General features: G+C 41.1%; 1 protein-coding gene and 1 pseudogene across 1 annotated transcript; both read right to left on the bottom strand.

Annotated features, from left to right (window-relative positions):
• Positions 1–185,152: 185,152 nt before the first annotated feature.
• LOC148535305 (5S ribosomal RNA) lies at positions 185,153–185,271 on the bottom strand (annotated as a pseudogene).
• Positions 185,272–263,484: 78,213 nt separating this feature from the next.
• On the bottom strand, positions 263,485–523,605 carry LRRC3B (leucine rich repeat containing 3B). The gene is made up of 2 exons (XM_088463506.1): positions 523,348–523,605; positions 263,485–265,557 (listed from the first exon to the last, which is right to left on the bottom strand). The coding sequence occupies exon 2, from the start codon at positions 265,413–265,415 to the stop codon at positions 264,636–264,638; it is 780 nt and encodes a 259-aa protein (XP_088319632.1). The 5' UTR covers positions 265,416–265,557; positions 523,348–523,605; the 3' UTR covers positions 263,485–264,635.
• Positions 523,606–576,716: the final 53,111 nt, after the last annotated feature.

Raw genomic sequence — 576,716 nt, 5'->3', positions numbered from 1 at the left:
GGTAAATGTTCTCCTGTCGTATCTTTTAGGGGTCTTAAATGTATCAAAATCATGTCTGGGCTGATATTGTCTTTCCTGATAAGTGTTTAATGGTTATCTATGGGATACATTAGTTGTTCTCTGTGGTCTCCAATGATCTCTTGATATTCTTAATTCGTCCCTATAATTAAATTCTTTGTGGTAGGGTAGTTTTTTCTTTATCACCGATCTTCATCAAAGTCTCTCTGAAACTTCTTCCATTTCTTATTTACAAGTTTCCTTGTATCTTTCTCTATCTTCTCTTCTATTTTTTTCTCCAATTCTATGTATTCTGCAGATTCCTCAAATGGATGAATCAAAGTTTGAAGAATCTCTATTCTTTCATTGAGGGTTTTTAACTCTTCCCGCCTTTCTTTCAAAATTAACTCCATCAATGAAAATGAACAGGATTGTAGGATTTTGTTCCATTCTTTATGAAAAGTTTCTGATAAATCATCAAACGATGGAGTTTTAGTAATTTGTAAACCTTTAGGAACTATTTGTTCTGCCTGGTATTTCTCCAGCGCCGCTATTTCCCACCAGAGTTTATTTTCCTTTAGTAGGCATTTGCTCATAGTGGCCATAGCTGTTTGAACATCATCATCCGTCATCTCCACTTCATCAAATTTTAAATAAAATGCGGATGGTACGGTTTTTTTCCTCTCTGAGAAATGGGAATACATGATAGATATAGAATGTATTTCATATTGGAGATACCTATAACCTTTGTTTTTTATTTATTTATTTATTTATGTGGATCATATGAATGAAGGTGATTGTTTCCGGGGACTCCTTAATAGTAACACCATTCACTATGACAACCAGAATGACGACTTCTGGTTATTAGTGCTGAGGAGACTCTGCAATTGGGAGTAAGATCGGAGATATCCCACAGAGGTGGACATAGGAGGAGAGCACTGGGAAGTGTAAAGTAAGGAGATGCATAGTAAAACTTGAACTTTGGATGGAAGCCGCGAACCGGAAGTTGCTGGATGCGTCACTTCTGGTTTCGTCATTTCCGGATCCAGGAGGGATTAATTCACACCCTGGGCAAGGGCGTGTATGGACATAGACTCTGCATCCTTCTGAAGAAGAGCCAGGTGGGCTCCAAATGCGTTAAGGACAGCAGAGCGAATGCACTGAGGAGAAGGACCCGTGACCCCCAGTACCAGTATTCATTGGTTAGTCACTGCTTGACTTGATCCGGTCAGTCAGCATTGCACCCACAACGCTGTTTTAAATCTTGGATCTGGTACGCAGGGCAGATGGGCCCTTCTCTCCTTTTAAAAGAAATTATTGTACTATGCCTAATAGACATCTGTTTGGCTTCATTAAGCCTTTTTTAGGATCGATCTATATGTTTGTGTGTTTTGATGAATAAATTCACTTGTTGTTTTCAATATCACACTATTGTGCCTATCTCTCTTTCCACATATTGGGAACTTTCCTGATACACCGTCCAAAGAGGGAACAGGAAAGGAAAGTAGCAAAATTATTTGTCATCTTGATTGGTTGGGTATAGCGCCACACCTTGGTAAATGTACCCCTATGTTTTTAAAAACAGCTAAAATAAATATCATTTTTGCAATCCATAACCTAAAATTTGGATTTAAAATCCGAATTCCGAACCCTGGAAAGATCAGAACTGCGACTCAGATCTGTCTGGATTTCCTCAGGAGATCAGAACCGTGACTCGGATCCATCCCGAATCATGAAATTCTGATGGATTCAGATTATTGGAGAACCAAACTCTAATTTATAGGTCACTTTTTAGAAAAGACCTGGTAAATGGTGCAGCACAAAATTATCCATAGTTGGGTACAATCAGTGCAGTGATCCAATAACCACATACTGTACATATGCAGATTACATTCATTGCTCCTGATGCAGAGTTGCAAGTACATCTGTTTAGCTTTGTTCTGAAATTGAAAAAAATGTGATGCACCCACCTCCTATTTATGTGTCCAGTTTGATATTAGTCATCATATTAGTCATTATCATCAGTGCACACTTGCAGTTGCACCTACTGTACCCTATACTAGGTGCATTAGATATGACTAAATTAGAGACGTGCAGAGCAGGATTAGGCCAGGCCCTGTGCTCTGCTTGGTGGTGTCACGCATGAGGGTTGGTTTGGGCTGGAACAGGCGTGGGAGGTTGAAGAGGAAACAGGAGGTGTGAATAAACTTGGGTGGCTTGAGCCAGGACCTCCTCATCTATTGCTGTGAGGAGGTAGAGGAGCTACAGAGGATAATGGGCCCGAAGGCGAAAACAAGAATGGAATGTCTTTATTAAACAGCAGGTTGGAATGAGAACTGGAGATGATAATACTGAATGAATGAGCAGAATTGGATTGGGACCGATGATGCTGGATTGAGAGCAGAGTTGATGATTTGAAGAAACTGATGAATTTGAATCCAATGTTGAAGAATTGATGAACTTGATCGGTTTGAGACCGATGTTGAAGAATTGAAGAACTTAATTGATATGAGTCCAATGTTGGAAACATTGGATGAGACAGATGGTTGGAGATATCAGTTGGAACCGATGGTGACTGTAAGAACAAGTCTTAGTGGTAGACTGGTATGCATGATGGTATAGGAGACTTGTTTTTCCAATTCTAGGAACTGGATATAACAGGCTGGGACTGTCCAGATACAGAGTACCTGGGAGCTCAGCACTGAACTTTACCTTCAGCAAGAAGTGACGTTGTACTGGCAACAGAGGCCAGTCTGGAAATTAAATTTATAGGGGAGGATCCCCAGGGATTGGATGCTGTGATCAGCTGGTCTGGTAGCAGTGCTCTGAGTGGAGGAAGAGCATCAGGTGACAGAGTCCAACATGGCAGCGCCCATACTGTTGTTTAGGAGGGAACTTTGGCATGGAGCCTGTGTGCCATCATGCTGGGAAGATACACTGTGAGCAAGAGGCTGCAGAGAGCCATCTCCATGCTCAGTAACATTAGCAGATTGCACTAGATTACAGCTAGCTAGTGCGTCTGACAAACAAACACTTTACACCATGGAAAATATGCCTGTCATCACCCTTTCCAGCCACTCCAAACACCTACAACTGTCTCATCCACTCCGATTACCTACAACTCTCTCTAATTGCATCTAGGCGTGCCTTAATGGTGTCTATTTGAATCACAACTGCAGCACACACCCTCTCCATGCACTTTCCTGTTTGAAATTGTGCCTGATCACAAAGGAGGGAATCTTACATGCAATTCAAAACACGCGAGATCTGAGATTTCCAGGAAAATTATGTTTTGCCTCATTTTGAGATTCAAAATTCATGTGTTCAGTTTTCAGCAAAATTTAACTGCTCATCTTGTTACAAGTCAATCCAGTTATACCTCTTCAGATGTAATTGTAGATACAATCTACATTTGTATGTATCTGCAACACTCATACTTATTGTGAATTCATGCAAGGTCACACCTCTGCAAATGTGCATATGTCTGGTTGTAGCATATTTAAGGGAACATCAAATGGGCATAGTTGACCATTTTTTTCTCTCACACATCACACAATTTTGTATCACCCAGTATTGTATTGCATTGTCTACTGAGTGTTAACATCTGTGACTGTTTACCATACGTACAGGATTAACCATCAGTCAGGGCTTGCTATAGTGCTGCCTCCATCCACTGCTAGAGTATACTGTAGTTTTTGTCAACAGTGCACTTGCCACCCAGCAGTTAAGCTGTTTACTGCATGGCATGAATCCTCGTGGATCTTAGTGTGCCATGCTGGGGCTTTGTCACAAGTTTTACACTATGAAAAGGATGCTTGTTTGCCATGATTTGAGCAACAGTGTTTGAGGACACTTCTGTATAATAAGAATACAGAAATTATACTGGAACCAGTACCAAATGTTAGAATGCAAAGGTAGCTATGAGCAAAAAAAAAATTGCACATTGATATCTAAATGCCAAAAAAAGTGTAGCTCTGTGATCAGATATAATTTAGGATTTTCGTTATGTCCTGATTACAATGCAACTCTGTTTTTTCAGCATATCAAGGTCATTACTAGGAATTAATAGCCGACACCAAGGTTAAGAACTGGCCACTAGTCAAAAACAGGAAGCATATCAGGCAAAAGATGAGATGCAGAAACATTAGTATAAGCTCATTAGTATGGCAAGGTGTCAGTGCCAGTGGGCATTTTAAATTATGGGACTGATTCAGGTGTGGACGCTAATGCATTCTGTGTGAAAATATGCTAATGCTACAGCTGCCTGGAAATGTATTTAGAAGCCCATCGATGGCCTTGCAGATCTAAGCAACTGTTTACAACTATGCCGCAGTGGTCACAGATCCATAGATAATCGCCCATCTGAGTAATCCTATGGTCTCAAAGAATGGCCTTGGGAGCTGAGATGCCGGCGCCATATTTTCTGCTTACAGTATCGCAGATACACACACAGAAAATGGTTGCGACACACCCTTTCCCTGTTGCTTTCCACAAGATGGGCCCTGCCTGTCAATCACTTGTGAATAAGTCACAGCTACAACTGTAGTCACATTTGATTGCAATTCAATAATTCAGTCCATTGATAATCGCTCAACTGCATTAACATCAAAATAGCATCCACATCTGAATCAGGCCCAATGTCTCCATACTGAAATATAGAAGCTACCTCTGTAGGTAAATTGGACATGAACAAATGAATGCTGACAGTGTGGATGTCACTTTGCAATGTCAGTGGCAGTTGGAGAAAAACATGTACGCTGTATTTCCATGATTGGCTGTGAAAGCCAGTAGTGGATGTTCTGTAGGTATCAAGCTGAAGGCCATCAAAAGACCTGACACTCTGGGCTTGATTCAGAGACACACACAATCTGCATGCAATGCCAATGTCGACGTTGTTAAGCAAGCTTTTTGCACTTGCGCATGAGCAAACATTTCTAAAAATTGCTACAGTGCATCTGTTCCACAGAGTGTAAGCACAAAGGTGCTGTTGGGTTTGAGACAGAAGGTATCAGAAATGTAGTGGGAAAGTGATGGGTGTTTCTGGGAGGTGACTGGGACGTGGCTAGAAAAGCTTGCAAAAATGGTCTGTTCAGTGGGCGTATTATGGAAATGTCAAGAGCATGTCAGTGCAAGTAGCTGCATTCACAGACACACAGCTTCAGGCATAGAAGGCAATGACGTCCCCTATCCCAAAAATAATAATACTCACTAGTGGATTTTGGGGTGCCTTGTGAATTTTAGGGAGGTTATAATAAAAAGGGGTGATTGGGTAAAGGGATTAGAGGAAGTCAAATTCTACCTTAGACAAATCCAAAAAAGCCTCATGCAAAAATGCCCTAAGTTCTTCTGAAATTTAAAAGTGGGATCTCTAAAAAGTTTATTATAAAACCTTGAGTCTGATAGTTGCCTAGTTGCCTCTGCAACATAAGAGAAATATCATTAAGAAAATTCTGTATCATAGTGTACTGAGGCACTTAATGGAATACCATAAAGGGAATCCAAAAGGGCTACGGTTAGTGGGAGTTAAATATAATAGGACTACGAGTAGAGGGGGAGATTGATTTTGAAATGTGTAAACAAGAGAAAAATGCCATTATTTTGCGCTAGGACATAAAATGCTGCACCTGAAGTTGAACCCCTGTTAGTGGGAACACAATAATCAAATCATATACAAAAAATAGGTTTAGAGGGCGCAAAAAAATTAATTGTCTTTCATTACAACAATTATATGTTGAAAAAGTTCTTATTAGTGATGAGAATTCAAAGTCAATTCAACTTGTCACCAATACAAGGATTCTTTTAAGATAATCCAGTTCACAGTCTATTTCCTCAGTTTAAACCCGATGTTGTTGATAAATATTTCAGATTATATGGAATCTAATATCTAAAAAAGGACCCGCTCACCAGATAACACCCAGAAAAATGGCCCAATGGCCAACTGTTAGAATTTGTTAAACAATAATTTTTATTATAAAATAATTTTTATTATAAAAATTTCTCTGTCGATTAGACATATGAAGTGTATACATAAAAGATGCTTACATAATCAATTTTTGACAAGCATTATCCTGTTATTCCCTTTAAAGGACTAGAATCCAGTGTACAAATATTCTGATGGATTCACTCCGCAACCCAATGCGTTTCATCCGTCAGGACTTCATCAGGGTATACAATTTTGGAGAATAAATTTCAAAATGGAACCTGGCAAATTGATATATGCAGATCGGTAAAACTCTGGCCAATTGTAGTCACTATGGACAACCTTTTCACTCTAGAGAAAAATATTTTTATTTCATTTTTTTCATGATATTTAGTGTTATGGTCTCTGCAGAGAAATCCTGAAAAATAGTGAACAATTGTTCATTATACTCCAAAATCCCTGCAAGGCGTAGAACAGTATCCCAGTCCTTATAATACAGAAATTTTGCAATAAAGGTTTTTGGTGGTGTGAGTGAGAATCCAAAATCACACATCTATTAATATAAACACTTTCATATTTACCTAAATTAATCCATATGTATAGATATACAAAAAATAATATATATAGAAATTCAATCCTTATCTGTGAAGAGGGCCCCTCTTCACAGATAAGGATTGAATTCCTATATATATTATTTTTTGTATATCTATACATATGGATTAATTTAGGTAAATATGAAAGTGTTTATATTAATAGTTGTGTGATATTTAATAATATCACTATTAATGTAAAATATTGGCTTCTGAATGTCTTGCTATTGAATATTGTCAAATGATTTTAATTTTAGTTTTATTTTATTATTTTTCCAATTTTAATCATATGAAAATAAATAGTATAATTATAGTTCTATGGTTTTAGTTAGATGTTCAGAAAAAATAATTAAATGCATCCTGAACATGATAAAAGATCTCTATTATATATATATATTTTTTTCATTTTTATTTTTATATATACTAAATACACATTTATATTTTAATTCTGTTATCTATGTTACCAATATTATTCTGGATAGCAAAGGTTATATATATCATTGTTCACCACCAGCTGCATACTGGTTATGGACCTAACATTGGCTATATTTCTCCAGCGACACTACCTTTGGGGTGAGTGTTATTCGCGATGCAGGTGATTTATACAGAGAACTCAAGCTAACTTTGCTTGTTCCTGATGCTGACCTAAAGCAACATTCGGTGATAGTGGGACTGTAAAAAATACTAAATTCAATCAAGCTCCGTGTCTGAGCCAGTCCTCAGGCATTGCAAGTGTTTGTTACTGTGAATTATAACATCAACAATATTTTTGATACTAAAGTAACATTTCACAGAGACTGTGATTGCAAAAGACTGTATCCAGTTGCCAGTTGATATTTTTCTGCACATTGTATATATGTCATTATCTCTTTGAAGGGAGTTAATTTGAATTATTCCATGTTAGGTTATTAACTGTATTTTTTAGACTGTTTCACACTCCCGGGAAGTCATATATGACATGTTAAATAAATTATTTTATATATATATATATATATATATATATATATAATACCCAGTGTATCCAGTCTGTGTATGGAAAGGCATTCCATACTTGTTTAGCTGCTGACACATTATTTAATCAGGTGGACTGTAAGAGCGCTAGGATATTTTTGTTTTATCCATTCACATGTACCACTATCCATGTGGTATATATGATTACATGACCATGCGGTCTTTGCTATATAGGCAAAACCATACAGATGTTCAAGGAACTTGTGGCCTTACACTATTTAGCACTTTGTGCTGCACTAGAGGGTAAAACCTCTAGACACACACTTGCCACCCTAAAATACGAAATCATTGATCGCATCCCATTAAACTTCAGAGGCGGTGAAAGCGACAAAAAACTTCTTCAGCTTGAAAGCAAACAGATCTTTGCATGAATACCATTTAACCAGCCCATCACCAACAACTAAAGGCTTAGCTTGTGATGCTGACCCCAGTAGGGCATAATCAGCTTAAACTTGTGTATTGGCGGGGAGAGCGCTTCAAGACCTACAACAAGATAGCCACTGTTACCATTTTCTTCCACAAAACAATAAAACCAACAATCACAATAAGTGAGTGGGGAGAACTTCCAAAGAGGCAAGAGACCTTCCAACTAGGATATCACTATTATAAACAAACAACTCAACCCAAAACTCCACCCTGTAACTCTCACAGGACTATACACTCTGACCATAAAAAGGGTACACTTCTTAAATGTTTAACCACTATGAAGAGCAACAGTCGAGTCATATTACTGGCCAGACTGCTGCATGCTTTTTATGCATTTAGTTTTTTCCCTTTGTACCCCATCTTGTTTGTAGATTTGATTCGGTGTTGGTATTTATTTGTTGTGTCACTTTATTTTCATACATACATTTGTTTTCATATACACAGATCACACCATAGGCATATCTATAATGGGTATACTTACCTTGTTCCAGAAAGTGGGTCTTTCCTCCTCCGCAGTGCCATCTTCCCACTGACATCTTCAGAAAGATGATGAGCAGCAAATCCAAAGACTCTGGGAAGATCACTGGGAAGATGATACCGTGGAGGAGGAGGACCCGCTTGCCTAGCAAGGTAAAATGCAGGACTAGGTGTCTGGTAACGGCCAACTATGATGCCATTGGCCCGCCATTGTGTTGTGCATTTGCCAAGCGACAATACATACCAGACTGTTGACTTTACTTGCCAGCACCCAACCGCTATTACTTGGTGGTGGATGATGAGTCATGGCTGACTGCTGCAACGCTGGAGGGCTACCTATGTAGGACATTTGTTGGGTAATGGTGTGTGCTGGTCTGTGACATCATCCTCCTGCGACCATGCTGCTATCAATTGAACCTGTACACCTGGGTGCTTGCCTATTTAAGGTAAGATTTTGTCTTATGTAAAACTTATCCCTGAAGATGGATTCAAACTTTTTTTAAATCTTTGTTTGACTCAATGTTGAGTCATTTAGTACCACCCAACGCTAAAATGCTGCAGAAAAGATGTTTTTAGGTTTACTAAATAGAGAGCCTGGTCACAAACGCATAAGTAGTTGCCAGGAGACAGTTTTATTGTGGCTACTCGACCCCTGGTGAAAAATATGTACTAATGATGATGATTGGCAGCCACTTCTCATTGCATCTTGACCACCTACGCTGTTAGTGTGTGATTTATTACTGTGGCTGCTATGTTATATGAAGTTGCATCACCTAACTATAATTTGTATTCAGGCAACAGCCTTTAAGAATGAGTTAAGGCAACAAAATGTTTGTATTTTATTTCATTTAGTTTGTACTTTGTGTTGTATTTATATCTATTTTTAATTGTACTTTACATGGTAAATGTGATTTTTGTATATATTAATAACTGTCCAGGCATGATTCTATCTTGTGTACATGACACTTCATTACTACAGTATTGTGTGCAAAATGGATAATGTGACTTTAACATTTACTGCTATATCTGACAAGGCACATCTCCTGACATAAGCATAGCACATATATTACTATTGTTTTCTTGTGCAAACCTTCAGATACTGTACATGCAGCTCAACTTGCATTCATAATTGCATCTTTTCTTTGCCTACATTTGTATGTAAGATATATTCAAATCTACACGCACCCTTTAATGTTTTCAGCTATATATGCACAGTTTATTATCTATTCTTTTTCCATGCTAGCATGCAGTTAGTCATATCCTGGGTATATTTCGGAATATTAATGAGAGTGTGAGCAGCTCATGTATTGGCAAAAGCAGATTTATTGTACTCCTAATAAACATAATCAACCTGCCTCCTTTCAGTAGATTGGATCTGAATGATAAAATGAGCATACTATTGAAACAGAATTTTTAAATCATGCTTAAGACATAGGATGTGATTCATTACGGCTCGCAGCTACAATTACGCATGCAGTCTCCCTGCAAAAATATGCTAATGTCTGTGACCGCTATGCCACAAGGTCGCCCACCTCCCCTTACTCACATCTGTAATACTTTGCAAGTCTGCAAAATCATCGGTAACATCTAGTACCATCGCAGCCTCATGCACACTGGCACAGGTCAGACCTTTCTCAGGAATTGCTAACCCCTCATCACATGCAGTGAAAGCCCAAGCATCACAATGGCTAATTTATGCTTGCCCCTGTAGTGGCGTTCAAACGCACTGGCACACCTGCGTTTCCCTGACCACCCCCCGTCACCACCCACAAATTGTAACTTCCTGTCAATCACTCTGCGATGGGTCTGCGTAGTCACCTTTGCGCATGCACACTGCGATGCATACACATGCGCAGAGCGCAAGAATTGGTCTTCTGCGTGTGTAATCGCAGTTGCGAACAGTAATGAATCAGGCCCATAGCTAACACACACATTTTATTATATTTGATGTTCCTTAATGTTAACCTGTTAACCCATTCTTGTGCATTCCCCTTGGGCACTGTTCCCAGAGGGTAGGTAGAAAAATTATAGCAAGTATGGGGATGATAAATTCACAAAAACATGGGTGCTAAGAATGCTGTGAAGGCAGATGGCCTTATTCTGCTCCATATAACTCTCTCTTTCCTCCACCTGGATATAGTATATAATATATATATATATATATATATAAATATATATATATATATATATATATATTAGGGGTGAGCGGGTTCGGATTTCTGAAATCCGAACCCCCCCGAGCCCCCCCGATCCGAGTCCGATCCGAGTCAGGCTCGACTTTTCCCGCCTGACTCGGATCTGACATCGAGGCAAAACGTCATCATCCCGCCTTCCGAGTCTCGCGGGTTTTGGATCCTATATAAGGTACCCGCGTCGGCGCCATTTTCTCACTCGGCTGTGGACAGTGAAGAGGGAGGGTGGGAGTTAGTGCTGTGTAGTGTAGTGTAGTGTAGTGCTGCTGTTGTCCACTACTTCAAAGTCCATAGGGGCTGGCTGTGTTGTGCTGTGCTGCTGTTGTTAATAGGGGCTGTGTCCACTACTTCAAAGTCCATAGGGGCTGGCTGGACTGTGTTGTGCAGTCAGTTCTCCATAGGGGCTGTGTCCACTCCAAAGTCCTGTGCAGTGTCCCAGTCCTAAAGGGGTGCTGTAGTGTTGTCCAGGGGGTGCTCTGTCCATCAGGGGTGCTCCCCCCAAGTGCTAAAAAAATAATATATTTTCTGTGTTTGTGAATTGTGTGCGCAGTAGCCGCACGTGCATCAACAAAGTAGTGCCAAGCGTGCGCCTGTGTCATAAGTAAAGGGCCGGCTGGCTTGACCGTTAAAGGGTGCTGTAACCCCCGAAAGTACACTCCAGTCCAAACCAAAAAAAAATTATTTTCTGTGTTTGTGAATTGTGTGCGCAGTAGCCGCACGTGCATCAACAAAGTAGTGCCAAGCGTGCGCCTGTGTCATAAGTAAAGGGCCGGCTGGCTTGACCGTTAAGGGTGCTGTAACCCCCGAAAGTACACTCCAGTCCAAACCAAAAAAAAAATTATTTTCTGTGTTTGTGAATTGTGTGCGCAGTAGCCGCACGTGCATCAACAAAGTAGTGCCAAGCGTGCGCCTGTGTCATAAGTAAAGGGCCGGCTGGCTTGATCGTTAAGGGTGCTGTAACCCCCGAAAGTACACTCCAGTCCAAACCAAAAAAAAAATTATTTTCTGTGTTTGTGAATTGTGTGCGCAGTAGCCGCACGTGCATCAACAAAGTAGTGCCAAACGTGCGCCTGTGTCATAAGTAAAGGGCCGGCTGGCTTGACCGTTAAGGGTGCTGTAACCCCCGAAAGTACACTCCAGTCCAAACCAAAAAAAAAATTATTTTCTGTGTTTGTGAATTGTGTGCGCAGTAGCCGCACGTGCATCAACAAAGTAGTGCCAAACGTGCGCCTGTGTCATAAGTAAAGGGCCGGCTGGCTTGACCGTTAAGGGTGCTGTAACCCCCGAAAGTACACTCCAGTCCAAACCCAAAAAAAAATTATTTTCTGTGTTTGTGAATTGTGTGCGCAGTAGCCGCACGTGCATCAACAAAGTAGTGCCAAGCGTGCGCCTGTGTCATAAGTAAAGGGCCGGCTGGCTTGACCGTTAAGGGTGCTGTAACCCCCGAAAGTACACTCCAGTCCAAACCCAAAAAAAAATTATTTTCTGTGTTTGTGAATTGTGTGCGCAGTAGCCGCACGTGCATCAACAAAGTAGTGCCAAGCGTGCGCCTGTGTCATAAGTAAAGGGCCGGCTGGCTTGACCGTTAAGGGTGCTGTAACCCCCGAAAGTACACTCCAGTCCAAACCAAAAAAAAAATTATTTTCTGTGTTTGTGAATTGTGTGCGCAGTAGCCGCACGTGCATCAACAAAGTAGTGCCAAGCGTGCGCCTGTGTCATAAGTAAAGGGCCGTCTGGCTTGACCGTTAAGGGTGCTGTAACCCCCGAAAGTACACTCCAGTCCAAACCTAAAAAAAAATTATTTTCTGTGTTTGTGAATTGTGTGCGCAGTAGCCGCACGTGCATCAACAAAGTAGTGCCAAGCGTGCGCCTGTGTCATAAGTAAAGGGCCAGCTGGCTTGACCGTTAAAGGGTGCTGTAACCCCCGAAAGTACACTCCAGTCCAAACCAAAAAAAAATTATTTTCTGTGTTTGTGAATTGTGTGCGCAGTAGCCGCACGTGCATCAACAAAGTAGTGCCAAGCGTGCGCCTGTGTCATAAGTAAAGGGCCGGCTGGCTTGACCGTTAAGGGTGCTGTAACCCCTGAAAGTACACTCCAGTCCAAACCTAAAAAAAAATTATTTTCTGTGTTTGTGAATTGTGTGCGCAGTAGCCGCACGTGCATCAACAAAGTAGTGCCAAGCGTGCGCCTGTGTCATAAGTAAAGGGCCGGCTGGCTTGACCGTTAAGGGTGCTGTAACCCCCGAAAGTACACTCCAGTCCAAACCAAAAAAAAATTTATTTTCTGTGTTTGTGAATTGTGTGCGCAGTAGCCGCACGTGCATCAACAAAGTAGTGCCAAGCGTGCGCCTGTGTCATAAGTAAAGGGCCGGCTGGCTTGACCGTTAAGGGTGCTGTAACCCCCGAAAGTACACTCCAGTCCAAACCAAAAAAAAAATTATTTTCTGTGTTTGTGAATTGTGTGCGCAGTAGCCGCACGTGCATCAACAAAGTAGTGCCAAACGTGCGCCTGTGTCATAAGTAAAGGGCCGGCTGGCTTGACCGTTAAGGGTGCTGTAACCCCCGAAAGTACACTCCAGTCCAAACCAAAAAAAAAATTATTTTCTGTGTTTGTGAATTGTGTGCGCAGTAGCCGCACGTGCATCAACAAAGTAGTGCCAAGCGTGCGCCTGTGTCATAAGTAAAGGGCCGGCTGGCTTGACCGTTAAAGGGTGCTGTAACCCCCGAAAGTACACTCCAGTCCAAACCAAAAAAAAATTATTTTCTGTGTTTGTGAATTGTGTGCGCAGTAGCCGCACGTGCATCAACAAAGTAGTGCCAAGCGTGCGACCTGTGTCATAAGTAAAGGGCCGGCTGGCTTGACCGTTAAAGGGTGCTGTAACCCCCAAAGTACACTCCAGTCCAAACCAAAAAAAAATTATTTTCTGTGTTTGTGAATTGTGTGCGCAGTAGCCGCACGTGCATCAACAAAGTAGTGCCAAGAGTGCGCCTGTGTCATAAGTAAAGGGCCGGCTGGCTTGACCGTTAAAGGGTGCTGTAACCCACAAAGTACACTCCAGTCCAAACCAAAAAAAAAATTATTTTCTGTGTTTAGCCGCACGTATATATCAAATCGATATAACATAAATGGAGGACCAAACTTTCTCCGATAAAAATAAAATAGAGAAAGATCAAGAACCACTTCCTCCTAGTGCTGAAGCTGCTGCCACTAGTCATGACATAGACGATAACATGCCATCAACGTCGTCTGCCAAGGCCGATGCCCAATGTCATAGTAGAGGGCACATACAATCCCAAATGGCAAAGTTCAGGAAAATGACCTTGAAAAAGACATTTAAATCAGCTGAAGAGAAACGTAAACTTGCCAATATGCCATTTACGACACGGAGTGGCAAGGAACGGCTAAGGTCGATCCCTAGTATGTTCATGACTAGTGGTTCAGCTTCACATGACGATGGAAGCACTCCTCCCACTAAAAAAATCAAAAGAGTTAAGCTGGCAAAAGCACAGCGAAGAACTGTGCTTTCTAAGAAGATATCACAAATCCCCAAGGAGAGTCCAAGTGTGGTGGTGGTTGCGATGCCTGACCTTCCCAGCACTGGACGGGAAGAGGTGGCTCTTTCCACCATTTGCACGCCCCCTGCAAGTGCTGAAAGGAGCACCCACAGTCCACTTGCTGATATGCAAATTGAAGATGTCACTGTTGAAGTACAACAGGATGAGGATACTGGTGTAGCTGGCGCTGAGGAGGAAGTTGGCGAGGAGGATTCTGATGGTGATGTGGTTTGTTTAAATCAGGCTCCGGGGGAGACAGTTGTTGTCCGTGGGATGAAAAAGCCCATCACGGTCATGCCTGGGCAGAAGACCAAACATTCCACCTCTTTGGTCTGGCAATATTTCTTTCCAAATCCGGACAACAACTGTCTTGCCATATGTACCATATGTAAAGGTGAAATAAGTAGGGGTAGGGACGTCAACCACCTAGGAACATCCTCCCTTATACGGCACCTGCAGCGCGTTCATAAAAAGTTACTGTCAAGTTCAGAAACTTTGGCTCAGACCGTAAGCAGTCCAGGGACACCTAAATCCCGTTGTCCTGTTGTATCCAAGCGCCTGCAAACCACACCGTCAACTCCCTCCTCGTCAATTTCCTCCTTAGTCAGGATCGGAAGTAGTCCTGCAGGCCATATCACTGGCATGACTGACTCTCCTATCCGGGATTCCTCCGGAGGATCCTGCATTGCTACGCCTACTGCTGCCGCTGCTGCTGTTGCTGCTGCTGCTGGGAGTCGTTCATCATCCCAGAGAGGAAGTAGGAACACCACTACTTTTACTAAACAATTGACCCTCCAACAGTCCTTAGCGAGGAGGATGAAGTACGACAGCAGTCATCCTGAAGCAAAACGTATAACTGAGGCCTTGACTGCTATGTTGGTGTTAGACGTGCGTCCGGTATCCGCCATTAGTGCAGTGGGATTTAGACAATTGATGGAGGTAGTGTGTCCCCGGTTCCAAATCCCGTCTAGATTCCACTTCACTAGGCAGGCGATACCGAGACTGTACAGAAACGTCAGAAAAAGTGTCCTCAGTGTCCTGAAAAATGCCGTTGTACACAATGTCCACTTAACCACGGACATGTGGACAAGTGGAACAGGGCAGACTAAGGACTATATGACTGTGACAGCCCACTGGGTAGATGTATCACCTTACGCAGCAACAGCAGCAGCGTCACCAGTAGCAGCATCTCAGAAACGCCAGCTCGTTACAAGGCAGGCTACGCTGTGTATCACCGGTTTCAGTAAGAGGCACACCGCCGACAACCTCTTAGAGAAACTGAGGGAAATCATCGCCCAGTGGCTTACCCCACTTAGACTCTCCTGGGGATTTGTGATATCTGACAACGCCACCAATATTGTGCGGGCATTACATCTGGGCAAATTCCAGCACGTCCCATGTTTTGCTCACACAATAAACTTGGTGGTGCAGAATTTTCTGAAAAGCGACAGGGGCGTGCAGGAGACGCTTTGGGTGGCCCGAAAAATTTCTGGCCACTTTCGCCATTCAGCGACTGCGTGCCAAAGACTGGAGCGCCAGCAAACACTCTTGAACCTGCCCCGCCATCACCTGAAGCAAGAGGTTGTGACGCGGTGGAACTCAACCCTCTATATGCTTCAGAGGATGGAGGAGCAGCAAAAGGCCATACAAGCCTATACATCCACCTATGACATAGGCAAAGGAGGGGGTATGCACCTGACTCAAGCGCAGTGGAGAATGATTTCCGTGTTGTGCAAGGTTCTTCAGCCCTTCGAACTTGCCACACGTGAAGTCAGTTCAGACACTGCCAGCTTGAGTCAGGTCATTCCCCTCATCAGGCTTTTGCAGAAGCAGCTGGAGAAAGTGAAGGAGGAGCTAAGACGGAGCGATTCCGCTCGGCATGTGGGACTTGTGGATGAAGCCCTTCATTCGCTTTGCCAGGATTCCAGGGTGGTCAATCTGTTGAAATCAGACCACTACATTTTGGCCACCGTGCTCGATCCTAGGTTTAAAGCCTATGTGGTGTCTCTCTTTCCGGCCGACACAAGCCTGCAGAGGTGCAAAGACCTGCTGGTGAACACACTGTCAGCTGAAGCGGAACGTGACACGTCAACGGCTCCTTCTTCATTTTCTCCCGCAACTGGGGCTGCCAGGAAAAAACTTAGGTATCCTAAGCAACCCGCTGGCGGTGATGCAGGGCAGGCAGGACCAAGTTTGGACATCTGGTCCGGACTGAAGGACCTGGCAACAATTTCTGACATGTCTACTGTCACTGCATATGATACTGTCACCATTGACAGAATGGTGGAGGATTACATCGGTGACAGCATCCAAGTAGGCATGTCAGACAGTCCATACCTGTACTGGCAGGAAAAAGAGGCAATTTGGAGGCCCCTGTACAAACTGGCTCTATTTTACCTGAGTTGCCCCCCCTCCAGTGTGTACTCCGAAAGAGTGTTTAGTGCAGCCGGGAACCTTGTCAGCGAAAGGCGTAGGAGGTTGCTTCCACAGAATGTGGAGAAGATGATGTTCATCAAAATGAATTATCAGCTCTTCCAGGGAGACCAGCCTCCAGAACGTACAGAGGGACCTGTGGTGGTGGATTCAAGTGGGGACGAGTTAATACTTTGTGAGGATGAGGATGTACACACTGAAGAGGGTGAGGAATCGGTGGATGAGGAGGATGAGGATGACATCTTGCCTCCGTAGAGCCAGTTTGTGCAGGGACACATTAATTGCCAGCTTGTTTTGTGGGGGCCCAAACGAACCAATCATTTCAGCCACAGTTGTGTGGCAGACCCTGGCGCTGAAATGATTGATTTGTTAAAGTGTGCATGTCCTGTTTATACAACATAAGGGTGGGTGGGAGGGCCCAAGGACAATTCCATCTTGCACCTCTTTTTTTCTTTGCATTATGTACAGTTTGGGGCCTAGTTTTTCTAACTGCCATCCTGTCTGCCACTGCAGTGTCACTCCTAGATGGGTCACGTGTTTGTGCCGCCCACTCGTGTCGCTTAGCATAGTCATCCAGCTACCTCGGTGCAACCTTTTGGACATAAAAACACTATTGTGAGGTGTGAGGTGTTCAGAATAGACTGGAAATGAGTGGAAATTAAGGTTATTGAGGTTAATAATAGCATAGGAGCAGAAAAACCTACAAATTCTGTGATTTTAGCTGTTTTTATGCTTTTTTTCAAAAAAATACAGATCCAAAACACAAAACCCAGAACCCAAAACACGGAAGGGTGGTTTTGGCAAAACCAATCCAGATCCAAAACACGAAGAAAGATCCAGATCCAAAACCAAAACACAAAACACGAAAAGTGGCCGGTGCACACCCCTAATATATATATATATCCCTAGTCCCTCTATCCATGCAGTTCTCCCTGCCCTCTTCCTACCATCTAATACATATTGCTCTGTTTGGACATATTACTATGGGACATCATTAAAGTGTTTTTCTCTTTTTAAATAAGAATTGAAGTATGTATCTATGAGCATATTATTTGAACCACTAATCAAGTAAAGCACAGGTTAATTGTTATGCAGTGTTGTTGACTGTTTAAAATTTAGGATGAATTATCTGTGGTCCACTGTGAGTGCAAATAAGTAATTAAATCATGTTTTATATGTATATTTGGTATCATTCTAATTCTGTTAATTTTGTTTGGTTTATGTGAATTTATCATTCATTTATTCAGTAAAAGGCTTTTTATGAATTCCAAGCACCAGGCATTATATTTAGGAGCCTGTTCATCATTGGGGGTCGTATGGCCTCCGATGATGAAGCATGTGCAGAATGGGTTCTGTGATTATGCTCGCAGACCCCCACAAGCTGCAGCATGATTGTTGCGTTTGGAGGGGCAGAACAGTGATCTGACTGGTCACCATTCCCAGAGGAACGAGGCCAGGGTCTGCATCAGCTGATGCAGATTCCTGGCCTCTTTTGTAACCAGAACCCATTTAGGCTACAGGAAGTTTGGAGGGTAAAGCTTTAAAGGATAATAATCTAGGCCATTGTTGTTAGTTACAGAGACTGGTGGTGAGCAGCCGGTCTTTACATCTTTGTAGCAATCATGAAAACTCCTTCTGTTTACACATGAAGCAGTTCCAGAGTCTTCCTTTGTAACTGTCCTAGCTGCCCCTGATCTCACAAACAGGTCCACACATTCTACATATAAACACCTCTAGTAGAACCTATTGCCACACATTAATATCTACTTCCCAGAGCAGCATACTCTTTAGAAACGCCTACACTCATCTTTATATACCAGGCAACCCCACCTTAGGAACCAGTCCTGGAATTTGTGGTACAAGTCCCCAATAAAGGGTTGGTGCACCTCAGTGATATCTAAAGTGCAATGGACAATGCAAAAATCCATTATCTTTTTCTTCTATAATCACATATTCTCAGAGCTTTCATATTTGGATTTTACAGATATGTAACACACAGTACAGATAGGGCTATCAGTGGCAGTGCTTTTTTAAATATTAAAGATACACCACCAACTTGACCAAAAACCCATAATGTAAAAGACTGTAAGATGGAATTGTCCCAAAATATATCAGATTGATATGTGGTAGAAGTGTCAATATATTTGGACATTCCTTTGGTCTTCATAGATTCAAGCTCATCCAATAGCCATGCAACAATTGAAAAATGGTGCCAACGTCAAGTCAATCAGGGCGCCTCGCATCACAGCTGTGCCCCCTCATGGCAGTTTGTATTTACTGCTGTGAGTAGGAAATAGGCAGAACCCTGGTGGAAAGGGAAAAACAAAGACTCTGGAAAGAAGAGAAGACCATCAAGATAGAAGAAAAGAAGAGTTATGCTGGGCTCAAGGACAGAAGACCAGGAAAGTTTAGTAGCAGAAGGTCTAAAAGTAATAGGTGGCATGGAAGCCCTGGTGACAGCAGAGGACTCAATTTGATGCTGCCCCCCTCTGCTCGAGCCTGGCAAGCTGAAAGGCCCAAAAATGAAATAATGCTTACTCTTTTGGGGAAGGCCTGACACATAGGATGCACCCAGGCAAGAAAGCTTATTTGCGGGGCCTCTCTTGTTCCCCCTTAGGTCAGTAAATGGGCTAAGGCACCATTGGGGCTTTATTTATACCAACTAGTCCATCAGGGTATTATCCCTTTTGTTCACTGGGTGTTAGGCTGAAGACCCTAGTTAATTTAGGCACTAGGCCTGAGGGGCCTAAAGTGTAGATAGGGCACTAGGTCCCTGGGCATGATAATGATTGTGGACATTAGGCCCATGGGCTTCTCTTGTAGTTATGGTGATCGACCCATGGTCAATTATAATTGGGCTCAAGGACCGTGGAGCCAGAGGACTTAAGGCCCTGTTTGTATAGATGGGTGCTAGGCCTGTGGCTGAACAAGGGCACAAGACCCTAGAACAGATTAGGCATTAGATCTAGATACTATAGAGGGCACTAGGTCTCAGGTATACTTAATGCATTAAGACATTCTGACTTCTTGTAGCAGCCAAATAACACAAATAAAATTACTTTTTCCTCTAAGAAGGGCATAAGGCTCTCTGATTGTCTACCCCACTATGAGTGTGTGTGTGTGTGTCTGTGTGGTGCTTCAAAGTCTCTGTTATAAGGTGAATCCCTTTGTTCTGCACTAGTCACAGCACACCTTAGTAGTAAAGGTTACCTTGGCTGTTACCCAGTCTATAGTCCTACCAACAGTCAGGCCCCCATTAAAGGCTAGGATGTTGGTACTGTGCCTGCATGTCAGTGTTTGCTTCATTATTGCATTGTATTATTGTTCGGTCTTAATGGTTAACATACTTTGTTAGTTAAAGATTGAGCACTCACACATAGCAGTACTTTGTATTCCTACAGTAAGAGTGTAGTGCAGCTAGGTGGTGGTGGGGAGATGTGGTTAAGATCACGACAAGCGGGACGCCATCTGACGGAACCCCAGCATCGGATTGATGAGACAACACCGGTGCCGAAATCCTGACATGACTCGGGATGCCTTCATCGGGATCCCTGCAGATGGCATCCCTATCGTAAGGACACCGGGGAAAGGTAAGTACCAGCTACGGGGGGAACTTGGGCTCCCAGGGGGGAGTTAGCATTTGGCTGCGGGAGAGGGGAGGTTAGGGTTAGGCTCTGGGCAGGGAGGGTAGGTTCAGGCACCACCGGGGGAGTAGGGTTAGACACTAAGGGGGAGGGTTAGGGTTAGGCACTAAGGGGGAGGGTTAGGCTTAGGAACTTACCAAGAAGGTTAGGGTTAGGGTGCGGGGTAGGGAGGTTTAGTATGAGGGTGCAGGAAAGGAGGGTTAGGGCTAGGGGATAAATAGGACAGAGGAACATTACTTGCCATTTCCCTGTCAGGATTTTAACCATCGGGATGCCACTGTCAGTGTACTGACAGCTGGCATCCCATCCATTGGTATTTCATACCGATTCTGGTGGGGGGTTCTGTATTTTTGTATGTTGCAGGCACTAAGGTGAGTGACACATCCATAAAGGTGATGGATAATTGTTCTGATGAATCACATCTGTGTGCTTCCTTTGTAGGCCAGATGGGTGCTATGACAGACTTAGGGCATTCCTCTTAGTTCGATTGGGTTGTCAGTGTTTGCTACTGGCAACTGTCTCCTCAGTGTTAGAGAAAACATATGTGACAGCCGAGGATCTGTGGTGCTTACACCAAGGATGATGATTCTTGACCCACCTACAGAATAGATGAACTCCTACAGTACTTGTTAACATCTTGTGTTTGCCCAATACTCACATCTAATGTTCATTCTAGGTTTGGCATTGGGCAAGATGCCGCACTGTAGAAATAGCACTCTTGAGCATGCCGCCGGCGCATGCAACCAAAAAGGGACATGGTCATATGAAAAGGGGCATGTCTTTAAGATGCATCCCTTTGTAACACTCTTCGGGGAATGCCAAGCACTTACAGACATGCAAGAAAGGCTGCCCCCAAGCTCTTACCTTGCTGTGAATAGATATTGTGCGCATGGCATCTATTAACCGGCGATGAGTTGAGCACTCCAAGTTATTCTCCCTGCTGGACACATGCAGCCCACGGGTGGCAATGGCACCTGGCAGGTTGTTTTAGCAGGGTGCTGCCATGCCCTGAATATGGGCAGGGCATGGCACACCACTAAAAAAGCCTAGTAGAAATGCTACACATATACTGTACTCTTTCCAGAGATTCATCCGACCCTCATTCTAGGACTGTCCACAACATTCCAGTGGCCTAAAGATGACCGTACAAAGACACACTACAGTATCAACACATTATCATCTGCACCATCAGCGCAGATTATCCGAGTGACCAAGGCTGTCTGAGTCAGTGCAAATGCATCTTTAGATGCAGTCACTGATACCAACATGTCCTTGACACAAATGCAACTGTTATGCACTCCCACAGTTACTTTCCAGCAATGCCCATCGAAATTGCATGGATCTCCATGCAACTTTGATCTGCGTCTGCCAGCTGTAAACATTGGTACACATTCACAGTACATCTTGGACACATGCACAGAAATAAAACATCTGGCTACCTCCTAGTACTAATGACGTGGTCACTGATCAATGTGCTGGTGGTGAAGATTTCATAAGTATCTGTCTTTGCTGCGGTTAGTTGATGTTGGACTGCTGGTTACTAGATATAAATTTTGCTGCTGTTAAGAGGCTGTTGAGATGGCATGGTTCCCGGCTGGTTTACGATGTTGCAAAATATTGCTGGGATATCATCGACTTGCTGCCAAATACTTCAGCAGAAGTATTGTAGTTATGACAATTAGATATTTGGAGTCAGTCAGTGGGTCATGAAAAAGGAAACCATTAATGCACATCGTTTACTACTGGTGAACTTAATAACAAAACGTGTTAGTGTTTCCTGTGACGCAAGCAGATACCTTGGAGCACAGTGTGGATCTCACTGCTTCAAAATGTCAGGTACACTTCAAAACAGTGCCAAAATGTTGTGATGGTCAATCCAATTTCCTTTCATTCCAGAACAAATGATACTGAGTGTACACATTGTGCAATCCTCCAAGCGACAGAACAATTTAATATGTTGTTTGATTGTACACTATTTATTGTTGCCCCAGTACACACTAGAACAATCATCTTTTAAGAGATGATGTCTTCAGAGGGCAAATCGGAATGGCATATTGCCTGGTCGTCCAGTTGACCGTACACACTACACGATGTACACCACATCGGTCACAGTATTTCCTGATTAACTGTGCAGCAAGGTCAACCAGCAGATGTCGTATATGATACACAAGATTGCACAACTGAGCAGACACATTGTTTGATTCACATGATATGTCATTCCAATTTGCCTCAAAATGACACATCATGCCAATATCGCTCTAGCATATACTTGGCCTTAGTACTTTACATGACTCAGGCACTGATCCTATCCACTGCACACCTCTTTGAGAAACTGAACTGTAATCATGTTTGTTGCCATGGGTATAGGTAGGGGTGGGTGCAAGGGGGGGATCTGGTCAAAATCCAGACAGTCAGTATGTCGGCGCTTAGAATGCTGTCGCTGGAATCCCAACACCTGTCAGAATCCCAGTGCCAGCATCCTGACAATAAGTACTGGGGTTAGGGTTAGGGTTAGGCACTAGGGGAAGGGATAGGGTTAGGCACTAAGGGGGAGGGTTAGGTTTAGGGTGCAATGAGGGAAAGGTTAGGTAGGCACTGTGGGGGAGGTTATGTTTAGGCAACAAGCAGGGAGGGATAGGGTTAGGGTAGGGAGAAGGTTAGGAAACTGACCATCAAGTGTCGGTATCCTAAACTGTCAGGATGCTGGTATCAGGATTCTGATTGCTGGGATCCTGAGCACCGGCATCCCACACCCAACCCAGCAAAGGATGCCAATGCTATAGGGACCAGAGGCTTAGGGAGCCCCAGACCTAGTTCATATAGTTGTCTACCAAGTTCCTGAAATTACCTGCTAAGAAATTGGGTTTGGGCCATTGCCCAGCCTGAAAAGTTGGACTCACCAATGGTGATCTTTGGCTCTCCTGCTCAGTAAAGTTCCACACTGACATGATCCATATCTCACAATCCTGTTTCCCTGTTTCCCTCTCACAGACACAGCTGAGCTAATAAGTAAGTCCAACACTGTCTTTGTGAAGCTGCTGGGAGGATGAGAATTGAGCTCCAGGCTTAGGACTGTTCCAAAAAAGGGACATTATGCCCAAATTAAAAAGAACTTCACTGAAAGTGGAATTTTCTTCATTAGAAAATATCCCCCTCAGGTAGGAGCTGATTTGTACCTGCCCTCTGTGTGGCATAATGTAAACTGGAGGCATTGTGTGGTATAATTTGAACTAGGGCACGTATATCGGACATAAAATTAATTGGGGCACTTCTATGGGGCATAAAATAAACTAAGACACTACTATGGGGCATAAACTGAACTAGAGGACTATTACTGTATGGTGCATAAAATGAACTTGGGCAATATTATGGGACATAAAATTAACAGCCACTGTGGAGAGAGGTATCTCTTTAGAAGCATTGGGGAGGGGGGCCCCTTCAAAATGTTGCTATGGGGCCCCCAAATATCTGTCTATGCCCCTGGTTGCTGCTTTTGTTTGACAACTACTTTTGCTGCTTCAAATAACAATACTGAAGAAAATTGAAGAACATAAAGAAGCTTGTTCTCTTGTTGGAAGTTACAATTTGAATATATATTCATTCAGATTGATCTACCATTGTCCAAGTGTTACTATGCATAATATGCTTTTATAATTATATGTTGATGTCGTTTTTTTCTTTTTTAACTTAATTTTCTTTTATAATTATATATCTTTTATAATTATATATATTATTCTTATTTTTATATAAATGTTATATACTATTTGCTGTTAAGACCCAACTCCTTTCCTGCCATAGCTGAGGATTTAAATATATTGTACATGCACTTAAATTAAGTGTGTACAGTAAGACAAATCTGTCTTTTTCCCTCTTTCTATCCAATGCTTTTGTAGTATAGTTTTTGCAAGACCTATTGACAGCAGTAGTTCACATCTTGATCTCAGAGCCAGTTATTTATTTTTTTCTGAATAGTATATTGTGATACATACTGTATGTTTCCGAGCAGAACTTAAAAAGTACTATATCTTGGGTAAACTGAAAACTGTGTTTTTGAGTCATTATTTAATTATTAAAAGTCCATAATATATTTTCCATCTATTACAGTGTGTTAATTATACATTACATACTTAGAAATGTATCATTTTTATATTTTTTTTTATAGCTTCTATATGTTTACAATTGAATCATTGTAATGTTATATTTTTAAATCCTCCATTAAAGGTAAACAACTAATAATTCTATATTTGACAGCCTGTATTAATGTTATAGCATATTTACTATTACATTTCCCATGCAACCTACTTTTCAAACAAATAATTCATTTGGAAACAAACATAAACAAATATTATGAAAATAAAATATTGTGCTGCTTTAAACTATTACTCTCAAAAGAATTCAGCTGAATCATTCTCTGTATATCAAGAGAAGTTAAAACAATTACGGTTGATACTTTCTGTTCACGATGGAACATAAATCTTCTTGATGATTGCTGTCTTTTCCGGCTGACTCCTGCACAAGTCTAAATTAAAAAACACTGTTTAAAGAATTTGTACATTAAGGCTTTCTATTGAATTCCAACACATAATATCTATCATTTTTCTAAGGAGGAGTACAAAGCGTGAATTTATGTCTTGAAAACAGGAAACTAGAAATAGTGGCTCTAGAAACACATTAAGCTCGCTATTATTTTTCTGACACTATTTTCCGAGTGACATCAATTTTCAAGTAACCTTTTATATACATTATTTTCCAAAGTAGGTTTATCTGTCCATGGCTCTCTGTGTCGCTGATAAGCAGAACATTCTCCCAAGATATTTTCCAAGGTTATTCAGCCCTGATTTAATTTGAAAGGAACATTTCCCAGAGGAATTACAAAAAGAAAGAATTATTAATTAGCAGCAATACCAGCATTGCCGGTATAGTTCCACAGACTTGTCAAAATTAATGTTGTGGAAAGAAGAAAACCGTTCATACATATTGTACTTTTTGTACTTTAACTGTATCGGTTTCTGTTTTTTTTTCTTTTTATACCTAAATGGAAGAGGTCTAAATGTTCAATGTGTTCCAGGCACCAGTGTGACACAAGTAAAGGACATTCCTTGAAGAGCAATCACTTTTGTACTGACAGGCGGAGTGAACTTCAAGGGTGAAAAACTTATGCAGTATGTGTAAGATATTTAGGTAGGAAATGGTCTACATCATGGAAGAGCAAACAGGTCATCTCAACAACATTACACCTAGCTTTGGTTTGTCCCACTTCTCCCATCTAGCACGTGCAGCAGAAAATGTTTTAACCTTATTGTTGGCGCCCCAGGTATTGAGACTATTAATAAAAAAATGTATATATTAATGTTTCTAATGTCATTTTAGCACTGTGGAGTCCATAAGGGAATTTTTTGTATTTCCAGCACAGCATGTGTATAACATCTTTACTATATTTAGGAGCTATTTCTCAGCAATAAACATTACTATTATTCTTATTTAGTTATAAGGTGCCTCAACAAGAAATATAAGTGCAGACAGTATGGTATATACATTTACATAGATGTATAAATATACTGCTAAAGTTTCTGCTTTGTCCTTGTGAGACCCCTAAACCTGCTGTATTCCTGTGACAACCCATAAATCCATCCACTGGATATCCTGTCAGAAACCTGAAAAACTGAAATAATACTCTATCCACTTACAGTAACCCTGATCCAAAGTCAGGAGGATCCATCCACATTAACAAACAGAAATATGCCTAAGCAGTTATAGTGGTAAATGTAATAGCCTGTGACTTGCAGGCAACGGAGAGTTCCTGGTGAGTATGGCCGATGTTTTAAAGTGGCAATAATTAAAAGGCAACACCAGGTTGGTTTTGCTTTTGTAAACGATTACCACTTTAAAACATAAGCCAGACTTGCTGCTGACTCACCGAGGCCTGCCAGTCGCAGGCTATTACATTTACCCCAAAGAATCCACCTTTAAGAATTTGGTACTAGTCACCAGTGAAGAAGTTATTTAAAGAACCTGTCTGATAAGTAGACCAGTATGTGGCTGCGACCCCACAAGCAGAAATGTCAGACTAGCTTACAACCCTGAAGGACTGTACACATTGGGGTAAACAACTTAATTCTTCAAGCCAGCTTTTGCTTCACTCTGTCCCTACAAGCTATCACTAACCAACAAATCCCATCTGAATAGAAACTATTATGGCTGTGAGAAGCCCAGGCATCCGAGGATGAACTGTACCACAGTCAAAGCATCTTAGACCCATGCCTCCAATACATGTCTTGGAATCTCTCTTGCTCGCATAAAAAATAGAGCTGGACCCACAGAGACTCTTCCTATTCCATTCAGCCTTAAGTGGTGTAGTTTGAGAGTAAGAAATTAAGTAAAGAGAGTTACTTGTGTGGATCACCAACACTAGGTCTAAATGGGAACCCTGCAGGGGAAAGGACTAAGAGACGTGGCAGCCTCAAGTACCATGGTGATCCTTGATTGACCTGCTGTGATATCGTCAAAATTTAAGCACAGATTGAATCCAGTGAGATGTTTCATGGCTAGGGTATATATTCTGTGTGGAGTTAACACAAAGCTCAGGGACATGACAATCATGGATAATTACCCAACAGATGTGGTCATGGTGTGCAAGCTTTACCAATGGATATGGATGATATTTAGTATACCCATTACCAAAAAAAATCAGACAGCCAGACAGCTAAAGAAATACCATTATGTCTGGAAAAAAATGGGCACGTTATTTACAGGCAGTATAATTCTATGCAAATGTATGTTGATGCCAATACTCTAGTATGAAACCAGCTCTAGCAGCAAGAAAGCATGACCACCATGATTTTGTGACCGCATCATGATAGATCCTGTTAGCCCCAACCCGGCAGACCTTTTCTATAGTGTACCAAGCTAGTAAAGAATGAGAAATCAGAAGGGAGTTTAAGGCTATTGGCAGATCCTATAGGTGTTGATATACTGTAGGTGCCAACAGTGTGTAATGTAGGTCAGGCCACACAATGAATAACTTAACCAAGATTGGTTAATTAATCAGATAGAATGAGTAGCAGGATAACACAGGGTTAATGCAATAGGTACACAATAGAGCAGATTCTACATATCTAGGTTATGTGGGGTTACTGTATGAAAAGGCACACAACTGCACACATATATATATATATATATATATATACACACCGGTGACAATGGAATGCATAGTGTGACTAGCAGTGATGACACAGCATACATCTCTCACAGTCTCTTTTCTGAGAATGTCAGGGACCTGTTCTTTCACTATGAAGAATCTAGCTGGAGGATGCGCGGGCACACTAAGCATGTATGTAGTGCATTTAGGATGCCAGGTTGGAGGGTGCGCTGTGGAGTGACTCCGGCACTATGAGGTCCCAGCAGCACCAGTACAGCAGATATCACAAAGTGCTCTCCTTCAAGACAATCTTAGTTTTTGGATCCATAGCTGAAAGGTACCAAGTTGACACTGGCCTTTCAAGGATAGAGGTGTGGAATTAATATGGACAAGATAACAATAAAGGAGTTATTAGGCCATTCAGACAGAAAACATACACTACTAGGATTTTCGCATTCACCTATCTTCAGTTGCCAATGAAATCTCTCTAGGTAAACACTAGGGAAGGACTAAACACTGAAGCATCTGGTATAAAATGAGAAAACAACTATCAATGAGTACAAGGTGATTGTTGATTTTAATTTGTCTTTCTTTTGCCAATCGGATGATATTGCATGCAACGCCATGCATATTAATGAAGGATGAAATGAGTGATCATAACATCCTTCACTATATCGCTGTAATGTGTGCCGGCAATCATGCATCTGCATACATCTGCACAATTGCCGGATGCTCGAGTGTGTACCCGGCATAATATTTCATTTGTGGCGTTATTATATGAAATTCAAAATTTTTCTATTACAACATCATATATTCACAAACAATCAATAAATGAATTCACAATCTACATTACCTTTAACACAGAACCATTAACAATTGCCTTAAAAAAGCCCCATAAAAATCAAAGTATTTATTTTCTTATTTTTACTGTTTACATTAATTAACAAGTTGACAAATGAATTATTTTACATTTTCTTATTTACCATATAAAATGGTACATTTACATTTGACATGTTCATGTTCGTTTACTGATTATAGGCTCCTCTCTTTCCCCTTGTTTCTCTCCATGGATTACAGGAGAGCTGAATCAATTGTTTTTTACAGGCAGTATATTTGAAATGTTGAATCATTCCTGGTTCAGATTCAGGATGCTGCTGACAAATGCTGAGTCATGGACTACTGTACTACGGAGCTCTTGGCTCTTTAATCTTTGATATGACTGCATAAATTGTGTTTTACTAGTGTAGTCAGGAATATGTAATTTTGTTTATGTCACAAAGGGTAGAAAGAATTTGGCACAATACATAATGTACATACATATATAGTGGGAGTAAGAAAAATAATAAAAGTTTGAGGGGAAGGGTTACTAAGGGGTGGATCTGTATGTGGCTTGGAGGCTGAAACTTAAAACCGCAACCAGTTTTACCCTTGCCAATCAAAGACCCCCGCCTACTCAGCATTAGGCCAGACCTCTGTGGGGGTGGATCTGACACCCAAACCCGAGTAACACTAGGCAACTTCTGGTACGCCTGGATGTGGAGTACTAGGGTAACACTGTAAAGATACAGTATTGTGCAGTTACTTGTGATACCACAAGTGCAAGCACAGACTGACAACTTATGACTATTCTAACTTGTAGGCACTTGAGCAACTACAAGCATCGGCATGTGCATAGGCACCAGTGCATTTTAACACTTGTAGTGCTGATAATTATTTTAGGCTAATGACCTAGAGGACCAGGTCCGATGCTGAGTAGGATGCACTTTTACAGAATAGAATGGAGGGAATAATTTGTTATGTAATTAGTTTTTGTTCATGTTCTGTCTGGCAAGCTGAATGTACTTTAAGCAATCTTGCTTGTCAGAACCAAGGGATAAATATAATAAAATATGATTTTGTAAAACCACATGTTCAGTGATTTAGGGCCTTATTCCTTCCTGCAATTCCTTCTGTATACGGATCTCACAATTTTTAGCATACTGTGCATGCCAGGTTCTGCATATGCAACTTAAAGCAGTAACAAGCAGTTCAGGGTAGTACTCATTGCAGCTGCATCTCCACTGTAACTGAGTAGGACATTTGCACATAGAATAAGTGTTCTGTGGATGCGTCATGGGCGAATTGATCGATGATGCCTACTTTCACCAACAGATGGATGGGGGCAGAGCAGTCACACAGCACCATGTGCAGCGCGATTTGCCGCCCAAGCGGTAAAGATGTAAGAGGACACATCTGTATATCAATGCATTTGGCCTACATCTATTAAGGGAACTGCTCTGTGATTTTGAAACTTCATATACTTTATAGTACGTTCTTTTATATGTATTTAAAAGTAATGTAAAAGCAGTACTTTTACAACAAAATACATACTAAAAGTAATAATGAAGTCCTTTGACATACAATATTTATCTGGAAATCTCCAACATACAAATAAATAGGTTAGAAATAGGTTTAAAATGTTTTATTTTTCTGCCAAAGGCAACATTATTATTATTATTATTATCCTTTATTTATATGGTGCCACAAGTGTTCCGCAGCACCTTACATAGTACATAAAACTAATAAGTGAACAAAAGAAAAAACAAGTAACTTACAGTACAGTGAAGGACATTATACACATTGCTACAATAGTGATTAAAACACTCACAATAAGCAGCAGGGAGTTGGCAGTCACGTGTTAGGTGCCCTTATGAGGAGTAAGGAGTAGAAGAAAGTGTAAGGAGAAGCACATGAGGGAAGAGGTCCCTGCTCGTGAGAGCTTACATTCTAAATCCACCCCTTAACATAACAGTTAATAAAAAATGCTATCATTGTATTATCAAACTGTTATACAGTATATTATCTATGAAGCTTTTCTAGGTGTCACCATAAGAACTTTTGGCCCAGACACTTCCAAAAGACAAATTACATGGGTAGCCCTCTAATGCTTAACCTTCACTTGTTCAATGTACATATGTACATTGAACAAGTGAAAGAAGAGGAGGTTGACAGCAGTCGGAATCCCGGCTCCAGAATACCGACCGCTGACATCACAATGGTATTTCTTAGGTCTAGGGGAGGGTTATTGGTTAGGCTCCAAACCAGTTACTAAAAAGCAAAATTAACATTTTACTAATTGAACCACAAGTGTTAACATCATGTAACAAATGATGACATTGCCACAATACAGAAAGCAACTTATCTTTTGATAGCATACATGCCAACACTATTATATTTCTTATTTTAAGAATCTGTGAATTATATTTTTGTGTGATATGAGCATTTTATACAGCAAAGCATAATACAATGCCCAGTATAATTTTTCATTTCACAAGGTGTTTTTTTTGAAGAGAAAATATTTAATTAAATTATGACAACCTTCTAAAGTACAAAGTCATCCAATTCCTCTTGGGAATGATGCAATACTCACCGTTTTTAACATACAGTAGTGTTAAATGTTCATCATTTCCACTCTTCAGCTTGCTAATGGAATCCCTTCTGTCATTACAGTTGGGATTTGTAAGTTACCAAAGCAGTATATTGTTAGCTGAAAGAAACTGGCGCTATATACTGTATTAATTTTCAGTTTCATACTGATAGAACAATAAGTGGTCCCAAATAGCAAGGAAAGAGAGCTAGCAGGCTTTAATGCATTGTGACTTTCAAATTCATTGTTTTACAGAGTTATTATGGAAGTATGTCATTCTACTCTCTTCTTTAAGTAATTCTTATCTCTCCATAACCTCTCCACTGCTAGTAAGTAATAAATAGTGTATGAAAGCAAAATATATATTAGTGCTACTAATTCTTGCTAATGAACCCATTGGATAAGATACATTAAAGTAAAAAAATGCGTTTGTATTGTAATGCCCTGGACTATGAACAGTTTAAATTCCTTTGCATCGCTCCCTAGTTGTGCTACGTATATGTGTATAAATCCCATATTTAGGGGTATATTTATCAAAGTTCGATTTTACATTCGATTTGATTTACGATTTAGCTCACCTCAAATCAAATCGAATGTACAAATCCCTCATCAAATCCCACATTTACTCAAATTCAATTTTAGAAGACTTTTCAAAATCAAATTTGATTTGATTCAATTTTATTTTGTATGCCCATGTACAAATCGAACACCAAATCCCTTTCAAAATCAAACTTCAAATCACCAAATGAATAGACCTGCTTCATGCTTTCAATTTAGCATGAGCATGTCTGATTGACACAGATGCATGCACAGTTCAGTGAGATCCGTGCATGCATCTGTCTGTAAAAATATTCTAAAGTATTAAAATTTAAACAAAAATTAAGTGGGGTCCCCCTCTAAAATCACAACCAGCCCCAAACTTTTCAGAGCCAGTCCTGGTTGTGTAAATGCAGGGGACAAAAGACATAGGGGTCCCCTATATTTACCACAACCAGCACAGGGCTAAGTGAGCCAGTCCTGGTTTTGGAGATACAAGGGACAAAATGAGTAGGGGTCCCCTGTATTTACCATAACCAGCACTGGACTCTTTCTAGTGGGGGTTTTATGCCACAGCCAGGGGAACCATTTCGCCATGTTCCCGGCCAAAGCATTACACCTGACCGCTAGTCAGCCGAGGCCAGGGATCCTAGGGGTCCCTCTCTCCAGGGCACCCAAGGCCTGGGCTAATAGCCCAGGGCTATCCCCGGCACCCATGGGTGGTGGGTGCCAGGTTGATAGTGTACTGTTAAAGGCAATGAATTTACATATATTTTTACACTACACTTTAAACTACAGGTCCCAGCAAGCCTCCCCAACATGCTGGTACTTGGAGAACCACAAGTACCAGCATATTAAGGGTCTGGTGGTACCTCTAGTTCACCTTTAAAGAAATGTTCAAATAAAGACAAGACACACCGTGACAGTATAAGTTTATTACACACATACACACTCACACATACTCACCTACAATACCTGGACTGGTAGACATCGACCATCTTCTTAAAACAAAAAAAAGAGGAAATCGAACTACAAACTGTACTATCCTCTAAGGATGGTACTTCCCGAATGACAGGGCAGACGCGGAATTTCTCTTAGAAATGCCGGGACTGAGCATTCTTTGGCTGAGAGAGGTGAGCCTCTGCCACTCTCAGCCAATGAACGGCTCCCAAAATTGACTTTATTGGTGAGAGCCACAAGTTAACCTTTAGTAACCTTGCGGTTCTCACCATTGAAGTCATGCTGATACTTGTGGTTCTACAAGTACCAGCATGCAGGGAGGCTTTGTGACCTGTAGTTCTACTGTTACAGACAATGTTTTTACATCTATCTTTACACTGCACTTTACACTATCAACCCGGCACCCACCACCCAGGGGTGCCGAGGATAGCCTCGAGCTATCAGCCCAGGCCTGGGGTGCCCTGGAGAGGGAGACCCCTTTATTGGGGTGGCCCACCTCCCTGGGGATCCACAGCCTGGGCTGACTAGTGGTCAGGCATAATGCTTTGGCCGGGGGACATGGTGAAAGGGTTCCCCTGGGTGTGGCATTACACCCTCTGATAGAAAGAGTCCAGTGCTGGTTATGGTAAATACAGGGGACCCCTACTCATTTTGTCCCCTGTATTTCCAAAACCAGAACCAGCTCGCTTAGCCCAGTGTTGATTGTGGTAAATACAAGGGACCCCTACGTCTTTTGTCCATAGTATTTACACAACCAGGACTGGCTATGAAAAGTCTGGAGCTGGTTGTGATTTTAGGGGGGGGATGTCATTTTTTTTTCTTTAACACTTTTGAAGCAATTTACACACAAATGCATGGACAAATCTCACTGATCTGTGCATGAATCTGTGGCAATCAGGCCTGCTCATGCTAAAATTGAAAGCATGAAGCAAGTCTATTAATTTGGGGATAGTTTGATTTTGTGTTTTGCACCACTTTTCTTTTCAATATGGGCTGTAATCTTGGGGGGCATTTGGGTGGTCTTTTTTGCATAGACAAACATTTTTATTGGTTATTGCTCTAATACATTACTAATTGGAAAAACACAGTTGCACTGCAAAGTTACAAACTCCAAATAAGCCTATTTTACACTAAATATAAGGAGGCTGAGCCACTGGTCATACCACCCCACATCCCTCCTCCCTCTCTCCCTCACTTCCTAATTGGGTAACACACCCCTGTAGTACATTTATGAGGTGCACCAGAGAGTCTGAGTATGAGGGATAATAATGACATGTTTTTCCTACTAAATAAACCTAGTCAACAAACAAGATTTTCTGCTTATCCATGGTCAACAAGCATTTCTGTTGATTGCTGTATAGCATTTATCTAGTGCATATTACTAAATAACACCAAATAAACTCCATAAAACTATATATTATTTTTTTCATTTGTCTATTTTATCTTAAAAAATTTTTATTTTCAATTTTCTTTGGCAATCAAACAAGTAAATTAAATTTACTAAACAAATCAATCCCTACTTAATTTATCTTCCTTTCACTCCACACATACTCCACCTCCATTACCCTGTACTGCACTCAGGCCACTGATCTAGCTCTTGATTAATGAAAACATTCTATGGGGTCTGTTTTGAGCCATCGTGACAGCTCAAATCTGCTGCAAGTTCTGGCCAGAGCTGAGATGGTTAACAGGCAAAGACAGCCAAGGTGAGGTTTGGTCCAGGCTGATTGCTCCCAGCTGGGAAACCTCTGTGAATATGCAGCACTCAGTTGCTCTAAGTGGTAATTAGCAGAGGCTGGTCTTGTTTGTTCACACTAGATTGGCTGTGACTTCTGTTATAGGGCAGCCAGCCCATTCCTGCCTTGCCAGAGATAGTTTCTTGTGTAAGTCATGCCATCCAGTCCCTGTTACGGTATCTGCTGTTTGGTATTCCTGGTTCCTGCTCTGTCTCTGCCTTTAGCTGTCTGTATCTGTTTCAAGTATACTTGGAACATTCATTGTGCTGCAAATCCACTCTGCAAGCCATTGGTGTGCTGTTGCTATTCCATCCTGCAATATATGTACATACAGATGTAGCCACACTCATCATTGCTGTAATCACGCCATACAGGCAGCCTAGTCACACCACAAAAATAGTGCAGGTTGGCAAGGCGTACCAAGGCGCACTAAGGCGCAAGAGAATCCACAGCATGCAATTACATAGCTTCACCACTGGGTGGTGATTGCTCCACTAATGGAACCTAGTGGTATTGCCGATGATTACCATGCCCTTTCCCTACAGTAGTAATAGGTTCCTGCAAAGGTCGCTTTTGTGCACACTTTTGAAAAACCATGCAGAATTCTGCTCTGTTATTCATTTTACACTTCAATGTATATACTGTACAGTATGCTTTACACTGCAAACCTAATGTTATTACACATACAGGCGCTGAGCGTCATTATCTGCACTGCGCTCACACAATGCCAGGACCCCCAATCGTTTTATAAAGTCCTCAGTGCCCAAATTAAAAATATGAACTTCTAAAAAAGAATGTTTGCATTCAGCTATCTGTGCTTGGAAGACGCACACAGTTAAAAAAAAACCTTGCCATTCACTGACATCACCTTATAACTGCAGGTGATCAGCACCTGCCTCTGTGGCTAACGTAGCCTAGTGGTATTGCCAATGATTGCCATGTCCTTTCCCAAGGGTTCGGTTCCCGCTAAGGTCACTTTTTTGTACACTTTTGAAAAACCATGCAGAATTCTGCTCTGTTATTCATTTTACACTTCAATGTATATACAGTTTGATTTACACCATCATTTTCTGCAGTGCGCTCACACAATGCTGGGACCCTCAATCACTTTATAAAGTCCTCAGAACCCGAATTAAAGATATGAACTTCCAAAAAAGAATGTTTGCACTCAGCTGTCTGTGCTTGGAAGACGCTTACAATGACACTCTTAAGACAAAAAAGAAAAATCTGACAAATGCATGCACCTTTTGTGCCTTCAGTTGTCACTTCCTCCAACATTCATTTACATACAGTACAAAACACTGCCTTTTGTCTATTATTTAAGCTGCTGTACTAGTCTGTCAATTCACAACTCTCACAGGGGGGTGGGGAGGCTGCTGGCTATTTGTGCTGGATCTCTGGTTTCACAAAGACCTCCCCTCAGTGTCTACCTAATCAGCTGTCTGTGCTTGGAAGATGCACGCAGTTAAAAATAAAAAACCCTTGCCATTCACTGACATCACCAAATAACTGCAGGTGATCAGCACCTGCCTCTGTGGCTAATGTAGCCTAGTGGTATCGCTGATGATTATCATGCCCTTTCCCAAGGGTTCGGTTCTGTGGAACTGTGGAACATTGTGGTACTGTGGAAAAATAACAGTAAGTACAGTATGTACAGTAAGTGACACTGTAGTGAGTGAATAGAAATGGAGTACAGGTATATTCAGTACTATACAGTACCGTATGTCACAGCAAATATTGTACATGTACTGTCCAGTAGTTAACATTTACAGTATCCAGAAAATTGCCACAGTAGCAGAGCCTTTGACGCACACACACACACACACACACACACACACACACACACACTACCTGGAGACCGACCAAGATTTATCAAGCCTTGGAGAGTGATAAAGTGGACAGAGATAAAGCACTTGCATTCCTTGCTGAATCAGGCCCTAAATAACACATACAGTAACAGTACTATACAGTATATAACACGCTCCCCACCACCAAAACACACACACACTCTACAGTACTGTACTTACGTGCCTGGGGCCTTGCCCGCATTTGCTGCCATAGAAGTCCTGTTGAGAAAAAAAATATATATAATGGCAACACATTATCATGGAACTTAAATACTGTATATTATGCCACACATTATCAGAACCATTATAGACATATAGTACAGTACTGTACAGTAATGCCACATGTTATTAGTGCCCTTATAGACATACTGTAATGCCACACATTATCACTGTCCTAATACTGCACTGCACCTAATCGTATCGGAGGGCATAGTGTACTGTATTAGAGATTTAAAGGGCACATTTATAGATGTGACATATCACTACAGCTACAGTAGTATAGTACTAGTACAGTAGGTAACTGATTATAGCACTGTAGGTCCAGGGTGTTAGAAAGCAGTGCCCTTAGAAACATTATGACACACATGAGTGGATCCCGGACGTCGATATACTGACGCTGGAATCCTGCCGCCTGGTATAATATCGACATTGCCATCCTAAACGCCAGAATTCCAAACATCCAGACCCCAATAAGTATACTACTTTAGTAGGTTAGGTTTAGACACCCCTGGAGGGTGATTAGGGTTAGGCACCCCCCAGGGAGGGTTAGGCTACAGGGGGGGTTAGATACCACTGGGGGAGGTTAGGGTCAGGCACCCCACGGGGAGGGTTAGGTTTAGGGTGCAGAAAGGGGGGTTTTAGGGTTAGGCATCGGTGGGGGGAGGTTAGGGTTAGGCACCAGCGGGGAGAGGTTAAGGTTTGAGGGGGAATAGGGGAGGGTTTGGGAACTTACCAGCCCCAGTCAGGACGGATGTTCACAATTCGGTTACAGTACAGTATGTCACACAGAACTCAATTACCAGTGATGTGGGTGTAGGCATGGAAGCAGAGCCTGGCCTGTCATACTCCTATACAGTATAGTATATACTGTACAGTAATTAAGGGGGAGAGATGTACTGTACTAAACAGTGAAAAGTGTTGAAGTGAGCCATCCTGAGGATGCTCCAGGCATTGCTGTAACCACCCACTACCGGCACCTGGTGCAGTCCATGCCCCCTCCATGTGACGTCACATGGAGGGGGCGTGGCCTGCACAGGGTGCCGGGAGGTCTAGCTACGGCATTGTAATTTACAGTACAGTAAGCCAAACAGTAATGCTGCTTCAGATGACCCTGATTGGCTACAGGTACTGAACAGTACACAGTGCAATTACTTACAGTAACTTAATGTACTGTACAGTAATGTTCTGCAGGTGCATCTACACCAAATCACTCCAGTGCCTTTGAAGGGAGCAGACCATTCAGACCCGAACATTTGTGGCCTGGATGTCCCTAATGGCCTTCTGATAAGCCTGGCGCTTCTCCCTATTGGAAGTGAGTGGTTGATCCCTCCACGGCACGAGGATCGACAGCTCGCCGGTGCTATATGCACGCTGTCTAGCTGCCATTTTCTTCTGTACATGCACAATGCACAATGCGCAGAGATGCACAATACGCATGACCCTAAGGAACATACAGAACAACACTAGACTGTATGGCAGTAGAGATTGTACAGGCCCTTGTAGTTACTATTAAGCGTGAATTACTATATTACAGTATGCGACAAATATGATAATAACAGCACTATTCTACATTGTTTAGCAGCGGTTCTGGTATCTTCCACTGTCATTGCAAGCGTCTTCCAAGCAGAGAGAGCTGAGTGCAAGCATTTTTATTTGGAAATTCACATGTTTAGTTTGGGCACTAAGGACTTTATAAAGCGATTGGGGGTCAAAGCATTGCATGAGCACACTGCAGAAAATGATGTATGTGTAATAACATTACAGTAGGTTTGCAATGTAAATCATACAGTACGTTGAAGTGTAAAATGAATAACAGCAGAATTCTGCATGGCTTTTCAAAAGTGTACATAAAAGCGACCTTAGCGGGAACCGAACCCTTGGGAAAGGACATGGTAATCATTGGCGATACCACTAGGCTACGTTAGCCACAGAGGCAGGTGCTGATCACCTGCAGTCATATGGTGATGTCAGTGAATTACAAGGTTTTTTTAACTGTGTGCTTCTTCCAAGCACAGATAGCTGAGTGCAAACATTCTGTTTTAGAAGTTCATATTTTTAATTTTTGGTGCTGAGGACTTTATAAAGCAATCGGGGGTCCTGGCATTGTGTGAGCGCACTGCACAAAATGATGCTCAGCGTCTATATGTGTAATAACATTAGGTTTACAGTGTAATAATACTGTAGAGCACAGTGCAGTAGTACTGTAGTATTTCAGTGTAGAACTCACGCATGCGCAGTTGTGAATTTCAAAAGAAACATTTGATGGACAAATACTAGTATTACACTCTCCTGCAACTCCATATGCCACACTAAACCTCAATGCGCCACATCGTGCCACCCCGCGACACCCAATGACAGATTGCGCCGCCCCGCGAACAGTGGCAGTGTGACTACGTTATCACACTATATGCCATAATGAGGATAGATGAGCATGGCTACATCTGTACATCTTGCTGCTATTATACTCTGCAAAACTCATGCTGGTTAATATATAGCTATTTCATTCTGCATCATATATTATGCTGCAATTCCATACTGTCAGCTGCATGTGTATCTGAGTTTATTGCTATTACCATCTTGCAATATATCTGTTGTTTGTGATTGCATATAAACACAACTACATAAAATAGTGGCAATTGTATTCTGTTATTGTCATAATATTTTGTAACTTATTATTTTATTTTTGTATCTATCTTTTCATCCACTTAATATGCTAATCCAGGTAAAAAATATTTAGTACAACAATATACTGTCACATTCAAGATGATGAGAACAGGATATCCGGTATTACAAATATGGTCATAAATACAACAGTGGCAAAAGTATTAAATAACTAGTGGGATTCACATAAATATGTGTGTCTAATATAATATATGATCATATGTTTCAGTTCATAATTACTCATTAGATGTTTAGAAAATTGACACAATACAAAATATTTTTATTTTGCAGCATCCAAGACTTCCTTCACTGTGTGCACACTTATACCATACTTATATTGTTTGTACTCTGACCCATATATAAATTGCTTTACAAGCTTTTCCTTTTTTATTTCCTTTAATGAAACAAAATATATTTTGGTGCAGGCTTGATAGAGCAGACAGAGGTCTAGGAAATGCATTGGAGGAGAAGTATTTTTTTCTTTCTTTTTTCTGTTTTTGTTTATTTATTTTCATTATTCTTATTATATGTAATCTTATATTCTTATATATTAATTAAATGACTGTTATCAAATATTTTTATGTTTATAAATATTTTATATATATTTATTTGTTATTATGACCAGTTATTTATGCAGTGCACACATATTTCGCAGTGCTTTATAGAGAAAAATGTGGCCATTCACATCTGTCCCTGCTGCAGTGGAGCTTACAATCTATGGGCCTAATTCAGAGATGGACACATATCACTCAAATCATACAGTCTTTGTATGCAGCGACTGTGATATAATACGCTAATGCCGCAGGAGGCATCTTGTGTAAATAGATGTCTCCTGCCAGCTTCTCTGATCCGCTGCTATGTCCAAGGACGCAGCATCGAGTCATTTGCATGAACATCGGCCATCTGAATAACCCTTAGGTTATGCAGGATAGTCAGGAAATTCATATTGTTGAAACCTGTGAAAACTGCGTCCAAGGACATAGCCACTGGCTTCAGCACACCCAAAAAATAGGGCCATTAAGCACCTGTTTTCTGGGACGCTGCCTGTCGCAGCCCCAAACGCCAGCAGCATGTCAATCATGATGCAGCAGATGGGTTACTGTAAGCAACATCGCAGAAACAGATCTACACAATAGCAGTGAGGCATCTGCTCATGCATAGATCTAAAAACATTGAAGATGTACATAAACATCAGGTTTACGTACATCTCTGAATTATTCACTACCACATGCACACACACATACACACTAGGGTTATTTTTTGTTGTTGTTGTTGGAAGCCAATTAACCTACCAGTATATTTTAAAAAAATATTAAATATAAATTTTATATAGGATTCCTGATTTTTTTTTAACCATGTATAGAAATGTAACTTACAGACATATATAGAGCCACTCCTCTATGTTGTTTAGCCACACCCCCTCTGGTAACTGCCCATGCCAGTTAGTGATCCCCTATGATTGCATTCATTTGGTGGACCTTTCACGGGGATGGGTACGGGATGCCGGCGATCAGGGTCCCGGCATCAGGATTTTGATGCCGGCATCCCGACGGGGTTAGGATACCGACACTTATCGGTCGGTAGTGTAACCCTCCCCCTCTCCCTACCCTAACCCTTCTTTTATCGGTGCCTAAACCTAACCTCCCCCCAGTGCCTAAACTTAACCTCCCACTCCCCGCACTCTAATCCTAACCACTCCCTCCTCACACCCTAAACCTAACCCTCCCCCTAATGCCTAACCCCTAACTCTCCCCCTAACCCCGCTACTTACCTTCAGGATTCCGGCGGTCGGGATGCCAGCACCGGATTCTGACAGGTGTCGGTATTCCAGCACCAGCATTCTGACCATCTGCCGGGATATTGAACGTATCCCCTTTCATGTCCCAGTCTGACACTGTCCATAAGATATCAGGGCAGAAGAAATTTCATTTAAAAAACATCCTATAAAGGCTTTTCTTTATAACTCTTTTCTTCTAACTGCAACTTTTGACTTCAATTTTCTTTTTTTTTTTCATACTATGCATATCACACATTCTAAAGCATTACTGACCAATTTATGTGTTTATGTGTACCCCAATTTAGCATTTTGTGCTTATTATAAAAAATTTATTTTGTGCTAATTACCACACTAAAATGATTGTGTGTGTACACACACTGACAATTGCATTTAAAATCTGAATTCCATAACACGAAAAGATCAGAACGGCGACTTGGATTTACCCGGATTCAAAAAACTTGGGTGGATTCGGATTTCTGGGGAAACGAACCGCACATCTATAAGATATTTACTACATTTTAGACTACTACATTATCCTTTATACCCTACTCCAATCCTGTACACATATTTGTTCACTGTTTCTATTATAAACCAATGTAAGGGTTAGAATAATAGCATCACATACATGGCACTGGACTTTGACATTTAAACTAATAAGATGCTTTCTTGATTCATTCACTGTAGCTATTTCCTACATGGGAAAAACATCATAAATATTTTAGAATTTGCTGAATTGTCAGTGTTATATTCTGGTCAAAGTAAAGGTAATTATAGCTTTGTTCTTCTTATGTTATGAAATTCAAAGCAAATGCAGAATTTTCATTATACATGTTCATATTGCATTCACAACATGTGCAAGGTATACAAACATATTAATCTAATGTATGTATGCTGTACATATATATCCATTACTGTATTATCACAAAAGAGAAGTCTCTGATACTCTATTACTATCCATGTGACAAATAAGAGGTAAACTAACTTATTAATATAATGCCTTGTACAATGGGACTTTCTGCAGAAAAGACGAATGTTCCCTGGAAACCAGCTGAGAATTAGACAATGCAGTTATTTAGGCCCCTATTTCATCCAATCTGCATTTCAAATGCAGATTGTAGTGTGATAATTTCACCTAAATTCGCATTGCAAATTTAGACACAAGTATGTATCAACATTCTCAAGCAAGGACAGAACTTGTGAGAAAGCTCTGTCCCTGCGTATCCTCACAGCACGATTCTCACTGTATTTTTGTGCCTCAACGCATGAGCATCCCCCCCCTGCATGACCAACCCCCCTCCCAGCTTACAGTACCTCAGTGTTCGGTGAGCTCTCTCCTCCAGTCAGCTGGTCTCCTGGCTCCTGGTTTGTGAACCTGGTCAGCTGTGCTGTAAACTGAGATGTACAGGAGCCCCGGCGACCAGCTGACCAGAGGAGCGAGCTCACCGATCACAGCTCAGCGGACCCTCAACTGCAGGTAAGTGTTTAATTTTTTTTAAAACTATTTTTTTTCACAGTAATCAGTTTGTGGTCTTTTTAGATCACAAAGCTAATCACAGGGGGACAGCTCCCGGCCCTGCTCTGCCTGTCAGGTGAACCTGGTATTTTTTCACAATTTACCCTTAGTAAATTTCAAGCAGATTGCATTTCCTATACATGTAATGGGAATTGCTATCTGCTTGCTAAAGAAATGCAAATGAAATAGCATGGAGTCGCTTTTCAGGAAAACTGCTCCAAAAGCCCTTGAAATTTTTTTCAGTGAGACTAAAATAATGTGAAAAGGGTGTGAAAATTAATTTTAGTAAAAAAAATTACTGATAAATAATCACCCCTTAGAGGATATCATTCTCTGCATGTATACAAAATGCAAATCCCAAACAATCAATGACTAAAAGTTGTGTAGAACCACAAGTAACTGAACTGTGATCTAGTTAATACATAAGTCAATGGTGTGCATACGCATGGGGGAGGTTGGAGGAAGCCACTTAATATAAAGTATATATAACTGACCGTATGATTATTTAAAAAGAAACACCACTATGCACAAGCCACAAAATAAGAATTATGCATCTTGGTCAGGCCAATTATAATCTGGCGTGTGGTTGCAAATTTGTAAAGAGGTGCATTTGGCTAGCGACATGCACCCGTGAATTAACATTTAGCATTGATCTTGAATGCTATTAGCCATTATCAAGTAATTCTACTAAGATGAACAATGCTTTTCATTTGATCATTAAATTGGTGACCGAATTGTAACAAAACAAACTATCAAAATATAATAATTTGATGTTCAATAGTTTAACCTCAATGTCCAATCATCAGGGTTGTTATAATGGCCGCATGGGTCTCGGGGTGAAATTGATCAAAAGCCTCTTGTGAGAAACAGAGGACCTGTGACCTGTGCAGTGCTATCAGCCCCAATGATTCTAAAATAGTGACTTGGTGTCACACATTCACAGATTTTAATGCAGAGTTTGGAGCAAATAAAAAAAGGAGCAGTTTGTTCCTGGACAAACCATGCTGCAATAATAAGGGTGCAAGTGCATTTTATTTTTATTTTTTTGCTGACAGGGAATATATTGGTTGCTTTTGCATGTAACACACAAATACTGTACAGCTTTGTTTTTACACTGAAATTTAGAATTAAGCTAGGAAACACCCCTTTCTGACTCTAAATTGGTCTCCTCATATAAATCTGCCCACCTGCATTGCAACATGGTTTTGTGCAAATTGTTCTGTTTTTTGCTTCTTTTTTCCTGTGCTCATTGTGGAAGCAATTGCACAGTGTGGGGGCACCATTGTCAGATCAGCAGGACCAAGAACCATGATCAAAGACCAGGAAAGAGGAACTGTACATGGCAGGATAATGTGACCCTTAACTGCATGTAAAACAGTTATTAGGTGGCACGCCTGATAATATATCAAGTTCATGCCCAGGGCTGCTTTCAGTCTAGTTTAAACACAATTGTAACCCTTAGACCCAGCTCTTCAATACCTTGGGGGACTCTGGGATTTGGTAGAAGGAACCATTGACATTAAAGGGCTATCCTATGACACATGAGCCCACCAAAGGAGAGGAGCTTGGATCCAAACAGAGTGATAAACAGTCGTGGCTCCAGAAGTGGGGCTGCAGCGCAGTCCAAACTTCAAATAGGGGAGCCACACCAACTGCCATTTGAAACGTTGCCAAACATCGCCGACCGGGACTCACTGGCAGTTGGTGTGGCTTCTCTATTTGAATTTGGACTGTGCTGCAGCCCCACCTTTGGAGCCATCACTGGTGATAAGCAAAATCATGGCAGTCAGGCTGCAGAGGTGATTACAGCAGTAATTGCTGGTACTATTGCCATACCCTGAGGAACTGCAGTATTGAATACAGTGCTGCCCCAGCCATTCAGTCCACCAGAGAGGAAACATACCACACTGAGGGCCTGATTCAGTTTAGGATGGAATTGCAAACTGCATGCAAGCAGCTTTGCAATTATGGTTATGCAGCAGGAGGCATCACGCCTCCTGCTGCATTATCGCAGTATCGGATAATCTGCGAGAACATCAGCCGGCTAAGTGACCCATGGGGTCATGCAAGCCGGCCGCCACAGATGAGAGAAAGAGGACGACGGAGATCCTGGCCTCTTCCCTCCCCCCTATCTGTCACTCACTTTGCGAGTGAATCCTCTATACTAGCGTAATCACAGTGTAACATTCACACAAGCACAATGGAAAACACAGTGTAACATTCACACAAGCACAATGGAAAACAATCGCTCAATCTGCGTAAATAAATCTTGGGATTAGGCCCAATGTGTGGCAGCTGTATGTATAACAGATATTTATGAGTGTGCAGTATCGCTCATTTTACTGCACAGACCTAGGGGAGTGCAAGATAAAGTGAATGATGTTGTTACAGCAATATGCCATCATTATGAGATTCCCCAATGCTGTTCCAACAGCACATCACCATTATCACATGCAATTGATTTAGTACCAAAGAATACATTGAGGAATAGGAAAAATCCCTTCACTTTTTATAGCATAAATACTGTACAAGTGGATAAAAGACAGATATGCTGAGATAAAACTGATGAAAGAGACCCTCTCAATGGTGCAAGGACAAGAAGCAGCCCTCAGTATCTTTAAGCTGACGGAAAAGATTGTACAAGAGAAGAGAAAGAAACAGTTAATCTAAAGTATATGAAGAAAACTGATTCTATTATAGATGCATAAGAATTCCGACCGAGCAGAAGCAGAGGCTTGTGCTAAAGAGATCAAAGCTCTGACCTTGGCTTGTCCCTAAAGGAGACATTGAAAATTGATGCTAAATTAGAAACACTCATCAAGCAAATGCATAATGAGATGAAAAACATGAAAAACATTAAGGATGAGAGAGTGTGAATATATAAATCTCAGGTTCAGAAACTACAACAGGAACATGTACAAGTTGTTGAGAGCCTATGTGAGCAGCTGGAACAGTGAAACCAGGTGGAAGAGTAGTTAGAAAAAGTTAACCAGGCTCTGGAACATGAAGATACTGAGCTAGCCAATGAGGTCAAGGCTCTTCAATAAAATAAGATGGTGTTTCCCATAAAACAATTAATGTCCCATGAAAATGCCAAAGAAAAATATATGTTTACCAAAATACTGTATATAGCATTTGCAGATTCTAAGGATGTATCGCCAGTTAGGGAAAATCTCAAAAGAAATCACGAAAGAAAATTATATTGAAACAGACAAAACTAGAAGCACTAGATAAGGATACCTCTGAGTATAACAGTGTCTGTGAGGACATACAGAAGTTGAGCAGTAAAAGACTGACCATGATTGCAGTTGGATGATGGACAGAGTATCTAATATGTCTGTGAAAGTGTTTGATATTCTGTGTAACTCTGTTTTGGCTGTTGCATACGGGTTGTTATTACAGTTTAGAAAAGCTGCTAAGAGGAAAGCAAAAAGGCAACTCAAACAAGAGAAAGTTTCCCAATAAGGGCAATCAAGGTATTTTCACAACCTGATGGGGAAATGTGGAATTAATATTCAAAGTTACCTGAAAAGGATTAAGAATATTGAATGAAGCGCTGTTGCAAAGTTTCCAAGAAATGAAAGTGGGTCAGCTCACCACTCCCATAGACAAAGATCCCAAAGACAAAAAAGTTGTAAGAGATAGTTGAAGAATATCTGATAAAAATATATATAGAAGCAGCTACAGAGCTCCCAAGGCCCAAACAGGAAAAGGTCAGAGAAACATGATACACAGCACAGTATGACACCCACAGATGGGAGAAAGCAGATCATGAAGGTATGGAAAAACACTGGTGGAAGAGGACTTCAGCATGAATGGCTTCATGCTAAAGCTGCTGACCCCAGTTATTTAGGCCTTGGACTTTAGGGAGACCTCAACAGGATTAAAAGGAGGAGTGAGCACAGTTTGGAGAGCTTAGTATAGGCCTCCCAAGAAGCTGAGCAGATGACTTATTGTGAGGACAATGGCTGATCTGCAGAAGGCAGATGAAATATCTGAATGCAAGAAAGCCAAAACCACCATCATTATTACAGGCACTTGCATCATCCCCAAGCTAGGTGCACTGAACTCTAGCTACATGCCCACAATCTCATGACATTGTCCCCACCCAGTTCCCTCCCCGAAACTCCCATTTCACACAAAGACTTATCCAACCAAAATATGAACAACTCAGAATTGGACAGACATATTAAAAATGTGTAAATTTGCTTCTGTACATGAACGGTATACTATTTGCACCAGTGAAAAGAGAAGGGGCCGTATAAGTAGGTTTAGGACAGGTTTTACTACAGGCCATACAAGAACAGCAATATACATAAAACAAAGAACTAGTAGCGCTACTCTAAATAAAGTGACACAATTTAAAAATAGTACATATAGCTATGGATGGAATATAAAAGCAGCACATTTAATATGCAATAAATGACACAATATAATACATCCTCATATACATGAGCAGGTTACTTCACCCCCCTTACAAGCATGTATGCAGACATTTTAGTGAAAGTCTGTTCCTATAAAATGCCTCCTTAGGCTAATGCTGAAAAGCCTAGGAATATAGGTCAATGAATATTGTCCAATAGGCAGATAATTACCATGTCCTTGCACTGACAGAGGGATGGTCTCTTAAGTGTGTGGTTGTCCAAACGCAAGGTGAGACCCTCTGATAGTCGCGGTGGCTGTAGATGGCACAATCCAAAGAAAGTGTTGGTACAATTCGGTGTACAAAAATAGCTGTGGCTGGACAGCTGTTGGTATAATTCGGTGTGCGCCCATCATTGTCCTGAGGAATGCATATATTGCTGAAATACTGTACTTTGGAGGTTTTAAAAGTCTAAGGACATACAGACCATTCACATCCTCCTGCCATTCGCATGTGCTTTTCATATTACAAGCTCTTGAATCCCATCAGGTAACTGGACATCTCACCACTTTAATGAAGGACAAGGAGGTGAACCAGTAATCAACCTACTAAACCAAGCATAAAACCACAGCGACACTTAATCAAAGATTGTGACAACAAGTACGAGGACTGTGAAAATATGCAAGGGGATTGCGATTGTATGCACGGGGACTGCGATTATATGCACCGCTCCCTGCGATTAAATGCACAAGGACTACAATTATATACAGAAGAAAGAAAAACACTTCATCTCAATATTTTGCAGTTTTTGCTAATCCACACATAAGTAATCTGTGACCACTCCCTTGGTCTCAGAGTGCACAAATCTGCATGTTATAACAGACTATAATGAAACAATTGTAGTCCAGTTCAAATAAATATATTTTGTGCTGGATATTGTATAGTGTTTTGGTCTTATACTGTATATTGCATATGAAAGGATTAAATCTGAGTCACCTTCAGCTCTGTATGCATCTTTGCATATCTCCAGGTGATTCTGATGCAAGTCCATCTCTTCTACCCATGGGATTGATATATCAAGCAGTGAAAAGGGTGGAAAAGTGGACCAGTAGAGAAGTTGCCCATAGCAACCAATCAGCTCCTACCTATAATTTTAGAGAAAGTACAATAGGTGGCAGGGCACCACTCCCGAGCCAGTAGAGGACCAGTTCTTGACCACAGAGAACATCTAACCTACACTTTCATCTCTATAACTACCCACTCCACTGAGGACATAATCTCTTGATTAAGACCTTATGGGGAGGAGAGTCTTAGGCAAGATATTGGTTGAGGATACCCTCCCCACTCCATTTGTAAAAGAAAAATGAATTACTTTAAGTTGGGCCTCTCTGTAACAACTTGACTTCTAGATGGATAAATATATTGCTGAATGGTTGATTGAGCTCTGAGTTCATATTTGTGCCTCTTCCCCTTTCCTATTTTTTTTTTCATGTACAGTATTGTTTCACTAGTTCAGCCTAGTCACCCTACAATGTTACCTATATGCATATCATGTAACACAACCATCAGTTTTGTCATAATACCATCAGCAAAGCTCTTCTGCAATAAATCAGAAGAGATGAGATTGTTAAATTGCATGGAAAAATATAGATGCTAGACTTCAAAAAGCATATTATGAAGAGGATATTGTCACTGTTTGAATTCCATTGCCTCAAGTGCACACTATTGGCAGTCATTCACAGTATATTAAGTGTGCTTCTCTTACTCTATTAGCCAAGAGACTGTCCATCCACCTCCTTATTATCACCACCATCTGTCATGTTAGTGTCTAATTTAGCTTGCCCTCTCTATAACAGTTTGTGGATGTAAATTATGTAAAATACCAGAAGGGAAGCAAAAGAAAGAACAACAAAAATATGTGGAAAAAAATAATTAAGCACTAGCCATTTGCCCATAATTCCATCAATAAATTGTGCAGCAGATGCTTTTTATGTTAGTCAGTTATCGTCTATGGGAACTATGTATCTAATGTTCTTCCAAGCTGTAAAGGCCTTTTCTGCAATATTATTTGGGTGGAAATTGCTAAAATTGTGAAAACAACATATACTTATAAACTACAGTTACTATTAAACACATTAAAACAGTAATACCCAATGCAATGAAATAACATATTCAAGGCTCATCTAGCGAATCCAGCCCTTCATATATAAACAGTAATGTTAGAGGGTTCCTTATTCTGTTATGTCATGTGCATTTGATGGTATAATATGGCTACTGCAAACAATATTGCTTTGTGCCAAGTTGCTAAGCTGGCTCTCATTTGTTTTTGTAACTGACTCCAGTGATTCATACACTATAAATTCTGCAATATAGCATTGTTTCCAAAATCAAGTTTTCATTACAGTGCATGCTTTCCATACCTCCTCCCTGCATATCTGACTGACACATTTTAAAAGAACCACAAGTAGTACTAATTATTGCACTTTTGATTATGTGAGGAGACCTGGAAAACATGCACTCTTAGGGTTTTTGCATTACTTCATTTATATTTGCTTTCAGACTGTGGCAGGAAAGAAGAAATACACTACTAGTGTAATAAAACTACAGTAGAACATATGCTTTCCATGTCTATCACTCTCACCCACCACCTGCCATAAGACCTACCACATGCCCTACATGTAATTAAACCTCCTTCACATACTCAGACCCAACCCATCCACATGCCTTTAGAACCCTCTCACATGGCATTAATTCCATTCCATAAGATATCAGGTCCCTTCCACATGCCATCAACCCCTACACATATATTGTACCATTAACCCTCCATATGCCATCAGACACCCACATATAATGTACATAACCCCTCCCCCATCTCCTATCATGGTGCTTGGAGCAGGTGTACTGTCAGTCCAACTAGTTTTGTCACTGTCTTTGGGTTATTTTCTGTCTGGGAGATCCCATGGTACAGGCATTCCCCAACCTAATGGTGTAGGATAGGATCAGTCAGTCACAGAGGGGCTTTATGGTCCTGGATTTCAGTGATAAACATTTTGTTCTTCTTTTGAGCAGAGCCTGAGGTTCCCCACACAGCACTTTGTTTTTATACACATTTTGCAGTGCACTCAGGTATTTGAGAATCTAAAATCTAAATCTAAAAATAAAACACTCTGTCTAATGACTAGGCTAGGTCAAGCCTAGTACCCACTGGTTTTAAATAACATGCATTTACAAAAGCTTTTAGACTTATAACATATAAAGGGGGAAATGGAATATATTGGGGCTGATTCTGATTTGGACACGTCCGAATTTGCATCCATTGTGGCAGCCTATGGACTACTATATGCTAATACAGCCATCTTTGTGCGCATTAGTGTGCTTTCCTGAGTCCCAGCGGTACCGTGGCTTTATTTGTAGCAATCCATCAGCTGCCATCATTAATATCTAGATCTGCACCAGCCCCATGCTGAGTGCAAGAGATCCAGCTGAAACATGATTTAAAACTGCTTCCAGAGGCCTAACTCACACACAGAAGTTGCGATGCATCCCCATTACGCTCCTATGACACTCCCATCAGAAACAGCAGCTGTGCTCTGAATGCCTACTTCACTAAAGATGCAACATGGACGCACTTGCTTGTGACTTTGGATGCAGTGTGTGATTCAGATGCTTGTGCAGTTGGGTCAGAACAGTTTTAACAGATGTGTCTGACTCAGAATCACCACCATTGTTTCTAATTACTTCATACTGTATATACAAGTGTTTGCCAACATCTGAGTGCAGTTTATTTGTGACTTTTCCTTGAAACACATTAATTCAAACGCTTTGATTCAAAGAGGTCACGTGTTGTAAATTATAGCGCAAAGTCTTTTCTATGGAAAGGGAGTGGTGTTTTACTTATCTTTAGAGAAAACCATTCTATGTAAGACATGATATGAAATGTCTCCTCACATTAATGCAATACACCAAATCAAATGATTGTGTTGTGTTTGTTGTATTTTTAGTTTGTAGTTCAAAATATATTGAACATTTCCTTTATGTTTAAGACATATGACCTATTCTTTTTATATCAGTATCAAACCAGAGTTCATATGTTTAAAACAGTTAGTAATATACAGTATATTTGCAAAATGAAATCACAGTATTCCACCTAATGTAGATTCAGAATTTTCCCTAAATTCATGATCCATACAATTTGGTCTTGAAGAATGGATTGTTTTATTGTTTTATTGCAGTATTTTCAGAAATACAATATGTCTGTCCACAATCAGATAAATAAAATCCAGCATACAGGTAAGACTATAGACCGACTGGCTTTTGCAAAGTATCTCTGCCAAAATGCATAAACAGATCCATACAAACCACATTGGGACTGTGGGCCTCATTCAGACCCGCTCACTAGATGCGTTTGCTCGCACGATGCGTATGCAAATTTGGGAAGGCAGGCGATCGCACGGCAACGCATTAGCACGCCCACTATGTCTTGGCGTGCGGTCGCATTGTGTATGCAGATGCTACCAGCCTGTCTTAAGACGCAACCTTGCGCACGTCATCACCAGTGTATGCAACCATCGGTACATTGGGTAACATCGGATGCGATCGCAGCACTTGTGGTTGACCATACCCTGCTGCAAGCACTGTGAGCACTTCAGTGTAAAATCCAGCCAGGTGACGTGTACTATGATGCTGCCTCTTAATTATGCACGCCTCTGAAACAGCGTTGAGACGCTCTGGCACACCTGCATTTGCACGTCCACTCCCCCGTTTTTTAATGGCGAGCCCCTGACACCACCCACAAACGGCTTCTCCTGTCACTCACTCTGCTGGGCAGCCTATGCGCTGCGAGCGAACGCTTCCCGATTTCTTGCACTGGTTCGCGCACTGCGATGCGTACGCAAATGCGAAAATCGGCAGGCTATGAGCGAATGCATCCTGGCGAGCGGGTCTGAATCAGGTCCTGAGTTGGAAATATATTGAGCTCAGAAGAAGAAAGAATGTGTATTTTCACCCATATACAGAGCTGTATACATCTGCCTCTGCATCATATGCTCTTGGTTTGCCAATAGTCATCATCAGTGCACAATAGGGAATGCAGTCCCTATGACTAGTTGGCACTATGGTAGGGGCACCCCACGCTGTATTTCCCCCTGCTATAGTGGCACCAGTCCTGGTTGGTACTGCCAAGTGCTGGTAGAGAAAAGTTTTGGGGAACCCAATGCTCTTTGTCCGCTTAATTTTCCACTACCAGCCTAGGTAGAAGCTCTAGTGTTACACTTTTAGTAGAAGATCTAATAGCTCTTTACACAAACATTTGTCTGAGGCAACTTATTTGTTTTGGTTTTTCTTGGTTGGGGGGCATTTTTGCATCAGAATTGCCCCTTGATAAATTTAGTGGTTTATATTCTCCAGTGGTAAAAAATTAAATGTTTATGACTTTGCATTTGCCTGTTTTCAGAGCATGTGCAAATTCACACGAGATATGCTCCACAAATTGGCATGCCTTCCCCATTGTGTTTATTCATGTGTTTGCCAGTGTATTCAATCTGAGATTTTCAAATGTGTCTGTAACAAACAGGAAGTTGTTATCTTGTTGAAGCTAAGCACATTTGTAACCACTTTATATCCACAATTGATTGCATCTGAAATGCATTCCCATCAAGTTTTCAAATGTGTTGGCGCACCTCAGAAATGCAACAAAGGAGATTTAAAAAATACGTTACAGTTAAACCAAACATGTCTCATCATTGAGAGTAATTTTATTTTCACAGCAATTTACTTTTACCGGATTTGTGTTAGCATAAAAGTGTATGGACCATAAAGATATCTAAAAAAATAAATGAAATTACTGTACATTAGCAATATAATACTTTTCTAATATGGCAGCAGCAGACTGCATAGTTAGGATATTAAAATTATTAAAATATGACAAGAGTTCATTGCAGGCTGATTCATTTGTACAGCCATGGCCAAAAGTTTAGAGAATGAGAAAGTATTGGTTTTCACAAAGTTTGCTGCTTCAGTGTTTTTAGACCTTTTTGTCAGATGTTACTATGGTATACTGAAGTACTATTACAAGCATTTCATAACTGTCAAAGGCTTTTATTGACAATTACATTAAGTTTATGCAAAGAGTCAGTATTTGCAGTGTTGACCCTTCATTTTCAAGACCTCTAAAATTCGCCCTGGCATACTGTCAATCAACTTCTGGGCCACATACTGACTGCTGGCCGCCCATTCTTGCCTAATCAATGCTTTCAGTTTGTCAGAATGTGTGGGTTTTTGTTTGTCCACCCGCCACTTGAGGATTCACCACAAGTTCTCAATGGGATTAAGGTCTGGGGAGTTTCCTGGCCATGGACTCAAAATTTCGATGTTTTGTTCCCTGAGCCATTTAGTTATCACTTTTGCCTTATAGCAAGGTGCTCCATCATCTTGGAAAAAGCATTGTTCATCACCAAACTGTTCTTGGATGGTTGGGAGAAGTTGCTCTTGGAGGATGTTTTGGTACCATTCTTCATTCATGGCTGTGTTCTTAGGTAAAATTGTGAGTGATCCCACTCCCTTGGCTGAGAAGCACCTCACACATGAATGGTCTCAGGATGCATTACTTTTGGCATGACACAGGATGAAGACTTCTGGAGGATGACCAGGTGTCAAGAAGGGCAGCAAAGAAGCCACTTCTCTCCAGGAAAAACATCAGGGACAGACTGATATTCTGCAAAAGGTACAGGGATTGGATGCTGAGGACTGGGGTAAAGTCAAGAGGTGGGTGGACAAACAAAAACCCACATTCTGACACTCCAAGTATTGATTAGGCAAGAATGGTCGGCTATCAGTCAGTATGTGGCCCAGAAGTTGATTGAGAGCATGCCAGGGCGAATTGCAGAGGTCTCGACAAAAAAGGGTCAACACTGTAAATATTGACTCTTTACATATACTTTATGTAATTATCAATAAAAGCCTTTGACACTTTTGAAATGCTTGTAATTTTACTTCGGTATACCATAGTAACATCTGACAGGTCTAAAAACACTGAAGCAGTAAATTTGTGAAAACCAATACTTGTATCATTCTCAAAACTTTTGGATATGGCTTACTTTGTTTTACAATAAAACAATATTGACATTTTTAAAAAATATATGATTTTGCTTTAATAAACTTGTATTAGTTTTTTTTGTTTCACGATTGTTATTCTTTAATTTAGGAATGTGAAATGACATAAGGGCTTCATGGATCATATTTACATTATGGCATTTGTAAATTGCACATAACAGTGTGCCCAGTATGTAATTGAATAATTGATGTACTATAGGGAAAAAACAATGAACTTTTCAGTGTAGCTCCATTTATTTCAATGGTACATTAATTTACTGTTTTTTCCAGTGCAGAAGAAGATTGATTGCCTCAGTATACAGTATATCTGATGGTAGAATTACAGGTTTGCTTTGGGAAGCACACATAACCCTATATGATGATGTGTTTCCTTAAAACATCAAAGCATATTACGTGATTGGCTTTGTGAAGGTCACATTAACACTTGGAACAGCTGTAACATCAGCATAAAAAACCTTTTAATGCTACTTCATTTGTAGAATGAGATACTTTCAATATACCCCTCAGATCAGAATACCCGACCGCCGGAATCCCGAAGGTAAGTAGCGGGGTCAGGGTGAGGGTTAGGGGTTAGGCACTAGAGGGAGGGTTAGGATCAGGCACTAAGGGGGCAGGGTTAGGTTTAGGGTGTGGGGAGGTTAGGTTTAGGCACTAGGGGGGGTTAGGTTCAGGCACTGGGGAGGGAGGGTTAAAGCTAGGGTAGAGAGAGCAGGAGGTTTAGGGTTAGGGTAGAGAGAGGGGGAGGGTTAGGATACTGACCAACAGGTGTTGGTATCCTAACCCCGATGGGATGCCGGTTCCAGGATTTTGAACGCCGGGATCCCAGACGCCAGCATCCTGTACCCATCCCTGTAGAACTATATGTACTGTAGGTATTACAACTCTATGAGACCTTCATTACTCTTTTTGCACTTACTAGAAGCAATACTCATAGTACAACTAAAGTTGTAAATTCATGAGGTAATGTTAATTTTATTAAAGCAGTGATGGGAAGACAGTGATGAGAAAGCAAAAAATTAAGTGTGCTTTAACACCAATTCTGCCCCTGTTTTTGTTTTCCCTATTTTCTTCCTATATAATGGTAATAAAATAAAATATATGTATTCCACTTTACTTCCAAAACTCTCTTGGATAGACTAAGAAGTTATTCACTGTATAATTGATGCAAAGTAAAAACATAATATTTGGTCTTGTCAAAATGATGCTGCAAAAACCTTCTAATCTTTTACTGGCTAATAAGCAAATGCAGGAAAAAGAAGATGCTGTGCACGTTCAAAGCACTAAGAACACTGATAGTCAAAACAGATATAATAAAATCTGTAAATAACATGTATGAATGAGGTTCTTAGTGTAAATTTTGGCCAAACATGTGAACCTATTCATCACATTAAGGTGAATATCATCAGATGGGTCCCTAACAATACTAATACTAACACATTATGTCAAATTTTCAAGGACATTGTTTCATGCCCCATATGTAGACAACAATGCAGGAACTGTGTTAACCCACTCTATCTGCTTTGTTGATACTGTACTGTATTCCTATAGCTGCTTGCTTATCTGCTGGCATTATCCACCAAAATAAATTTCATTGCTCCCTCACTGCTCTCATCACTCATCCCCCTTCATTTTCTTCTCCCTCAACATACTCATTTTTCACATTACTCTTGTCGTATACCCTCCTATTCACTACTTTCCCCATCACCAAACTTCTCTGTCCTCACTATGGCTCACACATCACTTCCTACCTTCCCCAGCACCATAATTTTGCCTTCCTCTTCCTCTCTTTCTCCCCTAGTCCCAATCCTTACGTTGCTTTGGACAATTGCACCCCTTCTACTTCAGCCACTTATTCACTTAGCCGACCATTTGTCTATCACTTGCCCTCTGAAATGCCAGGTCAGTTTACAACAAAACTAACACCCACCTTTTTATCTCTAACCACCTCAACAGCCTCAGCATCACTGAGATCAGGATAACTCCCTCAGATTCCACCTCACTAGCTAAATCTCTTTTATGGGGGCCACTCCTTTTCCCACACCACTAAACCAGATGGCCACCATGGTGGTGGTGTTGGGATCCTCCTATCCCACATTGCACTTGTTGGTTCATTCCTCTTGAACCCTCATTATCCCCCTATCATCCCTTTATATTGTAATTTATCATTAACTTCTCTACCTGGATCTCATCTCTGACCTTTCCTAGATCATCCCAAGTCAAGTGACTTCAACATCCCATTTGATGACCCCACCAATCTTTCTGCCCACAAACTTCTCTCCCAATGCTGTTTATTTTGCCTCTCACAATGGACCTCTCCTACAAGAGTGGCCACTCCAACCTCTTGGTCTTTTCTCACCTCTGTGCTGTCTTTGACTTTAACAATACCTTCTCCCTCTAACCACTTCATCACACTCAACATTTCTCATCCCTCTGCTTTTCCACTGTTAATAAAGGTTAATCTCACTAGACGCAAGCTTAATACCCTTAAGCACTTCACTTTCCCTTCCTCCGTGGTCTCTCTTCTATTCACCATCTACAACCTCTACTGCTCTTCAATGTCTCCCTCTATATCTGAGCACTTACCTCTGCTTTAGATTCTACCATCTCAGTTGTCACAATTAGCCGACAATGATCACCTCCCCAAACTTGGCTCCCCACCGTGATCCACTATCTTCAAAAATGTTCACAACTTGTTCATTCTCTGAGTTCCTCTACTTCAAATGTATTTCTTGCTAAACAGTCCTACTTTAAATCTCTTATCTCTATTCAATCATCCAGTCCACACAACCTTTTTGCCACTTTCAACTCCCTCCTCTCTCCCCCTTTTGCTTCTAACCTTATCCATCTCTAAACTTTACTTTGTCATCCACATTACCTTCAAAATCAATTACATCTGTAGTGACCTTTACACCCTGTGTACTCCTCCCCTTACCACAGGACTGCCAATATAGTCTTCCTTACCCCTGTATTGATGACTAAAGTTTGAGCACTTCTCTCCTCTTCTACTCCCTCCACCTGCTCACTTGATCCAGTCACCTCCATTCTCCATTCTATGCCTCTGAATGCTTGCTCCCATATTACCATCTGCTCATCTTTTGATTGGCTAACTTTTACTCCTCTTTTAAACTCTCTCCGGTCTTCCCCATTCTCAAAAACAATTCATTGACTCATCCTCCCTTCCTATTGCCACATTTCTCTCTTTTGTCTACAACTGACTAATATCATTCCATTTCACCCACTCCCTCCTTGACCATCTCAAATCAGTCTTTTGTCCCCCACCACTCAACTACAACTGCCCTCACAAAAGTCACAGACAAACTGTTCTCTGAAAAAACCAAGGATCAGTTCTATACACTTCTATATACTTCTAATACACTTCTATATACTTCTAATACCTTCCAATACTCCACTCTGTTGGCCTATGTGAAACTACTCTCATGGTTCTCTTCCTATTTGTCCTTCCCTGTCTCCTGCCTACAATTCCCTTCTTTCCTTTCCTCCTTCCTGTTGGAATTCCCCAAGGCACTGGCCTTGCTCTCTTCTTCTTTACTGCACACATCTTCCTTTGGCAATCTTATAACCTCCTTCAGTTTTCAAAATCAATTGCATGCCAATGACACCCAACTCTCTATTTCCTTGAACCCCAGTTCATCCTATCTTGCATTATTTTCTGGTGTCAGTCATCTCCGCTTGGTTGTTCACAGCTTTCTTTAATTCAACCTCTCTAAAACTGAAATCACTGTATTTCCCCAAAGTCTCACTTTCTTCCCCCCTTTACCATAGACAACACCTCCATTTCCTCTGTTCCCTAAGTTTAATGCCATGGTGTCATTTTCAACTCTGCTCTTTCATTCTCTCACCACACATAGGGCCTGATTCAGACCCGCTAATGAGCAAACAGCGCTCGCAAGCGGGTCGATGGTCCCCCACTGCGCATGCGCACGCCGGAGCCGGCTCCTGCATGCACATGCGTGAGACCCGGCCAGCGATGGGCGCTCTGTCGCTATGGGTCTCGCACAAAAACTGGGCAGCTGTTGATTTTGATTGACAGCTCGCCCCATATTGGAGGCGGGCAGGGGGGTGGCTACACAAACGGAGGCATTCCCAAAGGAACGCCTGCCATTTGTGGGAGGCACCACTGACATCACCAGTGATGTCAGTGGTGAGCTTCCGGCTCTATTTAGAGCCGGAATCTCACTGGGGCTTGCGGGAACGAGACCCTACCACAAGGGTCTCTTCGCAAGCCCCAATGGTCGCGATGGTCGCGACCATCGTGACCATCACCTGGCCGCTCGCATAAGCTGTGGGTTGTCACCCACAGCTATGCGAGCGGCCAGGAGGCCAAAACAAACAAATAAAAAAACGCCCTGATTCAGAGCGAGCACTCTGAAAGAGCGTCCGGCTTTGAATCAGGCCCACAGTCCTTTTCCCATTTGTGTAATTTCCATCTCTGTAATATTTCCAGGATCCATCCCTGTCTCACCCCGTTAGTGACTGAAATCCTTTTTACATGCTTTTATCCTTTCTCAGTGTCATTACTGTAATATGATCCTCACTGGCCTATCTATAATCGTCCTTGCCCCAATTCAGTCTGTTATTAATTTAACTGCATGCCTCATTTTCTTCTCATGATGATCTACCCCTGATGGTCCCCTCAGCCAATTACTCCTCTGGCTCCATGAACTTCTCAGAATTGAATTCAAACTCCTTTCACTTATCTTCAAAGACCTCTTTTACTCCTCCCTTCCATATATTTCCAGCCACATTCCCATTCACACTCCCTCATTACATCCTTGCAATAATTGCTGCCTTACCTTCTCCCTGACCACCACCTCTCACTCATGTTCCTGTATTTCTCCATGTTGCCTTCAAATGTGTCCTCATGACTCATCTCAATACTATTCTCTGGTATATGCAGGCAATTTTAACCAGTTTGACACCAAAGGTTTTTTAATTAGCTGGATATTAAAAGTTTTTTTCTTGTTTTAGTTCATTCATATTTACACTCCACTTGACAAAGACGCCGCAGTGCGTTGAAACGCGTAGAAAGGAGTGTTTTTATTGTGATTTTGTTGTGGCCACATCCATATTATACTGAATTTATCCGGGTATCATCTTCAATAACCTTACATCTATATGGTACGGCTGTCCACTAACCTCTGTTTTTACTATTTGTTTTGAATAAATTTACCTGTGGTTCATACTACAAGTCTATTTCTTTTTTACATTTTTCATTGCGAACATATGGATTTCATTTATCCCCTCTATTTTGATGGACGTATGAGGATCTAAAGAAACTGCTATATGTGTCACACCAGTTGATTAGAAGTAAGCATACGTGTAAGAATTCTATATGTCTTATACTCTCACGAGTTTGGTGCTTTTGGGATTTGAAGATTTCCTCTGGAGCCTTTCTGAAGTGTCACCCTTGTGGAGAGGATCCTTTTTCATCACATTTCCATTTCTCAGCAACGCTTTAATGATTGAACTTTTATATCATTGACATTATTACACTATTGTGGCATTTTTTTGTATCTTTCATTTACATATGAGAGCGGTTCCATCATTGGAGGAAAAAAGACCACCATACATTATCAAAGTTGAACAAGTTTGGAGCGCAAGTGAGGTTGTTTTGTTTTTTTCTTAGCCCAGTTTACAACCCCTCCATCTTTCTTTCTGACCACTACAAAACCCACCTGTGCTCCAATATCCATATTTGTGTCCACCCGCAGTCGCTCTAGAACATAAACATTTGTAAACAGGGCCCTCTGTAACATTATTACATAATCTGTGGATTCAAATATGTATATTTAATGATTATGTCTGTAGACCCCTGTATTTTTACTGTGTACTGTGCTGCAGAACCCTTGTGGCACCTAATAAATACATTTCCTCCTCCACTTCCCATTGCCTAGGAGGCATCATGGTGGACATGCACACATGATCCAGTGATGCCTGGGTTCCTGATGCAACACTACAAGTAACCCTTTAACTGCAGAGTGAGTGTGACTCACCATTCACATTATTACGATGCATGTAGACAGAGTGATATTCCCACTAGTACTTAACAGCTAAGGTTTTATGTGATAATTACTTCTACCATTTCATACAATTTCTTTTTAGCTACATTGTCAGAGAAATTATTTTCCATTTTTACTTTTAATTATTTATTCTCTGTTGTACTAAAATAAGGAGTTGTTGTTTTGAAGGTATGATCATCAACACCCGTTTCTTATTACTATACAGCAGTGGTTCTTAAACTCAGTCCTCAGGACCCCACACAGGTCATATTTTGCAGGTCACCCAGCAGGTGCACAGGTGTATTCATTACTCACTGACACATTTTAAAAGGCCCACAGCTTGAGCTAAATATTTCACTTGATTCAGTGTGGAGACATGGAAAACATGCACTGTTTGGGGTCCTGAGGACTGAGTTTGAGAACCTGTGCTATACAGGACTGTGGGCCTGATTCACTACAGATCGCAACTGCAAATGCAATTGCGATTACGCACCAGGTTCAACTGTGAAGGAATGCTAATCTCTGTGATCGCAATGCAGTCTTAGCAAAACATAAGGACGCCCACCTTACCTTGAACACATCTGTAATACTTAGCAAATTTGCGAAACAATCGGTACCATTGAGCACCATCGCAGCCTCACGCACACTTGCACAAGCTCTGACCGTACTCGGTAATTGCTAACTTCCACGCACGCAATGAGTACTCAAGCTGCGTATGGCAATTTATGCATGCCCCTGCAACGGCGTTCAAATGCACAGGCATATCTGTTTTGCCAAACACCCCCCTCCCCCGTCATCACCCACAAACGGCACTTCCTGTCATTCACTCTGCGATGGCTCTGCATAGTCACTGCGATCGCGATCGCAGTTGTGATCGCAGTGACTGGTTCACGCACTGCCACTGCGATGCATACGCATGCACAGAAAGCAACAATCGCCCGATGGCATGCGGAATCGCAGTTGCGATCCTTGCTGAATCAGGCCCTGTGTCAGAGTAGCTATAACATCCCAAATCATCTTACATTATTTCTTAAGCGCTATCAACACGTTTCTTTGTCAAGATAACACTTTTCTCATCTCACAAAGCAATGGGAAATAACAGCTTAAAGGCCACGCAAAACTATTCATGTGATTTTAGTGGTATAAATGACGGGAATTATATACAGAGCTACCATCTTTTGCTTCAGATGTTCCAAAAAAGACACGTAAAATGTGGTAATTTAATCAATGTTAGGGTGTTAGGTCCTCATTGGGATGGAACACTTAATTATAATTTTCTTGAAGTGATAGGAATAACCAGTGTAGAAATCTGACAAAAGTAATTGGTCTACTGTATACTTCTAAGAATAGATTTTAAGAATACAATTTACATTATATCCTTGAAAAGCTTCAAAAGTATAAGGTGAAAATGTATTGGAGAATTGACAATTTTGAACACTATGGGCTAAATATAATAGGTTCCGATCTTCAGCTACTGCAGGGATTTCTGTGAGTCTCCCTGTATATTTAACCTGGCAAACATTTTAAAGGCTAAACATCTGATCTCCCTGTTATAACACCAACATGTACAATGCAGTTAGTGTCTGCCAGGGCTTTATGGGACCTGATGCTCCCCAAACATAATTAACATCTATCTTTCATATATTAACTACTGTAGGCCAACACAGCCCAGTGGGTCAGGAAAAGTCTCAAAAATATTCAGCATGTTGGGGTCCTCACATGTTTTGCTGCCACAATCTCCTAGGAAATGTTGCCCTATGCTGAGCAGGATGAGGCTGGTGGTAATTATGGTAGGGGGACATCTGGCTGTGAACTTTGTTACAATTTAACCAGTCCAACATGGCATAACATTGTCATCCACAAGAAACTATTGGCTGGCAGCATTTAAAAAAATCCAGGCGTACATTACATACCTCAGATGATATGGTTTACATTGCAAGGAAACGTGTTAGGATAGCAGTGTATGTCACCAATTTCTGCCACATTAGACCACAATTATTACATTTAGTGCATGCCCTAATTATATTAACCAGTTACATCACAGTTATTAACAGACAGGTGTGCGCACCAAATAAGTAACTGCATAGATACTTATTAGTGCAGAAGAGCATTATATATAGAAATCACTTCAATTAGGGCCTGATTCAGCAATGCATTTGCGTGTACTTCTGATTGCAGATTCCTGATTATCGCATATGCAGAACGGGTCGTGCACGCAGGGTGGGTACTAGACTTCTAGGCACTCTAGGCAAAACTTCTGCATGCGCCCTCCCCCCCCTTTACTCATTTAGCCCCTCAGGTGAAAATTACTTTGAACAGGTGGAGTGGCGGATAAGTTTTGTGTTAAAACATAAATAAATATATATATATTTTTTTAAAACACAAAGCTCATCCGCCACTCCACCTGTGCAAAGTCATTTTCACCTGAGGGGCTAACTGAGTATGGTACGAAGAGGGGGGCACAAGCAGATGTATGTATATATACACACATATATAACATATATATATATACACAGTATATATATATATATATATATATATTTATTAGGGGTGTGCACCGGCCACTTTTCGTGTTTTGTGTTTTGGTTTTGGATCTGGATCTTTCTTCGTGTTTTGGATCTGGATTGGTTTTGCCAAAACCACCCTTCTGTGTTTAAAAAAGCATAAAAACAGCTAAAATCACAGAATGTGTTGGTTTTTCTGCTCCTATGCTATTATTAACCTCAATAACCTTAATTTCCACTAATTTCCAGTCTATTCTGAACACCTCACACCTCACAATAGTGTTTTTATGTCCAAAAGGTTGCACCGAGGTAGCTGGATGACTATGCTAAGCGACACGAGTGGGCGGCACAAACACGTGACCCATCTAGGAGTGACACTGCAGTGGCAGACAGGATGGCAGTTTGAAAAACTAGGCCCCAAACCCATAATGCAAAGAAAAAAAAAGAGGTGCAAGATGGAATTGTCCTTGGGCCCTCTCACCCACCCTTATGTTGTATAAACAGGACATGCACACTTTAACAAACCAATCATTTCAGCGCCAGGGTCTGCCACACAACTGTGGCTGAAATGATTGGTTCGTTTGGGCCCCCACAAAACAAGCTGGCAATTAATCTGTCCCTGCACAAACTGGCTCCACGGAGGCAAGATGTCATCCTCATCCTCCTCATCCACCAATTCCTCACCCTCTTCAGTGTTGTGTACATCCTCATCCTCACAGAGTATTAACACATCCCCACTGGAATCCACCACCACAGGTCCCTCTGTACGTTCTGGAGGCTGGTCTCCCTGGAAGAGTTGATAATTCATTTTTATGAACATCATCTTCTCCACATTTTGTGGAAGCAACCTCCTATGCCTTTCGCTGACAAGGTTCCCGGCTGCACTAAACACTCTTTCGGAGTACACACTGGAGGGGGGGCAACTCAGGTAAAATAGAGCCAGTTTGTACAGGGGCCTCCAAATTGCCTCTTTTTCCTGCCAGTACAGGTATGGACTGTCTGACATGCCTACTTGGATGCTGTCACCAATGTAATCCTCCACCATTCTGTCAATGGTGACAGTATCATATGTAGTGACAGTAGACATGTCAGAAATTGTTGCCAGGTCCTTCAGTCCGGACCAGATGTCCAAACTTGGTCTTGCCTGCCCTGCATCACCGCCAGCGGGTTGCTTAGGATACCTACGTTTTTTCCTGGCAGCCCCAGTTGCGGGAGAAAATGAAGAAGGAGCTGTTGACGTGTCATGTTCTGCTTCAGCTGACAGTGTTTTCACCAGCAGGTCTTTGCACCTCTGCAGGCTTGTGTCGGACAGAAAGAGAGACACCACATAGGCTTTAAACCTAGGATTGAACATGGTGGCCAAAATGTAGTGGTCTGATTTCAACAGATTGACCACCCTGGAATCCTGGCAAAGCGAATGAAGGGCTTCATCCACAAGTCCCACATGCCGAGTGGAATCGCTCCGTCTTAGCTCCTCCTTCACTTTCTCCAGCTGCTTCCGCAAAAGCCTGATGAGGGGAATGACCTGACTCAAGCTGGCAGTGTCTGATCTGACTTCACGTGTGGCAAGTTCAAAGGGCTGGAGAACCTTGCACAACACGGAAATCATTCTCCACTGCGCTTGAGTCAGGTGCATACCCCCTCCTTTGCCTATGTCATAGGTGGATGTATAGGCTTGAAAGGCCTTTTGCTGCTCCTCCATCCTCTGAAGCATAGAGAGGGTTGAGTTCCACCGCGTCACAACCTCTTGCTACAGGTGATGGCGGGGCAGGTTCAAGAGTGTTTGCTGGCGCTCCAGTCTTCGGCACGCAGTCGCTGAATGGCGAAAGTGGCCAGAAATTTTTCGGGCCTCCCAAAGCGTCTCCTGCATGCCCCTGTCGCTTTTCAGAAAATTCTGCACCACCAAGTTTATTGTGTGAGCAAAACATGGGATGTGCTGGAATTTGCCCAGATGTAATGCCCGCACAATATTGATGGCATTGTCAGATATCACAAATCCCCAGGAGAGTCTAAGTGGGGTAAGCCACTGGGCGATGATTTCCCTCAGTTTCTCTAAGAGGTTGTCGGCGGTGTGCCTCTTACTGAAACCGGTGATACACAGCATAGCCTGCCTTGGAACGAGCTGGCGTTTCTGAGATGCTGCTACTGGTGACGCTGCTGCTGTTGCTGCGTAAGGTGATACATCTACCCAGTGGGCTGTCACAGTCATATAGTCCTTAGTCTGCCCTCTTCCACTTGTCCACATGTCCGTGGTTAAGTGGACATTGGGTACAACGGCATTTTTCAGGACACTGAGGACACTTTTTCTGACGTTTCTGTACAGTCTCGGTATCGCCTGCCTAGTGAAGTGGAATCTAGATGGGATTTGGAACCGGGGACACACTACCTCCATCAGTTGTCTAAATCCCACTGCACTAATGGCGGATACTGGATGCACGTCTAGCACCAACATAGCAGTCAAGGCCTCAGTTATACATTTTGCTTCAGGATGACTGCTGTCGTACTTCATCCTCCTCGCTAAGGACTGTTGGAGGGTCAATTGTTTAGTAAAAGTAGTGATGTTCCTACTTCCTCTCTGGGATGATGAATGACTCCCAGCAGCAGCAACAGCAGCAGCGGCAGCAGGAGGCGTAGCAATGCAGGATCCTCCGAAGGAATCCCGGATAGGAGAGTCAGTCATGCCAGTGACATGGCCTGCAGGACTAATTCCGATCCTGACTAAGGAGGAAATTGACAAGGAGGGAGTTGACGGTGTGGTTTGCAGGCGCTTGGATAGAACAGGACAACGGGATTTAGGTGTCCCTGGACTGCTTACGGTCTTAGCCAAAGTTTCTGAACTTGACAGTAACTTTATATGAATGCGCTGCAGGTGCCGTATAAGGGAGGATGTTCCTAGGTGGTTAACGTCCCTACCCCTACTTATTTCACCTTTACATATGGTACATATGGCAAGACAGTTGTTGTCCGGATTTGGATAGAAATATTGCCAGACCAAAGAGGTGGAATGTTTGGTTTTCTGCCCAGGCATGACCGTGATGGGCTTTTTCATCCCACGGACAACAACTGTCTTCCCCGGAGCCTGATTTAAACAAACCACATCATCATCAGAATCCTCCTCGACAACTTCCTCCTCAGCGCCATCTACACCAGTATCCTCATCCTGTTGTACTTCAACAGTGACATCTTCAATTTGCATATCAGCAAGTGGACTGTGGGTGCTCCTTTCAGCACTTGCAGGGGGCGTGCAAATGGTGGAAAGAGCCACCTCTTCCCGTCCAGTGCTGGGAAGGTCAGGCATCGCAGCCACCTCCACACTTGGACTCTCCTTGGGGATTTGTGATATCTTCTTAGAACGCACAGTTCTTCGCTGTGCTTTTGCCAACTTAACTCTTTTGATATTTTTAGTGGGAGGAGGGCTTCCATCGTCATGTGAAGCTGAACCACTAGTCATGAACATAGGGAAAGACCTTAGCCATTCCTTGCCACTCCATGTCGTAAATGGCATATTGGCAAGTTTACGTTTCTCTTTAGATGATTTAAATGTTTTTTTCAAGGTCATTTTCCTGAACTTTGCCATTTGGGATTGTATGTGCCCTCTACTATGACATTGGGCATCGGCCTAGGCAGACGACGTTGATGGCATGTTATCGTCTATGTCATGACTAGTGGCAGCAGCTTCAGCACTAGGAGGAAGTGGTTCTTGATCTTTCCTTATTTTATTTTTATCGGAGAAAGTTTGGTCCTCCATTTATGTTATATTGATATATACGTGCGGCTAAGACGCACACAAACACAGAAAATATTTTTTTATTTTTGTTGGAGACTAGTGCACTTTGTGGGTTACACCACCCTTAAGAAATGAGCCAGCCGGCCCTTTACTTATGGGACACAGACGCACGCTTGGCGCTGCTCCTTTGTTGATGCACGTGCAGCCACAGTGAACACACTTTTCACAAACACAGAAATTTTATTTTAATTTTGTTTGGAGTGTACTTTGGGGGTTACAGCACCCTTTAACGGTCAATCCAGCTGGCCCTTTATTTATGGGAAACAGGCGCACGCTTGCCACTACTTTTGTTGATGCACGAGCGGCTACTGCGCACACAATTCACAAACACAAAAAAAATATTTTTTTATTTTGTTTGGAGTGCCCTTTGGGGGTTACAGCACCCTTTAGCGGTCAATCCACCCGGCCCTTTATTTATGGGACACAGGCGCACGCTTGCCACTACTTTGTTGATGCACGTGTGGCTACTGCGCACACAATTCACAAACACAGAAAATATTTTTTTATTTTGTTTGGACTGTAATTTGGGGGTTACAGCACCCTTTAATGGACAAGCCAGCAGGCCCTTTACTTATGACACAGGGGCACGCTTGGCACTACTTTGTTGATGCATGTGCGGCTACTCCACACACAATTCACAAACACAGAAAAAAAATTTTTATTTTGTTTGGAGTGTACATTGGGGGTTACAGCACCCTTTAATGGACAAGCCAGCTGGCCTTTTACTTATGGGACACAGGCGCACGCTTGGCGCTGCTCCTTCGTTGATGCACGTGCAGCCACAGTGCACATAATTCACAAACACAGAATTTTATTTTGTTTGGAGTGCCCTTTGGGGGTTACAGCACCCTTTAGCGGTCAATCCAGCCGGCCCTTTATTTATGGGACACAGACGCACGCTTGGCACTACTTTGTTGATGGACTTGCGGCTACTGCGCACACAATTCACAAACACAAAAAAATATATTTTTTTATTTTGTTTGCAGTGCCTTTGGGGGTTACAGCACCCTTTAACAGACAAGCCAGCTGGCCCTTTATTTATGGGACACAGGTGCACGCTTGGCACTTCTTTGTTGATGCATGTGCGGCTACTGCGCACACAATTCACAAACACAAAAAAATATATTTTTTTAGTTTGTTTGGAGTGCCCTTTGGGGGTTACAGCACCCTTTAGCGGTCAATCCAGCCAGCCCTTTATTTATGGGACACAGGCGCACACTTGGCACTACTTTGTTGATGCACGTGCGGCTACTGCGCACACAATTCACAAACACAAAAAAATATATATTTTTATTTTGTTTGGAGTGCCCTTTGGGGGTGACAGCACCCTTTAACGGACTAGCCAGCCGGCCCTTTATTTATGGAACACAGGCACACGCTTGGCACTACTTTGTTGATGCACGTGCGGCTACTGCGCACACAATTCACAAACACAAAAAAATATATTTTTTTATTTTGTTTGGAGTGCCTTTGGGGGTTACAGCACCCTTTAATGGACAAGCCAGCTGGCCTTTTACTTATGGGACACAGGCGCACGCTTGGCGCTGCTCCTTCGTTGATGCACGTGCAGCCACAGTGCGCACAATTCACAAACACAGAAAAAAATTTTTTTATTTTGTTTGGAGTGCCCTTTGGGGGTTACAGCACCCTTTAGCGGTCAATCCAGCCGGCCCTTTATTTATGGGACACAGGCGCAAGCTTGGCACTACTTTGTTGATGCACGTGCGGCTACTGCGCACACAATTCACAAACACAAAAAAATATATATTTTTATTTTGTTTGGAGTGCCCTTTGGGGGTTACAGCACCCTTTAACGGACTAGCCAGCCAGCCTTTTACTTATGGGACACAGGCACACGCTTGGCACTACTTTGTTGATGCAAGTGCGGCTTCTGCGCACACAATTCACAGACACAAAAAAATATATTTTTTTATTTTGTTTGGAGTGCCCTTTGGGGGTTACAGCACCCTTTAGCGGTCAATCCAGCCAGCCCTTTATTTATGGGACACAGGCGCACGCTTGGCACTACTTTGTTGATGCACGTGCTGCTACTGCGCACACAATTCACAAACACAAAAAAATATATTTTTTTATTTTGTTTGGAGTGCCCTTTGGGGGTTACTGCACCCTTTAATGGACAAGCCAGCCGGCCTTTTACTTATGGGACACAGGCACACGCTTGGCGCTGCTCCTTTGTTGATGCGCGTGCAGCCACAGTGCACACAATTCACAAACACAGAAAAAATATTTTTTTTTTAGCACTTGGGGGGAGCACCCCTGATGGACAGAGCACCCCCTGGACAACACTACAGTACCACTTTAGGACTGGGACACTGCACAGGACTTTGGAGTGGACACAGCCCCTATGGACAACTGACTGCACAACACAGTCCAGCCAGCCCCTATGGACTTTGAAGTAGTGGACACAGCCCCTATGGACAACAGCAGCACAGCGCAGCACAGCACAACACTACACTGCACTACACTACACTACAACACTACACTACACTACACAGCCCAGCCAGCCCTATCTCCCACCCTCCCTCTTCACTGTCCACAGCCGAGTGAGAAAATGGCGCCGACGTGGGTACCTTATATAGGATCCAAAACCCACGAGACCCGGAAGGCGGGATGATGACGTTTTGCCTCGATTTCAGATCTGAGTCAGGCGGGAAAAGTCGAGCCTGACTCGGATCGCCCTCGGATCGGGGGGGCTCGGGGGGGTTCGGATTTCAGAAAGCCAAACCCGCTCACCCCTAATATATATTTATAGATAATGTAGAAAACCGCACAACACCTGAAGTTCTGATAACAGGTGCAAGGCCAAACAAATGTTAATATAGCAAACCGTCCACTTGTAGATCCACCAGGGGCTCAACCAGAGATGAGGCCAGCACTCAATTAGTATCATAAATTTAATTTAAAGAAGGCTTTATAGCAACACTGTAGTAAACAGCAGATACATCTTGTTCAGCATATCATACATTACAGCAGGTACGAGCATCCACACATCAAGGCTCCTGCCCCCACTGTCAGATCCCTACAGCTGTTTCGGTGTCAACCGTCATCAGGGGATATCAGAGAAAAAGTGAACAGTGTAACATATAAATACCTGTTCCAATAAGCAAAGGAACACGTCTCACCTGTGTGAACAATCACGTCATGCCCGCCAACAAAGCCGCGTGCAGCTGCGGAGACCACCGTCGCCTGTCAGTGACGCAGATCGGAAGTCCTGATCCCCGTCACCCGCAATCACGTGACACCGCTGCCGCACAATCAGCCAGATGGCTCAGGAGACGCCCACAATCACCCTGAAAACCAACAAAACAGGAAGAGAGTCTTGCAGCAACTGACAGCTAGTGAAAAACATCTACACACTGTCCAAAATACAGTTATAGTCTGTCATTGACTCCCATAGTAATATTGAGTCAATTTAACAAAATCACTCAATACCAGGGTTGAATGCAACAAATTAGAAGTTATCCAAGATAACATATAAGAAAAAGACATAAATACAACATACAACAAATAACAAAAGACACATTAATGTGTAAACATAGCGCTAAAGACCATAAAAAATTTTTTTTCATGAAATACTACACAAAAGGCGTAAATGATAACTCCTCATTCAGTCCCAATGGTGCCATACTGGCAAGTTGATAAATCCAACAGCACTCTTGTTTGAGCAATAATTTACTCCTATCACCCCCACGTCACAATGGGGGTATATGATCCAAGGGCATGAATCTGAAATCTTTGATGGTATGTCCACAAAGTGCAAAATGTCTTGCAACTGGTGGAGTACTGGCCTCTATTGATGTTGCAGCCTTCTTTATTGAGGAGCGATGCATCGCTATCCATTCCTTAACCATACGTATTGTCTTACCTACATATAGCTTTTGACACGGACATTGAATAACGTAAGTAACAAACTTAGTCTCACATGTCATCCTGTGTCGTAGTTGGTAAGAAACTCCACTAGTAGAATGTGTGAAAATTTTTCCTACTTCAATATATCTGCAATTGACACAGTTACCACATTTGTATGCACCCTTTTGCAAACTGAACCAGCCTGTAGTAGAGTTCACTCTTGGGCTGATGTCAGAATGTACAATCATGTCTCCAATATTGCTGATGCGTTTAAAGCAAAATAGTGGGGTGCGTTCACAAAATTCACTCATCACAGGATCTGTTTGTATGATATGCCAGTGCTTAAGAACTGCTTATTTAATCACCCCTGAAGAAATAGAGAAAGTGCTTGAAAACACCAATCGGTTCTCATTTTTAGGATCTTTTTTAGTCTCCAAAAGAGCATCTCCAGAGCCCCTGGCACTTTATCCGCTTCAGACGTGATTCGCATCACTCGTATCAATTGTGAGAAAGGAAATCCTCTCTTAAGTGGCCTGGGATGAAAACTTGAGGACATAAGTAGCGTGTTCTTAACAGTGGATTTTTTAAAAATATCAGTAGTGAAGGAGTTATCACTGATGCCCACACAGACATCCAAAAATTCAATGGCCTCAGCACTATGTTTACACGTAAACCTAATAGAACCCGGTAAACTATTCAGTTTATTCACAAAATTCAAAAGGGTCGATTTGCCACCAGTCCACAGCATGAACAAATCATCAATAAATCGAACATAAAAAGCAACAAAACATGAAAAATCTGGATCCGCCATAATGTGTACCTTTTCAAATTCATACATGAAAAGGTTGGCATACAATGGGGCCATATTCGACCCCATCGCTGTGCCAACCAGCTGTAAATAAAAAGAATTGTCAAATAAAAGATAATTTTTGTGTAAAATAATGTCAGAAGTAACAAAAATTCAGTCGGCGGTCCAGCATACTGTGGAATGGTTTCAATCACCCTACGCACAGACTGTATACCCTCCTCTTGCCTGATGTTGGTGTATAAACTGGTGACGTCGAGCATCACCAGTATACACCCTCTTGGAGGAGTTCCAAAAGAAATCAATTTCTTTAAAAAATCCGAAGTATCTTTAATATAGTAAGGCATAAGCTGGACAACAGGCTGTAAGAAAAAGCCAACAAATTGTGACAATGGCTGACCCAGCGAACCCCTAGAGGAGATAATAGGTCTCCCTGGGGGCTGGGTCGGCCGTTTGTGCACTTTAGGTAGAATATATAGAAGGGGTAGTACTAGACTTCTAGGCACTCTAGTCAAAACTTCTGCATGTGCCCTCCCCCCCTCTTTACTCATTTAACCCCTCAGGTGAAAATTACTTTGCACAGGTGGAGTGGCGGATAAGTTTTGTGTTAAAAAAAATATTTATATATATATATATATATAAATATAGAAGCATGAAGGTGCAGCACTCCCCTCTCAATAAATCAAGCAGAGAACAAAGGATCAATACAACATTTCAGTACTTTTAGTACTATCTTCAACCATATACAGATACAAACAAATGGCTCACCTTAAATACACCCCTCTGCCCAATGTGCTAAACACAAGAAAGTCAGATCACATGGAAAGACTGACAGTGCCTCCTGATGATGTCAGCAACTAAGCTGTCATCACTACAGGACCACATCACCATAGAAACACATAAACATAAACAGAGCCAGAACATATAATGCAATAGCACTGTACCTGGTTGCCTAGCAACCACAATTACCACAATAATGTACATGAAATGATTGTCAAACGAGCGGAATGGATATACAGCATTACAGATACCAACAATGTTACATATGTGGATATCAAAACACATTCACAATGATCACAATAATAGTCATTATATATAAAAAGTCATTATATATAAAAAAGTAATTATATATAAAAATGTCTATCACATGCCCATGCTATACCCAGTTACATAATAGCCTCAATAATACACGGATATAATAAAGGAATATTACAGGCATGCAATGCTATACAAAAAGACCTATGCATGTCAACACACATTGCAGCAATGACTAACATTCACATACATATAGAGATAGTTATGTTATTAAATTCCAGTAATTAGTTATTAGAAACACGATAATGTGAGAGCCTCATTTAAACCACGTGGTGCAACTACATCCAATCGATGAATCCATCTCGCCTCACACAGTAATAGCAAACGGTTTCTATCACCCCCTCTTTTTGGCTGTGGGACATGATCTATCATCCTGTAGCGGAGGCATGCCAAATTATGATTGAATGCCAGAAAATGCCGGGCCACCGGCTGATCACTAGAGCCACATGACAATGCTGTCCAAATACTTGAGCGATGCATTGCCATGCATTCTTTAAATTTACGCTGGGTTTTACCCATGTACGAAAGTCCGCATGGACAGATAATCTGGTACACGACAAATGTGCTATTGCATGTTAAATGGTGAAGTATGGAAAACTGTTTACCCGAATGCGGATGAGCAAAGCTATCCCCAGGGATTAAGTATCTACATGTCACACATGAACATCTGTGACATCCGTTCTTTCTTACTACCAAAAAATGTTTTTTAAGAGGAGTATTCATGCGATTAGAAATATCGGCCTTCATCAATATATCCCGTAAATTTCTCCCTCTGGAATAACAAGACATAATGTCAGTATTGGCCAAACCCAAGGACTTATCATATTTTACAATGGGCCAATGCTTTTTAGATGCCCGATTAATATTAGGGGATAAGACATTAAATTTATTAACCCACGGGAGTATTTCTCTTCTGTCACTAGATTCAGATTTAGTTAGCAAAGTTTTTCTTTCAACCTGCATAATCCTATTCTTAGTATCAAGTAAGCATTTGATGTCATAGCCACGTGCAATGAATTTCTGTATAAGTACATCGATCTGCCGGACAGCAGTATCAGTGTCATCATTAATACGCCATACCCTTAACATCTGGGAGTATGGAAGTCCCAATTTAAGACTTCTAGGATGACAACTATTCCTATGTAACAGAGTGTTTCGATCAGTCTTTTTAATAAAGACCGAGGTGGTCAATGCTGAACCTTTTTTGGTGATAAGAACATTCAGGAAATCAATGGAGTGTTGATCCATTCTAACGGTAAATTTCACAGGGCTTGGCGAGCTATTATGAGCATCAAATAATTCTCTTAGTGCTTTATCACTGCCCTGCCAGATCATAAACACATCGTCTATGAACCTAGTATAGAACAGGATTTTACCAGCCACGATATCATCTGAAAAAAATATCTCCTGCTCGACACCAAACATATAATTGTTTGCATACGCGGGTGCCACCGCTGAGCCCATGGCACAACCCATGAGCTGCAGGTAATACCCGCCATCAAACAAAACATAGTTTTTCGTCAGAACAAATTTCAACATGTCAACACACAAGTTGATGTAATCATGATCATACAGAGAATTATGAGACAAAGTATCCCTGAACGCCCTTAAACCATCCCCATGTGGGATAATTGTATATAAACTCGTTACATCTGCACATACTAGCCACGTATCTCATGGAATGTCTCCTAATTCAAGTAATTTATTCAAGAACGATGTTGTGTCCAAAAGAAAATTTCTATGCGATTGAATTAAAGGCTGCAGGACAGAATCTGAAAAAACTGCACATGGTTGTGCTAGAGAACCCCTAGCACTGATGATGGGTCGTCCTGGAGGTGGAATAATCCCCTTATGAACCACTTATTGCAAATTGAATGGTGACCCTACAGTGGCTTTCAAATCAGAATTATCTACTATTCTGAAACATGCTTTGGAAGAAGGAATCATTGAAGAGGCATTATCTGAAGCATTGTTGCCGGAGTTTCCCATCACCCCTTTACTATATACACTCCCTAAGGTTCATAAGGGGATTATTCCACCTCCAGGACGACCCATCATCAGTGCTAGGGGTTCTCTAGCACAACCATGTGCAGTTTTTTTAGATTCTATCCTGCAGCCTTTAATTCAATCGCATAGAAATTTTCTGTTGGACACAACATCGTTCTTGAATAAATTACTTGAATTAGGAGACATTCCACGATATACGTGGCTAGTATGTGCAGATGTAATGAGTTTATATACAATTATCCCACATGGGGATGGTTTAAGGGTGTTCAGGGATACTTTGTCTCATAATTCTCTGTATGATCATGATTACATCAACTTGTATGTTGACATGTTGAAATTTGTTCTGACGAAAAACTATGTTTTGTTTGATGGCGGGTATTACCTGCAGCTCAGGGGTTGTGCCATGGGCTCAGCGGTGGCACCCGCATATGCAAACAATTATATGTTTGGTGTCGAGCAGGAGATATTTTTTTCAGATGATATCGTGGCTGGTAAAAACCTGTTCTATACTAGGTTCATAGACGATGTGTTTATGATCTGGCAGGGCAGTGATAAAGCACTAAGAGAATTATTTGATGCTCATAATAGCTCGCCAAGCCCTGTGAAATTTACCGTTAGAATGGATCAACACTCCATTGATTTCCTGGATGTTCTTATCACCAAAAAAGGTTCAGCATTGACCACCTCGGTCTTTATTAAAAAGACTGATTGAAACACTCTGTTACATAGGAATAGTTGTCATCCTAGAAGTCTTAAATTGGGATTTCCATACTCCCAGATGTTAAGGGTATGGCGTATTAATGATGACACTGATACTGCTGTCCGGCAGATCGATGTACTTATACAGAAATTCATTGCACGTGGCTATGACATCAAATGCTTACTTGTTACTAAGAATAGGATTATGCAGGTTGAAAGAAAAACTTTGCTAACTAAATCTGAATCTAGTGACAGAAGAGAAATACTCCCGTTGGTTAATAAATTTAATGTCTTATCCCCTAATATTAATCGGGCATCTAAAAAGCATTGGCCCATTGTAAAATATGATAAGTCCTTGGGTTTGGCCAATACTGACATTATGTCTTGTTATTCCAGAGGGAGAAATTTACGGGATATATTGATGAAGGCCGATATTTCTAATCGCATGAATACTCCTCTTAAAAAACATTTTTTGGTAGTAAGAAAGAACGGATGTCACAGATGTTCATGTGTGACATGTAGATACTTAATCCCTGGGGATAGCTTTGCTCATCTGCATTCGGGTAAACAGTTTTCCATACTTCACCATTTAACATGCAATAGCACATTTTTCGTGTACCAGATTATCTGTCCATGCGGACTTTCGTACGTGGGTAAAACCCAGCGTTAATTTAAAGAACGCATGGCAATGCATCGTTCAAGTATTCGGACAGCATTGTCATGTGGCTCTAGTGATCAGCCGGTGGCCCGGCATTTTCTGGCATTCAATCATAATTTGGCATGCCTCCGCTACAGGATGATAGATCATGTCCCACAGCCAAAAAGAGGGGGTGATAGAAACCATTTGCTATTACAGTGTGAGGCGAGATGGATTCATCGATTGGATGTAGTTGCACCGCGTGGTTTAAATGAGGCTCTCACATTATCGTGTTTCTAATAACTAATTACTGGAATTTAATAACATAACTATCTCTATATGTATGTGAATGTTAGTCATTGCTGCAATGTGTGTTGACATGCATAGGTCTTTTTGTATAGCATTGCATGCCTGTAATATTCCCTTATTATATCCGTGTATTATTGAGGCTATTATGTAACTGGGTATAGCATGGGCATGTGATAGACATTTTTATATATAATGACTTTTTTATATATAATGACTTTTTATATATAATGACTATTATTGTGATCATTGTGAATGTGTTTTGATATCCACATATGTAACATTGTTGGTATCTGTAATGCTGTATATCCATTCCGCTCGTTTGACAATCATTTCATGTACATTATTGTGGTAATTGTGGTTGCTAGGCAACCAGGCACAGTGCTGTTGCATTATATGTCCTGGCTCTGTTTGTGTTTATGTGTTTCTATGGTGATGTGGTCCTGTAGTGATGACAGCTTAGTTGCTGACGTCATCAGGAGGCGCTGTCAGTGCTGCACCTTCATGCTTCTTTTTATCCCTATGTGAGGGCATCCCTGCAGGATTTGGTTTATTATCTGGAGTGCCGGACCTGGAGACTTTATATATAAATATATATATGTTTAAAACACAAAGTTCATCCGCCACTCCACCTGTGCAAAGTCATTTTCACCTGAGGGGCTAACTGAGTACGGTACAAAGAGGGGGGGGGCAGGCAGAAGTATGTATATATACACACACATATATAACATATATATATATATATATACACAGTATATATATATAAATACACACAGACACACACACAGTATCAGGGGCGTAACTAGAAATTTTTGGGCCCCATAGCAACATTTTTAAGGGCCTCCCCCTAACGTAGGTCATACACAATGACCACAGTAGTGGTTCCCCTAAAACACTAAATGCCCACTGTAATGGTGCCCCTTATGCAATGCCCACTGTAATGGTGCCCCTTATGTAGTTCCCCCAGTAGTAATGCCACCTGTAGTAATGCCCCTAAAAGTAATGCCCCAAGTAGTAGTGCTCCCAGTAATAATGCCCCCTGCAGTGCCCCCAGTAGTAAGGGCCCTTGTAGTGCCCCCAGTTGTAATACCCTTGTAGTGTCCCCAGTAGTAATGCTCCCTGCAGTGCCCCAGTAGTAATGCCCCTTGAAGTGCCCCCAGTAGTAAAGACTGTAATGCCCCCAGTTGTAGTGCTCCCAATAGTGCCCTCAGTAGTAAGGCCCCTGTTGTGCCCCCATATGATGCCTCCAGTAGTAAGGCCGCTGTAGTGCCCCCATATGATGCCCCCAGTAGTAAGGCCACTGTAGTGCCCCATATGATGCCCCCAGTAGTAAGGCCCCTGTAGTGCCCCCAGAAGTGCCCCCAATAGTATGGCCCCTGTAGTGCCCACAATAGTAAGGCCCCTGTGGTGCCCCTAGTAGTGCCCCCAGTAGTAAGACCCCTGTAGTGCTCCCAGTAGTAAGGCCCCTATAGTGCCCCCAGTAGTAAGGCCCCTATAGTGCCCCCAGTGGTAAGGCCCCTGTAGTGCCCGCATAAGTGCCCCCAATAGTATGGCCCCTGAAGTGCCCACAATAGTAAGGCCCCTGTAGTGCCCCCAGTAGTAAGGCCCCTGTGGTGCCCCTAGTAGTGCCCCCAGTAGTAAGGCCCCTGTGGTGCCCCTAGTAGTGCCCCCAGTAGTAAGGCCCATGTATTGCCCCCTGTAGTGCCCCCAGTAGTAATCCCCCCGCGCACACACATTAACAGACACACACAAAAAAAACAATACTTACCTTAAACCACGCTCCAGGACCTGCTGCCATCCGTCCCCGGTGCCCACTCCATGGAACTATGGGAGTGATGTCATGATGTCACTCCCATAGTGCACTGCGGGACCTGGAAGCCGGAGCTAAGGAGTGAGCTCCGTCCACCGGCTGGCGCCGAGGGAAGGGGGGGTGGGATGGGGTATGGGGGGAGAGAGAGGAGAGAAGGAGCCGGGTGCCTGCTGGTAACACAATCTCAGAGGGCAACCGACAAATGGGGGGTGCGATCGGAGGGCCAGGTGGACTCATAAGCGCCCTCTAGTGGTCGGCGCCCCTAGGAAGCTGCCTAAGCTTGCCTAGTGGAAGTGCCGGCCCTGCCTGCACGATCACAATTGGGGCCCCATATGCCTCTGCCTGATTGACAGGCAGAGGTGATTACAGGGTGGTGTAGGGGTGGTGACGGCCTGTGTTATCGGAAACTGGGGGGTGTCGCCCTGTTTTCTGGTAGTGCAAGACCAGGATCTGCATCCATGGGAGCAGATTCCTGGCCTTATATGCCGGCCAACCTGCGTAAGTTGAGGGTTACTCAGCTGGCTGGCGCCGTCCAACATCACAACCAATGGTCGCGATGGTGACACCAGGGTGCGACCTCTGTCGCAGTGCTGGGATAGCAGATGCAGCAGGAAGTGTCAGACACCTCCTGTTGCATTTTAGCAAGGACGGAATTGCAAAGCTGCTTGTGTGCAGCTTTGCAATTCCATTTTCTGCTGAATCAGTGCTTAGTTCATACTTGCCGACATTGGTCTTTTCCTCCCTGGGAGAAGCCTGGGAAGGAGAAGCAGGTGAGAGGTGTTGGAGGCGGGGCCAGACAGGATGTGTCATTAAGTCCCGCCCCTTGCGGAAATTTGTTATGAACGGCACATATTGAAATATGGGGTGGGGCCAAAATGGCGTGCTTCTCATAGAATTGCGTCATTAGGTCATGCCCCCAACTCGTGGACCCACCGGTCCGCAAGAAAATTCTCCTTATTCTGCTCACTTCACTAGGAAGTGGGCAGAATGCGGGAGAAGTGCCCAGCCTTCCGGGGGTGCGGTGGGTTACCCGAAAAATCGTGAGCCTCCTGCAACTTCTGGGAGGGTAGGCATGTATGCCTTAGCTTCATATTTACAAAAGATATACTGATACGATTGGTCATCTGGGTACACTCTGGGCGATATATCAGCTGTTCAATCGAACAGCTGATATATCATAAGCTTGTTGATGGGTGTGTACCCTCGATATGTCTGTTAACAATGTCTTTCACAGACATATCACATCGGCTGTGCAGCACATATATTGCAGATATATCGGTGCATCTTCTAGTGTAGTCTAGACCTGCCGATTGCCATAAACATGCTGCATGGACCCGGCGGTGAGCAACAGCTTAAATAGTCGGGAAAATTTAAATGCCCGCCCAAATGTGACGTCGGGATCGACACATCTGGTGGACGATTGGTATAGTGTATATTCACTTACCAATTGTCAGATAGGACGGCAGCCTTGTGTGTACCCAGCATAACTCTCACTTAGATCTGACTAAATACAGATGTGTGCACATACACCTATCCTCAAATGGTGAGAAAGTACCCTTTGGCACTCCAAGGACTTTAAATCTGTGACTTTATACCAATTACTTTGCAACAAAAATACTATTTCTATAAATACCTAGGACTCTATAAGCAAATATGTATGTGGCTATGATGCGAATAAGGCATAAAATTCAGGAAAAGTACAAAATTGCGGGAAATATTACCATGTAGAACGGCTCTCTGACTCCTCTGACCCCCATGCACTGATGCAGCGGTCAACATCAGTACCATCATTGCAAAACCAGAATGCAGTGTGAACGTCATTCTGGAGTGCATGCGCAAAGGATCTAAGTGCTAGGTAGGGTACTTAGGCCCTGATTCAGAGCTGGACGCTCTGACCAGAGCGCTCGCTCTGAATCAGGGCCCACCTCCATTAATATGGAGCGCCCTCCTGGACGCTGGTATAGCTGTGGGTCACCACCCACAGCATATACGAGCGTGCAAAATGATGGTCGCGATGGTCTTGACCATTGCGACCATCGGAACTGCGAGTAAAAGCCTGCGGTTGGGTTTTTCAACCGCAAGGCCAGGAGTGATTTTGGCTCTATCAGAGCCAAAATCACTCCCACTGACATCACTAGTGATGTCAGTGGGGCCGGCTTCAGACGGTAGGCGTTCCCTTGGGAATGCCTCCGTCTGGCAGGTGCGCCCCTGGCACGCCCAACAAAGGGGGCATGCTGTCAGTCACCATCGACAGCACGCCCCCTTTGATGAGACACTCTGAGCGAAGGAAAGTCCTTCGCTCGTCGGATCTCGCGCATGCGCATGACGGAGCTCCCTCCGTCGTGCGCATGCGCGAGTGGGGACCATCGACCCACTTGCAAGCGGACAGCCGCTCGCGAGTGGGTCTGAATGACCCCCTTAGTTCCCCTCCAAGTACGTTTTGGCTAATCAATCTCTGCAAGTGCAGAGATCAGCTGCAGCAGGGGGGACTGATCATCAGTCCTCCCTGACACACGTTCCACTGTGCTCTGTATGTGTGGGGGGTATATACTCATGGGGATGGGGGTTAACCCCCAGGAGGAAATCATGCATTAGGGTGAGGGGGTGGGTGAGGGGACGGGGTGTATATACTTGGCCAGGATGGCACTCGCTAGGTGTGCCGGCCAAAGGGGGGTGCCATCCAGCAATGCCAGCCCTAGCCAGGTGGAAAGAACAGAGACCCTCATTCAGAGTAGATCGCTAGATACAAGCGGTCGCTCTGAATGAGGGCGGCTGCTTGTGGTGTGAAGTGCGGCCTCCTGGTTGCTAGCTAAGCTGTGGGTCACCACCCACAGGTCTAGCGAGTGACCAGGTTGATGGTCGCGATGGTCAGGACCATCGCGACCATCGGGGCTTGCGACGAGACCTTAAGGTTAGGTCTCGGCAAGCGCAAGCCCCAGGGAGCTTCCTGCTCTGATCAAATGGCTCCCAAATGGCAATTTTTCCATCGGGAACGCCTCCATTTGGCCGGCCACCCACCCTGCCCGCCACCCAAACTGGGCGAGCTGTCAATCACCATCAACAGCTCGCCCCCTTTGGTGCGAGACCCGTAGCGACGGAGCGCCCGTCGCTAGCCGGGTCTCGCGCATGCGCACGTCGGAGCCGGCTCCGATGTGCGCATTCCCAGTGAGCAAACATCGACCCGGTTGCGAGCGCTCAGCGCTTGCGGCCTGGTCTGAATAAGACCCAGAGTTTTTCAAACACTGTGCTGCGGTACACTAGTGTGCCACGGGGGGTTCCCAAGTGTGCCATCAGCGAAGTGCTGCCAAAGAAACACTGCCAAAGATGCCCGCAGTGAGACTCCTAACTCTGGCCCCAGGCAGCGCTGGGCTCTTCCGGGTTGCCCGGATATGGTCCGTGATAACAGGGATTTTTTTACTACTAAGGGGTGGGGGAGTACTGATATTATGATTTATGACCACTGGGCAGTCTTTTGCCAGTGGTCGGTGGGAATTGTTTTTGTAATGGGTGCCTATGGAAAAAGAAGGGGTGGGGGGTGCAAATATTTAAAATATATTATTAATAATACTTTTTAAACTTTATTAAATCATGAAAAAAATACTTTCTAAGCTTGTTTGGGGAAAAAATTGTCAGTTAAGTGGTTAAACCCTTAGTATCATTTTTGTATATCACCCCTTGTGTCTCCTGTAATGTATAATTAATTATCTCTTTCATTTCATGGTGGCATATGACACAGTACAAATTAAAATGAAAATCATGCATAGTACAGTGGTTTCATGGACATAAAAATAAATTGTTTTTAAACTGCAAAATATTGGGTTTGTCACAGAAACACAATACATGTCAAAATAAGCTGGGCTAGGAATGACCTTTCTCATTGACAGTCAAGCAATGACCTTTATAAACAGCACACACAGAAAGCTCACTGCTGTGTCAGAGGCTGTTAACATTTGGAACCTGGCAAAAATGCCTGGCTCAGTGAAGTAATGCATCACTTGGGTTGATTGCATCTCTGGCTATTTCAAAGCATTTCTGACAGTGCGTTAAACTTAAAATGTAGTATTATCAAGAACAACATAATTTTTCATTTTTAAACAACTATTGATAGCATGCTAGAAAACACTATTTATACAATATTTACAGTAAACTTTATATAACATATTATATTTTTATAAACTATTGTGCGATGATTAAATTCTTAAGAATATTTGTTTCTAGATTATCTATGAAAATAATGAAATAAAAAAACAGTGTCTGAAACAGACGATCCTCTTTTGCTAATCTTGAAATAATTCAGATTTACATCATTTTAAATCTACTAAATGAACCAGGGTTTGTTAGGGAATTTATTTTTAGTTCATGATAGGCAGTAACATGCAAATTATCAGTAACAATTTACAGGACAAAAACTACATATGAAAAGGAGGCATATTTTGCACAGGAATCGGTGTGATTTACCGCCGGACCCATGCCCAGCGGTTGGAATCCCGACAGCGGCATCCCAGCAGAGGAGGAAATCCCGATCGTCCTAAGGTAAGTATTGACTAACCTATTTCTACCCCCTAACCCTAACCCTCCCTTAGGGGTGCCTAACCCTAACCTTCCCCCCCAGTGCCTAACCCTAATCCCCCCTCTAAGTGCCTAAACCTAACCCCCTTCCCTGCCGCCTAAACCTAAGTCCCCCGGGGGGGTGCCTAACCCTATGTCCCCCCCCGGGGGTGCCTAACGCTAACCCCCCTCTTCCCCTAGCCTAAACCTAACCTCCCAGGGGGGTGCCTAACCCTAAGTACCCCCTGGGAACCCTAAACCTAACCCTCCCCCGCTGCTATCCACGCTCGGGATGCTTGGCGTCAGGCTCCCGGCGTATGTCTAATGACAGGCGTCAGCATATAGACGCCTGTCTTTAGACCCTTGCCGGGACATGACAGTCAGGAAGCCGGCTGTCGGGATTAGGTCCGCCGGCTTCCCGACTGCATACCTTTGCACAACATTATAAGAATGTTAGCCTACTCAGAATCCTTTCTGTTAACACCAATATCTAGACTACATGTAATCTTAAATTACAGCAGTTCATTTTACCTTACGTTTAGATATACTCACTAGTATTCTGTTGTCCCTAGGCAGTTGCAGCACTAATTTATTTTTTCGACTGAAGGTGAGGAGGGCCTGGTGATGTCGTCTGAGCAACAGTGGTGGTGGATGCATAATGTATCTGAAAGTCCTAAAGAGCTGAGCTGAGGCTTCAGAAACATGGAGCAACTGCTCTGGGTACTACCCATACATTTTGCCAGGGCCGCACAGGGCACCGCAGGGCAGGGGGCACTGTTTGGGCCAGTCAATTTTCCTGTTTATTATCATTGTCACTTGTAGCTTCCCCTTCTATTATCCCCAAAATCTCTTGGCCTCCCCTATCTCTTTACTGGCCCTTCCCCATGAGGCCATGGCCCTCTTTCAGGTGCACTAACTTATGTCCCTATTTAAAAAATGGGGAGGGGGGGCTCCAATGCTCTCTCTGGCACAGGGCACCAAAAAATCTAGTTACGGCTCTGCATTTTGCTATAGGACTGTGCAATGGTGTGTTTAGTTCTTCCGTATGGAAATCCATCCTGGATTGTCATTGTGCAAATTACCACCCAGGGTAAGAGTACTGACAAATATAAGGTAAACAATCCACGGTAAGAATTTAGATCAGACATCAAAGTACATAATCAAGAGACAAAGTCAAGATCAGATGAACCTAAAAGGTCAGGCTGGCAAAGACCAGTCAAACTTGAGGATTCAATCTATTTTGCTACACAGATAAACTGCAAAAAATATCAATGAAACTTACAATGGGATAATGGTTAACTGAAAGAGTGCTCATTTAGTAGCATATTTCCATTTTCTGGTGTATGATTGGGTCATAGGGCCTGATTCAGAGTTGGGAATAGAGAGAGAGATAGCACTTAACTGTGTACCTGGGTCAAACCATGTTGCAATGTAAGGGGTGTAAATACATAATTTTTTTTTGTATGTAGGGTAAATACTGGCTGTTTTTACATGTAGCCCACAAATACTGCACAGCTTTATTATTACTCTACATTTTAGATGTCAGTTTGGACACCTACCTCCCAAATCTAAATCTCTCTGCACATTTTAAATCTGCCCCACCTGCAGTGCAGCATGGTTTCACCAAGATGATCAGTTGAGAGAGATATCTCTCTTTGTTCCCAACTCTGAATCAGGCCCATAATACCAAGTGTTGAGACAAATAACTAGCAAACAATGTGGGTATAAAGTATAAACAAAGTTTACCAAGGTCTGCTATGGAAACCAGATGTCTTTATTAGTTATAATTTATTTAAATTTTAATAATACTAACAGTATGTGTCTCCCAAGGCTCTGTTCTTGGACCTCCCCCTCCCCCATCCCCATCTATACGTCCTTTTTAAGTGAGCTCATCAGCTCACTTAAAGAGCATCATCTCTATGTTGATAATACTCAGATCTATCTTTTCTCCCCTGACCTCGCCCCCTCTCTCATCACTCATATTTCCAACTATCTTTCTGCTATCTCTTCCTGGATGTCTCCGCACTATCTTAAAGTTAACATGTCTATGGGCCGAATTCAAATAGCCGCAAAAAGTGCCGTCTGGCGAAAATCAGACTGAATTCGCCTCATTCTCCTGTTTTGTCAGAATGTTTTTTCCATGTGCGTCCCCGCTTTTCGCCCTAATCAATTGTAAAACACGTGAAAACGTGGATCGGCGAAAGTTCTCCAAAGCGAGAGGGGGAAATCAGTCTGTACCCCATAAAAAGCTTCAGTGACCCTGGGAATCAATATGGAATAGTAGTAGTAGCCCTAATAAAGATATTTTGTGAACTTATTTTGTTGCAATGGGCTGTTATATGGATATTTGCATATGTGTGGAAAAATGATAGAAAGCAATGTTTTTTTTCTGAAAAATAAGTACCTAGGTCAAATTTGGGGTACATGAAAATGGGAACTAGTATATTTTGATGTCTCTAAATATAAGATTTTAAAAATCTCAAAAACACCCGCTGCAGCCTTGTGCAATCCCAAAAACACCTGTCCCAACCATATAGCCCCCAAACTACTAGGCCCCCCACTTTTTTCCATTTTCCAACACTTTTTTAAATTTTTGCCCCAAAAATTACGTATTTTTGTGGGTGAATTAAGTTAATTTTTTTGCACTATTAGTCATTAAGGGAGTGTCCAAAGAGTTCTGAACCAAGGCCCTCATTCAGAGCCGGACGCTCTGAGCAGAGCGCTCGCTCTGAATGAGGGCCGTCCTCCATAAAAATGGAGCGTCCTCCTGGACGCTCGTGTAGCTGTGGGTCACCACCCATCGCGACCATCGCCAGTGCGACCAGCAGCCTGTGGTCGGGGTTTTCGACCACGAGCCCTGGAGTTATTTTGGCTCTATCAGAGCCAAAATTACTCCCACTGACATCACTAGTGATGTCAGTGGGGCCGGCTTCAGACGGTAGGCGTTCCCATGGGAACGCCTCCGTCTGGGAGGCACGCCCCCGGCACGCCCACCAAAGGGGGCGTGCTGTCAATCAACATCGACAGCACGCCCCCTTTGATCAGACACAACGAGCAAAGGAAAGTCCTTCGCTCGTCGCGTCTGGCGCATGCGCACGACGGAGCTCCCTCCGTCGTGCGCATGCACAGTGCACACCATCGACCCACTTGCGAGCGGACAGCCGCTTGCGAGTGGGTCTGAATGAGGCCCCAAGTCCTCATATTTGTAGCCCAAAATATGGATTTTGCACTTCTTTTCTCCTGCCTTTTACTGTAGAAACTTTTTCACCTGTTTTTGCTTGTGGAGTTTTCGTGTAGGCGAAAACTCCGGGGAATTGAACATGGAGATACTTTGAAAACAGGCGAAAAGTGCAAATCGGAGAAAACTCTCCAAACTGCATATTTTGCAGCTAATTGAATATGGCTCTAAGACTGAACTGATCGTCTTCCCGCATAACCTCACTTCCCACAATATCATTATCAATTGACAGCACAACCATCTCCTCTAGTCCCAAAGCTTGCTGTCTTGGAGTTATCCTTGACTCCTCCCTCTGCTTCAAACCATATATTCAGTACCTTTCGTAGTCTTGCCTTTTCCATTCCAATAATATTTCCAGGATCAGATCCTTTCTCACCCTGAATGCTACTAAGACCCTCACTGCTCACTCACTGCTCTACGACTACTGTAAAGGCCCCCATACATCAGCAATTGATTGCGGCAATTCTGCAATTTGCAATCGATTGTGTATAAAAATATTTCCCTTTTTCAATCGATTGTGGCAATTCTGCAATTTGCAATTGATTGAAACAGGGAAAGATTTGTATACACAATCGATTGCAAATTACAGAATTGCAAAAATCAATTGCAGATGTATGGGGTCCTTAACCTCCTCCTATCTGACCTCTCTGACTCCCGCCTCTCTCCTCTCCAATCTCGCCTCAATGCTGCTGCCCGGCTATCCTCTCCAAACATACTACTGTATATCTGCCTCCCCTCTCCTACAAGCCATACGCTGGCTCCCCTTCCCATTCAAAAATCCAATTCAAGCTTCTCACACTCACAAAGCCCTAACCCATTCCTCTACAATTTACTTTTCTGACCTTATCTCCCATCACACTACAGTCTGCACTCTTTGCTGTGCAAGTGAACACTGCTTCTCCTGCCAACTCATTACTTCCTCCAACAACCAAGAGCTTGCACATGCTGCTCCTTACTGTGGGCCTGATTCACTACTGCGATAGCATGCTAATTCATTGCGATCGCATTGCCGCTGCATCACTACACAAGGGCGCCCAATTTACCTTACACACATTTGTAAAGTTTAGCAAGACTGCGAAAACATCGGTACATTCGAGTACCATTGCAGCCTCATGCACACTTGCACAGGGTCTGACCTTTCTCAGAAATTGCTAACTTCCACGCACGCTATAAGGCCTCAGGCTGCGTAGACCATCACAGCGGATAATTTCTGCATGCCCGCGCAATGGCGTTGAAACGCACTGGCACACCTCTGTTTCCCCGACCACCCCCCATCACAACTCACAAACGGCACTTCCTGTCAATCACTCTGCGATGGGTCTGCGTGGATACTGCTGGATCGTGCACATGCACTGCGATCCATATTCATTCACAGCACGCAACAATTGGCCGATTGCGTGCATATTAGCAACTGCATTCCTTGCTGAATCAGGCCCTGTATCTCTACAATTATCTACCTCTCGCTATCAGACTCTCCATCTCTTTACAAAACTTCAAACGGGCTCTCAAGACCCACTTCTTGATCAAACCATTCATCTCTCATCCTATCCATCTGTCCCATGCTCACTATCTACCCCATCTGTGTCACCGATGACTGTCTGCCCCTCCACTTAAGCTCTCACGAGCAGGACCCTCTTCCACCATGTAGTTTTCCTTCCCTTACTTATACTATTATCTACTCCATACTCCTCACAGAATCGGTATGAGTTCAAATCCCGATGCCGGAAGACTGGCACTAGAAGATCCCGATAGGTATTTGTACTATCCCTAACCCTCCCCCCCCTAACCCTCCTTTAGTGGTGCCTAACCTCCCCCCTAGTGCCTAACTCTAACCTCTCCCCGTAAGTGCCTAAACCTAACCCACCCTCCCTGCACCCTAAACCTAAACCCCCCCAGGGAGGTGCCTAACCCTGACCTTCCCCTGGGGGTGCCTAACCCTAACACCCCTTCTTCTAGCTTGACATTAACCATCCGGGGGGATGCTTTTCCCTAAGTCCTGCCCAGGAGCCCGTAACCTAACCCTCCCCCCGCGGCTGTCCGTACCCGCCATCCGGCTTACCTTCGTTCGGTATGCCGGGTGTTGGGATCCCGAAGTAGGGATAATTATAGGCATCAGGATTTCGACGCCTATCAGTAGTCCCTTGTCAGGATGTGACAGTCGGGAAGCCGGGGTTCGGCATTTCGACCGTCGGCTTCCTAACTACATAACCTCCTTACAACATCACCTAACCCTTGACTTCTGCCAGGGGTTTCTTGTTTGAGTGATAAGACCATTGTTGCAGCAATGTTTATATACCTTATCTTGCAATGTATTGTAAGTCACTGTTTTCTTGTTCTGCTTAACTGTTTATTTACTTTGTTAGGCACTGCAAAACCCTTGTTGTGCCATATAAATAAAGGATAATAATTTATATAGTTAGACAATATTCTATAGCACTGTGCAGACAGAACATTTTAACCATGCGTCTGCTAATGCTCTAGTAGAGCTTACAATTTAATTTTCCAAATACACATGCTAGTTCTGGGAGGTAAAAACCACTGTGCCAACATAAAAAAAAAACAATCTGAAAAAGAGGATTTTTTGTACCATTATATCCATTTCTCAGAATCCATGTGGGGGACACTGCTACAATGGGGATTGTGTTGAGGGTGCAGGAGTTGGACATTTAAAAGGTAAATTTTTTAACAGATGATCAACAAATGTCCCTTTGTTAAGCAATGGTACCAGTGGGCCTGTGGGTGCCAGGATGGGGACAATAAAGCTGTCATGGTTTTGGTATTCTCTAGATCTGGCCTGAGATCCTTAGGGAAGATGGATTTACATAGGAAGCATGGAGGTTTATTGATACTCTGGCTCATGAGTATAAACAGGAGTGTAGGCATACTAGTGATGATGTAGGAACCACAGACTTGTGATATGCTTGGATACTGAACTGGAACCGGTGTGAAAACACCCGGTCCACTGAGCGACCCCTTGCCTAGTGACCTGTGAAGGCCAACAAGACCAGGGATACACTTCAGAGACAAAGGTGAACTCCAGGGGGTACATTTACTAAAGTGTGAGTTTTTAGAAGTGGAGATGTTACCATAGTAATTCTACTTAACATTTAACAAGCATCTTCTGGAAGATAGCAGCTAGAATCTAATTGGTTGCTATGGGCAACATCTCCACTTCTAAAAGCTCTCACTTTAGTAAATTTACCCCTAGGACTCAGAACAATACAGTAATGGAAGATTCGAACTCAGAACTCAGGGAAGGAATTGGAGTCTAATGTAGTCAGAGTACAACTTGAGGAAGCTGCAACTCTGGTGCTGCTCTGATGCAAGACCTGGAACTGGAACCCAGTGAGGACCTCAGAAGCTGAGAGTCAGGATAAGTATTACAGTTTACTGAACACCTCAGTGTACAGACTGTATACTGCACACTGTACGCTAGCCCTGGAATCAGCACCCTTCTCTGAACCAGCCCAAGACAATAGCACACAACACAGGGAAACCAATAAAAGGTCAGCACAATAGTATAACCAAGTACCCTGTATAACCAAAGAGCACAGAGTAATATAATAAAGGTAACTTGCATGCACTGTCCCAGTGACACTGATGTAGAGTGGAGTTCACAGAGATGTACTAGGATCAGGTCTGTAAGCAGCGTGGAAGCTGCAGTATAGGCAAATAGAATGCAGTTAACAATAGCAAATGTATAAGTCTGAATTGGCATGGAAGCTGCAATACTGTCAGAAATAGCTGAGGATGGTGTCCAGCGAGTCGTCCACGTAATAGCAATGTAAGCCACAGGAGACATGATATCAGAACACAAGGAATGAATCATGGGAAGAAAACATGTTGTTCAGCCCATGTACCATCTTGGGGTGTAGGTTTAAATAGCAGAGAGTCCTGCCTCATTGGAGCAGAGGATCAGGTGAGCACTGCTGAGCTGCTCAGGTGCATCAGGCTATTTCCATGGTATGTATCTTCATAGGCCTGTATACAGCAATGAAGGAGGGTCTGAGCTTGTCAGAAATGCTAAGACCCGTATTTGTGACAAAAGCACTTTTAATGCTTTGCCATCAGATCACTCTCCAGCTGAACCAACGTTCCATCAGCAGACTAAGGGCCTGAATCAGAGTTGGGAATAGAGAGAGAGATAGCACTTAACTGTGTACCTGGGCAAACCATGTTGCAATGCAAGGGGTGTAAATTCATAATTTTTTTTGCATGTAGTGTAAATACTGGCTGCTTTTGCATGTAGCTCACAAATACTGCACATCTTTATTATTAAACTGCACTTTAGATGTCAGGGCCTGATTCAGAGCCGGACGCTATTTGTGCTCGCTCGTTCAGAAAAAGGGGCCAGATATTTAAATAGAGCGCTCGCTCTTTGCGGTCTGTTGACGCCTCTATGTCTGAACGAGCGAACGAAACATGCGCTCGCTATTTTTTATAAAATGCCCCCTGGCCGCTCGCATCCTACGTCATCTCCGCTATTAATTAGATTAATCAAGTACATCGAAAGGCGTATGAACTGCTCGCAGTGCTTGTGGTTGGATTTTCCTACCGCAATCATGCGAGCAGTTCAGGCTAAAAGACAACCAAGTGACGTGGTCAATGACGCTGCTTTGTTAATTATGCACACCCTTACTCCTGTGTTCGGTTCTCCACTCCCCATTTTCAAGCACCTTCCCCTGTTTCCACCCACAAACGCCTCATTCTGTCACTCAAATTAGCAGGCATTCGCTATTTTGCGAGCACACAATTTCTGACCGCAATGAATGGTTCGCACATGCGTATTACAACCCATATGCATGCGCAGTTGTGCGAACATCGCTCGGAGCAAACGAGCAGCCGCTTACGAGCGGCTCTGAATCAGGCCCTCAGTTTAGACACGTCCCTCCCAAATCTAAATCTCTCTGCACATTTTAAATCTGCCTCACCTGCAGTGCAGCATGGTTTCACAAAGATGATCAGTTGAGAGAGATATCTCTCTCTATTCCCAACTCTGAATCAGGCCCCAAATATGTATGAATGTAGAGACCCCACACCTGAGAAGATGAAGTGGTGACTCAGATAATTCTCCTCCCAATTATCCACCCTCATAATGTACACTGTAGAAATCACTGGAACAAGCATTCTATCCAATTCATAATCTTGCACAACCCTCTCATATCCAGGTAACTCCTTGTATTCATTGATGATTTATATACACGTCAGCAATGGAGTTGTCTGACTTGACACAAACCGCCCTGCCCTATAATACTGAAGGTTCCCTCTCAGAGCATTCAAAATTGCCCTGAGTACCAGCACATTGATGTGAAACCATGCTTCAGCTCTCAACAAAAACCCTTGTTAGTAAAAATGCAAAGTCACCACCTTTATCCATGAAGACTTGCATCTATTCTATAATGGTCCAGTTGAAGAGGATATGTAGGTGATCTTTTGCTCCAGTTCTGCACCCTCAATAACTAGCTTAATAACTGATGCTTCTATTATGACAGATTGACAAATGTTGTAGCCATTTGATAATTGGACCTCAACCAATCCCTCAGGATATTTATTTGAAACCTGAATTGCTTAAATGAGAAGGCCACCTTCCCCATTAAATGTTTGCTATAGAGAACAGAGTGACTCTTAAGACCCATCACTGTTCATCAACCCTTGTAGGCTTCTGATCTTGCCCTCCAGCAGGAAAACCCTCTGAAGCCTGGAATTGAATATCAGACCCAGAAACAGAATCTTCTGACTGAAACCAAGTCGGACTTACTGTAATTTAAATAAAACATGAATGCTAAAAATTTATTTGCTTCAATGTTGTTGTTTATTACATGTAAAGATTCCATCAAAATAACGTGGTTTGAGAAGAAACCTAGTGTTCTGTACCTCTCCAGGACAGGAGAAATTGCTCCTGAAGAAAGAGAAGACTATACACTTGTCCTTGAAAAACAGGAGCTGGATGTGTGAAAGCCATATCATTTTAGTAGGTTTAGATACAAAAGTTTGTCTGCCCCTCCATTATATACAATGTGCACAATAGAACTTTTCCTGTTGATGACAAGGTCTGTTATCAAAAGGGGGCAAGAAAAAGATGGAATCCTTTGCACCAGAGGAATTAATTATTTTCAACAGTTGCTTGACAAATCATTCTGTGAAGCTAATTTAAAAAAAAAACCTGTCCCTTCAAAAGGCAGTCCTGCCACCGATTTTTTTATTCAGTACTCCAGCTGTCCAAGACCTGAACCAAAGAACTCATCATTTCATAAATCTTGGAATCAACTGAAACCGCATTTACAGTATGGCTGCATCTCCAGGGTAATCTGATGCCACCTTAATTTGCTCTGCTAAGGCCAAAATCTCAGATGTACGAATGTCCAACTACATTACTTTCAAAAGTAGTTCTGACCATTTCTCCAGGACCATTAAAATCCATGCTGATGCTGTATTAGGCCTGAGTTTCCCCCCCACAGCTGGACATCTGCCAAATTTGCTCAGTCCTGAGCCATTTTAACAGATGAGAAGCAAAATAGTGTGGAGCTGATAGCTAATGTGTTGCTCAATGGAACATCTGATGCCCATGCACTGCCATTAGGATTATTGCATGGAGCTCACTTGAAGCTATCTCTTGGAAATATATACAGTATACTAAGAGGTTTATTTATGAAGCATCGGGTTGTAAAACCCGACACTGCAGATCATGTTTATGCCCCATGCTTTTACTAGCCACGCCCTGCTAGTAAAAACATTGCCCTTTTAAATATCAGGCATTAACACGATCAGAAGTGCCATATTCCACATTCCGGCGCTTCGTAAATAAACCCCTGAGTGCTTTGCAATCTGTGGTAGTTGTCGGTGATTTTTGCAATCCGTGGATTTACTAAAGCCCAAACCAACATCAAACCACCAAGAAGCCAGAGTTTAGAATATTATAGAACATTGGTGTACCATCAAATTTTTTTTACATTCCAAATACAGAAAAAACAGATTTACTAAGATTGTGCAGTGTTTGAAAACTGCAGCTGATTTACAGTGGATTTCCATAGAAGGATAGGGGCTTAGAAACTGATGGGCATCGATGATGATTTATGATGACAGTCTAAACTGATGCATAGGAAATAATTACATATTTAGACACTAAACCGCCGACAATGCCCATTGGTTTACAATTGACAGCAAAGCTCCAAGTGCCAGCATGCCTTAAAATTGTGGATGCAAGGCTTGCTGGGATCTGTACTCTTCTCCATGTAGGTATCCACCGTCTTCTTAAAACAAAAAAGGAGGCTCACCTCTCTCAGCCAATGAACGCTCAGCCCTGCCATTTCTAAGAGACCTTAGAGGACGGTACAATTCGTGGTTTGGGCTCCTCGTATTTTTGTTTTAAGAAGACGGTGGATGCCTACATGGAGAAAAAGACCGGTCCAGGTATTGTAGGTGAGTATGTGTGAGTGTGTATGCATGTAATAAACTTATACTGTCACGGTGTGTGTGTCTTGTCTTTGTTTTAACATTTCTTTACAGGTGAACTAGAGGTATGAGCAAGCCCTTAATGCCCTGCATGCTGGTACTTGTGGTTCTCCAAGTAACAGCATGTGGGGGGCTTGCTGGAACCTGTAGTTCTACTGTTACAGACAATGTTATCACTTTACACTATCAACCCTGCACCCACTGCCCAGGAGTGCCGTGGATAGCTCTGGGCTATCAGCCCAGGCCTGGGATGCCCTGGAAAGGGGGGTCCCCACCTCCTCAGGGACCTTTGTCCTGGGATGACTAGCGGTCAGGCATAATACCTTGGCCAGGGTACCTGGTTAAAGGGTTCCCCTGTATGTGGCATTACACCCCTGCTAGAAAGAGTCCAGTGCTGGTTTTGGTAAATACAGGGGACACCTACTCATTTTGCTGCCTGTATTTCCAAAACCAGGACCGGCCTGCTTAGCCCAGTGCTGGTTATGGTAAATACAGGGGACTCCTACGGCTTTTGTCCCCCATACTTACACAACCGGGACTGGCTTTGAAAGTACGGGGCTGGTTGTGCTTTTAGAGGGGGACCCCACATAATTTTTTTCCTATTTAACACCTTACAAGCATTTTACACACAGATGCATTCATGGATCTCACTGATCTATGCATGCACCTGTGGCAATCAGGCTTGCTCATGCTAAAATTGAAAGCATGAAGCAGGTCTATTCATTTGGGGATTTGAAGTTCGATTTTGAGTGGGATTTGGTGTTCGATTTTTGTACATACAGTATGTAAAATCGAACATCAAATCACTGTTCAAAATTGAACCAAATCGAATTCAATTTAAAAAAAGCATTCTAAAATCGAATTTTAATAAATGTGGTATTTGATGAGGGATTTCTACATTTGATTTGATTCGATTTGAGGTGAGCTAAATTGAACATCAAATCGAAAGGAAAATCGAACTTTAATAGATATTCCCCTCTCACAGTTCAAATCCACCAGCAGATGCACAAAAGATGAGAGCATAATGCATTTATTAAAGACTAGGGCGTAAATTTACTAAGATGGGAGTTCTACTTAAAAAGTGATGTTGCCCTTAGCAACCAATCAGATTCTACTTCTCATTTATCTAGCACCTTCTAGAAGATAATAACTGGAATCTGATTGGTTGCTATTGGCAACATCACTTCTTAATAAAACTCTCATCTTAGTAAATTTACCCGTAGATGTATGCACAAAATTTATGCTCACAGCCATGAATTGTATACAAGCATACAGTACAGTAAAGAGCAATACTGGCGCAGATAAAGACTTTCACCCTAAATCTACTGTATCTCATATCTATCTACTGTATCTTGCATTTACATTTCTGTATATTTTCCTAAAGCAGGTCATGCCCAAAACATGCATATTCTGTAACAGGAAAATGTATTCAAAATCCAGGATATGGTAATGAGAGGCATCAGTCTTGAAGATGATTGAGCACTGATGAGTACAAAATGAATAATATAGCAAAATCTCATTTACATTTTAATGAACTTTTTTGTTCATAGACAATGTTGGCAGCTGAACTAGAAACTCATTGACCAAGATATTGTGACTATTTATTCAGGTGTCATGTACCTAAATGCTAATACTATGTTGAGTACTGTATGTCTGCAATCAGTTTAACTACTCTGATGTTCAGGTGATCTTTAAATAATCTATATAGCTACAATGCATTGAATTTTTTAGTAAATGAAGTTATACTCCCACGGAAATTACCTTAGGATCTATTATTGAATCTAGTACTAATCTGTTGTCTGATTTTGTACACTAATCTTAAAATGATAACCTTGTGGTTATAACAAAGGACCTGACTCAGAGGTGGATGCAGTGGCCATGTCAGACGCAAGTGACTGATGTTTTCAGTCTGCACATGCATCCTGTTGGCTACCACCAAAAGACAAAGAACAAATTTAAACACAGAGAGAGGATATTTCAATGGGTGTTTCTGCGTGGTAACAGGTGAGTCGCTAGCCAGAAAGTGGGTGTGTCGTGGGCGTGTCAGGTCAGCGACTGCATCTTTTGCTGCAGTTGCACAGACACTGACCATCATGTTCAGATGGAGATTCTGTGCCTCCATAGTGCTGGTGCGAATTCACACAGCCAGTGGGTGTCTCTGGGCCTGATTCAGCAGAGGATGCACTAGCTATCGCAGCTGTTAACATATAGGTAGTTAAACAAAAGGAAAAGAGAAAAGGACTCTTTGTGGGGGCACACTATAGGTACCGAGATGAGGCTAATATAGCCGGATAAAAATTAACTTTTAATGAAAATATATTAAAAAGGAGCAATTATAACAAATTAGTGACATACAACAGGATTAAAATTAACTTTTAATGAAAATATATTAAAAAGGAGCAATTATAACAAATTAGTGACATACAACAGAAAACATGTAGTAAACTAGAGACTGTAGTCTCTCAGTATAAACATACAACTACACAACACAAAACATATAATATATTGGAGACTGTCGTCTCTTAAACATTAATTAGTGGAGATATATTCCTCCTGGAATTAACAAAAAGCCAGGCGAGATAACTGAGAATTCAATAGAAATAAATGTAATGCTGATTCAGCAATATGATACAACGCCAGTAAAACACAGACCAGGCATTTAGAAATGATACATGTGGTACATCTGTTTCATATTCATTAATCGGTACTAATGCCTACATGCACTTGATCAATTAGCAGAAAGACCTGGGTCCCTGACATTATCAATTAGCAGAAAGACTGTATATTAGACAACCCAGTGATGATGTCTGAATTACCAATAAAGTGATTGGCCAGAGAATCAAGAGGTAACTGATGTAACACATATAATACAGTACCATCTAATGACATAGTGGCCATTTAACATATCGCCAGCATCACATTGGAAAACACATGTATGACAATTATTGGTCTAAGATATGTACACACTGCTGCAGTCAAAATGTCAAAAAGGTAAACTGATAGGGTTCGTGGCCGTCTGCCCTGATGCGCCTGGCAGTGCAGGGGGTGTACGCCACTTACCTGATCAGTCTGCAGTCCTGTGATGCAGTCTGTGCTAGTGTCAGTTGCACGAGTACATGCCACTGTGCCTGGGGAAGAAGCCGGCGTCACGTGTGCGCATCACGTGACCCGGAAGTAGGACGCGCGTTTCGCCTTCGTCAGGCTTGCTCACAAACTCCACCCTGATTTCTCAGTGCTTGATGCACCTTAATAATAGCTAAAATCAGCCAATCACATTGTCTCTACGCTGATTGACTGGTTTAAGAGCCAGTGCCTGTAAGTGATTTTGTGGATCACATGGCAATAGATGCAGTCGTGTTCCAACTCTGAATCAGGCCCAAAGTCTGATTTGTATACAAATGATCTAACGGCTATGCATATTTTTCTTCTGCAATATAAACAAATGTTCTACACCTAAAATATCTCATGTGTTTTACATTAGGTTTCATACCATGAAAAAAATTAATATCGACAATTAAGCAGAATAATCTGTAAGTAACCACAGTAGTTGTCTTTGCTGCTTCGTCACTATAACTTTAAGGTAATATGGAGCCTGTTAGCATGCACCTGATTATTTCAGTGTGTTCTTTCAGCTGCACCATTTTGTTGTGGTTTATATAAAACTGTCCTTTGATGCTTTAAGTCATAATGGGGGCGATTCACTTCAGTGCGAAGCTGAATAGCCCCGGGAAGGAGTTCTCGGAGCTATTCAATTCAGAGCGCTGTTAAGTCCAACTACAGGATTTCTGCTTGCATCCTCCTGAGGTGCAAGCAGAAATCTGACTTAAGTGCCACTCTCGATGCTGTTTTCCAGCTTAGCGCTGCTCTAATAGCCTCATGGCCAGCACTGACTAAACACCCAGCTTAAGGCTCAGTAACCGTTATTCTCTGACTTAAGTGGTTCTAGTCAGACTTAACAATGCGCTTAATTGATTAGCTCTGGGAATTCCATCCTGGGGCTATTCAGCATCGTACTGAATTGAATTGCCCCCAATGTCCTTATGTTTTCTATTTTATGTCCTGTAATTCACATTCATTGTCATTTTGAAATGTGAGTGGGATTTTGCTGAAACTTGTTACATGGTTATTTATTTTGTGTTCTTTATAAAGATAAGTGACCATATATCCTGAATGGTCATCGGTAAAAGTCTCTGGGTATCTGTTGCCTCCTGGTGTGGTTAATGTCATAAAACCACACGTCACTGTTTAGGAATCCAGTGGTCTTAAAGCTCTTCTGTTACTTAATGTAAAAATGGTTGATCTGATGACTTTAGCCTTTATGTAACAGCACCTCATCATTTCTGGATAACCCGCTAGTATGAGATCCTTTGTTAAACTAGGTACTAGAGATGTGTGGATCAGTTTCTGTGGAAACCAAACACACCCATACTTAGGGGTCCCGAGTTGAACTGAGGCCCAGCTCGGGTCTTCCCGCCAAGCTTGGATCCCAAAATGAGGCAAAACATCATATTCCCATCATCAGATCTTGTGTGTTTTGGATTGCCTATTAAAGACAATCCTTCGCGATTGGCTGCAGCACTGTGAGGCAATGTGTTGTGTGTTCAGAGCTAGGCACTGTTTTATAAGCACTATGCTGTTTGTTCAAGCACTGTGTTAAAAATATTAAAATAAAACTGTTGTGTGTTTAGGTACTGTGTTAAAAAGTAATGTCATTATGGTGCCATTACTAGGAGAACTGCAAGTTGATATGGATCAGTCGATAGAAGAGCAGGAACAGAAACCCTGCTCTTCAGCTGCAGCTGCTGACAATCATGATAGTACTTTAATATCTACTAAGGGTGACCCTAGGGAAAGAAAGTTTAAGAAAGGGCATCTGAAATGTAAACAATATTTCACAATGTTAAAAGAAACATCACCTCTAATAATAAAGGAAGAAATTACTGCCATAAAACATAAAATTTCCAACATGCCATACAACACATGCAGTGGCAAGGAAAGGCTCAGGCCATGGCCTTCCTTAGTGAGTGGTGGTCCTGCTGTTTCCTGCACTAGACTGCCTATTGCGGAAGCTGAGCCAAACACAGTCAGGCATCTTCTGAAACCTCAAATGCAACACCTTCTCACTCTGAGATTACATGTATCACCTTTAAAACAGGCAATCAGTTCACCAAAAAAACTAAGGCTGAAAAACAAACTTTGTATTCACAAACTTCACAAATGCCTGATGAAAGTCTAAGTGTGAGTGTTATGTGTGAGTCTGACATTTCTGACACTGTACTCCCAAAGAAGCCTCCTTCTACTATTGCTAAACGCTCTGTATATGTGGGAATGAGCAATGGAAAAAGTAAAGATGATGACATGGAAATTAAGGATGCTACGGTGGAATTGCAACAGAATGAGGGGGATATTGTGCATCTGACATTAATGGAAAGGTTGATTATGAGGATGTTGTTTGTGTCAAAGTAAGTCAGTCATCAGTGGCAGCAGTTCTTGCCCAACATAAAAAGAAGAACATTGTCATGCCTGGCATAAGACCAAAATAAACACTTTCATGTGGAATTATTTTGATCCAAATCCTGAAACATTTGTCAAGCCATCTGTTCTTTTTGTGAGGCCAAAGTAAGTAGAGGTAGAAATGTTACCATCTAGGAACCTAGTCCATGTTACCTCATTTGCAGTGAGCACATGCAAATTATTTTGGAAAATCATAAAAATCCTGTAAAATTAATAATAAGCAGTCTAGCAATAGCTGCCAGCAGCATGGACAGATCCCAGCACATGCAATATGTTGTGTTTAGCCGAAAAAAAATCTGGACTTTTTCGGCATTCCGCCACCGCATGTAGAAGATTTCAATGGCAGCAAGACCAGTTCAATTTGCCATACCGCCAACTTAAGTTAGAGGTACTGACCAGGTGGAATTTCACCCTTCATATGCTTCAGTGAAAAGAGGAACAGCACAAAGCCATTCAAACCTACACAATAAGCCATGCCATAAGGAGATAAGGGGGGATTTACAGTTCTTTAGTCCAGCACTCTGGAGAATACTCTCTGTTTTATGCAAGTTACTGAAACCATTTGAAGTAGTAAATAATGAAGTGAGTTCAGACTCTACCAGCCTGAGTCAGGTGATTCCCTTAATAAAACTACTGGAAAAATAGCTAGAGAAACTGAAGGAGGAAATTAAACAAAGGTATCTTCTAAGTATATTGGACTTGTAGATCAAGTTCTTTATTTGCTTTGCCAGTACCAAAGGGCTGTTGACATCTTGCAATTGGATCACTACATTTTGACAACCATGCTTGATCCTACAGTAGGTTTAAGTATGTAATGATTTTTTTTCCAACTGACACAGATGCAAAGAGCTCATTGCTAGCAGGTTGTCAGTTCAAATGGCACATGACAAGACTATATCTCATGCTTCAGTTTCTCCTGAAAATTCTGCTGCTAGGAAAAAACTGACCCTTTCTAAGAGACCCACTGGTGGGGAGGATGAGTCAACTCAGCACTCCAAAGTGATACACCATTTTGACATCTGGTCAGGCTTAAAAGAATTACCCATACTTATTTATACCTCTACCATGACTCAATTTGATACACAAAGCAACAATACATCAGTGGAGGATTATTTTAATACCAATGTACAAATTAGCATGTCACACAATCCTTTTGATTACTGGAAGAAAAAAAAGGCAATTTGGAGCCCCATGTACAAACTAAATTTGGTGTACTTAAGCTGCCACCCACCAGTGTGTACTTGGAAAGAGTATTTAGCACAGGTGAGAACCTTGTGAGCGATCAATGTAGGAGGCTACTTAAAATATGGAAAAACTGATGTTCATAAAAATTAAATAAAAATCCTATGAGGAAGACCTTTGCCACCAAATACAACAAAGTACAGAGACTTCTGTAATGGTAAATTACAGTGGGGATGAGCTAATATAGTGTGATGATGATTTTAACAACACTTATGAGGGTGATAAGGAAGATGATAATTACATCTTGCCACTGTAGATATGATTAACAATGATGTTAGCTTACTTAAGCCCATTGGTAGCTTATTTTGCAGGGGCCCAAATGGTATGCAGATGGGAAGCTGGCGGAGCTAATCCCGACAGCCAGCTTCCCGACTGCTTTATCCCAGCGAGGATTAAATGACTGGTGTCTAAATCTAAACGCCTTTCATTTTACTGATGCTGGGAGACCGGCGCCTGTCATCCCAATTGCAGAGATGCCAGGCACTGAGCGTGGACAGCCGTGGGGGGAAGGGCTAGGTTCAGGGCTCCTGGGGGGACTTAGGGTTAGGCACCCCCAGGAGGCTAGGGTCAGGCTAGGAGGAGGGAGGGTTAGGGTTAGGCACCCCCAGGGGGGACTTAGGATTAGGCACCCCCCGAGGGACTTAGGTTTAGGTGGCAGGGAAGGGGGGGTTAGGTTTAGGCACTTAGAGGGGGGATAAGGGTTAGCCACTGGGGGGAAGGTTAGGGTTAAGCAAACCTAAGGAGGGTTAGGGGAGGGAATTAGGTTAGTCTATACTTACCTTAGGGACGATCGGGATTTTCACCCATGTCAGGCAGCCGCTGTCAGGATTCCAACTGCCGGGCAGGCGTCTGGCGGTAAATCATAACGATTCCGCCCAAACAAACCAAGCACTTCAGGCACAAAAGTGGCAGTAAATGTTACTCAAGTGCTTGGTTTGTTAAAACTGTGCATGTTTTTTTTATATGCAACACAATGGTGGGTGGGAGAGTCCCAGGTCAATTCCATCATGGACCACTGTTCATTATGCCTTAAAAAATATCACAAACATGCCAAAGAGAAAAGCCATATTTCCAATGTCCCCAACCTAGCCCTCCCCCAACCCTCCCTGCAGTCTCTGATAACCCTCCCACTGACTAATTATTCATTTTTTTTGTATTTTTTATATAATTTTTAAAACATGAAAAAAAGGAAACCAATATATTCTGGTGAATGCTAATTATCCATAAACATGGAAACAGTGTAACCTCTGAGCCCAATATACACAGGAAAAAAAATGGAAACAAAAGAAAAAGCTAGACTGCTATGTACTATCACACAGGGTTTAATACTCCTCTGTTTCCACCAGTGATGGCAGCCAAGAGGCATTGGGGCCTTATATGCCATACAATGGGACAGTTTGTAGTTTGAGTTTGGGAGAATAATTAACTTGAGAGCAGAAAAAAGTTAGAGATTTCCAATGTATTTTTACTGAGTCCTAACCTCTCCCCAAAAATAATGTTATAAAACATGGTATAAAGGGCAATAGACCAAAAACAAAGGCAACAGACCACAAAAACAAACACAACAGCATCTTGCTCTCAGAGACTGGATAAAAAAGAGGAAGTGGGTGGAATCCAAAAATGGAATCATTAGATCATTTTCACCTATAACTATAACTATTATTGAAATAGTGTAGATAAGTACATTTCCTATCAATTTCAATACAATTTAGACTTTTCTCTACTGATCAAAGAGAAATAAAACAAACAAAACAGAATAGTGTATTTAACATTGGTACTCTTTCTTTTTTTGATATACTGTATACTGTACTGTGACAGTGCAAAGACAAAAGGTAGATGGAATGGATCAAACATGACCAATTGTACAGGACTCTCAAGGTTAGGAACTAGATGGTCTAAAGAATTAAAGGTCTAATAAATAATCAATGTGTTGACAATTTGCAGGTTACTTCATAGAAAATTACATTAGCTATCATTTTCTGTTTATAAAAGAACAGTTCTAATAATCCCAATCCACAAACACTAGATGTGCAATATTCTTCTTTTGAATTTGAACTGCCATGTGTTGGTGCCACTTCTCTGTAGCTTAGCTTAACCAACCAGCTAGCTCACTGAAGCCTTTGGCAAATACTTGTGAAAACAATATTGTGAGCTGTGAGGTGGTCAAAATTGACTTGAAATTAGTGGACATTATTGTTATTGAGGTTAATAGTATTGTAGCAACTAAACAGGCACAAATTCATTGATTTTAGCAGTTTTACAAAAAAAATTCCAGATCCAAAACACTTGAAGGTGGTTTTGGCAAAACTAAAACACGACAATGAATTAGAACCAAAACAAAAACACGGGGTCCGCCACATCTTTACTAGGTACACACTATAAGATTATCTGTCCAATATCACTGTTTAGAAAGAAAATCTGGTAATGTTTTGGGAGCAAATGGTACTAGTGTTAATACATGGTTAAATAATATTGTTTTTTACAGGTGGACTACAGGTTCCAGCAAGGCTGCCTAGGCATGATGATACTTGTTGAACTATAAGTGCCCAGATATCAAGTTCCCGCAGGCACCTATAATCCATCAATAAAAAAATATTAAACAGAAGACAGGAGACACACATCGAATACTGTATTATTTAAAAAAATTAAAACATCTAGACACAGCCCTCAGTTACCCATTTATTACTCACAAAATGTAGGATTCACATTCTCTTAGTTTCATGCAGCATCCCCAAGTTTTGGTAAAACAAAAAACTACGCTACAGCTCCTCCAAGAGCCCTGCTGTGAATGAGTGGTTACTCTGGATACATTATCGATAGGAATGAATGGGGAAATACTGATTGGTCAGTTTGCATCAGATCCCGCACTCAGACAAATCAGTTTGTTCTTATTTATTCCTATGGAAAGTGACGGTGTTCTTGGAGGCAGCACATGTTCGAGGCAGTTTATTTCAGTCTAGTAGGGACAAGGTACCATCTGTAATAAATCTTATAGACATTTTCTTTCACTGAAGAAGAAATAGAAGCCTTTGAGACCCTTTACCATTTTTGTGGGCCAGGTGTCCCTCATCTGCCTCCCATTTTGTGCCATAGTTTGATATGGTAGGTTGTTTAGTGGCAAGATAAAGGTCAGAGATTATAAAAATATAACCTCTTAAAAGGGGGCTATGAAGATACACATTTTCAATGTAGGTCAAGGACCATGATATGAGAGAACTATGGGAGGGAATCAACATAACATAATCAATCTATGTTGAAGGATATCCAAAGTGGCACAGTGGTCAGAATCAAGCACATCAGACATTTCTTGAATATTGTTCTTGAAAAAAAGGAGAAAATCATGGTTTTGCCATAAAGAAGTAACAGGAGAGGGATATGTGGTGACCTGATAATGGTTCTTACATTAGTCCCAGATGAAGCACGTAAAGGAAATAACAATGGGGGTATGGAGAGGGTAGGTATTCAGACAAGGTAGGAAAGGGAAGAGATCTTTCAGGAGATGGACTCCAGTGCATTCCATTATGGGGCTTGCACAAAACAAGCCCATCTGATTATGCTGAGATGACAAATAATAAAGATGGACATCTGTAAACCTCCTTTCACCAGTAGTGGCAGTGGCATGACAAAGGTGACGGAAGCTGGTGTACAGTGGTTTGAATCTCCATTGGATGAACCATCTATGGATTTGGGTGAAGGCAGACATAGACACTGACCATGAGGCTTTGGAATAGGTAGAGCAATTGAGGCAGGAGGTTAATTTAAGAAGCAATATCATCACCAATCAGGAGATAAAAAAGAAGATACAGCTTCATGGATTTAATGAGGGTAGGGAAATATTTAGCATAGAGACACCCATACTGTCATACTGGCTAGTAATGTAAATTCCCAAGTATTTAACCTTGAATGTGTTCTAAGAAAAGTAATATATGTGGTGCAGGAGATCCAAGACTGAGGGGTGGAGGTGCAATGCAAGTTAATCGATTTTTAGAGAAATTTATTTAGTATATTACAGAGCTCTTGTTGAGCAACTAATTTTATACTTTCCAGCTCTAATTTACAGGGCACTGACCTGGCTTACCAACTTCATCAGCTCACCAGCTTACTGTTACTGGTACGCTGTCCTTTAATATTCAAGCTAAATAGAAGACCATCATTATGGACTGCACAGTTATTGGAGTCCAGCTTATCAGGACTCTTCCCATGCTGGTCACAAAAAAGAGAATTTGTCTATAATTAACTTTTGTGACTTAATTTTATTTTATTCCCATGTGTACTGAATTCAGTGTAATACTCACTATATTTCCTGCTATTTATTGGATATATATATGTGTTTTCACATCTTTTTATTGAGCTTTATTAAATCCATTTCTTTTTAGAAGATATTTTACTCTGTAATAATTCTTATATTATGGTTCAATGCTGTGTATAATCCTTTATCTCTGCCAGTATACTTGAGATACAATCAGGAGGTTTGTCACTCCCATTTACAGCTGCGATAGATTTTAATTATCCTACAGCGCCTTTGTTCAAGGTTTTTTTTCTTTTCTCACCCTCAAGAAATACGCCCTAAACAACAGTGCATGTGATCGCCCATGACCTGGACAACCTCGAGTGACCACACGACAGAAGGACAAATTTATCTGATGTGTACCAAAGAGAACAGATTCCAAGCAGCTCCACAGGTCCATGCTGCTCTCGTGGAAATGATGAAGAAAAGCAATCTCGACTGTCAAAGTCGCCTTGTAGCCGATGGCTTGAAGGGACTCAGGGGGTCATTCAGACCCGCTTGCGAGAGCAGGACGCTTGCAAGCGGGTCGATGTTGCCCCACTGCGCATGCGCATGATGGAGGTAGCTCCGTCGTGTGCATGCGCGAGACCCGGATAGCGACGGGCTCTCTGTTGCTCCGGGTCTCACACCAAAGGGGGCATGCTGTCGATGTTGATTGATAGCACGCCCCCTTTGGTGGGTGTGCCGGGGGTGTGGCTGCCAGACGGAGGCATGCCCCACTGACATCACTAGAGCCAAAATCACTCCAGGGCTTGCGGCAGCGAGACCTTACCGCAGGGTCTCCGTCGCAAGCTCGATGGTCACGATGGTCTTGACCATCGCGACCATCATCATGGATGGATGGTGGTCACCCACAGCTATGCGAGCATCTAGGAGGACGCTCCAGTTTGAGGGAGGAGGGCCCTGATTCAGAGCGAGCGCTCTGGTCAGAGCATTCGGCTCTGAATCAGGCCCTCAGTATGATATACTGAAGATCCCGACAGGGGTCGATAAGTAACCTAATCCTCCCCCTCTCCACCCCTAACCCTCCCCTCATGGTTCCTTACCCTAACCTCCTCCCGGTGGTGCCTAAACCTAACCTCCCCTTCTCGCACCCTAAACCTAACCATCCCCGGATGGTGCCTAACCATAACTTTCCCCCAGTGGTGCCTAACCCTTAACCCCCTCTCCCCGCAGCCTAACCCTAACTCTTTCCAATTGGTGCCTAACCCTAATCCACCCTGGCAGGTCCCAAAACCTAACCCCCCCCCATCCCCGGCCTAACCTTAAGCCTAACTCACATACTTACCTTCAGAATGTCTATGACAGTATCTTGATCCCTTTGGATTCCAACATTGGCATTCTGATGGGCGTTGGTATTCCTGCATCGGTATCCTGACGTCCAGCATCCTGTCCACCAACTTCTTGACTGGATCCTGCTTGAAGGAATGTTTTACAGCTTGAAAACCATTGCTTAGGCCCATAAATAAAAAGAAGAGGCTATTTTGAGCTGGACCCTAGTCAGTTGAAGAAGGTTCTTTTCACAGACTAATCAAATTTGAGGTATTAAGGTCCAAGAAGCGCAAGTTTGTTTGTCATGTGACAGGCAAGGGCATGCTTCCTGCTTGCATTCAGCCAACAGTCAAACTTGGAGGATGTTCCATTATGGTCTGGGGATGTTTCAGAGGTGATGTGGTTGGTGACTTCATAAAAATCAAAGGAATTATGGACTCCAAACACTACCACAACATCCTGGTGCGCCATGCCATCTCATGTTCTGTTGATACATTGAAAACAGGTGCCTAAGAATATAGTTTGGCCACCCCAGAGTCCTGATTGCAATCCAATTGAACTACTTTGGGATCATCTTGACAAGTGTAGATGTGTAAGGATGAGCCAAAATCACCTTTGGGAATTGCTACAAGACAAGTTTGCTGCAATCGGAGATGAAACATTAAAGTTGGCTGACAGAATGCTCCACGTTTGCACTGCTGTGATTGCTGCTAAGGGTTAATACTTTTATGAAGAAAAGTTTAAGGAAATAAAATCTCAATTTATTTGTAAACAATGTGTATGAGTACTAAACATGTTTATTTGGCAAAATAAATATATATTCAACACAAACTAGCTTCTTTTGTTCATTACTTTTCAAAATATCTACATGATTTAGCTTTCTTAGTATGAGCTGCAAACTTGTCACCCATCACTGCCTTATGGGCATCCAACAATAACATGGGGGGATATCAGGGCTGGCATTAAGTGAAAAATAACTTTTACGGTCTTGATCTAGTTGGATGCTAATGTCTCCAGAAGTTTACCATAGCATAGAGATGCCAACTGCTGACTTCTCATGTACATCCAAAGACGTGCAACAGTGTAAACATGGGTAACATCAACAAAGTTTGGCAGTCACCCAGGTGGTAATTCAAGGCTAACCTGCCTCAAACACTTCTGCTCTCCTGCTGCGAAGGAGATCGCAATAGTTCATTTATGCAGCCCATGAAATGGCAACTAAGTGGTCAGACAGGCCTGCGTTTTTCTAACCATCCCCGATACATTCCCCCAAACTCTGACTACATGTCACTCATTTTGCAAGTGACTCCTCTGTATGAAGATAACCACAATACAATTGCTGCACACGTGCAGTGCGGCAGTTGTGCATGTGCAGTGGCTAACATTCACTCTATCTGTGTAAATATTAGCATTGCGTAAATATCAGAATCAGGCCCAGAATGTGTAATCTTTGGCTGTGAGTTCCTTCACCCACCAGACATCATAAAGAAGGTGTTGAGTGAGGAGCGACCATAGTGCTATAAAATTACTAGAGACGATGTGTAGAGTTGACCTAGAAGGCATTTTAGATCTATCCAGAAAAGGTTCATTAGTGCTATTAAAATCTCCCACCAGGACCACCATTCCATGTCTATGTTGTGGCTATAAATCACTATACTGTAGGTCTGGAGGAAACTGGGCTGAAATAAAATCTAATTTAATTATGCTTTAGGCCTTGTTTCTATGGCAATAATAGGTGTACATAAGTGTTGGGTAAATAGCACAGAAGTATGGTTACCTTATGGTTAAACTTTATGTCCTCACCATTGACTGAAGTTGGACTACTGCTTCTAGCATTCCAGTTATATACAGCTGTATGTCCTTTCCTTTGCCAATTCTCAATTAATATATTTTCCTAGAAATAGCTTATTGTTTAAATTGAATCTTAGATACAACTTATCTGATGCATCCTATATGCTTTTTTATGGTAGCCTCATATTTTATGTGAATTAGTTGGTGATAATCAACAAAATAAGATAATGGTTGCTAATTACAGTCTGTCTTTCTTATACCATTTTTGGCTATTAACATCTAACCTATCTTTGGTAGAGATGTGCGCGGACCCCCATGTTTTCGTTTTGCCAAAACCACCCTCAAGTGTTTTAGTTTTAGATCTGGGTTTGATTTTTAAATTGATAAAAACACCTACAATCATGTAATTTGGGCCTGTATGTGTTCATACAATATTATTGCCTAAATTACATTAATTTCCAGTCATTTCCAGTAAAGTTTGACATCCTAAGAGCTCACAATATTGTTTTCACCCATATTGGCCAAAGATTGCAGCAAGCAGCGGCACAAAAAGAATAAAGCACACCTAGGAAACATTAATTAAGAACCAGATCAGATGAGCTAGGCCAGCACACATAAATGGAGGTGGAGTACTATTTAGTGGAAGCCAGGAAAAGCATTGATTGATTGACTATCTGTGAATGTGTTTGAGTACTGAAAACTTGCCATTTGCAGGGTTTGTTTCAGGGTTGAAAACTTGCCATTTGCATACATTTTGCAGTTTCAATTGGAAATTGCTTGTATTCCTCTACTGTGTGGTGTTTGAGCCCATAACCTAATGTAGAATACTGTATGCTTTTCTCTTCACACATAAACATACAGGAAAGATTGTGGGATCATTTTTACTGTGGCCAGAGCAGATAATCCTCCGAACTACGTTTTGAAGTTTATCTATTCTGTTCACAATAATGTTTTTCACACAATCTTCCATGCTTGATAATAGTTGAACAAAGAAGACTATTCTGCAACAAAATGAGTAAGGTCTATTACAGCAACAAGTAAAATATAATTGCATTTATTCACTAAGCACATTTGCAGGCATTATAGGTGGTAAGAGGTGTACACCTCGAGGGGGTCATTCAGACCCGCTCGCGAGCGCAGGGCACTCGCAAGCGGGTCAATGTTGCCCCACTGCGCATGCGCACGACAGAGGGAGCTCCGTCGTGCGCATGCACGAGACCCGGATAGCGACAGGCTCTCCGTCGCTCCGTGTCTCGCACCAAAGGGGGCATGCTGTCGATGTTGATTGACAGCACGCCCCCTTTGGTGGGCGTGCCGGGGGCGTGGCTGCCAGACGGAGGCGTTCCCATGGGAACGCCTACCGTCTGAAGCCGGCCCCACTGACATCACTAGTGATGTCAGTGGGAGTGATTTGGGCTCTGATAGAGCCAAAATCACTCCAGGGCTTGCGGCAGGGAGATCCTACCGCAGGGTCTCCGTCGCAAGCCGATGGTCGCGATGGTCTTGACCATCGTGACCATCATCATGGACGCTCGCATAAGCTGTGGGTGGTCACCCACAGCTATGCGAGTGTCCAGGAGGACGCTCCATTTTCATGGAGGAGGGCCCTGATTCAGAGCGAGCGCTCTGGTCAGAGCGTTCGGCTCTGAATCAGGCCCTCAGTCCTAAGTTCTGTAAGGGTGTTGTGACTTACTCTGTGAATAATAATGTAAAAATATAATACTTCCACTGATGCACTGAGTATGTTATGCTATTCCAACCATTACTTTTGGCACTAATTCAGGGAAACTGGTAGTGAGTAAACCCCCTGCATAGCTCTAGCCCTATAGTAGACTTTATTGTCTATTCCCTAGGAATATAAACCTATTTATTATAGTAAAATGATAATTTTTCCAATTTTTATAACACTTTTTATTGTACAAGCATAAAATCACAAAAGAACAGTTATATATAGGTTATTCTTAATGTCGAACAGAGATTTTTTCTAATAATAGAAAGTAAACCAAGCAAAACAAATAAGGAGAAGACCTACTGTAGCCCAGCACTGTTGAATTCAAGATTGATGGGGAGGGAGTGAATTGCAAAGTCCCCCTAGGACACAAGTCAAAGGAAAGGTAAAAAAGGCAGGAAAAATGGGTGAATTATATAATGTTGACATTCAGAGTGTTGCCAGCAGAGTGTTGACATTGGTGTTGTCGACTTGCAACATGTTGACTTGCCCATCATGTCAATATTTTGCATGTCAACCGTCGTCATGTTGGCATAGCATTTTTATATTGTTTAAGCCCTTTCCCTAACCACATGGCTAACCTTAAACCTAACAATGAAATGTACTGTTGACATTGTTACTGTTGACATTCACAATGAGATTTTGGTACTGTAAGAATACCGTAAGAATATTATTTACACTGGTTAATAATGGGGGGGGGCAGTTCTAGGAAAGTTGTCATTTCAAATACCTTTTAGTGGACTAAAAGATCTTGAAAATATTGACTTGAACATGAGATGAAAGGCAATGTAATCTTACCATTTTTTAAGGAAGGTCTTGACGCCGACCTCAATGTCCAAAATGTTCATCCTTTGCTCTAAGTATAGTATCCATTATGATTTCTAGAGTGGGAGCTGTCTGAGAAATTCAATGTTTTAGAATAGCTTAACAACTTTCAATTTATTTTTTGTCATGTGTTGCAGGGCAGTTTCTATTTTTATGGATAACGAGCTGTTGCCCACTATGAAATTGTTTCTGCTAAAAAAAAATGTTATTTGAGGTGTTATAGTTATATTGCTTTGCATAGGGGACCTGTGGCTAGAGTGGCCCGCATGACCAGCCACTGTATGCCCTATGCACAGACTGCTTTGTAGCCTATCCTATTCAAGTATGAGTATGCCTAAAGTACCTCTAACCACACCCTTTACCGGCCATGTGAATGGTGCCACACCTATCTCTTGCATTGATGATGTCAATAAAGGTTGTTCTTGTTATTGTTCACTTTAACTTGACGTATCAAGATGAAACAAAGTGCAGAATATTTCTAGGAGTTTCCAGTACTTTTCATGAAAAGCTGTTCAGTAGTTTATGTACTAACTTGGAACAAACAGACACAACATTCTTATAATATTAGTATAGATCAAACTCGGGCCCTCCAGCTGCTGTGGGACTACATATCCCAGCATGCTCTGCCACAGTTTTAGCATGTCCTAATAGCAAAACTCTGGCAGTGCATGCTGGGATGTGTAGTTCCACTTCAGCTGAGGGGCCCGAGTTTGACACCACTGGTATAGATGATACCTCTTGTAGAAATGTGATCACCATGATCTGCAAGAAGTTTTTTTTTTTTCATCACTAAAAAAGGTGAAAGTTTTCTTGTTATCCCCACATGTTGGGGCTGGAGAAAACAAGAGAGAACCCAATTAGACAAATATATGTAGCTCTCACTTTCTATTCTCCCCCTTATTATTACTTCAGTGAGGAAATTTGTTCTCAGATCTAATATGGTCATATATGCCTCATATTTGCGAAAGTAACAATTGTTAGGTATGCGACTGTAACTAGTGAATGGTAAGTTGGTACAACTGCGATGAGAACAGGTAGAGGGTAGGGAAAAAATTTAAATTGCATTGATACTTTCCGACAAAAGGGGAGCCCACTCATTTCATTGTGGAAGATATGAGAGGCGCTTAAGCAAATGTATTTTCGTGGTCAGTTATGGCAAGATACAAAGGCAGAGGAACTAGAAAGAAGAGAAAAGGCAGAGGAACTAGAAGTAACTGGGAAAGTCAGCATAAATCTACATACACACAACTCTACATAGCTCACAATTCTATAGATAGTGTACCTTCTGACGTGTCCTTGCTAAAATTTGCCTATATGCGATGGCCTCCTTAGCATTTAGTTATGCCCCTTAAGCCACAAGGGAATATATAACTTGTCAGTATTCAAAGCAAAAACACAGAAAATCAGATAGCAAAACTGACTAGCATTCAACTGTTTTATCAGCTTCATAATGAGTTCAGCAACAAGAGAAATTAAAGTGTAAGCAACTACATACAGATATACAGAATAATGTACATACTGAACAGTATATGGCGAAGGCACAAAAGTCAGAGCAGTGGCCATCCAGATGCTCTGTTATTGTACTGTATCATGTATGTTGAAATGTTTTATATACAGTATGTGTATTTAATGTGTATGTGTAATACTTTTTGTTGTTAAAGATATGTATAGTAACAATAAAAACTGATATAAAAAAAACTGAAAAAGAAAAATGCAAGAGTGGTTTAATATAAATAAATCAGAGAAAGTTCTTATAACAACCAATGTAAGTGTTAGACACTTATGTGTGAAGTAATAATTCGCTTAACCACACTAGCAGCTGTACAGTCTCTGTATTGGAGCTGTCAGTAACACAAGGGTGTTCTGGAGAGTCACATCAGGATAGGGGCATTTAAAGGGGAAAAGGACAATCAATCGCAAGTAGATTAAGTTTTACATTGAAAGAACCATCGATCAATAGTCTTTTCTATCTGATGAGGATCACCTTAAAATGCATAATTTGCTCTTATGCTCATGATATATCGATCCAATGTGAGAGTATTACCTTCCTTTAATAAATTTAACAAACACTCTGTATTGCTTATTTCTCCATTCAGCACATTTCTTCCTGATATACTGTATATTGTAACTTTATATATCATTTGTAAAATATATAGTTTTATACATATACTTCTGCATTGTGATTATAGGTTTCCAATAGTATGTACAGTTTTGATACATGTAGACTAGTGTGGTTATTATGCAAGTGTTATTTAAGTGGTAAAGGACAGGATTGGGGGATGTAGTTATGATCCCGGTGGCCGAGGTGCTGGTGCTCCGAATGCCGGCACCAGATCCTGATACTAGTCAGAATCCCGACACCAGCATCACGACCAAAGACTTTCTGAGGGTAAGTCTTGGAGTTAGGGGGAGGGTAGGGATAGGGGTTAGAGTTCGGCACTATGGGGAGGTTAGGGTTAGGCTGCTGGGAGGAGGGCTAGATTTAGGTTGCGGGGGCAAGGATTAGGTTTAGGTTGGGGGGTAGGTTTAGGCTGTGGCGGGGGAGGGAGGGTTTGGTTTAGGGGTGGGGTTAGGGATTCTGAGTGCTGGGGTCCTGAGCGTCGGCATCCATCACCCAACCCGGAATGATGCATCTTTATATATTACAAATTTGCTTACAGTACACGCAACTCTAGATCTGGCCCTCAGCAGTTAATAAATAAATAGATTTGGTATACAGTATAATGTAGTTTTTGACCAACACGTGTTTAACAACGTTTTTTACTCTTCAATTTTCTTTATAAATGACTTCTTCTGTTTGATCTAGAAATAAAATATCAGTGGATTGATTTGCCAAAAATAGAAATATTGATGTTAAAAAGCCTGTATGTTTTTTTGTACAAGATGCTATGTGAACACTTAAACATTCTGCATAAAAGAGTATATTACAATATCATAGATAACCAAGAAAACAATAATTGAATTAGAAATGTTAACTATGTTAAATTAGGTGGGCTTGCGTGGGTTAATGAGACATTAGTGACTAAGGCATTAAAAGACTATAATCAATTACTAGCATCTGGAAAGAGGGAAGCTTGACAAAGAGATGGATATTGAAACAATACTTTGCACCAGTTACTATGTTCATGAATGTGACAGGGTATGATTATTGGTTATTTGCAACTTGGAAAAACAGATGCTGGGCAGTAAGTCTCTCAGCTGTATTTTTTGTTGTACTTAAGGCACCATTTAACCTAAAATACAAGTTTTCTTTAATTAAAAGAACTTAGATATAAATGTAAAATTTTAATGAGCTTATCAGAACTGAAAATGTTTGAGGTATAATTTAGGAATATGTTCCTACACATAGCATACGCATCCATTGTCTGTAATTTCATTAAAAGATAATGGCTGATAACAGAGAACAATAGTTTGTACTCAACTGAATAACAAATGTAAACAGAAGTTACTTAATCTTTGAACTTTTGTCAAATTATGGGAATTTAACATACAGGTAATAACTTGTACCTAAAAACAGAATAGCTACAGTACTTGGTAATAAAACCAAAAGTCTCCCTTTAAATTCATTTTAATATAACAGATACAGTTACTGAATTCATTTGTTCAGAAACAGTTTAAAAGCTGGCATTGTCACAATGTTATAAAACTGTTACAAACTGATTTCAGTCACTCACTTTCTGCAATGTGTTAATAAAATAATTACACTGTTTAGTGAATATTCAGATTATTCACTTAGTAGGTGATTCAGTTTAGGATGGAATTACAAAACTTCATGCATGCAGCTTTGCAATTCCGTCATTGCTAATATGCAAATGCAGCAGGAGGTGTACGATACCCCCTGCTGCATTTGCGATCCCAGCACTGCGAGCGAGGTCGCAGGCTGGGATCACCATTGCGCAGATTCACAGATACGTGCAATGCTGAATCAGCCCCTTAATCCCTCTGTCACTCCTGCAACCCACTGGGAAGCAAACTAGAGTAGAGCCATCGAGCAGGTGTGTGCCAATACATTTCACCACACCGACTTTACCGGATAGTGTGACTTACTGAAATTCAAATAAATATTTTTACTCTGGACAAGTGTGTGATTTCTTACATCACTACATTAGTCACAATTATCCCACATTACTTACCTCCACTCACATGAAAAGATGACACAAAATACCAGGATGACCAGAGGACTTCATCCACAGTGTAAGTACACTCAGGGCCGGATTAATAATGGGGCTGATGGTGTCCTCATTGGTCCCACATACTCATAGTAACATACAATAGGTGCGCTACAGTACATGCATGACTTCATACCCAATGCCCCATCTGCACATGCGTATTTGTGTTCTGCTTCTTCCATCTTTTGGACAGATAGGACGTGCACAAAAGTGTCTCTCCTAGATACTGTGCCATACTGATGTGGCGGAGCCACCACATATCACTGTGTTACCACCGCTAGGCATACTACAAGTATCACTGACACCAGTGCATATATCCTATGTGCAATACCCCATTCACCACACACCACCTGTATTAATCCATTCCAGGCTGGATCTACCTTGCACTGCATGTCACCAATGGGTCTCTTTATAAACTGAAGGAAGAGATGTAGTTGTGTCATGTGCTGCTTGAGCTGAAAGCTTGCTCATTATGAGCTCTTTGTATCTCTTAAGATCTATGTCAGTTGGAAAGAAAGACATAACATAGGACTTAAACCTGGGATCATGCACGGTCGACAAAATGTAGTGATCCAGTATCAAAATGTTGAAAACCCTTGGAATCATGGTGAAGGGAATAAAGGACTTGATTCACTTCGTTTCATCTCCTTCTTCAAATTCTTGAACTGCTTTTCCAAAAGTCTAATTAGGGGAATCCCCTGAACTCACTTCACAGGTGACTACTTTGAATGGTTTCAGCAACTTGCACAACATGGCACTGGACTAAGGTACACCCCTCTTCTCTTCCTATGTCGTTACTTGTTGTGTAGGTTTGGAAGACTTGTTGCTGTTCCTCCATTCGCTGAAGTATATAAAGGGTGGAATTCCACCTTGTTACTACCTCTTGCTTCAGTTGATGGCATGGCAATTTGAACATTTTTGCAGGTGCTGCAGTCTTCTACATGCAGATTGTGAATGGTAAATATTTCCCAAAATGTTTGGGCTACAGATAGCATCTCCGTAACGCACCTGTCATTTTAAAAAAAATTCTGAATAACCAAGTTGATTGTGTGAGCGACACATGGGATGTGTTTGAATTCACTCAGCTGTAATGCTCTCACAATATTTGTGGTGTTATCAGAAATGACAAATCCTGAGGAGAGTCAAGCGGGATAAGCCATTTTGCTATGATATCCCTTCATTTTTCTAACAGGTTGACACTGGTATGCCTCTTAGTGAAGCTGGTGATACAGATAGTATCCTGCCTGGGAATGAGCTGGCATTTTGTGCTACCTACTGCTGCTGCTAAAGAAGATACACCCACTCAGTGGGCCATGTAACAGTGGGCTGTCGTGTAACAGATTACAGTCATGTATTCTTTGATTAGCCCAGTACTGCTTGTTCACATATTTGTGGTTAAGTTGGACAGTGGGTACAATGGTATTTTGCAAGCCAAGAATTATTTTTATTAACATCTTGGTACAGACGAGGAATTGCTTTTCTGGTAAAATGAAACCGAGATGGAAATTGGTAGCGGGGACACAGGACCTATATAAATGTCTAAAACCAGATGCATTAATGGCAGATATTGGATGCAGATCTAATACTAGCATAGCTGTCATGGCTTCAGTGATCCACTGTGCAACTGGGTTACAGCTTTCATACTTGTTTCCTCTTGCAAAGGCTTATTTAACAGTTATTGTTTTTTTTAAATTAATACTAGTAGTAGTCTTCTTTGTCCCCTTCTGGGATGAAGATCCACCCCCAGCAGTAGCAGCAGGCCTATCACTCAAGGATTCTTCTGAGGAATCCTGGATAGGGGAGAACTCAGGGACTGATTCAGACCCTGTCGCAAGTGCGGAGCGCTCACAACTGGGTTGATGGTGGCCCAGAGTGCATGCGCATGATGGAGCCGGCTCCGTGATGCGCTTGCGCGAGACCCAGATAGCGACGGGCAATCCGTCACTCCGGGTCTCGCACCGAAGGCGGCGTGCTGTCGATGTTGAGTGACAGCATGCCCCCTTTGATGGGCAGGTCGGGGGGTGGGTGGCTGCCCAGACAGAGGCGTTCCCATGGGAACGCCTACTGTTTGGGGGCGGCCCCACTGACATCACAAGTGATGTCAGTGGGAGAGCTTTCGGCTCTGTTAGAGCCGAAATCTCTCTGGGGCTTGCGGCCACGAGACCCTACCACAAGGGTCTCGTCGCAAACCCGATGGTCACGATGGTCTTGACCATCACGACCATCATCCTTGCTGCTCGCATTAGCTGTAGGTGGCAACCCACAGCAACGCAAGCGGCCTTTAGGCCGCTCTATAAAAAAAAAAAAAGACGCCTTGATTCAGAGCGAACGCACTGTCAGAGCGTCCAGCGCTGAATCAGGGCCTCAGTTAGCCATAGCAAATTGGATGCAGAACAAGCTCCAATCATTAATGAAGAGATTGATAATGAAGGTGTTGGTGGTGGAGATTGCAGAGGCTGGGACCTAGCTGAGAGATGGGAGCCAACTGATGCTGGACTGCTTGTTGTTATTACTATAGTAGAATTTTCAAATTTTGCCAAAAACCTTTTGTGAATGTGCTGCAAATGACAAAACATGGAGGAGGATTCTAGGTGGTTAACAGCCCTACCTCTACCCACTTTGGCTTTATAAATACTACAGATGGCTTAACAACTATTGTCAGGATTTGGGTAAAAATAACTTCACATATAAGAGGTGGAATTTTTGGTCTTATGCCCAGGCATGACAATGACCTTCTTCTTATTATGGCAAGAACTGCATCCACTGGTGCCTGACTTACACAAACAACATCCTCATCATCAACATCTTCATTAACAGTGTCAGCTACACAAATATCACCCCCATCCTGTAACATCCTCAATTTCTATTCCAGCATCTTTTCTTGTGCCGCTCATCCCTACATTTGCATAGGGTGCAGAAATGGTGGAAGAAGGCATCTCTACGTGTTCTGTATCAGAAAGGATAGGCTCACACATAGAACTCGTGGACACCCTTTGACTCTCCTCAAGGATTTGTGACATTTCTGAATACACAGTTTGTTCCTTTGCTTTTTTTAGTACTGATTTTCCTGTTTTAATTTTTTTACTCCTCTTCTAGACTCTGAGGGAGAAGGTCTTGCATCGTCATGTGAAGAGGAAGAAGATGCCTAACTGACAACAGTTGCGAACCACTTCTCCAAAGAAAAGGCCAAGGCCAAAGTTTTTCCTTGCCACTGCGTGTGGTGTTAGCATGTTGGCAATTTTATGTTTTTCTGCAGGAAACTTTTCCTTTATTAGAGGTGATGTTTTTTTCAGCAATGTAAAATGTCGTTTTATCCTCAGATGCCCTGACTTTATGTCCTTGAGCACCGTCTTTAGTAGATGACATTGAAAGAATAGTATTGTCATGACTTGTGGCAACAGCTGAAGTTCTAGCACTTGGTTACTGCTCCTGCTGTTCTAACGATTGATCATCGTGATCCATGTCGACGCACTGCGCAGATAATATTAATTTAGGCGATGGCCTACTGACTGCTAGTGTTCTTAAACACTGTATCACAGCCTGAAGCTTTTTTTGGAACACACAAAAAAAAGATAGATTTTTTTTTTATAAAAGCAACAAGGGACTTATATCGGATCCAAGACATGTGAGATCTGATTCCGGGAAGACGTTTTGCCTCTATTTTTAATTAGAGTCTGGTGGGAAAACCCGGAAGTTCAGGTGGGCTCGGTTTTCATTAAACCAAACCTGCTCATCTCTACCACAAAGTGGCTGTTCATGATAAATAGGTCCCTACAGTATATCTATGAACTGGATTACTTGTTTTTAAAAAAATGTAATTGATCAATGTCCCTTGCTATCTCGATAACACTAATTTAGACAAGGACTATCAAAATTATGTTGCTATTATAAAAAAAAAAATTAATTAATACGTTTTTTTAAATGTGTTTTTTGTGACATGTCTTTCTTAATATAGTAAGATACTTTAAAATATTAGATTTGTGATTACAAAGCATACTTACTTTGTATAGCAATACAAGTTTCCCATGTGGATGGACTTCACTTCTTTGCACTGCTTCGGAGAAGCTGCATACAGTAGGTGATGCAAAAAAGACCAAATACAAGCTGCAAGGTAGATGGCCTTCAGTCTATGGCATATTACTTCTATCGGTGCTTAAGGCTCTTCAGTACTGATAGAGGACAAGCTGGAACTTGTACTCCAAAACAGCTGGAGAGTCATAGGTTACACTGATATACAGGCAGCAACAAATTACACTTAAAGACATCTTAAAAGATTGGCCACTAGTCATGCATTATGGGCTAGTGCTGAGTGCTTTTCCCAATACCTACTGTTAAAAGCCACAATTGGGGGCATTTTACAGCAGGGGGCTGGACTTCAATGATGCCATTCAATACAAATCACATTATAGGCTGGGAGAGCACCCCTAAATTCTGTATACTACTATACTCCTGGACATTCTGGGAGAGTTGGCAATGATGGCTCATCTATGCTATATATGAGCTGGTCATACCCTTCAGTAGTCCATTCCATCAGTGGGCCCTTCATGCCTCAGTGTGCAGTAATGATGACAAAAAACAGAAGAAAACCACTCAGCACTCAGTGTATTGATTAAGCAACAATTGCAAAGTGTAGTAGATACAGTAGAGATATTTATGGCAGCTAGGAATTCAGGGTATACCATCCATTGGAAAAGATGTATATCAGTTCTCTGAATATTTCTCCAGTAAAAGTCATTAATTTTACTTCTATTATTTGTGTATTTGTAATATACACTAATACTTCATAGCACACTATATTATATGCTTGTTGCATTGATGTAAGCTTAGAGGCTACATGCTAAATGTTATGATATTTGATATTGTATGTTATTCTAAATATGTTTTTATATTCAACAAAGACGCCATCCTCTATTGTACCTTAGTTTATATAAGTTTCTAAATTATTTACTTTTATAGGAGATATACTGCATTCAGAGCGCTGGTATACATGGTTTATATTTACATTACTGATGTTGAGCCTACCACAATAGGTGGATATTTGGCAACAAACCTCAATAGGGAATTGAAGTGAAATCCTGGCAGTCGGGATTCCTGCTGTCAATATTCCAACAATAGCATCCCGATGATCAGGAACCAGACAAGGGTCTGGTACGTAAAGTAACCCTCCCCCTTTCTCCCCATAACCCTAACCCTCCTTCCCGGAATCCTAACCCTCCCCCCTTGGTGCCTAAAACTAACCCTCCCCCCTTACTGCCTAACCCTACCCCCCCAGTGCTTCCTAACCCACCCCCGGGGGTACCTAACCCTAACACCCCCTTCCCCAGCCTAAGCCTAACCACCCTGTGATGCCTAAAGCTAACCCTCTTCCCCGCGGCTAAGACCTAACAAGTCCTGCTATACTTACGAGCGGCATCCCGGCTGTCAGGATTCCACTACTGGGATGTTCCACTACGTTGGGATGTCCACTACTGTCGGTATTCCGGTGTCAGTCTTCTGGCCTGGTAGTGGCATTCTGGTACCTGGATTTCGTCAGTCAGGATGCCAGCTGTAAGTATCATAACTACATCCCCCTAAAAGGTATGGCAGTATGTATTTCCAGCATTTGGCCAGTAATGCTGTGGCAGTGTAGAGAAGTACTTAAGTTGGTTGAGAAAGTGGTAGAAGTAGACAAACCAGAGCTGTGCTGTACACCTACCGTAGATGACAAAAATATTTTTGAATGCAACCAACTGAGAGTAACAAAGCAGTTAGGGATATATTTACCATCCAATGATAACTCCTATTTCATCCATTTTCCATCGGAAATGGGATTATCACAGGTTAGCGTAATTTATCAAGATGGTTTCTGCTGAGAAATCAATTGTTTCTCGGATGGCCCTGAACTTTCTCATTCTCAGGTGTGAGGAATGCATTACAGTCCCCGTTGCTGGCAATGTAAACCAGCTTCAATGAAGCTTCATAGGCTTTGCTGAATCCCTGCTGTGTTGAAGAGTTTTTCATATGGGAGCAACTGCAGCTTTTGCAGATTTCATATCAACCTTTGTTTGCAGGCAACACAGCAGAGGACTACGCTGAGGAAGGGGGCACTACTGGACCTCATTGGGCAGGTGAGTATTGGTAAATACCAGCAAAATGTTAACTAGTGTTGTGAGTGGCAGCAAAAACAAAACAATATATAATGTCCATTGGGATATTAATGTTAAAGAGAGCCCAAAGTATAGTATGGAAACTGGACATGTTACAAACTAACATTATGCAAAGCTGGTGTAACTTATCTACTGTTGATATTAGTCATTGCCTGAGAGAGGCAAGTATTGAAGGTGTGTTACGGTATAATACGCTTCTCAAGGGAGGACGTATGATTCATATACGGCCATCTCTGCAAACTACGACATATGCACATGTTGTCTGGGTGCATTTTGCACTTGTGGCTTAGATGCAAATTCCGTTCAACTCAGCATTAGCACCATTGTGTGGAGTCTACTCAATAGCAGAACACTGGGGACCTGATTCGGATGCTATGCTGATATTCACGCAAAAAGTAAATTTTCTTCATCCTGGCATGAATCTATGTGACTAAAAAGTTGCACAGTGCATACATCTCATGGTGTTCGAGTACAAAGTCACAGGACCGCATGGTTTCAGAAATGTTTTGGGCGTTCCTGGGTGGTGGCTATCCAAACACACTAAGATGGTCCTCTTATGGGTGTGCAATATGAGTGTCGCAGACGTGTCGTTGAGGTACAGTAGTTGAGAACTCAGGTGCTCAATCACTAACATTGGAGGCCAAATTCTGACAGAGAATCTGCACCTAGCAGGGCTGTAACTAGGTTAGTGCGGCCGGTGCCATCGCACAGGGCACCACAGGTCATGGGGAGCTGTTTGGGCCTGTCAAATTTCTGTTTATTATCATTCTCACTTATAACTTTCTTTTATTTCATCCCCAGCATCTACTGGCCTCTCCTATCTCTTCCCTGGCCCTTCCCCATGAAGCCATGGCCCTTTTTTGGGTGCATCATGTCCCTTTGAAAAATGAGGGGGGCTCCGATGCTCTTTCTGGCACAGGGCACCAAAAGGTCTAGCTACGGCTCTGGCACCTAGCATGGGGCTGGTGCAAATTTTGATGGTGTGACAGATGGTTGCATCTAAAGATGCACCAAGTGGTATTTGAGCATCTAAAGACACTCAAATTAGGCTTCTTAATTCTTGCAGATTCAGCTGCAGGGCTGTACACCAAGGATAGGCTTGTAGCAGTATTAGCATAAAGTCATAGATGTGCCTGCGACAAAAGATGCACAAACGGACGCTGCAGTGTCCAACTCAGAACCAGCCTATGGGAGTAATCTGGTGGTTCCTTAAGTAATGTCATAATCCAGGAGATCCAGGGCCAACTGGTATAATAATGTAGAACAGATTATCGGGAATCTGCATGCATACGCAGGACCCATTCTGCACATGTATCATAGACATATTGGTTACCATATATTCTGAAGTTCTTTAATGGCAACATAAAGTACCCAGACATTAAACCAAGATATTCTGAACTGGAATTATTAGCAGTAATAGCACATGAACATACACCAAATGAAACAGGTGCATTAATGTCATTACAAAGTTATAAAGGAGATAATGCATGGCCATAAGGAATGCCTAAATACTCTATGTGTAACCTTGGGATACAGTATATAAAAGAATTGACATTAATAAGGGATTAAATCATAATCAGGATAAAGAAATTTGATTATTTTATCATTTAAATGGATTTAAAACCTATAATTCCTGACCCTGCATTGGCTGTGTTTGAGGTTTAAACTGCCTGTGCAGCTACAGCTGTACTTGCAAAGTAGTGGGAGATAATCATTAACATTACGATTTCTTCCAAGTTCTCTGCTACAGATTCTTTCCCTCTAGTATTATTCTTTGACCTCACTTATTCTGGAGATTCTGGCATTATTGATGCTGTAATACTTTCTATGCTTCAAGTCTGCAAAGTGTCCTTGGGCTCAAAATGTTAACTCAGAAAGGTCCATTGCCTCATCAGGTTTTACCTGACATTCTCTAGCTAATTTCTTTTCAGGAGAGAAAGTTCATTTTTACTACAGAGACTATGATTATGAAAAAAGCAGGTGCCTAAAGCTTGACACTTTCAAACATGAAATATTGGTGCTATTGGTTACCTACTGGCAAAATTTGCTGTGCCAATCATGTTTGTTCGCTGTTTTGTAAATATAATGAAAGCTGCTGTATTGTTTAAGAACCAATACATACAATCTTGGTATTGCTTAAATAAAAAAAAAAATACATTAGTAATTTAAAAGTCCTTGCCTGGTGATTGAAGAAATGCATTTAGTAGGTAATTGAACTGTAATATTTGATCTTTTGCAAAAGCACAAAGTTGGTTAAACCGTTTAAGGTAGATACATTTGGAAATGTAATCACCTAGCAGCATATAGTCTAGTAATGGCAGTTGTACAGTTATCCACTGCACGGTCTGTGATCAGAAGCAATTCACAGCCAGGATCACCAGCATCAGTGGTTTCCCCCCGTAATTCTAGGTCCTTTATTATTATTATTATTATCCTTTATTTATATGGCACCACAAGGGTTCCGCAGCACCTTACTAAGGACATAAACAAATAAACACACAAGACAAGTACATAGACATTTGATAACACAAGAAAAACAGTTATTAACAGTACAAACAATGCAGGACAAATACACTATTAATACATTGCTGTATAACACTTAAATAAGCAGCATGGTGTCAGCAACCAAGGGTTAGGTGCTGTTGTAAATTAAAGCAGGAGTAAGTGAGTGAGAAGCACATGAGGGAAGAGGGCCCTGCTTGTGAGAGCTTACATTCTAAAGGGGAGGGGGCAGACAAACAGGGGTAACACAGATGGGCTGGATTGTGAGGAAGGAACATGGAATAGTGGGTTAGGATGAGAGCTGGAAAGTTTTAAGGAAGAAAGGGGTCTTGAGAGCCCATTTCAAGGTTAGGAGCCAAGAAGCAAAGTTAACATGGAATTTTGAGTTAAGGCTAGGGGGACGAGGAAAGTCAGCTACTCGAGGAAGTTGGAAAAGGCAACTGATATGAGCATTGAATGCAAATAATGAAGTGGAGCATTTAGAAGGTAAGAGTAGGTGGGAGTGACCAGATGATAGAAGTACCCCAACACCAACACTGTGGCAACCTCCAGGCCAGGGAGTGTGAAAGAATGTGAGGCTCCCAAAGGATATAGCTGCAGTAGAAGTAGTGTCAGATGGGTAAGTCCAGAATTTGGTGATGGCTAGGAGATTAAAGGAATTGAATATGAAGCTGTAATGGACAGGGACCAGTTGATTATAGACAGGACTGGCTTTCCAGAGGAGAGAGGAGAGAGGGACAGAGTTGAGAGGAGAGAGAAGGAGATTGTTAGGGTTGCTGTAGTGTGGGGTTGAGATTGATTTAGAGCAGGGGGATAAGGAGAGTGTGGGTATGTGGTGGGCTTCTGAGTGAGGAAGGGTAACAGCAGGTGGTGGGCAAGGTGGAGGTTTAGTGTGGTGTGGGTAGAGAAGAAGAGGTGTAACTTGGAGAAAAGGGAGGCTACAGGGCTTACGAGTTATGGGAGATGCGGTGGAGAGTACTAGATGGGATGAAGGGAGATAGAGGAGAGTAGGGAGGGAGAGGAGAAAGTGGAGGAGACTATGGAGGGAGAAATGAAATGGGAACTGGTGGTAGATGAAAGTATTATGTAGCTTCTGAGTGAGGGTGGGGGTTAGAAGAAAAGAGAGACATTGCGTAGATGAGGGATTAGGGGGGGGAGAAAACAGCAGTAGTAGGGATGAGGGTGAGATACAGGAGTAGTACTGTTAAAATGTCTAAATATCAGATAAAAGGAAGAAAAGTGTTAGTAGATGTAAAGGCACAAAACAAGAGTATATAATAAACAAAATGAGTTTAGAGCTGTAAAAGTTGCAGGATTTTAAATTAAGGATAAAGCATTCTTATAGATGAAAAGGTGTTTAAAAATGGTAGAGATAAATTGACAGTGGTAAAGGAATAATATAAATAGTGTAGGGTCAAAAAAAAAACATATATTCAAAAATTTAAATGCAACAATCCACCTGGTGGTTGCTTGCAATGCTGAAGCAGGCTGTTGGCAAAAGGCATGTCCAGGTTATAATGAAAGCTGGTGGCTGAGTTGCAGGGTATCCAGAAGCTCAGAAGATCCTTTTCGATTGTTTTCAAGTTCTAAAGAGTTCTTTTTAAATGTTGTCCTCCTGTCTTCCTCCTATTTAACTCTTGTCTAACTCTTTAAATTATGCTGTGCATATAATACCACTTAGAAAAAAAACACTTTGAAACAAAAGCCTATGCAACCTTCTAACAGGCATGCAGCCTGTGGCTTACTGGGTATATAGTGAAGCATACATGTGTAGTCACTAATTACACCCCAACCCCCAATAATCTCACCCACACCAGATACAAATCATAACATTTTAATACAAACAGAAAGACCCTAAACAGCATCCCATGTATCTAGGAGTTAATAAATAGTTAAGTTGCAAGACCTTAATTCACTCTGGTTTTTGCAGATAATAATTAATAACAATAATTAATTTACTGATGAACCTCCCTCATGGTGGCCCTTCTTCTCTCCATGCTCCCAGCAGTGTACTGTATATTTTCTAAAATTGCTTTTCAGGATGACTAAAAAAGCCCCAATAAGGGGCATATTTATCCTTTCATTTAAAAAATGTTCCCATACATTTTAATTATATACTTGTCGCCACATATCACAGCACATTCAATGATTGTATCAACACTTGCCTACCCAATCACTTATTAAAAATACAAAACAATTTGCATACTGTACTTCACATTGGACAGTTCCTGTAGTGATGTGCTAAGAATAATCAAACTGTTCCTCTAAGACCAAATACATTCATTCATATTTGTATTGCAACATGAGGTTATAGGCATTTAATTGTTGACCTCTGCTATAGCAACATCCAGGTGATTAGTACAATCAACATAAAGGATTGTTAGTATTTATAATGCTGCTGTAATTATGCGGTATTGCAGTATGCAGGCTTTCAATAGCTCCAAATTCATACCAGAAAATTAATCTCCAAAACTGAAACAAAAGGTACAAAACTTTTATACCCCTTTTACACCGACCTAAAAATCTCGGGTTGATGTGCATCAACCTGGGATTTTCGTCAGTGTAAATGGATCCACCCGGGTCCAGTAACTCGGGGATCCAACTCGGATACTTTGAAGGGTTGGCCACGGGTCATTCCCGTGGCACCCGGCAATGTAAACGGTGCGATCCTGGTCACGGTGACCCGGATGAATGCCGCATGCGGCCCGATTGGCTGGCCTCAGTGAGGCTTGGAGATGACATCACTGCAGACTCGGCTCCGGTATCAACGGCGCAGACTGAGCAATATCCTGGGACAGCACCATGGTATTAAAGGGGCATGTTCCGGGTCTGATCCGGATTGGAACCCTATTCCAACCCCCAGGTCAGACCCGGAACTTTGGTATAAAAGAGGTATCAGTTAAATACTGTTTAAGGATATTCTTATTTTTATTTTATTATTATACAACTTTTTTTTTATATATCTCAACACCAGGGCTGTAACTAGGGATGTTGAAGCGGTTACGCCGCACAGAGTGCACCCTGCAGCAAGAATCTCTGCAGCAGTCCTACTCCGGAGCATCCTTAGGATGCTTCATAAATGTACACCACTGCCCTTACAGGCCTGAGGATGCTCCGTGCTGTCATTCTTGATGATGGTGGCACCTCCCTTGCATGACATCATATGCTCAGGGGTCATGGCCTTCACAGGGCACCAGAACACACAGTTATTGCGCTGCTAAACACATTAATAATTAACTTGATATTTTTAAAGTAACACATATATATTTATTACGACCATCTGCCATTTTTAGATATAAATATTTCTGCATACATGGGGAGGCTGTCAAAAAAGCAGAATTAATGATCCATGGGCATGTCATTGTGAACCTACTGTCTTTCACGTTGGCAATGCAGCACTAACACTTAGAAATCTTAAAATTAATAAAAAAAACTGATGTTATTTACATCAATTAAATGCTTAAAATAATTTATATGACTATGGTGTGTGGAGTTTGCCACTAAAATATTAGAGGCCCAATTAAATTATTTGAAGAAATATAAACATTTTATATTCTAATGCTGGTTACATACTTAATGTGTACCCAGCATGATGTCATCCGCAGCGGGTCCAGGTGGGGGTGCCGGCATCGGCAAGTGCGTACACACTTGCCGATGCCAGCAATGACGAAATGACAATGGGTGCCATGATGAATTCGGCAGCATGGCGCCGGCTGATGATATTGTCTGTCAGGCCTGCATGCAGGTCCGATTGGCGATGTCACTGACGAAGCGCGGGAGTGCGTATCACCAGCGACATAGCGGGTACACACTGCCCGATGTGGACGATATGTCATCCATCCGCCAGATTGGATAACACATCGTCTCTAGTGTGTACCCAGCTTAAGATTGTTATTTCCCTATAGATTATAAATTTGCGAGCTGCTAAAGTAAAGTAAAATAATCCCTAATTGAAAGTGCCTTTAAACTTTATTCCTATATTAGTCATCAGTGAAACATAGTCACATATATTATATTGTTCAAAAAGACTTATTTCCAGATATACAGGGCATAGTTCAGAGTTACATTAAAGTTGGTTGCATCTATTTGGTCACACTGCTCCTATCTATCTGAATGTGAATGTACTTTTTATCACTATCAGCGTGCATATCCACCATCCCTATACCTATTTGTAGAGATCCATCTGAATTAACTCAGTGCCCAATTGCCAACCAGTTACAACCATTCAGCCACAAATGAGGTGCATACCACTGTGAGCATAGGCAAATGCAGGGGGGTTTCCGTCTGCCTGGAAACCCCCCTCCCCATTCCACACCATGACAACAATAGAAATAGTAACATAATAGAATTTTACTAGTGCTGCATGTTAATCTCAGTATCACAAATTAAATTATCAGCACTACCTGTGGATCTTTTAACATGTATCGGCTAGTAAGAAATAACCTGTGCATCAACTAAGAGATCTGAAAAACATTAATTGTTAGGGATGTGCTGCTATAGAGCCCAATATGTACATATATGTCCAGGGCAGTGATAGGTTCTTCTCCTGCTCCCAGACTCCCGGACTTGCTCTAATACTCTGGAATGGTGCCTACATCTTAAATAAAAACACTCAGCTCAGACAGGATGGCCCTCCTGCCGCATCTAATGGCTTTCTGTAATCACTGGTTCTGTATATGCTGGAATTATGACACACAATACACTTTGTATGACGCATATTAAAGCTGGATAAGTGGTAATTATGTCCTCTTCATGGACTGGCCACACTCACTCTAAAATCAAACATTTGGAAACCCCCCTCTAGAAATCCTGCATTTGCCACTTGTGAGTCACCCACAGATATGTGCACTCTATTGCAGAGCATGCCCATTGCCCAGTGTAAAACTCTGAATAAGGCCTTTTATTATTAAGATAACTGTACTTCACAGAGTTCGTCCCGTGATAGTAAGGTAAACATTTAAGATTTGGTATAATGTATAGAGCTAACGAGAGGAAATGTAGATATTTTGGCATGAATTCCTTTACAGAACTCTATATCACACCTGTTAAACTTGATAAATTAAAGATATGACATAATTGGGGTGAGAAGATATTATTTTAGAGTCAAAGGTAAATAGGTTAATAATCTAATGTGACCCTCTCTATGGGGTCTATGTACTAAGCATTGATAAGCTACAGAGTGAAAAGTGATGTCTGTGATAAGTGCCAGCCAATCAGCTTCCAACTGTCATCTCACAGGCTGTGCTTGAAAAATTACAGTTGGGAGCTGATTGGCTGGCACTTATCACAAACATCACTTTTCACTCTGTAGCTTATCACTGCTTAGTACATAGACCCCTATGTGTTTAGTTCCCACTTGATCTCAGCCATTAATCAGGTCTGAAGGGAAGGTCTGGAATGCTGGGGATTTAAAACCACATGATGCAATGCATATGACTGAATGTGATGGTTTCCTCTGAAGAGAATAGAATTTTTTTCTTTCAGGTTCCAGTTGACCCGCTACATTAGTGTATCTTACTAACTAACATGTTTAGCAGGGACTTTTATTTGCCCAGTTATTCCTTTTGTTATACTGCTGAAAGTATAAATTTGAAATGTGCACATTTCCTTTAACTATATAATCTATTCCCCATTGCATGTAATCAGTGTGGTTTTTACACCTCAGTGGCTGCTTGATCTTATTATAACCTTGGAAATAAGCGGCTAAGGGGTTCGGAATATTAAGATGGCAGTCAGCATGTCGACATTCATAGTAACTCTAACCCTAACCAATAATCCTAACACTAACCCCTAACCCTAACGGTAATGTTGAAATGTTCATATATTGACATTTTGTTAATGTCGATATTTCAACCATGTTGAAATCATAACATTCAACATTATGAAAATCAACATAGTGAATGTCGACGTCATGACTGCACTAGGTGGTCAAGAAAGACTGATGTTAAAAAATATTATACTGTACCTGTTACAGTGTGTATATTAAAATCAATAATAATAATTCCTTATACAATTAGAATCAAATATATATGTGTGTAATTCACATATTCCAGAGATAGTCAGATCCCAAACAAGTTTACACAGAACTGGTTATTCCAGCATATCAATAGAGATGGCTAAATGATACTACACTCTAATTAGCATTTGTTAAGGTGTTCAACTCCACAGCATACCCCCAACAAGAGGTTTTTTCCTCTTGAAGCTTCCTTACAGGTGATTGGACATGAGTTTCAAAGTAAAGGATTGAAACAATCCCTTTTTGAACAAACCTATCAGGTAATAGGATTCTCACAGAGACACAGGTAAGGGAGAGCAGGATGGCATTCACACAAACACTTGGAGAAACACACATGCTTGCAAGGACACAACAGAGACACAGGCAGAGCAGACTCCCCCCCCCCCCAGAAGGCCAGAATGCAGCTTCATTCCCCAGGGGAGGCCTGGAGATATCTACGCAAAATGGCTAAGTAAACTGTACATTAGATAGCCTATATAATAGTTGTAACTAGTTTGATTTAATCTGTTTATAGCTTATATAAATAGTTTGTTTGTGTTAATCTGTAGTAGACAATATGTAAAAGTTTGCAGTGATTTGGGCTCAGTTTTATACATATAGCTGGCTGTGTTATAGGTATACTTTTCCCCCTTCCTTCCCATGTGCTAAGATGGAAATTGGGTAAAATATTGCAATCTGTAGATATTTCATTGTTTGATATCAGCTGGTGTGATCATAGTTATAATTCTACCCAGTTTTGGTGTTGTATAGTACAAATAGGTTGTTATAGATATTATAATTATGATTATTAATGGATATATGATTTACAGAAGTTATAACATTATGTGAGTTTTCTTACTTTCAAAATGGCATTATGGGAGTCTTCAATGTGAGTTTTCATAATGCAGTTTGCCTAGGGATCATGAGGCTTGCAAACAAAGGAAAAACATGTGCTTCGGCCTTCCCCCTCCCCACGGTCTAGTGGGTACTGGATGAGGTCTGTTGTAGGATGCTATTGTTGTATATTGGAATCAGCTTGTGTTGTACATGTTGGAATATTAAATGGTGCAGTGTTTGCCTGATGTGTTGGCATATGATATTCAGCTTGCATATTTAATTAATTATGGCATTATGGGAGTCTTCAATGTGAGTTTTCAAAATGGAGTTTGTGTTCAGAGACCATGCGGTTTGAACAATAGGACAAAGGGTCCCAACAACCCCCTCTCACACACTCGGCAATTATATATATATCTCTCTCTCTCTCTCTCATATCTTTGTATCGTCTATATTGTATTTTAACAAGCATTGATTTTATGAAGATTGATTTGATGAATAGTAAAAACATTTTACTTATAATACTTTGTGTGCATCGTTATCTTTATGAAAGGAAATTATCCAAATGATTTAAAAGGTATATAATTCTGGTTAACACTTTGCGAAGTTCATATATTTATGTTACTTATAACCTGATAGTTATTATATGAAAAATAGAATAATTTGCTTCAGATATATTGGGATTAAACAAGCTGGCAATGGCCTGATTGTACAAATAGAAAGAAGGAAAAAAACACCCCTTAGCAATGGCGCCCGAACAAGTCTGCTTTTAAAATTGTGGAAATCATCAATGGCGCCCGAACCGGTCTGTTTATAATTGTGGTAACTTATAATTGTTGCTGTTTACAATTTTAATTCCCACAATTAAAAAAGCAGAGAGAACCCACATTTTTTTTTTTGTGTTAGGTTTGTTTGTACACAGGATGCCACTTGCAGAATGGCAATCCAGCGATGCCTGATTTAATTATAATTCTCACAGTATGTTTGTTTTCATTTTTGAATGGTTGCACAAGATATGTAACAGTTTCTCATTTCAACAAGCGTATTTTGCAGTATTACAAGGCCTGAAGTTACAGTGAACAGCAGGCTCTAAGCAATGGTGACTCCTGGTTATTCAAGGTATCCTGTATTCTGTGCTGTATATATCATATCTGCAATAACACACTAAAAAAAAATAAACACACTCACACTTGGTACAATAGATCTCTTTACAACATCATGGCTGCACTACCATGAGACTCCACCATCCCCCATTCATAGCAACACAAAAGCACATAACTCTCACATGCAAATATATACACAAATAATTGTTTCCCTGATAGATTGCAATCCACAATTTATTTATAGATATTAATCTGCCGGAAGTGCAGGAAAACATTTATATCCTTTAAAATATATAAACAGTATATCATATATATCCCCCCCATACACACATGCATGCACACTTCTCACACATACATTCACAGTATATCATTCCATTTATTCACCCCGCAGCATATCTGCAGTGAAACTTGTGCATTAAGGTCACACATTAAAACATGCACTGTACCTGTACCAATGTTTTAAAGTACTGGAGAATTCATAATTGACTGCAGAAACCACAAATATGTTTCATATATTTGAAGCAAATGAATGTAAATTGGAAATTCATCTTAGTGATGGTAAAAGTATTTTACCTATTGTACTGCAATGTATTGCAGGATTGTTCCAATGTTGTGTGTTCTGATAATGTCACAAACAAACATTACAATTGGCAAATTTTATGATGTTTGGTAGAATAATCATGATTTATACAGGAGCTAGACTTCAGCACCAATGTGAATTATGATTTGCATTTATTATCCTCTGTTATTCTCATTGTCTAATTTTGAACAAAAGGGGGGGTTTACACAAAATCTCAGAAAACAGGGATCTGTGTAATAAGACATTACTGAACACACACATGGCTGCAATACAGAAGTTTTGAGGTTGTATATGTGCCGCATATGAAAATTTTTGGTGTAGAGTTTGTATGTACTCACCCGTGTGCAGTTTGTATGTACTTCTGAAAAAATCCTTGCAATACAACAGTTTATAGATTTATTTTAGGTTAAGAAATTCACTTCTGAGTAAGTTATAACATGTGGTGTGCTATACTGTATTATCTGTGTATTAGATCGCATGTAAACCACATATAATCTTGCAGTTATAACTGAGTTATGATTTGAAGGTTTGCGTAATATGCATAACACATTGTTTAAGATAATCAGCGACTTGGTGTGTTTTGTCAAGGAATATTAGGGCGGTTATGGGCCCTGTGAAAGCTTGAATGTTTAGCTCACATGAAGCTTTGGTCGCTATACATGCATAGAGCATAAGCGATGACGACCCGGTGTCTGGGGTCTGGTGGCATAGGACAGGATACGTAAGAAAACTGTATGGAAAGGTTAGCAAGGTTCAGAGAGATATGAATATCTGAGATGTCATAGATATTTTTGACGTGTCCCATTATAACGGTAAAGCAATTATTGCTTATGATGTAAGGCATTCTGTTGTTTTAATTCAAACCATTACTTCCTACAGAAGCATGTCTTTAATAGTTGTCTGAGCGGGTACTGCATTTTGGCGACGCGGTAAGAATTTGGAGCAGAGAAGCGCGCACTGAGAACCTGTGAATGGCGTGAATTAGCTACTCTCGCTGGGTGATCTCAGATCTGTAAGATAAATTCTCCAATCTAGTAAGGATTGAGGACTTCATTTCCACCAATACGGACAGGAAAAAGTAATACACCAGCAGTGTCAGACTGGAACAATGGGGATCACCGGAGGTTTTCTGTACCCCTATGGTCCAGTCTGACCCTGTATACTAGTCATAACTCAGATAGATATGGATTTCCATAAATAGATTAAGGAACTCGCAAAGGGAGGTATTTGTGTTTAACCGATTTATTCAGTTCTGTGACAGATATATATAGGTAAAACCGGTGTGTGAAGCTTAGAATCAGGTGATGTATTGTTAAGCAGGGTATGATTAATTGGATCATATAGCAGGTTTGCAATGAGTCCTGTAATAATCGTTCTATATATACTGGTAAGCAGAATGGTTGAAAAAGACTGAATAGCAGGTCGGCGAAGTCTGTAATAAAGGTAAAAATGGATAATTTAATTTAAGATGCCACAGATGTTAGGATGTCTAAATAATTGTTTCCCTTTAGGTAAACAGGTCATGTGGTAGATATATATGATTGCAGGAAATATGATTTTTAGACAGCGATATATGTTACATTATAAATATTGATGAACAATGTGATATGCGTAATACTCAGAACGTTAGGCATGAGATATTCTTTAGAAGTAGGGATATCATATGAAAAGCAGAAATAAGGAAATCTAGATTTGTCATTACTGCAGTAAATAAGGAGACGTCCTTATTATACTGATTACAGGTGATAATGGATTTAACTTTTATGCTTATACCAATGTTTATGGTATATGCAATTGTTCTTAAGACTGTATATGGTATAATATGGGTTAAAAACAGACAGGTGGTATAAAATCCTGCTCATTTTAAAATCCCAGATGTATACAGGTAAAGTATAATGGTATAAAGATGTATATTGGAGTAAAGGATTCAAAAATTCCCTAGTGTTAATAAGTAAGTATTGCAACCCCTGACCAAATTCATAGGAATTGGAAGATGGGTGTACAAGGTCTTTTTTGTAGGATCTTGGAAATATTAAGAGCTGAAAATATTGTGTATTTTCACGAAGTGACTTATGTGGTAAATGACATCGGAACTGTTGTAATTGGTAACAGGTCATAAGGAATAGTTCTTAGAGATCTCATGTGATTTATAGTAACATGCACAAACGTGATATTGTTGTGTTCATAAATCCCTGTAAAATCTAGTTAAATTGTGGTGTAGGTATTATGGATAACCCAATGGTGGAGGTTTCATTCACCAGGACAGGGGGACTGCCATAGATCATAAAAATATGCATATGATCATACTGTTTTAAATTGTTGCAGTGACAATAACTCAGCAGAATGTAAGTTTTTTTTTCCCCCCAAACACCTGTAATTTTGATGTTTTACCTCTAGCGACCAGTAGGGACACTCTCAGGTCCTAGGAGGAGGAGTAGAAGAAGGGGAAATACACATCCATTTCCCAGCAGAGGTGGTAATGCCTGGTATTACTAAGGATTTTTAATGAAAAAAAAATTACATTTAAGGTTGTTTTAAAATGGTCTTATATTTAAACAGGTTCCACAGGATGATTTTCTGTTACTAATAAATGAATTGGGTATATCTATTAACAGTTTGTATGTTTGGAATAGATAGGAATTATTTACATATTGACATGTCTGTATTATGTAAACTAACATTTATTTCTATTTTCTCGGAAAATCGGAATGCAGGTTAAAGTAGATCAAATGGCCCAAAACTTCCCTGATTCTCCTCAACAATTAATACACAGATTATTGTCAGGAGAAAAGGGGGGGTGTTATATGGGTATTTTAAGGTTGGAAATTTAGAATTTCCCAGATTAGGGATATATTTTTTTGGAGATTTTCATAGAAAATGAGAAAAACAAAGGCATTGTAGGATCTTGAATGCCATCTAGTGGAGAAAATGATGTAAAGTTGAGTCTGTAACACTCATCAATGTTAATGATATGTGATTTTTGGAAACTCCAATATGGAGCAGACAAAATTCTAAACTATCACAGTGGGTGGGAGGGACCGCTAATGCACGGAGAATCTGTTTTTCATCCATGTAGGCAAGTCAAGTCAACAACAGGATATCTGAAGACTACAGACAGATCGGATAGAAGACAAGACATCAGATTTGGTAGGAAAGATGGAGACATTCAAAAGTACTGATATCTCTCAATTTCTTATTTAGATGCTGACAAGGCCCAGCTGCAGACAGACGATATTCCTGACAGATGACTACACAACCCCTAAGATGATCGAATGGAAGATGATCAGAAGATGATCAGATGGAACAGATCGGAAGGACCAGGATATGGATCATCCAAAGCCGATGTCCAAGATGACAACACTCCAGAAGTGCGCCCTCATCCCATGTGGCAAAGATGACAACTATAGGCTTTTGATCCCAAATGTTAATAAAAATTAGGAAAGGGTTTGGTTCACATATGAAAGATTTTTTATCCTTACATACACTCAAACAAGGTTTTTTCCATCTACATATGCGAAGCAGGAGAGAATCGCTACTTCTCCGCCCTTTCATTACCTTTTATTTTGAACTGTGAAAATTACATTGTTATGATTCTCTCCAAACTGAATTCTCCCTCTTCTCACCACCTGTATGATCAACGAACATACACATAACACATACACTAAAATAGTGATAATACACAAGCTTATGTCAGTTCAACTGTCAGATGTCATTGAACTCACAAAAGGGGGAAATGTTACAGTGTGTATATTAAAATCAATAATAATTATTCCTTATACAATTAGAATCAAATATATATATATATATATATATATGTGTGTAATTCACATATTCCAGAGATAGTCAGATCCCAAACAAGTTTACACAGAACTGGTTATTCCAGCATATCAATAGAGATGGCTAAATGATACTACACTCTAATTAGCATTTGTTAAGGTGTTCAACTCCACAGCATACCCCCAACAAGAGGCTTTTTCCTCTTGAAGCTTCCTTACAGGTGATTGGACATGAGTTTCAAAGTAAAGGATTGAAACAATCCCTTTTTGAACAAACCTATCAGGTAATAGGATTCTCACAGAGACACAGGTAAGGGAGAGCAGGATGGCATTCACACAAACACTTGGAGAAACACACATGCTTGCAAGGACACAACAGAGACAAAGGCAGAGCAGACTCCCCCCCCCAGAAGGCCAGAATGCAGCTTCATTCCCCAGGGGAGGCCTGGAGATATCTGCGCAAAATGGCTAAGTAAACTGTACATTAGATAGCCTATATAATAGTTGTAACTAGTTTGATTTAATCTGTTTATAGCTTATATAAATAGTTTGTAGTGATTAATATTGTGGTTCATAGTGGAATCTTTGTTAGCGGCCAGGTTATCAAGCTGTAATGCTTTGGTTATGCCTTAGTTTGTGTTAATCTGTAGTAGACAATATGTAAAAGTTTGCAGTGATTTGGGTTCAGTTTTATACATATAGCTGGCTGTGTTATAGGTATACTTTTCCCCCTTCCTTCCCATGTGCTAAGATGGAAATTGGGTAAAATATTGCAATCTGTAGATATTTCATTGTTTGATATCAGCTGGTGTGATCATAGTTATAATTCTACCCAGTTTTGGTGTTGTATGGTACAAATAGGTTGTTATAGATATTATAATTATGATCATTAATGGATATATGATTTACAGAAGTTACAACATTATGCAAGTTTTCTTACTTTCAAAATGGAATTATGGGAGTCTTCAATGTGAGTTTTCATAATGCAGTTTGCCTAGGGATCATGAGGCTTGCAAACAAAGGAAAAACATGTGCTTCGGCCTTCCCCCTCCCCACGGTCTAGTGGGTACTGGATGAGGTCTGTTGTAGGATGGTATTGTTGTATATTGGAATCAGCTTGTGTTGTACATGTTGGAATATTAAATGGTGCAGTGTTTGCCTGATGTGTTGGCATATGATATTCAGCTTGCATATTTAATTAACTATGGCATTATGGGAGTCTTCAATGTGAGTTTTCAAAATGGAGTTTGTGTTCAGAGACCATGCGGTTTGAACAATAGGACAAAGGGTCCCAACAACCCCCACTCACACACTCGGCAATTATCTCTCTCTCTCTCTCTCTCTCTCTCTCTCTCTCATATCTTTGTATTGTCTATATTGTATTTTAACAAGCATTGATTTTATGAAGATTGATTTGATGAATAGTAAAAACATTTTACTTATAATACTTTGTGTGCATTGTTATCTTTATGAAAGGAAATTATCCAAATGATTTAAAAGGTATATAATTCTGGTTAACACTTTGCGAAGTTCATATATTTATGTTAATTATAACCTGATAGTTATTATATGAAAAATAGAACAATTTGCTTCAGATATATTGGGATTAAACAAGCTGGCAATGGCCTGTGTGTACAAATAGAAAGAAAGGAAAAAACACCCCTTATCAGTACCAAAACTAGTTTTGCTCAAACCAATGTAAGCGCAGTTGGTTTGTTATGTTACTGGACAGGGGGAGATTCTACCAGTCTTTGTTTCCATTAATTAACATTAACAACAGTGAAAGTAAAAGCTTTGGAAGATTTACTCAAGAGAAAGACTTACATGTACAGAGTCTTCTCATGGGGAGTTTGAGTTTGACTTTGAATACAGTACCAAGATCCAGGAACATTGCCAGCCAAACTTTATGATGCACAAAGGTGCTTTGTTACATGCATGGTGGTGGATACAAAGACTGAGTCTGATACCAGTAACAGTTTAAGGGATAGAAGAAACATCAGGAAAGTGTTTTATTTTTTTGCACAGTGTGACATCTGTGCATGCGCAGATCTCATACCATGGGAGATGCACGGAAACCATCAGGTTTGGCTAACATCTCTGCATTAGTCTCCAAGTCACCTAACATACATTTTAGCTCATGCTCTCCATGGCATTTGTAGATCTATTGTAGGCACTGGTATTTTACTTACGTGTTTAACTGCCTAGGAATGGCTATCGATAATTACCATTGAAGGTCCATTAGTGGTTAAACTCAATGGTATGAAACCATTAGTGGGAAACCATTGATGGTTTAGCCCATTTATTATCATCCCTGCCTATTACTCACGGGGCATCAGAGGTGGGGGCGGGGCTTCATGGGCCATGTTGGGAGACAGAGCTAGGCTCGGTGTTCCGATGCCAGTTAAAAAAAACTAGCAGGATTCTGTGCCATTGATGGCATAGGATCTGCGCAATTTTTGGCAAAATTATTGTCCTTTGGTGGTTAACCCATACCACCGATTTTGTTGATTTAACTCTGTCAGAGCAGCTGTAATGTCAGTTATAGGGTTTGTAGTGTCCTCATGGGCTGACTGCTCATGTCACTGAGTTTCTGCACATACCGTTGGAGCAGAATGAATGTCCACAACTGAAGCCTGATCATTGTTCATTTTCCTTCTTCCGCCCAAACACTCTTTAGCAGGTTCTCATTCTCATGCAAATGACAATATAGGAATAAGTATATCAATTTTTAACACAATTTATGCAAACATTTTGTATTTGGCAACATGTTGTATTTTTCAGGTTAGTACAATAAAAATATTTGTTTTTCAAATGGACTCACCTTATACCTTTTCATTGACTTTGCTGTGTTGGTGCCAGTGGTGATGGTCCTTGTGTTTTGATGATGGTGATGATTGAAGTGTATTGTTAGCTATGTTTATGCTGTGATGGAAATCATATCAGACATTCTGTATGCAAATGAATTTCTCTTAGATATTCATTATATGAGTGTATTGCATTATTAGAGGTGTCCTCCCCCCGCTGTATCTGTTACAGCCCTTCTTTCTCAGCCATTATATCCATAAGGGGGCGTTTTTCTACAGTATTACATAGTCCTCTTTATGTGTTCCACTTCCACTGCATTCACAGCATTACTGACTCATAACTGCTTCTATCTGCTTATAGGGGTCATGGCTGCCTGGTTCACTAAGATTTGTTTATAGCATGGGATAATTTTTCTCCCAAGCATATATTTTTCATCATGTGAGAAGTGTATGTTTCTGCCAGACATGCTTTTTACAGCATGGATAGCTTCATCTGTCCAGGTCTCCTCTAACCATAGCTTTTGTTTATACCTTCTTATACCCCACAACTATTTTGGTTGAACAGTCCCAATTTTCTGCCACAGTCCCACCCATGGGCTGCAGTGGCCCTCAATGGGTGGGGATATGTTGGGGGTCACTCTCTCTCACCTGCAGCCCTGCATAGCAGAGTACCGTACTAGTGAATAGATGCTGTGCACATGTGCATGGCATAGAAACACTTTAGTGAGAGGATGGGGTAGCCCAGAAGCTAGGGAAACAATGTGGCCCCATGTTTACAAAAAGTTCTGACTCACCCCTTCCAAATGCTCTGAGGTATGCCTTCCTGATGGTGGTTGGAGTTTTCACCTTACAACCTGCTGGATAGCAAATTCTGCCACCAGTGTATAGTGTTTTCAAATTCCCTTAAACAATTGTTAGTAAATATCCTACCAGATGTGTGCAGTTGATAGAGATTCATTCAAAAAAGCAAAAGATGCTTCCTCAAAGTATTATTATAGAGGTGAACACATCTTTCAAGGGTTTTCTAGGTTTTCATATTCATTCTTTTTCTAACAATTGGCTATTTGTTTTTCTCTTGTATTTTGTTGGTTGCAAGTGCACATTAGAGGTGGAAAAAGATCTTAAATTATTTGAAATATATTGTTTTCTGGCTCCACATCACAAAGACTGCCATCATAATTAAGGACTATAGGCTTTTTATATCTACTGTAGGTGTAAATGATGCAGAACGGATCTTCTCTTCTAAAGGCGGAGCACACAGAGGAGTGGCGTGGTCGCATTTGATGCGACCTTGTCAGCGGAAACACTTCTGGAACCGATTGCATCACATGCGACCACGCCAGTTAAATTGTTAATTTCCTTTTAAAATCATCAGCATGTTTCATATTATGTTCTATAGCAGACAGTGATAACAGCATGATACATTATTTATATCTCTCTTTGCTACACTAGCAAGCAGTGAAACTTAAAAGGTCTAATAGCTGTTCTCATTAAAACACTGCATACAAAAAAATATTTTTTGCTTGTCTTCACCCATCACCATCTACAGAGCTTAATCAGTGTCCTCTTTATAAAAAAAACAAAAATGAAAAAGCTAAAAATCTTTAAAAAATATTATTACAAGTAAAAAACATTTTAATTTTCAACCAGTATCTGTTTTTATTAACTGAAGGTTCACTGATACATATGTGCTGGTAAAAATGCTACAAACAAATGAAAAGTATTGCGTGCTCTTGACATGTTTTAGTCATGCGTCTAAGCCAGGGGTTCCCAACCACGGTCCTCAAGGCATACTAACAGTCCAGGTTTTAAGGATAGCCATAGTTGAGCACAGGTGACTTAATTAGTACCTCAGTTAGTTTGATTTAACCATTTGTGCTTAAGCATGGATATTACTAAAACCAGGACTGTTAGTGTGCCTTGAGGACTGAGGTTGGGAATCACTGGTCTAAGCCATTTTCCATTCTCTTTTTGACAATGGTTTTTCACATATGCAATCTATTGCAACAGCGCAGAGTGACTCAGTCTAGTGTATTGACATCACATCTGGCTACAGCATTTATGATATAATTTATGCATTTGTTGAACCTTTTTAATATTCATGACACAGTATATTTTTGGGAGAAAAAGAGAACCTCAGAGTGGTGCCACTGTAGTGGCTGGATCTGTATCACGATATAACAAATCAGCCACATGGGCTGCTCCAGCAGTAATTCCACCATTGCCTCTCAACCTACTTAAAGTGTTTACCTTACAAGTACAGTAGAAAGCCGGATCACTGTATTTGACAGTGATTGGTAATAATAGGAGATTTCTTATTGGGAATATAATAAAGATGGGAATTACAGTGCTCTAAATCATTTGTTGGAATCTCCCAAGCTGCTCCACTTGTAGAGATATCCCGACCTCTTACAAAAACATAAACTATAAATAAAATAGTGGTACGCTCTGGGTTATTCCTAGTTAGTGGGGTGTGATCTTGTATGTATCCTTCAATATTTATGATCAGGTATTGTCCTGTATCCTCAACAGAAAGTCCCAAATATTAATCTGTAGGTAGGATGTTCTTTAAAGATTAATCATAAAGTCTTAATATATCCCCGTCCATGACCGGGAAATGTCCCTAAATATGTACACAATTCCAAATAAACTCTTATGGAGGAAGGATCATGTATAGTCCCAGCAAAGTATTCTCGTAATATCTGTAGGATGGGTGTTCTGCTGTAAACGTTATACCTCTTTGCTCTCCTCTCCACCTCAAATATAATACATTAGCACAGTATCAGGAACTAGGTGAACATGATATTGCAGGATAGGTAAGTAATGGCTTGTACTTACCAAATAATGCAGTTTGTTCCTGCTGGTTCTTCTCGTCCCGATGCTTGCAGAGGTTGTGATGAGGAATGATATGGGGGTGATGTATATTATAATATATTTTAAGAGACTCTAGACTCCAGTCTAATTCAACACTTTTATTCAAATATAAGCAATGTGACTCATCAGAGACTTACCATAACTATTAAAATAACCCAATATGTAAAAAAAGTTCCAAGGTGTGCATTGCACGTATAGTCTATTATGGTATTCCTGTAAAAGAGGGGCATGGCCCAATGCGTTTCATCCAGAAATATGGACTTTTTCAAGATGCCTACCCTTCTCTATGTCCTCCTTTAAATAGGCTGTATAATTGCTGTGTCCTCGCTGCCGGTGTTCGCGCTCACTGCATTTCCGGGTTAGAGATCGTGTCATCGCCAGCTTGTGCTGTTCGGGTTGCGTGCACTAGAGTGCATATTGAAGTCCCCATAAATGCCTTGCGCATGCGCCATCCTCGGTGGCCATTTTGGTGGTGACTTTTGTCTGGTTGTATGATGTTGAAGGATACATACAAGAGCACACACCACTAACTAGGAATAACCCAGAGCGTACCACTATTGTATTTATAGTTTATTGGGAATATAGAAGGTAATTTGATAGAAGTTGGTTGAATGTGAAGAAACCTTTGCTCTGTATTTTTTGTTCTCTTGCAGTCAGAGGCATCAGCAGGTGTGGTGAGAACCAGTGTGGCACTCATCTACCCATCGTACCATACCCCCTGAAGTGCCGTTTTGGGGGTGCAACCGCTTGTCATGCCCTCATTCTCATCACGCTGGAGGCCTGACCAGCCTCCCCTAGCAGTGTGTGGATGACGCGCACATCCGCGCATCATCCATCCTCTCTTTAGCGCTGTTCAGTGACACCATCTGAGGGAGGAACACCAAATATCAGACAAGCTCTGCTATTTTGATATCACCCCCTCAAATATTGTCATCCAGTGCGGCCCAGACCTCCCTAGTGATGCCACTGCTCGCAGTTATAATGCAGTTTTATGTACATATAGTAAAAACACCATGCAGTTTGGTGAAATCACACTATTAAAACTGTGTTCTAGTTCTCTTTATAGAGATAATTTAAACATCAAGAGTAACATACTATCCCAGTGAAAAACTAAAAGGACCATAATTACAGGGCTATTAATGAACATAATGTATTTGAAAGTAAAACCTATGCAAAAACCTTGTGCAAAATAAAATTCCAGTGTTGTAGTTATAGTGTATTATGAGTGCTTTATCAATGTATTCTTCAAGAAACAATTAAGGATAAACAGATGAAATTACAGTAAGTCAACTCTCTTGCTACTGTCTTCATTGAACAGCACTAAATGAAATAATCGGAGATAACCAAAGAAAATAAATGCACAGTTTCCATTAGATAAATCTTCTCTGCTCATTGATTCCTGTTGTAATAGTGGAAGCATGGTTCATTATGAAAAGGTTGCAATAACCAATAAAGTTGACATTATAGATAAATCTCTATGATCCACATGCTTTAATGATTACATAGATGACACATAAAGTCTCCAGTCCAGAGTGCTCAATAAATAGTCTCTAAGAACAACATTTCAGCAAAGGGGTTCTATATTTTAAGCAGAGAATGCAGAGAACCGTGTTTCATGATGATTGTTCCGTTTTTAAATGTTATCCTTTCCTGCACTTTCACTGTTAATAATTATATTAACACCAATCATTTTAATTTTCAGTGGCAAAAAATAGAGTTGTTCATGAACAATTTGTCAGGGCTGACAGAGAACTTGTGAGGTTCAGCTCTCCATTTCATTTAAGGCTATAAAGAGAACAGTAATCCAAAAGTTGACAACCACTTTAGGATTTTGTGATATCACTGTCTCGGTCCCTTGCCTCTCAAACAGTGCAGAGCAACTCAGAAAGCCTGTAATCACAGTCATATTGTTTTATTCAACTCATCCACTTCTTTGATATAATGTAATATAAAGTAAAATATGGGCTTTATTTGTTTTTTAACAATCATGCAAAAAATCATCATCAAGTGTGAACTAAAATAAAAAGGATAATACCCAAAATGGTTGATTAAGACAAGTGTAATAAACTCTGGGTAGTCCTAGATGGTTTATTTATATCTAAACCAAGTGAATGATAGCACATGGCATCCCTTGTTTCCACTATATTAAGCTTATCTACAGCACTTGATCTGTGGTGTAGACAGCTTTTGACATGAAGGGGGCGAAGATGCAAAAATAGGCGCCCCAGGCCTAGGTGTTTTAAAATTTTAAAATATCGACATCTAAATACATTATTTGCAACCAAATGACATCAATGATTACTCCTGACATTACACTATACAGTAAACAGAGCATCCCAGTGACCACCATATAGAGTACATAGCTTTTAGTGAACTCCAAAGAGTACGCATGGCATTGCATCACAGTGGCCACCATACAATGCAGTCCTGATGCCCTTGTACTCTGATATGCACCATTTTTAACATTTCTTCAGCCGGGGGAGTGTTCACTCATGCAGTGTGACATGCTATTCTCTTCCCACCTCCATGAATTAAAATCATCCATCAACTCTGAGGTGGTAGAGTTGCTATACTCCAATATGATGCTCAGGGGTTTAGAGATCTAAATCGTACAGAATTAAAAATAATTAAATCCAGGCCAACATGAACTTTTTTGCAACTTTTCACCACCACCTTTTTCTGTGTTGTCCCAAATCTCAGAGTGGCCACAACTCTTCTCTTGTCATTTTCATTGTTCCAATCAGCATAACATAAGTACAATACATGGAAACAGTTTATCTGTAATTTATCCAATACCTATATTTATAATACACAAATAATTACTAATTACTAATATGCAAAATTTTAAATAAAATAATAATGTGATAAATGAACAGAGAGCTCCATATGTCACCCTAGGCTCAGTTTTATGTAACATATCCAGAACTCTGGTTAGGCATGTCCACAATTCATCTTAATGCAGGGAGTAGAGAATGCACTTCCAATTATAAAGTGCAAGGAATATGCTGTGCTATATAAGAAAATGATAATAATAATAATAATAATAATAATAATAATAATAATAATAATAATAATAATAATAATAATAATCATAATAATAATAATAAATGCAGGCAGTATATTTTTTTGAGATCACAAAGAAGGAGAGGCTACTAATGGTTAATTTGCAGATATACTGATTACAATTGCGATTTACAGGAAAATATACTAATCACCATTTATTTATCAATATATCTCATATTTAACAACCAAAAAAATTTTCCCCATGGCAGCATTGCTCAGCTCCTGGCTATGCCTAGAGGGGTGGTTTCAAAGTACATCTGCCTTTCCTGGGAACCAAGAGTGCAAGAGAACATAACCACACCCCCAACATGACAATACTATGCCTCCCTTTCTGCAGAGTCTCTCCCTCTAGTACAAAAGTTTTGGCCAATGTCTTGGCAACCTCACTTATTGAAGTAGCGATGGAAGGACAGTGGTGAATATGATTACCTCCAGCAATACTCAGTATTTACTATCACTGGTATCCTTTAATTAAAAACAAAAATTGGATGGAATTTAGGGTTAACATGCTATGGTAAATAGAGACCTAAATCTACAAAAAGCCAATCAACCTATACAAATTTCTAGAAATCGTTGAGCCATTGAAATTACCTAATTTTCAGGGAAAAATATAGGACAGGTAAATATATGAAAGTTACAGTTAGTAAATCATAGTTGAAATTATTAAACATGTTTCAGTCGAAATGAGTGAGATGTGTGAGATAAAAAAGATTATGCATGTACAAGCATTAAAGCAAATAATTCCATGCGTGTCAATTTGGTTTCTGTATATGGCTATTTTATAACTTGTATGGAATTTTCTATATATCCAAATGGAATAGTTAAGTAAAATTCTGACATTTGGACAATGTGCTGTAGGTTTTTAAGTATATAATTTATTTTGTTTTCATCAATTAAAATATAAATATATATTTTTATCATTTAAAAAAACAGAAACTATAAGCAATGTTTGCGTATGCATGTAGCTTTGAAGATTTTCTGTGTAATGCCATGTTTGTTGTTTCATTGATTTAATTTATGAAAGAAAATTTTCTCCCCTCTGGTGTCAGTGTATTCATATCTGCTACAAAGTGAATTGCATTATATCTTGAGGGTATGAATGATATTACTGTAGATTGAAATGTTTTTTTTTTTACTATTAATTAGTACATAAAAAGAGGAATTATTCTTAAAAACATGCAAAATATAAATATTGTACTTTTGATTGCATGGTTGACAGACATAAATAAATTAAATAAAATGTATTTCTTAGAGCCTAATTTTATAGTAAAAATATTAAAAAATAAAAAAGTAATACTTTTATATTACCTCCAAACCCTCTCCTCCCTAGAGTTCCACACCTTCTGCCTCTCCCATGCTGTCCACCCAGTCACTGGTCCTGTCATAAAGCATTAAAACTTATCTGCCTGGATCCCCCAGTTTCTCTCCTCTGACCTCCCGTCCATAATACTAGGTGACTTTAATATCCCAATTGAATAATCCACCAACCCTTGGCCTTTCCTGGGAATCAAGAGTGCAAGGGAACATAACCACACCCCCAACATGACATGACCATGCCTCCCTTTCTGCAGAGAGCCTCTCCCTCTAGAACCAAGGTCTCAGCCAATAAGGTTGTAATGGAAGGACAGTGGTGGATATAATTACCTCCAGCAATACTCAGTATTTACTATCACTGGTATCCTTTTATTTAGGACCCCACACAGTGCATGTTTTCCAAGTCACCTAGTTAATGCACAGGTGTACTCATTACTCACTAATACATGTTAAAAGATCCACAGAAGGGGCTGATTAACCTGTGAACCAGTTGGGTGACCTGGAAAACATGAACTGTGTGGGGTCCTGAGGACTGTGTTTGAGAACCTGTGCATTAATTAATTACAGAAATTGGATGGAATTTATGGTAAACATGATATGGTAAATAGAGACCCAAATTGACTAAAGGCCAATCAACATATACATCACCAGTTTTATAAATCTCCAAACAAATTTCTAGAAATTGCTAAGACATTGAAATTACCTATTTTTCATGGGAAAAATATAGAACAGGTGAATCTATGAAAGTTACAATTAGTAAATCATAGTTGAAATTATTAAACATGTTTCAGTCAAAATGAGTGAGATGTGTGAGATAAAAAGGATTATGCATGTACAAGCATTAAAGCAAATAGTTCCATGCTGTCAGTTTGGTTTCTGCATATGTGCTATTATCCTTGTATAGAATTTTCTATTACTATCCAAATTGAATAGTTAAGTGAAATTCTGACATTGGACACTGTGTTGTAGGTTTTTAAGTATATAGTTTTGATGATTTCTTATGACTTTCATCAATTAACATATAAATATATATTTTTATTATTTAAAAAAAACAACTATAAGCAATTTTCCGATATGCATTTAGCTTTGAAGACTTTCTGTATAATGCCATGTTTGTTGTTTCATTGATTTTATTTATGAGAGAAAATGTTCTTCCCTCTAGTGTCAGTGTATTCATGTCTGCTACAAAGTGAATTGCATTATATCTTTAGGGTATAAATGCTATTAATGTAGATTAAAATGTTTGTTTACTATTAATAAGTACATAAAAAGAGGAATACATATAATGCAAAATAGAAATAATGGTAAAATGTAATTCTTAGATCCTTATTTTATAGTAAATATATTAAAAGATAAAAAGTAATACTTTTAGATTACCTTCAAACTCTCAAACCCCCTTTTTCCTTCTTTCACACCTTCTGCCTCTTCCATGCTGTCTGCCTCACTTGTCCTGTCATGAAGCATGAAAATCTGCCAGGATCCCCTAGTTTCTCTCCTCTGACCTCCCCTCCTTAATACTAGGTGACTTTAATATCCCAATTGAGTAATCCACTAACTCTGCTGCCTCCTAACATCTGTCTCTCTCTTCCTCATTTGGCCTCTCCCAATGGACCTCTTTCCTACCAGAGTCCATCCCTCAGCTTGGTCTTCTCTCACCTCTATGCTGTCACTGACTTCGATAACTCCTGTCTTTCCCTCCTGCATTGACCTGCTCAACCCATTGCTTTTATTGGTACATTTCCTCCTCCTTCAAACTTGCACTCAATCCAGAAAACCTCACATATCTTCTCCCCTATGTCTCCAATCTCCTTAAATAGTTCTTTACAACCAACTCACCTCCTTCCTTTTCGCTCACTCCTTTACTACCTCCATTTTCCCTTTTCATCCTCTGCATTCATCCAAAAACTGCCTTCACCAAAATCTCAGATGATCTACTCTCTATTAAACCCATAGGCATCTATACTGATTCTTCTCAACCTCAAACTGGTATTTGACTAAATTGACCACCTCCTCCTAACAATCCTCCACTCTATTGGCCTCTGTACAATGCACTCTGTCTTCTGGTCCTACCTTTCCAACCACTCTGTCTCTACATTTGCCTCCTCCTTCCTTCCTCAGCCTCTTCTGGTTAACATCACCTAAGGCTCTGCCTTGGACCTCTCCTCTTTACCCTTTACACCTCTTCACTTGCTGATCTCACCAGTGCTTTCACCTCTCAATTACTTTTTATGCTGATGACACTCAAGTTTACCTCTCTTCTCCTGACCTGTCCCCTACAGTTCTGTTCCATATCACCTCTTGGATAACCTACCATTTACTAAAGTTCACAACTGTTAACAAAAAAAAAAATCCCTATGGCAGCATTGCTCAGCTCCTGGTTATGCCTAGAGGGGTGGGTTTAAAATACCTCGGCCTTTCCTAGGAACCAAGAGTGCAAGGGATCATAACTACACCCCAAACATGTCATGACCATGTGTATTCATATCTGCTACAAAGTGAATTGCATTATATCTTTATGGTAAAAATGCTATTACTGTAGATTGAAAAGTTTGTTTACAATTAACCATCAGGTTTACGTACATATCTGAATCAGGCTCAATAAGGCCACATCATGCCATTTAGGATATTATGCCAACCAGGATGTAGGAACAGATGACCCAAAACCAGACCTGACCCAATCCCAGATATAGCCAGCTAGACTGCCTATCCGAAAACTGCTGATGTGTCTGTGTGTCCTCCAGCTACACCTACACATCTTTGAAGCCAAATTCAATTAAATCTTGCTGTCATGCTCCAAAATAAATTGCTCATCATACACTTTCCACATATCACTCCTGGACTTTTCATAAAGTCTGTGGATGAGGTGCATATATTTATTTATATTCATAGTCTCTGCAGGCCAGGTTTCAAGATACAGTAGCATGCAGAAAAGATCAGCATGCTTTTCATCCAATTGTCATAAAAGTGGTAAGCATCCTCTGCCATATACCTTTGTGCCTTCACTGCACTAAGAACCTTTTTTGCATCCTCCATGCCTGAGAATAGGTCTACATAGTGTCCTTCCCACATTTTAGCCCATAATTGGGAGAGCAAATCCTAAACACTGCTGTATTAATTCAATACACCACCCATTCTACAGTGCTCAAACTACTTTGCCCCTTACCTACTGCAAGCCAGTGATTAGCAACCCTAGCAGCTCATTCAATGAACCCCGAAGAGGACTCGTTCCCACTTGAGGATCCTGAAAACCCCAATAAAACACAGACATTGTCATTACTCTTATGGTTATCATCATCCTTAAACAACTCTTTAAACCCTTGCAGTGTGGACTTCAAATCAGAGAGCTAAGAGAGCTCAGAAGAGACAAAAGGAGGTGGGCAAGACAAAGAGGCCAAGATGGACAAATAAAAATCTAATGTGGCAACTAAAGTACCCCCAGCAGCAACCAGAGATTAAACTGCAAAGAAACCAATACAGCCTTCCCAAAATGAAACCCTGCAACCTCCCGTTCAGAACATGAAGTGGTGCCAGTATGCACACATAGCTCTTTCTCTACAATAGGGGGGCAGAGTTAGTGGAATTGCACCATTGCGCACTACTAGACCCCGAAGCACCTGCACCTTGTGGAGGGGAAGGTGAAGCAATCTGTTCCCAGTGCAAGACAGGGACCACTCACCAGACCCATCTTATGGAAGCTAAAGCACACATAGTATTAAGTTAAGGATCACAGAAACATGGATGAGGCACGGTGGAGTGATGGGAGTCCATACTGAAAGAGGCGGAAAAGGGTAAGAAGTACAAATATAAGAGTAAACAGTTAAAATTAGCAAGTGGAGGCAGACTGAAAGAAAAAAGAGGTTGAAAGAATAACAGCACAAAGACAAAACCAAGACAGCTGATACTTATGCACAAAGACCATAGCACAAAAGCAATGCTCATCTAAATCCAAAAACAGGCCCCAATTCTCGGGGCCCATTCCTTAAATAACCTATTGCTTAGTCACCACCTCCAGATCCCAAATGGCTCTCCACTAAACACACATAGCCTACACCTCTCAGCTTAACTCCTTCCTTTCCTAACATTTGTTGTTGTTAATCGGGGACCCAGCCTCAGGACTGTTTGACCTTCTATTCTTCTGAATTAAAAATATATAATTATATACTTTAGGCACTAATCAAAATGTTTGAGAATGAAACTTATTTTCCACTTGTTTGAATAGAAATTTGGAGTGATTTTATAGGTATTAAGCATTCACCATAAATTAAAGACTGCAGTCACCCGTTGTGGAAAACTCACTGAAAACCACAGATGAAAAACAGGAGAAACTGCCCCAATTAGCTAATAAAATATCATCATGGTAGAGATTACATCACTCAGGATACATTTAAAAATTAAAAACATTTCATGACACAATCACAATAAAAATACTGAAACAAAAGTCCGAACAGAGATTGACTTATATAAGTCTCAATAATAAATGTTATTAAACTACTAATATGATACTTGTATGCACTATAGAATTCTGCACTGTGAAAACTGTTCATATAATATGGTCCTGCTATATTCATATTATATAGGTATTTTCTTGAAGGTGAGTAGTTGATATTCACAGAATAATGGTGCTGCTGGTATTCCTTTAATAGTTCTGCAATCCTAAAGTTCCTTATTTTTCCCATATACCAACAGTGAATGTAAAATTTTGATCCAGTGGCAAAGTACCAGAGCAACTCTGCTCCCAGGACAATTAATGGGGGTATATGAAGAAAGGGGGTTGGGAATGGATTTAGTGCACTGGATGGATGAAATTGTCACTCAATTTAAGTATGGAAATACCAACTATAATGCAATATTACTGGATATAGAATTCCTTTAAAGATAATACTTTGTTGGCGGTGCACCCAGGAAAAAAATACAATGTTATATTGAGAAAAATTTTTGCATAGGCAAAAAGAAAGAAATTCCCTTTTTTGGGGCACTCTTTTGGTAGATAAATCTGTGAAATGATTGTAAATTATTAAAACATGCCTTTTAATTAATTTCTTAAAAAAAGAGAAAGTAAGTGATAGGAAATCACGTCACTATATAAACAGTTTAAGGCGAACATATATAAAACACAAAAAAAGAGAAGAGATACATTCAGTTCAACACTTTTTAAAAAAAAAATGAAACCGTATAGTAGGATCATAGGGTTATAAATCTACAACTTGGTATATACATAGGGATTTGTTGTCCAAACATCAAACTGAAAAAAATGACTAATGTTATTTATCTCTTAACAATAAATTAGTAATATTATCTTCACTCCAAATAATAAATTTTTTTAGGGTTATATGTGGATTATGCTGGATAATTTCAATAAGGGAGAGTGATATATATATAATGTTTCTTTCTTTGTAGAAGATAGATAATATATAAATGTGAGAATTTTGATCATCCTTTTTCTCCAGATAATTATCACCATTCACATTATCAAAACTGAACTGAATGTATCTGTTCTCTTTTTTGTGTTTTATATATGTTCACCTTAAACTGACAATTAATGGGGGTCCAAGCTGGACTCGCTGTTCCTTATCCCACAGAGAGCCATTGGGACACATACTTTCAGCTGCACATAAAACCTCCGTAGATGCAATGTGTATGAAGGCTGCAATGCTATTAGCAAGTTCTGTATGTAATGGTGGTGACAAGCAGAATTGAAAAGGGTGCCAAATGGGGGTCCTCTCTATTCTGAATTAGAAGGTCTCTGTTTACTCTTCCCATGTCATGGTCAGAAACTCTGATTAAGAACAGGGTCAGATTCTCTAGCTACTGGTGAGAGAGTCCAAATATTTGATTCAGAATCAGAACACATAAAAAAGCTACCAGAACTTAAAACAAGAGCTATCCTATGAGGGAGTATCCCGCCCTAAATGCTTCATAAACATACTACATTATCATATGATAAATGCAGGTGTCATCAGAATAAAACGATATGCATCAAAACATTTACTGCTTGTCCAGTATCCCCAGTGTCACAAAAGCTTCTTCCCCAGCACCACAAGTTACTACTTCCAATGCTACTAGCTCAGCTACAGTAGTGGGTATGCAGAAGCACCAGTTACTTAAAGATAATGTCGCTAAAAGCTCTGCCACATCATCTGTGAGCAGAGCTTTTAGTAACTTCTAAACTTGCTCTGTACCCTGTTACAGGGTCAGAGCTTTAAAATACTGATTCTCACTTAACTATCCTGCTGGCTGGACATATACAGTACATGGCTTTTTTCTGATACTGTATGCTAGACATCTTGTGATAAGATATCCATAGAGACCTAGTGAACAATGATTGTGACATCTTATCATTTGCATCCCTCCCAGAAGGATATTTACTGTAAGTGAGAACACATTATTGTATTTTCTTGCATTCTGCTCATGCATCGCAGCGCGCGTGCACGAACCGGCCACAGCGATCAGGACTGCAATCACAGAGACTACGCAGACCCATCGCACAGTGATAGACAGGAAGTGCCATTTGTAGGAGGTGATGGAGGGGTGGTCGGCGAAACACAGGCATGCCTGTGTGTTTGAATGCCATTGCATGGGCGTGCATAAAGTAGGCACTACAATGCCATACGCAGCACGAGTACTCAGTGCGTGCGATGAGGTTAGCAATTCCTGAGTAAGGTCAGAGCTTATGCAAGTGTGTGTGAGGCTCCGATGGTACTCAGTATTACCAGTGGTTTCGCAGTCTTGCTAAACATTACGGATGTGTGTAAGGTAAGGTTGGCGTCCTTATGCAGTGCTGCGATGGCATAGCGATATATAGAATATAATTGCAGTGAGACTGCGTGCGTAATCGCAGCAGCGATCACAGTTGCAATCCATGGTGAATCAGGCCCATAGACCCTTATTGCCATCCCATTACTGCTGCAAGCGCTGTTATACTGAATGCAGGAGATATCTCCTACTTTATAATCCATGTAAAAAGTATATTTAAAATATATTGGAATTACACATACATATTATTTTAAATATTTAAAAGTCTGCATGAGCTGAAATACGTTTTTCTCATTACAAATATGTTCTACTTGCATATTGTAAATTACACATTACAGAAATAAGTCTACAAGTAATATATAAACTTTATATATACTTACAGGTATATTCAATGCATAGACTGAGCACTGTAGACAGCAAAGGTTGTGAGTGTCACAATGAACTCATATATAAAGCTAAGATGTACTGGAGAGAACACTGACTGAGCAAAGCCATACAATTTGAAATAATTCATGCAATCCTGGCTACATGCTACCTGAATATATTTACCTTCCATGGTTGTGTTGTGATTGGCTCCTTTTCTTTTCTATGAGAATGATTGGTCTCATTCATCTGGGGAACATATTGCTTGTTAAATTATTATGGCCAGTTGTGTTAGTTAAACCAGATTTTAAGAAATACATATCGATCATTTCACTTATCTTTACTGTTTTTGGGTGTCTATTATATTTCTTTAAGCACTACACAAGTATGCCATTCAAATTTCTGACAATACAGTGGGAAAAAGGCTTAAATAATTACATATTTTACTCTTTAACCTTGGAGAGTGAGGCAACTAAAGCAATTGTTTGGTTGCAGAGAGGTAATAAAAGAGATTTACTGGAGGCTCAATTATTTCAGAGATGGGTTTTAAGCATAAATGTCTCAGCTGCCAAGCTGGGGCTAAATCCTTGCATATATTAGGTAAACAAGTTTCCTCAAATTGCTTACTATAGTCTGTCTGTGAAAGTGTAGAAAACTCTATGGTGTGACTAAATCCCACAATAATCAAACAATATATGCATCTTTCTTTAAGAGAATTCTAAACTCATTGCTCGAACTGAACTGAGACACCAAAAACAAATGTTCTTGTCTGAGTGATAAATTAAATTTCTGTGAATTATTTCCTTTGCTGTCATTAAGTTCTTATTTTTGTGTTACAGTTAAGGCTCATATACACTAGATGATGTGCTGCATGAACGATATTGGTGAAAGATTTCACTTGAACTTCTGTAGTGCCGGACAAACGATATTGGGTGTGCACACTGAAATATATCTGTCAAATATATCTTTCAGTGAAGTCATCCTGCCACATCTCTGAATAGGTGAATTCTTGACGATATTGTCAGATTGGCGTGCATGTACGGATGACAAAAGACATTGTTACCGCCCTGCAGGAGCGTGCATAATTGGTCGTTCACTGAATACACACTGAACGATATGAACAATATATATCATTGAACAATATCGTTATTGCCCATATTGTTCATAAAAGATCGTCTGGTGTGTATGCGGCTTCAGACTAAAATAGGTTTCATATTATATATATTGTTTACATATAATAACAAGTATAATTATAGTATATTATAGTATTGTTTATACACATCTTAAAGTGTAATTCTTGCAATCTGCTATATGCTACATAATATTTACAGTAATGTAATAACAAACATAGCACTAAAAGTATTATGTGCATTATTTAGCTAGGTAACAGTGTGGAGAATAATTGGAGATGTAGAAAAGGGAGGTTTTGTTTGTTTTTTCTGGCAGTTTTAATGCCACTTGATTTACTAAAAGCACCAAAAACACACCACGCTCATTACAATCATCCAGTCATAATTTTCATCTGTAAAATACATACCACCAATTTATCATATGGTGGTTTCAAAAACTACCATAAGTGCCTGTGATAGGCTAGAATGCTGAAATAACTACCAATTAGCACAGGTGATGCCGATGATGAAGGACAGAAACATGTGTGCTGCAACAGCTGTAGGGAAAATCTAATTTTGGTAATCTCATACATTCATGTAGTCATTCTATTTTTGCAGGTGACTAAGAATATGGGTGTCAGTGACTAATGACTCTGGGCTTGAATCAGCAAGGAACACAAGTGAGAGAACGCATGCACCCAGACACTGAGAAAATATGCTAATCAATGCATATGCACGGCAACCGCAGCACAAGATGCAGACGCCCAGCAATATATAATGCCGACCACCTCCCTTTACTCACAGCCTGAGTAGTCCACAAGATAGCGGAAACATCGTTAACATCGAAAACCAACGAATACATTAGCATAATAGTGGTTGACCTAACCTCACTCAGGATTTGAGCAACTTCCTGCATGCAGTGAGAGCTCAGGCTGTGTAGGACCTCGCAATGGCTAATTTATGCACGCCCCTGCAATGACGTTCAAACGCAGTGGCACGCCTGCGCTCGGCCGACCACACCCCATTACCACCTGCAAACGGCACTTCCGGTCAATCAATATCTGATTGGTCTGCATACACACTGCATGCAGTCTGCATACCCTTACCCGCTCGCACTGGCTAGTTCGATGCATACGCACTGCAAAAACATCGGCCGAGTGCGTGTGTTCTCTCACTTGCGTTCCTTGCTGAATCAAACCCTCTGTTACACCAGCAGACTCCTGCACTATTCCAATATAATGAGGCACACATAGCCACCAGATGTTATAGCATATAACTTTTGACTACTGAAGACCAGATTCCGCTGTTTTGATAGTATTTTTGTTTGCTGTCTCCTTCCTAGCCTGGTATCACAGTTATTGCAGTAGAGAGCCAGCACTCGGTGGGCCTTCTGCTATCTGGTGAGGTGCACTATACAGAGTGGGATGGGCAGAATGGACATAGACTAATTGGTATCTACTTTTTAAGTAAATCTTTTATGCTAAAATCTCCTTAAATTTAAAGATCTGAATCCCAAAGGACGATAATCAATCATAAATCTGAAAACACACATTTATTTTCTCATAGTGCTGTTCAGCAAATAAAGCTGAAAGTACCTTTTGCAGATTAGAAAGTACATGGCACATTCTTTTGGGATTGGGACTACAGAACTACAAGGTGTGTTGCTCATACTTGTGGCATCACTAGTGAATGAAGGTGACGGTAAGCGTGTCACAATTTCATGCTTAGTTTGGTCAGCTATTGCCATGAAATTGGGATTTAACCTGTTGCTACACAAGTCAATGTGTGTGTTAACTCAGTACATTCCATAAGTGTTCCCTAAAACATACATTATCCTTGTTGTCTACACCACATATGGAAGACGGTAATTAGTCAACATGCTGACAATAAATGTATAGATATTGTACCATGGTGACATGGTTACATGGTTAACATATGACTTGTTTATCTAGCCATAATGCTGACATTACAAAACTTAGGGTTAATGTTAGGGTGATTTATCAACATTTTAACATGCCAACTTTATGGCAATATAAACAATAAGCATGTGCTCACCTTATAAAACTATAATGAAATATGTCACTAAAGAAGTAATCTGTCACTAAAGAAGTAATTATGGTATAAGTTAAATGATACAATAATAGGACATCTACTGTGTTGCTAAGTGCATCGAGAAAATAGGATTGACGTGTCCTCTATTTATGTGTAGAATCATGATGTTAAGTGGCCGCATGTTAGATCTTTGATTGACAAGGGTGAATAGGACAATAAGTTGTGAGCCTTCAACTGTAAATTGTAAGCATGTGGAAAGTACATATAATAAAGAAAAAAGCTGCATGTCCTTGCACAGCAGGAAGGTAATAATGAATGGATACTGATTTAGGTCAGAGATGGAAAATTATATCATGAGAAATGCACAAAGAATGTAATGAATGACAGGAATTAATGAACTGTTAATTATGTTTGCACAAAATAGTAAAAGATCTAACAAGTAACGGTATAGAACTACACACATTACTAATATTAATAAATGCAGATCTTCATTTAGTTCCTCTCATGGTGACAATACCGACATATCCTGCTTTCTTCAGTCTCGATAAATACAGGAATGGTAGGTAATTTTTTAAAAAATATATCAGTCATACTAGTGTAAATGGTCATAGGCAAGGGATGGTATGAATATCACTCATATGTCCATGGTGTCCGTTAAGTATAATCCCTTTTGCTAATGTTTTGGGGGCTATAATTATTGGAGTAACACTCAGAATAGACATTGATATATGGGTTGTTATGAATTCTGACCGTTAAAATTAAGGGCTATAGTAAGGAGTGTAATGTGTCCTGATCTAAATCTGTGGTATCGTTCTGAAGGGACGCTCCATGTTTTAGAGAACAGTTTGGATCCCTAAGTCAAGATTTAGGCCTGTAGGGGCTAAAGTTTTGGGTGTAATAATCCATTCTATTTCTTCTTTACTGAGCAATTTATCATAGTTGCCACCTCTCCAGATTCTTGACTAATTTTATCCCTATGAAGCTCAACTGGTGAAGCTCAACTGGTTGGAGTCTTGATTGTGTCTAATTTTGAAGTGGTGCGACACACTGTGTTCATCAAATCCCTTAGAAATATTTCTCCGATGTTCATTTACTCTTTGTTTTAAGGGTAATGTGGTTTTCCCCACCTATTGTTTTCCACATGGACATGATAATAAGTAAGTCACTACTTTAGTGGTGCAAGTGATAAAGTCCTCAATAGAATAACTGGTCTTAGTAGCATTTTATGTAAAATTAGTAATGTATTTAGTGGTTTTGTGTTTGGATGTCTTGCAGTTAGCACATCTCCAACAGTGGAAAAATTCTTGGTTTCTCCCCATGATAAGGGAAGCTTGCATAAGAGTTGTGGGTGGTAGATGGTTTAAGACCAATTATTTCTTTATATCTGGTGCCTTCTTGAAGACAACTCTTGGAACTTCAGGTAAGTACTTGGCCAGAGTTTCATATATTTAGTGAGGATGTCCCAGTGTTTTCTCAAAATTTCCTTAATTTGTTTTGCTGATAAATTGCATTCTGTGAAGAACCATATGTCAAATTCCCATCCAGGTAGCTTATTATCCTTATTGTTTACTAGTAATTGATTTCTATCCTTCTCCAGTACCTCCTAAAATGCTTCATGCAGTGTCTTGTTATTGTTTTTATGCTGGACCTGTTTCTTAAATTCATTGCCTTGTATCTGGTAATCTGTTACCTGGCTGCAGTTCCTCCGGATGAGAGTGAATTTCCCCTTAGAGAATAGGGATATTCTCCAGTCATTTGGCGTAATGTTCACTGTTGAATAATATGAATCTGTTAACATCCACTTTTTTCCTGTCTTTGTTTCAACTTGGTGATCCTTAAGGAAAATGTCTAAGTATAAAAAGTACACTTTCTCTTTGCTGTAGTCCATGAGTGAATTTGAGGTTCAAAGAGCTAGAGTTCATGTTTTCCAAAAATTTTGAAGGGATACTAAGAAACCCTCTGAGATGAAAAATATGTAATCAATGAACCTTTTCCAGAGTAACAAGTTTGCCCCGGCTGTATTGTTATTCCATATGCATTCCTTTTCCCAAACACTAATGAAGAGGTTTGCATACCTGGGGTAAAACTTGGTACCCATAGTTGTTCCTTGTAGTTGTAGATAAAAGTTCCCACCAAACCAAAAATAGTTGTGTTCAGGATGTTTTTTATTCCTTCTAGAATGAAGGTAATTTGTTCCATTTTGAAAACAGCATCTTGCTCTTAAATATGTAAGATGCTGCTCAGTCCTTGTGTGTGGTTAATGGAGTTGTATAGAGCAGTCACATCACAGGTCACCAGCTACCTGTTGGGGTTCCAGATTATATTCAGGAGTTTGTTTGAGAATGTGGATGGTATCCTTAACATGTGAACATTATTTTTGTACATATGTCTGCAGAAAAAAGTCCAGATATTGAGACAGGTTAGAGCTGACGGAGTTGATGCAGTGGATCTTCTTGGGGGTTTAGCAGATTTTTATGTACGTTTGGTAAAAAGTAAAACATTTGGATGGTAGAGTGCTTATTGAAGATGAAGTGTCTTTCTGATTTGTTGATTATGTTCATGTCCAGGTCTTCATTTAAAATTGATGCTAGTAGATTATTGTACTTGTGAGTGGGGCACATATCCAATATCTTGTAAGTTGCAGCATCTCCTAAGATCCTTTCTGCTTCTCCAATGTATGCAGCTCTGTTCATTATTACTATCCCCTCTTATCACCTGACTTGCAAACATATCTTTATTCACCTTGAGTTCTTTAAGAGATTGTCTTTATGGTTTTGTCATGTTAAAATTCCTGATGTTGTATTTCTTTGCAGACATTACTTTGTCAAGATCATCAAGTACCATTTTTTCAAATGTGCTGATGAACACTCCCTTTAAATTTCTTGGATAAAAGGTCGAGGCTGGCCATAATGTTGAATATCTAAATTCATCTTCATTATCTGTTTTACAACTGTTTAATTACATGCAAAACATTTCTTGAGGGTCAGCCTTTTTGTAAATGTATGCACATCTATGAAGGTATTGAATTTATTTGGTTGATTAGTGAGTGAGAATTTCAATCCTTTACTAAGGACACTGATGTGAACCTACTGAAGTTGAAGATTCTATTGTTTTCCGCAATCTCCGGTTTCTTTTTCTTGGTTCTTTGCAGTTTGTTTGTGCTGTTTGCATACTCCCCCTCTACAACCTCTTCTTGTCCTGACATTATTCTTTTTTTGGGGATGGGTGTCTCCCTCTTTAGTTGGTTTGGTGTCTTCTGTGTTGTCCGAGTGGAGCTTCTGTCCCAAAATGGAGTTAGGCAGGCTAAAGACCTGCCGCTAACTCTACAAAATTTTGCCCTCATTATTCATGTCCAACATGTGATGTTCTCAATGGGGTCGTTATTTCAGATTTGAAAGCCTGTGAGTCTTTTGTAGAATATTGTCTGGTTTTGGCATTTACTGATTCATACATTTCTTGTGTAAATATTTCCAGCCAATCTTCTTTGGGTAAGAACTCTTCTCTTTCTTGATATTCATCATCCTCTATTTCATGAATGGAAAAGGACATGATGGAGTCTGGTTCTGTGTAAGATTCTTCACCTGATTCTCTGTTGTTGATAACCTATAGTATTTTTCTCTGAATCCTTCTTATTAACGAGGGATATATACTGTTGCTAGGTGAGGTGTAGTTTCCTATAAATGGGTCTTTCTTGCTTGATTTTAGAGATGTTGTTCTTGATGTTTCTTGTTTCTCTTGAGTACTGTGTCCTCATAGTAGTTTGTTTATTAGGTGTTTTTGTTTTTCTGTTTAGCCCTGGAGTGGTTAGTCCATCCCTGTATTTCTTCTGATTTGTTGTCACTTTACCTTTCTGTGTTTGATCTCTTTTAATTGTATTCATTTTCTTCTCAATAATGTTATTTTCATTTTGATGTAATCTTTTCATAGCAAGATCGATAAGTGTGTTGAAACCATTCCTTATATTAATCTTCAAGTATTTGTTGCCATGTGGAGAGAAAAAATATAATTTTTGTAATTAATTGACAGCATTTTCTTGATCTTACAGCCTTTGGGTATTAATTTGTGCATTAAATACCACTTAAGAGTGTGATTGTCCCAACACAATCTTTTCTCCGGTTAACAAGTTTCTCTAGAGTTCTTAAAGTATGGCAGAACTGTTCCTCTGTGTTGGACAAGGGTGGTGTATTTTGTATGGCACTGAAAATCCCCTCTGCCCTAAGTATACTTTCTAAGTACTTAGTTAGGAGTTCCATGTGCCTTGTATCCCAGTGTCCCAAACAGCTGCACCTGCTGATGTTGAAAATGTATCAGAATGAAAGGGTTTGCAGTGCTAGTGTCTCGACCCTGAGAATTCCGATGCGGGAGCTGCTATTACTATAGAGGTCACCAATCTCCTATTTTACATAATTTTAACAATAATAAAGCATGGTCCTTGTCTTCTCCAAGGGTTCAGTGTGACTTGTCAACACTTATAATTTCTCAAAGTACATATTGACATGTTCGATGTTGACTTGGAACATGTTGACATTGCCATAAAGTCTGTCAGAGTGAAAAGTGACCTGTAACTCTATCAGAGTGAGAGGTCACCAAACTCCTATTTTATACAGTATAAACAATAATCAAGCATGCATTCACCTTATAAAATTATAATGAAATATGTAGTGCATGTTTCTCTGGTGGGTGTAATAAATTAAGATGCAAATGGTTAACCATGTTAATGTTTGTTTTTTATTCACATTAATTTTCAGATTAGCCATAAAATTTGCACTGACTAATCAGCCCAATAAATTCAATACCTTCATAGATGTGCTTAAATTTACAAAAAAGCTGACCCTCAAGAAATATTTTGCATCCTACAGTGGAAAAAGTCTAAACAGATAATGAAGGTGAATTTAGACATTCAACGTTACAGCCAACCTTCACCTTTATCCAAGACAATTAAAGGGAGAGTTCATCAGCACATTTGAAAAAATGGTACTTTATGATCTTGACAAAGTTATGCCCACAAAGAAACACAACATCAGAAATTTTAATAAGACAAAACAAGATAGACAAGCTCTTAAAAACTCAAGGTGAATAAAGATATGTTTGCAAGTCAGGTGACAAGGGGGGATTGTTATATTAAACAGAGCTGCATACATTGGAGAAGCAGAAAGGATCCTAGGAGATGCTACAACTTACAAGATATTGGATATGGACCCCATTCACAAGTACAATGATTTACTAACATCAATTTTAAATGAAGGCCTGGACATGAACATAGTCAACAAATCAGAAAGGGACTCCATCTTCAATAAGCACTCTACCATCCTAGTGTTTTACTTTTTACCGAAAATACATAAAAATCCATCAAACCACCCCAGAAAGACCCATCCTTTTAGGCATCAACTCTATCAACTCTAACCTGTCTCAATATCTGGACTTTTTTCTTCAGACATATGTACATAAACAATGTTCGCATCTTAAGGATACCATCCACATTCTAAACAAACTTCTGAATATCACCTGGAACCCCAACAGGTAGCTGGTGACCTGTGATGTGACAGCTGTATAGACATCCATTAACAACACACAAGGCTTGGGCAGAATCAGACATATCTTAGAGCAAGATGCTGCTCTCAAAACGGAACAAATTACCTTCATTCTGTGAATAATCAAATACATCCTGAGTCACAACTATTTTCGATTTTGGGGGAACTTTTATCTACAACTATACCTACAAGGAACAGCTATGGGTACTAAGTTTTCTTCATACATCAGCATGAAAAGAACTAAATGAAGATCTGTATTTATTAATATTAGTAACGTGTGCTGTTCTATACCACTACTTATTAGATCCTTTATTATTTTGTGTAAACATAATAAACAGTTCATTCATTTCTAAGATTCAATACATTATTTGTGTTTTTCTCATGATATAATTTTCCATCTCTGACCTAAATTAATATCCATTCATTAGTACCTTCCTGCTGTGCAAGGACATGCAGCTTTTTTCTTTACTATATATACTTTCCACATGCTTATAAATTATAGTAGAAGGCTCACAACTTATTGTACTATTCACCCTTGTCAATCATTTACATGCAGCCGCTTAACATCATGACTCTACAAATAAATAATTAGGAGGACATTTCAATCCTATTTCCATGATACACTTAGCAACACAGTAGATGTCCTAGTATAGTATCATCTAACTTGTACCATAAATATGTCTTTAGTGACAGATTATTTGTTTATCCCACTGTGTTCCCCTCACTTCCCTGCTCGTGTTACCACCCAATACTAGTTCTTCACATCTATTTAACACCGGCACTGGACAGCCTTAGAAGCTAATGACTAACTTTATTGACAAGCCCCAGAACCAATCAGAATCCAAGGATTAGACCAATAATGAGCAAGGATAAGGACACCATGGATTATATCTTTCTACACAGAGACAAGTTTGAGCTTCCGTGATGAAAGCCATCATAGCTGACATGCATTAGACTCATGGCTCTTCACACACCACCTCCCATATATCAGAACAACCCAGCCAAGCCCAAAGACACACCAGAGACTCTCAGGTCAGGTTCCCCTATACAGGTGCTGGTGAACTCTGAATGGAATGGAGAAGACTTTAAGCATAGTCAACAGGCCGGATCAGAACCAAACAGACAAGACAGTACAAGGGAGCAGATGTAAGCAAATCACAGGGAATAGCCGAGGTCAGTTCCAGATATCAAACGCAGTACCAGGAGTCAGACTAAATCAGAGTCAGAAACAAGCAAAGGTCAGGAACAGATAACAGGATATGCACAGGAACACTGGAATAATGTATTAGAGCCTATACTCTGGCACAGGACTGTTCCCATAAACTTCCTTAAATAGGAAGGGCTAGAATTTGGTGCCTTCTGTGACTTCACCTAATTGATGGACATAGCCCTTTAAATCCTATTGCAGGACGGTATGCTCGCTCCTAGCAGAGCCGTGGCCACCTGCACTTTCAGCAGCCACACAGCAGGAGGAGCTATCTGCATTGGCAGCAGGTGCCAGTGATTCCCTGTCCACTGCCCGGAACTCCAATGCCGCCGGACCCGGTGAGTACAAACCAGGCATCCAGTGCACTGTAACAGAGGAGGCAGAACATATCGGTAGTGGGTGCTGGAGACTCCCCGCCTGCTGCCTGGGACTCCAGTGCCGCCAGACCCTGTAAGTACAAACTGGCATCTGCTACACTCTGAAATTACCCCCCATGTATGGGTGGGCTCCAAATACCCCACAAATGGCTTGTTAGGAAACCTTAGGTGGAACTCCTGAAGAAGCTGAGGTGCATGAATATCCGTGGCTTTGACCCAGCAGCACTACTCTGGCCCGTACCCCCTTCAAACCACCAAAAACTGAACAGTTCCTCTAAAAACTCTTGATTCCAAGATCTGTTTCACTTCATACTCCTACTGATGGTCTACTAAAATCACAGGAGGAGAGCTGCAAGGTGTTGAGAAATGATTAATTGCCAGGGGTTTAAGAAGAGAAACATGGAACACATTGGGTATTCTGAGGGTGTCCGGAAGTTTTAAATGATATGCCACTGGATTGACCACTTGTACAATCTGAAAGGGACCTATGAATCTGGGAACAAATTTCATGGTGGGAACTCCAGTGCACACTGTAACATGCACAATGATAAACCCAGCCCTTATGAGAGAGTTATCCCAATGCTCACCATCTATATGACATATCCATTACAATATTTTAAAAGAAAACTTGAATTTAGAACATTAAATAACAACAGTAGCGCTAATAATGACTGGGTTAAAGCTAACATGTCAAAAGTAAAGAAGAAAGCTTTAGTTACAAATAATGTATATTCTAATTAAACCAGCGGACAAAGAAGAGGGAGGTAAAGTGCTCCAGGACTGTAATGACTATAATGAAGGGACAATTATACAGTTACGTGATACAGAGTTGGAAGTAAATCATGTGTATGCTGATCCAAGGATGCCGCAGTTGCGCTGATATACCCTCAGTAAATTTTGTCTATATGGGATAGGTCCTTTACATCCAAATTATGACCCTTTTGTCCTAAGGGTAGATCCATTTCCATGTGTATTCCAAAAACAAACAAGGTACACTCCACAGACAACTCTGCAACTGCCCCAAAGTCTTTTACTAACCCCTCAAAAAAACCTATATAAGGTTTCAACTACCATTTAAAAAATTGCTTTTCATAGTATTAGCTGAAGGAAAGATATCCAATGAGGCGTTCTACTTTTCATTTACTAAGCACCCTGTTGTATAATTTATTTACCACCTTCCTAAATTGCACCAAGCACTACAATACCTACTGGGTTGATCTATAATTTTGGGTAATTGGATAACTCACATCTAATCTTTCTTTTTTAGTTAATTAATATTTTATTTATAAGTCACCAATCTGAAATCCCATTTAAGACTGTGGAGTCCTGAATATGCATTTTTAAGTCTATGCATGCAGGCTCTATATATGCACATTCCCAAAGAGGCTTTGTGTTTATTACATTATTTTGGGGTTTTATGTAAAATTTATGTAAAATACATTACTTTGTTTTGGAAGATTTTGGGGCTGATTTTGAGTTGGGAGTAAAGCAAAAAAAGCAACTTTGAACCTGGACAAACCATGTAACAATGCAAGGGGGGGATACATTTATATTTTTTTATGCATACAGGGTAATACTGGCTGCTTTTGCACATAGCCCACTAATATTGGACAGCTTTATTTTTAAGGTGTAAGTTAGATCTGGGTTTGGACATACCCTCTCAAATCTACATCTCTCTGCACATTTTAAATATGCCCCACCGGCAGTGCAACATGGTTTTTCCAGGTGCAAAGTTACCTGCTCTTTCTTGCTTTACTCCCAACTCGGAATCAGAACTTTTATCATTACAACAGGCATGGATGACCTGGGCATGGATGACCTGGCTTTGCCAATTCGCAGGAAACCCAGTTCCATTTAAAAATAAAAAAAAAGATAAAATAATAAAAAAAATGCTAAAATTTGCATTTGTAAAAACATTATTTATATGAATAAATAAAGCATTTTTATTAATATACAGTACATTGCTGTCATCATCATCCTGATTTTTAGATACTGTAGCTGTAAGAGCCGAGGAATTAATTGGTACATGTACCACCACAGTCCTTATTTTGGTTAACCCATACTTCTAGCAACTAATTCCATCTCAGGTTAGTTCTACTACCAAGTAAACAAAAAAAGAATTGTTCTGAAGAGAACAAAACAAAGAGCTCTATATGAGTGCACTCTAATAGTTTTTATGGCATAAATATTTACTTAAAACATAACTTTTATTTTTAATCACTATTACACATATAAAAGAACTTACATTTTGATAAATGCAGAAAAGTATTTCCTGTTACTAGGAATGACAAAAAGGTATGTGCAAATAGATAACGTTCTGTACTTTTTTTCTAAAAAATGTACAGAAAGAGTAAGAACTGTGTGCTTGAAGTAAGATTTGCAGCACAAATCTAAAATAACACCTGTAGAAAATATCAAAGGGTCAAGTTTAAATTATTCAGTGATGGCATTCCATATCAAAATAAAATTAATTAGCTAAATACAGTGATAAAAGCATGCATTATGTTTCCCACATGTTCCAATAAGCTCACTTTCAGCACACGGGTTGCCATTCCTACATATCTTTGTTGACAGTCATATTGTAGATAGAAGACAACTTAGATGGCTTTACAGTTCTGGAAGCTTCTTATCTTCTTCCCATGGCTGTCTTTCACTATATCGGTAAATGGCTAAAATATGGTCTGATCCATTTATGGAACTAATATCTCTAGAATCAATACATTCAACTGCTTAAGAACAATAGTGTAAGTTGGGGATAATAGATTCTGCATTTATATGGATTCAGCTGTTCCCCTTCTTACCAGTGGTAGAGGAGAAGTAGTGAGAGATCCGTGATGGCAGTTACCCCTGGAAATAACAGCAAAGGCCGGTTTTCATCTTCAACTTTTAATTTCTGCTGGTAGTTGCCTTACCTATAGGCATAGTGCAACCAATGAGAGAACTACTCCGCTGGTATGGGAGCCAGTGAGAGAATATAGAAAATGAGAGTACCTTCACTGTGTAATACGTCACATAGAAATGTTTATTTTACTATGAGGTTGCATTAAAGATAAAATATCTTAAGGGCGTATAAACCACTGAAGATCTCCAATTGTATGCGATCCGAATAAGTACAGGAAAGTAAGGGTTGATAGACTCTGCATATAAATAGACTCTGCTGCTCTCCCTCTTACCAGTGGTAGAGGAGAAAGAGTGACAGATCCATTTGTGCAGTAACCCTTAGAAACAACAGTGAGAGCCGGTTCTCGTCATAAGCTTTTCATTTCTGCTGTTCGTTGTCGTACCAATGGCCATAGGGTAACCAATGAGAGAACTATTCTGGTGGTATGGGAGCCAGTAAGATAGTACAGTATAATTAGATGACAGTAACTTAGCTAATTATATTGGTGAATATTTGAATTATCGAAATCAGTTGAACAATCTTATCGTTATCAACCACTAAGGGTCTATATTGAATTCAATTCCGTTAAATATACTGACTCAGATGATCAAACAATATGTTCAGGTTATTTGTTATATTAGCCACCTGTATCATGCTACAAGAAATACATAGTCTCCTGGATAAAATGCAAATGCTTAGGCAAACTTATAAGTCCCGTTGTATCAATTCTTCATTAATCAAAGCTATTTAAGCATATATATGAGAGATACATAGGAATAGTGGTTTAACCTAAAGTGCAATTGCTCAATATCTTTTATCCCTGTGTCAGGTAGTAAATGTACTAGTGCCTACTAGCTTTCTAGACAGGGTACTAAAATTGCTGTTCAGGGAGGATTCCCATTCAAATATGGGCAGTAAATGTTCAACAGTTATCTTGATTATTTAATAAAGTGTGTCAATATCTGCAAAACCACATAATCGTGTCCCATTAGCTCTCACATATCTTGCTTGCAGGCAAGGATAGTGTGATCACACCACTACCTGTCAACATCTGTGGGTGAGACTGAGAGAAACATAGGGATATACTCACTCTCAGAGATTGTGTGGTCAAGTATTCTTAAAGACATATACGACCTTGGTGTTGGGGTGTTCCATACTGCGCAGTCACTGGCACCCTACGATCTGATGCACGTTTCGACTATCGGGCTTGTTCACGAAGGGATAAGTTAACTGACTTCCTGATTTGTCCGGTCTTATGTAAATGCTACGGACCAATAGGGAGTCAGTAACATTGACAGGCAGAAATAACAGCCTATTATAAGACAGTACCTGGAGAAGCTTTAGGATTGGACAGCATGATGTCGGGAGTTCGTGACAGTCATGAATCCTATAGTCTGACCATCTATTATACTTAACCTGACTCAGGTAAATATGTAATAGGATTTATTAGCATTAAATTAGATCTCCGTTTCTAAAAAAAAGTACAGAAAGATAAGAACTGTGTGCTTGAAGTAAGATTTGCAGCATAATTCTAATATAACACCAGTAGAAAATATCAAAGGGTCAAATTTAAATTATTCAGTGATTGCATTCCATATCAAAATAAGATGGGTTAGCTAAATGCAGTGATAAAAGCATGCATTATGTTTCCCACATGTTCTAACATGTGCACTTTCAACACACGGGTTGTCATTCCTACATATCTTTGTTAACAGTCACATTGTAGATAGTAGACAACTTAGATGACTGTACAGTTCAGGAAGCTTCTTATCTTCTTCTTATGGCTGTCTTTCACTGTATTGGTCTTCAATACATATGTGCAGGCCTTACAGCTCCCACAAGGATATGTTCCAGTTTGAAGGTTTTTTTGGAGTCATTCTCAAAATGGCTATGAACCAAATGATCTTTAAGATTCTTGGCTTTCCTCCAGCTCATTGATACCTGTACTCCCAGATGTTGTCTCAAGATGGGGACTGTGTGGAGAATAGGCCAATGAGTTTGTATGATTCGTGTCAGTTCTCGCCATTCACTACACTAACCTATGAGTCTGATTTCCTTGGTGTTATCAGTCTCCTTCCTTTGAGGAAAGACAAGATTTTCCCTGGGTGTTTTGAGAGCCAATAACTTGGCTGTTTTGATCAGATGGTTACTATAATACCTATTGTGTAATCTTGTGGACAGTTCTTTGCTCCTTATCTCAAAAGTAAGATCATTGGAGCAATTACGTCTGTGATGTAAGAATTGTCCTTTGAGTAAGTTTGAAATTGTAGGGGGGAAATGACAGCTGATTCGGTATTGGAGACTATTTGTGGCTTTCTTCTTCATATGTAAGTCTGTGATAATTTCCACTTTGTCATTTTTTGATGATGTCAAGATCCAAAAAGGTGATATTGTCATCTTCTGATTCAGGGAGTTGGTATTTAGAGTCTGCATAAACTCTAAAAATAGTTTTTTGCTTTCTACATAACCCTAATTTTTGTTATTTATTAACAGATGTATCTATCATATATTTGCTTAAATAGCTTTGATTAATGAAGAATTGATACAACTGGACTTATAAGTTTACCTAAACATTTGCACTTTATCCAGGAGACTATGTATTTCTTGTAGCATGATAAAAGTGGCTAATATAACAAATAGCCTGAGCATATTGTTTGATCATCTGTCAGTATAGTGGTTGATACCAATAAGACTGTTCAACTGAGTTTTACAATTCTAAGAGAATATTCGTCTATATATGATTAGCTAAGGTACTATCATCTAATTATACTGTACTATTTTACCAGCTCCCATACCACCAGAATAGTTCTCTCATTGGTTGCCCTATGCCCATTGGTAAGGCAATGAATAGCAGAAACAAAAAACTGATGACGAGAACCGGCTCTCGCTTTTGTTTCTAACAGTTACTGCACAAATGGATCTCTCACTCTTTCTCCTCTACCACTAGTAAGAGGGAGAACAGCAGAATATATTTATATGCCGAATCTATCAACCCTTACTTTCCTTTACTTATTCGGATCGCAGCCAATTGGAGACCTTCGGTGATTTATACACCCTTAAGATATTTATCTTTAATGCAACCTCATTGTTTGCCCTATGCCTATAGGTAAGGCAACTAATGAGAACTGGTCTTTGCTGTTGCCTCTAGGGGTAACTACCATAACGGATCTCTCACGTCTATTATCCCCGACTTTCACTATTGTTCTTCAGCAGTAGAATGTATTGACTCTATAGTTATTAGTTCTGTAATTGGATCAGAAAATATTTTAGCCATTTACCTGATATTTGATTTGACCTTGGTGTTCTTTTAATCATTTTTAGTTTGAATCATATATGTGATGTTTATTGTGATTGTTTGTATATTTCACCATCTCTGGAACCCCCTCTGTTGGGTCTTATAGGTCATCTATTTGCACATCTCTTTTTTCATTCCTAGTAACAGGAAATACTTTTCTGCATTTATCACTATGTAAGTCCCTTTATTTGTGTAATAGTGGTTAAAAATAAACATTATGTTTTAATTAAATATTTGTACCATAAAAACTATTAGAGTGCACTCATATAGAGATTTTTGTTTTGTTCTCTTCGGAACAATTTTTTTTTGTTTACTTGGTAGTAGAACTATCCTGAGATGGAATTGGTTGCTAGAAGCATGGGTTAACCTAAATAAGGACTGTGGTGGTAAATGTAGCACCACCACCACACTAACTGTATATTGTACATCCAGTTAATGGTACAGTGACATTCCAATACCTGTACAGTAGTTAATCCCTCCTTTACCTTTTTTCCTTTTATACTAGTTCTACTACCAGCAATAGGATGATGATGATAACTCCTTGATTGATTGGGAGAAGCATTTTCTGCGGTTCATAAATAGGCTCCATAATATGTTGATTGCTGTGCTGCATTTTATTAGTCCTTACAAGCAAGTGAGAAGTTTACTAGATTACAAAGACAAGTTTTATTATTTAGAAAATGTTTAGATATAAAGCTGATTTATTGGTGTAAAAGAGAACATTACATAATTATATTGTGAGCAAAATTACAGCATTGTTATCCTGGAAGATGAGCTTTGTCTTTTTTTCTCTATTCTTATCATTAGCTACAACTGAACTTCTAATGTAGACACTAACTTTGTAATTTTCATGCCAGCATTCATTAGCATGACTTGAGAAGAATAAAATAAACTCTGCCTTTAGAATTTTGTATTTTATTTTCCAGGCTGTTGTGTCAAATTATTGCCTTTATTTTTTTAGTTAAGTATTTATTATATTACGTTCCATTTCACACTAACAATTTATTGCTTTTAATTTTCACAAAAAAGAAATTATCATGTTTTAGACAATTTCTACAAACAGTTCCTTTAGGAAGTAAATGATTTAAACATTCACAAAGCATTAATAAATGGTAGCAATTTAGAAATACAAGTACAACATTTAGGTAAAATGCCTACTTTAAATTTGAGAAGGCATGCTTATCTGGTTTCACCTAATTGGCTTATTTTTATCATTAAATTATCTAATGGAATAGTATCTTTTAGTCAAATGATAATTCTGAAAGTTACCAACCCACCAAGCAAAATACAAAAAAAAGCAAAAAGCCACGCATGTAATCAATACTTTTTAAACTCAGCTTCAATTAAACTATTTAAAACTTAATATAAAATCCTATTGCTTATCTGATTGTTACACTCCCTACAGTGAGAAACTGTATTACAGTCAACATTCTGTGAGGAGACAAGGAAAACATGCACCGTTTGGGGTCCTGAGGACCGAGTTTGAGAACCTGTGCTCTAAACCAATGTAGTAGGGGTGCTAGTCTGAGTGGAAAGTGTCTCAGGCTTTCCAGGTGTGCAAAGCAATGCACTGACTGGATTCATATAAAAAATGGGCATCAGACTGCATACCCTGAACATATATATATATATATAATTGTAGGTGCTACCTGTGGAGACAATTGATATATACACAAAAAGAAATACAGGTGCTCAACTCCAAATCAACAGATTGTATATAAATAAACACATTTTTGCACTGAATAGAGGTTTTTGGCATAATCTTGGCCAAGGTTATCGGCCTACCCACCACCTCTGGGTAACCTCTGTCGGGTAGGTCCCTAACATATTAGGGTTCTAGTATCAGAAGCAGATCATTATAAAAATGAAAGTTAAAAAAATTATTTCACGTAAAGAAAAGCTGGTGAAATATAACAAGGTGATTCAACAATCACGATGTAGAATTGGTTACTACACCGTGATTGTTGAATCACCTTGTTACAGTATATTTCACCAGCTTTCCTTTACATGACATGATTCTTTTAAAGTTTTATAATGATGTGCTTCTGATGTGTGAATTTTGGCAGTTATAATTTTTAATACATATCTAATAAATGTTATGTTTTATGTTTCATATAGAATATTTCAATTGATTGCCCCCAAACAATGAGAGTTTCTTTTTTCTCCTAAGACGTTCTACCAATATATTTACAGTAACCGGCTAATGGTCCCAATTATTTATTACACAAAAAGCAACTATATATAGTCCTTTATTTAAACCTTTTTTGAACAAACATTCAGTATCCAGTCCAATAGATCTCTTCAAGATTGGATTTTCAGCAATATAGTCTAAAACCCAAAATTCTAAACTTCCAACATTTGTTTTATGTTTTTGTTGAAAATGGTGTGGAAGACTGTGTGTAGTCATTTTATGTTTAATATTTCAAAGGTGTTCCCAAAATCTTAATTTATGTTGTCTTTTAGTTTTACCTATGTAAAACTAAAGAAACCCATGGAAGCACAGGGAAAATATACAGAAACAGAAAGTCAACACAGTTGGAGACATGGTGGGATTCAAACTCATGACCTCAGTATTGTGAGGGAGTAATGCTAACCATTACACTAACCATGCTGCAAATAGCCCTTTTCCAGAACTTTTAATTAAGGACTGTGATTGTACTCTATATTTAATATCTGCTGTACAGTTTTTTTCTTATTTTTAAAAACATTGGAAAACTATATGTTATTTTTCTGTATTGATCACAAACAAATAGTAGATGGAATATAACTATTCACATTATACTTTGAAGTATGTTCTTGTTTCAATAACAATAAAATCATTTTCTTCTAAAATAATTTTCACAAATTCTGTACTTCTATTATTTATCTTGCTCATGAATACCACATTAAAATTATTTACATTAAATTCTCCATAAAAATTTTTTTTTCATCTACCTTTCCATCATGATAAAAACTGTACTTCATATGAAAAAATTTTTTTTAGTTACTCAAGCAGTATTTGGAAATATATTCTGATGTCTATTCTCCCATTAGAATAGATAGGGACAAATTGTGTCCCCATAGCTGTGCCATGCTGTGGTAAATAAACTTGGTTCCCAAACTTCAAATAATTATGTTTTAAAAGAAAACACATTCCTTTGAGGCTAACATTTTTTTTACCTTCATTTAAATATGAATCTTTTTTCAGATGGTGGCCACGAATCTACTCTCAAGGGGCAATGATATGCTCTTGCCCCCAGGCTAAATCACTTTCCTGTGGATTGCTTATATATTTAAAAAATAGAGAAAATGTTAGTTCTACTGTGTACTCTGTTATGCGAAATACCTACTGTAAGTTAAATTATCTTGTAAATCAGCACATTAACCCATTACAGTGTTTTAGCTCATTTTTAAACCTTTTTCTGAAAATGGAATATTCTATAGGCACTCATTTTATATTTAACATTTATATATAAATGTTAAATATTATTGCACATACATATACATGTATACAGGCTAGTATAAAGCCTGTATACACATGTCAATCACTTTTGGCAGGTTTAACATGCTCTAATTGGACTTACCTGTCGGCGATCACCGGAAACCAGGCACAAAGACTGGGCGGAGTTACAAAATACTGCAGGGACTTATGGGAAAATTTCCCTCTGTCCCCCAAGTATTTTCCTCATATAACGCAATTCTGAAATGGCGTTATATAAAGTAAATATTTTTGGAGTGATTTAATGCTTTTTGCTTTACTAAATAGCAAAAAGCATTAAAGCACTGTAGAGATCAATGGCGTGATCTTTACAGTGTGGTACTCAGCAAGATGGGAATTAATGGAGAAGAAAATTACGTTATCTTCTCCATTATCCCATTTCTGAATAGTGGATTTACAAAAAAAATGGAGAAATCATAGTTTACGTATTATCTATGTAAAAAAATCAATGCTAAATAGACCCCTGAGTATCCTGGCACCTGCTGGCCTTATTTGGTACTGCTGCATCTGATTCATCAAGGTTGTATGCCAGGCAAGTGTAATACACTGAAAAAATATATATCATCACAAAAATGTAAAGCCACATTTAATAGATGTTTACATGGTACAGATTGAAAACTAGGTACAAATTAAAGTAAAAATCTTGATGCAATAAGCTTCACCCACTTCTGTCAAGTCCCACCCATTCAAGACCCCCTACTTCTCCCCACAAGCCTCCACTCACTGGTATTCTCCACATGCCCCTAACTCATTAAAAAAAATGAAATACTTAGCTTCCCAGCCAATCTGATGAGTTGCCTGCTACTGTTGCATTATCTCCCTGCATTGTGCAGAGATTGTCACATGACACAGATGCAAGCCACTCCTGTTAAGGCATTCTCTGTATTATAAGAAAGCAAAGTAGTATAGTAGGTAACATTGCCATGGGCTGCAGCTGGAGGCTTGCCAAGCCGACAGCTGCCAACTACTGGTTTATATTATCTAAACAGAAACAAAGTAATGGTCCCCTAGGTGTAAAAATGGCAGGTTACATCTGTAAAGGAAAATAAAACAGAGATTGTGAAATTTTAGCCCATGAGTGACCACACAGCACATGGTGTGTGAGCAGTGATCCAGCTTTTAAAGTGTTTTTAGATACCATGTGTACTGTATGGTTGAAGTTCTATTTCATCTGGCAAGATATGCTGTGCTTTATAGTTCCACAACCCTGAGACACTGACAAAAGGGAAATATCATTGACTGAAAGCCCACCTACCATACAGCTTATATTCTAGCTGCTCTGCTTTGCTTCTGTAGCTTCTCCAAAACAGTGCAATAAGCTGAGTCATCAACATTGGAAACTTGCATCTCTATACAAAGTACAGTAAATATGCTATATAATCACAAGTCTGGTAATTTAGGGTCTATTACCATACTAAAAACAGTCAAAAGAATAGCATCTAAAAATATATATTTATTGATTATTGTTGTTATTATAGCAATGTAATCTTAAAACTGCTTAAGTAAATTAGCATTATTAGGATGGCTGGGGATCAGTTTACTAAATACAGCCCCTTCATGGTGATGTGTAACTTTTTTAATCAACAATAATTCTAAAGATCTACCTCTTTGATAGGTCAGTCAATGAGTCGGCTTGCCAGATTCTTTCATTTCTACTAAGGTAGAAGAAAATAAAAAAAAAAGTTTAAAAATTTAAAAATATTTGAAAACCTCTAAACATGAAAACATTCCACAAGGAATAAACCCATTTTTTTATACTTACATAATTAAAAATGTTATCTATTAGCATTATAGGTCCAGTATTGCAGTTGTACAAGTACTGATATTTATAATACTAGGGAAGTCTTCACTGAGAGAACCGGTGGATATTACTGTTGTCAGGGTTTTTCACTAGTTCTATTGGGCAAACAATATTAAAATAAGATGAGAGGAACTTAGAGTTGCACACCCTCAACAGAGGCCACAAGCTGTTTCTATATGCGAAGAGGAAACATGTGGCTAGCTATGCATTTTGAATGGGGACATTCACTCCTGCTCTGCTGTACTCAAGGAACGTTCCCTGGCAGTCTATTAGTGTGTGTGTAAGGGGGAGAAATCAGAACTACTAATGTGTAATATATGGTACCTCCAATAGCATCAGCTTTACACTCTCCACCCATTAATGCAACTGATCATAGCATTATTAGCATTTTGCACACATCAAACCTTGGACAGACAGAACAGGACTAGGAAGGGTGTTTTCACGTAGGTAAAGTTCAGTAAGAGCATGTGCATGAAAATACTGGTTATGATCTGTAATTATGCACATATGTGCCTGTTAGGAGCATTTACTTTTGCATCTGCTATAGGTCAAGTGAAATTACACACTGATGATGATGAAATGTCGTAAACTAGGTTAATTTGCTGCCAATAAGGATGCATACACAACTTGAGATGGGTGGGCACATTGATGGAAAGGGGAGAACAAGTGAAGATTGCAGAGTTATGAAGAAAGGCTATATGAAAACCTGAGAGAGCATGGGATGGCATTCCAGAGGTAAGGAGCAGCACTGGAGACAGCCTGTGGGAAGAGATAGTCAGGGAGCAGAAGATGCATATATCATTTGCAGAGCAAAGTGAGTGGTATTGAGTGTCCAAGGAAATGAGACTGAAAATGTTGAGAGGATAACAAGACTTTGTGGGTAAGTTTGAAAATGATTCTGAGTGTGACAGAGAGAAAGTATAGTGAATTACAGAGGGGGCAGCATAGGTAGAGCTATGGGAGTAGAAAATGAGTCAGGCAGAGATGTTGAGGATAGACTGAAAAGTGGTGAGGCAGGAGATTGTAAATCCTATGAGGAGTAGATTATAGTAATATAGGTGAAAGATGATGTGGGTGTGAATGAGGGATTTAATGACCTCCATGGGGATAAAATACCTGATCCTAGAAATATTATGCAGGGTAGATGGCAGGATTGGTAGAAGGACTCATGATTTACCCAGTAGCGATTTTTTTAAAAAATGATGGTTTTTTGTGATATTTTTGTTGAGTAACAAAGTGTCAGTTTTATGAAACGTAAAACCTGATGTGTTGGGTGTGAAAATAATTATCTTTCTGCTGATTTTCCAACAGTTATGCCTTTAATAAAACCATTTGAAAAATCAGTTATATATACAAACATGTCAAAGCTAATATACTGTATGACAAGCATTGCAGAGTAACTCCTCGAAAACATTTAAGAAGATTTGGGAGCATTGGTTGCTGAATTTTAAAGTCCATTCACCATTCTCCATGAATAATTTTTATACCAAAAGATCAACTCCCTACTCTTTTCCATCCCTGCCTTTTGCTCTTCCTTCTCTTCCACTTCCTCCTCTAGCATCTAGCCACACCTCTTCTATTCTTTCTTCTATCTCTCTTTTCTTTCTTGTTTTGATGGTTTTTGCAAACAAAAAATGTTTGGCTCACTTGGATGGGTCATGTAATCTCTAGCCTATGCATAGCAATAAGTGTGACTTCATTACACTATTTTTAGCACAACCTCTCTGTACCCAGGTTGCCTGCTTTGAGTGTGTTTGTGGGCCCTCTATTCATCTATGTAGTATAGTGATATTTCACTAAATAAATATATTATTTAAAATTTATTTCACTAAATAAAGTATTTTGAAAAAAATGAAACCTCTATAAAAATTAATACTAGATAAATCAGGTCCCATGACTCAATGTCTTCTTTGACAGAGAATACTTATCTTATCTCTTTCAACATTATTTTAAACAGTTTTCCCACTTGACTGCTTCACCTTTAGGCAATCTGGTAGCAGTACACAATACAGCAGTGATGTGCACCCTGAATGCTTGAAGGCTCTCAAACCTCTAGAAGGATCATACATTACCATTAATTTCAAGAATTGGAAAAGCCCCAATATAACCTTACATCATCCATTCCAATATGCTCCCCATGCCACATTCTTGCTCCAGAAGTCCACAACATGCCACTCAGACCTGCCTTAGTACAAAATTTCCCACATGACCTCAGAACCCCACAAGCCCTCAGATGCTACATTTACAGAGAATCTCCCCCACATGACACCCCAGACAATAAAATATGATCCCCTCATGTTGTCTTTTCACACATATCCCACTATCTCTATTTTGTACATATTGCTATAATGAATTTAGCTCTCCCTAATAAACTGTTGGTGTAAGCTGCCCTTTGAACTGAAGATTCTTTGATACTGATTATATGTGATCACCCAGAGCCTTGCCATATGCCAGTGTTAAAACAAAGTTGGCAGATTGTAGATTGTTTGAGTACATTACATTTTGTCATGAGTACAGTGAGCATAGTACATGCAAATTTAAACTTAACTATATGGCTGTAATACACTATAAATGCTAAATGGTGTATAATATATTTTTAATGTGCAGTTGTGTGGTTAATTCAACATATTACACAGCTGTCTTTTTATATTCATGCCGCAGGTTGCTAGCCTACTAGGATTATGCTGTGTTGCATTTAAATCTTTATTCATATGACACGCGTTCCACACACTGACAGGCTATTTTAATAAACACGAGGGAGGAAATGGCCAAGTGCCTACAGGTGCATAAAGGAAATTTTAGATTGTGTGCTTGCTTTCTCCTTGGACTCCAATGTGAAGAATAAAAATATATTTACCAGCTCTCCCTTGGGGGTCAGTAAGGTGTATGTAGTCCATGGCAATACATTTGTCACCTATATTGCTGTTCCTGATGGCTAATCAGTTTCTTAATAAGGACTGTGTGGGAATTCTTTACTCTGAAGTGAGAAAAGAAACATGGAACCTTTCAAGGGTGATTGCAGTGTGACCGAGGAATTGAAAATGATAAAGATGCAAATCTTCATATCTGTTCTCCAGTAATACAAGAAGAGTATTTAAACAGGCTTGTCTTTATAATAACATTGGTAAAGATCAACTTAAGCAATTCCCATCAATACTGTAATTATATAATGACAAAAGATATTATTTATTATGATTCTGATATTCACATACAGTAACAGAAAGCTGCTCTCGATAACACATGTACAAAATGCAGGAATGATGTCAGTGTGCACCATATGCTTTGTACTGCCAGAGATCTGATTGCAAATGCTAATAAGGGATAAATATTATGCCAAAGTATATTACATCATATATTTTTGTCTCCCATAATCTAAATTACTGTAACTAAAATGTTACTTAGTTTAGGGGAACACTCATATTAAAGTTTCTAAAATTAAAAATAAAAGATCACAAATGGGAGGAGTCTATTAAACTAATTTCAAGTATCCCCATATGTATGTATAGGGTACTACAGGATATCTGCTGCTTTTTGTTCGGCAGAGCAGTCCCCATAGGTTTCTATGGGGACTGCGATAGTAGTAAATATACAGTATCATGCTCCAAAACAGCTGGGTCTTTTGGAGCTTACCTCCTGATAGCTATGATGGTATTAGCCATTGTGACCTATAGGCTACATGTACACCCTTTTTGTAAAGCAAGGGATGTGCAAGAGCTTAAACAATCACTTTAATTTACATTTCCCTGCAAGCCAATAGAAGCCTGTGTCCCTGCATGTTTTCTTATGATACATTGTCCTGATAAATAATGTGTCAATATGAAATTATGCTTATTGGGTCTAAAATGCAGCCAATGATAAATGGCTCTTTTGTCTTTAAAGAGATTTTAGTGTTTAAATAAATCAGCTTTGTAAAGAAAGTTTAAAATAATAGATGTTCTTGCACTACTTATCACACATAAAAATTTAGTTTTTTGGTTATAAAATGTTAAATGTGTTCTTAATGCTGGCAAAATGTATAAAAGTGTTCATTAATTTAAATGTATATACACTTAATGGTGCAAAAATATTGGCACAATGTTTTAAATACAATTATGTGTAAAATATTAAGTATATCAAACTAATTAATCATTGTATGACTGCTCCCATATTTATTCCTAAAACTAATGACATAATCATATTTGACTAGACTAATGTTCTATACCATAGCTTCCATTTTAATTCTATTAGGTACAGTATAGGGATAAAATAAATAAATGACTTTTAAAAATATTGCTTCTTAAATCTATTAACTTAAGTAGCATTTTGTCTTATGACATCTACAACAATTATGCTTTGTATGCTACATTTGATATGCTTTGTTTTTCATTTACTCAGTGGTATCAGTTTGCTGATTTCCACTATATTTCGATAAGAATACTATGTGCAAACAATTTTCATGTATTAGTTAGCACATTGCCTTCTGCAAAGCATATAATGCCAATAAGAAATTCATTATTGGGCAGTGTTTTAAAAAAAAAAAATTCAGGTGCACTGGCTCCACGTACAGTACAAAATAATAAAGTTATCACTTATGTTCGGGTTCAGACCATGCAAATGCAAGCAGATCCCTCTCCTAAAATTTTGCTGTGACATAGCCAGTAGTCAACAATGGCTAATGACAAAAAACAACACAGTATTCCTCCAGCACAATATAATGAACCAGCAAATGAGATTTACATCCTACATGATAGTAGTAATGCAGAGATCTCAGTTACATATATTTGCAAACATATGGCTAAGCCATATCAGGCATCTCTGATATGGTATTCCTAATAATAGCACCCACTTTGGGTCATACATTTGTATATATACTTATAATACATGATAGTAGCACATACATTTATACAATTTTAAATTGAGAGCTAACCCACCCGGAGGCACCACAATATCCTCTAATTGCACCACAAAGATCAGTATACCCTCCAGCTACTGGTCCCATACATGCTTCTCAGAACAGTGATAAAAATGGTAAGATGCTCAAAAAATGTATTGGTCCACTAAATGTGTTTTCAAAGGAGGGCTAATGTAGACAAGAAAAAAACTGGTCCACTATAGTGTGCTGGGGAAATTCTATGTTGTTTTTTCTTGTCTAGATTAGCCCTTCCCTATAGTGGACCAATAAATTGATTTAACAAATTGCCATTTTTGTGCAGCACTACAATGACTAATTCCCAGCAAAGATGGTATTAGTTATTGGGGCCACGGTTTAGTGAGTGTAGCTCCTCAGACTTTTTATTTCCATTATTCACATTATAGCAGTCCCAGAGAAACTTACTGTATGGAGGATGTTTCTGTGAATGCAAATGGAGGGCCACAACATATTTTAGAGCTATCCCACAGGATTTCCCACAAATTAGTGAAAATAAATATGCCCCATGGCACAGTCAACCAAGTAGAAAAAACCTTTGGTCATTTATCTGTTATCATCATATTAGCTATCAGTTTTTGTTTTGTTGTGTTACTGCAGCATTACTGGTATTGTTAAAGCAATTACCAAGTTAACAATGAAATGTAAACTGTAAATGTATATGGGATGTAGTTAAGAGACCGGTGACGGCATTGTTGCTGGTCTCAAAACCGTTAAAGAAATCCCGACAAGAGACTTAAGATAGTCGTCAAAATACTGATGCCTATCTCAATCTTGATGCCGGAATGGTGAAGGATGCCAGCACAAACTAGGTAAGTCTGGGGCACCCTGAGCATTAGCCATAGGGGGGGAGTGTTAGGTTTAGGGAGCATAGTGGGGTTAAGGTTAGGTTTTGGGGGAGGTTAGGGTTAGGCACCTGCCCTGGGAGGGTTAGCTTTTTGGTACGGTAAGAGGGGGATTGGGTTAGGCACCCCTGGGGGAGATTAGGGTTAGGCACAATGGGGGGAGGTTAAGGTTAGGCACCACTAAGGGAGGGTTAGGGTTAGAGGGGGTAGAGGGGTAGGGATTCTATATTATGATAGCTAGAAGCTGATTGGTTGTTTTGGACAACTTCTATACTTGTCCTCTTTAGAAAGATTGCTACATCTTCTCATTAATCTTTTTAAATAATTTCACAGGAAATCGAATGACAACCGTTAGTCATTTACCTTAAATATTGATCAGTAATTGCATTCTTAATAGCATCCACAATCATCCAGTAAAGTTGAAAGAGTTAATGGTGTGTTGAAAAATGTAATTGCTAAACTATCTGGTGAAATTGATTTCAAATAGCCAGCTGCCTATCCACTTGCCCTCATAGCTATGTGAAATTCTCCATCATGTGCTATTTGCCACTGCCAATGTTATATGCTAGAAGGAATTTCTGTGTGCATCTATACATCATACTATTAGCTCGTAACCTACCCAGAAGCAGACCAACAATCTCGAACAATGAAGAATCAACAAGACTCTCTCCCTGCAACTACATTATTGATCTCAGGAGGACAAACTGTATGTGTAGTGACTCTGTGAAGCTGGCTTCACAGAGTGTTATGCTCATAATAAAATTCTTGTTTGCCTTGTTCAAGAAGGAATTTCAGCATCCATGTTGATAATGAGAATATGCAATCTGTCATCTTTTTCTTCTGCTTTTAAAATACAGAAACATATAATTTGATGGCAGATAAGAACCACTTGGCCCATCTAGTCTGCCCCATTTTTAAACATATTGTTACCTCAACCCTTATTGATCCTTACTTCTTCTGAAGGATATCCTTATGTCTATCCCATGCATGTTTAAACTGCTCTACTGCCTTAGCTTCTACCAACTCTGATGGGAGGCTATTCCACTTGTCCACTTCCCCTACTGTGAAGTAATTTTTCCTCAAATTTTCCCTGAACCTACCACCCTCCAGTTTCAGAACATGTCCTCTTGTTCTAATACTTCTCTTTCTTTGAAGTAAGGGCCTGATTCAGAGCTGAACACTCTGACCAGAGCGCTCGCTCTGAATCAGGGCCCTCCTACCTGTTTTAGGAGCATCCTCATGGATGCTCGCATAAACTGTGGGTTACCACCCACAGCTTATGCGAGTGTCCATGATGATGGTCGCAATGGTCAAGACCATCGCGACCATCAGGCTTGCGACGGAGACCCTGCGGTAAGGTCTCGCTGCCACAAGCCCTGGAGTGATTTTGGCTCTATCAGAGCCAAAATCACTCCCACTGACATCACTAGTGATGCCAGTGGGGCCGGCTTGAGACGGTAGGCGTTCCCATGGGAACGCCTCCATCTGGCAGGCACGCCCCCTGCATGCCCACAAAGGGGGCGTGCTGTCAATCAACATCGACAGCACGCCCCCTTTGGTGTGAGACGTGGAGCGATGGAGAGCCCGTCTCTATCCAGGTGTCGCGTATGTGCACGACGGAACTCCCTCCGTCTTGCGCATGCGCAGTGGGGCAACATCGACCCGTTTGCGAGCATCCTTTGCTCGCGAACGGGTCTGAATGACCCCCAATGTCTCCTTCCATTACCTTGTTAAAACCCTTTATATATTTGAATATTTCTATCATGTCCCCCATTTCCCTTCTCTGCTCCAAACTATACATATTAAGATCTTTTAGTCTTTCCTGGTACGTTTTGTGGTGTAGACCTTGCACCATTTTAATTGCCCTTCTTTGTACAATCTCTAATGTATTAATATCCTTCTGGAGATATGGCCTCCAGAACTGAACACAGTATTCGAGATGAGGACGTACCAATGACCCATACAGTGGTATTATCACTTCTTTCTTTCTGCTACTGATTCCTCTCCCTATGCAACCAAGCATCTGACTTACCTTCCTCATTGCTTTGTTACAATGTTTGCTTGCTTTTAAGTCACCTGAAATAGTGACACCTAAATCCCTTTACTCTTCAGTAGTTTCCAGTATAGTGCCATTAATATGATTTTTAGCCTTTAGATTTTTGAGACCCAAGTGCATGATCTTGCATTTTTTGGCATTAAACTGTAGTTGCCACATTCTTGACCATTCCTCTAGTCTACCTACTGTAGATCATTTGTCATTTGTTTTACCCTGACTGGTGTGTCTACCCTGTTGCATACCTTTGTGTCATCTGCAAAAGGCATAGTTTCCCTTTAATACCATTTGCAATGTCACAAATAAAGAAATTAAAAAGCACTGGTCCAAGTACAGATCCCTGAGGTACTCCACTTGTAACATTTCCCTCTTGAGACTGCACTTTGTTTACTACAACTCTGTTTTCTATCCTACAGCAATGACCTTATCCATTCAACTATCTTTGTATCCAATCCCATGCTTTACAGTTTATTGAACAGTCTGCAATGTGGAACAGTGTCAAAAGCCTTACTAAAGTCTAGATAAGCTATATCTATGGCTACCCCTTTTTCTATTTCCTTGATCACCCAGTCAAAAAATTCAATAAGATTTGTTTGACATGATCTCCCCCCAGTAAATCCATGCTGTTTGGGGTCCTGCAACTTGCTGGATTTGAGATAATCTATGACTCTTTCTTTTAAGAGTGTTTCCATCAATTTCCCTACCACTGATGTAAGGCTTACTGGTCGGTAGTTGCTTGCCTCTTCCTTGCTTCCACTTTTGTGCAGGGGGACAATGTTTGCTCTTTTCCAGTCTTCTGGAATTACTCCAGTAGCTAGTGACTGGTTGTATAATCTGTTAATGGTGTTACCAGCACCCCTTTAAGCTCTTTTAGTATCATTGGATGTATCCCATCTGGCCCCATTGATTTATCCACTTTCAGTTTTGAGAGTTCTGTTAGGATCTTCTCCTCTGGCTCCTTTAGCCAGGATGGAGCCTAAATGACTGCAGCAAACATAATTAATGCTATGTCACTGTGTTAATTTGAATTATTATGAACAAACATATAGTACATGTGCATATCAAAAGAGCAATTTTATGCACATTGGGCCTGATTCAGAGATGTATACTAATCCTGTTGCCACTGCATCTTTGTACACAGCAACCATGCAAAAATATGCAAATGTTGCACCTGCCATAAATTGTATTGAGACACCCACAAATGGCATCATAAATCCAAGTGACTGCATACAAAGACACTGCATCAGTCACAGATCCTTTAATAATTGACCTTCTGAGTAACCCTATGGTTGCATAGAATGGCCGCGTGTCATGAAATGGCAGAGCCATTTTTATTGCATACAGGATCTCAGACACAAGCTGTGACACCCCCCAAAACAGTTGCAACACATCTGCATACTGTAACACTCCCTCAACACCAGTATTGAAGTGTTGCTAGGGAGGAGGTGTGATCACTATCAGGTCCCAGGGGGCTCATGGATGGACCCCCCCAAAATCCAGCCCTGACCATTAGAAAGGCAGGCTTCTCTTGTTGATTTAGCAGTGTTTTACAGAGGCTCCATTCAGGCCTCAGGCCAGTAATATCACTAATACTGGTGCTGGAATCTGTTACTGAACCTCTTCAAAACATCTCCCAGCAGAGCACCATGTGATGTCATGACATCATGTGGCCCCACCCCACACTCCCCCACTGCCACTGAGTCCTAGCAACAGTGAATAGTGCAGACAAGCCCAGGCTTAGTAAAGCAGGCCCCTGCACCAGCACACAATAAAGTGAGGAGTAGAGGGAGACACCTCTCCCTGCCAGTAAATTATGTAAAAAAAAAAAAGTTTTATATTTAATGAATAAGGCAGACAATGCAGGGCCGCTGTACAGCATCTAAATGGGTGTGTGTGGGGTGAGAGGGAATCAGCCCCAGAAGTAAGCTGTCATTGTTACCTTCAGGCATGGGGTGAGGTGTGGTTCTGCGCATCACCTTTAGCCTTGCCCCAGCATGGAGAAGCAGTGGAAGACCCACAGCCACACACTCTGAAAAGTGTGATTGCACTGTTCTGTGCTCCTTCTCCCCTCTGTCCTATCTTTCTCAGCACCTCAGCCCCTGCCCTGCTCTCTTTCCTTCATTTTATATGCATGTCTGTCTGGGGGGCAGTCATATGTGTGTGTGTCTCCATGTACCCCCTCAGAACTCGGTATGTCTCCATGTGCTCCTCCCCCACAACCAGTGTGTATGTCTCCCTCCCCTTCAACAGCAGTGTTTTTTCATATCCCCTTCTCCCCAGTTACAGGTGTGTCTGCATGTTTGGCCTTTGTGTTTTCTCCTTCATTTACCTGTGTCTTCCATTACTCCTTTTATATCTGTCCCCCCACCTAAATCTGTCTTTTATCCCCCACTACCCATCTTTTTCCTGTGCCCCTACCACCTATCTTTTTTCCATGCCCCCACCACCCACCTTCCATTGTGCCCCTGCAACTGCTTCTCCTTCTACCACCTCCTTTTTCCTTTAACTTGGCCTTTCTTCACCCCTTACCTGCCACCTCCTTTTCTACTGAAGGCGATGGAGTCCGGGTGGTCGACGATCAGAAGTGGTATGGAGAAACCTGCAGATGGATAGTAAGCACAATCTTTTGATTTCAATTATTAGTGTTTTTTTTATAATGCTGCTATCATTGGCAAAAACCATGATGACAGTAAAATACAGTATGCCAGTTTTCATCAATGAAGCTTTCCCTTATGGATAGCACAAGTATTCTGGCAGTACTTGTGTTGCCACAATACCTGTTCTTTCATTAATTTAAAATAATTAAAAAAAATGCTTTATTCCTTTCAGACTATTTTTAGTTTATGTTAAAATTTTATTTATTTTACTTGTAGGAGCACATGGGGGGGCAACCAGACCAGTACCTCGCCTAAGGCCCCATGAAGTGTAAATCCAGCTGTGGTCAGCATGTGTGGTCAAGTTGAAGTGAAAAATAAACCAGCATGTGCATGTGTCAGACACATGATGTACCCACTAGGGGAACACAATGGTAGGGGCCTTTTATCATGCCATTGCAGAACCATGAACAGGTGCCAGAGGGAGAATGGGGAGCCTGAATAGAATATGGAAGCTTGCACAGGAGGCACACCACTAAGTACTGTGTGTAAGTGTCATATACCCCTTTCTCCCAAAATCCCCAGGACTAACACAGGATTCTGAACATGACCAGGGTTGCACCTGTTTACACTGCACTTTGACCCTGTAAAAATCCTGGTTCTTTGCCTTTCACACTAGAACAAATTTTTTTTCAGCTGATTAAAGTAATTTAATCAGTTTACCTCATTGGTATTGCAGTAGTTTAAGTAGGTAAACTTTTAATTGCAAAAGCAGGTGAATATGATCACCATCAGTGTTGTTGTGGGTGATAGCAGAGTTATAGGTTATAAAATATAGTCAAGAGTTTGCATCCACCATCCTCAGGTTTGTCAATATTTTATCACTTCAGCAGCAACCCAGGATTTTCAACAAAAGAGAAAGAGGAGTGTAAGGGGTGAACAGGTTGGTGCGAGAAGGTGCAGGTCAAGAGGATCAGTGTGTAGTGAGGGGCACAGGGGGAAATTGGCTGGTGGACGTAAATGGTAGAAAAAAAGTGGGGGATAGATATATTAGAAGGAGTAAAAAAGACATATACTCCCATTAGGGAAATAAGGAAAGACAGACTCACACAAAGATGAGATGGAGAGAAACAAAGGGCAGTGATAAGACATGCACATGGGGTAAGGGGCTGGAGTAAAGCAGACAGATACTCAGTGAGGTGAAGGGGGAGCTGAGATTAGGAATTGGGTATCTAGGGAAATAACATAGATTAGGGGGCTTAGCATGTTTGGAGGAATATCTGTGTCCTCATGGCTGCCTGCTTTCTCAGTACAGCAACAGGTGCTCCCACTGGCACACCCATGTAATTTTGACATTTACAGGGGAAAAGTCCTCTCTGCCTACCGGTGATCCTCAATTTAAACAGTCAATCACCCTAAATCTGCCTATTTCACCACCCCCCATAAATTCAGAGCACCCACTTCATCTGCTCCATAACATTATGCGTACAAAAAACAAAGAGCCAAGAAGGGCTAGTTGTTGGGGCACTCTTAAATCAAATTTAATAAAATGTAACCTTTATTAGTAATTATTAAAAAGCTGCGGATCTCCTCATTTTAATAGAATAAATGGATACGGCGAAATAAATATTGATATAATTCTGGGTAATTATGCTCCTATAAATTCTAGATTATTTATTCACATCATACAGGAGTTTTGTACCCGTGGTGATCCTGAAATCAACATAAACCAAATCAAATGTAATCACTTATGTCCCTGCTATTATACATTTAGTCCCGTTCTACTCCTAAATATTACCTACAACACCCAATATTCCCTGGTGGTCTCCCATCCAAGTACTAATCAGGCCCAATACTGTATAGCTTCCAAATTCAGACTAGATTGGGCAAATTCAGAAAGGTATGGTTGTAAGACTATATAAACAGGAGATTGGGGGTCCAGGTGTAATTTAGCTAAGGGCATTATGTAGGACTAACTCAGTATGAGAAGTCCACTTTGATTAAACAATGGACATAAATTCCAAACAAAGTATTGCACCAGCATACTTTGATTAATGAATAAATTGGTTATGTTACCTTCTAAAGTGTAAAGTAAAGCCATATAAACAGATCATTTAAATGCAGGTATAAGTAATGTCAGTCTAATAGTGCCTGGGGATAATCATATCACATGTAAATGGCATTTATATAGTATTCATATGATTGTGCATGAGTATGCAAATTCCACTTTTTCGGTAGGGATGGTGCTTATTTATATTCCCCTAGAGCACTTAGCAGACACCATAAATTTTAATCAAACAATACATAGCATAATTTGTATTATTAACATGAAATACGGATGTACATTGAATAAGTCATCACATGGTCACAACACACAGAGTGGTAATAAAAAACAAAAAAAGAAAGCAAAAGGTATTGCTAGTGTCCATTCCCCTTAGTCACCGGGGCAGAGACCGGGCGCCAATCAAGTCCTCATATAGGGATTGTACTAATCTGTATTCCCCTGGAACATTCAATAGATAGCATACATTGTTGCCAACTAATATAGTTGTACACAGTGTGTTTTGCTACATTTACAATGGATACAGGTGTGTCTCAAAATCATCACACAGTGATAGTAAAAAAGAGTCAAATAGGTTATTCAAATCTATTCCCCTGAATGATGGGGGAAAGAAAGCTGGACATAAATCAAGTCCTCATGTGTGCAATGAAAAAATAACATCAAATCTACCCCAACTAAAAACTGGGCAGTTTACAGCAGTACATCCACTGTGCTGCCACAATAGTCAGATCATAAATGAACCTGTGTAATCAGATGCCTTATACTATAAGAGATCAGAGTGCTGTATCTCCGTTCATGCGGAGTGTAATAGGCTGAACTGACATGGCGGCCAGACAGCAAGTGTACATACCTATCAGGGTCACTGTGCGGGGGTCTGGTCCGTGCACTGACCGGACCTCCTATGCTGTGGAAGGACGTCCATTTCGCCTGGTTGGTTGCTTGATCACCTCTCCATTGTGGGTTCCTGTGCAGACTGTGCTTATAAGCCTGAGTGAAAAAGGTTATGGTGTGTCTGCACACATCATCAGGTATGCTAAAAGGGAACAGCTCCTATTTATTTGGGCTGACAATATCATACATCACACCAGAGTAAGGCTCATAATTATGCCTATAATTATATAATTCATTGCATGTTTACACATATCAGTTTAGAAAGTCATAATTACAAAATTTCCAAGCACCCAATAAAATTACTTAAACACAATTTAGCAGTATAAGAATCGCGTGGTTTATAATAAACAAAAAGTTTTTTTGGGGTTATAGAAAAAAGATAAAGAAATCAAACAAATTCATTGCTGATAAGTGATGTCCAAAATATTCACTATAATCATTTATATAATGTGTAAGAAAATGTCACATATTAACTGGTTATAGAGCAAAGCAATAAATAGAAAGGGTTCTAAAACACAGGGTAATCCTGAAAACCTGACCAGTCTTAAAGGTAGATCACCACATGTTTGCAAAACAAGAGGAAAGGTTTTATAATGCTAGAAGAGAGAAGAATGTTAAAGATGGATTGCACTATGCAGACAGAGGTGATAATGTGTCAATAACTCTATGATGAGTGGGACTATAGCATGTACCTATATCACATAATGTCTGAATAAGAGGGAACTCTCAGGTGTGAATATATATACACTCATACATAAGTATCCCAAGTATATGTCACATATTAACTGGTTATAGAGCAAAACAATAAATATAAAACGTTCTAAAAAAAAAAACAACCAGGCTAATCCTGAAAACCTGCCAAGTCTTAAAAGTAGCTCACCACATGTTTGCAAAACAAGAGGATAGTTTTTATAATTTTAGAAGAGAGAAGAATAATAAAGATGGATTGCACTAAGCAGACAGAAGTGATAATGTGTCAATAACTCTATGATGAGTGGGACTGTAGCATGCCCCTATAACACATAATGTCTGAATAACAGGGAGCTCTCAGCTATAAATATATATACACTCACACATAAGTATCCTATGTATACACAAATATACATATACAACAATGAAGGCTATAGAAAAGTCAAGATCCAAAAGGACCCATATAATGAAGATATGTTAGACATCCTTGTGCAGGGATAGTGTCATGAGTGATACCTATATTAAATATTAATCTGTCTATACACAAACTCAGGAAAATTCATCAGCATTGCTATATAAGGGAATAATGAATAAAGGATTATAAAGTTGTGAGACATATTTTGTGATTTAAAACTCTCGTTATTACATATAACCACTATTTATGAAAAAAGGGGTACAAATCCCTAAAAACGTGATAAAAGAATATCCTACTATGAGGAAACCACACATGGTCCTCAGTAAAGTGAGAGTGATGTGTGTGGTGTGATATAATGTGGGGTATCCTGTGAAAGTGTAGTAAAATACAGGTATAATTCCTATATATTCCCAACAGTTACAGCGTGTTGTGACCCGAATTGAACGGTTATGTGAAAAAGAAAATACAATATGTACAGTGAAAAAATCTCAGGATGGCCATCCATTAGAGATCAGAAATTGATCCCCTCAACTGAAGAATTGTGTTAGTAAAATACAAATGTGACAAGTGTATTAATGAATATTGAAAAGGTGAGAAGTGAAAAATAACGAAGCCCACACTGAAACTTGTGGGTGAAACGCATTGGCCACACCCCCATCACTCGTCACATGGATTCCAGAGATGGCCGCTCCGACGGTGACACCATGTGCACGAACACCGCCGGAGCACCCATCACAGTCAATGCTGCTGCTGCCTTCCATCCGAGACAGCATCGCAGTGCACCGGAGGGCGAGCTACTGACTGGGAGGCCCCTCCACACTACAGCCGCACAGACGGCAACCCTGCAAGGAGCCCACTACTACACTCCAGCACAAGGTATGAGGTGCGTGCACCCTTCTATACCATACTGTGATTCCACTATCTTCAAGATGCCAGCTAACCGGCACCTGCCATCATTAAGACAATTATCAACAAATCCCATCTAATTACAGTCAGGATTGACATCCGGGACATTGATCATATCACTATCACTGCATATAGTGATCTATGCATACAGTTAAAGTTGGGACAGCATTTGCTCTACCAACAGGGCATTATTAATTATACAGTGACTGCTACATTGTGAACTATATTGTATCCCTTCTAATGTACATTGATTTGCAATTTTTTAATTTCTCTAATTTTTTATGCATCACGGTAAATTTCAGTACATATACTGAGTTTTATAAGTCATATTAGTTGTATACATCATTGTTTATTCTGTTAATATTTTATCTTCTCACATGTCTATTATTTATATTATATATTACACCTCTATTAAACTTTTTTTAATCTTTGCTGCGCTGACTTAATAGACACACTGCTCAATATCTACAAGATATTTAATTTGGTGACCAGGGGAAATTCACCGGTGTCTATAGCAGCAGCATTCAACTTACTCAAACCTACACCCCAACTCCCCAGTAGTGCACTACACCAACTTTGCATAAATCCTGCTACTTGGCCTGTGTACCTAGCAAAACACAAATGAGATGTTCAGTCCATCAACATGGACAACATGGGGACCTGTTAGTTTGGATTGCTTAGGACAAGATTCCTTAATTAAATAATCTTTACAATATTGAAAAGAAAATTATTAAGCATCCAATCATATTTAGGCTTCATGCTCTCTTAGTGGACCACTTTTGCTAGCTATGCTGTGCTTAAGGCTGGTTTAAATCAATGCCGGGCCAGCACTGAAGATTGTTATTCTGTTCTGTATGCTTCCATAGAGATACCTAGGGGGACTAACTTTCAATTACAAACAAGAAATAAGAAGCATATAATATCAGTAACTTTCCTCTGCCAGAACGTATCATTCATTTACTTAATTCATATTCATGAACTAATACTCACTGATTATTACAAGACTAGCATTCATTAAAAGTGTCTATATTTTAATTTTCTGTATTATATATTTATATACTTTAGCTAAGGAGTTGAAATGATTTATAGAACTTGAGCATAATATGGCAGATTATGAATACAGTATTTATTTCAATGTACCTAAAGATATAAAGTAAATTATTTAAATCTCTAGTAACGCTGCTAAATTATTTTCCATGTCTGTGATTTAAGGCAGATAATTAGCAAAGTAGAAGATATTTATCTGCATAATTCAATCAATGAAGATTAGTGACATCTGCCAATGTAACATACTTGCTCCTTCTAGTCACAAATAATGTACAATCCATATACATATTCACAAAAAAATGTATATTTAAAGAAAAATGTAAACATTTAAATTTAATTCGGGAATGTGCTTCTGTCAAAATGACAATAATCATACACATTGGATTGTCAAATGTATCATGAACCTACTACCTGTACATGGATGGACAATTTTTACATTTATATGTTATGTGCCACACAGATCATGCTCTGTATAAATGATTCCTAATGGACGGTATCTAAGTTTTGGGTTAAACAAAATGTAGGGAATTGCTATATAGTCTTACTCAACACTAATAATATTTGTCTTATAATGTGCAGTACTCATACATACAGTACACAGATGTATGTGGTGGCATGTGGCATATGACATTTAGCAGAATAATTAGGAAACACAGTTTATATTTGTGCATAAATTAAAAGTAATATAGAAATATTTGCCAAGTACCAAAATATGAGTTAAAAAAAAAAATCTAAACCTAACATCTTGCCAATGCACTAAGTTGTACCCAACCTCATATTTAAATGGGAACTGCACTTTTTTATTTTTTTCTACCTTAAAGATAAGGTATATGTTGATAAATTGATAAATTTTCTGCAGCATTTTAAGTACAGTAATATTGCTTTAACAAAACTATCGTGTATGCTTTAGATTGGAACTGGTACAGTATGTTTCAAGTGATTTTTAAAAAAATAACACTCTGGATTTTGCTATCAGTCCCTCCCCAACAACCCTGTATTTTCAATTCGCTGTAATTGTATGTCAGACAACCAGAAACAATTATTTTTTTGTTTTGTTGTAAGCTTTCTGCAAAACAGTCAACCCTTAGTACTTTCCAAAAGCTAATATGCTTACAGTAAATGTTGTTTTTCCATTAAAGATAACAGAAAAATAATAGGTAATTGGGATTATTTACTGTAGCAGTAATTTAAATTAACCAATCAAACATTTGCTTTCATTATCTAACTTGCACTAAATCAATATATACTATTTGCTGATAGTTCCTATGGTTGCTGCACATTTACAACTTTCTAGTCATTAACCACAATGCTTATGAATTATTCCATTACTGATAGGTGGATATGAATTAATGGTAAATTTAGTTTCAACATGAAAGCAGCAATATTTATTCTTCAGCGGAAAAATGCCATAAACATAGTTTGAAACATCAAAGGTCTAATGTGGAGTAGAATGTATGTTCAATCATTTCAAAAACCTTAACATGTGTCCTATTGCACATTTATTATTGTAACAAACTAATATCCATCCATAACCTCTTTCTCTCAAGCAAACTCAACCTTCTGACAATAACAGTCAGAAACATGGCTCACACTATGAGACACTGCCTAGCCTACATTTCACTCACAATTCCAGGAAGCCGACAAAGAAAGGGTTTTGTTCCTTTTCTCATAATACACTATCATAGTTCTAATAAATGTATTATCACTCACCTTCACATCTTCACATTTTAGTACAAGTACATGCTATCTGGCTTTTCAACCTATTGTCTCTGCATGTTGCTGTGCTATATCGTCATCTGCATCACACCAACAGTTTCCTAAAGAATTATCTGTCTCTCTGCCTGGCTCCCGCATTTCTAATCCTCTGATATCAAACATAGCAAAGGGGAAGCTGCTCAAATCAATTTGGCAATACTCTTCAGGTGCATAAAAGGGAGGGGTCATACTAAACAAAAAAAAACAGAAAGGGGGGTTGTCCCCCAGATGTCCCCCAGCACACTAAATTGATAAGTCAATACATTTAGAAAGTTCTATATCATTTGAGGCCCCCGACTTATATTTAAAGAGTAAAACTTACTCTTTAAATACACAACACTTACTCAAGCTGGAGGACCTAAAATGGACCACAGACAAGCAACACCATCAGTGTATCCTGGGAATGCGCCGCAGTCACATACATACGCAGGTGTCCCCGCTGTGTATGCGGAACGCACAGCCGGTTCACCCCGCAGCCTGACCCCCTATACCCGCTACCCCTGAAGGACCGCCAGGTGAGCTATAAATACAACATGAGCCACCATACAGCGTTATCCTAAAAGTGCTTACCCACATTGAAACTGCCTGCAAATGGGGAACAACCATTGCATGATATTATACCTGTGGTCAAATTAACACTAATTATTTACTACATCGATACAAAATACCAAGATCTAATCATAAACTGACTAATTGAATTATATCTCAAAGAATAATGCATTTTTTAATATATATTTTTATACATATTCCATCTTATGGAATTAATTTATTTTAACTGACTTTAGTTGATCAAAATTTTTAGTTTGCTCCCAATTTTATAAAAAAGGTTTTTATTCCTATCCCCTTAGCTCCCTTATTCCTATCCTATACCATCCCACACCCATTTCCCATTGTGTCCTGTCATCCCCCTGTATGTCACACATCCGCAATGCAAATAAAATAAAATGAGTACTTAAATCCATATAAGTGAGTCTGTTTATAATATGTAGATCCAATATAGTAAAGTAATCACAACAGGTGAGCGCTATATGATTTAACTTTTACTGTATCATATTGACGATGGAGTTGGTGATCTCCTAAATATAGCAGCTCCCGGACCATCGCCACAATAATTTAGCATAAGTGCAGCGCAACTTCATTAAACATATTCAAAGGGAGTCGGTATGTATCGGGTTGGAATCCCGACACTTACAGACCGATGGGTAAATATCCCAACAGCGGGGGTTTTTCCTCCCTGTTTTCAAAGGGACTTTGTGACATGCTAATTTGTACAATGTCATTAAAATAAACCTCCACCATTCAATTGATGCTTACTGTATCACACTGAGTAGCAATATAGGAACTTTCTGGTTCAAGGTACGACAATTTGAAGTTTTAGAACAAGAAATTCTTCTTTGGCCACATTTTTTAAAATTCAAAATTATATGTGTGTATGTACTGATGTTAATGATTTAAAGAGTGGATTTGGTGTTCAGCACAATACTAGTGAGTGGTGCCTGTTTATTTTCTGTGTTTATTAGACAGTAGAAACACTAAAAATCACTATATAACAAAGAAGTGGCCAGAGAGAGAGAAAACTGTTGCTGGAGAGAAAAATGTCATGTACACTTCATTGGTTGAGCCACATAAATAATTTTACCTAAGCTTTACATTAAGTTGGGCCTATGAAAGAATTTAGTGAAAGCTTTGGAAAAACAAGGACATGCATTCAGTTATCTGAAGGAAAACTTTCCGAAGTTAAACAATGTAAAGCTAAAAGAAAGCATATTTATTGGCCTCTAAATAAGGAAACTGCTTATGGATTAAATATTTAATGCTAAATTGATGGAAATTGAGTCGGCTGCTAGGTCCTCCTTTAAGGCTGCTGTACGTGGATTCTTAGGGAACAGAAATAGGTCAACCACATGTCCATTGGACAACAATAACAATATGGTTTGTAGAATGTCACTTAAAATTCACTTTTTACATTCCCATCTAGACTTTTTCCCTGACAACCTGGGTAGTGTAAGTGATGAACAGGGTGTACATTCTAACAAAGGAGCATTGCTACCCTGCAATGATAGGGGACTACTACTGGTTCCTTTTCAGAGAGACCAATGAGATACTGGCCCTCATTCAGAGGCGGTCGGAGGATGCAAGCGGTCGCTCAGAAACTGGGCGGCCGCTTGCATCCTGACCGCCCGCCTCTGTTTCGGTCATTAGGCTGTGGGTTTACACCCACAGCTCTAATGACCGCTAGGGTGATGGTCGTGATGGTCATAGACCATCGTGACCATCGGGGCTTACGACGAGACCCTAGGGTAGGGTCTCACTTGTCGTAAGCCCCGGAGAGCTTCTGGCTATGTCAGAGCCGGAAGCTCTCTACTGACATCACTAGTGATGTCAGTGGGGCCTCCCCCAAATTGTAGGCGTTCTCATGGGAACACCTCCATTTGGGCTGCCACCCCCCCGGCCCGCCTTCCAAACGGGCGAGCTGTCAATCAACATCAACAGCTCGCCCCCTTTGGAAAGAGACCTGCTACGACCGGCGCTGTCGGTCGTAGCGGATCTCACGCATGCGCACGAAGGAGCCTGCTCCCTCATGCGCATGTGCACTGGACAAACATCGAGGTGGCCGTGCGGTCGTAGACCGTACGGCTGCCTCTGAATGAAGCCCACTGTGCTGTACAAACAGAAAGTGTCAACTTCCTAATTCCCTATAGCAAAGTCACTTTCCAGTTTATCTTTTATTAACAATTACATTATGGCTAATTTAGATTAAGAGTTTCTGAAGTTTAGTTTCTGCATTTTTTAAGCGTTTCTATAATTTTATTAGTATCTTATAAATGAATTTGATTAAACTATTTAAACTATATAGATATTAAGTAGAATTTTCACAAATCTTTTTTTTTTCAGATATAGCTATTACCGCTGTTGTTGATTGTGTGTATTAAATAAATGTGACAAGATAGAGAAAATCTGATTTCTCTACTGAATTCAGCAACCCTAATATACAGTAGGTGAAAAAAAATATTCACATTCAAATGCCAGATGCAGAGAATTGTTTACATTTTGTTGAGTAGTGTAATTAACAATTATACATTTCTTGAACTAGCCAGTTCCTCTGGCTTGAATCACCTGTATTGGCCTAAGGCCCGTGATTTCTGATTTTCTGGTTGGAGAAGTGTGTTGGTAATATACACTGAACTGCCAAAAGTCATGGGATAGATGCATAGTACTGTTTTGGACTCCCTTCAGACTGGCGAAGTGAGCAACTCAATGTTACATCGATTCCACAACTGGATGGAAGACCTCTGGAAAGCTTCCCACAGCTACCTGATATTTGTAGGTGCAGGATCTTTCCACCACGTCCCATAAATGCTCAATTGGGTTAATGTATTTTCAACCATTGAATAAAATATACATCTATGAATCAGATGAATGTACCCCTGTGTGTGTATGTATATTCACATATATATATATATACATATATATATATATATACACACATACAAGTCCCACTGGCAGCACTCCGGAATGACACACTGGAAGCACTTAGCTGTAAGTAGCAACTTACAGCTAAGTGCTTCCAGTGTGTCATTCCGGAGTGCCGCCAGTGGGACTTGTATTTTACAGTGTGTCTGGGATTTCCAGTTACAGTGAGGAGGGCACCCGGGCAAGTATACGATATATTATACTGAGTGCCGGATTGTGGAAATATGTACACACATATATATATATATATATATATATATATATACAGCCATGGGCAAAAGTTATGAGAATGACACAAGTATTGGTTTTCACAAAGTCTGCTGCTTCATAGTTTTTGGACCGGATGCTTTACTGTTGGCATGACAGAGGACTGATCACCTTTCTTTCTCCGGACAAGCGTTTTCCAGATGCCACAAACAATCTGAAAGGGTATTTATCAGAGAAAATAACTTTAACCCAGTCCTCAGCAGTGAAATCCCTGTACCTTTTGGAGAAAATCAGTCAGTCCTGTTGTTTTTCCTGGAGAGAAGTGGCTTCTTTGCTGTCCTTCTTGAAACCAGGCCATCCTCCAAAAGCCTTCATCCAGTGTGCATGCCAACAGTAAAGCGTCCTGAGACCATTCATGTGTCTGGTTGCTTCTCAGCCAAGGGAGTGGGTTCACTTACAATTTTGCCTGAGAACACAGCCACGAATAAAGAATGGTACCAAAACGTCCTCAAAGAGCAACTTCTCCCAACCATCCAAGAACAGTTTGGTGACAAACAATGCCTTTTCCAGCATGATGGAGCACCTTGCCATAAGGCAAAAGTGATAACTAAGTGGCTCAGGAAACAAAACATCAAAATTTTGGATCCATGGCCAGGAAACTCCCCAGACCTTAATTCCATTGAGAACTTTGGTCAATCCTCAAGAGGCGGGTGGACAATCAAAAACCCACAAATTCTGACAAACTCCAAGCATTGATTAGGCAAGAATGGGCGGCCATCAGTCAGTATGTGACCCAGAAGTTGATTGACAGCATGCCAGGGTGAATTGCAGAGGTCTTGAAAAAGAAGAGTCAACACTGCAAATATTGACACTTTGCATAAACTTAATGTAATTGTCAATAAAAGCCTTTGACACTTATGAAATGCTTGTAATTTTACTTCAGTATACCATAGTAACATCTGACAAACAGGCCTAAAAACTCTGAAACTTTGTGAAAACCAATACTTGTGTCATTCTCAAAACTTACAGGGAACAGGATTGTGACTAACACATATATTGTTCACACATTGCTGCCCTCAACCCACTGCTATAATCGCATTAATCCGCCAGCATCTATGACTAATACCAGATTGTAATGTAAGACTATTGGGTGGCAATATTGTCTTCACAGTATCATTTTGTTTCAATTGGTATTACAGATAGCTTTAAACAGCTTTAGTGGAAGGAGGTTAAATGAATCAAAGTTATGTGAGCTGCAGCATTGTGTGCCAAGATTTTGTTTGTCTGATTACACGCTCACTAGAACTACAACATTTCGGAATAGACATTTCTTAAGCTATAACTATAATCTTAATGATTTTATCTGCTGTACATATTTTTCCCAATTCTCTGTCATGCTACCTGGTTAAAAGGTTACATAAGTAAATTATATATATATATATATATATATATATATATAGAGAGAGAGAGAGAGAGAGAGAGAGAGAGAGAGAGAGAGATGTGTATCGGCGGCACTCCATGGATTCATACTCAAACACGCCACAACAGCTTAGTTACTTTTCAACGTTTCAGATGTTTTTAATGCATCTTTCGCCAGGATATGTATATATATATATATATATATATATATATATATATTAGGGAAGTGCGCCAACACCCGTGTTTTATTGTTTGGTTTTGGAACTCCCCCATGGTTTTGGATCTGGATTGGTTTTGCCAAAGCCTCACCTCCGTGTTTTGGTTTTGGGTTTTGGTTTTGGATCTAGATTTTTTTCTTAAAAAATAAAAATACTGCTAAAATCACATAAAATGTGCCTTTTTTGTTCCTACAGTAGTAAAAACCTCAATAACATGTATTTCCAGTCATTTCCAATCAATTTTGACCACCTCACAATATTATTTTGTTCATCTACTGTAGTTAAGGCCAACAGTTGCATCCAGCTAGCTGGCTGATTAAGCTAAGTGACACAGTGGGCGGCAATAACATGGCAGTTCAGCTTCCAATTTCCAACACAGATACAGTGTGTTATACAGTGTGGGTTGGATACACCAATAGTTACTGTGACAGCAGTGTCGGCAAAGCGGGATTGCTGATGGTGTACTCTGTACATGGAATGGGAGTGCTGCAGTGCTGGAAGTGTCCTCAGTGCAGGGTATTAGCGGTGTCAGCAGATCAGGGGTGCCAGTGGTGTCTTCAGTGCAGGTTTGCTGGCTGTGTCGGCAGTGCAGGGGTTGCTGACGGTGTCCCCAGTACATGTAATGGCAGTGCAGCGGTGCTGGCAGTGTCCTCAGTGAACGGTACCGGCGATGTCGGCAGTGCCAGTTGTGTCTTTAGTGCAGGTTTGCTGACTGTGTCAGCAGTGCAGGGTGTTCTCAATGCAGGGTGCCGGTGAGGTCGGCAGAGCGGGGGTGTCAGCAGTGTTCTCAGTGCAGGTTTGCTGACTGAGTCGGCAGTGCAGGGGTGTTCTCAATACAGGATGCTGGCGGTGTTGGCAAAGCGTGGGTGCAAGTGGTGTCCTCAGTGCATGTGTGCTGACAGTGTTGGCAGTGCAGGGGTGTCCTCAGTGTGGGAGTGCTGGCAGTGTCAGCAGTGTGGGGGTCACTGACGGTGTCCTCAGCACATGGGGCAGCAGTGCAGGATGCCGGCAGTGTCGAAAGTGGTGGTGTCAGCAGTGGGGGATGCTGCCAGTGGGGTGCCGGCGGTGTCAGGCAGCGGGGATGGTGGGCACCATCTTCTTTTGCAACTGTGCATATTAAATGGGCTTAACGCTGATTGGCTGAGAGCCGAAACAGACGTCTCTCTCAGCCAATCAGCGTTAAGCCCGCTCAATACAAAACCTTGCAACCTGACAGCGGGATCGCAAGGTTTTGCCTCATGTGAGGGATCCGGGGCAGGCAGGGAGATCTCAAAGATCCGAATCCCCAAAATTCAGGTGGATTCGGATCTTTGAGATCTGAACCCGCTCAACTCTAATATATATATATATATATATATATATATATATATATATATATATTGAAATAATGGTTATTACCTATTACCTGTTTTATAAATTTATAAACAATATGTGTGAAACAAATTATCAATGTTGATATCGCAGACATTTTTTTCTGGAATAAAAACAAACTTGCAAATGGAAGACTTTAAAGTATGGATGTGCTCCGACCCTTGTGTTTTGGTTTTGGATCTGTGGGCCTGATTCAGACCCGCTCGCGAGCGCTGAGCACTCACAAGCGGGTCGATGGTGCCCTAGTGCGCATGCGCACGAAGGAGGGAGCTCCGTCGTGCGCATGCACGAGACCTGAATAGCGACAGCCAAGCTGTCGCTATTGGTCTCGCGCCAAAGGGGGCATGCTGTCATTGATAGAGCCAAAAGCACTCCTGGGCTTGCAGCAGTGAGACCCTACCGCAGGGTCTCGTCGCAAGCCCGATGGTCGCGATGGTCTTGACCATCGCAACCATCTTTTTGGCCGCTCGCATAAGCTGTGGGTGGTTTGGAGGCCGCTCCAATAATACGTAGGAGGACACTGATTCAGAGCGAGCGCTCTTGTCAGAGCATCCGGCTCTGAATCAGGCCCTGTATCTCCTTCGAGATTTTGGATCTGGGTTTGGTTTTGCAAAACCACCCTTGAGTGTTTTGGTTTTGGTTTTTTGGTTTTGGATCTGTATTTTCTTTCAAAAATTGATAAAAACTGCTAAAATAACATGATTTGTATTTTTTTGTTCCTACAGTATTATTAACCTCAATAACATTAATTTACACTTGTTTCCAGTCAATTTTGACCACCTCACAGCTCACAATATTGTTTTCATCCAGTTTAGGCCCAAAAGTTGTACCAAGCTAGCTGGCTGACTAAGTTAGGCGGCAGCAGTGGGCGGCACAAACACTTGGTAGTTTAACCCCCTACATGGCACATCAAGAAACAAATGTTTTCATTATTCAACAGGCCTGTTGGAGTTGGAGTATGCATGTTTTTGAAGGCAGAGAAAGGAATGGTTGATTAGTAGTAAATTTCATTAAATTTTTGTTTCCGAAGAAAATTTATGAGAGGTGGGGAGGCATTTACAAAAAATATTTTACTCATCAGTCCTTGCCTCAGTGGAGCTTCTCAGTGGTTCTGAATTTTTTTTGAAAGAATCAAAGGGGCATGCAGGAGATGATGTCTCTGGTAGCACACAAAATGGAAGATTTGAACGGGAAGGGGGCAGAGGGATTTTAAAGTCTGGTACTAAACATCTCTTATCATTGTGCTTCTGGGATTATGCATGGGAGGGATGCAGTCAGCATTCCGGCATGCGAGATGCCGACGGTCTGAATAGTGATGCTGAATCCTGATAGGTCGGGATCCCGGCACCAGTATCCCAACCACCGGCATCCCGAAGTTTAGTATTGCGTTGATAGGGGGAGGTTAGGGTTAGGGTGTGGGGTTAGGGTAAGGCACTAGGGGTAGGGTTAGGGTTAGGCACTGGGTGGTGAGGGATAGAATTAGGATGTGGGGAAGTTAGGTTTAAGCACTAGGGGGGAGATTAGGTTTAGGCACCGGGGAGGGAGTGTTAGGTTTATGGTAAAGGGATGGGGAGGTAAGACTTAGGCACTAGGGGGGGTAGATTAAGGTTAGGCACTGGGGAGGGAGGGTTAGGGTAGGGGTTAGGGTGAGACTTACCATTCTCCCCTATTGGTGTCAGGATTCTGGCTGTCAGGATGCTGCTGTCAGTATTCTGACCTGCGGCATCCCGACAGCCAGGATTTCATGCCCAACCCGTAGGGGAAGGCTGGAAGGGGAGGAGGGAGAACATCTTCAGAAATCACCACAAAATAGCCTCCACATTTGGTGTTTGAGTTGCATCTGACCAAACATGGCTGTTATGATCAAGGAAAGCCAAGCCCACCAGGTTGGTATCTAAAAATCTAGGTTGAAAAATGGTATGAGTATTTTGCAAGTATGCCTATTTGTAATTTTAGTTGAAATAAATACAGTACGAAACATAAAAAAGTAAGCATCATAACAGCGGTACAAAAGCACAGCAGTTTAAAAAAATATAGGACATCTATTAAACATTTGCCACACAGCAGTGGCAAATAGGATGGCAGTTTAATAAACTATAAAATTAAAAATATCAGGTAACAATGTCCCAAACAGCACATAATGCAAAAAAAAAGGTGCAAGATGGAATTGTCCTTGGGCCCTTCCACTCTTATGTTGTATATAGTAAACAGGACATGCACAGTTTAAAAAACCAATCACTTCAGTGACAGGGACTGTCAATTTTGGCTGAAGCAATTGGTTTGTTTGGGCCCCCACAAAACAAGCTGCCAACAGGCAGCTGACATTGCTGGCAATGATCTCTCTGTGCACAAACTGGCTTTACAGAGGCAAGATGTTGTCACCATCATCATTCGATTCCTCACCCTAATCCGTGTGTTCATCATCTTCACACAATATTAATTTGTCCCCGCTGGAATCTACCATTTCAGCCTTAGGTGCCTCTATAATTTTTAGATGTATTTGGTGGTAAAGGTCTTCCTTGTGAAATGGTGACTGTATCAGATGGAGTCACGGTAAAGGTCTCATTAATTGTAGGCAATTCTTATAGACCCAACCAGATGTCAAAACTTGGTTGTGTTGACTCATCTGCATCACCAGTGGGTCTTTTTTTTGGAAAGTTTTGTTTTTTCCTGGCAGCTGCACTTGCTGCAGAAACTGAAGGAGGAGCCATCGCTGCATCACATGCTGCTTGAGCTGATAATTTCATTACCAACAGATCTTTGCATCTCTTCATTTCTGTGTCCACTGGGAAGAAAAACATGACATATGACTTAAACCTAGGTTCCAGCATGGACAACAAAATGAAATGATCTGATTGTAAGATCCTAACAACCCTTGATTCCTGGCAAAGTGAATAAAGGACTCATTCTACAAGTCTGACATGAGAAGCAGAATCACTTCATTTCAGCTCCTCCTTCAGTTTATCAAGCTGATTTTACAAAAGTCTAATTAGGGGAATTACCTGACTCAAGCTGGCAGTGTATGAACTCAATTCACAGGTGATTAGTTCGAAGGGTTTCAGCACTTTACACAGCAGGGAAAGTATTTTCCACTGAGCTTGAGTAAGGTACATTCCCCCTCCTATTCTAATGTCATAGTTCGTTGTGTAGCTTTGGATGGCTTTTTGCTTTTCCTCCATCCGCTGAAGCATACAAAGCTCCACCCTTGTAACTATCTCTTGTTTCAGCTGGTGACAAGGCAAATTAAAATTTTCTTGTAGGTCCTACAATCTTCTACATGCAGCTGCTGAATGGTGAAAATGTACAAAAATTTTGCAGGCCACAGAGAGCATTTCCTGCACGGCCCTGTCATTTTTTTTATTTTGCACCACCAAGTTGATTGTGTGAGCAAAACATGGTATGTGTTAGAATTCACCCTGCTGCAATGCACTCACAATATTTTTGGCGTTGTCAGAAATCACAAATCCCGAGGAGAGTCCAAGTGGGGTAAGCCATTTTGCAATGACTTCCCTGAGTTTTTCTAAGAAGTTCTCAGTGGTATGCCTCTTAGTGAAACCAGTTATACACAGAGTTGCCTGCCTTTGAATAAGCTGCTGTTTCTTAGATGCTGCTGCTACTGTTGGTGGCACTAAAGGCAATACACCTACCCAGTGGGCTGTTACAGTCATGTAATCTTGAGTTTGTCCTGTTCCACTTGTCCACATATCTGTGGTTAAGTAAACAGTGGGTACAATGGCATTTTGGAGGACACTAATTAAGTTCTTTTAAATGTCCCTGTACAGGCTTGGAATTGCTTTTCTAGTGAAGTGGAACCTAGATGGGATTTGATAGTGGGGACACAGGACCTCAATTAACTGTCTAAAACCCACTGCACTAATGGTGGATATCTGATGCACATCTAATACCAGCATAGATGTTATGGTGTCAGTGATCCGCTGTGCAACTGGGTGACTGCTGTCATACTTGCTCCCCCAGGAAGGGATTGTTTAACAGTCAAATGTTTTTTAGAACTACCACTAGTAGTCTTCCTGGTCCCCTTCTGGTATGAAGATCCACTCCCAGCAGCAGATGTAGTGCTCAAGGATACTTCTGAGGAATCCAGGCTAGGGGAAGACTGAGATAGCCTTATCAAATTGGATGCAGGACTACTTCCAATCATGATTGAGGATATTGTTGATGAAGTGTTGGTGGTGAGGATGCCAGGTGCTTGAATCTAGCAGAGAGAAGGGAGCTAGCTGACTCTGTACTGCTTGTTATTACTTTTTTGCCAAAGTTTCTGAATGTTGCAAACACTTTTGATGGATACAATGTAACAGGGAGGAGGTTCCTAGATGGTTAGGATCCCTGCCTCTACTTACTCTGGCATGACAACTGGTACAGATGGCTTGACAATTGTTGTCCGGATTTGGGTAGAAATTATTCCACACATAAGAAGTGGATTTTTTTGTTTTATTACCAGGCATGACAATGGGCTTTTCCTTATCATGGGCAACTACTGTTTCCACTGGGGCCTGATTTACATGAACAACATCCTCATCAACAACATCCTTATCATCAGCATTCTCATCATCAACATCTTTATTAGCGTCAGCTACACAAATATCCTCCTCATCCTGTTGCACTTCCACAGAGGCATCTTCAATTTCTATGTCAGCATGTAGACTTGTGTTGCTCATCCCCACATTTGCAGAGGATGCACAAGGGCTTCGAGTACAGTACTGGAAAAGTCAGGCTTGTACATGGCACTCGCCGACACACTAAAGCTGGCCACACATCTAAAGCTTATCTGTCCAACCAGCCAACTAGTTGATCGGTTGGAATGAAAATCTGGTAAGGTATGGAAGCAAATGACAATCAGCAATTTGCTCCTAAATGCTGGAAAATGGACAAAAACTGTTGTCTGAACAAATAGTTTAGATCAAACATTTAACAAACATGTCTGACGACCATTATCATCTGTTTTCTGACATGTAGGAGCAAATTGCTGATCATCATTTACTCCCATTCCTTACCAGATTTTCATTCCAACCAATCAACAAGTTGGCTGGTTGGATGTAAGTTGGTCTAGTGTGTGGCCAGCTTTAGACTCTCCTCAGGGATTTGTGCACAGTTGGTTCCTGTTCCTTAACGATTTAATTTTTTTTGAAATGTCTACAGGGAAAAGGGCTTACAACATCATACGAGGGAGAACCACTAGACATAAATAAAGGCAAAAGCCCTAGCCTTTCCTTGCCACTTTGTGTGGTGAAAGGCATATTGCCAATTTTATGTCTTTCTACAGCTAACTTTCCCTTTGATGTTTTTTTCTTTACCACTGTAAAAGATTGGTTCTTTGATTTTAGATGCCTTGAGTTAAGCCCTGTATGCCTTTGGGCATCAGCTTTAGTAAATTATGTAGACAGACTAGTATCGTCATGACTGGTGGTACTGGCAGCAGCTCCAGAACTAGTATGTGGTTCCAGATCTCCTCTCAACTGATCATTCTCCATATCAACAAACATGAAGTGGGGTACAGCACACATGTAAATTTGCACCAATTATAAATATTACACTGTGATATCAATGATCTACAGTGTCACAATATTTTTTATGAATAAGAAAAGAATAACACCCTGCGCTACCACTTATAGTGTCACAAGATTTTTCATGAGTAAAACACTGCACTGCCACTTACAGTGTCACAAGATTTTTAAGAGTAAAACACTGTGCTAACACTTACAGTGTCACAATATTTTTTATGAATAAGAAAAAGATAACACACTGTGCTATACCACTTACAGTGTCACAAGATTTTTATAAGTAAAATACTGCATTACCACTTACAGTGTCACAAGATTTTTTATGAATAAGAAAAGAATAACACTGTGCTACCACTTACAGTGTCACAAGATTTTTTATGAGTAAAACACTGCACTGCCACTTACAGTGTCACAAGATTTTTAAGAGTAAAATACTGCGCTAACACTTACAGTGTCACAATATTTTTTATGAATAAGAAAAGAATAACACACTGCACTGCCACTTACAGTGTCACAAGATTGTTTATGAGTAAAACACTGTGCTACTACTTACAGTGTCACAATATTTTTTATGAATACACTGCACTACTATTTAAAGTGACTCATAATACTTGTTGAATATTACACTGCGTTTCCACTTACAGTGTCAAAATATGTGTTGAATATTACACTGTTTCCACTTACAGTGTCTCAATAATTTTTATGAATACACTGCACTATCCCTTACAGTGTCACTATACGTGTTGAATATTATACTGCGTTTCCACTTAGTATCACAATATGTGTATATTACACTGTGGTTACACTTACAGTGTCACAATATTTTTTATGAATACACTGTGCTACCACTTACAGTGACTCACAATATGTGTTAAATTTTACACTGCATTTCCATTTACAGTGTCACAATATTTGTATGAATACACTGCACTACAATTTACAGTGACTCATATTATGTGTTGAATATTACACTGCGTTTTCACTTACAGTGTCTGAATAATTTTTATGAATACACTGCGCTATCCCTTACAGTGTCACACAATACATGTTGAATATTACACTTAGTGTCACAATATGTGTATATTACACTGTGGTTACACTTACAGTGTCACAATTCATGTATGAATATTACACTGCGCTACGACTTATAATGTCACAATATGTGTATGAATATTGCATACCTGTATAACTGGCAGCAACACAGTAAATAAAATAATATAGTACACTGCGGTACAGCACAAAAAACAAAATTATATTATTTAGCTTTTATTAGCTTTATTTATTTTTTTACACTGGGCCCCCTTGGACGGACAGAGCACCCCTGGATCGAAACAGTAGCCTCTGCCCCATGGACACAGCAACCTCTGGATGGACACAGCAGCCCCTGCCATGAATGGACACAGCAACCCCTGGATGGACAAAGCACCCATTGCCCTTGGATGGACACAGAAATCCCTGGATGGACACAACAGCCCATGTCCTATATGGACACAGCAGCCCCTGGATGGACACAGCAGCCCCTGCATCTGGATGGACACAGCAGCCCCTGGATGGACACAGAAGCCCCTGCCCTGTATGGACACAGAAGCCCATGGATGGACACAGCAGCCCCCCTGCCCTGGATGGACACAGCAGCACTGCCCCTGGACAGACACAGCACCCCTGGACAGACGCAGCACTCCTGGACAGACCCAGCACCCCTGGATAGACACAGCACCACAGGATAGACACAGCACATCTGCTCACTTCACTCTTCACAGCCGGAGTGAAATGGCGCCGATGACCAGGTACTTTTATAGTATCCAAAACCCACGAGAATCCGACATTGAGATGATGATGTTTGTCTCATTTTGGGATCTGAGTCTGGTGGAAAAACCCGAGCCGGAATCGGATCCTGGCCTGGATAGAACCGGACCCGCTCATCTCTACTTTAAAGACACTAAAAGAGGATAATTATGTTACTCATTAAGTATTGTAGAAACCCCTAAACACTCAGCAAAAAGAATCAAGACTGAAAATGGGTGAACACAATATTATGATTTATATTACAATTTAGAATTAGTCATAGGTGCATGCAGATTCATGTGATTATAGTAATGTGTAAACAATATACACTTTCTGTGCAGCCACATTATTATGAACAACTTTCTGTTGATTAGTACCAACTTTGCCCCAGAACAGCCTGAATTATGCATGAAATGGAATCATCATGGTGCTGGAAACATTCCATATAACTTTGCTATATGTAGACATGACAGTATCACACAGTATCTGCAGATTTGTTGGCTGCACATTCATGCAGCAAATCTCCTATTCCTCCACATCCATTAGTTGCTCTAGTGGACTGAGGTCTCGTGTTAAATTTACTAAAACGTGAGTTTGCTACCAACAGAAACCACCACAAGTTATCAGCAGGTTCTAATCCCAAAATACAGCATTTACTAGGTTATTGTGTAAATGTAGCTCTTGTGCATCATTCTGTGCTCTCTTGACTGTGATATGTCAACTCTACTGGAAGTGTACCAGAATCTGGACTGTGCTCAGACTATGATTCTGCTTAAACCATTTGTACCTACAGTAAATTTGCCCATTAGTGTGCCAGACCCTATAGATCTTTGTGCTTCCAAGTGTGTTTTGTATTGGCAGACACTACGTTCATAGCAGAGGCATAACCAGGGGGGGTTGCCCGGGGCTCGTGCCCTGGGCACCATTGTACTGAATTCTGGGGTGGGGCGACACCGACCACAGTCCAAACCATTAAAGTCAGTATAGTGCAGACCGCAGAGAGTGTGGTCCACATTACACAATAAACACCTCGCCGCCGGTGCAGGGTAGTACACTCATACTACCCAGCGGCAGTGTGTTTACTGCACCCACTGCCGGAGCTGGGCTGCAGCTCACTCATGAGCTCCACCTTCTAGCTCCCACAGTAGGTACTGGGAGAGTCGTCATGATGTCTCTCCCATAGTGCAGAGCAGGAGGACGGAGGAGCGGACGATGACAGGCGCAGGAGCAGGGATTCAGGTAAGTGTTTCGTGTATGTCTTTGTCTGTGTATAGGTATTAATGAAGGGGCACTACCGGCCGGGGGCACTGTATCACTACGGGAGCACTGCATAGGGGGACCACTACTGGGGGCACTGTATAAGGGGCATTGTATGGGGGAACCACTAACCGGGACACTGCATAAGGGGGGGACCATTACTGGGGCACTGTATAAGGGGCACTGCATAGGGGGCACCACTACTGGTGGCAATGCATAGGGGGGACCACTACTGGGGGCACTGTATAAGGGGCACTACTGGGGGCACAATATAAGGGACACTACTGGGGGCACTGCATAAGGGGGACCACTACTGGGGGCACTGTATAAGGGGCACTACTGGGGGCACAATATAAGGGACACTACTGGGGGCACTGCATAAGGGGGACCACTACTGGGGGCACTGTATAAGGGTCACTACTGGGGGCACTGTATAAGGGTGCACTACTGGGGGCAATGTATAAGGGTGCACTACTGGGGGCATTACTGGGGGCACTTTATAAGGGGCACTACTGGGACACTACTACATGGGCACTGTTACTGGGACATTGCATAAGGGGCACTACTACAGTCGGCATTGCAAGAGGGGCACTACTACTGGGGGCATTATGGTGCATATGGAGTGGAAAGGAATGGTCCCTGAGTGACGAGAAATGGTAGTGTGTCATGTTGATATGCCCCCACTTTTCAGTGGCTATACCCCTTCTGGAAAGTGACCATACCCACTTTTTCAAGGCGCACACAGAGGGGGGGTTTCCAATTTTCATCTTGCCCTGGGCTCCAAATACCCTAGATATGCCACTGGGTCATAGGCAGCAGTGGTGTGCAAATGGGGGTTAGTCCACACAGCAGGATTAACCAGGGGTTTATTTACCAGATAAAAAAGGAATAGGTAAACACAGGTTTAATAGCAGGTACAGGATAAAAGAATTCTTCAGTTGTAGCCAGCAGCATTTGTAGGGTAGCTGGGCATTGTGGTGTGCCAGGTGTGCACTCACAGTGTATTATCAGTGGTGGCAATGGAAATAGTTAATGTACTAGTGCAGTGGTGGCACAATGAATATTGGGGTCACTGTGGGCTCTCCACGGTCTTGGAGATACTTAGGAGCATATCCATTTGTATGGATGGATGGCAAAGGAAGATGCGCAGACACACCACACAGGCTGAAGGACACACCTCCAGCAACAGCTGATCTGGGTCCTAGTACCCACAGGCTGGCTGAAGAACAGAGGCAGTGACGAGCGTGCCTCTAACACTACCCTTGCTCAAGGCTGCCTTATGTACAAATTGTGAATACTCATATAAATGTTTGTACCTATGCACTAACTTTAGGAGAACTATCCCTGGGACTTGCCTTCGGGTGACTGAGATGAACTTATGCCCCTGGTCTGATAGCAATATGTTTGGATCTAACTTGGTGCTTAGTACTGGAATATAGGTCTATTGCACCTCTATTTTCAAATTTGACGATTTCATCCAGTGGTAGATTTTACCTAGGGACTGCAGGTTTGAAGACCCCATCCCCCCAGTAAAATTTGCCACCCCAGTGAGCCAGTTGCAGTCCGTAGCAGCACTGGCTACACTGTACCTATCGATAGTTCTATTGCCAGTCACACACAGGACAGGCAGTCTCAGGGGGAGGTGTTTTCTCCTCCTGGGACTGCCAGTCTGGGCTCCAATTAGCAGAGAGCGTGCTTCCAGTGGGAAGCTGCTCCTCTGCCTATCGAGCAACCCTAGGGGCAGCAGCCAATGCAATCCATAGAAGCCAGTATTTTGTGCATGCACTGCATAACTGCCACTTGTGCATATGCGCCGGTCCAAGCACCTGCCAGATCTATTGCATGAAGCACTTGGCCCAGGACTACAGTGTCTCCACCTCTCCTCCAAGCTGATCCTACACTGCAGGTTGGAGCACTAGCAGTGGCAGCTCACCTCATCTCAGAGAGTAGGATCCGTTGCTGGTCTCATCTAACCTAAAAATACCTAGCTTACACCTTGGGTCTGATTCAGAAATGCATATAGTGTGAATGCCGCATGCAAGCCGATGTTTTCAGTCTGTGCATGCTTCTGAGTCACACTGCGCATGCGTCCTAATAATTACTGTTCTAAGACACAGAATGAATTTGGACGCAAGAGCTGGGGATTTTAGTGGGCATTTCTAGAAGGTAACAGGGTAGCTAGCCTGATGTGCGGCAGTTGTACTGACACAGACAGCCATGTTCAGACAGATACTCTGCACCTTAATAGAGCTGGCGCAATCTCCGATGGTGGTGGATGGATGATGTATCTTAATATGCTCACTCACGAAATAGCAGCACAGACAAAGGTCATCTCAGCAGAAATACCATCAGCAGTGGCATTAGCATAAAGCTGCAGTAGTAACTGCAACAAAATACTCAGACACGACTGCAGCTGCGTCCACCTCTGAATCAGGCCAATAGTCTCTTTCAATCATAGTGCTTCCTTGGCTGTTTCTGTAAGAGACATATTTTCTACCTTGGTAGTAGATAAGGTAAATAGTGGCTGTTTTCTACTAGCCCAGCTGACGGCTGCACCTGACATAACAAACAGGTACCAGTGTGGGATTGCCAGTCATCTTCATCCGCTCCCCAATTTGCATTAAAGAATGCTTGTAGCTCTAAAGTTTCTGTTTTTTGTGCTTTCGTATTAAGAAACTTGTTCCCATCAGGAATCTAAAAATGTTCTTGATGGCTATTCAGTGCCCTTTATTAAATAAACACTCCCCCACACATCCCTTGTTCACCACTTTCACTTCCTCATTGTTCCATGTAGGTAACAATGGGTCTTGGCAAAACAATAAAACATAATTGTGAATCTACGTGAGAAAGCCCATCAGTGACCACTGCTGACTCAGACCTTCAGTTCCTAATACCTATACTCTGCTAGACAATATATTTAACAAACAATGCAAATTAGAGATTTGCATTGTCAAGTGACACTATGTGGTTGAGATGGACACAATGTAATTATGTGTCTCATGCAAAATGCACTGTGCATTAATACTAGGGGTGTGCACCGGCCACTTTTCATGTTTTGTGTTTTGGTTTTGGATCTGGATCTTTCTACGTGTTTTGGATCTGGATTGGTTTTGCCAAAACCACCCTTCCGTGTTTTGTGTTATATGTTTTGGATCTGTATTTTTTGGGAAAAAAGCTTAAAAAATGCTAAAATCACACAATGTGTGTTTTTTTTGTTCCTACGGTATTATTACCCTCAATAACATTTATTTCCCCTCATTTCCAGTCTATTCTGAACACTGAACACCTCACAATATTGTTTTTAGGCCAAAAGGTTGCACCGAGGTAGCTGGATGACTATGCTAAGTGACACAAGTGGGCAGCACAAACATGTGTCCCATCTAGGAGTGGCACTGTGGTGGCAGACAGGATGGCAGTTTGTAAAACTAGGCCCAAAACAGTACATAATGCAAAGAAAAAAAAGAGGTGCAAGATGGAATTGATCATTAATTTTTCTGAACACCATCTTCTCCACATTTTGTGGAAGCAACCTTCTATGCCTTTTGCTGACAAGTTTCCCGGCTGCACTAAACACTCTTTCGTAGTACACACTGGAGGGGGGTAACTTAGGTAAAATAGAGCCAGTTTGTACAGGGGCCTCCAAATTGCCTCTTTTTCCTGCCAGTACAGGTACGGACTGTCTGACATGCCTACTTGGATGCTGTCACCAATGTAATCCTCCACCATTCTGTCAATGGTGACAGTATCATATGCAGTGACAGTAGACATGTCAGAAATTGTTGGCAGGTCATTAAGTCCGGACCAGATGTCCAAACTTGGTCCTGCCTGCCCTGCATCACCGCCAGTGGGTTGCTTAGGATATCTAAGTTGTTTCCTGGCAGCCCCAGTTGCTGGAGAAAATGAAGAAGGAGCTGTTGACGTGTCACGTTCCGCTTCAGCTGACAGTGTTTTCACCAGCAGGTCTTTGCACCTCTGCAGGCTTGTGTCCACCGGAAACAGAGACACCACGTAGGCTGTAAACCTAGGATTGAGCACAGTGGCCAAAATGTAGTGGTCTGATTGCAACAGATTGACCACCCTCCAATCCTGGCAAAGATAATGAAGGGCTTCATCCACAAGTCCCACATACTGAGCAGAATCACTCCATCTTAGCTCCTCCTTCACTTTCTCCAGCTGCTTCTGCAAAAGCCTGATGAGGGGAATGACCTGACTCAAGCTGGCAGTGTCTGAACTGACTTCACGTGTGGCAAGTTCGAAGCTGGAGAACCTTGCACAACACGGATATCATTCTCCACTGTGCTTGAGTCAGGTGCATACCCCCTCCTTTGCCTATGTCATAGGTGGATGTATAGGCTTGAATGGCCATTTGCTGCTCCTCCATGCTCTGAAGCATATAGAGGGTTGAGTTCCACTGCGTCACAACCTCTTGCTTCATTTGATGGCAGGGCAGGTTCAAGAGTGTTTGCTGGTGTTCCAGTCTTTGGCACGCAGTTGTTGAATGGCGAAAGTGGCCAGAAATTTTTAGGGCCACCCAAAGCGTCTCCTGCACGCCCCTGTCATTTTTCAGAAAATTCTGCACCACCAAATTTACTGTGTGAGCAAAACATGGGATGTGCTGAAATTTTCCCAGATGTAATGCCCTCCATTGCCTATGTCATAGGTGGATGTATAGGCTTGTTGGCCATTTGCTGCTCCTCCGTGCTCTGAAGCATATAGAGGGTTGAGTTCCACTGCATCACAACCTCTTGCTTCATTTGATGGCAGGGCAGGTTCAAGAATGTTTGCTGGTGTTCCAGTCTTTGGCACGCAGTCGTTGAATGGCGAAAGTGGCCAGAAATTTTTAGGGCCACCCAAAGCGTCTCCTGCACGCCCCTGTCATTTTTCAGAAAATTCTGCACCACCAAATTTACTGTCTGAGCAAAACATGGGACATGCTGGAATTTGCATAGATGTAATGCCCGCACAACATTGGTGGCATTGTCAGATATCACAAATCCCCAGGAGAGTCTAAGTGGGGTAAAGCATTGGGCTGGAGTTTCTGAGATGCTGCTACTGGTGACGCTGCTGTTGTTGCTCCGTAAGGTGATACATCTACCCAGTCGGCTATCACAGTCATATAGTCCTTAGTCTGCCCTGTTCCACTTGTCCACTTGTCCACATGTCCGTGGTTAAGTGGACATTGGATACAACCGCATATTTTAGGACACTGAGAACACTCTTTCTGATGCCTCTGTACATTCTCAGTATCGCCTGCCTAGTGAAGTGGAATCTAGATGGGATTTGGAACCGGGGACACACTACCTCCATTAATTGTCTAAATCCACTGCACCAATGGCAGATACCGAATGCACGTCTAACACCAACTTAGCTGTCAAGGCCTCATTTATTTGCTTTGCTTCAGGATGACTGCTGTCATACTTCATCCTCCTCGCTAAGGACTTTTGGAGGGTCAATTGCTCAGTATAAGAAGTAGTGGTGTTTCTACTTCCTCTCTGGGATGATGAACAACTCCCAGCAGCAACAGCAGCAGTGGCAGCAGTAGGCGTAGCAATGCAGGATCCTCCTGACGAATCCTGGATAGGAGAGTCAGTCATGCCAGTGACATGGCCTGCAGGACTACTTCCGATCCTGACTGAGTAGGAAATTGACGAGGAGGTTGTTGACGGTGTAGTTTGCAGGCGCTTGGATACAACAGGATAAAGGGATTTAGGTGTCCCTGGACTGCTTATGGTCTTAGTCACAGTTTCTGAACTTGGCAGTAACACTTTATGAACGCACTGTAGGTGACATATAAGGGAGGATGTTCCTAGGTGGTTAACATCCTTACCCCTACTTATTACACCTTTACATACGCAACATATGGCAAGACAGTTGTTGTCCGGATTTGGACTGAAATATTTCCAGACCAAAGAGGTGGAATGTTTGGTCCCCTGCCCAGGCATGACGATGGGCTTTTTCATCCCACGGACAACAACTGTCTCCCCCAGTGCCTGATTTAAACAAACCACATCACCATCAGAATCCTCCTCATCAACTTCCTCCTCAGTGCCAGCTACACCAATATCCTATCCTCATTCTGTTGTTCTTCAACAGTGACATCTTCAATTTGAATATCAGCAACTGGACTGTGGGTGCTCCTTCCAGCACTTGCAGAGGGCGTGCAAATTGTGGAAGGAGCCACCTCCCTCTTCCTGTCCAGTGTTGGGAAGGTCAGGCATCGCAACCGCCGCTACGCTTGGACTCTCCTTGGGGATTTGTGATATCTTTTTAGAATGCACAGTTCTTTGCTGTGCTTTTGCCAGCTTAACTTGTTTCATTTTTCTAGTGAGAGGAGGGCTTCCATCGTCATGTGAAGCTGAACCACTAGTCATGAACACAGAGAAGGACCTTAGCCTTTCCTTGCCACTCTGTGTCGTAAATGGCATATTGGCAAGTTTACGTTTCTCCTCAGATGATTTAAATTTATTTTTTATGGTAATTTTCCTGAACTTTGGCATTTGGGATTTTATATGGCCTCTACTATGACAATGGGCATCGGCCTTGGCAGACGACGTTGATGGCATTTCATCGTCTATGTCATGACTAGTGGCAGCAGCTTCAGCACTAGGAGGAAGTGGTTCTTGATCTTTCCCTATTTTATTTTTATCGGACACATTTTTTTCCTCCATTTATGAGCTTTGATACATGCAGTTAAGATGCACAGAACATTTTTTTTTTTTTTTTTGGAGCACTTTGGGGGTTACACCACCCTTCAACAGATGAGCCAGCCGGCCCTTGACTTATGACACAGGCGCACGCTTGGCAATGCTACTTTGTTGATGCATGTGTGGCTACTGTGCACACAAGTCACAAACACAGAAAAAAAAATATTTTTTATTTTTTGGAGCACTTTTGGGTTACACCACCCTTTAACAGACAAGCCAGCTGGCCCTTGACTTATGACACAGGTGCACGCTTGGTGAAAAAAGAATTGTTTATTTTGCACTTGGGGGGAGCACCCCTGATGGACAGAGCACCCCCTGGACAACACTACAGCACACTTTAGGACTTTAGCCTTTATGGGACACTACACAACACAGCCCAGCCAGCCCCTATGGACTTTGGAGTGGACACAGCCCCTATGGACAACAGGCTGCACAACACAGCCCAGCCAGCCCCTATGGACTTTGGAGTGGACACAGCCCCTATGGACAACAGGCTGCACAACACAGCACAGCCAGCCCCTATGGACTTTGGAGTGGACACAGCCCCTATGGACAACAGCAGTACAACACAGCCCAGCTAGCCCCTATGGACTTTGGAGTGGACACAGCCCCTATGGACAACAGCAGCACAGCTCCCACCCTCCCTCTTCACTGTCCACAGCCAGAGTGAAAAATGGCGCAGACGCAGGGATCTTTTATAGAATCCAAAACACGCAAGATCCGACAGCAGGATGATGATGTTTTGCCTCAATTTCAGATCCGAGTCAGGCGGGTAAACCCGAGCCTGACTCGGTTCCCGGCTCGGATTGGGGGGGATCAGGAGGGTTCAGATCTCAGAAATCAGAACCCGCTCATCACTATTTAATGCAATGCGTTAGTAGTTTCTTATGATTATACAGTATCTGACAATTGCAGCACCTTGCGCTTAGAGAGGTGGAACAAAGATAAGAAATAGTTCTAGTAACTAGGGCACACTCTGAAAGATATATGCATAAGTTAAAATTTAACTTTTATTTAGATAAAGATAAAAAAAGGATGCTATATAATTCATTATTCTGAACACCAATGAAAGAATAATTTAAACATACAGGTGTCCTAATGTAACTATTATCAAACAATTTTGGAATAAGATTTTTTTTTTTTTTAAAGAAATTTAAACAGATGGGTTTTAAAGTGAGAGCAAGTGCAGAAATGAGTGAATTACAGAAAAAAATAGTGAGAAGACAAAATATAAGCAAAAAGAAAAATGAATTAATAAATATAAAAATAAAAAATTCACCACAAACCAATGAATGCACTTATAGTCATAAGTATCACAATATTGGTGGTTACTTCAAGAGAAGAAAAGAGGGGAGAGCACCTAAAATTGGTGAAAATAAAGCAGCAGATGTCCCTATAGTATGCACTGATAATACAGTTACTGAGAATGGACAGAGCCTTGTGTGCTTGGAGATCTGCTTTCCCCTGCTGTGCCTGAGCAGTGAAACAGGCAATGAGAGTCTCCAGCACCAGCTCAGTGAAATACAGATTAGAATACTGTGAGGTGCTAATGCTGGTTAAATTGATGCAAATCATTGCAGGACAAACCAGTATACAGCCCCCTGACGAGAGTGCCATAGAAGCTGAAGCAAATGAAAAGGAAAATATATCTTGTATACTGTTCCCATAGTGACCGTGGTTTGTAGTACAGGAGATCCTTTGTGCACACAACGGTATTCTCTGGGACTTGTTTCGTGTTTCACTTTAACAGGTGGCTCAGGGGCATTCCCATGCAAGAGAAGTATAATAGTGGCATAGAGATATACTTTAACTATGCCCTTTCACATGTGCTGATATTTAGCTTTCTGCTAAATATTGTAAAATTTTATTTACGAACCATAAAAAGTGCACCTACAAAAGGTAAAGTGCAGGGTACTATTGTAACTAACAGCACAGCATGCATCTATGCACGATTGTTAAGGTTGAACGTATTATAAGATGGATCTTACTCAAAATGCAGATGTGCCAATGCTAGCATGCAAGTGCATATTTTTGTATATACAAAGGGGCATCTTTTACATTCCAGTATGGGTCTATAAGACCTTATGCAGAGGGGGAAAACTTATTGTCTGTTATAATAGTTTCCCTACTTTATAAAACCTGAGTAGTTGTAAACCTTGTTTAAATGAGATGTGCACTCTTTTTTTAATTGATATTCCATAATGTTGACAGGATTATTTGCTTACACTGTTTTTTCATTTTTTTATGCTGTCACTTAAACTTGTCAGGGGCTCAGAGACACCAGTGTTTAGCTTCCAGTGTTGAACACATGGTAAATGAAGTTGGAACATCTGTTATCATAGAGATTATTGATTTCTATGGCAAACATGTCCTCAGTAAACTCTGAGGAAATAGATGTATCAAAAATAGAACATGATGTATTCCAGGTATGTCCAGTACTTCTGTGAGGACTTGTTCCCCAAAGAGATCAATGATGTTCATTGTAATAGGCATTCTGGCAGTGTACATCTCCAGCTGTAAATTCTAAGATCAATTTTTTTAGATGCTTTTTTTTTTACTTGAGGGCGTTTGTGTGATTTTTAAAAATATTACTATTAATTAGTGCAACCCCAGAAATGTAACTCAGATTTAACTGGCTAGTTTCCTGCATGAACCTAGCTATATTATGTGTACTTTACAAGATCTAATGCACTTATAGGGTCTTTAAATAAAGGTAAATATTTTAGTATTAAATGTTGTTATTTCCTTTAAGGTACTGTATCTATTTTCATTCTTCTATTACTTTTATATTTTGGGTAGACCAGATCTGCATAGAGGAAATTTGATTGATCCATTCACCCCACATCTCTGGTAATAAATGTAAAAATAAATCAGTAACGCAAATCAGTAACACAGCAAAATGAATGGCTGTAATACAAATGAGAAACAGTTTCTTGTAAATAGTGAGATTGTTTCTTCTTTTTGACTAAATATGTTTACTAGGTGCTTTATTTTACCAGTTTCAGTAAGTTCACATCTTAGACTCCGATCTATTACAATTCTTATCACACGTCTGTACTAGTACAAGCAGCAGCAGTTCCTACCTTTCTACTGTTGAGGGGCTGCAGCCAGTTGCCTCAACCACGATACACCGTCCGGCCCCTATTCGTTATGCAAGAAAAAAACATGAAAAACCCCACACACAATCAAACCTCGTGCATGCACATAAAAAAACAGTATCAGCTAGGGGCTGCAGCTGAATAAGTTTGCCATAATAGAAGCAGAAGAGGATTCCCATTGCAAGCACTCTCTCTGCCTTTTCAGCCTAGACTGGCAGTCACAGGGAGGAGAAAACCCCTTCCCCTGTGACTGACTGTCTGAAGTGTGATTAGCAGAAAGCACGTCCCATGGGAACACATTGCTAATTTATATAGTAGGGGACTCGGGACTTACATGAGAGTGGTGGATTTTACTGGAGGGGAGGGGACTGCAGCCCTGAAGCCCCTAGGTGCAATCAGCTACTGATTTTAAGCATTTGAACTTATGTATATTTATTATTCAAATTCTTAACTGGAAAAATATGGAAAAATAAATATTTTTTCCAATAATTTACACAGAATTTGCTTGCAGTAGTATGAGGATAGAATAACCTTGCAGGATTTTTCCCTCTTGTAATTGCCTGCAATGTGTGCAGCCTCACATCACGCAAAGTGCTAATGGAGCACTTAGTTGAATCTCCCCCATAATATTACATGCATTATACGGCCAATAAATCTGTCAAAGTACATAAGAAAGAAAGTGCTTGTTGACAGTTACCTGTTTACAGTCACATGTTAGTGAAACCCTTAAAACTTTCTAAATGTGTTAGAACACAGCACACCCTATTTCAACACCCACTAATGATGCTATTTATTATTTATTTATTACCAGTTATTTATATAACACACATATTCCACAGCACTTTACAGAGAATATTGGTCCATTCACATTAGTCCCTGCCCCAGTGGAGCTTACGATCTAAGGGCCTGAGGGCCTGATTCAGAGCCGGACGCTCTGACCAGAGCGCTCGCTCTGAATCTGGGCCCTCCTACATGAAAATGGAGCGGCCTCTTGGACGCTCGCATAGTTGTGGGTGACCACCCACAGCTTATGCGAGCGTACATGATGATGGTCGCAATGGTCAAGACCATCGCGACCATCGGGCTTGCGACGAGACCCTGCGGTAGGGTCTCGCTGCCGCAAGCCCTGGAGTGATTTTGGCTCTATCAGAGCCAAAATCACTCCCACTGACATCACTAGTGATGTCAGTGGGGCCGGACCGAGATGGTAGGCGTTCCCATGGATACGCCTCCGTCTGGCAGCCACGCCCCCGGCACGCCCACCAAAGGGGGCGTGCTGTCAGTCACCATCGACAGTACGCCCCCTTTGGTGCGAGACCCATAACGACGGCTTGGCCATCGTTATTTGGGTCTCGCGCATGCACACGACGGAGCTCCGTCCGTCGTGCGCATGCGCATTTGGGTACCATTGACCTGCTTGCGAGCGTCCTGCGCTTGCGAGCGTCCCTGAATGAGACCCTGATTCAGAGGTGCTCTGTGTTTGTGAGTGCTCGCTCTGCATCAGAGCATTTTTTTCCGCCTCCAGGCTGATCGCATAGCTGTGGGTGACCATCTACAGCTTGTGCAAGCGGCCTGGCGATGTTCGTGGTTATCGCGACCATCTGGCTTGCGACGAGATACTGTAGTAGGTCTCGGCTCCCGCAAGCCAGAGTGGACATCTTGCTCTAATACAGCAGGAAGTCCACTACTGACATCATGATTGATGTCAGTAGTGCCGCCCACAAATGCCAGGCATTCCTAAGGGAACGCCTGCATTTATGCAGCCACCCCCCTTCCCCACCTACAAAACGGGGCGAGCTGTCAATCAACATCGACCGCCGCTCCGTCTTGTAGCGAGCCCCAGAGCGACTGGGGCTTGCTGGGGCTCGCGCATGCCAGAGGCGGCGCATGCACAGGGGCCAAACATCGACCCGCTTGCGAGCGCTATGCACACGCAAGCGTGGTCTGGATTAGGCCCTAAGTTCCCTACCACATGCACATACACACTTACACACTAAGGTTAATTTTTGTTGTTACCAAATTAACCTACCAGTATATTTTTTGAGTGTGGGAGGAGACCGGAGTACTCAGAGGAAACCCACGCAAGCACACAGATAATATACAAACTCCACACAGTTAGGGTCATAATGAAAATCGAACCCACAACCTCAGTGCTGTGAGGCAGTAATGCTTACCATTATACCATCTGTGCTGCCCACAGTATACCAGTATAGATGCACTGGTACAAGGGTAATGCATGAAAAACACATTAAAATGCATTGTAAATGTACATTAGCTGTCATGTGGTTTTTACTCATTTGCGAATTGTATGAAATCTGAGCAGACCTTCAGTGTCAATATATTTGCTCTGAAATGGTTACATTGTGCTGGAGGGGTCTGTAAACTAGATGGAGTTGTGCAGACTTGCTTTAGTAATTAAACTGTCAAGTTGGATGGAGCTATTTTCCCCTTTGGCTCTGTCCTCTGTACTACAATGGTCTTGACAGCCATTTTCATGACCAATATAGAAATACTGGCTAAATGCATTTATTTTAGGAGAGTGCAAGAGGCCAAAATTCTTCTTGTCTTCTTACATCCAACAATATATTAGCTGACTCAATACTACGTTTTACCAACAGACCTTATCTCAACTCTAAAGGTGGAACAGATACGGTTTTGCTTTGCATTCTACAAATTTCTGCATTTTCAGATAAAGAGAAGTTATGGTTCATTTTCAAGTCACCGTGATTTACTTTTTTACAAAATAATACTTTACTACTGTTCATAGGAAACATTACTTTTCTCTCTGCTTTTATAGGTAGCTAAAGCATTTAAAGCCAAAAATAATTTATGAACTAAAAGTAACTAAAAGTATCTTTTAGAATAGAAAACTGTCATTAAAAAAATCCTAAACATATTCTGGGGTTAAAAAGTTACTTTAAAAGTTTAAAAAAACAGCAATTGGAAACAGATAATAAATAATGGTTCAGTACAGAAAACTGATATATTTATTAAAGAAGAGAATCCCTATTGCCAATGAGCACTTAAGTTTTAGTGGACAATAAGACTTTTTTCTTTATTTCACCTTGTTCATACACTGGTTGTTTTTGCATGGTATCACTGCAATACTTGTACCACCTTAATACTTCGGGATTTCAATAATAGATTGCAATCATTAGTAAAAATATTTAATTGAATATATAATTTTTTTAATGTATACAGATTTGAATTTTTTTATAACTATTATCTTTTTTTAAACTCTTTTAAAATTATTTTTTAATTTAAGTAGAGCAGGAAATAAATATCTGGCTCATACATGCGCATTCGTACATTACAAGTCTTGAAAGACTGACCCAGCAAAGAGTTAAGATAACCATAACCTTATGTGTTTGATAAATTGCCACAATAAGCAGCAAATCAGCCTTATCACTGCAAACAGGGCTATATTAATAAATAGGCCCTTATGAAAATATTAAATGGTCTTTAGGCTAGGACTAGGGAGATTTCCAGTAGCTGCAATTAAATCAAACAAGATTAATTGCTTCTGCAAACTGATCATCATATATATGCTAGTAGATTAAACCTATGAAGCTTGTTTTACACAATTGAATTGAGGCACTGTGCTTTTCGACATTCACAATACTGTATAAAAAATTTAAAATCACTTGTCTAGCAAAGCACATAGGAAGCAATAGATTTCAAACAGGCAACCTCTATTATGACCAATAATTAATAACAATACTGTATATATATATATATATATATATATATATATATATACATACACAGTATATATATATATATATATATATATATATATATATATATATATTTATACACTGCGCAAGAGGGCCTGGCACTCCACAGACAAAATATACCATGCCACAGTGCCATCCACACCAGATAGATTCCAAATACAGAAGACGGTGACACTCAGAGTCTTGTAAAAAAATACTATATTGAGGTGTCACATAAATAATCACAGAATTGTCTAAAAGGAGCGTGAATGATTTGAGGGATGGGTTATTAGACTAAGGATCAAATTTGGATTTAGATTTTGAAGCCAATTTTTAAAAATTTAAGGAGTCATTTCTGTTCGTTTGGTTTGAAAAAAATTTTGTAAGCAAAGTTTCTAGAGAAATGGTGGAGATCCACCTTCCATGATGGTTTGTGGGAGTAAAAGACAAACCCTTGTTCAATACTTGTAGTTCTACTTTGCTGAATTGTCTTGAGGACAGATTGTAAATCAGGGTTTCTTCTTAAATTCTATATTCTATTGTTCCTGTCCTTTCTTCTCCCTATTTAGGTCTTTTCTTTTCCTTCCTTTTCCTAGCCTCGATTCCATCTCACATCTTCTTATACCCACATTACCATAGAATAGTCCATAGAATTGTACAAGATTATACTGGAACCTGCCCTGCTGGATAGATTATGATGAGCATCATTGACACTTTCTACAATTTGTCTCACTGTATTCTCTGGGGACTTCTTCAGGGAAAGTCCCCAGAGAATACAGCAGGACAAAAAGCATTGGAAGTTGGTATTGTCACCTCCTATACTTGGGACAGATAAGCTGTTTGATTTTTATTTTACTGTATGGGTCTTTATTGTTGTTATTTTATTAAAGTGTGTGTTTACCTTAATACCACACGATTGGAGGCTGTCTATTTTATATCTCCTTGCATATTTATGTATCTCTGGCATGAGGAAAACACCTGCGGGAGCTGCAGCAGTGTACCTGAGAATAATTTAACTAACTTTGGTATGAGCATTATAAATTACATTTAAATTTACATCTTGGTGCAGGTCACCTAATGGCACATGTTGTGTGCTTTTTACACTAGATTATTGAAATTTGTGATTCTTTGGACTTGACACTTTTTAAAACTTAGCCATTAGCTTCGGCATAAAACCCTATGCGTTTAGTCCCCTTGGGAACTTCATCAGGGGTAATCAAATAGGATCAAAATCAGTTCATTTATGGTCACACTGGATCTTGTAAAAATGCCTCACAGATCAATGGAGGATAGATCCTTTATACATTATAAACACATTGGTGGTGCGCTCTGGGTTATGCTTAATGGGTGGTGTATATCGAAGTTTCAAAAAGGTCCTTAATGTTAATCTGTAGGTAGGGTGTTCTTTAACAAAAAAACACTATGTCACAAAATTGTTCCTTTCCCTAAACGGGAGATGTCTATAAATGTGTCCACAATATCCAATAGGTTCTCATGGGAATTCAAACAAAAGAGGTCCTAGAAAAATATCTTAACAAATCTATAGGATGGGTGTTCTTATATAGTATATAGTTTCAAAGAAAAGTGTTTTTCTTAACTCTGTAGGATGGGTGTTCTGCTTTTAATGTGACCTCTTCTCTCTCCTCTCCACCTCAAATGTAATGCACAGGTACAGTATCAGGAACAAGGCATAGACGATAATGCAGGTAGGTAAGTGATGGACGTACTTACCAAATAATGCAGTAAGTTCCTGCTGGTATCCCTTGTCCCGCTGCTTGAAAAGGTTATGATGGAGAGAGGGGTAGTTTGTGTGTTATTAAGGAGACTGTGAGCTCCAGTGGAAATAGAAATGCTTTTATTCCATAATAAAATTTGTTGAGACTCACAGGAGTGTTAAACAACAAATAGTGAGTTAATGGTTCAAGTCCCAAAATATGCAATACGCATATAATTTTATCAAGTACTGTATATAAAAAGGGGGGCGTGGACCAACGCGTTTCATCCAGAGAACAGGACTTTTTCAAAGCTGTCGCAGACCACTCTTGAAGATGTAGAAGATCATGACTCTCCAGTGGCCTCAGTTGTGCTCCATAAGGAATTCATGAAAGAAGTGCACAAGTTAACTTCTTTGGTGTGCAGTACTGCCTACATATGGTTCTGTGTCCTGAAATTTCACAAGAACTTTAGTCAGATTACAGTTCACAACTAGACAGTTAGATTGTGCCTAGTCTACCTATGCACTGCACATCCAGAAACTTATTGCACATAGAGCCCAGCAGTACAGTATATGTCAATGGTCTATTTTCAAAGAATACCATACATCAGACATCAGAATTTATCTTATGTTCAAATTCAAAAGGCTCTATTATCAAATCTGGATAGGGATAGTATCTAATGGTATTTGTTCATATTATCTTATTTAATATAACAAAATAATTGAAAAGAATAACAGGTTAGAAATATTCAAAGAGGAACTTCAATGCTATATCATTTTATGGTAAATTTAGAATACAGCTAATATCGCTGACTTAACGATGTAGTAGTTTATAATAATATACATTATTTATTATTAATTATTATTTATATACAAGTAATAATAATTAGAATTACACATGTAATGGCACTTTCATATTCATTTAGGATCCTTTTTTATTTTTTTGTTTTTTATTTGATGTATAGACACTACAGATGTATACATTATATGAATTTAGGTTAAGATATTTAATTATCTCTGCCATTAAAACAGCACTATCTGTAGTATATCATTCTATATATAATTTGATATATATCGTATATGACAGTAGATCCAATATCTATGGCTACGGTGATAAAAGATTATATTAATCAATCTCATTGAAGTTCCTCTTTGAATATTTCTAACCTGTTGTTCTTTTCGATTATGTTGTTATATTTAATAAGATAATATGAACAGATACCATTAGATACTATCCCTATCCAGATTTGAGGATAGAGCCATCAATCATCTACCTTAAATCTGGTTGGAAGAATGAGCCATCAATCATTCAAATGAAAGATGATTGGTCAGGTACTTACTTAAGAAGAGAGGCAGCCAGTAGCACGGTTTGGCCCCTATGACTAAGCCACTGGCAAAATGCGTGTCAGGGAGGAAGGACACGTTGCTTGACGTTCCTCCATTTTAATAGACAATACCTAATGTTGTGAAAAAATGTATACTGTTTACAATACCGCATACCACTGTTTTGTGTCCTGAACATACTTGAATCATTCACTAGTATGTGATGCTGTGGATTGCACATGCCATAATAATTATGGAATAAATCATGTAATGTTGAAAGCCTACGACTAAGATTGCATTTCACTGTTTGTTGCCACAGTTCAGAACATATATAAACCATTTATTAATATGAGATGCCGCTGATTATATTGCCCGAGACCGCAGCTTCTAACACACTTGAATTACAATTATTACAATCATTGTGTGACGCTGATGATAATTAGGAAACTTACCTTGTGTTATAAGCTTAAATTTATTAGTAATACTACTGCCTGATATCGCAGTTCCAAATACACGGGAACCACTAGATTCTATGAGCAGCTGTTACAATGTATTGATTTGACTCAGATTGGATACTTTGTATCTTATCAAAATATAAACTAGTTACAAAACAATATGAATGTTTAAAACTGAAATCTCAGTCTCATTACGGAGAGGAAATTATGGCCCTGATTCAGAGCCGGACGCTCTGACAGAGTGCTCGCTCTGAATCAGGGCCATCCCTTCTCCTTTTTGGAGTGGCCTCCTGGCCACTCGCATAGCTGTGGGTGAAAACCCACAGCTATAGTGAGCGGCCAAAATGATGGTCGCGGTGGTCAAGACCATCGTAATCATCGGGCTTGCGACGAGACCCTGCGGTAGGGTCTCGCTGCTGCAAGCCCTGGAGTGCTTTTGGCTCTATCAGAGCCAAAAGCACTCCCACTGACATCACTAGTGATGTCAGTGGGGCCGGCCCCAGACGGTAGGCATTCCCATGGGAACGCCTCCATCTGGGCAGCCACGCCCCCGGCACGCCCACCACAGGGGGCGTGCTGTCAATCACCATCAACAGCAGGCCCCCTTTGGTGCGAGACCCATAACGATGGCTTGGCCGTCGTTATTCGGGTCTCAGGCATGCGCACGACGGAGCCGCCTCTGTCGTGCGCATGCACACTTGGGCAACATCGACCCACTTGCGAGCGCTCAGCGCTCGCGAGCGGGTCTGAATCAAGCCCTATGTCTCCAACTCTAGTGTGAGATACCAAAGGGATATATCTTCGGCACAGCTATCAAAAGTATTTGTGAGACGTAATATACACGTCTCAAAACATGATATATTGCAATAAAAATATGATGGTTGTAGTACTGTACAAAATTAAATGAGAACATTGTACCAACAATTGATATGCACTTAGTAATATATGATACAATCATCTTGATTTATTCATAAGCACTAGTTCAAATAAACTAGGGTTTAACATATAGACAATTTGAAAGGGCCATTGGCCAATTCCTGATAGGCTATACACAGCGATACCACCGGACACGAATCACCAGACAGCCAGTGCAATTTATACTGCTCAATAAAAACATAATGAATGTGAAAAGGTACTCTCTTTACTGTTAACTTGATATTCCCTTTATTCTCAATGACTGAACAGAATTAAAGGATTAGCCTTATTTTCTAATACATTGTGAATACATTATATATATGAATTTTGAGCAAGCCAATACCAGGCTGAAAACACATTCATCTTATTTACAGTGGGTTACGCGGACAATAGAAAGAATAGAAAGACCTATTTAGATCATCAATAATAGTACACAACATAGGTTTTTTGTCATAATTTTAATCATTTATTTTCTTACACATTACTTTATATATTTCGCCTTTTAGAATCTTATTAAAAGTTATATTTTATATTTAATATTGTTTTGTTAACCAGTTTCCCTGTGTACCATGTTAAGAAATATAATTTGTGTATGCCCTTTATAAGAATATTTTTTCTTGCTTTTGACTTTGATCATAATATATTTATTCTTAGGTGCACCTCCCCATAAGATATCTAAGATAGTAGAATTAATTAGAGGAAAGGATTTAAAGATATATTTGTTGCTGTGTGGATATTCTATCCACCTAGCTTGATCTGAATTTATCTTATTAGATGACATTTTACCTTTCAGACTTGGTATACATGTTTTTTATCCTGTTTATAGACATTAGAAAGCACCTATTATCACACAGTTATAGTAATAATAACCTCTATAATTTGAATATTTTTTATATTTCTGTCTGCACAGATATAGGGAAAGACCACATAGGATACTGTAATACATGGTATGGTACATATGGTACAAGAGTCTACAGTATTTATCAAGGTAATTAAAATGCACTTTTCTCATGGTTTAAGGTTTGGGGCAATTTAACAAAGCCTAAGCACTGGGGGGGGGGGGGGTAGGGCTAGGAGTAGAAATTAGGGATAGGGGAGAAATACTCACCCGAATGCTGGAGGTTGAGAGGTTTGACCAGGATGTCACAGTTATATGACCGCGGGGACACTGAAGATGCTGCTGGGGCCACTGCATATGTTGGGAGCAGGTAAGTCATCATTGGGCCACCAGGGATGGTATGTCAACATTTCATCACTGTCTGAATGATGAAAGTTAACAGGGTCAATGTCGACAGTATACCATTTTGACTTTCTCATGTCATCATGATGAATGTTCACATTATTATTGTCGACATATCATACTCACCCAGGAATAAAAGGTTGTGATGTGCATTGTCCATATTAAAAATGATATGCAAATTTGGGGATTTTTTGGGTGTATGTCTTTAAAAGCAAAGGGCTGATTCAGAGATGGACACTAAGGCAATTGCAGCTGCGATTTCACAGGGAATGCAGCTGCGAAAATATGCTAATAGTTCCAAAGCCTTCCCAATCATAAGGACACCCACCGCGGCCTGCTCATATGCGTACAATGTCGCTTACCAGTGTAAATATCGGTAATATTGAAGCACATGGAGCGCAGATCTGACCAGACGCAGACTAGGCAGCTCTCCTGACACGTAGAGGGCTCTCATGCTGCATAGGAGATCACAAGGGCTAATTTATGCATGCCCATATAATGATGTTTAACCTCTTTACCTCCCCCAAATGCAAACTACCTGTCACTCACTTTGCAAATGGATCTGTGGAATCGCAAGACAATCGCAGCGCGTGTGGCTTATATGCATGCGCAATGGCAAACAATCACTAATTGCATTAGCGTCCATCACTGAATCAGGCCCAGAGTCTCTCTCTGGAATGGAAGTGATAGTTGTAGTAAACAGAGTTTAATTAGAGATGTGCTGTTCGGTTTTCCTGAAAACCGAACACACCCAAACTTTGGGGTTCCAAGGGGAATCGAGTCCCAGCTCGGATCACTTTGGGGGTTCCAAGTAGAACCAAGTCCCGGCTTGGGTCTGCTGTGGGTTCAGAACTCAGATTTAAAACCTGAATCTCACGTTTTGGATTGCATGTAAACAGGTCCAAATTACTTGATTTTATATGTTTTTATCAATTTTAAGGAAATCCAAAACCAAAACTGAATCAAAACCAAAACACTTTGAGGGCGGTTTTGCCAAAACCATAACATTTGAGGGTGCTCTGCATACATCTCTAGTTTAAATGTCCTGATTTTCCCATTATGAAAGTTATTAGGTATGAATGAGTAAGCTTTTTCTGTATGTATTAGTGGAATATATCAATTTATTTTCAGTTTGATTGTTCTTGTTTATAATGTAAAAACTATTAAATGTTAAAATTATTTTAAAAATTACAAAACATTCTTTCATGCTATGAAAAAAGTGTATTTGAATATTGCACAATGCCTTCTATTCTGTATGTTTCCATTATATGAAATAGGAGAAAAAAGAGACTTTCATTAGGCATTAATACAGCAGTTTGCATCTGAGTAGTATTCAGCAGTTTCACATTGAGATAATTCACTTTTGATTTGCTTTTTAAGTGTGTACTCAGCTCTAAAGTGCATACCTTTTCCTTTCATAAGTACATTTTTCAGATCTAGTTTTGCTGTGATATTACTTACTTTGGACCTGTGAGAAAATAATTTGCTTATGCTGCAACAAAATAAAACTTATAGTGCAGTTTTGCTTCTAATGGACAGCAAGATGTGGAAGACATCAATATCTTACTAACCTTATCTCTTTTTTTATATAGACAATAATTAAATATGGGAGACACTGGTTTACATGAAAAAGGTGTTGTAACTCAAAGAATTCAATCAAATAATATGATTGTTCTAGCAAAAAGGAAAGAAACATTTGAGGCAAGAATTACTAAGCAGTGGGTTTGAAGGGGTTTAGAAACTAATAGTACCAGATATGTATTGATGGTAGGTTCTATCTCAAAACCACATTATTTACTAAAAGTTCACTTCAGGTTACTACCATGGGAATACATGGAGGCACTGTGATTAGCCATAGCATGGCTCTTTCTATGCCCTGACTACTTAGAGCATCCCAAAGTATTCCTACGTTAGTAAAGCACCATCCAGCTTACATACCATCCCATGTTTACTGTGGCATATACTATACGTAAGGGCAGAACAGGGCTGTGAGAGCTGTTTAGATGGAACCATCACTTAGATGAATTTAATCAGCCAACATTCAGATGTACAGTACAATCTGTGTAATTCTATGGAACTGATTAAACTTAATCCATACCAATTACTCAGGCACCATTCAGATGTGCAACCTGTGTAATTCTATGTATGTATTCTGATTATATACACTGTGTATTTAAGAACTTAATTGCAGAACATTGTAATGTGAGGGTACTGGTGGATTGGAGTCCAGTCAGAGATCATATATTGCTATCCGTACAAACTCAGTCCATATAGTGTGCAAGACTAAGGTATGGTGTATGCTTAGTGTTTCTTTTTCCTCAGTGTATTTTGAAGTATAGTATACTGTATACAGATGTTAAATAGGTGGTCAACATCCTACCTTGTAACACATACAAAAGGGCATGCACCTGATTTGTACATTGCCTGAACACACACTATTGAACTGTTTACTTTCCGTGCTTCCTAAAGCTGCTTTTGGCATAGTTATTATTGAGTTTAAAATATTTTCATGACCTCACCCATGGTATAGCGAGGTGTGTGCACTAGTGCTGCCCTGGTGGTACCCTTTTTCAGCCTGAGGTTGTACCCTCTACTTAGAAAAGTGCAAGGCACATCCCAAAATTAATTTTACTGCTCCTGGGGCTTATTCTATGATATAATGACTGTACCTGTAACAGGGGCAGGGGTGCCCGTCCAGGGCACATCTCCACCCTGCTATTGCATTGTCCTCCCCTCCCTCTCATATTTTCTTTCTTCTCACCATACACACTTTACCTCAACCTCCTTCAACTTACTTTGACCTCATCTATCGCCAACATTTTGGCTCCAATGTCACATTCATTGCTTACCCCTACCTCCCTTTTCTCAACTACCTACACCTTTAAAGTACTCTACTTCCTGCACATTATTCATCTCCCAGTATACACAAACTGGAATTACCCTCATACCGCATTTTACCCTATTTCTTTAATCTCCTGTTAAAATCACCTCAGTCTTATCCAAACCCATAATCAACTAAAGTTTTTACTTACACTCCAAAATTTCTCACATACCTTCAACCTTTCTAACTTTATCTCAATAGATCCTCTTCTTTCTTTTTTTTAAAAAGTCCATAGCATATGTCTTGTCTCTCCACTTCATCTCCCACTTTTCCCAAGTCACAAATTGCAGCACTGTGTGAGTATTGCTGTAATTGCTGGCATAGCTTATTGCTGTAATGTGGAGGGAGTATTTCTGTAATTCGTGGGTATTGCTGATTGGTGTAGTATGTAGGCATTTGATGCAATAGGAGTGTTATTGTAAAGTCAAGGGTAATTAATATTCCAGGATCCGGCAAAGTGACAACTGAGCATAAAACACCAGCAAGTGGTGAAAGCTGCAAGAACAGGTATCAGAGAGACAATCTTACAACAATCTCAATTTGTGGCATAAATGTCTTTAAAAATTAAATTCAATTAATAGCACGCTGCACCCACATGAAAAGAGGTGCAGGGAAGTAGCTCTGCTGCCAAACATGTAGGATTGGATGGGAAACCCCATGGTTTAGTAGTTCTCTATTGATAGAATATAACTAGTCTAGACCTTGGAAAGTACAAACCATTTAATTAAAGCTCTCTATCTGGTACTACTATAATGTGAAATAAGTTGCTCCTCCTCACAACTGATCAATGGAACTTTTCCAAAGATATACAACTTTGCCTCCATATTTCCATTTATGCCCCCTGGGCTTCCTCCATTTGATTTTATATTACATTAATTAATATGCACATGTGCTTGAACCCAAACTTAAACCATCCCAACTCAAACTTCACTGGTCTGAATAAGTAACTTTCATTTTGTCCATCCCAAAAGAACGGTTGTTAGGCAGACAATATTCAACCTCCAGACTGCTGATGGTATGTTGCTGTCCAGTGCTGAATATGAAACTGACATGGCACGCCTAAGTAGGATGCTCATTCAAAGTAATATGTGAATGGGTAACACTACTCTCACCACAACTATGCTGTAAAAGCCTGTTAGTATCAAAAGATGACCATACATAGGCTAATAGAGGTAATCTGCTGAGTAGGTGCAGTATTTGTAGGTGTGTAGTAAGTGTTATGGGTAGGTGAATGTTCCTGGACATGAAATGTGTCCTTGAGGAGAGTTTTCCTTCCTCTTAACTGTTTTTCTTTAGTTTTCAAATATTTCATAATATTTCATACTATGTAATGGATTGTTAGAGGCAGTATTCAACAATTTCATTTAAAGCATCTGTGTGCATTATACTGTAACTCTTCTTTATTATTTTGCCTGCTTTTGATTACTATATACTCTCAAACATTTAGACCAGCACAGAAGTGAGAAGAGGATATGGGTCTTAAATTTGCAGTCTGCAAGTAGAGTACAAGGTGACGTCCATAAGCTTTTCATTTCATTAATTTAAAGTACATTTTTCATTGAAATTAAATATACGTATAATAAATCAGGGTTGTTTTTTTAATGTTGCATTCACATTTTTTGTAGTCATCATAAATCAGATTCCATTCAGATACAATATGTACATTTACTGCTACAGTGCTTTGAGTTTTGTCTGTTATACTACCTATCACATGTATTCTAGATGTGTGATCTGTCCTGTTGCTAGGGAAGTCTATGCTATTTAATCATACATGCTCTGCAGTGCCAAATGCCAATACTGTCTCTGAAATTAATTAACAAACAGATTCTGGCACTCACTTCTATAAAAAGAAACAGTCTTGTACAAAACAATGGCTAGGTCACACTCACCTTGCATGCTATCTATTTTTAGATTTACTATACATTTCTAAGCATTCATTATCTATTTAACCTTCCTTGCCCATTACATTTATACACTTATTGCAGGAGCAAAATTACTGTTACATAATGAATGACCACTAAGGACGGGATTATCTGATGAAGTGTCTTTCTGTCTTTATAGTTACATGTGACATTCAAAAAGCTTTCAAATAGCATAATAAGCACTGATTGTGTGCACAGATTGGCCGCCCCTCCATTAAGATCATGTGTTTCACTAGTGATTTCATTCCATGGCATTCAAATATATCTAGTTCTTTGAAATTACTTTATATAAAAGTCTAAGGGGTAAATTTACTAAAATGGGAGTTCTATTAAGAAGTGATGTTGCCCATAGCAACCAATCAGATTCCAGGTATTATCTTCTGGAAGGTGCTATAAAAATGTAGAATCTGATTCGTTGCTATGGGCAACGTCACTTCTAAAATAGAACTCCCATCATTTACCCCTAAGAGATCATGTGATCGTTGATTGTTGATCTTTAGTTTAAAAACAATAACAGAACAGGTCAATGTTTTTAACATCCTAATTTAATCATTAAAAACTTTGAAAATAATCATTACCTGTGAGACAGAAATGGGGCCACAGAAATAATGTTTCAGATTGCTATTACAGAAATGCTAATTCAAACTCAATTAAAATGCAAAATTAAGATTTGCTAACAAATAACCAATACATTGTCACAATTACATTTCATCATAATTAAATTTTTACAATTAAAGTTTGATAGATGAACATTAAGGAAGAGAATGCACAGCAGGAAACAAACTAGTGATTTAGATTCTATTAATGCAACTTTAGTGTGCAAATAAACTGCACTGATTAACAATGTCCAAATAGGAAAGAAATGTTAGAATGGATCCGCTAATAGCTATACACCCAAAGAGTCATTCTGTGACCCAGGTGTGGACTGGACGTCTGGGGATTCGGTGAAATCCCTGTTGGGCCTCACTTATTTGTAGCCACACCCTCTACCATGGGAGGGCGTGGCCTACTGCGCCATTCCTATGGCAGGCTGCAGTGTGTGTAGCTGCTTGCTAGGCAGTCATCAAGGCTGTGACTGAACCGGCCAGCAGCTACATGCAGGGGATTGGAGCACACTGCTGTCAGACTCAGCACTGCAGTGCACTACTGGGTAATAAATCCCAGTAGTCTTGGCAGTGGGGTCAGAGGAGCATGTGCTGAGCTCTGATTGTATAATGTGTGGGCACTACAGTGTGGTATAATGTGTGAGAACTATAATGGTATAATGTGTGGGCACAACAGTGTGACATAATGTGTGGGATCTACAGTGTGGTATAATGTGGATGCACTACAGTATGGCATAATGTGTGGGCACTACAGGGTGACATAATGTGTAAGCACTACAGTGTGACATAATGTGGGGGTAACTACAGTGTGGTATAATGTGAATGCAGTACAGTATGGCATAATGTGTGGGCACTACAGTGTGGCATAAAGTGTGGGCACTACAGTGTCACATATTGTGGGGGGCACTACAATGTGTCATAATGTGGGGGGCACTGCAGTGTTTTATAATGTGTTGGGCACTACAGTGTGAAATTATCTGGGGGCACTGCAGTGTGGTATAATGTGGATGTACTACAGTGTAGTATATTGTGTGGGCACTACAGTGTGACATAATGTGTGGGCACTACAATGTGACATAATGTGGGGGCACTACAGTGTGGTATAATGTGTTGGACACTACAGGGTTACATAATGTGTGGGCACTACAGTGTGGTATAATGTGGGGGGCACTACAATGTGGTATAATGTGGGGGGCCACTACAGTGTTATATAATGTGGGGGCACTACAGTGTGGCATAATGTGGGAGGCACTATAGTGTGGTATAATGTAGATGCACAACACTGTGGCATAATATGGGTGGCACTACAGTGTGACATAATGTTAGTACATGTGTAGTGGACTCATTCAACCACAACTGACCAGCATTGCAAGGGTTACTGGGTGGCTCACCACTACCTATATACACTACCCACTGACCCCTCTTTACCAAATACTATCTCTCTGCACTACCTCCCTGACCCCTCCATACTCACCAATAATATCTGCACCAGCCTATCTGATGCAATGAGTGCTGCACCTTTGCACTGATTCTTTTTGTGAGGGCACCGGCAGCAGTTAAACAGTTTTATTGGGAGTTTTCGAGCAAGGACAGATTCATATATATATAGAGATAGATAGACCCCCTCCAGTGACTGGCCACATGCCTTTTTAGGCCTCTATTTTTGCATTTCCCTGAGGGCTCTTCATGCTCCAGTCCACCACTGCTGTGACCTCCCAGCATGTAAATCATGACATTCTATTTAGAAGTGCAAACAAAGAGAGATACATCTATAGGTTGTACTATGTAAATGCTAAATGATTTATTAATATCACAAAAATGCCAAATGACCACTTACATACAATGCAAATAGCTTATGTCAATGGGCTACAAAGGGCTAAAATAGTATTCATCTCCCTCCTCTGAGGGATCCCACATGGAACTAATCACTCCTTCAGGGATAAAATGAGAACAGCTGGTTGCATGATTATTATACAAGGGTGTTTCAATAAATAAGGTAACAAGACCTGTCATTGCGTAAATTTATTAAACTTGTTCTTATACGTATAATCAATAGTATGGCCTTAATACAGATTATTTTTCCACATAGTCCCCATACTTGTCTAAGCATTTTTCCTGAAGGGAACACCAAGGCATCTATCCCGGCATGGATGAAATCAGTGTCAAGCACCTTAAGCTAGGACATGACGGCTTGCTGAACTTCACCACACCCTTTCCTGTAGCCTAGTTGCTCATGAATGATTTTGTGCACAGTACCCACTGAGATTTTCAGTTCAACAGCAATATCACTAGCTCAAAAGCATCTGCCCTCCTGAATCAGACCTTCAAAGTGACACAAATTGTCATCAGTGGTGGACATACTTGGCTGGCAGGATTGCTGCTCATCTTGAACATCTGTCCTGCCATTATCAAAGGTAGTACACCAAACCAAAACCTGTTTCTGTGACATGATGTTATCACTGCACCGCGACAAATTAGCAATGAATTTTAGCTGCTTATGTGCCCTTTGGACACAGAAATCTGATCACACTGTGCACCTCTATGTTTGACCATGTTTCTGGCAGCCCCGCCATCTTACAACTGATATTGGCACATAATGACTGATATGAGGCACAGTCTAATGGCCATGAGAGGAAGCAGTGGTCTACTTGCTCTGGCCTGGTGGTAAATTAGAATGAAATAAAACACATTACACATGAGAGGTCTTGTTTCCTTACTTATTGAATCACCATTGTAACAGACCGGGGTTGGACTCTGGCTTATATTTACCAAACCCAGCAACCAGCGTTGTTCAGGTCTCACACTCTGCTGTAGCAGTGGCTGAGCAGCTTCTGGGTTCCATGGTGATGTGTTTAGCTGATCAATCATATCATCAGGACACCTTGTTCAAACCTGCCTTGCCTATTTAAGCAGTGTCTCATGCTCTGTTCACTGCCAGGTTTAAGCCTCTAGCACTTCTGATTTATGTAGCTCTCTTTTGTCTGATTTCTGTGCTCCAGTCCTTGTTTTTTTTCTGACCTTGATTGAATCTTCTGACTTGGTACTGTGCTCTGTGTCTCCTGGTTCTTGAGTTAGGCTTTATCTGGCTTGGCTCTTGGCTCTTTGTCATGGTATAAAGTTTCTCATTTTCATTATCATTGCCAATACACACTACATCATACATTAAGTATACACTTCATACAGTTCCATCAGAGGTTACTGCAATTACTCCTGCATCCTCGCAGTTCTGCATCCATACCCTTCCTAAACATGACAGAGATCCCAAACTTTGCAGATGATTCTTGAACCAGTGCTCCATTCAATTCAAACTCATACCACAGAACATTCAATAAGAGAAAGCATAAGTGGCATATATTATCTCCCTAATATCTGGTCAAGCTTGCACCTGGGCCTCCCATCACTTTGGGATCTCCAACGGGCAGCGGCCGCACTGCGCATGCGCAAGCCCCAGAGCGAGAGAGTTTGGAGCGAGAGAGAAACTCTCTCGCTCCGGAGCTCACTACTAAAGGGCCGGCTGGCCGGCTGTCGATGTTGATCGACAGCTCGGCCTGTTATGTAGGCGGGGCAGGGGGGGTGGTTTCACAAACGGAGGTGTTCCTTAAGGAATGCCTACCATTTTGTGGGCGGCCGCACTGACGTCAGCAGTGGTGTCAGTGGGGAGCTTCCTGCTTAATCAGAGCAGGAAGCTTCCTGGGGTTTGCGGCTGCCGAGACCCAACCTTAAGGTCCCATCGCAAGCCCCGATGGATCGCGATGGTCTTGACCATCGCGACCATCACCCTGGTCAGTTGCTAAGCTGTGGGTAGTAACCCACAGCTTAGCTAGCGACCAGGAGGCCGCACTTAAAAATTGAAGCGGCCACCCTAATTCAGAACGAGCGCTTGCTTCTTGCGAGCGCCTCTGAATGAGTGCCAATGTCTTAGTCCATTAACTTTTTTGATGTAAAAACTTAAGAAGACCCAATAATTATATTCCTAGAGTTATTTGTTGCCCTTGCTTCATAGGCAATGTGCAGAAACTCATGTTCACTAGTTCCATTTGTGTCCATAACAATATACCCTGAAAAAGCTCTCTCTGTCCATTGCATCACCTATTCATTCTGGATAAACCATGAACTCACATGTCCATTGATTTCAGCACTTTTTTTGAAAGCTGGGATCATTTTGTGACACACAGTAGTGATCTCAATAACATTATTATTTGTCAAAGCATATTTTGTATTATATTGGTTGCATGTGTAGCTGCCATATGTCTGATGTACTTATCTAAACTTCATTACTCCTACACTAATACATACTAGTTTTAGAACATTGTCATGTTTTTGACCATTTAATACCATGTGGTTTATTTGAATGCACAAACCTACTTATTGCACATACGATGATAATGGCTTCTGTTAAATAGTTTGCGCTCGGTAAAAGAGAAAGTACCTGTCACTTTAGGACCACCCTCTTAATATATTTAGACTTTTCAATTTCTTTCCTAAAACAAATTAAATGAGTCATGGGACTGGATATATTTCAAAATTCCTATTTGTACATATCAAGCTTTTTTTACAGTGATTTATGTGCATATATTAATGCACCTCCCCATATGAATGTGTCTTTATAAAGCAAAACACATCTGGGGCGGGATGCACTAAACGGAAAATGCAGTAAACCTCTGTTTATCGCATTTTCCGCATGCATCAATCACCTGGCCGCCGGGCTGCGATGCGGAGGGTAACACCAGCTTTTGCTGGAGTAACCCTATAGAATCCTATGGGCTTCTACCACATCGCACTGCTATGAGGGATCGGATCGGATCCCTCCCAGCATGCCCCGCGGCCGCCGCGTCTGTCTGCACATGCGCAGATGGACTCCCGGGTCATAAATCCAGAAGTCCACTGTGCAGGAGAGATCGCAAAGGACAGCTCTTATTGGAAGACCTGTCCTTTGCTGTACAGATTGCATATGTTAGTGCATATGCGACCTGTACAATAGCGATGTCCGGCGGTAAGTATTAGTGCATCCCGCCCCTGGTGGTGTTCAATGAGAGGAAAACTTATTCACTGCAATCCTTCTCTTCCATTTCCCAGCTATTTGGTTGCTCCAGGTGCTTGCTCTGGCCAGGGCGCTGGAGATCAGCCAATCTGATGAAGGGCAGAGCACCTGCTGAGCTGAGTGTGGAACACATAAAGAGATCAGTGCTTCCAGAAAAAGGGCATGGTGTGGACGGAGCAGCGCTTGTGGCTCCGCCTATACCATGTCCCCAGCAAGGACGCACTGATCTCTGTATATGGCATAATGTGAATAAGAGGCACTACTATAGCATAATGTGAACTATGTACTGTGGCATAATATGAAATGTGGGGACTACTGTGTAGCATAATTTGAAAAAATAGCCCAAACTGTGGCATAATGCGAATTAATGGGTACTAATGTGTGACATAAGGTGCATTGTGGCCATTATTTTGTAACATAATGTGAATAAGGGACACTACTGTGGTGTAACATGAATAAAATACACTACTGTGGCATAACGTGAATTGAGGGCACTACTGTGGTTTATTTTTAATTGGTGGGATTACTTTAGTGGGTTGAAATATATCTAGCCCTCCATGTCCCAGTTTGATACTGCCAATAATGTTTATTTTTATTTCACTTTAATTTGCCCCTACATGCTGAACACACGCCCCCTGCCTGGCACATTTGGGGGGTGGGGGTACGGTAGCACACACATTCTCCGGCACCATGGCTAAATGCTACACCCCTACATGTAGGTCTCTATGTAGACAAAAAGGCATGGCCGGATTAAAGTTTGTGGGGGACCCAGGGCAACTAACTTGTGGGAGTCCCAACCAATATAATTGTCAATATGAGTCTGGTGATGCTATTAAAAGCATAATGTATAAATACTCCCAGCATCACTGATGTGTTAAACACATTGTAGTACCCACATTATGCCATAGTGTTCACATATGCCACAGTGTCCCCCATGCTGGTGATGTAACTATATGTGGGACCCTCCAGTGTGTGCCCCATCTGCTTTGTTTTTTATCCAGCACTGGTGATGAGTATAAATACAGTCACACCACTATGCATAGTATAGATACTGTCACACTGTTCTATTGTAACACTTGCTGTCAATGTTCTTGCTTAGATTACTAATTAGCTTCCCTAATTCTATCTAATTAGCTCCATTCTGCAAAGTTGAAACAAAATTTACATGTATTCTTTCCATACTCAAACAATCCTAGGAAACTAAACAAAATTGAAAACCAATAGCTGGGTACCTACTGACAGATACATTAGCCGATCAATTGATCAGCCAATGTATCTTCTGCCCATTGGGAAGTGTGTACCCGCAATATGTTGGTGAACATCGGCGTACACTGACATATCGCATTGGCTGTGCTGCACAGCCGATGAACAGATACAGTCAGGTGCATAAATATTGGGACATTGACAGAATTTTCATATTTTGGCCTCTATTCACCACCACAATAGATTTGAAATTAAACAAACAAGATGTGCTTTAACTGCAGACTTTCAGATTTAATTTGAGGGTAATTACATCCAAATCAGGTGAACGGTGTAGGAATTACAACGGTTTCTATATGTGACTCCCACTTTTTAAGGTGCCAAAAGTAATGGGACAAACGAAACAATCCTAAATCTAACTTTCACTTTTTAATACTTTGTTGCAAATCCTTTGCAGGCAATTACAGCCTGAAGTCTGGAATGCATAGACATCACCAGACGCTGGGTTTCATCCCTGGTGATGCTCTGACAGGCCTCTACTGCAAATGTCTTCAGTTCCTGCTTGTTCTTGGGGCATTTTCCCTTCAGTTTTGTCTTCATGAAGTGAATTGCATGCTTAATCAGATTCAGGTCATGGGATTGACTTGGCCATTGCATAACATTCCACTTTTTAGCCTTAAAAAACTCTTTGGTTGCTTTTGCAGTATGCTTTGGGTCATTGTCCATCTGCACTATGAAGCGCCATCCAATGAGTTCTGGAGCATTTGACTGAATATGAGCATATAATATTGCCCGAAACACTTCAGAATTAATTCTGCTGCTTTTGTCAGCAGTCACATCACCAATAAATACAAGAGAACCAGTTCCATTGGCAGCCATGCATGCCCACGCCATGACTTCACTGATGAGGTGGTATGTTTGGATCATGAGCAGTTCCTTTCCTTCTCCATACTCGTCTCTTCCCATCACTCTGGTACAAGTTGATCTTTGTCTCATCGGTCCATAGGATGTTGTTCCAGAACTGTAATGGCTTTTTTAGATGTTGTTTGGCAAACTCTAATCTGGTCTTCCTGTTTTTGAGGCTCACCAATGGTTTACATCTTGTGGTGAACCCTCTATATTCACTCTTGTGAAGTCTTCTCTTGATTGTTGACTTTGACACATATACACCTACCTCCTGGAGAGTGTTCTTGATTTGGCCAACTGTTGTGAAGGGGTTTTTCTTCACCAGAGAAATAATTCTTCTGTCATCTACCACAGTTGTTTTCCATGGTCTTCTGGGTCTTTTTGTGTTGCTGAGCTCTCCAGTGCATTCTTTCTTTTTAAGAATGTTCCAAACAGTTGATTTGGCCACACCTAATGTTTTTGCTATCTCTCTGATGGGTTTGTTTAGATTTTTCAGCCTAATGATGGCTTGCTTCACTGATAGTGACAGCTTTTTGGATCTCATATTGAGAATCAACAGCAACTGATTCCAAATGCAAATGTCACACCTAGAATCAACTCCAGACCTTTTACCTGCTTAATTGATAATGAAATAACGATGGAATAGCCCACACCTGTCCATGAAATAGCTTTTGAGTTGATAGTCCCATTACTTTTGGCCCCTTAAAAAGTGGGAGGCACATATAGAAACCGTTGCAATTCCTACACCATTCACCTGATTTGGATGTAATTACCCTCAAATTAAATCTGAAAGTCTGCAGTTAAAGCACATCATGTTTGTTTCATTTCAAAGCCATTGTGGTGGTGAATAGAGGCCAAAATATGAAAATTCTGTCAATGTCCCAATATTTATGCACCTGACTGTATGTCTGCAGACATATCTGTCCATTGGCAGGTGTGTATGGGGTGGTCTGCAGATCGCCTGTACACACACAGCAGCAGCCATGAGGAGGGGGGTGGGGCACACCCCCGTCATGCCCCCTGGTTGCCGGGACCCGCAGCAAGACACACATGATGGCCGTTCAGTGTGTACCCACCATAACTAGATCATACAGCTTAATAAGCCCTTTCTGCCCCTGCAAACTGCCTGGATCAGTATGAAATATGTAGCACTTAACCTCATTTATCAAATTCCTATTTACCTATGTATTGTAAATTTACAAGTAGAGCCCTCTTACCTCTCTGCCTGTCTGTTAATAACTATTCTTGTTTCATTACTGTGTTCCCAAATTTAAAGGGCACCTACTTTACAAATGCTGGTGCTAGATAAATAGATGCTAACAATAATAACAATTGTGGTTTTATACCTGCTTTGGACTTGGATTACTCTCTGGATCACTGCCTTTGTTTTGGACCTAACTGCTTGCTGAATCACTGTCAGTCCTCACCTTTGTTTTGGCCTTTGACTTGGATTTGAACTTTGGCTGCCAGATTTCTCTCCAGACATACAGTAACATTGTGCTCGAGTGAGAACCTTGGTTTCTTGCCCACTGGGCTGATTCTGTAAATAACTCTTCCTACTATGTGTCTCATTTGAGGAAAACCAAGTACTGTACCAGTGCGTACCTTTCACTCTTACCAAAAGGGGCTGCTAAAGATGAAGACCATAATTAGCCTGGATCTTACTGCAACTTCAACAACTGGTCTGACATGGTGAAACACGTCATTTGTGGAGCTGAAAGCTCTTTGTATATCTCCCCAAAACTGGTAATGCTTTTTCCTTTTTTTCTACCTCCCTTTACGTTCATCATCAGAACTAAACTGTAGCTCTCTCAAATCATCTTATTTCCATGCTTTGGCCTGCAAAATAGGAAGTGCGAAACAAAATAAGAAGTGGTCTTGCACTCTATGTATTCATTTTTCTGCATGCAGAATTTACCATCACTGCTTTAGTAAGCAGTGAACCAGAAAAGTAAGGGGAAATATGACTAATACCTCTTTTCCACTTAAGTCCCGGGTCAGACCCAGTATTTGGAACAAGGTTCCAAACCGTGTCAGATCCGGAACAGATTCCCTACAGACCACAGCGCTGACCCACGTTATTCCCGGGTTGGTGCAGTTCACACTGCACATTGGTGCAGTGGAACTGGTCTGTTGGCACTTGGAGATGACATAATCTCTAAGTGCAGGAAAATCCGGTGTAAAAGGGGTTTGATTGTCTCTTGTGAGGAAGTACTCATGTACTGGCAAAGACCATAAGAAATGCTCTATGGATTCTTGGGTTTACCCAATATAAGCTACATAAAAGCAACACAAAATACCAAATCATAACAGCAGAAACCTGTTTCTTTTAACTATCTTCCACTGGAGTTATGCAAGTTGTATGTACCCTAATATTATTGCAGTAACTTTCCTGTGAATTTTTATGTTTAGCGCTTACAACTGAATGTTGCTTTTATTAGCATGTTCTGGATTGCAGCTGAAAAGAATCATGTATTTTGTAGCATCAATCCACTTATTCAATAGACATAATTCTACAGAAAAGACATGGCATTTAGTAACTCATGCCTTGACAGCTGTTGCCTCTAATTAACTGTTTAGCTGATGAATGCAATAATTTCCATGCCGAGTCAAAAATAGGTCTAATGATGCACAAATGGAAAAAAATTCCAATGTTTGTGCCAACTTTATTCAGATATGCAGCCATCTACTGCTACTTTTTTATACAAAGCAGCAACAATATATTTTTTTACATTTATTTCAATATCATTTAGTTTCATATTTAAAACATCTGTAAAGATATAAATCTGCCAAGATTTGACCCTATTTAAGTGTGACCATTGACACTCTAAATTTTTTTTTTTTGCAAACAATAAAATACAATTTTATGCCTATGTTTTAGCAATTTCCTATAAGCAATCTGAAAATAACTGTTAATCTCTTTAGCCACTTAGGAGCCTATTTACCAAAGTTTCCAGCTTTGATAATCATGCGGAAATAAAAGTATCTGCATGATTAATGCATTTGTTAGTAACTGCGGGTTACGGTCAGCTATGCTGCGGGCTATGTTTGGGCTGCAGGGGGAAGGGGCAGTTGTTAGTGTTTGGCGGCACTCGTGGGATGTTTAGGGGTAGGGATTAGGGTTAGCGGAGAACACTCACTCGAATACCAGATGATCGGAGTCTTGATCCGGAAGATACAGGAGCTGATTCAGACCCACTCGCTAGGATGTGTTCGCTCGTAGCTGGCCGATTTTTGCAATCTGCGCATGTGTATGCATTGCAGTGTGCATGCGTAAACCAGTGTGAGAGATCTGGAAGCGTTTGCTCGCTGCACATAGACAGCCCAGTAGAGTGAGTGACAGGAGAAGCTGTTTGTGGGTGGTGACAGGGGCTGGCCATTCGCAACGGGAGAGTGGAGGTGCGAACGCAGGCGTGCCTGAGCATCTCAATGCCGATTCAGAGGCGTGCATAATTAAGAGGCAGCATCATTGTATACGTCACCTGGTTGTACAGTATTTCACACTGAAGTGATCGCAGTGCTTACAACAGGGTATAGTCAACCTCAAGCGCTGCGATCGCATCCGATGGTGCTCGATGTACCTATGGTTTCTTACACTTCCTGGAGATGACGTGCACAAGTGGGAGTCTTATAACAGGCTGGTGGGCGTCTGCATACTCACAGTGATCGCACGCCAAGACATAGTGGGTGTGCTTATGCCTTGCTGGGTGTGTTCCGGATTAGCATACGCTGGGTGCGAGCGGGTCTGAATGAGCTCCACAGTCACAAGACCATCAGAACATAGAAGACTCTGCTGGAGCCACTGCAGCCATATGAAACAGGTAAGTCACTACAGCCCTCTGAAACAGGTTAAGTCACTACATGGCCACCAGGGATGATATGTCAACATTCTAACATCATCACTGTCTACATGATGAATGTCATGTAGACAGTGTCGATCCAACCTGTCGATCCAACCTGTCTATACAACATGAAGTATTGTGATATATTTAGAAACTGTCTAGATAAAGATGCCGGAAAATTATGCTATTATCACTTTGCATTCACACCACTATTCACTCTTTTTTCTTTCTTCTAATACCCCTTTTACACTGACTTAAAAATCCCGGGTTGTTGCACATGAACGCACATCAACCCAGGATTTTTGTTGGTGTAAACTGATCAACCTGGGACCAGTGACCCAGGGATCTGACCCAGCTGACTTGCAGGGTTGAGCACGGGTCATTCCCGTGTCACCCTGCAGTGTAAACAGCACGACCCAGGTCACGATGATCCAGGTCGCGCCGCATGCCGCCCGATTGGCCGGCTTCAGTGGTGCTTGGAGATGACATCATCTCCAAGCGTCCACTGCCGGGCCGACCAGCATGGAACAGCGCACCCCACCCACCTTCTGTGCCTCCGGACCGCTTCAGAGTAAGGTAAGGGGGTCGCGGAGGTGGAGGGAGGGTAAGAAGCACTGCTCACTTGCACCGGAGAGCCGGGTCAGTGCTGACCCAGCTCCGGTGTGAGCGGTGTTGACCCGGGCATAGCCTGAGTCAGCGCTGCAGTGTAAAAGGGGGTCATGGAAACATGTTCAGACACGGGACTTTGGTGTGAAAGGGGTATAAGTAATAAATAAAATACCATGTAAATTGCACATCCAAAATAACTCCCCCTGAAGGACTTTGGCCAATCTTAGTGAAGTGGTGATTGATTATTAAAGCCTTAGTGCGTATACAGTATCTACAGCCCTAGGATTGTTCTTTAGTATGTGTCCTTTCATACTGGTCTTCAGTCAGACTGGCCTACCATATAACAACAGGATAACCAGGGCTCTGTAATATATTTATGATGTATGTTTTTTCACAATTCCTCATATGTTTTAATGGTGTTTTTTTGTTATTTTTTTTGCTTATTAATCTTTCATATTATTTAAAAAAATTTGTATGCTGATTTTGGGACATTTTAATTAATTTCAATTGTACCACGTTCTATCACATGTTTGTTTGTATAACTTGATAAAGGATCAGAGACAGCAATTATTGCAAATAAACCTTTGAGTCTATACAGTATAATTTTTTGTTCAACTATCTGTTCTTTGTCTTGGCACCTAACCTGCACTGTGTGTATTATCTTGGGTGTGTCCACATTTATAATCCATTAGATAGAGACAAATAGATAGATAGATAGATAGATAGATAGATAGATAGATAGATAGATAGATAGATAGATAGATAGAGTGCACATAATTAGATAAGGGAACATTTTTAGATGTGAATATCCAACAATTACACCTATGTTCAAGAATACTAATATAGGCAAATGCATATTTAATATTAATCATGACCAATCTTTGCATATCCTACTTTTAATTATATGAACCTTTGGCCTTTTGTGCATAGTATATTATCAAAATAAGGACCAACTGCTGTTATGCTTCACAGCTACAGCAGTTCTATTTTGCCTTTGTTGTCGCTCGTAATATTAGGATCTCAGTTTATGAATACAGTATGTATGATTTTTTATGATATTATACAGGAGTAAGTTTATATTATAATGTATTATGTTTCTAGTACAAATTTGTATGACTATAAATTTATATATAAAGCTAAGTAGTGATAAAAGTATGTCATCATGATGAAATTTAGCAACAGTTGGTAATTGGTATGCACTGTAATTTACACCGGAATCAGTGATATTATTTCCAGGGAGCTCCAGCACAATACACATCTACAGTCTCCAAACACTTCTGTTATTGTCTATACTTACTCATCACATACCACCACACCTAAAAATCATCAGTAACAACATCACAACATTATTCACAGCCATAAATGTAAAACAGTATAGAACAAGGAAAAAGGCCCAAAGGAATACATGAGTCACATACAGAAATAAGAGTGGAAGAAAGTGCTTAAAACAACATATTGGTACAGTAGTGTTCTGTCAAGGCTGATGTGAAAGTCTGTGGAGGGGGGAATTTACTAAGATTTGTGTGCAGTGTGTTTGATTGTCTATTTTGATTCGATGGTGATAGTCATTGATTCCAGGCATGTGCAAGATCAGTCCATTTGCTCTGTTTACAGTAGACTTTGCTGATAAACAGAAGCATGAATTCACTGACAGTCAGCAGTGGATTCAAAGCACTGCACAGATCAGTATTTTCTGTGCAGGCTTTTGTGTTTGAACGAGTCAGTATATGTACAGTGCTTGCCATGTTATAACAGTTCCCACATGGGACATTGCACTACACAATGGTGAAGCGCCAACTGGCTAAGTGTAGGACACTCTCAGCCAATCAGTGGATGCTGCCATAGAAACCATTCGCTGATTGGCAGAGAGTGTCTGACTCTTAGCCAGTCAGTGCTTCACCATTGTGTAGTGCAGTGTTCCATGTGGAAATTGTCATATCGCAGTTAGTGCTGTACATGGTCCGTGGGCTTGGGAGACTATGTTTTTTGTTTCACCAAGACATTGGACTACTTTTAGATGGGGTCCAAATACATCCAATGTGTAGGTAAGTGAGTGTGTTTAATAAAGGGTTAAAATGATCTGTGTCTATCCTGTAGTTTTTGTAATTTTTCTTTACAGTAAAACTAGGTGCCAGCGGGTCCTTAATGTCCAGGCATGCTGGCACTTGTGGTCTCCAAGTGCAGAAATCCCAGGGCAGGCTTGATAGGGGCTATAGTTCCACTGTAAGAAACAATATTAAAACTATATTTTACACCAGAGGTTCCCAAATGCAGTCCTCAAGGCACCCCAACAGTTCAGGTTTTAGAGATATCCATGGTTGAGCACAGGTGATTAAATCAAATTATCTGAGGTACTAATTAAGTCACATGTGATCAAACATGGATAGCCTTAAAACCTGGACTGTTAGGGTGCCTTGAGGACTGAGTTTGGGAACTTACTGTATGTTTTACACAATTACCCCCACACTCACCATCACCAGGGCTGCATTTATAATAATTCCATCCGCACCAGTCTCTAGAAAATCTATATTGTTATTAGTCTATTCACCAATGGTTCTATTACTATACCTTGTTTAATTTTTGAGATTCATATTCCATCACATAGTCTACAAGGTTTTAGTATGGTGCTACCCCGATGCTGTAAGTCTAAGACCAATATTTTCAAGAAGAAAAGAAAAAGAAAGAGCATCTATATGGGTGCTCTCAGAACCAAATAATGTGTTAAAAAATTCACATTTTATTTATATATATTAAAAATTTTGACATTAAGTTTCAATAATTGGTGAAATATTAAAATGTATAGTGTGTAGAAAAGAAATGTCAGTGTATTAATATATATAAAACAGTTCTTACGGCTAATGTTCTTTTTATTATCAACCTTTGTTTTTCATATAATGGGAAAGCTATATTGCTTTTATCCCGTGAAAGCTGTGCTATTATCTATTATTATTGCATCCTTTCACAGTGAGGGTTTCTCAAATAGTTATTATGTTACCAATCTAATATTACAATGTATCAGTAACACCTCTCTAGTATAATCTGGTGTCATGTATAAGCATAGGGCTGGTTGATCCTCTGGAAGGAGGACATCATACTATTTTTGGAGTTCCCACTTTCTGAGAATTTCCAGCCTTGGGTTGACTATTGTAGTTTAGGGCTGGTTTTAATGTAAGCCCCCTGGCTGGTTTAGCCCAGTGCTGGTTACTGGAAAAATAGGGGAGATCCACGCTAGTTTTCCCCCTGATTCTCCAGTACCGGACCGGGCTCAGAGGTCTGGGACTGGTTATTCTTTTGGAGGAGGGGGGTACTACACACATTTAAAAAAAATATTAATCCTTTATTTACTAATTTGAACACACAAGCCTACACAGATCATACTGATCTCTTCAGTGCTTTGTACAAACATGCCTGTCACAGGGAGGTTTATTTAATTTGTCAATTGTGCTGCGATTTCGGTGTGGTTTTGATTGATTTGACAAATACAATTCTTAGTAAATCCGTGATTTGTATTTGCATCCATGTAAATTATACTGTACAATGTTTTGTTTGATTATGTATTGCTGTGTATTGGAGTGTTAAGTCATGTTTCACCGCGAATTTGCCAACGATTTGGGCTTTAGTAAATCTCCGATTTTCAAAATCACGGGGTTATCATAGAAAAACACCAAATTGACCCAAATCAAGCTTTAGAAACATTTCCTCCTCTGTTCATTCTTTATGTGCCCAACACAAAGTTCAGACAAGCTCCTTATTATGATCCTCTACTATTATTGTCCATTTCTAAATGTCTTTGGTTTCATCTATTGAATGGTTTTGTCACAGAATTACCATTATATTACATTTATTATTATTATTAGTATCATTTATTTATATGGTGCCACAAAGGTTCCGCGGCGCCTTACACAGTACATAAATGAGCACACAAGAAAAACAGTTAATAGTAATACAAAACAATGTAGGACAAGGACATGGTTTATAAACATAGCTTAGCTGCCTAACACAAGCAGCAGGACATGAGCAACCAGGTGTTCGGTGCCATTGTGGGGAGTTAGGAGTAAATTATACTATAAGTAGGGGGAGGAGAAGCATGTGAGGGATGAGGCTCCTGCTCGTGAGAGCTTACATTCTAAAGGGGAAGGGCAGACAGACAGGGGTGACACAGTTGGGGTAGATAGTGAGGAAGGAGAATGGAGCAGTGGGTTAGGATATATGCTGCGGAATGTGTGTGTTTAAGATGACCTGATGTTATGTCAAGATTAAGTTCTTCATTCATCTATCTCTATGACGGAAAATAGATTTTGATTATGTGTTATTCACATGAGAGATGCACAAAATAAAGTTGTAGCACTTTAATTATTGTGTGTTACATTTTAGCATTTAAATACATCCTGATAAAAAATGGATATATTATCTGACTATCCCGTCATCCTGATACAGTAGTGATTACTTTAATCCCAGCAGCTGGGTGCTATGCCATGCTCCTGTCAGACGGTGCATCTCACATTTTAGACCCACCCACAAATGAGTGCAGCCATGCCCAACATGCTGTGGTCCCACAGGATGTTGCAGTACCCAGGCCCAGAATTTCTCTTGGCAGCCCTGGAGGTGACAGGCAGAACCAGGTGGGCATAGTGGTGGGGCAGCAAGGCCATGGAGGGAGGGATGTGGTTGAGAGCAGAGGAACAGGAAAGGTGGGGGAAAGAAGCAGAGGGTTGGAAAGCAGACTGATGAGAGAAAAAAGGGGGAACAGCCAGTGGAGGAGACAAGAGGGGGAGGATAGGGGTGGATAAAGTAGAGGATTATGTGGGCACAGAATAAGGGGGGTGTTTGCAGTAAGAGTGTTCATGCTGTGGACGAGGTAATAAGTGAGCTGAAAACTGGAGTGGAGGCTGTGTGATATAGAGACAGTGTGGATTAAAGTTGTTAAATGTTCAAAAATAGAGATAAAAGAACAGTGCTGCTAATGTATGAGTGCAGCTCCAAAAGTGATATATAAAGAGAGGTGTGTGAGTAGTGGGTGCAAGAATTAGTTATTAAACAAATGATTAAAGTGGATAAATGTGATGCAATGGGAGAAGGCAATACAAACAAGAATTTATGTACTGTAGTATGAGGGCAAAATTACAATGTACCAAGCCTATCCAGTCCGAAGTGTTATGATCAACAAAGATCAATCAACAAGAGCAGCACGCAGATAGGGAAATATTTGCAATGTCCAAGCAGTAAGGAGTTTCCTGGATATTCATAAAGCAGAAGATGGTGATTTTGTTAATTCACATAAATATGTTGCTTATTGTCGTTTAGAAAGTGTTCTGGTTTTGAGTTTGTTTTCCCTCAGTTTTCCTCCAGTTTAACTCCGGCATAACTCCGACTTAGTTATCAAATTGTAACTTCACTTATAATCTAACACTTTGAGGGGTATTCAATATGAAACGTAAACTTCACTGTCGAAGTTTACGTTTCATATCGGAGTTTCATACCTGCGTTAAAGTAGCGGGCACGCGCCCGCTTATCTCCGTATTCAATATGAAATTAAGAAAAACGGGAGCCTGCGAAGTTGGATTTGCATAAAGTTACGAATTTTTCCTTAAAAAAATGGTAGGACACCCCTAAAGTTGTAAAAACATGGGGGATCACTATGGGTACCCCAATTTTAGCCTGTAATTGAAAGTCGGGGATTTAAATAGCCGCAGCAGGTGTTTTTTCCCGACATTGAAGAAGTGATGCAGAAGAGCACTTAGGTTATTTTTTTCATTTTTTTAAGTGGTCCCATCAAATTTGGTGTACATGAAAATGGGTACTAGCATATTTTGATGTCCCTAAAGTAAGCTTTTAAAAATTCTGCAATTGTGCACCTGCCGCTAAAAATCTATTCTAGAAAACACCTGCCGCATACTTGCAGAATAGCCCTGAACCTATTTCCCTATTGTTAAACAATTTTTTCCCATTTTTTTTTTTACCCCAATTTTTAAATTCATTTTTTGGGGTGTCCCTATTTTTTTTTTTACTTTTTTTTACACAGTTCTTTTTTTAAATGTCATTCCCAGGGGTGCAGGCTTTTTTTTTAAGCCTGCACCCCTAAACCCCAATTCTGCACTTTTTTTCGACACCTATTCAATGGTGAAAAGTTATCACCGTTTTTTATCATAGACTTTTCGAACCTGCGAAAAATCTTTGAAATTGAATACGGTGTAAAACTAAAACCTGCGATAATGATGTCATAAGTGCGCTATTAACGCAAAAACTATGTTTTCGCTCCCATATTGAATACCCCTATTTGAATCTAATACAGCCTACGTCTATGCAGCCTTAGTGAGCACTAATAAGTAAAGTTACAAACATGTCTCTGTGTGCTCACTGATTGGGACCCCAGCCCCAGAACTCAACACACACTAAATTGGGATGCAATAAAGTCTAAGATAAACAATTTGTGAGAAGGAAGTGGACCATCACAGATTCACAAGACATTCCCGACTTCCTTTATAGAAATTGCTCTTAATATAGCAGTAGTGATAATATACCTGTGAAATTCAGAGGAGATGTCACATCAGTCTTTGCATGGTGCACATATGGATAATAAGATCTACGGCGTAACTCCGACTTAGTTATCAAATTGTAATTACACTTATAATTTAACACTTTGAATCTAATACAGCCTACATCTATGCAGCCTTAGTGAGCACTTATACCTTATCGCTTGTGATAAACAAAATTTCCAAAACTGCACACTTCATATGTCAATAGAAACTTCCTTTAGCTCCTAAGTTAGGAATGAGCTTCATCAAAGAGATTTTCTGTTTACATGGAAATTGCAATTTGCTTTAAACTTTTGGAGAGTTTTGTGTGAAAGTTTATAAATCAAAGTAAATTTCTGTTTAGCATATCAAACTCTGGGCCTGATTCAGGTTGGTTCACAAGGCTGCATTCGCACGCAGCCAGCCGATGTTTGCAATCTGCGCACGCATATAAGATGCAGTGCACGTGCGTGAACCGGCTACAGCGATCAGGAAGCGATCGCAGTGAGCATGCAGAGTCTTCACACAGTGATTGACAGGATGTGACCGTTTGAGGGTGGTGACAGGGGGTGGTCAGAGAAACGCAGGCGTGCCTGGGCATCTAGACGTGGTTTCAGGGGCATGCATAATTAGGCCCCAGCGACTGCATACACATCCTAACGTCTAGTTACACACACAAACATTAGCAATGTCTGCGGTAGGGTCAGGTCAACCACAACTTGTGCGTGTGGGTCCAATGGTTCCTGATGTTACCGATGTTTTCGCTGTCTTGCGAGAATGTAATTGAAGGGAAGTAGGCAGCATTATGTAGTGTTGGGTGTCTACTTATTGTGCTGCGGTAACATTGAGTATGCGGTCATTAGCATATTTTTGCCTCGACAGGCTGCGTTTGAATGCAGCCTTGCGACCGGGTCTGAATCAGGCCCTCTGTCCAATGGTCAAACAGAGTGGGTGAGCCAGGATCTGGAGAAGTATATTAGGAACTATCTTGAGGCTTCAAGTGATGACTTGGAAAAACATGCCATGGGATAAATAACCTCACAACAATCAATTCCATGAAGCTACCACCTAGTTTACATTCCTTATTCGATATAAACTTCAAGCAATTATTCCTGAGACTCTAAGTTGCTCATCTGTTCCTGCTGTTAATAATGCTGTTTGGAATTTTCAATGTATCTGCGATTCAATAAAGAAAAATCTCACTATTTAACAGGTATAAATTTTATTTATTGCAAGTTGTGCTTAAACATTATGGCTGGAATTTCATGCTGTTTATACACAACTTATGCAATAGCCTACCAAATAAGTAGTTCACCGCTGATGTTTTTACTTTCTGTAATGTGATTGCCGATGTCTCTGGAGGTGGACTGTTCTAATCAAACAACATATTTAAACTTCACTCTGGCAACAGAAAGTTGCCAGAGTATTTGGCTGCACACACCAAGTCTCTGACATTACAGACCATTATGGTAGCCCTCATTATTTTGCCTATTAAGGCGGTATGAGTTTCTAGGTCTTAACCACACAAAGATCCATTAGTTAAAAATTCTGAAACTTTTTCCATGGACCCTAGAGGAAGAAAAGGGAACAATCTGGTAGTACAAGGATACCCTCTGGTAATGCTTTACTCTACAAAACAAGCTATTAATGAGCTTTCTATGGCCTAATTGTAAGGAACTAAGGGCCTGATTCAGAGCCGCTCGTAAGCGGGCGCTCGTTCGTTCCGAGCGATGTTCGCACAACTGCGCATGCGTACGGATAGTAATACGCATGCGCGAACCAGTCAGTGCGGCCGAAAATTGTGTGCTCGCTAAATAGCGAAAGCCTGCTATTTTGAGTGACAGAATGAGGCGTATGTGGGTGGTAACGGGAAGGTGCTTGAAAACGGGAAGTGGAGATCCGAACGCAGGAGTGCCAAAAGGTCAAAATGGGCATTTTAAGGGTGTGCATAATTAATACAGCAGCGTCATCGACCACGTCACTTGGTTATTTTATAGTCAGAACTGCTCGCAAGATTGCAGTAGGAAAAACCAACCACAAGAATAGCGAGCAGTTCATTCGCCTTTCGATGTACTCGATTAATCTAATAAATAGCGGACATGACGTATGATGCGAGGGCGTTTTTTGCAAAATTAGGACCGCAAGTTTTGTTCGCTCGTTCTAACATAGAGGCGTCAACAGACCGCAAAGAGCGAATGGTTATTTGAATAGCCACCCCTTTTTTCTGAACGAGCGAGCGCAAATAGCGTCCGGCTCTGAATCAGACCCTAAGGCCTTCCAAATGGTAGACATCAGAATGTCTTTACTGTGCACTTGGTTCCAGGACCACAGTAAATTGATTCAATTTTTGGGGCTCACACTCAGTCCTTTGGCCCGCTAAATTCATAAGATTTTAGAGGCACATAACTCCTATCATTCTGCCTATTTGGATGTATTTCTGAGTTTCTAGGCCTCAACCACCCAAAAGGTCCAGAAGTTAAAAGTTTTGAAACTTTACCCTGGTATCTCTGGTTCCATGGACCCTAAAGTGAAAATAAGGGTATGCTCTGATAGTGCAAGGGTACCGTCTGGTGATCCATTACCCTCTCTACAAAACAAGCTATTAATGAGTTTTTTATGGGCAAGCTGTGAGGAGCTTTACTGTGCACTTGGTTCCAGGTCCACAGTAAATTGATTAATTTTTAGAAGCTCCCACTTAGCTCTGAAACTTAGACACATGTATCTCCAGTTACATGGACACTAAAGGGAAATCAAAAGTACGTGCTGGTAGTGCAAGGATACCCTCTGGTGATGCATTACCCCCTCTACAAAACAAACTATTAAAGAGTTTCTATGGCCTAACTGTGAGGAGACAGGGCCTTTTAAATGAGGGATGTCAGAATTACTTTACTGTGCCCTTGGTTCCAGACCAACAGTAACTTGATTCACTTCTAGGGGAACCCACTCCCCTGTAGTCCCCTAAATTCATAAGATTTCAGAGGCACATACTGTACTGTATTTTAGTGTTTTATGTGTTAGACTCAGCTTGTTCCTAACCTCCCTCTTGCATTAACCCTTGGCATAATTCTGATCTGAACTTTTCACCTTGGCTTATCTGACCTTCCTGTTTTATAACCCTTTATCTCTGACATTCCTGCATTGTTATCAAGCCAGGCTTGCTTACAACTCTAATCTATCATGCTCAGAACCAGCTCAGATGGCTGTTACCTGCAGGCTTGGAGCAGCTAAACCCATGCCTCATTGTGGGGGTCCTTGGTAAACATCACTAGTACATTAGACTCCATGCCCCTGTTGTTGGTTATGTCAATCCCAGCTGATAGACAGAATCTGCATTTCAGTCCTGAAGTTTGACACAAACTTCTTCCAAAATGCCTGTACATTCATACCCCTCCTGTATCACAATAATATACAGCAGAAATGATGTGCCGAAAATAAAAATTAATTTATACTAGTTATTGCTTCTCATAGCACAACTATGTGATTTCCCCATGCATTCACACACTTTTAACTGCTTTACTTTGTGGCAATATGATTATGTTTGAGGTAGGGCACAAAGCTGATCTAAAAAACAACAACACTAACTGCCACAGACGCCCATTATAATGAAACAATGATAAGCAGACACACTGCTCCTATAGTAAGCTTAGGGAAGCACAATGACATCAGAACATCCTCAACGCAAAGTGGAACTAGTGGCCAATGGCAGCAGGGGAGGGCAGGAACATAGACCAGCACCTGAAATAAGTGGCTGAACTTTTTATGCGCTTTCAATTGTTTTCATTGCACCTCTACCAAAATGTACTGTATAAAATAAAAGAACAAAATCTAAAAACACTTCCACAAAGGAAAAATAAAACATACTGTAAACAGTTTATACCACATGTGAAATGGCCAGACATAGTGAAGTTTGGATGAAATTACAATATAGCAAAATAAAAAATATCAACTTGAAGGCTAAAAAATCTATTTTACCCTAATCTGTGCAAACAGAATTATATAGATTATGCACAGTATTTTAAAAAAATATTGAAGAGCTAAAATATAAACTATATTTTAAATAACTTATTTTTGTATTACTTGTGTTTCTGTAACAACACCCTTTTGATAGCAGTAGTCTTTACTAGCATTAAAAAAATGGGCAGGAAGCTTGATTCATTCTATATTTGAAGAGACGAGTGGATGAAGGTGACAAATTTTCTGACAAATGACTTTTTTTAATGGATATAGATGTTATTACCTAGGGATCATAGCAACAATGTTATATGCTAATGACTCACTTCCCGTCCTGTCCTTAGAGATGCCCATTGAAAGCATCTCACATCCGACACTCACACACAAAACCAGAAACATCGGAAACATCGAGCGCAGATCAGGCAGCCATCAGCAGGCCCGCTGAGAGCCGCGGCGTGCCCGGGTAATAGGGGGCGTGGCCTAATCATGGGAGGCATGGCCACGCCCCCTTCCCCAAAAAAATAATATTTGCAGCGCCGCGAAGCCTGCTGCACGCTAGGGAGGGGGGCGCTCTGGGCCCCCTCAGCCCTGCTCAAAGCAATGGGGGGGGGGGGCAATCAGGGGGGGCACAATCAGTGTGATCGCTCCTCCCCACAGGCATAGGAGACCGCTGTGGCTGATGCTCAGCAGCCACGAGCAGTCTCCACTGCAGCTCAGCGCACTGAGCACACAGCGCCGGACCCGGGCCCCTCAGGAAGCACGGGCCCCGGTAATCTGTACCCGCTCCCCCCCTCTCGGCGCCCCTGGCCGTCAGCCTCTGAGTAAGTCTAAAATGCCTTTAAACATAAGGAAAGGGAAAGTTGGAATGACGGGTCGCACCAAGGATGTTATGTTTGCAGAATAACACTGTTAATAATCAAATTATCTCTCAATATATATTATAATGATCTACAGGGGTGCAACTCAGGGATGTTACAATATTATATAAACACAGAAAGAAAAAAGAATCCCTATATAGGTGCACAGATTCTTGCCATTATCCACATAAAATAACCACCTTAGTGGTAAAGTTTAAAAACACAACAAAATATAAATCAAAAAAAAATTAAAATAGTATGTATAATACTAATGTGTGCTCAGTCATGTGTGTTCTGATTATAAATACTCAATGGTATGCTATTTATAATCTGAACACATATTTATAATCAGAACACATATGACTGAGCACACATTAGTATTATACATACTATTTATATTTTTTTCTTTTTGATTTATATTTTGTTGTGTTTTTAAACTTTACCACTGAGGTGGTTATTTAATCATTCTAATAAAGGTTATATTTTATGTGGATAATGGCAAGAATCTGTGCACCTATATAGGGATTCTTTTTTCTTTCTGTGTTTATATAAAAGTCTAAAATGCCGCAGGCTCATAGTGTCTCCAGACACGTAGAGGGACTCTCCTGCTGCGAACAAGGACAAAGTGGCTAATTTATGCACTCCTGAAAACATGGAATTTAAATTGTCAAACACACCTGTGTTTTTCTTACCAACCCCCCCATAACCTCCTCCAAATGCTGTCTACCTGTCACCTGTGCAAGTGTAATCACAATTCAAATGCTGCGCAAGTGGCTTACACGCATGCACAATAGCAATCAATAGTGCAATTTGCCTAATTATTGCCATTGCATTCATCTTTGAATCAGGCCCAAAATGTCTAATTCTTAAGTTCTAATAATTTATCTTTAAATGTAAATATCTCAGTTTCTTCAAAACGTAACATAACCCCTTCATCCACTCACCTCTTCATTTATTAATGGAAATAGAGATTTAGTTAAAAGATATAGGGGTATATATACTGAAGATCAATTTGAAAAAATTTTGATCTATTTAAAATTGATCAAAATCAATCAACATCAATATAATTTTTCTCGGGCTAAATCACACATTTACTAATACTTAATTAACCAAATCAAAACTGTCTGTTAGTAAATGTGTGATTTAGCTCCAGAAACACAGCATCGATGTTGATCGATTATAATAATCTACCTTTAGTAAATATACTCTATAGTGTCTTATTATCATCAACACCCACTTCCTGGTGATATGTAAGATTTTTCATTGCTACTCATCATAATTATAAAAAAAAAATCACTTATTGATGCAATTTTCAAAATATAATCACTGTGACAGGTCAGCGTTACTCAGCAGCCCTGGGAAAAACTGACCCACAGCCATGACTCTTAACTTACCACTTCACCATGCCAGTCTGTGCAGGTGTGTGCGTGCATAACCTAACTTGCCAGATTTGGGCTTTCCATTCAAATAATGTGGAAAAACAATGTGTTGAAAAAGCAACATTGCCAGTAGTTGAATGACTAGTGGTGTTTCTTGCTGAGAGTGCATTAGGTGCATAAATGCACCTCAGTGTTATATATACAGTATTCACTTACAGCACCAACCTAAAGCATACTCCAAATCTGATGCCATATCAATGGTGGGCTTAGAATAGAGTACATATATTTTCTTTTGTGCAGAGAATAAACTCTGCAGTAAAAGAAAATGGCATAAAAAGAGGATCTTAAAATTAGAGATGTGTGGAGACCCCTGTGTTTTGGTTCCAAATAATCATCTTGTTTTGGTTTTAGTTTTGTCAACACCACTCTCAATTGTTTTGGTTTTGGATCTGGGTTTTTTTTATTAAAATTATGGAAACAGCTAAAATCATGTCATGTGGACCTGTTTTTGTTACCCAATATTATTAACACCAATAACATTATATTCCAATTGTTTTCTAGTCAATTATGACCACCTCACAACTGACAATATTGTTTTCATCAATGTTGTTTAGCTGCAGTGAGCTGATGGCTAAACTAAGCAGCAAAGCAGTGGCACAAACACATGGCAGTTTCAAAAGAATATAGCATATCTATGAAACATAGTGGCACAGCAGTGGCAGACAGGATGGTAGTTTAATGAACTATACAACATATAGAATGTTTTCATTATCAAGAACAAATAGCCTAAAAGTAAAATCCTAGTAGACAATATATTACCAACACACTTCTCCAAACAGCAAATCACAGGTCTCAGCCAGTACTAGTGATTGGAGGTAGATTACTTTTTGGTGGAAGGTAAGCATTAAATTATAATTACTACTATAAGGAAAGGTAAATTGGAAACATTGAAAAAAATTTAATCCAAGCTTCCAAATGTGAGTTTTCAAATGAAAACTGAAACTAAACAGCAAATCACAGACCTTAGGCCCATACAGGTGATTGCTGCTGGACTAAAGTCTAGTAGAAAACTAGATCACCATCCACTTACTTCAAATAGGAAAATCACAAGCACGAGGCCAGTACAGATGATTTTAGGTGGAGTATTTAGTGGCAGGTAAAATTATTTATTTATTGTAAGGAAAAGTAAATTGGAAACATGGACTACATTATTAGGAACCATCCTTCCAAATATGAGTTTTCAAATGCAAACTAAACAATGGTCACCAGAAGCTAATCAAGCATTATGTGCTATATTAGTGAGGGCTGATGTGTCTATCACAGCTCAGACTGTAATCAATGTTACATACTCTGTATCTGTGAAGAAGCTTCATTAAATTGGGTCTATAAGCCTGGATGAGAAGCTGGTGATGGATGGTTTTGAAAGATACAGAACATCAACACCTGTAACTAGTGGCTGTCCAGAAAAAAATGTATTCTGCTGCCATGACATCCAGCCAAGAGTTGAGAAGCTCGAGATGATACTTCAAAATCTACTGTAGGAGAAAAAGCTGAAATTACCAATTTAGACAATTTGTAATCATAGTCAATTAGGAGGAATATAAATAAAGTCTCAATACCAGAGATTGTCTATTAGTATATCCATAAATTTGTTTTGGCTGAGATAATCTGCTGACTATTTTGCATAATTGTTTGCATATAGTAATACTGACATCATCACTATTCACATTCATTGTATGATAGCATAGTAGTGATAATAGCATTGAGATTTGCAACCTTGTCTTTATGCAGTCAAAATTAAGCTTGGTATTAATATAATAAAGTACCATACTAAACGTATAAGTTGTGCATGATCAAATTGTCCTTAGGTTCTCCCACCCACCCATTTGTTTTATATTAAAAAGGACATGCACAGTTTAATAAACCAAGCACTTCAACAACAGAGACTGACACTTTCATGGCTCAAGTGTTTGGTTTGTTTGGGCCCCCACAAAGAAAAACATTTTGGTGGTTTGGTTAAACCAATCTACAAATAGGCTTAAGTCTAACAGTGTTAAACATCCTCAAAGTACAAGATGTTATCATCCTCATTATCACCCTCATGATTGTTGTTAATATCATCATCACACGATATTAGCACATCCCCATTGAAATCTGTTACAGTCTCTTTGTAATTGTCAGAAAAGGTATTCCTCATAGAATTTGTAGTTCATTTTGATGAACATGAGTTTTCCCAAATTTTTTGGAAGTAGTCTCCTATACCGATCGCTCACAAGGTTCCCGGCTGTGTTGAATACTCTTTCTTAGTACACAGTGGAGGGTAGGCAGATTAAGTACACCATAGCTATTTTGTACAAGGGGCTCAAATTGCCTTTTTTCCTCCCAGTATTCAGAGGGTCTGTGTGAGATGCTATTTTGTACATTATCATTAAGTATTCCTCTACCAATCTATTGATGCTTACTGTGTCTGATTAAGTTACAGTAGAGGTGTCAATATATGTGGGCATCTCTTTTACACCTAACCAGATTTCATAATGTTTCTCTCTGGTGCATAAGTTGACTTATCATCTTCAGTAGGTCTCTTCGAAAGGGTCAATTTTTTTTATGACAGCAGCATTTGCAGGAGAAACAGAAACAGAATATGTCATGTCATGTGCAACTTCAGCTAACAACTTGCTTGCAATGAGCTCTATGCCTTTCTGAAGATCTGTATCAGTTGTAAAGAAATACATTACATAGGACTTAAATCTAGGATCAAGCATGGCTGCCAAAATCTAGTGATCCAAATGCAAGTCCAACATACTTAGCAGAATATTTTAGTTTCATCTTCTTCTTCAGCTTCTCTTACTGTCATTCCAGTAGTTTAATTAAGGGTATGACCTTACTCCGAGTGGCAGTATCTGAACTCACTACGTAGGTTACAATTTCAAATGGTTTCAGTAGCTTGCAAAAAAACAAGAGTATTCTCAAGTGTGCTGTAGTAAAGTGGTAACATGTCCCCCTTCTCCTGGAATTCCACTTGGTTACTACCTCTTTCTTGAGCTGGTGACACGGCAAATTTAACTTTTCTTGCAGCTGCTAAAATGCTTTACATGTGGTTGCTTAATGCCTAAAAATGCCCAGAAATGTAAAGGGGCACAGCTAGTATCTTCTGCATGGAACTAACATTTTTTAAGAAATTCTGAAATACCTAGTTTATTATCTGTGATACATGTTGAAATTCACCCAGTTGTAATACTCGTACAATGTTACTTGTGTTATCAGAAATGACAAATCCTGTAGAGAGCCTTAACAGGATAAGCCATTTTGCTATCTGTTAGATAAATTCATCCCTGATTTTATCTAACAGATTGACACAGGTATGCCTGTAAGTGTAGCCAGTGATACAGAGAGTAGCCTGCCTGTAAATGAGCTGAGATTGTATGTTAAATACTGCTGCTGAAGGCGATACAATCATCCAGTGGGCAGTCATAATAATTTAATCTTTAGTTTGACCAGTACTGCTTGTCCAGATATCTGTAGATAAGTGGATAGTCGGTACAATGGCATTTTCTATTTTAACATTCCAGTACAGGTGAGGAATTGCTGTTCTGGTAAAAAATAATCAAGATAGAATTTGGTAGCATGGACACATGACCTCAAATAATTGGCTAAAACCAGATGAATTGATGGTGGATATTGGATGCAGATCTAATGCTAGCATAGCCATCATGACTTCAGTGATTAACTGTGCAACAGGATGGTGGCTGTCATACTTTGTTCTTCTTGCAAATTATTGTTTCACAGACAATTGTGTAAAACGACTACACTGCTAAGTCCCCTTCTGTGAAGAAGATTCACCCCCACAACAGCAGCCCTAGCATACAAGATTTTTCTTGGGAATCATTGACTGCATTAGGGTAGTCAGTTTGACTTTGCAAATTAGATGCAGGACTAAATCCGATCGCGAATGAGGTTGATGATGAAAGTGTTGGTGGTGGAGATTGCATGTGCTTGTATATATCCATGCTGCTAGTAGCTAATTTTCCAGATTTTGATAGATTACTTGAATGAACTAGCTGCAAATGATGTAACAGGGAGGAGGTGTCCAGATGAGTAATATCCCTAACTCTACTTACTTTGGCACTGCAAATACTTGCCAGGATTTGGGTAAAAAAAGGAAGTGGCTTTTTTGGTCTTTTGTCCTGGCATGTCAATCGGTGTTTATCAATGGCATGAAGTGCTGCCATTGGTGGATGGCTTACTTCAACACAAACAACATTATCCACTTTTATTTAATCAACTTGTCTTGTACAACACATTCATCATCATTATCAACATCTTTATCATCCTCATTAGTGTCATACACACAATTAACCCCCTCATTTACAACTTCCAAAGTAGCATCGTCAATGTCTATGTCTAAACCATCATCATTACTTTTAGTACTACTCATCCTCAGATTTGCAGAGGGTTTAGAAATGGTGTAAGACGGCTTCTCTTGGATTAGATTCAGAATCAGAAATATCAGATTCACACATAGCACTTGTGAACACCCTTAGACTCTCCTCAGGAATATGTGAAGTTTGTGAACACACAATTTAGTTTTCAGCCTTATAGGGGTATTCAATATGGGTGCGATAACATCGTTTTTTCCGTTAATATCGCACTTTTTAACGTTTTTGCGTTAATATCACTTGTTTTAGTTTTACACCGTATTCAATTTCAAAGACTTATCGCAGTTTTGAAAAGTCTTTGATAAAAAACGGTGATAACTTTTCACCATTGAATAGGTGTCGAAAATAAGTGCAGAATTGGAGTTTAGGGGTGCAGGCTTAAAAAAATAGCCTGCACCCCTGAGATTGACATTTAAAAAAGAACTGTGTCAAAAAAAGTTTTTTAAAAAATAGGGACACCCCAAAAAATGTATTTAAAATTGGGGTGCAAAAAAAAAAAGGAAAAAAATTGTTAAACAATAGGGAAATAGGTTCAGGGCTATTCTGCAAGTATGCGGCAGATGTTTTCTAGAATAGAATTATAGCGGCAGGTGCACAAATGCAGAATTTAAAAAAAATTACTTTGACACCAAAATATGCTAGTACCCATTTTCATGTACCCCAAATTTGATGGGACCACTTAAAAAATGAAAAAAATAACCTAAGTGCTCTTCTGCATCACTTCTTCAATGTCGGAAAAAAAACACCTGCTGCGGCTATTTAAATCCCCGACTTTCAATTAAAGGCTAAAACGGGGGTACCCATAGTGTTCCCCCATGTTTTTACAACTTTAGGGGGGTCTTACAATTATTTTAAGGAAAAATTCGTAACTTTACGCAAATCCAACTTCGGAGTTTCCCGTTTTCGTTAATTTAATTTTGAATACGGGGATAAGCGGGAGCGCGCACCATACCTTTATGCAGAAAAAAACTCTGATATGAAACGTTAACTTCGCCAGGGAAGTTAACCTTTCATATTGAATACCCCTCTTAGTGTTCCTTTTATGCACTGATTTGACTGTTTTAGAGGTGACACATCTAGATTCAGAGTGAGAAGGTGGTGCATTTGAGGTTACAGAGCATGATTGACTGTGTTTGGCCATGGATAATGCAATAGGCATTCTAGTGCATGAAAGAGCAGTAGCAGGACCAGAATTCACAAATAAAGACAATGCTATAAGCCTTTCCTTTCTGTTTTTCAGCAGTAACATTTCCATTCATAGATAGAGGTGATGTTTTCTTAAAGATTGTCAAACATTGTGTAGATTTGGAGTGCCCTTTCTTACACCTTCTATTTACCCCTTGACCTTCCATAAAAGTAAATATTGAAGAAGTACTATGACTACCAGGACTAGTACTGGGATGCTCCCATTCTTCTATAGACTGATTCATGATATATTTACACTAGGACAGGAATAAAGCTACTGTACCTAAATTTGTAATTGCCGCCATCAAAACCATGCAGTTTTATTAAAAAACTTGAAAAAACATTTAAACAATAAACAAATATATTATTTAAACTTTTATTATTTTGGACTGCAGCTCAACAGTGCCATATCAGGGCTTTATGCCACCCTGTGCCTGCCCCACTTCCTATACCTGTGTTGTAATGATGTCATGCCAAGGGACTGGATCTGCCTAATCTCCTAAGTAGATCACTGCCTGGAGTATCCCAGGCAGCTCCATAGACTACAGAGTGCCTGCCTGGAGCATCATTTGAAGTTGCTTTGAAATCCACCTACTGAAATAGTAGGAGATCACCTGGTTCAGAAGATGCCTGTTTGTGTAGGAATATAGTGAATGTCGTCATCATCATACAACAGAGGTTTTACCAGACTCGTACCACATGTGTCATCTCCTGTCTTGTGTCCTCTCCATTCTCCTACACTGTATCTCTCCAACCTCCTGCCCCATGTCTCTCCGGTCTCCTGCCCTATGTCTCTCCAGCCTCCTGCTCCCTGTGTTTCTCCAGCCTCATGCCCTTTGTTACTCCAGCCCTCTCTTTCCTTCTTTCTGCCCCATGTCTCTCCAGCCTTTTGCCCCATAAGTCAGCCTCCTGCGTTCTGTATAACCTCAAGAGAGAACACCCGCCCCGGCCCCTTCAACTTACCTTCTTCAGTCTGCATGCTCTTCACGCTCTTTTTCTCAGTGGCGTGCTGTGGAGGAAATACATGGTGTCGGTAGGAGCAGTACATGTGCAGAAGGTGCCTGTGAAAGGACATGCCTCAGTGGAAAACTGCTTGGTCCTAGAACCTAATGAGGCAGCACAGAGTGAACCTCCAACAGATGACGCTGGTGGGGTGACTGTGGCTGGTGAACCACCACTTCTCTTTTCTCCCTCCTCAGTGCCACCTGACAGCTGGTGCCCGGAGGTCAATGCCTCCAGGAGTTACGCCACTAGATATAACATATCACTCTGATGCACCCAGTACCACATATTGAACTTGATTATATTAGTCTAATATCACTTATTATAAATACATGTTGATGCCACTGATATTGAATGCAACCTGAACCTTAGTGATGCAATTTAAAATTGATGGTTGAAACTTAGTATCCCATTTCCATCCCAGTAGTACAATCTTGTGTCATTTAAGTATAGTATGTTCCTGAAATTACTACTAAATCTAAAATAAAAGTTGCCTCTTATAAAATAAATACTAGTAAGAGATAAATAGATAGTATACATACAACTAATGTTTCACTTCTATTCATGTATAAAGATATTAGTGTGACATATTCTTCAATAGGATTTTGAAGCTTGTAACTTGTTGATCAGAAAATTGGGACACATTAGACCATGCCCTGGGGTTGGATTACCAACAAGAAATGTAGTTTACATAGGAAACATTATCCTTCCCCCACAATATCAACTATTTCAGCTCTGCTAAAATTCTAAGCCTTTTATATTTATATCTCAGTGAATGTGTTTTAGTAACTCTGACCCATAAGACAACTTGTATTTTACATTTGTAAACCTGTTTTTTTTATTTTATTTTATTTAAGGAAAGTGGAAGATTAAATGGTAGAATATATCTATTTTTATCTCTCTACTTTTGTAATTTAGGGTCATGGAGTATGAAACCTCATAACATTAGTGAGATGAATTACACTTTAGTGAAAAAAGCAAAATGTACAATAAAACCAAATTCACTTAATTAGTTGTAATTGCAATAGTTTCTCTCTGACCTTTAAAGCAGAATAATAGTTCTAGTACTGTACTGTAATTCACCCTTTATGCTTGTGGACACGGGCTATTGAGCATGAGGCAGGTGGTTACAAACTGAAAAGGTTGAGAGTTCTCTTTTTTAACTCCAGATCACACACTTTTGTTACGTATTTTTGCAATAATAAATTAATTTGTGGAGCTAAAACATTCAGCCCATATGAGTTTATCTGATCAGCAGAGTGTGCAACTATTTTCTGTTATGTGACCAATTTTCTGTGCAAAAGAAGTGGCTGGAAGAAGGGACAAGCCTTGTGTGCCTATAAGTTCTATTTGTGGGTGATGTTGGGGTTATCATTAAACCATAAACATTTTTACAGCTGTGTTATAATTGTTATATCCATGCAGATCACCAAAAGCATCATGACCGGCTTTTACTCAGTTGATGTGTGTTTACTCGTATAATCTGTGAATATGTGTTTAGGTTTATAGCTATAATAAAGTGACACAAACGAAACATGCTGTAACAATGCAATTAGTAAACATTCAAAGTAAAAACATAAAATACATTATATAAAAAGCACCACACAGTGACAAATGTGTTTACATTTTTATTGATAAAAAGGCATGAAACTTGCATTACTATAATTCTTTTTATTACACATAGAATGTGAAGGGCTCCCTAGAAATTGTTCCCCATAATGATATATTTCTTTTTGGGGAAGGCATACAGTATGCATTTTAGAGTAGGCCGTTCCACCTTTTGTTAGCAGTAGTTAGGTGTTCTGTGGCTTACACACTGGTGACTTTAATCTAGAAGCACATCAGAGGCAATGCAATAAAACTGTGCAGGACTAAAGAGATGTTTTCTTTTATAGCCATTAGTAAATGAGGTGCATTATGTCCCTTTCTGCACCTCTGCCACTTAATAAGATTCATTTTCACGTTACATTTGCACTTTGTAATTTTTAGGCTTGTTGGCATATCTTTACTGCCAGTATGTACAAACAGCAGAAATATTTATAATTATGAATTCAATTCTTAGCCATGATGCCCCATGCCGTGTTATTAACTTACTACGTGGTTCTGCACTGAAATAGTACATTGCCCCTTTTATACTTGCGTAGCTGCACAGGGGAGGAAAAAAATAAAACTGTTTTCGCATCATTGAATAATAATTTCAGACTTATCGCTCCAGCCTATTGTGTTTTGTATTAAACCAATACCATATTTGCATAATGGTTACTAACCTATAAAAATAAATCAGTTAACCCAGTTGTTTGTCATGTTCTAAAGAACAATAGAATAAGATTACTATGTATTACACAGTTCAAAGTTAAGCATTTATTTTCTTAGAAATTAAAAAAATAAATATTTTGTTATTAAATAGTGAAATGCATTCTAAGTTATGATTATATACTAAATAGGTTGATTGGAATACCATCAAAGAGACAACTGAGAACCATTCAAACAAAGGTTATGTTGTATTGTTGCTCAACAGTGGCATAAATGTAGCTACTGTATATTGTTTTAAAAAGGCAAAAAGGTTTACAACAAACATTAGAACTAAACTGGGTTTGTTCTAATGAAATCTGATCTATTACCAAAATGTTATCTCAGTCTTTGATACCTTAGCTCAGGAGTAGGCAGCGTGTGGCTTTCCAGCTTGTTGTTGAACCAAAACTCCTATTACAGTATGTTCTGTTATTCTCTGGCAGAACCACAAAATGCCTAAGCCTGCCTTAAATACTATACCACAGTGCTAATGTCATCAGCTTCATCAGGTTTTTTTTGCCTGCTTGGCAGGGATTTCAAGTATTCAAGATGCCGTCTTGCATCTTCTTGGTTTTGCCGTACATAGTATACCACATAGGATATCACCATGGTGAACCAGCCAAACATAGTGACCAACATGGCATAATCTGTTGTCCTTTTGGGAAGATTGCAAAGATCGGCATCATTAGCATTAGTCAGGAATGCCCGTCCCGCATGTTCATCCAGTACGGCTGTTTTGCAGATGACATTGCTTGCAGTCTCATGGTTAGATGCCATGCTTCGCAGAACCTGCTGTAATGTACAGTCGCAATGCCAAGGGTTGTTAGCAATCCGGGCCCTTGCCTTCAGGTTATTGAAAGCATTTTTATGGACACTTACAATTTGGTTATCTGACAGATCTAGAGTCTGCAGGTTCTCTGCTACACCTTTAAAAGAGTACTCATCTATAAATCCAATGGCATTTTTGGACAAGTTGAGAACTTTTAATTGATGGAGATCTTTAAAAATCTCATTAGGGATAGAGGTTATCTGATTGGAGTCTAGGTAGAGTAAAACCGTTTCAGGAGGAATGTCTCTAGGTATTTCCTTGAGATTCGCATTACTGCAGCTGACATTTAAGCCTCCGGAATGAGAGCAAAGGCAGCCTTTGGGACACATACTGGCAGAATGAAAGCACAGTATCATTAGAACAAAGCTTTGTAGGAGTAGACACATGGAGAGAGAGCGTGTTAGCCACAGGTCTACCAAATTCATGCTTAGATGTCAGCATAATAACATGGCTACTTCTCATTTACCCAAAAGAAGTAATAAAGGATGCCCCAAAGCAAATCCGCAGCTTCATTTTAAAAAAATTCTGAATGGATGATCGTAGTGTTCATCAGTTCAGGGAAAACATCTGAAATAAAAACAATAGTGTTAGTTTGATTGACATGTCTATACTTGACTTCATTATATATATATATATATATATATATATATATATATATATATATATAGAAAGTGCACACCTATCGCCTCAGTGAAAATATACATTTGTTTGAGAATTGTCAACTTGATGTTAAATAATTTAATAAGCTGCATATAAAGTATATATGTACGATAAAGCTGGGAGACTGACTTCACAGTGCTCAGCTGCACAGATCAGATGGGCTGTCCATTCACACTTTTTACATTTTCAAAACATTTTAATTATTTCTCATGACTGTTTTTGAACTGTACTAAGTTAAAACAAAAAATGACAAAGTCTCTTATATCCCAAATTCATTGAGATCACAACTATGCCAAAGTAGGCCACGTGCTCAGCTCAAGCATCTTTAGAACTTAAAATGTATTCTCTCATCTTTTATGCCAGGATTTCATAATTAAAGGAACATTTTAAGAAATAAGCCATCCTTTATTTAAACCAAATCAATTCATATTTGTGCTTTTTTATCACTGTACATATATCACATTTCCATTCTCTCTCTCTCTCTCTCTCTCTCTCTCTCTCTCTCTCTCTCTCTCTCTCTCTTCATTCTTCAAAACCAGTACTTTATATTATTTGCAACTATATAAAAATTAAGCATGAGAGGTGTTTCATTTTTCATAATCAGTTGAGACCTGTGAAATAGTTTGATGATTTTATCATCTATAACCCAAATATTATTATTTTTATTTATTACCAGTTATTTATATAGCACACACATATGTCGCAGCGCTTTGCAGAGAATTTTTGGCCATTCACATCAGTCCCTGCCCCAGTGAAGCTTACAATCTATGTTCCCTATCACATGCACACTAGGGTTAATTTTTTGTTGGGGACATGCATTAACATGCAGTATATTTTTGGAGTGTGGGAGGAAACCGGAGTACCCTGAGGAAACCCACGCAAGCACAGGGAGAAGATACAAACTCCACACAGGTAGGGCTGTGGTGGGAATTGAACCCACAAGCTCAGTGATGTGAGGCAGTAACGCTAACCATTACACTGTCTGTGCAGTATCCTTTCCTCACAGCACCCAATGCAATATTGGGAGTGTAATTAGAAATATTTGAATTGTTACTACAGTAGAAATATCATTGTGGAACATGAACTGTGTGCAGCTGTCTCAATTGTTACACACACATCACAAATGTGTAAGTTTACTAAAAGTGTGTTCTGTAAAACACTAAGGGGTCTATTCATTATCACTTAATTTCTACAGAAGCAGGTGAAAATGAACATTTTATCCTGCTTTTGTAGAAAGTAAGTTTTCGGGCCATTCATCAAAAAGAGAAAGCAGTAGATAGCACTGATATCTCCTCTGCTTACCTTTCTCTCACAATGTGGCCCACTGTCCCCAAACTCTAGTCTGTTGACTTAAATTCATCAAGCTCCGAAAATATAATATTTTTGGAGCTTGACTGCAGGAGCATTCGCCACCTTCAGATGGCATTTGCTCCAGCAACCCACTCCTTCCCTATACATCCCTCCGCCCCTGGCAGGCTCCTTCTGCTGGACACCGGGGCTTTTGTGTACCTATGTGAACTTTAGCTCATGCAGTTGCACTAGCAGTGCCGAGTCAGTCTCTGCAGGGCTAAGTTTCCCTCCTCTGAATGGAGCATTGAAAAGATTTGGGGAAACAGTTGACTTTTGGATCAGCTGTCTCCATGCCGGAGCAATGATGGAATTTCTCTGGCGCTCGCCACCAAGTTGAAATGTTAATTATCAGGCCCGATAATTAACATAATGAATAGAGCCCTGTCACAATTGGTGTCTGCGAGTTACCTGTCTCAGGTGATGATCGGGTTTCAACGGAGGCCGGCATGACTGGAACCACAGGTGATGTAGATAGCTCTATTTACAAGACTTGTGTAGCAGTGAAAACTGCCTTTGATGATAAATGACAGGAACTGGAGGGACTGGACTGGGACCGGCAGGAAGACTTGTTGAATTGAACTGATGAACTAAGAACTTGACTCTGGACTGGAACAACGTGGACTGAACTGATGAGCTTGGAACTTGACTCTGGACTGGAACAACGTGGACTGAACTGATGAGCTTGGAACTTGACTCTGGACTGGAACAACGTGGATAGAACTGGTGAGCTTGGAACTTGACTCTGGACTGGAATAATGTGACAATGGCTGAAGGGAAGTCAGGTAATGCTGAGATGAGGGCTAAACAGGGTAATCTGGAATTTCTATGACAAAGGCTGGAACTCAGGTGCAGGCTGGATTGGATAATTGGGAATAACAGGTTTGCAGGAAGGAATGGGTAGGTTTGGGAATTTTAGGTTCAGGGAGGGAGTAGGTAGATAAAAGGGGCAGGAGTTGATCCACAGCAGGAAGCAAGGCAGGGTGACACGATGCAGGTTTACAGAGTGCCAGGGACCAATCAGGAGTAGGACTAGCAGCAGAGCACAGGCCAGGTATTGCTGTAACAGGATGTCTGGACGCCAGGTATTACTGTAGCAGGTTTTCGGGATGCACCAGGGGTTGCTATCAGCAGGCTTACTGGATTGCCAGGTATAGCTGTAGCAGGTTTTCTGGATGCACTGGGGGTTGCTGCCAGCAGGTTTACTGAATTGCCAAGTATAGCTGTAACAGGTTTTCTGGATTGCTCCAGGGGTTGCTGTAGCAGGTTTCAGGGATACACTTGAATGCAGAAACAGCATGAACCATACACCACAGGAAGATGAGATGTTCAGGCCCAGAATGCTATCAGGAGAGGATATATATACCATGGGTCTGGCAGCAATTGGTGGATACAGACAGGTGGTCTGGCAGTAGCATTCTGAGTGGTGGAAGGCACAACATGCACAGGGAGTATTCATCTCTGCAGCTGAGAATCAGAACCACACCTGCGATTTCAATCAGGGCTAGCAGTGCTCACAGACAGAGGAGAGGCCAGGTGCAATAATCAGAGCAAATCCTCCAGGCAAATTACACACACAGATCCATGGGGCAGCTGACAGGGGTAAGTCTCAAGGCAAAAGGGTGACAACTAGACAGGGTCGTGACAGTACCCCCCTCTTTATGGGTGGACTCCGGACACCAAAACAAAAACTTCCTTCAGAAATCTTCCCAATTCTCAATTTGTTGGAGTACTTGGAGTGGAAAGTATACAAAGGAGATAGTTCAAGACCTTCGCCGATTCTTCTTTTTGCTGCGAGAACGTTTTGTGCCAACCAACGGACCAAGAATCTTTGGTAACTCCTGTGAAAATATGTGGCTGGGAAGGACAGGATCAGAATTTTGGGAGGAACAGTAGCAGAAAGTGGACAAGGAGGTGTGTGCACAAGTCATGTTCTGGGTTACAGATTGAAAAGTGCTGCTCTCTTGGGATGCCTGGAATTCGGCACGCTGGCCCTTGAAAACTTGACCTTGTTCGGATTTCAGAGGAGTGGAGGATGAATTCTTGGTAGCACAAACAGAGTGTTTGGACAATATTTTGGAACTGAGAACTTCGCTAGAATTTTGGTTTACAGGGTAAGGACCAAATTCTTTGACAACAGCTTCACTGAAAGTCTTTATATTTTGAAGCATTGGATCTTTGGAGTTGTAAATAAGGGCAACCCAGTCCCAAGCTTTACCTTGAAAAGATGAGATAATAAACTCTACAATATTAGTAGACTTGACTCCACATGACAAAGAAGAATTCATCATATCGAAGAATTGTTTCAATAAAGCATAGTATTGAGATAAGTCCCCATCAAAATAAATGCATGGTGAAGTATCCGATGAATCCTGTGTGTTCAAGGATTGTGGAGCACTTTCAGGTGCCTGGCAGGAGGAAACTTGAGGATGCTCCGATTGATGAGGAGTCGAAAAAACTGAAGCTGACTGATGTTCGGAATTCGGACCAATTGATGGAACTGGGAGGAGTCCTGGGGAGCTAGAGACAGTAGCATCAACAATCAAAGCTGAGAACAGGCTACAGAGATTATCATCTTCTGAAACGATATTTGCAGGAGACGCTGAACAGGAATCATGATCAGATTTTGTAGTACAAGACACTTTTCCCTGATAACAGGAACTTAAAACCCCCTCCTGAAGCATGAGACTTGAGACCCCCTCCTGGGGTGCGAGACTTGAGACCCCCTCCTGTGGTGCGAGACTTGAGACCCCCTCCTGGGGTGGAAAACTTGAAACCTCTCCTGGGGCTGCTGACTGGAGTCCCCTGTTGGGACGGGCAGAATCCAGGCTGGGACCGGAACGGGCAGAATCCGGGCTGGGACCGGAACGGGCAGAATCTGGGCTGGGACTGGAATGGGCAGAATCCGGGCTGGGACCGGAACGGGCAGAATACGGGCTGGGTCCGGAACGGGCAGAATCCGGGCTGGGACCGGAATGGGCAGAATCTGGGCTGGGACCGGAACGGGCACTGAGACGTTGACACTTGGAACCACTGCTGGAGTTGCAAAGGAAACAGTCTTTAATGAAGTGGTCAGAACACCCACAATAGAGGCAGAGCTGTAAATCTTTGCGCCGCTGGCATTCGGCCACAGAGAGCTTGGGGTGTGGGTAACTACGATGTCTGACATTACGTGGTTCGGAAGAATCCTTGTTTCTTAGGGATTCCAAGGCAGAGGTTTTAGTCAAGACAGAGGAAGAAATTCAGGAATGATCTGAAAAATTTTGCTGAGTAGAGCCTGAAGCTGTTCCAGCAGTCGATGGAAGGTAGTTAGGGGTTCAGGTAAGGTTTGGGTAACATCTAGCCGGTTATTCAGGATTTTCAAAAGCTGTAGCACTTGATGCTATACGGCCTCCTGTGAATCCAAGCGGGTGACCAGGTTACAGAAAGCATCTAGTCCCTTAATAGGTACTTGATCCGCCACCATCGTTGGGCCTGAACATTCTGTCACAATTGTTGTCTGCGAGTTACCTGTCTCAGGTGGTGATCGGGTTTCAATGGAGGCCGACATGACTGGAACCACAGATTATGTAGATAGCTCTATTTACAAGACTGGTGTAGCAGTGAATGTATCCACATTAAATAAAGGGACCGGACTGAGACCGGCAGGAAGACTTGTTAAATTGAACTGATGAACTGGGAACTTGACTCTGGACTGGAACAACGTGGACTTAACTGATGAGCTTGGAACTTGACTCTGGACTGGAACAACGTGGATTGAACTGATGAGCTTGGAACTTGACTCTGGACTGGAATAATGTGACAATGGCTGAAGGGTAGTCAGGTAATGCTGAGATGAGGGCTAAACAGGGTAATCTGGAATTTCTATGACAAAGGCTGGAACTCAGGTGCAGGCTGGATTGGATAATTGGGAATAACAGGTTTCAGGAAGGAATGGGTAGGTTTGGGAATTTTAGGTTCAGGGAGGGAGTAGGTAGATAAAAGGGGCAGGAGTTGATCCACAGCAGGAAGCAAGGCAGGGTGACACGATGCAGGTTTACAGAGTGCCAGGGACCAACCAGGAGTAGGACTAGCAGCAGAGTACTGGCCAGGTATTGCTGTAACAGGACGTCTGGATGCCAGGTATTACTGTAGCAGGTTTTCTGGCAGTAGCATTCTGAGTGGTGGAAGGCACAACATGCAGAGGGAGTATTCATCTCTGCAGCTCTGAGAATCAGAACCACACCTGCGATTCCAATCAGGGCTAGCAGTGCTCACAGACAGAGGAGAGGCCAGGTGCAATTATCAGAGCAAATCCTCCAGGCAAATTACACACACAGATCCATGGGGCAGCTGACAGGGGTAAGTCTCAAGGCAAAAGGGTGACAACTAGACAGGGTCGTGACAGAGCCCTTAGGGTTTTTTTAATAATTTGCAACAATAAGGCTGATTTTCTAACAAGTGAGTGGTACAATTTATGAAGATCTGTAAAAGGCTGAACTTGGTGCTTCACCGAACAGTCTGGTTGCCTTAGCCGGTTCACTCATGTGCAGTGGACTGGTAACCCAGTTTAGGCCTCCAGTTCCACATTTTGATAAAAGAAAACTGTTAACAAAAATATTTATTTAAATAAAGCATTTTTTCTATGAAATGGCAATAGTGATAGGAGGATCGTGGTGTCGTGGTGGTACCATATTCATTCTAAGATAGGCTTTGCATGGGGAATCTGTTGTCGATGGTAGTTAGCAAAGGCTACCTCTAGAGATGAGCCAAGGAGCTTGTTGAATAGGGAAAAGTCCTTATGGCTTATCTACATCAAATAAATATACCCATAAATCATACCACCCAAATTTTTAAGTTGGAAAATCAGGACAGTGTGCACATAAGAAGGGACATAGTCAAGCATCAATGAGGCCAAGCATCACAGGCCACTTAAGGTTTCCCTGAAGTTCTGGGCTGCCCTCAGTCCCTCCCTCTCTCTTAAAAACACCACTTTGATCCCTCTTGTACCAGTGGTTTAGTAAATAAACTTGTAATGTGTTACCAGGATTACAGCTGTCTCTAGTGGCAAATGTGGAAACTGAAGTACTGTATGCTACATTTTCCATTGATTGTTTACTTTCTTTATTTTCTGTATGAGTTTGGTATTTTCCTTTTCTTAACATTATTTGTAAAAAAACACTTTAAAATTTTAGCATCAAGATAAAATAAAAGCAAATAACAATTGGATTGTTAATTATTGATATTTTCTTTAATTAAATATATATTATGTTTTAATACAATTAATTATGATATTCTGGTTAAAATGAGCACCTATGAAATGCATGAGACAAAGACAAGTTGGATTATAGGCCCTGATTCAGACCCACTCGCGAGCGGCTGTCCGCTCGCAAGTGGGTCGATGTTCTGCACTGAGCATGCGCACGACGGAGGGAGCTCCGTCGTGCGCATGCACCAGACGCGACGAGCGAAGGAAAGTCCTTCGCTCGTTGTGTCTGATCAAAGGGGGCGTGCTGTCGATGTTGATTGACAGCACGCCCCCTTTGGTGGGCGTGCCTCCCTGACGGGGGCGTTCCCACGGGAACGCCTCCCGTCAGAAGCCGGCCCACTGACATCACTAGTGATGTCAGTGGGAGTGATTTTGGCTCTGATAGAGCCAAATTCACTCCGGGGCTTGCGGTTGAAAACCTCAACCGCAGGCTCTGGCTCGCAGTTTCGATGGTCGCGATGGTCACGACCATCGTGGCCATCAAACTGCACGCTCGTATAGGCTGTGGGAGGTGACCCACAGCTATACGAGCGTCCAGGAGGACGCTCCATTTTTATGGAGGGCGGCCCTCATTCAGAGCGTGCGCTCTGCTCAGAGCGTACGGCTCTGAATGAGGGCCATAGTTTGCAGGATAATGTTTTGTTTACATATTTAGTGCAAAAATAATGTGTTTGGTCATGTTGAAGCCATATGAATTTGCTAAGCTTCCAAATGTTTGTACTCATTAATTAAGTTCCAGTGATGACAGTAATGTTCCTCCTTATGTTTCTTCTCCAAAGATATCAGACAGACACATTAGTTTCACAGATAAATGGACTATGATCAATATTTGCATATGCATTTTCCTTGCTCCTTTTTAATTCCTGGCCTAAGACACGTACTACAAAGGCAAAGTGCACAATTGTTAACTAATGGAATAAATGGAAGCCTGAGTATCCTGGCACCTGCTGATCTTATTTGGTACTGCTGCATCAAATTCTTTATGGGTGGTATACCAGGCTGAAAAAATGTAAAACCACATTTAATAGACGGTTACCCGGTACAGATTGCAGCTGACCTTCACTTGGTTGTGCAGTACTCTGCAGGTTGTCTTTATCACTACCCCTCTTCTTTATTTTCCTTGTCTTTTTTCTTTTCTTTTTGTTCTTAATTTTATTTGATTCTCTATATTTGTCTATGCTACGTTAATATTAATATATAACAATCGGTTGACTATTTATTGTGTTGTTTAAACCATTGATATGCATCAATGTATTGTTTGCATTATACTTTGTATGTTTTGTATTTACTCTTTGATATACTGCATCTTATATCAACTTTTCTAAATAAAGAGAGAAAAAAAATGTAAAGCCACAGCTAAAAATTAAATATATGCTTGCATACCTAAATACTTAGCAAAGTTTATTTTACGGATTCAAACACTAAATGAGTTGTAATCAATAACTGTGTTAACCACTATGCAAAATGCAGGATATATCTTGTAGTAAAAGACAAAGTTTATAGATAATTCCTTTATATTATATATACTCTACTAACCTATTGCATGCTATTGGGAAAAAATAGCTCCTTCTTTGGGCAATAATTACAACAATAACCAGAATATATATCAAATAAAAAATCCAAGTGCCACTAGTCACATCCTACTCCAAACTGATCTATATATGAGTGATGCTACACACCTAAGAGAGAATCTGCCTTAATCTCTCAATATAAATAGTACAAACAAATACAAACTGAGGTGGAGCTGCACAAAATAACAGACCAGTATTCTCATAAAACACAAATGTTTTATTAAAGAGTATATTAAGAATAATGACACGTTGTAAGATTAATATACATATATTCCATATAGTTAATAAACCATACACACAACAACTCCAATATATATAGCTCACCAGCTGGGGGAATTAAAAAACCCTCAAATAGATACAATGTATCAGTCCAAATCCTGTGTATCACTAAAACCGATGGTAATATTGTATCCACATTAAATAAAGGTTCCGTCTAGCAGAGGCTTGGAATAAAAAACTGTATTTGTCAATGGATCCAGGAGCAGTGTACATCCATGTACAATGGTTAAATTAATTTGTGTATATAGACCTGCTCACCCGGCCATCCAGAAAGCTCTGATAATTAAACTGATGGTAACCGGATCGAACTGCACGCAGGCAGTACAGTATGGCCCCTGCTCCTGCTCACAGGTAGTGAGCACAGTGGGCCGTAGTCAATTAGAGGAGAAAAGCTTTTTTCGCCTGTTTTTTGGCGAAAATATTGCCTAAAAACTTTTCACCTAATTCAATTCCATGACCATTTTGCCTAAGAGGAAACTCGATACATTGAATTCGGCAAAAAAGATTCTCCAATGAATAGCAGGTGAAAAGAAGTGCAAAATCTTTATTTTGGGGTGCAAACATGGGGAAATGACTCAGAACCCTTGGGACAGCCCCCAAAAGGACAAATCTGCAAAAAAAAACAAACCTAAGAACACCCCAAAAACGACATGCCATTTTTGGGATGAAAATGTAAAAAGTGGGGGGACAAGCATAAAAACTAGTGAAATACGCTTCTTGGGGGGCTGCAAGGATGGGTCAGGTGTTTTTGGATAGCAGGTGCATGCAGCAGGTGGATTTTTCAAATTTTTTAAAAGTTCACTTTAGAGCTCACTTTTTTAAAAAAGTTCACATTTTTCGCCGAAGATGCATGCGGCGCAAAATGGGCGTGGTCACTTAAAAATGGGGCATGTCAACATGACACACACCCTTTATCGTCACTCAAAACATTCCTATCCATATGCACCTTAACCCCAGTAGTGCCCCTTATACAGTACCTCCAGTATGCAATGTCCCCAGTTGTGGTCTCTCTTATTCAGGCACATAGTAGTGCCCCTTATATAATTTCCCGAGTAGTGGTCCCCCTTATACAGCCCCCCATTAGTTCCCCTTATTCAGTGCCCCAGTAGTGGTCCACCCTATGAAGTGCCTCGAGTAGTGTTCCCCCTTATGCAGTGCCCCTTATATAGTGCCCCCAGTAGCAGTCCCCACAATGCAGTGCCCCCAGTAGTAGTACCCCCCTTATGCAGCACCCTTTATATAGTGCCCCCAGTAGTAGTCCTCCCTATGCAGTGTCCCCAGTAGTGGTACCCCTTATGCAGGCCCCCAGTAGTGATCCCCCCTATCCAGTGCCCCCTATAGTGGTCCTCCCTATTTAGTGCCCCCCAGCAGTGGTCCCCCCAGTGCAGTGCCCCTAGCAGTAAGCCTCTTATATAGTGGTGCCCCCAGCAATAGTCCCCCTACCCCCATGCAGTGCTCCCAGCAGTAGTCCCCCCCAGGCAGTGCCCCCAGTAGTGATCCCCCCTATCCAGTGCCCCCTGTAGTGGTCCTCCCTATTTAGTGCCCCCTGTAGTGGACCCCCCTATGAAGTGCCCCCAGTAGAGTTCCCCCCTTATATAGTGAACCCTGTAGTGGTCCCCCCTATGAACTTCCCCCAGTAGTGTTCTCCCTTATATAGTGCCCCCTGTAGTGGTCCCCCCTATGAAGTGTCCCCAGTAGTGGTCCCCCTTATGCAGACCCCCAGTAGTGATCCCCCCTATCCAGTGAGCCTTATACAGTGCCCCCTGTAGTGGTCCTTCCTGTTATTGCCCCCAGTAGTGGTCCTCCCAGTGCAGTGCCCCTAGTAGGAAGCATCTTATATAGTGCCCCCAGTAGTAGTCCCCAGTAGAAGTGTGCCCAGTAGTAGCCCCCCAAGTAGTAGACACCAGAAGTGCCCCACCCCCAGTAGAGGTCCCCCCAGTAATGGTGCCACCAGTAGTAGCCCGTAGTAGTAGCCCCTCCCAAGTTGTGCCCCCAGTAGTGCAGGCATGTTAAAAAAAAATACACTTATCTGAATCCACGTTCTGGCTCCAGACACCGCTCCCACTCCCGCCGCCGCCGCATGTCAGTCCTCTCGGGCTGGCGCAATAAGCATTATGGGAGAGACGTCATGACGTCTCTCCCATTACCCACTGCATGAGCCGGAAGGCGGAGCTCATGAGTGAGCTCCAGCCTGTCTCTTGCAGTGGGCACTGCAGCCAATGAGAGTCTGTCTGACTCTCATTGGCTGCTGATTCACACACACATTGCTGCAACTCGGCGGTGATGTGTGTGCAGCAGCAGCAGCCAACGAGTCTTCTGACTCTCATTGGCTGCTGATTAACACACACATCGTCGCCAGCGATGTGTGTGTTATGCACAGCATGAGCCCGCCTGCCACCCTCCTCCTGGCGCTATTGGGCAAGCACTCAGGGAGAGGGAAGGGGCTCAGCTGTGCAGCACAGGACCGGCACAGGGAAGCCTAGCGCCGGTCCTAGGTAAATGTGTAGCGCTGACCACACACACTGTGGTTGGTGCTAAACTGCCTAACTAGGGGCGCCGCCGGTCCTACGGGGTCCAGGGCACACGCCCTGCTCAACCCCCCTTAGTTACGCCACTGCTTTAGACATAAAAATATCCTAGCACCCATTTTTAAGTACCCCAAATATGAATGGACTACTTATTTTCACCAAACAATACTGCTTTATGCCATTCTTCATCACTTTTATAAAGATGGTTATTAGTACACATCTATATTGTTTTCCTATGTTAGTGTATCTTATTCTGGGATACAGACTGATTTCCCCAATTCTTTCAGTACTTTTCGCCTGTTCCGCATTCGCCTATTTCCGTTTCGCCTGTTTTGCAATTAAATTAGGTGAAAAGCGAGGATGTGCACGGAATGAATTCGCCTCTGAAACAGGCGAATGAGGCAAAATGTTGGACAGGCGAAAACGTTCCTATTTTTCGACTAATTGAATACGGGTCAGTATCTGATGGTCACAGGGGGTATAAACCGCTACTGCTGGTGTGGGGGCTGAGACCATGCATTAGAAGTGCCATCTCAATGGTATCACATGGCAGCTCCCCTGGTAGCTGATTTTAGCAGATCGGTTCCAGACTGTGTATTGGTATGGAGGTGGTATGGATCACACTCAGTGGTGGGTACTCCTGGTACGGACACTCCGTTAAACTTGATGCGCTTCACCGCACTAGGCAGCTCTCTCAAAAGGCGGAAATAGCAGTGCTAGGAGGATGCACATTAAATATTGGTTCTGTTCATTACTTCAGGTTATTCAAATAAACAATTATTGATGATATGGTGGTTATTGCATAAAAATAGATGGAATAATGTCATAGCAAAATTTAATAATAAACAACCCTTGTGTACACGGTCAAATATATACAATATGATAAAATACATAAAATATACACAGCATATATTATATTATGGTGATTAAATAAATCATGCGTAATAATATCCACCTGATCCAAAATAATTGATATAATGTGCATTGAATATATAAACCTCCCAACATGATGGAAGGGAAAATTGGGATTATTCAATGCTCATCCCTGATAACAAACTAGAAAACCCCCCAAATGGGCTAGACCACACCACTAGATCTAGAATATATAGTTTCAGCTCCAAAAATTATGATATTTCATAAAACATGATACTGCTAAGGATATGAAAATGCTGTATTTGTGGCAGGGTTGGAAAAAAAAAGTTAAACATTTTTTTTTTTTTACCAATCCTGGTTAGAAAGCTTTAAAACATGGTTAAACATGATTTCTAATACATAGCAATGTTTCACAGTATTAATATAATATGCAGGATTATTTTTTTTCCATTCCCAGACCTCAAATGTCCTGCGGCTCACTCTCACCGTTGGGTCCCGCCGGCTACAGTATTGGGACCAAGTGCCAGGATCAGAAGATACGCTGCATCTTAGTGAATCGTAAACCTCAATTCAGGGTGCTTGGTGGGAAGGAAAGCCTCTTTAGCTCAGTCTGGACAATGTAAAGGTAAGCAAGACAGCAACTAGTTTTGTCCAACACTTTGCACTTTTTTAAGCTCAAAAAGAGAGTGAGCCACAGGATATTTGAGGTCCGGGTGAAGGATCTAACACAGAGAGCTGCCGCAGAGTGCTACAACAACATAGGATCACTAACAAAGTCTTTTGGTGTTGGAAGGAATTTATTAAAGCAGCCGTTGCTTGTGCTATGAAACTAAGGGGTAAATTGACTAAAGTGAGAGTTTTTAGAAGTTTTAGAAGAGATGTTGCCCATAGCAACCAATCTGATTCTAGCTATTATCTTCTAAAAGGTGCTGGTTAAAAAATAAGTAGAATCTGATTGGTTGCTATGGGCAACATCTCTTCTAAAACTCACTTCTAAAAACTCTCACTTTAGTAAGTTTACCCCTAAGAGGAAGGTAAGTCTCATATGTTACACACGGACATTAAGCAGTCCATTGAGATTTTACATGATCCTCTGTTTCTCCTTATCCGGTCTATACTTATAGATTTCATCTGCCTCATTTATATATATCCAGCTGGACTTTTATTCACTACCATTTATATGGTTCATATTTTGTGTTGTATATATGGTTTATGTGTCATTATTTTTATATGATAGTTCATTGTATGACCAGCAGCGCTGATTCTATGTATATTCTAGACTGAACACATATACATTATTGCAGTGACTAGTTAGTTTTTATTGTGTAGCAAAATATCATTATTGTTACAATAAATTATTATACTGTGTCAATTGCTGGCTGTTTCTATCCAACACAGGGTTTTCTCTTTAATGCCTCTCAGATGTAGCAGTACACGCCTACTTTAATGCACGTTCATAGGTGTTGCTTTCACAATCTGCCTGAAAAGATTTTTCAAAAGTAGGCAAGTATGCGACAATGACGTACATTAATAGTGAGAAACAGATGCGCTGGAGCTGGCTTAGCATTTGCAGATATTTATGCTTCTATCCTGTATGTCATATTAAAAAAGGCACAGATGAATGATTTTAATCTCCCCTGTGCTTCAGATATATTTCATAGTTGTTGTAAACACTGAAGAATCACTGTTACTTATAAGTCAGAATGAGAAAACATAATGAATAGTGAAAGCTCAAAAGGGAATTTCACAACATCCATTTAATAATTTGGAAACAGCAAATAGATTAGACAGCACTGTACACATTATATAATCCACATTTACAATCCTGAACTATTGCTTGCCTGGGATACGGGGTTATAAATTATAGTGGTATTGGGTTCTATTTTTTCTGTTTTTAAATGTGCTTAAAAAAAGTGTAAATTGAGTGAGATACAGTGTTAAGATAATTAATGAGTGAGGTAAGTAACCTGAAAGTGAGAAGTATCTAGTGAAATTATTATAATTCATTCTATTGCTGAAAGTGTCAATCAGATTTATTTTCTGCATAATGTTTTTTGCTTATTAATAATGAAATTTCCTAACAGTGGGCCTGATTCAGCACGGATCGCTATTGGGATTATGCATGCAGTTCTGCTGTGAAAATATGCTAATATTTGCATCTGCTTGGCCAGCATAGAGACGCCCACTACCGCATTCTCATATTCATAAGACGTCGCAGACCTGCGTATACATCGGTAACATCAAGTAACATCGGACCCTCACGCAGAAATACAGCAGGTATGACCTTTCTCAGAAATTGCAAGTCTCGTCACATGGAGTGAGTACTCAACTTGCAAATGCTATTGAAGTGGTTATTTTCTGCACACCTATGCAACGGCGTTCAAACGGACAGGCACGGCTGCATTTCTCTGACCACAGTACACAGTTATTTTTAGATATATGTATGCGGACTGTTTGGATGTAAAGCATACTTACCTACTTTTTAGATAAGCTTTATGGGAGCAGCTTGGACAGCTGCTCCTGCAGGCTGATTCGGGGGCGGGGCCGGGCTGGTGATGTAATTAGGCAGACCCCTTTCCATGGAAAAGTCAGCAATTGCGGGTCTGCGACGATGGGGTACGGCTAAATGATACAAATCGCATTGTTTAGCCCCGTCCCCTACCCGCAGACCCGCAAATTCCCCATTAAATCTCCCCATCCTGCCCGCTTCACTGGGAAGTGGGCAGGATGCGGAAGATCTGCCTACACTGCCGGGGGCTACCCGAAAAATCGGGAGCCTCCCGCGACTTTCGGGAGTGTAGGCAAGTATGATGTACTGTAAAGTTAATTTCAAACTTTAATTTCCTATTTACAATTTCCATACAGTTATTCTCTTTCCCCACTTAAAGCACTTGGCAATAATCCAGCAGCACAGACAGAGTTTTTTCCTCATTGACTACGCTTACTTCAAAAATGGAAAAAACACAAACTTTTAAAACCCTAAAAAAATTATTAATAATAAAGCATTATTTCAAATCGGAATAACCAAAAAATCATTATTTTTTTAGCATTTCTATCTTCAACAAGATATTTTTATTTTTAATTGGTACTTACAGAACTGATTAGGCAAAGTCAATATTTCTGGTTTCACTGCATATCTGTTAGCACTTGGCTACCATGGATATATTTTCTTAGTAAATCATGGTGATAAGAGTTATTGTATTGCTGCAATAAGTGGTGAAAGAAAACCGTCCCTATTGCCAATAATAAATAGATCCCAAAGTGTTCAGACAATGGCCCTCATTCAGAGCCGTACGCTCTGAGCAGAGCGCACGCTATGAATGAGGGCCGGACACCATAAAAATGGAGCGCCACCCACAGCCTATACGAGCGTGCAGTTTGATGGCCGCGATGGTCGTGACCATCGCGACCATCGAAACAGCGAGCCGGAGCCTGCGGTTGAGGTTTTCAACCGCAAGGCTCGGAGTGATTTTGGCTCTATCAGAGCCAAAATCACTCCCACTGACATCACTAGTGATGTCAGTGGGCCGGCTTCTGACGGGAGGCGTTCCCGTGGGAACGCCCCCGTCAGGGAGGCACGCCCCCGGCACGCCCACCAAAGGGGGCGTGCTGTCAATCAACATCGACAGCACGCCCCCTTTGATCAGACACAACGAGCGAAGGACTTTCATTCGCTCGTCACGTCTGGCGCATGCGCACGATGGAGCTCCCTCCGTCATGCGCATGCTCAGTGCAGACCATCGACCCACTTGCGAGCGGACAGCCGCTTGCGAGTGGGTCTGAATCAGGGCCACTGTGTGCTCCAAAACCAGAACAAACATCCAACAGCCGCCGGCCGGTGGCTGTGTGTTTGTTTTAATTAGCAGCAGGACCAGTGCTAGGCTTCCATTCACCCAGCACTGTCCTGTGCTGCATGGCTGCGCCCCTTCCCTCCCCATGAGCGCTTACCCAATAGCACTAGCGGGAGGGTAGAGGGCAGGCTCAGGAAGGAAGCAGGGTTGCGCTCCGGGCGATGGACCTCCTAATCCGTGCTTAAAGCCGGAGCCCGCCACTTATCAACAGTCAATGAGAGTCTGCCAGACTCTCATTGGCTGCTGCGCCCACTGCCGGAAGCCAGGCTGAAGCCCACTCATGAGCTCCATCTTCCAGCTCCTGCAGTGGGTAATGGGAGAGATGTCATGATGTCTCTCCCATACTGCAGAGCAGGTCTGCCCGGGAGGACAGAGGAGCTAATGGCTGCAGCAGGAGCAGGGATTCAGGTAAGTGGATTTTTTAAAATATTTTTTAAATGTGTATGTCTGCTGGGGGGGAGGCACCGCTACTGGCTACTGGGGTCACTACTGGGGACTACTACTAAGGATGGGACTACTACTGGGGGCACTGCTTCAGGGGGGACCACTACTGGGGACTACTACTAAGGAGGGGACTACTACCACTGCACAGGTGGGACCACTACAAGGGGCACTGCATAGGGGGGATAACTACTGGGGGCCTGCATAAGGGGGACAACTACTGGGGCACTGTATAAGGGGCACTACTGGGGGCCTGCATAAGGGGGATCACTCCTTGGGGCACTGTATAAGGGGCACTGCATATGGGGGATCAACACAGGGGGCCTGCATATGGGGGATCACTACCGGGGGCACTGTATAAGGGGAACTAATGGGGGCTGCATAAGGGGGACCACTACAGGGGGTACTGTATAAGGGACACTGCATATGGGGGATTACTACTGGGGGCACTTTATAAGGGGAACTAATTGGGGGCTGCATAAGTGGGACAACTACAGTGGGTACTGTATAAGGGACATTACTGGGGGCCTGCATAAGAGGAACCACTACTGGGGACATTGCATACTGTGGTACTGTATAAGGGGCACTACTGGGGGCCTGAATAAGGGGGACCACTACTAGGGGTACTGCATAGCGGAATTGTATAAGGTGCACTGCATTAAGGTGCATATGGAAAGAAATTTTCCCAGTGACAAGAAAGGGGTGTGTGTCATGTTGACACACCCTATTTTTCAGTGATCATGCCCATTGTGACCACAACCATTTTTCACCGTGTTGGGTTTTTGGGGGGCTCCATTTTTCAATTTGCCCTGGGCTCCATATACCCTAGTTACACCACTGGTGACAATTAAAGCTCAGTTGTATGACATGTACAATACACATACACTTTTAATACCAAAACAATATGGCAAACTTATCTTACTTACACAGGGTAAATAAAAGATTTTTCCATAAACTTAAAAAATAAACATCATCTTTTGGGCATATTAAATTGGCTTTGTTAATTTTACCAATAAAATTAACACACCCATTGCAGCAATTATTCAATTAACGTGGTTATGCATGCTCCCAATAGCTGTGGTATTCAAATTAAAAAAACTGTTGTATTTTTTTGGGGAAGTAATAGTAATATTTATTACTGTTTCAGAGAAAAAACATTGTTATGTAAAAATGCATTAAATGGTTGATTTTTGCAGTTTTTGTAAAAAGTTAAAAAATTATAAAAAGCAAACAAATTTTATTTAATTACACCAAATTAAATTAAACATCCAAAAAATAGAAAAAAGAGATTTCGGGGTAATGTAGGCCAATTTAAATTTTTTTTTTTTTTAAAAAAGCTATTATTTTCATTTAAATAAATGCTTTAGTTGAATTTGAGGTGCAAAAAAATAAAAAAAAATTAAAGTTGGGATAATTTGAGGCCATTTTTTAACAAGCAAAATTGACCTCTAATTATTGGGCTATTATAGGAAACTTCCAAATGCTTAATTAGTCTTTAGGGGGTGTCCAAGGGGTTCTGAAGCAAGTCCCGACAATTTGTCCTTAGAAAAATTATTCTAGGAAAAATTGGAGCTCTGAAGCTGCGAGAAAAAAGCTGTGTTAATTTTTATATAAATTTCCGCACCTGAGTTTCTCACAGGCAATTGGTTAGGAATAACCTTGTGGCTGCAGGGAAAAAAAAGTTTTTTCTAATTAATATGGCCAAATGAATATGCCCCTATGTTACAGTATATCATTGTATGCATTTAACTCTATTCCAAAGCAAATACATCTACATGTCTTTATAATTTGACATTCTTCTATTAGTGAAATAGAAATCAGAATTGTCTGCTGTATGCAGAATTGTATTCACCTTTGCAGTGCACCTGCCTCCTATCTCTACACTTGGTTTGGTACTCATCATCCTTTTCAGTATGCTCTTGCACTAGCCAACAGATGCATTAACATGCCCTCACTGAGCTTTGCCTACATGAGAGCGCCCTGTTATAGTTCAGTTCTGTTGATATATGTGTACTATTTTGTGATATACAGTTATTAAATAGTAGACACCAGCAGAAAGTAGTGTTGTAGACACACCAGCCAGATAGACTTAACCAGTAGTTAGGGTTTATTGCAGTGAATGATTTTTGTACATTCCTAATCATGGTTACACATACAAGTAGAGCGGATTATGCAGCAAACACTCCAGTCGTGAATGTAGGCAGTATTGCAGGATATAGCAGGTCCCCCATAGAACTAAGTACTACCTGTCTGTGTAGTACTGTGGCACTCAAACATAGTAACCCAAGATGGTGCTGCACAAGTGCAGACTCATGGTAGCCATCCTGGTAAAGGATAGACACTTCATCTAATAGAGCATCATGGAGGTAGCACAGTAGCGCACACCATATACCAACACCCCCACTCACTGCAAGATCTCGCCATGTTACATAAACATATGCACAGTTTTTTTTTGCACCCTAAAATGGATTGAGGGTTAAACATGTAATAAGTTCACCTATCAAGATATTCAAGTGTATTCTAAACCACATTTCTCTAGAGAAAAGACCAACAAATGTGATGTAATCCCTCTTGTGAGCATATCATCAGGATTATTCTAATTTGTTATATGGCCCACGGCTACAGATCCATTCCCCACTATCTCACAAATAAAGTCATGTCTGATTTTAATGTGTTTGGATTGTCCATGGTGCTTGGTGCTATAGGACAGATCAATTGCACCTATATTGTCACATTCCATGTTTACAAGACTTAGGGCCTGATTCAGACCCACTCGCGAGCGGCTGTCCGCTCGCAAGTGGGTCGATGTTATGGACTGAGCATGCGCACGACGGAGGGAGCTCCGTCGTGCGCATGCGCCAGACGCGACGAGCGAAGGAAAGTCCTTCGCTCGTTGTGTCCGATCAAAGGGGGCGTGCTGTCAATGTTGATTGACAGCACGCCCCCTTTGGTGGGCGTGCCGGGGGCGTGCCTCCCTGACGGGGGCGTTCCCACGGGAACGCCTCCCGTCAGAAGCCGGCCCACTGACATCACTAGTGATGTCAGTGGGAGTGATTTTGGCTCTGATAGAGCCAAAATCACTCCGGAGCTTGCGGTTGAAAACCTCAACCGCAGGCTCCGGCTCGCAAATTCGATGGTCGCGATGGTCTCGACCATCGCGACCATCACACTGCACGCTCGTATAGCCTGTGGGTGGTGACCCACAGCTATACGAGCGTCCAGGAGGACGCTCCATGAAAATGGAGCCCGGCCCTCATTCAGAGCGTGCGCTCTGCTCAGAGCGTACGGCTCTGAATGAGGGCCTTAATTCACATAAAGTATCTTTAAGATGTCATTCTTCATTGGCTGATTCTGTTAGTGCCATGTATTCCACCTCAGTGGTGGATAGGGCTACAGTGGATTGTTTCCTGCTTGACCAGTTCACCGCTGCTCCTGCCAGTAGAAATACATATCCCATATAAGAATGATGATCATCCTCTTTTGTTCAGCAATTGGCATCACAGAATGATTTCAGTGTAGAATTTTCAGACTTGGTAAATGACAGCTCTAAGGAAGATGATTTTTTTAAGTACAGTATGTTAAGATTGTCCTAAGTGCTGTCTCCCAGGATTAATGCCAAAATGGCTTAATCTGCTTACTGCATGCATGATGTCAGGGTGGGTTTCAACACCTGCATACATTAAAAACCCAATAGTGTTCCTATATGGAACCTTTATCATGCTTTCTGCTTCCTCTTCACTCATTGGTGACTTGGCTTTAGTTAGTTTGATGCCTTTGGGCCTAATTCAGAAATGCATGGTATGCTGATGTTTTCACAAATGGAGCAATTTTTTTCCACTTCACAATCGTCTGAGTCGTACTGTGCGTGCATCAAGGTACATTACTGTAGTTACATGCTTTGAGTCTTTAATTGGAGTGTGATTGACAGGCAGATAGCATTTGACGGTGGCAACAGGGAGGGTCAGCTAAAAAGGCTGGCATGCCTTGATTGGCTTGGGGGAGTGTCCCATCCTATGTCTGCAATCCCATAGCCTGGCTGTATTAGCTTCTACAGCTACCACTAGAAAATCGAATTCATGTGTTAAGATCTGTAGAAACATCATCAACTTGGACTCCTACAGACATTAATTGCTGCGATACGACCATCATCTTATCAATGTAGTCACTCATATTTGTGCATTCACTCAGTATTATACAGTATTTGTCAGATTAATTCTTCTCATGAGACCCTTATCCTACTACACCACCTTCAGGGCTATCCACATGTCATGTACTGGGTTAATAGTAACCTTCTACAGCTACTCACATTTAAGTTGCATTTCCATTGTGTACTTCCATATGGCATAGTTTTCTGAGCCCCTAAGCGTTGTGAAACTCACCATGGATGCAGCTACTGTAGGCATGCTATGCACTGAAATACTTTGCAGCCTCACTGTTTAACTTCTCTAACATACAGAGTTCTATGGCATCTGGGGTGTCTGGATGCCTGGGCCCATAACTTGTTAATATGTGTGTACTATTTTGTTTTGTACGCAGTTTTTTAAACAGTAGACACCAGTGGGCAGTATTGTTGTAGACACAACAACCAGAAATACTTAATCAGGAGCTTGGGCTTAATTCAGTGAACAAGTTTTGTACAGCCATACTCACAGTTACACATATAAGTATCGGAGATGGAGCGGAGCATACAGTGGACCATCTGGTCATGTATGTAGGCGGTAATTCAGGATATATCAGGTCCATAATGGAGAAAAGTACTACATATTTGTGATGTACTGTGGTGCTCAAACACAGTAACCAGGGCAAAAGATATTCTGGGCCCCAGTACAACAAGTTCCTGGGGCCCCCCCGACCATACATAGTGTCATGGCCAGGGTTTCTCGGCATGGTAGTCACTGGGTATTACCTGTGAGGTCGTTATGGCGGGGAGTCTCTGGTGCTGGTATTTGGCGAGGGGCATTGGCTGCGCGTGGTTCTGTGCAGGCACATTGTCACTAGGCCTGGTGAGGTCTGGCGGTGTTTCCGTTCCATTGGCATGGGCGCCGCCATCTTGCCTGCGGCCATGTGATTCCGGATGTCCAATCCTGGTAGGTCATGTGCTCAATCCAGCCAGTCACGGTGTGGCACTGAGTATTTAGGAAGGTACAGAGCCTTCCTTCCTTTGCCAGTGCAACGTGTTTCTCAGCAATGGCTGAGAGAGAGTACCTGTGCCTTACCTGCCTGCCTGTCTGTTATGCTACTAGCCTGAACCTTGCCTGCTCCAACCTGCTGGAATTACCCTGCGACCTCCACATACCTTTCACCTGCCTGAGTACCAGAACCTGCTGTTCCCTGCACCTTGCCTCCCTTCACGTCCAGCTGGACTTCATTACCACAGCCTGCATTTGTTACAGCTCATCATTCCTGCATTGAGTTACAGCTCATCATATCTGCACTCTGTTACAGCTCACCATATTTGTTTACTGGACTGTTCCTGCCTGTCACTATCTGGACATTTCCCATTAACCCCCACTACAGTTATCAAGTGCACTTTAGTGCTATACCTGGACTTTTTATTTGCCATTCCCATGTCTTCTAAGTCACTTATTAAAAACTTCACTTTTTCTAAGTCTGCTTCTGTGTCTGCTCCTATCACCACCCCGGATCCACAATAAATTCAGAACCTCACACATAGTACATGACATTTCTGCCGTCTATTGGAGGGGGGGGACAGGGCAAGATCTCATTGGCCGCAGCATATAGCAGCCAGATTAGTGTTCCCGCTAGACCGCAGGCAGGGCACTGAGGTTTGCAAGCAGGGAGTCTCTGCGAGCACCTTTGGAGCTCATGCTCCCGAAAACTGAGGAGGCGTGTCTTTGTGACATGCCCCAATTTGTCACACTTGGGGGCATGCCCAGCACGTACATCGGTTAGGCTTCCCCCAAGCTCACCCTCATGCACACGGTGTCTATTTGTAATTGGTACAGGAGATGCTATAGCATGTATTATACAATCACTATAATTTATATATATTTATATATATATACAGTATATATATATTAGGGGTGTGCACCGGCCACTTTTCTTGTTTTGTGTTTTGGATCTGGATCTTTCTTTGTGTTTTGGATCTGGATTGGTTTTGCCAAAACCACCCTTCCGTGTTTTGGGTTCTGGGTTTTGTGTTTTGGATCTGTATTTATTTGAAAAAAAGCATAAAAACAGCTAAAATCACAGAATTTGTGGGTTTTTCTGCTCCTATGCTAGTATTAACCTCAATAACCTTAATTTCCACTCATTTCCAGTCTATTCTAAACACCTCACAATAGTATTTTTATGTCCAAAAGGTTGCACTGAGGTAGCTGGATGACTATGCTAAGCGACACGAGTGGGTGGCACAAACACGTGGCCAATCTAGGAGTGACACTGCAGTGGCAGACAGGATGGCAGTTTGAAAAACTAGGCCCCAAACAGTACATAATGCAAAGAAAAAAAGAAGTGCAAGATGGAATTGTCCTTGGGCCCTCCCACCCACCCTTATGTTGTATAAACAGGACATGCACACTTTAACTAACCAATCATTTCAGCACCAGGGTCTGCCACACGACTGTGGCTGAAATGATTGGTTCGTTTGGGCCCCCACAAAAGAAGCTGGCAATTAATCTGTCCCTGCACAAACTGGCTATACGGAGGCAAGATGTCGTCCTCATCCTCCTCATCCACCGATTCCTCACCCTCTTCAGTGTTGTGTACATCCTCATCCTCACAGAGTATTAATTTGTCCCCGCTGGAATCCAGCACCACAGGTCCCTCTGTACGTTCTGGAGGCTGGTCTCCCTGGAAGACTTGATAATTCATTTTTATGAACATCATCTTCTCCACATTTTGTGGAAGCAACCTCCTACGCCTTTCGCTGACAAGGTTCCCGGCTGCACTAAACACTCTTTCGGAGTACACACTGGAGGGGGGGCAACTCAGGTAAAATAGAGCCAGTTTGTACAGGGGCATCCAAATTGCCTCTTTTTCCTGCCAGTACAAGTACGGACTGTCCGACATGCCTACCTGGATGCTGTCACCGATGTAATCCTCCACCATTCTGTCAATGGTGACAGTATCATATGCAGTGACAGTAGACATGTCAGAAATTGTTGCCAGGTCCTTCAGTCCGGACCAGATGTCCAAACTTGGTCCTGCCTGCCCTGCATCACCGCCAGCGGGTTGCTTAGGATACCTAAGTTGTTTCCTGGCAGCCCCAGTTGCGGGAAAAAATGAAGGAGCGGTTGTTCCACTTCAGCTGACAGTGTTTTCACCAGCAGGTCTTTGCATCTCTGCAGGCTTGTGTCGGCAGGAAAGAGAGACACCACATAGGCTTTAAACCTAGGATCAAGCACGGTGGCCAAAATGTAGTGGTCTGATTTCAACAGATTGACCACCCTGGAATCCTGGCAAAGATAAGGAAGGGCTTCATCCACAAGTCCCACATGCTGAGCGGAATCGCTCCGTCTTAGCTCCTCCTTCACTTTCTCCAGCTGCTTCTGCAAAAGCCTGATGAGGGGAATGACCTGACTCAAGCTGGCAGTGTCTGAACTGATTTCACGTGTGGCAAGTTCGAACGGCTGGAGAACCTTGCACAACACGGAAATCATTCTCCACTGTGCTTGAGTCAGGTTCATACCCCCTCCTTTGCCTATGTCATAGATGTATAGCAAAAGGCCATTCAAGCCTATACATAGATGTATAGGCTTGAATGGCCTTTTGCTGCTCCTCCATCCTCTGAAGCATATCGAGGGTTGAGTTCCACCGCGTCACAACCTCTTGCTTCAGGTGATGGCGGGGCAGGTTCAAGAGTGTTTGCTCCAGTCTTAGGCACGCAGTCGCTGAATGGAAAAAGTGGGCAGAAATTTTTCGGGCCACCTAAAGTGTCTCCTGCATGCCCCTGTCGCTTTTCAGAAAATTCTGCACCACCAAATTTATTGTGTGAGCAAAACATGGGACGTACTGGAATTTGCCCAGATGTAATGCCCGCACAATATTGGTGGCATTGTCAGATATCACAAATCCCCAGGAGAGTCCAAGTGGGTTAAGCCAATGGGCGATGATTTCCCTCAGATTCTCTAAGAGGTGTGCCTCTTACTGAAACTGGTGATAGCGTAGCCTGCCTTGGAACGAGCTGACATTTCTGAGATACTGCTACTGGTGACGCTGCTGTTGTTGCTGCGTAAGGTGATACATCTACCCAGTGGGCTGTTGCAGTCATATAGTCCTTAGTCTGCCCTGTTCCATTTGTCCACATGTCCGTGGTTAAGTGGACATTGGGTACAACCGCATTTTTTAGGACACTGAGGACACTTTTTCTGATGTTTCTGTACAGTCTCGGTATCGCCTGCCTAGTGAAGTGGAATCTAGACGGGATTTGGAACCGGGGACACACTACCTCCATCAATTGTCTAAATCCCACTGCACTAATGGCGAATACTGGATGCACATCTAACACCAACATAGCTGTCAAGGCCTCAGTTATCCGCTATGATTCAGGATGACTGTTGTTGTACTTCATCCTCCTCGCTACAGACTGTTGGAGGGTCAATTGTTTAGTAAAAGTAGTGGTGTTCTTACTTCCTCTCTGGGATGATGAATGACTCCCAGCAGCAACAGCAGCAGTGGCAGCAGTAGGCGTAGCAATGCAGGATCCTCTGGAGGAACCCGGATAGGAGAGTCAGTCATGCCAGTGACATGGCCTGCAGGACTACTTCCGATCCTGACTAAGGAGGAAATTGATGAGGAGGGAGTTGACGGTGTGGTTTGCAGGTGCTTGGATACAACAGGACAAAGGGATTTAGGTGTCCCTGGACTGCTTACGGTCTTAGCCAAAGTTTCTGAACTTGACAGTAACTTTTTATGAACGTGCTGCAGGTGATGTATAAGGGAGGATGTTCCTAGGTGGTTAACGTCCTTACCCCTACTTATTTCACCTTTACATATGGTACATATTGCAAAACAGTTGTTGTCCAGATTTGGGTTGAAATATTGCCAGACCAAAGAGGTGGAATGTGTGGTCTTCTGCCAAGGCATGAACGTGATGGGCTTTTTCATCCCACGGACACAACTGTCTCCCCCGGAGCCTGATTTAAACAAACCACATCACCATCAGAATCCTCCTCGCCAACTTCCTCCTCAGTGTCAGCTACACCTGTATCCTCATCCTGTTGTACTTCAACAGTGACATCTACAATTTGCATATCAGCAAGTGGACTGTGGGTGCTCCTTTCAGCACTTGCTGAGGGCGTGCAAATGGTGGAAAGAGCCACCTCTTCCCGTCCAGTGCTGGGAAGGTCAGGCATCGCAACTGTCACCACACTTGGACTCTCCTTGGGGATTTGTGATATCTTCTTAGAACGCACAGTTCTTCGCTGTGCTTATGCCAACTTAACTTGTTTGATTTTTGTAGTGGGAGGAGGGCTTCCATTGTCATGTGAAGCTGAACCACTAGTCATGAACATAGGGAAAGACCTTAGCCGTTCCTTGCCACTCCGTGTCGTAAATGGCATATTGGCAAGTTTACGTTTCTCCTCAGATGATTTAAATGTTTTTTTTAAGGTCATTTCCTGAACTTTGTCATTTGGGATTGTATATGCCCTCTACTATGACATTGGGCATTGGCCCTGGCAGACGACGTTGATGGCATGTTATCGTCTATGTCATGACTAGTGGCAGCAGCTTCAGCACTAGGAGGAAGTGGTTCTTGATCTTTCCCTATTTTATTTTTATCGGAGAAAGTTTGGTCCTCCATTTATGTTATATTGATATATACGTGCGGCTAAGGTGCACACAAACACAGAAAATTATTTTTTATTTTTGTTGGAGACTAGTGTACTTTGTGGGTTACACCACCCTTTAAGAAATGAGCCAGCTGGCCCTTTACTAATGGAACACAGGCGCACGCTTGGCGCTGCTCCTTTGTTGGTGCACGTGCAGCTACAGTGCACACAATTCACAAAGACAAAAAAATATTTTTTTATTTTTTGTGGAGTGCACTTTGGGGGTTACACCACCCTTTAACAGACAGACGCACTCTTGGCGCTGCTGCTTTGAGGATGCACGTACAGTGCAGACAATTCACAAACACAGAAGAAAATTTTTTATTTTTGTTGGAGTGCACTTTGGGGGTTACACCACCCTTTAACGGACAGATGCAAGCTTGGCGCTGCTGCTTTGAGGATGCATGTACAGTGCACACAATTCACAAACACAGAAAAAATGTTTTATTTTTGTTGGAGTGCACTTTGGGGGTTACACCACCCTTTAACAGACAGATGCATGCCTGGTGCTGCAGCTTTGAGGATGCATGTACAGTGCACACAATTCACAAACACAGAAGAAAATGTTTTATTTTTGTTGGAGTGCACTTTGGGGGTTACACCACCCTTTAACGGAAAAAGACGCACGCTTGGCGCTGCTGCTTTGAGGATGCACGTACAGTGCAGACAATTCACAAACACAGAACAAAATGTTTTATTTTTGTTGGAGTGCACTTTGGGGGTTACACCACCCTTTAACAGACAGATGCACGCTTGGTGCTGCTGCTTTGAGGATGCACGTACAGTGCACACAATTCACAAACACAGAAGAAAATATTTTATTTTTGTTGGAGTGCACTTTGTGGGTTACACCACCCTTTAACAGATAGATGCACACGCTTGGCGCTGCTGCTTTGAGGATGCATGTACAGTGCAGACAATTCACAAACACAGAAGAAAATGTTTTATTTTTGTTGGAGTGCACTTTGTGGGTTACACCACCCTTTAACAGATAGATGCACACGCTTGGCGCTGCTGCATTGAGGATGCACGTACAGTGCACACAATTCACAAACACCGAAAAAAAGATATATTTTTTGGAGTGCACTTTGGGGGTTACAGCACCCTTTAATGGACGAGCCAGCCGGCCCTTTACTTATGACATAGGCGCACGCTTGGCGGTACTTTGTTGATGCACGTACGGCTACATGCGGCTACTGCGCACACAATTCACAAACACAGAAAAAAAGATATATTTTTTGGAGTGCACTTTGGGGGTTACAGCACCCTTTAACGGATGAGCCAGCCGGCCCTTTACTTATGACACAGGCGCACGCTTGGCGCTACTTTGTTGATGCACGTGCGGCTACTGTGCACACAATTCACAAACACAGAAAAAAAAATATTTTTTTTGCAGTTGGGGGGAGCACCGCTCATGGACAGAGCACCCCCTGGACAACACTACAGCACCCCTTTAAGACTGGGACACTGCACAACACAGCCCAGCCAGCCCCTATGGATAACAAACTGCACAACACAGCCCTGCCAGCCCCTATGGACTTTGGAGGAGTGGACACAGCCCCTGTGGACAATAGCAGCACAGCACAACACAGCCAGCCCCTATGGACTTTGGAATCATCAATTAAGAAGGAAGTCTAGGAGCAGAGCATTTTGTACTGGATGGAAGGGGTCATGCTGGAGGGTCTGCACACACACACATATATGTGTATGTATAAACAAACAAAAACATATGCATATCACATATATACATATATATATATATATATATATATATTACACACATACACATTTGGATATAACTATCTATATATATATATATATATGTAGATAAATATGACCCATATTTATATATATATATAGGTATGTATATATATATATATGTGTATATATACACAGTACATATATATATATATATATATATTCAGTATATCTAGCATGAATATGGCCCTCATTCAGAGCCGTACGCTCTGAGCAGAGCGCACGCTCTGAATGAGGGCCGGGCTCCATTTTCATGGAGCGTCCTCCTGGACACTCGTATAGCTGTGGGTCACCACCCACAGGCTATACGAGCGTGCATTGTGATGGTCGCGATGGTCGAGACCATCGCGACCATCGAATTTGCGAGCCGGAGCCTGCGGTTGAGGTTTTCAACCGCAAGCTCCGGAGTGATTTTGGCTCCAACAGAGCCAAAATCACTCCCACTGACATCACTAGTGATGTCAGTGGGCCGGCTTCTGACGGGAGGCGTTCCCTTAGGAACGCCCCCGTCAGGGAGGCACGCCCCCGGCACGCCCACCAAAGGGGGCGTGCTGTCAATCAACATTGACAGCACGCCCCCTTTGATCGGACACAACGAGCGAAGGACTTTCCTTCGCTCGTCGCGTCTGGCGCATGCGCACGATGGAGCTCCCTCCGTCGTGCGCATGCTCAGTCCATAACATCGACCCACTTGCGAGCGGACAGCCGCTCGCGAGTGGGTCTGAAACAGGCCCTATGTCAGGTATATAACACACAAGTATGGATGCAGTTGTCATATTTATAAATTAAAATGATACAAACCGCAGCACCATCACACTCACAGTCATCGGCGCTCTCCTCGGCTCTTCCCTTAGTCACACACAGAGCCCAGGATCACCCAGCCCAGCCTTCCTTTCTGTGTGGTGTCTCCCAGACTGTCCCCGTCCGCTTTCTAGAGCCTGCCCTGGTAAAGAGTGAGAGCCTCACGAGATGATGACGTCATCATCTCACAATGCTTTCACTCTTCTAAAGGGTTGGGAACCATGGCATTAGCTCCGCAGCGGCTGGGAGTTACATACTGTACCATCCGGTGGCCAAGACTTCCCACCACCCGAACGACCGCCGCCGGCGCAGGTTTTAATAAAGATTACTCTTTTTTTAAATAAAAAGGTAAAAAAAAACCCCAACACACGATTATTGGTGTGCTGCGGCCTGGGCCCCCTGACATAGCCGGGCCCGGGTAATCAGTACCCGCTCCCCCCCCCCTGTTGGCGCCCCTGACAGTAACCTAAGATAGCACAATGCATGCGCAGACTGTCTAATGGTAACCATTTTGGTAAGGGATAAATGCTTCATCTAATGGAGCATCATGGAGGTAGCACACTCCATATACCAACAAGTTCCACCTCCTCAGTTATACGTACCGACTAACATTTAGTTATGGAGTATACAGAATTAGTATGATATCCCGACAGTTGGGATGCCGGCTGTCAATAGACTGACAGCGGCATACCGATGCCTACAATCCCGATAGGGGAATGGTAAGTAGTGTTTCCCTGTCCTATTCACCCCCTAAGCCCCCTTTCCTGCTCCCTAACACTAACCTTCCCTACCCTGCACCATAACCCTCCTAGTAAGGGGAAGTAGTCATCTTGCCGGCACACGGGATATAGCGATGCCTGAATCCCGCCGCACAGCAATCTGCCGACACCGATATCCCGAAGGTGACCAGGATACCGACGTCGGCAGCTCGAACCGCTGGAATCTCGATCATCCGGATGAATAAGTAACTAGTTCTCTCTCTCATGGAAGGGGGGGGGTAGGTTTAGCCACCCACACGGGGAGATTAGGATTAGGCACTGCCCGGGGAGGGTTAGGCTAGGGGAAGGGAGGGTTAGGCTAGGGGAAGGGAGGGTTAGGCACCAATGAGGGGAGGTTAGGTTTAGGGTGCAGGAAGGGGGGTTAGGGTTAGGCACCACTGGGGAGAGGTTAGGGTTAGGCATCCCCTAGGGAGGTTAGGATTAGGCACCACCAAGGGAGGGTTAGTGTTAGGGGGGAAGGGGGAGATTCGGGTATGTACCTAACCCTGTCAGTATTCTGCACCATGCGGGCTTCCACTGCCAGGATTTCATATCATACCGATACCCTGATAAGTGCCTAAACCTAACCCTCCTCACTAAGTGCCTAACCGTAACCCTCCATCCCTTAGTGCCGAACCCTAACCTCCCCCCGGTGGTGCCTAACACTAACCCTGTCCTGTCTGGAGCCTACCCCTAACCTCCCCCCTCCCACAGCCTAACCCTAATTCCCCCCGGGGTGCCTAAACCTAACCCTCCCCCCCACAGCCAACACCAACCCAGCCCCACTATACTTATGACCGGGATGTTGGCTGTCAAGATTCCAGCGTGGCATCTCCAGCCGTGTCGGGATTCTGGCACCGTTCTTCTAATGCTGACCGGGATTCCGGCACCGGGATTCCGGCAGCCGGCATGCGGCCCATTGGTATATTAACCGGAATCCCGAGTATACACAGTGAGAAAGCACACTCTGCAAACCAGAGTAGTTTCAATTCAGCATCAGTCCCTGAGTGAATACATATACTCATCCTTGTAGAATCAGTTTGGCCTATATACAGAAATAAGAATATACTGAAATCTATATTTAGATCACTTAAAGTATTTGGATCTCACAGAGTTAATAAAAACAATCTGTAGGAGATAACATTATCCCTGCCATTCACAGTATGTACATGTATTTTGAATGAAATGTACTGTAGAAGAAGACTGCATCTATTATAGTGATTGCCGGAAGAAATAGACCACCTCTCTGTTTCAATGAATACATTGTTGTGAAATAACAAAACATAGTGGAACATTGCTTCATTATATGATTGAATTGAATCCACACATAACAGATAAAGCCAGAGGAAGGGGGCTCTTCATTAAAGTTGTAAGAAGATGAGAAAAATTATATGTACTGGGTTCTTCTTGCTTTGTTTTATATAAAATACATCTGTGCTTATTATATGCTAATATACCATAGTACAGATGTATATATGTTATTATAAAACAGTATTACTAAATATGTGTGATTTTTATTAATACCCTACTCATGCATATAATTGCCCTCAACTAAGCATAACCTCTACTTTGTTCTAGACATTAAGGGGGTATATATACTAAAGTGCAGGTTTATAGAAATGGAGATTCTAGCTATTATCCTGTACAAGGTGCTAGATACTTGATAAGTAGAGTCTGATTGGTTGCTATGGGCAACATCTCCACTTCTATAAACCTACACTTTAGCAAATATGCCCCTAGTAAAGGTGGATAGATTGGATATAAGTAAGCACGGTCATATATAAAGTTACCAAAGAAGCAGTACAAAATCTACTTCCCCTTGCTGTAATACCAAGGGCAAGTGCACGGCTGATTGCAGATTCCCGATTATCATGAATCTGCGCGTGTGCAGGAACCATTCTGCAAGTGTGCAGAATGGGTCCTGTGTAGTCACGCACAGACCCTTGAATGCCTCTGCCTGATTGACAGAGATATTTAAGGGGTGGTGCGGGGGCGGCCAGCGTTCCTGGAAATAGGGGCGTGTCTGGGAGTGGCCAGCCCAGGATCTGCTTCCTGAGCTCGCAAGCCGGCCAGCCTGAGTAAACTGAGGCTTACTCAGCTGACCTGAGGCCCGGTGCCATCCACCATCGTGACTATTGACCACCGATGGTCTTGATTGTGATCCATACCTGCAACCTCCATCGCAGTACTGGAATTGCAAATGCAGCAGGAGGTGACATCAGTGCCAGATAAAGGTCCACGTGGGCCTGGAGCTGAAAATTGTGAAGGGCCTACTGTGTGCTATGGAGGGTTTTTCGAGCACCACAGGAATGATGCTAGTGATATGGGAGGTGTGACTGGTAATGTGGGGGTGTGGTCTGGGCAGGGGATATATTAATAGTGTGACAGCTTGCTTGGTGTTTGGACCTTGGGTGGCCGGACGTGGGGGGTATGTCCCGGGGTTTCAGTGGGTGGGGCTTCATTCCGCGGGTGCTTTCCAGGGTAAAAACTCAGCTTGCCTTCCCCCATTCCCATTAGATGTTACCAATGGCTTTCTTAAATACAGATGTGAACATTGAAAACACTAAATGCTTGTAGGGTGATGGCAAAAGCTGTTCTTAGTCCCGTTACATTAAGGTGACAATGCCTTCTGCATTTATTCTGCGGTGTCTTCATTTTTAATTGGAGCATGCAAGTTCTACTGTCTCGGTATTCAAATGTAAGTATCACTGTCTGCACTATACTACCTCACCTACCGCAGAGAACATTGCAGTGACCGCCATATAAAATAGAGATCATTGCAGTGCCCGCCATATAAAACAGAGAGCATCGCAGTGATTATCATATAAAACAGAGAGCATCACAGTGACCACCATACAATACTGAGAAAATAAAGTGGCAATGATATAATACAGAGAGCATCATCGCAGTGACTGCCATATAAGAGCATTGCAGTGATTGCCATGTAATGCAGAAAAGATACAGTGACCACCACACAATACAGAGAGAGTCAGTAACCATCTTATAATACTTAGACTATCAGATAATGTAAAATACAACAAGATTTTCTCCAATAAATTTTCCAACTTTCTGAAAACTATCTGTGTGGTGAAGGCGGCAAGTTACAAATGACAGAGAGCACACTGGAAGCAAGAAAACTTCAAAGGTAGAATAATAGAATAAAGGGTAAAAAAAGAATACATTAGGACAATGAACAACATAGTTGGTTTAACCAAATGAATAAAGCAGACTGAAGCTTGCAATATAGCACACCAGTTACCCTTGTAAATGAATTGATTTTAGTTTTAGTTTATTTAATTCTCATTGTTGAGAGAAATTCAAACCACTTTCCCCCTCCCCCACCTCTTTCACAGATGTATGCACAGTGAGGAGGGATCACCTAAGAGTATATAGTAAAAATGTGGGAAATATCATTACAGCTTGACTCTCATAGCATAATATTTTATGATGTTGTCATATGGAACCAGCAAAGGGTTATATTACTTTACATATAGCAAATACATTTATTAATAGCATGAAATGGTGCATTCTACACCCTGCTAATTGTGATGGTAGAGTCTACACTCTAAATAGAAGAGACCTTATCACAAAATGGTGCCCATACATCTGCGACGGATTGTCGCGATGCAGCAATGCGATTGGAAATGCCAATGTGCTGGGTGGAAACGCCGACCGCCCACCATCGATGTCCAGCAATCCGTCGCAGGATCCCTGAAATTTTACATGTTAAATATTCCTGATTTGATGATCACTTTTTGATCGCGATCGTCATATCGGGAAAATCCAACATGTTGGAATTCTGCGATCCTGCGATGCCGGGTTGTAGCATCGCGGCAATCCATCGCTGATGTATGGGGCCCTTAATTGAGGAACTTGAAAATGCTAGGACACTTGTACCTGCGCTGCTGATAGGTCAGTAACAAATATCTAGACACAGATGACAGAGTAATTAACTTATTTTTCACCTAATTCTGATACGTTATTTGAGATGTATAGAAATTATGTGTGTGTGTGTGTGTGTGTGTGTATATACATTAGTTGTTGTTACTTTATTTATTTAGCTTTATATGTTATGCATGATAATTTAGAATGAAACTAATAAACAAAAGGCAAGGAATGAAAAAGTATACTTAATTGTAATGTAATGGTATATATTTAAATATTGTATTTTATTAAAGTTCAAGGCTTCTCTATGTGAAGTTTTAACTGCATGAAATTAAACTAAGGCTGGGTACACACGTAAAGATTTTCTGTCCAACCATCCAACTAGTTGATTTGCTTTCATACCTTACCAGTTTTTCATTCCAACCAATCAACTAGTTGGACGGTTGGACAGAAAATCTTTACGTGTGTGCCCAGCCTAATGAGGCACTTTTACACAATACCCTTGTCTTGAAACAGCTCCCTGGAGGAGCGAAACATGTTGACATAGAAGGCGCAGATTTGCTTGTGACTGCATTTGCACTGTTCATATAGACGCCTGGACCAGCGTGTGCAACCATTACATTTTATGAATAATTACAAGGATTCACGCTATTGAGTAGTGCCTCTAGCAGCTGGACACCGAGAAGGTATCCCCACCTTCCTATAAGGATTGAAATTATGAGGTTTGGTGTCCGCGCTCTGTGGCGCTATTGTATCAATAACTGTTGGTGAGCTATAGAATGTATTCTTAATGTATTTCTTGTGATATGAGAATGAATTATGATTGATAGGTGATATGTGTGCTTAGGATATGAGATCCTAATACCAAAGTCTTTATAATAAAGTCTTTATAATAAAAGTCCTGGTGTGAACCACCTGTGGAAAGCTGTAGGATGGTAGTTCTTAAACAACAATCCTGTTAGTAAATACTGATTGGCTAAAACTTTGGGCAGTGTGTTCATCTGTTTGTAGGTCAAAGTTTCTATTGGTAAATAAGTATTGTGCTTAAAGAGTAAAGCTGAAACTTCTATAATTCCCTCTGCAGAATAGTGCACTATGAATAATAACAGCATAATGAGCACTACAAGACACTGCATTAGAAGTAATGGGAAAAAGACACACCCAAAATGGCCACCCGCATAGAGGAGACATTATCTCCACTAACATTAACAGTGGAGACTAGTACAACGGGTGCGCTGTAATTATAAACATGGACACTATCTCATGTTACACTGTGTCTGCGCATAGACTATAGAGCATGCGCATGACACTTTGCACATCACATGATAATGATAGTAACACAGGAGAGATCACGCTCTAGCGGATGATGCAGAGGGCGCGAATACACTGGAAAACCGGAAGCAACGGATCAAGGATCATATGGACTCATCTCACAAGGTATTTAAACCCCAATCCGGGGCTACCAGTTCACCTACCCTTGAAAAAGTCCCCACATGGGATGAAACGCGTTGGGGCATTACCATCTTTGACAAAACGTGACTTTTATTTTTAACCCATAGACCATATGCATGTATGATCTACAATTGTAATTATCTCTGACACCTAGTGTTGCCACACCAGGCATAGGTGCAGAGCAATAAATGTAATTTTACCCCTTCTACAATATACATAGTGTTCTGTCCAGGTTTGATTGGACTTTATGTCCTTTGCCCTTCACACCCATAACTCAAACAAACACACAAGGAGGTGCACTTGGTGGACCAGCAAGAGTACGTCGAGATCTGGGTAAGTCCCACATGCTACTTATCTTCTGCACCATAGTGCCCACCAGCACCTGATACTGCGTTTTGTTTTTGTGAACCCTTGAGGTGGAGTGGCTGTTTCCTGGTACAGAGACCAATTGGAGAGGGGAGAATACACCTGTAACACGCTATCTATATCCAAGAATTCTAATATCATCCAATAGAAACTTTGACCTACAAACAGATGAACACACTGCCCAAAGTTTTAGCCAATCAGTATTTACTACCAGGATTGTTGTTTAAGAACTACCATCCTACAGCTTGCCACAGGTGGTTCACACCAGGACTTTTATTATAAAGACTTTATTATAAAGACTTCGGTATTAGGATCTCATATCCTAAGCAAACATATCACCTATCAATCATAATTCATTCTCATATCACAAGAAATACATTAAGAATACATTCTATAGCTCACCAACAGTTATTGATACAATAGCGCCTCAGAGAAGGGGACACCAAACCTCATAATTCCAACCATTACATTTGGCTGAAAAGAAATCTTCATCACCATTTACAGAGACTAATCGCACATTAAAGGAGCACCTAGCAGTAGAACGGCTGCCTAATTCAATCTCGCTGAGGTCTCCTAAGACGGACCACATTTACAAGCAGACAGCAGTGCGGTTATATTAGTATACTCTGGATTTGTATGGTGAGATGCCAATATTGTTGCTGTTATCAGCATAAGCATATGCAAAGGTTACATCTCCACTTTGCCATCTGTGTACAAATGAGATCTTATACAGCCAAAGTCTTTTTCTTACACTAGGAGACCATATCTCCTTTATCATTTGGATATTAAGGCCCGTATTGAATTGCCGGTGAAAAGTCCCGGACTTTACGCCTGGTGTACTTTATGCCTACATCGCATGTTTGGGCTCCGGGAAAGTATGGTGTGCGCCCCCGCTATTCGCCCTATTCAATTGGAAAAGATGCAAAAATGCTTTCCTCCGAAACTTGGAAAGGCGGAAAGTCCTGGCAAAAATGGGAAAATCAGCCTGACACCCCCCAAAAGATGCACTGACATGGGGGATCACTATGGATACTCCAAAATAGCCCTGCTGAAGGTATATGGGGTGCTTGAATGGTCTCAATAGGTGCTATTTAGCATCTTTGCACAGGTGGTGAAGAATAGCATTTAGCAGTATTTTTTGGTAAAAAAATTTGGGGTACATGAAAATGGGTGCAAGTATGGTTAAAATTCACCAAAGTGAGGTTTTAAATAACATAAATAACGCACCTTCAGCAATGACCTGCAATTAAAAAAACACCTGAGGCAAACTTGGGGGATCCCCTGGAGTCTATTTTGCTAGTTTTTAAGTTTGTCCCCCAAGTTTGTTTTTTTTCACCCCCAAAACTAAAGTACTGTTTTGGGGTGATCTCATGTCTTTTTTAAACTTTTTTTAATGCAGTTTACCTTTGGAGGACTGTCCCAATGCTGCAGGGGTGTTCCCGCTGCTTTGCACCCAAAAACCCCAATTCTGCACTTTTTCTCGCCTGCTTTCTCTGGCGAATCTTTTCCGCTGGTAACAAGGCGCAGACTTTTTGCACCGGCGAAAAGTATTTGCAATTGAATCGGGCGGAAAGTTTCCGCCTGGTGAAATGATGTCATCGGCAAAACTTTTCCGCCGATCTTGGCTTTTCGCCGGCAATTGAATACGGCCCTGCATGTGGTTACAGAGGTGTCTATGGAGACTTAAACAAGCAAGTCACAAGCAATTTAAAAGAACAAGCTACTAGTGCCATTTTTAACATATTAAATATGTGGTTTTTGTTTTTATGTGTTTTTAATTATGCATATCATGGGTTGTGAATAAATCTGTATAATTATTAGTTTTTGAGAAGCCTTGAAGTCTTTTATTCAAACAAACGATATGCAGGTGTTTATTACCAGATAACTATAGCGCAGTCCTACTCTTTAGTTTTTTGTGTGGTTACCTATCATGATCAGCACCTCTCACATCTAAATCTTTGAACATTTTAAACCTGCCCCACCTGCAGTGCAACATGGTTTTACCAAGGTGTACGGTACTTTTTTTTTGCTTTACTCCCACCTCAGAATCAGGCACCAAATGAGCTACTGCTTCAGTTGTGCCTATTTTTAAACTGCTGTGTATGATATCGCAATTCATAGTGTTTGTTTCTGAAGGACCATACATTTGTACTCAATGCTAGATAGGTAGGACATACTTGCCAACTCAAGGAGACTCCCTGAAATGGTAGCAATCTCCCTGATTCCCTGAAGAGTCTAGCAATCTCCCTGATTGCACCTTACCCTCATTATGAAGCTGCTATTTAAAGAAAAAATAGATATATATATACATTCAAATGGGATCATTAGTATCATTTCCCTGCATTGGTTATAAGGCACAATGATCCCTATGGCTACATGCAAGTATTAGTGTGTTTTCATTAACAAGTAGATCTTAGTAACTGCTTTGGAGCTAATTTACATTTGGATGTAAGTCAGATTTATGACACGCCTCTCAGATGTATAAGTACACGTACACTTTACCGCTGTGCTCATAGGTGTCACTTTCACAAGCTCCCTGAAATGTTTTTTCAAAAGTAGGCAAGTATGAGGTAGGTCCATTATTTTAATTGGATGTCAATATAGTCACATTTATGCATAATAATAATAATAATAATAATAATAATAATAATAATAATAATACATTGATTTTATAGAGAGGTACCAGATAACTCATTCCTCCACTAGAACAGTTTCCCAGAAAACAATGAGATTCACAATATGTCACCTAGGTGTATATTTACTAAATGTCAATTTTAATAGATTTTGATCAATTTAAAATCAATAACAATCGATCAAAATTGATAAACATTGATGTTGTGTTTCTGGGACTAGAGATATCTGCTGTGGTTCCCATATTTTTGATTGCAATAGCAGCTCCCATAGCTCTCTATGGGGGCTGCAATAATGTGAGATTTACGAAGCACATTCCAGAGCTTGGCCCGTTAGCTAACACAATTTTAAGATGGATTTAGCCATTGTAGCTTATGAGCTACATATCACAGGTTTTACCAGGAGAGGGATTCTTAGGATCCCTCCCCAGTAATAGACACCCACATACTGTATATACTGTCTGATGACCACACATGTGCAGTAGGTCCCACAGTAAACAATAAAGTAATCGCTGATTCAATCAATTTACTTTATACATCACAGGGACAACCCTGATTGGAGCCCCTGTCCCTAAATGTGCTTTTTAATACATCTCGGCAGTAAAGAATTTCTTATTGTGGATGAATATTGGCGATAAGAAATTCTAATTATCTAATCAGTTGGGAACAGTTAACCTGCAGATCTGTGAACACTTACAGTAGCCAGCGGCCACAATGAGAAGTCCAGGGAAAGGTGAGGAAATGCAGTGTTCAGGTTCCATGGGCCATGGCATAATTACAGGCAGAGGAGACTTCTCCAGTGGCCATCCTGCTTCCCTCCAATGCAGGCCGGGCTCTTGCATAATTAATATTAGAAGGAGAGAGGCAGATCAGCCTAGGATTATGGTAAAGATAAATGTTGATATAGCACTGTGTGTCAGATGGCTGGCTGGTAGGTACTTTGGTGTGCCTCGGGCCCCAAATTAGTGGATTTGTACCAGCTTGGTGGGGGTAGATGGCACCCTGCCCCCCAGCCCAGCCTACCCTTGGCTTCAAGCATGCAAAACTTTAAAATGTATTTTTTCCCAAAGACGTCACAGTCATGTCCACATCCTGATTCAAAATTCCCAAATTTTGGGAGTTATGCCATCCCCAAGATATTTGGTTAAAGTAAATAAATTATTGCATTAAACCAAACAACCTCATAATGGTGAAGTAGTTGATATTTAGTCAGTTCACTAAGTACACTCTGTAACAAAGTGTATCTAACTATTTACTAGTTTTATGTCTGGTGTGTGACTGTTTGCACAACCATGTCATATACTCAATAATATATTGTCTGAACTGAGAAATTTGAGTATCTTTTAAAAATAATGTAACTTTGCTGCAAGTGTGAGCTGTACTGAGAAGCAAATGCCAGTACGTGCTTACCTTTTAACCCTCCCTCAGGGAGACCCTCATGGAATGGTCCAAAGGGCTAGTGCAGGGGTAAGGTCATGTGAAATGCAGCATCATGGCCCTAGATTCCACTGTGGAATGCCACAATTTGTGGTAGCAGAGAGCTGGGCCATGAAGATGCAATTTGAATGCCCAAATTTCCCAAATTTCTACTGAAATTTGGAAGTCTCCCAGAGATTCAGGGAGAGTATGGAAATATTGTTGGAAGGCAAGCAGAGCAATAAATGGCAGTGCTTTTTATATTGATTTTAGTAAAATACTCAGCGGACCTTAAAAATTAAAGCAGGGTTTCTTAAGTACAGGTCCAAATACTCCCAATGGGTAGAGTTGCTGAGAGGAGGTGGCAGGTACTGATTACCAGAGTCTGTTCTAGGCTCCCCAAGCCAGTCATGGAGGCTTAGTAACTCTCCACTCGCAGGGAATTCTTTTTTTTTATGGGTTTTGCTATGCCTCCTGTCTAGCACCATGGCCCATTAGCTATCTGGATGGCGCTACCAATGGGTCATGTTTAAGGACTTTTGGAAGACTGCACAGATGAATTGATCTGTGGACTATTTTTTCATAATTGTTCCCATATAGCAAAATCGTCATAAATGTCCCTGTTGTGGGCACATTTTCTTTGTTGTAATTAAGTTTGTATTAAAAATGTTCTGTTTGCTGAAGAAAAAGACATAATATACGACGTGTCCTTTAAAACTGCACCAAGATGTAATGCTGCAATGCTATGCAACAGGGGATGGTATGCTGTGCCGTTATTTCACTAAACCTGACGCTGCATTTTATTTTGTGGATGTGGTTTAAATCCCATGTTACTTGAATAATATTTGAAATCTAATATAGCTACATGGTGATGATCGGCATGTCACATTCTGCATATGGTAAGCAGAATGGAAATACATCTGTGTAGTACAACTCCTGTAAATTCATTAAATGAAACATGTACATAAAATATATATGAAATAAATAAGGATTCGATGTTGCATCATTCCCACCAGATTTGATATACCGTAATATAAAGTTAAGAAACTTTGTTTCCCTATGTGTAGATTGTAAATGCTAGGGAGCAGGGCCCCCTCTCGCCTTATGTCTTATGGTTTAGTAAAGTACTGCTGCTCATGATATGTTCAAATTGTTCTGCCTGAATGTGCAGAAATGTAGGATAGGTTGGACCTAGATTAATAAACGATGAGGATTATTACAGTAACACATTTTTTTTGCAATACTGGAGAAAATATAGGGACTGGGATTACATACGATTAAAGCATTCACCTTGTTAAAGAAAGTAAAAAAAAAACTGTAATAAAAAAAATCAAATAATATTTCAGATTATACATCTTTGCTCCATACACCATGTAGCACGCCGTGCTATTTGTGCCCTGCCATGCTATTTGCTCCCTGCCGTGTTATTCGTGCCCTGCCGTGCCGCTGTTTGGCATTGTAAATCACTACACATATGAAGTATGAGGTATTTCCCCAATAACAAACACACGTGCAACCGCCAGTGACGCCGACGCGTGCGTTTCACCTTAAGCTTTATCAAGGCTGAACCCGATTGTTCACCTCGGCCAAATATTTAAGAGGAACCAAGTCCCAATCATGTTGTTATCCCAGATCACGTGATATTAATAGCCAATAGACAAACCCTTTACCTGGGATTACGTGTTGTATATACTTCATATTGATACTTGCTCTATGTGATGGCAACTAATGTTAATGTGCCAATAGATTAGTGAGACCAGTAGAATAGTACCTGACAGTCCACTGATATATATACCATTTAGACTGTTACTGACTTCGTGGTAACTGCTGAGTCCTCCTAATGTTATAAAAAATAAATGAAGCTAGCTCACTGTTTTTCAACTCGTTACTCTAACTGCTATTGATACCCCAGCAATTACTGCAGCTTGCTGAGGAGTGCAAATTCTGAAATATCAATTATATTTAGTATGATGTGCGTGGGATCAATAAAATTTCTGTCTCTCTGCAGATAACAGTATTGTTATTAAACAATCAATGATATTGATACTCACTTGCTTATTATTAGTTTCTAACTTGAAAATTATGTTGCAATATCAATAAGCAACAATTAATTACATTGTTTGCTAGAGCCTGAGAAGTTGTAGAAACATATCAGTTCCTCTTTCTTCTATAATTGCCAATGTATGCAATTTTTAAAGCAATATACTTCAAATATCCCCGAATTGAATGTACATACAGTGAGATTTTGATACAACTTGGATAAACTTTTTTATTTGCAGTATATAATCACCAAACACGCACATCCTAATGCTATCTCTATGGAACAGTTTGAGCTGGTTAACATAAATTGCTGAATCTTTTGACTAGCTATATTACAATTGACATCTATGTCTATTAATACACGAATCATAGTACAGTGCAATTTGGACACAATTTTGTCAAAAATTTGTATGTTATAAGTTTGAAGTGTGAACGATTATATTTGCAATTCTCATATAAGTGTATCAATACCCTAATACAATAACAATACATTAGTGGACCGGCCTTTTTAATAAACATGTGTGTTTTGTCCAATAATTATTTTATTCCTTATATTTCACTGTTTATATTCCCTACATCGGGATATTTTTAAGTAATGATTCATTAAAAGTTATATATTAATTGACATAAATAATTTTTGTGCACCCAAAATACAACTCCTTTTTTTCTTTTTGTCCATTGTATGATCTAACCTAGTTGAATAGGGCTGCACCCCCAATATCCAATTAACCATTGGGATTTTTAATATATAGGGGTTATGTAATTTATTATTAGTGTGCAGATACTTTTCCCTCTTCCCCTATCCTCCAATCTAAATGTATCTGCATAATCCCAGCACTGTGACTGAGGTCGCAGCCTGGGATCACCATCGGAATAATCGTGACCATCGGTCGTGATTGTTGTCCCTTCGGCCAGGCATGCGGCAGCTGAGGCTTACTGCAGCCTGTCCATATCCTGGCAGCTTGAGAGGCCAGGAGGTCTGCATCCACTGATGCAGACCCTGGCCCCATCCCCCCCCCCCCGCTCCGCCTCCCAAAGGCTCCAGCCTGTCAATCAGGCTGCGTCTGGGAGGCTCTGCGAGCTAAATCTTAGACCAAGGCCTGCACATGTGCAGTACACATCCTGCACATGTGCAGTCCTCCCATCATCAGAGATGTGCACTAACCATCTAACATATATAGAAACTATGTTCAGGAATTGAATTAAAGTACTTAAAGGTGACCCACCATATACCACTAACCTGGGTTCTGCTACAGCAATATACTGTATATTTGATTTTACACTGTATATTGGTTTTCATAACTTATAGTGATATGGTGGTATTAAGAGTGCAACGTTTCTGCACATACTGCCTCAGAGTTTGAGCTTAGTGTATAGGTGCTATGGATCTGATGTATATAAGAGGGCATGAGGGGCTCTGAGGCATTTAAGGGTGCATGAAGGGACTCTCACATAATGGGATGAGGGGGCACTAATAATATATAAGGTGCATGTGGAGCAGATGGCATATAAAGGAGAATGTGGGGAAGTATGAGAAATGAAATGGTTGTGATCATGCTGCAGTTCTGGTCATGCCCTTGTAGGGAATTTGAAAAGTTGGTAACCATAGTTATGACTGTGTAAAGCTTTTTATTACATGGCGTGGAGTGTGTCTTAAAATGTGCTTTTTTTGCCAAAGTGCACATATGGATCCCTTTACTGTTTAGGTGAGCCCTGCCACATTCCTCTTCACCGCCACCACTCCCAGTTGGTATTCATCACCAGTCAGCGGTGTCACTATGAGAGTGCGGGGATGCGGATCACACTGGCTGACACCCTCCGAGTGGTGACATCAAAATGCTGACTCCTCCTCAGTTACTAGGAGCTGGGCACTGCACTGTGATGTTAAATTTGGATGCCATGGCTCGCCCACTATAATTTGAGGCTTCAGATTCTTTTTCCAAAAGACCAAAAGTGAGAAACTGAAGAGCACGCTGCCAAGTGCAAATATACATCTGATGTGACCTTTACCATTTATATTGTGCCAGTATACATTGTGGTTGTACCCGTATATATGCCTTATTTGATTCCACTGCACATCAATAGCAGATTTTCAATACAACCAATCTTATTAAAAAAAACAGGAAGATATTTATTTTCATTTATTCAGGCATGTCTTTATACAGTAAATAAGATTCAACTTCTTGTTCAAATGAAGTAATGAAGTGTGAAATAGCTTATCCTAAATTTGAATAACAATTAGCAGAATAGATTGTTTATTAAAGTGGCAAGCTCATCACTGTCACAGTACTCTGATAAATGGAAGAACAGTTTAACATGGTTTAGTCTTTCTAAACCTCATTCACATGGTATACAGTATTTGTCTTCAAGGTTGTGGATGGTGTTGTCAACAAAGCAGATAATGGGGATTACCCAAATAAGTTTACTGCTGCAATTCTAAATTCAACTTCAAGGTTTTATTTGATCTTCATGCACCCAACATCGATTTTATTCACAGTAGGCTCATTCCAGCCTTCACCCTACTGTTGCACACTGGATAGATAAGAGCATTCAGAATTATTCAGCGTTCCCTGACAAGCCCAATCCTGAATTTGTCCATAGTACATGATCAAAAAGGATTCACTGTTATCCATAAGAAACACAGATGCAATGTGCTTTGACATTCTATAGCAATGCAAGGGAAATATAAGATGCAGCATGAACGCATCTTGTGCTTTATAATTCCGTTTGTTCTATGTTGTATATGCTCCTTGTGAATACTGACTTTGTGTTCCTCATAGGAATTAATTATCTCTATTTCAAGACCATGGCGCAAATGTAATAGCTTCTAATTTATTGGTCCCAGCACAATTTCACAAAAATAGCCACTAGCTTTAACGTGGCAATTAGTTTAAAGGTTGTTTTTGCATTAAAACTTGTTGCCACTTTAATGTAATGGCTATATGGCTGGAATCACGCTGGGAGCCTATTACTGTACATTTTGTCCCATATCTGAGATGTTTTCTGTTCCATCCAACGCTCGCTCAGTGGACTGGAGGTCAGAGAGAGGGGTAAGCGACACTGGGGCTAATTTAGCATTGCACGTAAGTGTAATGCTGCATGCAGATTTATGATTATCAGGAATCCGTGCATGTGCACGACCCATTCTGCGAATGTGTAGAACAGGTCATGCATGATAGAACACAGCCCCTGCTATACCTCTGCCTGACTGACAGGCAGGGGCATTTAAGGGATGCTGCAGGGGTGGGGATGGCCAGCATTCCCGAAAACAGGGTATTTCAGCCCCATTTTCCGGGAGTAACAAGGCCAGGGGCTGTGTCCACGAAAGCAGATTCCTGGCCTCGCGTGCCGGCCAGCCTGCGTAAGTAGTGCTTGGATTGCAAATGCAGCGGTGGGTGTCACCACCTGCTGCATTTGCATATTGGCAAGGATGGAATTGTGAAGCTGCTTGTGTGCAGCTTTGCAATTGTGTCCTAAGCTGAATCATCCCCTCTGACTTTATCCTAAACATAGCAGTGTCTGTTAGCAAAGGTACAGTATGTAGTGAACACTTTCACAGATTCACAGAACAGCAACCAGATACTGTGTATCATCTACCAGTAACAGGAGGCATTTATTTTAAACTGAATGCATTAAAGCTAAAAAAAACACATTAGTTCACAATTTGCAGCTTAACACTGATTGATAAATATGAGCCATGTGGACATGACAAGAACATGAGCAAACATGCAAACAGATGTATTTTTAATACCCTGCTTAACACGACAAATCTCCATAAATAGCATTAAATTATGATCTGCTTGTTTTCTGCTCCAAGTTAAATCTATAATGACTTACTTCCAGCTTAGGAAGCCTGTGGCTCTAGATGTTGTGGAACTACAAGTCTCATTCTCTACTAGCTGACAGCACATTCAAGCACTCCTTAGTTCTATAACACAGGTTGGCTATCTTGAATTTACATTAACTGTTGTGATGTGTTTTGGCACCCTTTAGTGCAGTGCTTATTTTCCTGTAAAGATAAGAGCTTTATTTTACTGTCCCCAATCCTATTTCATTATAACAATGGATTAAAGCACAAACATGTGGTTTACAGCTTACTAAAAAACATTTGTTATATCTTGTAATCAGAGGCGCAACTACTGGCGGTACAGCCAGTGCTTTACACTGGTAAAGTCAGTGGCATTAGCAGAACTGATAATGAATATGAGAGACTCATTATTGTACACCACCCGGACGGCCAGTCACTGCAGGTCTTATTGAGGGAGAAGGCCTCCAGACTGAAAAGGGCACAAATAATGTATTAGTCTAAAGGGGTAACATATTATTAGTTATAGAGTAAGAGGGGTACATGTACTTGTATTTTCCTGGTAACCAACTGACTTAATTTTTAAAGTTAGTGGCTCATGCACAGTTGGATTTAAATGCATTTAAAAAAAAGTATGCCCTCTGCCTTGGATAGCATAACATGCTGGTAGCACTAGGGCTATTCCAGACATTCTGGGCTGTAGGTATTTGGTTATATATCAGGGAGATGCAGGGGGCATGTGATGCACACATGGGCATGTGACAAATGCTTGGGGTATTTGGGGCACACAGGGGGCATGTGGGGAACATGCTGCGTGGCAACATTTAACAGAGACATTGAGGAAATTTTTCAGGCTGCACCCACCCTGGTGAATGTCCTCCCAAGCACAATAAGGCTTTCCACTAGTCTCCAAATATTCAAGCATTCCCTGAAAATTCACCTTTTCAGACAAGCTTATCAGATTCCAGAACCACCGACATAACCTTCATAGCTTCCCTATCTAACTCCCTTCTTACAGTATACACATACAGTATCATCACATATTTTTCTTTCTTCAATTTCACATCCTCCTGACCCTAGGCCAACTTTCCTGTGTGACTGAATCATACAGCTCACCAAAAACATCTGCAATCTGGCTGGACCAAATTGCAATACGTAGCACCTATCCTTGTGTAGCAACACCTATTTCCCTATAGATTGAAAGGTTGTGAGCAGGGCCCTCTTGCTTTTATGTCTGTCTGTTACTACCCAGTCTTGTTCTATTAATGTTGTTTTCATTTGTAAAGCACAAAGGAATATGCTGTGCTATATATGAAACTGTTAATAAATAATAACAAATCTGTGTTACACTAGATGCACACTTGATCAACCCAGTGGCTGGCCGATATGCCCCCAATTGGGCAATTTTGTAAGCTATACACACTTACCAATTAGCCACTCAATATATCTGGCCAGACATCACAACTGGGCGGGCATTTAAATTTGCCCACCCAGTTGTAATGTCAGCGTCAGTGACCTCTGCAGCCAGTGTACGGACAGTCGGTGGGTCACCCATACACACAGCCAGATGTACCGGTATCTGGCTGGTATATCAGTATCGATTGTGCTGCAGGCCTGAATTGACATGTCTGTGAACTACGTCGTTCACAGACATATCGTGTGTACACACCCGCCGATGCACTAGTAAAATATAGTTTGTTGTCTGCAGTGTGTACCCAGCTTTAGCTCTATGTACTATAAAATCCTCCCCTTCCTTCTCCTCCCTGTGCCTTCACGATACATGGTGAGAGCTGTGTGACTGGCAGCAATAAGTTACCTCCATACAACTTTTGTGAAGGATGATTTGTAGAAGGAAAATTAAGAAAAATTAGATGCATGCTGAAAAGGTACTCAACTTGCTAAAAAATGTGGAATTGCTACTTTAATCTGTTCCATAGAAAACATCAATGAATTAGGTAGCACTGGAGTTTTTGTTAAACAAATGTTACAAAAAAATCTATTTTGCAACACTAAATCAGGTATGCAAAATAAAAATATTACTGAAATTATAAAACAATATTTTGTAACAAGAAATAATATATTGTGTCTATAACATAAGTTATTTTCATAATAAACCATAAAAAGGCTTATGCTAGCTGCAGTGCAGTGGCATCCAAAATCAATATTACATAATTTGTGTTTATGAAGTTGTTTGAGGTTTTCTACATACTGTAATAAATTATGTTTACAGAACTACAGAATAGCTAGAATATTCCACAAAATATGTCAATCAATCCAAACACTATACATAAAACTTCGCAGTGCTACAACCAAATCTTTTGCATTGATACATAAATAATAGCACTCATTATTAACATAGCACATCATTAAAAATACAAATATTTTTATAGTGTGTTCCTTATCATAGGAATCATGGGCAGTGTCACAATATTTGGCCTGGTCCTTTGCTCCTTATACAATGGAGACTTGTATAGCAGTTAATTCAAAGGGCTCGGTACAGGATGCCGGTGCTCAGGATCCCGGTGGTCAGAATCCCGATGCTGGCATCCCGACAGGGTTGAAATGTTGGCATTAGTGATGTCGACATTTTAACCATGTCGACATCAATGTCGGCCTTTTTCTGTCTACATTGTCAGTGTTAACATGCTGAAATCCGACATTGTGACTGCATACCAAAATATCAATCATCTCTTCCCACAATTATGTTATTTACTTTCTGTATAAACTGGGAGACAGTAAAATGAAGTAAAGAAACCCTGGAAATCAGAGTGTTGACAATGAGTATTCTATCATTATTTACTTCTCTAACAATTCCATTTCACACTTCATTTTTCTTTATTTCACTTTCCTAAGCTGTAGATGTAGCTTTTGTTCACAGTTGGGATTGCCAGCTCACCCATTTAATATAAGAACAAGAAACCCAGCAGTCCAGGGAACACTTACTTGATTATGTCAAAATGTGTCTCCTCTATTTCACTTACACCTCTAAATTATGAGTAATAGCAGGTAACGCGTTTGAGGCAGCAGCACCTGCCCATAATGATATTTTTGCATTTTTATACCTGACAGCAGTCCCACTTTTTGAACAGTCATGGTTTCCAGACCGTGAATAGGACAGCACTTTGCCAACATAGGTGGGGTTTTTTAAATTGCGAGTTTGTTTTATCTCAATTTTTCATTAAGGGACGTTAGCAGGTATGGAGCCATGTGCCCACATGTAACACCAGGATATAATAATGACTTAATCACTCATATTTGAGCTGTTACAGATATCATGCTTATTTGTTCATCACTGTAAACATGACATACAATATATGCATGCTGCATTGATTATCTGCTACCCCAAGTAAGTGTATCACAGCACCAGATGGTTCTTAGATGCAGTGAAGCTAGGTGGTGGTTTTTCATACAGTATATTATTCGGTTAAGCAAACTGCAGTGCAACATTGCAGCCTGTAGTGAGAATATATGAAAATTAGTATTCTTCAATGGTGTTCTCAACAAGGCCCTGCACACTGGCACCACTCGCACACCACTAGCTATGGCCCTGTATACTCCAAACATTGGTACTGTTCCATATTGAAATGTTGCCACATTCAAAAAATAGACATAGTCACTACAAGGAAGCATTTCTATTACTCTTAAAGTACTAGCTTGCTCCCAATTCCTCTCCCCTAAAAGGACCCTTGAATTGCCACATGCACAAAACTCCAAAATGTATGGACAAAAATGTTGACTGGCAAGATTGAAGGTCAGGCAGTGGCGTCATAAGAGAGGTTCGGGGGGTGACACCGAAATGCCGATTCCTCCTCAGCTCCTGACAAAGTGAGGGAGCTGGCACTGCACATAGGCTGGTCCCCGGGGCAGTTTGCATCTCCGGACCCCCAGAGTGACTAAAACGGGGGTTTGGGTTGTGAGACCACACCCCTACCCATGGGGGCACGCCCCCTACCTGCCAGGTCATGCCCCCTTTTTTGCTTTGATGCACGCACTGCTCTCCTCTTCGGGGCCCGCACCGGGTGTCACTAGGGTGAGTGACGCCACTAAGGACAGGTTCCTCAAAAATTTTTTACCTAGCATGTATGTGTGTGTCCATGTGATAAGAAAGATAGATTGTAAGCTCCAGTGGTGGGAATGACAGTGGCAGGTGGGGAGTTTGCCTGGTGCAATACACCTGTCAAACCGTAATTCAGGTGTCCTAAGGCTCAGGGAGAGCAGATACTGTGGATACTGTTAAGAAATAATAAATAGATATGCAAAGCAAATAGTCTGAAAGGTCTATTATCAGAAACCTGATAGTGGTGATAAGTCTGACTTTGTTATAGCCAAGGCAACTGAGGCAGTAATTCCAGATGTGAAGCATGTGTGAGCCCAGACTTGGGCTTTAACGTGGATAAATAAAGTTTGTATAAAAATGTTCATTTATATATTAATATTTCAACATATAAATAATTTTTTAGGAAGACGGGTGACCAAGGCTGTAATGAAAACTATGGAAACAGTTGATGATTTGGAACAAAATTATTTTATGCTATGTTCAGGTTAAGTCTGAACCAATAATGTAATGTTCAATACAATAACCTATCATGTGGGCACCTGTGTCATATTTCCCTATTTTTGAAAAATAATTTCAGGGAGACAAGTGTTGTCTTGCACTGCCATCTGCGGAGAGTGTTCTGCTGCACCCCAGGGCTATTAACATTGAATTTTAATATATTAGCTAATCCCTGTAATAACATTTGGTAAAAGGGAGATACATATTACACCTCCAAGCAATAACATTTTCCAACAATTTATTTAGTACATGGCCACTAGCACTCTAGACAGATGAGCTTTAATGAGTGAGGAATTTCAAGAGATGACAGATGAAAAATGCCCAATTTGAGCAATAAGAGCTGCCTTTATGCCAAGTTGGACAGCGCTTCTCTATCTTAACTACATGCCCATTCTATATATAAAGACCCTTACTTAACTTAACTTCCTTAACAAACATTATGCAGTGTATACCCAACATGCTGCCAAACTTAATCACCATGCTATCATGAGCTCTGCAGCTTATTTGCAGCTCTTGCCCCAGCCTGCACGTTGCGATCCTCCTGCAAAGTCAAGACTCGCACATGCACACTACAGCCAATGGAGGCGGCATTCACAGTTCTGCGATCTTTGATTACCAACCAGGGGCAGTGGATGATTTTCCATTAATCTGAGAGTCTCCAAAACATTATGTGAGGGTAGGCTACTAAGTAAAAATCAAGCAACCAGGGCTGGACACATCAGATCATAAGAAGCTACTAAATTATCTTATAATCATACTTACCTACTTTATAAATATCCATTCTGAGAGCTATGGCTAGAGGCCGGTTCTGGGGGTGGAACCGGACTGATGACCCAAATTAGGCTCCGTCCTTTTCCCAAAAAGTCTGCAATTCACAGACTCACGAGAAGAAGTGGGGCTAAATGACGCAAATTGCGCTGTTTAGCCTCGCCCCCTCCTCGCGGGTCCGCAAACTCCCCATTAAATCTCTCCATCCTGCCCACTTCACTAGGAAGTGGGCAGGATGCAGGAGATCTGTCAACACTACCGGGGGTGCGGGGGGGCTACCCAAAAAATCGTGAGCCTCCCGCAACTTCCGGGAGTCTAGGCAAGTATAATGTGACACTGAAGCTGCTGTTACACCAGTGCCATGCCAGGGCACTTCAGCACCCGGAGCATGCCCTAGCTGCCCTTCATCAAGCATACATGACATCACATGCACCTTAAAGAAAAGCTGGGTACATGTGCCATCATTGGTACGGCCCTTTGTTAAACATCTACATTATGATTTTCTAGAGCTTCATATTAGGGTGAAAAAGTTGAATGTGTAAGGTTAAGCTGTTGACGATCATAATTAGAGCAAATTTCTTTAACACAACATCATATATTTTAACCTGAATTAGAAATGACAAATCATTTGAAAATCAAGGACTATTTTCCTAGAGTTGTTGTTTTTGACTTTGGTTTAAAATCCTTTTAAAATGGTCTCTAAACAGCAAAGAAAACATCTCCATAGCAACCATACATAATATTTAGCTTTTTTCATCTCTATTTTCATTCCTTGTAGCTGTTGAATATTTCAGACATACAACAACTGGATCAATGTACCATGAAGCTAAAGGGATGAACAATCACAGTCAGACCACTCTTACCCAGTTGCAGCAAAACATTATGAAAATTATAAATAGCATTATTGCTACATATAAATAAGGTAATTTTACTAAGTTAAAAGGAAAACTGAGAAAATCCTAAAATTGTTTGAGGATACAGTATGTCAAGACAAAAATAAACGTAAATGAAAATCCCCCTCTCCTCAAATAGCAGAACTGTGGGGGTCCAATTCATCAGTAATGATGATGATACATTAGCTGTATTTTAATGTATAGTTAATGAAAAATAGAATAAATTATGTGTGCCCACCCACCAATGATCCTCTCAAAAATAAGTGAATGAAGCACCATTGCTTATAGAATAGTCTGGTTACCACTAATGGGTGAATGGTGCAATAACCTGCACCAGGATTTGTCAGGTTTGGCTGCTTACATGATAACAGGGGAACCCACTGCTTGGGGCCTCTGGCTTCAGTCCATTCTATATGGGACTGAATTCCAGAAGTGTGCAGGACCTGCAAACAAAAATGCTCTCCCTACCCCAGGAAAAATCTGCCCTGTGCTGATAGCACTGCATGTCCTCTCAAAACCCCTTGCCAGTGAGTGTTGAGGCAATTAGTTTAAATTCATACAGTAAGTGCCCGGCATGCCTTGGCAATGTGCTCTAAGGCCACATAGTAAAATAGGGTGAATCAGCCAGTGAATGAACACTACCAGTGAATTAACATTTTCTGGATTAAAGTATAACAAGCATTCATTTTCTCAGATAATCATAACAAGTGTCTAATTTTATGCTTTGAAGCCTTCAGGTGTTAGATGGATTCTACTTGGATCATAAAGTCACATGACTAGTTTGCAAATGGATTTTTGTTTCCAGTTTTAACAAGTCTGAACATATTTGTTTTCAAAATACTAAGGTAATGTACTAAACACTTATAAAATACCACCAGTGGCGGAACTCCCGGAGGCACTGGAGTCATTTGCCGCTGGGCATCAGCCCTGAAGGGGGCACCTCGTTCCATTGTCACCCGGAGCTGCAAGGAGAAGGAGCGCCGCTGATCGGTGAGCCACCTCCAGTGGCATAACTACAGAGGGTGCAGGGGGTGCGGTCGCACCCCCTGCACCCTCCAATTGCTGTGCGCTCGCTGAGTGTGTTACCAGCGGGTGCCCAGCTCCCTCTCTCCCCCCGGCGGTAGCCGGAGGACGGAGCTCACTTCTGAGCTCCGGCATCTGGGTCCTGCAGTGCACTATGGGAGTGACGTCATGACGTCACTCCCATAGTTCCGAGGAGCGGGCACTGGGGACGGACAGCAGCAGACACTGGAGCGGGGTTTAAGGTAAGTATTTTTTTTGTATGTGTGTGTGTGCGTGCGAGGGGGGGCACTACAGGGGGCTTATTACAGGGGGCTTACTACTGGGGGCACTACAGGGGGCTTACTACAGGGAGCATGCATTACAGGGGGCTTACTACAGGAGACTTACTACTGAGGGCATTACAGGGGGCTTACTACTGGGGGTACTACAGGGGGCTTACTACTGGGGACTTATTACAGGGGGCACTACAGGGGGCTTACTACAGGGGGTTAACTACAGGGGGTTTACTACTGGGGTACTACAGGGGGCTTACTACAAGGGCTTACTACTGGGGGCGCTACAGGGGGCTTACTACTGGGGGCACTACAGGAGGCATTATAGGGGACTTACTACTGGGGGCATTACAGGGGGCTTACTACTGGAGGCACTACAGGGGCCTTACTACTGGGGGCATCGTATGGGGGCACTACAGCAGCATTACTACTGGGGGCATCATATGGGGCACTACAGGGGCATTACTACTGGGGGCAGTACAGGGGACTTACTACTGGGGGTACTACAGGGGCCTTACTACAGGGGTCACTGCATAGGGGGACCACTACTGGAGGTACTGCATAGGGGGACCACTACTGGAGGCACTGCATAGGGGGACCACTACTGGGAGGCACTACATAGGCGGGCACTGCATAGGGGGACCTCCACTGAGGGCACTGCATAGAGGGACCACTACTGGCGGCATTGTATAAAAGGAACTGCATAGGGGGGTGGTGGCAGCTGGGGCTGGCATAGGTGCTGGGGGGTGGTATATTTTAATTTGGGGGGGTGGGGGGCACCAACGTTTATCTTGCCTCTGGGCACCTGGGATGAAGTTACACTACTGAATACCACTGTACAGTGTTTATACCTCAGGGGATATGCATATGGGTAAAGGCTTTAAAAGGGGTATATTTTGACACTCTGGAGATTAAAAACTATGTGGATAGCACTGGATACTATAAGAGTGGAGTGTTCATTTACTGGATACCATGATCGTTTTTTTTTTCCAGTAAATTAACAAATTAATTTTGGGGGGTTTACAGATTTTTATTGTTTCTTCCTTATAATCACAGTTAAATTAGGTTAAATTATGCCAAATGGAAAAAATGATAACTAAATAATAGGGATGTGCGCTGACCCCCGTGTTTTGGTTTTGGACCTCCCCTGGTTTTGGATCTGGATTGGTTTTGCCAAAACCTCACCTCTGTGTTTTGTTTTTGGGTTTTGGTTTTGGATCTGGATTTTTTCTTAAAAAATAAAAAAAACAACTAAAATCACATAAAATGGGCCTTTTTTTGTTCCTACAGTATAAGTAACCTCAATAACATTATTTCCAGTCAATTTTGACCACCTCACAGCTCACAATATTGATTTTTTTTCATCTAGTTAAAAGGCCAAAAGGTTGCATCCAGCTTGCTGGCTCAAAACTGATTGATATAATTATTAATAGAGTTGAGGACTGTGCAAAGATGATGGTTGGGATACCCTTGAGGAATAAATAATTGATAGTTGATAGTTGGTGCAGCCCCTGGCTGTAAAATTTAAAATAAATTAATTAAAAAACAATTCATTGGTGCAGCCCCTGGCTGTAAAATTGATAATAAATTAAAAAAACAATTCATTGATGCAGCCCCGGGCTGAATAATTAATAATAAAAATAAATTCATTGGTGCAGCCCCTGGCTGTAAAATTGATAATAAATTAATTTAAAAACAAATCATTTGTTCCTAAACCAAACATAACATTAATTTAAAATGTCAGGCAGCAATGCCCCAACCAGCACATAATGGAAAGGAAAATGGTGCAAGATGGAATAGTCCTTGGACTCTCCCACCCACCCTTATGTTGAATACGAAACAGGACATTCACAGTTTAACAAAGCAATCATTTCAGCGAAAAGGACTGCCAATTGTGGCTGAAATTATTGGTTTGTTTGGACCCCCATAAAACAAGCTGCCAATGTGCATTGGACATGGAAATAAAAAAGATCCCATACACAAACTGGCTATACATTACAAGTTGTCGTCGTCCTCCCCAACAGTGTGTACATCCTCTTCTTCACACAATATTAATTAGTTCCCGCTGGAATCCACCATAGGCGCCTCTGTCATTTATTGATGTTAATGTTGGTAATGTTTTCCTCATGGAATTTGTAATTCATTTTAAGGAACATCATCTTTCCACATTTTGAGGAAGTAACCTCCTATGCCGATCACTGACAAGGTTGTTGCCAGTTGCACTGAAAACTCTTTTGGAGTACACACTGGAGGGTGGGCAACTTAAGTATTGCAAAGCCAGTTTGTGTATGGGACTCCAAATTGCCTCTTTCCTGCCAGTACTGAAAGGGACTGTCTGACATGCAAATTAGGATGTTATTTCTGAGATAGTCCTCCACCATTCTGTGAATGGATACTGTATCACACATAGTCACGGTAGAAGACACTAGTAGGCAGTTATCTCAGGCCCGACCAGATGTAATTTTTTTGTGAAAGATCTGCATGACCAGCAGGCATTCTGTAAGGAAAATTGAGTATTTTCCTGGTAGCTGCAGAAACTGAAGGAGGAGATGATGGCGTTTCAACTGCGACTGCAGCTAACAATTTTTTTACCAACAGCTCTTTGCATAGTTTTAGATTTCGGTCTGTTGGAAAAAAACTCACAAGATAGGACTTAAACCTATGATCCAGAATGATCTCCAAAATATATTTTTCAGATTTCAATAGATTGACGACTCTTGGATCTTGGTGAATTGAATCAAGGACTTGATCAACCAGTCCGACATAACTTGTGCAATCACTCCGTTGCAGTTCCTCCTTCAGTTTCTCCAGCTGTTTTTGCAAAAGTCTGATGAGGGGAATGACCTGACTCAAGCTGGCAGTGTGTGAACTAACTTCACGTGTGGTAAGTTCAAAGGGTTTGAGAACCTTGCACAACACGGAACTTATTATCTACTGCGCTTGAGTAATGTGCATTCCCCCTCCACGGCCGATGTCATAGCCGTTGTATAGCTCTGGATGGCCTCTTGCTGTTCCTCCATCCGCTGAAGCATATAGAGGGTAGAATTCCACTGAGTTACTATCTTTTGCTTCAGCTTTTGGCAGGGCAAATTTAACAGTACCTGCTGGTCATGCAATCTTTGACAAGTGGTTGCTGAATGTCTAAAATGTCCAGATATTTTGCGGTCCACCGAGAGCATCTCCTGCATGCCTTAATTGTGTGAGCAAAACATGGGACGTGTTGGAATTCGCCCACATGTAATGCTCTCACAATATTGGTGGCATTGTCTGAAATCACAAATCCCGAGGAGAGTCCAAGTGGGGTAAGCCATTTAGCAATGATTTCCCTGACTTTTTCTAAGAGGTTCTCAGCGGTATGACTCTTAGTGAAACCAGTTATACAAAGAGTAGCCTGCCTCTGTATCAGCTGTCTTTTGGTAGATGTTGCTGCTGCTGTTGCTGTTGTAGGCAATACACCTACCCAGTGGGCTGTCACAGTCATGTAATCCTTAGTTTGCCATGGCCCACTTGTCGTCATATCAGTGGTCAAGTGGACAGTGGATACAACGACATTTCTGAGGAAATTAATAAGGTTTTTTTTAATGCCCTTGTACAGACTTGGAATTGCTGTTCTAGCAAAGTGGAATCTAGAAGGGACACAGGACCTCAATTAACTGTCGAAAACCCACTGCAGTAATGGCAGATACTGGACGCACATCTAATACCAGCTTAGCTGTTATGGCATCAGTAATCCGCTGTGCAACTGGGTGATTGCTGTCATACTTGTTTGCCCTTGCAAACGATTGTTTGAAAGTTAATTGTTTTTTGGAGGATACACTACAAGTAGTCTTCCTCCTGGTCCCCTTCTGGGATGAAGATCCGCTGACAGCAACAGCAGCAGCAACAGGCATAGTCATCAAGGATCCTTCTGAGGAATTACGGATAGGAGAGGAGTCAATCATGCTTTGGATGCAGCTGGACTACTCCCGATGACGAATGAGGATGTTGATGATGCAGGTGTTGGTGGTGGAAATCGAAGGTGCTTGGATCCCACAGAGAGGGAGCAGGTAGGTGACACTGGACTTGTTACATTTTGAGTTTTGGAGCTTGGCGACATACACTTTCATATTTGATGAATGCGCTCCAAGTGACATAACAAGGAGGAGGTTCCTAGGTGGTTTAGGTCCCTCCATCTACTCACTCTTGCTTGGCAATGGTTACATATGGCTTGACAACTGTTGTCTGGATTGGGGTGGAAATAATTTCACACATGAGAAGTGGATTTTTTTGTCTTTTGCCCCGGCATGACAACAATGGGCTTTGGCTTTTTCAATCCATGGGCAACAGCTGTTGCCTTATTTACACAAAGGACATCCTCGGCATCAACATCCTCATCACCAACATCTTCATCATCAACATCCTCATCATCCTTAGCGCCTTCAACTACCAAAATATCCTCCTCCACCATGTGAAATTCCACAGAAGCATCCTCACTGACTACATCTGCAAGATGTTGACTGCCCTTCCTCACATTTACAGAGGGCACACAAATGTTGGAACTTGGAGGATCCTCCAGTACACTAGTATTTAGGTCTGGCTCATACATGGCAACCGCGGACACACTTGCACTCTCCTCTGGGATTTGTGATTTCGATTTCTCAGGACACACAGTTGGTTTTTCCGGAGCTGTCTTACTCTTATTAACAACTTTCAATTTTTTAATGGTACCACCACCACTACTACTACAAGCAAAAGGGCTATCAGAACCAGCAGTCATCATAAATAAAGGCCAAGGCCTTATCCTTTCCTTGCCACTTTGTGTAGTTAATGGCATATTGCCAATTTTTTGTTTATCTAAAGGCAACTTGCCTTTTGATTTTTTTTCTTTTTCTTTACTACAGTAAAAGTAGCTTTACCATATCCATAGTGTGACTTAAGCCCTGAGGCATGGGCCTTCATGGAGGACAAGGAAGTTGACGGCCTTGCATTATCATGATGACTGCTGGCGGCAGCTACAACATGTGGTTCTTGGCCTTGCTCTCCTGTCATGTGACAGCCCTCCATATTTTCTGCAGTCTTGAAGCAGTGTCACAAGCATCAATAGTGTAGCCAAGGTGCGGTTACAAAACTCACACACTTGCAGTCGTGCGCACACAGAAAAAAAATAGACAAAAGACACTATTTTTTTTTTTCGGGTCCAGAATTTGGGCCCAGAGCACAGATTGATGACAACTGGAGTCGGGCAGCACTAGGTTGCAACTTGCGTTGCTGCTGTATCTTGTGCGGCTAAGCCTAACACAGACACACACAGAAAATAAATAGACAAAAGACAGTTGTTGTTTTTTTTCGGGTCCAGAACTTGGCCCAGAGCACAGATTGATGATGACTGGAGTCGGGCAGCACTAGGTTGCTTTGCTGTATCTTGTGCGGCTAAGCCTAACACGCACACACAGAAAAAAAATAAAAAGACAATACATATACTGTATTTTTTTTTTTTCGGGTCCAGAACTTGGGCCCAGATGGACGCAGAAAACAGCACAGCACCAGCCCAGATGGATCAGCACCAGCCCAGATGGATGCAGCAGACAGCACATCACCAGCCCAGATGGATCAGCAACAGTACCAGCCCAGATGGACACAGTAGACAGCACAGCAGTGACAGCACCAGATGGATCAACAGTGTACCAGCCCAGGACACAGCACACAGCACAGCACCAGCACAGGTAAGTAGTACTACCTCTCCCAGCCCTACACTACCCACCCTCCCTGTTCAATCTCCACAGCCGGAATGAAATGGCGGCCGCCGCGTGGTCCCTTATATACATAGAGACGAAAGCTTGCGAGCCGCAAGATTTTGTCTCTATGGTTTTGCTTCGGTTTGAGATCCGGGCTGGCGGGGGAACCGAATGCATGTTCAGTTCTCGCCCCGGATCTCAAAATTCACGTGGGTTCAGATCTCTGAGATCCGAACCCGCTCATCTCTACTAAATAACATAAACATTTAATGGAGCCAGTAATTGAACAGAGTTGTTCATTGACTGGTTAATATCTGTTCATTTACTGGTTAATAGTTTCCCAGAGGTTTTTATTTCTAAATAGGCCTATTTCTTTTCTACAAATAGATGGACTTTAGGGACCAATATTTTGCCAAAGTCTGCAAGTGTTTTGGGTACAGAAAAGAAGCACTGGGGGTGATTCAGAGGTGCGCGCTATTGCAGCGTGACTGTGTCTATTGCCATAGTGCCACTGCATCTTTAAGCTAATGCAGTAGTCAATGGGTTTCGTACAGAGAAGCTTACTGGCTGTGGTGCTAATCTTCTGCTTCATGTATTAAGACACAGTATCGGTCACACAATCGAACACTGCATCAACCTTATGGAGACGCAGCATCGCCATCTGAACATGGCCGCTGGAATCAATACAACTGTGGCAACACACAGTCACTGACCGCAACATGCCTATGTCTGGCTAGCTACCCTCCTGTTGCCACCCAGAAATGCCCACTTATATTGTCTCTGCATCTAAATTAGTTCTGCGGCTCCCAGCACAGTGTGGATCAGACTCTAGCGTGTGGTATTGGGCCACTGTCTGCTGCCTTGGAAGCTATTATCAGTGGCACTCTAATGCTGGGTACACACTAGGTGCCTAAACCTGGTCTATTTTGGTGCGACATGTGCGCAAAACTGAAACAATATCAGTTAATTTTAGATGGGCGGTCGAGCGCTCAAAAACAACTGAATTCCCCTCTGAGAAGTCAATCAAGAACTCTAATGAAGAGAATATAGATAGAGGCCAACACATGGTCAAAACTTTATATACGAGTATTAATGAATATGTTATTGTAGATTGAGGGAACAGTTTATCCAGGAATAGTGAAAGATAAAATCCATAACCAAGTAAGCACCATGACCATGTTGGGTCTGAATTATGGTAGGACAATAACTGTCACGTCTGAGGGTTGGTTTGGACTGGAACAGGCATGGAAGGCTGAAGAGCAGACTTAGGAGGTGTGAATAAACCTGGGTGACTTGAGCCAGGACCTCCTCATGTAATGCGGTGAGAAGAAAAAGGAGCTGCAGAGGATCTTTTAATAACATTATCCTGCACCAGTATGCAATGAACCTATATTTTTAATTATCTGATCGTCATTGGTTCTGTATCCATATATTAATAATCATAGGAACACAATCTCCATAATTGTTAAATACAACCCCAATGCAGTGCTACCCTAATGCTATAAGTCAAGGACCGATGTATTCAAGTATGAAGAAAAAGAAGCATTATGCTGAGTGCACGCTGAACCAAAAAATATATATAATGTTTTATATTTTATTGCTATACATTAAAAAATATACACCATATTTTCTGAGAGACGGTGAAATATTAAAATGTTAGTGTGCAAAAAGAAAGAACAGTGCATTCAAAATATCTATATAGATTCTTCGGGCTCCTGTTCTTTAATTATGAACCTCAAGTATTTCACTAAATGAAAAAGCTATATTGTTTATATAGTACCCTGTGAGAACAGTACCTATTATTGCTGCATTTGTATCTTTGTCCAGTGAATTTACTCTGATTGTTATATTATTTACTAATTTCACACTGCAATATGTTAGTAGTGAGAATTAGATGAGATGTATATGGTTATTATTGTAAATGGTGACCTTAATGTCTGATGCCAATAATCTAAATCAAACACGATATATACGTGTTAAGGGTTATATTCCCAAAACAATAAGTGATTATGCACCATACATAGATCTCACTACACCGTGCCCCAGACACTAATCATAAGCACTATTATCACTTTCCAATGAGGCTATCTTCTTCTATTTCCAGCCGCTATTAAGTCTATCCGAGCCGTGGCCACGTCTATTGATTGCTTCGGTTACAGGGAGACTCCCACTATGCTCTCCCCGCTCTGGGGTGCCTATATAGTCAGTGTTGTGGATATCTGTATTAGTTGCACTTGCAGTGGTAGGCATTTATTTATGTCATCATCACACTGGACAGATTAGACATCGTTTAAATCATATCATGCACAGTATGGTTCTTTAGAATGAAGAGTAGCCGTACTGAAGCCAACTGCCGTTTCACCACAGGCTTAATCAAGGCTCTAACCCGAGCCACCATATCTGCGGTCTTTTATCACCTCTGTCCCTCTCCGATTGGTTGGTATCCCTGTCAATCAGGGTATTACTCAGCAGTCATTAACAGTTATAATTTAATAGTTTTATTAATCTTAATTTATCCCAGACTATTGTATATATCCTAAACACTCTTAGGGGTACATTTACTAAAGTGAGAGTTATTAGAAGTGAGTTTTAGAAGAGATGTTGCCCATAGCAACCAATCAGATTCTAGCTATTATCTTCTAGAAGGTGCTAGTTAAATGTTAAGTAGAATTTGGTTGCTATGGGCAACATCTCTTCTAAAACTCACTTCTAAAAACTCTCACTTTAGTAAATGTACCCCCTAGTGTTGAGATGTAATCCATGTTGGATAAGTGTTTATATTTTTAGGAACCAACAAATACTTATATGTTTAATTTAGACCTGTCATCTCCACTGTGGTTCCCTTATTCACCTTATAGAACATACAATCCAATTTAATTCTCCTTTATAATATAAATTATTCCTACAATAAATATATACTATCAATTATATATGATATACCAATAGATACCTCAATAACTTATATGGAATTATTAAGAAAAGATTTTTGTTATATCTTATTAATCATGTAGTGTAATATTCCTCACATATTATATCTATAATACTTGGAAACAATCCATCTACAATTATCATAAACACACATTGTGTAGAAATGTAATCCATATTGGATGGATGTTTATATATTTAAGAATCAAGAGATATTTCTATATATATTGGACCTATCATCTCTACTATAGTTCCCTTATTTTCCTAGTCAATATACAATCCAATTTAATCCTCCCAATTAATATACAATATCCCTGCAAGAAGTATATAGGGTCGAATGTAGGCAGTACACAAATAGATTCCTTAAAAAATTATGAGAAGTTATTGAAAATGATGTTATTTCTTATTAATCATGCATATAGTACAGTGTTCCTTACATATTGTGTAAATTATACCTAACTCTATAATGCTATCATAAATTGATATTAATTTCAATATTTTATCCTTCATGGTGTATTGGTGAGTGTGGAATTAGTGAAATGAGTCATATGGATTAAAAAATAATAAAGTGAATGAAACTGTGAAACACCCCAATGCATTGTGAACACTAAAGGACCTACTGTAAATGATGATATCATATAGGACGAACAAATAAGTGATATTGATTTTATATAAACCTATATAAATCCTAAAATAGTGATTCAATGTAGCTATATGTTAGTATTATAAGTGCTAGATAATAAATTTAAAAAGTGTGTATCTATCTAGATATATAACTTTGTGTATGTGAGAAAAAATAAGTGAAAACAACATGGTGAGGATATTGTGAAGCAGACTAATGAATTTATAATATCTAATAAACTTACTTTAATATATTATTATAATGAAAATAGTCATAATCTGACCATATACATGTGTTTATATTCATAAAGGATGTGTGAATAACTCCAATCCAATAATATAGCTTTATTTTGTCATGCCATTTATATGGGTAGCCAATATAAAGAACGATAGGTAGTGTTGTATAGTTCGAAATAAGGATTTTCCCTATAGGAATAGGCTTTTGGAACTAAATTTATGGCCTATGGATTAAACTATATTCTCAAAAGAGCAGAATGTCCCATAGCACTCAATCTGGTGTCCTTCGGAGAAATGTATGAATTATTTGGTATTTTTAAAGAAAAGCCGAGAATTGGTTGCATTTATTCATTCCTTGTGGGTCTACACTGTCCATAAGGAATATCCACTTTGTTTCTTTTTTCAATAATTCCTTCATTACATCGCTGCCTTTAAATTCCCAGATGTACACATTCTAGTGCAAAGGCTTTAAAATTTTTACGATTCCCCTGATGATTTTGTAAAAAAAATGTGCCACACTGGTTATTTTCTTGAATTTGCATACAGTATATCTGTGGATGCATTTTTGATATTTCTTGCATGTTCCGTGATTCTTATTCTCAGTTGTCTTCCAGTCATTCCTATGTATTTCTTTCCACAGGGACATACTAGGCAATATATTACCCCTACTGTCTTGCAGTTTATATAGTCATGTATTTTCCTATCCTTACCAAAATGGTATTTGATTTCTTTAGTTTGTTCATTGTATCCACATGTACTACATGACTTACAAGGGAAACATCCCATAATTCTAATTTTTGTGGTTTTTCCCATCCCGTAGGTTGGGCAAAACCTACAGGATGGGTTTGGGGATTTTCTCCCGGTAGTATAAATCTTCTCTCCTAATGAGTCTTTTAAATCTGGGTCAGTTGTTATGACATTCCAATGTCTTTGTAGGATATCTTGTATTTGTTTGTATTCATTACAGAATGTTCCTATAAATCTGACTTTTTGATCCTCTTTACGCTCTTTTTTTATTTGAAATGAAAAGGGACTTCCTCTCACTGTTTACAGCAGCTCTGTAATCTTTTTTGATTATTCTCTTACTGTATCCCCTTCTTTTCAATTTGTCTTCGAGTTCTTTTGCTCTCCTTTGGAATTTTTCATCATTAGAGCAATTGCGACGTATCCTTAAAAACTCTCCCTTTGGCACTCCAAGTATAGTTGCTGGATGATGTGAGCTTGTGTAATGAAGAATATTGTTTGTCGCTGTAATTTTTCTATAGAGATCTGAGGAGATTCCACCATCCTCTTCTATCTCAATAATCAGTTCTATAATGGTTATTGATTTTTGACTCAAATCTGAAGTCAAATTGAGATTCAGAGAGTTTTGATTCAATGTATCAATGAACTTCACCAGGAGTTCCTTTTCTCCTTCCCAAATTATCAATATATCATCTATATAATGAAACCAGCTTATCACATGGTTTGTATATCTGTTGTCTGAAAAAACAAACTCCTTCTCCCACCACCCAAGGTACATATTAGCATACATAGGCGCACATGTGCTGCCCATTGCTGTACCTCGGGTTTGGAGATAGAATCTCGTTGAAAACAAAATAATTTTTGGTTAACACTAATTTAAATAATTTTATAATGATTTTGTCAAACTTGTGTTTTTATCTCATATTCAAGAAGTAATCCACAGCTTTAAGCTTTGTCATGATCTATACTAGTATACAATGACTCTACATCACAAATGCAGAGCCATGTATTAGATGTTACATTCAGATTCTCAATTTTGCCCAATCCAATGTGTCTCTAGTATATGATGGTAGTTCTGTGACAAATCCTCTGACCTGTTTATCAATGAAGGTACTTGCCTTCTCTGTCAGGATCCCAATACCTGATGCTATGGGTATTCCAGTTGGTTTATTGGGGTTCTTATGTACCTTAGGTAGGGCATAAAATGTGGGTATCTTTGGATTCTCCACAAACAAAAAATAGTTTTCTCTTTTCATGATAGTTCCTTCACAAAAGCTTTTTTCAATTAGCTGTTGATAGGTCTTAAGAAAATTAGCTGTAGGATTAAATATCATTCTCTGATAACACAATTCATCATTTAATTGTCTCATAACTTCCTCAAGATAAATATCTTTCTTCCAAATTATCATGTTTCCACCTTTGCCAGATGGCTTTATCTCAACATCATCCCATTTGTTGATTTCTTGCAGTGCACTAAATTCATCCTTAGTTAGATTTGGGTGGCAAATCTCCTTCTTAGTTTTATAGAGTTCATCAAGATCTTTAGATACAAGATCCAGGTATATCTTTGCTTACGGACAAATTTGATAGCTGGGAAAAAAGGTTGATTTTTTTTTAATTCAGTATCACGATAATTTTTGTTTTCCATTTTCTGGGTGCCTTGATTTCCTATAATAACTCTTCAAGAGCATTAATAGCCTTAATTTCATGCTCATTGGTCTCTAAAATTCTGTTAGTAATATGATCATCCTTATTATTACTGTAAAATTTCTTAAAAGAGTATTTTCCTTTTAAACAAGTTGAGATCCTTTTCTACAATAAACCTGTCCATTGTTTTCATCGGGGAGAAGGATAAACCCTTTGCTAAAATGTTATAATGATGCTTATTTAATGTTCTTTCACTCAAAGTAATTATCTTCAAGAAATCTTCTGGGGTTATCTCCTTAAGGAGTTGTACTTTCTCTCAGTCCCCTTTCTCTTTTTCTTCTGTTTCTTACTGCTAAGTCCCCTTCTAGTTCTCTTATGGATCCTGATTATGGGGGTACGCTGGGACCTGCCCCTAAAAATGTTGCCTCCTCTGTGTATTCCCTACGGAGTAATCTGATACCTCAGTTTCTGATGTTTCAGCTTCTGATTAGAATATTTTTGATCTCTCCCAATATTCCTTTAGAATGGATTTTTTCTATTCCACCTGAAGACTGTCCCATTTAAATAATCACTTTTATCTCTTAAAATTTTTTGTTGTTTCCTTTCTATTATGTTCTTTTCAGCTGTTTCAACCTCATTCTTATATTTTAATATGTTTTCAGAAACTGTTGCAGACCCTCAAATTGTTTCAACTTCTCACCAATGATAGAAATCTCCTCTGTATATTGTTTAATTTTATTTTCATCATGTTACATGAGTATGTTAATTAGTTTTTTTGAACAGTCCAGCAGAGCATCCTCCTATTCTTTTTTCAATGTTTCATCTAACTCATATGTCGGGAAAATGTTGGGTCATTGTTGGGTTTCAATCAACTAGGTATTAATTTATAATTCTGATAATTATCAAACATTGTTCTGTTTCAAAAGGACTTTGTCTGTTTCAGTAATAGATTTTTCAGTAATAGTAGATCATTTGACCAATGAGCTGCAGAGGATGATGGGCCTGAAGACGAGAACAAGAATGGAATGTCTTTATTAAAAAGCAGGTTGGAATGAGAACTGGAGATGATAATGAATGAATGAGCAGAATCGGATTGGGACCGATGATGGTAGATTGAGAGCTGGATTGGTTTGAGACCAATGTTGATTATTTGAAGAACTTAATTGATATGAGTCCGATATTAATGAATTGATGAACTTGATAGGTTGGGACTGATGTTGATGAATTGAAGAACTAAATTGATATGAGTCCAATGTTGGAAGCATCGTATGAGACCGATGGTTGGAGGTATTGGCTGGAACCGATGGTGGCTGTAAGAACAAATCTCAGTGGTAAAAACCAGTCTAGTGTGCAAGATGGTATAGGAAACTTGTTTACCAGATATAAGAATTGGATATAATGGACTGGGACCGTTCAGATACAGAATACCTGGGAACTCAGCACTAAGCTGTAACTTCAGCAAGAATTGACATTGTACTGACAACAGAGGCCAGTCTGGAAATAGAATTTATAGTGGAGGATCACCAGGGATTAGATGCTGCAAACAGCTGGTCTGGGAGTCCAACATGGGTGCACCCATACTGTGGTTTAGGAGGGAACTCTGGCATGCAGCCGTGTGCCATCATGCTGGGAAGACAGGCTGTGAGCAAGGAGCTGTGGAGAGCCATCTCCATGCTCAGTAAAAGGACACTTAGCAGACAGGGTAGGAGCAGCACAGATAGACCTCAGCACTAGCCAGGAGCGATGTGCAGCGTGAGCAGACCTCTGTGCTATCCTGACCAGACACTGGATCAGTAAGAAAGAGGTTTTAATAGTCCGAAGTGTGACAATAACATGGTGAAGGAAAAATAATTGCTCCCAGTATAACTGGTTCAAGAAGATATGGAGTATACAGTGTTCCTGTAATATGTAAATATAGGCAATAGATGCTTAATAGCATTTAAACATGAATATATATTTTTTCTTCATTTTATTATTAATTTACTTGTACTAAAGATTTAACATACCATCGAAGTAAGTTGACTTGTTGCCTTTGTTTTATTAAAAGAAACACTGCCTTACAATACATTGATATCTCTATAATAGTTAAATCTAGACAATTAATTTTGTGAGATTGCACTAATTGGGTTTCAATTATTGCAAACATTTATTTTCTTGCACAATTTTTACCCATTTCCCTAACTAATGTTTAAAAAATGTTTTATGTCCCAAAAAATTTCCCTTTTTTCAAAGCTGTTACATTTATTTTTGTTTTGAGTTTAGCTAGCAAAGAGCATAACTGGTAAATGCAATCAGTACAGGGCCGTAACTAGGGTGGTGCGACCAGTGCCATGGCACAGGGCACCACAGGGCAGGGGGCGCCTATCAATTTTTCTGCTTATTATCATTCTCACTTGTAGCATCCTCTTCTTTTATCCCCAGCATATCCTGGCTGCCACAGGAGTACCCCTATCTTTTCCCTGGCCCTTCCCCATGAAGCCATGGCCCTTTTTCAGGTGCAATATCTTATGTCCCTATTTAAAAAAATGAGAGGGGGGTGCCAATTCTCTCTGGCACAGGGCACCAAAAGTCTAGTTACGGCTCTGATCCAGTCACACAGGTATAAGTCATGAATGTGTTAAATCCCAAAAAGACTAAAGGGTGTATTTACTAAATGTCAATTTTAATTGATTTTAATCAATTTAAAATTGATCAAATTATTTTTGATTTGTTTTTTTGATTTGTTAGTAAATCTGTGATTTAGCCCCATTAACACAAAATCAACTTTTAGTAAATTTACCCCCAACGGGTAGCGTTACTAAACAGACAAGTTGTGGCATTGCCCATAGCACCCAATCACATTCTATCATTTTGTAAAATGCAATAGAGAAATGATAGCTAGAATCTGATTGCTATGGGCAAATACCACCACTTCTGTTTTAGAAGCTTTAGTAAATCTACCTCTAAATCTGTGCACAATCAGATCAAATCCATAAAAAGAATGCAAGAAATCAAAGATTGTCTGCAATTCTGCCTTGCTAAAACTAATTATCTTACCATAAGAGGACAGGAGTTTGAAATACAGTGGATCACATTATATAAAAATCAAGATCCTTAAAAATCATTTAAACTTTTATGTATTTGGAAAGATACAAGCTCATATTTCAAATATTTCTGTAAGCACTCCTGTTAAATAGCTTTGTGGTCATTGTGAATATGTTAAAAATAGTTTTCATTATGTAGAGGCATCTCTATCAGAAGAAATCATTGTAGGGAATGCCATCACTTAGTACTTGTGACTGAAATCAAGATAAACTGACAGTGGTACAGGAATGATTTAAACGGGAAGCAATCGGGAAGCCGACTGCCTATATACCGGCAGCCGGCTTCCTGACTGTCTTATCCCGGCAAGGGTGAAATGCCGGGCGTCTACATCTAGCATTTCCCCGATGCCGGGAGACCGGCGCCCGGCATCACAATCGTAGTGATGCCGGGCGCCGCGAGCGGACAGTCACGGGTGGGAGGGTTAGGTTTAGGACTCCCGGGGGGGACTTAGGGTTAGGCACCCCCCGGAAGAGTTAGGGTTAAGCTAGGGGGAGGGAGGGTTAGGCACCCCCGGGGGGGACTTAGGGTTAGGCACCCCCCCAGGGGACTTAGGTTTAGGTAGTGGGGAAGGGGGTGGTTAGGGTTAGGCACTTAGAGGGGGAATTAGGGTTAGGCACTTGGGGGGGAAGTTAGGGTTAGGCACCCCTAAGGAGGGTTAGGGTTAGGGGGGTTAGGTTAGTGGATACTTACCTATCCACGATCGGGATTTCCAGCGCTGTCGGGCTTCCGCTGCGTCACATTCTGCTCCTGTCGGGCTGCCATTCCATTTAAACATACATACAAAAATGAAAGTGCAGCAAACTAACTGGTAGTTGCTTGCAATGCTGAAGCAGGGAGTTGGATAAAGGTGTGTCCAGGTTGTAATGAAAGCTGGTGTCTGAGTTGTAGGGTATCCAGAAGCTCAGAAGATACTTTTCAATTGTTTCAAAGTTGTAAAGAGTTCTATTTTAACTCTTGTCCTCCTGTCTAACTATATAAATTATGCTGTGCATGTAATACCAATTAGAAAAAAAAACACTTTGAAATAAAAACATATGCAGCCTTATAACAGGCCTGCAGCCTGTACCCTACTAAATATATAGTGAAGCAAACATGTGTAGTAACTGATTGCACCCCAACCCCCCTGTAACCTCACCCACACCAAATGCAAGTCATAAAAGTCTAAAACAACCAGATCCTAAACAGCATTCCATGTATCTAGGAGTTAATACATAGTTCTATAGTCGGAATTTAAGTCACTCTGGATTATGAAGATATTAACTAATGACAATATACCGAGAAAATCAATATATTCAAACAGCACTGGTATTTCTTTATCAGATGACTGGTGCCAATAGATCTTTTACTTAGAAAATCAGTGTATTCAAACAGCACTGGTATTTCTATATCAGATGACAGGTGTCAATAGATCTTTTACCTAGAAAATCAGTATATGCAAACAGCACTTGTATTTCTATATCAGATGACCGATGCCAATAGATCTTTTACCTGCAAGGTGAGAAGGGGAAAAGCAGTCATATCATCATCCCTCACTGATCGCAGAGGATAAAGCTAGTAAGATCTCCTGTCTAACTCTGTTAATTATGCTGTGCATGTAATACCACTTAGAAAAAAAAACACTGAAATAAAAACCTATGCAGCCTTGTAACAGGCCTGCAACCCTTTGCCCAATGGTAGAATTGGTTTCTGTCAGCTGACACTATCCTCCAATGGACTGCTACCCTAGGATATTTAGCCGGGCTCCAGACAACAGGAATTTGCCTGTACAACGTTGTTACTTCCTGTGTATACTAGCTGTTGCAGTGTTCCAGGTTCCAAGCTCCTTTCTTCCAGCGATACTCTCCTAGTGTTTTCCCACAGTGTGGGTGTGTACTCAGTATGTTACCAGAGTACTATCTCTGAAGTGTCAACCTCCTGTGCCAGTTCTGCATCTAGAAACACAGTGTATGTACTTAGTATGTCACCCGAGTACAATCTCCTAGTGTCATCCTCCTGTGCCAGTTTAGCGTCTGAAGCTACAGTGTGTGTACTTAATACATTATCCAAGTACAATCTCCTAGTGCCATTCTCCTGTGCTACTCCTGCGTCTGGATCAACAGGGTGTGTACCCAGTACGTCACCCAAGTGCAAAACTTCCAGTATCATTCTCCTGCACTTTTCCTGTGATAGTGTACTTCTGTTTCCCACTTGTGCCATATACCTGACCAAAGGGCCGCAACCTGCTGACTGGGTGCAGTTTAAACCTAAATCTCGCTTGGAGGGGTCACTGGTGAACACCTCCCATTAAATTAGACTCTGCGCCTTTGCTCAGGTCTAGCAAACATCCGGTAGTTGTGGATGAGGAAGGCATATATCCAGGCCCCTTGCCTCCGATTCCTTTCTGAAGGGTTCCCATAATCTGGCGATGCTTAAATATCGTATGATTGATCACATCCCAGCCTCTCTCAGAGAAGGTGATTGTGGTCAGAAATTATTGCAGTGTGAATCCAGATGGATGATGAGGCTGGGTACTTTGATCCCTAATGGTCTGAATGATCACATTGGCTTAAATTGTTTTTGATTGCTATATTATATAACTGAATTTGATTGCATTTTGTTATTATCTCTGATGCATGTGGCTATGATTGTATATGCATTATACGTATATAGTATCTTTCTTATTTTGCTAAGATCTGGATTAGTTATGTATTTTGCATCTATTATTGCTGGATATGTTTCCCCATTGATCGCTACATTGTTCTGTCACTGTTGCTTTGTTTTGTACATATTGTAACTATGGTGATGGGTTGTCACGTGATATCACCGTAGATGCGTCTGGCACCTGATGTGATGATGTCACATTTGTGCGTCTCCAGCCGGAGCCTGTGGCTGTGTTCAGCTTTCACGTGGTGATGTTCCTATTTAAGGTAAGATGTCTCATTGTATTTTTTATCCCTGATGACAAATGACAAAGTAAATCTTTGAGACATTGGAATACTATATACCACTGACTCTCATCAGATTGTAGAAAAGACAACAGCTTAATCAACTCACAGGTTTTTCATATGGCATAGTTGACGTTTACATCCTCTTAGGGATCTTTGTCAAGACACCATTGTATCAAATCACAGGATCACCAGTCTCCAGAATACAAACAACACCGTAACCACAGCCAGTTTAAATAGCTGCATGCAAATGAAAAGGCCTGCCCTCCCAGATTGCCGAGGGGCTCATCTAATTAAAACCAGGACGTAACCACATACAGATAAATACATAGGTAATCACAGCCCTAAAACTTAAAATCAGATAGTACATGTGCGGCAGGTTGAAATCTTTGAAGTTGGAATCCCAACAAGAGCGCAAAATACCTTAAATCTGTAACCCATAGCTTAATCAAGATGGCACCGGAAAGATGGTCCCTACAGTTAAGCATAATAGATTCAATTAGTCTGCGGACCACTATAAATTTGGAAGAAAATTGAGATTGAGGGAATTCTTTGTAAACAAGAATACTGAGCAAGGTTCTACATTGGGTCTTATTAAACCTAGTTCCTAGTAACTTCTCCACAAAAAATTGCTTTAAGGACACTGATTTAAAATATTAGGTTGGTAATTTGACAGGCCAATAAGGGCAGTGCTGTGGTTGTGCAGGACTGGCATGCATATGACCAGGATATACGCTGACAATTATCTAATGTGGACACATATGTGAACTTAACTGTGAATCCTATGTATAATATTAAAAGAAGTGTTGATCAGACTATTGACCTGGCGGTTCAACATAATTGGACAGAAAACTAGATAGCTGGGTTTTTGAAGGTTGAACATCCAATTCATCCAATTATCTACATATTTTCTAAACTATATAAGACCTTGGTTGAACCGCCAGGTTGCCCTAAAATCTCTGCTAGGGGTTCAGGCCTTCATTCAGAGGCGGCTGTACGGTCTACAACTGCACAGCCGCCTCGATGTTTGTCTAGTGCGAATGCGCACGAGGGAGCCGGCTCCTTCGTGCGAATGCGTGAGACCCGCTACGACCGACAGCGCCGGTCGTAGCAGGTCTCTTTCCAAAGGGGGCGAGCTGTCGATGTTGATTGACAGCTCGCCCCATTTGGAAGGTGGGCCGGGGGGGTGGCAGCCCAAACGGAGGTGTTCCCGTTTGGGGGAGGCCCCACTGACATCACTAGTGATGTCAATGGAGAGCTTCCGGCTCTGACAGAGCCAGAAGCTCTCCGGGGCTTACGACAAGTGAGACCCTACCTTAGGGTCTAGTCATAAGCCCCAATGGTCACGATGGTCAATGACCATCGCGACCATCACCCTAGCGGTCGTTAGAGCGGTGGGTGTTAACCCACAGCCTAACAACCGAAACAGAGGCGGGCGGTCAGGATGCAAGCAGCCGCCCAGTTTCTGAGTGACCGCTTGCATCCGACCGCCTCTGAATGAGGCCCTCAGTTATCTAACCACTTGCAATATTTGTGGACAATGTTTTACAAGACCCTGTACGTAGGATGCTTAGTTTTATTGGTGATTCCACCGATTTTTTGGGATAAGATTTGTGCATTGGGTGAATGGCATCAATGGATGTCAGTTCATTAAATACATTTACACTGCATGAAGAGGGATTGGATGCTATGAGAGAGGCTCTGCTGAGTAATCCCCACAATGGTCCTCCAATCAATTTTTTTGGATTTAGCGAGATTGGTCTTGACTAAAAATTATTTTATTTAATGGAATGATTTTTTTCTACAAAAAAATCAGGACCGCTATGGGGTCTAATTTAGCAAAATATTGTTTGGCCTTTTTCACCACTGTTTTACTCTAAGTTGTCAATGTATTAATTCAACGTATTGTAGAGGATGGTAGTTTTCTTATTTTCAAGGGATAAGTGTATCCATACGAGGAGTGGGCAAAACCTTTTGTTTAGTCTTCTCTAGGGTATTTTTGTCATAACCCCTGTCAATAAATTTATTCACCATCTGATTGAGATCATTCTCCATTTGTGTTTCATCTCTAGTTATTCATCTAATATGTAAGAGTTGAGAATAAGTTTAACCCCTACTTAGTGATAAAAGATGAAAACTATTGTTTTGTAATATGGTGTTCCTATCATATGGCCTTTATTTTATATAGTTACCGACCTCCCATTGTTAGTGATTTGGAAAATTATGCCCAGCTACTGTACAAGAGGGGATCTAATTTAAAGGATCAATTGGTAAAATATGATATAGTCCCAATAAAAAAAGAATAGTCCAAAACAACATTTCTTAATACAAAGAGTTGGATGTTATAGATGTCTAGGGTCTTTAACCTGTAGCTCTGTTAGTGGGCAATTCGTTTGATCATCCAAATTCTGGGAAAAAATATACTATCAATTTTCCTGTCACTTTTACTACAAAATGTGTAATTTACTTACTAACATGTCCTTGCGTGCTACATTGTGTAGGTAAGGAGCAATGGCAGTTCAAGAATGTATGGCAAATCATCAATCTGCCATGCAAATGGCTTTAGCCACTGGTAATAGTGATCAACCAGTGGCACATCTTTGTGTGTTGGCAAACATAGTGCTACATTTATAGTACTGTGTGTGTGTATGTATATATATATATATAGTCCATTAAGTCCAATAATCCCGGTACTCCGGAACCCCCTCAGGGGTAACTTGCTCTGGTGCCTTCCTTTAAGGGGGCAAAGGCTCCAAATACATACAACAAATAAGGCATCACTCAGAGACTGGATAAAGTTTGTTTGTATCCAGTCTCTGAGTGATGCCTTATTTGTTCTATATATATATATATATATATATATATAATATATATTTATTGAAAAAAGAGCGCACTCACCAGAGCTTGTAGAACAATCAAAAGAGGGATTTATTCCAACAGTCACATCCTATGAAAGTACGATGTTTGGTCTAAATAAGACCTTCTTCAGGCAAAGACAATGAGTCAATTGACTGTATAACCACCACAGTGACAATCCACTACTACTGTATATGTACCCTACCCACTTGCCAAAAACACCCACAGGTGATTACACCAGAAATGACATCATGGTGGGTTAATCTCACCACTATGCTGCTTCAAATTATTGGATTATTGTGACCAGGAGAGCACTAGCAGGGCAGTCAGGCTGTGTTACCAGTCTGACCTCCTATCCCAGGCTGTGGTAGTGGTCTGCAGCAAGGTCATATGCTGTGCCTGTGGGGGGTCTTCTTGCACAAGGCTGATGATGGAGGGCACAAGGATCTGGTGCAGAGATAACTGTCCCATGAACTTGCTCTATAACCCTCAGCTGGTTTCACCCCCGGGGCCTGACTGCCCTGCTAGTGCTCTCTTGGTCACAATAATCCAGTGGGTGGACTCCGATGTGCAGCGGGGAAGAAACCCCTTGAACAGAAGACTGTGCCAGATGTGGAGTGCTTTGACAGTGCTCTAAAAAGTGTTGTGATATGCTTAATATACAAGTATATATACGGTACGCGCATATATAATTAGTATACAAATGATTACGACTGTACTAAATACTGCACTATCAGGTGCTGGTCCTTGTCTCCCTTTTTTCTAGGTTCACCTGACTTACCAATCGGTTAATTCAAGGACATAGAAGCCACCTATTTAGAAAAAGGAGTATAGTGTGACGAAAATATTGAAGGAGGAAATAGACTCCCTGAACGGCTTTATTATCATTTCTCTGAGTGATTGAATGATTTAAGAGACAGCGCCACAGTTCTAATCTTGCATTATATATATATATATATATATATATAAATATAACTGTGTAGTCATTCAAGTCATTCCTCAAGATAAAGGTCATAAGACTACACAATCTTTTTGTATCTATTCTGGAACACCTGTAAGTGCACTAGTTATATTGCATATGGTTTGGGCTGACTAAGGCACAGGAGGGCATCAGGGGGAGTAGTGAATAATAACCTTGAGTTGGTGTGGAGTGCCGACTTACATTGTTTATATACACTGTATGTATGTATATATATATATATATATATATATATATATATACAGAAAAAGCTCGCTGCACACACTAATATCCATAGTCCAGGAAGTGCATGGCACATAAATATTAGATAAATGCAAAAAAAGAGCCAGCACATCCAAAATAATGCAAAAGTAGAAATGTATGTAGTCATCAAAAAATCCAGCAGCAGTTTATAAAGTGCATGTTCAGCATAGAGTATCAAATTTCCAAAGAGGCATGATAACCACAAAATCCATAGACAATAGTTAGCATAAGTGTCAGGGTGGTCAGATGAGGAAGGTGCGGTGGTAAGCACCGAAAAAGGTGTCGGACGGACCGAGGATTATGACCACTGAGAATGACAGGCTGATTATTTGACCACCCTTATTATTGCTAATATTGTATCAAGGACACTGTACCACATGTGGGCAACATCATCATCAAGTAGCTACATATTGTATTGTCTTATGAGGACCCATGTTTTTTTTTTTAGAAGTCTTTTAACCACAGCAAAATGTCCTAATAGATTATATTAGATCTTTTTTTCACAGTTATATTTTACCTCTTTTTCGATGGTGCAATTTATACATGAATACTTATTATGAATAGGGACACCTACTGCAGGGGTGTTCCAATTTTACCTATTTATTGATATAATTAGGTACATCTGCATGGGCTTGATTTTCATCCATTTATTGTGTTTTCAGTGTGTGTAATCTACATGTGTATTTTTTATTTATTACAGCATCAGTTCTAGTGTTTTTCACAGTTCTAGTGTTTAAAACACAGTTCTAGTGTTTTCGCTATATAAAGGTATTGCCCATGTCCATAAGGGCTTGTGGTAATGTATTTCTGTCAGAGGTGATACATGTTACTCAGATCAGTTGTAAGTCCTTTTTTAAGTGGGCAAGTATGAAAACTATCTGCAGCAAGTAGCATGTTTTTATCTCTTCTCTTAGTACAGACAGTCGTCACAAATTGGCCACAAAAAATTCCAACAGTAACATCCCAAAAAATTATATTAGCGCTAAAAGTGAATCTAATACTGATGTTCAAACTATTCAGATCATTGAAAGAGGCAAAGAGATTTTGTTCGCCTCCAGCCCACACCATTAACAAGTTGTCTACATAACAAATATAAAATGTAACATACTTGAAAAAAGGATGGGCCATAAAATGGTTTCTCATATGCGTACATGAAAAGGTTAGCATGGTGGCACCATGTTAGACCCCATTGCAGTCCCACAGCATTGTAAATAAAGCATATTATTGAAAAAAAACATTCTTATACAAGATTACATCAATTAACAACAGCATAATATATACAGGTGGACCTGAGTACTTCAGGTTTATTTTCAGAAACAAGCAACTAACCATAAAGGTCCTTTTATCAAATTACATATATAGCTTGATAAAGGATCTTTATGAGCCACACCATTGCAGTTTCTGCAAATAATATAATATGCAAATGATGATATTGGATAGCCATTCTTTCCCTGTTGCTACATTATATTAATTTGGTTCTGGGATCCACTCCTATATAGAAAAATAGATAGATAGATATCCATTTTGCATAAAAAAAATAATCCACAGGATTACAGCAATATATTTCTATACTAATTAATATAGGGGCACATATATTTATTTTAATTCATAGTAAGAAAGTCATGTGCTAGGCCATGGCTGCTGTCCCTTTTTCTCCCATAGAGCTCTGTGAGAGCACACTAAACCAATGTAGATTGCCATAGAGACAGCCAGCTGCCAACAAAGTCAACCTGGTATTTCTGTGACTGCATAAAATACGTTTTTTAAGTGCAGCAGTGGAGAAGTTAATATGTGGAACTAATGTGGCTGTAGGCAGCTAATCGTGATCACCTACCAGGAGAAGCAGACATTGGTTGCCTAGCAGGGGGTCCCAGAGCAGGAGAGATTTACATTAGTTGCAGGGAATAATTAATATTAAATCACTGATGGTTTGTACAATCACCCACACAGTGCAGGCAGTGGCTCTAAATGACTGGTATTCAGGACATATGGGTGGTGGACATGGAAGGGGCAGTGCTGTGTGGTGTACATTGAGGGCATAACAAAAAATATTGTCGGCCTCTGCAACATTGATGGCAAACCATTGGACAATGGTGGCAAACAATCAATGTTCAATGGCTATCCCTATCATGTCTAGATTTAGAATATTCTAATGTTGGGAGGTATGATAATTTAGAATAATTAAACCACAATCAGATTAGGTCTTTACAGAAAGTAAACCATGTTTTACTTAGACATTGAATTAATAGAAATTTAATTTAAATAAATGTCATATTGCCATTTAAGAAACAATTATTTTGTAACTGTATTTTCTATATGTTCCTGTTTATTAAGTACATTATTATACCAAAGCTGCCATGTGCAGAATACAATCTGCAAATACTGTGTTGGTCATCTGCTGATTTAACCTTTGTCAGAACATGTGAAGAACTGTTAATTCAATATGTAAGACAGTAAATAATGTGGTATGTAGAGGCTGGAATTATGCATTTATGACTATACGCTGGTTATAACATGTTGGATATTTGGGCCCCATGATTTCTAATAAATTGAAAACATTTTCACAAGCATATCAATTCAATTCTTCCGTGTTGTTACAGTTGGTATAACGTGATCCTTTACAAGGTAATTTGTATGATATGCTTAACAAAGAACAATGTCAATCTTCCAGGAAATTCCAATGCTATTAAGAATAAATATCTTTCACTATATATCAATTTTGGTGTAATATATGAAATAAGATAAATGATGAGTTTATTGACACTTTAAAATCAATTACATTGCAAAATCATATCTGTATGGAATTTCATGTGCATGGTGATTTTTAAATTCCATTCTCCAGCCACAATGTATGACATTTCAAAATGGTCCGATTACATTGTCAAGGATGATGTCCATGAATTACATATTCTTTTGTATATAATGCACAGACAGTCCTAATTTAGTACAATACATTTTCTGAAAGAACTCTTAAATACATGACAAAACATTGACGATGGTAATTGCAGATGATAGCAATGTGCTAGTTTTCAATGGTTCATCAGGGATAAAAGTGATAATGATAAGTGCATCAGTGAACAGGTTGACCTATACACAAAGAGTTGGGAGCAAATAAAAAGAGGAGCAAAAAAAGAGCAATTTGCACCTTGGTAAAACCATATTTGCACTGCTAGTGGGGCACATTTAAAATATGCAGAGGGATTTATAGTTGGGAAACCGGTGTGTCTTATAAGGATAGACACCACCTGGGGAGGGTTAGTTTTATGGTGCGGGAAGGGGGTGTTAGGGTTAGGCACCACTGGGGGAGAGGTTAGGGTTAGGCACCACCAGGGGAGGTCAGGGTTGGGGGGGGGTGGGTGAGAGTTAGGGTATTGGCAGGATACTTCACCATTGGGATTCCAGCATTGGGATATGTTACCGCCAGTGATTCAACCGCCAGCATATCATAATGATTCTCTTATGAGGCCTATACATCTGCAATGTACCCCAATTCCCTGTTCTGCCAACACCAGGGTATCTTGGAAATCAAACATTTTGAAAATCCTTGATTCACCAATCCTAACCAAAAACTGATTGGGATCGTCGAGTCAGGGATTTTTAACATTCAGTTTCTCCACACTCGGAAAATTATCATAGATGTCAGATTGGCAGAACGGGAAATTTGGACCGTAGATTTATGGCCTGCATTAGCTAACTTTTGCATTTTAATGTAAAAATTATTCTGTCCACTATATGTTTGCTACATGCAAAAGCAACCAGTAATGCCCTGCATGCAAAAATATAAATAAATGCATTTGCATTCCTTGCATTGCAACATGGTTTGTTCCAGGAGGAAATGCTCCATTTTTGATTTGTTCCTAACCCTGAATCATGCCCAAAGCCACCAAACTGAGACCCATGAGAGAATTTACATTACTAAAATCACCATTGTATGACTTTAGTGGTGGCATCGGGGTCAGTGACACCTGGGGCAGTAAACAGCCCCCCCCTCATGCGTTGGTGACGTGTGCTCGAAAAAGGGGCATGGTCTCTCGAGAAGGAGCTTGCCCTCCTTTAGCTTTGCATGACCAGCATTTCTGAAGATGCTGGGCTGCACTGTGAGACTGCGACTGTACTGCCGGCTTCTCCCCAGGGACAAGAGCTGGGTGCTACACAGTAATGTCATATTGCATCACCAAGCTCGCTGTCACTGCAGAGAAGCAAGCATTTTGGTATTACCCCATGGAAGGGTGACACCTGGGTGCAGTCCACACCCCCTGCACCACCCTTGTGGTGCTTATGCATTACCTATTTAAAAAGATAAAAATGTAAGAAATAAATCCCAATATTATGAACATAATATTTAAAGCATAAACATATTTTTTGATGTGGAATTATGCTTGACCATAAAGTAAAATGAGGAGTGACTAAAATCTGCTCAAGAAAATGGGCAGGTCTGGATGACTTACTGCTGCAGGATTAGCAAAAATAAATGTCAAAATATATGCAAAACCTGCAAAACAATATTTTGCAGGACAATTTATTTAATGAACCTGGCACAGTTGTAGATGGCATTCTAATTAAATCAGATTAATCCCGATTTTGGTCACACCATAAAGTTAAGGCACACATAACGGCCAGAAATGTAACTACCTCAGGTAGCAGTTATCCCTAGTCCCACGCATGCTCCATCCTATATGTTCCATGAATTTTTTCGCTTATTCTCCACTTGGCTGCAAAATTTCACATATTTCACTGGTGGATTTTGGATTTCTACCTCAAATATATTACACCTCAGAATTAATTAACTGTTGTAATCACTGCTCTATTCATGGACAATTCCATGATGCACCTTTACAACTGAAGTGCATAACACATTCCATAAAATGGTGATGCAAAAAGTGGAATTTAACTGCTTCACTAGTTCACTGCTAATGATGAGTGGGACTCCTTGTAAGCACTGCAGGGGGTAAATTTACTAAAGTTAAAGTTTTTAGAATTGAGTTTTAAAAGTGATGTTGCCCATAGCAACCAATCCGATTCTAGCTAATATCTTCTAGGAGGTGCTAGTTAAATGTTAAGTAGAATCTGATTTTTGCTATGGGCAACATCACTTTTAAAACTCTCTTCTAAAAACCCCCAGGGGTTCAAATGAGGGGGGAAAACACAAAAGGTTCCCCTTTATAGCTTTTGTTGCTGAAAGCTGGTATGGGGTGTGGCTGGATTACATAATCATGTCAGAGGTGATCATATCATTATGCCCTTTCCCATCCAGGCAAAACAATGCCAACATTTTTAATTTACATTCTGGTATGCACAGACTCAGATGAGAAAGAATGTCCTGATGTGATGTGTTCTTTACTGTCAGTTATATAATACATGAATAAGGGTGCAAAGAGCAGTGTAGTCTGAAATATATCTAAATGTTTAAATTAATGATAGAGGTAAGTGAAATGTGACAGTAGGTTGTGATAAGTAGTTGCACTTTCAGTTTGTAGAAAACATCTGTGAAGCCTCCACTGCCAATCCACACTTATCACATACATGACAGGCAGGCTATGACTATGCTTAATATCAATTATTTAATTCTTCATATGTCGTTTATATTTACATGGCAGGGCCGTAGCTAGGGTAGTGCAGCTGGTGCCATCGCACATGGCACCACAGGTCAGGGGGCGCTGTTTGGGCCTGTCAAATTTCTGTTTATTATCATTTTTGCTTGTAGCTTCCTCTTATTTCATCCCCAGCATCTCCTGGTCTCCCCTATCTCTTCCCTGGCCCTTCCCCATGAAGCCATTGCCCTTTTTTGGGTGCATTATGTTGCTTTGAAAAATGAGAGAGGGCGCCAATGCTCTTTCTGGCACAGGGCACCAATAAGTCTAGTTACGGCTCTGTTACATGGTTATTATTTTTTATTGGTAACCATTTGATTCACATACACTATATTGCCAAATTATCTCACCATGGGTAATATGTGTATGCCTTTATCTGTAAAAGAAGGCATGTGTCTTACTTACAGTTAGTTTAAACTGTCATGCATTTTTCTTTAAACAATTTTTGATTGTATTATACTTTTTAACAATATCTAGTATACCCTTCATATTGAACTGGCAAGTTTTTTTTTTTGGCAATTGGTATTCGCTAACATAAATATATATATATTTTAAGACTATGGGGTATATTTACTAAGCAGCGATTTTAAAATCCAGGTGGTTTGCTGTGGTTTACAAGTGAACAATTTTATCCCACGGATCTACTAAGCTGAAATTCCCTACAAAACTGAACATCAAAGTGCCATCAATGATTTCCCATTAGAAGTAAAGAAACCCCAGATTTACTAAGTAGGTTTAAAACTTGTCATTAACCCATAGACAAACCTGCTGCAAAAATGTAGGTGACAGACAAGAGAGTTCAAAAAGCACACTGTTTTTAGCTATCTGGTCAATCAGGAGAGGAATCCCACTACACTTATAATGAGGCAATCATTATGTATTGAATAACAAGGCAGATAACATTGATCATTCTCTTATAATGTATTGAATATCTTAGTGGGAAAATGATTGTTTAATTTTTTTAGGAGAACAATGTTTATTAATTATATTAAAGGGGCAATTAAATTAATTGGTGTTTAAAAATGTTTTTAATGCTGGGCAACATTATTTTATGATGTGGGCAGGGGCGGATTGGCCGTAAACTTCAGCGGGAACTTTCCCGGTGGTCCGACGGCTCAGGGGGCTGCTGGCTGCACATTTTGTTTTTTTATATATATCTATATTAAACTTTTTTCACCGGCCCTGAGTTGGCACTTCCGGGTACTGCGGCAGCCGCGGGGCAGGCCATAACAGAGCAGGGGGAGGCGGTCCAGGCCAGAGTACAGGAGGAGGGTGAGTGTGGCCCCCACCCCGCCTCCCTCCCTCGCCCTCCCCCTCTTACCTCCTCCTCTCTGCTTAATGCTGGGGCTTTGACGTCACAATTCAGTGACCAGCCCCGGCGGCGGTGCGAACACCAGAAGAGACGGAGGACATGGCCTGCTGCCTCCTGCTGTGCTGTTACCGATCACAACAGGATCGGTGACTGGGTGAGTCACTCACAACATTCTCTCTCTCTTCTCCCTGTCTCTCTCTGCTCCGTCACTCTCTCACTCTGCTCCCTGTCACTCTACTCCCTTTCACTCTCTCACTCTGCTCCCTGTCACTCTCTCACTCTGCTCCCTGTCATTCTCTCTCTGCTCCCTGACTCTCTCTTACTCTGCTCCCTGACTCTCGCTCTCTGCTCCTTTACTCTCTCTCTTCTCCCTGTCTGTCTCACTCTGTTCCCTGTCTCTCTCTCTCACTACTGCCTGTCTCTCTTACTGCTGTATGTCTCTCTCTCACTACTGCCTGTCTATCTCTTACTGCTCCCTGTCTCTCTCTTTTCTCTGTTTCTCTCTCTGCTTCCTGTCTGTCTCACTGCTCTCTGTCTCTCTCTCTCACTGCTCCCTGTCTCACTGCTCCCTCTCTCACTGCTCCCTGTCTCGCTCTCACACTGCTCTCTCTCTCTCTCACTGCTCCGTTTATCTCACTGCTTCCTGTTTCTCTCACTGCTCCCTGTCTCTCTCTCACTGCTCTCTGTCTCACTGCTCCCTGTCTCACTGCTCCCTGTCTCGCTCTCACACTGCTCCCTATCTCACTGCTCCCTGTCTCTCTCTCACTGCTCCCTGTCTCTCTGTCTCTCTGCTCCCTGTCTCACTGCTCCCTGTCTCTCTCTCACTGCTATCTGTCTCTCTCTCACTGCTCCCTGTCTCACTGCTCTCTCTAACAATGCTCCTTGTCTTGCTCTCACACTGCTCCCTGTCTCACTGCTCCCTCTAACAATGCTCCCTGTCTTGCTCTCACACTGCTCCCTGTCTTGCTCTCACACTGCTCCCTGTCTTGCTCTCACACTGCTCCCTGTCTCGCTCTCACACTGCTCCCTGTCTCACTCTCACACTGCTCCCAGTCTTGCTCTCACACTGCTCCCTGTCTCTCTCTCTCACTGCTCTACACTGATGTACTATAAGGGGAAATCTGGTAAAACCCCAGAAAATGCAGTTTTCGGGGTTTTACCGCATTTTCCATATGTACAAAGCACCGGAATGCGGTGCATTCTAAAGCTTTGTCCCGATGGGTAATGCAATCTTCAGACGGCGTAACCCAATAAAAGCCTATGGGCTTCTTATCGAGATGTTTCACCTGGGAGGGATCCAATCGGATCCCTCCCATCACCCCCCACAGCCAGCGTCCTTCTGCACATGTGCAGAAGGAAGATAGAGGGAATTCTGGGTGTTAAACCTGGAAGTCCCTCTGTTCGGAGCCATCTCAAAGGACAACTCTTATCGGGAGAGCTGTCCTTTGTGATACTCTGGGTACATACTGCGGTAATCAACCACGGTATGTACCTGAAGACTGGCGGGATGTGCCGCATCGCGGATGCAAAGCTAATACATCCCACCTCTTGTCTCTCTCTTTTCTCACTGTCTCTCTATACTTACCTTCCAGTCCTCCAGCATCTCATGATACCCCCCTCTTCCTTAATTGAACATTGACTTTATAGCCACTACATGTTGATGACACTGGCTTTATTCCTACAGAAACAGGCGGCTTCCAGACCATGTGATCTCCTGCATGAGTAGTGACCACCGACTTAAGATGCTGCCTGTCCAGAAAGAATCAGTTTCTTCAGAGGTTCCCTATTGCAGAGCAATCATACAGGTAAAAATATGCTCATTCACATGCTCGCTCTGTTTTTTCACTGTAGAGAGGTACTGGGGGCATGCCTATCCGCTCCCAGTGCTGTGGGTATGCCCTCAGCATGACAAAACGGGGAAAGAATGGCTTGCAAACACAAAGCCACACCCCCTTGTCACAAAACCACGCCCCTTTTTCGGCACGCCCCGCACATAGGTCCGCTTTAGGTGAATTTTCCAGGGCCACTTTAAATTCCCAATCAGCCCCTGGATGTGGGCACCATTTATATAGCCATAAAATAATAAAAAAATTGCCACCATCATGAGAACACTTTAAACACCAATAAACAGTTAATTGGAATTGTCCCTTTAATTAATAAATAATACTGGTTTCTTAATGAAATGAAGCAATAATTTGCCCCCTAATATGTCAATAAAATAGTATTTCCCCATAAGGAAATTATCAATATTATCTTTATTCAATACATAATGATTGCCCTCCTTTTAAGTGTATTGTGATTCCTCACCTTATGTTTGGCCATATATATTTGTGGATTTTACAGCGGTTTTGTGGCTGTTTTGTGATGGTTTGGGCAAAATACCTGGCAAAAAAATCCCCTACAAAACCGCTGTAAAACAGATGATGTCGACAGTTGTTTACAAAACCCCATCAATACAGCTGAATGGTAAATTTACCCCTATAGTTTTACTAGTCAGCAACAGACAAAATCACTGCAAGTTTGCAAGATTCTGTAAACTTGCAAACCCTTTTAGCTGGAAGATTAGCCAAAAATTGACCTTATTTAGTAACGAGTTTTATGATTCACAATGAGTGATCGAGTGATAAAACTCATTGTGTATGATAATGGTGCTCCAGCTAATCAGCTCCCAACTGTCATCAGTTTGGAAAATGACAGTTGGGAACTGATTGGCTGGAGCACCACTTATGATACGCAACAAGTTTTATCACTCGTGGTGAATAATAAAACTCTTTGATAAATAAGGCCCTGTGTCTGGAAAGCTTGGAATGATTTCTATTTCTTATCTGTATTTTTCTGTATTTTTGTAATAAAAGTGACTTATAAAGTAATTTTCTTTCTATTATGTTACTTATACAGTATTTTTGTTTTGTGGCAACCTTTAAACAAAGTTATTAGGCAAATAGGCTACCTAATTCTTTTGCTTAACACAATCTATTGGCAGCCCTTTGAGTTAATTGTTTTTTTTTAGCATATGCTTGTAACCACTCAACTTGCTGCATCCATACCGGGTTTTTCTTGGCAAGCCGACGGCCTCAAGGGCTTCCTGGAGGCTGATGGATGTTTTTTTTCTCCTTTCTTATTTATTAATATTTCAATGGTATCGGAGCAGGATGGGATTGACATTGGCATAAGTATATGATAAGTTTAGAACTAAACAGGAAATATATGTATATTATACAACTGATTGCAAAAGTGAAAGAGCAGTTTAAATGACAGAAAACAATATATTTTGTGACTACTGAACTGTATATTGGCAGAGGTAAGCTATCTGTGATCTGCACTATACAAAGCTGCATGCACAGCCAAGGTTTCCTTTTCATTATTCTGGGCATTTGCTATGCATTCTAAGGAATCTCCACGGTAACTGAAGTTTACAGTACATAACTTTATTATTATCTTTTATTTAAATGGTGCCACAAGGTTTCTGCAGCGCTTTACAAAGTACATAAACAGTTGAACGCACAAGAAAACAGTACAGGACAAGGACATGGATTTTCAACATTGCAGCATTAGCAATCATAACATTTAAATAAGTAGCAGGGTGTCAGCAATCAAATGTTAGGTGCCATTGTGGGGAGTTATGAGTAAATGATAGTATGAGTAAGGGAAGGAGAATCACACGAGGGAAGAGGGCCCTGCTTGTGAGAGCTTTCATTCTAAAGGGAAGGGGCATATAGGGGTGACACATATGGGAGAGATAGTGAGGAAGGATCATGGAGCAGTGGGTTAGGATGAGAGCTGGAAAGCTTTGATGAAGAAGTGTGTCTTGAGAGCCCATTTGAAGACTAGTAGAGAGGTGGAGAGTCTGATAGAGATTGGAAGAAAATTCCAAAGATGGGGAGATAAGGTCAGAGATGTAAATGGGAGAGGATTTGGTGAGGGCTTTGTGAGTGGGAGAAGTTTTCTGAAGGGGAAGTGGGGCCAGTGTAGGGCTTGCAGGAGAGGGGATGCAGATGTAGTGTGTTTGGAGAGGAAAATGAGTTGAGCAGCAGCACTGAGGACAGATTGGAGTGGAGAGAGATGGGAATCCAAAACTAGGAGGTTACAGTAGTCCAATCTTGAGATGACCAGTGAGTGGATGAGGGTCTTAGTTACTCCCTGGGTGAGAAAGGGTCTGATCCTGGAGATATTTCTAAGATGGAGACAGCAGGACTACAAGAGTTGTGTGGTGTGAAGGAGAGGGAGGAGTCAAAGATAACTCCAAGACAGCACACTTGTGGGCTAGAGGAGATGGCTGTATCATCAATAGATAATGAAATTGTTGGAAGTGAGGTTATGTGGGAGGGAGGGAAGATGATCATCTCAGTCTTAGACATGTTGGGTTTAAGAAAGTGCAGGAACATCCAGGCAGAAATGGCACAGAGACAGTTGGAGATACAAGTGAGGAGAGAGGGGGAGAAGTCAGGGGAGGAAAGGTAGATCTGAGTATCATCAGCATACAGATGATATTGGAGACCAAAAGAGCTGATAAGCTCACCTAAGGAAGACATATAGAGGGAGAAAAGGAGAAGTCCAGGAACAGAAACTTGGGGAATACGAACTGGTAGTAGTAGTGGGGAAGAAGTAGAGTCATAAGAGGAGATGGAGAACTTATGGGCAGTATCACATAGACAGAGGGAGTGAAGGATTTGCAGGAGTAAGGGTAGTCCACAGTGTCAAAAGCAGCAGAGAGGTCAAGGAGAATAAGCAGATAGTAATGGCCCTTGAATTTGGCAGCGTGAAGATCATTGCTGACTTTCAGGAGGGCAGTTTCTGTGGAGTGAATGAAAACCAGACCAAAATGGGTCAAGCAGGGATTGGGAGGAGAGAAAGGCAGTGAGGCGGTTGTAGACATTCCGCTCAAGGAATTTGGAGGCAAAAGGAATGAGAGAAATGGGTCGGTAGTTGAAAAAAGAGTTAAGATCAAGGGTAGGTTTTTTTAAGAATGGGAGAGACAAGGGCATGCTTGAATGAAGAGGGGACAGTGCCTGATAAGAGGAAGAGATTGAAGAGATGGGCAAGATGAGAACAGGCAACAGGAGAGAGGTTGCAGAGGAGGTGGGAGGGGATAGGGTGAAGAGGAGAGGTGGAAGGGGTGAGAACTGGATGAGAGCCATGACTTAATCTCCAGAAACTGGTGAGAGAGAGGTCAAAGTTGATAGGATGGAAGGTGAGAGGTAGGCTGGAAAAGGAAGTAATGTGGTGCTGGGGGTCTAGCGGGATGTGATTTACTGACGTATGGTGTCAATATTGGATGTGAAGTGGGTGGAAAAGTCGACGGCAAAGAGTGAAGAGGGAAGTGAGAAGGAGGGGCAGAGAAGGGAGTTGAAAGGGGAAAGAGATGTTGGGGGTTGGAGGACTGGGAGGAGATAAGGGTCTTGAAGTATGGTTTGACAATTAAGTCATTTTGATGCTCCTCACTGAGCAATGCTTTGCCTTAATACACTGGGGGCCTGGTTCAGTGATGCATGAAATTCCAATGTTGGATGCAACGGAACAATTGGTTATCGACGGCAATAGTAGAAAGGATTTATTTGCAAAGTGTGTGACAGACAGTCAGCATTTGGAGGAGGTAACGGGGGGTGGCTACAAAAAGGCAGGCATGTTTTCTGGGATTGCCCTAGTGAGCCTCTGCAAATTTGTATGCAGGTGGAGAGGCCCCACTATTTTTCGTGACGCTCCTTCTGAGATAACATAGGCTTCATCTGAGGTTCTATGTGCAGCCAATGTTTTCTATGTTTTTGTTTTTGTATGTAAGCGGCAGATGTGAGATGACGGAGGTGGGCGTCTTTTTGCACAAATGGTCGCACCATGTGGGATCACAGCAGCGATGCCCATTGCGTGCATCTCTGAATTAGGACCTGTAGTTCTTGGTCAGAAAATTGTGCTCCAAGGCAGGCAAAAGCCATCTAACCTCTCAAATTGTGACTGCTGAATTGTCTACAAGTCATGGACTCCTAAAAAAACATGTCTGAGAATAAAATATATTAAAATAATATATGACACACAATAGGGAAAAAACACCAAATTCTTCTAGTTTGCAGTTTTATCTATCAGCAATAATTAAAAATAGAGACTACAGAGACTATGATTTAGATCAAAACAAATAAAATAAAACCATCTAATGAAACTGTTCTAAAGCAGGGCAACAAACCAGTACCAACTGGTCACTGAAATGACATATTGTAATGTCTAGCTGTCACTAGTGGTTATCTACAGTTTTGTACCATATCAATTTGATAACCCTGAAGCTTTGTGTACCGAAAGCTTTGGTCTGAAGGAGTTGACAATGGAATATTTGCCTAAACCCAAACAATATATATTAGAAAAAAATAAAGGTTAAACAATTCGGTAATGAACACCTTAAGTTTTGTTAACCTCTTAGCAAAGGGGTTAATCTATAATGATTAGTGCTTGTAGTAAAGGTAGACAGGGGTGTAAGTTCATACCAGGAGCCCGAAGGTGAGAGAGTTCTTGGTGCCACCCCCCTTACCCCCACTGCTCGCTACAAACACCACAGTCCCAGGACCACTCACAATCACTCCCCCTAAACCACATTCACTACCAACACCCCAACACACACGCTTTCTCCCCTGCATTCATTGCCAACATCCTAGCAGAACCCAAAGATACACTCTTCTCCCCCTGCATTCACTGCCAACACCATAGTAGCTCCAAGACACACACCCTCCCTCCCTGCATTCACTAACACCTTAGCAGCACTTAGACACACACTCCCCACCCCCTGTATTCACTACTAACACCACCTGTTGCTGACCAGAGTCTTCCATTCTTGCTGTTTGCTGCTCGCTCAGCAACAGCAGAAGAAGAAGGTCCTATATGTGTGAGGGGAAGAGCCATTAGGAGGGAAGGGCCATGCACTCCAGCCTCTTCCCTACCTCTTTTATGTACATTGGTGGTTTCCTTGATGGAGATTCATTCCTAGAGTCCGGACTCCAGAGTGGGGGCCATGGGAGATGGAGGACCGTGGCATATACCCCCCTGGGCTCCCTGCTGCTTCCTGTTCTGTGGTGCATAAAGCAGAACCTAGTTAAATGGAGGAGAACAATGTGAGCCTTCAGGGCTGGCGCCCGGAGGTGGTCGCCTTCCATTGTCTCCTGTATTTCTGCCAGTGAAGGCAGATAATATTTTTGCATTGGAAGAAAAAATATATCACACTATATCACACTAAATATCACCAAAATCCTGGTGCCAGAATCCCGACTGCTGGTATCCCAACAGTAATAATCAAAGTTAGGCGGAGAGTTAGGTTTAGGGTTAGGCACTAGGGGGAGGGTTAGGCTGCGGGGGGAGGGATGGGCTATCGGGGAAGGGTTAGGGATAGGCTGTGGGGGGAGGGTTAGGTTTAGGCTGTGGGAGGGGAAGGTTAGGCAGAGGGTTAGCATTACTTGCAAGGTGTTGGGATTCTGGCTGTTGGGATGCCGCTGTCGGTATTGTGACTGCTGGCATCACGACTGCTGGGATCCCATACCCAACCAGATTCAAGACAAGTTTAAAATAGAAGAGAAGCCTCTGGAAGCTGTTATTTGTAACACAGGTAGTAATGACCTGTTTTGTAATGATACAAAACTTTGCACATTTTTACTAGGGGTGTGCACCGGCCACTTTTCGTGTTTTGTGTTTTGGTTTTGGATCTGGATCTTTCTTCGTGTTTTGGATCTGGATTGGTTTTGCCAAAACCACCCTTCCGTGTTTTGGGTTCTGGGTTTTGTGTTTTGGATCTGTATTTTTTTGAAAAAAAGCATAAAAACAGCTAAAATCACAGAATTTGTAGGTTTTTCTGCTCCTATGCTATTATTAACCTCAATAACCTTAATTTCCACTAATTTCCAGTCTATTCTGAACACCTCACAATAGTGTTTTTATGTCCAAAAGGTTGCACCGAGGTAGCTGGATGACTATGCTAAGCGACACGAGTGGGCGGCACAAACACGTGACCCATCTAGGCGTGAAACTGCAGTGGCGGACAGGATGGCAGTTTGAAAAACTAGGCCCCAAACTGTACATAATGCAAAGAAAAAAAAGAGGTGCAAGATGGAATTGTCCTTGGGCCCTCCCACCCACCCTTATGTTGTATAAACAGGACATGCACACTTTAACAAACCAATCATTTCAGCGCCAGGGTCTGCCACACAACTGTGGCTGAAATGATTGGTTCGTTTGGGCCCCCACAAAACAAGCTGGCAATTAATCTGTCCCTGCACAAACTGGCTCTACGGAGGCAAGATGTCATCCTCATCCTCCTCATCCACCGATTCCTCACCCTCTTCAGTGTGTACATCCTCATCCTCACAGAGTATTAATTCGTCCCTGCTGGAACCACAGGTCCCTCTGTACGTTCTGGAGGCTGGTCTCCCTGGAAGAGTTGAATTGTTGAAGTTGTATGAACATCATCTTCTCCACATTTTGTGGAAGCAACCTCCTACGCCTTTCGCTGACAAGGTTCCCGGCTGCACTAAAAACTCTTTCGGAGTACACACTGGAGGGGGGGCAACTCAGGTAAAATAGAGCCAGTTTGTACAGGGACCTCCAAATTGCTTCTTTTTCCTGCCAGTACAGGTACGGACTGTCTGACATGCCTACTTGGATGCTGTCAACGATGTAATCCTTTAACAGACAGACGCACGCTTGTCGCTGCTGCTTTGAGGATTCAAGTGCGGCTACAGCCCACACAATTCACAAAGACAGAAAAAAAAAAAGAATATTTTTATTGTTTGTGGAGCACACTTTGAGGGTTACACCACCCTTTAACAGACAGACGCACGCTTGTCGCTGCTGCTTTGAGGATGCAAGTGCGGCTACAGCCCACACAATTCACAAAGACAGAAAAAAGAAGAAGAATATTTTAATTGTTTGTGTAGAACACTTTGAGGTGTCACCACCCTTTAACAGACAGACGCACGCTTGTCGCTGCTGCTTTAAGGATGCAGGTGCGGCTACAGCCCACACATTTCACAAAGACCGAAAAAAAAAGAACAATATTTTAATTGTTTATGTAGAACACTTTGAGGTGTCACCACCCTTTAACAGACAGACGCACGCTTGTCGCTGCTGCTTTAAGGATGCAGGTGCGGCTACAGCCCACACAAATCACATAGACAGAAAAAAAAAGAACAATATTTTAATTGTTTCTGTAGCACACTTTGAGGGTGTCACCACCCTTTAACAGACAGACGCACGCTTGTCGCTGCTGCTTTGAGGATGCAAGTGTGGCTACATCGCACACAAGTCACAAACACATTAAAAAAATAGTTTTTTATTTTTTGGAACACTTTGAGAGTTACACCACACTTTAACAGACAGACGCACGCTTTTCGCTGCTGCTTTAAGGATGCAGGTGCGGCTACAGCCCACACATTTCACAAAGACCGAAAAAAAAAGAACAATATTTTAATTGTTTGTGTAGAACACTTTGAGGGTGTCACCACCCTTTAACAGACAGACGCACGCTTGTCGCTGCTGCTTTAAGGATGCAGGTGCGGCTACAGCCCACACAATTCACATAGACAGAAAAAAGAAGAAGAATATTTTTATTGTTTGTGTAGCACACTTTGAGGGTGTCACCACCCTTTAACAGACAGACGCACGCTTGTCGCTGCTGCTTTAAGGATGCAGGTGCGGCTACATCGCACACAAGTCACAAACAAATTAAAAAAATAGTTTTTTATTTTTTGGAGCACTTTGAGAGTTACACCACCCTTTAACAGACAGACGCACGCTTGTCGCTGCTGCTTTAAGGATGCAGGTGCGGCTACAGCCCACACATTTCACAAAGACCAAAAAAAAAAGAACAATATTTGAATTGTTTGTGTAGCACACTTTGAGGGTGTCACCACCCTTTAACAGACATACGCACGCTTGTCGCTGCTGCTTTAAGGATGCAGGTGCGGCTACAGCCCACACATTTCACAAAGACCAAAAAAAAAAGAACAATATTTTAATTGTTTGTGTAGCACACTTTGAGGGTGTCACCACCCTTTAACAGACAGACGCACGCTTGTCGCTGCTGCTTTAAGGATGCAGGTGCGGCTACAGCCCACACAATTCACAAAGACAGAAAAAAGAACAATATTTTAATTGTTTGTGTAGCACACTTTGAGGGTGTCACCACCCTTTAACAGACAGACGCACGCTTGTCGCTGCTGCTTTAAGGATGCAGGTGCGGCTACAGCCCACACAATTCACAAAGACAGAAAAAAAAGAACAATATTTTAATTGTTTGTGTAGCACACTTTGAGGGTGTCACCACCCTTTAACAGACAGACGCACGCTTGTCGCTGCTGCTTTGAGGATGCAGGTGGAATCTAGACGGGATTTGGAACCGAGGACACACTACCTCCATCAATTGTCTAAATCCCACTGCACTAATGTCGGATACCGGACGCATGTCTAACACCAACATAGCAGTCAAGGCCTCAGTTATACGTTTTGCTTCAGGATGACTGCTGTCGTACTTCATCCTCATCGCTAGGGACTGTTGGAGGGTCAATTGTTTAGTAAAAGTAGTGATGTTCCTACTTCCTCTCTGGGATGATGAACAACTCCCAGCAGCAGCAACAGCACTAGGAGGAAGAGGTTCTTGATCTTTCCCTATTTTATTTTTATCGGAGAAAGTTTGGTCCTCCATTTATGTTATATTGATATATATACGTGTGGCTAAAGCGCACACAAACACAGAAAATATTATTTTATTTTTGCTGGAGAGTTGTGCACTTTGTGGGTTACACCACCCTTTAAGAAATGAGCCAGCCGGCTCTTTACTTATGGGACACAGGCGCACGCTTGGCGCTGCTCCTTTGTTGATGCACGTGCAGCCACAGTGCACACAATTCACAAACACAGAAAATAATTTTTTTTTTGGTTTGGACTGGAGTGTACTTTCGGGGGTTACAGCACCCTTAACGGTCAAGCCAGCCGGCCCTTTACTTATGACACAGGCGCACGCTTGGCACTACTTTGTTGATGCACGTGCGGCTACTGCGCACACAATTCACAAACACAGAAAATAATTTTTTTTTAGGTTTGGACTGGAGTGTACTTTCGGGGGTTACAGCACCCTTAACGGTCAAGCCAGCCGGCCCTTTACTTATGACACAGGCGCACGCTTGGCACTACTTTGTTGATGCACGTGCGGCTACTGCGCACACAATTCACAAACACAGAAAATAATTTTTTTTTGGTTTGGACTGGAGTGTACTTTCGGGGGTTACAGCACCCTTTAACGGTCAAGCCAGCCGGCCCTTTACTTATGACACAGGCGCACGTTTGGCACTACTTTGTTGATGCACGTGCGGCTACTGCGCACACAATTCACAAACACAGAAAATTATTTTTTTTTTGGTTTGGACTGGAGTGTACTTTCGGGGGTTACAGCACCCTTAACGGTCAAGCCAGCCGGCCCTTTACTTATGAAACAGGCGCACGCTTGGCACTACTTTGTTGATGCACGTGCGGCTACTGCGCACACAATTCACAAACACAGAAAATAATTTTTTTTTTGGTTTGGGCTGGAGTGTACTTTGGGGGTTACAGCACCCTTTAACGGTCAAGCCAGCCGGCCCTTTACTTATGACACAGGCGCACGCTTGGCACTACTTTGTTGATGCACATGCGGCTACTGCGCACACAATTCACAAACACAGAAAATAATTTTTTTTTTGGTTTGGACTGGAGTGTACTTTCGGGGGTTACAGCACCCTTAACGGTCAAGCCAGCCGGCCCTTTACTTATGACACAGGCGCACGCTTGGCACTACTTTGTTGATGCACGTGCGGCTACTGCGCACACAATTCACAAACACAGAAAATAATTTTTTTTTTGGTTTGGACTGGAGTGTACTTTGGGGGTTACAGCACCCTTTAACGGTCAAGCCAGCCGGCCCTTTACTTATGACACAGGCGCACGCTTGGCACTACTTTGTTGATGCACGTGCGGCTACTGCGCACACAATTCACAAACACAGAAAATAATTTTTTTTTTGGTTTGGACTGGAGTGTACTTTCGGGGGTTACAGCACCCTTAACGGTCAAGCCAGCCGGCCCTTTACTTATGACACAGGCGCACGCTTGGCACTACTTTGTTGATGCACGTGCGGCTACTGCGCACACAATTCACAAACACAGAAAATAATTTTTTTTTTGGTTTGGACTGGAGTGTACTTTCGGGGGTTACAGCACCCTTAACGGTCAAGCCAGCCGGCCCTTTACTTATGACACAGGCGCACGCTTGGCACTACTTTGTTGATGCACGTGCGGCTACTGCGCACACAATTCACAAACACAGAAAATAATTTTTTTTTGGTTTGGACTGGAGTGTACTTTCGGGGGTTACAGCACCCTTTAACGGTCAAGCCAGCCGGCCCTTTACTTATGACACAGGCGCACGCTTGGCACTACTTTGTTGATGCACGTGCGGCTACTGCGCACACAATTCACAAACACAGAAAATATATTATTTTTTTAGCACTTGGGGGGAGCACCCCTGATGGACAGAGCACCCCCTGGACAACACTACAGCACCTCTTTAGGACTGGGCCACTGCACAGGACTTTGGAGTGGACACAGCCCCTATGGAGAACTGACTGCACAACACAGTCCAGCCAGCCCCTATGGACTTTGAAGTAGTGGACACAGCCCCTATTAACAACAGCAGCACAGCACAACACAGCCAGCCCCTATGGACTTTGAAGTAGTGGACAACAGCAGCACTACACTACACTACACTACACAGCCCTAACTCCCACCCTCCCTCTTCACTGTCCACAGCCGAGTGAGAAAATGGCGCCGACGTGGGTACCTTATATAGGATCCAAAACCCGCGAGACTCGGAAGGCGGGAAGATGACGTTTTGCCTCGATTTCAGAATCCGAGTCAGGCGGGAAAAGTCGAGCCTGACTCGGATCGGACTCGGATCGGGGGGGCTCGGGGGGGTTCGGATTTCAGAAATCCGAACCCGCTCACCCCTAATTTTTACTTAATGCTGCATTAAAACTATTCCAAGGTAGCCCCTGCCACACACACACACACACACATACACTAAACTTGGCAAGTCTCCCAGAATGGGCAGGAGGCTCCCGAATTTCGGGTTGTGATCTCAGATGCACATAAGAGTATCCAAGTCTCCCGAAGCTGCCAGGGTCCACCCAGCTTTATTTATTTATATATATATATATATATATATATATAGATATATATATGTGTATATATATATATATATATATATATATATAATTATATAATATGTGTGTGTGTGATTAAGCAGCACTCCTCATAATGGTAAAGAGAAATCACAAATGCAGGTGTCCTCTAAGCAGGTCTCACAGGAGACATGTACAATAAGCATGAGGTACTGTAGACGACGGAGACGTTTCAATGTGAAGTGAAAATGCCCTGACGAAAATGTTCAATTAACATTGAAATGTGTGTGTATGTGTGTATGTAATGCAACCACACCATCAATACTTTATGATGAAATTATCCCAAATTGCATTGAATAAATGTATAATGTCCTATTTATTAGAATTATTCAACATATTTCACCACTCTCAGCAAATGACTGCGTAAAATTACTCACACATAAAATAAAGGTCAATCTTTGAATCTAGGGGCCTGATTCAGCTTGGATCGCAAGTCTGTGGCCTCATGTAGTCGGCCGATGTTTGCATTCTGCGCATGCGTATGCACCACAGTGTGCGTGCGCGAACTGGCCGATTCAATTGGGAAGTGATAGCAGTGAGCACGCGGTCTCATCATTCAGTGATTGACAGGAAGTGACCATTTGTGGGTGTGACAGGGGGTGGTCAGTGAAACGCATGCGTGCCAGCGCATTTCAACGCCGTTACAGGAGCGTGCATAATTAAGCCCCTGCGACGGCATACGCAGCCTAAGCTCTCACTGTGTGCAGGAAGTTTAGCAGTTTGTGAGTGAGGTCAGGTCAACCTCAACCATGGGTCCGATGGTTCTCGATGTTACCGATGCTTTTGCTGCCTTGCTAATTATTACAGATTTGAGTGAAGGGAAGGGGGTGGCTTTATGAAGTGCTGGGCGTCTGTATCTTGTGCTGCTGCGGCATTGCGATCACATTCATTTGCATAATTTTGCAGCGGCCGGGTGCGTACGTTTGAAATCATGCGATCCAAGCTGCATTAGGCCCTAGGATGATATTATGAAGATGAGGGCAATAATGGAGAATGAACATGAGAAAGAGGCTTAATAAGGAGTGGTAATAAAAAGTGGCTGACAGGCTTGTTACCCCAGGTTTACGTAACTTTGAGACTTTCAAGTTACAACTTGTTCAAAGAACGCAACTTTGAGACTCATTTTATGCTAAATTGTTTACATTCATCGTATATTTGAGACTTTGGGCCTGATTCAGAGATGGATGCTAAAGCAATCGCAGCTGTGTTTTCATATGCAATGTAGCTGCGAAAAGATGCTAATGTCTGCACAGATCACCCGAGCATAGAGACGCCCGCTGCTGCCTTCTTACCTATGCGCAACAACGCATACCTGCCTAAATATTGGTAACATCGACGCACATCAGGGGCCATTTTGGCCTTGCGGGAGGTAAGACAAGCCACAGACTTGGCAGCTCTCCAGACACGCAGAGGGCTCTCATGCTGCATATGCAATCGCAGATGCTAATGTATGCACGCCCATGAAATGGTGCTCAAACGTACAGACACGCCTGTGTTTTTCTAACCACTCCCCTGTTACCACCATCAAATTTTGACAACCTGTCACTCACTTTGCGATGGATTCCTATGTGTGTCAGTAATGGCAATCTGAACACAGGGCCTGATTTTGACCTGTTCGCGAGCGCTGAGCGCTCGCAAGCGGGTTGATGGTGCCCTAGTGCACATGCACATGACGGTGGGAGCTCCATTGTGCGCATGCGCGAAACCCGAATAGCGACGGCCAAGCTGTCGCTATGGGTCTCGCACCAAAGGGGGCGTGCTGTCGATGTTGATTGACAGCACGCCCCCTTTGGTGGGCGTGCCAGGGGCGTGGCTGCCCAGACGGAGGCGTTCCCATGGGAACGCCTACCGTCTGGGGCCGGCCCCACTGACATCACTAGTGATGTCAGTGGGAGTGCTTTTGGCTCTGATAGAGCCAAAAGCACTCCTGGGCTTGCAACAGCGAGACCCTACTGCAGGGTCTCGTTGCAAGCCCGATGGTCGAGATGGTCTTGACCATCGCGACCATCTTTTTGGCCGCTCGCATAAGTTGTTGGTGGTCACCCACAGCTATGCGAGCGGCCAGGAGGCCGCTCCACTAAGAGGTAGGAGGGCCCTGATTCAGAGTGAGCACTCTTATCAGAGCGTCCGGCTCTGAATCAGGCCTACAGCGCACACACAGTGCAGCTAAAACGCATGTGCAATGGCAAACAATTGCTGGATCTGCGGAAATTGTGTACATCTCTGAATCAGGCCCTTTGATATATACACCTGAAGAAGTCTCTTTTAGGGACAAAACGTGTAGGGGTTTGATGCCGTATCTAACTGTCACGGTTGAAGTCCCTGTCATTGAGCTCACACCCAGAAGGGTTCTGGCAGGATCTAATTCCACCTCTTCTAAAGTGACGTTACTACAGTATGACAACTTTTTATCAAATCATGTAAGCATTTTTGTATACATTTACAATTATTTTATCAAGAATAAAATATATTCTAATGTGAAGTAAGTAGTGACCTCAGGCCTTCTTTTTGGGTGTTTTTTTGATTTTTGGTGAGTGGGTATATCTCCAGACCACACTGGAATTCCAACTAGTTATCATTATTAAGAAATCTCTGGTTGCTCAAGAAGGAAGAATAAAAAACATTCAGAGACACTTGGGTCTGTAATTGTTTCACTGATGAACATATTAAACTACCATTAATCAGATTTGTAAAGCACTATTGTTTAAGCCAGGGGTGTTTTAAGAGAGGAGGGGTCCTATGCGTAGACTCAGGGCCTGATTCACATTGGTTCGCAAGGCTGCGTTTGCACGCACTCCACACGCTGTGAAAATATGCTAATTAATGCAATCGCACGGCAACCGCAGCACTATACTATGACGCTATTCAAGGTATAAAGCCTGCCCACTTCCCATGACATGCATCCGCAAGTCAGTGAAAACATCGGTAACATCGAGTAACATCAGAACCTTCCACACACTTGTGGTTGACCTGACCCTACCGCAGAAACTGCTAAACTTCCTTTCGCCATCTAGACTTCTGCCAGCATACGCTATCGCAGAGGCTTAATTATGCATGCCCCTGTAATGGCGTTTAAACGCCCAGGAACACCTGCGTTTTTCTGACCACCCCCCATCACCAGAAAAACAAAGATCAACCAAAGCGCTTAAATGACACTGGTAATATCTGTAGCTGCAGCAGTTAAAAATAAGGGGAAATTGCAACCCCACATGAAAACATATATGGACAAGAAACTGCGCTAATATACAGACAGAATAAAATAATTGTTTAAACCAAAAATTAATCAAATTAGTTAAGGGGTTAATAGATATTAAATGGTGGATAGGTTTGTGAATGCTGAATTAACCACAAATATCTGAAGCAATAAAAATAATATCAAACATGCTATTTAATAATATATTAATTACATAAATGACATACATATGACAATAAGAACCACATGATCCACAACAAAGTACAATAAAAAGGTAACTAGATAAATTTGCTGATGCAAAAACTGGTATGAATAAAATAGTTAAATAAGAGTCTTTGTATGGAGTAGATCCAATTGCATCAAGTAACAGTGTTAATCACACTAGTTAGTTAATAGCGTTATATATTGCAACATTGTAACTGCAAGCCTGCAATTAATGTATCCTTTTCAATATCCACAGTAATATGTTATCTGGAGTTTGTATTTGACGAAATGGTTTTCTAGGGAGTTCAGGGTTTCACCCTAACGGGTGCACAGTGATGAAAAAGGATAGTAATACTGACCGGCCTCAAACTTTCAAGTGGCTGCTGGTATATAACATATTCTCTATCCAGCTGTATGAGAATAATAGCCGGAGAGAAACACGGCCTCCGTGTCTCGCGGTTGTGAGGTCTCAGGTAATATGGCTCTTTGTCCGGCTGGACAGTGATAATAGCCTGCCGGTGACCAGGGCCAGAGGTGAGCAGGAAGGTGTAGATGGATATGTGAGCGCGGCCGCGGCTTTTCAAATCCTCTGCACCAAACACTTATCGGATCTCCCCACACCAAATTAGGGCTGCGAGCACTGGCACAATATGCAGGAGTTTGTTAAATAATTAAAATGCCCATGCACTCAACTTCTTTTTCATGTATTGGTATCCAAGGTGTGGTTTGAGCGGCAGACATTCACTCTGAAGCATAAATCCAATTTAAAACACAATCCCTCAGCTTGTCAGCACAGATTTCCTGCACACAGCCAGCTATCAGGCTGGTTATAATGACTCTCTTCCTGCACACACTGCTTGTAAGCCCCCATCACCACCCTCAAATGGTCACTTCCTATCAATCACTATGTGAAGACTCTGCATGCTCCCTGCGATCGCTTTCCAATTGCTGTGTCTGGTTTGCGCAGAATGCAAACATCGGCTGGCTGTGTGCGAACGCAGCCTTGCGAACCAACCTGAATCATGCCCTCAGTGTGGTCCCCCTCCTCTCTCATGTGGTGCCATGGAGACACAGTGCAGTAGATTCTGGCTTAGTGCCAGATTCTACTGTGCATGCACGGTCTCAGAGAAAATGGCGCCCATGTTGTTTTCCCGGGGACAACAGTACTGCGCATGTGTGAGTTTTGCTGCTCTGCAGCGCCGGCCTGGCGATGTAGAGCAGCACTCTGGTGACTTCGGACAGGTAAGTATAAAACTATATGGGTGCAGGGTGTGCGGTGTGGGCCTCCCAGGACCCAGGGATCTGTGTGCACTGCACACCCTGCACCCATTATAGATATGTCCCTGGTTTAAGCTCCCTCTATGTTTTGTTTTTTTGGAGTGATATTTGTTTAGGATTCTGCTAACAAAGGATCTTTCTAGAGGTGCAGCTGTCTCTTTTGGTGCAAATAAGGGCAGTATTTTTTGTAATGTCCTATTTATTTTTTAAATTATTCAACATATTTCACAACTCTCAGCAAATGAGTAGATAAAATGACTCACACACAAATTAAAGATCAATTTTTGAATCTAGGATGATATTATGAAGATAATTATGGAGAATGAGCATGAGACAGAAGCTTACTAAGGAATGGTATTAAAAGGTAGTTACTGGAAAATGATGATGCTGAAAGGCTAATGTTAATGACGAGGGTGAGGATTAATTGGTGGAAAGTGGGATGACCTGGGGCTAGAGTGCAGTCAAGATAGCAACACACTTGCCCCACACACAATAGCGAGGGCTGATCAGGGGGAGAGAGGCCATTTGTCCAGGATCCAGAGTACACCCAGAGGGAGCCAAAGCAGGGAAGATACAGGGAAGCTAATCAGGGAACTGGGGCAGACACACAGCACAAGTACACAGCACATACTAAGCTATGCCCCCACCGGCAAAAACCTCTGCTGGGGGATACGTTCAATATCCCATCAGCAAAGATTCCGGCGGTCAGAATGCCGATGCCAGAATCCCGACACTTATCTGAATTCCGGCTCCGGCATCACAACTGCCAGAATCCCAAAGGTAAGTAGCAGAGTTGGGGGCAGGGTTAGGCACTAGAGGTAGGGTTAGGCACTAAGGTGGGGGTTAGGTTTAGGCACCGGGGAGGGAGGGTTAGGTTTAGGCACTAGGGGGAGGTTAGGTTTAAGCTCCGGGTAGGGAGGGTTAGGGGTTAGGTATACCTTGAGCCTTCGGGATGGTAACCTAGTTAGGAAGCCGACGTCGGGATTCTGACCACTGGGATCCCGAACACCGGCATCCCATACCCAACTCCTCTGCTGGACACCACTTCCAACATGCATTAACTACAAAGGAATAGAGAAAACAGGGCAACAGAAAAGAAAGCAAAAGAGCAACAGGGAGAGGTAGGGTAAGATATAGACTGGGAAAAGAAGGGAGGCGAAAGAAGAAGGGGTCAGACATGCATTCGGAGGACAACAGAAAGGGGGAGGGATACTAAAAGACAAGGATGAGAAAGGAGAATGTTAGATAGTGAGATAGGAAAAATGAGGCAGAGAGACGGGGAAGAGGGTGAGAGAGATGAGAGAAGAGAAGAAACTAAAATGACGGGCACTATAGTTAGTAATCCAGCAAATTATAGATCTAAAATGTTACTACAGGTTGAGTCTCCCATATCCGAAATGCTCGGGACCACGAGCATTTTGGATTTTGGATTATTCCGGTTTTCGGAATACCTGGGGTGGGGGCCCGGCGGGTGTCACGGGAGGCCCCGGCGTGTGCTGCGGGTGAGTCCGGAATGTGTTGCAGTGGTCCGGCGGGTGATACAGGGGTCCGGCGGGGTTTTTGCGGTGGTCCGGCAGGTGCTACAGGGATCCGGCGGGTGTCGTGAGGGGTCCGGCGACTGAGGCGGAAGGGTCCTGCAGGTAAGGAGGAAGGGTCTGGTGGGTGCTGCGGCTGTCACGAGGGGTCCGGCGGGTGCTGCGGCTGTAACGAGGGGACCGGCAGCTGCCGCTGGGGGTCCGGCGGGTGATGCGGGGGGTGGCCTGGCATGTGGCCCACGCCGCTAGTCATTGGCCGCTGATACACCTGATGTCATGACGTCAGGTAACGTCGTGACTTCACATATGCACCTAAATATTCCGGTTTTTGGAATATTTCGGTTTTTGGAATAACGGATATGGGAGACTCAACCTGTATATAACAATCCCTATTGATTTAATTTAAATATGTGCAAGGACCCCCTATGTTTTGGTTTTGATTCTAAAACCATCTCCATGTTTTGGTTTTGTCAAAATCACACTCATGTTTTGGCTTTGGTTTTGTATTTCAATAAAATTGGTCAAAGCAGGTAAACTCATGCAATTGTAAACTGTTTCTGTTCCTACATAATTTATATTGCTAACATTCATTTTCACTCAATTTTCTAATGACCACCTTATTTTCATCAACAAAGACTGCAGAAACTGGCTGACTGTCGAAATATAGAGATAGACACACAGGCACAAACATAACGCAGTACAATAAAAGATGTTGTGGCACAGCAGTGGAAGATAGGTTGGCCATTTTAGAAAAAATATAAACCAAAGTATATATTTGACCCCTCCCTCTAAAAAAAATAATAATACAAATATTTTTTTTTATTTAAAAATCCAAGTGGTTTCAGTGTTAAGGGTATTTTATGAGAGGCAACACCAGATACCTAATAGCAAGTAACAAAAATGCAGTGTACAACCCAAGGACAATGTCATCTTGCATTGTTTTCCCATTGTATTATTTTTGCTAAAATGATAATTTATACTGCTGCTGCTGCTATCCCTCTCCATACCACACATGCTGTACTAGATTGAGAATGAAATAAAATGATTTTCTCAAATCACTTGACTGCAGACTCAGGCCTTTCGGTATCTTCATTTCTAAATGAAAATGTATTACTGTATCTATTATCACTCTCATGTTAAACATGATGCTTTAAGAATCTAATCAAATCAGTACCTAATGAAAACAGTACCTAATCAAAAATATAAATTAATGTCACATATTGACTTTCTCAAACCATTTCATTTCTTAGATTTGCTAGTCAAGCATGTTGGTATCTCTTATTTTTTTCATATGATCACTGTGGCATAGATCATCCTCTACAAGGTTAGACATAGCGCTGTAATTTATAATCTATTGTAATAGATAGTAGCCTATGTTTAAATGATATTCAGAAAGCGTATATATGTAGGAAGGGCTATTTATTTATTTGTTTATATTTAGTTGTATATGCATATCTAATTGTTTAGGATTATATTTTGAGATATTTATATAATTTTTATATCTATATATTTTTACTTTTTCTTTTTTCTTTTTTTATTTATATACAAATTAATTGGTGTCAATTGTATATACTTTTAATTTTGTAATGAGTCAGTAATGATATATTTTATATATTTATATGAGATCATGTATATATATGTTAAACAATGATTCAACGTTAATACTACTATATAAGAGTTTGGCAAATGAACAAACCCCATGTAAGACAAGTCTAGGGGTGTTGATTGACATCTGTAACTCTTAATTATATGCAGCTGATGGAAATTGAGGTACTATTTAAACATGGAAAATTTGAGCCACACATCTATTCACTTCCTGATGAAGCCGCTGATCTTTATACAGGCGGAGAAACGCGTAGCAGAATAGACGGCAGTAAGCTTTATACTGTCCGTGTGATCACACTGTCCGTTGTTGTGCCGGCTTAGTCAGCCCGACATCCGTATTACACATTGCCGCTGCGGAGAATACAGGCGTACAGGTGTCCGACACATTGCCGCCGTGGAGACTACAGGTGTGCAGGCCTCTGGAGGATAGAGGAGGCAGACCTGGTACTTTGTTTTTGTGTAGGCTCAGTTTACCTGACAACCTTATCAGCTATTTCTGCTGCAGAGAATACAAGTATACAAACCTCCGGATAACAGAGGGAGGAAAACCCAGTATTCGTTACAAACGTGAGTGCACCACGTATTGTCAAATAGCATACCTTTTCTATACGGACTGATTTTGCAGTCTTTTACCCTCCTGGAGGAGTATGTCCATAATATATATGTATTGACTCATTATTGGATTCAAGCAAATTCAGCGCAAATAAGAGCTAGCTATATTGAAACAATTTTACAGACATTCGCTATCTATCAGTCCATTGCAACAAACTATCTAAGGTGTATATTTTGATTTGATTTCTTTACTTATCCGGATTTACAGATATTAACAAATATCTTACCTCAATAATTCTGGACTTCTTTTGGATACATTATTTGATCTTTCTTGTGTCAGAATTTTAAATGTTAACTAAGTTCAGTTGTTATATTTTTTAATTTAAATTTTTTTTTTTTTATTGTGTTTAGTCTAACTAATATCCATTTGGATTCTAAGTGTGGATTTGTCTAGAGGAGGCAATTTTTCCCATTGTGACATCTTTATTATATATATATATATATATATATATACAATTTTATATGAATATTAATAAATATTTGATATCAAGATTGCGCTTCATTGTTCTATTAGTATTAGATAGTAACCTGTTGGTTTTCTTTAACCTGAGAATAGCCTGAATAACTTGTTGAAGTACATTGTAGTTCCTTTACATGAATACTCTTTCTCAAAGCATTATGGGGTCTATTTACTAAGCAGTGTTAGGAGACAGAGTGAAACGTGATAAGAAAGTGATAAGGTACCAGCCAATCAGCTCCCAACTGTCATTTTTCAAACACAGCCTGTGAGATGACAGTTGGGAGCTGATTGGCTGGCACCTTATCACTTTCTTATCACTTTTCACTCTGTCTCCTAACACTGCTTAGTAAATAGACCCCTATATGTTGTAAAATGGGTACTTGAAATGAGGACTCCAGACAGGCAGGTACTTGGTAAAGCAGTGGCTTTTTAATGGTTGCAGACACTGCACCATAGCATACGTGAGGTTTAGGCCTGGACACATACACAGGCACATAATAGAAAATAAGCAAACAACATAAAAGTAAATGTCTCAGCACTCTTTATGCTACCCTAATGCTAACCACCACCCCCAGCCTATCGCCTGGCCAGTTTGTCCGGCATCAGGAGCAAGGAGCATCAGGTGTGTGGGAGTTTTAAACCCTTCCTGTTTTCCAGAGATTATTCCAGCTGGGTCTGTGTAAAAGTGCAAACCTGGAATTCCACACCTCCGCTGCTAATGCAGAACACACAGGTTTCACTCCAGCCTCCCTTGGAGGAAGCTGATTCCACCAGAATGTGGGCAATTCAGGTGAGACAACTCCTGTCACCACAATGTTTTTTTTTTGCCATTTGCTAATGTTGTTGTTGTTGTGGTATCTTAGACTTTTTTAAAAATGAGAACTCTCTTTATGGCCTGTATTCAATTTGAGGCAAAAAGCCGTTTTCGCGTGTTTTTGGCGGAAACTTTTCGCCGATGACGTAATTTCGCCAGGTTGAAAAGTATCGCCGTATTCAATTTGAAAGACTTTCCGCCTAGGCGGAAAGTCAATGCAATGTAATAGGCAAAAAAGTTTCGCCTATGAATAGCAGGCGGAAAAAAGTGCAGAATTGGGGTTTTGGGGTGCAACGTTGCAGGAATTCCTGTGCAGCCTTCAGACAGTCCCCCAAAGGTAAAATGTGTCAAAAAATGTTTAAAAATCTCGCAAGAACACCCTAAAAAATCACTTTGATTTTGGGGGCGAAAAAAAAAATGTTGGGGGACAAAGTTAAAAACTAGCAAACTTGATTCTGGGTGGTCCCCAAGTATGCCCCATGTGTTTTTTTTTCATTGCAGGGGCTTGCGGAAGGTGGATTTTTCACGTTTTTTTAAACTTAACTTTAGCAACTGTAAAATATGCTGGCCCCCATTCTCAAGTACCCCAAATTTGCTGGGATAAGTTATTTTCTGCAAAAAACTCCTGAATACTATTCTTCACCACTTATACAAAAACGCTATTTAGCAGCTATTTAGCCCGTTTAAAAACACCAAATACCTTCAGCAAGCCAAATCGGGGGCTATCATAGGGAACCCCCATGTCAGAGCATCTTTTGGGGGATTTCAGGGGGATTTCCCCAAATCTGACAGTACTTTCCGCTTGTTTAAGTTTCGCCGCGTCCCGTTTTCGCCTACTTTCAAATTGAATACGGGGATAAGCGGGCACGCGCGTGATACTTTTCTGCCTGCAAAACACGCAATGTAGGCGAAAAGTCTGGGAGGCGAAAAAGTATAGCGGCTCCGCTCAAATTAAATACGGCTCTATGTCTGACATTTTGCTGTATAATATGGTAAAGAAAGACATCAATTGGCATTCTCAAACCATTACATCTCTGTGATTTAACTGGATAGTTTGTTGTGGTATCTTGTTTTATTCACATGCTGCAATAGTTATAGTTTAGATAAATGAACAAAACCTTAATGGCCCCATCTGCGGAATGGTCACTCATCCTCTTTTCAGTTAGGCATTGGTCACAGTTGGGAAATAGTTGCAATATGTGTCATTATGGGCGTGATTATGAATATGACACAAATGTAGGTGTAAAATGTAAGGGACTAGCTTTTGCATACCCTAATCTGCAGATTGAGATATAGAAACCATATAACTGATAGAGGTCAATTTGAATGTAAAGCAATATATGTTTTATTATGGTGTATTGTTGTTCCTGTGAAGTGTCACATCTAAGCCCCTCAAACAACAAAACACTTTGAAATGGATTGTTTTAAGGGTTCTGCTGCAGATAGTAAAACATGCACAGTGACAGCAACCTGTATTTTACTGCTAGAAATAAGATACTGCTCTTCACAAAATTTCCAACTGTAACCACTTCAATTTTGCTATCAGAGATATGATGATACTGCTTCCCTCACACACCAAGACCTAACTGTAGCCACTAAAGTTGGCCATACATGCTACAATTATCGGGGCGATCCGCCCAATATGCATGTGTCGCCCTGATAATTGTAGTGTGTGTGTGTGCGGGTGACCGAGAGTCAAATATTGCTTGGTCGGGCATGCCGGATGGTCCAGCATGCCCGTCCGATGCGATATTTAAGGGTAAACTATTGGCCGCATCGGGCTGTGTATGCCCAGCTGCGGCCGACAGACAGACATTTCCTGTGTTCCTTCCCATGGAATGACTAGGAAAATGTCTCCTCCCCCGGGGCGGAGCGCAGATGTCGGGCTGATACACTGTGAGAGAAATCACAGTGTATGCCGCACACATCTGCAGTTGGCAGGCTGCCAGATAAAATGTCTGTCGGTCTGACAGACATTTTATCTGGACGTGTATGCCCAGCTTTAGATTTTTTTTCAAATAAGAATTATTTGTTGACTTTTTTTCTGGTTCTTTAATGTGCAGTCCTGCCGCCACAACATCCTTAGGCTGTGCTACTGCCCCTAACACAACAATACCCAACATTAACACTGTAACTATTAAAAGGTCACAATAATATGTTTATTTTGTTGATTTTCTTGAGGCACTTTAATGTGCACAGTAACATGCCCACAGCATCTTACTATCAGAGATGTGATAGAAACATAGAAACATAGAATTTGATGGCAGATAAGAACCACTTGGCCCATCTATTATTATTATTATTATTATCCTTTATTTATATGGCGCCACAAGGGTTCCGCAGCGCCTTACATAGCACATAAACATAGTGCACAAACATAGTACATAGACATAGTACATAGACAGTTGAGCAGAACAAGAAAACAGTGTCATACAGTTTAAGACAATGCAATACAAGTACATTGTATATAAACACTGCTGCAAAAGAAGCAGGATGGCAAAAGTCACGGGTTAGGTGCTTTTGAGTATAGAGCAGATAATATAAGTAAAGAAAGGATAAGCACAAGAGGAAAGAGGGCCCTGCTCGTGAGAGCTTACATTCTAGAGGGGATGGGCAAACAGACAGGGGTGACACGGATGGGGTAGACAGTGAGCATGGGACAGAGGGTTAGGATGACAGATGGGTGGATTCCTATTTTACAGTATGTGTGGAAGTCATTTGAATTAAGATATATGCCACTGACATTCTACTTTAAGAGGCAGTTTTTGTAGGTGTCTGTGGAAAGCCATGGCTGTTATATCAGTTTACGTGAAGTCTGACGGGTAGCTGAAGCCACTTCATGAAGGGCTATTTAGAGAGTTTGGTTAACGTATAAACCAGCAGTCTCAGGTAAATAGAAATTGGTCAAAGTAGTTATTGTAAAGAGATGTTCAGATGTAAAATAATAAGTTGTGATCAAGTGTGAATTCTATAGGCACATTTATTGATTTGGAGCGTGATGGGAGACATGTGAGGTTTGCAGGATATTTATTCCATAGTATATCCGCTGTCCGTGTGTGGAGCCTGGATTTGGTGATATGTCACCAGATAATAAAAGCAGAAGAATGGAGAAGTAGATATAGTTGTAGGTGTGTAAAAAATTTTTATAGTGACACAATGAGGCTGTAATAGTCAATTTTTGATGAAAAGAAAGCTCATTAGTTTTTAGAGGAGGTGAGTGACTCAATAGGGCGGCAGTGTGCCCAGAGAGGGGAGATGCAGGGAGAGTTAGGGATGTTATATCCTTAGAGAAAATACAAAGGAGGGAGTTGAAAAAAAGAAATGTGTAGTACATGGTGAGTTTTCGGTTTGTTTTTTTTAGACAAATTTTAAAATAATCTGTATCTTAATCTGAAATTACCTTAGATGTTGGTCAATGTTTGTTCAACTGTTTGATTAACTGTTATGTAATCACACTTTGTGCATTTAACACTTAGTGTTTTTAACCCCAGCTGCAAACAGCCCCAGCTGCCCCTAGACTGAATATAAGGAGTGGTATCCCTTGATTAAGACAGGCTACAACTGACTCAATTGGCTTGCTGATCAAAGGAGATAACTTGCTCTGAGTTGGAGCAAAAACCAGGCCAGATATATACCATAAACTATGCTTCACTGACCAATACAGACCATCTAGTCTGCCCCTTTTCATGTATCCTTTAGGCAACTTCAACCCTATTTGCTCCTTATGTCTCTCAAGGTGATTATATGATACTGACCTTCACACAATACCCAAACGTATTCCACTTTGCTTTTAACAAGAATTCAAAATTGTTGGGTTTTTTTTGGTGCTTTAATGCGCAGTCACATGTCCACAGCAGCATTCTGCATTCAGAAATGTGATGATATGATACTGCCCCTTACACGACACACAACAAAACGCAAATGTAACCATTTGGATTTTAACAAGAATATTTTTTTGGGGTGGGAATTCAGAGATGTGCTGATACTGCCCCTCAATCTACTCAACTGTAATTACTTGGATTTTAACAAGAATAGAATACATTTGGGGGAATTTTTTATCACAGTAATATGAAGTCTACAGCCGCCTTGTATTATATCAGAATACTCAACTGTAACCCAAACAGTGAACTAGCAGCCACTCTTGGGGGTATACTTATTAAAGTGAGAGTTTTTAGAAGTGGAGATGTTGCCCATAGCAACCAATCAGATTCTAGATACTATCTTCTAGAAGGTGCTAGATAAAGGTGAAGTAGAAAATGATTGGTTGCTATGGGTGACATTTCCACTTCTAAAAACTCTCACTTTAGTAAATATACCCCTTACACCCTCTTACCTTGTCTCACCTAATTTTCAGATCTGAATTTGGTGAGCAACACTGAACTATGACTCAATTTCGAATTAGCACCCAAAATCTGGTTGTGAGACTTAAGCCAGATACACATAGAGCGATGTCGGGCCGATATGCCATTTTGTAACAACATATCACCTACATCGCTCAGTATGCATGCATGTTTGTGCGTTCCCGCTGTCGCTAGTGACGTTCGCCAGGTTTGATGTGTTGCCCATCAAACTTAGCGATATCGCTAGCAGCCCATGTATTGTTAATGAATGACATAACAGTGATCATTACATTGTTCATTAAAGTTGTCCAGTGTGGAAGCACAACCACTGTTGACGGGCATTTGTTCCGATGTCTGAATGAATGCCCGTCTCTCCAGTGTTCACCTAGCTTTAGATTAGAGATGAGCGGGTCCGGTTCTCCGAGAACTGGACCCACCTGAACTTCATGTTCCGAGACGACATCCGAGTCCGGCACGAGTTTTCCCGCCTGACTCGGATCCAAAAATGAGGCAAAAAGCGTAATCCTCCCACTGTTGTTTTGGATTATATAAAAGGTCCCCGCGATCGGCACCATTTTCACTCTGACTGTGAAGAGAGAAACTAATCAGTCACTGTCAGTCACTCAGTGTGTGTGTCCAGTCAGGGTCTTGGGCTGAAGGCTGCTGCTGTGTTGTACATAATAGGCTTAGTCTGCAGTATATAAAGGGGGACTTCCTTCAGTGGGTTCTGCAGCTGCTGTGTCACTTGTCCTGTCAATTTACTGTGGCTGCTTCTGTGTCGTTGTCCTGTCCATCAGGCTAGGGCTGCAGCCCATAAAGGGGTGCTGTGTTGTCCACGGGTGGTGCTCTGTCAATTATAAGTGCTCTTCTCCAGTGTAAAAAAAAATGAAAGTACTTTTTTTCTTTTTTTGTGTGTGTGCATTAGCAACTTAGCTGCGCTACTATTGTTCGGGGACACTGCTGCAGTTTATCATCCACGTATTTCTGACTCTGCATGTGGTCTGTCTGCACGCGGCAGGAATGCTTTGTTGTCCATAAAGAAGGGGTGCTGTCTGTGTTGTTCATCAAGGGGCTGCTGCCTCATTCAGGGGTGCTCTTCCCCAGTGTCAAAAAAAAGAAAAGTGCTTTTTTTTGTATGTGTGTGTGCGTTAGCAACTTAGCTGCGCTATTAGTTTGGTGTCACTGCAGCAGTTTATCGTCCACATATTTACACAGGTGGTCTGCCCACGCTCAGCAGGGATGCTTTGTTGTCCATAAAAAAGGGATGCTGCCTCATTCAGGGGTGCTCTTCCCCAGTGTAAACAAAATAAAAGTGAAATTAAATTAATATCAATCCACAAAAAAAAAAGAGAAACTTTTTTGTGTGTGTGATTATTAGCAACCTAGCTGCGCTATTATTGTTCGGTGACACTGCTACAGTTTATCGTCCACATATTTGTGACTCTGCAGGTGGTCTGTCCGCACTCGGCAATGGTGCTTGTTGTTCATCAAGGGGCTGCAGCCTATTTGGAGTGCTCTTCCCCAGTGGAAACAAAATAAAAGATGAAATTAAATTAATATCAATCCACAAAAAAAAAAAGATATTTTTTTTTGTGTGTGTGCATTAGCAACTTAGGTGCACTATTGTTCGGTGACACTGCCGCAGTTTACTGTCCACATATTTGTGACTCTGCAGGTGGTCTGTCCGCACTCAGCAGAGGTGCTTTGTTGTCCATAAAAAGGGGTGCTGTCTGTGTTGTTCATTAAGAGGCTGCTGCCTCATTCAGGGGTGCTCTTCCCCAGTGTTAAAAAAAATATTGTTCGGTGAGACTGCCAGTCAGACCGCAGTGTAAGTTTGTTGATATGGAGGACCATCAAGTGAGAGGAGAGCAGAAACCACATACCAGTCTTGCAGCTGCTGCCAGCAGTCATGTTGATGATGCAAGACCGTCAACGTCATCAACAAAGGCCAATGCACAAGGGCTTAAGTCAAAATCAAACAAGCAATGTTTTACAGTGTTAAAGAAAAAAATTTAAAAGCCAAGTTAGCTGCAGAGAAACAAAAAATTGGCAATATGCCATTTACTACACAAAGTGGCAAGGAAAGGATATATTTATGACTGGTGGTTCTGCATCTTATGATGATGTAAGCCCTTCTCCCTGTAGAAATGTCAAAAAAATTTAAATCGCTAAGAAACATGAACCAATTGAGTTTTCAGAAAAGTCACAGATCCAAATGAGGCCCAGGTTGCCATGTGTGATGATGATGAGGATGTTGTTTGTGTAAATCAGGCAACAGTTGTTGCTCACGGTATGATAAAGTCCATTGTCATGCCAGGGTAAAAGACAAAAAAATCAACTTCTCATGTGTGGAATTATTTTCACCGAAATCTGGACAACAGTTGTCAAACCATCTTTAACCTTTGCCAAGCAAGAGTGAGTAGAGGTAAGGGCCTTAACAGTCTAGGAACCACCTCACTGTTACATCACTTGCAGCGCATTCATCAAATTCAAAAGTGTTTGCAAAATTCAGAAACTTTGACTAAAAACATAACAATCAGTCCAGCATCACCTAGCTGGTCCCTTCTATCTGTTAGATTCAAGCACCTGCAATCTCCACCACTAACACCTGCATCATCAACATCCTCATTCGTGAAAGTAGTCCTGCTGCATCCAGTTTCATAAGCATGACTGACTCCTCTCCTATCCGTGATTCCTCAGAAGGATCCTTGAGTGCTACGCCTGTTGCAGCTGCTACGAGCAGATCTTCATCCCAGAAAGGGACCAGGAAGACTACTTTTAGTAGTTTAACAAAACAAATGACTGTCAGACAATCCTTGCAAAGGGGAACAAGTGACAGTGCACAGCAGATTACTGACGCCATAATAGCTATGCTGGTATTAGATGTGCGTCCAGTATCTGCCATTAATGCAGTGGGTTTTAGACAGTTAATTGAGGTCCTGTGTCCCCATTACATGTCCCTTCTAGATTCCACTTCCATAGAACAGCAATTCCCAGTCTGTACAAGGACATTAAAATAAACCTTATTAGTGTCCTCTGAAATGCCATTGTACCCATTATCCACCTAACCACAGATATGTGGGCAAGTGGGATAGGACAAACTAGAGATGACATGACTGTGACAGCCTACTGGGTAGGTGTATTGCCTCCAACAGTGCAAACAACAAAAGCAGCAGCATCTAACAAATGCCAGGTCATTCAGAGGCAGGCTACTCTGTCTATCATTGGTTACTCTAAGAGGCATACCACTTAGAAAAACTCAGGGAAATCATTGCAATATGGCTTACCCCGCTTGGACTCTCCTCTGGATTTGTAATTTCTGGCAATGCTATAAATATTGTGCGAGCATTACATCTGGGCGAATTTGAAAATGTCCCATGTTTTGCTCACACAATTAATTTGGTCATGCAACAGGGGCATGCAGGAGATGCTCTCTGTGGCTTGAAAGATTTCAGGATATTTTTGACATTCAGCACCTGCGTGTTGAAGATTGCAGCACCAGCAAGTACTGTTGAATTTGAGGTGCCATCAGCTGAAGAGGTAGTAAATAGGTGAAATTCTACCCTTTATATGCTTCAGTGGATGGAGGAGCAGCAAAAGGCCATCCAAGGCTACACATGATGCACCTTAGTCAAGTGCAGTGGAAAATAATTTCCGTGTTGTGCTAGGTTCTCAAACCCTTTGAACTTGCCACATGTGAAGTTAGTTCAGACACTGGCAGCTTGAGTCAGGTCATTCCCCTAAACAGACACTTGCAAAAGCAGCTGGAGAAACTGAAGGAGGAACTGAAACAGTGATTCCGCTAAGTATGTCGGGCTTGTAGATCAAGCACCTCATTCGCTTAATCAGGATCCGAGTCATCAATCTCTTGAAATCAGATCACTATGTTTTGGCAACCATACTTTATCCTACGTTTAAGTCATACCTTGTGTCTTTCTTTCAAATGGACATAAATCTGAAGACATGCAAAGAGCTGTTGGTGAAAAATTTGTCAGCTCAAGCGGCACATGACACGGCAGCATCTCCTCCTTCAGTTTCTGCGGCTGCCAGGAAAAAACAAAATTCTCCTAAGAGACCCATTGCTGGTGATGCAGATCAGCCAGCAAAACCTGATGACATCTGGTCGGGTCTGAAAGAACTGCCTACAATGAGTGACATGTCTACCGTGACTTTGTCTGATATGGTCACCAATCAGAGACTGGTGGATGATTATTTTAGGGATAGCATCCAAATAGACATGTCAGACAGTCTGTTTCACTACAGGCAGGAAAAAGAGGCAATTTACAGTCCCTTACACAAACTGGCATTGCTGTACTTAAGTTGCCCACGCTCCAGTGTGTACTCTGAAAGACATTTCAGGGCAGCTGGGAACCTTGTCAGTGTTCGTCATAGGAGGTTACTTCCCCAAAATGTGGAAAAGATTATGTTTATCAAAATGAATTACAAATTCCATGAGGAAGACCTTTACCAGCAATTAAGTAAAAAAAATACAGAGGCAGCTGTAATGGTGGATTCCAGTGGGGACGAATTAATATTGTGTGAAGAAGAGGATGTACACACTGATGGGGATGATGATGATGACATCTGATCTTACCTATGTTGGAAAGCCAGTTTGTGTATGGGATAATTTCCACCAATGTCCAGCTTGTTTTGTGGGGGTCCAAACAAACCAATCATTTCAGCCACAAGTGGCAGTCCCTGTCTCTGAAGTGATTGGTTTGTTAAACTGTGATGTCCTGTTTCATATATACATAAGGGTGGGTGGGAGGGCCCAAGGACAATTCCATCTTGCACCACTTTTCTTTGCATTATGTGCTGTTTGGGGCATTGCTGCCTGACATTTTTATTTTTATGGTTTATGAATGACCAGACATTGTAATGGCTACAGACAACATCTCCTGTATGCCCCTTTCATTAAAAAAAATTCTGAACCACCAAGTTGATGGGGTAGGCAAATATGAGCAGCAGCACAGATAATCTTCCTGCCAGGATGTGTGCAATAAAGTGCAAATACATTTAATACAAAAATGAGTTGTGTATATTGAGCACATACATAAATATTTACATGGTACATACAGTGCATAAAGTAGGCTTAGGTAACCTGAAGCACACCACCTGTTGTTGAGAAATAATTCCAGTAGGCCCAGCAAACATCACAGATGCTGGGAGCTCTAGTTCAGCTGGAGAACTACAGGCTGCTTTCCTCTGATGTAAACAGCAAGTCTTGGTCCCATGGTTACAAACTAGTAAACATCTGTTTACTGTATCTTCTAGCAGTACCTCCACAAGCAAGGTCACCTCATTTCTATTAGATATATAAAAAATTAAAAAACCTCCTCCAGATCAAAGATGTCGTTTAGGAACTGAAGAACTTGATACTAGATTGATCTTCCCTCATTATATTTTTAAAATAAATAAATTATAAACTAATCAATCCTTCTGTCCTTTCCCTGTCTTCAGTCCATAAACATATTCCAACTCCATCGTGCCTCTGACCTAGTTAAGGAAAACATTCTTGGTTTTTAAAATTCCTAGAGGTCATATAATTTATTAAACTGCCATCCTGTCTACCACTGCAATGCCCCTTTGTGCCATGTTGGAAGCTGAACTGCCACATGTTAGAGCCACCCACTGCTGTCGCCTAGCTTTGTCTGCCAGCTAGCTGGATGTAATCTTTTGGCCCTAAACTAGATGAAAAAAAATCACTATTGAGCTGTGAGGTAGTCAAAATTGACTGGAAATAAATGTTATTGAGGTTAGTAATTGTGTAGGAACAAAAACAGGCCCAAATTATGTGATTTTAGCTGTTTTTATGATTTAATTTTTTTTTTAAATACAGATCTAAAACCAAAACACGCAAGGGGAGATTTTGGCAAAATCAAATCCAGATCCAAAGCATGAGGAGGTACAAATCCAAAACCAAAACACGGTGGTCAGCGAACATCCCTACTTTAGATGAGTCACCTCCATTTTCAATTAAAGCAGTTTTCTGAACCATGAATTTCCCAGTACAATGTACTGAGTAATCTCAGCAGCCAACATATGTCTAGGTATATAAATTAGCCAGTAATTCTGGAACTTTAGAAAAACATGAGCTAAATTCAAGTTTGACATTCAGGCTCAACCATGTTGACCTGGGTTCCAACATACTGGTTTTTAGAGTTAAATATTGACCATGTATAGTATTTTTAATTGTTTTCCTTGCAAATAGTGAACTTGAATATAGATTTTTTTTTTTTGCTTTTTAAACATAATCAAAAACTTAAAAAATTAGGATGGATGCAGCATTATGCTTTTAGGGGACACATATATGGTGAAATATAACCTTTCAAATAGCCCCTAAATTGTTGCAATCTATTATCTTAAGAGAGAAAATATTGATTACTGAATAAAAAGATTTTTTATAGATACTGTATTGTTAAACTATGCAAGAAAAGTATTTTACTTGGTAATACCATGGTCCTGTTCTAACTTCTATCACTGTGTGATAAAGCTCTAGAAAAGTGAAGCTATTTTCCTGTTGATGCTTCTCTTCTGTCATTGTGCCAACTGTGAAGCTCATATGTATCGTTACTTTTTTATTCTATTGAGGAACAAAAACAAACAAAAAACTTTCTCTACGGTTTCTCTCAGAGCACTTTTATTTCAGACACCAAACATCGAATAGCAAAACTCTTCCCACACAACGGGCATACAAAACAATCAGCAAAGTATGTTGTCTCTACAGCTGTTACCCACAATGTTCCAAACTGGGGGGGACAGACACATCTAGAATTCCCAATTCAAGTAAAGATGCTCTAAGTATAACTCTCCATAGTTTGAAATTTTAACTTGGATTTAGGGACTTGCATTTAATGGTAAGCTAGGGTACCAGAAACAAAAAAAAGTTTTTAAATTGAAACTGCTACCTACCATATCAATCTGCACTGCAAAAATACAAGTGGATACAAATACAAATTTCATGCGGTACATTGTCTATTTTTCAAAATGGTATGTTTTGTTGGGCTGCAATATTAATACTGCATATTTTATGCATTTCATTCACATAAAAAGCCCCGGCATTAACATTTCCAAGTCCACATTTTATGATGAAAATCTAAATATAGAATCCTGATTTCTGCTGTTTTGGAAGGGTGGATTAACCACTTCACTGCTGAGGGTTTTCTCACCCTTGTACAGTACTAAGGTCATATTTTCACATTTCAGATGTCACATTCCAACATCAAAATCCAACATCAAAATCAATGATTTTTTTAATGTGGTACCCACACAAATTATACCTTGCTTTACTCAAAAGACTTTGTGTTTACAGAATATGACATTTAGTTTTTTTACTCATTCTAACATGTCAAAATTGTCTTAACCCAAATAGCCAAAAAAGTGATTTCTTTTAAAGAAAGGGAACCAAAGGCAAACATGATTTTTTTTCCATCTTATAGCTTAATTCTTTGTGGTTCTTGTTTTGTCAAAAATTCAACTTTCCAAAATAGTAAAAAGTCAGATTCTTTATGCAGGTTTTGTCAAAAAAATCTGCATTTGAAATCAAAAGGCATTTTTTAAATTCCATTTTCGCTGTTTTGTTTTTTTCTGTTTTATAAAGTATACAACCTACTGGATTATGGAAATATAGAACACACAGAGCGCAGAGAGATTTATTATGTTTAAAAAAAAATGTGTATTTCAGATTAAAACATAAATTAATTTAAATTATATGTTTTAATCTGAAATATACAACATTTTTGAAACTATGGGCAACAGCTGTTGCCTTACTTACACAAAGGACATCCTTGGCATCAACATCCTCATCACCAACATCTTCATCATCACCATCCTAATCACCAACATCTTCATCATCAACATCCTCATCATCCTTAGCGCCTTCAACTACCAAAATATCCTCCTCCTCCATGTGCAATTCCACAGAAGCATCCTCACTGACTACATCTGCAAGATGTTGACTGCCCTTCCCCACATTTACAGAGGGCACACAAATGTTGGAACTTGGAGGATCCTCCAGTACACTAGTATTTAGGTCTGGCTCACACATGGTAACCGCGGACAAACTTGCGCTCTCCTCAGGGATTTGTGATTTCGATCTCTCAGGGCACACAGTCAGGCCCACCGAGAGCAGCGGCGGGCCTGAGTAATAGGGGGCATGGACTAATCGTGGGAGGCGTGGCCATGCCCCCTTACCCCCCCAAAAAAAGTTTTGCAGCGCCACAAAGCAGCGCTACACGCTGGGGAGGGGGGCGCTCTGAGCCCCCTCAGCCCGGCGCAAAGCCAGGAGGGCACGATCAGTGTGATCGCTTCCCCTCACAGGCATAGGAGACTGCTGTGCCTGCTGCTCAGCAGCCACAAGCAGTCTCCCACAGCAGCTCACCACACGCTGTTCTGGGCTGCTGTGAAGGCGGGGGAGGCAGCGCCTGGCCCCTCAGGAAGCCCGGGCCTGGGTAATCTGTACCCGCCCCCCCCTCTCGGCGCCCCTGCACACAGTTGGTTTTTCCGGAGCTGTCTTACTCTTCTTAAGAACTTTCAACTTTTTAATGTTACCACCACCACTACTACTACAAGCAGAAGGGCTGTCAGATCCAGCAGTCACCATAAATAAAGGCCAAGGCCTTATCCTTTCCTTGCCACTTCGTGTAGTGAATGGCATATTGCCAATTTTTTGTTTATCTAAAGGCAACTTGCCATTCGATTTTTTTTTCTTTACTACAGTAAAAGTAGCTTTACCATATCCATGGCGTAACTTAAGCCCTGGGGCATGGGCCTTCATGGAGGACAAGGAAGTTGACAGACTTGCATTTTCATGATGACTGCTGGCGGCAGCTACAATATGTGGTTCTTGGCCTTGCTCTCCTGTCATGTGACAGCCCTCCATATTTTCTGCGGTCTTGAAGCAGTGTCACAAGCACCAATAGTGTAGCCAAGGTGCGGTTACAAAATTCACACACATGCAATCGTGCGCACACAGAAAAAATATTGACAAAAAAAGACACTATTTGTTTCATTTTTTTTTCGGGTCCACAACTTGGACACAGAGCACCGATTGATGATGACTGGAGTCGGACAGCACTAGGTTGCAACTTGCGTTGCTGGCTGTATCTTGTGCGGCTAAGCCTAACACGCACACACACAGAACAAACTTAGAGCAAAAAACAAATACACTATTAATTTTATTTTTTGGGGGGTCCACAACTTCGGCCCAGAGCACCAATTGATGACGACTGGAGTCGGGCAGCACTAGGTTGCTGCTGTATCTTGTGCGGCTAAGCCTAATACACACACACATAAAAAAAATTACAAAAAAAGAAATAGACAAAAGACAGTTTTTTTTTTTTTCAGGTCCACAACTTGGGCCCAAAGCACCGATTAATGATGACTGGAGTCGGGCAGCACTACATTGCTGCTGTATCTTGTGCGGCTACGCCTAACAAGCGCGCACACACACAGAAAAAATGTTACAAAAAAAAAAACATTATTTGTTTTATTTTTTTTCGGGTACACAACTTGGGCCCAGAGCACCGATTGATGATGACTGGAGTCGGGCAGTGCTAGGTTGCAACTTGCGTTGCTGGCTGTATCTTGTGCGGCTAAGCCTAACACACACACACATAGTGTATTTTTTTTTGCTCTAATTTTGTTCTATTTGTTTTATTTTTCTTTTGGGTCCACAACTTGGACCCAGGGCACAGATTGATGATGACTGGAGTCGGGCAGCACTAGGTTGCGTTGCTGTATCTTGTGCAGCTAAGCCTAACACGCACACAGAGAAAAAAATAAAAAGACAAATTTTTTGTTGGGAGGGGGGGTCAGGAACTTGGGCCCAGATGGATGCAGCAGACCGCACAGCACCAGACCAGATGGATCAGCACCAGCCCAGATGGACACAGCAGACAGCACAGCAGTGACAGCACCAGAAGGATCAGCAGTGCACCAGCTCAGGACACAGCAGACAGCACAGCACCAGCACCTCTCCCAGCCCTACACTTCCCACCCTCCCTGTTCAGTCTCCACAGCCGGAGTGAAATGGCATCCGCCGCGTGGTCTCTTATATACAACATAGATCATAGAGACGAAAGCTTGCGAGCCATGAGATTTTCGACTCTATGGTTTTGCCTCGGCTTGAGATCCGGGGCCAGCGGAGGAACCAAATGCACATTCAGTTCTCACCCCGGATCTCAAAATTCGGGTGGGTTCGGATCTCTGAGATCCGAACCCGCTCATCTCTAAAATATATATATATATATTTTTTGCATGCATGCAGGGTAAATACTGTCTGTTTTTTCATGTAGGCCACAAATGCTGGACAGCTTTATTTTTACACTATAATTTAGATCTGCATATGTGTATATATGTATATATATATATATATATATACAGCAGCACTCCAAGGGACTTTACAACACAATTATTAAGCCATAAATGTATTCTTCCAATGTTTCAGATAACAATTTATTTCTTCAAGGATATCTATCCTTGAAGAAAGATAGATATCCTAATAATTGTGATAATAGATATAATAATTGTGTTGTAAGGTCCCCTGGAGTACAGCTGTTTCTACATATATCTGGGAGTGTGTCTGGACCATTGGCGGTGCACCCGGGCCATTGCTGAACTGGAGGAGCGCCGGCCTTTGTTTGGAAATATATATATATATATATATATTACAAATTGGTTACTGCTGGGACGCTTCAATCAAAGTCACCCAGTATATAAATGTATTGTATGTATTTTTTTATTCACCCCTGATGAAGTCTCGATAAGAGATGAAACGCGTAGAGTTCATGTGAAAGGTGGACATAACACTTAATACCCCCTCGCTTGGAAGGTGTAGAGAAGTCAATTTTTATTTCCAAAGTGGATGTTGATATACTATCAATTCTGTGTCCATCTGTCACTTTTGGATTATTTTAATAAAAGTGTATTTTAATGTTGATGATATTTCATTAATATTGGCCTTTGGCCTTTTTTGGGTGTTTTTCTGGTACGAGGGTATCTTTTGTAGTGCCTCAAGGAGGATATAAACAAGCTCTGTTATAAGGACTAATCGATCAGTAGTGTGAACAAGCACGAATATCGGTGAAACTGCATCATTTGGAACCTATATGTCCCGGAAGGACTACAACATATAGCATAAGAAATGTATGTTTTCTTTGATTGAAGCGCCCCAGCAGTAACCAATTTGTATTATTTTCAGATCAGTCCTACTAACAGAGGACTTACTGAAGGGTGCAGCTATGTTTGATCTCAGCGCATGTTAGGTTTTTCTGTGTGTATATATATATATATATATATATATATACTGTATGGGTGTGTATATATGTATACTGTATGTGAGCAAAAATGTCTAGTTAAGGCTCTTTTTATGGCAGCTCAACAATGACAAGACAAAGGGTGTAGCCCATACTTGCCTACTTTTTAATTATCCTCTCTCAGCGAGAGGAGTGTCTATAAGATGTGTCAGCATCGTGACATCATGATGTCCCATTTTGCAGCCATGTACTGGGTGAAACACTGGTGCAAGGAGCCAAAGACATAGTCATACAGCTCTCCCTGCACAGACGGCATCAGCAGAAATGGTAATGTGGAGACCTGCAGTAGGCATAGGAAGCGGGCAGCCAGCAGCACCCAGACTGGAATCAACCTTCCTGCTCCTCCAAGAGCAAGCAGTCCCAGCCAAGGAACACGGCCATCAAGAGGGCCTGTATGCGGATGCTGAATAAGCGATTGGCGGCCCGGGACCAAATTCACACCTGCTGATGGCACACAATGGAGTTGAGAGGCTGCTGAAGGAACACAGGAGGAGTTGAGTTACTGGGTAGGTCACAATGTGTAAAGGGTATTACTGTGTGGCATAATGTTATAAGGGGTATTACTGTGTACTGTGTTATAAGGGGCACTATTATGTGACATAATGTATTACAAGGGGCACTACTACTGCGTAGCATACTGTACATTGTAAAGGGCATCATTGTGTGTGGCATAATGTGTAATGGGCATTACTGTGTGGCATAATGTGTTATAAGGGGCATTACTGTGTGTGGCATAATGTGTAAGGGGCACTACTGCTGTGTGCATTATGTGTATAAGGAGTACTACTATGATGCATAACATGAAAGGGGTCTGGCATAATGTGAATTGGCTCTACTATGTGATGTAATGTGAATAAGGGGCACTACTGTGTGACATAAAATGTATTTATTTTTATTTATAAACAGTTATTTATATAGCACACACATATTCCGCAGCGTCTTACAGAGAGAATATGTTGCCCATTCACATCAGTCCCTGCCCCAGTGGAGCTTACAATCTATATTCCATTCCACATGCGCACACACACAGGTTAAATTTTTGTGGGGAACCAATCAACCTACCAGTATATTTTTGGAGTGTGGGTGGAAACCGGAGTACCCGGAGAAAATCCACGCAAGCACAGGGAGAATATACAAACTCCACACAGTTCGGACCATGATGGGATTTGAACCCATGACCTCATTGTTGTGAGGCAGTAACGCTAACCATTACACCATCTGTGCTGCCCTAAAATCAATAAGGAACACTACTGTGCGGTGTAATGTGACAGAGGGGCACTACTGTGCAGTGTAATGTGACGAAGGGGCACTACTGTGCGTTGTAATGTGATGAAGGGGCACTACTGTGCTGTGTAATTTGACTAGGGGCACTACTGTGTAGCAACAATTTGAATTGGGAGTACTATTGTGTGGTCACAACCTTTCCCAGCAAGACCACACCTGTGTTTTTTGGCGCACACTCTCTGTGCCTCAATTTTTAATGGGGGGCACCAATGCTCTCTATGTACACAGGGCACAATGTGTAGTTATGGCTCTACTTTGGTGTGCACAGATGTGTCTTCCTCTGTGTTCAGCACCCCTTCCCACAAAAATTCTAATTCTCTATAACTGCTAAGCTAGGTCTTGGTCCTTTACTTTGTGTGTGACCTCCACCAATAAAGTGCTAGCTTTACTTAACAGAACCAACCAAATACCAAATGTTTGACTATGGCACATGTTTGCATCCCCTGCAGGATAAGCTCTGTAATATGTGTATTTTAATACAGAGAATAATGTACACTTGTATGTTGCTCTAATATTAATTATATTTGTACTTAGAGCATAGACTAGGAAGTTGGAGGACTCACGAATGGTAAGGGGAGGAGTCTGTGCCAGGAACCAGATGCTATCGCGAGGTGGGCCTGTGTGCTTTAAATGCCAGGGCCTATTTTTAGTCCCAGTCCAACCCTGGTGATAACTATGTCCTGTTGAATAGGCCCTATTGTCTGATGATCACCATACAATAAGAAATAAGAGGGCACATATGTTGAAAGAGGAGAATAATTTCATTCAATACAGGGTGCCAAATTTGTGTACGGGGTGGTATAGGTGAGATAGGGCACAATATGCCCTTTCACCACCTATGGAAAACTGTTTTTTTTCTACAGCACTGGGCGATATTGTCTGGTGATAAGACAATAGCTGCTAAGGGGGCACATAATTTGAAAAAGGGCACTAGCATCTGTCATATGTTAGTGACCCCACATTTAGAGTTGTAATTATGATAGGGCATGTAGTGCCCTCCTGCCCATATATGGAATATTTCTTTTCTGTATCACAGTGAAATATTATCACCAGAAAACATGGTATAATCATGGGAGGTGTGCTCACGCCCCCTTGAGAAAAATAAAAACATGTTCGCAGCATGGCTTTGCGAACTGGGAGGGAGGGGCACTTTGAGCCCCTCAGCCAGGCACAAATCCAGGTGTAAAGATAATAAAATAATAAGGCGCTGTCAGGAGTGGTTTGACCAAGCAGCTGCTCAAAGGGAGATGGTTAGTCTCCTAGATAAACAATAAAAAACAACTAAAGCAGCGCTCCAATTAAAAAGTAAAAATACACATTTTAATAATACAAGTCAAGTTTAAAGATCATTATTTAACTCACAAACAATGTATATGAATGAATGTAAGCACAAACGATGTTCAATGACAGACATGCATGTCTAAATATAAGCTCTTAAAATAGAAACACACCCTTTATAGGCACAGTCTGTTATGCACCAAGCAGAGTTCAATGGGCAATTGGAACTTCAGTGTGAGAATTTGAAATATTACCGGCTCGTCATATTCTATAGCATGAGGTTTTATTAGTGAGGGTCTAAAATATGCCAAAGACCCATGCATCCAGAGGTAATCTTCAGTGGCACTGAAGCAAATTGAAACAAAGATGAACCAAGACCCACAAAGAAATCCACGCCTCGAGGCAATCGCTGGTGGCACCGTTCCTAGTGAGCACTGCTGGACAATCCAATGGTGGACCGAGTCCCTCACTATGACCCCACAGGTCCGAGACTGTAGAATACACTCTTGGGTCTAGAACTAATTTCAGTATGCACACCTTGGTAGTTCCAGACACAATAAACACAGTGTCCACGGTGCTGCAAAAAGTAAGGTGCCGATGCCTAGAACAGGGTGTCACTCCAACGCGTTTCCTTCCGGACTGGCAGCTTTTTCAAGGTGAGTGAAGGGAGTGTCCTCTTTCAGATGATGTGCCCCCTTAGTAGTTATTGTCATCAGACAATAACTGAAACAGTACACAACAGATGGAGGCGTCTAAAGCCCATATCTCCTCTCAGGTGTAGTAGGTATCAAATCCCGACAGTGGCAGCCCGGCAAGGGAGAAGATCTCGATCATCCCTAAGGTAAGTATCACTAACCTAATTCCTCCCCCTAACCCTAACCCTCCCTTAGGGGTGCCTAACCCAAACCTCCCCCCCAAGTGCCTAACCCTAATCCCCCCTCTAAGTGCCTAAACCTAACCCCCCCTTCCCCGCTGACTAAACCTAAGTCCCCCGGGGGGTGCCTAACCTCCCCCCGGGTAGCGCCTAACCCTAACTTCACCTTCCCCTAGCCTAAACCTAACCCTCCCGGGGTGGTGCCTAACCCATAAGTCCTAAACCTAACCCTCCCCCTCCCCACGGCTGTCAGCGCCCTGCTTACCTTCATTCGGTATGCCAGGCATCCGGCGTATGGTTAATGACAGACGTCGAGTTTTCGACACCTGTCATTAGTACCACACCGGGATTAGAGAGTCTGGAAGCCGGCGGTCGGCATTTAGACCATCGGCTTCCAGACTATATTATCCCCTCCTCTCTATCTTGTGTTAAATAAAAGGTGCTTACAGCTTTACAGTTTTTTCAAGAGAATAGAACATAACATATGTTGCAGTTTCAGTTGTTTCTAATGTTGGAAAGACTTACAGATGTGTCCACAAGCATCTATCCTCAATTCACTCCAAATAGCCCAGGTGTGGCGAGCCATGGACTTTGCTATTTAGCCGCATCATGCAACTTTTTTAAAAATGTGTATCTTAATCTGATACTTTATACCAATTCCTTTCCGACAAATAATACGAATCCTAAGTACTAGTGACTTAGGGCCTGACTCAGGGATGTATGCTAATGTTGCAGCCACCTGTATTTGTATTGAGATGCACCCTGGTGGCTTTGCAAATCCAAGTGACTGCATACAAACATGCAACATCGGTCACAGAACAGTCAATTATCAGCCTTCTGAGTAACCCTATGGTAGCACAGAACAGCAGAGGAAACAGAGATGCCAGAACCATTTTTACTGCAAACAGAATCGCAGGCCTGAGACATACTCCAAAAATGACACCAGGGGTGCCGAGAGGGGGGGAGTAGTGGGTACTAATTGCCCGGTCTTGCTGGAGGGGCCCGGCGGGGCCCGGGTCTGGCACCGCTACTCCCCTTTTACATTACAGCAGCCCAGCACACACTGCTGTGTGCTGGGCTGCACTGGGAAACTGCTCGCGGCTGCTAAGAAGCAGCCACAGCAGTCTCATTTGCCTGTGGGGGGAGTGAGCTAGCTGATCGCACCCCCACTGGTTATGCACCGAGCGCCCCCCTCAGCCAGCGCGCAGCGCATTGACAAAACTTTTTTTTATCTCTTGAAGGGGGCGTGGCCACCCATCCCGCAATTAGGTCACGCCCCCTTTTACCCGGGCCCGCCGCGACTCTTGGCGGGCCTGAATGACACACATGCATTGTTGCCGCGCACAAACAGTCCCTGCCTGTCAATCACTTTCAGAATAAATCCTTACTGCGAGCAGCAAAGTAAATGAATCTAGACACATGCGCAGAGTACCGATAATCTCCCAACCACGTAAACATCAGCATTGCGTCCATTTCTAAATCAGGCCCTTAGTACACTATTAGTGATTTAAGACAAAATTCTGGACAAAATAAGTAATCCTGGTAAAAAGGCAAAATACAGAGGTCCTGTACGAGTGACTCACACCACGCATTCCTGTACTTGGGCCTGATTTATCACAGATCGCTATTGTGATTGCAGCTGCGATTACGCACGCAGGTCTGCTGCGAAACTATGCTAATGACTGCAATTAGTACAGAGACGCCCAAAGCCAGCATAGAGACTACCGCTCTCGCACATCCGTAACACCTTGCAGTACTGCGTATACATCTGGAACATAGAGTAACATCAGCTCTATCTAAATACATGTTAATAAAGAAATAAGGAGTACATTTAGCATTATGATTTTAGATATAGATTAGCTCTTGGGAAAATTGTAGGATACAAAATGGGGTAATTTCACAGTTTGGGTTTTAAGTTATATTATAGCTATCTAACTGATGGGACTGGGATCCAATGGTTGATGTTGTTTGCCATTTGGTCTTTATTAATTGGACTCAAGACAGCAAAAGTGAATATCATCTCCCTTAAATAAGGCAACTTATTTCATATCTTACTAGAAATTCAGGCAGAAGCTCATTTAAGGCTACTATTCAGGCTTATTAATAACTCTAATGGAGCTTTTTTTGCAGTTATATTCAAATGCCCCCACTGTGCTGTAGTGCAGTGTATCTTTGCCTTGCTTGCCGACATTCTGGCTGCCCCCTTGGGACAGCCAGGTCAGCATAGCAGGGGGAGTGTCGGGGCCATGATGTTTTATTGGGGGCAGAGCGGGGGCATGATGATGTGTAGTGGAGGCATGGCCCCGTCCCCCATTACACAATGCAGAGATTACTGGCATTGTGAAGCAGGGGCGAGGCCACAATGAATCGATTTGGTAAGTCAGCGCTTCCCCCGCTGTGGGGGTGTTGTGTGATGGTGCTGGTGTGCCCATGGGGGGATAGGCAGGCGGCCTGGAGACTTGCCCACTTTTCCTTGCCTTCGGGAGCCTCCCAGCCATTCCTGGAGTAGCAAGTATGATCTTAGGACTTTGCATTCTGGGTAGACACAGTGGCACAAAAATCCCAATATGACTAATAAACAAAGCTAGAATATAATTTTACTGTTCTATAAAACTCATCTGGCATGAATAATAAGAATACAAATGAACAAAGGAAGACTGCACAGGATAAAAAATAATACATGGAATACATGGATAAAGAGACCAACATATGTATTATCATTTAGGGCAGAGATGGGGAACCTCAGGCCGAGGGCCCGCAGAATAATTTGGTCTGGACCTCTGAGTATTTTTCTACTAGCTTCATCTGGCTAGCAGGGTGCCTATAATGGCACCTGCAGCCAGAATCTAAGCAGCAGTGCCGCCTGGAGCGTCCTTCATATATTACAAGTCATATAAGAATCTCACACCGGCGTCTGGAGGTTTAACCCTTAATCAGGTAATTATACATACTTATATGATCATTTTTATTAAATGTTATCAGTGTGTATAGTTACATAATTAAGGGTTAATCCTCCAGACGCCGGTGTGAGATTCTGAAAGGGTTAGGCACTTACCCCGATGGTTAGGTACTTACCCCAACGGTTAGGGTTAGGCACCAGGAGGAAGGGTTAGGATTTGGCACTTAACTGAGGGTTAGGGTTAGGCACTAGAAGGGACACTAGCAGAGCCGTAACTAGACTTTTTGGTGCCCTGTGCCAGAAAGAGCATTGGCGCCCCCCTCATTTTTCAAAGGGACATAATGCACCCAAAAAAGGGCCATGGCTTCATGGGGAAGGGCCAGGGAAGAGATAGGAGAGGCCAGGAGATGCTGGGGATGAAATAAGGGGAAGCTACAAGTGAGAATGATAATAAACAGGGAAAGTGACAGGCCCAAACAGCGCCCCCTGACCTGTGGTGCCCTGTGCCATGGCACCGGCTGCACTACCCTAGCTACGGCCCTGGACACTAGGGTCAGGCACCTACCCTGACGTTTAGGGTTAGGCAACGAGGAGAGGGTAAGGGTGAAGATTAGGGTTAGAAAACAAAAAACAGAACTCGGCTATTTGTGTGTCGACATGTTGTCCCTTTCGACATTTTGTCCCTGTCGACCTATTTTACTGTCTAACATCTGGTGTCTATCTAGACATTGTCAACCTTTTCACTGTCTATGTTTCAATCCACACCCTTCCAAATAAAGTGAGCAGCTGTATATAGATAGAGAGAATAGTCAGTCCTCATAAAAGGATAAATACATACATAAACACTGATACAACATTCTCAATAAAGTAATCAAAATGACTAGTAATGTGATTAAAAAGTATATCAGTATTTAATACTAGATTTTGATAAATATCAATAGAAGTGATCACAATAAAACATCTTTGAATGATAGCATATGAAGTATAACCCAATCAACACTATTATTCATTCAGTTCCAAGCATTAATAATAGTAATGAGACAGGTTTTTTGGCTATCCATAATTGAAGCATTTCTGCTGGTTTAAGTTGTAAATGTATCCAGCATATAAGAAATAGTTACGAGTTCTGTGCGATGGTATAAAGGGTTCCTTTAGCAATGATGACAATGCCTATTTAATTGAGTCCCCTGAGACACAGGGAATGGCTCCTGATGAGCTGAAGATGGTGGTTGGTAGATAAATACCAGTCACTAATGCGTTTCACTGTGTCTACTCACCGCTTTATCAAGGGTAATTTCTATGTCAGGAGCCAATTAACCTACCAGCATGATTTTGGAAAGTGGGAGGAAATTCAAAAACCTGGAGCAACCCCAACAAGCAGTTGTAAAACATACAAACTCCACACAGATAGGGCCTTAGCTGGGATTGAACTCATAACCTCAGTGCTGTGAAGCTGTAATGCTAATAACTACACAATTGTGCTTCCCCAAAGTACCTTTCATATTATTTTCTTACTTCTACTTTTATGCTAAACCCATAGTACACAGGGGTTCACAGACCTCAGGGGGGACATTAGCCATCATGTTCTGGGGCACAAAAGATGTACTATCAGAATGCCCGTTGAACAGATCTGATGTACAGTAGTTCATGTTGTCTGACCTATTTACATTGAATAATATATATCTCTACAGATGAATGATCAGTGGCATATGCATCATGGGCACATGGTGTGCAGCTGTGTCATCCATTCTATACATATCAGATGTTAACTTTCAAATTGTTTGGATGTTCTTTAACAAAAACAGTATTTTTACCTCTAATCAAAAGTTCTTCAACATACAAGGGAACCTTACAAAAGGTGACAAAATCTATCTCCAATATCTGACACAACTAAATAATTGCAACTACATTTTATCTCTGGTATATTCTTAAAATTCTGCTGGTGTGGTCGCATCTGATGCGACCACAACAGGCTGTGCTTTCCCTGACATGCTCTCATCTGATGTGACAAGTCACAAACGCCCACTGGGCGGCTGTGGGAACATAATCATCCCGCAGCTGACAATCTTAGAGAGACCTCCCAGTCTCTCTGCACCTGCTGCTCCACCCCCAGTGTGTCCCAATCCAGCAGATTTCGGGCAGCTTGGCGGCATCCTGCAGAGAGGAGTAGCTGCCGGGGAACCAGCGCTGCCCTCCTCCTGTATGTGCCCAGTGGCTGCAGAGAGCAGCAGCTGCCAGGGAAGCCAGCACTGAATCTGTCTCCCCCTGTGTATACCCCAGCAGCCCCAGAGAGCAGCAACCAGCCCCTCTTCCCCATCCCCTCTAAGTATATACCCCGGCAGTTCAAGAGAGCTGAGCCACCATCAAAGTCAGCACTGCCCTCCCCCTGCATATACCCGGTGGCAGCAGGGGGTGGTGGTTCCAGGGAGTAAGGGGGTGGGAGGGGAGTATGGGAAGTGTTAAGGTGGGGTAAAATAATAATACAAAAAAAGAGAGAGGGGCTAAAATAATAATACAAACATTACACTTGTGATGGGGGGAGGAGGGTGTTGAAAAAACAGGGGTGGGGAGGGTGCAAAGTTATGGACACCAGGGTGGCACGAGACACCCCCTAATCATATATATATTTTTTTAAATGTAAATAGATTTTTAGAAATACTTTTTGAACTATATTACATTAAAAAAATCTGACAACTTCTGACTGGTTTTGCCAATAAAAAATCATCAGTTAAGTGGTTAAGGTTGTATCAGCACTTTTCAAAGGAATATTTCTCAATGTGTGCCTAAATTACTCAAATCTTTTCAATACAAAATATAGTACAGAAAAGCTTAGAAACTCATTTTTAACAAATGTAGGCCAGTACTTATTTGAATACTGTATATGCTTTCTTTAACAAGCTGAATATGCTACACCAATAACAAAAAACTTGTATTGCTTCTACCTCTAAGGTACAAAAATATGATGAAAGTGCAATTAGCTTTAGCACCTCGGAGATATTCTCCTATACAATTTATAGCTGCAAAACCAAATTGATCTGCAGTGAAGCATTTAATGAAACTGAGCAAGCCATAACATTTGAAGTTATCAAATATTACTGCAATAGTTTGCAAAATAAAATTACTGTTATGATGATTATAATTTTATAGTTTTAAGTTTAACATAAAAGGAATCAGAAGTTAACAATATAATAAATAAAGATGATATTCTCTTGTGTGTTTTTTGTGGAATCACCAGCAGTGGCATCACTTGGGTTGGTGACACCCAGTGCACTGTCCTCCCCCTGTCACCCCTCCTAAGGTCCTGTGCCACTGGGCAGCCCCTGCCTCTCTCCTGGGACAGGGGATGATGTACAAATGCACGTCAGCCATCACCACTGCTTGCCACTCGGGGATACCGAAATAACAGAACAACTCTGTTAACTTGGTGTCACCCCCTTGGATGGTGTCACCCAATGTGACCCGCACCTTCCACACCCCACTATTGATGTCACTGATCAGCAGACTAATTTAGCATTTTGCATTAGGAAAAGCAAATAATTTAACATTAGGAAATCAATTAGTATTAACTATGAAGGCAACTCATGAGCGGGCATGGCTTCGCGGCATGAGAATCCCTGTCCACCACACCGGGTGTCACCAAGGTTAGTGACGCCGCTGCTGTTATTGGTTCATCTACTTGTTTATCCTTCTTCCCATTCTACCTCTTTCGCTTCCTATCTCTCGTTCTGAAGGTGTCCATTTCTCCATTTGTTACACACTGTGCTGCGCTGGAGATGTAGTCATAATGTCCACATGCATAATGTGATATGGTAGTGTAAGACCGCACAAGCCTAGTTACACTGAGAATACATAACCAAAGCACCACTGCCAGTGTTAAATAATCAAACACCACTATCAAAATCCTGATTTCCAGGTGAAATATGCACAGTATGATAGCTTACAAAAATCCAAGTCAGAAAAGAAATATGAAGAAAAGCTGAAAAAGTAATTTTACACGATTTAAGGGAAATTTTGGCCTGGTCAGAATCAAATTTCTCTGTAATCTGAAAAAAAATCAGTACATTGAAAGGCTACTCCTGATCATAGTCAAATTACCCTTTAGATAAACATTTGCTTTCCCCATGTGCCTTTTTAGACTGTAACCCGAGGTGGATAAAGAGAGGAGGGGGCATGTTTGCAATCTCTGTGCAGGCCCCCATTTTTTACCAGTGCATTCACCAAGTAGACTTTGGCACTGTACTAGAGTTTACTGCATATGCACAGATCTCTGGGAATATGTTAAAGACACCATATTCCCGGTGATTGTTTTACAAATCTTCAGGAAATTGGCGTCAGGATAATTTTACCAGTGTTTTCTGCAGTGCTGATGGATAGGTAAGTATTGTCTATGGGTGCAGGGTGTGTGGTATGGACCCATAGACCCAGGAGCCCAAGTGCTCCGCACACCCTGCTCCAGACTTGCCTACCCTCCCGATTTGGCCGAGAGCCTCCCGAATATCGTGTGCCGCTCCCGGCCACCCTGGAAAGGCAGGCAAGCCTCCCGGCGGCCGCCATCCCTCCCGACCCCCCCAGAGTAAATAGAGAAGGACCCAGTGACACGATTCATGCTGAATAGCGTCATCGTGGCCCAGCCTCCTGCTTTACAATGCCATTTATTCTGGCATTGTGAAGAGGGGGTGGGGCCGCGATGAAGCAATCTACCAGCCATGCCCGTGGCTCCACCCCCAAAATGGAACTATCGTCCGGCCGCGCCCCCTGCTGTAAGCTGACATTCAGCTCCCTCCCGGAAAGAGGGAGCTGAATTTCGGCAGAGGCAGAAGTATGGGAGACAATGGTGGCGCCTGCCGCTGGGCGCCAACACTGAGGGGGCACCTCCTCCATCAGCCACAATATATTCACCCCACTTAGGGCTGTAAATATGGGGGATAGGGGGGCACTAAATGATAACTTGCCTCCAGGCATCTGTGATGAACTTACGCCACTGAATGTTGGCAAGTATGCCCTGTACCCAATTTAAATACGCACAAGACTGTATCCTCCTTGGGGACAGGAATCATTATTTTCTTCTATTTCTTCTATGGCTGTTAATGAAATTGTAGCTATTATTTCTCTATATTGCACATTAGTATTTATACTTTATTTTTGCATATAAAAGCCAAATGGCGCTATATACATGAAATGATATAGACATTGCGCATTTGCACTAAAATAACTAATGATTCACTACAAAGAAGATGACAGAGGTAAAGGCTAAATTCACAATTGTGGATAGTTCAATAAATGTGTTAATAACATGACTTTTTACTTAATTGCAAATACACAAACATCAGAAATATTTTTTAAGAACACTGCAGACAAAATGATACAAAATAAACATTTTAAACAAGGACTAGCTTAAGTTAACTCTAGATCATATTAAATAGGTAAACTTAATGAATGTTAAATATCTATAGATGGCTAACATCTAACATCTGGTGTTGCTACTGCATCTCAAAATTCTCAAAGATAAACATTGGTATGTGTGAATTTGATTATAAAACCACCATATTTAAAACAGTGTTTAGAGATACTTTTAATGCTTTTGTGAATATGGTCATAAATATATATATAAATAATAATAATTTTGATTACCAAACATTATGCTAGCTTGACGTTACAGCATGATCAAATAAGACAAATTATTATTTATTTTTGGTCCCTTATTTTCTATGAATATAAAAGCCTTTTAATTTATAACTAGTTACATATTTTAAACCACTCTTTTAAGTTATTTTAACTGTTTTTGTTCATTTGTTATTATTTTTGCTTCTCTTCCATGCCTCCCAACTAATGCTAAAATATCCCTCTTACAATAGCGCAAAATATATAGTTTTTAATTTAACACCATTGAGGAACTGTTATATTGAAACCTTACTCACTGTACTTTAACAGTTATATGCAACTTGGCAAGTTTAGTTTTTACACTTTGATATCTAGGTCAAATAGAAATAGGTGATATCCAACAAAACAAATGTTTAACAGGAATCCACTCCTAACACACTTCTCTGAAAAGGTGCCATAATATATTAGTAAAGATGCAGTGAGCTTCCAGTATACACTGAGAAAACTGAAAGAAAAGGTGACACACATAGGCCCTGTTTCAGAGGTGGACTCAGCCATGCTATTTGTCGCTAATGCCGTAATTGATTCAAAATATACTGAGATGCCCACTTAGTGGTGCTAATTCGACTCGGTGTGTCATTAGACGCACCATCGCTGCACCATCCGGTATGCACCAGCACTATGTTATGTGCAATTTCTCCATCTGAACATGTTGCCTATAATGCATCTTCAAACGCATACACACTCACGTCTGCCTAAAAACCTCGTTCCCCAGGAATGCCCCCTAAAATTCTCGGCTCCTGCCTCCAAATTCATTCTGCATCTCCATTGGGATGAATGAGCTGTGCGACTCAGACACATGTGCAGTAATTCCCACATTGGCCAACTGCATCAATATTGGCATTGCGTCCATCAGGCCCATAGAACCCAGGTGATTTCAGCTAAATTATAGACCATTGAAAGTCATATTAGTTCATTACTGCTAGAATTATGTTTTTTTTAACTTTTTTCATCTCCGTAAGGACTAATGAAAGAATGTAAATTGCTATTTTCTAATGGTAGCTTCACAGCATGCTGTTACTCAGGCTACTGTAGCTCAAATATGCTTTTATCAGTGTAAGCAAGGACCAGCATTATCTGTCAGTCAAATTATGTAATCAGTCATCCAAGGTCTGATTATAAACATATGAAATATTAATTGGTGCATTGTAGATTGGATAAGACAGTAAAGAAAAATAATTATTTCCTTTCTCATATATTCCACAGGAAACCAATCCACTATAGCATGTGCTTACATGTTTGTTTTCCTAAACATTGTTTTGCACAATGTATAACAAATAAGGGGTGATGCAATTAGATGTGAGTCAGTTCATCCCGCAAGTCAGTTTGTGCCTATGTGGCACTTACAGTGGCCCTGAATGCTCACATTTTTGTTTGCTGCCCCATAGGACTGTATATAAAATCTACGACTCTGGAGAGAAATAAGGGTGAGTTGATATTGCTGGCATTTCTATGTGGTTGCAATGGCTAATCACACCGCTTGCGGATAATTAAATCTACCTCATATTGTTAATTAATATAACTTTTACAGATCTCAAATAAGATTTACAAACATAAGGGCATGCTGAATGCAACTTATACAACTGTCACACAACTGAATTATTTCTGATATCAGGTAAATAAATAATTTATGTAAATAAATATAAATATAATTTGCAGATACATACAAATAGATTATATATACTGATCAGCCATAACAATAAAACCACCTGCTTAGTATTGTGTAGGTCCTACTCGTGCTGCCAAAACAGCTCTGACCCTTCAAGACATATACTCTACAAGGGGATGTAGTTACTATCCCGGTGGTCAGGATACCAGCGTTCAGAATACCAGCACCGGCAGTCGGAATCTCAGCACATCGCTAGCACCCTGGCGGTAAGTATTAGGGTTAGGTTTAGGCTGCGGGGAAGATGATGGTTAGAGTTAGGCTGCAGGAGGGGAGGGTTAGGAAAAGGCTGCAGAAAAGGTGGGTTAGGGATAGGCTACTGCCAGGATCCTGTACCCAACCCCTCTACAAGACCTCTGAAGGTGTCCTGTGATACAGCATCTGGCACTAAGATGTTAGCAGCAGATCCTTTAAGTCTTGTAAGTTGCAAGGTGGGGCCTCCATGGTTCATTTTTCCAGCACATCCCACAAGTCTGAGTCCTAATGGACTCAGACTTGGGGATTTTGGAACAAAGTCAACACCTGGAACATTTTGTCATGTTCTTCAAAGCATTCCTTAACAATGTTTGCAGTGTGGCAGGGTGCATTATTCTGTTGAAAGACCATCACGGATACCACTGCCATTAAAGAGTGTTCTCTGTATGCAGCAATGTTTAGGTAGGTGGTGTGTGTCAAAGTAACATCCACATGAATGCCAGGACCTAAGTTTACACATGAAGTTGAAGAAAAAGTTATTCATCAGAATAAACTACAGTACCTTCTTCCATTGCTCCAGGGTCCAGTTCTGACACTCACTTGCCCATTGTAGGCAATTTCGGTGGTAAACAGGGGTTAGCTTGGGCACTCTGACTGGTCTGTGTCTATGCTGCCCTGTACACTGCACTGCCCTGTGTGTTCTGATACCTTTATCTTAGGCGTGTACCTTTATATCAAAGATAGCATTAACCTTTTCAGCAATTTGTGCTACAGTAACTTTTTTGTGGGATTGGACCAGGCGGGCTAGCCTTCACTCTCCAAGAGCATCAATGAGCCTTATGTTCACTGGTTGCCTTTCCTTGGACCACTTTCAGTGGCAAACGCAGGATTTTTAGAGGGGGGTTTCCAAATGCTTGATTTTAGAGTGAGTGTGGCCAGTCCATGAATAATTAGCACTTAACCATCTTTAATATGTGTCATACAAAGTGTAATGTGCATCATAATTCCAGCATATCCAAGACCAGCGATCCCAGTAAGCCATTAAATGTGGCAGTAGGGCCATCCTGCCTGAGCTAAATGTTTTTATTTCAGATGGGGGCTCCATTCCAGAGCATTGGAGCAAGTCTGGGAGTCTGGGGGTACAGCAGAAGAACCTAGCACTACCCTGGGCATATATGTACATATTGGTCTTCTTATGCACTGAATAGTGTATTATACTATATTCATAATTTACCCTATTGATGGTCTATAGCATTGCACCCCTAACTGCATGTTTTCCAGATCTCCTAGTTGGTGCACAGGTGTATTTAATACTGGCTGACACATATTAAAAGATCAACAGGGGGTGCTATTTATTTAATTTGTGATTCTGAGAAGAACATGCAGTAAAATTCTATTATTTTACAATTTCTATTGTGGTTATGGGCTGGGGAGGGGGGTTTCCAGGCAACCGGAAACCCCCCCTGCGTGTGCCTATGACTTTTGATAGATGCTAACCACTGCGTACCAGGAACACCTCACAAAATATGTAGTTTTGGAGATGCTCTGACCCAGTCATCTAGCCATCAAAATTTGGCTTTTGTCTGTTGCTCATATCCTTAGGCTTGCCCATTTTTGCTTCCAACATATCAACTTCAAGAACTCAATGTTCATTTGCTACAGTACTTCATATATCCCACCCCACGACAGGTGCCATTGTAACAAGGTAATCAATGTTATTCGCTTCATCTATCAGCAGTTTTAATATTATGGTTTATCAGTGTATACATGTGTGTGTGTGCACATGTGTGTGATGTGTGACAGAAGCAAAGTCATCACATGTCTATGTTGTGGGCTTCGTTTTACAAAAGATGTTTTATTTTTAATCATTCAGATCAGCCCAGCAAAGTTTACAAATTATTTGCTACTCGAATGCCAGTAGGTTTTTCACTGTAGAACATCTGGATTAAACTCATGCAAACATGGGGATAACATACAAAATCCACACAGATTGTGCTCTTACAAGAAATGAACCCATGACTCTAACACAGTGATGCACCAATACTTGCCACTGTGCCACTTGCTGACTATAATAAAAGTTGTTGTTATTCTAGCACAGGACAATAAGTATAAATGCAGACTACTTTCATATCTGGACCAATTTTCTAAAATATCCAATATTCACAACCTAGGGTCCAGGATGGTAAAGTTTCCCCATATAATCACAAATGTTCACACATATTTATGATGATCCCTCTCTACACACATCTCTTGGTATGGTCATGATGATGACTTCCAGAATTATTATTAGAGTACAAATAGCAGTTCTTAGAGGTTCCTATTATCCCAAAGGAATGAGAATAGAGTGTGTACAAATCGCTGTAAGTAAATAATAACAAACATTGGGTAAATCAAGGCAGCCTAGCTCCACTGAATGTTTTTAAAAAAATTATAACTAAACCTAGACTCACTCAAAATAAAGTTGGAGAACTCTCAAATATATATACCAGCTTTGGATGAAAATTTATCTGTATGAATTTTACGGAGTAAGTCAATAAAAGGTAGTTTTGGGCAGTATGTTGTTAACACAAGTAACTGATTCATCAGCGGATGCAATGCCGATGTTTGAGCAAATATTTACCACTGAACATGCGTGTAAGTCACACTGCGCATACGTCGTTATTGCTTTGCAATTATGTACGCACAGAGGATTCATTCACAATACGAGTGTCATATGGTCATCGTGAGACCTCTCTGACTGTGGGGAGAGCTGCAGTATTTGAGGCTGGTCAGACCTGCCATAGATGCTGCATGACTGCTTGATGTCCATTGTTGGTACACAGGGGTGCGACACTGGATGGATATGAGAAGGCAGCAATGGCCATCTTTATGTCAGCTGTGCTTTGGCAGGCATTAGCATATTTTAAATGTTATATTTTTAAGCTCATTTATTTTTTAGCAAAATCAAGAATTGTGTATGCATTTATTTATTTATTTTTTAATATTATTATTTTGATTTCTTGATAAAATGCTAGTACCCAGCACTGTACATTGAGCATAAAACAAATTATGTGCAATAACATGACACAGTAGGTAAAGAATGGGGAAAACTGACACATACAGTAATGTAGCACAATAACAATTGTAGATGCAGGTGTGGATACCTACTGAATACATAAATGCACATTAATCAGGTAACTGAACATACATATTTATTAACCATATGTTATAAGTTGCAGTTTAACATGCCTGGCTGACATCATCCATGTATTCGGCTAGTATAAATACCTAATCTCAAACATTAGTGAGAGTTTTAGCATCCTGCTTATTGGCAGGCACTGCTAACTGTGCTATGGAGAAACATTCTGTAAAAACAGACTGCAGACTAAAGCATCATGAGAGGTTACTATAGTATTACACTTCTGGGCCCTAGCAGTGTCCTCCGAATCCTTCCCCCAGTACATGGGATGTCATGATATCCTTAATCTAGCCTACTGTGGCCAGACAGCTACCTCGCATGGGACCTTCATGAGTATTTATGTAGTTGGTCTCTTGTTAGTCCCTTCTCATATCCACCACTGTTTTGTCTCCCTGTACTCTATCACTGCATATTACTGTAATACTGCAACCAAGATCATTGCCACATCCACCCTTGGCCTAATCTATGGGATGTAGTTATCAGACCAGCGGACAGCATCGGTCTGAATCCTGACACCGAAAGTCCGACACAGGACTTAAGATAGGCGTCAAAATACTGACGCCTATCTTAATCCTGATACCGGAATCCAGAAGGACGGTAGCCCAAACGAGGTAAGTCAGGGGGCCCATAACATTAGCTGCAGGGGAGGGGGGGAGAGTGTTAGGTTTAGGCAGCATAGTGGGGTTAGGCTTATGTTTTTTTAGGGGGGGTTAGGGTTAGACACCCCACTAGGGGGGAGGGTTAGGGTTAGGCACCACTGGGGGGGTTAGGCACTGAGGAGGGAGGGTTAGGTTTAGGCACGAAAAGGGGAGACTTAGGTTTAGGCACTAACGGGGAGGGTTAGGGTGTGCGGTCGGGAAGGCTAGGGTTAGACTACAAGAAGGGAGGGTTAGGGTGAAAAGGGGGAAGGGTAAGTATACTTACCCGACCCCTGTCGGGATACCAACCTTCGGGATGCCGCTGTCTGTGTTTTGACAGAAGGCATCCCAACAGCCGGCATTATATACCGATTCCCTAATCTACCGCTGGTTCTTTTTGTCACTTATGTCTTTTTTTAATAAACTCTTTATTTATATTTTTGATAGTGAATGCAACACAAATATTAACACACACAAAAATTATTTGAATAATCTACAACTCAGATATATCAAATATTATATCCAAAAAATAAAAACTTACACAAAAAATACACATCAAACAAATTTTGATTTGTAATAAAAATATGTACAATAATAATAAAAAAAATATAAGAAAAAGAGTAAGAAAAAGAAAAGAAAAGAGGGGGGGATTAAAGAAAGGCAAAGTACGGTATAGTATATCGCTCATGAGAAGCCAAAATCACTCCATTCTGGGCAACTGTCTGTGCAATGTAGAGTACCAAGGGCCCCAGGTAGCATGAAACTTATTCACTGAATCGTGTATGCATTTCTTTTATTTGTATTATGTAATTTTGTCAGCTGTGTACTCTTCTACAAATTACAAACTCCCTGTGTTACAATATCTACATTTGTTTGAAACACACCATGATGCATTACTGTTCAGAAAACACATATTTACCTTACTTCTTTTAGGTAAATGCAGCACAGGAGCCATATATTGTCTGCCAATAATGTGAACATTAATAGGTTATGTTCATACTGTATGTTTATCTATGTTTGCAGCTTTTATTTTATTTTATAGAATTGTACACTGTTGCATATTATAATAATCTTTTACATAAGTTTGAAAAACCTTCTGCTTCTTCTTTACACATACATAGTGTATGTGATCAAAATATCAGGTGTTTGTATTGGGCACATAACACAAATATTGGAATAGAAGGTTGTTTACAAATGCAATTACAGCAACACTGCATTATGATTGAGACACTTCAACTACAAGGTGAAACAGAGTTGCCACAGAACATCTCCTGCATATAAAGGGAGAGATCATTATGCAGGGAGTTTGGCTTAATGGTATATGCATACCTTTACATATGATGCCTTTAGTTAAAAGTAATTTGAAGGCACATGCATACAATTATATATTTGGGGATGTTCCATACAAATACTTTTAAACATTATGTTTTTTTCAGAATCTCTAAGGGTGTGAAGTATACATACAGGTGAAAGAGTTGTTGAGTAAAGTCTGTCTGAACTGCCTCACACTTTCAGTGCTCTGCGAGTTGCTAGTTTGCAACAAGACCCCTACCTGATCACCATCTATTGCATTAAATGGGGAAGAAGGTTGATGTAATTCCAGATTATGCAATAGACAGCAGCAGAGCACAATACCAGACACTTTATCCATAGCATATAACAGGTTGGGTATGAAATCCTGGCTGTCGGGTTGCCGCTGGTCAGAATACCGACAGCAGCACCCCGACAGTCAGAATCCCGACACCCATAGGAGCGAACTGTGTTTTCCTAACCGCCACCCTAACCCTCCCTCCCCGTTGCCTAACCCTCTCTCCCCATTGCCTAACCCTAACCTTCTCCCTAGTGCCTAAGCCTAACCTCCCCCTCCCCACACCCTAAACTTAACACCCCCTCCCCAGTGCCGAAACCTAACCACCCCCTCCCCACACCCTAATCCTAACATTCCCTCCCCGGTGCCTAACCCTAACCCTCCCCCTAGTGCCTAACCCAGGGGCAGAACTATGGGAGCCAATGGAGGCACCTGCCGATGGGCTCCAGTTATGAAGGGGCACTTCCTCCATTGTTCACAACATATTCATCCTAATTAGAGCTGTAACTATGTACCCAGAGTGTACCATCATGGCCACCCAATACATGGCACCCCCTCCCAGCACCTGAGAAGAGCTCCATGTCAGACAATCAGCTGCTGCCTTCATCTATCTATAGCCTGTCTGCATGTGAATTGTTACATTACAGTGTCAGCAGCTGTGACGGGAGGGCACCAAGTTATAACATGCCTCCGGGTGTCTGGGATGAATTTACACCACACCCTTCCCCTAACAACATGATACTTACCTTAGGGATGCCGACGGTCGGGATACTGGTGCCGGGATACCAACCTGTTGGGATTTCGGCACCAGTATTTAGACCGTCGGCATCCGGCACTCCGGGATGCTGACTACATCCCCATATAACAATACACCAACAGATTTGTCAAGGACTACATCCCCATATAACAATACACCAACAGATGAACCTGAATTTACATTTTGATAGTTCAAAAGTGTGTTCTATTACTGATCTAGTGGGTCTGTGTGCCTCATTATACTCATGCTCACCAGAAGAATGCTGAAGTGACAACAAAATCAGAAGCCATGAGCAACAACCATAGCAAGAATCACCTGTAATTAAAAAGTGAATTTGTTTTAAAAAAAAAATTAGGAAAAATACACGTGTGTGGGTTTAAAATAAGGTTCCACCAAATGTAAACATACAGATGTGTCCAAATACATTTAGCCTCTTTGCGCGCTAAAGCCCTTCTAGTCATGCCAGGCCGTGGAGTGACTCTGAAGCGCGAACAACTTTTCGTGCGACTTGTTACATCCAAATGCAACTTACTGACACTTCAATAAAATTTGCAAAAATCTCAAAAAAACTTTTTACACATTGTCATTATGGTGTGTAGAATTTTGAGGACAAAAATGAATTTATTCCATTTTGGAATAAGGCTGTAACATAACAAAATGTGGAAAAAGTGAAGCGCTGTGAATACTTTCCGGATGCACTGTATTTTCTTTAAAATTTTCACTGGAGAGGTGTAGAATTTTATTGAACACAATAAAGGTTATGTTTTAATATATTTTTTCCTTGTGCGCCAACAAAGAGACATTCTATTTCCTTCTTGCTTGAGTGTATTCATTGTCTCTGGCAGCACCCCTAGAATTAGACGAAAAGCATTGGAGTTTAAGATTGACAACACTGGGCCATCTTATTAGCTACTGTGTGTGAGAGCTAATACCTACTAGTGCAGTAGAATTTCCCCTTCCCCAATCCCTGTTAAAAATAAAGAACCTAGGCCTGCATAGGCTCTGTGGTACTAAGGAAGCTGCCAATCCTCCTCTATATTGCCTCCTGAGCCCTTTCAGTCAGCTAAAGGAGTGCTGCGTGATAGGTAAAGGTACATTGCTGCAGGTGGTTCTGTCCCTTTTTATAGGCATCATGATAAAGTTTGGATGAATAGAATGTCTTTTTAGATACAAACTCTTCTGTGAAAATGGTAGCCTATTTTTCTTTGCATATCCTCTGCAGGTTTTCTCCAGGTTCTGTTGGATTTACCTATTAATTGGTTAGTCAATCCAGGATTTAAATTGTTGTCTATGTAAAAAAAATCAATAGTTGATATGATGGTCTATAGCCATCTAGAGGAGTTTTTTCCCTCAAAGTTCCATCAGATTTGCCTTTAGTAAATGACCAATGTGCAAATCCATATGCAAATTGCAGAAAATTGCAAAAAAAACTACTGATGCTTAGTATATTTACCCCATAGGCATAATTTCCCACTTCAGCTCCTGACTTTTATCTCCCCTTACAGATTGTGCCAGGAGTTTGAGAGCTAGTACAAACAGGACAAATGGAAACTATCTTGTATCTCTACTTAATGCAAGGTTCTTATTATTGCATATGGCAATATGCACAGTACGGTATATAGTTTCAAAATGTAAATTCTACAGCTACCCCTCTTCATAGTATCCAAGAGATAATGGTGGTCAATGGAATCAAAAGCTTTATTGGTATCAATGAACTATGACTCTTGTTGTTTAAACCAGATCTGTTGGTACTGTGGGTGTCTGTATACTTCAGTATTTGTATTTCCCTAATCATATCCATGCATGACATTTTTCAGTGATATGAGTAGGGTGAAAGTTGAATCCCATGACTATAATGCTTTTTAGTTTCATGATTTTCTTGTATATTACTGACTACTCTCCCATGAGTAATTGTTGTGGAGTGTCCAGACACGACTCTTGATAGATCAATTTGTATCAATATATATTACAAAAGTTATTATTTAAGTTTAACCATTGATATTTCTGTAAGAAATTAAGTATCTAAATAAATCAAAGATATGGTTCTGTAACAGCAAGTCTATAAGATCTTTGCAAATTTTCATAATCAACATAATTAATGTTTCTTTCATTGAGATTAGCAGCTAGCTCATCCTGTTGGAATATTTCCACCAATGATTCTAGTCATTTAGATGACTGGTACTTATAACCAGGGGTGCTGAGAGGATGGGAAAGCGGGTACAAATTACCCGGGCCCGGGCTTGATGCAGGGGCCTGGCAATGCTCCCCTCCCTCTTAAGTCACAGTAGCTCAGCACACACTGCTGAAGCAGCAGCCGGAGCAGTCTCCTATGCCTATGGGGGGAGCGATCATGCTGATTGCACCCCCCATTGGTTGTGCGCCGGGCTGAGGGCACACAGCGCCACCTCCCCAGTGCGCAGCGCCACGATGCGCCGCTGAAAAAATGATTCTTTTCATTCTTCTCTTCTAAGGGAGTGTGGCCACGCTTCCCGTGACTAGGCCATGCCCCCTGTCACCTGGGCCTGGCGCGGCTCTCGTCGGCCCTGCTTATAACATATAGAGGTAGACACGCCATTTCTAAAGTTAAAAAATCAACAGGTTTAATTAGGGGTGTAGATAAAGTGGGTGCTATTGCTATGAGGCCCACAGCAATAGCTGGCTCACTTCCCCTGTCCTCACCGGATGCTGTTTGTCTTTGGTAGACACTCAGCATCTGTGTTAAATACACTACAGAAATGGACAGTTTACAAACTACTTGTCATGATACTAGTATATACTATACAGTGTAATGAATACTCTAAATCTTGGAGAGTAATTTGTAGGCTGCCTTAAGTCCTTTTCTACTAGCAGCTGCTGCACTCATGATGCTGAGGAACTATGGCAGAGCCCACCACACATTTTCTAGTGAGAGCAGCAGCAGAGTGAACTAAGGCCCTGATTCAGAGCCGGACGCTCTGACAGAGCGCTCGCTCTGAATCAGGGCCGGGCTTTTTTTTTTTGGCTCGGCCTCTTGGCCGCTCGCATAGCTGTGGGTGACCACCCACAGCTATTGCGAGCAGCCATGATGATGGTCGTGATGGTCAAGACCATCGCGACCATCGGGCTTGCAACGAGACCCTTGTGGTAGGGTCTCATGGCCGCAAGCCCCAGAGAGATTTCGGCTCTAACAGAACCAGAATGTCTCCGCCTCCAAACGGCAGGCGTTCTCATGGGATTGCCTCCGTTTGGGCAGCCACCCCCCCGCCCCGCCCACCAAAGGGGGTGAGTTGTCACTCAACATCGACAGCTCGCCCCCTTTGGTGCAAGACCCGGAGCGACGGATTGCCGTCACTAGCTGGGTCTCACACATACACACGATGGAGCCGGCTCTGTCGTGCGCTTGTGTGTGGGCCACCATCAATCCCATTGAGAGCGCTCTGCTCTATGGCACACTATGATCTGGGGGCCATGTGTGGTATATTGTGAGCATGATACACTGTGTGGCAATGTGATCCGTGGGCACTATGTGGCATATTGATGTGGGGGCACTATCTGGAATGCTGTAATATTGAGGTACTGTGTGGCATACTGTGAACATGGGGCACCATGTAGAATACTGTGAACTGGGGGCACAACAGTGTACCATACTGTGTATAATACTATTAATATATAACATATTATAAACTCCAGAATCCTTAAATACATTTAATTAATATTTAAATTACTAAAACGTAGAAAGTGAGAAAAAGAAGTTAACAGAAAAAGGACCACAGTAGTTTTGTAGACGATATTTGCAGTTGTTAATCCAGCCACATGTGTAGGAGTTGGCACAGACAGCATATTTATCTCCAAATATCACCAATTTAGCAGGAAACAATATCACTTCCTTGGATTCTTTTTACCATCCATATAGGATCAACATTGATTCTGTATTAGGTTAAAAAAAAAAGTTTCCCATTTTCTCAGAAGAAAATGTCAAATTGAAATTTGCTACAAAATTCAACCTTTCTCTGTTGATCAACATTGATGAGCAGATGGATAATAAGGAAGCACAATGGTAAGTCAACTGATGGTAACCTGCTGGAAAACTTTCAAGACAGTGTCACAAAAAGTTCCACAAACAGGGCTCCCAAAAACTTGTCTGGGTTTTATTCCCTCAACTTTTTCAGGAAAGCCTATAAGTTACCTATGGTCTATATATCGTTTTGAACTTTTCTTCAATTCTTGCAGGATTCTTCGGTGGTTCATGTTCTCATGTCTTGACTGATATATGCCATGTTTTCTTGAATTTGGTCCCATTGTTGGTAAACATTATTCAACAATCAATAATTGCTTGCAACAAAGCATCTTGCTGAGTCCCCTCCTGATATACAGGATTTTATAGCTGATAGTTGCAACAATGCTGGAGCTCTACTTATTGTACAGTACATTCAACTGCTTCAGAAACCTGGCATCATGTGATCCAGTTCTGTGTTGTTATTATTATGCTGTTCTTGATATAATATTCATCAACAGTTGATTGTACTATAATCCTTGTTTTTAATAATTTTTCTAGGTCAAGTTCTTGAGAACCCTTTCTACAGAATTTCATCAAACTGCTGTCTCCATTGAATGGGCATCAGCTCAATCAAACTGTACAATAGGATGTCCTTGCAACCTCTTAGTTGTCAATGAGAAATATTTGTAAGCACTCTACAATGTCACCTTTAATTCTTTATTTTGCAAAAGAAGAATAAGAAATAGTAAGTGTCTAAAATTGGTTTTATGTGTTTTAAAGTGAACATTGCCATGATTGTGGAGGTCCATAAAATGAAATTGCTTTGTGTTGTATGTAGGCTATGGCTCAAATATAACATCCTGTAACATTTTTCTTGTTGCTTTGTAGAGATGCTTTCATGTAACTAATTTGATATGCCATAATGATCATTTTATAATTAAGTCAATCTCACATAATCCATTTTGTATTTTACATATAGCATTTATGACAAAAACTCAGGAAACATTTGTTTTAACAACTGGTTATATTAAAATTAAAATAAAAACCAGCGCCAATAGAATAGAGGAATCAGACAATAGTTCAGCAGTCAGATAAGGTTAAGTCAACCTTATTAAATGGGATAGAGCAAAGAAAAAAACTGCGCTCTAGAGTCTATGCCGGGACATCAGTTCAAAACATACAATAGAATAAAAAACAACATTTTATTGTATTAAGGCTAAATGCCAATTCAAAGAATTAATACATACACACAATAAAATACATACAAGAGAGTTGATCAGACTCTCAGTAATAGAAACGATGTTTTTCACCTGTGTATGTTGCGCCAGATGACAGCCGTCTCAATGCGGCGCTGAGATGGCTGTCATCTGGCGCAACATACACAGGTGAAAAACATTGTTTACGTTTTTCACCTTACAGTGTCCCGGCTGCTGATAATTCGCTATGAAGTATTTGGTATACTCTGGAGTAGGCTGGTAGCTGGCATCACCTCACGCTGACGGTATATACCTGGCTTTATACATTAACTATTCCTGTTGCCTACGGCTCCAGTTCTACATTCCCACGGCTGTTGCTGTGTTTACAGAGACACAGCCGCACATGTTGGAGGAGGCTGAATGTTGATATTTTTATTATAAGTGTGTTCCAATCAGCTGTGATTATATACAGCGTTGAGTTATTGATAAGGTACCTTCAGGAGAAAGAATTCCTATTACAATTTCGATATACCTCCTATATTGAATTCTACACGAGACTTTCTTTAGAAGGTTGGATATACCTTATCTGGTCATTTATATTTTACGAGACTTTTCTTAATATTAAGGATCTCCAGGGTCACAAGTATCATTACTATCAGTGTTTCTATATTGTTACACTCCAATATAGATTGGTTAATTATACCCACTTGTGTCATTTGTGTGTTTACATTTATTGTTCTTCTATTACTGAGAGTCTGATCAACTCTCTTGTATGTATTTTATTGTGTGTATGTATTAATTCTTTGAATTGGCATTTAGCCTTAATACAATAAAATGTTGTTTTTTATTCTATTGTATGTTTTGAACTGATGTCCCGGCATAGACTCTAGAGCGCAGTTTTTTCCTTTGGTTATATTAAAATGACTAATTAATGGAGTAAGGACTGCTAGTGATAAGCACAAGATAAATGAAATAATACTTGAAGGAAACATACAGGAACACATTGTGTTTTAATTCCTAATGTGTTACTATTTTAAGTCAAAGCTCTCGGAAATCTCTAAGTGTTAATTATAGCAATATCACACTACATCAGAATTGTCTGTTACTAACAGCCAACATAAGTGATGTATAAAATCAATTTGCAAGTTTCTCAGATTATGGGAATGTATTTAATGTGTTTCTCCCCAGCCGAGTAAACTTTATTTGAGTGACATAATTACAGTATATGCATTATTTTTAATCCAAAATATTTAGATTTTTTTTGTTTGACAATACAGAGTACCTTGTATTAATCAATGCAAAGATTTCCTGAATTAATTTTCATTCCATGATATAAGTAAGCAGAATTGAGAAAGATGACAAATGGGTGAATACTTTGCATAGCAATAGTATACTAATGTAAAATATTGACTGTACCTGCTTGTTAAGTAAGTATTCCATGCCTAAAGTAGGTAAAATTAAATAAGCTAAAATATATATATATATATATATATATTATAAAATAGAATAAAGTTTGTCAATAGGGGCAGGAAATAAGGTATTATTTGCTTTTGAAGAAAGCACAGCAGTTTTTCTGTGTTTCAAAATGCCTTGGCAGTGCCATGTGTAAGCAGTTACAAAACTGCAGCTCCACAACATAAATGTAATTTTGTGATTTATCAAGCCACATTTTGCATAATTTAGATTATTTATAAGGGAAGTGCAGACTTTAGCATGTAACAATTGCAGTAATTCCTGTAAGTGCAAAAGTCTGCATCCTTCTATGGGAGGACCTGGGTGGATCGGTTGATATAGAGAGTTAATGCATTCTTTAAGAATAATTATTTCAGAAGGTCTACAAAGAAGAAAGCAGAGAGTGAATGTATGAAAATAAAGATATAAGGCTCTATTTATTAACATTATTTTTACAAAAATAAAGTGAAAAGGGGTGTTTTTCTTCGGTGGGGGTTAGGTGGTCTTTCAGCACTGGTAATAAGAGCGTCAGCATTCAGACCACCGGGATGCCGAAGGCATACCATAAATAGAGCCCATAGAATTAAAGAGGTTTAATCATGAGCATAGGAAGGGGTTCTTCAGGGCCAGATTATGGGCCACATGGGATTGGATAGGAAAATGATCAAGTGTCTATTGTGAGAAGCTGAAGAGCTGTAATCAGCACTGTGTGGCTGTGGCCAATGCCATGTGGGCATGTGCACCCCCTACACAAACAGACCCAATGTTTGCCTTCATACATAAAATTAGAAAAATTGCATAATTTTAAAAGAAACATAGAAATGGCACTTTAATATGTATGATTTATGGCAGTCCATGTGGCCAGCTGTGTGACTGGTCATGATTCTATTATGATGATAGGACTATTTTTATGTGGAAGCCTGTAGTTGTAGTCCCTGCTGTCCCATTGTAAATCTGGCCCTGGGGTTCTTTACTGCAAGGGCGGAATGCTTTATCACATGATATAGTGATGGCAAATTCAATATGGGGCCCATTTATCATTACATATTTGTGGCTTATTTCATTAAAACACCCATTTTCAGGGATATTCACAAATATTAAGTATCCCTTAAATATACTAAGGAGGGACAGTAACGGATATCTCTAACATCTGCAGCGGTCTCTCCATTTACAACAGGATCTGTAACCCCCACAAGTTTCTATAGGTGATGAGATGCTATCAGATTACCATTGTTTGGCCTCCATAGCTAATGCCATCTAAAGACGGCATTGTTCTGCTGCAGCCTATGTGCTACACATCACAAAAAATTACTGGGACAGCTTTCCAGAGAACCCTCACCGGCAACGTCCACCGTGCATGCATGGTCTGTAGACCAAGGATGTGCAGGAGTCCTGAGAAGGGGAGTGAAGAGACCACTGATGCAGTCACTTCACTCTGCAGGGACAGGCTCTGGTGCCTGCGTGGGCTATTTAATGCATCCTGGTTCTATGATCGCATATGCAATGCAATCATGGGCGCTAAAATCACGCCCAGATCACATTGAGTATACAATTATTAATAAATGGGCTCCTAAATATTGGATGCCGTTTCTGCATGAAAAGGTATCTGAAGCTATAATTAGTAGAAAGTAAAATGTGATGATTGATCCAAGGGATTTATCTGATTGCCATTTGGGGGAGAAAGGGAAGGCAGACTGTTGCCATCAGGCTAGGATGGCAACAGTTATTGGCTTTTATTTTCCCTTCTTCTGGATCAACACAATTGTAGTTTATGATTTAATCAACCTCTGTCTTTTTTCACCTTACTATGGAACTTATAATTTTTCTACACTTTTTAGTTACATTTTTACATTTTGAGCTAACTGTACAGTATCCAACTTACCTTTTAATCTTTGGTTTCTATTTGGGTAACAGAAATATTAGGAGATACATACTGTACATGTATAACAATATTTCTGCAGCAGATCACTGTCTAGCTACAAGGGTGCTACTAACCGTACATTCAGTTTCCCTGTTTCTGTCTTATAATTACTCTTTTGTCATTGCTGAGACTGCCAGATAACATTCACTGCGAGTGTAGCCTAGGGCAGTGACACGGTTGAGTCAGAAAGAACAAAAATGACAGAGTTTGGGGAGACAGACACTAAATTTGCTTATTAGATTAGAAATAACAATGCTCTGAATTAAATACTGCATATGCAACCGCTGACACATTCCCTATGATGATGTTATCCTTACAGAAGTGAGATTGTCAGTTTAGTTAGACCTAGATCATCTATCACCAAGAATTACTGAATAACTCCATTTTATTTCCATGATATGAGAAAATAAAATTACCAAACATGCCAAAGGGGTGAATATTTTTATAGCCAATGTATATTAATTCAAATAATGGCTTTAGCCACTCTAATACCCCTTTTACACTGACCTGAAAATCCCAGGTTGATGCACGTGAACGCGGATTTTTGTCATTGTAAATGGAACCACCCGGGTCCAGGGACCCAGGCATCCAACTCGGGTAGCTTGCAGCGTTGACCACGGGTCATTCCCATGCCACCCTGCAGTGTAAACGGCGCAATACGGGTCAAGATGACTCAAATCGTGCCGCCTGATTGGCCGGCTTCAGTGGCGCTTGGAGATTACATTATCTCCAAGCGTCCACTGCAACTAGCGCCGGCCTAAGCAGCATGGAGCAGTGCACCCTACCCGCTCTCCCTGCATCTGGACGACTGCGGAGTGAGGTAAGAGGGTCGGGGAGGGGTAGGGAGGGGAAAAAGCGCTGCTCACCTGCACTGGAAGAGCCGGGTCAGTGCTGACCTGGCTCCGGTGTGAAGGGTGCCGACCTGGTGGTGTAAAAGGGGTCTGTCCCCGGACTGAACCAGGTTGGAAACAATTGGGTGCAGGGTTTTTTATTTTTTTGAGGGCCTCCAGAGCAGGTCCAATTATTCCTAAAATCCATATTTTAAGGAAAGATTGTTCCCACTTGCTCTGGAACCCTTTGGACAATTGGATGTTTCCAATTAGCTTAATTAGTCCTTAATTTCTCAACTGCAGTGCTGTTCTCCTCCTCCATCTCTTCTCCAATGTCGCAGACATCTTCCATGGATTTGGCACAGTACAGGTACTACTAACCCTGCAAACCACCACCCCTAATGCTGCACCCCACTACCCTTAACCCTGCACCCGCTCCCCGCAAACACTACACTACACCTCACCCAGCACCCGCTTAATGCACTGCACACACTACACTACCCCTAACCCTGCTCCCACGCTACACACACACTACACTGCCCTATACCTAACCCTGCTACCACTCCCTGCCACACTAACTATGCTACCCCTTACCCTTGGTCGAGAGGTCCGCATCATTTATTGAGGGCAAAATCTTGTGGCCAAGTAGCCTCAATATGCCATGCGGCATGAGACCAGGGAGTAGATGTATGAAGCAGTGAAAAGAGTGGAGTAGTGTGCCAGTGGAGAAGTTGCCTATAGCAACCAATCAGCTTCTATCTAACATTTTATAGAATGTACTTAAAAAATGCAAACTCAAAGCTGATTGGTTGCCATGGATAACTTCTCCACTGGCCTACTTCTCCACTCTTTTCACTGATTCATACATCTACCCCAGGTCCCTTGGGACTCTGCCTTCACAGAGAGTCTTTTTCACCTAAAAATGTGTCTTAGTCGCAATGTTATGTGACTAAGACACACCTGGAGACTGCACTGATCAATTTAATATGCAACACTTGTACAGTATATCTGTGTGCGACTTAGGGCAGTATTCAATTAGTTTCGCACCCACGATAAAGTTCCACCTACATCGCATCTTTTGGCCACGAAAACGTATTGCGCGCGTCCCCGCTATATGCCGTATTCAATTCCAAAAGATGCGAAACGTAGACACGCAAAAGCAGAACAGGCGGAAAGTGGTATCAGAATCGGGGGAAATCAGCCTGAACCCCCCCCAAAAAGATACAGAAACATTGGGGATCAATGTAGTAGTGCCCAATTAGTCCTATGAAAGCTGTTTGGGGTACAAAAACAAAACAGAAATCTATATCCAATGGCGCTGAAAAGTGGAACACTAAGAATGCTTGATGATATTGGTAGGTGTCTACACATACTGTAGCTGTTTATGGTTGCAAACCAAAAGGAAACACACAAAAAACAGTAAACAACAGCGCTGTGTACCACCTATAGTCTACATTAAAAATAAAAATGAAAAATAGAATGCAATACAAAAATTGTGTCAGAAATAAAAAATAATAATGTTAAATAATAAATCATGAAAGATACTTGAATAAAATTACAAATATAATAATATTAAACAGACATCATTGGCCAATGTAACAAATGTACATACTGTATACATATCAAAAAATGCGTCTAAAAACACTAAACATTAAAAAAGAGCCAAGAACACTGTAATAAATTATAACTAGTGACATATAAATCTGGCTCACCATATACACCTAATGTAGCAGCTGTTATTACAGGTGCTAAATGTATGGGCAGAGATCGTTATGGCTCCATGCATACAAGCCTGAAATCTGTTAAAGTTCCACAATAGAAAGTAAGGTGACTTTCAAAGAAATTGGGGTAGATGTATGAAGCTCAGAAGCGGTATCAGCGCACGTTATATGCGCTGATGCCGCTTCTCCCCGATGTATGATCGGGGGTCTGGGCGGTAAATGACAGGGGTGCTATGCGCCCCTGTCATTATCGGCGCTGCTATCTACAAGATAGCAGCGCCAAGCGGCAGGGCCATGTGCGAACGGTCATACCGCATGACCGTTCGGCCGGCTGTAGCTGTCATTATCGACAGCTACAGCCTGGCGCTAGCCTATACCCACAGCAGGGACAGCGCTGCCCCTGCTGCGGCTGCTGCCGGCTCCAGGCTGCACGTGGGGATCTCACGATACTTGCGAGATCCCACGCATGCTCAGTGGAGCCGGCCGGGACAGAGACACAGGGCATTAGCACTAGGCTGATGCGCTGCTGTCTCTAGCAGGTAGTGCCGGTGGGGGGAGTTATCGCTCCCCCTCTCCGGCCGATGAGATGTTCTTACATCTCATCGGTAGTGCTTCCTGCTGTGCATCGGTAAAGAGGCAAAGCAGGAAGCGTTATAGCGGTACTTAATGTGCCGCTTTCATACATCTACCCCATTGTCTTATCCGGGTAGATGATATAACAAATTTAAAGCATAATTCTCAGACTGGGTCCTGCTGAACACTGATGACCACTGTCCAGAAGTGTGTTTTTAGGAATTTAGAACAATTTTCCAGTAGCAATTTCAGTGCAGGTTTTATGGAGTTAATGTCCCACAGTGAGTGTAATGTGTGCAATGTGTCCTCACTCACCAACGCACCTCATGCTCCATCTGTCTCATAGCCAGGTCTGCAATTCATACCTCATAACAGAGACAACGTAACAGTCTGCAAACTCTGTCCGTCTCGTAACAAAAGGGCATGCACCTTTCTTGTGCTGATTTGTGGTAGATGACGCACTATTGTTCAGTCGTCAGATGACAGTGTGGCGGTCTGTCGGCTCCGCAAAGGAACATGCACTTTCTTCGTGCTAGACAGCGGTTGGTGACACACTAATGCTCAGCCACCAAATGGCGTCCTCTGTGCTGCCATCTACGCTATTTTGCGGCGATGGACTGGCAGGTCTGTGTTGTTCCGTGAATCAAGCGAGGAGCAATCTCTACACAGTGCTGCGGCAGATGACGCAATGGACAAACCTTTGGATGGTGTCTTCTGTGCTGCTGCCTGTGGTGTCTCGCAGCAGCATGTTGGCAGATAGAGATGTCTCTGTGGTCAGGCTCTGTCCAGCCCTGCTCCGTGCAGTTAGCCAAATGGCAGACTTTGACTCATTCGCTGCGCGCGCCCTTGTAGAGGTAAGTGTCGCAAGACCAGGACTTGTGTGGTGATAAAAAAAGGCACTAGTTAAAGTCCCTGACTAGTTTCTTCCCAAATGGGATTTCCTGAGAGGGGTAAGTTGGTAGAATTACCTCTAATTAGTGTCTTTGCACAAGTTGTGAAGAATGGCATAAAGCTGTATTTTTTGGAGAAGAAAGTAGTCCTGGCAAATTTAAGGTACCTTAAAATGGGTGCAAGCATCTTTTAATGTCTCTAAAGTGAAGTTTTAATAAAAGTGAAATTTCTCCGTCATACAAGCACCTGCTGTCCTAACAACACTTGGCCCCTTCTTAGAGCACCCCCAGAACCTTAGTAAACTAATTTTTGAATTTGTCCCCCCATTTTGTGCTTTTTCACCCCCCAAAATGAAAGTACTTTTTTGGGGTGTTCTTAAGTTTTTTCAGGATTTTTTTGACGCAGTTGTCCTTTGGGGGGCTGTCCCAAGGGTTCTGAGTGGTTTCCCCACCTTTGCACCCCAAAATAAAAAAAATGCACTTCTTTTCTCCTGCTTTTCAGAGGCGAATATTTTTCGCCTATTACATTGCATTGACTTTCTGCATATGCGAAAAGTATTTGGAATTGAATACGAAGATAAGTTTCCGACAGGCGAAAAAGTTGCAATTGGAGATACTTTTCGCGGATCTCGGCTTCTCGCATCTAATTGAATACGGGCCTTAGACTGAAAATGAAGCGCAATCGAGCTTGGTGTGGAAAAAAGCAATGGCCACTGCATCGTAGCACTTTGTATACAGATTCAGACTCAGTCGCGCACAGATATACAAGTGTCACATCCCAAATCAATCAGTGCAGTCTCCTGATGTATGTTAGTCGCATTGCATTGTGATGAAGATGCATTTTTGGGTGAAAAAGATGCAAAAAAGATGCTCAAAGAAAGTAGAGTTGCCGAGAGGGGCTGTTTATTATGACTGCAGCAATAGTGTATGAGGACACATCTTTAGATCATTTACATGTTCTAAAATCACTCTAACGGGGTTATTAATAAGCTTTTGAAGCATTTGTTTCCTATCATCTGTACCCAAAGTTCACGTTTTGACTATTTAATGATTAATGTACTGAAATGGTTCTTTTTATGGGAGAGCTTTATATTATTCTCCTCTTCCTTTCTACTGGATAAACAAATCAAAGTCAATACACAAGATTTAAAAGCTACTGCTGTGTAACTTTGCTGTCAAGGTATGACTTTCATATCAGATGAAAAGTATTCTTATTAATGCAGTTACAGTCTATGAATTTACACTTCACTAGGTGAAAAGGATGTTTTGCCACGCAAATGAGTTCTTTATTTTTGCCAGGCAAAAAATCATTTTGTTTTCAGGGCAAAAGAACAATATTTTACATCTAATTTTACTTTTTGTGAAGATCTTTTTATGATTTTTCACACTGATTAGAATAACAATCTCCCTAATTTGTGATAGTGCATGTTAACCCATGCTCTAATAATAAGAAAAGAAAATAATTGTGGCTCTCTTAATTAAGAAGAAGATAGCAAATTATTAGACTAAGTGGATGAAAATAAAGCAAACAAGAATTTACATGTGCATGTTAAGATGGCTGATATTAGAACAAGCCTGAATGAATGTATACACATTTTGTGATCCAATTCCATAACATTAAATTATTTCTGACTGGAAGTGCTTTTTACAATACCTATTTTTTTTACAGCAAATAAAACATTTATATTGTCAGATAGGCATTATTAATTTCTAAAGGTATATGTTCAGTTATGCTACAACATTTTTTTGTTTTAAATTAATTATATTAAATATATCTAAGTAGAATAAGTAACAATACAGTTATTGAAACTGTTTTGTCTGGAAGAATTAGTATATCCACCGTTCAACCAGTGGCAGTTGTGTGTCAATCACTGAGAAAGTAGTAGAATCAAAGTTATGGGTCTAAACTTGCTACAATATTAAGAGTGTATTTAACAAAATGATGTACATTTCTCTTAAACTTATGAATTACACTTTTTGACATTTTAATTTTTTTTAAACACTGCCATAAGATTTGTGGGGCCACAAGATAATTAACTATCATGAACTGTCAGTATGATATACTGACAATATTAAACAGTGTCTAAATACTCCCAGCAACATAAATGTGTTAAGCACACTGTAGTGCTCCCAGTTCATATTATGTCACATGGAAAACCCCGTTAACATTATGCCACAGTTTCCCCCAAGCTGGTGATGTAGCTATATGTAGGTTGCCCCTCAGGGTGTTCGGGCCTCTGGGTGATGGCCACATTTTTATTCTGGCTTTGATTTTAACAGGGATGTCTGCTTAAAGCTAAAATGATTGAACATTACAGTACAGTGCACTGTACATATACAGTGGGCTGCCCAGTATACAGTCAAATTATATTAGTTTTTTTCCATAGTTCACTGCAGTCTGCACAAACACTGGACACTCTGAACTGTAAGAGAGAACTCTGACAAGTTACAGTATGATGTAATACCAAAGTGGAAGAAAATGTAAACATTATTTAAATACAGACCTAATAATAATAATAATAATTATAATAATAATAAAATGTTTAAATATGATCATTGTCTGCAGTGGTCACAGAGCATATTAGACTAATGGTGCGTACACACTGGGCGATTAAAGTGGACGACTGAACGATAACGATATCGTTATCGTTCAGTCGTCCACTTTATCCTCCATTTTTAACACAAAAAAGATGAACGATGACGACGACGCGCGTTCCCGCGGGTCGTTCGTCATCATCGTTCATCGCGCTGACATGCAGGCCAACCTGACGACCTTGTCAGGTTGCTGCATGTCAGGGAATGGGTGAGAGAGCCCGGCGCTGAACGATATCGCTAATGATATCGTTCAGCGGCTGTGCTCAATGTCATGAACGACATTGAGCACAGCCTGCGGGGACACACTAGACGATATCGCTCAGGGAGCATATCGTCTAGTGTGTATGCACCTTTAGGCATTATTCATTTAAGAGTGATATGAGTCCTGTAATCTGTGTTCACTGCAAAATAGCGAATCAATTTGCAATTTAATTCCAATATTGTGATACATTTTCACAGCAAATTCACATTTTTTTGTGCGCACCTCCCTGAGCAGGAGGAAGTTAGGGATAATCTTTATTTCAAGGTAATAGTGAGGTGTTATATTGATAGGAAATGAGTATTTGAGCTTGCAGATGGGAGCTAAAGATATTTTAGAGATTTTTCATCCTTGTATAAAAACACTTAAAAATCACAATAAAAACATTTTAATGCACCTCAAAATACTGTAAAGACTTTAAGTTGCTAAAAAAGACTTGATGGCTATCATCTTGCCACCACAAGTAAAAACCTCAACCATTGACACCTTTAACCACTAAACTGGACAATAATGTCCTCAAAATAGTCAATTTATGTAAAGAACAACTATTTATACCTGAATCAGTATAATTTTATTAAGCAGATTTGTTAATAGAATTATACTGAATCAAGTTAAAATAGCTACAATTTACATAATTTGATAAGACATAAATCAATAATTTTGGGGACATTTAAAAAAAAAAAATATTTTACACTATTAAAAAAAGACTGCTGGCTAGGAGAAGGGTTAATACTGGAGGGAAGGCACAGCTGCACTGAGCCCAGGCTGCAGGAAGATTATCCTCCTTTCTTTCTTCCATTGCCAGATTCTCTTCCTGCAGCCATAGCTGGACGATCCTGTTAGGATTGCGATCTCTGTGAGTGCAGGAAGCCACAGCTGCAGTGAGACATGTGAGTTTGGGCTGTAAGAAAACTCTCTCTTGCAGCCAGGGCCGGACTGGGACTAAAAATAGGCCCTGGCATTTAAAGAACATACAGGCCCACATTGGCGTAGGCATCTGGCTCCTGGCATAGACTCCTCCCCTTCTCATTCCTGACTCCTCCTACTTCTTATGCTGCCCATCCACTAGAAGACAGGCAAAGGACTGCACGATTACGACATTGTAATCGTGCAGTCGTTTGTCAGTCTGTGCTGTGCCTACACTGAACGTTCAGTGTAGGCACATCAATCATCTGCTAACATGCTCAACCTGACATTATTGTCAGGTTGTCCAGCATGTTTGTCCGATAATAGGTGTCTAAAGTGACCAGCGGGAGCGCACATCGCTGGTCGTTTTAGACACTTTAGTGAACGATTTGCAAATGATTAATGAACGATTGAACGATAACAATAGTTATCGTTCAATCACTCAATTTAATCGCCTAGTGGATTTGCAGCATTAGTCTATGCTCTTACACATATAATTAATATTAGAACATACAAGTATAGATCATTCTCTGTATTAAAATACACACAACAGAGCTCATCCTGCAGAGGATTCAAACATGTGCCATAGTCAGATAGTTGGTATTTGTTGGTTCTGTTAGGTAAAGCTGGCACTTCATTGGTTTAGGTTACACACAAATAAGGGAAGGCATTTTCCCAATTGACCAAGTCCTACCTTAGCAGTTGTAGAGGATTAGATAGCTTTCACTGTAGGAATATTTTAGGGCAGGGGGTGCTGAACACAATGGACACATCTGTGCACACCAAAGCAGAGCCATAACTACACATTTTGATGCTCTGTGTACATAAAGAGCATTGGTGCCCCCCTCCACACCTTAAGTAGGGGAAGAGCTCACCATAGGCACATTTCGAAAATAAAGAGGGTGTAGTCTTACTGGGAAAGAGCATGACCACACAATAGTACCCGCAATTCAAATTATGCCACACAGTAATGCCCCTTAGTCAAATATACCGCACAGTAGTGCCCCTTAAACATTATGCCACACACCATAATGACTATTACACACATAGGTGAATCTATAGTCATTTGGTAATGGGCGGTTCCAGCAGGGCTCCCAAGATACTGGGCAGGCCCAGGTATGGTGAGAGTGCATGACTACATGGGAGGGCATGGCAACTCTCTCTCATTTATAGCATGATTAAAGTGTGAGCTGCTGTGAAACAGAGGTGTGAGTTGAGTTGTGTGTGGGAGCTGCATATTGGAGACATTGGTTACATCTGTACTCCCATGCCCCTAAAGAGACTTGGGTACTTTGTACCCATCCTCCTGGGTCCCAGTTCCAACCCATCATCAGAACTTTTGTTACCTTGACAGTTTGCCACCCTGTCTCATGAACATTACGTAGGTAACGTTTTCTAGCTTCAACTCTAGTCCCTGCGATGTGTTATGCTGGGCATACACTATACAATTATCGGGACGATCCGTCCGATATCAGTAGATCACCCTGATAATTCTACTTTGTGCGGGCGACCAAGGGTAAAATGTTGATTGGTTGGCATGCCAGATCAACTAGTATGCCCGTCCGATGCGATATTCTGTAAGTTAAATGTTGGCCAAATTGGGCAGTGTATGCCCAACCACGGCCAACTGACAGGGGGGATAAAATGAAAGGGGATATTTCCCCTTTCCTTCACCGGGAAGGTACAGGGAAATGTCTCCTCCTCAGTGGCAGAGCACAGATATCTCACAGTCACTGTAAAGATGTATTAAGCTCTGGGAAGTAATAAATTGGAAAGTGATAAACTACCAGTCAATCAGCTCCTAACTGTCACGTTACAGGCTATGTTTGAAAAATGACAGTTAGGAGCTGATTGGTTGGTGGTTTATCACTCTCCACTTTATCCCTTTCCAGAGTTTAGTACATCTGCCCCACAGTGTATGCCCGCAATATCTGTTGGGTGTCAGGCTACCAGATAAAATGTCTGTTGCAGTGTATGCACAGCATTAGGAATGATGTGACTGCATAAGCGATATATTCACTCCTCTTCTGGGACTCCTGCGCACTCCTGGTCTGCTGACTACTCATGTGCAGTGGCCATTGCTGGGGAGGATTCTGGGCTAACACCATCTTCAGATGGTGTAAGCTGCAGGAGCCAAACTGTTGAATGCTTCATATTGCGGAGCTTGGTAAATCTAATAACTTTGCATCCCCAACATAAATGGACCAAACACACTATATGGGGGTATATAGTGTGTTTGGTCCACTTATGTGGTTACCTTGACAAAGGTCCATGTACCGGACTAAAACGTCGATGTGAAGTCTCTGACTATTCTCTATGTGATATAATACAATAAATGAATACTGCTGGAAGACTGGTGAGTGTACCTCTGGGTATTACATATATGCATGTATGTATGTATGGGCTCAGTACAGCCACTTGTTCAAATCCCGACTCCGGAAGGCCAACTATTGAAAATCCAGACGCTGGCTGGTAAGTACCGATGCCGGCATCCTGACCGACATGGTATCCTAACAACTTCTTTCCCCTGTACCTAACCCTCCCCCTAGTGCAGTGATTTTCAACCTTTTTCAACTCGAGGCACACTACACAAGATTTTAAAACACCATCCAGCGATACAGCATGCGTGACCAATGAGAAAACATACACATTGGCTCCCACATAAAAAAATACATACACATTGGCCTCCTCAGAAATAAAACTCACTACATTGGCCTCCTCAGGAATAAAACTCACTACATTGGCCTCCTCAGAAATAAAACTTACTACATTGGCCTCCTCAGGAATAAAACTCACTACATTGGCCTCCTCAGGAATAAAACTCACTACATTGGACTCTTCAGAAATAAAGCACACTACATTGGCCTCCTCAGGAATAAAACTCACTACATTGGCCTCCTCAGGAATAAAACTCACTACATTGGACTCTTCAGAAATAAAACTCACTACATTGGCCTACTCAGAAATAAAACTCACTACATTGGCCTACTCAGAAATAAAACTCACTACATCGGCATCCTCAGAAAAAAAACTCACTACATTGGCCTCCTTGGGATTAAAACACACTACAGTACAAGTGCGCTGAGCTGACCGCTGTGGCACACTTGACAACCGTTCACAGCACACTAGTGTGCCACGGCACAGTGGTTAAAAAAACACTGCCCTAGTGCCTAACCTTAATCCTTAACTACACTACCTATCTTCAGGATGCCGGTGGTCCATACTGAACTTATCCACATTTATATATAATTTTATTAGTATGGATAAGTGAGGTTTACACAGCTTTAAATATTGGTCCGTACAGATTAATGTCTGTCATTGTGTTACTTAAGAAAACAACCAAATCAAACTTTTCCACAGGACGAAGGCAGATGGTCCATTATTTGATTTTACACTAAAGGCGCACATCCACTAGACGATATTAATGAGCGATTGCACAATTACGACATCGTAATCATACAATTGCTCATTAATTGTGCAAAAATCATGCACAAAATGTCGGAAATGACCAGCGATGCACGCTCCCGGTGGTCATTTCCGACGTCAATTATCACCCGAACATGCCGGTCAATCTGCCAATAATGACAGATTGACCATGTTCAGGGAGGGTGCAGGGGATGGGGAACGACGGTACGATTACGATGTTGTAATCGTACTGTCTTTCCCTAGTCACCTAGTGGATGTGCGGCTTTACAGCAAAGCATTTCTAATAGGGATGGGTGTAATTATAAAAAGTCCATTATTGTTCAGCCTTCAGTGGACCATAACCTAATGTGTGATTACCTTCTCTCCATCTGAGGGCCTTAGGTCTGAAAGTAAAGTCACGTACTCACTGGACGATAAATTGGATGATATGAACAATAATAACGTTATCGTTCATCGCCTTCAATATCGTCCAGTGTGTATGCAAGATATCGTTAACGATGCGCACTCCTACAGATCATTAACTATGTCTTTCATCGCCCAAACATGCTGAGCAACCTGATGATATCGTCAGGTTGTGCATGTTCAGGGATGAGGGAGGGTACCCTCACTGAACGATATCGTTATTGATATTGTTCAATGTGTGTGTGCTCAATGTCGTTAACGACATTGAGCCCAGCAGTGCAGAGGAAACACTAGACGATATTGCTCATGGAGCATATCATCCAGTGTGTATGTGGTTTTACACTCTGTATATAAAATGCAGAAGCATTATGCAAAGTGAGTACAATTTTTATTTTTGCAAGTAATGAAGATAATAATTGATAATAGACAAATTTAGAATGTGTAAGGTACATACAACTATATATTTAGCTTCCTTTTCCTATAAAATAAAAATAAACATATTCATACACACACACACACACACTATATATATATATATACAGTATATACACATATACATATATATATTGTACATACATATATACATATATTATATATACATATACTGTATATACAGTATATATATATATATATATACACACACACATATACATTCACATATATACATTTATATATACACATACATATATTTTATATATATACACACACACAAAGATATATATATACACACAAAGATACATTTATATACACATAACTAAGCACTTGCAAGGGGGTTCCAACCTCAGCACCTACCTGCAGGTTGGTGCTGCTATGATCATCGGATGGGCATGCTCCTGTGATCATGGAGAAGCGCTGGTTTGATTAGGAGTGGGGGGGCACCCACGGGAGGGGGGCTGTTATAGTCACGGAGGGGGGCGGGCACCCGTGGTGGGGGGTGGCTGTTGTGATGCATGGGTCCTCTTGTGATCGCAGGGGGAGGGGAGTTGGTGCTCTTGTGATCGTGGAAGGGGGCACCTGTGATCATGTACAGAGCACAGAGGAGCAGTAGCTCCACCTCCAGTCGACCATGGTTTACAGACACTAGAGCCCACATCTGCCTCTTATCATTTTTTTACATTTGCACTATGTGGCGGCGGCCATTTTGGGGGGGATTTTTCTATGAGGTGTGGAGAGAGACATATTCGCTGGGCATCTCAGCAGCTGGACTGGCCCATCTTGGCATCGGCCCTTCTGGCATTTGCCAGAACTGCCAGATGGCCAGTCCGGCCCTGCTTGCAGCCATAGCCAGGGAGAGAAAGGAGAGACTGGAGGTTGAGCCGCAGGTTTAGAGGGGCTAGCCAGGCACTGTGAGCCTGGCAACTGCAGAAAAACTAGCTTCCAGCAGATGCTAGTGAGCATTCTGACCCAGTCACATTAGATGCAACTGTACCAGGGAAAGCCCAGCTTGGTCAGGCAAGTGGATAAGAACCCACAATATTTTATTTATGGACACTAACAGCTTTCTATACTGTCCTATCTTAGTTGCCACTTTTTCAGGGTTCAGGATGATTCACACTTTTTCATGCACTAATCTCAAGTTGCCATTTGCAGAAAAATCCAAGAGATGTCTGTTAAACCCCATTTCTAATTGAATTTTACGATGCTCACAGAAATAAGCTGCAATCTGAGCAATTTTGAAGCCACAATTTCACTTTCACAAAATCATGCCTAATTGAAATGATCCCTAGTATGCCAGGAGCTCTGTATTGATCTTGTCTGAAATGTGTAACCAAATTCCAGATGGCTGAAATACGCAAGTGCTGAAAGTGACCGTATGCCTCTTATCGAACTTTGCAAAAAAGTGATATGCTCACCACAGCTGTATTTAGCATTCTGGTGTCAGACTTTCTCCCACTGGTATCAGTTATAAAAACTGACACCAGCAGCTGCCTCATTAGAAATCTAAATCCAGTAATGCAGAATTTGCTCAGCATAGGAGTCTACAGCATTAGATTTATATCACGCCGTGTGATATGATATTAAATAACAGCAATTAAAAATATATTAATTTGCTGATATTGCTGTACTATATTTGGAGAGCCCTCTTAAACCCTAAAGTTCACATGCTGGGTATACCTGAAGGCTCCACTTAAATCTAAAAGTCCTGTTAACTTACTACAGTATCTTTGGAAACACAGCAGCTCTGATTTTGGATTTCCCAGAAGGCCAGTTATCATTCTTGGAGACTTTGCATGAATCCTAATTCCATTAATCTCTGGTAAACTGTATACTTTATGTGCCTATAGACTGTGCTCCATTTGCAGAGGAAAATACCTATTACTACATTAGTACAATATGAAAACAAGTATGTCTGAGTAATCTAAATCATAAGATTAGAACTTCTGATATTTACCTGTATGTTATGTAAAGTACAATTGTTTGATGCATTCATATATTGTAATTGCACTTTTTAATTGCTATATATGCATGTTTTATATATTTTATTAAATCAGTTGTTATTGATGTCAACTCTGAGATTTAATTAATTCTAATTATAGTTTTATTTTATTATATCGGCGTGAGCTTAGAGATGCAGTTTCATTCTATAGTTTGTCTAAATCGGGTGTCGAACCTTTTTTCATTGAGTGCTATATTAAGAAAATTATTTTGAACAGAGGGCCACACATTTTTATCTCATAGTTTTCCCCCTTATGTGCCTGCTCTAAGTCCTCCCACTTATATGTCAGCCCAGAGTTCCCTCCCTTATGTGCCAGCCCAGTGTCCCCCCTAATGTGCCAAGCCAGAGTCATCCCCTTATGTGCCAGCCCCTAGTCATGCCCTTACGTATCAGCTCAGAGTCCTCGCTCCTGTGCCAGCACGGAGTTCCCTGCCTTATGTGCCACCTCAGAGTCCTCCCTCCTATGCCAGTCTGGAGTCCCCTCCCTTAAGTGCCAGCCCAGAGTCCTACTCCCTTATGTGGCAGCCAATCCTTTCCCCTTATGTGCAAGTCCCTCCTTGCTCTTTTATGCCAGTCAAGTCTGCTCCCTTATGTGCCAGCCCAGAATCTCCTCCCATATGTGCCAGCTCCGGGATCCTTTGTGTTATTTACCTATCTTGGTTTGTGTTCAAGTCCAGTCTGCGTAACTTGCCACTACATCAGACTTGTAGGATCCCCGCATGCCTCTGAGGTATGTCTGGACTCCATCGTGTGCAGCTGTACAAGTCAAGGCACCATTACCGTGCCAAACTGCATAAAAAATCTAAGCAATCTCCAGAGCTCTTTACACCTCTGTCCAGACAATGAGGCCATACTCTAGCAGGGGGAGGGCCAGTTTTGGGCCATGGGCCATTGTTTGGTAGCCACTGGTCTAAATTCTAAGAGAGCACTTTGATCTTTATCCTGCAGCTGCGCATTGATCTCTCAACAATAATAAATTACCTATATTGTCACAAAGGTAAAATTATTTTTGTGCCAGTCACAAATATTTTTTTCCCATTTGAAATCATGACAGCAACAAAAAGCTACCCAGGGTGATGATGAATTTTAAACTGTTTAGAAGTCATAATGAAATAGACAAGAAAATACATTGGCTACCATTCATAACTAATTAATAATGTAATTGGCTTCAGATTATTGTCTCAAAATTAAGGTTACATAAATTTCAAAGTTTGCCCCATGAAGAACATTTTGGTGCAATCAAATGTAAACAATGTTACGGAGAACAAGAGGTAGCTGGGTACTGGAGAAGACATAAAGAATAAAGTTTTGTTTTGTGAAACATGCAGGCCAAGCTGAACTACACAGAATACTGTGTTGCTAATTATTTCACCTCTGCAATGAAGCCCTTGGAAGAAACTAACTCCTGATTTCTATGGTAAATCTAATGATATGCACTATTTATTCATGATTAACTACTTTTTATTGAAATACTTTCTTGCCACTGGCATAGAGGATAAAGTATCCACTATTGTAACATATATGAATATTAGGTGATATACTATGTAACCATATAAAAGAAAGTAATTCTGGAAAAAAATTATTTTGTGTGTGGAATGATCCTAGTTTTTGAGCCATGAATTCTTGTTTATCTGTAGCAAATGTGCCTATGATCTTTTAAAATCTTTGCCATATAAACAATTACTTAAATTTGTGCCTAATGTTCATATTACAGGAATCCCATGCTTAGAGATTTTAATTGGTTCCTGAAAACTTAAGCACTAAGTGAAATAGCACTGAACAAAAATGCAATTCCATAAGAATCAATATAAATCAAACTAATTAATTCCCTGGTGAGATGTACTTAACAGTCTGCTCTGTGTTCCTCCTGCCAGTTTGTTATATTCCAAACTGTCAGGGCTAAGTCCCAGTACTCTGTACGGTACTGTCTACGCTACACTGTGTCTGCTGCGGCCCTGACACTACCTCTAATGGCTGCCATATTTTCCTGACCCCTGTGTCCACCACCAGGAGTTTAATCTGACACAATTACCTTACAAAGAACTTATATACTTGCATCAAACACATAGATGGCTGTGCACAGATGGCTGTGCACATACTCACCACTATTTATGTACCCAATCAAACATTAAAACTGCACAAATTAATTTAATCAGGCGTGGCATTAAATACACTTTGAACAATAACTACTGGTGCGAAGGGACATTTTTCAAGCAAGTAATGGGAACTGCAATGGGAACCTGCTTTTCACCTAGTTACGCCACTTAATTTGTGGTAAAGTGGTAGGACCCTTGGATCTGAAATGATATCCTATTCATATGGGAAGGAGAAGAATCAACTCTCCAATCATTTCTCGCATATATCAATAACAATCACCTAAACTTAGAATTCAGCTACAGCTGAAAAAAGGTTGATTATCTGGACTTGGAAATCTATGCAGAAAAAAAAAGCTCACTTGAATCCAAAACATAGATTAAAGAAGACCATTGTAATAACTATCTACTAGCAACCCACAATGGTTGCAAAATATACCAGGAGGACAAATCCAAAGATTAAGAATATACTACAACAATATCACAACCTTTGAAGAACAGAGTCAGAAACTAGAAGAACAATTCCAAGAAAGAAATTACCTAACCAGAAATGTTGATCTCACATTTGAAAAGTAAAAGCATTGAACAGAGAAGTACAAAGAAGAAAACTTCAATTCCCCCCCAAACACCATTCATCACACAATTTAATAGTAACACTATAGCTCTAAAGAAGATCTTAAAAGACATTGGTACCTCCTAAACTTGGATGAAAATCTTAAAGAAATAATGCCAGTCATGTCAAATATCATATATAAAAGAGCACAACCCCTCAAACACATCTTGACCACCAGTTGTATCATACCAGAAAATATAAAAGAGGAAAATGGAAAGATAGAATACCACTATTGCAATAACTATACAGGGTGTAAAAACCTTGGAAATCAAACCACAAATCCCATTACATCTTTTCAATCAAGAATTAACGGCATTACATTCCAAATCAAACCCACATGAATTGCAACACGGAAGGAGGAATATACCTCATAGAATGTCTTGTAGTTTACAGTGTGTAGGCCGCACAAAAAGAAAACTAAAAACACAAATAAATTAACATGTTTACTTTTTTAGTATCAAGAGGGGTCTCAATCATTTTCTTCAACATCATAACAGAAATCCAGAGGGATTTAAATTCAAAGGACTTGAACTGTAAACAAAGTTTGAAGCAGAGATTATATTGAAAGATTATCGAAAAGGCCTTGATTGTGGACATTAAAGGCTTCCATACACAGCTGCTTTGATGTCAATACATTACAACATCATCACACCACTGATAAAATGAATGTCAAAGGCTTTAATTTTATTTTATTGTATTTGTAATATATTTTTATTAAAGCATCACATCACAAAGCATGCATCGAATATGCCAATGCAGATTAGAACAAAATAAATAAAATAAAAATAATTCCATGTCTACAGTTGCTTGTAGTGACATAGATTATCAGTAATAACATGAGTACACATGTGCAAACACACATTGGGCTATCAGTTAATGTTAATATATCTTTTAAAACAGAAAACAGCTGATTCCTTCTACCAGGGATAGGAGGAACACGGAATTCAAGGGAGCAACAGTATCTCAAGAAGTGTAGTTATCAAGTACTATTGGGGGCTTTATATTTATTTAATGATGGTGAGTGCAATTAGCATCAATTCATGGAATTATTTAATCCCAGCCAAGCAGTGTACACCATTACTGTGTTTTAGTCCTCTTGAGATATCCATTGTCCACAATAATTCTTATTGATCAGAGGAGAATGACATGGATATCCAACTTGTCATGAACCAATACTTAATTTGTTGTATAACAACCACCAGAGGACACCAGTGAAAAATTGCATATAGTGTCCTTGTCACTGAAGGTTAGTAATTTTTTGCACATACGTAGAAGATTCAATACACACATGGAATAATACCCATTAAGGGGGATGGGTACAGGATGCTGATGCTCGGGATCCCAGCGGTCAGAATCCCGACACCGGCATCACGACAGGGTTAGGATACTGATGCCTGTCAGTAGGTATCCTAACCCTCCCCCTGTCCCTAACTTAACCCTAACCCTCCCTACCCAGTGCTTTAACCTAACCTCCCCTCTAGTGCCTAAACCTAGCCTGCCCCTCCTCACTTCCTAAACCTAACCCTCCCCCTTAGTGACTAACCCGAACCGTCCCCATAGTGCCTATCCCTATCCTCTAACCCCAAGCCCCCCCTAACCCCACTACTTACCTTCAGGATCCCAGCGGTTGGGATGCCAGCATGGTATTCTGACTAATGTCCGGATTTCGGTATCTGCATTATGACCGCCACAATTTCCGTGGTCGGTATATTGACCGCGTCCCCATTAAGGACCTGTCACACCTGATACACTTCAAATGAAGGTCCTCAGAACAATGGAATACCCCCTCTTATTCACAGACTTTCCAGTAGAGCTCAACTGAAAATTTCTTTGTTCCTAGCTGCAACTCTCAATCTCATACCACTGTCCCTTTGGAGTGAATCACAAGGTACTGTCTCATTTCTAGAGGGAATGTCTGTCTTTTTGAACAAAGTGCTTCTGACAGAGATTGGCAAAAATAAATTGTGTTCAGGGATTCAAGATCGAGTGGTGGACTGCACAAATTTCAAACCTGCTTTCTTTGCAGAGTTCCAGGTTCATCTTGGTTTATGTATGCTTCCCATTTGCTGGCAACAAGCCATATATGAAATGGGTACCATAAGGGCAAGTTTGCAAAGGGATGAAAGTTATACAGAGGGACATTAAAGCTCAAGATCCAGAGGTGACATTATTTATGTAGCTATCTCAAGCAGCCAAATAGTGGCTCAGAGCACTTACTAGCAATGTTAAGGCAGACCATCAGAATCTCCTAATATTGTACTTGTGTCAGTTAGTGTTGAGAATGGAAAATCTTTAATTTAAGGTTAGGCTATAAAATGGGTTAAATAAAGTAGATAAATATAGTTGCATATATAGCTCTATATTTGCATATAAACCTCATTGAATTGATCACTCACTACCACAACTCCAAGAGGAAGACCCTATGCGGGTCAAAACGCGTTGTGTGCACACCCACGATATCATTGCAATCTTCTCTCTGCTAGTCCCCGCACTAAGGCACTGCAGTTTGAGACCTTATACAGACGCACCACATGATCGGCTTCGATCACATGACCCGGAAGGAACAGAAGTCCAGGATGCTGTTGCAGAGTACCCATATCCGCTGACCAGAGGACACGGAACACGGACGGGAGGAGGAGGTATCCAGCCACAAACAGTGACAGGAAGACAGGTGAGTCTCTGTAATGGAAGGGGAAGCAGGCTGAGAGCGTGAGCGGTCTCGACCAGCGGTTCCCCTCCCCAGACAGGGGCCTGTAAGGCCATTAGCCAGAGTGCAGTACACAGTCCATAATTAGACATATCACTCACTCAGGCTGTTAGCTATTACAACCCCAGTCTGGAGCCCCTGCACCCTAGTCCGAGTGGTCTCCTCCTACCTGACCCGAAAACAACTTCAGCCCTCAACAGCAATACACCAGGACAAGCCACCTCCTATACTAGACTTGCTAATTAAAAACATCCTTATTACATGCACTGGAAGAGACAGCGGGATGCCGCTATTCTCCCCCCCCCACGCTCTATCACCAACATTGACATTATCATTATATTCCATACCAAGGGTCTCAGTGCAATTGACTTATTTTCTGACCAATTTACATCCAGTCAAGTGTCATTGTCAGTTCCTGATGAGTTACAGGTATATAATCATCAGTGTTAGAGGGGAGTGGGACTGATACTGCATAGTTACAAAAAATGATGGATGGTTGTAGTGCTCACAGGGATGCAGAGCTGACATAGAACATAACTAGAATGTGCACCTTTACATTGCACGGTAAGTTCTAACTAATATATCTCTCAGTAAACAATTTAGTAAAATCATTATTTTGTACTTACAAAATTATTTGTAACTGTAGCATCAGAAAGGACAATATAACCAGTGGGAAAGGCATCCACATAAAGTTAGTGTTATAACCTAATGTGACAGTAACTCATAAATAATTCCTTGGTTTGAAAGTAAAGTGCTTAAAAGAAGAAATCCATTCAGGGATTTGCTTGCATAAGTGACAGATAAAAAGTATAAAGTATTAATTATTCTAAGTGAAGTATCTATTTAACTATTGTCAGTTTAAAAAAAGGGTTAGAAATTGCAAGCAAGGACATATGTTCTCAAGAGTTTATCTGAAATGTACAAGCCAGGAACAGTTTTAACACAGACCTAAACTGTTTTGAATAAAACTGTTTATATCAAATCTACAGTCTTTTGAACAAAAGTCAAAGCCAACGCATTAATGAGACTCAAGATGAAAGAAATCAGGGACACATTTAGTGCAAATTGAGATTTGCTGTGGAACAGACCATTTCATAGAAGTGCAATGTGCCCGCTATATAAATTAGATTCACTTTTGCTCCACAACCCCTACATAGATTTCCACATTTTTATCTACTTTCTCAATATTGCCTCCAGGAGATCCTTGAGAGTGATGTCAAAATGGGAGGCCCAGTTTGCGGCCCTGCACTTTGCTGTAAAATGCTGCAATTTGCAACTTTGTGAATGGTGGGGTGTGGCCACAATGATACAATTCATCATTAATTGCATCATCACATCCCTCAGACCACCCACTTGGGGCCGGCCTACTCTCTTGGCAGTCCTGGAGAGATTGATGAACTCGGAGAGTCTCCTAAACATTCCTGAAGAGTAGACAAGCATGACAGTACAATTCAATAAAAATAAATTGTCAGCATGCTCACCCATAACACTCTACCAGCTTTAGCACTCTCCCTAGCACCCAGAAGAATAGTCAAGTCGCCTAGAGGCTGCCTGCGGCCACTATGCGTGCCACTTTCGGAGTGATGTATGCAGTTAGACAGCTGATGGCATGACTCGCACTGAACCATGCCATCTTATAACTAGGGCATGGCTACAATTACACAATCACACCATCACCCCCAGCACTGTTCACCTCTGCCTTACCATGCCCCCCTCCGTCTAGCCAACCTGGATGCAAAATGTACAGTAAATACAATTCAATGGGCCCAGACTCAGGAAAGATTTAGAAGAACTACAAAGGTAGAAAGCAGGAATTTCTGCATATTTGATGCAGTAAAAAGCTGCTCACTGTGTACATGAGACACTAGCACATGTACAACGTCACAGATGTAGCACAACAAAATTTGGCGTGAGGAAAAGCCACAGCTGCTCACATTGGAGTCCTTTTTACACAGATTTGGACTCTGTCACACAAGTGTGCAAATGTCGCAAACCCCAGTAGTCAGTGTATGCTAGCAATGCAGTTTAGTCACAGCCAGTTGTTTTTCTTATGCAATTAAGATGCACATTTTGAGTGAAGAAGGCACTAGGCACAGCCGAGTTGCACTGAACCTGGTGTGCTGAGAGGGGCTATTTGGCATGACTGAAGCCACAGTATAAAAGGACACATCTATACATGTAATACACTGAAAGGGTGATGTGTTGGTACAGAGGGCCTGATTCAGAGCCGCTCGTAAGCGGCCGCTCGTTCGCTCCGAGCGATGTTCCAACAACTGCGCATGCGTATGGGTTGTAATACGCATGCGCGAACCATTCATTGCGGTCGGAAATTGTGTGCTCGCATAATAGCGAATGCCAGCTAATTTGAGTGACAGGATGAGGCGTTTGTGGGTGGTAACAGGGGAAGGTGCTTGAAAACGGGGAGTGGAGATCCGAACGCAGACGTGCCAAAAGGTCAAAACGGGCATTTTAAGGGTGTGCATAACAAAGCAGCGTCATCGACCACGTCACTTGGTTGTTTCTTAGCCTGAACGGTTCGCATGATTGTGGTAGGAAAATCCAACCACAAGCACTGCGAGCAGTTCAGACGCCTATCGATGTACTCGATTAATCAGATAAATAGCGGAGATGACGTAGGATGCGAGCGGCCAGGGGCCGTCTTTACAAAATTGCGAGCGTATGTTTTGTTCGCTCGTTCAGACATAGAGGCGTCAACAGACCGCAAAGAGCGAGCGCTCAATTTAAATAGCCGACCCCTTTTTCTGAACGAGCGAGCGCAAATAGCGTCCGGCTCTGAATCAGGCCCAGTGTTAGTATTGCTGACCCACAGTAGGCTAAAAATAATACAGCTCATCTTATGCTGGTGTAGAGAATGGTCTGCAGAAAACCAGACATTAATAGACAAATTTGTAACTCATTGCATTCCTTGCATAAACTTTCTGATACAGCACAAGTTGTTTTAAGAAATACATCACGTCCAATGAGTCAAAAAAAGTGTAGCTTACTCAGCTAAAGCTGATTGCACAGAAATGAATGAAGACACAGACAGGATTACAGATTGCATATTAATGGGGACTAAACCCAAGGAGTAGCAGGAAAAAAGGTCACAATGTACACATAGCATGGCATTAAAATTGCAAGAACCTTTGAAGAGTTAAAATCCAGTATGTAAGTGCTAGATAACTCAGACAAACCATGTCTCCCGAATATCCAAATGTTGGCAAAGATATGAAATATATATCTGCATACTAATAAATATAGTGATGTGTGTCATAGCCATCATGCCTAGTGAAAGAAGGGGCAATGGCTCCCACCATAGTGACAGACCAGGAGAGGAAGGAAGTATAGGGGCCAGGGGCAAGGCAGTTGGCTGACTCAGCATATGCAGGGTTAATAATATATATATATATATATATATATATATATATATATATATATATATATAAGGGGTGTGCACAGGCCACTTTTCGTGTTTTGTGTTTGGTTTTGGATCTGGATCTTTCTTCGTGTTTTGGATCTGGATTGGTTTTGCCAAAACCACCCTTCCGTGTTTTGGGTTCTGGGTTTTGTGTTTTGGATCTGTATTTTTTTGAAAAAAAGCATAAAAACAGCTAAAATCACAGAATTTGTGGGTTTTTCTAATCCTATGCTATTATTAACCTCAATAACATTAATTTCCACTCATTTCCAGTCTATTCTGAACACCTCACAATATTGTTTTTAGTCCAAAAGGTTGCACCGAGTTAGCTGGATGACTATGCTAAGCGACACAAGTGGGTGGAACAAACACGTGGCCCATCTAGGAGTGAAACTGCAGTGGCAGACAGGATGGCAGTTTGAAAAACTAGGCCCCAAACAGTACATAATGCAAGAGAAAAAAAAGGTGCAAGATGGAATTGTCCTTGGGCCCTCCTACCCACCCTTATGTTGTATAAACAGGACATGCACACTGTAACAAAGCAATCATTTCAGTGCCAGGGTCTGCCACACGACTGTGGCTGAAATGATTGGTTTGTTTGGGCCCCCACAAAACAAGCTGGCAATTAATCTGTCCCTGCACAAACTGGCTCTACGGAGGCAAGATGTCGTCCTCATCCACCGATTCCTCACCCTCTTCAGTGTTGTGTACATCCTCATCCTCACAGAGTATTAACTCGTCCCCACTCCAATCCACCACCACAGGTCCCTCTGTACGTTCTGGAGGCTGGTCTCCCTGGAAGAGTTGATAATTCATTTTGATGAACATCATCTTCTCCACATTTTGTGGAAGCAACCTCCTACGCCTTTCGCTGACAAGGTTCCCGGCTGCACTAAACACTCTTTCGGAGTACACACTGGAGGGGGGGCAACTCAGGTAAAATAGAGCTAGTTTGTACAGGGGCCTCCAAATTGCCTCTTTTTCCTACCAGTACAGGTATGGACTGTCTGACATGCCTACTTGGATGCTGTCACCGATGTAATCCTCCACCATTCTGTCAATGGTGACAGTATCATATGTAGTGACAGTAGACATGTCAGAAATTGTTGCCAGGTCCTTCAGTCTGGACCAGATGTCCAAACTTGGTCCTGCCTGCCCTGCATAACCGCCAGCGGGTTGCTTAGGATACCTACGTTTTTTCCTGGCAGCCCCAGTTGCGGGAGAAAATGAAGAAGGAGCTGTTGACGTGTCACGTTCCGCTTCAGCTGACAGTGTGTTCACCAGCAGGTCTTTGCACCTCTGCAGGCTTGTGTCGGCCGGAAAGAGAGAACCTAGGATCGAGCACGGTGGCCAAAATGTAGTGGTCTGATTTCAACAGATTGACCACCCTGGAATCCTGGCAAAGCGAATGAAGGGCTTCATCCACAAGTCCCACATGCCAAGCGGAATCGCTCCGTCTTAGCTCCTCCTTCACTTTCTCCAGCTGCTTCTGCAAAAGCCTGATGAGGGGAATGATCTGACTCAAGCTGGCAGTGTCTGAACTGACTTCACGTGTGGCAAGTTCGAAGGGCTGGAGAACCTTGCACAACACGGAAATCATTCTCCACTGTGCTTGAGTCAGGTGCATACCCCCTCCTTTGCCTATGTCATAGGTGGATGTATAGGCTTGAATGGCCTTTTGCTGCTCCTCCATCCTCTGAAGCATATAGAGGGTTGCGTCACAACCTCTTGCTTCAGGTGATGGCGGGGCAGGTTCAAGAGTGTTTGCTGGCGCTCCAGTCTTCGACACGCAGTCGCTGAATGGCGAAAGTGGCCAGAATTTTTGTGGGCCACCCAAAGCATCTCCTGCACGCCCCTGTCGCTTTTCAGAAAATTCTGCACCACCAAGTTTATTGTGTGAGCAAAACATGGGACATACTGGAATTTGCCCAGATGTAATGCCCGCACAATATTGGTAGCATTGTCAGATATCACAAATCCCCAGGAGAGTCTAAGTGGGGTAAGCCACTGGGTGATGATTTCCCTCAGTTTCTCTAAGAGGTTGTCGGCGGTGTGCCTCTTACTGAAACCGGTGATACACAGCGTAGCCTGCCTTGGAACGAGCTGGCGTTTCTGAGATGCTGCTACTGGTGACGCTGCTGCTGTTGTTGCTGCGTAAGGTGATACATCTACCCAGTGGGCTGTCACAGTCATATAGTCCTTAGTCTGCCCTGTTCCACTTGTCCACATGTCCGTGGTTAAGTGGACATTGGGTACAACGGCATTTTTCAGGATACTGAGGACACTTTTTCTGACGTTTCTGTACAGTCTCGGTATCGCCTGCCTAGTGAAGTGGAACCTAGACGGGATTTGGAATCGGGGACACACTACCTCCATCAATTGTCTAAATCCCACTGCACTAATGGCAGATACCGAACGCACGTCTAACACCAACACAGCAGTCAAGGCCTCAGTTATACGTTTTGCTTCAGGATGACTGCTGTCGTACTTCATCCTCTTCGCTAAGGACTGTTGGAGGGTCAACTGTTTAGTAAAAGTAGTGGTGTTCCTACTTCCTCTCTGGGATGATGAACGACTCCCAGCAGCAGCAACAGCAGCAGCGGCAGCAGGAGGCATAGCAATGCAGGATCCTCCGGAGGAATCCCGGATAGGAGAGTCAGTCATGCCAGTGACATGGCCTGCAGGACTACTTCCGATCCTGATTAAGGAGGAAATTGACGAGGAGGGAGTTGATGGTGTGGTTTGCAGGCGCTTGGATACAACAGGACAACGGGATTTAGGTGTCCCTGGACTGCTTACGGTCTTAGCCAAAGTTTCTGAACTTGACAGTAACTTTTTATGAACGCGCTGCAGGTGCCATATAAGGGAGGATGTTCCTAGGTGGTTAACGTCCCTACCCCTACTTATTTCACCTTTACATATGGTACATATGGCAAGACAGTTGTTGTCCGGATTTGGATAGAAATATTGCCAGACCAAAGAGGTGGAATGTTTGGTCTTCTGCCCAGGCATGACCGTGATGGGCTTTTTCATCCCACGGACAACAACTGTCTCCCCCGGAGCCTGATTTAAACAAACCACATCACCATCAGAATCCTCCTCGCCAACGTCCTCCTCAGCGCCAGCTACACCAGTATCCTCATCCTGTTGTACTTCAACAGTGACATCTTCAATTTGCATATCAGCAAGTGGACTGTGGGTACTCCTTTCAGCACTTGCAGGGGGCGTGCAAATGGTGGAAAGAGCCACCTCTTCCTGTTCAGTGCTGGGAAGGGCAGGTATCGCAACCGCCACCACACTTGGACTCTCCTTGGGGATTTGTAATGTCTTCTTAGAATGCACAGTTCTTTGCTGTGCTTTTGCCAGCTTAACTCGTTTGATTTTTTTAGTGGGAGGAGGGCTTCCATCGTCATGTGAAGCTGAACCACTAGTCATGAACATACTAGTCATACTAGTATGACACACACTAGTCATATGGAAAGACCTTAGCCATTCCTTGCCACTCCGTGTCATAAATGGCATATTGACAAGTTTACGTTTCTCTTCAGATGATTTAAATGTTTTTTTTAAGGTCATTTTCCTTGAACTTTGTCATTTGGGATTGTATGTGGCCTCTACTATGACATTGGGCATCGGCCTTGGCAGACGACATTGATGGCATGTTATCGTCTATGTCATGACTAGTGGCAACAGCTTCAGCACTAGGAGGAAGTGGCTCTTGATCTTTCCCTATTTTATTTTTATTGGAGAAAGTTTGGTCCTCCATTTATGTTATATCGATTTGATATATACGTGCGGCTAAGGCGCACACAAACACAGAAAATCTTTTTTTATTTTTGCTTTTTTACACCACCCTTTAAGAAATGAGCCATCCGGCTCTTTACTTATGGGACACAGGCGCACGCTTGGCGCTGCTCCTTTGTTGATACACGTGCGGCTACTGCGCACACAATTCACAAACACAGAAAATAATTTTTTATTTGGTTTGGAGTGTACTTTGGGGGTTACAGCACCCTTTAACGGTCAAGCCAGCTGGCCCTTTACTTATGACACAGGCGCACACTTGGCACTACTTTGTTGATGCACGTGCGGCTACTGCGTACACAATTCACAAACACAGAAAATATTTTTTTATTTGGTTTGGAGTGTACTTTGGGGGTTACAGCACCCTTTAACGGTCAAGCCAGCTGGCCCTTTACTTATGACACAGGCGCACGCTTGGCACTACTTTGTTGATGCACGTGCGGCTACTGCGCACACAATTCACAAACACAGAAAATATTTTTTTATTTGGTTTGGAGTGTACTTTGGGGGTTACAGCACCCTTTAACGGTCAAGCAGCCGGCCCTTTACTTATGACACAGGCGCACGCTTGGCACTACTTTGTTGATGCACGTGCGGCTACTGCGCACACAATTCACAAACACAGAAAATATTTTTTTATTTGGTTTGGAGTGTACTTTGGGGGTTACAGCACTCTTTAACGGTCAAGCCAGCCGGCCCTTTACTTATGACACAAGCGCACGCTTGGCACTACTTTGTTGATGCACGTGCGGCTACTGCGCACACAATTCACAAACACAGAAAATATATATTTTTTTTGTTTGGAGTGTACTTTGGGGGTTACAGCACCCTTTAACGGACAAGCCAGCCGGCCCTTTACTAATGGGACACAGGTGCACGCTTGGCGCTGCTCCTTTGTTGATGCACGTGCGGCCACAGTGCACACAATTCACAAACACAGAAAAAATATTATTTTTTTTAGCACTTGGGGGGAGCACCGCTGATGGACAGAGCACCCCCTGGACAACACTACAGCACCCCTTTAGGACTGGGACACTGCACAGGACTTTGGAGTGGACACAGCCCCTATGGACAACTGACTGCACAACACAGTCCAGCCAGCCCCTATGGACTTTGAAGTAGTGGACACAGCCCCTATGTACAACAGCAGCACAGCACAACACAGCCAGCTCCTATGGACTTTGAAGTAGTGGACACAGCCCCTATGGACAACAGCAGCACAGCGCAGCACAGCACTACTCTGCACTACACTACACTACACAGCCCAGCCAGCCCTAACTCCCACCCTCCCTCTTCACTGTCCACAGCCAAGTGAGAAAATGGCGCCGACGCGAGTACCTTATATAGGATCCAAAACCCGCGAGACCCGGAAGGCGGGATGATGACGTTTTGCCTCGATTTCAGATCCGAGTCAGGCGGGGAAAGTCGAGCCTGACTCGGATCGGCCTCGGATCGGGGGGGTTCGGATTTCAGAAATCCGAACCCGCTCACCCCTAATATATATATATATATATATATATATATATATATACATACTCTGTAGGTGTAGTAAGTTGAAGGTACAATTGCAAACAACCACCTTGACTTGTGGGAATTTTATGAGAATATTGTGGACATGTATCAAACTCTGTATCAAACTGTGCAATCTCAGTCATACATATGTAGGGCCGGCGCTACCACTAGGCAAACTTAGGCAGCTGCCTAAGAGCGCTGGCCACTGCAGGGCGCCGCTGGATTGCTGTGTAGTGTGGTCTACACATAAGTGCAGTCTACACTACTCTACTAGCATAACAAACACACAGTTGCCAGCGCCGGCAGCTGTGTGTTTGTTTTAGCAGCCGATGACAGTCAGACAAACTCTCATCGGCTGCTGCGCCTACTGCCGGAGCTGGGATGGAGCTCACTCTTGAGCTCCAATTTCTGGCTCCCGCAGTGGGTGATGGGAGAGACATCATGACGTCTCTCCCATCATGCAGGGTGGGCCGACCTGGGAGGACGCCGGGCAGAGGAACAGATGCCAGAACGGGGATTAAGGTAAGTGGAGGTTTTTTTTTTCCATGTGTGTGTGTGTGTGTGTGTATGTGTCTGGCCGGGGGGGGAACTACTACTGGGGGTGCTACTGGAGGCACTGCACACTGGTGCGACCACTACTGGGGGACACTGCATATAGGGGGATTACTAATAGGGGCACTGCTGGGGGTACTACTCGGGGGCACTGCTGGGGGTACTACTCGGGGGCACTGCTGGGGGTACTACTAGGGGCACTGCACACTGGTGGGACCACTACTGGGGGACACTGTATAGAGGGGGATTACTACTAGGGGCACTGCTTGGGTTACTACAAGGGGCACTGCTGGGGGTACTACATAGGGGGGATTACTGCTGGGGGCACTGCTGGGGGGCTACTACTAGGGGCACTGCTGTGGGGGCTGCTACTGGGGGAACTGCTGGGGGGACTACTACTACTGGGGGCACTGCATAGTGGGGACCACTACTGTTGGCACTACTGGGGGCACTGCATAGGGGGGCCACTACTGGGGGCACTGTATAAGGGCTTGTGTAGCTATTGAGGGTGGGGGGGGTTCAAGGCTGAAGAAATACCTAAGGTGCCAAGAAACCTTGCACCGGCCCTGTACATATGGAGAAGTGAAGCCAGTTTCTGATGTATCTCTTGCATGGGGCTGGTGCAAGTGCAGAAACTAATGATGACAGTTGTAAGTGCTGGCATACAATAAATGGGTGGCACAGGTTTCTGCTTGCATACACATCATCCCCCGTATTAGTTTAAAAGATCCCTGCAGTAGCATACGGTACTCATTGTGTAATGTGTCTTAAAAAAATGTATTACACATTAAGAACACTCATATGCCAATATGCTTACAAAGTAAAGCTTTTCTGACAGCATTTGTGACAAAAAACATGGGGGGTTTAGTGCAAGTCCCAATGCATTGCATGTATATATATATATATATATATATTTATATATATATATATATATATATAGAAAATGGGGTGGAAAGGACAAGCGCCAAATAGTGTGATAAATTAAAAAATAATGGTGCCCGTGCTGAAATAATAATGTGCGTACCAAAAGATAATTCTTTAAGGCTTATCTGTAAATCTTGTCGGTTGATGAAATAAACAATGCTGGACCTGGGTTAGTGGTGCCAAATAGGACCTTGATAAGAAGAGGCTCTTGGCAGAGCCAGGTGGAGAAGAAAAATAATATAGTGTAGTATTTTCAGAATAGTGAGTCTCGTAATAAATGGTTATGCGTACCCTATAAATTCTTGTGTAGATGCATGTAGTGTTAACCTTGGTAACTTTATCCAGGTTTCTTCTTTATTTTTCAGCCCCAAAAGTACCCACATAAAGTGGTGATGGTCTGAGACTTAGTCTCCATTCATATGTGGTATTGACAAAGCCCCAGTGAAACACGTGTTGGTCAGCCTGCTGTGGGCTCCTTAGTGCGCACTCTGGACCACACCGCGGTTACCACATATGAATGGAGACTAAGTCTCAGACCATCACCACTTTATGTGGGTACCTTTGGGACTGAAAAATAAAGAAGAAACCTGGATAAAGTTACCAAGGTTAACACTACATGCATCTACACAAGAATTTATCGGGTACGCATAACCATTTATTACGAGACTCACTATTTTGGAAATACTACACTATATTATTTTTCTTCTCCACCTGGCTCTGCCAAGAGCCTCTTCTTATCAAGGTCCTATTTGGCACCAGTAACCCGGGTCCAGCATTGTTTATTTCATCAACCGACAAGATTTACAGATAAGCCTTAAAGAATTATCTTTTGGTACGCACATTATTATTTGAGCACGGGCACCATTATTTTTTAATTTATCACACTATTTGGCGCTTGTCCGTTCCACCCAATTTTCCAGATCACTATTTCATCTGACCGCCATACAGGCCTACGGAAGGGACTGCTGCCTCCTCTTATTTGAAGGATTCAAGTGGTCGATTAACTAGTCATATGTATGACACCTGCACTTTAATGTCACAATCAGGATAATACACTGTGCGCGATCCAAGAACTACTATTTCCATATATATATATATAGAGAGAGAGAGAGAGAGAGAGAGAGAGAGAGAGAGAGAAAGGGGAGATTGACTTAGGGCGACAATACCGCTATTAACATATATTCAAAACCAACTTATAGTCTAAATAAAGTGCATATTATTGACACATTCACATGTAAAATATTAAATAACTCCAGTTTAAAACCAAACACTAATTTAAAAGCATAAACCCTGCCATTAATATAGGCTAAATATCCTTATATCATTCAGTTTAATGGCTAGTGAAAGTGCTTAATGCCTAAAGTGCATAAGTGAAAATAAATATATATACCAATATATAAATAAGAGATAATTTATTCTAAACACAAAAAGTTCATGACAGATGGTTCCCCCATGCACATTGGGGTAAACCTGATAGCATAAATACAATAAAAACAAATACAATAAATTAGTAAAGATGAGGAGAAAACTGCTTATCTGATTAAAAGATATAGAGATTCTCCATAAGTCCTTAGGGAAAGAGCTAGGTTAGGGCTGGCTGACAAGCGTGCGTCTGTCTGTTAAAGGGTGGTGACACCCTCAAAGTGTGCTACACAAACAATAAAAATATTGTTCTTTTTTTTTCGGTCTTTGTGAAATGTGTGGGCTGTAGCCGCACCTGCATCCTTAAAGCAGCAGCGACAAGCGTGCGTCTGTCTGTTAAAGGGTGGTGACACCCTCAAAGTGTGCTACACAAACAACTAAAATATTGTTCTTTTTTTCTGTCTTTGTGAAATGTGTGGGCTGTAGCCGCACCTGCATCCTTAAAGCAGCAGCGACAAGCGTGCGTCTGTCTGTTAAAGGGTGGTGACACCCTCAAAGTGTGCTACACAAACAATAAAAATATTGTTCTTTTTTTTCTGTCTTTGTGAATTATGTGGGCTGTAGCCGCACTTGCATCCTCAAAGCAGCAGCGACAAGCGTGCGTCTGTCTGTTAAAGGGTGGTGACACCCTCAAAGTGTGCTACACAAACAATAAAAATATTGTTCTTTTTTTTTCTGTCATTGTGAATTGTGTGGGCTGTAGCCGCACTTGCATCCTCAAAGCAGCAGCGACAAGCGTGCGTCTGTCTGTTAAAGGGTGGTGTAACCCTCAAATTGCTCCAAAAAATAAAAAACTATTTTTTTAATGTGTTTGTGACTTGTGTGCGATGTAGCCGCACGTGCATCAACATAGTAGCAGCGCCAAGCGTGCGCCTGTGTCATAAGTCAAGGGGTGGTTTGGACATCTGGTCCGGACTGAAGGACGTGCCAACAATTTCTGACAAGTCTACTGTCACTGCAAATGATACTGTCCTCAAAGCAGCAGCGACAAGCGTGCGTCTGTCTGTTAAAGGGTGGTGACACCCTCAAAGTGTGCTACACAAACAATAAAAATATTGTTCTTTTTTTTTTGGTCTTTGTGAAATGTGTGGGCTGTAGCCGCACCTGCATCCTTAAAGCAGAAGCGACAAGCGTGCGTCTGTCTGTTAAAGGGTGGTGACACCCTCAAAGTGTGCTACACAAACAATAAAAATATTGTTCTTTTTTTTTCTGTCTTTGTGAATTGTGTGGGCTGTAGCCACACTTGCATCCTCAAAGCAGCAGCGACAAGCGTGCGTCTGTCTGTTAAAGGGTGGTGTAACTCTCAAAGTGCTCCAAAAAATAAAAAACAATTTTTTTAATGTGTTTGTGACTTGTGTGCGATGTAGCCGCACTTGCATCCTCAAAGCAGCAGCGACAAGCGTGCGTCTGTCTGTTAAAGGGTGGTGACACCCTCAAAGTGTGCTACGCAAACAATAAAAATATTCTTCTTCTTTTTTCTGTCTTTGTGAATTGTGTGGGCTGTAGCCGCACCTGCATCCTTAAAGCAGCAGCGACAAGCGTGCGTCTGTCTGTTAAAGGGTGGTGACACCCTCAAAGTGTGCTACACAAACAATTAAAATATTGTTCTTTTTTTTTCGGTCTTTGTGAAATGTGTGGGCTGTGGCCGCACCTGCATCCTTAAAGCAGCAGCGACAAGCGTGCGTCTGTCTGTTAAAGGGTGGTGACACCCTCAAAGTGTGCTACACAAACGATAAAAATATTGTTCTTTTTTTTTTGGTCTTTGTGAAATGTGTGGGCTGTAGCCGCACCTGCATCCTTAAAGCAGCAGCGACAAGCGTGCGTCTGTCTGTTAAAGGGTGGTGACACCCTCAAAGTGTGCTACACAAACAATTAAAATATTGTTCTTTTTTTTCTGTCTTTGTGAAATGTGTGGGCTGTAGCCGCACCTGCATCCTTAAAGCAGCAGCGACAAGCGTGCGTCTGTCTGTTAAAGGGTGGTGACACCCTCAAAGTGTGCTACACAAACAATAAAAATATTCTTCTTCTTTTTTCTGTCTTTGTGAATTGTGTGGGCTGTAGCCGCACTTGCATCCTCAAAGCAGCAGCGACAAGCGTGCGTCTGTCTGTTAAAGGATTACATCGGTGACAGCATCCAAGTAGGCATGTCAGACAGTCCGTACCTGTACTGGCAGGAAAAAGAAGCAATTTGGAGGTCCCTGTACAAACTGGCTCTATTTTACCTGAGTTGCCCCCCCTCCAGTGTGTACTCCGAAAGAGTGTTTAGTGCAGCCGGGAACCTTGTCAGCGAAAGGCGTAGGAGGTTGCTTCCACAAAATGTGGAGAAGATGATGTTCATAAAATGAATTATCAACTCTTCCAGGGAGACCAGCCTCCAGAACGTACAGAGGGACCTGTGGTTCCAGCGGGGACGAATTAATACTCTGTGAGGATGAGGATGTACACACTGAAGAGGGTGAGAAATCGGTGGATGAGGAGGATGAGGATGACATCTTGCCTCCGTAGAGCCAGTTTGTGCAGGGACAGATTAATTGCCAGCTTGTTTTGTGGGGGCCCAAACGAACCAATCATTTCAGCCACAGTTGTGTGGCAGACCCTGGTGCTGAAATGATTGGTTTGTTAAAGTGTGCATGTCCTGTTTATACAACATAAGGGTGGGTTAGAGGGCCCAAGGACAATTCCATCTTGCACCTCTTTTTTTTCTTTGCATTATGTACAGTTTGGGGCCTAGTTTTTCAAACTGCCATCCTGTCTGCCACTGCAGTTTCACGCCTAGGTGGGTCACGTGTTTGTGCCGCCCACTCGTGTCGCTTAGCATAGTCATCCAGCTACCTCGGTGCAACCTTTTGGACATAAAAACACTATTGTGAGGTGTTCAGAATAGACTGGAAATGAGTGGAAATTAAGGTTATTGAGGTTAATAATAGCATAGGAGCAGAAAAACCTACAAATTCTGTGATTTTAGCTGTTTTTATGCTTTTTTTTTCAAAAAAATACAGATCCAAAACACAAAACCCAGAACCCAAAACACGGAAGGGTGGTTTTGGCAAAACCAATCCAGATCCAAAACACGAAGAAAGATCCAGATCCAAAACCAAAACACAAAACACGAAAAGTGGCCGGTGCACACCCCTATTTTCAATATATGTTAATAGCGGTATTGTCGCCCTAAGTCAATCTCCCCTTTTTCTCTAAAAATTTTTAGTAGTATTTTCACCAATACTACATTTTATTGATATGGAGCTGACACCCTTTTAGATATATCTATTTGGGCTTATCCGCATTATTTATACGAACATTTTAAATTGTTCACACTTGTCACTTATATTCACTGGCGCCGAATCCACCCCCCCTTTTTATATATATATATATATATATAAAGAAAAAGTGTTAATGGCACTTAGTCTGTATTCAGTCAGATTAGTGTCTTAATAATCCTTGACAGATGCACTCCCCAAATCTCAAGGGTCGCTGCTTCTTCTACCAGAGACTGTTGTTCCGACATCATATAATCCTATAAAATAAAGAGTGGAGAAGAGAGCACCTCCTAGTGCAGTATTGTATAATGAATTTTAACCACCACCAGGTGTAATCACCTCTATGTGGATGGGGGTGTACCTTGAAAAGTGGAAACACCACTTTTTAATAACACGAATGGACTTATTAGTCCACAATCTCAGGATCCTATGAGCTGCCTGAAATCATAACTCCATCATGATAAAAAATAGAAAAAGAGAGAGAACCATAGTGTAATACTACACAAACAAGTTTAATTCACAAAAAGGCAGAAAATAAAATGCCCGTACATATAAAAAGACAATTGAGGCTTGTCTGTCCATCTGCAACATCACAGTGTCGCTATCAGAGGATATCATCTGTCAGAGTGCCTGTACCTCAACGCGTTTTGTCCGTTTACATTAACGAGGACTGATGAAGACCTTGTGAATATAAACGGATGAAACGCGTTGACTTGTGACACATTTGCCATTGTGATTTATTGAAAGATCGGAGAGTGACACCAATATCTGCATTATCTACCTTTAAGTGCGCACCACGGCAAGTACCTCACTTGGAATAGGAGTGCTTACACCTTGAAAATTTATATATATATATGTATATATATATATATATATACCTATAGGGCCTGATTCAGACCCACTCGCGAGCGGCTGTCCGCTCGCAAGTGGGTCGATGTTATGCACTGAGCATGCGCACGACGGAGGGAGCTCCATCGTGCGCATGCGCCAGACGCGACGAGCGAAGGAAAGTCCTTCGCTCGTTGTGTCCGATCAAAGGGGGCGTGCTGTCAATGTTGATTGACAGCACGCCCCCTTTGGTGGGCATGCCGGGGGCGTGCCTCCCTGACGGGGGCGTTCCCACGGGAACGCCTCCCGTCAGAAGCCGGCCCACTGACATCACTAGTGATGTCAGTGGGAGTGATTTTGGCTCTGATAGAGCCAAAATCACTCCGGAGCTTGCGGTTGAAAACCTCAACCGCAGGCTCCGGCTCGCAATTTCGATGGTCGCGATGGTCTCGACCATCGCGGCCATCAAAAAGCACGCTCGTATAGCCTGTGGGTGGTGACCCACAGCTATACGAGCGTCCAGGAGGACGCTTCATGAAAATGGAGCCCGGCCCTCATTCAGAGCGTGTGCTCTGCTCAGAGCGTACGGCTCTGAATGAGGGCCATAGATTGTAAGCTTGCGAGCAGGGCCTTCCTACCTATATATCTGTCTGTTATTACCCAGTTTTGTTCTATTAATGTTTACAATTGTAAAGCGCAACGGAATATGCTGCGCTATATAAGAAACTGTTAATAAATAAATAAAAATATATACAGTACCAGTCAAAAGTTTGGACACACCATTTCATTCAATGGTTTATGTTTATTTAAATTATTTTCAACATAGTAGATTAATACTGAAGATATCAAAACTATGAAAGAACACACATGGAATTATGTTGTAAACAAAAAAGTGTTAAACAAATCAAAATATGTTTTATATTTTAGATTCCTGATGACTCCTGGCTTCGGGGCTAATTGGATAACCCCGAGGGATCAATTAGCCCTCAGTAATTTACCACGGCTAATTGTATTTCCCCCTCTATTTGCATGAAAGTCCAGATCCAGACTAAATTCACACAAACACCCCCAGATACTGTACATACACACAAAATGCTGGATCCACATGAAAAGCTAGATTAAACAAAAAGCCAGATCCACACTAAATTTACTCAAAACCACCCAGGTCCAGTGGCGTAACTATGGAGGGAGCAGGGGGTGCGGTTGCTATGGGGCCCGGCGGCTTAAGGGGCCTCCGGCCCAGCGATCGCACCCCCTGCACACTCCATATGCCGGGCGCCCGCTGAGACTGTGTTACCAGCGGACGCCCGGCTCCTACTCAAACCCCCGGCGGCAGCCGGAGGACGGAGCTCACTCCGTCTTCCGGGTCCCGCAGTGCACTATGGGAGTGACGTCATGACGTCACTCCCATAGTGCCGAGGAGCGGGCGCCGGGGCGGACGGCGGCTTCACAGGAGCGGGGATAAAGGTAAGTGGTTTTTTTTGTTTGTGTGTGTGCGCGCGCGGGGGGAGGGGAGGCAGCTACTGGGATCTCACTACTGTGGGCAGCTACTGGGATCTCACTACTGTGGGCAGCTACTGCGATCTCACTACTGGGGGCAGCTACTGGGATCTCACTACTGTGGGCAGCTACTGGGATCTCACTACTGGGGGCAGCTACTGGGATCTCACTACTGGGGGCAGCTACTGGGATCTCACTACTGGGGGCAGCTACAGGGGGCTCACTACAGGGGGTCACTACTGAGGGCAGCTACTGGGATCTCACTACTGGGGGCAGCTACTGGGATCTCACTACTGGGGGCAGCTACAGGGGGCTCACTACTGGGGGCAGCTACAGGGGGTCACTACTGGGGGCAGCTACTGGGATCTCACTACTGGGGGCAGCTACAAGGGGTCACTACTGGGGGCAGCTACTGGGATCTCACTACTGGGGACAGCTACAGGGGGCTCACTACTGCGGGCAGCTACAGGGGGCTCACTACTGGGGGCAGCTACAGGGGGCTCACTACTGGGGGCAGCTACAGGGGGTCACTACTTAGGGCACCTACTGGGATCTCACTACTGGGGGCAGATACTGGGATCTCACTACTGGGGGCAGCTACAGGGGGCTCACTACTGGGGGCAGCTACAGGGGGTCACTACTGGGGGCAGCTATTGGGATCTCACTACTGGGGGTAGCTACTGGGATCTCACTACTGGGGGCAGCTACAGGGGGCTCACTACTGGGGGCAGCTACAGGGGGTCACTACTGGGGGCAGCTACTGGGATCTCACTACTGGGGGCAGCTACAGGGGGCTCAAGACTGGGGGCAGCTACAGGGGGCTCACTACTGGGGGCATTACAGGGGGCTCACTACTGGGAGCAGCTACAAGGGGCTCACTACTGGGGGCAATTACAAGGGGCTCACTACTGGGGGCATTACAGGGGGCTCACTACTGGGAGCAGCTACAAGGGGCTCACTACTGGGGGCAATTACAAGGGGTTCACTACTGGGGGCAATTACAAGTGGTTCACTACTGGGAGCACTACAGGGGGCTCATAACTGGGGGCAACTACAGGGGGCTCACTACTGGGGGCACTGCGTAACTGGTACCATTTCAGTGGGCATTGCATAAGGGGCACCATTACAGTGGGCATTTAATGTTTTAGGGGAACTACTGTGGTTATTGTGTTAGACCTAAGTTAGGGGGGCCCCTTAAAAATGTTGCTATGGGGCCCAATAAGTTCTAGTTACGCCCCTGCCCAGGTCCATACTAAATTCACACAAACCCACCCGAATCTTACTGGTACCACAGTGAATTCACCTAAAACCACCCAAACTGCAGTTCTTATTCACATAAACACACCAAGATACACAATATATTCAAACAACCACAAACAGATATTGCCAAATCAGCACATAATTTACACAATACCACCTGAATCCACACTAAATTTACACAAACACACCAAGATCTTCACTGAATTCACACAAACATACATGCAGTCACACCAAACAGCACTTTGAATCTTTTATGCCCCAAAAATGTGTCTAAAGGCCCACATACATCACCAATTGATTGCGGCAAATCTGCAATTTGCAATCAATTGTGTATAAAAATCTTTCCCTTTTTCAATCGATTGTGGCAATTCTGCAATTTGCAATTGATTGTGTATAAAAATCTTTCCCTTTTTCAATCGATTGCGGATTGCAGAATTGCCGCAATCGATTGAAAAAGGGAAAGATTTTCATACACAATCGATTGCAAATTGCAGAATTGCCGCAATCAATTGCTGATGTATGGGGACCTTCAGTTGCAGTTGGATACAGCAAACCGCTTCACGAGACTGCACTGATTAATTTGATATTCAACACTTGTACTGTATATCTGTATGCTGCTGAGTCTAAGGGCAAAATTTACTAAGCGGCGGTTTGACGGCGGTTTCTATTCTATTCTAAACCCCGGCGGTTTGGTGGCAGTTTCTATTCTATTCTAAACACCGGGGGTTTGGTGGCGGTTTTGCAGCGGTTTCTAAATGACAGCCCTGTTCTATTCAATTCTAAAATGTGTTTTGACTGTGGTTTGGCGGTGGTTTTGCTATCTGCAGATTTACTAAGGCCAAAACCGCTGCAAAACTGCCATCAAAACATATTTTAGAATTGAATAGAACAGGGCTGTCATTTAGAAACCGCTGCAAAACCGACACCAAACCCCTGGGGTTTAGAATAGAATAGAAACCGCCACCTAACCGCCGGGGTTTAGAATAGAATAGAAACCGCCGTCAAACCGCCGCTTAGTAAATTTTGCCCTCAATCTGTATATGAAGTGCTGTGATACAGCGGCCATGGATTTTTTTTCACACCAAGTTCTGTGGCATATTGAGGCTAGGTGTACCCCAGGTACATGGACGCATCCAGTGTTTGCCGATCCCATTAAAGTCAGTGCTACAAATTCGAGTTTGGGACATACTTACTGACTTTGTATAAGTGCTTTTTGGGAGCAGCCCGGAGAGCTGCGGCAGGTGTGTTCGCGGGACAGGGCTGGACTGTTGCTGTAATTAGGCCCTGCTCTTTTCCTGGAAAATTCAGTAATTTGCGGGTCTGCGAGGAGGGGGCAGGGCTAAATGACGCAAATTGCATCGTTTAGCCCCACCCCCTCCTCGCGGACCCACAAATTACCCATTAAATCTCCCTATCCTGCCCGCATCACTAGGAAGTGGGCAGGATGCAGGAGATCTGCCTACACTCCTGGGGATGCGGGGGGCTACCTGAAAAATCAGGAGCCTCCCGTGACATCAGGGACTGTAGGCAAGTATGGCATGGGATCTCAAAAGGATGTGCAGACGGACACCCTTCACACCCCATGCACACTTCTATGGTTGTGTGAATTTACTGTGCATCCAGGTGGTTTGGGAAAATATAGTGCGGATACAGATATTTCTGTGGAACTATCTTTTTGTGTGGATCTGGTTGTGGTTTTGTGAATTTGGCATGGTACAGGCAATATTTGGGTAGTGTGTGTGAATTTAATGTGGATTCCAGGGGTTTGTATGAATTTTTTCTGAATTTTTGTGTACTGTATATTTACTATGCATTTTACTTTTTGTGTAGTTTAAGAATGAGTCAGGCATTTACCATTTTACATTTAAAGACTACTAAAAGTAGCACATAAAAAAGAATAACAAACATAGCAGAAGCTTTTTATCAACAAACGGAGATGTTTTAAGTATAGCTTGTTATTATACTACATATCATTAACTTTTTTTTACCTTTCACAGCTTCTGTATAAACTCTATTTTGATATATGAGTTTCCAGGGGATCTTTCAGTTTGAGGCATTACAGATGCTGCAAGCTATTTTGGTTGCTAGTAGATGCTGTATTATTTACAGTAGGAATAAAAGTAAACCTAGTTTCCAGCTGTCAACGATTTCTGTTCCTAGAAATACTGTGATATTACAATATTGATTAACTACACAATAAATGTAATCACTTTCTGCATTTAAGATGCAATTCTAACCATCTATTTTATCCTAAGCGTTTACAAATTCAGATTTACTGAAAAGGAGGACTTAAGATACAAAAAAAGAGAGATGTGTAATCAAATTTGATAAACATTACACGATGAGGATTGTGGTGCTCCAAATTCTGTCAATATAATATCGCACGTGATGTGCTTAGATGACTGTCTTGGCAGCAAATTGTCTCTGTAATCTATTTTAAAATGTTGGCAACTAAAGTGAAGCACTAAGAGGGACAATAATAGACAAGCTGCAGCCTCTGGGTATTCACAAATTCATACAGAAAAAATACTGTGTAACTAGTTTTCGATCCCCCCATGTAATGCAATAGATTAGATAGATAGATAGATAGATAGATAGATAGATAGATAGATAGATAGATAGATAGATACAGTCAGGTGCATAAATATTGGGACATTGACGGAATTTTCATATTTTGGCCTCTATTCACCACCACAATGGCTTTGAAATAAAATCAACAAGATGTGCTTTAACTGCAGACTTTCAGAATTAATTTGAGGGTAATTACATCCAAATCAGGTAAACGGTGTAGGAATTACAACGCTTTCTATATGTGCCTCCCACTATCAACTCAAAAGCTATTTCATGGACAGGTGTGGGCTATTCCCTCGTTATTTCATTATCAATTAAGCAGGTAAAAGGTCTGGAGTTGATTCTAGGTGTGACATTTGCATTTGGAATCAGTTGCTGTCGACTCTCAATATGAGATCCAAAGAGCTGTCACTATCAGTGAAGCAAGCCATCATTAGGCTGAAAAATCAAAACAAACCCATCAGAGAGATAGCATAAAACATTAGGTGTGGCCAAATCAACTGTTTGGAACATTCTTAAAAAGAAAGAACGCATCGGAGAGCTCAGCAACACCAAAAGACAAGGAAGACCACGGAAAACAACTGTGGTGGATGTCAGAAGAATTATTTCCCTGGTGAAGAAAAACCCTTTCACAACAGTTGGCCAAATCAAGAACACTCTCCAGGAGGTAGGTGTATATATGTCAAAGTCAACAATCCAGAGAAGACTTCTCAAGAGTGAATATAGAGGGTTCACCACAAGATGTAAACCATTGGTGAGCCACAAAAACAGGAAGACCAGATTAGAGTTTGCCAAACAACATCTAAACAAAGCCATTACAGTTCTGGAACAAAGATCAACTTGTACCAGAGTGATGGGAAGAGAAGAGTATGGAGAAGGAAAGGAACTGCTCATGATCCAAAACATACCACATCATCAGTGAAGCATGGTGGTAGTAGTGTCATGGCGTGGGCATGTATGGCTGCCAATGGAACTGGTTCCCTTGTATTTATTGATGATGTGACTGCTGACAAAAGCAGCAGAATGAATTCTGAAGTGTTTCGGGCAATATTATATGCTCATATTCAGTCAAATGCTTCAGAACTCATTGGACGGCGCTTCACAGTGCAGATGGACAATGACCCGAAGCATACTGCAAAAGCAACCAACGAGTTTTTTAAGGCTAAAAAGTGGAATATTATGCAATGACCAAGTCAATCCCCTGACCTGAATCCGATTGAGCATGCATTTCACTTGATGAAGACAAAACTGAAGGGAAAATGCCCCAAGAACAGGAACTGAAGACATTTGCAGTAGAGGCCTGGCAGAGCATCACCAGGGATGAAACCCAGCGTCTGGTGATGTCTATGCGTTCCAGACTTCAGGCTGTAATTGCCTGCAAAGGATTTGCAACAAAGTATTAAAAAGTGAAAGTTAGATTTAGGATTGTTTAGTTTGTCCCATTACTTTTGGCCCCTTAAAAAGTGGGAGGCACATATAGAAACCGTTGTAATTCCTACACCGTTCACCTGATTTGGATGTAATTACCCTCAAATTAAATCTGAAAGTCTGCAGTTAAAGCACATCTTGTTTGTTGCATTTCAAAGCCATTGTGGTGGTGAATAGAGGACAAAATATGAAAATTCTGTCAATGTCCCAATATTTATGCACCTGACTGTAGATAGATAGATAGATAGATAGATAGATAGATAGATAGATAGATAGATAGATAGATAGATAGATAGATAGGAAAGGTGAATAGCTTTTTCCTCTTTTTAGAACCACCAAACCCATGAAGCTTCCATGTATTCTCAAATTAAGGATGGACATCTGAAGCCGATGGTTACCAACCATCGATGTTTCTGAATCGATGGAAGTACTTTTTCCATCGAATAGCATGAATTCAATGGTTGCCAGTCATTGGTTGCAGCTTTCTGATGTTTGGCTGTGTTTTTCAGTGGTGTCCGCAGCTCAGCTAAGTCTTACCTCCCAACTATCCTGCGGTGGTAGAATAGATGCTATGCGCATGCGCACTGTATCTTTTCACGATGTAGGGGGAGCCTGGGGGCAGCCCAGCATCTCTGAGATTGCTTGGGCTCGACCCACAGTGCCATGAACGGGGGGATGCAGTGAGGCTCTGCCCCCTTTCACAGAGGCTGCCCCCTTTTTGGTTTGAAGTATAACCATCGCAATTGTAATGCTATCGAATGGTTGCAATGCAATGGCTAGTTGCCATCACATCGCTGGATTTGATGTCAAAAGCCTGTCAACCATTCAATGCCGGGCTTTCAATGTCCATCCCTATCTCATATCTTGATTTTGGGCAATACTGGGCAAATATCACATAATGGGCATATAACCATTACATGTACAGGCCGGGTCTTAATTAAGACATAATATTGCACTTTTCTGTGAACTGCCTCTCATGCCCTAACTAGAATTTTGTAGAAAGCAAACAGGATTATTTTTTACCAATTGGCAATAGGCCCGGTTTTCTTTTGCAGCTTATTGAAGTGATAGAAAACCTGCTATCACTGTAATTTATAAATAAAATCTAGCTAAGCTGGCTGAGCTGACGGAATTTGCTGGGAGCTGGCATAAATGACCACTTTGTTTGGACAATCAAAATCTTGCTAACCAACTCATGTGCAGTGGAACTGAGAGCCTGGGCTTGGGCTTTATTTGTACTTGAAACAAAAAAAATTTGAAAAATGTTTAACAATATAAAAAAAATATTTATATTAGAAAAAATGTAAAAAATATTCCCATATTTTTATTAAATTTGTTTTTGCTGTCTCCATGCTCAGATCACGATAGCAGTACTTATGTAGGCAAAGAGTGAATCTTTTTACAGTAGGACTTTCATATAGAGAAGCTGTACTGATTTCCTGACTCATCTACTCCTACTGTTCATGGATGCTGGTACCTAACAGTAATCTTTACTAAGTCTCATGCACTGCAAAGGAGAGATATCTAAAATGAAATTCACTAAAGAATTGGAACAAAGAACAATTGTGATGCATTTGTGTTGTAAACTCATATATTTATTTTAAGGACTTGACACTCTGGGGTAAATTTACTAAAGTTAGAGTTTTTAGAAGTGAGTTCTAGAAGAGATGTTGCCCATAGCAACCAATCAGATTCTAGCTATTATCTTCTAGAAGGTGCTATATTAAATGTTAAGTAGAATCTGATTGGTTTCTATGGGCAACATCTCTTCTAAAACTCACTTCTAAAAATGCTCACTTTAGTAAATTTACCCTTAAATGTCTGTGAGGATAAGATACATCTAGGTCTGCCATTTTAACTTCATTTGTCTAAATGGTAAAAAAAATCTCCTACTTTATGATTTTGATAACATGGTCGTACCTCTAACCGAAGCCTCAGTGGCTAATACATGCAGTTGTTTTAAAGTGGTGGACATAACTGATTTATTGTCTCTGTATTGCAGGAGAACACTAGAAATATTTTACAGTAGGCTGTAAGATAGTTCTAATAGGGCAGAATTATGATAAAAATAATCACATATGAACTGCAAAAGTGGAAATCTGTAGAACACATGCTCCTTTTTCATGTCAAGCCCCCTGCACTGCTGTACTCAATTTTATGAGGCAGTGCAAGGACAGTGGTGGATTTTACTTAGGACCCATGAAGTTTCCATGGTAAAATCCATCACCCAAGTAAACTAGAGAGCAAAATTTACTAAGTGGTGGTTTGACGGCGGTTTCTTTCTATTCTAAACCCCGGCGGTTTGGTGGCGGGTTCTATTCTGTTCGAAACCCCGGGGGTTTGGTGGTGGTTTTGCAGCAGTTTCTAAATGACAGCCCTGTTCTATTCTATTCTAAAATGTGTTTTGACTGTGGTTTGGCGGCAGTTTTGCTATCTGCAGATTTACTAAGGCCAAAACCGCTGCAAAACTGCCATCAAAACACATTTTAGAATAGAATAGAACAGGGCTGTCATTTAGAAACTGTTGCAAAACTGCCACCAAACCCCCGGGGTTTAGAACAGAATAGAACCTGCCACCAAACCGCCGGGGTTTAGAGTAGAATAGAAACCACCGTCAAACCGCCGCTTAATAAATTTTGCCCAGAGAGTTTTCCCCGGCAGTGCCTTCTCATTGGAAGCACTATCTGCTAATCAAATGCCAGTCAGGCAGTCCCGGGGAAGTGTGTACCTTACCTGAAACTGCCAGTCCAGATGACGATCAGCAGAGAGAGCACTTCCAATAGGAAGCCTTTCCTTCCTTAGTCAGCCCTACACTAAAACTGATGCAGCCCCTAGAAGCCAGTATTATGTGGGTGCATACATCAGTTGTGGTGCCTGCCAGATCCATTGCACATGTGCAATGCACTTGGTAGGCACCACAAATGAACAGTCCAGAACTCCAACATGACTGCAACATAGATAGCCCCCGTTACCCAAAAGTGTAGGAGCAACCTCTGATTGGCAGGATAAAATAGTAAGTAATGGTGTAAAACTTTGCACCAACTAATTGAAGTGGGGCAGATCAGGGGAATTCCTTGCTGTGTATTCATCTACTTTCTGACTAACATGCAAAAACAACATTTGGTTTTGTGTTATGGGCTGCTGAGAACACATTTGCAGTGGCTTTCCCTACTTTGCAGAAGGCACAGTTTTGTCCCTCTGAAAGGGCTTGAATTTATTGGGACTCAATAGATGACCCAACAGATTGTGTCTTGACCAACACTTTTAATAGGATTTACTTTGCACCTTCCAGTTGTAAAGGAAATCACATTTCTTAGGCAATATTATCAATTTTATAAAAACTTTGAAACACACAAAGGTGCATATTTAATAAAGATTGTCTTCATATCACCTCACACTCATTATTATTTTAAAACCTAAAATATGTTTAACTGAGCAGATTTTTCACAGTAAAACATAAAAGTTTAATTGAATAGAGGGGCTGTCCCTAAAGTGATAGTAAGTTGGACTCATAAAAATGATGGCCTGAACTTATTGTAGTCTTTAAATGTGTCCTATTGTGTTCTGTGACGACTCTGACTATAAATGCAAATATACAGTATATCTAACCATGACTTGTAGTTGTATTATTTTATATAAAATTATAGAGCATTAAACAGTTGGCTACTGTGGAGTTTTTACCTGCACCTTCTTTTCTGTTTGTGGATCTATGTGCTTCTAATGAGACATACGGTTTGAAATTTTTATTTTGTTGATTGTCCAGATTTATAAGTTCTCACTGGGCACATACATCAATTGCCCGATTCCCTGATCCCTGATCTAATTCTAGGATCTCTGATTTGCCAATGATCTGCAAAATCCAACATGTTGGAAATCCTCGATTCGCTGATTCCAATAAGTTTGTGGTTGGAATGGACAAGTCGAAGATTTCCAACATGTTGGAATTTGCTGATTATTTTACAAAATCATCAGCAAAATTCACAGTCTGGTCGACTAATAAGTGCATGGGCCCCATTACTTTATCAAGTTGGATTACCAAGTAATCAGCACTCTGGCTAAGCAGTATGGTGCACTGCTCGGCCGCCATGCAGTGTCATACAGGATGGCTTTCATGTAGGTTACCCCTGTCAAATATTGTTTTTCCTAGGCAGTCACTCATGTGCACATTAAAAAAAATAAACAGTGTATGTTTTGCCTCAAAGATAGGAAGGTCAATCCTAGCTGTATGATGTCTTACACACAATTCTAGTATAGACATTTAAATCCTATGGCAGCCACAAATAAAAAGTGCTTTCCATTCCCACCTGCATGCAAGAGAATAGATGAAGCATCAAAAATAGCGCAAGTGTTATTTGCTGAAAGTTCTCTTCTGCTGCAAGCAAATGTGAATAAACTGTAAGTGTTACTTGTGTTCACCACCCTATGTGGTAAGTAATTGAGTATTAAGGGGTTACCAGATGCAGGAGAAACATAGTTTGCTAAATTTTGTTCACAAAATCTCAGAAGTCAGACAAGTAATAAGCAACTGGTCAATTTACTACTTTTCACAAGAAAGAAAACATTTTGACACATACTGGGCACAGTCATCATGTTGCGAAAGCTCCAGCATTTATAGAAAACAACAATACATGTGTTAAAATCACTAAAGACTTTATAAGCAAAACTCGGTGGTAAATAAAACTGAACTTGCTTTAAAATTGTATTTTCTTTAAAAAAACAACAACTAGAATTTCTGTAATAACGCTTGTTCCCAACTTACAGCTGTCTGACATTCGGGGCAATTTCTTTCCAATCAGGATGGTTGGGAGGTGTGGTATAGGGGCCAATTTAAGGAGATGCAGCCACCAGGTTGACAATTACAATATGACAGTCATAATGTCGACATCACAATGTCAACGGTTATGATGTTGAAGCTAAGACGGTTGAACAACTTAAACACGCTTGGGATAAGCATATGAATGTCCTTAAAAGAGACCAAGGGAGCAAATAGGGTTGTAGTTGCCAAAAGGATAAAAAAGAAAAACAAATAGGTGCGCTATCTGTTCAGTTGCTGTCTTAATATAAAAACCTGCAGCTGACACCAGAGGGGCTTCTGCATTAACCCTCAAAATGTGGAAAAAAGAGAAAGAATTGAGGTATCTGCGCTGGTGATTATATAAATATATGACACCTTGTTTATATAAAAATGTATGTAATTTATTCAATAGTGAACTGCAGTTCAGTATAACATACACACATATAACAGATAATAAAAAATGTTGCCACAAATACTGCTAACAACCAGATAAATAGTATGGTTGTTGCATATGAATAGTATCCAATGGTTCCCAAGGGCTAATATGTAGCCAATAAACACAGTCCAGCAAATGGCAATAATGTTGCTATAAGAAGGCCCAAAATAGGGAATAAGATTCTGGCTATTCAGTGTCACACATCGCTCACATCCCAATGTATAAAGTCCAGTGACTGCAACTCCTAACCCAAGGGCTCACAGGAGAAATATAGAGCGGCAGTGGTGTATAATAAAGTCACACCGTTCAGGCGACTCCTGCCCACAATGGGATGGATAGCGAAAATCTGTGGATAAAGGTGTAACGTACCAGATGCTGATGTATAGCCGATTGGCACCACGGGACCGGCTCCCATACGTACCGCTGGCAGAGGGACACCAGCCCGTGTGGAGGGGGCACCAAGGCCAAAAAGCCCCAATGGACGGTAGAGACAAGCGGCAGCAGGTGCGTGTCCGTCCTGGCCGGCACAGAGGCCCGGCGGCTGAGCGGGATGAAGTCAGATGACCGCTAGGTGAGTTTGGGCGGCTGCCGGGAGCTGAGCACACTAAAGACCCAGATATCTCGACCGGAGAGCACAATAGGCAGTAACTCCAGTGCAATCCCTCCAGCACTTGGAGTCAAGAGTGTGTGAAGTAATCGGCAGTTCACTGGTTCCTTGACGCGTTTCTCCCCTATACAGGGGTTTTCTCAAAAGGCAAGCAGCATCATTGTAGTTGCCAAAAGGATAAATGAAAAGGAGCAGACTAGATGGGCCAAGTGGTTCTTATCTGCTGTCAAATTCTATGTTTCTATGTTGAAATTATTAAAATGCTCACATAGCACTTTTCTATATCTGCAGAATGTCAAGTTGTTTACAATGACAACATCTGAAAGACAACATGGGAAATGTTGACGTTCTGCACAATACTGACAATTCAATTAGGCTGTAGGAGGGATGGGTTAGGATTATGCTGCGGCAGGGGAGGGTTAGGCTTTGTGAGGGGAGGGTTATTGTTAGTCTGTGGCTGGAGGGTGAGGAATAAGGGCAGCAAACTCATGGCAGATGACTCCACTGGAACTCTGCATCAGCTGACCACTGGACCATAAGGCACTGCTGGAACAGCCGAAGCATTTAAGTGAAGCCGCTGCACCACTGGGACTGTTTTGTTGAAATTCTAATCATGTCAACAATTCATCAGTGTTGACGTTGTCAATGTCGACATGTTAAGCATGTTGACATTATGACATGAAAAAAGTCAGCAAAACATACCCAAACCCTATTTAGGTGCTTATTTGTTAATACTGTACCATTGCAGCAGAAAGCACTATTTATCATACTGATCTTAAGGTGCCTACCCACTAAACGATAAAAATGAGCGATTGAACGATATCGATATCTTTCAATCATTCGATAATCGTTTGAAAATCGTTTGCAGATTTTTTAAAAATTGGTCTTTTAGACATCTATCATCGTGCAAACATGCTGGTCAACTTGACGATAATGTCAGGTTCCGCATGTTTGCAGATGATTGATTGTGCCTACACTGAATGACTGCTCGTTCAGCGTAGGCACATCACAGACTGACAAACGACTGCACGATTACAATGTCGTAATCGTGTAGTCTTTTGCCTCTCTTCTAGTGGATAGGCACCTTTACTGGGACAGCACATGAAGTGCATGTGCCATTGAGTTTATTACTAGTGAGTGATGGTATTGTTATTGCCATCATTAGCCCTTTGATGTACAGGACAAAAAAAAAAGAAGATTTTTTTTGCGCACAAATTTGTCAGAAGAATGCCCAGGGGAGAAGTTGGGGAAAAGCGCATGAATGTTAATGTATTTATCCCCTTCTCCTTTTTCCAGAATACTATATTGATGAGAAGTTCTTGAATCATAGAAACATCAAAGCATATAATTTGATGGATTTTCTGTCTACTGACTTTTAATCTCTGATAGCCTTAGACCTCATCTGCCTTTAGCCTTTTTCAGATTGAAGTTAAATTTATTTCTACCCCACCCAAGTTGAAATTCCACTACTGTAACTGCTTCTACCCACTACCTTTTTGGTGAAATAACTTTTTTAAGTTTCCTAATATAGTGACTCATACAGTAGATTCCTTTTTTTGTCATTACAATTAATACTACATTGAGCCTCTGGAGTTTTTATTTAAAAAAACCCCAGTGGCATAATTTTGGGGTCTATGTACTAATAATCGCGGCACTGCCGCTATTATTATGTATCCATCTCGCCGGGAATATTAATGAAAATATCCCAGCTATGTACCAAGGGAGACTCGCAGGGACAGCAGTTGCTGTAACCGCTGTCCCGCGAGTTACAGTATATACCTGGCTTTAGGAGAATTCACACGCATGCACACAGCGTCAGCTTTCAGAGACGGACAGGGGCTGCAAGAGAGAGATCGAAAGATCTCTCTCCTGCACCGGGAGCCCCCATAGGCTAACAGTAGTTTAAATCATCTGAAGATGGTGTAAACTACCGGGGCTAAACTACGAAAGCTTCGCTTTTTGGAGTTTAGTAAATAGGGGACAGATCATTGTCCCGATTGATAATAATGGGGACTGTGACCTGAAGTGCTAATTAGCACTTTGCTGGAGATTTCTGTGAAATCTCCTGCATTGTGCTATTAGTACATAGGTACGATACATAAAATTATGCAGAAACTGCAGTTTCTGTATATTTTTATGTAAAAATCAGCTTGATACATAGGTCCCTTTGTCTTTTTCACATTAACATGAATTTGCCACACTCCTGACCATTCTTCTAGTCTACAAAGTTATCAATAATTTTTTTACCCTTCCCCTCTATCTGTCTACATTGTAACATATAATATCTGCAAAAAATGACTTTAACTCTAAAACCATTTTATGTTATCAATAAATAAATTGAAGAGATCTGGTCTAAGAATAGATGCCTGGTATTAACCTTTCCCTCCTCTGAATGCACTTCACTTACTATAAATATCTGTTTTCTATCATTGAACATCTTATCTATTCAATCTAATCCCAAGCTCTATCATTTATTTATCAGTCATCCATGTGGTGCAGTGTCTAGTGTCTTACTAAAATCTAGATACAGTATGCTACATCTATGCCTCCACTTATATACCTTAGTTTGCCAATGAAAAGTAAAGTAAATCAGATCTGTCTCACATGATTTGTTGAACTGTATATAACAAACAATTCCAACATGTCGCCATTCTTTCCATTTTACCCCATTGCTGTATGACCTGATATACACAAACTGTCCCACAATTGTAGCCAGATTGTATACAGATCTATTCTTTTGGCAAGTAATCTGAATTAACTTATCACAATTTGGGGAAATACAAAGCATAAATTTATTATTTAGGAAAACGAAGACAGCCAGGTTAAGAGAAACCAGGATTATACGATAAGTACTGGAGCAGAAAATTAAATGACAAAAATCAATAGAGAGAAAAGCAAGAGAAGACATATAAAGCTGAATGCAGTCTTACTCCAGGACTGGTCACTTTGAAGCAATGTTTTAAGGTTATATTTTACAGCTTTGATGGTACCAAAAATCAAAGAACTATAAGGCAATGTGGAGTAGAGATATCACAATATATACTGAAGTGGTTGTTTTTGTGATTGGCTCAGCGGACCCATTGTAACTAAACTAGGTATCTGCCTTGGCCAATCAGCCATGAACTTCTAACTACCTACATAATCATCACCAATTAGAATAACCACTGCTGTTTTGTAATAGTGCTACCCATAACGACCATGCATGGTTGAGGATGAACAAACACCATGAATTTCAGAAAGACTACATTTAATCAGCACAGAGAAGTGTAAAATGTTCTAGGTGCTGGAGTGTAACTCCACTTTACTACTAAGTTGATTTTGTCAAATTCCATGATGAGCATTCTCTTGACCTAAACCTCTTAGCACATTTGTATTGACCATCCAGAATCACCATCACTTCATCTTTCATACAGTAGATCAATGAAAACATTTGTACAATTACTTGTACTCTCTAGAATAGATACTTTACTGATATTTTTAGCTGTGCTTGGCTAAACTGAAAAAACAATTACAGATGTGTCTTATACATCTTTGCTCTCAACACGCCATGTGTCCCAACATATTTGTTTTGCTGCTTTTTTCGCCGAAAAAGCATCTAATTTACAAAGTGATGAGACTAGGATGCACCATCAGACTGTGCTGATTCACTTGATATGCAACACTTATATATCTGTGTGCGACTATGTAATGCCGGCTGTCGGGATGCCTACTGTCAAGATACTGACAGCGGCATCTTGATGGTTGGTATGCCGACAGGGGTTGGATAAGTATACTTACCCTCCCCCCTTCTCCCCCTAACCCTCCCTTCTTATAGCCTAACCCTCCCCATCTTGCACCCTAACGCTCCCCATTAGTGCCTAAACCTAAGTCTCCCCCTTCGTCCCTAAACTTAACCCTAACTCTAGCCCCCCTAGTGGTACCTAAAACTAACTCACCCCCCAAGGGGTGTCGAACCCTAACTCCCCCCCAAAACCTAATGCTAACCCCGCTATGCTACCTAAACCTAACCCTCCCCCCCAGCGGCTAACAGCTAAGGGCATCCCAGACTTACCTCGTTCGGGCTGGCATCCTTCTGGATTCCGGCGTTGGTATTAATGATAGGCGTCGGTATTTCAACACCTATCTTAAATCCCTTGTTGGGCCTTCACCGTCGGGATTTAGATCAGCGGCATCGTGGCTGCCGGTCTCATAACTACATCCCCACACAGATATAAAAGCGTCACATATCAAATTAATCAGCACACTCTGCTTTGTGTTTTCTAGGTGCATTGCATTGCAACTTAGACGCATTTTCAGCAAAAAAGATGCCCGACACTAGCAGAGTAGTACAGAACCAGGAGGCTCACTCATGCCAGGTAAGTCGTGCTACGTGGCGTATTGAGGCTAGATGTATGAGGACACTTCTGTATCATGCTTACCTAATCTGTGTATGATATTTGTTCCTAATAAATTTGTTCTTCTTGCATGCTGCAATTTATATTAAAAGGCAAAAGATGCACCAAAAAGTGGACAACCTCAATAAAACAGCTTGGTTCATTTGCTTTCTTCTCCTCTCTTCATATTCAACAACTTTAAACCAGATGTGAGTTCCACTGACTCGAACTATACTTTCCAAAATAGTGCATGTGTGTCTATAACATTTTATAGCTGTTATAATGAATCTCGTAAATTATTCCAATTTGAAAAGGAAACTGTGTTACATGTCACACTTTGTACATCTATTTTTATATATTTTTATTTTAACTCATAAGCAGTTTAAGTACAACTACCCTTACATTTTATACACTAGTTGTAGCTGACATAACGGAATTATTCTTTCCAACAGTTTGCTAATATTAAATATTACAATGTTTCCACACAAGATGTTCTTCCACAAATATGTTCTGTTGGTAGTCTCCCTCCTACAGTAAATGTATCTTCAATCCAAAGCATTACAGCGATGACATTTTAATTAATTTCACAGTATCAGATTCCACCTCCCCCACCTCCCTAATACTCATATAAGGTAATTCAAACATCCATTATATCAAGGTGCTCAGTTGCTGCCTGCTTAATAATAATTATGTGTCTAAGGTTTGTTTTTGTTTTTCTTTTTTTTTCAGAGTATCATTTATTAAGCCATTTGAATTTATCTCCTTAATAATAGATTGAATAAATAACAATTTCATTATGAACACTTCTGCTATTATTAACATCTGATTGCTGGTATTCCCAAATGCAAATGATTATTCACAGTGTGTCATGTGTTATGCGAGCACTCCTGCTCTTTTGTTATATAACGTGACCTCATTCTAAGTACTACATACATTAAAATGGATCAGTCACAATGAATTAAAAGCAGACTAGTCAGGTTTCTTTGAATTTCTATTTCTATTTTTAATAAGATTAAGATATGAATGTATAATAATACTACTTATGCAAGGCTTTCCCTACCTTCTAAAAAATGGTATTTAGTGTTCTTGCAGCATTTCACTCTTTATAAAAGTGGTACTTAGTGTGCTTACAGCATTCCACTCTTTATAAAAGTGGTACTTAGTGTGCTTACAGCATTCCACTCTTTATAAAAGTGGTATTTAGTGTGCTTACAGCATTCCACTCTTTATAAAAGTGGTATTTAGTGTGCTTACAGCATTTCACTCTTTATAAAAGTGGTATTTAGTGTGCTTACAGCATTTCACTCTATATAAAAGTGGTACTTAGTGTGCTTACAGCATTTCACTCTATATAAAAGTGGTATTTAGTGTGCTTACAGCATTTCACTCTATATAAAAGTGGTATTTAGTGTGCTTACAGCATTCCACTCTTTATAAAAAGTGGTATTTAGTGTGCTTACAGCATTCCACTCTTTATAAAAGTGGTATTTAGTGTGCTTACAGCATTTCACTCTTTATAAAAGTGGTATTTAGTGTTCTTACAGCATTTCACTCTTTATAAAAGTGGTATTTAGTGTGCTTACAGCATTTCACTCTATATAAAAGTGGTATTTAGTGTGCTTACAGCATTTCAGTCTTTATAAAAGTGGTATTTAGTGTTCTTACAGCATTTCACTCTTTATAAAAGTGGTATTTAGTGTGCTTACAGCATTTCACTCTATATAAAAGTGGTACTTAGTGTCTTACAGCATTTCACTCTTTAGAAAAGTGGTATTTAGTGTTCTTACAGCATTTCACTGTTTAGAAAAGTGGTATTTAGTGGTCTTACAGCATTTCACTCTTTATAAGAGTGGTATTTAGTGTTCTGACAGCATTTCACTCTTTATAAAAAGTGGTATTTGTGTTCTTACAGCATTTTACTCTTTATAAAAGTGGTATTTAGTGTGCTTACAGCATTTCACTCTTTATAAAAGTGGTATTTAGTGTGCTTACAGCATTTCACTCTATATAAAAGTGGTATTTAGTGTGCTTACAGCATTCTACTCTTTATAAAAAGTGGTATCTAGTGTGCTTACAGCATTCCACTCTTTATAAAAGTGGTATTTAGTGTTCTTACAGCATTTCAATTTTTATAAAAGTGGTATTTAGTGTTCTTACAGCATTTCGCTCTTTATAAAAGTGGTATTTAGTGTTCTTACAGCATTTCACTCTTTATAAAAGTGGTATTTAGTGTGCTTACAGCATTTCACTCTTTATAAAAAGTGGTATTTAGTGTGCTTACAGCATTCCACTCTTTATAAAAGTGGTATTTAGTGTGCTTACAGCATTTCACTCTTTATAAAAGTGGTATTTAGTGTGCTTACAGCATTTTACTTTTTAGAAAAGTGGTATTTAGTGCTCTTACAGCATTTCACTCTTTAGAAAAGTGGCATTTAGTGTTCTTACAGCATTTCACTCTTTATAAAAGTGGTATTTAGTGTTTTTACAGCATTTCACTCTTTATAAAAGTGTTATTTAGTGTTCTTACAGCATTTCACTCTTTACAAAAGTGGTAGTTAGTGTTCTTACAGCATTTCACTCTTTAGAAAAGTGGTATTTAGGGTTCTTGCAGCATTTCACTCTTTAGAAAAGTGGCATTTAGTGTTCTTACAGCATTTCACTCTTTATAAAAGTGGTATTTAGTGTTTTTACAGCATTTCACTCTTTATAAAAGTGTTATTTAGTGTTCTTACAGCATTTCACTCTTTACAAAAGTGGTATTTAGTGTTCTTACAGCATTTCACTCTTTAGAAAAATGGTACTTAGTGTTCTTACAGCATTTCACTCTTTAGAAAAATGGTACTTAGTGTTCTTACAGCATTTCACTCTTTATAAAAGTGGTATTTAGTGTTCTTACAGCATTTCACTCTTTAGAAAAGTGGTATTTAGTGTGCTTGCAGCATTTCACTCTTTAGAAAAGTGGTATTTAGTGTGCTTACAGCGTTCCACTGTTTTTGTCACCTTTGTGTGATACACCAATAAAACCCTCTTGCCAATTTTAATCATGTATAATTATCCTTTTACAATGGGGTAGATGAATGAAACCTTTGAGAGAGATATAGTGGGGAAGTTACACATAGCAACCAATCACCTTCTAGCTACAAGCCCTGGTTTTTGTCTGACGTGTCCTTGCTTTAAAGCCTTGGACAGAAATGTTTACCTTGATATGTAATCATATTTTTGCTAAATGTATAATCCAAACCTACTATGCTAGATGTTTTTGTTTTTTTTTGTAGCCAAAAAAGCATCTGAGATTTCCTACCATAAGCTGCAGCCAGGTTGATAAATGTCTTACTTTGATTAATACTACATGATTTCTCATAAATTAATTTGCCTAACTGGATGAAGGGCCTTTCATTAGGAGACATGTCTTAAAGTGCCTTTTGTATTGATAAAACCACCACCACATGAGCAGGCAATGCATAGCTGAAGTGTAACATAGCTTCTAGTTATGCATTCAGGCTCTACCCCTATCCATTTTGCTATCTGAGGCAGTTACTAGAAAGGGCAAAATGTTCGTTCTCTGTACAAATTAGCCTGACCACAAATACTGTAAAAAACAAAACAAAAACATTCCTTCTGTTCAAAAGTTGGGTTGCAACATGCAAATTGTTTCTTTTCGTTAACTTCTGAAGCTGTTTTAAAAATATAGATATAGTCTAATATGAAGAGTCATACGTATGATTTTAATTGTATGGCAATAATGATAATGATAATAATCATAACAAAAATTATAATAATATTATTATTATTATTATTAATAATAATAATAGGTTTAATTTTTTGCAGGTGTTCTCATTGGAGGTCTAGCTAGGCACCTGCATGAACGGAGATTGATCTGCATATGCCTACAGTGTATTTATTTACAGCTAGGTTTGTGACAGAAGGTTTTCATAGGCATGTCAGCATCTCATTGGTAAGAGTAATGCTTCCCACATGGCTGCCTGATTCTGGCCAATTTCAGTAAGGAAGTTGATTTATTGAGAGTGTAACTGCTTTTGAAAGCAGTAACTGTGTCTTTGGCATCAGTTCCAATTTTTAACACACAGAAAGTCTAATAGTCAAATAATTGACTGGTTCACTTATTTGGCTTGAGGAAGTGGCAACTCTTCTTTTTATATTATATATAGTATTTATATCTTTATCAAATTTGACCATTTGCCCAACGAGTCCCCAGAGAGACTATTGGAATTGCTGAAGCAATCTGAATCGTCAATATCCATAATATCTGTTTTATAGGTTAGCAAAAGAAAGCATTGAAAAATGTTTAAAATACCTAAGGGTAAATTTACTAAAGTGAGATTTGAGATTCATTTTTATGAATCTCTTAAATCTCCTGAAATTGAATTGAAGTCGAACAGCAAAATCCTTAACAAATCTCAAATTTACTAAGATTCTATTTTGCATTTGATTTTCAAATCGAATTCGATCTTGCTTCATTTTAATAAGGGATTTGATGTTCGATTTCGCATGCTCATGTACAAATCGAACACCAAATCCCACTCCAAAATGAACTTCAAATCCCCAAATGAATAGACCTGCTTCATGCTTTCATTTTCAGCATAAGCAGTTCTATTTGATACAGATGCATGCATACATCAGTGAGATGCATGCATGTATCTTACTGTAAAATACTTATTAAGTGTTAATTTCTAAAAAAAAAAATTATGTCGGTTCCCCCCCTAAATGCACAACCAGCCCGGAACTTTGCATAGTCAGTCTTGGTTGTGTAAATACAGGGGAAAAATTGCATAGGGTTCCCCTGTAATTTCCATAACCAGCACCGGACCATTTCTAGCAGGGGGGTTAAGCCACAGCCAGGGAAACCCTATCACTGTGTTCCCAGGCTGAAACATTACCTGATCGCTAGTCAGCCCAGGCTGAGAATTCTTGGGGAGTTGGGGACCCCTTTATTGTAAAAATAGAAGTATAGGAACCCATTACAGTGCACCAGAAGCAGCAGTATTGGGATGGTCTTATCCTGCCACAGATTTTGTGTACACAGGCAGAATGTCTTGCGAGTAAAATTACTATTCTTGAGGTTGATCAGGCTATTAAATCACTCAAACCTTTAAAAGCTCCAGGCCCTGACGGCCTTAGTGGTGAATTTTTAAAAATTTTAATCCACGTATAGTTGATTCACTAACAAATGTAATTAACTCTATATTAGAAAATGGGACCCTCCCACTGCACTTCAACTCGGCTACTGTGTAAGCCCTTCCAAAACCTTGTAGAGATCCCCTTCTTGTCTCCTCATACAGTCCTATTTCTCTACTTAATGTAGATTACAAATTGCTAACAAAAATACTAGCAGAAAGGCTTAAGGTAATTCTCCCATCAATTATAAACCCCGACCAAACTGGGTTCATATTGGGCCGAAGTTCGGTTACTAATATTAGGAAAGTCTTAACCGTATTACAATCCTTGCACAACTCCACGATGGATGACCCCGGGTTTCTATTGTCTTTAGATGCTGAGAAAGTGTTTGATCTGGTAACCTGGGATCATCTGTTTGAGTCACTTCATTGTATTGGCATACCTCCACTTTTATTGAATTTATAACCTCTTTATACTCTTCACCCACGACATGGGTTCTCACTAACAGGTACCTGTCACCATCTTTCTATATTCAGAGAGGGAAAAGACAGGGATGTCTCCTCTCCCCAGTTTTGTTTGCAACTGCCCTTGAGCCATTGGCAATAGCACTGCGGCAAAATCGTGCCTTTAGAGATCGTGCAATTAGAGATCAAGAGTGTAAGCTATCCTTATTTGTGGATGACATGATGCTCTTTATTTCAGATCCTATACATTCCATTCCTGCAATTTTAGGCACAATCTCTCTGTTTAGCTCTTTTGCGGGATATCGTATTAACATAGACAAATCTAAACTGCTTCCTATGGTTCCGTCACACTTTCTGTCCTCTCTAATCCTCATATCGCTTCTCTATTCACTGTCACAACTCATAAGTTCAAATATTTAGGCATCCATATTCTAGCTCAGTTATCGTCACTTTATAGCATTATTTTTTCCCCTTTATTGAATAAACTACAACTCAACTTTTAAATTGGAAAGACCTTAAGCTTTCCCTTCTTGGCCGAATTACAGTGATAAAGAGTATAATGTTCCCAAAGTTAGCGTATCTTTTGCAAACATTACCTATTACATTAACGAAAGCTGATACTCTCCATTTTACGCAAATCTTTTTCAAATTTATCTGGCATTATCAGAAACCTAGGATGAATCACTCTCGAGCTTATCTACAAAAAACTAGCCCCTCATGTCTCTGCATTTGCGAAAGCTGCATTGTTTTGCTACATGGCTGACTGCAGGGTTGTCTTAACAGCAGTGTGGGCCTTGGGCAAAGCAATGCACTGGGGCCCCTACCATCCATTCACAGGAGAAAAATGTAAATGGTCAATAAATTTAAGTCCTCCTGCATGCCCATCAGACCTCCCACACATGCAGAGAGACTCTGCCTGAAGCTGGTGGATGAAGTGAAACTGGGACTGAGATGAGTACTCGACACCGGGAGGGGGGTGGGGGAGGTTAGATCAGAATACAGTGCAGCGGCGGTTGGCTTATAAAAATATCACAAATTTACCAACTGGCCGGGCTGCAGGGGGGCGGGTTGGTTGACCCCTACAAGCTTCGGGCCCTTGGGCATCTGCCCAACAAGCCCACTGGAAGAGATGGCCTGGCTGACTGGTTACTACATACTGATCATTACACTAATCCAGCCTTAGAGGAGGCCTTAATTTACCCATACGCCCCGGCAGCCTTGTTACATATTCAAAAAACACAAATTCCTTTGATCTTCCATTCTAATATTTTATTTTGTGATACCTATAATGCATGGCTGAGCGTTAATGCACACTTACAAAAAAACTCTCTATCACCCCTTTATATACCTTTATGGGGCAACCTGACTTTTCTTCCCTCTATTAGTAATCCCTCTTACAGACTCTGGGGTCAAAGGGGTACCATGTCCATAAAAGACGTGTTTGACCTGGGTGGCACTATTCTTTCATTTACACAATTACAAGACAAATATGTACTCCCTCGCTCTAATTTTTTTATGTTCTTGCAGGTACATCATTATGCCCAATCACTAGACAACACTCTGTGGGTCTCAGACTCTCTGGATGCTTTATCTCAAATATTTTCCCTGGGCCGTTTGATTAAACTTAGAATATGCCACCTTTATTCTGATTTAATTGATTTGACCCCACAAGCTTGGTTCATCATTTCTCAGGCACACAGAAATACCCGAATTACCTAATTTTGAGTTGATCCTTTTAAATTTGGAGTGTGTTCTACCTAACTTTAAATCAGCACGGTTGCAGGAGAAACATCTTAGAGTACTAAATCGCACTTATATATCCCCTGATCAAAGGAAACACTTTGTACCATCTGCCACTGGTAATTGTAGCAAATGTAACCACTCAAATGCCTCTCTCTCTCATAACCTATGGTATTGCAGTAAGGTCAGTAGGTTTTGGAATACACACTTATATCACCTAAATTCCTTGCTGAAGCTTGAATTATCTAAGAATGCTGCTGCTTTCATCTTTGCTGATTTCTCAGCATGGGACACTGAATCCTCTTTAGATACATGGAAGCCCTCCATGAGGATTATGGTAACAGTGGCTAAGCAATTGATTCTCAAACATTGGATTTTATGATCTTCACCCACATTAAATGAATGAAAATCTTTTGTACTATAAGTGCTTTATTGTGAAAGACGCATGGCTATCTTTAACACTAAAAAGGGAGTCTTGGCTTTCTCCAGAAAGCGGGGAGCTTATACAGAGAGTCTACCTACCCAAACCCAGAGTAATATTTGGAGGGTCTTTGAACACACAGAGTGGTGCCTGTTACGACAGATCACTTAGGATGGACTCTCGTCTCACACTATGTTTTATCTGACCTGTTTTAATTATCTTAATTATTTTTCTTTTAATATGGATATGCTTTCTTTTTTAGGTATGGTCTGACGTACAGTATTTTATTTTCATATTTTGTAGGCTACCAGTGCTATTTCTTCTCTTAGTAGGTTCCCATCATGACATGTGTATTATGTTATACTATGTGATGTTATAATACGATATGCGATGTATAATATATACTATATCATTTATACATATTGCGTACTATTACTGTTTTGTTACTCCAATTTCTCTATCTCCACTTACTGAGTGTGTATTTCAATATATTTTCAATGTATACCTGTTCCGTGGATTTTTTGTAACTAATTTCTAGTTGTACAGATTTTTACTCAATTTCTTTTCCTTTGTTTCTGTGTTACTTCTGTGCAATTGTGTTTCTATATTTACTATAGATCAAAAATAAAAAATTTATAACAGCAACTTTTATGTTTATTTCATGTCAGGAAACAACACAGACTACAATTCAAATATTGTATTGTATTTTATTCTTGAGATGTATGATGTACATTTTAATTTTGCTGGTCAATAGATTTAAAAATAAAAGAAAAATAGAAGTGTACACATTGTCTTTACCAGTAGAACTGCAGATCCCAGCAAGCCTCCCCCGCATGCTGGTACTTGGAGAACCACAAGTACCAGCATGCGGGGCATTTAGGGCATGCTGGTATCTGTAGTTCACCTGTAAAGAAATGTTAAAAGAAAGACAAGACACACACCGTGATAGTATACATTTAATACACACATACACACTCACACATACTCACCTACAATACCTGGACCAGTCCTCTTCTCCATGTAGGTATCCTCTGTCTTCTGAAAAAAAAAAAAATGAAAAATACGACCCACGAACTCAGTACCATCCTCGAAGGATGGTACCTCCCGAATGACGGGCTCAGATGCGGCATTTCCCTTAGAAGTGCCAGGGCTGAGCGTTCATTGGCTGAGAGAGGTCAGCCTCCGCCTCTTTCAGTCAATGAACGGCTCCCACCATTGAAACCAACTGTGAGAGCTGTAGGGTTACTAAAGGTTAGCCGTAGGGTTACTAAAGGTTAGCCTGCGGTTCTCACCATATTGATGTAAGCATGCATCTGAGCCATATAGAACTGCTCATGCTGAAATTGAAAGCAGGAAGCTCTTTGCAAATCGAATGTTAGTAAATGAAGGGATCCTATATTCTTCTATGGGAAAACATTGATGTTTTTCAGAAATTCGATTTTGAATGAAATTTAATTTGTCTGTTTGATTTGACATTTGATTTGGGCTTTAGTAAATCCCCTCTAAGAAAATCGAACCAAAATCGAATGGCAAATCGAACAGAAAACAAAATCGAACATTTGTAACTATACCCCCTGGTGCCCATTTCTAAAAATACACTTTAAGTAAATACTGTAGCTATTCCATGTTGTTCCTAACTATTCTGCTCCCAGGGGTGGCAACTGAAATAGCCCCCCTCTCATCCATTATACAAACTTCCATAAACATTTGTATATGAGTTGTGTGCACTTTAAAAGACAAATATTATAATATTAAGTATTATTATATTTGCTAAAAGCTAAATACCACAAATCTTTGAAGCAAATAAGTTCACATTTTTAAATTGATTCCCTTCAGTTTGCTACCACACCAAAATGTATTGCTTAAGATATATTATTGCAGTCACACCTCTGTACCGGTTCCACTGGGGTCTTCACTATATTAAAAGACATCTGAGGAGGTCCCTCTTCTCCTCATCACATAAGACACGGAATGACCAATTAATAGGATAGGTTTATGTGTAATGGTAAAGAGTGTACCACAAAATAACCATTATTTTGATACATACCGTATATACTCGAGTATAAGTCGACCCGAATATAAGCCGAGGTACCTACTTTTACCCAAAAAACTGGGAAAACTTACTGACTCGAGTATAAGCCTAGTGTGGGAAATGGCAGCAGCTGGTAGTGCTCCCAGTAGTAATTCCCCCTGGTTGTGCCCCCAGTAGTAATCCCTCCTGGTAGTGCCCCCAGTGGTAATCCCCCCTTTCAGTGCCTCCAGTAGTAATCCCCCCCTGGTAGTACCCCCAGTAGTAATCCCCCACTGGTAGTGCCCCCTGTAGTAATCCTCCCCTGGTAGTTCCCCCAGTGGTAATCCCCCCTTTTAGTGCCCCCTGTAGTAATCCCCCCCTGTAGTAATCCCCCCCTGGTAGTGCCCCCTGTAGTAACACCCCCTTGTAGTTCCCTCAGTGGTAATCCCCCCTTTTAGTGCCCCTGTAGTAATCGCCCCCTGATAATGCCCCTTGGTAGTGCCCCCTGTAGTAATTGCCCCCTGGTAGTGCCCCCTGATAATGCCCCCTGGTGGTGCCCCCTGTAGTCATCGCTCCCTGGTAGTGCCCCCTGTAGTCCCCCCCCCCTAGTAGAGAGAGACGTGAAAAGAATTTAAAAAAAATAAACACTTACCTTAAACTCCCGCTCCTGGTCCTGCCGCTGTCCGCTCCTCCGGCCGCTTTGCATGGGAGAGACGTCGTCATGACGTCGTGTCTCCCATCACCCACTGCGGGAGCCGGAAGATGGCTCCCGCAGTGGGAGCAGCAGCAGCCGCTGAGAGTCTGACAGACTCTCAGCGGCTGCTGATTACACCAAACACGCAGCTGCCGGCTCCGGTGGCTGTGTGTTTGGCAGTGTGAAGCGCTGATCGAACTCCGTCCGGTCAGCGCTACACTTGACTCGAGTATAAGCCGAGGGGGTACTTTTTCAGCACATTTTTTGTGCTGAAAAACTCGGCTTATACTCGAGTATATACGGTACTTTAAAAAAATAATGAAGACTAAGCACATATAATTAAACACTGCATTACATGTGATTTTTGTACACATATCTGGACAGTATTCAATTGCCACAACTCTGTTCTAATTAACATAACAAAAAATTATCAAATGTCAGCTCAAATGTCAAAAGTCATCTCTCTAATGTTTATATATCCAACATTGTACAGAATCCTGTTTACAGTTTCCGCAATTGTGAAATAATCATTAGTACTCAAAGGCCAAACACTAACATGTCAATCTATTACAGTACATACCTAAGCAGCTGCATACCATCTTAATATCCAAAAATAAATGTCCTGACTCACTGACTCATCAACACCCATCCCAAACCCCTGGATCTAGAACCATGAAATTCGGGGAGTATACATCTCACATGACATAGGTACTCACTAAGCATTAATGTTTTTCGAAATTCGACTCCTAAGGGGCTGAAAGAGGGTAAAATGTTTCCTCTCGACTGTGGTGACAAAGCAACTTGACCCAAGTGCTGTGGGACTGAAAGCTCATTGTCTGGGACGAATGGCGGCTCCAGAGGTGTGGCTGCAGCGCAGTCCATCATTCAAACAGAGGGAGCCACACCAACTGCCAGTGATGTTTGGCAGCACATGTGGTGGCAATTGGTGAGGCTCCCCTATTTGAGTTTTGGACTGCACTGCAGCCACACCTCTGGAGCTGCCACTGCTAAGGACTTAACACTATAGGGACTGTAAGCTCATTTTTTGAGATTAGAGTATCATGGTGCACAAGGGGACGTTTTGAGGCACTGAGAAGAACCCTCAAAGACGTCAGGGGCAATGATGGAGTGATGGGAGTTTCACAGTGCTTCTAGCTGGAGACATCTGGCAGACTCTGCCAGTAGTACTGAGGGGAACTTGAGCTGAATAAGTTAAGGCATGTGTCAAGGTAACATATCTGTGGCCCCTCATCTGGAAACTCTCTCAGAAATTACATGAGGGTGCACTTGAAGAGCAATGTCTCCGCTCCGTAATTCTCCAAGTCCTAATCAAAATAGGGGAAGGAGAGTATCCTGAGTCCAAGGGAAAGATGAACATCCCTGCAGGCCTAGGCACAGTAGTGAGGACCCAAGCAGACCTCACGACCAGGATATAGCCTGATATTGACAATATCCAAAAAAGTCCATGGACTGGCTATGCAAGCATGCCATTCTGACCCCCAAAAATGACATGCTTACTGTCATTAATGACACCATAATTCAGTCATTCAAAGAGACAAAAATTGAGTACAGGTCTGTGGTAGTGCAAATAGATGACACAGACAACTATCCTGTAGAATTCCTCAATACCCTCAACCCTTCTGGCCTTCCAGCCCACAAGCTTCTCCTCAAAGTGCATGTTCCAGTGATGGTACTGCATAACCTCAACCCGCTCAAACTCTGCAATGGCACCAGGCTGCAAGTAAAGGCCTTCCACAGGAACATGATCGAGGCCACAGTGTTCACTGGCTGTGCTTGGGGGTAGTGGGTGTTCATACCATGCATATCTCTCATACCATCAGAGTACCTCTTCGAGTTCAAGAGGCTGCAGTTTCCCCTTAAGGTCTGCTTTACAATGACCATCAACAAATCTCAGGGGCAGTCACTGAAGGTGGCAAGGATTGACTTGAGGGAAGACTGCTTCTCACATTGGCAGCTCCAGAGTGAGCTACCCAGCAGTCTGGTGATCCTAGCACCCGAGAAGAGAACCACCAATGTGATTTACAAAGAAATCCTTAAGTACAGAAAAAAGGTCTACATGCATCTTATAACCCACCTTGAATTCATTCATATTAAAAAAAAAGTTCAACAAACTCTATTTATTTAAATGGATACTACCAATGACCTTTACCCCAGAGGCATAACATGAACTAAACATATAAGTTACATTAAAATATGATGAAGAAAATGGAAATAGTAAATATATAAGGTCTACCTGGGTGAAACTGGGCACATCAGCTAGTATATTTATAAATACCAGGGTACCTGGAACCAATACAGTATATTAGCTATATTTCTTCATTGCATCAGCTAAACTCAATGACATTTAAAGCTTTCCATAGGAGATTCAATCTTGGCAACTAATGTCAAAAAGCCATTACTGGATAACCCTGTAAATGCTGTGAAATGCATTACTTCAGCTTATGGTTGTTTTCTATTCTCTAACACAAAGTGGAGATGTGGAAGAGGATGTATTAGACAGGTTTACATATCACAGAGGAGTGTCCTATAGTCCCTTCATTACTCTTCAAACAGTAGGTGACACCCATTCACTGTTATTTGCAGCGGTAAATAGGAAGTACCTACCAACTTTTCCATGTTGGGATTGTCCTGCTGAAATAGTGACAGTTGGAGGTATTGTCTAAGTCAGCCATGCATAACCTGTGTCCCATGCAGCCCTTTGATTGGAGCCCCAGACAGGGCCAACGCCCTAATGGTGTTTATTCTTTTTCTCTGGCTCATAAAGATTTTTTTTTAATAATTTTTTACCTGCAATCGAAATAGGGGAAAGGGGTGGGAATTACACAGTGAGGAGGGGACTCAACATAGACATGCCTGTGACAGGCAGACTGGATTAGCTCACTGCTCTAGTCCTACCCAGACAGACTGAGCCACAATTTCTAGCTCAGGTACGTATGATTCAATGGTGTACAGTGACAGTGCAGGATGTGATGCTATGGGGTTGCTGCAGGGAGGAAGAAATGTGTTGCTAGTTGGAGAAATGGGAATGTGTTGCTACATGAGATGGCCAAACCCCAGTGGTGGCATATCTGCTTTGCATAAACTTCTGTCTCCATAGGGACCATTTAACAATGCTGCAAGGACTTTTCCACTAGTAAATTGAATGCATTTTACATTTTAATGTAAGTTGCATTGTGGTCTCTTCAATGAGTTCGATATCCCAATGCAATCCTCGGACTATAAAAAGTTTGTACACCCCTGGTCTATGTGGTTCACTATTCTATGGATCAACAATATTTCTACCAATTGCATATAGGAAGGAAATTCTCAAATTCTTTATATATAAAAACATTCTTCTCAAATTATATTACTGAAATCATGACTCAGGCAACTAAGTAACCAAGTAGAAAATACTATAAAGCGATTCTTCTACTAATGTAGTATGATTATGACCTTAGTTGTAAGGACTAAAAGCTTTTATTCTGCTCTACTTATATAGATTTCAATAGGGCATACATCTGCAATGTTTCCCATTTATATTTTCCCCACATAAATTATATCTCAGTTTACTTGAACTACCAAAACTCTTTCCCCTATAGTGCATTTTTCTTCAATCCCAGACTGTATGGCTCTGACATTTCAATTACTTTCTATCAGATTCAAAAACATCCTGTTCAAACCATGTAATTCAAACATTCATCTGTCTTATCTCATAGAGTTCTAAGACAGCTGCTTCTTTTATCATGATAATGTACATCGGATTTTCTAGTTTTTCTACACTGTAAGCACTAAGCAGTCTTCAATTTATCTATTTAATGTAATTTTGTCCTTACTGACCTAAATAATAATTCTGTGTTTTATGACAAAGTACTTTAAAGACAAAAGCTGCATAAATAATACATATTTACCATATGCTCAAATAAAAAATTAGCAATTTGGTTCATAAAATTATTTCTCATACTCACTGTACATTTTATTTTCCAGTTGAGAATTCTCAAGTTTGAGTAGTGAAATATCCTACATAAGCAAGCTCTAGTTGACAACTCTTGATTGCACATACAAAAGGTTTATAGAGAATTTATGAGCTGCAACACAGAGGAATGAGTCTAATTAAGGAGTAGATTTCATCCAAGAGCAGGGGGTTAGACCCAACGTTTTGGTGGCCCCTTCCTCAGGAGTCTGGGTGGGATCAGGTGTTTGAATTGTAGCTTGTAGATTAAATGTACTCCTGAATTCGATTTTTAACACTTATAAGAGTTTTAGTTCCTGATTTCTATATATGTAGGGTGTATATATACGTATATATTTGGGGGAGCGGAGTATCTCAAATCTGCATGATTTCACCAGTGGCATAATGCCGTGATTCACCTGCTGTACTGTCCACTTGGACCTAAACTCCCAAAATTCAGCAAATGTGACTATATGCAGACTAAAAATTAACTGCATATATGAAAATGTATGTAAAGCTCTTCTTTGTATATATTTTACTTTTTTACATATTCAATGTGGTATAATTAACAGATTACAACATTTTTATGATCATATCATTGTATTTGTTCCCATAATATGCTACAGTATGCCCCATCCTTTACCCATCCCCATAGATGCTTATTTGCTTATTCATGGGCAGCACAGACGGTGTAATGGTTAGCGTTACTGCCTCACAGCACTGAGGTCATGGGTTCGATTCCCACCACGGCCCTACCTGTGCGGAGTTTGTATATTCTCCCTGTGCTTGTGTGGGTTTCCTCCGGGTACTCCGGTTTCCTCCCACACTCCAAAAATATACTGGTAGGTTAATTGGCTCCCAACACAAATCAACCCTAGTGTGTGTATGTGTGTGCGCATGTGGTAGGGAATATAGATTGTAAGCTCCACTGGGGCAGGGACTGATGTGAGTGGCCAAAATATTCTCTGTAAAGCGCTGCGGAATATGTGTGCGCTATATAAATAACTGGTAATAATAATAATAATAATAATAATATAGGTCAAGCAGTACTGCTTTGAACATTTTCAGCTACAACCAGAAAAGCCTAATGTTGTAGACCTAAAGTCACTATATATTACACACATATTACATTCAACTTTATGAATGAGTGAACACAAAGATGTGCGTTTCTGTCAAGAACAATAGTGCCTAAAAACAGAATTTCACATTAATTTACATTATTGAGCCTTTCAATAATAAACAATTAAACTGTTGATTGTGGATATATACGAGGTCTGTCTAAAAAGTTTGGTGAATAGTCTGATAAATCTGTATGCAATGCTTGCAACAAGGTCGCTCATGCACGCTGACATGCATGGACATGTCTGGACCTGCCCCCAGTCGGGATTTGCCCGAGGCCACCACCGCACTGCCATTGCATTAATTTCAACAGAGTGTCCCAAGCAGTGTGCGTCGAACAGCAATGGGGCAACAATACAACATTAAGTTCTGCTTTAAATTGGGTAAATCGGCGACGGAGATGCACAAAATGTTGGTTTAAGTGTACGGGCAGGATGCTGACTTTTTTTGTTTCCTTGTCTTTAGGGGGTCATGAAGGGATCTCGGTTTGCGGATGTCAAGGAGATTCAGGACCATGTGACAGTAATTCTGAAGACAATTCCTAAAAAAGACTTTTCCAACAGTTTCCAGAAGCTTTACGAACATTGTCAAAAGTGTGTTGTGTCTGGTGGAGACTACTTCGAAGGCCAATAAAGATGTTTCCAATGTGCATTCTGTTTTTGTGTTTTTATTATACCATTCACCGAACTTTTTAGACAGACCTTGTATATCAAATCATAACAGAGGTTAATAAGTTTGATTTACAACAGCCTAGAAATTCTAAGTATTTATTGGAAACATAAAAACCAATTTAGAATGAGGTTTTTTTCTACTAACATGAATTAGGTTAATTAAGGAATTACATTCAAAATTACATACATTTCATTAAGTAAATGTAGACATATTTAAACTGAATCAATATTACACAGTATAAAGGATCTTTGTTCAGGAATTTGTAAATAGTAAACGGGATAATATATATAACCAGCAATGCATAGGATTTTTTTAAATTTGCAATATACAGTATGTGAACAGTGCTTTGTTAGTTTAAAATGATGGTACATTTAGGTAACCACTTTATATCAGCTGGTATTTTATACCTTTGTTGCCAAACCTCATATGAATTTTGCTATGTGTAGGTTAAACTGAGAATCAGTTTTCACATTTCATGTTGTTTTTTTCTGGATAGATAGAGTTGCTGCTAGGCTGTACTAGCAGGGCGCTGTGCACTGCCTGATTTTAAAAGGGCAGAATGTGCCCTGCCCTTTTGGCGGTGCCCCGCTAAAACAACCTGCCGGTTACCGTCCCCACCCGAGTGATGCAGTGTCCCGAGAGTGGGAAAAATAGTAGTGCAGCGATCACTGCTGGTAAATAGATGCCGGGAGCATGCGCCCGGCATCTATTCACAGAGACAGGAGAACTAGGGGGCAGCCAGTCATGTCAGTAAGTGCCAGGCACGCCCCCAAGAGTGATGAAAAGGGGGCACGTCTTAAAGACACGCTGCCTTTTCTCATGGCCACGCCCTATTTTTGGGATCGCGCAGCCAGAAGTGCCCCTTTCTAGTTCTGGCGCCCTGCGTGAACACTAGAAAGATAAAATATTCTTTTAGTAGTGTTGTGAACGTTTTTCTTTTAAGTGCATATACTTAAAACATCTTAAAGAAAAAAAATTGAAATACAGCCCAAATTGAATTGTCTAGTTTTCCTGAATTGATGCCAAATAAGTGTACGGCAGTAGTTCCCAAACTCTGTGCCGTAGCACTCTGGGGTGCCTCACGGTGCTTGCAGGGGTGCCAAGGATTGGTGGTTCAGTACCAAATAAAAATATTTTTAGCCAGTGTGATAGGCAAAACCAGTGCTAATGGCTGCCAACCAAAAAATATTTAATTTTTGCTGAAATTGTCATTTAGAAACTTTTGACCCATGTGTTCCTATGAAATAATGCAGATACTCAAGTGCCCGTATTCTCAAAAAAGTTTAGGAACCACTGGTGTACAGTATTACAGAGTTATAGAACCTAGAAATGCGAAGCCATGGGCTTCCCTTCACTTGAAGAAATCATTGATGACATAACCATTGTGATAGATTATCCACTCACCTGTTCATAGCATTAGCTTTGAATGTTATGTTGAGCAATTAGAAGTCCAGGAACCATAAGTGAGTTTCCCCTGCTACTTTATCAACGCTCATTCCATAGATTCTACTTCAAAATGTGTTCATGATTTTGACATTCACCATGTCAACATTGATGAAATGTTGATGCTATGCTTTTAATCTAATTCTTTCTCTATCCCTAAGTTTACCCTAACTAAAATCATAACCCTAACGCCAACCCTAATGCTATCCTTAACAGTAGTAATAACCCTAATGCTAACCCTAACGGTAATAACACTTTAGTGAACCCTAACCCTAATGGAAATGCTGTCATTACGAAATTGTCAACATTTCTGAAGTTGACATTGTGTCAATGTTGACAATTTGCAGATGTCAACATTAATCTGTACATTTTAACCATTTTTACATAATTGTGAATGTCGACCTTGCAATTAGGAACAATATATGATGTTAAATATGTATTTTAAATGCTATGATTGTTCTTAAAATGTAGCCAAGTAAGTTATTTTGGCACCTCTAGATTCCTTATATTTCTTAATGTAGCTGTTATCATTGGTGGGCAGAGAAACACCGCTGTTACTAGTGGCACACAGAGAAGTTGCTCCAGCCACTGTCATAAGACTTGGCATAAATTGCACGGCTAGCTATCAGCCTAATTGTGCCGGAAGTGTCAATCAGCCCATAGACCATACAACACTGAAAGGGCAACTAAGAGTTAACTTAGGGCAAGTATGTCCAACTCCTAATGTAATCATACCCTTCTGCTGGACAATTTTGATTTTCTGAAATCACTCTCAGACTGCCAGGAACTGACAACCACTGTGGCTCTTAGGAAAAGGAAAAAGAGATTACCTGCACAGCAATCTTATATTGACAGTAACCAAAATAAAAATGTAGTTCACGTAACCAATTGTGTTTAACACATAAAGAAACAAATGTTCTTAATGGCTCTTGAAATAATGTCTAATATAGGTGTTTTTAGTCCTACAACAGATGTTAAAAAGGTGACACACCCCAACTCACAATATAGCAAGAAGGGGTAATCTTATTAAGGTATCTTTTTCCTCCCGCCTTTATATGGAAATAGAAAAGAGTGTCCAGTGACAACAGAGTTAGACAATATCCTGGTATCCCCACACACCACATTGAGGAGACATTTCTAAACCTCAATGCAAGGACCTCCAGATGCCAAGTTAAAATAATCTTTTAACCCTAAATTAAAGGGGAAGTATACCCTTTTTCTAAATAGATATAAAAAAAGATATTTACTTTTATAACTCCTTTTTATATGCAAATTTGGATTTATTATTATGAATGTACGTTTCTATATGGAGTACAACAAGCAGCAGAATAATTGCCCAAATTATCTTGAGAAATGATAATGTAAAAATACAAAACAATAGTTTAGAACTGGAGAGCTCAGATATCAAACTGTCCTAATTTACACAGCAAACGATTTGTTGTTTTCTGTAGAGCTAGTGTGAAAGTGTGACAGTTATGTAGCAACCAGAATAAACAAAATCAGTGTAAATAATCATCAGTCAGACAAAACTGATGTTCCTTATACTTATATCCATCATTATGTAAATATATATTACAAAACTGCAGTGGTGAACATTCAGAGTAGTGGTGATAAGGGAATTACACTTTTCACTATAGTTAATAAAGAAATGGCTGGATTAATGAGTTAATAATTGAATTCTTAAATTACTCATGAAAGTCATTGCACTGACTGCTGTGTCATGTGTTGCAAAGCATTGTGGTAAGCAGTAAACTTTTCCTATCTACAGATTGGCCACTTGACAGATCTATGACAAGTACAGAGTTATTATAAATAAAATAGAAAGATGCAGCATACTTTATTGAAACTTTCTTTAGCTGAAGTAGAGTGATGCTATATTATTTCTGAATTCCTGCATAAAATGTGATCAGATCTTCATCTAAGTCATAAAAAAGAGCCCAATAATTCTAATAACAAATATAAGGAATTACTTTATCATTTAATTAATAAAAAAAAAGATCCAACATTAAATGTATTTGATTTTAAACTTGTGAACCTCTAGGATTCTGCAACTGGTGTGACCACCTTAAGCAGAAAATACTGCAAACAAATTATAATTTAACAAATAAATCAGAGATTCTTTCTCTCTTTTTACTTGTGTTGACTATGGGATAAGATAGCAACTTCAATCATATGTTCACATTAATTGGTTATCCGTTCTGCACATTTTTAGGCCATTGCTCCATATAGAACTACTTCAACTCATAGATGGTGGTGGGGTTTCATGCACTAACACCTCACTTTAAGTCCTGCCACAACATTTCTATTGGCTTTTCATTGTGTATTTTGTACCTGTAGCAAACACATAGGTGCCCGCCCACATTTCAGGTCTTGGAAAAAATCTGTTTCTCCTCTATTACCATCTCATTAAGCTAAACTTTTTTCTCCAAAAAATATTGCTTAATTTAGTTTCATTTATGTCTACTATTAGTCATGTAAGTGAGGGGACATGCGACTGTCTTTATTATCTGCATCAGTTTTGAGTTGGAATAAGAGATTATTCCGCAGCGGTGTTAGGCGTTAATAGTCTGAAATGATAAACAATAACGATGATAAACAATAATAAGAAACCATCAGTGAAACACGGTGGTGGTGGTATCATGTCATGGGCCTGTTTTGCTGCATCTGGTCCAGGACGACTTGCCATCATTGATGGGACAATTAATTCTGAATTATACCAGAATATTCTAATAGAAAATGTCAAGACATCTGTCCATGAGCTGAATCTCAAGAGAACGTGGGTCATGCAGCAAGACAACGACCCACAGCACACAAGTAATTCATGTAAAGAATGGTTAAAGAAGAATACATTTAAAGTTTTGGAATGGCCAAGTCAAAGTCATGACTTTAATCCAATTGAGATGTTGCTGAAGAACCTGAAGCGAGCAGTTCATGGGAGGAAACCCACCAACATAACAGAGTTGAAGCTGTTTTGTACGAAGGAATGGGGTAAAATTCCTCCAAGCTGATGTTCAGGACTAATTACCGGAAATGTTTAGGAGCAGTTATTGCTGCACAAGAGGGTCATACCAGATAGTGAAAGCAAAGGTTCACCTACTATTGCCACTCACAGATATGTAATATTGGATAATTTTCCTCAATAAAAAAATTAGTATGTCTGATTTTTTGTCTCATTTGTTTCTCTTAATCTACTTTTAGGACTTGTGTGAAATTCTGAGGTAGTTTTATGCCAAATTTCAGCAGAAAAATAAAACATTCTCAAGGGTTCATAAACTTTCAAGCACCACTGTATTTGGCCAAGTCAGTTTTGTTCATTTCAGACATTACTACATGCTAATCCTGTTTTAATTGGACAACTTCAGCTAGACAACTGTTTCTATTTGCTTTATTAAGTACCTTTTCTTTAAAATCTTTGGTCAGTGTTTGAATGCTTGTGCAAAGTAAAGGTATAATATCCCAGTTGTACTCTGTCAGCATCAGCACCCTGCTGAGGTGTTCATGTAGCAGTATTGTTATGCTTTTAAAGTGTGCCCTTTATTTTGCGGTAATTATATTACAGGTACGCAGCCAGATTGGAGATAATTGATGCCAGCAATTAGACCCAGCAGCTGCCCGCTAACTAATAGCCTTAAGCAAGCAACCATCAAGTTCCCATGAATTGACAATACAATAGTGATGTAGCCAATTCTAGTTCTGGAAAAGCTTTATTCTTCTGTAATCTTTGTTTATATGCCTACAAGATCATTCATAAAATGATTTTCCAAATATTAAAGTCACCACGTTAAGATGTGTTTATAAACCACTAATGTGAGATTTAGGTTTTCACTGAAACATAACACACTAAACACCCAGACTTTAAATTTTGGATTACGTGATGTTAAAAAAAGTATTAATTAAGATGTATTATTTGTGTGTACAATTGTTAGATCTGGAAAGCAACAGAAACTGAACAGAAACATATATATGTTATACGAGAGAGAGGCAACATTAAGGGCGGTATCCAATTAGCCCCGAACATATTTTGGACGCTAATGAATAGTCGCGATCAGAGAAAAATGGGGATTGCCCCCATTTTTCGCCAATGTTTTTTTTTCACCCTATCCTATTATTTCAGTTAAAATAATCGGATAATTCTCCCGAAAACACATAGGACCCACATAAAGCTTGCAGACCTATATATTTTTGCCATTTAGGTGGTGAAAAAACTGCACTTATTGTGGATTAGTTTTCGGGACACATCAGGTCCCGAAAAATATCCACGATAAGTGCTGGTGTCGGGCGGCACTTCAGGGCTAATAGGATAGCCCTACCACAATCAATTGGATACCCCCCTAAATCTGGTTAAAGGACCTACGAGTAAAGATATCCATTAAGAAAGATCCAGGAAACACAGAAAACATTCATCACACACTTAACTCATTTAGAATGGGAAGAATCAGCACCAATTCCTGGCCCCTGAAGAAAATCTCCTGATTGAAATGGACATCGGGTACTGTAAATTGATGTACACTAACTTCAACAAAAATATTCAGTTCCAATATCAGCTGGTGCTGAGTCTTCCCATCTCTGCGTCAGACTGGGTGAGTGTGATACATATCATATATCATATCCTATCACACACACTGAATAAATGGCAGTGCTCTTGGCAGGGGTTGTTGCACGAGTTCCAGATGGTTAATAATATGTCAATAAGCCTGGCTAATCAAGTTTATTATCATGGTGCCCAGAGCAGCAGGGAGAATCAGCATGCCAATCTATTCAGGTATTTAGGTGAATTATCTTTTTCTAACATAATAAGTCAATGTGCAAGGAGATAATGTGAAGCAACTTGATGCCATAAGAAAAAGCATTCTGAAAGCCTGTTATGCCTGATAAGCAGTACAGCTTAAGGTTGCACGGTTTGTTTAATTGAAGGCAGTTATCAGGGAGTAGCTAAAGGAACATTAAAAAATGAAGTCTGGATGGACAACTTCGTTGTTTGAAGGTGAACAGTTAAATGGGTCTTATGGTATACACCTCAACATTCAGCTGTACATTACCAAAGCAGGCATTGATATGGGCACTCACCATTAAGACACCCTGGCCGCGATTCAGTTCAAAGCGATGCTGAATAGCCCCAGAGCTATACAATTCAGCATGATGTTTGGTCCGACTAAAGGATTTCTTCTCGCACCCCTCTGAGGGTGCGAGGAGAAATCCAACTAAATTGATGGCTGCACGGCTGTTTGCCGGCTTAGTGCGGTACTAACAGCCTTGCAGCCAGCACTTTAGTCGGAGAATGCTGGTTCTCACGACTAAACACCCAGGTTAAGTCGTGAGAACCAGCATTCTCTGACTTAACAGTGCGTTGAATTGAATAGCTCCAGGGGCTCCCTCCCGGGGCTATTCAGCATCGCTTTGAATTGAATCACGGCCACTGATCAGATCTGCTCATGTATTCGTTATCAGTATAGAACTTCAATTCAATTTCAGATGGGACACAATATTTTGTACTTGAACTGAGGGCTACTGATTTTCATACTGTATAAAAGTAGAGAAGCATAACAGAGAAATTGAAAAATAATTTCTAAGGTGTCAACCTACACTTTTTGCCTTTGAAAAAAGGCACAAAGTGCAAATCAGAGAAAACTTTTCTCCAAACGGCACTTTTCGTGGGTAATTGAATATTCAATTCCCTGAAGTTTTCACCTACGCAAAAACTCCATAGGCAAAAACAGGCGAAAAAGTTTCTCCAGCAAAAGGCAGGAGAAAAGAAGTGCAAAATCCATATTTTGGGGTACAAATGTGGGGACTTGGGGCCTGATTCAGGCCCGCTCGCGGTCGGTGTTTGGCCACTGTGCATGTGCACGCCGGAGCCAGCTCCGACGTGCGCATGCGCGAGACCCGGCTGGCGACGGGCGCTCTGTCGCTCCGGGTCTCGCACCAAAAGGGGGCGGCTGTCGATTTTGCTCAACAGCTCGCACTGTTTTGGAGGCGGGCAGGAGGGGTGGCTGGCCAAATGGAGGCGTTCCCGACGGAACACCTGCCGTTTGGGGGCGGCCCCACTGACATCATGAGTGATGTCAGTGGTGAGCTTCTGGCTCTATTAAGAGCCAGAAGCTCACTGGCTCAGAGCTTGTGGTACTTTGGGGGGCTATATGGTTGGGACAGGTGTTTTGGGGATTGCAGGAGGCTGCAACCGGTGTATTTTTGAAATTTTTTAAAGACATCAAAATATACTAGTACCCATTTTCAGATACCCCAAATTTAACCTCTGTACTTGTTTTTTCAGAAAAAACATTGCTTTCTATAATTTTTTCACACATATGTAAATATGCATATAACAGCCCATTGCAACAAAATAAGTTCACTAAATACCTTTTTTAGGGCTACTACTACTATTCTAAATTGATTCCCAGGGTCACTGAAGCTTTTTATGGGGTACAGACTGGTTTTCCCCATAAAATATGTCCTTTTCGCTAGTTTTGCTTTGGAGAAAACATCATGTCAAAATAGGCGAATGAGGCAAATTCAATGCGCTTTTCGCCAGGCGACACTTTTCGCAGCTAATTGAATTTGGCCCTTAGTGGTTTAACATAAGCAGAATATGATGGTATAGGAACCCTGGTTCTCCTGCCGTTGCAACCATGGATAATTTATTCTAACTACTGTATGATCGAACAAGGGACGTATCTATAATGGGTGCAGGGTTTGCAGGGCACATGGGCCCCTGGGTCCAGGGGGGCCCCACACCGCACACCCTGCACCTATAGTATTACTTACCTCTCCGGAGTCCCACGTCAGTGCGGGGGTCCAGCGCTGTAAAAACGACTGGAAAATGTCCGCCCTGGCCATTTTTCTGTTGTTTGCGCATGCACAGTACAGGGAAAATGGCCGCCACAGCCATTTTCCCGGTGACCTGCGCATACTCTATAGACTCTGGGTGCACTCTAGTGCCCAAAGTCTATAACTCCGGCGCTGGCTGCGCACAGCTCAGTGCGCTGTCAGCCGCCGGACAGAGAGGAGGAGGCCCGGAGACTGCACACGGGCCCCCTCCTATCTAGAAACGTCCCTGGATCGAACCCAAATAAACAGGAGAGCATGGATATTTAGTTCAAAATATTTGGTTACTTTCCAGTTGATGTTTGCTCTTTTATTGCAGGTGAACCTAATTCTTGGAGAAAATTATTTATCTGGCATCATTCCTCTGCTCACCTATTTTTTTGGACAATAATACAAAGAAAATTATGTTTTAATATCTCCCTGTTTATACTGTATGACACCATTTCCGAATGCTCCATAGGTGTCAGCTCTAAGTGACCCAAGTGTAGCATGTTATTGTACCCTGTATTTAACGCTGGCAGGCTGTAGGTATGTACAGGGATTTTCTTTGCCTTTACCCTTTTTAGCCCTTTTCTACCCCTAGTACACAGACCCCAAGATACCAACCAATCAGTTCCTGTTATTTTTCAAACACTGACTGTTATTTTGTAACTAAAAGCTGATTGGTTGGTGCGTTATCTCTCTCCACTTTATCTCTCTCCAAACTTTAATAAATCTTCCCCTAAGTTTCTTACTTTCTCTAAGCAACAATACACAACATCTTAAACAGTACACACAAGAAACTTCAGAGAATCACTTCCCATTGCACATCATGCAGGAACATAGAGGGTATTATCTACAGGTCTGTGGAGTTTATACATGTTTGTGTGGGTTTTTTCTAAATGCGTGGGTTCATAATATGCTCCAATGACATACTCCTAGGTTATTTGGCTTCTGATAAAACTAATCTTACTGTGTGTGTTAATATGTAATAGGAAATATGTATAGTAAGCGAACATTGGGGCAGGGACATATGTGAGTGAAATATTGTCTGTAAAGTTCTGCATAATTTGTAAGCATTCTATAAAGAACTCATAATACTATCCTCCCTCCTGTGCATTTAGCAGCAGAAGCTAATGTGCACAGAGTAGTAATTTTCTCATGTCACTGTGCCTGCTCTAAATACTAGCCCCCTCATTTGGGGTATGTCCTGCATACTAATCACTAAACTGGGGGTCTCCTTTACATTATAGTTTCCAGACTGAGGAAGTGTAGTCTCCATAATAAGCAAAATTATGGATAAAATGCTTTACATAATAGAAACAAACGTTAGTAAAACCCCTTTTCCTCAGGGTTATTGACGGGTCTACCTGGGTGATGTCTCAGTGGAAGAGGGCCCCCAAAAAATAACCCAGGTCCAGTGATCCAGTAATTCAACCTGGGTAGCGACCAGGGTTGGACACGGGAAGAGCGCGGGTTACGGGGCATCATAAATGGGTAACCCGGTTTGGATGACCCGGGTCCCGTTTACAGCATTGGAGAGATCTGGATTTCCCAGCGCTTGGAGATGATGTAATAGTGTGAATGGTGCCGACCCGGGTCGGCGCCACGATGTGAAATGGGTCTGTCCTGGGTCTGACCCGGTTTGAAAGCGAGTTACAAATCTCAGGTCAGACCTGGGATTTTGGTGGAAAAGGGGTAATACTAGTCTGGCATAATAGCTAACAAAGTGGTGCTATTCTGGATACTAGTCACCAGAATAGGAGTTCTACTCTGCATACTAGCCACCAGATTGGGGGTTCTACTCTGCATACTAGCCACCAGATTGTGGGTTTTACTCTGCATACTAGCCACCATATTGGGGGTTCTACTCTGCATACTAGTCACCAGATTGGCAGTTCTACTCTGCATACTAGCCACCAGAATGGGGGTTCTACTCTGCATACTATCCACCAGATTGGGGTTCTACTCTGCCTACTAGCCACCAGATTGGGGGTTCTACTCTGCATACTAGCCACCAGATTGTGGGTTTTACTCTGCATACTAGCCACCAGATTGGGGGTTCTACTCTGCATACTATCCACCAGAATGGGGGTTCGACTCTGCATACTAGTCACCAGATTGAGGGTTCTACTCTGCATACTAGCCACCATATTGGTGAGACCTGGAATTTTGGTGGAAGACGGGTAATACTAGTCTGGTATAATAGCTAACAAAGTGGTTCTATTCTGGATACTAGTCACCAGAATGGGGGTTCTACTCTGCATACTAACCACTAGATTGGGCGTTCTATTCTGCATACTAGCTACTAGATTGGGGTTTCTATTCTGCATACTAGCCACCAGATTGGCGGTTTTATTTGGCATATAAATGACAAGATTTTTCTTAGCTTTGTATTATAGCCACAAAAAATAAGTCTGTTTTGTGTACTGTACAGTATGTGTGTGTAAATGAGTTATACTTTTTTTATTACTTTAGCATTAGAGCTTTGGTGTATACATTAATGTAATTCATACTACATTATTCATCGTTAATTTCATATGTGCAGCAGAAAAACACATTTCTCTGTTTGAAGGGAAAACTAAGTTAATACTACATTGGATACATGTACAGGATTTATCAAAGTTGCCTGTGTCCCTTGCTGCACAAGAATGTGAAGTACAAGGAGGAGGGGAATTGATAGCATGCTACCTGTTTGAAGTAAGGGCTCAGGAGGAATAAGGAGAATGGCATTAGGGTAACATGAGTAATTGGGGGACTATCTCATGTTCTCCTGTTGTGTTTATTATCCCTCCATTTTCTATATGTCTATCTTCACTTCTATTTATTTATAATTCCATATAGACTGATGACTGGACCTGAACTTGTTGGAAGCTTAATTGTGTTTCAGTCCCTGAACAGCAGGGCTTGTACATTCTGTATTTCTTTTAGTCTGTGTTTTATATATCTGTGTTCCATTGTTTAGCCTATGTATTCTATGATCAAATTTATAGCACTACCTCTGTTTGGGCTTTGGTCCTATCAACTTCAGTTTGTTCTAATTTAGATTTGACGATCCATGTACTGTTCCAAACAATGGGGGCACTGGAGTACCTAAGGACAGTCCTGAAGTGAAAGGTGTCAGCTATAGGCCCAAGACTATACTAAATCCAGAAAGTTGGTTCTCCAGTTGTGGCTTAGGTGAAAGGGTAATCTGCCATCCCCATCCTTGTGTTATTCTTGCCTCAGTCTTGTCTGATATACTTTTGTTGTGCATTTGCCACTTTATGCTTTTTATTCAGACATCAGAAACTGTCAATTTTTCAACGCTGTCATACTATCTTATTCTATGTAATTCTCAGTATCTCATATTATCTTTAAAGGCATTGGATATCTTAAAATGCTAGACAAATATGATATGTTGCTAAAATTTCATCCTGGGACTTTGAAAGTATCAAGATCTATCTAGACCACGGGTTCCCAACCACGGTCCTCAAGGCACACTAACAGTCCTGGTTTTAGAGATACCCATGCTTGAGCACAGATGGTTGAATCAAAATAACTGAGGTACTAATTAATTCACCTGTCCTCAACTATGGCTATCCTTAAAACCTGGACTGTTAGTGTGCCTTGAGGACCTTAGTTGGGAACCCCTGATCTAGACCATTCCTGCAGACTTCTATTCTCTTCCTCTAGGAGATCCTAGCGGAAGGTCCAAGTGGGTTTTGGGGATGACAGCATTACAGTACTACTAGAATTGACACCATTGAACAGCAGTGCCGGGACCAAGATGACCATCCACTTGGCTGGGTAAGTGGGCAGGTAAACCCAAGAGGACTCACCAGAATTAGGGATCTCTCCCAAACATTCCTGAAGAGTAAGAAAAGAAGTTTAACAAAGACAATGGGTTTTATGTACTAAGCCTTGGAGAGAGATAAAGTGGACGGAGATAAAGTACCAACCAATCACCTCCTAACTGTCATTTTTCAAACACAGCGTGTAACATGGCAGTTAAAAGCAGATTGTTTGGTACTTTATCTTTGTGCACTTTATCTCTCTCCAAGGCTTAGTACATAGACCCCAGTATCACATATGTGCTTAGAAGCACTAGGAAAGTGACAAAGTATCCCTGGTGATTATTTTACAATATGGAAATAATGGTAACATGCATTATCTATTATTCCTAGCTCAATAATAAAACAGTACAAATAAACACTAACAGCTTTATCCATATTTAGATTAATATCAGTCTGCTGATCAATATTCACACAGTTTAGATTTCCTTAGTATATTAGCGTTATCGTATATTGTTAAAATTGACATACCCATGAATCAGTGGTATATTCATATACATCCATCCATCAGGATGAGATTTTAAAAGAGACTTTCACAAATAACAAATACAGCGTATAGCTGGCCAATAACTGTCACAGGAATTTTAAGACTACATTCCAATATTAGACTACTTTAACTAGGAAATTTTGCTGACAAGGACTGTTTGAAAACTTTCATAATAAAAATGCCAAAAACTGTTGACAACCCTCTCACAACCAGGATATTTCAAAGTTTTATGACTAGTAGACATTTCACAAACCTGCTGTGTAGTGGCTTTACAGAGGAAATAATATTTTAACTACTTTGTGTACGAAGAAGAATTTCACTTTATTATTTTATTAAAATATTGGAATTACTTTGCATCATCTTTAAATATACATATTTTAATTTGCAGTACACTATATTGGGACGTCAGAAAGTTTTTATGTTGGAGGCAACATAAAATCATTCCAGCACTGCCCCCGTCTAACCCCTCCTCTCTCTTCCTTTCCCCTCTCCCCTCCCTTCCCCTCTATCTTACCTAAGCGGCGGCCGTGGACTGTCAGGGGCTGGGGCTGTGCTTTATAGTAATAGGCTACACAGCCCCTGCACCGCACGGAGGAGGAAGTGTAATGTGCCGAGTTTTAACTTAAAGACCGCACATTACACCTCCTCCTCCATGCGGTGCAGGGGCTGTGTAGCCTATTACTATAAGGCTGCACAGCCCTGACAGTCAGCGGTCGCCGCTCCATTTAAGTGTTTGGGGGTGGAGGGTAACTCGCCCCCACCCCCAAACACTTAAATGGAGCGACAAACACGGACTGTCAGGGCTGTGGAGCCTTATAGTAATAGGCTACACAGCCCCTGTTGCCTCCTTGCCCCCCGTTCCGACGCCCATGCACTATATTAGGAAATATTAGATAACTTGTTTGCATAATTCTCCCCACAGTTACATTATTAATGCAATCCTAGAAAATTAACCCAAGAGTTTATTAGCTAGTTCAACGGATTATATTGATACCAAATGAAAGTCTAGAAGTTTATGTAAGTTTTGATGCAATTATAGGACCAAAACTAAATTGCTGAATGTTTCTTTTCTTTATTTATGTAAGAATTTACCCATACAAGCAGCCTAGATTTATGCTGTTTAATCTGAAACTAATAGCATCTGGCAAGACCACCACTAACTTACACAAACACAATGATGGACAGGAGAGACCCGAAATATCCTCCACTAGGGAAAATCTTGATGACATTGCAACTGTGACAACACAGTCTATCTCTTAATCATTATTATTACTAGTAGTGATTACTACTAAAAATGTAAAATAGGAATAAAAACTAACAATGGTTAATTTTTATTGCAGTTGATCATGACTAATGTTTTTGCAACTATCATTATTAGGTTTCATAATAATGATGATGATCACAATGTATTTATTACTCTTAATAAAAATAATACAGTGCATCTATTTAGGTCAGCCTATTTTAATGGCATGGTTTCCAATGGAGAAAATGTGTCTAAATGTATCTAACTGATCTATTTCACTAACCCTCCATTACACAAGAGCCATTAATAAAAATAACAGGTGCCCAAATAACAGCCTACAACAATTTATATTTTTTCTTAACTTTCCAAATGAACAATGATATGTTTAAGAGATGACCATTCAACATATACAGATGTGTCCTCTTGCATCTTTCATGATCACACTACAAACATGCGCACACAGTGTGCCATGCAATTAGCCGCGGACGAGTACACTACGCTACGCCATGCACTGCGTTCACACCATGAAATCCTATGAAGCAATTTGCTGCGAAAGCGGCAAAGATGCAAGAGGACGCATCTGTAGTTTACAATTAGCACAGCCATGTTTTATATCATGTAGAATGTAACATTTACACTAGTTAAAACAATTATTTATTTCTAACTTTGATAATAATAATAATAATAATAATAATAATAATAATAGAAGAGAAAATAAGAGAAAACAAAGAAAAAAGAAAAAGAAAAAGGGAACAGCTTAAACAGAATACTAAAAAAACTAACATTCTACACCTCTGAGTCTCTATTCCTTGCCACCATGCCATATGTGCATAATAAAACAGATTACAAAACAGCGGGAGCAAAATGTAGGCTACATAGATCAATATTCTATAGGAGATACATTAGTACCAAAGTTGTCTATCTACGGCTATCACATTTTGAGACATTTGCTTGGGTACCCTCTGTTGATATATAGCAAATAGGTTTATACTGTGGAAAAAAATGAAAATACATGCTATATTTTGATATTACTTTAACAAACAAGTAAGGAGTCCAGAGCAAGAGTTATTTACATCATTGATGGAGGTAAATCATCATCTATCTCCAGGGTTATGGATGCTTAGCTCAACAACTATATTGGCTGGCAGCAATAAGAAGAAACTTAGTGCTTCCCTAGTAAGTCTAGGGGCATATGTATCAAAGCTTGATGTGAGATAAAATTATGATATATATATCATCAACCAATCAGCTTCTAACATACACTTTGCAGGCTGTGTTTAAGAAATGATAGTTTGGAGCTGATTGGTTGGTGATATATGTCTCACAATTTTATCTCACATCAAGCTTTGATACATATGCCCCTAGGTCCCCTATGCACATGTGTGACCTGAAGCATGGAGAAGCTATTGCAGGACATGGCTACCATTGATGATACTTAGCAATAGCGACCGGTGGTAGCCTTTTGTAAATAGCAAAAATCCCTATTTCCAGCAACCTTTTCTTGCTTGAAATACAGCTTCTTGAGGCTTGACAAACAAATCCCAAAGTTCCTTATTATATAACAATACCAGGAATCAATCATACTCAGTTGACAAATAAGCAAATATCACTAAAATAAAAAATGAACATGAATTGGACATCAAATGGCATCATTGGCTGACCAGAACAAGGGAGTTGTTTGAAATGCCCGAATCAGTCCACAAAGCCTGATCATTGAAGCGCGAGAAGCAGATCTGACCCAAATGTGACAAGAGAAAAGATAAAGTAAATTTGATGTATGGCTCTATTCCCAACAACACTATTCTCATGAACCCATTGGAGGTGTATTGGTCATTTGATAAAATAAAGGAATGGAAAAGACAAAAAATGCAGCGCTAAATAAAAAATATATAGTAGTAATACGTCCCTTTTAACATCTTTTGCAGTGCAAGTTACAAAATCTCTTATTTCTACCTGTTTGTTATTGATCATAATTGAGAAGGTCATAAAAAAGCATTGGGGTCTTATAAGAAAAGACCCGATAATAGGCACTCTCGTTCCCGAAAGACCTATTCATATAGAAAAGCCGCAAATTTCAAAAATAAACTTGTATCCAGTTCTCTTCAATCCAAACTAACACAGACAACGGTTAAATCTAAAGGTTTCTTTAGATGTGGAAGCTGTATCGGATGTAGAAACATAAAAAGTGAGGGTAGTAGCAAGATTGAAAAGATTATGATCAATAACAAACAGGTAGAAATAAGAGATTTTGTAACTTGCACTACAAAAGATGTGGTATATGCCATAAAATGCTCATGTAACCTATTTTATATAGGACACACTTCACGAATGCTTAAAACTAGAATTGGTGAACATATCAGAAATGCAAAGAAGGGGTAAGAATCACACTCCCTATCAATGCATTTCAGAGATGTTCACAATTGCTCAGTATCTGAGATTTTGGGGTTCTATGGTATTAGACATATAAAAGGCAATTTAAGATGTAAAGACACTGCCATTAAATTAGTTAAGGCTGAAATGAGCGCTATTTATAATTATAAGACTCTTGATCCACAAGGTCTAAATGAGAACTTCGAGTTAAAATGGTTCTTATGATTTGATAGAATTTCAGTGTTATGTGCCCTTAAGGGCATTTTATAAATATATTTTTATTATGTGTTTACCATCATATGATTATTGATATCTATCATAGCTTTGTTAGCCTTACTAGTGGTATGAACGCATATTGTCATGGTAGAATCATTATTTTCAGACTTAGAATATATTCATTAGATTTATATTTTATTTTTTGATTTTACATATCTTTTTATCATTGTAATGAAGTTTTATATTATACAATCATTAGATTAATTCTTTTATATATATATTTCTTTGCATATGTCCACCGACTTATTTGACAAGTTCCGCGCTAATGTATATATGGTCGCCATGGCAACGCGGTGAATATCCTTTGTAATCCCGTCTGTGAGAACTGATGGTGAAACCGCTCTCCCCTTTGGACTTCATATCCCAGCATCCTTCACAACTTCCGGTCCCCGATAGCGATTCGTCACTTCCGGTACGGAGAAACACGTCGAAGCTGGTGATCTGGAATTGGAGATGCAGGATTACCTTATTAAGTTCATTGGTGACTGTTGGAACTCTTCCTCCTGGACTCCATATCCCAGCATCCTTTATAATCTAAATTTCTGATTTCCGGTAGTGATCTGACACTTCCGGTATGGAGAGATATATTGAAGCTGGTGATCTAACGTTTTGAATAAAATGGGGGATACATGACTGCTTTAACAAGTTTGTCGGTGGCTGTCAGGATTTTTATTTTATTTATAGTGATTGTGGATCATGCGTTTTAACCATATTAATTTTGCTGAATATTCGGACTACATTACCCATAATGCAATTACCGGAAGTCCGGTTTTGTTTGAATAAGATAAAATGATGTTTTATTATTTATATGGATACTATGCTCTATTTATAAGGCGAATATGTAGTCACAATACATTTATTTTAACATCTGATTGCAGTTTGATATGTAGTAGGATTTCACCAGTATTTTCTACACACCTATTATAAATTAATCATGATGATAATGATGACCACTTCCTGTGAGTTCCTGATAGGTGTATTCTCACATAAATATCGAGCTCCCCACACTAACTGGATGTCTTGAAAAAGGTCCCAATGACCGAAACGTGTTGACAATTGCCAGAAGGTGTGAGTAGCTCCATACTTGGACTTTTACATTTTTTTATTGATTGGATTGCTGGGAAGATATTTTTTAATTTTTATATATTTTTTTCTATTTTGGATGACTGTTTTTATGCTGTTTTATATAGTCCTATTGTACTGTTTATGCATCAATCTTTGATGCTATTGCCTATCTTCCATTTTTGGACTTGTCTTTTTGTTAATAAAAAAACATCCTTTTGATTTTACTGCTTACCATACTATATTATGGAGTTACACTACTGAGAATTCATACCGAAGGTCTAAATCCTGCTGGAAAAGATACCTTGATAGGAGTTTCATCACTTTGCTCCATGTGAGTTAACCCACTTTTTCCAGATAAAAGATACCTTTATGTGTTTTAACATCTGCAACATAGTGTGAGTTGGGGTACGCTAATTGCTTTATCAACTAATTAGGAAAACCCACACAGATCTAATTGAAGTGTAACAATCAGAAGGACAAAAGATACCTTTGTTTATTTTCACTTATGAGACAAAGAAGTGAGTTGGGTACGCCAACCCTGTAAAGATACCTTTTATTACATATATCTGCCACATATGATCTATTGTAAAAAGAAGGAGAGAATTTCCAGTTGATTCTATCTGCTATGAAAATTTCTGAAGTTAAAAGGGACGTATTACTACTATATATTTTTTATTTAGCGCCGCATTTTTTGTCTTTTCCATTCCTTTATTTTATGTATTGTTTCAAATTGTGGTGAAATTTGTGGAATATTGATAACACCAATGGCAGCTTATAAACGCGCCCTAAGCAGTTCTCTCCTCGTCCTGTTAGTTCACAGTATTGGTCATTTGCACTGTTCTCTACTAATATCATAACAAAGAAACAAGTTCAACTTAAACTGTTTGGATATTCTAATATATTTGAAATTATCAGGTAAGGTTCACCACTGTACAGGACTCTTGCTGTTAAAAGAAAGTAATGGACACTTTAGCACATATGAAAAACAAATATAGCTTCAACCTACTTATATATAGGGGTTATGTCATCATTTCTGGATTTAACAAACAGTGGTATTCTTAGATTATCGCTGCTTGTCACAACATCGCTCTCGCCATCTTTAGATGGCGAGAGCGATGCAGTCCCCTCTGCCGGCAATGGAGACCCGGCGCTACTTTTCCAACTTCAGCAAAACCTTCTAGGCACTGACGGGTCCCCGTGTCATGCACATGCGCAATCGGACCGTCGTGCATGCGCATTTCTTAAGGCACACGTCGCTGGCAGCGTTAGGCTACCAGCAGCCAAGCAGATGACCTCGTCGAGGAGGAGGACTTCACTGGACATCACCGGAGGAGTAAGTTTTGGTAAATACTGGTATATTTTTCATTTGTATCACAGTAATACTAAACAAAAAATTGTGCTGGTGTTTACCTTCATTGATAAATGGGGGTCTTAGTTACATGTGTCACAAAAGTCACATGGTGTGATTGTGAAAGGGTTAAACATAACAAAACCACTTGGTATAAAAATGACTGGAATCCTCTAAAATTATATCAAACTCACTATTATCCAACAACCATTGCCATCGCTAGAATTTAGTTCACAAAATGACACTCATAGGAGGTCTACAGTTACTCCCATCCTTAACAAAACATGCAATTACAACCTGATTTAATCAAAGTTACTCTTTACCAAATATTTAGTTAAATTTAGGGTTATGTCTGATGTGTTGTGAACACAAATGATCCACGTTGTTCATTAAATAAAAATGGTGATAGCAAATTGGCATACATACATATAAAGCAGAACTAGAAGACAGAATCAAAAGAATCATGTAATCTGCCACATGCGCAGTGAGGAAACCGCCAGTAAATTGGCGGCCGTGCCATTTCACTGCCGATCGGCGTATGCGCAGTAGACTCTGGGCACACTCTAGTACCCAGAGTCTACTGACGCATCGGTGGCCAGCCAGTCGCATCAGTCGGCTGCCGACCGCTGGGAAGAGAGGAGGGCGCCACGGACAGGGAATGCACACGGGCCTCCTCCTCTCTTAAGACACCCCTGCGTCACAGCAAGCCTGCCCTGGCATTCCGACACTTGTGGAACAACAAGTGCCAGCAAACCTGGCACCTGTAGTCTGCTTGTAAAGAAAATATTAAAATAAAGACAGGACACTTATTGTTTTAGTAATTTATTGACCTGCAACTTCACCTAGAGGGCGATGGCCTTTAAACTCTTTTGCATTGCAGCTGCTGCACCCAGGGCCCCGGATTAAGACTTGTGAGGGCCCTGGGGTACCTAAGTTGTGGGGGCCCCACCAAGCCACACGGAGCCTAACCCCCTCCTCCGTCCCACAGAGCCTACCCCCACACCCCGATTACTTACCTTCTGGCCCTGTGCTGTGAAAGAAGCAACACAGTCAGCGCTGCTGCATAGAGAGCAGAGCGGCTCCTGAAGCCTGTCACAGACATGATCTGTCACGTGACACTGATGAGGAAACTCGGGAGCTGCTCTGCGCTCTATGCTGCAGCGCTGACTATGCTGTTGCATTCAGAACAGAGATCAGCGGCAGCTCAATCCCCATCCGGGAACAGGTGCCCAGGGGCAAATGCAGTATTTTCAGGGGAGGTTTTCCATATATGTATGTATATATCTATATCTATATATGTATATAGAAAATATATATCTCTCTATATATATATAGATATAGATTTATATATACACGTGTATGTTAAACACGCACACATACATATATATAATATATATAGCAAACGTATATATTATATATAACATACACACTAACACATATATATATATACAGTATACACATACATAAACATCCATACACACTAAAACCTACACAGTATACACACACTAACACATATATACACATTAACAGATACATACACACATATATACACACTAACACATATACAGTATACACACACTAACAAATACTGTATATACAATAACACATACACATATATACACATATATACACAATAAAACTACATATACATACTTACATTTTATGCAGCTGCTGCTATCATTAGGGCCCGCCCCCTCGTGCCGTAATGCCGCAATCTGCGGGTCATAAGGGGACGGGGCTTGCAATATTGTCTCCGTCCCCATTTTGGCTAGGATAGCCGTGGGAATTGGTCCATCAGGGAGGGGTTTCTAGGTACTCAGATCCCCCCCGTGTGCTCTAGTGGTGGGGGTCCCTCTGTTTGTGGGGGCACCGGGACGACCGCTGTCGCCCCCCCTCAATCCGGCACTGGCTGCACCTCAGTACTTCTGGTGTCCTCTGACTTCAGGACACCACTCACACCAATGTCACTGTGTGCACAGATTGCTATGTAGCCAATCCTATTCAAGTGACCGTGGGTCCAAAGCACCTCTTTCCCCACCACTTACTGGCCTCGTGCATGGTGCCACACCTATCTCTTGCTTTGATTATGTCAATAAATTTTGTTTTTATTATTGCTCAGCTTTAAATAGATGGATCAAGATTAAACAAAGTGCTGCTTATTTCTAGGAATTTCCACTACAAAATTATGCAGATTTCATGAAAATCGGTTTAGTAGTGTTTATGCCAACTTGGAACAAACGGCCTGATACAACATTCTTATAATATCAGTTTAGATATGTTACCTTCCCAACATTTAAAAGTTCCCTTTAATCCAATGGTTCCCAAATTGTGCGCTGTGGCACCCTGGGGTGTCTCGGGACACTTGCAGGGGTGCCTCAGGTTGTAATGTAATTAGGACGGAGTGCATTTCATATGCAAGGAGTTAAAGTAAACACCCAAGCCTGTGGGTGTCGGCCTCTAGACAAGAAGGGGCTAGTTGTTTAGTGAGGTAGTGTTGTGGGGTGGGGTTAGGTTTGGTTAGCCTATAGGATTGGCAGAGGGTGTGTCAGTGCTATTTCAGAGATGCTGCTTGGCAGCCATTTTATAGAAATTTCTCTGATCAGCTGTGTGAGCAGGTGCTGTGCTAGTGACAGGAAAACTTTACTTTATGTGACTTATACTTCTATTTATTATCTCCTGCTACTTCTATTTCTTCTCTCTGTCTGTTCATCTCCTTCTCTCTGCCCCTCTGCCTGTTTTCACTGTTGTTATACCCTGTATTCTGCCTTTTTCTTCTCCCATTTATTTATATCTGCCTCCATTTCTGTCCTGTCTTCCTTCTTTCCATTGTGTATATATTAGGGGTGAGCGGGTTCGGATTTCTGAAATCCGAACCCCCCCGAGCCCCCCCGATCCGAGTCCGATCCGAATCAGGCTCGACTTTTCCCGCCTGACTCGGATCTGAAATCGAGGCAAAACGTCATCATCCCGCCTTCCGAGTCTCGCGGGTTTTGGATCCTATATAAGGTACCCGCGTCGGCGCCATTTTCTCACTCGGCTGTGGACAGTGAAGAGGGAGGGTGGGAGTTAGGGCTGTGTAGTGTAGTGTAGTGTAGTGCTGCTGTTGTCCACTACTTCAAAGTCCATAGGGGCTGGCTGTGTTGTGCTGTGCTGCTGTTGTTAATAGGGGCTGTGTCCACTACTTCAAAGTCCATAGGGGCTGGCTGCACTGTGTTGTGCAGTCAGTTCTCCATAGGGGCTGTGTCCACTCCAAAGTCCTGTGCAGTGTCCCAGTCCTAAAGGGGTGCTGTAGTGTTGTCCAGGGGGTGCTCTGTCCATCAGGGGTGCTCCCCCCAAGTGCTAAAAAAATAATATATTTTCTGTGTTTGTGAATTGTGTGCGCAGTAGCCGCACGTGCATCAACAAAGTAGTGCCAAGCGTGCGCCTGTGTCATAAGTAAAGGGCCGGCTGGCTTGACCGTTAAAGGGTGCTGTAACCCCCGAAAGTACACTCCAATCCAAACCAAAAAAAAATTATTTTCTGTGTTTGTGAATTGTGTGCGCAGTAGCCGCACGTGCATCAACAAAGTAGTGCCAAGCGTGCGCCTGTGTCATAAGTAAAGGGCCGGCTGGCTTGACCGTTAAGGGTGCTGTAACCCCCGAAAGTACACTCCAGTCCAAACCAAAAAAAAAATTATTTTCTGTGTTTGTGAATTGTGTGCGCAGTAGCCGCACGTGCATCAACAAAGTAGTGCCAAGCGTGCGCCTGTGTCATAAGTAAAGGGCCGGCTGGCTTGACCGTTAAGGGTGCTGTAACCCCCGAAAGTACACTCCAGTCCAAACCAAAAAAAAAAATATTTTCTGTGTTTGTGAATTGTGTGCGCAGTAGCCGCACGTGCATCAACAAAGTAGTGCCAAGCGTGCGCCTGTGTCATAAGTAAAGGGCCGGCTGGCTTGACCATTAAAGGGTGCTGTAACCCCCAAAGTACACTCCAGTCCAAACCCAAAAAAATATTATTTTCTGTGTTTGTGAATTGTGTGCGCAGTAGCCGCACGTGCATCAACAAAGTAGTGCCAAGCGTGCGCCTGTGTCATCATAAGTAAAGGGTCGGCTGGCTTGACCGTTAAAGGGTGCTGTAACCCCCGAAAGTACACTCCAGTCCAAACCAAAAAAAAAATTATTTTCTGTGTTTGTGAATTGTGTGCGCAGTAGCGGCACGTGCATCAACAAAGTAGTGCCAAGCGTGCGCCTGTGTCATAAGTAAAGGGCCGGCTGGCTTGACCGTTAAAGGGTGCTGTAACCCCCGAAAGTACAGTCCAGTCCAAACCAAAAAAAAATTATTTTCTGTGTTTGTGAATTGTGTGCGCAGTAGCCGCACGTGCATCAACAAAGTAGTGCCAAGCGTGCGCCTGTGTCATAAGTAAAGGGCCGGCTGGCTTGACCGTTAAAGGGTGCTGTAACCCCCAAAGTACACTCCAGTCCAAACCAAAAAAAAAATTATTTTCTGTGTTTGTGAATTGTGTGCGCAGTAGCCGCACGTGCATCAACAAAGTAGTGCCAAGCGTGCGCCTGTGTCGTAAGTAAAGGGCCGGCTGGCTTGACCGTTAAAGGGTGCTGTAACCCCCGAAAGTACACTCCAGTCCAAACCAAAAAAAAAATTATTTTCTGTGTTTGTGAATTGTGTGCGCAGTAGCCGCACGTGCATCAACAAAGTAGTGCCAAGCGTGCGCCTGTGTCATAAGTAAAGGGCCGGCTGGCTTGACCGTTAAAGGATGCTGTAACCCCCAAAGTACACTCCAGTCCAAACAAAAAAAAAATTATTTTCTGTGTTTGTGAATTGTGTGCGCAGTAGCCGCACGTGCATCAACAAAGTAGTGCGAAGTGTGCGCCTGTGTCATAAGTAAAGGGCCGGCTGGCTTGACCGTTAAAGGGTTCTGTAACCCCCAAAGTACACTCCAAACCAAAAAAATATATATTTTCTGTGTTTGTGACTTGTGTGCACTGTGGCTGCACGTGCATCAACAAAGGAGCAGCGCCAAGCGTGCGCCTGTGTCCCATAAGTAAAGAGCCGGCTGGCTCATTTCTTAAAGGGTGGTGTAACCCACAAAGTGCACTACTCTCCAGCAAAAATAAAAAAATATTTTCTGTGTTTGTGTGCGCTTTAGCCGCACGTATATTATATATCAATATAACATAAATGGAGGACCAAACTTTCTCCGATAAAAATAAAATAGGGAAAGATCAAGAACCACTTCCTCCTAGTGCTGTTGCTGCTGCTGGGAGTTGTTCATCATCCCAGAGAGGAAGTAGGAACATCACTACTTTTACTAAACAATTGACCCTCCAACAGTCCCTAGCGATGAGGATGAAGTACGACAGCAGTCATCCTGAAGCAAAACGTATAACTGAGGCCTTGACTGCTATGTTGGTGTTAGACGTGCGTCCGGTATCCGACATTGGTGCAGTGGGATTTAGACAATTGATGGAGGTAGTGTGTCCTCGGTTCCAAATCCCGTCTAGATTCCACCTGCATCCTCAAAGCAGCAGCGACAAGCGTGCGTCTCTCTGTTAAAGGGTGGTGACACCCTCAAAGTGTGCTACACAAACATTAAAATATTGTTCTTTTTTTTTCTGTCTTTGTGAAATGTGTGGGCTGTAGCCGCACCTGCATCCTTAAAGCAGCAGCGACAAGCGTGCGTCTGTCTGTTAAAGGGTGGTGACACCCTCAAAGTGTGCTACACAAACAATTAAAATATTGTTCTTTTTTTTTCTGTCTTTGTGAATTGTGTGGGCTGTAGCCGCACTTGCATCCTCAAAGCAGCAGCGACAAGCGTGCGTCTGTCTGTTAAAGGGTGTTGTAACTCTCAAAGTGCTCCAAAAAATCAAAAAAATTTTTTTAATGTGTTTGTGACTAGTGTGCGATGTAGCCACACTTGCATCCTCGAAGCAGCAGCGACAAGCGTGCGTCTGTCTGTTAAAGGGTGGTGACACCCTCAAAGTGTGCTACACAAACAATAAAAATATTCTTCTTTTTTCTGTCTTTGTGAATTGTGTGGGCTGTAGCCGCACCTGCATCCTTAAAGCAGCAGCGACAAGCGTGCGTCTGTCTGTTAAAGGGTGGTGACACCCTCACAGTGTGCTACACAAACAATTAAAATATTGTTCTTTTTTTTTCGGTCTTTGTGAAATGTGTGGGCTGTAGCCGCACCTGCATCCTTAAAGCAGCAGCGACAAGCGTGCGTCTGTCTGTTAAAGGGTGGTGTAACTCTCAAAGTGCTCCAAAAAATAAAAAACTATTTTTTTAATGTGTTTGTGACTTGTGTGCGATGTAGCCGCACTTGCATCCTCAAAGCAGCAGCGACAAGCGTGCGTCTGTCTGTTAAAGGGTGGTGACACCCTCAAAGTGTGCTACACAAACAATAAAAATATTCTTCTTTTTTCTGTCTTTGTGAATTGTGTGGGCTGTAGCCGCACCTGCATCCTTAAAGCAGCAGCGACAAGCGTGCGTCTGTCTGTTAAAGGGTGGTGACACCCTCAAAGTGTGCTACACAAACAATTAAAATATTGTTCTTTTTTTTTCGGTCTTTGTGAAATGTGTGGGCTGTAGCCGCACCTGCATCCTTAAAGCAGCAGCGACAAGCGTGCGTCTGTCTGTTAAAGGGTGGTGACACCCTCAAAGTGTGCTACACAAACAATAAAAATATTCTTCTTCTTTTTTCTGTCTTTGTGAATTGTGTGGGCTGTAGCCGCACTAGCATCCTCAAAGCAGCAGCGACAAGCGTGCGTCTGTCTGTTAAAGGGTGGTGTAACCCTCAAAGTGTGCTCCACAAACAATAAAAATATTCTTTTTTTTTTCTGTCTTTGTGAATTGTGTGGGCTGTAGCCGCACTTGAATCCTCAAAGCAGCAGCGACAAGCGTGCGTCTGTCTGTTAAAGGATTACATCGGTGACAGCATCCAAGTAGGCATGTCAGACAGTCCGTACCTGTACTGGCAGGAAAAAGAAGCAATTTGGAGGTCCCTGTACAAACTGGCTCTATTTTACCTGAGTTGCCCCCCCTCCAGTGTGTACTCCGAAAGAGTGTTTAGTGCAGCCAGGAACCTTGTCAGCGAAAGGCGTAGGAGGTTGCTTCCACAAAATGTGGAGAAGATGATGTTCATAAAATGAATTATCAACTCTTCCAGGGAGACCAGCCTCCAGAACGTACAGAGGGACCTGTGGTTCCAGCAGGGACGAATTAATACTCTGTGAGGATGAGGATGTACACACTGAAGAGGGTGAGGAATCGGTGGATGAGGAGGATGAGGATGACATCTTGCCTCCGTAGAGCCAGTTTGTGCAGGGACAGATTAATTGCCAGCTTGTTTTGTGGGGGCCCAAACGAACCAATCATTTCAGCCACAGTTGTGTGGCAGACCCTGGCGCTGAAATGATTGGTTTGTTAAAGTGTGCATGTCCTGTTTATACAACATAAGGGTGGGTGGGAGGGCCCAAGGACAATTCCATCTTGCACCTCTTTTTTTTCTTTGCATTATGTACAGTTTGGGGCCTAGTTTTTCAATGCCATCCTGTCTGCCACTGCAGTTTCACGCCTAGATGGGTCACGTGTTTGTGCCGCCCACTCGTGTCGCTTAGCATAGTCATCCAGCTACCTCGGTGCAACCTTTTGGACATAAAAACACTATTGTGAGGTGTGAGGTATTCAGAATAGACTGGAAATGAGTGGAAATTAAGGTTATTGAGGTTAATAATAGCATAGGAGCAGAAAAACCTACAAATTCTGTGATTTTAGCTGTTTTTATGCTTTTTTTCAAAAAAATACAGATCCAAAACACAAAACCCAGAACCCAAAACACGGAAGGGTGGTTTTGGCAAAACCAATCCAGATCCAAAACACGAAGAAAGATCCAGATCCAAAACCAAAACACAAAACACGAAAAGTGGCCGGTGCACACCCCTAGTATATATTTAATTATCCTCACTGAGGTGATCACTGATGGTAAACACTCTGCCATGTATAATAGTACAGTATATACACAGTGTGTAGTGATAACATTGAGCTGTACACACTGCCATGTAATAATAGTACAGTATATACACAGTGTGTAGTAATAACATTTAGCTGTACACTCTACCATGTATAATAGTACAGTATATACACAGTGTGTAGTGATAACATTTAGCTGTACACACTGCCATGTAATAATAGTACAGTATATACACTGTGTGTAGTACTAACATTTAGCTGTACACTCTGCCATGTATAATAGTACAGTATATACACAGGGAGTCATTCAGACCCGCTCGCGAGCGCAGGACGCTCGCAAGCGGGTCGATGTTCCCCCACTGCGCATTCGCACGACGGAGGGAGCTCCGTCGTGCGCATGCGCGAGACCCGGCGAGCGACGGGCTCACCATCGCTCCGGGTCTCGCACCAAAGGGGGTGTGCTGTCGATGTTGATTGACAGCTCGCCCCCTTTGGTAGGCGTGCCTGCCAGACGGAGGCGTTCCCATGGAAATGCCGACCGTCTGAAGCCGGCCCCACTGACATCACTAGTGATGTAGGTGGGAGTGATTTTGGCTCTGATAGAGCCAAAATCACTCCAGGGCTTGCGGCAGCGAGACCCTACCGCAGGGTCTCCGTCGCAAGCCCGATGGTCAAAACCATCGCGACCATCATAATGGACGCTCGCATATGCTGTGGGTGGTCACCCACAGCTATGCGAGCGGCCAGGAGGCCGCTCCATTTTCATGGAGGAGGGCACTGATTCAGAGCGAGCGCTCTGGTCAGAGCGTTTGGCTCTGAATCAGGCCCTCAGTGTGTAGTGATAACATTTAGCTTTACACTCTGCAATGTATAATAGTGCAGTATATACACAGTGTGTAGTGATAACATTGAGCTGTACACTCCAAACGCAGGCGTGCCAAACGGTCAAAACGGGCGTTTTAAGGGTGTGCATAATTAACAAAGCAGCGTCATCGACCACGTCACTTGGTTGATTCTTAGCCTGAACTGTTCGCATGATTGCGGTAGGAGAATCCAACCACAAGCACTGCGAGCAGTTCAGACGCCTTTCGATGTACTCGATTAATCTAATAAATAGCGGAGATGACGTATGATGTGAACGGCCAGGGGGCGTCTTTACAAAATAGCGAGCGCATGTTTCGTTCGCTCGCTCAGACATAGAGGCGTCAACAGACCGCAAAGAGCGAGCGCTCAATTTAAATAGCCGGCCCCTTTTTCTGAACGAGCGAGCGCAAATAGCTTCCGGCTCTGAATCAGGCCCAGTGTGTAGTGATAACATTGAGGTGTACACACTACTGTGTATGGTGGTACAGAGTATACACAGTGCGTAGTGATTACATTGAGGTATGCATACTGCTGTGTATATTATAGTACAGAGTATACACATTATAAATACACACTTGTGCACTCACACTGAAGGAAGGCTGCCTAATACCTAAGTCCCAGGGACATAAACTACCCATCCTACCCTCCAATCCCAGGGACATAAACTACCCGCCCCACCTGCCTCCCCCCCAGCCCCAGAAACACACACTTTCCATCCTACCCCCCATGCCCAGAGACATACACTACTCACTCTACCCCGGCCCCATAGACATAAACTACCCACCCCACCCAATGTGTTTTGTTTTTTTTCATGTGAGGGCTAATCTTTTTTTTTTCCTATTAGGTGCCAGTCTGTTTTTTTCTCCTGTCAGTGGCCTATGTGTTTTTTTTCTGTCTGGGGCAAATTATTTTTCCCTGTGGAGGCCAATGTGTTTCTTTTTTTTTTTTTTCTTCAGAAGCTATATGTGTGATTTTTCCTGCGGGTGACAATGTGTTTTTTTTTTTTGTGCAATGTTTTTCATCTGCACATGCATCTTACTTGCACCATGGATGCGTCTCCGATTGTAGTATAGATTCAGACGCACGCACCAAGAATTGTATTAGAAATGTGTTGGGTGTTCCTAGACAGTTACAGGAGGTTGGCTAATCAGATGTAACATATAATGGGTGTGTTGCTGAAAGTGGTTGTGAATATAGAGACGCGGAATTGCTCACATTGGAGGCCTTACTAAAATGGATTATCTGCACCTAGTGAAAGGTGCAGCAGGGTAAGTATGTCCTATGGTTGGGTCGCCTCATAGATCTGAGGTCTCTGGGCACTATTTGAAATGACGGAGGGAGGAGAATAGATTTCGGCCAAAAGTTTTAATAAAATGGGAGGCATATTTTGGGTAAGATGCTTAATGAGAGGGTATCTGTAGCATTATTTTATTTATGGAGGTGTGTGTGTTTTTAATCTATTGCATTATTTTTTAGTGTCGGGGGGTCATATCTGGGGTAGGAATTTTAATAATGGAGGTTCGGGATTGTGATATCTGGAGTCGAATTTAAAAAGGGGGGCAGATATTTAATGTGCAAGGAGAGGCGGCCAGATTGTAGATCTGGTTTTATGTGTAATTATTCTATAGAGGTCACTGTTATGGTCTCTGTACTACTGGGGGTATTACTCGGGGGGGCATTTCTACTGGGGCATTACTCGGGGGGGACATTACTACAGGGGACATTACTACTAGTGCCACTACCACAGGGGGCATTACTACTGGTCCCACTACCACAGGGGGCACAACTACAGGGGTATTAATACTGAGGGCATTACTATTGGGCACACACAGGGGGCATGACTACTGGGGGCACAACTACAGGGGTATTACTACTGGGGGTATTTAGACAGGGGGCATTACTATTGGGAACACTATTACTGGGGGTATAACTACAGAGGGCACTGCATAAGGGGCAACACTCCTGGGGGCACTACTACTGGGTACACTGCATAAAGGGCACATAATATTAGGCCCACACATGTTTGTTGCCCAGGGGCCCCCACAGACCTTAATCCGGCCCTGGGGACAGGAATTCATCAAGCTCTGAAAATACAATATTTTCAGAGCTTGACAGCAGGAGCATTTGCCATCTTCAGATGGCTTTTGCTCCCGCTCGTGGTGCACACCCCACTCCTTACCTATCGGATCCCTCTGCCCATCTGGCTCCTTCCGCCACACGCGGGGGCTTTGTGCGCCAGCGTGAACTCTAGGTCATGCAGGCGCACTAGCACTGCCGAGTCAAGTGCAGTGCAGTGAAGCCGCTTCGGGAGACAGCTGATTTTCGGACCTGCTGTCTCCACGCCAGAGTAATGATGAATTGCTCTGGCACTCGCGGCAAGTTAGTATTTTAATTATCGGACCCCGATAATTAACATAATGAATTGAACCCTTACTGTCTTGTGGTTTTTTTAGTTATTAATCTTATAAGTTATCCAGTCATAAGTGTTGTCTATAGCTAAATATAATAATTACACATTTTAGTCTAATTATCTATTTTGGACACAAAATAACTAAGAAATACAAGTTTTCACAAATCTTAAATGTTACCTTATGCTATTTGAAATACTAGGATACTTTACTATGGTTCTGTTTTGAAGTGATGGTAAGTTTTCCTACCATGCATACCCAAGCCCTATTCCCTTTCCTAACATACCCAGGCCCAACATATGTGCTCTTGTATCATTGGGAGCTACCCCCTTCGCATGCCCCAAACCAACTGCTGCCTATTACAATCTGTAGTACAGGGCCGCATCTTGTATACCTGTGAGTGTGGCCCTCGGCTGTGACATCATAGCCCAGTGCCGCAAATACCAGCTTCACAAGTAATAAGTTGCTGACTACAGCCACTCCACCTTACGTCGCTTTGTCCTGGCATCTTAAATGACTCCCTAGGTTTGTCGATAGCACTGGCCCTGGGTACATTGGACACTTGTGCAGGGAATTAACATGTAATGTCGGCGGCTGTTTAGCCGCCGGATCATATACCAACAGCTGTAGTCTACAGACTACATCCCCTTGTGCAACTATGTTTGTGAAATACGTTAGAGAGCAGAGGAAAACGTGAAATTGGTAAGATGGAGGTTTACATTTTATGATAGAAATCATTAAAATTCTTAAAGAAACTTTCTCGCTACAACTATTATTGTTAATTTTTTTTAGTGCAACAATTGTATGCAGTGCTGTACAGAGAATACTTATCATTCACATCTATCCTACCCCATTGGATTTTATTAGTTCCATAACACACAAATAGAAAGATAGAATTTGACTACAGATAAGAACCACTTGCATCTAGTCTGCCCCTTTTTTAACCTTATGGTAATCTCAAACCCTATCTGATCTTTATTTATTTGTAAAGATATCCTTATGTCCACCCCAAGCATGTTTAAATTGCTCTACTATATAATGCTTGGTACACACTGGGCGATGTGGCGACCCAGCGTTGTTGGATGCGGAGGGCCCGGCGGAGGTGGTGGGGGCATGCTGCATTTGGCAGCATGGCATCGTTGACGATATCCCCAGCTTGGACTGCATGTACAAGTGGGTATATAGTTAACGATCCGCTGGAGCGCACTGTATTTGTCGGTAAGTGCATACACACTGAACGATTTAAACGATATATCGTTGAAAGATATCGTTATCATTAATATCATTCAAATAAATTGTCCAGTGTGTACAGGGCTTTAGTCTCTACCACCTCTAATGGAAGGCTATTCCACTATCCTTTCTGTGAAGTCATTTTTCCTCAAATTTCCTCTGAACCTACTTCTGTCCAGTTACAGTGCATGTCTTTGTATTCTAGTACTTCTCTTCCTTTGAAGAATGTTTCCCTCCTGTACCCTGTTACTAAAGTTTCTATCATGTCCCCTCTTTCCCTTCTCTGCTCCAATCTAGGATCCATTTTTAGTCAGCAACCTACTGTATTACTATTAACCAGTGTGCTTGTTGAGTGTGGGATCCACACATACTCCACACAGATAGAGTCTGGTTAGATGTCAACTCATTACTCCAGCGCTAAGATGAAAATGATACCGCTGTGCCACCATGTTAGCCTTTTTGTTACATCATTATACAGTCTTGCCATTTATAAGCAAGGCGTTCACAAATCATAAGCTTTCTATCTTCAATTAACTAAGGTAATGAATTCTGAAAAATATTATCAACTGTGCAATATTTGTGCTGCAGGCAGAGTAAATAGTACCTAGGAAAAAAAACATGTTAAATATTTCCAATAAATTATTGTTTAAGTTGTATTGCTGTAGGGTATTCAGAAATGATGTGCAAATATTCTAAATATTGCATTTGCAATGCAAAAAAATCCATATTACTTTTACAGTTAAAGCTATTAACAGAACACAGTAAAGAAAACAAGAGTCAAATTAAATTTTATTTCAATTAGTTAATATGTGAGTGTTACCCTTTAAGAAAACATATTAATTATTTGCTTAATACTAACCATTCATAAATGTGATGGACATTTTTTCAGCTTTTGGGAGTCCATTAGTAACAAAAGTTGGTTTTTTTATTATTAATATTGCACTGCTTATAATTATATTAATTTTCTAGTTGGTGTCAGTATTGTGTACTATACCACACAACTACATAATAACATAATTACAAACAAATGATGTTCCATGACTTGATAATAATTGGTCACAAGCAAGGCCGATTACACTTTATTTTTGTCGGACAATTTTTATATTAGCACGAACATCAATAAATACATATTTAATAAGGCACTTATTCACAAAATGACTGTAAATAAGCTTACATATTGTGAAAAATTGATTTTCCAAGCTGTATAAATCTGGATTTGTGGTTTCGCAATAACACCAGAAAACCAACAAATGACATTACAGCAAATATATAAATTGAGTTCAGTTTATTTTACTTTATATTGTGTTACATGAATAAAAACAAGACAAATGTTTTTCTCCTAATATGATACCAATAGAAACAGTGCAAAAATCTTGTATCACACTATTCACTTGGCAACACAGAACAGACATTGGGCCTGATTCAGAGCCGGACGCTCTGACAGAGCGCTCGCTCTGAATCAGTGCCCTCACTCTCTTTTTTTAGAGCGGCCTCCTGGCCGCTCGCATAGCTGTGGGTGACCACCCACAGCTATAGCGAGCAGCCGAAAAGATGGTCGTGGTGGTCAAGACCATCGCGACCATTGGGCTTGCGATGAGTCCCTTGTGGTAGGGTCTCGTCTGCCGCAAGCCCTGGAGTGCTTTCGGCTCTATCAGAGCCGAGAGCACTCCCACTGACATCACTTGTGATGTCAGTGGGGCCGGCCCCAGATGGAGGCGTTCACATGGGAAAGCCTCAGTTTGGGCAGCCACGCCCCCGGCACGCCCACCAAATTGGGCGTGCTGTCACTCACCATCGACAGCACGCCCCCTTTGTAGCGAGACCCATAGCCGTCGCTATCCGGGTCTCGCGCATGCGCACGACAGAGCCGCCTCCGTCGTGCGCATGCAAACATCGCATGCAAACATCGCACTGGTTAAACATCGACCCACTTGCGAGCGCTCGCGAGCGGGTCTGAATCAGGCCCATAGTACTGTACTTCATTATGAATTCTGCTTATCACTGTTCAAATGTAGAATTGTGCACACAAGGATCTGTACAGTTAGATTTACATCCAAGGAAGCCTTGGGCAATTAGTTTGTTCCATAATCTCTTTATTGCAGAAAAATAACATGGAGGATTCCACCTTGTGCAGAGGCACTGGCCACACCACCACCCTGCTCATATCTACTTCTCTAGGAGTCAGTGGAATAATTTAAAATATGTGTTATTATTCTTTGTACAAAGTTAAACCTGCAAATATTGCCTCTTTGCATAAACTTAATGTAATTGTCAATAAAATCCTTTGACACTTATGAAATGCTTGTAATTTTACTTCAGTATACCATAGCAACATCTGACAAACAGGTCTAAAAACACTGAAGCAGCAAACTTTGTGAAAACCAATACTTTTGTCATTCTCAAACCTTTTGGTCGTGGCTGTACACACAAGATAGATTATACTGTACATTACAAACGAAAGGCACTGTTAACAGTAATATTTATCTTTTGATAGAAGAAACCCTGAAAGGTACACATCATCGCAAAAGCTTTTTATATTTCGGTGGTGATTACTGTACATCTAAAATTGTAAGCTCATAAAATACTCAACTTCTGTACTTAATGCCCGGATAACACCAGAAATCAAGTTTGTGAAGAACATTAACAGTCATTGCAAATGCAATTGTACCTGCCAAAACACATATCAATTAACAAGCAAACCTCTATAGTATAATTAGTTTAAAGAAGCATTAACTTTTTTTTATTATTTCTCCTTTTTTTTTTTTAAATAAAAATATTGGGAAATGTATGAATATTCAATTCACTTTTACAGGAATATTTCCATTATGTTGACAACTCTACTAGCACAGCCTACCATTAAGTAGAGTGCAGTGGTATGTGTTCCTCTAATTACATGATAATCTCTTTGTGGCTTGGCCTATTATAAGGAAATAGATATGTAACCATTGTATGTGCTGTATGACATAAATATAGGTATAAAAGGTCCATAAAGTTACCAGAAATATCATTAAACTATGTTGAGGCTATCCATTCCCACGTACCAGTCAAAAGTAAGAAATGAACATTTCGGAGTGAGTGCACTTTTATTGCTGAAGTAAACAAAAATAAATAAAATAAAGCAATATATATATATATAGCAAGGCAGGTAATAATCTTTACATGCAATTATATATTTTATTAACCGTAATTCAACCATCTAAAGATTGTACTTATAATGTCCCAGTTTGAATTTTGTTGAGGTAACCGTCATTCGGAATATTGAATTAAAAATGCAAAACACTTTGCAGTAACAAAAATAGCTCAAGCTATCAGGAGAAATATGCATGTATGTATTTCCCATAAAAGTTAGATATATGCCATGCATGCTTCATTAACAACACTGTCAGTTTATTTTATTAATGCCAGCTTTCCTTCTTGTAAAACACTTCACTCGCAATAGTCCAGTGAATCCAATCAGACATTATTTAGCTCAAAATACAGTATATTTATACTAAGAGCAAAGAGCAGCACTGTGTTGACAGTGCTGACTAGGCACCTAAAATGATGCCCCTAAAATGATAGTAAATATGCAAATTGTTTCTTATACCATAAATGACATAGGGCCTGATTAACTACGGATCGCATTACTATGTACGCACCCAGTTCAACTGTGATAGCAGGCTAATCCACTGAGATCGCAATGCAAACTCAGCACTACATAAGGACGTCCACTTTACCATACGCACATCCGTAATACTTAGCAGAATAGCAAAACCATCGGTACAATCGAGTACCATCGGACCCATACGCACAATTGCACAAACCCTGACCTTACTCAGAAATTGCTAACAGCCATGCACGCTATGAGACCTCAGGCTGTGTATGGCTTCGCAGTGGATAATTTATGCATGCCCCTGAAACAGCATGAGAACGCACTGGCACGCCTGCGTTCGCCTGACCATCCCCTTGTCACCACCCCCAAACATTCCTGTCAATCACTCTGTGATGGGTTTGCGTAGCCTCTGCGATAGTAGTCCCGATCGCAGTGGCCGGCTAGCGCACCCGCACTATGATGCGTAAGCATGTGCGGAATGCAACAATTGGTCGATTGTCTGCGTATTAGCAACTACGATCCAAGATGAATCAGGCCCATAGTCCAAGTGTAACCAGCTGTCAAAATACATATAGAGTGCTAAGAAAATATGTAGGACCATTCAATTATTTTAATAACACAATGATGAAGCAAATATGTAAAACCATTGGTTTAGTATAACACTATCAAAACAGCATTACAACAGAATTTGCGAAGGTTTTGCTGCTCAACCAAAAAATATATAACAGATTTTTCTTAAAATTACACTTTTGTGAACTTTTTTCTGTCAAGGGCTAACTACCTATAAACATTGCTAAATATGCACTGACCCTTGCCTTTCTGAAGCTGCTGCAAAGCTCTGCGGACAGCGGTTACATAGGCAAACGCAGGGGGGGTTTCCGTCTGCCTGGAAACCCCCCTCCCCATCCCACACCATGACCACAATAGAAATAGTAATATAATAGAATTTTACAAGTGCTGAATGTTAATCTCAGTATCACAAATGAAATAATTAGAACCACCTGTGGATCTTTTAACATGTATCAGCCACTAATAAATAACCTGTGCACCAACTAGGAGATCTGGAAATCATTCACTGTTAGGGATGTGCTGCTATAGACCCCAATATGTACATATATGTCCAGGGCAGTGCTAGATTATTCTGCTGCTCCCCCAGACTCCCGGACTTGCTCCCATGCCCTGGAATGGTGCCTACATCTAAAATAAATACATTCAGCTCAGGCAGGATGGTCCTACAGCCGCATCTAATGGCTTACTGTGATCACTGGTCTTGTACATGGGCGGTACAACTGTCAAACCGTATCGCAGGTCTCCTAAGGCGAGCTCAGGGAGGATAGAAACCTCCCGTGGAGCAGAAGGGCATAAGCCCCAGTCAAACTCCCCCATGTACACACAATACACTTTGTATGACGCATATTAAAGCTGGTTAAGTGCAAATTTTACCCTCTTCATGGACTGGCCACACTCACTCTAATATCAAGCATTTGGAAACCCCCTCTAGAAATCCTACGTTTGCCACTGGGTTATCAGTCTATAACCAGCATCCTCTGCTGTATAGCAACACTACACTCTTTGGGATTAAACTGAGCATCACGTAAGAGTGTAAAAGGTGTATAGAGAAAAGGGTCATTGGTAAGGTATGCAGAGACGTAAACATGATGAGATTCGTACTCCTCTGCATGGGCAGCATAAGAGCTTACTTTATAACCTGTCATCAGCAACAGCAGCATATAATTGTCCCTGTCCTGTAGCAGGTTGCAAAGACGCTTCCTAACAGGTGTATATGCGCATAGCTACTGGTCTGCAAGAGCCATATTGCATGAACATACACTTGCCTCGGCCTACATTATAATGCCACTCCACATCCCCGTTCTGTCTCTCCAGATGTAAGCAGTGACAGATTGCGAGTAGGTCTGCAATTGCGTATATGCACACATTTGTTTCTGAGCAGGCCCAGACCGAAATAATAAAAATAGAGTAGCACTCAGGCTTGTGACACTGATGGTAGTAATTCTCCCCTATATACGTAAATTTTTGCTTTGCTTAGTCCCCCCTGTGATGGGGTACCTCTTCTAGACTGCTGCTTCGATACCTTAGACCAGTGTTTCCCAAACCGGGTGCCACGGGGCACTTGCAGGGGTGCCACGGCTTGGTGATCGAGGACCAAATCAAATTATTTATGGTCAATGTGATAAGCAAAACCAGTGCTGCTGGCTGCCAATCATATAATATGTGGACAAACAGAAGTGCTACCTTGTCCACCAGCACATAAAACCCAATGAGGACAGGTAAGCACAATTTACCTAAGTTAATAATTTTTGCTGAATTTCTCAATATGAAACGTTAGGTCTAGTGGTATTCCAGCATGTATCCCCAATGACAGCAATTATGGTGCAAATGGTAGGGTGTCATGAAAGAAACATTTATAGATGTCCTAGTTTTTTTGTAAGGGTGTCAATAACCCCTTTAGACAAGCATGGTTTTGATACATAAGATGTGATCCAACATTCAAATTGGTTAAGATTGTATCTGAAAAACACACCAAATCAATTATTGTAACGCATTACTGAATCCAAAATCTATTATTAAAAGCATTACATTTATAGCAACAGAAAATGTATATTAAAGTAGAACACACCCATGTCCAGTGCAGCTGAAGTCAGTGTCCCCTGTCTTCTTTCCCTGCTCAGTCTACATTGCCCTGCCTGCTTCATGTTAGCATTATATTAAGAGTCCTATTAGGAGAAAAGTGCTATATAAATAACATTATTATTATTTTCCTTTTTAATGCCTATATACGATCAGTCGTATAGGTCTGAGATCAAAGAGAACTAAAAACGCTCTAAGTAAATACTGTATCCTTTTTAGCTTCATGGAATGTCAAAGTAATACATGTCTAAATGGATATACTTTGCTTTCTTTCTTTACTCTATGACAATATATAATTTAATCACGAATGTCTTAAAGAAATGTTGAGCTATAATGTATTGTACCCTTTATTTCACCAGAAAAGTAATTACCGACTATATGATTTAGGGAGCAATAATGATTATAGTGAAGAATAATAGATTCCACCAAAATATATCTGCAGTTCACTTACAATGACAGTAAATGAATATTGCCTTAAATATTGCTGTAGATAAGAAGGAAGTCGCTATTATGCGGCCTTAATCCTTTATCCACTTGTCCTTTTCTTCTCAGTAGTTTCTGGAGAAGATGTAGAGCTGAATTATTCCTACCGGTTAAGATCGGGAAAGTCAATTCAAAAGATTTGTATATTAAGAGCTTAGCATTTTTTAAAACAAATCCCATAATAATTGTAAATAACTGATTGGCGCCTATGCCTTACCATGTAGATGACTTGTAATAAGCATACAGCATGCACAGAATATCAATTATAAATACAAAGGCAAGATACCTCTTGCATTTCCTGTAACACATTCAGATGAAATGAAAACGACTAGAAGCTGATCTCTTTCATTTCCAATCAAAGCTAATTTCATTGATTCTTTCCATCTACCCAAGTATTATTTCTGTCTCAGCTGCCGTTATTAATTCTAGATGTATACAGTCTGACTGCAAATCAACCAGCATAATAAACAACACTTATCATACTGTTTGCAGGCAGTTCAAACCAACATGACTATGGAATAGCTAGAATTTGTTGTGGCTACATTACAAAGGTTGTGTATGAAGGTCTGTTAGGAATCCACAGGCTACAGGATTTATTGCGCTTGCCTCCTTCCTTCTAATAATGCCTGTTGTTTTTAAAGAACTCCAGTCATTTTATTAAATTAATTACTCAGAAGCATGAATATGATCAATATCGTTATCGTTCATATCGTGCATTTTCATCCTACCGTGTGTACGCACCATAAGGCATGTAAATATAAATAAATACACATATACAAACGCATCTCAAATGCAGGGCTTGTACAAGGGGCATAGTGCCCAGGCTTGGCTCCTATCTCAGTTATCACCAGCTGTATTCGCCACACATAAATAACCTAATCATATTGTCTACTAATAAACTGCATGCTTCATGTATTCTGTGATTCCACTGAAAACTGATCCTGTGTGACATATAGTACTAAAAAGGAACTATGTATATGGGTCACAACAATATTTATCATAACAGTGCCTATTTGGGCATTATTCATATAATGCTATATAACAATCAAACTGTAGAGATAGATGGAGAGAGAGAAAGAGAGAGAGATGAGATGGATAGATATTTATTGTTATTTATTAACATTTATTTATATGTTATCAGCATATTCCGTTGTGCTTTACAATTGGAAACAAAACAGTAATAAAACAAGACTGGATAGTGGCAGACAGAGAGGTAAGAGGGCCCTGCATGCAAACTTACAACCTATAGGGAAATAGGAATTTGAAACATGCAAATAAGTTCTACTATTTGCAGTTTGGTCCAGACTGCAATAGGTCTTTGGTGCGCTATATGATCCAGTTAATGTTTGGGAACAAAACAGTAATAAAACAAGACTGTGCAATAAGTCAGGCAGAGAGGTAAGAGGGCCCTGCTCGCAAGCTTACAATCTATAGGAAAAGGGAATACGATACATAAATGGTCCAGAGTGCTGAAGATCAACAACAACAACAATGTTGGTGTGGGGTCAGAGGGTTGTGTCGATAGATAGATAGATAGATAGATAGATAGATAGATAGATAGATAGATAGATAGATAGATAGATAGATACTTTCTACTGCCTTGCACTTCTACAACAAAACACTGTTGCTATCATCATGAAAATACATCCCTGACTGGAATACACAATTTTGCTCATCTGTGGAAGAACAGCAGCACAGACAGTTGAGTTAGCTGTCAGTCATCCAGGCCTACTGTGTACTTTACGTGTGTGGTAAAGAAAGCTGAAACTATGCTTATTGTGAATATCAAAGAGGGACTGGGGTTCATTTCCAGAGTACATGTAAAACAGACACATAATGGGTTTATTTTTTTCGACTGTAACACTGAGCAAAAACGAAGACATAACACCTGTAACACAAGTGAATCTGGTCTCATTCACAGTAGAGCAAATGTAAGGCCCATTCTAGCAAAATTAGACTGGGTTTATTTCTAGCAAAATTACCTGGGAGAGGGGGGGGGGTTAATTCACAAAATCAGAGAATTAAAGGGATGCATTCCAAAAATATCTTTTCCTAGCTGCAGGGAAAACAGACCTTATTCTCGGCTGCTGAAACAATTTAAACCCAATTTCTATAAGATACAGTATTACAGACTAGGGTTCATGGCCAAAAAGGACTCATTTACCAATGTCAACAACAAAATAGGGGTCTATCTCAGTGACAGAAATCAATAAACAAAGCTTATTCCCAGCAGAAGGGAAATACAGTATCTCTTACAGCAAGAATAGAAGAAGGGTTCATTCACATCAGCAAATAGCACTGGGGCTCACACACATCAGCAAAAATAGCACTGGGGCTTATTCACATAAGCAGAAATAGCACTGGGGCTCATTCTCATAAGCAGAAATAGCACTGGGGCTCATTCCCTGCAATGGAAATAGAAGAGGCTCATTAATAACAGGAGGAACTGCACAACAGGAGGAACTGCATTTGGGGCTCAATTCCAGCAGTGGAATAAAACCACTCATTAACCGCAGCAGGGAGAGTATGGGGGTGATTCCCAGCAGCAGGCTTAGAGTGGGGGGTTCATGCCCATATGTGGAAGGCTGACATAAGGGTATATCCCAGGAAGCTGGGGTAAATTAGATCAGAAAACCTTCCCATCAGCAGCATTACTCTGCAGCTTCACAATAACAAGAACTCCTGACTCCAAACTTGACTGTAGTTGAATACCGATACAAGCTGGTAGTGCCAGCTACCCTGACATCCAGACCTTGCTCAGCACAGCATGCAGGAGCCCAGCTAACACGAAGATTGCACAACATACATAAAGGTAAATGGCAACAGATAGCTGCTGGGGAAGCAGAGAATCCTCTCCTCGCATCTGAGGCGCAACAGGCGTCACATGAATACTGAGCGCTCACTTACCTGGGCACACACACTACCTCACGCCGCTGGAAGGAGATGGGGAGAGGGACAACATGCTGCATGTAGTCCGGGTGTCCGTACAATTCCAGTCCCTGCCCCGCGCCCTCAGAGTACCCCATCCATCCAGAGGCTCAGAGCTGACACAGGGCTCTCTCTCTCTCCAACAGCCGCTGCTTCCCCAGCTGCAGCCCAGGGTGACTGTGTGGACGAGCCAGACAATGACACACAGACACACACACACACACACACCCAGCAGTAACACAGTCTGACTGACTGAGGGGCTGGGTGCCGCTCTTGTGATGTGGCTAGGTGGGTGGGTGTGTGACTGTGACTCTACACGAGTGTCATATCTCTGGTGTGTGTATGATTTTCAGGCATGACCCTGTTTTCAGCTAATAATCTCCCAGCTGCCAGCAGACAGGCATTTCCCCTCTCTGCCTGGCTGCTTACTTACCAGTCATATTACAGGGACCTGTCTAGCATAAATAATTCCTCCAGGTTGGAAAAACAGCTCTAGAAAATTGTGCAATCCATTCATGTCCTCAGTAAGGAAATGCTCTCATGGCTGAGCTGTATTATTATTATTATTATTATTATTATTATTATTATTATTATTAGACTCTGATGTTAATAGAGCAATTATTTTTCTTAGAAATAACCTTAAAATTCAGTGTGCGTGTCTTCAACTTGTAATCGTAATCCTATTTAAAACCTTAGCATTGTACACCACACAGTTTATAAATTATTTGTCATTCTAATGCATTTATGTAAATGTTCAGAGTTAGTTTCTCAAAACTAATATGAGTTCTTGGTTTTCCAATAACTTATATCCTTGTGCTGGATTTATATCTGTTTTACTCCCCCTAAATAGCTTCTAGTCCAACCTTCCAGTAACCAGCTTGCCCAATTATACCACACACTCAAGAAAACATCAAGGATAGGACTGCGCTGTAGGTGTGTCTATGAATTACATTTATAGTATCGATTGACTTAAATTTTTTTAATAAACATGTATCACATTAACAACACATATTACACTACACACATATATAAAACAATAAAATGCAATAAAAAATGCAAAATAGCAATTGTAGCTTGTATTTCTGCCGCTTGTGATCCTCAGATACTTGTATAAAAAGAAGCCTTTAAATAATGAAGATAATAAGGCAACAATCTTGAAAGTTCAAAAGAAGAAAAGAAAGTTCAAAAGGGGCCCATTTATCATTGATCGCTTTTGCAAAGCGATTAGGGCATTCCAGTAACGCCGCTGATCACTTTGCAAAAAGCGATCTCTTCGGCCGGATGTATCAGGCATGCAGGGACACGGGCTCCGATCGGAGCCCATCCCTGTGATGACTCTGGAGAGCTGCCGGCCACTGCAGGAGGTGGTGCGCATGCGCAGTCCCGTGGACTGCACATGCACATCTGCCATACCCGGGGAGGGATCTAGCGGAACGGGTATGAAATTCCCGTCAGGAGCAGAGTGCGATGCAGCGGAAACCCGACTGCGCTGGAAATCCCGATCGTGGATAGGTAAGTATCCACTAACCTAACCCTCCTTAGGGGTGCCTAACCCTAACTTCCCCCCCAAGTGCCTAACCCTAATCCCCCCTCTAAGTGCCTACCCCTAACCAACCCCTTCCCCGCTACCTAAACCTAAGTCCCGCGGGGCGGGTGCCTAACCCTAAGTCCCCCCCGGGGGTGCCTAACCCTCCCTCCCCCTAGCCTAACCATAACCCTCCTGGGGGGGTGCCTAACCCTAAGTCCCCCCCGGGAGCCCTAAACCTAACCCTCCCCCCCGCGGCTGTCCGCTTGCAACTCCCGGCATCACTACGATCGTGATGCCGGGCGCCGGTCTCCTGGCATCGGGGAAATGCGGGCATCTACATCTAGACGCCCGGCATTTCAGCCTTGCCGGGATAAGACAGTCGGGAAGCCGGCTGCCGGTATATAGGCAGTCGGCTTCCAGATTGCTTCCCATCCAGCGGATCCCTCTGCCGGCTAATAGTCCACGGTGTAGCCCATAGGCTACAGCGGCTAACGCCACCTTCAGATGGCGTTAGCTGTGGGGGCCAATATATGGAATGCATCACATTCCGGATATTTATAAATTTGGCAGCATCGCTTCCCCCACAGAAACCTATGGGGGAGGTGGCTGCCAGCGCTAATGGAGGGATCACAGCAGGTATTGGAGATACCTGTCCCTCTTTAATACATCCGGGGGATACTTAGTAGTTGAGGTAAGCCCCCAAAAATGGGTGTTTTCGGGGATTTTACCTCAAATACATTTTGATAAATGAGCCCTATAGTCTCTAGTTTGCTCACTAGCACAGTATATACTGAATGTTTAAGTGCTCTTACCCATCTTTATGATATATGTATCCAAAGGTATAGTCCCTTTTGCGATGGCTTAAATGACCTGATTTAGCCTGCGGTTTCCGGATCTGCAGGTAATGTATCGCGCTGCTGTTATATTGTGCTCCGGCACTCCTGGGGGACCTCACCGTAGCTGTATGAAGCGGCCGCTCCTAACACCAGGTGCTCCCCTCAGTGCTTCTTTACCTTGGTCTGAGTGATGAACCTTTGGCTTATGTATTCTAAGAGCACATAGCGGCTTAGATGAAGTCTTGAGCGAAACATGTCAACATTAAAGGGTTAATTACCGCTTGCGACTGCTCGAGACTTCCGCTAAACCGCTATATGCTCTTAGATTACACAAGCATAAGGTTCATCACTCGGAGCAAGGTAAAGAAGCATAGAAGAGAGCACCCGGTGTTAGGAGCGGCCGCTTCATACAGCTACGCTGAGGTCCACCAGGAGTGCCAGAGAACAATATAACAGCAGTGCAATACCAGAGCCGTTACTAGACTTTTTGGTGCCCTGTGCCAGAGAGAGCATTGGCGCCCCCTCCCCCATTTTTGAAATAGGGATATAAGATAGTGCACCTGAGAATGGGCCATGGCCTCATGGGGATGGGCCAGGGAAGAGATAGGGGAGGCCAGGAGATGCTGGGGATAAAAGAAGAGAAAGCTGCAAGTGAGAATGATAATAAACAGGAAAATTGACAGGCCCAAACAACGTCCCCTGCCCTGCTTTGCACTGTGCCATGGCACAGGTGGCACTACCCTAGTTAGAGCCCTGTGCAATACATTACCTGCCGATCCAGGTCTTGGAGCGGTGAGGGAACCGCAGGCCTTAATCATGCTATTTAAGCCATTGCAAAAAGGACTATACCTTTGGATACATTTATCATACAGATGGGTAAGTGCACTTAAACTTTCAGTATATACTGTGCTAGTCAGTGAACTAGAGACTATTTCTATTGAACTTTCAAGATTGTTGCCTTATTATCTTCATTATTTAAAGGTTCCTTTGGATACAAGTATCTGAGGATCACAAGCGGCAGAAATACAAGCTACAATTGCTATTTTGCATTTTTTTGTTGCATCTTATTGTTTTCTATATGTGTATGTAGTGTAATATGTGTTGTTAATGTGATACATGTTTATTATTTAATTTATTGAGTGAAGCCTTGGTCAATATTTAAAATTTTCAGTCAAGCGATACTATTAATGTCATTCATAGACCGACCGACAGCGCAGTTCTATCCTTGATTTTTTTTTAGTTAGTTTCTCAAATACTGTATATCCACTGATGTGCGTTCAGGTGAGGCAGAGCCTTTCCTGTCATACTTAAGCCAGGTATGCGAGTACGATATGCTCCATGAGCGATATTGTTAGTGTTTTCCCTTATCTCTCGGCCCAACGACATCGTGCATACACACTGAACGATATCATTAACGATATCGTTCAGTGACGTCACCCTCCCTCATCCCTGAACATGCAGTTCCTAATGATATCGTCAGTTTGACCTGCTAGTTCAGGCAATGAAAGACATTGTTAACGATTCGCAGGAGCGTGCATCGTTAACGATATTGTTCATACACACTGGACGATATGAACGCTAAAGATATCGTTATTGTCCATATTGTTCACTTTTATTGTCTAGTGTGTATGAGCCTTTGGTTATACTCCAGAGTTCTGATATAAAAATTATAAGAATAATGTAAAGAAAATATTGTAAATATCTTCTTTGTATTATTCTAATAATTTTTATAGTAAAAACTCTGGAGTGAAAAGTGTATGGTAGGTGAGGCACTGCCTCCCCTGTTTACCTTTTCCGCACATCCCTGATCAAAACACACCAAATTTCCAGCACTATATACTGTTGCACCTTTGTATAATGCCCACATGAACCCTCGGGTTCATATATATGTCTTTAAATCTGGCTCTGATACTAGCCAGTGCCTCCCCAGCTGTTTACCTCACCGCATGTCACTGTGTATATCCTTTGTTAGCAGAAAACAAATCAGACTTTTATTCATTATTATGGGCACAATGAAATAATACTTTGTAAATATCCATAAATTAAGTCATTTTGACCCTGCCTTCCTTATATGATGATTTTATATGTGTGTAAAATGCTTTGATGCTATTTATAGTAACAGTGGAAGGATTAAATGTTTAATAGAGCTTGATGTTACTAGGCAGTGATCAATATCAGTGCTAGCCTCTGTTTGCCTGAAGTACTGTGAGTGCACTTTGTAATGGATCTCTGGTTATACTTTCTGATGACTTACTGTACAGATTTAGATTCTTTCTTAGTGTAGCAATTTGTACTCTCATGCAGAAAGCCAATGTAAAATGACTTTATACTAGTAAATGTCATGAGTCAGCCTCTTTTGACACTTCTATGAATAGTATATGACCTGTGATTATATTTTGGAAAGTCAGGATAGCAAGTGAGACATTAATCAAAATGGTTTTTTTTCCAATTTTAGGCAAGTAATGTTCAAAAAATATTATTATATTATTTTCTAACCATGAAAACGCATATAATGTATTCTGTTTATTATATCTTTGTGGCATTATTATTATTATTATTATTATTATTATTATTATTATTATTATTATTATTTAGTGCTGTTTTAAAATCATGCGTTATGATTACATAAATGAATTGTATGTTAAAATATAAAGTGAGATTTGATTGATTACTTTTAAACTTGATTCATTAATCTCTGTACCTGTAAAATACTTAAAATGTCATTTTATTGAGTAAAATTAATTTTTATTTGGCAACATTATTTCATTTTATCTAAAAATTGCATTCTTGTGTTGGCCTTACTCTTTCTAACCTCCAAGTGTCACTATTGTCATTGCTGTCTATGGAAAGAATGGACTGCTATTGTAACATACTGTGGTGACACCTGTAAACTGGAATAGTGTATTACACTCCATAAAAGAATATGTTTGATTTGCGTGTACCTTTAATAATAAGGAATTTCTCCATAAACCAGGCACCTGAATTTTAATTAGCAGTAAAGCTATGCAATAAATATCAGAAACAAATATTAAACAATTGTTTCAGATAAAGCAATAAAATAATAAAAATATGAGATTGAATAGCAATAATATGAATAACCATATGACACCAGAGAGCATTAAATGAGAAACTAAACAGCAGAAAATGAAAAATTAGTTTCATACAGGTTTGTTTGTTTTGTATTTCTATTGTGTTATGTTATAGAACAGTGATTGTAGTTACAGTATTGCAATTTTATGGATATTTACTGATTTATTCTTTAGTGCTGATTCATTCGCTCAGAAGCATTTTTCTTGTCAACGCTAGATCTCACTGGTGATTATAATTTGCGTACTGCACATGTCCTGTGAATCAACAGTTTTTCTATTCCCCCACAGTATGAAGTTTATCACCATCTATAGGAAGGTGGTGGCTGTCTGCTGAAACCAGACAAATTGTATTATGTTTCTTATTATGTAGTCACCATGTCGACAGTGACTATGTTGATGCAAGAATGCTGGCACAAGTATTGTGTCACGGTTGTAATGCTACCGTGCTGGCATTATAATTTTAAACATGCCACTTTACTGGCAGGTCTGTAAACCTAACAATCACACTCTGCTGATTTAAAATGATAGAAGCCAAAAAACTCATCTATTCTACCATGGTAACCACTGCAAAAGGGGTATAGCATGTTGGGCTTATTTAAGTAAAGGATAACTCCACTCACAAGTGGATTGATTACGATGACATTATTTATTACCAGCCATTATTATTACTTATTATTAAAACCAGGGAATGTGTTAATACATGTTAAGCTGACCAACTCACTCTGTCCAGTCCTACATTAAATATAAACATGAATTCAAACTGGAGTTTGTTTAAAAGGACATTTTGCTGATTAAAATGTTATTTAGACAACTAAACATTAACTGGTGTTACGGGTAAAGCAAAGTTACTGTAATGTTTTGCAGGTAAAGCGGTCAGACTCTATTTTTTGGTAATACCATACAGCAGAGGTGCGGAGCAGCTGACATTAAAAACACACACACACACACACACACACACACACACACACACACACACACACACACACACACACACACACACACACACATATATGGATATGAGATGGGTGCTAGGCTCCCCCCATCTACAGATGTGTGTCCCATAACAGTCAATGCTGCTATGGCAGTTACTCCTTTGCCAAACAGACAATATACTATTTTTTCAGAATGATCACTGAGGAGCACAATTCTATAAAAGTCTATGGGGCATATTTAGATATACCTTGAAAAAAGGCCCTGATAAGTATAATTTCGTATCACCACATATCACAGCTATAATAAATTAATTAGTGGAGCAATGTAATAATACAATCATACAGAGACATGGCCTCCAATTGGAGCCCATACTTGGGTAGTGATTGCTTGTGACTCCTCATCCAGGTTTGGACTCGGCACAGTTGTGCAGGTGGCTATTAACGGAGAGTGATCAAAATAAATTGTGAAATTGGAGTCTATAGGGGGCTATATAGATTGTGTTAACTATCGGGATTCTCAGAGCTTGATACATTTCACAAGATGGCAATCCTCATAGAATTCTATGGTTACTGCATTTGTGATGGAAAATAGAGGGACATTTAGGGGACAATTAATACTATTTTCACTGGATATTCCACAAAAAGGGCTTAATAAATTGGACCCTAAGGATGATACTAAATATCACTGTATCATGTGCTAACACTCAAATTTTTAACCACTTAAATGGCGCGGTTGCATGGGATGTGAATGCAGCCAGCTAGGCTTTAGTTAACATGGTCGTATCTCATGCGACCATTCCATGTGACCATGCCATTCCACTGCATCCTCCGGCTTTTAAAAAGGATATTTGCTCTGCACATGATGTCCTCCAGCTCACCAGTGATGCTGCAAACAGCATTGTGGAGCACATGTACAGGGGACAAAAATGTAGTTCACCCAAGCTCTATTTGTCTGATCACTTCATGTGCAGAGATCAGCCGTATCAGGAAGGACTGATCACCAGTCCTCCCTGACCCACTTTCAACTGCACTCTGCATGTGGGAGAGGGGTAAAGCTCCAAGGGGGAACAGGGGGACTCTAAAGGCACTGGAAGTGGGGGTGTAATGCCCCATAATAAAACTGACACTGGGGCATGGAAGGTTTTTAAAATAGTAAAAGAAAATGGGTGGAGGTGGGAGGACATGTACAAAAAATGAAGATCTATTACACTGGGGGTGGGTTACACAAATGGGGATCTCTTACGGTACCTCTAAGGGGGTGAGGGTGTAATGCTAATGAAGAGCAATTGCCACTGGTGGGTTCTATTGCTAATTGGGGTGGGAGGTAATTTTACAATGGGGGACTATGGACACAGGGTGGTACGAGACACCCCCTAATCATCTATTTCTTCATTATATTTATTCAATCAATGAGTGATCCAATAACAGTCATTAGATAAAACAAGAGTGCAAATAAAAGGTAACAGATGAGAAGGAGCACATCAATGCCAGACTAAACAAAACAGGGCAATAAACATCATAGTCAAAAGTGGTATATAATAATCGGTAAAAGGAAATACATACACAGTGCATATACTGTTTCAGTACATAGAAGACTGTAGGAAAAGGTTGCCATTGTCGCACTAAGAGTGAGTAAATAAAATATAAACACATTATGAGATAGCAGACTTGTTCCAATTAGCAAACATTATAGGTCTAACATTAAATGTGGAATAATATAAAAAAAAACAAGGAAGGGAGTAATCAGAAATAGAAGAGAATATGCAAGCAAACAAAACCAATCACCCCCACCCCACCCACACACACACACACACACACATATGCAAACAAACAAAACCAAGCTCCCCCACCCCACCCACACACACACACACACATATGCAAACAAACAAAACCAAGCTCCCCCACCCCACCCACACACACACACACACATATGCAAACAAACAAAACCAAGCACCCCCACCCCACCCACACACACAAACACACACACACACATATGCAAACAAACAAAACCAAGCTCCCCCACCCCACCCACACACACACACATATGCAAACAAACAAAACCAAGCTCCCCCACCCCACCCACACACACACACACACACACATATGCAAACAAAAAAACCAAGCTCCCCCACCCCACCCACCCACACACACACACATATGCAAGCAAACAAAACCAAGCTCCCCCACCCCACCCACCCACACACAAACACATGCAAACCAAAAAAAAACCAAGCTCCCCCACCCCACCCACCCACACACACACACACACACACACATATGCAAGCAAACAAAACCAAGCTCCCCCACAACACACACATGCAAACAAACAAAACCAAGCTCCCCCACCCTACCCACCCCCACACACACACACACACACACACACACATATGCAAGCAAACAAAACCAAGCTCCCCCACCCACACACACACATATGCAAGCAAACAAAACCAAACTCCCCCATCCCACCCACACACACATGCAAACAAATAAAACCAAGCTCCCCCGCCCACCCACACACACACACATGCAAACAAACAAAACCAAGCTCCCCCACCCAACCGCACATAAAATAAAAAGTTCAATGTACGTGACATATACCAAGGGGTATTGCAAACACATTGATGAACCTGGGATCTCAGCTCAATAGACAAAGTTGCTATATAGTTCTCTCGCATTGCCAAGAAATTCTCAGTTTCTTTCCACTCTGCAGCACAGCTTCCATCCAATTCATCCTGAAAAGATTAAAAAGTTTTGCCTTAAAAAGGGACGTAAATGGGGACTCAGGGTGTCTCCACCTTTGCAGGACGGATTTACAAGCCGCTGCACCAATTGCTAGTAATAACCGTCTGCTGCCCCTAGTAACCCTAACTACTTATGGGAAGAAGCCAAAGAGTGTCCAGGCATCGAGTGTAGGTATTTGGTTAAGGGTCTCTCTAAGTATTTTTGGACTTGTAACCAAAATCTGCAAATTAGTGGGTATAGCCAGAGGCAGTGAATTAAGTCAGCATGAGGATCACCACATTTGAGGCAATTATATGTAGTGGAGTGACCAGTAAGGAACTGTCTGTGTAGGGAGAAACAGGAATTCCCATCTGAGATTAAGTGTGGCCCAGGTGTACTCAAAAATGGTTATATGCCGAAAAGATTGCTCCCTTACCCACAGGCTGTTGTTGAAGCAGAGTGTCCACATGTTTCTGCCCATCAGCACTATGAGAAAATTTAAATGGTTGAACTAATATAGTGTTGGGCAAAGAGAAATGCCATATGATACACAGCTAATACTCTGTAGTTATCAGAAACTTCTTGGAATGCAAGATGCCTCCTGACAAGTGTATAAGACAGGCAACCAATATTGATTACCCTCCCTATTCTCCACACAGGGTCGGATTAAGGTTTGTGGGGTTCCCAGGGCAACAAAATTGTTATGATTTGCTTGCAATATTATTAAAAAGATTTATGTGTAAATACTCCCAGCACCACAAAAGTGTTAAACAAACTGTAGTGCCCTCAGGGCCTGATTCAGACCCGGTCGCAAGTGCTGAGCGCTCACAACCGGGTCGATGGTGGCCCAGAGCACATGCGCACGACGGAGCCGGCTCCATTGTACGCATGCGCGAGACCCGGATAGCGACGGGCAATGAGTCGCTCCAGGTCTCGCACCAAAGGGGGCATGCTGTCGATGATGAGTGACTTTGGTGGGCGGGCTGGGGGGGTGGCTGCCCAAACAGAGGCGTTCCCATGTGAACGCCTACCATTTGGGGCCGGCCCCACTGATTTCAGTGGAGAGATTCCGGCTCTGTTAGAGCCGAAATCTCTCTGGGGCTTGCGGCAACGAGACCCTACCACAAGGGTCTCGTCGCAAGCCTGATGGTCACGATGGTCTTGACCATTGCGACCATCTTCCTGGCCACTCGCTATAGCTATGGGTGGTCACCCACAGCTATGCGAGCAGCCAGGAGGCCATTCTAAAGAAAAAAAAAGACCGGCCCTGATTCAGAGCAAGCCCTCTGTTCGGACCGACCGGCTCTGTATCAGGGCCTCAGTTTACATTATGCCACAAAGAAACTCCAGTTCACACGTGTCACAGTGCCCCTCCATGCTGATGATGTAGCTATGTGTGGGGGGCCCCTCTGTGTGGCACCACGGCTGCTATGTTGTTAATCCGGCACTGTCTGCACAAAATGAAGGGATACAGGGTCTGCCCGTACTGAAAATCACGATTAGAAATAAAAGTGAGGTGCATTGATTTATGTGTATTTAAGCCATGTTTATGGTTCAACAAATGCCACAACTTTCAGATAGACCAGAGTAATGGGTTCTCTCTAAACTGGACCATGATTACCTCCTAATCACGAAGATACAGAAAGGTGTCAAGATCCCCCTTCCTTCCCGGAACTTCATTTCCAGAGATGTAATAGCATAGGATTCCTGGTTGTGTAGCCAGCCTTTAAGATATCTCAGGAGAGCAGCAGACTCTCACGTTTGTGTTATATCTCAGGAGAGCAGCAGACTCTCACGTTTGTGTTTGTTTGTGGAACCAGGGTCAGGCAAATATCTGTATGAGAAGTTGGAGGTGTGTAGGTAAAGCTGGCAGGCCTGAGGAGACCTCCTGACATGTAAATAGATGCTTCCCTGACCGGGAATCGAACCTGGGTCTCGGCAGAGAGATGCCGTATTGTACCCACTAGACCACCAGGGACTTCGGTGTTGTTGACGGGATGATGTATGTAGCAGAGAAGAGTGTAGCAGTAGATTAACCAGGCTGAACTGCATTATTACTTGATAAAATAATTAGCACTCTTCTTGGTACTGTAGTCCAGGACGCTTGAGTGGCAGAACTTGGCAGATGTATTTTGCAGGCTTGAACTTGGTTCTCTCTGTAGTCTGGGAGCACTCAGATGATGAAATGACCGGACACAGACCAAACACCGGAATGGATGGTAGCTGTAGAATAATCAGGAAAGGAACCAGGGAAGCAGGAAAGACTGATATTACATGAGCAGTCAGATGAATGCTTTCCACAGGTGTAGATCAGAATCAGCAAACAGGAGCAGGTTGGATATTATCTGTGCAACTAGAAATGCGGATGGCACAGAAGTAGAATGGCATAGAAAGTTAGTGCAGCAATAACAATCAGAACTGCACCAGGAGTATAACAAACAAATGCCACAGGAGCACAGTTAGCTTCACTCAGTAGTGACTGAGGTAGACATTGTACTGGTGATGACTGAGAACCAGAGGCTAGATTATATATACCCCGGGGTTAACCAGGATTGGATGAGCAGTGTCAGGTGATACCGGCTGGCTCAGGCTGGCTAGTGATTGTCTGGATCGAGATCAGGTGATTGGCAGAGCAGTTCTCCGGGTCTGACTGGATGTGGGCTGCGGCCAAGTAGGCCGGAAACAATGTAGCCTGCATCCCTTAGGGATGGCAGTGAACGCATGAACTTAGCTCAAGGAGCGAGCCGGCTGGCCACAGGAGCGGTAAGTGACCCAGCATCAGAGATAACAAGCCCATTGTGACACAGACTAGGTCAGGTTAACAGCAAATCCTGAAACCCCCCCAAACATCTGTAAAATATTCAAAATAAGGTTAAGGGACTCAAAAAGACTGGAAATGTGAAGTAAGATGTCTGCAGAGATGGTTAATTTAATTTATTTGGTACCTATCCTAATCCCCTGAATCCGAACATTATTTTGCAGTATCCGAAGGAGTGAGATGACAGGTAAGTTAACAAATGTGGGGAGAGGGTACAGCGATGGTGCGTGCCATGGGACATAATCAGTGGGTCTCCACAATAACCATTGATTAGCAGAGAGGTTGAAGGGGAAGTGTACGTATAACGTATAAGATCTTTAAAAGCAGGGTGGAAGTTCCTGTGATGTAAAATGGAGAAAGGGGGAGATTAATCAAATATTGGAGAGAGATAAAGTACTCACCAATCAGCTTCTGTCATTTTACAGGCTGTGACAGAAGTTGATTGGTTGGTGCTTTACTTGTCTCCACTTTATCTCTCACCAAGATTTGATAATTTCCCTGCTCAACAAGACTAGAGTACAGTATCAAATGCTTTAGTGGTATCTAAGCTCAACAGTATAATATGCATGCGTGGTCTTTGAGATGAAGTGATGAGTGCAATAACTGCCACCCTCACGCCTTTAACAAATTGTTTATTGTGCATGATTCCCAATTGGTGGTTAGTGAGAAGATGGGGAAGTATAGTTTGAAGCTAGTCAGCCATAATTTTTGGCAGCAATTTTATTTCTGTGTTAAGCAGTGTGATTGGGTGATAGCACTTCACAATTGGGGGTCACATTGCGGTTTAGGGAGCAAAATAGTGTAAAGTGAGTTGAAATATTGGAAATGAGTGTGGTGATGATGAATATCATGAATTCATTACAGGAGAGAGGGTGCCACATGAGGCTGAAATAATTTATACTATTCATTTGATAGGCCATCTGGACTTGGAGACTTTTGCAATTTAATCTTGGAAATAGAAAAACACTCGTGCGGTGAGTCTCTAAGCGCAACCCCAAAAGCAGCTAGTGAACACTAACTGGGCTGATCCCTAAACCCTCAGAGTATAATAACACAAAAAAAAGATGTAGTGACACCTAGCGCTGATGGTTGCTATAAAATATATACATTTATTCAGATAATATAAAAACAGTAAAAAATAGCAGCAATAGTACATGTAAACATGGGTATAGTGCATCCTATCGTACAACACAGAGGTATGCACATTTACCTTAAAATCTCAGTATGTAAACATGACAATAGTTTGAGGTATATAGAAAATTACCAAAATAACGCATGTATGAAACAAGTGAAACTGCCGCTAGTCAGACAGTGAGAAGGCATGTGGATGTAGCCTTAATGTTTCAACATGTGGACATATCGATAGTAGTATGAGCAGTCAGAATAGCTCTATAAAATAAAAAAAGTAGATGGGTAAGAGTATATACCATAAAACGATGGTGATTGTCAATCCAGGTTTTTAGGGGACAGGGGTTCCGGACACCACCCTGTTCCAGACACTCACAAGGCTTAGGTGTAGATAGCATAGGTGATTGGCTCCTGCACATCAAGCCAACGCGTTTCGAGCTTAAAAGCTCTTTGTCAAGGCTGTGGTTTATTTTGTGTAATCTTGGAAATAGCTACAGTGTTAAATCTTGACTAAGTGTTTCTGATTGAGAAAAGGTAAGAGGAGGTAGGTCTGCTCCTCTAATAATTCATCATGTTTGGCTGCATCAAAGGGAAGGGCAGTATACACATTAGTGCAATAGGATTCAAAGTGTTTACATTTTTTAAAAGAAACAATGATTGCAATAATAAGTCGCCTAGATGACCCAGTTTTAGACATAGTTGCCAGGAGATGACCCATCTTGTTCCCCCATCTAAAAATACTTAAACCTAGTAAATACCAAGGGCTAAATGTAATAGAGTGCGAGCTGACACCGCTGCGGGAATACATGCGAGTATGCCTGTATTTTTAAAGCAGCAAGCATGTTTGGTTTAGCCTTTAACATGCTTGCTGCTTTAAATATACGGAAATACTTGCATGTATTCCCGAAGCTGCACTGGCTCGCACTCTATTACATTTAGCCCCAAATCTCATTTAGCCTGAGACAACAACAAGATGGCTATTCACCTAGCCTTCCAATGAAAATCAGCTGGAATATATCTACCTAACCATGCAGCCTGGAGAGAGTACCCGGCACCAGCTGCCTAATGTCTCTCTTAATATTATGTGGGCGAAATCACTTTAAATGTGTTACTACTTGTTTTTTTTAAATAGGAGAAGTGACCCCTCATTACCAGGATAAAATTTTAAAATGGGAACCAGGAGAGAGGGATACTATCCGAGAAGTTTGCATAGCCATATCAAACTATCCCCAAAATAGGGTGATTAAGGGAAAGTAAAATAAACAGACTATCTACAGCCTGCATATGCTACGGTACACTATGGCAGGCACTGCGATCGCACCATGCATTCCTATGGAGGCACGGTAGAGAATGCAGTGCTCGAATCCGCTCGCGGGCGCGCTTCTCGTGCCATGCGCGGTGAGATTTGCCTCGCAAGCGGCACAGATGCAGCTGGGCAAATGTGTAGCATCATCCTGTCCCAGCAAGCAGGGATATTTTTTTTTCAATAAAAAATTTTAATAAATTTTTAAAAATATGTTTCTTACATATTAAAACAAAATCGTACATTTTTGAGGTAAAAAAAACCAAAACATCAGTTAAGTGGTTACGTATAGATATACAATGTACTATTTACTGTATATGGTACCATGTAAACTGATATATTTTATATAGAATTTACACCTCTTAAACAAAATGCAGGTATTTGGCGGCATATAGCAATGGGCAGTTTAATTATGGGGGGAGGGGGGGGGTCTAAGTAAATGTGTTGCTTTCACTGTGACTAATTCTTTGGTATTTGAGGTTGTCATATACTGTGCAAGAAAAGGTTAAACTGTCTCAGTAATTATCCCCTGATAGACTACCTTCTCAATTAAGGAAACATGATGATTGTCTGTTACATGGTAAGTAGGGATCTATATATACATCTACAGAGCAGAAGAATGTTAAAGCGCACTGTGAAGTTCAGACCTGTTTACAGCAGCACAATTCTGAGTCAGGCTCAATGCCAAGGAAAATTGCCACACAACCATAGCGTATACAGAGATACTGTAAAGTGTTTTGTATTATTTGTTTATTAAATGTATTTTCATCAAGGTCAACTCCTCATAGTTATGTACAGGAAATTAACCATCTGTAAGCAGTTATTCATGTTTATTTTATTTTAAATCCATCCAACTATTTGCTATATTAAGAAGGAACCTGGGACATATTTGGGACCAGCGGCTAAACAAGGGTAGCGCAAGTGGTTACATGCACTGGATGAAGGGTCAGAGGGAGAACAAGCTTAGCGGGTATTGGGATCACAAGGAACCCTTAAATCTTTACCTGATTGGGCTATGCCCAGTCCCCCAGAACATCACCTTCTACTGAGCATGGGTCCAAATCATCTTTATTTTACAACAGTGGCTGCTCTCATTGTACTTGCATCCTCTTCTACAGTGTGCCCTTCAAAATTTCAGGGGATCCGGTCTAAAGATCTACAGTAAAAAGGTAGACAATGTCTAGATAGACACCAGATGTTAGACAGTCAACAGGTCAGCAGGGACAAAAGGTCGACAGGGACAAATGGTCGACAGGATCAAAAGGTCGACATGAAAATGGTCGACATGATTTTTTTTTTATTTTTAGGGTTAGGTTTAGGGTTAGGGGCAGGTACTTACCGGAGGGTTAGGCACGTACGCCAACGGTTAGGGCTAGGCACTTACCCAATGGTTAGGGTTAGGCACCAGGAGGAAGGGTTAGAGTAGGCACTTACCGGAGGGTTAGGGTTAGGCACCAGGAGGAAGGTTTAGGGTAGGCACTTACCGGAGGGTTAGGGTTAGGCACTAGAAGGGACAGTTAGGGTCGGATACCTACCCCGCCAGTTAGGGTTAGGCACCAGGAGGGAGGGTTAGGATTAGGCACCAAGGGGAGGGTTAGGGTGAAGATTAGGGTTAGAAAACAAAAAAAACAGGTGTCACCCATTTTTCTGTCGACAATTCACATGTCAACATTTTGACCTTGCCGACCATTCGTACATGTCGACCTTCTTACATGTCGACCTTTAGTGTGTCGACATTTTGTTCCTGTCGACCTTTTGTCCCTGTCGACCTATTGACTATCTAACATCTGGTGTCTATCTAGACATTGTCTACCTTTTCACTGTAGATCTTTCAATCCACATCCAAATTTCAGATGGTGGAAGGTAATGGAGACAGGTCTTGTCTCAGGAGATGTGGAGCCAGAATAGAAATTCAATTGCAGCACTGGTGGAAACCTCAGTTATGGAGTATCATTGGCCTCTGTGTTTATACAGATTTGCTTTGTAGCATGTGACTTGTTTTTACCTACATGCACAGTGGTAGCCAAGGGCATGCTACCCCACTACCACCAGAAGCTCCCACTGCAGCAAAGGAATGACACAGAACACTGTGCCAAGAGGACTGTGCTATGTGGGATGGGACCGGGTGGGGGGCAGAGTGGGGGTAGTCTGAGGTCACCCGGTGTTTGCTGGGTCCCTTTACTAGTTAGGTATAAATTAATAGACAACACCAAAAGAATAACGTACAGCAGTACAATGTATTATTACTCATTCAGGACACATCTCATATGTAAAGCCACTGTCACTATGTAAAGTAGCATAGAATTATTTTGGAAGCTGCTGATCGCTATTTCAGTGTCTAAAGTAATATAATAGTCTGAGTCTGTGATAGAGGAGGAGAAGGGAGGCAGAGGTATATGTCTGTCTGCTCTGTATACTAAATACTACCTGCGTATTTGTGGCACCTTATTTCTTATGTTTATAACTATTCCTCCCACTGATACTGATGCCCATCTCCATTAGCTTAATTTAATATAGTTATGGGGTAGATGTATAGCAACCAGTCAGCTTCTACCTATCATTTTATAGAATGTACTTAATAAATGCAATCTCAAAACTGATCGGTTGCCATGGGCAACTTCTCCACTGCCACACTTCTCCACTTTTCTCATTGCTTCATACATCTACCCCTATGTTACTTACAGCAGATGGCTGCTGCTGCTGCAGAGAAGAACGTAAGTATGTGTGTGCATGTATGCGTGTACGTGTGCGGGGGAGGGCTGTATGGGTTATTAATTTAATGGAGAGGTATATTATAGGGGGCCTGGGGTGCCAAGAGGGCCCAGCATTGATGATCCTGTGCTACATTGGGGTCTCCCATGAAGGTGGAGGGATTGCTTTCAAAATACATCTTTTGGATCACTCTGTTATTTCTTTTCCAATATATGTGATGAGAACCCTCTCTTCTTATCTTGGTAAGAAATAGGATTTGCACTTTAACCACTATTTTTGTCTCATACTGTATAAGGGTGTGATTTATATTTCATACTACACTATCGTGTTCTTTTTCTTAATTTTTGGATGTGTTCCTTTATACGGAAGATAATGGCAGAAACATTTATTGTTATTTATTTTAATGTTTTGGGAATTTGGTGGACTCCTTGTAAGTTTTTTTGATTTCTTGTAGTTCTTTATTAGAAACTCTATTTTCTTTTTTTAAATTTTAATATATGTTCATAGTAGTATATTAAGTAAATAGGTCAATAGAATGTAAGCCTCATGGGAGGTAACAACTAATGTGCTAAAATACAATATTATGGGGAAAAAAGCATCAAACTCAACCTCAATGAGCAATTTCCGAAAAAAAAATTTGCATAGAAATCTGCATATACCGTATAAAAAAATATTAAAAATCGCCCAACCACCCCACTCCCCTATCAAGAATACTAAAATGACAATAATAACTTCATCATTTTATTAACATATAAAAATAAGGAAAGATATACTTGCAATCATAATACAAACACATTGCTAGTGTTTTTTTTGTTTTGGTGTCGAGTATCCATGTGTTGCACCTTCAGGTAGTAAAGGTACCCTAACCCCTGGTTAATAACCCCTACAAAGAGACAATGGAAATGGGATATATCCCACTTACCAATCTTGACAATAATGCCCGGAGTATATAGAGTTTTGTACATGAAGACGTGTCATGGGGCAAAAAGTGCATAATCCTGAACAGTAGGTGCCCATGTTTCTGACAGGTGGTGCTGTATCTTGGGTCCGAGGCAGCATAATGACTGTCACTAGCAGTGGCATAACTAGGTATTTGAAGGCCCCATAGCAGAAGTTTGGAAGGGCCCCTATGAACCACTCAATGGTGAAAAATGTATATAACACATGTAACTTTGACAAGGAAGATGAACACACCTCAGCTCTGGGCCCCATAGCACTGCACTCCTTGCACCTATGGCAGTTAAGCCCATTGTCACTAGTCTGACTGCCACAAAAACACATGTACGGTAGAGGACAGGGTAGACAAGGGCAGCTGATTCTGGATCCTGACCTGACAATGAAGGCTGGTTGGATCTGATGCTGAGGTGAGTATGGCTGAAGTAGACAAGCTGAAATCATTGTATATGTTAGTAAAATGTAAAAGAAATAAAAAATAATATATATTATGATAAATTTACCCACCAGAAGTGAGGATGACTAAGCACCAAAAGCAGACATGGATAAAAGCAGACAAATAACTTTCTTTTTAAAGTGGCCCAATATTTGAGTCTCAGAGACTGGCAGGAGTGTTAAAAAAAGCATCTAAAATGAATTCAGGTACTTTGCTGTTGAAGGGACTGCCTGTTATTTATCTGTTATTTGTATACACAGATAATGATCCCTGTTTCTTCCCTGGGGCAAGAAAGTGACAGTTGACCTATTATACTACATAGCTTGGACCCCCCACCCCCATAGCTGTTTTAACTGCAAATCAGTGCTTTGCTGTTAATGATCAATTCAATTAATTATCAAAATTTGGGATTTTTTCCAGATGGACAGGGTGGCTGTGTTAATTCTCCTGCAGAAGGGCATTTTGAGAAGTGTCAGGATGTGCACCGAACCTACATGCGGCCAAGTTATATTAAGCACTACTTAAGGTGCGTACACACAAAACGATTTTTTGAATGATTTAACTATAACGACGTCGTTACCGTTCAATCGTTCAAAAACTTGTTCAGTGTAAAACGATAAACGATGAACGATTATCGTTCATGCGCGTTCACGTTTGTCAATTGTAGTTTGCAGTTCAGTCAGACTGGCCAACTGAACGGTTTTCAATAGAAACTGCAACATTTTTCCATCAACACACAGAAAATCGTTTATTATGTAAAGTAAAACCAACTACTTTGTAAAACGATTTCTGTTCATTTTTTCAAGGGAAAAACTGAACGAAAATCATTCAACGAAAATCGTTCATTACTTACATCGTTGTGTGTGTACGCACCTTTAGTATTTAGTTAATTACAAATCTAAATGCTACAGGGATGTTACTTACCTTAGTCGGGATTTTCAGATGTCTGCCTTCAGCTTAGGTCCGGCGGTGATTCATACCGATTCTCGTGATATAATAGTTCCTTGGTAGACCTCACACTTTCAATTGCACTGTGAGGGGTAAATTTACTAAGATGGGAGATCTATTAAGAAGTGATGTTGCCCATAGCAACCAATCAGATTCCAGGTATTGTCTTCTAGAAGGTGCTAGATAAATGAGAAGTAGAATCTGATTGGTTGCTATGGGCAACATCACTTCTTAAATAGAACTCCCATCTTAGTAAATTTAACCCTGAGCCTCTCAGGGTTAAAAAATGCACAAAGGTTTTTCATAGATAGAAACTGCTGTTAGGTTTGAATTATAGGCATATAGTGGCGATTGCCAAAAAAGTGTTCCATCAGGTATCAACCCCTTAGATAATCAACAAAGGCTGTGCAGATAATCACCAAGGAGTGCACAGTGAGTCTCTCAGGATTAAAAACACATTAGTTTTGCTGATAAGCACCGCTACTTGGTTTCATAATAAAAAGGCATATAGCAGTCATTTGTAGAAAATAGATTCCATCAGGCAGGCTCGGATTGGGCTTTCGGGGAATCAGGTAATTCCCCGGTGGGCCCAACTGCGTTGTGGCCATGCCCCTTTATGTGTGGGGGCTGTATTTAGCGGGCCGCGAACGGGGTCGGGTAAGCTGCCATCTTAGGCAGAGCTGAGGGGGTCAGGGCAAGGGAAATACTCCTCCCTCCTGTCGTTTCTGCAACTGTTTTTTTTTGTAAAGGAGATTAGCAGCAGTACTGCTGCTATCCCCGTGAGGTTTGCTAGAGCGGGCACACACTAGGACCCACCGCTACTCTAACATCAGGTTCATCCTGCAACACTCTAAGCAAGGGGCGGAGCTTAATGGGACTGATCAGGGGGTGGGGCTACATGGGACAAGTGATTGGGAAGTGCTGCTGTCAGAGGGAGAGGAGAGTTGCTGCAGAACCAGGACTGGCCCACCCAGAAACTGAACTCTGCTGCTTGCCATGGTAAAAGAACATGGAGGGAAACGTGTGTCTGTCTTTCTTTGTGTGCGTGACTTGTATGTGTGCTTCTGTTTGTGCATGCTGATGAAGAATGTGTGTGTGTGTTAGGGGGTGGTGGGGGTTTGAGGTAGCGGGAGAAATGGATTGGCACACTGAAAGCTGTCTAGGGCATGAGAGGGCCCTGAGGCAGGGGTGTATCTACCCCTTGGCCAGGATAGCACTCGCCAGGAGCATTGGCCAGGTGGGGGGGGGGGGCGCTGCCCGGCTGTACTACTTGCAGCCAGGGTTTTGAATCACTGATATGTGCGTTCCTACATAACAACACTGTCTTTCCCAAACTTGTGCTGTGTGTACAAAGCACAGGGAGCTAGGGCTCAGAGGGGAGACTGATTGTTGCCTGGAAAGGCATGACGTCACTACGTGCCCAGCCACTGCAGCCAGTGACTTATATAGGGGAGTCCAGGCCATGGAGAGATCACCACTAGACAGGCAGCAAGTGGCGCGGTGCTGCCCGGCTGACCGTGGCACAGGACGAGGACCAAACAAACTTCTTACCAACACCCAATGCGAATCGACTGTGTAAATACCTTGTTAAGATGAGCAGGCGGCAGATTCTGCTATGCATGGTGTTATATCTGACCATGATATGAAGTGATGGCAGGACGTGCATTTGGGAAGGTGTGAAGGAGGTTAGCAGTGCAATCATGGTGCCCAGTCTCATAGCTCTTTTCTTCCTACTGAGACCAAAAAACGCCAGCAGCGGTGACACCACTAGCATCTGGTGCTGAAAAGTCTCTGAGTTTACAGCAGATCCTCCTTGTGTGCTGCAATAGAAGGTAATCCACCTCATCACTGTGCGATAAGTGTGTGTATGTCTGTCAGTAATAAGCCCATAGTACTGGCACATACATCACAACATGTTTATCCTGACGACAGTGTAAAGGACTGAAACGTTGATAAAGCCTACCTCTGAATTGTCATTCTAAGATCTCAGGGTTGCCGCACCTTTGCACTATATACAGATATTTATATATATATATATATATATATACAGATATATATATATATATATATACTGTATATATCTTTTGTTGGATGGTCACGCCCCTTCAGCGGCCCCTACCCTTGGTGGGCCCTTCATGCCCCAGTCCAACACTGCCATCAGGTGTACACCACTTTAATAATCACCAGAGATTTGTGCAGTAATGGAATATATACACATATATAAAAATCCCACTGTTATCTCTATTGAGATGAGGCTACTTATTTTTTTCTTAGTGGATCAGTACCTTTCTTTTCCGGTTTTATGAATCCAAGGCACTCGCGGGTGCGGCTGTTCACTCGCTGGGGCTCCCACGTCTGTCTGTCAGATCCAGAGAGTCCGGACCTCTGCAGCGTGTAGTAACGATGAGCAGTGTGCGGTGATTAATGATGTGTGGCGCGTATAGCGCTGTAAGGGGTGTGGCTTGATGCGTTTCCTCAAAAGCTGTATCTTTGTGTATATATGTCATTACTGCTCAAATCTCAGGTGATTATTGAAGTGGTGTACACCTGATGGAATTCTTTTATACAATGCTTTCTGATGCATCAACAGGCCCTGTAATGTGACAGCCCTCCATTCTTTTTTTTTTTTTTTTCAGTTTTGCTAGGAACATGTTATTGAACATAGCAGATAGCTTGATGAATAAATAAAAATTATACAAAAAATAGCAATAGATGGAGGGCTCTTTAACAGCAAAGTACTCTTTGGGCTAAGCTGCTTCCAGATCCTCAATTGTTCATTTAAAATTTAAATTCAACAAAAGTGTTTGCGTGTGTGCATGTGGTATTCATTGCTGTTGAAATTATGTTTTGCCTTGAGTACCAATATAAGTATTCAGCCAGTATTTAAAGAATAGTTTTCATTTTTTTTCTCTTTCATCACAGAATTCATAATCTACGGAATATGCCCTGCAGTATGGGGCCTAATTCTTCTCTATATAATATATTTCTTGTGTGCCAAAGGATACATCATCATGGTGATATACACTACTAATGTACAGTGTACAACCACCGATGACCCCCAACAAGTCCGCTGCTGCTGTGGTGTATTCCACTGTGGCTAAGAAGTTTGAAAGATGGAAACCAATGGTGCATGTCCAGATGTAGAAATGGGAATCAGTATCGTAGGAAACACAGGTAGAAATAAAGCCCTATGGGAGACCAACAATGCAAACAAAAAGTAAGAAGAGAGAGCTTAAATGAAAAAATAAATAATGCAATCTATATTATTTTTCTTGGGGGGACAAATAAAAATGTTATCACAGCTGCTATCGTACAGGCCACCAATAACAAGCTATAATGCCGGGGCCAAGAAGTTTGAAATATGTAGTGGCGGGAAGTTTGAAAGACTACAGCGGACATCCGGATGTAGAGACAGGAGCTATCAGGCAGAGGTGGGAACTACGACACAAATAAAAATGTAATGGGAAAGTATACAAACAAAACTATACAAAAGACACAAAAAAACAGATAGATCACACCAAATACAAAATTTGAAAAACAGGGGAGCCTCCCATGCAATAACATATAAGTGTTCACCAACTGTGCAATGTAATAAAAAATAGTGGTCCAGTACCAAATCATAAAAGTGATATAGCTTATCTGATATCTCAAAATGATTCCTTAGGTTGTTCATAAACAAAATGTAGGAATCGCACATACAATTTTTTAAAATAAATAGGCTCATGTGAACATTCTATAGAAGACGTCAGTCAAAAAAAGCAATAAACCCAACATGTTTTGTCCTGATGAAAAAAAATGGCAGCACTCAGACTTCCTCTGGGCAAATGAGAACCATGTACTTCCTCTGGTATATATAGAACTCTTGAATAGCAAACAAACTCCATGGGCCGTATTCAATTTGAGGCAAAATGTCGAAATCGGCGAAAATTTATTGCTGATGACGTCATTTTCGCCTATTTCCATTTCCCTGTATTCTATTACATTGGCTTTTCGCTGGGGCAAAAAGTCAATGTAAAAAAACGGGGATAAATATTGGCCTGCCTTTAGCTGGCGAAACAAACTGCAGAATTGGGGTTTAAGGGTGCAGGCTTATAAAAAAAATAGCCTGCTACCTTGGGAATGCCCCCTTAAAACGAAATGTGCAAAAAAAGTAAAAAAAAAAATTGTGACACCCCAAAAAAAATTTTTTGGGGGGGGGTTAAAAAAAACAACAACTAAAAACCACTTCTAAAATAGACATATTAAATCCACAGGGTTTCCCTTATATGCGGGAGGTGTTTTCTTCATTGCACAGAGTAGCGGCAGGTGCATTTTTGCAGAATTTTGAAAAAATTAGTTTACGGACTTAAAATATGCTAGTACCTATTTTCAAGTACACCAAATTTGATGGGACCACTTTAAAAACCGAAAAAAAAAAGCTAAGTGCTCTTCTGCATCACTTCTTCAAAGTCGGGAAAAAATCACCTGCCGCGGCTATTTAAAAACCCGACTTTCTTCTGCAGGCAGAAATGGGGGTACCCATAGTGATGCCCCACGTCTGGACATCTTTAGGGGGGTCCTACAATTATTTCCCAAAAATTCCCGTATTTTTTCGCTGATCCAAGTTCCGCCTGTTCCCATTTTTGCCTACTTTGGATACAGGGAACAGCGGGCTCGCGCGATACTTTTCTGCCTGGAAAACAGGCGAAGGAGGCGAAAAGTCCAGCAGGCGAAAAAGTCTGAACTTTTCGCCTCAAATTGAATACGGGCCTATGTATGTACAAGCCAAAATGTCTAAAACTGGATATCTGGTAATATTATTCTTATTTTTTGTTATTATAATAATTATTAGCCTTTATTTATGTGGCACCACAAGTGTTCCGCAGTGCCTTACAAAGTACTTAAACAAATAAGTGAACAAGAAACCAGTGACTTACAGTGCACTAAAATGCAGGACAAGGACAAGGTTTATACACATTGCTGCATTAGCGATCATAACACTCAAATAAGCAATAGGGAGTAAGCAACCAAGTGTTAGGTGCCCTAATTGGGAGTGAGGGGAGGGTAAAAGTATTAGTAAGGAGAAGCACAAGAGGGTAGAGGGCCCTGCTCATGAGAGCATACATTTTAAAGGGGAGAGGCAGACAAACAGGCGTGAGACACAGATGGGGTAGACAGGAAGGAAGGAGCATGTAGTAGTGGGTTAGGATGAGAGCTGGAAGGCTTAGATGAGAGCCTGTTTAAAGATTTGTAGAGAGGTGGAGAGTTTGATGGGGAGAGGGAGAGGGTTCCAGAGGTAGGGAGCAGCATAGGCAAAATCTTGGAGGCAGTGGGAGGAAGTAATCAGTGGGCAGGAGAGGCGGACAGGAGTATGAAGGGAGATGAAGTCAGAGATATAAATGGGAGAGGAATGGGTGAGGGCTTTGTAAGTGAGTGTAAGAACCTTGAATTGGAATCTGAAGGGGAAGGGGAGCCAGTGGAGAGTTTGTAGGAGAGGGAGGCAGATATAGAACGTTTGGAGAGATGAGCCGAGCAGTAGCATTGAGGACAGATTGGAGTGGAGAGATGTGGGAATCAGGGACGCCAGATAGGAGGGGTTTACAGTAGACCAATCTGGAGATGACCAGTGAGTGGATAAGGGTTTTACATATAAAAAGGTTTGATGTATGCGAAAAAAGGAATATTCTAGTTGTGTGTTTGTATTTTAAAAATTGGTGTTTATTTAGAATACATTTTGTCAGAAATAAATGTTTTTCTTTAAAAATATTTAAAATAAAATGCAATTCAGTAGACATAAAATATCACAGTAATTCTGGTTTCGATGTAAGATCCTTTAGATCTTACATTGAAACCGGAATAACTGTGAAACTATCATTTACACAAAGATCCCACTATATCATTGTTATGGCCCGTACACATGGGTCAATCAGACAGTGATCAGATATCGTTGTCTGATCGACCAGCATGTGCTGGATAATCGTTATCGAACATCCAGCACATGCAGCATCCCCCAAATGACTTAACAAACCCGCGATCAACGATCGGGGGTCGCTATAGTAAACAGGCCAACCTGGTCAATATCGATCAGGTTGGCCTGCATGCATGGGCGATGGTCGATATCAATATTGACCATCCGTGCCCGCCCATCGACCATCGTTTGGTCATTGAAAGGGGTAATATTCCGGTTGATATAAATCATCAGACGATATTCTGTTACCATAAGGAAGCTACATTGTAAAACAAAAATATCTGCAACTTTAAAAAGAACAAGGAAAACAGATTAACTCCTGAACTATATGCACAGCATAAGCAGTATTTCTACTTCAGGGTCCATAGGGTATCCACAGGATGCCTTGGGGGTATAGGCTATGGCGGCAGACATCGGGCACCTCAGAGTTAAAGTTTTCAGCCTCCCACGATGCACTGGGGTCCATCTCCTATACCCCGAGCCAAGGCAAATCAGTTTCGTAGGTGCCCGGCTCGGAGTCGGATCACCATGTTCAGAGGGGGGCCCCTGAAGTTATTTTCAAGCAGCTTTGCTGCACAAGATGAGCTGTACAGCATAGACAGTCAATACTGACATCTATGCTGTCGCTCCTTCACCCCGCTGGACCAGAGTGCCGGTACTGATCCGGGGATGCTGGTGGGTGTCTGGGGTCGCAGCTAGTGGTGACCTCAGATTATCCCTGACTGTGACCGAATTCAAGGGGTCAAGTAAGCAGCGGGGTCCCGCGGTGGTGTACCCGCTGATCACAGTCATTTAGTCCTCAGGCAGGGGGCTCCCTGGGGAACAGGCTGTGCGTGGAGCCAGGTACTGATCCTGTGCTTTCAACTAGACCACCAGGGACAGCGGGCTGCAGCAGTGTGGATATGTTCCAGCGTCCCACGGGTTAATAGCATACCAGGGGAGTGTGCCTACCCTGTCTCACAGCCGGTGCCTCCCCTGCTGCACAGTGCCTTTCCACCGCTGTCTGGTGACTGTGTCAGCGCTCCTCCCCTGGGCCTGCCTCCTTTCAGCTCCTCGGTGGCCATTTTCAAACGCTGTTGGAGTCTTGATACACGTATCATTGCGGTCCGGTTTCCCCCGTATACCTCTCCTCCGATAAGGTCAGAGTGTGCAGCGCTGTTTCCTACCAGGCTCTGGTCTGTGTAGTTGATCACAGCGCTTGTAGTGCAGGTTATTTAATTATTTCTGCATTGTATGTGACTATCTGCTAGCGCTGTCTGACTGTACTTTCACTTCTGACTGTCAGCCATTTTACTATCCCTGTTCTTCCTCTGCTAAAGCCCTTGCCGTGCGGTGTTGCAGGGTGTTCTTTGCCTCACAGTAAACAAAGTGATTGTCTGTGTGGGGAGTCACATATGCTCCATTTACACTCATCGTGTCTGGGAGTGAACATGAATATCCTCTTTAGCTAAAATGTACCACATGTAATCTACTGTTAGCAGAGGGAGATGTGAACCCTGAGGGTTTATGCAGGGAATGTTATCTTTTATCACGCCCGATTACTGTCACTGCGCCTGTGCAGGAACCACCCTGGGCTTGTTTTGCTAAGGGACTTACAACCCTTGTGGGCCAGTTGGTGACGCCCCCTGCATATCCCTAAATGGGGTTATCGCAGCAGACGGTAGTCTCATCACCCATGCAGGGGTTCCCAAGGCAGTTGATGATACCCCAGGATCTCCCGGTTTCGCCCCCCCAGGTCTCGCAGGAACCTGTGTGGGTGAATTCCTTGTCCACTACAGTACAGCACCTGATGGACATGTTACAGGTGGAGTCTTCATTGCGGCCTTCTAAGCAGCCTTTATTGTTTCAGACGGCTCAGTATGATGATGACATGACGGTGAAAGAGGATCAGCTGAGTCTTAGACATATTAAGTTTAAGAAAGCACTGGGACATCCAGGAAGAGAGACAGCTGGATATACAAATGAGGAAAGGAGGGAGAGGTCAGGGGAGAAAAGGTATATCTGAGTATCATCAGCATAGAGATGATGTCGGAGGTCAAAAGAGCTGATAAGTTCACCTAGAGAAGACGTATAGAGGGAGAATAGGGGAGCTCCAAAGCAGAACCTTGGGGAACACTACTGTAAGTGGAAGTGGGGGGGAAGAGGAGTCATGAGAAGAGACAGAGAATGAATGGTCAGAGAGGTAGGAGGACAGCCAGGAGGGTTCAATGTCATGTAGACCAAAGGAGTGAAGGATTTGCTGGAGAGGGTGGTCCACGGTGTCAAAGGCAGCAGATAGGTCAAGGTGAATGAGTAGAGAGTAGTGGCCCTTGGATTTGGCAGCAAGGAGATCATTGCTGACTTTCGTGAGGGCAGTTTCAGTGGAGTGGATCTAATGATGGTTAACAAAAGCACACATACAAAATGTCCAATGTATTGAGTATTAATCTTATAGAATCCACAATATGTCCGATAATTGGATAAAAAAACTAGAAATTACGTATTGGCATGTAAACAAATGTAATCATCTAAACTGCCGATGTAATAATGTCAAAGCCAGAACCTGGGCAAAAACTAATGGATGCCCTAGAGATGGACTTTTTTCAAGCATGTATACAAAACACACAGCCAGAACCAGGCTATGAATCGGAAAAGACGTATCGTCTCTTTGCACAATTGAAATGTATCCCAGGAGAACAGGCGACAACATCAAAGACTATCCGGAGAAGATATGTAATCACTCTGTACTACATTAAAAACCCAGGATTGACAGAAATCTAGTGCTGAAATAAGGCAATACTAATAGAAATACCCAAAAGAAAGGCTCTTAAATAAACTATAAGCATAACCTATTAGTCAGAATAAACTGATCATTATAGCAACAATTAGGATAAAAAATGATCCAAAAAGACTTTATATATAAACATGTATATACAATATATACACCACAAAAAGAACCAGCACTATTTAGCATAAGTATTTTCCCATGCGCTCTCTATAACTATAATATGTAGAAATGTAGAAGATCCAAAATTCAGTGGCACTCGTTGGAACCACATCCCAAATAGAATCCACAAAGGATAGATGTGACCTTTTAGTTTATTTCAACATTCTTCATGGTGCCTGAAATGTCAGATCTATCCCTTGTGGATTATATTTGTGATATGAGCCCTATAAGTACATGCATCCTTTAGCCTTAATTGACCAGCATGGCCTGCCGCCGATGTGACATACTTAAACTGTCATATGCCTAGTGTACAAAAAACTTGTTTTACCTCCCAGCACAGGATGCGGTCAGAATATCGACAGTAATGGTGCCGGCACTTACAATGCTGGCACCAGAATCCCAACACCTGTCAGAATTCTGTCAACTGCAACCCGATGGTAAGTGCTTGGGTTAGGGGAAGGGTTACAGTTAGGGTTAAGCACTAAGGGGAGAGGGTTAGGTTTAGACACCTCTGATTTTCTTTGATCTTCAAGATGTAAACAATCTTCCTGTGGGATCGCTGTAGGCAACATTAGATGTCTGCTCAATCTACATCATCATCCCTCATGATGGTGGTGTAGGAAAAGTGAGGAAACTGGATGTAGTTATGAGACCGGCGGCCGCAAGGCCGCTGGTCTCAATCTCGACATCGGAATCCAGGCAAGGAATTTAAGATAGGCGTTGAAATACCTACGCCTATCTTAATCCCGTTGCCGGAACACCAAGGACGCCTGTCCGAATGAAGGTAAGTCCAGGGTACTCTTAGTGTTAGCTGCAGGGAGGGAGGGTTAGGATTAGGGAGTCTAGTGGGGTTAGGGTTAGGTTTGGGATGGAGATTAGGTTTAGGCACCCCTAGGGGGGAGGGTTAGGGTTAGGCACCCCCAGCGAGAGATTAGGATTTGGCACCCCCCCTGGGAGGGTTAGGTTTAGGGAGCGGTAAGAGGGGGTTAGGGTTAGGCACCCCCTGGGGCAAGGTTAGGGTTAGGCACTAGGAGGGGGAGGTTAGGGTTAGGCACCACTAAGGAAGGGTTAGAGGGGGCACAGGGGAGGGTTAGGGTAATTACCTGCCCCAGTCGGGATCTTCATCCTGTCGGGCATCCGCTGTCCTGATTTGAAAAAAACAGAAAAAAACAGCCGCTGGTATTTCAATCCCATTCCGTGGAAACCTTTGTTGCATGCACCCTACATTGGTACTGCTATTGAATTTCTCATTTCTACATTACCAGATGGCTTAGCATAGTACTTTAATTAACTGTCTAACCTTATATACTTTGATAACATTATTTATCTTAAATAATTGTTCTTATTTAATATTTGACTATTGCAAATCTGAATGAAAACACTTTGTTTAATAAAATCCCCAAAATTAAAATCATGGAATAGAACTATAAAAATTTTAAAACTTTTCATTTGTTACCATTCATAACATGTAATATTGTTATAATATTATGTATCTCTGTGTTTCTCATTCATATTTTTTATTGATGTTGAAATACAGCTCTACAGTTATATTATCGCAGCTTGACACATTTTACAGAATGCATGGTATATTACTGTGCTCAGCTTGGGATGTGACTCATACTACAATTATTTAACTGTTGTTAAATGGGTTAATCTTGTGCATTTAGTAGAAAAACTTAGAAAGTAACTTCACCGAAATGTGAATAAAAAGTCCTCAAAAGAAAGGACAAAATCATTTTATTGACGCATGCCACATTACTTGGGAGATAAATATCTATCCAAGTTTTAGGAAATTTCCAAATTATCTGTTATCTTATGTTAGAGTATCAAAGAGAAAAGCTTTTGCAGTGACTGCGATTGATGTAAATGAAAATAGAATCTCAATTTACTGCAAAGAAAGTAAGATCTCAATCTTTTTAATTCGAGTCTTTATGTGGAGCGCACAAGTATATATTAATAAATTAGGTTTTTGTGCATTTCTTGTTTGAAATTCTATTATCATGTAAGGCCTTCCTTTTACAAAGAAACTCATATATTTTTTTTAATTCTAGTTATATTAGAGATTTAATATATTAGACTACATTTGAATTATTAAAGGTTTGCACCACACTGATTTGTATTACAATGATGTGCCACACTGGACAGTGGGGAAAACAAAGCATACCTATAATAGGGACATACAAAGTAAACAAAATAAGAAATATATATTTTTGTAGGGACCCTGCTCATAAGATATTGTAATTTAGTGGTAAAAGGATGGAGTGCAGTCAAAGAAGTGAGTGAAGAAGTATAGGTGGGAGTAGGCTACAGTAAAAACAGTAGACCATAGTTGGGTAGGCTGTAGTAAAAAAGTTGGATTTCAATGACCATTTAAAAATTGCAAAGCAGGGAGACTGTGTCAGGTGTGGTAAGTAATTCTGCATGGGAATAGTGGTACAGAAGGAGATTTGTACAGTAGGTGGAAGTGAGAAGTGGTTATCGGGAGCAAGGCAGAGGCAGGTCTAAGATGGCATGAAGATGTGTATTGTGAGATGAGGATTGAGCTGTATGAAGGGATGGTGGTGAGGTGAGTTATTTGAAATAACTTCAAGAGGATATGGGAGCTAGTATAAGGTTTTGCTTTGGATGTGAACTAATGCTGGGCATACACTGTGAGATAAAATGCATGTCAGAGTTAAAGACATTTTATGTGACAGTCTGTAACCCAGCAGATATTGTGGTCATACACTGTGAGATATTTACAGTGTATGGCCACACAATATATCTGGTTTCCTTCCCTGGATAGGAGACATTTCCCCATTCCTCCCCTGTGAAGGAACAGGGGAAATGTCTGCTGCTAGCTGCGGTAATGCATACACTACCCGATGCGGCTGACTTGCAACTGCAAAAATATTGCATCAGACGGACATGTGAGATGATTCGGCATGTCCAACCAGTCGATATTTTGAGATTGGTTGCTTAAATATACAGTACAATTATTACAATTATCTGGGTAATCTGCTGATATTAGGCGAATCACCCAGATAATTGTATAATGTATGCCCAGTCTCTAAGGATAGATGGGTGAGAAGAATGCCAGATAGGAGGAGAATGCAGTAGGTGTGACATAATGATGAAATGCATAAGTTAGCATCTTGGGTAATAGAAGGAGCAATTACTGCTATTTTTTGGTTGTAGAGTTGACAGGACAGTGAGAGAGATTGGATGTGATCAGTAAAGCGGATGGATGCATGAAGGGTGACACCATGGAAGTGTGTTTGTGTGTCTGAGTAAATTGTGTAATTGCTTATGGTGAGGAGATTTGAAGCATGGTGGGAAGTGTGAAGATAAGCTCTGCTGTGGATGTGTTCTGCTTTAGGTAGCATTGGAAGAGCCATGTAAAAATAGCAGAGATCATTGGTCACACAAGTTAGCAGAGAAGGAGAAAAAGTACATTTGGGGGTTGTTGTTGTAGAGGTGATACTGTGGGCTGATGAGTGAATTTGTTTTCCAAGAGAAGAGATGTATAGTGAGATTATCAAAAGTCCAAGAGCAGCGCTTTGTGAGACACCAACATAAAGTCTAGGGGAGGGTCTGACAGAGAAAGTGATATTGAAGAAGGGTCCAGGAGGATGAATATAGAGAAGTGCCCCTTATATAGTTGATCACTTTTTGAGGGCATTCTTAGTGGAATGTTGGGTGTGTATTCCTGATTACAGAGAATAATGGAATAAAAGGAGAGAAAGCGACAGAGACAGGTGTACATATATTGCATAAGCAGTTTTACAGGCAAAAGAAAGGAAAGTAATTTTATAACAGTTGTTGCGAAAAGTTGGTTCAACACATTGTGGGCCTGATTTAGAAGTGGACACTATTGCATCCACAATAGTGCAATAGCATTGGTAATATGTAAATGCTAGTTCCATCCTTCCCCTTCTGTACTAGTGTGCGCCAGACAGTGGAAGCCCTAGGAAGCCCACTTTAAAAGCCCATGGCCGATGTAATTATACCGGTAATTCGAAACAATCCTCAATCGGCGCATCATTACATTCACCAGCGACACTTGCACCAACTAATGCAGGTGTAGTGTCTCCTTCTCAACTTCGGCTAAAAATGGCCCCTGTGACTGTGGCTGGCCGCATTCACTGACATTCCCCAATACATGCCCCAGAGATTTTTTTTCTGGGTAGCTCCCAGTCATCACCCAGGAACGCCCATGGTTTTACCTTCCCGTTCCTAATGCCAACAATCCCATGTGTTACAGTCAGTGGAAACCATGTGCCATAGGGATTTTCAGTATTTTTGTACATGCACAGTAGCAAAGAATCTCCTGCACAAACATCGGTATTGTGTCTGCATCAGGCCCTTAACATTCATAGCAGTCTGGATAAAACAGCTCATAGGGAGCCATGTTTGTGGCATTTTCAGCTCTTTGATGGCGGTAGTCCACAAATAATCTACTTCTTTCCCTCTCTGGATTCAAAACATTACATGTCAATCAACTTCCATCAATCAATTTGTCAGCTATTAAAAGCAATTACTGTCTGATGGAAATATTTATATTTTCTTTACATTATTAATTTAAGAAGACAGATAAGTATATTGCAACAGTTTTCTTAAAATGTGTAATGTAGCTTTAAAAAAATAAAATTGAATACTCCATGACGTAACTCACATTTGCGTAAACTCAACTATATTTTTTCCATTACTTTAATGAGCTCATGTAGCTCTTGTCTTCATTTTACTTTGCACATACAGTACAGTAGCTAAAACAAACTGAGTTACATGCACTGATGATGTTAATGGAGTTGAGTAATTTTGTGCTACTGCGCGTGTGCAAAAAACCCTAAAAACCTGTATGGTGCATGCGTTACACTGTGTAACTGTGCATGGCAGGACCATGCCTCCTTACTAAAAAAATAAAAGAAAACAATATCTGCAGCATTGCAAATCGACACTGCAAGCTCCACATAGGGGTGCCATTGTGCCCCTCAACCAGGGGCAGATCCAGGGGGGCACGATCAGTATGATTGCTCTCGCCCCTCCTACAGGTGAAGGCAGTGGAGACTGCTGCTGTGCTAAGTGGCAGCAACAGCCACCTCCCTGTACTCACTGCAGCCCAGCGCACAGCAGTGCGTGCTGGTCGCTGCTATCGCTGACAGGACTAAGAGAGGGGAGGGGGTAGCAGCTGTAGCCTGGGCCCGGCTAATCAGTGGACGTGTTGCTGAAGCCGTTGCGTACACAGACGCTTAATCGCTCACATAGAAGGCCATTCTCAGATAGAAAATCTGTATCTGCCATAGAGATGGTGAAAGTTTTGATGGTGCAACCGATGGTACCAAGCGGTATTACAGTGTTTGAAGGTGCCTCAGTCCTTGCACACTCAGACACACGCTTGTACACACAGGGAAGTGCTTATACTAGCATTAGCATAGAATCGCAGACGCGACTATGGTAAAAGAGTCGCAGCAGGGTGTCACTCAGAATCAGGCCCATTATGCTTCCCTATAAGAAGAAAAATGTACTGTGTCTAATAACACCCTAGTGAAAGTACTGTATGTAATACCAAGTAAGGCATCCCTTGTCCCTAACAGTACTGTAATAATTAACCCTTTATGTACCTTCTCACGGGAAGTCAATTGAAGCCCAAGTAATACTTGCAGAAGTCTAGTACTCACAGAAAGATTTGCATTTAACTACATCAAATTAATCTTATCAATGTCCATTTAAAATCTACATTTGATAATGCCTTCAAATCATAACACATAGGGCTCGATTCAATTAGTTGTGAATTACTCACACCCACGAATAAGTGAGACTGTATGCCACACCTGCGAGTAAGTACGGCTGTATGCCACACCTGCGAGTAAGTACGGCTGTATGCCACACCTGCGAGTAAGTACGGCTGTATGCCACACCTGCGAGTAAGTATGGCTGTATGTCACACCTGCGAGTAAGTACGGCTGTATGCCACACCTGCGAGTTAGTACGGCTGTATGCCACACCTGTGAGTAAGTATGGCTGTATGCCACACCTGTGAGTAAGTACGGCTGTATGCCACACCTGCGAGTAAGTATGGCTGTATGCCACACCTTCGAGTAAGTATGGCCATATGCCACACCTGCGAGTAAGTACGGCTGTATGCCACACCTTCGAGTAAGTACGGCTGTATGCCACACCTGCGAGTAAGTATGGCTGTATGCCACACCTGCGAGTCAATATGGCCGTATGCCACACCTGTGAGTAAGAATGGCTGTATGCCACACCTGTGAGTAAGTACGGCTGTATGCCATACCTGCGAGTAAGTACAGCTGTATACCACAGCTGCTAGTAAGTACGGCTCTATGCCACACTTACTGTACCTCTAGATTGTTACACGTTTGTTTGCAGCATAGGACGCCAAGAAGAAATGTACGAGTTTGGGGTGGGATCGGGCAGCGAGGGGGGATAATTACTGTGCTGTTGCCGGTGCTTATATGCTGTTGCAATGGCAATTCGCCCCCTTCGGACCTAATTGGATGGAGCCCAAAATGTAAACATGTTCTCTTTAAGTGAGATTGCAAATTTATGTTGTAGTTACTATAAACATGATAGCTTCGATCACATTAAAAATTAGATTAAAAATGTTCACCCTCACACCTATACTGTAGATCTTAAGAAATTTGTGCCATTGACTGTGTATAAGTAAAATTAAATTTTTATGCAAAACTATTATCAACAAACCCATGGTCACACCTGTATGTTCATCCCCCTCTGAACCTTCTGAATCTTAAATTAACAGTTAAACTTTAAAATATAATATATTTTAGTGTCTACACTTAGTGTTTTTCCTCTCAAATGTCTCCAAAACAACGAGCAAGTTTAGCAATGCACAATCCCGCAATTTTTATTTTCTCTTCTTTAGCATTTTCCTCTCTGAGGGGTCTATTTACTAAGTAGTGTTAGGAGACAAAGTGAAATGACATAAGGTCCTAACTGCCATGTCACAGGCTGTGTTTGAAAAATTACAGTTGGGAGCTGATTGGCTGGTACCTTATCTCATTTCACTTTGTCTCTTAATGCTGGGTACACAATGACAGATATATTGGCCGATCAATTGATCGGCCAATGTATCTGCTGCCCGTCGGGCAGTGTGTACCCGCGATATGTCGGTGAACGTCGGCGTTCACCAACATATCGCATTGACTGTGCATGCCTGCTTTTCGCTGACCAACCCCTGTCACCTCCCACAAACGGCACTTCCTGTCAATCACTCTGCAATGGGTCTGCGTGGTCACTGCGATCGCAGTGGCCGGTTCGCGCACACGCACTGCGATACATATGCATGCACAGAATGCAACAATCGGCAGATTGTGTCAGCAGATTGTGTGTGTAATCGCAGTTGCGATCGGTAATGAATCAGGCCCTAAGTCATGTTTAATGACTATTTGTATTCCAATTTCCAAAGCAAAATTAAATATATTAGAATATATAAATAAATGTAAATTTGCAGTCTTTTACACTAATGGTGCGTACATATGGTACGATATCTATGAACGATATGAATGATAACGATATCGTTCAACGATATATCGTTCATATACAGTAGTTCAATTTTATGCAGTGAACGACCAATGACGCGCGTTCCCGCATGAACGATAACGATATCTGTGATTGTCTGTACATGCAGTCCAACTTGCACGATATTGTCAACTTTGCCTGTTCAGAGATGTGGCAGGTGGTACAGATCGTACCGTGTGTATTCAGTCTAGACACTGTGTCTATTCTACATTACACATTGAAGGCACTGAAATAGCAATGGAATGTATGTTGGAGCTTCAAACTGTGGAATGAGGCATTAGGTTCAAACTGTGGAATGAAGCATTAGATTCAAACTGTGGAATGAAGCATTAGGTTCAAACTGTGGAATGAAGCATTAGGTTCAAACTGTGGAATGAAGCATTAGGTTCAAACTGTGGAATGAAGCATTAGGTTCAAACTGTGGAATGAACATTAGGTTCAAACTGTGGAATGAAGCATTAGGTTCAAACTGTGGAATGAAGAATTAGGTTCAAACTGTGGAATGAAGCATTAGGTTCAAACTGTGGAATGAAGCATTAGGTTCAAACTGTGGAATGAAGCATTAGGTTCAACAAGACACACAAGCAACTTATTATCGTATTCGCTTATCATACAAAAAAATTGTCTTTATCCACTCTAGGAAAAATATTCTACAACCACTCAATAAATACATTAGTACAAGAACATAAACTACAGAAAACGTTATCACTATATATTTTATTCTTCTCTCTGGTATCTTACAGAAAATTGATAAAAAAAATTACCGGTATAAAACAAGAAAGTTTAACAGTATGAATATTGATTAAGATAAATGTAAACCATTATTTTTTTACTACCGAGCATTTGAATTACTTGTACAGTACATTGCTAAAGTATATGTAAAAGAACAAAACTAAAGATTATCTTTTTGATTTGTTTTCAACCTTAAAACATTTTCTGATAATGCCTGCAAGTTATAGCAGTGATATAGTTAATTACGTTACAAAGCATCTGCGTCTTTGATATAAATAGGCTCTAAACATGAAATAAACCAGTTATGGTCAGTGCATTCAGACTGACATTATTTTTAGTTGTTATTACTGTGGCTTATTCCACATAAGGTGAAGGTTTCTCAATTACAGCATGCCAGTTATTTATATAGCGCAAACATATTCCACCGCTCTTACAGAGAATTTTTGACCATTCACATCAGTCCCTGCCCAGAGTCAGACTGGCCCACAGGGGTACAGGGGAAACCCCCGGTGGGCCCAACTGCCCAAGGGCCCATTCCCTCCTCTAGGGATCAGGTTCTAGACTGTGCACTTGAATTATACATTATACATGCAGTATGTTACATTATACTGCACAGGACTATGGTGTATATTCAACAATGCATTGCTGTTATTGATCTATTATATATTGCACTAGCAGTATTTATTAAATATATTTTTAAAGGGGCCCAGGTCATGCACTCTGTAATGGTTAGCTAAGCCTCTGTGGAAGCTGGCCACACCCCTTCTGGATGCTGACCACACCCCTAAATAAGGGCCCCAACACTGCATTCCCCCGCTGGGCCCTTCATGCTCCAGTCCGACACTGTCCCTGCCCCAGTAGAGCTTATAATCTATATTCCCTACCACATGCTCACACACATACACAATAGTTAATTTTTGTTGGGAGCCAATTAAGTATATTTTTGGAGTGTGGGAGGAAACCCACGCAAGCACAGGGAGAATATACAAACTCCACACAGTTAGGGCCGTAGTGGGAATCAAACCCATGACCTCAGTGCTGTTACAGAGTAATGCTAACCATTGTGTGCTGCCCATTCTTCTAAATGTTTACCTAAACTGTCTATTAATATTTGCCGTACGCTGGGAAGAACTTTGCCCGGGAAGTCTGTTCTGGGCCTTCCATTGGATGGATTTGGACATTGGTTTCACCCCAATCAGTGCAGGGGTGTCTGAATGCATAACCAGACAGACAAACAAACAAGCACACAGACCAATGAATGTTATATATAAGATCACAGTGTTTTCGTATAGTCTCCTGACACTATTTGGCAGATGTGCTGCTGACACTGAGCCTGATTGAGAGATGGAAGCAATACTGATGTTTACGCAGTTGAGCGATTATCACTGGTCTGCACTGCATCTCAGTTGCAGCGCGCATTTGTCAATTTCCTTTATCGTCGTCGTTTGCAGTCAAGATTTATACACAAAGTCATTGACAGGAAGGGACCATTTGTGGGCGGCAATGGGGGGTGGCGACAAAAACACAGGCATGTTGCGACCATTTTTGGGGTCTGTCTCTGCCTGCGACTGCGATCTCTTATGCAGTAAAAATGGCTCTGTCATCTCAGTTCCCATTATTCATGACCATAGGGTTACTCAGAAGTTCAATAATCGACTGATCTGCGGCCAAGCTGCATCTTTGTTCATAGTTATTTGGATTTGCAAAGCTGCGGGTCAGTGTCTCAATACAAATCCTTGTGGCTGTGACATTTGCATATTTCCGCAAAGCTGCTGTGCACACATTCACAGCTGCGGCAGCGGCATTAGCGTACAACTTTGAATCAGGACCACTATCTAAGTAAAAGTAGGCTAATATTACAACAACCTTGCTTTACCAATTCCTTTTCCAGAACACATACACACAAATAGATTCATCCAAGACAAGATGATAGATGCAATGATTTTCTTTCAGAAAGGATCCCCTTTTAATTATAATCCTTCTTCATATAATTACTAGCATAGTTGATATACTGATCATAGTATAATACTTACAATCTCGTCAGATATACCTCCCAACCAACCCCTTTTTGGCAGGACAGTCTCACATTTTGGGCAATGTGCCACTATCCCACTGCAGTGTCACAAGGGGTGGAAAGGGTTTGCTGATACTAGGAAATTCATTCTCACCGTTGCTCTACTATGCATGCATGCTCTCAGCTTTCAAACACTGTATAGAGAAGTGGGGGGCATTCCAGCAGCTTGGGAAGCACTGAACGCTCTCCAGAACATTATGTCCCGGATTCCCCCTCTCAAAAGTTGGAAGCAATGTGTTACCCCTGACATCATATCCTGATCCTCACTGTCAGACAGAGTCTGATGGGGAGCAGTGGGGGCACATAGAAAAAATGGCATTATCTGTCATCTTATTATCTTATTATCTATTTTGTCTGTCTTTAAAACCATTGCATGAGGGAAATATACACAGGTGATATTTCAAAGATACTTCAGTTTTCTATCCTTTACTTGTCTAAGGTTTGAAGTCTTGGGATTTTTTTCTACAGGGGGGAACACACCAAAAGAGGTATAGTTGCAATACTCCGAGAGGTGGTAGTCACAAAATACCCTGAGGTACACAGCTGGCACAAATGCCAAGGTTACAGCTGAGTATACACAGTTTAGGATTTTGATAGCATGCCACAAGGTACACGAATGTTGTTTGGCACTGTTTGTACATTGAGTAGCCTGCAATAAGGTGCACAGAAGTGTTGGCACTCTTTGAACAGTGCATAGTGTGCAATAGTGTATATGGAAGTATTGGCACTGTTTGGACAGCATGCAGCTTGTAACGAGATACACATATGTAATGGCACTGTGGGAACAGCAAATAGCATGCAATGAGAGGTACAGATGTTTTGGCACTGTGGGAACAGTGCGTAGCGTACAATGACATACATGGAGTACTGCATATTATAACTCTGGAGCTCAAAACAGACATCAAATGTATAATAGTACACACACCCACACAGATGGTAAATGCAAATAGGTGGAATTGGCACAACCAAATACACTAGCGCTGAGTCTAAGACCCCCACCGGACTTAACCAGGAATTCCTGCAAGACTATATGGACTTAACTCTCAGCGCCCAGGTCAGGCCCAGTGTAGTTGGTTCCAACCTTGAAAGCAACAGAGTAATTAGCTGGTATGAGGGCTCTGCCTGGAAATACTGCAGATGGAAATGCAAGCATGGATGTGCTGCTGTCGAGGAAGTGATAAGTAACATTTTGTACTCTAATACTAAGAACTTAAGTTATAGATTTAAGAGGATTTAGTGGACTTTGACTCCGACTGTCCCTTTTAACAGAGTTGGGGACCCTGGACATTTCCAGACTGCTAGAACTCCTATTGTGAGTTGAAGTCCCACAATAGTGGAAAAGATTCAAATCTCCTCTTTGTTCTTCTGATCTGCATGGGTTCAGGGTCCCCACTATCTGCTTTATTTAGTGTACCCCAATTGACCATAATTGACTTAGACACAACTAGAATAGATTGTTCAGTCCTTTGCTTCTCCATCCAATGTTCTGTTAATCATGTACTCATAGTAATACAATTATCAATAAATTCTTCTAACCTTTTAGGAGGGTCCATCCTCACCAATTATTTTTTTATTTTATTATTCAACCATATCTGAAAAGATGGTGTTTAGCTACTGCATCCTAATCAATTAAAGAATTTAATAGAATAATTTGACATGTTCTATCTTAAATGTAATGTGTCTAATAAGGGAGCACAAGGGTTGTCTTAATTTCGCTAGGATTGTCTCAATTTAATTTTATGCTAATTTTGAGGTTTCTTTTTACATTGATTTGTCACTTGTCTTCCCTTCAATATGCTTATGGTTGTTGGTAATAGAGAATATACAGTAGACTGCCACTCAGTCTTTGCAACCCATGTAAATACAAAGTCAAAGGACAGACTGTATTGCTAAAAACAGCCATCTCCAGTCCTTGAAGCTCCCCTAAATATTTCTCACTACAGGAAGTCTCATTTTTGAGTATGCTCATTTGTATTTCTGCTCCTAGCCTAAATCTAGCAATCCTATCCACCAAACAGAAAAAGCAAAGCAATGGTACCCCTGTGAAGATCTGCCATGCATGAATATTATACTGTAAATGCATGAATTTGTTTTAAAGATATTTTTTGCAGCTTTATAAAGGAGAATTCCTATCTTCTGATTCTGTGTAGCTCTCTCTCTCTCTCTCTCTTTTCTTTACACTTGTTTTTTTTTAAAACAATATGATTTCTACAAATAATTATACTGTTTTTACATTATAGAGGTTTATTCTCTAAAACCAATAAATGATAATTTCTAACGTTCAAAAAAATAAACTAAAGTAAAGAATACATCATTCAGAAAATATTGTAATCACACAGCTATCAAAATTTAAATATAGACAGACTCCAAAGCAGCGCATTTTAAGCTAAACAAAATGCACACAGAAACACAGATGGTTGCTTGGTACATTTTAATAATGAACTAAAAACTTGCACACAGGTATAGTGTTAATTCCATGGGATGTGAACTGTTTTTAGTTAAAAAAAAAAAAAAAGAGAAACTTAAACAGCTGTTAAATGAAAATGATATAACCTAATCCAGCAACAATTATATGACAGTTGCTGTCAACAGCTGTTTCAGAAATATTTTTTTTTATTCTACAGTAAATATGAAAGATTCCTACTTAAATATCCTCAATAGTTTATCCATTTGACAAAGTTTTAGCCCAGATTGTGTATAGTATTCAAGTAACTTTGCTCTTTAAATTACATGATTTAAATTGGTTTTGATAAACATGTCAAGTTCTATGTGTTGCAATTTATATATGCAAATTCTTGTTGAATACAAACATGGGGACCTAATATCCTTTTAGAGAACAGGGGTCATAAAATGTAAAAACATATTTACAAATTTTATTTTTATACATATTGTATAAGGCATTCACAGTAAACATTTGTTTATATAATAAGCAAGAAAGTGTGTATGTGTGTGTGTGTGTCTGTTTGTCCTTTATGTACGGCCAGAGTTTTTTTACCTAGCTCCACCAAATTTGGCATGGTGGAGTAGTTTGACCAGGATTAGGTTTTTGGCTATGTTTGAAGTTCGTCAGGGCCATGGAGGTCTACATTATACCCACCAAGTGGGGTGTGGAGTCTCTGATTTAAATTTTTTGTTTAAGCAAAATCGCTTGGGATGTCTTCCAGTGCCTAAAACTGCACTGATCTGATGGCACAGGCTGATATGTACCAGTGGGGGGGCAGGCAGAGCTCCAATGGAAGAGCAGTGAGTCAGAGGATCAACTGTCACACTGCACCTGCACTGACAGTTACTAATTTCCTCCAAGAACATTTCCAGATTCCATGGTCTCCAATGTTGGTCTGCAGAGATTTCTGCTCGACAATGATTTCTATTGCACTACTTTAGGTGATTTCTGAAACCACAGTGATTTGGGAAGCTATATTAATTACTGTTCTGTAAATCAATCTGCTTCTCATATACCCCATTCCAAACAGTCCGAGATTAAGCCTCTCTGCACTGTCATTTACTTCTAAATTGCATTGTTATCCAGGTGTGAATGACTTCTGTGCTCCCTGTCAAAGCTTTCCCTCTTTGGTATACCACATTCAGACTAAGGGCCGTATTCAATTAGCGTTGAAAATGGGCGTTTTTTTGCCAAAGGCGAAAATGGCAGTTTTTCGCAAAAAAAGACAATATTTTAGCCAAAAAACAGGCGAAATTGCAATTGGCGAAGAAAACTGGAGATAAGTTTTCTCAATCCCAGACCAGGCGGAAAAAAAATGCAAAATCCCTATTTTTTGGCTAAAAATGGGGGATTTCTTTCAGGACCCTTTGGACAACCCCCCTAATGATAAATTACCCCCCCAAAAAATTGTAAGTTGCACACTTTGGCAAAAAATGGCCTGGCAATTTTGGGTGAAAAAAAAACAAAACATTGAAAATTATAGGAAGCAATTTTTTTCCAGGAAATTACTGTTCCACGTAGTTTGGGGGTACGTTAAAATGGGTACAAGTATATTTTCGTGTCGTACAAATGCAATTTTAAAAACTATAAAAAAATGCCTGCAGCGACCGCGTGCGATGTTTAAAATACTTCACATATTCATACCATCCCCTAAAAAATCAGACCCATTAGATTAAAAGCATTTTCAATTATTATTTTCTTTTTTACCCAAAATTTACGTGGACATTTTTTGCCAAAGTGCGCGCAACTTACAAATTGTTTGGGGGGTCATTTATCATTAGAGGGGGGTGTCCAAAGGGTTCTGAAAGAAATCCCCAAATTTTTATGCAGAAATAGGGATTTCACATTTTTTTCGCCTGGTCTGGAATGGAGAAAACTTTTCTCCAGTTTTATTTATTTTTTTTGCAAAAATATTGCCATTTTTTTTTTCGCCTATGGCAAATAAACCGCCCATTTTCGCCGCTAATTGAATACAGCCCTAAGTTTAGTTTTATCACATCTCGACCTTCAAAAGGATAGATAGGTCCTTTTCATGGCTAAAACTATGTTGTCAAACAGTGAGGTCCTTTTCAGGATCAATGGAATGGGGTTATAAGGGAGGACAATGTAAAAAATGAAGGCTGCATATGTACTTCAAGGTCCATTCTTCAACCTGGGTAATGCCGTGTATCCCAGCTAATTTATAATAAATGTACACACTTTAGAGAGTAGCTGGCACCATTTACTATAAAGAGAAAGAGATACATAACACACAAAAAAGTTTGAGAAACTCTGATTTATACACAATAAACACCAACTGTTCTCCAAAAGTGTCATTGTTATTTGTAGTTTTGTGTTCTCCTACAGGCAATATTAAACAATCCATACACAATGTACAAATACCACAATACACACAGTAATAATCAGAATATTGTAATTTATATTATATCCATTCATGAATACCAAAAGTTGTGAGTTTATAGATAAGTGCCACAGTTGGTAGCACATTGCTCTGGTGTAGGGTTGCTAATAGCCTTTTTAATAGTTTTTTTTTCTAGCATACTTGCCAGTTCTAAAAATATTTTTGTGTAGCAGTCCCAATTTTTTATGCCAAAAAGGGGGTTAAGCTAAAGCTGGCAGAAGCAGCGTTGGCGCCTTAGACAGCAAAGTATTCAAATACATTACCCCCATAGAGCTGACATTCCGCTATTTATTATTATCAGATAATAATGAGGGGAAGGCAACATCTGCTCCTGCCTTCAGTCTTGATTGACAATTCAATTCTCTACCTTGAATTACAGTGCGGTAACCTAGCAGATTTTCCTGCTCACCTCTATGATCTGCACATTTGTGTCTTTTTGGAGGGGGGATGTAGTCACTATCCCGGTGGTCAGGATGCCGGTGCTCAGAACAACGGTGCCGGTATTCCAACAGTAGTCGGAATTCCGGTTCCAGAATCTCGACCGCCGGCATCCCAACGGTAAGTATTAGGGTTAGGGAAGGGTTAGTGTTATGGGTTAGGCACTATGGGGAGGGTATGCCGGTACCCCAATCGCTGGGATCCCATACCCAAAACTTTCAAGATTATGATGATGGTGGCTAAAGTAAAACTGCTGCTGTTATGATAGAAAAACAAGATTAGAGTCTACTAAACACTTGTTTTATATAAAAAAAAAGATAAAGCGTGTTTCCTCCTCTGGAAGAAATATACTGCTCCTATTTATTGGTGTGGACTTTTAAATATTTAATTTTATAATTCAGATTTCTTTGATTTGCATTTCACGGTCCCCAAGTAACTTGATTCCTTTATGTAAGTTGTGTATTGTGTTTTTGAGGATGTTTGTACTCACAGTAAAGCCACATCTCCTGTCATATACCTGGAGCATATGTTACTCTTACAGTACTTGCAAAGGGAAGAAGGGACATTAGCAAGTTATTTATAGTTGGTCGCATCTTGTATCTGAGGGCAACTCAAACTAGGCAGCATAACGTGACTTTTTTCTCTGGACGTATTTTACATTTCAACTCTGAATGATGTCCTCTGTGTTTGCAGTGCCCCCTTAACCATAGGGAATATGATACTCAGTTTTGTGTGGCCTGGCAAAAAAGGCCTATGGTTGTTATTTGAGCATTTCTATTTGCAGATTATGTGAAAAGGGGGGTTTAATTTGTCCACTTTGTCCACATTTCTCTATTCACAATGTCCACAGTTATTCACTGAAGGATTTCAAGTACTTAAGCATTACATGGTTAGTTTATGCATGTTTCTATTGACACTGGTGCACCCATAAACTACTGTCAGAACAACTGGGTTCGGGAAGCATAAACCGTCACTCATACAGTACCTTCCTATTATAAATTTAGTGGCAGGATTAATTTGCTAAATACTAGAACCTGTAATGTTGAAATGCTGGAAGTGTCACTTAATCAGCAACATATTGCATTCCATATCAGGGCAGGGAAGATAGAATATATTTCTTCCATGCCATGTAATAACATTGCTGAGTGCCAGATGAGACATTTTTAGGTCTGTCTACTCAAAGTAAAATTTGGCCTAACAATGCTGGGTCACAAACTCTCAAATCATCCAATAAATTATATATGCAAATCAACTATATTGTATAATCTATTCAGAATAGATTACACAATTTAGTTGATTTGAATTTATAGGTTCTGTTTGCCGAAAATATGACAAGACTTTTAGTAAAAATCAGGATGGGCAGAGGATCGTGAGCTTTGGCTTAAAGTCTATCTGGAGGTCACTCAGTAATCTCGGTAGGTGTCGGAATTCATGCCTGGTCAAAAACAGCCCTCATACCGGGAAGAAAACAGCCCTTTCTGGATCATCCTTGATTCACAGATGCGGGTCAGGGTAAGTGCTATGCATTTAACAATGCGCAGTGTAACAAAGGAGCTGGGTGTCAAACCTGGCATGCCTGCATGCACTGAAGGAATGGTCATCCTGCGGTCATCTCAGAGGTCTGCTTGCAGGATGTGGCAAGTAGCGAGGAGGTGCTAAGTACTGCTACCTCTCATATTAATTGTGATGTTTTGCAGTGGTGAAGTCATTAGCCTCCAAGGAGGAGGTGGTCTTCTTGTTGCAGGATTTTAGGATATCCTGATGGGATGCAGTGGTGAAGTCATTATCCTCCAAGGAGGAGGTGGCCTTCTTTTTGCAGGATTTTAGGACATTATGATGAGATGGAGTGGTGCAGTCATTAGCCTCCAAGGAGGAGGCAGCCTTCTTGTTGCAGGATCTTAGTACTTCCTGATGGGATGCAGTGTTGAAGTCATTAGCCACTGTCGAAGTCAGAAAATATTTAAATACACTACAACATAATTCATATCCCACACATTAACATTAACTGGCATAGTCTCATGACATATTTCAAAAAGCCATAACCTGTGTGTATTTCTGTGATCTATACACATATTCCAATTTCTTTTAAGGAACCTTATTCCATTCCATTCTATTGAAGTAACAAGTTCCAAGGTTTCGGAAACAATAAGGCTTGTTGTTCCCCACAGCAGACAGGGTGTCATAAAAAGTGGTATTTATTCATCAGTTATCCTCCTTTGGTTGCATTTGATGTGTAAATAGGTATGTCATGCCTGGGGTCTTAATACCAATATATACGACCTCTTGTCTGTTGTTGTCATGGCTCCTCTTTTGACCCATACTGGAAAATGGACATGTCAGTTTATGATTGCCAAGGATACAATACTTTGATCCTGATTAGAATAATAGGCATACACCTATGCATACCACTATCTGTATGCATTTTAAATGATCTAAGCAGTAAAACCTGTTTCTTATAACAATGACCCGTAGTCTCAGTGTAAAACAATTACCTCTACATGCAAGCTACTTAACATTTATACAGCCAAACCTATTTAATCTAATATCTCACTTTAAAATATATGTGCAGTGTATCTAAAGTAACAATTAATGATGTTTTCAATTTAGGCAATATCTCTCATCCTCATATTCCTAAGGTATATTTTATTTTACAATTGATTGCCAGCTAGCTGCGGTGACAAGTTCCCCCTTGTGGCTGTGAGAGATTAATTTGATTGGCCACACATTAATCTAACATAATTGTTCCCAATGCATTTTTAGGCATTTCTTGTAACCAAACTTTCCTTTCATAATCACTATTTTACTATAACCATTATACCACTGTAATGGTTGCATATTTCGTCTAAGATAACACCAAAAATACAAATATATATATTGAAAAGAAGAAAACCAGCTATACATATAGTCCAGGGATGGAACCACATATTAACATCGTGTTTGGGGTCATAATGTACAGAATTGTGTTAGCAGTAATCCGGTGATTGTGAATAGATTGTCGCACATTGCAGCAATCAGATATTAGCAATGCCGGATTTATGTTTAATAATAGCTTATAACAATGGTTGATTTGAACTATCTTTGTGGATGGAACCCACAGGTGAACATCTGTAACAGCAACCTAAGCCTAGGCATCGCCCACTGTTCGAATCAACCAATGACCCCCAGTGAACTGGAAACATCCCGCCCCTGGACCAATGGAAGGAGACACAACTTGCCATTATACGCACCCATAATATAAGTGTATAAAATAAGGCTCCCCTGATCCAGAGTCCAGTAGCTATATTCTACCAGTCATCTGCTGATGACTAAACTCTGGATCCAGGGAGTGCATGCGAGTGTATGTATACTGGTTTGTAAACTCTGACCTTTTGTTTCTTGAACTATATTGTACCACTGTATAACTTGTAATAATTAATGTTATATATACTTTCAATATAATATTTACTTTTGTGTGTTGGACCACAGAAATTGGTGTGTGTGTGTTCACTAGCTTTCACAAATAAGGTTATTATACTAAGATATATATATATATATATATATTGCACTGTAATTCACATTGTATTTTGATATGATGATAGCAACTATTATGCATACTGTTGGTGTTACAATAAGGGAAGGTATTGCGTATGCATCACACGTTGCATACACTGTGCATTCACAGTTGCGTATCGCCATATGCAAGGTGCGTCCACATGGCGTCAACAGCCGTAGTGAGATTTAAAGTAGGATTTCACACCTCCAAGGAGGAGGTGGCCTTCTTGTTGCAGGATTTTAGGACATCATGATGAGATGCAGTGTTGAAGTCATTAGCCTCCATGATTTTTGCCATTGTCCCATCAGGTTTGCATTGTTAGTAATAGGGTATCATATTTTTCTACTTTTTCTGGTGATTTAATGAAAATGAATGCAATAGAAACTATCCATTTCGAGGATAAGATGTAATTGCTGGAGCCCATTGGTCGTAGGTCCTTGCTCTGTTCTAACGATGTCTGGAGGCTGGCACAAACATATTGAAGCTCTGGCAATGAAAGCCCAAGTGGGGCTTCCCTGTGCATGACTTAGGCCCTGCACATTCTCAGAAGAGCATCGCCAGTTTCTGTTTACCTCCACTATCTATAAACATTGTGCCAACTGAGATAGCTATAGTTCTGCTCCATTGTGCACCCTCCCTAAAGGTTGTGCCTTGTGTGCTGTTCCTGAATTAATTCAGAAGAACAATCTCATCTCGCATTTCACTGTCAACCTCCTGCTTGAATTTCCATGTATTTCCATGTATTATATTTAACTCAGTGTTTATTTCAAATATATGACTATTTCATTGTTCAGTCCTCTGCAAACTCATTCCGATGCTTAGGACACTTGAGATAAAATGTAATGCTTTGTGTGCAGTTGCCTATACAAAAGAAATATGTTGGCATAGCAACTGGTTTCACTTCACACTTGTTTTGTTATTGATTGCAATAATCTTAAGTGACTGTTTATCCCAAAAGATTCTAACCTGCAGTAGCATCAACAAACTTGTAAGATTTTATACATCAACATTTCTTCTTGAAGGAAAGATCCCTTCCCTAATGATTATGCCCTTCGCTGTGCCCCTCGTGCCAATTATTGATATGTACTCTGTACACACTGTTCTGCTTAAAGGACAAGTAGCATTTTACAATGAAACACCACTGTAAATATGTAAACACAATAGAACGTATTTGTTAACATGGGGCAATGTGCTCACATGTGATGTATCCCACTGCAATTAATAAGGTTAACTCATTATGTGATATTCATTGGCGTTGCCAGGATGGTGTGTAGAGGGAGACACCACTCCACCTACCCCCCTTGTGAAAAACTATTACAAATGGTGCCTACACAGCAGGGCCACATTATTTATAATGCAGTGCAGATAGCTGTCTAGGGCCGAGTGGGTTCCAGGGTTGAGAAGAGTTGAGTCCTGATTGTAGGACCTTATCACATGCTCTCTGGCACCACTATTTCTTGTCTTGAGAGTGGCTTTATGACTTAAGGGTTGGGTGAGTATTTGTGGTAATTGGGGTTTTTTATAGAAGGAACTAATTATGTAAAAAGATTGTCATTGGGAAGAATCAGTAGGAAACCACAAAACATCATGTAAAGGGGAATAGCTGAGAGCACACTACACTGTTCCTGATGAAGTTCGACCCGATTGGTCAAACGAAATGCGTTGGTACAGACTCCCTTCACGCCTCTACCGGAAGATACCTCTCTGGCTGCCCTGAGAGCATAGAACAACACTTTATCTATCTAGAACCTCACATCACAAGTGAAAGCAAGTTCCTCTCCATAATGAAAGCTAGCCTTAAAGGTAAGCAGGATCAATCTTAAGCACACTGACACTCACAGTGTAAACTGCTGCTTAGCCACTGAAAAAGGCGAAGGATCACAACTATCCACTATTACCTGACATTTGCTTAATATAACTGTCAGGAAGAAGTTCATGCAACATTTGAACCGTGTCTTTTTAAAGGTTTCCAAGCAACATAGCACTGCTATTGTAAACACCTGTGCATACAAAAAGCTATAACTAGGACTCTTTACCCATCTCTTCTGGATAGTAACGAGAAGTTGCACTGAGACTATATCCAGAAGATGGTATATTAACACAAATATGTCATATACATTTTAATCTGTAGTCTAACCATGTATTTTTTACTGTATGTATTATAAATTGTTGTTGCTGTTACGCTTCATATCTTATGTTAGATTCAGTTGTTACTAACATATTTATAGAGTTTTTCTTGTCACGCCTATGACACCACACCTTTTTAGACCTCTTAAATTATCAGTTAACAGAAGAGATAGTGGGCCTGATTCAGACCCGCTCGTTAGAAGCGGACGCTCGCTCCCAGCATATGCAAATTCAGCTAAGGGACGGCAAGGCAGATGATCGCATGGCAAGGCATAAGCACGTCCACTATGTCTTGGCGTGCGATCACTTTGTGTATGCAGATGCCCACCAGCCTGTCTTTAGCCATCCACAAGCGCTTGTCATCTCCAGGAAGTGTATGCAACCATCGGTACATCGGGTTCCATCAGAACTGCCCGCTTCGCTTGCGGTTGACTGTACCCTACCACAAGCACTGCGAGCACTTCAGTGTATAATTCAACCAGGTGACGTGTACTATGAAGCTGCCTGTTAATTATGCACGCCTCTGAAACGGCGTTAAGATGCTCAGGCGCACCTGCGTTCACACCTCCACTCCCCCGTTTGGAGTTGCCTGCCCCTGTTACCACCCACAAACGGCTTGATCTGCCCTCATTCAGCTAGGCTGTCTCTGCTGGCCGAGCGATTGATTTCTGATCGCTCTAACTAGTTCGCGCACACGCCCTGCGATGCATATGCATACGTACTTTGCAAAACATCGCTCACTCCGAGCGATCGCTTGCTAGCGAACGGGTCTGAATCAGGCCCAGTGTACTAAAGTGTGCACCTTCTATTGGAGGTAGAGTAACAGTGTAAAACAAAGTCCACTTTGCCACTCCACCTCAACAGGCTATATTTAGAAATGAAGACATCTAAGGTCTATATTTACTAAAGTGAGAGTTTTTAGAAGGGGAAATGTTGCCCATAGCAACCATACAGTCCAGGCCGGAAAATACAGTCTCTTCTCTCCCCTAGCTAAGTGACACACACATTAACAGGCACCATGTTGCTGACTACCCGCCCTCACCCAAATACCTTCATCACCTATCAGATTCTACTATATATTTAACTAGCACCTTCCAGAAGATAATAGCTAGAATCTTATTGGTTGCTATGGGCAACATCTCTACTTCTGAGAGCTCTCACTTTAGTAAATATACCCCAAAGAGTGTTCTGTATGCCCATGCTATTAGTTTTTTTAGTTTTTTTTTACATGGGAACAGTTGGGAAGTGTACAGAACTGCAACCAATGTGCCAGACTGTTAGGAGTTTATTTGCAAAGGTGTGTAATTGATTCCTGTTTATTGCATAGTTTAATGATATGTTTAATATTGTACAGTATGTATTCATTATTGTTGACATCATACTTGCTAGTAGTCACAGTATAATTGTAGTCTGCTTATGATTTTCTAATTTATATTCTAACTATAATATTTTTAATTAATTAATTAAAAGGATGATACTCCCACAGTCTAAAAACATAAAGGGAGGTTATTTGGCTTCTGACAATTTTGAAACACCTGGTACGTGAGCTCCTATTTTTCCATCTTTGCTCCCTCTCCTGTGAAAAGCTGGCTACACTACTAGTTAAGCAAGGTATCACGTGTGCCAAACAGTATGTGTATATGTGTACAGTATAAACATACTGCTTAGAAATGCATTTATGCATGTCACCCACCACACCTTGTGTAACAACCCTACTTTTTACTCCAGCATAAAGGAGGATGCCATGAGGGTTCAGTGAGGGTGATGCATCCAACCTCTAAAAAGTGGGGAAGTGGACCAGTTGCCCATAGTAACCAATCCACTTCTAGCTATCATTTATCAAGTATGTCCTATAAAATGGGTAACTTCTTCAGCTGACAACTTCTCCACTTTTTAGAAGGCTTGATACATTTCACCCCTTATCTATTATATAATGAGCTAAGGTCAGGTGTCTAGTGCAGACTCAGTAGAGAGCTGCAGAGAGGCCCGATCCTGACAGCTCTCACTTGCTGGCCGGAAAATACAGTCTCTTCTCTCCCCTAGCTAAGTGACACACACATTAACAGGCACCATGTTGCTGACTACCCGCCCTCACCCAAATACCTTCATCACCACCAAGACACAGACACTGGAGGCATATGCACCCCCCAAACTCACATACTCTGCTCTAAAGGCTCTACTGTGATGAAAATGTCACACACCTGAAACAAGCCAACCCATACAACAGCTGTAGGCACCCCTGCCCTCTATGCACCCCTCAGCCTGCATCTGTCATTGCCAGTAATTACATCATGCTGGTAAGCCAGACTTCCACCCACTTTCCAATGTGAGTATAACCCGATATCGCTCCACTCCTGGGTTGATACATTGGCCAGGACTGATATATTGGTTTCCAATGGAAAACAGCAGGGAAGTGAGAAAAGATTGTAGAAGAGACCTGGTGGAGAAAAAGTGAGAAAAATAGAGACAAGGCAAGAGGGGGATAGATATGTTGTAGAACATGGGATAAGAGAGATAAGGAAAGGGTGGAATGGGAGAGCCAGATAAGGGATAGGACATAAGGAGAGAGACACAGATAGGGTAAAAGGGGACAGACATGGAAAGGGGAGCTACAGACAAAGGGGGATATAGATGCAATGCCATCCACAAGAAAATTACATGCATGTGTCTGTGCATATATCTTTATATATACTGAGAGAAAATGGCAGAGAAAAGAAAGAATGGGGGTGTGGAAGAGAGAATGAGAGCACAATAGGATGGGGGAAAAGAGAGAGAACAGGGTGGGAGTAGAAAAAGAGTGAGACTTGGGAGTGGGAAAAAGAGCAAAAAAACAAGGGGTTTGAGGGGGAGAAAACAGGGTTGAGGGGAAGACAAAGAAAGAACAGAGGTGGGAGAGAGTGAGAGAATGAGGGCTTAGTAAAAGACAGAGAGAGAGTGGAGTAATGTGGGGAAAGAGAGTGAGAATTAGGGAGTAGGTGAAGAGAGAGAGAGCAAGGGGTCTGTGAGAGAGAATGGTGTTGGGGAAAGATTGAGAATGAGGGGAAGATAGAGAAAGAATGGGGGTGGAAAAAGAGATAGAATGAAGAGTTAATGTAGAGAGATAGTATGACACTCCGTCTTCAATACTTGATCAATTGGAAGGGCTATGGCCCAGAAGAACATTCCTGTACTTTTGCCTCTGATGTCTACACTCCTCAGTTTATCTGAGCATTCCATGCCAAGTTTCCACGAAAGCCTAAGAGGTTCCTGGGACCACCCATGAAGGTGAGGGGTACTGTCACACTCCGGACTCTAAGAACCACCTTTTTACCTCTCTGGTGTCTGTCACAGCTAGAGCTGAGGTCCATTCATGCTGTGCATCACTCCTGGATAGCACAGAGGTCCGCTCATGCTGCACATTGCTCTCGGCTGGTACTGAAGTTTGTCTGTGCTGCTCCTGCCCAGTCCGCTCAGTGTCCTGTCACTTAACATGGCTCCCCACAGCTCCTTGCTCACAGCATGTCTCCTCAGGATGATGGTACACAAGCTGCATGCCAGAGTTCCCTCCAAAACCACAGTATGGGTGTAGCCATGTGGGACTCAGTCATCCGATGCCCTTCCTTCACTCAGATTACTGTTCCCAGACCAGCTGATCACAGCATCCAATCCCTGGGGATCCACACCTATAAATTAAATTTCCTGTACTGTTGCCAGTACAACGTCACTTCTGCTGAAGTTACAGCTCTGTGCTGAGTTCCCAGTAGTAATTAACCACAAACAAGCGTGAGATGATTAATTATCCCTA

The sequence above is a fragment of the Taudactylus pleione genome, unplaced genomic scaffold, assembly GCF_031769625.1.
Source record: "Taudactylus pleione unplaced genomic scaffold, aTauple2 ptg000053l, whole genome shotgun sequence".
In the NCBI taxonomy this organism is placed as follows: Eukaryota; Metazoa; Chordata; class Amphibia; order Anura; family Myobatrachidae; genus Taudactylus; species Taudactylus pleione.
Note: the sequence above shows the minus strand (reverse complement) of the source record. Positions and strands in the feature narration are given on the sequence as shown.

What these genes read in the sequence shown, in the direction of transcription:
- LRRC3B (XM_088463506.1), bottom strand. Translation starts at nt 265,415, where the DNA reads ATGAATTTGGTAGACCTGTGGCTAACACGCTCTCTCTCCATGTGTCTA.